Consider the following 492008-nt stretch of genomic DNA (forward strand, 5'->3'; position numbering starts at 1 on the left):
CCGAGGCGGGTGGATCACCTGAGGTCGGGAGTTTGCGACCAGCCTGGCCAACATGGTGAAACCCCGTCTCCACTAAAAATATAAAAAATTAGCCCAGTCTGGTGGTGGGCACCTGTAGTCACAGCTACTCAGGAGGCTGAGGCAGGAAAATCGCTTGAACCCGGGAGGTGGAGGTTGCGGTGAGCCCAGATCATGCCATTGTGCTCCAGACTGGGCAACAAGAGTGAAACTCCGTCTCAAAAAAAAAAAAAAAAAATGACAACAACAAAAAAGAAGCAGGGAAGCAGATATCCTTCACAAGTGCTACAGCCAACTCAAACAATTATTTTCTTATTAGAGGGTCCTTATGGCCAAGGCCCTTAGATCTTGCCCGCCCTTTCCCACAGTTACACATAGTACCATGGCACACTCACTGGCAATGTATCGCATATTCTTGATGCGGGGTCTGACCAAGAAGCACAATCTATGAGAGAGAAAGAAAAAAAAAACAGTGAAGAAAAATTATCAAGTTGGATAGCAACTTAGAAGAAACTGAAATAATACCAACTTTTTTGCCATTTGCCCTACAGGTCTCATCCTAGCCAAAGTTATGCCATTCTCTTGGTCCACCATACACCAACCACAGAAGATACTCTCAACACAATGGGTAGAATGTGATGAGCTGGGTACATTACTGGCCCTATAGTGGACCCAAAAATTGCTGTTCTCAAATAACTTACAATCCAGTGGGCAAAAAAAGGTGCATATATGGAGTATGTTAACAGTCAGTGCCGAAAAAACAATACAAGAATACCCCATAAAAATATACAATTATTATTTGTCAGTTAAAAATAAAGGCTGGGCATTGTGGCTCACACCTGTAATCCTAACACTCTGGGAGGCCAAGGTGGGCAGATTGCTTGAGCTCAGGAGTTCGAAACTAGCCTCGGCAACACAGTGAGACCTCATCTCTATTAAAAATAATAATAGTAGGCTGGGAGCAGTGGCTCACACATATAATCCCAGCACTCTGGGAGGCAGAGGCGGGTAGATTACCTGACGTCAGGAGTTTGAGACCAGCCTGGCCAACATAGAGAAACCCCATCTCTACTAAAAAATACAAAAATTGGCTGGGCGTGGTGGTGCATGCCTGTAATCCCAGCTACTCAGGAGGCTGAGGCAGGAGAATCGCTTGAACCCGGGAGGCGGAGGTTGCAGTGAGCCCAGATTGCGCCATTGTTCTCCAGCCTGGATGACAAGAGCTAAACTCTGTCTCAAAAAATAAAATAAAATAAAATAAAAATTAATAATAATAATCATAAAATAAAATACAAGAACTATAAGGCCTGGCGAGGTGGTGCATGCCTATAATTCCAGCATTTTGGGAGGCCGAGATGGGTGGATCACCTGAGGTCAAGAGTTCAAGACCAGCCTGGCCAACATAGAGAAACCCCATCTCTACTAAAAATACAAAAATTAGCTGGGCATGGTGGCAGGCGCCTGTAATCACAGCTACTTGGGAGGCTAAGGCAGGAAAATTGCTTGAACCTGGGAGGCAGAGGTTGCAGTGAGCTGAGATCCCGCCACTGCACTCCAACCTGGGTGACAGAGTTAGACTCCTACTCAAAAAAATAAAATAAAACTACAGGCGGATGCAGTGGTGCACACTTGTAATCCCAGTTACTCAGGAGTCTGAGGTAGGAGGATGCCTTGAGCCCAGGAGCTCAAGGCTGCAGTGAGCTATGATTGCACCACTGCACTCCAGCCTGTGCAACAGAGTGAGACTCTGAAAATAAATTTCAGAGTGAGTCTCTGAAAATAAATAAATTTACTTAAAAAAATTTAAAAATGTAAGAAAGTAATAGAAAATAATGTGAGCTATGACTGCACCACTGCAGTTCAGCCTGTGCAACAGAGTGAGACTCTGAAAATAAATTTTGGAGTCTCTAAAAATAAATTTAATTAAAAAAATTTAAAAATGTAAGAAAGTAATAGAAAATAATGTTTTTCAAACTGGGGTCCATGGATATATTCTCCATGTATCCAGGAGAATTTTTTCTTCTAAGAAAGCGTGTACATTAAGTTTCAGAAATACTTTAAAATCAAGACAACAGCTGTACATGACTACATGCCAAGTGAACAGGATAAATACAAAATGCCACGGAAATCCAGAGGAGAAAATCACCCTGGACTGGAAGGGCAACAGAGAGCTTCATGGAGGAGGTGGCTGGGCTCTGAATGATGGACATTCTTTTTTTTTTTATTTTTTTTATTTTTGAGACAGAGTCTCGCTCTCTCGCCCAGGCTGGAGTGCAGTGGCGCGATCTCGGCTCACTGCAAGCTCTGCCTCCCGGGTTTACGCCACTCTCCTGTCTCAGCCTCTGGAGTAGCTGGGACTACAGGCACCCGCCACAATACCCGGCTAATTTTTTGTATTTTTTTAGTAGAGACGGGGTTTCACCGTGTTAGCCACGATGGTCTTGATCTCCTGACCTCGTGATCCGCCCGTCTTGGCCCCCCAAAGTGCTGGGATTACAGGCGTGAGCCACCGCGCCGGGCGGACATTCTTTATAGGAGCAGTGAGGACAGGAGAGAATTTCAGGCAGAGCGAATGGAGTGATGAAAAAGGTGAAGGCACAGGCACAGAGCTGAGAGGCGGGTGGAAGCACAACTCAACAGAGGCTTGAAGGGGACACACGAGAGACAAGGCTGGAAAGGTAATGTGGGAGGCCACGCTGCAGACAGCCTTGGAGTCTATGACAAATAATGTAGACAATCTTCAGCAAGTAATGAGAGCCCTAGAAGATTCTTATTTTTTTTTCTTTTTTTTTTTTGAGATGGAGTATTGCTTTGTCACCCAGTCTGGAGTGCAGTGGCATGATCTTGGCTCACTGCAACTCATCCACCTCCCGGGTTCAAGTGATTCGCGTGGCTCGGCCTCCTGAGTGGCTGGGATTACAGGCACACGCCACCACACCAGGCTAATTTTTGTATTTTTAGTAGAGATGGGGTTACACCATGTTGGCCAGGCTGGTCTCTATCTCCTGACCCAGAAGATCTGCCCACCTCGGCCTCCCAAAGTGCTGGGATTACAGGCGTGAGTTGCTGCACCCGGCTGCCTTGCAGTTTCTTGAGAAAAGCACGATGAAAATAATTTTGAAAGATTAGCCAATCTGGTTATAGACTGTAATATAAATTAGAGAGGGAAGAGGACAAGAAACTACAGAAAGGAAACTACAGACAACAAAACAAAACAAGACAAAACAAAACAAAACAAAACTACAGAAGAGTAACTTAGCCATGAAATTGTAAAGTTCAGGGAGGTGAACCATATATCTCAGCCAAGGACAGATGAAAGGCAAATGTGCCCCTAGGGACCTCCTCCAGCTTGGAGTAGGGACAGATTCTCCCAGACACTCACTGTTCACTGGAGCTGAGGGCTGGCTTGTTCTCCACCTTGTATAGCTTGTCTACTTCGTGTTGCTACAGAGAGAATCCAATAAGACAATGGACATAAGAGTGCCTGAAAAGCACAAAGGGTGATACGAAGATAGGGAACTTCTTGAGGGCTTCCTAATTATGCTAATTCTAGGAATCAAACTGCTCCCCTGACAACCAACCCACTGAACTTTCCTCAAGCTGTCAATAGGAAAACCAAAAATAAAATAAAAACAGTATGGGCCAGGTGCGGTGGCTCATGCTTGTAATCCCAGCATGTTGGGAGGCCAAGGCAGGAGGATCACTTGAACCCAGGAGTTTGAGATCAGCCTGGGTAGCATAACAAGACTCCATCTCTACAAAATTTAAAAAAAAAAATCATATATTCCGTAGCAAATAGACTCAGAAAAATAAATAACAAATTTAAATTTAAAAATTAACCAGGTGTAGTGGCACATGCCTGTGGTCCCAGCTACTTGGGAGGCTGAGGCAGGAGGATCGCCTGAATCCAGGAGGTCAAGACTGCAGTGAGCTGTGATTGTGCCATTGTACTATATTCCAGCCTGGGTGGCGGGGAGAGACTTCGTCTCCCTCCTCAAAAAAATACAAAACAAAAAAATATGAACAACAGCATCGATCTCCCTTTTCCACCCAATTAAGCTACCCTATGTTTGCCTTACAACGGTAGTCACTCTTCAGTAATTTGTATTGTTCATCAAAAGAAAAACTGCTCAAAGAGGAAAGAGGGGCATGACCCCCAGGGGAAAGGGATGGTACCTTCAGAATGGAGACATTGGCAATTCGATCCAAAGGGCTCATGAGATCTGCCTCAATGAATAAATCCTTTTTTCCAGGAAGCTGAAGGAGACACAATATGTTGGGTCACTCACAGGTCACACGAGCTTCCTCACCTGAGAACTAGCCTAGCCACCCATCTAACAGAAGCATAGTCTCTGAGGTGGGAGGGCACTAAGCATCGTCTAGCCCGGCACCTTATTTATTATCTGTATCCACAGTTGACACTTCTCTCTATATTTACCTGTTTTGCCTTCTTATTTTCTGTACCAGCGGGAAGAAGACATCCCACCTTCTTTCTCAGGTTAACTCCTTGTCACTCAACCCTTCTGCTCACCTGTGACCTTGGTCTGCACCTCACTCCCCTTCTCTGCTGTCTCCTCCACTCTGGCTCCCAACCACCCCTGGTCTCCTGCTGAACAAAGCCAAACACAACAGAACCCCACCTTGCATTTTTCTCCTAAGTACAAAATAAAATAGCGCACGCTCACTGCAGAAAACTTAGCAAACCCGGGACAATCCTCACCCCATCACCCTTCCACTCCCCCATCCCACAGTCCCTGTCATACGATTTCTACACCACCACTCCTGACACAGATCTCAGTGTCTGTTCAGAGGAAGGAGAGGTCACAGTTAGTGACAGGGAGCGGAAAGTCATTGGGAGAGTCCTCTCAACCAGGCCTTCATGAATGGGTAGGGTGTTGACACGGATGTTTGAAGAGGGCAGTCCAGCAAAAATCAGAAAGAGAACATAGGCTGTGTGGTCTCGATTTTGGGGACGATTTTGCCCTCTGGGGGACATTTGGCAATATCCAGACACATTTTTGGTTATCTGACTCACGGTAGGGGTTTTACTGGCATCTCGTGGGTAGAGGCCAGGGATGCTGCGAGACATCCAACAATGCACAGGCCAGCCCCCACCACAAAGAATGATCCAGTCCAAAAGGTCAACGGTATAGAGGGCAGGAAATTTTTTATTTATTTATTTTTAATCTTATTTGTTGTTTTGTTTTGTTTGTTTTTTGAGACGAAGCCTCCCTCTGACACCCAGGCTGGAGTGCAGTGGTGTGATCTCGGCTCACTGCAACCTCTGGCTCCCAGATTCCACTAATTCTCTGCCTCAGCCTCCCAAGTAGCTGAGATTACAGGTGCCCGCCACCACACCTGGCTAATTTTTGTATTTTTAGTAGAGACAGCATTTCACCATCTTGGCCAGGCTGGTCTTGAACTCCTGACCTCGTGATCCACCTGCCTCAGCCTCCCAAAGTGCTGGGATTACAGGTGTGAGCTACCGCTACCGGTCTGTTTTTTGTTTTTAAAGACAGTCTTGCTCTGTTGTCCAGGCTGGAGTGCAGTGGCAGGACCTCAGCTCACTGCAACCTCTGCCTCCCAGGGTCAAGCAATTCTCCTGCCTCAGCCTCCCAAGTAGCGGGGATTACAGGTGCATGCCACCACACCTGGCTAATTTTTGTATTTTTAGTAGACATGGAATTTCGCCATGTTGGCCAGGATGTTCTCAAACCCTTGACTCCTCAGGTGATCCACCTGCCTCAGCCTCCTCCCCAAGTGTTGGGATTACAGGTGTGAGCCACCACGTTTGGGCTTTTTAAATGTTTCTTTATTTTTTAGTTTCCCAAACCCAAAATGGTCAACAGAGGGTAGGAAATCTTGAGGTAGGTGAATGGTGAAAAATAGACCGAAATAGTTGGCTAGGATTGAGCAGGAAGGGCTCCAAATGCCAGCTTTGGGGAGTGTGGCCTTGATCCTCTAATTAACAGGGAAAAATAAAGCTTTTGTGCACTGAAGCATTCCAATCAGCTGGAAATGTTAATGAATCTGAAGACTGGAGAAACAGGAGGCAGGGAGTTCACTTAGGGAGTTAATGAAACCATCCAGGAAGCCCAAGCATGTGGCAATGAAAGAGGGCCTGATTTAGGCTGGTGGTGGTATGAGCAAAAATAGATTAAGAGATACATGGAATGTGTAATATAATGTTGGTTTTTTTTTTTTTTTTTTGAGATGGAGTTTCACTCTTGTTGCCCAGGCTGGAGTGCAATGGCGTGATCTCGGCTCACCCCAACCTCCACCTCCTGGGTTCAAGCAATTCTCCTGCCTCAGCCTCCCAAGTAGCCGGGATTACAAGCATGCGCCACCATGCCCAGCTAATTTTGTATTTTTAGTAGAGACAGGGTTTCTCCATGTTGGTCAGGCTGGTCTCGAACTCCCGACCTCAGGTGATCTGCCCGCCTCGGCCTCCCAAAGTACTGGGATTACAGGCGTGAGCCACCGCGCCCAGCCTAATATAATTTTTTAAAATACTTCAAAGAAATTAACAGTGTTAACAGTGCTTATAACTTATGGTAGGGCCATAAGTAATTTTTTTTTCTTTTTACTTTCCTTGATCTTCTTACATTTTCTATAATATGCAAGTGTTATTTTATAATCACCATAAAAAAGTTATGTGTAAAGAAGTATACATGGAACTCAGCAACTGGTTCAGTTAAGTATCAGGGTGAAGGACAGGCAAAGATGATTTTGATATTTCAAGCCTGAATAGCAATGCACATTAACAAAAATTAAGTCAGAAGTTAGTTAGGACAGGACGTTATTGCCTGGAAATCCACTTTGGCCATGCTGAATAACCCAGTGGGTTCAAGTTTCTCTCCTTGGTCTCCTCTACTTGATCTCACCGGAACTAGCGGCTTTAACTAGCACCTCTTTTCAATTCTTCAGACATTTGTTGCAAGTCTTTTATGTGCATGTCACTGTGCAAGCACTAAGTATAAAAGAGAAATAGGCTGGGTGTGGTGGCTCATGCCTATAATCCCAGCACTTTGGGAGGCCGAGACGGGCAGATCACCTGAAGTCAGGAGTTCGAGACCAGCCTGGCCACATGGTGAAACTCTGTCTCTACTAAAAATACAAAAATTAGCCAGGTGGGCTAGTGCGCACCTGTAACCCAGCTACTCCGGAGGCTGAAGCAGAACCTGGGAGGTGGAGGTTGCAGTGAGCCAAGATTGCGCCACTGCACTCCAGCCTGGGCAACGGAGTGCTCTGTCTCAAAAAAAATAAATAAGTAAAATTAAATAGAAATAAAATCTGGTCCAAGATGCCCTGCTGTTCTCGTCTTGATCCATCTTCCTTCCAGTCCTCACAATGGAGCTGCAGTTCCACATTTCTATCTGCTGGATGTTACAAGCTGTATTTCTCACTGGTATCTTAACTTCCCCCATCCAAACCCAAACAAATCAACTTCCCCCACCAAACCTGTTTCTTTTTCTAATTATTTTTCTCATTTCTATTCAATGTTCATACAACAAATATTTATTAAGCATATGGTGCATGCTTGACTCTAAGCTAGGTACTCACTGGGTAGTGTTGACCAAAACAAACGTGATCCCTGCCCACCTTCCAATCTAATGAGGAATACAGACATAAAATGAATAACTAAATGATTACACAAGTAATCCATTAAAATCACAGTAGCAGTATTATTTTCCTAATAACCAGGTTAAAAATCTCACTCATTTTTGCTTCTCCTCAACCTTTATGACCAATCAGTAAGTCTTTGAGTTTTCTTTCGCCATAACTTAAAAATTCATCATTTCCCTTCATTCCCATTGCTACCAGTTTTGTGTGGGCCTTTATTACTTGTCTAATCTACGGTCTCCTAACTGGCCTTCTTGTTGCCCATTTACCCCACCACACACATCACTATTAGAATCATCATCAAGTATTGTCTCATGCCACAAATGGAAAAAAAAAAATCGTCAGTGGCTACCGTGTAACTGCTGATGGCTGTCTTCCCTGTACATGCCTTGTCTTTCCCTGGTTTGTCAACTTTGCTCCTACCAATCTATCTGCCTGGAGCATGCTTAGTCGCCAAAGAAAATAAGCTTATTATTCACACTCACCTCCTTGAAGCTCCTAGATCATCACCCCAGCTAGAAATGATCACTTATTCTGAACTCTTCGGGTACGCTACTCTATCACTCATTTACCACCTGTGTGTGATAATTTGTGCTTCACACAGCTCCTGCTGGAGTGGTAGGATCCCTAATGGCAAATATGTCTTAACCATCTTTCCGTCCCTAAGGATGCCTGGCACTAATGGTGTCTCCCTTGCCTGTATGGGGGTTGGGGGCTGATTTCCATTAACTCTCTGGCCAGGTTCCAAACAGCTCTTACTACTCCCTGGATTCACTCTGGACCTGCTGGGGAAGCTCCAAGGAACTACCAGGGGCCAAGAACAAGATAAAAGGGGCACGGCAAGGAAGAAATGTGCATCCAATGAGTGCTAAACTGTAGATGCGATAAAGTCGCCAGGCGAGCACTGACCTGCTCCAGCAGATAGATGAGCTGGTCTCGAGCCAGCCTCTTGAGCATGGAGAAATCAGGCAGCTCAGGGGCGTCTGGCCGATGGGGAAAAGCCATGGCAGCGGTGACCTGCGCCGCGGAGTGGAAGGACGCCCTTCGCTCTGAGAAGGCCGGCCGCAGCCCAGGGGAAGCGCAAGGGGGCTATCCTTCAGGCCTGGGCACCGACTTCCAAAGACCCCAGAGGTGCCCTCGCTCCTCAGCAGCACTCCAGGAATGAATGGCCACCTCCAGGCAAAGAGAGCTACTACCGCGGAGCAGCCTTGTCTCAGACCTGCAGCCACCGTGTCCTGACCCTCCCTCCCTGATCCACTCAACCCGTCAGCAGGATTCCGGTCTACACCCCGCAGAGACTCCGCAGCGTACTGGGAGAACCCAGTCTCCTGCCAGAAAGAGAAGCGACTTCCTAGATCTCCCGGAAGTCCCTTTCGTTCCCAGCGCTTCGCGTACCAGGAAGGGGACGGTGTCTTGAAAGGGACATTTAAAAATCGGAGGCAATGAGTCTATTAATTAGGTGGCTGTGCCTGGGGTCCCAGCACTCAAGAGGCTGAGGTGGGAGAATCGCTTGAGTTAGGGAGGCGGAGATTGCAGTGAACTGTGATCGCGCTACTGCACCCCAACCTGGGCAACAAAGCTAGACCTTGCCTCAAAAAAAAAAAAAAAAAAAAAGAAAAGAAAAGAAAAAAAAGACATAATGGATGCAACAGGCTAACAATACCTGAACTCTGATCAGTCATACCATCATGTCATTTCCTGGTGAGATGCATAGGGAATACAGAGCATCACCTACCTAACCAAGCCTCAAGATCTGACTACGAGTTTATAGGCTATATAGAGATTAGCAGGAATATGTTAAGACATCGTAGGTATGAAATCAACCATACCCAAAATGTAGGAAATTATATGGGACAAATGATCTGTCTTATTTAAAAAAAAATGGCAAAGGGAGAAATGTGGGAGGGGGAAACACTTCAGAATAAAAGAGATTTAAGGGATATATCAACTAAATGTTTCAATGTGTGGATCTTCTTCGGATAATAATTGAAAGATAACTGATTTAAGGAATTACTAAAACTTTTCAGGTATTGTATTTCTTTTCTTTTCATTTTTTTCCAGACAGAGTTTCGCCCTTTTGCCTAGTGGAGGATCTTGGCTCATTGCAAGCTCCACGCCACACCCCCACCCCCACCCCCGGCCCTAGGTTCAAGCGATTCTCCTGCCTCAGTCTCCCCAGTAGGCTGGAATTACAGGCGCGTGCCACCATGCCTGGCTAATTTTTGTAATTTTGGTAGAGACTGGGTTTCACTATGTTGGCCAGGCTGATCTCAAACTCCTGACCTCAAGTGATCCACCTGTCTTGGCCTCCCAAAGTGCTGGGGTTACAGGCGTGAGCCACAGCGTCCGGTCAGGTATTGCATTTCTATGTTATCATTTTTTTTTTTTTTGTATTTCTATGTTATACAGGCTTGTATTTCTGTTAAAAAGAAGTCCTTATCTCTTAGAGATAACATACTGAAGTTTTTACAGATGAAATAATTTGGCCAGGAGTTCGTGTCTGTAATTCCCACCAAGTTGGGAAGTCCAGGTGGCGGGGCAGGGCGGAGGGCGGGAGTTGCTTTAGCTGGGAGTTTGAGATGAGATTGGTCAACTACAACACGTAAAAAGTAGCCAGGCGTGGTGGTAGGCACCTTTAATCTCGATACTTGGGAGGCTGAGGCAGGAGGATCACTTGAGCCCAGGAGTTTGAGGCTGCAGTGAGCTATGATCATGCTACAGCACCCCAGCCTGGGCAACAAAGTGAGACACCATTTCTTTTTTTCTTTTTCTTTGAGATGGAGTTTCGCTCTTGTTGCCCAGGCTGGAGTGCAATGGCACAATCTCAGCTCACTGAAACCTCCACCTCCAGGTTCAAGTGATTCTCCTGCTGCAGCCTCCTGAGTAGCTGGGATTACAGGCATGCGCCATGCGCCTGGCTAATTTTGTATTTTTAGTAGAGACGGGGTTTCTCCATGTTGGTCAGGCTGGTCTCGAACTCCTGACCTCAGGTGATCTGCCTGCCTTGGCCTACCAAAGTGCTGGGATTATAGGCACCAGCCACCATGCCTGGCCCGATCTGTCTCTTAAAAAATGAAAAAATGCTAAAATATGTTTGGGATTTGCTTTAAAATAACCCAGGGGGAGATGTAGGAACACTCAGGAAAAAGACTGGGCCAGGCACGGTGGCTCACGCCTGTAATCCCAGCACTTTGGGTGACCGAGGCAGGTGGATTGCTTGAGCCCAGGAGTTCAAGACCAGCCTAGGCAACATAGCAAGAACCCCATGTCTATAAAAAAATTTAAAAATGATTGGCCATTTGTTAATTGTTAAAGCTGATGGGTACATGGGGGTTTATTGCATTTTAGTATTCTACTTCTTTATTTAGAGATGGAGTGTTGCTCTGTTGCTCAGGTTGGATTGCAGTGGCATAGTCATAGCTTACAGCAGCCTGGAGCTCCTGGGCTCAAGTGATCCTCCCGCCTCAGCCCCCCAGATAGCTGGAATACAGTCATATGCCACCTTGCTGAGCTTCTCCCTACTTTTCTATGTTTGAAAAGCTATATAATACAAGGTTAAGCAAAAAACAAAAAATATGCTGTGCTCACAACTGGACTTTGAGAGCTCAGTATTTTATGCTGAGCCTTTCTTCTCACTAACCCCCTTAGATTGAATCTTGGCTGCAGTAGGAGGTGGAGGTTGCCCTAAAGTGGTGGGATTTACTCCCACTGCCGTTTAAAGAAGATGAGTGAAGCATTACCTTACACTCCTTTTTTTCCCCCTGGAGTCTCACTCTGTTGCCCAGGCTGAAGGGCAATGGTGCGATCTTGGCTAACTCCCAGGTTCATGCGATTCTCTTGCCCCAGCCTCTGGAGCAGCTGGGGTTACAGGCATGTGCCACCACTCCTGGCTAATTTTTGTATTTTTGGTAGAGATGAGGTGTCTCCATGTTGGCCAAGCTGGTCTCAAATCCTGACCTCAGGTGATCTGCCTGCCTCAGCCTCCCAAAGTGCTGGGCTTACAGGTGTGATCCACCGCACCCAGCCTTTTTAAAATTTTTATCCCATGACTTTTTTTAATCCTATAACTTTTTTTTCATAAGTTTTTTCCATAATTTTTTTTTTTTTTTTTTTTTGAGATGGAGTCTTGCTCTGTCATCCAGGCTGGAGTGCAATGGTATGATCTCGGCTCACTACAACCTCCACCTCCCGGGTTCAAGTAGTTCTCCCATCTCAGCCTTCTGAGTAGCTGGGACTACAGGCATGCGCCACCACGCCAGCTAATTTTTTGTATTTTTAGTAGAGACAGGGTTTTGCCATTTGGCCAGGGTGGTCTCAAACTCCTGACCTCAGGTGATCTGCTCACCTTGGCCTCCCAAAATACTGGGCTTACAGGAGTGAGCCACCACACTGGGCCTAGTTCCCTGCTTTTGGATGACAGTGATCTTCATCTGATCTGCACCTGTCTCCCCCATTAGACACTTCTCCAGTCTTTGCTGACAGTGGCCTGCTTTTATTTATTTAATTTTTATCACATGATTTTTTTTTTTTTTAATCCCATAGCTTTTCATAAAACTTTTTTTGGAATAACTTTTTTTCATAACTTTTTCCACAATTTTTTTCCCACAATTTTTTTCCACACCTTTTTTCACAACATTTTTTAATCCCATCGCGTAACTTTTTTTTTATCCCATAACTTTTTAATCTCATAACTTTTTTTTTTTTTGAGATGGAGTGTCACTCTGTTGCCCAGACTGGAGTGCCATGGCACGATCTCGGCTCACTGCAACTTCCGCCTTCCAGGTTCAGGTGATTCTCCTGCCTCAGTCTCCCAAGTAGCTGGCACTACAGGGGTGTGCCACCGCTCCTGGCTAATTTTTTGTATTTTTAGCAGAGACGGGGTTTCACCGTGTTAGCCAGGATGGTGTTGATCTCCTGACCTCATGATCTGCCCACCTCGGCCTCCCAAAGTGCTGGGATTACAGGCGTGAGTCACCATGCTGAACATCTCATAACTTGTTTAATCCCATTATTTTTTAAATCCCATAACTTTTTCCGTTTGTGTTCTTTTAATAAACACTTGCATAGTTATATTACAATTTTGTAAAACTAAAAACATTATCTCATGCCAATTGTGCCCAGTATTTGCACAATCTCAATACCTTTAATACTATGGTTTTCAAGACACACAAAATAAAATTTTAAGTCAAAAACAGCACTTTGCAATGATAATTTATTACATTACAGTAGCATCACAGCAGTATTCAATAATGCCACTTTAGGCAAAAGTCTTTCAGTATTTCCATATAGATTCTGTTTACAAGAATTTGTAAATTGGTAAAAGTTATTCTAAGAAAACTTGGCAAATAAAGCTTTGGACTGGAATTGGCATTTCTTTCTCTACTTTTCCTTCTCCAGTTTCTTTCTTTTAAGCTACAGTATTCATATTTTAAAATGTTTTAATTTGGCCAGGTGCAGTGGCTCACGCCTGTAATCCCAGCACTTTGGGAGGCCAAGACGGGTGGATCACGAGGTCAGGAGATCGAGACCATCCTGGCTAACACGGTGAAACCCTGTCTCTACTAAAAATACAAAAATTAGCCGGGCGCAATGGCGGGCGCCTGTAGTCCCAGCTACACGGGAGACTGAGGCAGGAGAATGGCATGAACCCGGGAGGCGGAGCTTGCAGTGAGTGTAGATTGCGCCACTGCGCTCCAGTCTGGGCGACAAAGCGAGACTCCATCTCAAAAAAAAAAAAAACGGTTTTAATTTATTTCAAAACATTAAAATAACAGTACATTTTTTAATAGTTATACTATTGTAAAATGACTCCTTAAGATAAAGTTTTAGAGAAACTATATTCTGGATAGAGCTGATTTACATTTTGAAATTTTCTGAAAATCAGCTTTGGTTTTAAAATTGATTTTTTTTTTCATTTCTGGAAAACCTATCAGGTTTAATCAAATACTTTAAAAATGATTATCACATACTGCAATCTTTAAATAAACAGGTATTTTGATTCTTTACCTCCTACAAAAATTCAAATTTATTCAATTGAACTCACATTTTAAAATTCTATATTTCTGCTGAACTCTGACCTTCTAATGTTGCCTTCTAAGCAAATTGAAAGCTGCCTTATACTGAATGAGGAAGAGAATACTTGGCTGAATGAGGTATTGCAAAAGAGTGCATGCACTTTGAAGAAAGACAAGTTATTATCATAGGATTTCCATTCTTTTTAGCTATTTCTTAAATATATGACAAAATACTTACACAAAGAGTGGTATTTCAGTTAATATAGTAAATTTATTTCCAGATTGACATTCAGTTTGAGTATGCCAGTATGTGATTTAATCCATAGGTACCTGATGAGCACATTATTGTCAGATTGGTTACAGATGCTAAACGCTATCTGAAGGTCATTTCTAGTCATTTATATTTAATCTGAATGTGATGGTGTCTAACCTGGAACCATTCCAATGGGGAAACGCTCCCCATATCAGACAAGTGTAAGGTGAGGCAGTGCCGAGACCCCTCTCTAGCTTGCTCTCTCTAGCTGTGCATGCCCCTGAGCCTTCTCTAGTTTGGGGGATACTTTGCTCTGGCTTATTTATGTTGCTGCCATTAACCTTCAGTTTGTTTATGTCCACTTCTTCACCTGCTTGATTAATTGGTTTTCTTTTCTTCCCCCACATATTTTATTATCTTGGAGAAGGTGAGACATACCTTAAAGTTTTTTAATAATCTGGTAATAACTTTCAGAGCAGGCATGTGGGATTTGGGGCTTTTTTCTTTTCTTTTCTTTTCTTTTTTTGGTTGTACTTTAAGTTCTAGTGTACATGTGCACAAGGTTTGTTACATATGTATACATGTGCCATGTTGGTGTGCTGCACCCATCAACTCATTATTTACATTCGGTATTTCTCCTAATGCTATCCCTCCCCCAGCTCCCTACCCCCTGACAGGCCCTGCTGTGTGATGTTCCCTGCCCTGTGTCCATGTGTTCTTATTGTTCAACTCCCACCTATGAGTGAGAACATGCAGTGTTTGGTTTTTTGTCTTCGTGATAGTTTGCTGAGAATGATGGTTTCCAGCTTCATCCACGTCCCTGCAAAAGACATGAACTCATCCTTTTTTATGGCTGCATAGTATTCCATGATATATATGTGCCACATTTTCTGAATCCAGTCTATCATTAATGGACATTTGGGTTGGTTCCAAGTCTTTGCTATTGTAAACAGTGCCGCAATAAACATATGTGTGCATATCTCTTTATAGTAGCGTGATTTATAATCCTTTGGTTATATACTTGGTAATGGGATTGCTGGGTCAAATGGTATTTCTAGTTCTAGGTCCTTGAGGAATTGCCACACTGTCTTCCATGATGGCTAATTTACACACCCACCAACAGTGTAAAAGCATTCCTATTTCTCCACATCCTCTCCAGCAGCTGTTGTTTCCTGACTTTTTAATGATGGCCATTCTAACTGGCATGAGGCCACTGGTATCTCATTGTGGTTTTGATTTGCATTTCTCTGATGACCAGTGATGATGAGCATTTTATTCATGTATCTGTTGGCTGCATGAATGTCTTCTTATGAACAGACATTTGTTTTTCTTTTTTTCTTTTTTTTTTTTTTGAGACAGAGTCTGGCTTTGTCGCCCAGGCTGGAGTGCAGTGGCCAGATCTCCACTCACTGCAAGCTCCGCCTCCTGGGTTCGCGCAATTCTCCTGCCTCAGCCTCCCGAGCAGCTGGGACTACAGGCGCCCGCCACCTCGCCCGGCTTATTTTTTTTTTTTGTATTTTTAGTAGAGACGGGGTTTCACCGTGTTAGCCAGGATGGTCTCGATCTCCTGACCTCGTGATCCGCCCGTCTCGGCCTCCCAAAGTGTCGGGATTACAGGCTTGAGCCACCGTGCCTGGCCATTTGTTTTTCTTTTTAAGACAGTTTTACTCTGTCACCCAGGCTGGAGTGGAGGGGCATGATCTTGGTTCACTGCAACCTCTGCCTCCCGGGTTCAAGCAATTCTCTTGCCTTAGCCTCCCGAGTAGTTGGGAATACAGGCACCCATCAGCACACGCGGCTAATTTTTGTATTTTTAGTGGAGACGGAGTTTCACCATGTTGGTCAAACTGTTCTGGAACTCCTGACCTCAAGTGACCTGCCCGCCTCAGCCTCCCAAAGTGCTAGGCGCGAACCACTGCACCTGGCCTGGGATTTGGGCTTTTGAATGCTCAGTGTGGTGCTCTCAGAGTCGAAGAGATGAAAACAAAACAAAACAAAACAAAACAAAACAAAACAAAACCCAACCAACCTTTAGGTTTTTCCCTAATGGCAAAGATCAGTAGACCACATAGAAGTTTGTGATTTGGTCGGGTGCGGTGGCTCATGCCTGTAATCCCAGCACTTTAGGAGGCCGAGGCAGGTGGGTCACGAGGTCAGGAGATCAAGACCATCCTGGTTAACACGGTGAAACCCCATCTCTACTAAAAATTGCAAAAAATTAGCTGGGCGTGGTGGTGGGCGCCTATAGTCCCAGCTGATTGGGAGGCTGAGGCAGGAGAATCGCGTGAACCTGGAAGGTAGAGCTCGTGGTGAGCCGAGATCGCGCTACTGCACTCTAGCCTGGGCAACAGAGCTAGACTCCATCTCAAAAAAAAAAAAAAAAAAAAAAAAAAAGTTTGTGATTTTTGAATTAATTCACTGTGGTTTAAGAGTAGGGAACATGGAGTTAAGAGAAAATAAGTTCACATTATAGTTGGAAGTATTGAAGCTATTTTTTCAGAGGAGCTAACTGTAAAAGATGTGAGGATAACCAAACAGATGAATGACCAAGATGTTCTGTCCCTCATCTCTTGAAAATCAAATGGACACTTGGCCATATTCATTGGGCTCTTGATAACAAAGGCACTTTGCTCAATAAACAGTGGGAAGACTAGATGAACAAGGTAGGCTGCACACTGAGGAAGGCAGGCTCCTCTGGAGGAGGCAAGAGAGAATTTTGGAACATTCCAAATGCTCACCTCGGGGGGAGATTGGTTCCAAATGGACTCAAGGCTGGTGGAGGTGGCATTTGAGGCTGGCTTGAAGATTAAAGGTGGTAACATCCATCCATGTGGGGGAGGCAGGGGGATCAGTGAGGTCATGGCCAGTTTTATGAACTCACATAAAGTACTTTTCAGGAGCACAAGGATCCTGGTGGGGGGCAGGTCCTGGGGGTACACGGGGCTAGGAGATGACCTATTCATCTCTGGCTGTGATTCGGTATTTCTTCCATAGCTAACTTGCCTGGGGGACTCCTGCCAAGCCAGAGGAGCAGGGCAGATGGAGCCAGATCCTGTTGGGGGTAGGCATGGAGGGTAGTGGGGGGCACTGAGACAGAGCACCCTGGCTGCTGTTAGAGAGCTGTTCAGTCGTCACACCTACTAACCCCCAGTTGGCCAGTCAGGTCTGTCCAGGTGCTGTGACTCACCTTGCTGGCTCAGAGGAGACACTGAGTGGGACTGTGGGGAGCACAGGCCTAGAGGAGTCCTGCAGCCGAGCATTCGGCTTTTGCTCTGCCAATGATGCAGTTGATTAGGGGTCTGCAGCCTGTTTCCTAATGCTCCGAGATTCTGTGCCCAGCCCAGGTCCCTCTGTTCTGGAAACAAAGGACCAGATCCCCATATTTCCTTCTTGCTCTTTTGTTTTTGTTTTTGAGACAGTCTCTCTCTCTTCTGGAGTAAAGTGGCACAATCTGGGCTCAGTGTAGCCTCCATCTCCAGGGTTCAAGTGATTCTCATGCCTCAGCCTCCTCAGTAGCTAGGATTACAGACGTGCACCATCATGCCTGGCTAATTTTTTTTGTATTTTTAGTAGAGACGGGGTTTCACCATGTTGCCCAGGTTGGTCTCAAACTCCTAGCCTCAAGTGTTCTGCCCCTCTTGGCCTCCCAAAGTGCCAGGATTTCACGCATGAGCTGTTTTGTTTTAATTTCTTGTTTTTATTACCATGTAAGTTTTCTACTCCAAGAGTGCAGGCCTGTGATTGAAGTATCCTAAGTAGAGCTGATAACATTTCCAGATGTAGGGAATAATGGACAGAGAAAAAATATCTTGATGGGATGGGACATTTTGAGGAGAGTAGGCATTTTCTAAAAACTCCATTCTTAGCTACAAGACTTCACATTATGAAATAACTTGGTTGCTCACAAAATAATCTTGCTATGTGTGTTGAATAGCCCTCAGAAAAATAGTTTTTCAGCTCCGTGCAGTGGCTCATATCTGTAATCGCAGCACTTTGGGAGGTCGAAGAAGGAGGATCACCTGAGATCAGGGTTTGAGACCAGCCTGGCCAACAGTGAAACCTTGTCTCTACTAATAATACAAAAATTAGTCGGGCATGGTGGCATGTGCCTGTAATCCCAGCTACTCAGGAGGTTAAGACAGGAGAATTGCTTGAACCCAGGAGGCGGAGGTTACAATGAACGAAGATCAAGCCACTGTACTCTAGCCTGGGCGACAGAGCAAGACTTGCTCTGAAAATTTAAAAAAGATAATACTTTTTTCCCTCCTCTGAGGATTCCTGTGTCTAATTGTAGAGTTCAGTGGGAACCCAGGATGCCAGGAGGGCCCTAAAGCCTAGCAGGGTCTATGGCTAGGAGTTCCAGCCTTCCCTCAAGACTCATGCCTGGCCAGCAGCTGAACCCCTGGCCTAACCTATTAGATTCAGTTGTAGACATTGTTAAGGCAACACCAGGTTCCATGGTCACAGTAGACTTGTAAAGATACAAAGAGAACTTGGCTCGTCTTCATTTCCACCAGACTCTGCAGCACTTGCTCTAAGCAGGGACGGGATTTGGGTTTTCAGAAGCCAGGGCTGAAGGGTCCAGTGAGCAGGCAGTCCTTTCCCTGAAGAGAGGTGTAGCCACTTCCCCCAGACCCAGCTGCCCTGGCCAGGCCTTGGCTGTCTGGTGTTTTTCTCTTGTCCAGCTTAGCTGGTCAGCCAACTTTTTCTACTGTCTGCCCATCTGGCCTGTTGGATATTAGAAGATCTCTTGAGCCAGACGCTTGGGCCAAAAGTAAGGCCAGAGACTGGAGAGAGGCTGGGTGGGGCTCTGGTCAAGCAGGTAGGTCCAATTGGGGTCAAGAGAGAGGCTCCATGTGACCCCAAGTCCTGAATCCTAGGATTGTTCCCAGCTGCTATTCCCCAGGAAAGAAGTCCCACAACTTCCAAGTTGCCAAGAGCCATAGGGCAGATGTCTTACCTCTGTTTTCTTGGGTGGTTTCTTGGTTGGGCAGATGTTTCTGGAGGTAAGAAGTTGGGGTGGGGGTGGAGGCCACAGTTTATTCTCTTTTTGCCTCCAGAGGGTGCGGAGAGACTTCTAGTTGGGTGACTTCATCTTCCTTGAAAAGGCCTGAGTCAGAAACACAGCCAACAGGGCCAGGTGCAGCGGCTCACACCTATGATCCCAACACTTTGGGAGACCAAGCTGGGAGGATCACTTGAGCACAGGAGTTTGAGACCAGCCTGGGCAAGATGGCGAGACCTTGGCTGTATAAAAATTTAGCTGAGCATGGTGGTGTGTGCCTGTAATCTCAGCTCCTTGGGAGGCTGAGGTGGGAGGACTGCTTGATCCCAGGAGGTCAAAGCTGTAGTGAGCTATGATTGTGCCACTGCAGGGGAGAAGGGAAGGGAGGAAAGGAGGAGAGATGCAGATAGCCACATTGTACACTGCCCAGACTGCTACTTCCTCATCATCGTCCTCAGGTTCTTGCCTCCCTGATTCTGCCTGCTGACCTCTTGTACCTACTATGGATTCTCTTCTCCTTTCACAGGTGGCTTGTTCCCTAGGGCCAAGTGCCCTTCCTAGGGGCTGTGCTGGGAGAAGGCTCAGACTGGGCTTTTCCTTGAGGTCTGGGGAGATGGAAGATTGTTGGAATGAGCTTCAGCACTTGGCTCATCCCGTCCTGGCAGATTCTTACCAGAAATTGAATGACCCTTTCATATGTTTCTTCCCACACAGAATACAGAGAGGGAACATGTGTGTGTGTGTGTGTGTGTGTGTGTGTGTGTGTGTGTGTACTATGATAATGTACATAAAACAAGTCTGCAAGCATTCATAAAAACTCAGGAGAGAGGTACAGCGTGGCTGGGAGATACTTCCCTTCTGTACCTTCTGAGTTTTGGACTATGTGAATAAGTCATCCTTTCAAAAAGTGAATAAAAGTTTAATTTCCCCCTTTCTCTCTGTGCCCCCATCCCCAGCGAAAAAAATGGGCTTAGAGAATCAGCTATACCTTGGTGTTCAAATCTCAGCTCTGAGTGATCTTAGGCAAGCACTTAACCTCTAATACCCCATGTTTTTCATCTACACAATAGAAGTGATAATAGTAACTGTCTCCTATGGTTCTTGTGAGGATTAAGTGGGATTGTTAGTGTGGTGCCTGGTAAAGCACTCAATAAATGTTCAAATAGTGGTAGTCATAATGGTTGTTTGTTTGTTTGTTTGTTTGTTTTTGAGATGGAGTTTCGTTGTTGTTGCCCAGGCTGGAGTGCAATGGTGTGATCTTGGCTCACTGTAGCCTCCACCTCCCGGCTTCAAGCGATTCTCCTGTCTCAGCCTCCTGAGTAGCTGGGATTACAGGCATGTGCCACCACACCCAGCTAATTTTGTATTTTTAGTAGAAATGGGGTTTCTCCATGTGGGTCAGGCTGGTCTCGAACTCCTGGACTCAGGTGATTTGCCCAGATCTGCCCACCTTAGCCTCCCAAAGTACTGTGATTATAGGCGTGAGCCACCATGCCTGGCCAGTCACAATGGTATTAACAATAGCAATATAATCTGCTCTCTCTGGGCCTCTGTTAGCCAGCTATAAATTTGATCTTTTTTCCTGTCCATTGCATCCTTACTGAGTTCTTTTAAAAACAAATGAGGCCGGATGTGGTGACTCATGCTTGTAATCTCAGCACTTTGGGAGGCTGAGGTGGGTGGATCACTTGAGGCCAGGAGTTTGAAACCAGCCTGGCCAAAATGGTGAGACCCTGTGTCTACTAAAAAATACAAAAAATTAGCAGGGCATGGTGGTGTGCACCTGTAATCCCAGCTACTCGGGAGACTGAGATGGGAGAATTGCTTGAACCTTAGAGGCAGAGGTTGCAGTCAGCCGAGATAGCACCACTGCACTCCACCCTGGGTGAAAGAGTGAGACTTTGTCTCAAAAAAAAAGAGAAAAGTGCTTGTGCAGTAGGGTCTGTTCTGTTGTACCTCTGTCATCATCTGGCTAGCCTGCTGGTCTTGGGAGAAGAATAGAAGATGTAGGGCAACACCATTCCAGTGACTTGCAGACTTGCAGACAGAAGCAAAGCAATCTGGCCAGCCCAGCCTAGATCAGCTGAATTCTTGTACATCTGCAGATGGGTGAACAATCATAAATGATTGTTGTATCAAGCCACTGAGTTTTGGGGTAGTTTGTTATGCAGCAGTAGCTAACCAATACATACTATGATCTACCTTCCCAGTCCCCCTCCTCCTTCTCCAGTTATATCACCATTTCAATTGTTACCAGTTTAATCATTCTCATTTCATTAATTATTGATGGTATAACTTCTCTCCTCTGCCTTTTTTTTTTTTGAGATGGAGTCTTGCTTTTGCTGCCCAGGCTGGAGTGGAATCGTGTGGTCTCAGCTCACTGCAACCACCATCTCCTGGGTTCAAGCAATTCTCCTACCTCAGTCTCCTGAGTAGCTGGGGTTACAGGTGCCTGCCACCACACCCAGCTAATTTTTGTATTTTTAGTAGAGATGGGGTTTCAACATTTTAGTCAGGCTGGTCTTGAACTCCTGACTTTAGGTGATCCACCTACCTCTGCCTCCCAAAGTGCTGGGATTACAGGTGTGAGTCACTGCGCTTGGCCGAGCATTTGTTTTTAAAATGGAAATGCATTTTTTAAAAATTAGCATGGACCCAGTTATGGCATACAGAATAAAGTCTACAAAAGTGTGAAGAAACTCTTCTTGATATTCTTGACATTGGAAGAAGTCAAACCTCATGGAATGCTCTCAGTGTCTTTTCCTACAAACCCCAGTGTCTTCCTGGTGATTCTCACATTCTCGTCTCTCATGTCCACTTGGTAATCTGTCGTTTTAGTTTAGAAATGATTCAGGAACCTACTCAACCTCTCCTTGTAAATGCCACTTTTATGAAAACAGTCATTCTTCCTTGCCTGTAGCACCACAAAAGTTCTAACTGGGTTTCTTTTTTCATTTTCCCTACTTCATTCTGCACGTTTTGCAGAGGCTACTGTATTAGTATGTCTTGCGCTGCTATAAAGAAATACCTTTATATGGCCAGAGCCAGAGGAAGTTGGGGGCATGCTACACACTTTTAAATAAACAGATCTTGTGAGAACTCACTCACTATGCAGTACCAAAAGGGGATGGTGCTGAACCATGAGAAACTGTCCCCATGATCCAATCACCTCCCACCAGCCCCCACCTCCAACACTGGGGATTATAACTGACATGAGATTTGGTGAGGACACAGATCCAAACCACATCAGCTACCTTTCAATAAGAAGATCTAGTTGTATTAAATGGGAAACTATGGAATTGCCAATATCCAACCTCTCTTGACCTACAAAAATTTGCAGTCTAACACAGGTCGCCATGACACTGCTACCTAGCTCTTGGGTCTGTGTTGACTTCTCATGACAATGGTTTTTTGAGAAGAACTTGCTGTACTTTGTTTCCTAATTACTTCCACAGAATTAAATAAGTGGGGTGGTATCCAGAATCTCATGTCCCATCGATGTCATTTGCTGGGTAACCAACAGCGAAGATCAGATATTTATGTCTGAAATGCAATGTTCAGATCAAATAGTAAAACGTCTCCATGTACACATGTTACGCCTCCTTGCAATTATCAATTAAATACTATTCTTTCTGAAGTCACTACACCATTTCTCCCAGTATAAAATTGTCTACAAAATCTCAGAGTTGGTTCTGCATTACTAATTTTGAGTTAAGTGACCTTAGACAAATCGCCTACCTTTTTAAGCTTCACTTTTCTCATATAAAAATTGGGCATATTAATAATAGTTAACTTGGCCAGGCATGGTGGCTCACGCCTGTAATCCCAGCACTTGGGAGGCCAAGGTGGGAGGATCACAAGGTCAGGAGATGGAGACCATCCTGGCTAACACGGTGAAACCCTGTCTCTACTAAAAACACACACAAAAAATTAGCCAGGTGTGGTGGTGGGCACGCCTGTAATCCCAGCTACTCAGGAGGCTGAGGCAGGAGAATGGTGTGAACCTGGGAGGCAGAGCTTACGTGAGTCGAGATCGTGCTACTGTACTTCAGCCTGCGTGACAGAGCGAGACTCCGTCTCAAAAAAAAAAAAAAAAAAAAATTAACTCATGAAAGTTAAAATAAAAGTGCATATAACATGGTAAATAGGGTGACTTGCACGTACTAAGTGCTCCATGGAGTACATTGTACATTTAAAAATAACTCAAAGAATGAAAATGAATTGTTTGTAGTTCAAAGGATAAATGCTTAAGGGGATGGATACCCCATTCTCCATGATTTGCTTATTTCACATTGCATCCCTGTACCAAAACATCTTATGTACCCCATAAAAATATACACTTACTACGTTCCCACAAAATTTTTTAAAAAGAGAAAAAAAGTAAAGATTTTTTTTGTTTGTTTTTATGTTTTGCTTTTTTTTTTTTTTTTGAGACTGAGTCTCGCTCTGTAGCCCAGGCTGGAGTGCAGTGGCGTGACCTCAGCTCGCTGCAACCTCTGCTCCTGAGTTCAAGCGATTCTTCTGCCACAGCCTCCCAAGTAACTGGGATTACAGGCGTGCACCATCACGCCCAGCTAATTTTAGTAATTTTAGTAGAGACGGGGTTTCACCGTGTTAGCCAGGATGGTCTCCATCTCTTGACCTCGTAATCTGCCTGCCTCAGCCTCCTGAAGTGCTGGGATTACAGGCGTGAGCCACTGCGCTCAACCTACATTAAAAAAAAAATTATTTATTTAGAGACGGGGTCTAGCTCTGTCCCTCAGGCTAGAGTGCTGTGGCCCAATCTTGGCTCACTGCAGCCTCTGCCTCCCAGACTCAAGTGATCCTCCCACCTAAGCCTCCCAAGTAGCTGGGACTACAGGTGTGCCACCCAGCTAATTTTTGTATTTTTTTGTAGAAACAGGGTTTCACCATTTGCCCATGCTGGTCTTGAACTCCTGGGCTCAAGTGATCCACCAACTTTGGCCTCCCAAAGTGCTGGGATTACAGGTGTGAGCCACCGTGCCTGGCCTATTTTTATAGAGATGGGGTCTCGCCATGTTGTCCAGGCTGGTCTCAAACTCTTGGACTCAAATAATCCACCCACCTTGGCCTCCCAGCCTGCTGGCATTACAGCTGTGAGCCACTGTGCCTGGCCTATTTTTTTTTTTTTTTTTTTTTTTTGAGATGGAGTCTCGCTCTTATTGCCCAGGCTGGAGTGCAATGGCGCAATATCGGCTCACTGCAACCTCTGCCTCCTGGGTTTAAGCAATTCTCCTGCCTCAACCTCCTGAGTAACTGGGACTACAGGCATGCGCCACCATGTACAGCTAAGTTTTGTACTTTTAGTAGAGATGGGGTTTCATTATGTTGGCCAGGCTGGTCTTGAACTCTTGGCCTCAGGTGATCCGCCCGCCTCAGCCTCCCAAAGTGCTGGGATTACTGGCATGAGCCACCGTGCCCGGCCTGCGCCCGACATATTTTTATAGAGATGGGGGTCGTGCCATGTTGCCCAAGCTGGTCTTCAAGCAGTCTTCCCGCTTTGGCCTCCCAAAGTGCTGGGATTAAAGGCGTGAGCTACTGTGTCTGGTCTAAGGTCTTTATTGATAACATTTTGAGTGATACTGATTAAGAAATAAAAAAGTTTTATCTTAGGTATTTGTGTTAGCTTTTTTATTTTTGGTTTATTATTTTTTTTTTTTTGAGACGGAGTCTCGCTCTGCTGCCCAGGCTGGAGTGCAGTGGCCAGATCTCAGCTCACTGCAAGCTCCGCCTCCCGGGTTCACGCCATTCTCCTGCCTCAGCCTCCCGAGTAGCTGGGATTACAGGCGCCCGCCACCTCGCCCGGCTAGTTTTTTGTATTTTTTAGTAGAGACGGGGTTTCACCGTGTCAGCCAGGATGGTCTCGATCTCCTGACCTCGTGATCCGCCCGTCTCGGCCTCCCAAAGTGCTGGGATTACAGGCTTGAGCCACCGCACCCGGCCTCATCTTTTTTATTTTTGTATAACAAAATACCACAAGCATAATGGCTGAAGAAAATAACACGTATCTCACAGCTGGGCACAGTTTAGCTGGGTCTTCTCAGGGTTTCTCATCACTATAATCCAGGTGTCAGCTGGGGCTGCAGTGTGTCAAAGGGCAAACTGGGGAAAAAGACTAACTTCTAAGCTCCCTCAATGTGGCTGGCAGAATTCATCTTTAACTGTAGGACTGAGATGTTTCCTTGCTTACCTTTGGCTCTGAGTTGGGAGCTGCTCTCACCTAGGGACTGCCTGCAGTTCCTTGTTACCTGGCTCATCTGTAGACTGTCTTATGACATGGCAGCTTGCTTCTTTAAAGCCAGTAAGGGCTTCTACAGTCTGCTAAGATGGTATCTTATATAGAACATAATCACAAGAGTGACATCCCATCACTTTTGCTATATTCTTTTGGTTAGAAACAAGTCAGGTCTCCCATCCCAGCACTTTGGGAGGCCGAGGTGGGTGGATCAGTTGAGGTCTGGAGTTCGAGACTAGCCCGGCCAAAATGGTGAAACCCCATCTCTATTAAAAATACAAAAAATTAGCCAGGAGTGATGGCTAATCCCACCACTTGTAATCCCAGCTACTAGGGAGGCTGAGGCAGGATAATCACTTGAAGCTGGGAGGTGGAGGCTGCAGCGAACTGCGATCACGCCACTGCACTCCAGCCTGGGTGACAAAGTGAGATTCCATCTCAACAACAATAACAACAACAACAACAACAACAACAAGAAACAAGTCAGGTCTTGCCTACACCCAAAATGAGGGGATTGTATAGGGTGTAACATGGGGGATGTGTGGAGATCACGGGACCCATTTTAGAATTCTGCCTACTATAGTATGCTAATAATCTCTAATAGATGTCTAATAATCGGCAGAGAATATTTTCAGTTTTATCTTCATTGAGTACCTTTTTAGATTTATAACTAATAAAATACTATTTTATATTAATTACATTTCCTTAGCTTTCTTGTGAGGGTTTAGAAGTCAGTCTATACATTTATCCTGGCCTGTATTTTTCTGTGGGCTTTCTAGGGTGTGATGTGAGTACACAGAGTTTACACGCACCTCACTGAAACCCTTTTTTTCCTTGCAGCACTGTAAGGGCTGTGGTAATGTAGCCTGGGTGCGGTGGCTCACACGTGTAATCCTAGCAGTCTGGGAGCTCGAGGCAGGCAGATCACTTGAGGCCAAGAGTTCGAGACCAGCCTGGCCAACATTGTGAAACCCGCATCTCTACTAAAAATACAAAAATTAACTGGCCATGGTGGTGCATGCCTGTAATCTCAGGTACTCAGGAGACTGAGGCAGGAGAATAGCTTGAATCGGAGTTGGAGTTTGCAGTGAGCCGAGATTGCACCACTGCACTCCAGCCTGGCGACAGAGTGAGACCATCTCAGAAAAGTAAAGAAGTCTTCCGTTTGCACAAAGGGAAAGTAACATAATTGTTTAAATTAACCAGAAGTATGTAATTAGGTTAAGCAAGGGCTAAATGTTGTCTGTTCGTCATTAGAAACACGTGACGATGGTAGTGCTGGTGATGAGGGTGACTGGGCTCAGAAATGATCATAGTGCACCTAGGTTTTGAGGCCTAATTTTCTAGTTTCTAGAAATGAGGTTAGAAACAAGAGTTCTGATCAAAATCTCCCTTGGCTATTACTGTTAATATGGTTTGCATCTAGAATGACACAGAAAGCTCATTACCCACATCTTGTCTAATAGCAGCGAGGAAAACAGAGTAGGGATTTAGCCTTGGGTAATGAGGAAGGGTATGAAGCAAGGTTACTGACATTTCTAAATGTCTGGAATCCGATTTGAGGCTGGGCACGGTGGCTCACACCTATAATTCCAGCACTTTGGGAGGCCCAGGTGGGAGGATTGCTCAAGCCCAGCAGTTTGAAACCAGCCTGGGCAACATGGCAAGACCCCATCTCCGCAAAAAATGTAAAACCTTAGCTAGGCATGGTAGTGCGCACCTATGATCCCAGCTACTGAAGGGACTGAGGTGGGGGGATCCCTTAAACCCAGGAAGGTGAGGCTGCAGTGAGTCATGTTCACACCACTGCAGTCCAGCCTAGGCCACAGAGTGAGACCCTGTCTCAAACAGTAGATAATCAACCCGATTGTGGCAGATGAAAAAGTTGGCAATTTGATTTGGAGCTCATGGAAACTTTCTCAAGTTCATGATTAGTATTTTCCCATATTTTGAATTTCTAGGACGAGGAGACTGGCTTTCACAGAGGTTTGGGTTGGTTCAGTTTTCTTCAGAAGAATTTCAGAATGCACTACAACAGGAAAATCATACTCTAGATGGAATAAAGGTCAATCTGTATACCAGATACATCTATGATATATATGTAGCTACTTTCTGATTATGTATCAATTAAATAGATCATAAATGTGGAATGATGGGACTTTGAGAGATTTGTAACTGAAGCTGCCTTCATGCTTGTTAGAATGGTGGGGTGGAAGAGTTCCCACTTTTAAAGGAGAAGTACAAGAAGACCCTTAGGCCGGGCGCGGTGGCTCACGCCTGTAATCCCAGCACTTTGGGAGGCCGAGGCAGGCGGATCATGAGGTCAGGAGATCGAGACCATCCTGGCTGACACATTGAAACCCCGTCTCTACTAAAGAATAAAAAAAATTAGCTGGGCGTGGTGGCGGGCGCCTATAGTTCCAGCTACTCGGGAGGCTGAGGCAGGAGAATGGTGTGAACCTGGGAGGCGGAGCTTGCAGTGAGCCAAGATTGTGCCACTGCACTCGAGCCTGGGCGACAGAGTGAGGCTCTGTCTCAAAAAATAAATAAATAAATAAATAAAATAAAAAGAAGACCCGTAACGGTTAGCAAGATATATAGAACACAGGGGACCTAGCAGCATACTTTTCCAGTCAGGTGAGCTGGGGCTGAAATCTCGTCTTTCCCACTGATTATGTGATCTTGGGTCAGATTGATTTACTACTTTATTTTTTCGTTTATTTGTTTTCGTCATGACTGGGCCTTTCTATGCTGCAGGTTAGTCTTGAACCCCCTGGCCTCAAGCTGTCCTCTTGCCTCATCCTCCCAAAGTGCTGGGGTTATAGGACTCAGCCACTGTGACTCACCCAATTTGCAATTTTTAATGGAGGGTGAGGGAGTCATAAGAACAACAAAGATGGTAAAGGGAATTTGAGGAGAAAACAAATAAAATAACAAGGTGAACATAAAAACTGCCTGAGTTCTTTTTACTGACTCCCTCATAAAAAGGTGATTTTCAGATCGAATATTTTTGCAGACATTGCCTTTCCTTCCTTACAGTGCTTATTTTTTTCACCTCCAGGTTCAAGCTCAAAGGCCTAAAGTTTTGCAAACATCTGATGAAGAGGAAGATTTCTGAGACTGTGCCAGCCTATTACATAAAGGAAACATAACCGAGAATTTTGTCTAAAGGTTTTTATTTGAAACAAAGCAAGAGCTTCTTTTCCCCACTCCAAATTAAAACACAGCGCAACAGGGGCCACATTTATTTGACAGGACAGTTCCAACATGTGAACATTCTCCACCTCACTGCGGTTGGGACGACTTGACTCATAAGCAGTTGTTCTTACACAAAATATTAACGCGAACTACGTGTCACACAAAAGGCAGTGGTCTTGATTGTGGATGTGGGCCAGCATGTTCTATGAATGCTGAAAGGTGGGAGGAGCACAAATAAAAGCCACTCTTTAAAAAAACCAAATAATTCAAAGTAGAATTTTCTATCCCCACCCTCTCCCCACTCCCACCTTCTCCAATAATAGAAAGTAGCATCCAGATCTGGTTTGTATCCCGACCACTCACAAAGTGTTGCCCCATAGCACTTGCGTCATCAGGGTTATGGATAATCACAGTTCATTTGCTTTGAAGAGATGTGTGTCTACTCCTTCCTCCTCTTCTTGCCTTCATGCTCATGTTCTTTGGGGCTGCTGCTGAGGGTCTTTGAGAGCCACCAAGCTGTCTGGCTTCTTCCAAAAACTTGTCCAAACCAAAAGGATCTTCCTCAAACTGAACTGGTCCTTCTCATCCTCTCGGCCTCTCTGCCTGTGGTCTGAACCAGAAAACTTGTCGAGAACAAATCTAGGAAACAAGAGAAAAGACTATGAACTACTTTGTTTTCACTGGTGTAAACACTGAAACGGAGTTGTACGGCTTGATACCTGTTGGTCTTTATTCTGGCTTCTAGGTCATCACCAAACATGTCCTTGTCTAGATTTTTACTGGACCTATAAATACTCTGGGCCATATCTTAATTTACCACCTCTCCAGGCTTGGTCATAAACATTATAAATTTCATCTTCTCCACCTGCAAATCCACTGACCATACCTTATAGGAAGATGAATGACATTAAATAAAAATGTAAACATTGTTTATTAAAAGATGAATCTGACAACATTCATGTGAAGCATCAACTCTTGTTAATTTGTAGCTCAAATTTTCCACAATCTGAACTGCAAATTTTAAAAAGGTCTTCATTGGAATATGCGTGGTGGCTCAGGCCTGTAACCCCAGCACTTTGGGAGGCTGAAGAGAGTGAATCACTTGAGGTCAGGAGTTCAAGACCAGTCTGGCCAACATGGTGAAAGCCCGGTGTTCTCCCCACACGCAGAATCGCCCCCCAGTTCTTGGAGTTGGGGCTGCCACCTCTGGTTCCTTCTGAGCCGAGGTCACCGGGTGAGCCACACACTGGCAGTGTACCCTTTACTCCTTCAGCTGCCCATGTGACTGTGTCTGCTGCTCTTCCTGGGCACTGGCTAAAGCCGAGTTTAAAAAGGCCACCCGCAGGCAAGATGTGCACATTCTTGTAGGTGGATACACAGGACAAACGGGGCAGGGAGCAGGAGAGGAGCCCTTCCTTTGGGGCCTCAGAGGGCGCACCTGTGGGTCACAGGTAACATGATGTCTGACTACTGGCTCCCAGGGAAGGCATGAGGTTCCAGAGAAACCAGAAGGCAGGAAACTAAGAGCATAAGGGGGTCTGGGAGGGACCACAGTGGAAGGCGGCAAAGGTGGGGCAGCTGGAGTCAGGCTCATCATGGCTGCCCAGCTCTCCAGGTCCTCCAGAATGCTCAGCATGGGCCCAGGCGGCTGCTCCTCCTCTTCCTTCCCCCTCCTCTTCCTCCCCTCCTTCTCCCCCCTTCCTCCTCCCCTTTTCCTTCCCCCCCTCCTCCTCTTCATCCCTCTCCTCCTCCTCCCTGCCCAGTCCATCTCCTGTAGGGGGTGGGGGTGTTCAGAGGGGTCCTCAGACAACCCAAAAAGGGAGGTACTGTGGCCCACCCTTGTCCCCACCCTCACTGTGTAACTGTGGGCCAGCCCCTTCCCAGAGGGGAATGAGCAGCTGTTCTTTATTTTCATTCTTTTTTTTTTTTTTTTTTAAGAGCCAAGGTCTCAGTGTGTTGCCCAGGCACAGTCCCACTAGCCATCAGTGCGGGAGTTCTGACCTGCTCCCTTTCTGATCTGGACCAGTCTACCCATCCTCAGGCAACCTGGTGGCCCCCCGCTCCTGGGAGGTCACCATATCAATGTCGAACTTAGTGCAGACACCTGGTAAGCATAATGACCAGCTGTTCTAAAGGTCTCTTCCAACTCCTCACTCCTACACTGCCAGCAGTCCCCGATTCCTCCTGGGGCTCTCTCCTCTTCCTCTGAGTGGTCTCCTGTATCTTCCCCAGGGAGAGCCATGAGGCTCAACTGGGCCTGTAGCTGCTGGTTCTGCTGGCTGGCAGCTTCCAGGTGCTCCTAAGGGGCCAGGAAAGAGGGTGAGAAGGCACGGAGATTGCCAGGTTGTCCCCCTCAGGGCCCAGCCCTCAGTAACTACCTCATCTGGGTCTCCTGAAACTCTTGGCAGACCATCTTGGCCACTGTTTTGCCCTGAGCTTCCTGTTGCTGCAGCCGATCCATGAGCTGGGTCTGCAGCAGTAACCGTCTGTGCAGCACCTTCTTCTCAGAGGTCAGCTGCTGATAGGCGGCCACATACTGCTGCAGGTGACCCAGGTACTGGTCTGAGCCTCTGCAAAGTCTGAGCCTCTTGGCTCTTCAACTCCACCTGAAGCTGGTGGCTGGCTTCTAGATTCTGGGCCCATAAGTAGGGTAGCGAGGGCACTGTGGGGCTGTTGCCTGCCCAGGCTCCTGGCCCCTTGCTCCAGGCCTAAGTGACTGCATCCATTGTCTTGCCTCCTTCCCCAGCCTCAAATCTCACACCCTTTTTCCTACCATTTAAACTGTAGGCCACAGACTGGTGGAAAAGCAGAGGGAGCCAAACACCATCTGCTAAGTGCACTACATGCCTAATGTTTCCACGTATTATCTCATTTAATCCTCAGCACCTCTGCAAGGAAAATGCTAACTTCGTTTTGAAGTTAAAGAAACCGAGACTTGGAGATGCAAGGTAGTTCAATGGTGAGCAGTGGAGCTGAGGCTGGAATTCAGTTTCAATCTAAGGAGCCTCTTATACCATTGTCTCTTTCCCTGTGATTGGGGAACTCCATGCCTCTAGCTGGGATAATGATGTTCAGACCTGGGAGGAGCCCCGGGCTACCCACCTCTAAAATTCAGAGGGCAGGAAGCAAGAAACAGTTACAGCACTGCCCTGGAGGGTGCTGCGGTCACCTGTCCCCTAGGCTGGAGCTGTCTCTGGCCTCGCACCTCCGTTCCCCAGAGGCTGGTGCCTGCTTCCCAGCCCTTCTTTGATGGGGAAGGGGTTACCATCTCCTTCATTCTCAGTCAGCTGCTCCTTCAGCTTGTGGTTCTGGGAGAGCGTGCAGCTGATAGTGGTGCGGTCATTCGGGAAGGATTGCCTGCGCCTGATGGTGGTGCGGTCATTCGGGAAGGTTTGCCTGTGCACCTCCGCCTGCTCCTCCCAGAGCTTGGCCTTCCATTCCAGCAGCTTCTCCTGCTCCTGCAGCCTCTCCTGCTCCCAATTCAGCTGACGCAAGCCCTGATTGTCTTCCACCTGAGCTTGGAGTTGTCCTGCCGGACTCTCCAGCTCCTTCTGCAGGTGCTCAGCCTCGGCTTGTAGCTGCTGCTCCAGCTCTCAGGGCCCTGCTGGGGACTCCAGGCATGAGGATTCGGCTGAAAAAGGAAGCAGACAATAAGTGCCTCTGGATTCTCAGAAAAGAACAAAACAAAACAAAACACCCTCCTCTTGGTCCACAACTCCTCTCAGGCTTCCCACACTTGGCCTCCCTGCTAATGATTCCTCGCACCCGGATGGTAGTCAATCTTCCAAGCCACTTTCAGACAGAGAGCGCTGTGGGTGGCTGACAACTGGCACTCCTCCTTCTTTGCTGATGGGGACACGGAGGCTCATGGAGATTACAAGACTTGCTGTCTCCTGGCACTGACCTCTTTCCCTCTGCCTCAAAGCCCTTCCATGCACCCACCTCCCTGGGACATTCTAAGCCACCCCTACAGCCCTCTGATGCCGGTCCTGCTTCCAGGTCACGCCAACCCCAGCTCACCCATCTGGTTCTTCAGTTCAGCCAAGCTTGTCTCCAGCTTCTGTACTTGATGCACTCACGCTACTTCTCCTCCTTCAATGTGCGAACCTGCCCGAAGCACAGGGGAAAGGGCCCTGGAGAGATGGACTGGTGGCTGGACAGGCTACTATCTTCCTCTGTGCTCCTACCTCCACAAAGCCCAGACCCATGACTACCTCTGGTTGTACTATTCCCATTTTACAGATGCCCAGAAAGATCCAGTGACCTATTTAAGGTGGGGGGCTGAAGGGTCAGGTCTCACCTCCTCTGACATTTTCCACATCCTTTCCTGCCACCGGGCCCTCTCTCCTTTTATATGTTGAGCATATTCATCTCTCTCTAGCTGGAGTTGTTTAAGTGACTCCATCACCTGCAAGAATGAGCACAGCAGTTAGAAAGGGCTGTCAGTGGTCCTCACCTGCTCTGACATCTGCATCCTCTGCCACCATATGGCGTGCTCTCCATGGAGATACTCGGCATACTGGTCTGTCTCCATTTGCAGATACTGCACCCACTCCATCACCTGTGAGAAAGGACACAGAAGTTAGGAAGGGCTGTCACTGGTCCTCACCTACTCCTGGCCACCTAGGATCATCTTCCTTCCATCTACCTGCTGAAGTGTGAGGTCGGCGATCTCCAGTTTGTTTTTCAGCTCCTCGAAGTCATGCTGCATCGCTGCCTTGTGGATCAGTATGACTATAAGCTGCTCTGCCTAAGCTGAGTTCTGCTTCAGCTCCTTATTGCTGTTGCTATGGCCAATGGCAGCAGAGAAAGGAATTAACGAAAAATAGAAAGGATTGCTTTGGTGATCAACCCTCTACCCTTGCCCCACAACCACAGAACTGTGGTACTGTAAGGGTCCCCAGGAATCAAATGTCACAGGTGACAGGCCAGAGAGAAGACATGAGTTGCCCAAGTCTATAGCATGAGTTGGGGCACAGATGGCACTAGAGCTAGCGGTGCACGCATACAAACCTGTACAACCACCTCACCATACTCACCTGCACCCCTCCCACCTCGCCCACGCTACCCATGCTAAGGGCCCCAGACCTCCCATTCCACCTTCCCCCATCCTAGGTGTTCTTGTCTAACTGCAGCCTGAGGGCATCTCTGTCTCTGCTTAACTGGTTGTTGTCCTGCAAATACAGAAAGGTGAAGTCAGGATACAGCAGGCAGAGGAGCAGCTGGCCGACCAGGAAGACAGCTACAGTGACTATTCCAAAGCAACACTTCATCACTCTCAATCATGCCTGACATATTTTCAAGGCATTTCCAAGCCCGTGGTCTCATTTGTTTCTCAAAGAACTCAGTAAGGGTGGAAGGGACACAGAGAGAGATCGAATTTATAGCTGGCTAGCAGAGGCCCAGAGAGATCAGAGAATATTGCTATCGTTCTTACCATTATGACTACCCCTGTTTGAACCTTTATTGAGTGCTTCACCAGGCATCATGCTAACAACCCCATTTAATCCTCACAACCACCATAGGAGACAGTTACTTTTATCACCTCTATTGTGTAGATGAAAAACATGGGGTATTAGAGGTTAAGTGCTTGCCCAAGGTCACTCAGACAGAGCTGGGATCTAAACATCCAGGTATATCTGATTGTCCATGCCCCTGTTTTCACTGTGAGGCAGGAAAATAGGGTCTGGAGGCAGGGAACATAAGGCCAGTTCACACTTCAGCTATAACAGGAAATATCCTCTCCATAGGGCATATGCGTAAATGACTTTGTAACTTTACTTCATCCTCTCCAGTTACATAGGGCGTACCTGAAGTAACCAATGGAATCCTCTAGGGGGGTCATTAAACCCTCCAAAATTTTGTAACGGGGTCCTTAAGCCCCTGTGCTCGGGCGCGCTCCCACACTGTGGAGTGTGCTTTCATTTTCAATAAATCCCTTCATTCTTTCCTTGCTTTGTGCGTTTTGTCCAATTCTTTGTTTAAGATGCCAAGAACCTGGATGCTTTCCACCTTTAACAGCTGGGGGGTGGGGGCACAGATAGAAAGGGGAATAATCTTGTGTTCACTTTTTGAAGAGTACATTTGCATAGTCCAAAACTCAGAAAATACAGAAGGGAAATATCTCCCTGCCACCCTGTTCCTCTCTCCTGAGTTTTTTACGAATCCTTGCAGACATGTTTTATGTATAGTTTCATAGTACACACACACACACACACACACAAACACACACACATACACACACACACATGTGTTCCCACTCTCTACACAAATGGTAACATACTAAAGATACTCTTCTGTATCTTCTTGGTACAAGTATCCTAACCCCCACCTAGGACTTGGTCAATGCCACAGTCAGGTAAGGGCAGGGCAGGCATTTGGCCTCCAAGCTCCATGTCCAGTACTTGCTCCCCTCAGGGCTCCCCAACTCACCCACAGCAGCCAACACAGCCCTAGGCTGCCTCTAATGACCACACACAAAAGCAGTGAGAAATGGCCCATGCTGCCTTCTGGGTGGGACATGCCTTCCTGCAGAAGGGACCTTTAGGCTCACTCCTCCATCTGGAAAGCCGGGCTGCCAGGGTATGGTTAGACGGTTGACTCACCCTATTTGCCTTCTTCTGCTCCCTCTCCAACTCTCCCACACGCTGTGGGAAATACTGCAGGCGGCTGGTCAGATCCTCAGCCTCTTCTGGAATGAGAGGTTGAGATGGGGCCCAAAGGACTTCCCCTAAAGGCCTGTCAAAGTGTCAAGTTGAAGGATGATGGGGTGCCCAGATTCCCACCTTCAAACTGCCTGGCAGCATGCTGGGTGTAGTACAGTGCTGTCTGCAGCTGGGTTTTCTCACATGTAAGGATTTGTATTGCATGACTGAGCCTTTGGGATAAAAACCAAGGCAGGCGTGATGGTTATTGCCTGTAATTCCAGTACTTTGGGAGACTGAGGCGGGTGGATCACCTGAGCTCAGGAGTTCAAGACCAGCTGGCCAACATCATGAAACCCTGTCTCTACTAAAAATACAAAAACTAGCTGGGCATGGTGGCAGACACCTGTAATCCCAGTCACTTGGGAGGCTGAGGCAGGGGAATCGCTTGAACCAGGGAGGAGGAGGTTGCAGTGAGCCAAATTGTGCCACTGTATTTCAGCCTGAGCAACAGAATAAGACTCGGTCTCTAAATAAATCATTAAATAAATACACAATGCTTTCCATTTAATAAGCTCTCAAAGCCCTTTATCAGTTTAAAATAAATACAAGCCCCTTGTAAAGTAAGGCTAAATGCTAAGTGATGGGGGAGAGAAAAAGGACATAAGTAACTCCTACTCTCACAAGGTTAATGACTAAATCCTATTTTTTGCCCGTTCTTGAACTGCATATAAAGTGTCTCAATTTTTACTTAACATTTTTCTTGAAATATACTTATTTTTTGACACTTTTTATTTGACCTAAGAAATACCATTAATGAAACAATGGTTTGACGTGATAGGCATTTCCCTCCTAATGCGCACTAAAACACTTAACTATTTGAAAAAAGAAGTATCTTTGTGTATCAACTAATATATTCTCCTCGGCCACCGTTGGTACACGGACCACATTTTGTTTCTCAAAGCAACGAGATGATTTCTGAGGTCATTTGCAGCTCGAACACGGAATGACTTTGTGGTGATCGAGTAGCCAAAAGTTCACGGAATGCACTGTCACAATTGTGATTCCGCTATAGCGCCGTGCATCCATCCAACACTTGTTTAATACCTAATACCTTAGACTGTCCTAGGCTGTGCACACAGAAGACTAAACCTCACTTCCTGAGTTGAAGTGCGGGAATAGAGGAGTAAATTATTTCTCCTCTATGTGGTTAAGTGCTACAGCTCAGGTAAGCACCGGCACACAGAGAAAGGGCGGTTTCTGGAGACAGGGCGGAGAGGAGACCGTGGGTGGGCATTTCCCAGAGCAGCCTCTTCCAGCCATTCTAATTTGATCACTTTGCCACGAAGCAGCAGCTGCGGTCAACCTCAGCCTCCCTCAGCAACCTGAGTGCCCCGCCCAGGTGCCTTACTATTGGTCTCGTGGAGCGGGATGGGCAGCTCTGCCGTGCAATCCTAGCTCGCAGCCCTTGCTCCGCGTGTACTCACGGGAGGACTCGCAGGCGTTACCGCCCTCCTGCGTGCCCCGCCCACCCCCGGGCAGCTTGTAGCTGGTGCGCAGGCGGGGCTGTGTGCAGGGCCGGCGCGGAGCCGGAGCAGCAGCGGTGAAGCGCTTGTGTTCGGCGGAGACTGCCGTGCCCGTTGCTCGCCTCGGTCGCCGCCTGTTTAGCCACCGCCGCCGCTGCGGGGGGAGCGGCCGCCTATTGTTTTTCTGCGCGGCGAAGGTGAGGAGCTGTCTCGGCCGGCGGAGGAGCCCCGGGAGCGTCACTGTGAGAGCGCAACTTAGTTGGCGGAGTTGGGGCAAGTTTTGTAATTTGAGGCGGGGTGGGGGTGCGGAGCGCGGCCCGTCCCCTGCGGCCGCTAGGTGGGGCGGGCCCCGGAGGAGGGTCGGCGGCTGCGCGGGGCTTCCGGGGCAGGCGGGACGGACGGGGAGCCGGGCGGCGCGGGGACCTCAGCTTTGCGGACCCCTCCTCTCTGCGCATCACCCTTCTCCCGCATTGTCTGCTTGGGGCTCAGCGCGCCTCACACTCCGCAGCCCAACTTGGGGCCGTCGCCGCTTTCCGGGTGGGGGGCGCGCCCGCCACGGATGGCCCGGAACCCTTCCCCGGGTCTCCTGGTTGGCGCTGCTGGGGCGGGCTCACTCCTCCCCTGGGGCCGGCGGCCGCCCTGTGGAGTCCGCGCCCTGAACAAGTGCTGCGGGCGCGGAGGAGCGGCTCCCCGGGGCCGACGCGGACGGTAAATGTGTCCGACGGCGCCCGCCTGCTGGGGTCTCCGCTGCTTCTCCGGGACGCGGCCCGGCTGAAACCCCGCCGCTCCGAGTCGAATGACCCAGGAGACCTGTGCAGTCGGTCCAACTTGCAGCTATACTTTGAGACTAATCTTATTTTTTTTTGTAAAGGCAAACCGGTATGTGAAATTGAAAAAAGCAAAAACCCTCAAACAAACTTTCTTTCTCTCCTCTTTCTCTCTTTTTTAAAATCAAGAAAGGGGGTAGATAGGTTTGTTTTGGAAGTAGTTCTTATAGCAGTGATACCGTCACATTTAATGCTCCTACTGTGAACTCAGGAATTCACGATGGAAGTTGGATTGAGCGGTATTTTGGTGTTCATTCTTTGCTGACACTCAGTAATGAAGGTATTTGGAGAGTTGATTGCTTCAGTAGAGTAAAAATCAGTGTGCCTTTTTTTTTTGTTGTTACTACTTGCCCCCCACCCCCGCATTGTTTTATTTTTCGAAGAAGCAGTTTATTCAGTTTTTCTAAACCATTGGATTGCCCAGATGAGGACAAACGGTGCAGTTCTTGAAAGGTCATTGGCAAGTTTGTGAAGGAGCTAAGATCAGTTAAGAAACCAATGTTACTGTTCTTGTATTCCGTCGTGGACTCTTGGGGATTTGCAGGCTGCATTAAGTACAAGTCTGGTCCAGTTTTGGGTGCACGTATTCCACTGAATAATTTGTGTGGCTTATTATATGAACATGATTCTGTTTCAGTTCTCCAGATGGAACTAGCTTAAATGTCTGTCATTCATATTGACAAATGAACAAAATAGCCAGAGTGTCATTTACTGTTAACTTCAGTTGTGTTCCTTTACCGTCTGCTAAATGAAAAAGAAAAATTTGAGAAATAACTGTGTATGTCAGTTTGTTCTGAGTGATTTCTCATGCTAAGTGAGTCATGTGGAGAAGCGTTCCTGGGCTTTTCTGGTTTGGTGGGCCTTGTGTTATAAAACCAATTTTCTTCACCTGATGAAGCTAAAGACAAATTTTCTTCAGGCACAGGCGTTGTACTTTAAAACTATAGAGCCAGTTTAGGATTCACAATACTCGCTTGATGGCTTCCCTTCCTGGTTGTGTGGTTGTGTGTGTGTGTGATTGTGGGGAAGGAGGTTGGTTGACAGGTTGGAAGGGATTGTCAGGGAGGGACACAATGTAAGCCAGTACTGTTTACAACATAACTTAACGAGTGCACCAGTTGCTTTCCTTCTCTGGGCGGAGATGGCATGTTATCTTGTAGGTACTATTGTTTTAGGATTTCTCACACTTCGTTTGCCTTGACTAAATAGTAACTGCACACATACTGTACTATAAAGGGACTCCTCCTCTAGTCCTTAACTCCTTGAGGGCTGTGATAGACCTTACTTAGCTTTGTACCCTCTTTGCCAGTAGTCTTAACAGTGCAGGCACGGTATGTGTTTGAATTGGGTAAATTATTTTTACTGCCTAGTGGTAGCTATCGTACACAGGAGAGAGCCACTAACTCTGGGGACTTGTCCAAAATGACAATTCACTTGCAGATCTGTGATGAAATTTACTTTAAAAGGATTTCTAACTTAAAAAAAAAAATCTGTCGGTTATTATTTATTTAAAGAAGTGGGGCTGGCCGGGCGCGGTGGCTCAAGCCTGTAATCCCAGCACTTTGGGAGGCCGAGACGGGCGGATCACGAGGTCAGGAGATCGAGACCATCCTGGCTAACACAGTGAAACCCCGTCTCCACTAAAAATACCAAAAAATTAGCTGGGCGTGGTGGCGGCGCCTGTAGTCCCAGCTACTCGGGAGGCTGAGGCAGGAGAATGGCGGGAACCCGGGAGGCGGAGCTTGCAGTGAGCCGAGATCGCGCCACTGCACTCCAGCCTGGGCGACAGAGCGAGACTCCGCCTCAAAAAAAAAAAAAAGAAGTGGGGCTTAACTGGTGCTCTAAGGATTTCAACAAGAGATTCCGATTTAGAAATCCGCCCCCCCTTTTGGTGAAACTATTATTTTTTTAGAGTCGGAATCTCACTGTTTCCCAGTTGTCTGCCGGGAACCCAACCTGTCCTCCCACCTCAGCCTCCCACAGTGTTGGAATTACAGGCCTAAGCCATCCCACCCCAGCTGGTGAAATTATTAAAATTGTAGTGACAACTCTCCCTCCATTGTGAAATTGGAAAAAAATTAGACATTTTAGTAAAACGTACACCCTTTGGAGCTAGGTAGAGTTCAGATCCCCACATTTCCATTGACTAGTTGCATAGCCTCTCAGAGCTTCAGTTTCCTACTCCATAACGGTTGGTAACATGCTTTGCAGTGTTTTTAGGGATGAATGAAACTGTGAGGTACTTAACTGCAGTATTTAACATGAAGTAGGTAGCTATTTCCTGGTAGCTGTAATGATAATAATTTTGATACGTTTTTACATGACTTAAGCATTCTTAAAAGTCTGATGCTTCTGAGTATAGAGGCTTAGCTATTTCTTTCGTAAAGAAGGGGCCCTGAGACTTGTTAGTCTTATAGTAAAGCATTTCTTAGGTCATGTAAACTGAAGGATAATGGAAACAATAGCGAATTTATCTTCTCAGTCACCTGTGAGTCTTCCTTTGAGAGTGGGACTCGCAGAGTGCTTGGTGGGGTAGAGCTCTTTGTGACTATGGTATTTAGGAAATGGTGAGAGATGGATTGTTTTCAGTCATCAGTCATAAGAGGATATGAGTTAGTTCCAACTTTATTTTACCTTAGTCTTGACAAGTAACACGTGTGGATTATGTCTGTATTTCTCAGACTTGTTTAAGGTAGAGCTGGACTGGGTGTTAACAGTGTTGGTTCAGTACAGAGACATAAGCAAATCACTCACTTCCCCTTCAAGATAACACTTTAAAGGTGCCACCATTTACAGAAGAAAGCAGTGATTTAAAGCGGCTATACCAGCACAGTTTAGAATACTTACAGCACCCGATGGAGTAGATACATTCTAGAAATATTTACCTGTAGTGGGAGTTGAACAATGAGAACACATGGACACACAGAGGGGAACATCACACACTGGGGCCTGTTGGGGGTTGGGGGCTAGGGGAGGGATAGCATTAGGAGAAATACCAAATATAGATGACAAGTTGATGGGTGCAGCAAACCACTGTGGCACGTGTGTACCTATGCAACAAACCTGCACGTTCTGCACATGTACGCCAGAACTTAAAGTATAATAATAAAAAAAGAAAAATAAATATTTACCTGTTAAGGACATTTTCTGTATATTTTATTCCATCTTTCCAATAGTTTTCTTATGAAGAGATTATAGTAAACCTTTAAACATTATGTTTGATCAAACTTATAGATTGAGGGTGAACCTTTAAAAATTATATTTGGTGACCCTTACAGAGTGAGGGTAAAAACATTCCTGACCAAGCTAGGCAAAGAGACTTGGACTTTTTTTTTTTTTTTTTTTTGAGAAGGAATCTCACTCTGTCACCCAGGCTGGAGTGCAGTGGTGCGATCTTGGCTCACTGCAACTTCCGCCTCCCGGGTTCAAGCGAATGAATCTTCTGCCTCTGCCGAGTAGCTGGGACTACAGGCACGCACCACCATGTCTTGCTAACTTTTGTATTTTTAGTAGAGATGGGGTTTCATCATATTGGCCAGGATGGTCTTGAACTCCTGACCTCGTGATCCCCCCGCCTCGGCCTCCAAAAGTGCTGGGATTACAGGCGTGAGCCACCGCACCTGTCTGAAACTTGGACTTTTGATGTTCCCTTCTTTTAAAGTTAACATCTGGCACTTGAATAGACTTGGTTATTACTGATGGGGACAGGCGTCCATTTGGAAGTAGCTTCCCTCTCTCTCTCTGTCTTTCCCAGGTTAGGCTGTCTTACTGCTGTAAATGGGGAGAGAAGAGAAAGCTGTGGGTGGAAGAAAGTTTGTTTCATGGCCTGGCACGGTGGCTCATGCCTGTAATCCCAGCATTTTGGGAGGCTGAGGCGGGCGTATCACCTGAGTTCAGAAGTTCAAGACCAGCCTGGCCAACATGGCGAAACCCCGTCTCTACTAAAAATAGAAATATTAGCTGGGCATGGTGGCGGGCACCTGTAATCTCAGCTACTTGGGAGGCTGAGGCAGGAGAATTGCTTGAACCTGGTCGATGGAGGTTGCAGTGAGCTAAGATTGCACCACTTCACTTCAGCCTGGTCAACAGAGCAAGACCTCGTCTCAAAAAAGAAGAAAGAAAGATAGGGTCCCACTCAGTTGCCCAGGCTGAAACGCAGTGGCAGGATCACTGCTCACTGCAGCCTTGACCCAAGTGATTATCCCACCTCAGCCTCCCAAGTAACTGGGCTCACATGCATGCACCACCATGCCTGGCTAATTTTTTTTTGTGGAGAGAGGATCTCTCTATGTTGTCCAGGCTGGTCTCAAACTCCTGGGATGAAGTGATCCTCTCACCGTGAACTCCCAAAGTGTAGGGCTTACAGGTGTGAGCCACCATGCTCAGCCTGCTGGGGTTTTTGATTGGCATTGCATTGAAGCTGGAAATCAGGAGGCAATTGACATTTTAATAACGAGCCATGAGCATGGTATATCTATTTATTTAGACCTTCTTAGATTTTTCATCCGTGTTTTGTAGTTTTTAGCAATTGGATCTTACATGTTTTTTGTAATCTTATATATTTATTTCATGGGTTGTGATGCTGTTGTGAATGATACTTTTCAATTTCCAGTTGGTCATTGCTAGGATATAGGAAGACGATTTTATGTTATGTGCTGACCTTGGATTCTACAACCTTGCTAAACTCATTTTTAGTACTAGAAGCTTTTTTGTAGATTTTTGGAATTTTGTGCCTAGACAGTAATGTCATTGCCAAATAAGGGCAGTTTAATTTCTTCATTTTCACTTTGTATACTTTTATTTCCTTTTTTTTTTTTTTTTTTTTTTCTGAGACGCAATTTCTCTCGTTGCCCAGGCTGGAGTGCAATGGCGCGATCTCATCTCACTGCAACCTCTGCCTCCTGGGTTCAAGTGATTCTCGTGCTTCAGCCTCCCCGTTAGCTGGGATTACAGGCGCCTGCTACCACGCCTGGCTAATGTTTGTATTTTTAGTAGAAACAGGGTTTCACCATGTTGGCCAGGATGGTCTCAAACTCCTGACCTCAGGTGATCTGCCCGCCTCAGCCTCCCAAAATGCTGGGATTATAGGCGTGAGTCACCGCTTCTGGCCCAAGAGGACACACTGTTTCTTGGCTTATTAAGAGGTATTTGGTTAGTGTTAGACCAGGGGTTGGTACATTATAGCTTGCTGACTGGATTTAACATGCTGCCTCTTTTTATAAATAAATCTTTATTGGAACACAGCCACACCCATTCATTTACATATTGTTTAACAGAGACCATATGACCTGCACAGCGTAAAATATTTACCAATTTGCGCTCCACAGGCACTTTGCTGAGCACTGCTGTGGACACCAATTTTGATTTAGGTATATAAACTTTTTTGTAGCTTCTGAGGTTTTGCATTAATTTTGCTCAGGCATATAGGATGGTGGAAGTGCTTTCTGTTCCTTCTCCCAAACCAATCACACAACCATGTAACTTCATGCCTGAGTTACTGTGTGGTCCTCTATAGTGATTGAGTTTTTACATAGTTCTTTGCAGGCAGCATGAATTTCAAAAATCTCCAAACTTTTGATATTGCTAATCTTTGTAAACTTTGCACACTCAGCGCTGGTACATTCTGATGATGGTGTCCACACTGCACTCTATGAAGAAAATACTGATGATTGTTTATATTAAAATGCAGGAAGAGAATTGTAGCAGCAACTTTTGCTTCTCTAATCAACACTGTAAAAGACTTACTATGTGTGGGCAGTGGGGGAGAATGTTAATTTATAAATTGAGATAGTTGTATTAAAATTGAGTGACTCTTATTTTGACATAAAGTGAATGTGTCTCTTTTATACAGCAGAAAACTATTAAATGTGTTTTTTCTCAGCATTATAAAATAAAGTGGAAAATGTGGGAAGAATACAAATCCCTAACTAGTGTGCTTCTGCTTATTTCACACCCCTCATATGTCTGATTCCTTACAACTATAGCTGGCTTTACTCCTGAGTGGTGAAATTGATGAACATACTTAAAAGCACATCATTTAAGACTTTGAATTTTGACATTTCCTCCTCTTCACAGTCTTTCAAATACTAGGCAACCTGTAGGGTTCCACTGTCTCTGTCATGTGTTGTCCCTGTGTTACATGAAAACAGCCCCAGTGAACTTGTGAATTTCCTCAGTCATTTCACTGACTACTGGGTGAGGAAGAAGTAGGATTTTCTCTCTTAAAATTCCTTGGTGAAATCATTGGATGGGCATGGTGTGTTTCTTTAATTTTCCTTTTGGTAAAAAATCTGACAAAGCAAAGACTTTCAGTGGGTCTTGGTCTTTCAATAGGTTTAGTTTTTAAGCGTGTTTGTTCTGACCGAAAACTGCCTTCCTGTAATATACTCCTTCCTTTAGAACACAGTTCTTAAGTAGAGTTTGTTTAAATGTATAAAATAATGCATTATATGCATTATATGCATTATATGCAGCGAGGTTTTGCATCAGAACCCTGAGTTCTCAATGTTGTGGCCAGTTTAAGTGTCACCTTTTACTTTTAAAGGAAAAGGTGTTTTAAAAGGTAAAACATTTTTACCTGTTTTTTCTCTTACTTGCTTTTTTATTTTTGGGGTAAATGATATCTTTCTCAGCGAAGCCTTCCCTCAGCACCATGTTTAAAATGGCATCTCCTTTGTTTGCTATTCCTTGTGTTTTATTTTTCTCTATAGAATTTGTTACTGTGTGAAAGCTATTTATTTTAATGTTTTATTTACCTGTGTACCCCTAGAATAATATCTGTGGAGGTAGAGATTTTTGTCTGTTCCTTCTGTCCCTACAGAATCTTGAGGATTATGGTGTCTGGCACATTGTAGGTGCACAATGACAGCTGAATTAACAACTTCAGGGAGAGTTTGTAGGATGGGGGCTCGAGATGTAGGGCAAGTCAGTTTTTAGATTTGAGGTCATTAGCAGGAGATCCTCTTATGATGTGGGGGAAAAACACATGTTTTAACATCAGACTGGGTTTGAATCTGGTCTCTCCAACTTACCCTTTGACCTTGGTGTTAAATAATTTAACCTTTGAAAGATCAGTTTTTTCAGTGGTGAAGTAGGGGAAATAGTATCTTTTTAATGGAGATTAAATGTAATATAAAATATAATACTCTGTGAATGTTAGTTTTTTCTTTCTCCTTGTGTGCCAGCATTGTGGAAGTCTAAAAGCAACCTGAATTTACCAGTCTGTTTCTGGAGCCTTCTGGGGTCATTACTTTGATTCCTTTTGACAGATAAATTCTTTTCAGCAGCCTGTGTTGCCAGCATAACAATGTCCTGTCTCTTTGACCAGTGTAGGGGACAGACACTTTGTCATCCCTCTTTTAATCCGTGTGTCAGAACAACTCTTATGAGTTCTGGCTTTGAAATATATTTAGAGGAGTTTATAATTTCAAACAGTTCAGATGACATCAGCCCTTTCTTACAGTCCTTTGAGTTCGCTCAGCTTCCTCATTCCAATGTGGTGGGAACCTTTCAGTTAAATTGATGTTTGTCGTCTTTCCACATAGTCATCCTAAGTTTCTTGCAAATCACGAAAGATCAGAGGGCTGCTAGGTCACTAGTTTGTCTTTGTAGATTTCTCTAATCCAAGCTTGTCCAACTGCGTCCTGCAGGGTGCATGCAGCCTGTGAAGGCTTTGAATGTGGCCCAACACAAATTCACAAACTTTCTTTTTTTTTTTTTTTTTTTTTGAGGCAGAGTCTTGCTTTGTTGCCTAGGCTGTAGTGCAGTGGCGCGATCATCTCGGCTCACTGCAAGCTCCGCCTCCGGGGTTCACGCCATTCTCCTGCCTCAGCCTCCCGAGTAGCTGGGACTACAGGCGCCCAGCTACTTTCTTAAAAGATTGGCCGGGCATGGTGGCTCATGCTTGTACTCCTAGCACTTTAGGAGGCCGAGGCGGGTGGATCACCTGAGGCAGGAGTTCGAGACCAGCCTGGCCAACATCTCTACTAAAAATATAAAAATTAGCTGGGCGTGGTGGCATGCGCCTATAATCCCAGCTACTCGGGAGGCTGAGGCAGGAGAATCGCTTGAACCCAGGAGGCAGAGGTTGCAGTGAGCCAGGATCATGCCACTGCACTCCAGCCTGGGTGACAGAGTGAGACTCCATTTCCAAACAAACAAAAAATTGTGAGATTATCTGTTTTTGCACTTTTTTTTTTTTTTAAAGCTTAGCGGCTATTATTAGTGTTAGTGTATTTTATGTGTGGTGCAAGACAGTTCTTCCAGTGTGGCCCAGGGAAGCAGAAGATTGGATACCGCTCCTTTAATTTTTATGGATTAACAAGGTGTTAATTCCTGTATCAGTTTCACTGATATTTCTTCTGCTTGATGCAGGAACACTTGACAAGTTAGTTAAGGTAGATTGGTCCATAAATTTATGGGTTCTTTCATTTCCATGTCCTACGCAAGTCTGAGCAGGACCTGGAAAGCTGATTAAAAGGCCAGTGAGCACAGTGAGCTTAATTGTAAATTAAATGGATATTTAATACATCGAGAAGGTACTCAAACCTTTCAATCTTTCATTTTCATCCATGCTTGCTATTTGAATCTGATGGGCTTGAAATTGACTGTTCTTCTTGTAAAAATGTTGGTTGGTTATTGCTGCCTTTCTCAAGCTTGCTTTTCAGTGTGGATTTCTGCAGATAATTTTTGCAGCAAAAAGTACAAAGTCATTAAGTGAAGGCAGTAAGGAAGGAAAGAGTACCCTGAGCAGGAGGTCTGCTATAGCACATGGGGTGGACCAGAGAATGAATGGGCATGGGCCCGGAGGTGGTTCAGTCAGTGTGGGAAAGCCACCTGCTTGTCAGCTTTCTACTGCGTTGTCCAGCAGAACACATTGAAGCTTGGGACCTGCAACTGGTGTGGAGATGATTGCATTTAGGAGGCTGATGTAGATTTTTTCCCTCTTAAGTGTGTGTTAACTGCTTTTTGGCAAAGTCTTGATCTGAGACATACACAGCTTGATCTGTGGCAGATCTGTGAGGATTTTAATATCGAGAGGGTTCTGTTATTTGAGTTGGGCATGACTAGGCTACCAAGGCATTGCTTTTCAGTCCAAACATTTGGTCATATCAGTTTATTGTTAGTGAGGCTTTTGTGATTTGTTAGAACACGGAGTTTGGGATTTTGTCTGTTTTTTTGCATGTATGAATGACACTTTATACTGTCGTTTTTATTGCTGGTTAGTATGTGTCTTCATTTACCTATTGTGAGTAAGAAACTTCCTCAGATCAAATTATAGAAACAGAACCAAGTGATTATAGAAACAGTCACTTGGTTCTGTTTCTCTGACTCTTAAGAGGATGAGATCACTTTATACTCTAATTCAGGATGTTTGGTAAAGGACCTACCATTGTGAGCATTTATAGCCTAGATGAAGTCCTGGCCCAGTCTCCAAGTTCAACTTTTAAGAACATGCTATTCTTAATGTTCAGGAATTCAACCCTGGAAGCCTTCTCTAAATCTTAATGAGATTTTTATGAGAATTCATTTAGTGAAAATAACAACAATCAGGGAATCCAGGTATTAACTCTGAGGAGGGTTATGCCTTTTAGTGGTTAGAGAGGCAAGCTGTAGCCTCCCTTCTTAGAGAAGGGGAATTGAGGAAGAGATTTCTAGTGGCCCTTGCAATCCTCCCCTCACTTTCCAGGCTCCCTAGTAAGACTGGAAGAAGTCCCTGAGTAAACAGCGTTTTGTGAGTTTGAGGGACTAGGTAAAAACATTAAGTGAACATACAATGGTTTTGCTTTGATAACTTTTAAATATCCTTTTGGTTGTTGAAACTTCTGTGACAGTGAAACCTTTTGTCCTTATTTTTCAATTGGAAGATCTTTCTTCCCCACTTGAAAAGATTGAGTTTGGGACCAATCCCTGACCCCACTTCCTTCCTGAATCTCTTAGTGTATGGCATACAGCTGGGCATATGGTAATCTCGGGGACGGGATTGTACTCATAGAGCTATGCTTGACACCTAGGACTTTAGGTGGCTCATGTATTTTTGATGACAACTTTTCATTTTATTCTCATTTATTCCATTTCTGTTTCAGTGTCTTGGGTCATGAAACTTAATCCACAACAATCTCCCTTATATGTGAGCAAATCATGAGATTTCTTTTCATTTTGTATTTATCTGTTCTGTTTACTTGTTATAATAAGCTCACACTCTCACGTGATAGATTCTCAAGGAAAATTTTAACCATATATGCATGAATATATTGATGTAAGACACTTCAGAAATTGAGTTTGATTTAGTAAATACTAAATGGCTAATCTGTGCATGGAACTGAAAACAAATAATACCTGTAAGACTTGAGAGTTAATTTAGTGAGGGTGATAGTATGCACATATGAAACAAATTGTCCTGCAAAACAGTACTGTAGCTTCTTATTTTTTACCTGCAGTGCATTCCTGTAAAAGTAGTGTGGAGATCCTCCTACTGCCATTGTGATTTACCTTATGTTGCAAGTAGGTGGAACTATGTCATTGGCAAGAGTGCTGTTTTCTTTAGACTCTGGGTGAAAGCTGATATATCATCTCCCTAAAGTGAGGGACTTTAAAGATAAAATTGATGAATGATTGAATCAAGGCTGGAAAAGGTAGGCTGTAGGCGACTATTCTTTATTATGGTAAGAGTGAATTAGTTGAATTTGGGTGGTGAAAAGTGCCTGTTTGATGAGAAGCCAGCTTCGGGTTGTGGATGGTTAGGGCTATGAGAGGTGATGAGAAGCCAGCTTCGGGTTGTGGATGGTTAGGGCTATGAGAGGCCAGTAGTTGCTGGGTTGCTATGCTCTGGAGAGGGTGAGAGAATATCTTTGTAATAGGACTTGATTCCGGCCTTGAAGAATATGGATCATTTAGTTGGACAAAATGTCCCCAGAATTAGTTGAAGACAAAAGGCAAATAGTCAGGAATGGGAGGCAGTGAACATAGTGTTGGATGAATAGTCGGGGGATGGTCAGTGGAAACTGGCCCACCCAAGTTTGTGTCAGGTAATAATGGGAGATAAGCCTGAAAAGATGGATGAAGCTCAATTGTGAAGGAAGACAAAAGTGTGAGGATTTTGTTTTGTGACCACCGAGGAGCCATTGATGGTGTTTATTTTGAGGATGCTTTTCCTTTTATGCATTTATACATAAATACATAAATATACTGCTGTATTAATAATAGTCATTTACCTTTCTGACATAAAATGTTCATGTAACTTCTGCATAGCTGATTTTTATGTTGAATGTAACATGTCAAGAAATATATGTGCCTTTTTAGAAGTTGTCTTATGTGCTCATTTTCTTTCTAGACTACTTGGAGATAGTTTGTGTTTACCAGCGGGTTTGCATATGAACTGAGTACCTTGGGTTATTTATTTTTATTTTTTTTGAGAGAACGGGTCTTGCACTGTCATCCTCATTGGAGTGCAGTGGAGCGATCATAGCTCGCTGCAGTGATCATAGCTCGCTGCAGCCTTGAAGTCCTGGGCTCAAGCAGTCCTGCTTCAGCCTCCCGAGTAAATGGGAGTACAGGTGCATGCCACCATGCCGAGCTAAATTTTCCCTTTAGAAGCGTGTGATTCTTTGGTTTTTTGTGTGTATACAGTTTTGCAATCACCATTGTCTGACCAGAACATTTTCATCACCCCCAAATAAAGTGCCATACCCATTAGCAGTCACTCGCCATTCCCTGATCCTCTCAGCCTGTGACAACCACTTATATACTTCTTGTCTTTATTGACATACCTATTCCGGAAAGTTCATATATATATATAAAGTTCATGTATATATAAAATCATGCAGTACATGGCCTTTTGTGACTGGCTTCTTTAATTTAGCTTAATGTTTTCAAGATTCACCCATGTTAAAGCATGGATCAGTACCTTGTTCTTTTTATTAATGAATGACAATCCAGTGACTGGACATATCACATTTTACTTATCCATTCACCATTTAATGGGCAATTGAGTTGTTTCCACTTTTGGTCTATTATGCATAGTGCTGCTCTAAACAGCAAGTTCTGGTGAAGACATATGTTTTTACTTCTCTTGGGCATATACCTAAGAGTGGAATTGCTTGGGTGTGTGATAACTGTATTTAACATTTTGAGAAATTGGAAAACTGTTTTCCACAGTGGCTGCACCATTTTACATTCCTACCAGCAGTGTGTAAGGACTTCAGTGTTTCCATGTGCTTGCCAACACAAGTTATCTGACTTTCTGATGTATAGGCGCCCTAATGGGCGTGAGGTGATACCTCATTGTGGTTTTGATTGCATTTCCCAATGACGAATGATTTTTAGCATCTTTTTATGTGCTTATTGGCCGTTTTTCTGTATGAAGTGTCTGTACAGATCCTTTGCCCATTTTTAAATTTGGTTGTCTTATTGAATTGTAAGGGTTCTTTGTGTATTCTGACTACAGGTCCCTTACCAGATACATGATTTGCAAAAATTATCTCTCATTCTCTGGGTTGTCATTTCACTTTCTTGCTGGTATCCTTTCAAGCAAAATTTTCAATTTTGATAATGTTCTGTTGTTGCTTGTTTTTTTTGGCATCATATCTAAGAACAATTCTTTGCATAACCCAAAGTCGCAGAGATTTACTCCTGTGTTTTCATCTAGGAACTTTATAGGTTTAGCTCTTACATTTAGGTATGTAATGTGAGAGTTCATGTTTGTGTATTTTGTAAGGGAAGAGTCCAACTTTTTTCTTTTACATGTGGATCTCCAGTTGTTCCAGCACCATTTGTTGAAAAGACTATTCTTTCCCCGATTGAATTGTCTTGGGCATCCTTGTTGAAACTGGTCATAAATGTGAGGAATTTTTTCTGGACTCTGAATTCGATTCCTTTAATTTAGGTTGTCTTTGATTTATTTCAACAGTGTTTTATAGTTTTCATTGTATAAACTTGGTACTTTCTTGAAATTTGTTGCTTATGATTTTATTCATTTTGATGTGATTGTTAATTTTGTTATCTTAATTGTTCAGTTTTTGATTGTTCATTGATACAGAAATACCATTGATTTTTGCATACTGATCTCTGAAACTATAGCCTTGTTTCAGAGGTCAGTTATAAACTATAATCTGGCTTGTTTGTTTACTTAAGTGAATGCCTTAGGATTTTCTGTGTACAGGATCAAGTAATTGGAGATTGTTTTCTTCCTTTTCAATCTGGATCTTTTATTTCTTTTTCTTGCCTAAAATTGCCTTGGGAATCATCTCCGGTACAACATTGAATAGAAGTGGTGAGCGCAGACATCCTTGTCTTGTTACTGATTTTAAAGAGAAAGCATCCAAGTTTCACCATTAAGTATGATGTTGTTAGGTGTGGGTTTTTCACAGGTACCTTTTGTTAGATGAGGACGTTCCCTTCTATTCCTAGTTTGACTATTTTTATGATGAAAACATGTTGGATTTTGTCAGGTGATCTTTCTGTGTTGAGATGGCCATGTGGGTTTTTTCCTTTCATTAATGTGATATATTAACATTGACTGAATTAAATAGTTTTTATTTATTTAAAGAGATGGGACCTTGCTGTGTCACCCAGGCTGGAGTGCAGTGACATGATCATAGGTCACGGCATCGTGAAACTCCTGGGCTTAAGGGATCATCCCACCTCAGCCTCCTGAGCAGCCAGGACTACAGGTGTGAGCCACCATGCCTGGCTATTTATTTATGTATTTATTGAGACAGGGTATTCCATGACTCCCTGTAGCTGCGATCTCCTAGGCTCAAGTGATCTTCCCACCTCAGCCTTCTGAGTAGCTGGAACCACAGGCATGTGCACCCATGCCCAGCTATTTTTTATTTATTTTTTGTAGATACGAGATCTGACTATGCTGCCCAGGCTAGGCTCAAGTTATCCTTCCAGCTCAGCCTCCCACAGTGCCGGGATTACAGTATGAGCCTTCATGCCTGGCCTATCTTTATTTTTAGAGATAAGGTCTTGCTCTGTTGCCAGGCTACCTTGGTTGAATGTTAAGCCAACCTGGCATTCCTGAGATAAGTATCATTTGATCCTGCTGCACAATCTTTTTTATATGTTGCTGGATTCGTTTTGAAAGTATTTTGAGGACTTTTGTGTCTATACATAGAGATGTGTTCTATAGTTTTCCTGTGATGTCTTTGTCTGGTTTTGGTTATTAAAGGTTTTTAATCAGGGAACTGTTGTAAACAAGTAGTTGTGTTATGCGGAAGGATGGCTCCCCCAAATTTATTCACTTCTTAATCCCTAGAACCTGTGACTATTTACCTTACATGGCAAAAGGAACTTTTCATACTTGATTAAGTTAAGGATCTCAAGATGGGAGGTTATTCGGAAATATCTGAGTGTCCCAGTGTAATTACAGGGGTTCTCATGAGTGAGAGGGAGTATCAGGAGAGTCAGTGGTCAGAGTCAGAGATTCGAAGATGCTACACTGCTGGCTTAGAACATGGAAGAAGGAGGCCATGAGCCACGGAATGCAGCTCTAGAAGCTGGAAATGGCAAAAGAACACTTTCTCCACACAGACTCTAGAAGGAACACAGCCCTGCCTGCGCCTTGAATTTTAAACAAATGAAAGTCATTTCGGACTTCTGACTTCCAGAAATGATAATATGATAATAAATTTGTGTTGTCTTAAGCCGCTGAGTTTGTGATAATTTGTTGTAACAGCAATGTGAAACTAATAGAATGGTAGTTTGGGAAAATTAGTGATAAAGAATAATTGGCAAGGAGAGGATAAGTGCAGTTAGATCAGTTTGAGTTCTCTGTATGTTTTACTGTCAGTGTTTTGTAAGATTTTAGTTTTTCCTAAAACCAAAGGATTGATTGACCTTCAAAAGGCGGCTCCTTTTTGATGTTAGTCTGTAACCTTTTATCAAAGCAATATTTTCCCCAAATAGGGTTGACAAGAAGACATTCTAAATTATCTCCTAATAAGTTGTTTTGACCTCGGATGTTGAAATTGCAGACCCATCTCCCACCCATCTCTGTTTTCTCACTTTTTTGGTATGTTTAATAATAAGTCTTACATTGACTTATTATAATAAGTAAATTATCAGTGGTTAGTGTATGTGTCTGTCTGTCCTTCCCTCTTTCCCCCGACCCCGCCCTCTCCTTCCCCACTCTGTGTGTGTGTGTCTCTCTGTGTGTGTGTAATTACAAAGAAGTTGTAAAGGCCTTTTTTTTTTTTTTTTTTTTGAGACGGAGTCTTGCTCTGTCACCCAGGCTGGAGTGCAGTGGCCAGATCTCGGCTCACTGCAAGCTCCGCCTCCCGGGTTCACGCCATTCTCCTGCCTCAGCCTCCCGAGTAGCTGGGACTACAGGCGCCCGCCACCTCACCCGGCTAGTTTTTTGTATTTTTTAGTAGAGATGGGGTTTCACCGTGTTAGCCAGGATGGTCTCGATCTCCTGACCTCGTGATCCACCCGTCTCGGCCTCCCAAAGTGCTGGGATTACAGGCTTGAGCCACCGCGCCCGGCCGTTGTAAAGGCCTTTTAAAGTAGTTATGATGTGGTTTCCCCTCCTTTTTAAAAATAAAATATGTTAAGCATAAGTAGTAACATCTTAGAGGGCAGATAGGTGGAGACTTTGACTTTCTACTTTATCTTTGAATCGTTTAAATGTTTACAGTGAGCATATTATTTGTATGATACATAGTAATTTTTGATGAAAACACTTTGAAGGCTGAAAAGAATGTCGTGTCTTTTGAGAATAAACCTATCTTTGTGCTAATTAACACTGGAGGTCAGCCAAGGCTTTATAATAAAATATTGCATTCAAAACACCTATGAAAGTGGCTAGTTGAAGAATATAATTTGCTTTGAAATATATCTTGAAATGGAAGTATATTTCTAATAATGAAAGATGTTGTTTTAGTAATAAATGAAAATAAAATATCCCATTATTATCCCTTCATAGAAAACAAATACAACCCTAAATGACATTTTAATTAACCAGTGATTTTCCTCTAAAGCTGAGATGTTTTTTTAAGACCTAGGTAGGATTCGCAAATAGTGTACAGAAATCTGGACATCATTTGAAGATAATTGTTTGGGTGGGATGGAGGCATAGAGTACTGTTTTACTGTGTTCATTTTTATTAATGAAACTGTGAATTTAGACCAAGTAGTGATTTCAGAGTGGAAGATGGAACAGGATGTTTAGTGGGTTTTGTATACTATTTTTGTAAAAGGTTTTGATGCAGAATCTTTCATAAAATGAAATCTTTTTTCAACATGCCTGTTATTTACTTTTAGAATTCGTGGAAAGGGTTCTTGTCTGAAGAGCTGCAAACCTTTATTGACTCCAGATTTGACTCAGCTCTTTTGTATTTTCCTTTTCTTTCTCACTGGTAAGGGAAGGTACTTTATAAAGTAGATTCTTCATTAAAAAAAAAGACTATATTTACCTGGTCAGAAGTTCTTTTGGGTTTAAAGAAAAAAATTGTAGCCCAGGTTGCAACAAATGGTCTGACAGTTATAATGTGTTACATCTTTTTTGTTTGTTTGTTTGTTTTTGTTTTGAGACAGAGTGCCACTCTTTTGTCCAGACTGAAGTGCAGTGGCACAGTCACAGCTTAGTGTAGCCTTGACCTCCCAGGCTCAAGTGATCCTTCTACTTCAGCCTCCGGGAAGCTTGAGCTTCCCTTCTTCTAACCTTTGATGAAAGTGTGGTCTCTCTCTGGGCTGGTGGTGGTGAACTGAAATTCAAGGGGTGGTATCTGTGCCAAGAGGCCTTTAGTCCAAAGGAAAGAGAAAGTGGAGGATAGACCAAGTATATCGTTCTTGAGAAACAGATCTTTTGTTTTGAATGAGGAATGTCAGCAGTGGAGGGTGGATAGGGCAACCCATACAGCATTTCATAAGGAGATAAGCCGACATCTTTCTGAGGGGCAGTTTGGAATCTTTACAAGGCCATGGGGAGGCATTTAGTCCATGGCAACTGAGTCTCTAGGACTAATTTGCTTAGGTGGGTTTTCAGAGTCTGATTCATTCTTTCTCCTCTTGCTGGTGAAGGTCGGTGCCAGGGGTTATGGTAGTCCCATGTTATATCTAGAACTTGGGCTAGTTTCTTAACAACATGTGCAGTGAAATGAGCCCCATTGTCTGAATCAACATCTTCTATTAATCCAAACCTGGGTATAATATTTTCAGTTAATGGCTTGACTACATTACTAGCAGTTGCACTTGAAAAGGTAGTAGCTTCTACCCAATGAATAAGGTGATCTATCACTAGTAAATATTTTAAGTGACCGATTGGGGGCATTTTGGTGTAATCAATTTGGACACTTGGGAACAGCCTTAATCCTGGATTTCTCCCTCCAACAGGTGGTTTTCTGAGGGTCTGCTTATTAGTCTTCTTAAATACTAGGCAACTATCTGTAACTTGCCTTGCGAAAGTATAAATTCCTATACATCTGTAGGCCCCGAGGACTACATCACACATAGCTTGAAGTCCCTAAGGAGTCCCTTGATGCAGATGAGAGAGAATTTTCCTCACGCAGGGTTTGGATAACATTTCTTTTTGGTCTGGTGACACCCATTTCCTTTCTGAATTTTCTTTGCCTCCTCTTTTTATTAATTTTTCCTTTTCGGCGGGAGAAAAGATGGGGACTGCAGTCAGGGGAGGAAGGCAAGGGCCTAAGTGAAAAACAGGTGTTTTCAGAGGAAACGGCAGCTTGTTTGGCTATTTAATCTGCTAGGTTATTCCTTCCACTTTGAAAAGAAACACATTTCTGATGTCCTGGAGCATGGACAATAGCTATTTCTTTTGGCAGCTGGAGGTTATCTAATACTTGGGTGATTAATTCTTTGTGGACCAGGTCTTGGCCTTTGCTATAACAGGATAGCTTCACACTTAAAAATTCTCAAGTCAGTAAGCCATTTTCTTGCCTTTTGATTTAAAATCGTTCTAACCTGATGGGGCATGCTTACAACTAACTTTCCCCTCAAAGGTTAGTTTTCTGCTTTCTTCAGTTCACAAGGTGGTAGCTGCAATGGATTGAAACATTCAGGCCATCCACAGGTTACAGGATCTAAAACTTTTGATAGGAAAGCCATGGGTTGCTGGTGACTTCTGTGTTCTTGGGTAAGGACCCCTAAAGCTACCCCCTTGTTTATGTTAACAGAAAGGTGAAATGGCTTCTCTAGGGAAGGCAAAGCTAAAACAGGGGCAGTTATAAGCAGATGTTTTAGCTCTTCAACCTGGTGGATTTCTTCAGAAGTCCACAGGCGAGGGTCAGGCTTTTCTTGGGTAGGTTTTAGGTAGAGAGGCTTTGTGACTAGTGCATATGAGTCAGTCCATAAACGGCAATATCCAGCTATTCCTGGGAATTTTCTGAGTTCTTGTTTAGTCTTAGGCAAAGGTATGGATACAATCCCTTCTACTCTCTTGGGGCCTATCTTTTGTTTGCCCTTACTTATTAAGTGTCCTAGGTATTTAACTTCAGGCTCTACAAATTGAAGCTTTTCCTTTGAAACCCATAGCCCGTCTCCTTGCAAATGGTTAAGGATATGGATGGAGAAAGCAGATACCTTTTCTATAGCCTAACGAGATATTAATAGGTCATCTACGTACTAGAGCAGACATACACATTTTGATATAAACTTGTTCTAACACTTGTTCCAGAATTTGACCAAAAAGATTAGGGGAATCTGTGAAGCCTTGGGGTAGAACTGTCTATCGATACTGTTGCTTTCATCCAGAATGGGGATCTTCCCATTCAAAAGCAGAAATGTCTCAGCTGTCCTCAGCCAAGGAACATGCTCAAAAGGCATCTTTTTTTTTTTTTTTTTTTTTTGAGATGGAGTCTTGCTCCGTTGCCCAGGCTGGAGTTCAGTGGCCGGATCTCAGCTCACAGCAAGCTCCGCCTCCCGGGTTCATGCCATTCTCCTGCCTCAGCCTCCCGAGTAACTGGGACTACAGGCGCCCGCCACCTCGCTCGGCTAGTTTTTTGTATTTTTTAGTAGAGACGGGGTTTCACCATGTTAGCCAGGATGGTCTCGATCTCCTGACCTCGTGATCCGGCCGTCTCGGCCTCCCAAAGTGCTGGGATTACAGGCTTGAGCCACCGCGCCTGGCAAAAGGCATCTTTTAAATCTATTACTGTAAACCATTGATGTTCATATGGAATTTTACTGAGAATGGTTTAAGGATTAGGGACAAGAGGGTGGGTAGTCTGGACTGTCTGGGTCATGGCCCAGAGGTCTTAACGCTAGTTGATATGACCTACCTGGTTTCTTCACAGGCAGTATTGGGGTGTTATAAGGGGACATACAGGGTTCAAGGAGCCCACCCTTGATGAGGCTTTCAATGACAGATTTTAGGCCTATTCTGCCTTCTAAAGGAATGGGATATTGCTTTCTTCTTACTATTTCTCCAGGATTTTTTAACTTTATATGTATAGGAGGATTTAGGAGTTTTCCCCAATTTCCTTCCCTTGCTCAAACATCAGGATGAATGTATGTTTTGTCTGCAGTGATGAGCAGGTTTAATGAAGTGTAGAATCCTTCTGAGCCAACATGTAAACCTATACCTAATTTTAACATTAAGTCTCTTCCGAATAGAGTAGTTCCTGCCTCTGGAATTAACAAAAATTCAACATTAGCTGAGCGGTTTTTACATCTAATTTCTGTTTCTTCTAAACTTTTTACTTTGATTCCCTCTCCTTTTACCCCTGAGACTACAAGTTCCTTTGAGGATCAGGCTATATTGTAGGGGAAGGTAACAGACAGAGGAGCGGTTGCTCCTGAGTCTACTAAAAAGGTCATAAGTTCAGATTTGGGTCCCACCTCTAAATTTATCAAGGGCTCTTGGTGGGATTCAAGGTAAAAGAGACAGAGCCCCTAACCCCCCATTCCTCCTCAAAGGTCATAAGTGGGACAACTTCTCTTTCTGGTTTTAATTCGTGACAGTACCTCTTGAAGTGGCCTACTTTCTCACAATTGAAGCATTCATTCTGTCTCCTCTCTCTATTTTTGTGTTTCTTGGCTTTGCCTCCTTATGTTCTTCATATGGCTTAGGAAGTGGGGGCCTAGGATCTTTATAGGTTTTGGCTCTCGGGAGGCTTTGTTTGGGAGTGTATGGGTCTCCTGGCAACGGAGAGTAATACCGGTGTGTTTATCCTTTGGGGCCCCCTGTTGGAAGGTGGATAACATAATTTTCATTTTTTGTCTTTGCTTCTCCTTGTTCCTCCTTACACACACTTTCTGAGCTTCTCTGAGAAAGTTCGTTCATGGGACGGTCCTTCCAGTGTTCTATTTTTGTAATTTCCTTGTGATATCTGGCTGTTAGTAATGAAATGAAGCTTTAACATTCCCTACCCTAGATGATCTTCTAAATCTTGGTCAGTGTATTTTCTCATTTGTTCTTTCAATCTGTGTAAAAATTCCATAGGCCCTTCATCTTTCCTTTGTTGTATGTCGAATGCTCGAGTAAGATTTTGCGTTTGGAGTACTGACTCCCGAATCCCATTTTTTTTTTTTTTTAATCATTTCCCTAAGTTCTTGCATATCCTCTCGGTGAGCTGCATTACTGTTGTCCCACCGGGGTCTTGGTTGGGGAATTTTTGATCTGCTGCATGAACTTTTTTGCCAGGAGGGTGTTCATGTTCCCAGGCTACCATAGCAACTCTACGGATCATGCTTCTTTCTTCCCCTGAGAGGAGGATGCCTAGGATGGACATTAACTCAGCCCAAGTATATAACTGTGGTTCTAGAAATTGGTTAATTTGATCTGCTACTCCATATGAGTCGTCTAATAGTGTGGCTTGAGCTCTGTTTTTAGGTTTCGGACTTCTGAGCTGGTTAAAGGAGCATTTACAAAGCCAATGCTGGCTTCTCCTCCTAGGGATACCTCTCTTAAGGGGAAGAGAGATGGAGCTGATTCTTCCAAGTTAGAGGGGAAGGGGAAGTCCTGAATAGCCTTTTTTACATTGCTCTATCTCATGTTGAAGTCCTTTCAGGAAAGGGTACTTAGGCTGGCAGTGAGCAGGCTCTTGGGACAATTCCCAAGAGGCAGGGTTATAAGTAGGGGGAATGATGTGGGTAGGAGAAGGGTCTATGACAACTGCCTCTACTTGAGGGGGAGGGAGGTTAGGGTTAGGGGTATTGGACGGGGGAAGGTGGTAGAGGAGGTTCCATGTGTTGGTGAGCTGTCTAGGAATATGGACCTTATCTTTCTCAGGGGAGTTAATTTCTGACTTGCTCCCTCCAATCTTTAGAGGGTAAAGAAGGACAGGTCCTTGTCACCAACATGGAGAATAGTCTGTTTCCTCCTGGAAATAGACTATGTGCTCTTGTCATTAGCATGTCCTATTAAAAGCTGACAAATCCAATCCTCATCTGACCCAAACTTTGGCCACAAGACTGAGGGCTTGAGGATTGGTTCCTGAGTCCAAATGAAACAACAATATTTTATCATTGGCTGCTTTTTGTTGTATTTAGTCCTTTCATTCTCTTTCCAGTATTTTAGCATAAGCCCTAGGGGAGTATCAGGAGGAATGTTAGTGTTGCTAGCTTTATTCTTTTTATCCCCTACCTTACTTGGGGTATTTCCCATCTTAAAAAGGGTTTGGGGTGAGGCTCCATTTCTCCTGTTAGAAATTTCTTGCCTTCCCAGTTACCAGAGGTTTGTGTGTGGCTCAGCCTCCCCTACTGGAGATTTGTCACCTTTCCTTTCCTTTCCTAGAGGCTCAGCCCCCCTGCTGGAGGTTTCTTGCACTTTTCTCCTTTCACTTTGTCCTTCCCTGGCTGCTTCCCTTGTGGGAACATTGGGTTCCTCTTAGCAATGGCGGGTTCAGTAGAAACCCCTGACCCAGACTGCTTTACGGAAGGGCCACCTTAAGCAGTATAATGTGAGGACAGAACCGCAGATCTGGACTGAACACTTGCTTCTCACTCAGTTGTGAATTTCAACACACACTTTCAATCTCCAAGATATCCCAACCACCAAGGAAATATTTTGTTGCTTTTGTGAAGTTTCTTACTTTGGTGTGTGCACATGGTTACCTGGTCTCCGTGGTATGTGAGGATCCTTTTCTCTAAGTTGTTGGTCTGTTCCTTTCCACATTGCTGGGAGTCTGGGTGTATTCGTCACACTGGGTGAGTCCTGATCACTCACCATGAGGCCACCTCAATGAGGCAGTGGGACGCCTCTCCTCACTAGAGTTGACCAGAGACCCTTTCCCTAGAGGAGAATGGGAATCCCGGACAAGCCCCCAGATTGTTAGAAACAAATGATCAGTGCCACAAGGAAGAACCAGCACTCAGGCAAAAACGGTTTTCTCAGCAAGACAACTTCTGCAAAAGAGTGCTGCTTGGGTTAGTCACAATTGCAAGAGCACATCGAGTGGGTTCTCTCTAGAGCAGGGGTTTTAATCCCTAACACAGTCCCTACTTCTGTGTCATTCCCCCATGGACTGGGGTCGGACCTCACGATCTAATCGGACCTGATTTGCTATCGCGAGTATTTTCCCTGATAAGGAAGGGAGAGGGAATGTGAGTTATAGGTTGAGACTGATGGGAAGAGTTGTTTACAAGGCAGGTAACTGAGCAGATAACTAAGCAGGTAAGTAGGGGCGAGAAGGTACAGGGAAATTGTTCTTAGGAACAAAGAACAAGGAATTTGAACAAGTTAAGCTTTTGAAGAACTTACTGTACCTAATAAGTTTTTTTTTTGGTTGACTAATTAAATGTCTATTCATTTTTGCCAAAGAGTGCCTACCCCAATGACAAGATACTAAATTTTAGAAAATGTTGGAGCTCTCTCTGAATCTAGGAGGAAGTGAATAGTTTAGCTTTTATTTAGTAGTTAGGACCTTAAGTAAATCACTTTTTTTACTGTGTTTCTGTATAAAATAGATAATATTTTTTGCCCTGCAAGAGAACATATAGAGGAAAACTCTTTGGCAATGATACTGTGCCCTATGAATAAAAAAGTGATGATGTCATTTGTGGCTGAATAACACTTTATTTTGAGAATGCTTTATAACAGCTTTTCATGGGAAATAAATGTATGCTGTTAACTTCATCTTGCATTTTTGTCATTTTTACTGTGATTAAAAAGTAGTCCAGTCAAACCTGTAGAAAGGAAATAAACAAACCTTGACTCAGGAGCCTAGGACTTTTTCTTTGGTTTGCCCTCCTGGGACGGATTACCTTTCCAAATTTAATTTGTGGAGGAGCATTGGGAAATATCAGAACTGTCATATGAAGCACCTAAGTGGTACTTTATTATAGAGGAGTTATTCAGAAATTATATTAGGCAGATAGAGAGGGAAAGGAGTCCTCAGTAAGGCTTTCCCTTTTAATAGAAACAACTCCCGAAACATTTCTTTTCTTTTCTTTTTTTTTTGGAAACGGAGTCTCACTGTGTCGACCAGGCTTTAGTGCAGTGATGTGATCTCGGCTCACTGCAACCTCCTCCTCCCAGGTACAGTTGCATCTCCTGCCTCAGCTGGACTCTTGAGTAGCTGGGACTCCAGGCTGCCAAGCTTTAATATGCAAATGTCAGCACTTGGAAACTGAGTCCATTCAACATGAAAATTCCCGCCCTCTTCTTCAAGTCACCGCCTCAAGGTGACACCTCCAGAAGACCCTGTGTGCAGGACAATATGGTGACCTACATTTGCAAATTAAAAGGCTAGAGTGGGAGGGCCACGTTTTTCTTGGGCTACATGAATGACATGCCTGGTCAAACCAATTCCCTGGGCCCTATGCAAATCAGACACCACCTCCTCCAGCCTCCCAATATAACCAAGTACTTTTCTGCCGCACACGGGGCTTTTTCTCTGTTCGGAGCCCTGCTTTCTCTGTACAAGGGGAAGCCTTTCTTCTTTCTTGCCTATTAAACTTTCTGCTCCTTAAAACCACTCCTCTGCGTCCAAGTTGTTTAACTGATGTGAGCCAGAGGACCCCGATGTTTCTCCAGTCATCAGAGCCATATCAATTTCAGTTCCGAGGAATCGTTTTCATTTATCTGACTGATTAATAATATAGGGTCAAATTCATGGTGGTTGTCTATCCTCCCTTATCCCCATTTTTGTACCCTTCCTTGAAAGAAACATATATATGAAGAAGATACATGTTTCCCTTTTGTGAATAGTATATCCCTTAGTATCTTGATTTTTTTCTTAGTGTGGGGGGTGCGGTTAAACTTACTTAGACTTGATAAAGGGCAGTATTTAATAAATGTCAGCTAGTTGAGGGGTAGGGAATTGAGTTGACTGGAGATAGTCACTGCCAAATGTAAAGCATGACTGGAGAGCCAGAGTGATGAAGCCAGGGTCCCTTTCTTCAGATCCTTTGTAACAGTGTTATGTGATCTCTTCTAGAAGATCGTTCTGAAAGATAATGCCAGCTCGGAACCTAGGAAACCATCCAGCGGGTTTCTGCAGCTTAGGTGGTTCAAATCCTCTTCAGCATGTTGGTTTTCTCTGCCTCAGTTTGCTTCCAATGATGTTCTCAGTAGCTGTAATTGCTGTCTGTCTTTGAATACTCAAGCTTTTTTTTTTTTTAGCTCACACAGGTATGTATGCATTTTTATTTTACCAAGTGTTAGAACTTTGACCCTCCTTTTGTGGGCTCTGGGTCAGCAACTTGGTTGTTTAGTTGTAAAATGGTTAGCAGGGAAAAACGTGTGTGTGTGTGTCTGTATTTTAAGTTGATTTTGTTGTCAGAGCACTTAGAATTTTATATGGAAATTCTGTCAGTTTACTTGCTTCTCCACCCCACATTTATTGAACAGCAAAGTTTGAAAGTAATGTGTCCCATAACCAGCCTTCAGAAGAATCACAACTGCTTTATCTCTGAACTTTCAAGAAGTTTGTGCATCAGTTTTCAGATAATACGAAATCCCTGAAGATAGCTGTGTCCTATATTTGGAAAGATACAAAAACTGAACATTCTAGCAGGCAGTTTTGCTTGCTGATGCTCGAGATAGAGCCACACATTGATCTCAGTGGATTTATGGAGAAAAATAGATACAGAAAGTTACTTCTAAATAAGACCAAAAAATCCTTTTCTTAAACAGTGACAGGTAAAGAGGTTGCCTTGCTAACCTTGAATTGTGTTGCCCTTGATTGAGACAGTTTTATGGTGGGGATGGTAGCAGTGATAAACTTATTTGAAATTTGTCTGCTTATAGTAACCTTTGTGGTAACTGTCACAGACAACTTCATCCTCACAGGCCTTAAAATTACTATAAAACTAATAGAATGGAGGAGAAACAAAGGACCTGAATAATTAGATGCTTAGATAATTGTTCTGTTTTCATAACCGGTGAAAAAGAGCAGTATTAGAAGCAATTACACATCCTATGTAAGGAACACTGCCTGAATTTATATTGCGATTTTTGAGCACCATTCACTGTTTGAAAGCTGGCATATTGTAGGTCATATTTTAAAGACAAATAAAACACTTATCTTTTCAAGATGGATCTAAAGCTTAACCTTATCAAAATTACAAAATTTAAAGCATGTGATTGAAAAATATTAATGCATAGGTTTAAATATTGGTCATCATTTTAAATGTCTTTCAAGATAGGTTGACTCTTAAACTGAACAAATTTTGAACACTATGTAGAGTTTGTGCTGAAGGTTACATTTCCTGGGGTGATAGCTATTTTATAATATGGAAAGCAAAACCTTCTTAAGAAATTTAGCAATTTTTTAGGCAAAACTAGAAAATATTACCTATATAATTCTACCACTCAGAAGGTGCCACTATTAGAAATTTGTATCTTTCCAAGTCATCTGCTCATCTCTTTTCTCCTATGCTTGTGTATGTTTCCTCTCCCTTAAAAATCAGATTTTTGTTTGTAATCTGCTTTTTCACTCAACAATATTGTAGATCCACGTCATAACTTCTCTACATTGGCTTCAGTTATTGTGTGCTTTCTGTTGGATGACTGTACCATGTAGTCAGTCATGTTTCCTGGTACTGATACATAGGGGTATGTGTGTGTGTGCGTGTGCATGTGTGTGCGTGCGCGTGTGTGTGCGTAGTTTTTTCTAACTTAACTAATGCTTTAGACATCAATAGGTAGACCTACATCCTTGAAACCTTCCACATGGTGACTTTCAATTCTCATTGCTGAATTTGTTTCCAGAGATGGAAGAAATTATATTGTATGGGAACTTTTTTTTCCCTTTTTTTTTTTTGAGATGAAGTCTTGTTCTTGTCTCCCAGGCTGGAGTGCAATGGCGTGATCACAGCTTACTGCAACCTCCGCCTCTTGGGTTCAAGTGATTCTCCTGCCTCGGCCTCCCAAGTAGCTGGGATTACAGGCACGTGCCACCATGCCTGGCTAATTTTTTTTTTTTTTTTTTTTTTTGGAGACAGAGTCTCGTTCTGTCGCCCAGGCTGGAGTGCAGTGGCGCGATCTGGGCTCACTGCAAGCTCCACCTCCCGGGTTCACGCCATTCTCCTGCCTCAGCCTCCCAAGTAGCTGGGACTACAGGTGCCCGCCACCTCGCCCGGCTAGTTTTTTGTATTCTTTTTAGTAGACGGGGTTTCACTGTGTTAGCCAGGATGGTCTCGATTTCCTGACCTCGTGATCCGCCCATCTTGGCCTCCCAAAATGCTGGGATTACAGGCTTGAGCCACCGCGCCCGGCCTAATTTTTGTATTTTTAGTAGAGACAGGGTTTCACCATGTTGGCCAGGCTGGTCTCAAACTCCTGACTTCAGGTGATTTTCCCACCTCAGCCTCCTAAAGTGTTGGGATTACAGGCGTGAGCCTCTGTGCCCAGCCTTTTTTCCTTCTCAGTACCAGCTTTTATTTATCAGATTGGTAAAAATGTTAGAAAGTGTGCAATGAAATGGGCATTCTTACAGTCATGGCAAAAAATATAATTATCTTTGACTTTCCAGAAAGTAGTTTGGCTTTCTAGAAACTTGTCTGAACTCTCCCTGATTAGGCAGGATGAATTCTGACTGCCCCAAGGTGGCCAGCCTTGTCCCTGTGATTCCAGAGCTCCCAAAAAGAGAGGTCTAGTCTCAGGGAAAACCCAGATTTGCTTGGCTTAGCCCACCTGGCAACTAATCACTGGAAATGGGGTGGGCTGGTAGAGTCCTTTGCTCAGGTTTTGTGTTGAGAGAGAGGTGGAAAGATGGGAGGGAGGTAGCAAAACTGGCCTCAATGGAACTCTGTAAGTTAATATAGAATGGTAGAGGGATGCTTCTTCCAAGGAAGAAATTCTAGAGAAGGAAGGAAACTGGAAGGGAAGGCAGCAGTTCTCAAAGTTTTGGGGTCAGGATTCCTTTACACTCTTAAAAATATATTGAGGGCCCAAGGAGCTTTGGTTTATGTAGGGCATATCTATTGTTATTTATCACTAGAAATTAAATCAGAAATATTTAAAATATTCTTTAAAAGCTCACCACATATTGTTATAAATGCTTTTATGAAAAGAAAATTTCTAAACCCAAAGTAGTACAGTCTTGCATCTTTTGCAAATTTCTTTGATGTTTGATATGCCATTTGTGTCTGCGTTCAATTTCTTGTGTGATATTTCCTTGAAAAAATGTGAACAAAGGCCAATCTCATACAGATAACCATTTTAGATCATTGTGGATGTATGTGTATATATTTTTGAGATGGAGTCTTGCCCTGTCGCCCAGGCTAGAATGCAGTGGTGTGATCATGGCTCACTGCAGCCTGAGTCTCCGGGGACTTGGGTGATCCTCCCACCTCAGCCTCCAGAGTAGTTGGGACTACAGGTGTGTACCACCACACCTGGCTAACTTTTTGTATTTTTTTTTTGTAGAGACAGGGTTTTGCCATGTTGCCTAGGCTTCTTTTTTGATACTCCATCGAAACTTGGTTTTTCTTGAACTTTGGATCTTTCACCCTTGCATGATATTATAACATCATGCATTGGTCATTTGTAAAAAAAATGGTTCACTGAGATCTACATGTTGATACAATTGATTGTACAGTATCAAAATACATTAATCAGTACCAACATCAATCTCATCAGAATACTTTTGGAAAGCGATGGTGGATATAAGTTTTCTAAAATTCTATTTTTTTGTTCAAAAGCTTGAATTTTATTAGCAATTTTATTATTGAATTTTATTATGGCCTGTCTGTTTTCCTTGAAATGACAGAATCTGATTTTTTAGAAAATGTCTGCCAGAAACTCAAGTTGAAATAACATTGTTTGCCAGTCATCCTTTCAAGTAAAAATGGTTTTCCATTAAAGTGGTTAATTCTCTTCATGACTTAGTCACTCAAAGGTTTTTTTCTCAGGCAGCCTGTAGGAATGCTCGTGTATACTTCCCATTTCATCATTTGAAATATTAAGAAGATATATTCAAGGATTAAAGTGCAGTAAAATATTCACTGCGTCATCATAAACATTTTTTTTTATTTTAATTTTTGAGACAGGGCCTTGTTCTGTCACCCAGGCTGAAGTGCAGTAGTGTGATCACAGCTCACTGCAGCCTCAACTTTCTGGGCTCAATCAATCCTCCTGCCTCAGCTTTCCAAGTATGTGGGACTACAGGCATGCAGCCACTGTGTTCAGCTAATTTTTGTATTTTTTGTGGAGATGGGGTTTCACCAGGCTGCCCAGGCAGGTCTTGATCTCCTGGGCTCAAGTGATCCCCCTGCCTGGGCCTTCCAAAGTGCTGGAATTATAGACATGAGCCAAAATTCCCAACCTTATCATAGATGTTCTTAAATGAAACTGACCTTTTGTTGCTCTTCCTTTTTCTTTTTCTTTTTGGAGATGGAGTTTTGCTCTGTTGCCCAGTCTGGAGTTACATAGGTGCGATTTCAGCTCAAGGCAACCTCTGCCTCCCAGGTTCAAGTGATTCTCCTGCCTCAGCCTCCCAAGTAGCTGGAACTACAGGCACGTACCACCACAACGAGCTAATTTTTGTATTTTTAGTAGAGATGGGGTTTCACCATGTTGGCCAAGCTGGCCTCAAACTCCTAACCTCAGGTAATCCATCTGTCTCAGCCTTCCGAAGCACTGGGATTACAGGCGTGAGCCACCCTGCCCCACCCGCCCTTCCTTTTTAAACATTTCCTGTGCATGGTGAAGAATACCATGACTACTAGTAGTTTGGTGTTACTGCCTTTGTTTGTGCTAAAGTACCAGTATTTTTACCCACCATTGTATTTGCATGCTTACAGCTAGTGTCACCATGTTGTTACTCCTGTCACAATAGTTTGGACCTGGGGGTCTGAGGGCCGCGCTTTGGGAACCACTGAAATAGGTACTTAGACCTAGTATATATTGTATGTTTTCATCTTCAAGGGTTTTAAAAACTTGATTTCAGTTAATTTTTTTTTGTAATTTTTAAAATATGGTTTTGAGGGGTTTCAGTCCAGAGCAACAATACGTATTTTATTTTGCTTATGCTGAAGTTTACTAGACAAATACTAACCTAACAGAATGAGGTCCTAAATCTAATTGCAATTTCGTTAGCCAAAATAAAAAAGCCCCAAAATTAAAAGCGTAAAAATGGTCCATATGGTGTATTCTCAGTGTATGCTGAAGAATTTATAGAAGAAAATGCAATACTCAGTAAGTGGTGTTCTTTAAGAGTAGGATTGGCTGGGCACGGTGGCTCGCGCCTGTAATCCCAACACTTTGGGAGGCCGAGGTGGGCGGATCGTCTGAGACTGGGAGTTCTAGACCGGCCTGACCAACATGGAGAAACCCCGTCTCTCCTAAAAATGCAAAATTAGCCGGGCGTGATGGCTACTCAGGAAGGCTGAGGCAGGAGAATTGCTTGAACCTGGGAGGTGCAGGTTGTGGTGAGCTGAGATTGTGCCACTGCACTCCAGCCTGGGCAGCAAGAGCGAAACTCGGTCTCAAAAAAAACCAAAAAAAGAAAAAAAAGAATAGGATTAATTCTGAAGGCTTTCTTTTAGCCTGTAGAGAGATTTGGAACATAGTAAGAGAGGAATGAGAGGAATGATAATAGTAAAATAAATCATTATTGAAGAGAGATACTGTTAATGATGGTCTCCTTCAATACAACTTTTTTTTTTCTTTTTCTTTTGATTTTATTTATTTATTTTTGAGACAGAATCTTGCTCTGTCCATCGCCAGGCTGGAGTGCAGTGGCACATCTCATCTGCCTCCCGGGTTCAAGTGATTCCCCTGCCTCAGCCTCCTGAGTAGCTGAAACTACAGCGTGCGCCACCACACCTGGCTATTATTTTTTTAAATTTTAGTAGAGACGGAGTTTCACCATGTTGGCCAGGATGGTCTCGATCTGACCTTGTGGTCCACCCGCCTTGGCCTCCCAAGGTGCCAGGATTGCAGGCATGAGGCACCATGCCCAGCCATCTGGTTTTTCTTTTTCTTTCTTTCTTTTTTGAGATGGAGTCTCGCTCTGTCACCAGGCTGGAGTGCAGTGGCGCGACCTCGGCTCACTGCATGCTCTGCCTCCTGGCTTCACGCCATTCCCCTGCCTCAGCCTCCCGAGTAGCTGGGACTGCAGGCACCCACCACCATGCCTGGCTAATTTTTTTGTTTTTTGTTTTAGTAGATACAGGGTTTCATCCTGTTACCCAGGATGGTCTCTATCTCTTAACCTCGTTACCGCCCGCCTTGGCCTCCCAAAGTGCTGAGATTACAGGAGTGAGCCACTGTGCCTGGCCCATCTTGTTTTTCTTAAAAGTTGTTTGTGCAAAATTGTTTTCCATGACTTGAACCTAGTTATTCTGAAGCTAATAGATAATAATAATGGCTTTTCCCCAATTTATAATAGAAAACAGTACAACGTAACAGAGGGAATGTTTGTTAGTGGGTGAAAGCACATGATGCTTAGTTCATTAGCTGTTTAAAAAAATCACATGTAATTGTATTCCAAAAATATTATGTATAGTAATGGCATTTATTGGTATTACTTGGTTCATGTGATAGAATAAAATGTTAGAATTTTATGGTGTTTGAATTACTTATCTATTGCTCTGTAACACATTTAGCAGCTTAAAACAATAAATGTTATGTCACAGTTTCTGTGGGTCAGGAGTCTCTGCAGTTTACCTTGGATTCACTGGCTTGGCCTCTCACCAGGCAGTGAAGGTGTTGGAGGTGGCTGGATCATCCCAAGGCAGGATAGGGAGATAATCCACCTCCGAGCTCACGTTGGCAGGATTCATCTCAGAGGCTGTTGGACTGGGCCTCCTTTTCTAGATGGCTACTGGTCAGAGGCTTTTTACAATACCTTGCCATGTGGGCCTCTCCATAGGGCACCTCATCACATGGCAACTGGCTTCCATCAGAGGGAGCAATGGAGAGAGCAGGAGAAGGGTGACCAAGGCAGGCATCATAGTCTCCTTGTAGCCTCACCTCAGAAGTGATGTTATTACTTTTGCTGTATACTCCTTGGTAGAAGTGAGTCACTAGGTCCAGGGATGGGAATTTTACAAAGGTGTGAATGGCAGGAGGTGAGGGTGATCGGGCCCATTTAGAGGCTGCCTACCAGTGTTGAAGAAAATTGTTGACTTCTATGAGCTGTAGCAGCAGACAGTGCTGTGCAAGGAGAATGGCTGTCTGAGAAGTCCAGCGCCTCATATGGGTTTTAATGTGTTACCTTTTCCCCCTGATACATTTTGTTTAAATCCATGGTCGTCTTGCCATTTAGTGGTGTGGTTTAATTGCATATTTGGGTTAGTCTGTATGTAAACGTTTAACACAGGTGTCTCTGTGCTGAACAGGAATCCTATTCATCTTCTTCACCAATATGATTTGTGGACTCTGATGAGCCAAATCTGACATCAGTTCTGTAATATCTAGAAGATACTAAGAACAACAATTCGGTGAGGAAAAAAGCCAAGCTATTTTCTCTTTTCCTCATGAACATTATATTTACAAATTAAATGTTAAGTGATAATATGATATAAAAGCATGATTAATAACTATAATCTTAGAGGAATTAAAGTCTGGGTATTTTAAGTCCTCCAAATCTTATTTACTACCTGGTTTCTCTTTATTATTTCCCACATGTATAACCTTAGTTTAGATTAGGAATTCAGGGTCTCTTTTTCCCTGAATTCTAACCATTAAGCCAACCAAGCGTTTTGGGTAGCGACCAGTAGCCAAGGTGGGAAGTAGAAAAAAGACCAAGGTGGAAGTGAAGGCAGAGATGGGAGAATGACACCAGAACTAGTGGGAGGGAATTGCCTTTTCTTTCAGGGGTCTGTAAGTCTGCAGTAAAAGTCAAAGGTATTCAAATAGGAAGTTTTGTTTTTGTCTTTAGTATATAAAGAAATATAACTTCCCATTTTGCAAAAACTTTAGAAACCTTTGTTTTCTTGATTATAAAACTTATAAAGAACCATTATTGCGATCAGTAGTAAAATATAAAAAAATTAAAATCTCACATAATTTCTCTACCTAATATAACTACTGTTGACATGATGGCTAGTTTCTATCAGTATGTATTTTTTTTTTTTTTGTTATCAAAGTACATATACCCTTACAGATATGTTTAAATAGTTGAGGTCATATTCTATAAATAGCCAGGTGCTGTGGCTCACGCCTGTAATCCTAGCACTTTGGGAGGCCGAGGCAGGCAGATCACAAGGTCAGGAGTTTGAGACCAGCCTCGCCAATATGGTGAAACCTCATCTCTACTAAAAATACAAAAAGCAGCCGGCAGTGGTGGTGGGTGCTTGTAGTCCCAGCTACTTGGCAGGCTGGGGCAGGAGCATTGCTTGAACCCAGGAGTCAGAGGTTTCAGTGAACCGAGATCGCGCCACTGCACTCCAGCCTGGGGGACAGAGCAAGACTCCATCTAAATAAATAAATACACACACACACACACACACACACACACACACACACACACACACAGATATACACCTACACGTGGCCGATTGCCTCGCCTCTAGTGCTGGGAATCAGTCACTGTGCTGTCCTTGTGGAGTCTTGTGGCCCAGCAAGAGGAAGCTCTCCCCTGACTTTGTCCCTCCAAAGTGCGCCACCTCTGGTGAGCCTCCCTGTCATGTCTGGCCTGTGGACAGCCAGCCCCCGCCATCCCCCTCACCCCTCACCAAGCATGGGGGTGCTGTGCAGGCAGCCGTGTGGCCTGACAGTCTCTACCAGTCCTGCTGTCCCTTGATTGAGAATCAGATCCATTTCTGGATGACAGATAATGTGTCCTCTGCTGGCTGTGTTCTCTGTGGAACTCGGGAGGGGAAAGGCCAAACCATTTCTAGGGTGCTGTTGGGAGCGGTGAAAAGGTCACACCCTTTCCAAGTGACACTTTTCCTGGAAAGCCCTGGAGCTTAGCTGGCTCTTATCCTGTGATAAGCCAGAGGCTCTAGGGGGTGAGGGAGCAGAAACCCTCCTCACCCCACCCAGTGGGGTCCTGTATACCTCTGCCAGTCTCTCACTTGGACTTGCTGCTGTCCTCTGAGACTGCCTATTCCTCCCTCTCTGTGACTCTACACCACCATCACCTCCTCCAGGAAGTCTTCTGGATTGACTCCTAGCTTATTAAATCTTTATCCTGCAGACCCTCTCCATTCAAAGCCCCTCTTCAACTGCCCCCGCCCCTCACTACCTCCAAGACAGAGATTCTGGGTTCTTGCAACTGCAGCCCCTCAAGAGAGTGTAAGAGGGGCAGACAAAGGAGATCAGAAGGTGGGGGAAGCGGCGCTGCCAGTTTCCAAAGCCCTGGCCAGCAAGGCCTCAGAGGCCTCTTGGTGTGGGGTCCTGACTGGCTATGCAATCCAGCAGCACAAGGCAGCCTCTGTGAGCCCCTCCCGCTCAGCCCCACAGGAAGCAGCAGGGCCCAGCCCCTCAGTGGACCCATTCAGACCTCAGCGCTCTGGAAAGTACCTCTGTTTCTTGCCACCGTTCCACTCTGGCCAAACAGGCTCTTCTCTCTTCTGCTGGGAGGGGGCTGCAGACAGATGGTTCAGTGGTTACAGCCAACCGTCTCCTTCAGTTCCTGTTTGGCCCAGATTCCTGACGTTGACCATGCCCTAGTGGGTGTACATATACCTTTAGTGCAAGGGTGGTGTGATGGTTAATACTGAGTGTCAACTTGATTGGGTTGAAGGCTGCAAAGTATTGATCCCTTGGGTGTGTCTGTGAGGGTGTTGTAAAAGGAGACTAACATTTGAGTCAGTGGGCTGGGGAAGGCAAACCCACCCTTAATACTGGTGGGCACCATCTAATGAGCTGCCAGTGAATATAAAGCAGGCAGAAAAATGTGAAAAGGCAAGACTGGAGCAGCCTCCCAGCCTACATCTTTCTCCCCTGCTGGATGCTTCCTGCCCTCTAACATCGGACTCCAAGTTCTTGAGTTTTGAGACTCGGACTGGCTCTTCTTGCTCCTCAAACTTGCAGACAGCCTATTGTGGGACTGTGTGATTGTGTAAGTTAATATTTAATAAGCTCCCCTTTCTATCTATCTATATATCTATCTATATCTATACCTATATCTATGTATCTCTTATTCTATCCCTCTAGGGAACCCTGACTAGCACAGGTGGGTAGGCACAGGGAGATGTGTCCCCTTCCCCGTGGGTGCTGGGTAGGTAAATGTTTAGCAGTGGGCTTTCTTGGGGAGAGGGAACCCTGATTTTCAGTATTTGCCTCTTTGCCTGGTATAAATATACCCACTGTGGGCAGTCTCACCTGGCTCTCAAAATTCCTGAAAATGCAACAGTTGGCTCCTGGCAGCTGCTGTGAGCTATTCCAGCCAGTGACGGTGGTGGCTCCATCCTGCAGGGCCATGTGCCCCCACCCCTTGTGCTATGGCCTCCCTCCCTTTAGTGTGCTGTGTTTCGCTCTGAGGAATCAATGTCTTTGCAGATAAGGCACCCCAGTAGGTGGCCGCCACCTGCAGTTCCCTGGTCTGTCTCTTGCTGGCACCAAGCTGTGCTGTGCCTGCTGAGCCTGCCGCGCTGTTCTGCGGGGCTTACTTGATTCCCTTAGCTTCCCAGACACGGTGATGTTGCCAGCAGTGCCCACCGGCAGGAGGAGGGGATAACTACAGGGGATTTAACTCAGCCCGAGGGGCTCTTACGGGATCTTTCCTGGACATCTCTCCAGGGGGGGCTGGCTGCCCTTAGGGCGTAGAAATCTCCAACTCTTCCAATGGCTGAAGCTACTTCCTGGAACAGATGACAGCTGGCTCAGGCTGGCCAGGGACCAGCACATGTGAGGCCAGTACTGGATCACCCTATCAAGGCCATCAGCCTGTGCTTGTTCTTGGGGTTTGAGGGAAACTCAACAGGGATGAATCACGGTTTTTAACCTGTGTTTTTCTGCCCCCTAGCCCTGGACATCTGCAGGCAAAGTCAAAGTTGTATTTGGCTCTTATCACCACAAAAGGCATAGACCAGAAATTATGGCAGCAGGTTGGAAGTCAGGGAGGCTGATTTGGGGAAGCTGCCTGGAGGAAGCAGCAACTCAAAAGAGGAGGAGTCCCAGTGTGGGACAGAACAGGCCTTGCATGGGAACCACTAACCCCAGGCAACCCCAGACATGGCCTTCTGCCTGGTGAGGCCTTCTCTGGCCTGCCCTGCAGACCCTCAGCCCCTCCTAGGCCCTGTCTTCAGCCTCAGCCTGAGTGGTGGCCTGGGGCAGTTGGGAGCTCAGCTGTTCTCATTCCTGGTTCTTTGGCCATGGTGGAAACAATGGGGCTGGATCTGGCTGCTCAGCAGCGACTGTGAATAGCTCTCCAGCAGAAAGCAGTAGCAGGGTTAATGGAGGAAGTGTGGGCCCACTTTGGTTTGACACTGCATATGGTCCCCATCTGGCCTCAGAGCCTTTGCTCCTTGGCAAACTGAGGCCAATAAGCTCCCGCCCCCACCCTCAATGGCAGCTGAAAGAATGACCTGATAGAGGAGCGGGGATAGGTGGGCTCCACTGAAACCATCCCCAGATCCCAGCCATGGCCCCAGCCAATCCATGGAGGCAGGGCATGGCACGGCAGGTGCTGCACAGGAGCCCAAGCACAAGGGCACTTAGGAGAAGGAATATCAGCAGGAATCAGTCTGGACTGGGGGTGATTCTCCAGAAACTCCATTCCTCGGGGCTGAGCCACCAAGCCAGGTGATCAGGCCAGTGATGTTTCCCTTTGGGCTGGGTCAGGGAGCCAGACCTGGGAGGGAGACTCCTCTGGGGCCCAGGGGAGGTGAGTCAGAGCTGGCGGAGGCCTCTGGCTCCAGGAATCTCTAAGGAGGAGACCTGAGTTGCTGGGAATTTCTGGGTCTGACCTCCTGCAAAGTCAAGGTCTGGACTGGACACAAGGTGAGGCTGTGCCTTCTGGTGCCAGGACCAAGGAAATGCTGGGATCTGGGCAGTGCTCAGAGGCAGCACCATATAGCAGAACCATGAGGGTGCACCAGCATGAACCCCTTTCTGCAACCCACCCATCCCTCTCTATGGCACCTCGCCTCCTCCAGGCAAGAATCTGAGCCTTGACCAGAGCTCCCTCTCTCACACAGCTTCCTTCTTCGGTGAGAACCACCTGGAGGTGTCCGTGGCCACGGCTCTGACCGACATAGACCTACAGCTGCAGTTCTCCACCTCCCAACCTGAAGCCTTCCTTCTCCTGGCAGCAGGCCCAGCTGACCACCTCCTGCTGCAGCTCTACTCCGGACGCCTGCAGGTGAGTGACATCCCCCTGGGATGGGGGTGAGATTCCTTCTCTAGCTTTGAACCCCAGCTGGCTGTGTGACCTTGTGTAAGTCACTTTTATCTTGGGGTCTCAAGTTCTTCACCATGGGATGGGCAGCAGCAGCCCAGAAATGGTAAATCCTTCCTGAACTGGCTCTGCCCACCAGCTCCCTCCAACCATGTTTCCCACCACAAGCCCTCCCTGGCCATTTGTGCTCTGACTGCACTGAACTGCCTTCAGTTCCTGGCCATCTTATGGTCACTTGCTGCCAGGCCTTTAGTCACTACACTGCTTCTGCCAGGTGCGTGCCTCACTCATTCCCTGCACCTGCCTAACTCTAGCCTCTCCTTGAAGTTTCAGAGTGAGCGTCCCCTCCTCCTGGGTGAGGCCCCCTCCTGAGCCCCCATGACCCCTGTGCATCCCTGTGGCACTGCACCAATTTCTCTGCACTACCACTGTCTGTCCACGACAGTAACAGCACCAGTACTGCCTCAGCTTCATTTTTCCATTTCATCCTTCAAGACACCACAAGCTTTATTATCAAGGAGTTTTGTGGCTCCTTCTTGAGTCTTCCCCCATACCATGAAGAGTTTAAGAACCCAGGGTCTTAGTCCAAATTTGGGGCAGGCTGGGTACAGTGACTCATGCCCATAATCCCACGACTTTGGCAGGCCAAGGTGGGAAGATCACTTGAGCCTAGGAGTTCAAGACTGGTCTGAGTCACACAATGAGACCCCGTCTCTATTTTAGAAAGAAAAAACCAAAAAGTCAAATTTGGGGCAACCATCTCCTTCCACACCCCAGTGAGAAGAGAACTAGGGCTTGGTCAGTCTGCTGCTGTCATTGCTGCTCACTGCCACATGGTGTCACTGTTGAACACTAATGTGGTACAGTCTGGCACTGATGGCTGCTGAGCTCTGCGGGTACAGTGATGCCACACCCCTACAGAGATGCACCGTACCAGGACTCCAAGATCATGGCTCTTATTGTTCTGGTTTTGCAGTTCCCATACTCTGCCACCACCTGTTCTAGCATCTGGGAGCACCATACCAGAGCCATTTCTGATGTCATTGTCATGGTGACAGAACTATGTCCTTGATCTGTCCCTGAGATCTCCCTCCACCACAGGTCAGGGAGCTTTTCTTTCCGAACACAGAGCATCTGCCTGGGCTCTCTATCCCTGAACAGTTAGCCTGGCTTCCCTCAGTGACCTTGAAAAACTTTGCCAAACTTAGGGGGACTGATCAAGGGATTCTTAGTTACCCTTTATTCCAGGGGTGAAATCTAGATTCCAAGACAGTATTTCTGGCACCTCTCACTCAAGGAAAGAGAAGGAGAATTTAAAAATACAGGTTGGGTTTCCTGCTATATGTCAGTTCCTTGTGGGCAAGGAGCACATCTGATTCACATCAGGGTCCCCAGAGCCCATTCAGGCCTGGCCCAGAGTTTCCTTTGGTGAGTGTTTGGAGGATGAATAAAGAGATGGCAGGAAGGCAAGAGGAGTGGCACCAGAGGCCCTTGTCCTAGGTTTTCTGCTCTGGGGCCCCAACTGTGGGGAACCCACTGTGCGTTTTATAAGGGAAATGATGGATTCAAAGTGCTGCTCCCCATCTCCCATTCCCCGTCTCTCCTCAGGTCAGACTTGTCCTGGGCCAGGAGGAGCTGAGGCTGCAGACCCCAGTAGAAATGCTGCTGAGCGACTTCGTGCCCCACACTACAGTGCTGACTGTCTCAGAGGGCTGGGCCACAGTGTCAGTTGATGGGTTTCTCAACGCCTCCTCTGCAGTCCTGGGAGCCCCGTAGAAGTCCCCTGTGGGCTCTTCGTTGGGAGCATTGGGAGCCTTGGCCTGCCCTACCTGAGGGGACCCAGCTATCCCCTGAGAGATTGCCCCTATGCAGCCACCCTCAATGGCTGCAGCCTCCTCCGGCCTCTGACCCCCGAGGTGCGTGAGGGCTGTGCTGAAGAGTTTTCTGCCAGTGAGGATGTGGCACTGGGCTTCTCTGGGCCCCACTCTTTAGCTGCCGTCCCTGCCTGGGGCACTCAGGATGAAGGAACCCTGGAGTTGACACTCACCACACAGAGCCAGCAGGCACCCTTGGCCTTCCAGGCAGGGGACCCGCATGGGGACTTCATCCATGTGGACATATTTGAGGGCCACCTGTGGGCCATGGTCGAGAAGGGCCAGGGTACTGCATTGCTCCTCAGCAGTGTGCCTGTGGCTGACAGGCAGCCCCACAAGGTCAGTGTCCACATCAACATTCACCAGCTGGAAATCTCCATGGACCAGTACCCCACATGTACTTTGAACTGAGGAGTCCTCAGCTACCTGGAGCCACGTGGCAGTCTCCTCCTTTGGGGGCTGGTTGCAGAGGCCTCTTGTCTCCTCCAGGAATACCGCCCAGACCTGACACGAGGAGCCGCCAATGCCTCACTGCTGGGATGGCTGCATGGAAGACCTCAGTGTCAATGGCCAGAGGCAGGGACTGCGGGAAGCCTTGTTGACGCACAACATGGCGGCTGGCTGAAGGCTGGAGGAGGTGGAGGAGTATGAGGATGATGCCTGTGACCATTATGAAGCTTTCTCCATGCTGGCCCCCAAGACTTGGCTGGCCATGGAGCTAGCTGAGCCATGAGTGCCTGAGCTAGGGCTGCATCCTGTCTGCTAATTTCACCCAGCTGTTGACTATCTGCCCACTGGTGGTGGCTGAGGGTGGCACAGCCTGGCTTGAGTGGCAGCACGTGCAACCCATGCTGGCCCTGATGGAGGCTGAGCTGCGCACATCCCAGGTGCTGTTCAGCGTGACCTGAGGGGCATGCTAGGGTGAGGTTGAACTGGACATCCCGGGTGCCCAGGCATGAAAAATGTTCACCCTCCTGGACATGGTGAACCACAAGGCCTGCTTCATCCACGATGGCCCTGAGGACACCTCTGACCAGCTGGTGCTAGAGGTGTCAGTGACGGCTCTGGTGCCATGCCCTCATCCCTACAGAGGGGCCAAAATGACCTTCTGCCCTTCCAGGTTCACCCTGTCAGTGACCCACGAGGCATCATCTTTCCACGTGGCAGCCTCATGGTGTTCCTGGAACACATGCAGAAGCCACTGGGGCCTGAGGTTTTCCAGGCCTATGACCCGGACTCTGCCTGTGAGGGCCTCGCCTTCTAGCTCCTTGGCGCCCCCTCTGGCCTCCCCGTGGAGCACTGAGACCGTGGAGCAGCCTGGGGAGCCGGTGACCGAGTTCTCCTGCTGGGAGTTGGAGGCCGGCAGCCTAGTCTATGACCACCGCGGTGGCCCTGCACAGCACTTGATTTTCTGGATCAGCGATGGACTGCAGGCCACCCCGCCCTCAGCCACGCTGAAGGTGGTGGCTGTCCAGCTGTTCATACAGATCCACCACAGCACAGGACTGTGCCTGGCCCAGGGCTCTGCCATGCCCATCTTGCCCACCAACCTGTCGGTGGAGCGCCGTGTGGCGGGATGTGAGCGTGCTGTTCCGCATCGCGGGAGCCCTGCAGTTCAGGGAGCTGCAGAAGCAGGGGGCTAGTGGGGTGGAGGGTGCTGAGTGGTGGGCCACACAGGCATTCCACCAGCCGGACGTGGAGTAGGGCCACGTGAGGTAGCTGAGCACCGACCCACAGCACCACATCGAGGACACCGTGGAGAGCCTGGATCTGGAGGTGCAGGTGGGCTGGGAAATCCTGAGCAATCTGTCCTTCCCAGTGACCATCCAGAGAGCCACAGTGTGGATGCTACAGCTGGAGCCACTGCACACTCAGGACACCCAGCAGGACACCCTCATCACAGCCCACCTGGAGGCCACTCTGGAGGAGGCAGGCCCAAGCCCTCCAACCTTCCACTATGAGGTGGTTCAGGCTCCCAGGAAAGGCAGCCTTCAACTACAGGGCACGAGGCTGTCAGGCGGCCAGGGCTTCACCCAGGATGATGTACAGGCTGGCCAGGTGACCTGTGGGGCCACGGCACGCACCTCAGTGGCAGTGGAGGACACCTTCTGTTTCTGTGTCACGGCTCCACCATATTTCTCCCTGCTCTGTACCTTCTCCATCCATACTGGCGGTGACCCAGACATGCCTGTCCTCACCAATGTCCTCGTGGTGCCTGAGGATGATGAGGGTGTCCTCTCTACTGACCAGCTCTTCCAGAGTCTCAACAGTGCCGGTTACCTCTATGAGGTCATGGAGCGGCCCCCGCCATGGGAGGTTGACTTGGCATGGGACACAGGACAAGACCACTATGGTGACATCCTTCACTAATGGAGACCTGTTGTGTGGCTGGCTGGTCTACCAGCATGATGATTCTGAGGTCACAGAAGGTGATACCCCATTTGTTGCTACCCGCCAGGATGAGAGCAGTGGTGACATGGCCTGGGAGGAGGTACGGGGTGTCTTCCAAGTGGCCATCCAGCCCGTGAATGACCACGCCCCTATGCAGATCATCAGCCACGTCTTCCATGTGGCCCGGGGTAGGTGGCGGCTGCTGACTACAGTCGACGTGGCCTTCAGCAGTGCTGATTCGGGCTTTGCTGATGCCCAGCTGGTGCTGACCCGCAAAGACCTCCTCTTTGGCAGTATCATGGCTGTGGATGAGCCCATGCAGCCCATCTACTGCTTCATCCGTGAGGGACCTCAGGAAGAGGTGAGTCCTGTTTGCACACTGGGGCTGACCACGCTGGATCCAGCTGCAGGCGTCTGATGGGCAGCACCAGGCCACCACTCTGCTGGAGGTGCAGGCCTTGGAGCCCTACCTCTCTGTGGCCAGTGGTTCCGGCCTCATGATCCCTCAAGGAGGCCAGGGTACCATCAACACGGCCGAGCTCCCCCTGGACACCAACCTCGACATCCACAGTGGGGATGAGATCCACTACCACGTCACAGAGTGTCCTCGCTAGGGACAATTGCTCCGGGCCACTCAGCCAGCCACAGTCGTCTCCCAGCAGTACTTGCTGCATGGGGCCATTCTCTACGGCCACAATGGCAGCCTCAGACCCCGCAACACCCTGGCCTTCTCAATGGAAGCAGGGCCAGTGCACACAGATGCCACACTACAAGTGACTGTTCCCCTAGAGGGCCCACTAGCCCCACTGAAGCTGGCCTGGCACAAGAAGATCTACATCTTCCAGGGAGAGGCAGCTGAGATCAGAAGAGACCAGGTGGAGGTGAGGAGCTGGAGGTGGTGAGTGGGGTAGTGGACCAGGTAGAGGGCCTCCCGCCCAGCCTTCATGCCAGGTACACATGTGACTTGGGCTGTGGCTGTGGTGGTCCCAGATTGTGTGTGTGCACGTGTCTCAGATGTGCTCCTGTATATGTTGTGTTCCCAAGAGTTTTTGGGGAGCCTGCTGTATACCCATCCTCCTGGGAGTTGTGTGTGCCTCTAGAGGTCGTGTCCACTCGTGTCCATGGCGTGGCTGAGCATGCAGATTCCTGGACCCCACTCAGTCCTACAGAATCTCTGAAGTGAAGCCCAAGAATCTGCATTGCAGTCAGTTCCCTGGGAGGGCATCACGGGTCCTGAACTTTGGGGATAGCTGGCCGTGGAGACAGGCCACTGCGCCTCAGACCCCCATGTATCCCGCTCTCTTCTCGGAGCCCAGACCAGGACTAGGAGGGTCTGTCAAGGGCTTCTGCCCACCCAGGAACCCCACAGAGCAGCCAAGGGCCCTGCAGCGAGCTCACTGACATGCCCTGTGACCTCAGGCCAGTTCTTGCCCGCTCTTGGCCTTACTCTCCTACACTGCTCATTTCGGGGACCCTTCTGGTCTGCATGTCTGGAGCTTGGGGCCCACGGCAAGCCAGCAGATCTGGCATCAGGAAGGCCTCATGGGAGGAGGCAGTGTTTGGGCCGGGCTCTGAAGAGCACAGGCCATTGGGAGCAGAGAATGGGGAGTGGTATTCCAGGCAAAAGGAACATTCCGGGCAAAGGCACAGAACAGGAATGTGAGTTTGGGGGTGGTTTAGCCTCTTGTGGATGGCCCATCAGGTGAGGGAGCCCGTGTGGCCTTTGGGGCATGAGCTCTGTAGGGCCTGTGTTGGGGGCGCCTGTGCCTCTAGGAGGGGTGGGGTGGGGCGGGGCAGGGCATGCTCTGATGGTCCTGGGTGGTAATAGCAGGGGTTGGGGAAGACACTGCCAGCAAACCAGCCACAGGCCTGAACAGATCCTGAGCAGGGGGGCCTGTGTGTGTACATGTGCACACGCGCATGTGGACATGTGTGACTGCGTCAGTGTCTGATGAACTCGTGTGTCTGTGTCACTGAGTCTGGGGACATGTGATTATGCACCTCCCCAAGGGAGTGCATCTCAAGCTGTGTGACCAACCCCCTGTAACCGTGTGTGGCGTGGGTATAACATGTGTCCAGCAGCCGGGGCAACCCAGTGAAACCCTGTCTCTACAAAAAAACTTTTTTAAATTTAGCCGGGCATGGTGGCTCATGCCTGTGGTCCCAGCTACTTGGGAGGCTGAGGTGGGAGCCCTTGAACCTAGGAGGTTGAGGCTGCAGGGAGCTGTGATTGCACCACTGCACTCCAGCCTGGGTGACAGAGTGAGACCCTGTCTTAAAAAACAAAAAATGTGAACAGCTGCATGTCTGGCTGCTGTGTGTGTGAACCCACGTGTGTGTTTGTGTGACTAAATGAGCAGTGGTATCTGGTGAGCAAGATCAAGCCTGTTCTGGCTGCCTAGGGCCACAGTGGGCCCCTCTGAGACCCATCTGTGTTCCCTTGTTGGTCCTCATGACCTCTGTTAACCAGGCAGCCCAGGAGGCAGCCCAGAAGGCAGACATCGTTTTCTCAGTGAAGAGCCCACTGAGTGCCAGCTACCTGGTGATGGTTTCGCCTGGCGCCTTGGCAGGTGAGCCACCCAGCCTGGACCCCATGCAGAGCTTCTCCCAAGAGGCGGTGGACGCAGGCAGGATCCTGTACCTGCACTTCTGCCCTGAGGCCTGGAGCGATGCCTTCTTGCTGGTTGTGGCCTCAGCCTGGGTGCTCCCCTTGAGGACGTATCGTAGAGCTGGAGGTGCTGCCCACTGTCATCCCCACCGGGAGTGCAAAACTTCAGCGTCCCCGAGGGTGGCAGCCACACCTTGGTCCCTCCACTGCTCTGCGTCACCGGGCCCTACTTCCCCACTCTCCCGGGCCTTGGCCTGCAGGTTCTGGAGCCATCCTGGCACGGAGCCCTGCAGAAGGAAGATGGGCCTCATGCCAAGACCCTCAGCGCCTTCTGCTGGAGAGAGGTATGGCTGTGAGAGGCCCAGGGGCTGCAGCCCAGCTCTGGGGGCAGAGTGGAGGGAGCTCCAGGGACTCCCAGTCCGGGGGGTTATACACAGAGAGGAGACAGGGAGTCACATTTCAGAAGCACCTATGCTTTCACTACTGTAGCTCAGGCCAGGCTCGGTGGCTGAGGTGGGCGGATCATGAGGTCAGGAGATCAAGACCATCCTGGCTATCATGATGAAACCCTGTCTCTACTAAAAATACAAAAAATTACAGGGTGTGGTGGCACGCGCCTGTAGTCCCAGCTACTCAGGAGGCTGAGGCAGGAGAATCGCTTGAACCTGGGAGACAGAGGTTGCAGTGAGCCAAAATCACGCCACTATACTCCAGCCTGGGCAACAGAGCGAGACTCTGTCTCAAAAATAAAATAAAATGAAATAAATACTGTATCTCCTTTCTTCCCCACAACTCCTCTGGGAGCCAGAGCTTATGATCCCCGTTTTCCACCAATGGAAGCTGAAGCCCTGAAAGTCAGTCTCCTCCTGCACCCAAAGGCAGGGCATGAAGGGTGCTGCTGGGTCCTGACTGCCAGCCCTGGGCCTGCCCCTCGGTGGAAGAGCAGCTGATCTGCTATGTGCACAAGGGGAGCGAGGCACTGACAGACAGTTTTGTCCTGATGGCTAATGTCTCGGAGATGGACCGCCAGAGCCATCCTGTGGCCTTCACTGTCACCATCCTGCCTAGAGGCCAGCGTCCCCTACTTCCTACCGCAGATCTCCCCCATTCTGAGCCTCAGTATCCTCCTCTGCAAAATGTGGCCACTACCGTGTGCCTCACGCAGTTGGAAGGAGAGATGTGAGATTGTGCTGAAATAGAACACTGGTGGGAGGTTTTGTTACTGGACGTTTGCAATACTGTAGGCGGACTTCTGAGCAGCGACGGGTGGCTCTGCTGTTCCTTTTCCTGTGGCTTAGGACCAGAACACCTGACAGAATCACTTACAAGCCCTTAAGGGCAGACGTCAGGGTGGGACCATTAAGCTTCCCACCTTCACCCCAGCACGTGAAGGCCACGGCTTGGCTCCCCAAACTCCTGCCCTTGTGCCACAGCAGAGCAGGGCCCCCATTTGGCAGAGGTGGAAGTTGAGGCCCAGACATGGGATGGGACTTCTCCATGGTTGCAGAAGTAGTTCTGGTGGAACAGAAAGGGCACGGCTTTACTAAGCCCACATGGCAGGGCTTTGAACGCCAGCTTCTGGGGTGCGTCCTCCCCAGTCAGCAGGAGTCACTGAAGGTTCCACAAGAGGGCTGACTTGGGCTGTCTCTGACATGAGACACCGCGGGGGGCTTTGGTGGTCTAGGATGTGCCTGTAGGGGGTGGCCTCGTGGTGTGGAGGCCACAGAAGAGTGGTACACAGCGTTGTGGAACCACAGGGTGGGATGGCTGTGTGGCAGTGTGGCCACCAGGTGGGACCATCCCCCTGTGTTTGCTCCGGGAGCCCAGAGATGGGGCCCTGCCCCCGACACTATGGCCCCTCCTGCCAAGGCTTGGCCTCAGGGCTCCCTGGGGCCAGGGGAGGAAGCCCAGGAATGGCAGAGGGCTGTTTTCCGGGCATGTGAGTCCCCCTGTAGCACTGCCCACAAGTAATTGACCCAGCAAGACTGGTACCAGGACCTCAGGAACAGGCGCCTGCTCTGCTTGCAAGTGGGAGGCCTGGAAAGGGGTCCCCTTTGCCCAACACGAGGAGGGCCCGTAACTGCTCTGGAAGCCCCTGGGCCCATCCCAGCACTGCTTCTGTGCTGCAGGACGGTACCAACCATCAGGCCCCAACTCTCCGTGCCTCCCACCCCTCCGTCAGCTGGAAGGAGGGCCCATTTCTAAATCACCATTCCCACCTATGCCCAGCCCCTTCCAGGCACACATGGAGGGTCTGAAAGGAGACCCCTGTCCCACGAATGAGACAGATTAAGGAGCACTGTTGGTCAGCGTTGGGGGTTTCTGGGGGTGAGAACTTGCTGAGGGTAAGAACTGGGGCCTTCCTGGGTAGGGGACACAAGCTAGTCTTGAGGGACACACAGGACTAGGGCAGATGAAGAGCAGGGAGGCTGGCCCTGGAGGGTGGCCTTCCCTGGGGTGACAGGGAAGGTGAATGCGGGGAGGTCCTTTTGTGCAGGGGAGCCAGAGCAGAGCCAAACTCGATGCCACTTGAGGACCTGAGCTGCAGGGCAGCCTAGGGCCGGGGAGGAAGGGGTGGGTGAGCATGGCAGGGCAGAACCTTCACAGGCCTGTGTCCCCAGATGTGGGAGGAGGCCACTGTGCCCATCCCAACAGAGGCTCTGAGGAGCATGGATGGTTACTCTGGGCCCAAGGACCTGGTCTGGACCATTGAGCAGCCCAGCAATGGGCGGGTAGTGCTGTGGGCGGTGCCAGGCACCGAGGTGTGCAGCTTCACGCAGGCCCAGCTGGACGGCAGGCTTGTGCTGTTCTCACACAGAGGTGGGTGCTGAGGGCCAAGCCCCGGGTTCCTGCTGCCCGCAGGAGCACCCCGAGGTGGGGAGCCAGCTCAGGTCAGTCAGACCCAATGCCCCTGTCGCCAGAAGCCCTGGACGGAGGCATCCACTTTGGCCTCTCTGACGGTGAGCACACTTCCTCTAGACACTTCTGAGTGACGGCCCAGAAGCAAGTGCTCCTCTCGCTGGAGGGCAGCCGGACACTGTCTGTCTTGGTGGGTGTGCTGATTGTGGGCATTCCTGGGTGCTGGGGGCTAGGGCAGAGCTGAGAGTGGGATGCCAGGGTCACGCTGCCTCTCTGCAGCCACAGGCCTGGGCCTGGATCACAAAGGCTGATGGCCCCTTTTGCCTCTGGCAGGGTCCGTCCAGCCACTCAGCAGCCAGAGCCTCAGAGCCAGCTCCAGTGCAGGCACCAACCTCCAGCTTCTGCTCTTACTGTGTGGTGCGGGGCCCCCAGCTAGGTCAGCTCTTCCATGCCCAGCATGACAGCACAGGGGAGGACCTGGTGAACTTCACTCAGCCAGAGGTAAGGGCCCCACTCTGCAGCCACCGCTCAGATGCCCCCAGCCTCAGGTGGCCGCTGTGCCATGGACGTCATGTGGACATGGGCACCAGCTCCAGCATCACTGTCAGCAGACACTGCCAGGCCTACCATGGTCCAGGCCCTGGTGTCCTGCCCTACAGGAGCTATCTGGCTGGCAGGGCAAGTTCATCTTCCCAGAATGAGGGAGAAGGATGCGGGAAGTTGGGGATACAGGGCCCTAGAGCAGGGCTGGGGTCTTGGGGTGTGGCTTCCAAAAGGAAGCTACAGCTGGACCCGAGGGTCTGGAGAGGGAGCACCATGTAGGCGTACTAGTGGCACCCCAGTAGCTGGTGAGCGGCAGTGCTTGGTGGAGGAGGGAGTTGAAGGTGAAGCAGCTGCTGGGCCTGTGGGCAGAGGTGTGAGCCTGGGATTCAGATCAGGTGCCAGCCAGAGGCAGAGTGGATCCTAGGAGCAGATGAGCTGATGAAAGGCAACTGAGTCGGCCAAGAGGATGAAGCTGCCATTCATCCATCCTGGTGGCTGCAGAGAAGAACTGGAGCTCTCAGCCATGGATAGCAGCAGACTCTGTGTAGTAGCTGTGCCATGGGGGCCAGCCCAGTCATCGTTTAAACGAACACCTCTCCCCAAAGGCAGAACAGGAGTTGTTCCATAGCAAGGCAGAGCAGGGCAGACTCTTTTGTAGGCTGTCCTGGGCCTACAGTTATCACACCTGGTGCTCCCACCAGGAGACTGTGTGGGCATCTGAACCCAGCACATGATCACAGTGAGTTCTGGATAGGGAACAGTCTCTGACTCTGTCACTGGTGGTACTGCTCCAAGTACCTCCAGAGGGGCCCCCCTGCCAGCCCTTGAAAATGGCAGAGCCCACCCCTAGCCCCCTTTCTAAGCTCCCTTGCTTGGGCAAGGACCTCCTGAGCCTGGCATTCTCCCTCCTGAGAGGTGCAGATGGTATCCAGCAAGTGCAAAGCTGAGGTTTCTTGGGTCTGTCACATCAGCACCTCTGAGGCCTGGGTTCTGTATTTCCCTGGAGCCCCACTCCTGCTATGGCCCCCTCCCCACAATGAGATATTCATTGGGCTGCTGTCTACAGCTGCTGCTTAGCAGTTGTTGGGAGCCTTTGTCAGGAATGCCCAGGAATGAGGAAGGGACGGGACCAGACCATCAGCAACCGTCTCGCACTCTATAGTCTCATGTTACTCAGAGCTTCCCCGTTCTCCAGCAATATGAAGGACCAGATTGAATGGGCACCAGGGGGCCAGGCTGGCAGTGCCACCCAGGAAAGCCTGGAAGAGGCTACATGGGCTACCTGGCCCACTCGGGGAGGAGGCCAGGACTGAGTCTTGTTTTAACAGCAGCCCTGTGCCACAACACTGAACTGGGCAGGGAAAGGGTCAGGTGTCCCCACTTTTCAGATAAGGAAACTGAAGCTCATGGAGGGCAGGTAACTGTATTCAGAGCACATGGTGAGTAAGAGACACAACTTCTGCCTGCAAGTCTAGGATTTCCTTCACCAGAGGACACTGCTTGCTCCCCAGAGCTCAGGACCCTGTGTTTTGTTTCACTCCCACCCACAGAGCTCCCGTATCCAGGCATCAGCTCCAACTCCCACTCCTGGAGGCGGAGGTGGGAGGATCACTTGAGCCCAGGAGTTCCATACCATCCTCGGCAACATAGTGAGACCTTGTCTCTACACAAAAATTTTAAAAATAGCTGGGCTTGGTGGTGGCACGTGACTGTAGTCCGAGCTACTCGAGAGGCTGACATGGGAGGATCACTTTGATCCCAGGAGGTTGAGGCTGCAGTGAGCAGTGATCACTGTACTCCAGCCTGGTGACAGAGCGAGACCCTATCACCACCCCCACCCCGGCCAAACAAAACAACAACTGAAAAGACAAGTTTCCTATTGGCATGATAGGTCCTGAGTCCCCTCCCAGATCAGTAACGTGGGACAGGTGTCTTTTCCTCTGGACTTCGGTGTCCCCATCTGAGTGAGAAAAGGCAGTGGGGAGGTGGATCTTCCAGTTGAAGTGGTGTAGAAGCCGGTGTGAAAAGCCATACTACAAGGGGCTCCAAGTCCAGCACACTGTCCCAGCAGGGCCCAGCACGGCAGCCAGTGCCGCACAGGCATCAGGTCCCGACCTTCTTCACCGATTGCCCACTCTCAGACCACGGAGTTCATATTGGAGCTGCTGGCCAGTCTGTACTCATGTGGGGCCCAGAACACACTGGTGGAGCAGTTGGCAGAAGAGGCACAGCGGCGCGACGAGATGCTGCGCATGCACCACATGCTGAAGGAGGTACTCACCATCATCAGGGACATCAACATGACCACCGTCAGCCTGCCCCTAAGCCTGCATGTGGACGACTCCTGGCTGCAGGTGCAGAGCCTCCCGGACGAACGCAGAGACCAGGGCCGGCCCCACGGTCCCAAAGTCCCCCAGCCTGGGCCGCCCAGAGGAGTGCCAAGGGGGCAGTGGCGTGGTCCCTCACCAGGGTGGCTGCTACCTGGAGTGAGGGGCGGAGCTTGCCGAGGAGCACTGGCTGCGGGGCGGGGTGGAGCTGGGCTGTTGGTGCTGCTGGGGCGGGGCTTAAACTCTGGCGACCACATCAGAGCGTGGCAGGGAGGCGCTTCCGTGCATGGGCGTGGCCGGCACTGGGCTGGGGCGGCGCCTCAGGGGGCGGAACCGCCTATGTCTCCTGTCCCTGTGCCTTGCTGCCTGTCGCCTTGCAGGTCGCCCAAGTCCAGCCCCGGGATGCCCAGCCCCCGCCATGTCCCCAGCCCAGCCTGGGTTGCGGGCCCGGCTTCTGGGCTTCCTGCTGCTGGGTGCGCCCTTGGGGAAGTGCCACCCCGTATCCTCCAGACCAGAGGCTTCCCCTGATCCCTTCGGCCCTACTCGCCAGGTGCTCTCATGCCCCACTAGGGATCACCAAGTAAGTAGGAGCTGAAAGCAGCCAAAGAGGCCGCTGGAGGGGTGTGGCCGGGAAGGAAATGGGACTGGATTCCAGATCATCGGACCTGGCGGCAAGAACTGGCCGTCACCATCCAAGAAACGGACCGTGGCTGCCGAGTCACGTATGGCCGAGGGCTGGCGGAGCCTGTCCCCCAGGGAGGGCTGAGTCCTGGAGGTAGTCGTTTTTGCGGAGAGGGCTGTGGGGCTCCTCCCACCTGCCCCCTTATTTCCAGCACTTAGGTGGCACTTCCCTCTATTTTCACTCTTGGCGGCTGCCCCCACGTTGCATCCCTCATCCTTTCTTCTCGCCCTCCTCCATTCTCCATTCTGTGCAACTCCTCCCTGGGAAACCTAGCTCAGGTCTGAGAGTCTGAACCCCGAGATGCTCTGGGTGTGTAGATTTCCTTCTGCTACCCTGATGTCCCCACATCCAAGTCCTGACTCCTTTGAGCCATCCCTGGGGGTATCTGGCCACTTGACCACGGGAGCAGAGGCCAGGCTGTGACTGTGTGACCAACAAGATGTGTGATGTGATGTGTGTACGGGTGAGCACACGAGTGTGAGAGTGTAAGAGTGGCACCCAGGCCTGAGCTAGGACAGAAGCAACTGGGGAAGGAGCCCAGGGGCCACAGGCAGTCTGATTTTTTCTCCGCATCTCCCCCCACCCCCTGACCCTGTCAAAACTAATGGGGTAGTGGCAGCTGCAGGGGCAGGGATGGGAGTGACTGAGTCCTACTTCACTCCCAAAGATTTCTAAGGAAGAGCGTTCTACTGCAACCTTTGGCTTGGCCTTGTTGACCCATGACCCTCTTTCAAGGACATTCACTCTGATTTCCAGTGTGCCCTGTTTCCACTGGCCATGTTCTCTAAGGTAGAACAATAGCATCTGTTTTTGTGTCCAAATGGCTGGAGAGTGGGGCTGTGGGTCCAGCGCCCATATACAAAAGCAAAGTAGGGATTGGGACTTGCCCTATGACGTGCTGTTGACCAAGTTACATGGATAAAGGCAAGCAGCAGAGTACTGGGCAAGAACACTGGACTGGGAGTCCAGAGATGCTTCCCCCTGGGGCTTTAGGCAAGTCCCTTTCCCTCCCAGAGCCTCAGTATCCTTTCTATCAAATGATGATGTTACCGCCTGGGAAAGGCTGTCACCATCCCGCCCTGTCCCTCTCACCCCTCACCCCTCATCCCTGCGCGCCCCGTGCACACCCATTTCGGCTGGTGCAACGAGACCAGAGCATGTGCGCGCTTCCGGCTGCCCCCTCCTTGCCTTGACCCAGCACTGCTGGACCCATGTGGTCCGTTCCTCACTCATGGACTGGAGGCTCTGGGCAGCACAACCACCAACTCCGGTGTGTGTTGAGGGGGGGCGGGGCACAAAACCAACTTGTGTGTGTGTGTGTGTGTGTCTGTCTGTCTGTCTGTGTCTGTCTCCCAAGGGAACAGCAGTGCTGAGTTTGGCTTGAGTATTAACTCATGGACTGTCAGCAAAGAACAGTCACCAAAAGACTATGGGCTGTTTTGTCTTTCTCAGTGACATCATGTTGCTCACCTTTTATGTTTTTCAGAGTTCATTAGTTTTTGTTTGTTCTCCGTTAATATCCAGCTGAATAGATTGTGTAAGTAGAATACCCCCTAACTGAAAGTCACCTACATAAAATATAGTGAAAAATATGTCACCCACTTAAACTATAGTTGAAAACATGTACTCGTTAGTTTTGTGTAGCCAACACTGGATACTGGGTAAGGGCACAGGATCCCAGGGCTAGACTGCCTGGGTTCAAGTTCTGATTTAGCCACTTGCTGGCTGTGAAATACTTGACAGCTTTAAGCCTCAATTTGTTAATTTTTTTTTTTTTAACTTAATCCCAAATGTGATAGTCTCAGTTTCTTGATCTGAAAAACAGAAATTATTCAGTGAGAGTCTATGTAAAAACTTTAGTTTTTACAGCCACTATCTGGCTCAGGAAAGTCCTCAGCTTTAGGGGTTAAAGTTTTAAAGGCCACTTTAAAGTGTTTCAAGCCACTGCCTGGCTCAGGAAAGCCCTCAGCTTTAGCCATTATTAGCACATTATTGTTGTGCTGGCTACACATGCATTAATGAGGCAGGAAAATGCTCAAGGATAACAACTAAGCATCCAGATTATGTCATCAGACCGAGACAGATACATATACATGCATGCTCATGTTTTAGCTCAGAGCCATTTGTCTAAAAGGCTGTTGAACTCAGAGGCCCAGGCAGTATCAACTTTACTTTGTAGTGGAACCATCAGTTTTGTTAATCAATGAAATTGACATAACGCTCTTTTTTTCTTTTAAGTACCAACCATGTGCCTAGAGTTAACTGTGTCAAGAAGAGCATGCTTCAAGTGGTGGGAGTGAGCAATTCAACTTGTGGAGGAATGAGAAATGATAGTGTTGAGACAAGAAACACAAAACCCAGGGTAAGGTAGGAATCACTGAAAGTCAGGCAAAGGAACTGGCATCCAGAAATGAGTCAGGCTTTGCCAACCTCTGGCCCTACACGTGGCCCTTTGGAGAGGAAAAAATTAAGTCAGACCCGAGGGCGCAGATTGTAAGGAAATGCCGGCAGCTCTAGGCTGTCTGTGAGAGTCCAGATTTGCTGCTTCATCCTGGGGCTTTAGGCAAGTCCCTTTTCCTCCCAGAGCTTCAGTATCCCTTCTATCAAATGATGATGTTCTGCCTTTCTCCTAGGATGGCTGTGGAGATCCAGGGAGGCAGTGGCCATAGGGATGCTATGTTAACTGCAGATGCAGCCATAGGAGCCCTTTGCTAACTGCCAATGTGAGTTCAGACTCTTCAAGCTATTTGGCACCCAGGTGTGTGGTGAGGTGTGACATGTGGGATGTAAGGTTTGATGCCTGCTCCGACTCCGGTCTTGCTAACACACGCTAAACATTTGACAAATCCTGACCCTGCCTTGGGGAAAAGGGCATTCTGGGAGAGCTTCTTCAAGGCAGGCTGGCTTCAATGCAGTCCGGGGCATGACTGAGATAGGCTTATGTGGTGAGGAATTGGAGGATAACTGGGTAAAAAGCTGCCATGGGCAGAGGTGTAGTGTGGGTCGCATCGAGGATAGCCCCCGGCCAAAGCAGGGAACACAGACAGAATGAGGAAGAGCTCTGTGGGGAAGGTGGGGCATACGGTGGAGAACCTTCAAAGTCTGAAGAGTATGACTTGTTGGGGTTCAGTGCTGTAGGCAGTAGGGAGCCATGGAAGGCTCTTAGGTGGAGAAATGACAGCTGGACATTAGTGAGCAAGCCCCGTCTCCATGAGCAGCATGGGTGTTCCTCTGAGCACACCAGGCACGAGTGTGCAGGGAGCTGGTGCAAATGCCTCTGTGTGCGGGCGAGCATCTGTGTTGTGACTCTGCCCACGCATGTGCTTCAGTGTGCCGTGTGGCTGCATGTCCCAGATCCATGCGGCACATGCGGGCCGGTGAGGGTGCTGGGCACCTGGAGGTGGCGGGGAAGGCGGCGTATGCGTGTTGTTTGTGGGCATGTGTGTTAGTGTGTGCATGCAGGCCGTGGGGCCTCACAGCATGTGTGTGCACACTCCGGCATGTGCCTGTGTGTCCCCCACCCTCAGGCCTGCCCCACCCATGCGTGTGACCTGCCATGTGATTTGATGCTGTCTTTCAGAATCATTATCGGTGTTCCCTGAGGAGCGTCAGCCATGGTAGGTACATGCTTTGCTGCCTGCTGCACGAAAGGTCTGCCCGCCCTGCTGCCCCAGCTCCACACGGGGGGCACACCTGGGACCTCAGAACCAGGCTCCCTGCCCCTCCCTTCTGGAGCTGCAGACTTGCTCTTTCCTCTTTCTGTCCTTGTGCTGCTGGCTGTCTCACTTCCCTCCCTGTGAGCCATGGGACTCAGTGCCACTGCTCAAGGTCCCCATGGCTGAGCCTGGCGGCTCTTAGAACAGGCTCCATGCCCAAACTGGCAGACATGGAACCATCAGAGAGGACACAGAGCTCATGGTTTATGGTGTAGGGGCTGGGAACTTGGAGCGGGTTGTGTGTAGGGCTGGACTCTGAGGCCGCCAGAGGCCTAGGCACATCATCCTGGGCACGCTGTACCTGTCATGCAGTCTGAGTCATGCTGCCAGGGCAGGTATCCAGCTCCCAGCCTGGGAGTGCCGAGAGCCAAATCCACTGCAGATTAAGGGTGATAGGATCCCGTGTCCTCTATCTGTCAGCAATCCAGTGGTGATCGAGGATAAAAGCCTGAGAGTCCCATACACACGGTCATCCCACAACACACTTCACAGACCAGGCAGGGACACACAGCCCCCTTCCCTCCCTCCCAGGTACCATCATAGCTGCTCGTGTGGACTGAAGGCAGGGTCCCTGGCCCCCGCTGAAGCACTACCGCCGACCAGCAGGCTCACTCACCTTGGCCTGTTGCTCCTAGGGGTCGCCTGTGCTATTCAGCCAAGGAGACCACAGTGCCTCCTGGCCCAGCCGAGCTCCGCCTAGCGAGCCCACCTGCCTGTCCTGCCACGGACTCTTCCTCTTCTGCTTTTCTGAGCAGGATGGGCCCAGCCTCACCTATGCAACCTGCAGCCCCCTGCCTACCAGTTGAGGCTCCCCTCTTAGACTTATAAGTCTATGTCCAGTGGCATCCAGCTACCTGTCCTCCTTGCCTTCCCCAGGGTCCCTCAGAGGACACTGGGCTTTCTGACTACCCAGAGGGGCCTCTGGCGCTCACTTCAGCCAGCCATCCCCTTATAGTTTCACCATTTTGTTTCAAGCAGTGTTCCTTCTCTATCAGGCCTGGTGGCTGTTGGGTGGGGCTCCCCAAGCAAGAGGTGGCCCTGGCCCAGTGGGTTGGAAGACAGGGTGACCAGAGAAGAGGGAAGTCCTGGGGGCTGGCATTGGTCTGAACTGTGGGTGGACTGCCTGGGTGCCATGAGAGAGGTCAGCGTGTGTGGGGTGGGGAGGGCCGCCACAGCCCCCGGGCACTACCTACGAAGCTCTGGCTTCTCCTCCATCTTCCTTCCCTTTCCCTTCCAGCCTCTCTTTTCCAGGAACCTTGCCATGCCCACACTTACACCCTCCCCTTTCCAGCCCTCTCACAGCTGCTACGGTGCACCCATGCTCTGCCCTTGCCTCACCAGCTCTGGCTTTTCTCTAACCTGTTTTCTCTCTGCGCTCTCTCCAATGCCAGCTGATTGGGTCAGGCAAGTCCATCCCGTCCTGAGAGCCCCAGGTCCCCCTTCGACCTCTGAAGTGATGAACAGATCCTCCTCTTCTCAGAGACCTCCCTTTCCAAGCCTGCCTGGGTGGGTGTCCTGTGACTTGACAGTGGCTCCAGCAGCCCTAAAGCCAGCCCCCTTCATCTGTGACTTAGTCTGTTGTAGTGGTGAGCTGGCACATCCAGCTGTGACCATTGCTGAAAACTTGTGCCCCCTCTGTGGTATGCCCCTGCCCTGTTCTATAAATAGCTATAAATTCTCTCTCTCACACACACACACACACACACACACACACACACACACACACACACGTGGCCAACTGCCTGGCCTCTAGCACTGGGAATCAGTCCTCGTGCTGTCCTTGCGGAGTCTTGTGGCCCAACAAGAGGAAGCTGTCTCCTGACATTGCCCCTCAAAAGGGCACCAGGGATTCCTGTCATGCCCGGCCCGTGGACAGCCTGCCCCCGCCATCCTTCCCGCCTTCTGGGCAAGCATGGGGGTGCTGTGCAGGCAGCTGTGTGGACTGACAGTCTCTACCAGTCCTGCTGTCCCTCGGCTGAGACTCCAACCCATTTCTGGATGACAGAGAATGTATCCTCTGCTCGCTGTGCTCTCTGTGGAGCTCAGGGGAGGGAAAAGTCCAAGCCATTTTTAGGGTGCTGTTGGGAGCGGTGAAAAGGTCACACCCTTTCCAAGGGACACTTTTCCTAGAAAGTCCCTGGAGCTTAGCTGGTTCTTATCCTGTGAAGCCGGATCTGGCCACTAGGGGGCAGGGCCGTGAACTCAATCTGGAGGGAGCCTGCGGGGCAGCCTGCACTCTGGAGGGACAGACAGGCCACCCGGTGCAGACAGGAGAGGGAGGCAGGGGGACGGAATGGAAGACACCTGGGGTGGGTGAAAGTCAGTGCCCTCGGGTGCTGGTGTTTTCTTCCCGGCCACAGCTAGATCAGTCTTCTGAACCTGTTGGCTGTCAGGGCTGCACTGTGCCCATTAGGCACCATGGCAGTCCCGTTGAAATCCACCAGGTGTCACCAGGCAGCATCCAGGCAACAGGCCTGGAAGATTCCCAACAGCCCAACTGGACATGCTCAGACACTCTGGGGCTCGTCTTTCAATGGGACAAACTGCAGGACCCACTGAGGGAAACGGGAACATACCAGGCTGAGCAGTATAGCTAAATCCATTTATTCCCAAATAAAAAGCAAAGAAAACAGGAGTCCCATCACCGGGGAGCCATGACTCCATCCCCGCCTCCTTCCTCGCTCCTATGCTAGCAATAAATAAGTTTCCCAGCTGCAAATAACTATCAGAACCTCTTCCTCATATGCCAGTTGCAACCTCCGCTAGGTACGATACATACAGAATGTTACACAGATACAGTATATACATGGGGGAAGGGCGGGTCACCCCTAGCAGCCTGTGCCCTCGCCTGGTCTACAGTTAGCTCCACTGTCCCGCCTCAGATGCCTCTCTGAATAAGAAGATGGGAGCGCCCCCGAGAGAAAAGTTGCCTTGGTGAGAGTAAGGAGGCCATCGCACCTCCTGCAAACAAACCAAATCTATCAACCTCTGGCTCTTAAATAACAAACATCATCATCCAGAAATGTAAGGACTCAGCCTTGGTCAAGGTGGTAAAGGGTCTGTTTTTCTCTCTCCATTAGTCAGGGGTCTTGTCTTGCTACCTAATGGTAAAAAGGTGACTGGAAAGGGGTTGTAGGGACATGGTGGGGTGAAGACTCCAGACCCATTTCTCCAGGCTTATGCTGACAGGGGCCTGCTTTTATTTATTTTTATTCCATGACTTTTTCCCATAACTACTTCTCATAACTTTTTAAAAAAACCTTTCATGCAACTTTTTTTTTTTTTTTACTTTTTTTGGACTTGTTGCCACAATTTTTCCACCATATTATTTATCCCATAACTTTTCCATCCCACAACTTTTAATTCCTGTAACTTTTTTAGTTTATGTTCTTTTAATAAACACACTTACACAGTTACAATTTTGTGAGAATAAAAACCGGTTATCTCATGACAAGCGTGCCCAACATTTGCACAGTCTCAATACTTTTAATACTATAGTTTTCAAGACACACACCTTGCAACAATTTCCTAATTTATTACATTATAGTAGCATCACAGAGGTCAATAATGCCACTTTAGACAAAAGTCAGTATTTCCATTATACATTCTGTTTACAAAAAATCATAAGTTGGTAAAATTATTTGCCAAGAAAACTTGGCAAATAAAGCTTTGGACTGGAATTGGCATTTCTCTCTCTACTTTTCCTTTCCCTAGATTCTTTGTTTTACACTACAGTGTTCGTATTTTAAAATGTTTTAACTTATTTCAAGATATTATTATAGCAGTTATGTTTTTGAATAGTTATTTGAAAGTGACTGTAAGATAAAGTTTTAGAGAAAGTATTATGGATAGGGCTGATTTACATTTTCATGATTTATAAAACTCAGCTTTGTTTTAGAACTGATTTTTTTCATTTCAGAGAAACGTATCAGGTTTAATCAAAGACTTTAAAAATAATTATCATATATTGCAGTCTTTAAATTGATATTTTGATTCTTCACTTCCTACAGAAGTTCACATTTATTCAGTTTGAACTCACATTTTAAAATTCTGTTTCTGCTGAACTCTAACCTTCTAATGTTGCCTTCTAAGCAAATTGAAAGCTGCCTTATACTGAATGAGGAAGAGAACAAATACTTGGCTGAATGAGGTATTGCAAATGACTGCATGCACTTTGAAGAAAGACTTAAGTTATTGTCACAGGATTTCCATTCTTTTTAGCTTTTTCTTAAACATATGACAAAATTCCTACACAAAGAGTGGTATTTCAGGTAATATAGCACATTTATTTTTCAGACTGACATTCAGCTTAAATATGCCAGTATGTGATTTAATCCAGAGGTCCCTGATGAACACATTATTGCCAGATAGGTTACAGATGCTAAACACTATCTGAAGGTCATTCCTAGTCATTTATATGTGTCAGGTAAAAGTGAAGTGAAAGCTCTAGTTTCTCCATATGCTCCTTCATGTCCACCTTCTCCTCCATAAAGTCGTCCTGAAGCCAAAATAATGTGGTCACATCTCAGGAACCACCTGCCTTGCCCCACCCACGCCGTTCGTGGCCCCCTGCAGGGCTCGGTGGGTCTCCCCACACACAGACTCACCCCCAGTCCCTGGGGTCCTCTGGGATGCAGCCACCGGGTGAACCAGGGGCTGGCAGCACACCCTTTGGTATTCCTGAGCATTGGCTCCAGCGTCGTTCAGAAATGCCACCTGAAGGCAAGAGGTGACTATTCTTGTAGGGACATACACAGAACCACCAGGGCAAGGAGGTGGAGCGCAGTCCCTTCCCTTGAGGCTCAGAGTGTGCACCTGTTGGTCACAGGTGAAATGGTGTTTGACCACTGGCTCCCGGAAGGAGTGAAAGTCCACAGAAATCAGAAGGCAGGGAAACCAAGAACATAAGGGGATCTGGGAGGGACCACCGGGGAAGGTGACAAAGTAGGGGCAGGGAAAGTCAGGCTTACCTGACCTCCCAGCTCTCCCGGTTCTCTGGGATGTTCTGCATGGGCTGAGGTGCCTCCTCCTCCTCACTGTCCAGATGTCCTCCTCCATCTCTTCTAGGGAGTGGCCAGAAGGGTCCTCAGACAACCCAACAAGGGAAGTACTGGGGGCCCACCTCTGCCCCCACCCTCCCTGTGTAACCCTGAATCAGCCCATTCCCAGAGAGGAATGAGCTGTTCTTTATTTTTACTTTTAAGAACCAAGATCTTCCTTTATTGCCCAGGCACAGTCCCACTACCGATTGGTGCGGGAGTCCTGACCTGCTCCCTTTCTGACCTGGGCCAGTTCTCCCATCCTTAGGCAACCTGATGGCCTCCTGCTCCCAGGAGGTCACCATATTGATACCGAACTTAGTGTGGACACCCGGTCGGCATAATGATCAGCTGTCTTAAAGGTCTCTTCTAACTCCTCAATCCTATGCTGCTAACAGTTCCCCTTTCCTCCTGGGGCTCTCGCCTCTTCCTCTGAGTGGTCTCCCGTACCTTCCCCAGGGAGAACCATGAGGCTCAACCTGGCTTTAACTGCTGTTTCTGCTGGCTGGTAGCTTCCAGGTGCTCCTAAGAGGCCAGGAAAGAGGGTGAGAAGGCACGGAGGTTGCCAGGTTGTCCTTCTCGGGGCCCTGTCCTCAGCAACTCCCTCCCCGGGGTCTCCTGCAACTTTTGGTGGGCCATCTTAGCTACCACTTTGCCTTGAGCTTCCTGCTGCTGCAGCTGGTGCATGAGCTGGGTCTGCAGCAGTAACTGCCTGTGCAGCACCTCCTTCTCAGAGGTCAGCTGCTGCTAAGCGACCACATACTGCTGCAGGTGACACAGGTACTGGTCTCCCTGCTGCTGCAGACTCTGAGCCTCTTGGCTCTTCAGCTTCACCTGCAGGAAGACCCTGGGCATGAGGGCATTTACTAGCTGGCTTCCGGATTCCTGGCCCATTAATAGGGTAGCAAGGGCACTGTGGTGCTCTGTGTCCTGCCCAGGCCCCTGGTCCCTTGCTCCAGGCCTAAGAGACTGCCTCCTTTGCCTGGAACCCAGTGCATCCTTCCCCAGCCTCAAATCTCACATGTTTTTCCCTATCATTTAAACTGTAGGCCACAGACTGGTGGAAAACAGGGGGAGCCAACCACCATCTGCTAAGTCTACTACATGCCTACTCTTTCCGTGTGTTATCTCATGTAATCCTCAGCACCTCTGCAAAGAAAATGCTAACTTCCTTTTGAAGTTAAAGAAACAGAGACTTAGAAATGCAAAGTAGTTGAATGATAACCAGTAGAACTGAGTCCAGAAACCAGTTTGAATCTAAGGAACTTTTTGGTTTTTGTGTTTTGTTTTGTTTTGAGACAGTGTCACTCTGTGTCCTGGGCTGGAGTCCAGTGGTGCGATCTCAGCTCACTGCAACCTCTACCTCCCAGGCTCAAATGATTCTCGTGTCTCAGCCTCCTGAGTAGCTGGGATGACAGGCATGCACCACCAAGCCTAGGTAATTATGTTTTTTTTTTGAAATTTTAGTAGAGATGAGGTTTTGCCATGTCAGCCAGGCTGGTCTCAAACTCCTGACCTCAAGTGATTCTCCTGCCTCAGCCTCCCAAAGTGGTGGGACTACAGGCGTTAGCCACCACACCCAACATAAGGAGCCTCTTATACCACTGTCTCTTCCACTGTGACTGGGGGCTCCATGGCTCTAGCTGGGATGATGATATCCAGACCTGGGGGGAGCCCAGGGCTCCCCACCTCTAAAACTCAGAGGGGAAGATGCAAGAAACAGTAATAGGACTGCCCCGGGGTCACCTGCTCGCAGGCTGCAGCTGCCTCTGGCCTGGCACCTCCCTTCCCCAGAGGCTGGTGCCCGCCTCCCAGCCCTTCTTGGATGGGTCAGAGGTTACCGTGTCTTTCAGCTCGCCCAGCATCTTCAACTCCTTTACTTGCGGCTCCAACTGCAGTGCGCTCTTGTTCTCATTGTTCTGGACAGAGAGAAGCAATCATTGGCCACCCACTATAGCTGGAGACCCCAGAACTTGGTGTCTGCCTCCCATAGCACCGGGAAGGGTGGAGGCAGGTAAGAAAAATCATCCCCTCTCTCCCACAGCCATCAGAGCAGGGCTCTGGCTCACAGGTGCCTTTAGAAGTACCATTTCATGTGAGGGCTACAATGCCCCATTTTACAGGTGGGGAAACAAAGGCCTGGAGGGCTAGGGAAGAGGGCAGACTCCCCAGGTGGGGGAACCCACCAGCTCCTCGAAGCTGCTGTGTGGCTCCGCCTGCTGCTCGTAGAGGGCTTCCCACCCCAGCTCCAGCATCCTCTCCAGCTCCCGCAGTGTCTCCTGCTCCCACAGCCTCTGATCTTCCTCCCGCAGCCTCTCCTGTTCCAGCATCTCCTCCACTTGGTCCAGCAGCTGCTCCTCCTCCAGCAGCCTCTTCTGCTCCTCCTGTCGCCTCTCCCGTTCCAAAAGCTTCTCCACCTGCTCCAGCAGCCTCTCCTGCTCCCGCAGTCTCTCATCCTGCTCCCGCAACCTCTCCTGTTCCAACAGTTCCTCCACCTGCTCCAGCAGCCTCTCCTGTTCCTCCTGCCACCTCTCCTGTTCCAATAGCTTCTCCACCTGCTCCAAGAGCCTCTCCTGCTCTGGCAGCCACTTCTGCTCCCATAGCCTCTCCTCCTGCTCATGTATCCTCTCCTCCTGCTCACGTATCCTCTCCTCCTGCTCACGTATCCTCTCCTCCTGCCCAGATAGCCTCTCCTCCTGCTCATGTAGCCTCTCCTCCTGCTCCTGCAGCCTCTCCTCCTGTCTCCTGTTCAGGAGATTCAACATCTGATTGTTTTCCACCTCAGCCTGGAGCTGTCTTCCCAGACTCTCCAGCTCCTTCCTTAGGTGTTTGGTCTCATCTTGCAGCTGTTCCACCTCAGAGGGCCCTGCTGGGGGATCTGGGGCCTGGGGTTCAGCTGAGAAAGGAAGCAGACAATAAGGGCCTCTGGATTCTCACAAAAAAAAAAAAACAAAAAAAAAAACCTCCCATTGGTGCAGAGCTCCTCCTCTCAGGCTTCCCAAACTTGGCCTCACTGCTAAGGATCCCTCGCACCCAGATGGTAGCCAATCTTCCAAGCCACTTTCAATGGAGAGCACTGTGGGTGGCTGACAACAGGCACTCCTCCCTCTTTGCTGATGGGGACACCAAGGCTGAAGCAGATGACAAGGCTTGCAGTCTCCTGGCACAGACCTCTCTCCCTCTGCCTCAAAGCCCTTCCATCCACCCACCTCCCTGGGGCATTCAAGCCACCCCCACAGTCCTCTGATGCCGGTCCTGCTCCCAGGTCTCGCCAGCCCCATCTTACCCCTCTGGTGTTTGAGTTTGAACAAGCTCCTCCCAAGCTTCTGTACCCGATGTATCTCACGCTTCTTCTCCTCCTTCAATGTGCGAACCTGTCCAAAGCACAGGGCGAAAGGGCCCTGGTGATAGGGGCTGGTGAACCTCTAGAGACGGAGTTTGAGGAAGGCCCCCCCGTCCTGCCAGCTTGTGATTTAGAAAGGTGCGTTCATTCAACAAACATGTGCTGAGCACCTACAGGCCAGGTGTGGTTCTTCACAGCGGAGACAGAAGACAGAAAAGGACAGACAGGAGCCCTTGGCCCTGAGGTTTCCATTCTAGGGGCCTTTAAATCTCGGACTCCCAGAGCGAACAGAGACCTTGATACTCTCTACCTCCTCCAGAAACACGAGCCCAAGGAGGAGAGAAGGCTTGTCCAGACTCAAAAAGCAAATTAGGGACTGAGTCAGGACAGAAATACGGGACCCTGACAAACAGGCTAGTGCTTCCCTGAGAGGGAAGACCCCCAGGGCGTGTGTGGCAAGGACTCGAGCGGGGTGTCTGGAGAAGAGAGAGTCAGCAGAGAGAGCAGTGCAGAAGAGCCATGCTGCACGGTCTGTGCTCTGGGGTCCATCCAGGTGAGGCCTGCGTGCCCCAGCTCCCCATTTTCCCATGGCACCAGGGGCCCCAGCCCCTTTCCTCAGGGCCCCAAGGGGAAACGAGTCCAGGATTGGCAGCGTGGAATCAGAGGACGCCACTGGACTCTTCCCAGTGAATGGATGTTTCCACTGAGTTGACTGATTATTGTGGAGCTTTGAGTCCGGGGCTCCTGCTAGTTCTTGATACTGGCTCTGAGGTGCATGCAGAGAGGACGAGTTGGAGGAGGATTGCGGGGAGGGGTAGAGAGAACACTCATTAGGGCTGGGGAGGGGGTGTGTCTGGGCTGTCTCAGCTGGCAGAGGGGCAACCAGCCCCTGCTGTGGGAGGAGGTTGCAGGGTCACTGAACCTCGGCCCAGGGCCTCTTACCTCTAGATCTTTCAGGGTAGAAGATGACACAGGGCCCTCCCCGTAGACACCTGTTGCTGACTACAAGAGATGAGAGGGCACATGGAGATGTTCTGTCGCCCTCAGTGTCTAAGCCCTCTGACTTCCTTTCTTCTCCATCAACTGACAAAAGTTTCTTTTCTGCCTATCTTGCACCCTTTGTCCCATAACTCCTTTGTGCCAACGTCTCTCATGGTTTTTATCTCCCCACGATCCCACCCTGGGGTCCTTTCAGTAACTCCTAAAGGGACAGCCTGATGGCAAGTGGCTCTTCTCTTTGGCCTGGCTTCCCCTTGAGACTGGGGATGAGGAAAATCAAACAGCAATGACCATTTCCTCAGTGTCCTGGGTGTTTACAGCAGGCCATGTACTAAGGATTCACATAAAAGCGATAACAAATCTCATTTAAACTTCATAAATGGAAGTCAAAAAATACCACCTCTATTATACAGATGTGAAAAGAGAGGCCTGAAGACCTCAAGCAACTTGCCCTAAATCATATCCTAATTAATCTCTAATCAATCATTAGGAGATGGAGAGGCAGGATTCAAATCCAGAATTCTTAACCAGTACCCAACAGTCCATCCACATCTTAACAATTATCCTCTACTGCCCCTTGGGCCCCCTGTCCCCAGGAGCCTGGCCAGCCAAGACTCACATCCGCAGGTGAGTGGTAACCACCAAAAGCGGCTGTGTCAGGGCTACTGCCATTGATTTTCTTTTTCCTGTTAGCTCCTGCTGGAACGCCAGGGCTCTTCCTCTTCCAATATTCTTTTAACTGTGGGAAAGAAGAGCAGTGACACTCATGAGAACTATCAGCCCCTATAGCCACCTCCTCCTTCACAGTTTTGACAAAATACTCTTATACACCATCTGATTTAATGCCACCACAAACTGTACATGGTGTTGTCACAATCATTTAGTGACTGAGAGGGATTGATATCATGGTTAGAAAAAAAAGAAAAAGGCAATACTGGAACTTAAGCTCAGTCTTCTGACTCCAACGTCTGGGGTTTTGCCATGAATCAGCAGCTACCAGGGGCAGAGTTAGAACAGTAAACATGAAGCAGGCAGGAACTGCATGGTTTAGAGTCATACATCCTCACATGTCTGTTAGTGTGAAGAAGTGCACCAGTACCTCTCACACTTGCATATCAATGTGTCCTCATGGCAGGAGGCAGCTTTTTTTTAAATCTGGGAATTTTTCAGAAAGAGGACAACCCAAGCCTGATTTCAGAGAGAAGTCTGGTATATACTTCGAAACCTATGTGACTATCATCCCTAAGTACATTAATGTTTGATCTGAAGAGAATCAAGGGAAAATGATGCTTCAGAAAGATGTCCCACATTCATCATGTGGCACTCAAAGTACCCCAGAGATGATATGAGGAACATTCAAGCTATGTAGTTCAGCTTCCCAAGATCTACTCCACTGAAGATGAGCAAATCTCACTTCAGAGACCACTGACTGAAGGGCAGTCTGGTCCCAGAACTGTGGAGAACTCAGAAAAGAATGTTAAGGTCTCTCTGCAAAGTAGAAGCCTGGGAGAAAACCAAACCAAACCTGTTCTCCCATGGCCACCCAGAGATACTGTCAACGTTTTGAGCACACAGGGGAAGTGCAGGCTTTTCCCACTGTCAATGTCTATGTGAAGCGAGTAAGGCAGCCTGAAACCTCTTGTTCCTGGGTCCCATAGTCCCCATTCCCCTTCCAACTGGAAATTTGTGCTGTGACCAGAGGAACAGGAAACGGGGTGAGAAAACTTAGGGAATTGGGTTGTAAGATGAAAGGTTGGTCTTGCAGCAGTAATGACAGTTCCTAGGGGGACTGTGACATCACCACATTCCATTCCTCCCAGGAGAGGGGATCACATCAGCGTGATGCCCAAGTCACCAATTCCACGATGGGGGAGGGAAACACAGGGTTCAGACCCAGGTCCTTGGAGACACCAGCCGAAGGAGCCCAGGGAGGTCGAGCTTGGGGCAGCAGGGGAGGGCAGAGTCTGCAGTAGGGAGCCCCGGGAGTCACCAGCCTAAAGTCACCCAGGGACGACGGGTGAGTGTGTTGCCTGGGGCTAGGGGACCCAGGTCCTGGGAGACGGAGGCCCAAAGAGCTCAGGGAGGTCGGGCTTGGGGCAGCAGTAGGTGAGGGCCGAGTTTGGAGCTCGGAGCCCCAGAAGCTGCCAGCCAAAAGTCACCCTGGGGTAAAGATCAGCAAGGGAGGGATTGGGCTTCTTGCTGAAGAGGTTGGGCTGACTGACAAGAATTTGGTGGGGGGAGCCCAGAGTCGCTGGTGTTGGGGGGCTCAGTCCGGTATGCCTCAGGAGTAGTTTGGACTCTGGCAATGGTCTTGTCCTCGGAGGGGATCTGTGACTGGGTTGGGGGCTATGACCTGGTGCGTTTTACCTTTTTCTTGGCTGCGGTGAATTTTCCCTGTCGTGTTTTTTCTGACATCATGGGGTGCGGAGGGAGACGGGGTTGGGGGTCACATCAGCGAAATCCCAGTGAGCACGGCTGAATGCCTCCAGTCACCTACCAGGCCGCTGTGCAACTGAGCCAGAGGAGGCGTAACCAGGGCCCCACTAGAACTCAGAAGAGGGGCGTGGCCTTAATGCTCCAAGCCCATTGGTCAGTGAGAAAGATGAAAGGGAAAGGAGGTGTGGCCAGGCAGCAGGGTGTCCAGAGGGACCTGTGGCATCACAAGGAAAGCTGCCCATGCAGCTACTGTTCCTGCCCACTCAGAGAGAGAGGAGGGGCTGCCCACTCGGAGAGGGGAGCGGCTGGCTTTTGCTTTAAAAGCTTTCAAACTGTAAAAAAAAAAACTTAAAAAACTATACATGTGTATACTTTATATATACGTGTGTCTGTGTGTGTGTATCTATGTTTTCCTCCAGAGCTGTCTTCATTATCCAGCTTCTATGCAAAGTCTATGATTTTGGCCTATATTTTTCATCTTCAAATAGTGTACAAGAATTACCAGTATCACCTTCACTGAGATACAGATCCTAGAAAAATGGAAAATGCTTGATGATTAATGAAGCAGACTATAGTACCAACATTCCAATAATACAAAATAATCACAATGATTTCTCTTTTTTGGAAGAACATTTCTCTTATTCTCCTACATTATTAAGATTTTTTGTTTTTTAAATGAGAAATCTGTCTGATATCTTTAAAAACACAAAGCTTTTGGGCTGGGTGCGGTGGCTCACAGCTGTAATGCCATCACTTTGGGAGGCCGAGGTGGGCGGATCGTCTGCGGTCAGGAGTTCAAGACCAACCTGGCCAACATGACGAAACCCTGTCTTTACTAAAAATACAAAAACTAGCCAGGTGTGGTGGTGGGTGCCTGTAATCCCAGCTATTTGGGAGGCTGAGGCAGGAGAATTACTTGAACCCAGGAGACGGAGGTTGCAGTGAGCCAAGCTCATGCCACTGGACTTCAGCCTGGGCGACAGAGTAAGACTCCATCTCAAAAGATGTAAAATAAAATAAAATAAAATAGAAAATAAGGAAGAACACAGAGCTTTCAATTTAATAAGCACTTGAAGCTCTCTACTGGTTTAAGAGAAATACAAGTCCCATTATTCTAGAATCACCTGGCCTCTCTAAGCCTTGCAAATGAAACTGAATTTCTCACTTGACACTGTGCTTTGCAATCTTGAAAACCAATAATTATGTTACCTCACTGTGTACTGCTTATTAGCTGAATTCCACACTAGGCTGGGATCATGGGTTGAATCTTTCATGATTTTCTCCATAACTTGTGTGCTTCTTATCCCAGAGCAAATTAAACGTTTTTTCTAGAGTTCTACAATTTACAGTTAATAGACAAGAGTGATTCTCAAAATGTAGTCTATGGACTAGCAGCACCAGCAGCACCTGAGATCTTTTCATAAGTGCAAATCCTCAGGCCCCATCCTGGACCTGGTGAATCAGAAACTCTGGAGTAGGGTTCAGCAACCTGTGCTGCAGTAGTCCCTCCAGGTGTTCAAGAACCTCTGGCATACGGCAGGTAGAAAAATATGTTTCCTTCTGTAGGTCCAAAGCCAGATATAACATACGTTCTGCCTTGTTATGCAACAATGACATGCAATGAAAAGACATAAATCTCCTTCCTACTCCCACCCTGTATCCAGTGTCTTTTATTTTTGTGAGTTCAATAAGAAAGCAAGTGGCAATCAGAGACTTAGTCTAAAACATATATTTATAAGTGTCAGTTCTCATCCAGGCTGATCTCATACAAAACCATTGACATCCTTTTACATCTCAAGTTTTAAAAAAGTATCTCCACAATGTGAGACTCAGGCACACTAGCAGTTCTATAATAAAACACCAAGTAGATCGGGATGTCCAACCTTACTAGAGAAGAAAAGTGGAATCATTGGCTATATTTTCAAATTGCATTCAACAGGAAATTTAAGTGTTGAAGTTTTTTTCACCTTCATATTTCCAAGTTATTAGAATTAAACCAGAATACACCATTGTTTCAAAGCCTCTAGCCAGGCTAAGTTTTACTGTATTATTTCTTGCTTTCAATGGATATAAAGCAGATTCCTGGTAGGCACATTTTGTATACCTGCAAAGATGCAGAACCAAAAAGTTCCAGTCCAGGAGTTCAAGGCTGCAGTAGCTATGATTATGGCACTGCACTCCAGCCTGGGTGACAGAATGAAACTTAGATCATTATATTTTCTCCTGCTCCTGTTTACACTAAAATCACTCAGTTAAAAGGCTTTCAAATTTGGCAGGATAAAAATTAAGTGAAATGTGACTTTGGAGGTTGGCTAGTGAAAGAAAGAAAAGAGAGAAAGAAGGAGAGAAGGAAGGAGGGAGGGAGGGAACAAAGAAAGAGAAAGAAAGGAAAGGAAGAAAGAGAGAGGTAAAGAGAGAAAGAAAGAGGGAAAGAAAAAGAAAGAGGAAAGAACATAGAAGGGGAGAGAGAAAGAGAGTGAAAAAGAGGAAAAAAAACAGAATGGCAAGGAAGGAAGCAAGGAAGAAGAAGGAAAGAAAGAATGACGAAAGAGAGAAAGAAACGAGGAAAAAAGAAAGAGGAAAGTAAAGGAAAGGAAAGGGAAGGGAAGGGAAAATAAAAGAAGGAAAAATGAAATGACAAATTACTTACTGGGAGAAAGTTTTTGTAACCTCATCGACATATAAAAGTTTTACATCCTTAGTCTATAAAGCAATCTTTAAAATTACTAAGAAAAACAAAACAAAAAACAAAACAAAAAAACCAAATGATTTTCAACCGAGAAAAGGCAATGGAGAAAGTGGCACTTCTCATGAGAGTAAAAATGGCCACTGGTATATAAAAAGATTCAAAAGCACTAGAAATCAAAGAAATGTCATGAAAACAATGACATTTTCTGTATAAAGGCAGAAAAGATGACACATGGAAGGGGGAACCTGGAGCTCTGTCCTTGTTGGTGGGAGTATAACCTGAGTCACTTCCTGGAGGATAATTTGAAAATTTTGATTAAAAACCCTAAAAATTATTTTCCTCCAGAAATTCTACTTCTACGAATTCAGTCCAAAAATGTTTGGTCAAGTCTATTAAAATGTATATATAGGAAAATTCACCTCTAGAGTGGCAATGATTAACTTAATATACATCCAGCTGTTAAAAATGATGATGCCAGGATATATTGACTGCCACAGAAATATGCCCAAAATATAGTAAGTGACAAAAGTATTATGATTCTACCTTTAAAAAGGTTTATATGCATAAAAACTTATAAAAAGCAACAAACCAGAATGTTTGAGTGGCAAATTAAAGATTTTTCTTAATATTTGTCATTCAAATTATTACAAAAGGAATGACTTCCTATACAATCAGGGAGAATTGCTATTTTCATGTATCTGTATTTAAATCTCTTTTCTTTTTCTCAGTTTTTCTGTTGTATGTTTCCCATGTAGGTTCCCGTGGAGGTTAGAATCCCTGTCTCTTGAGGTAAATCAGCCCATTTTTGGGAAGTGCACTACATAACACTGCCCCATCTTCCTTTTAAGAGATCTGGAGACATTTTTATTTCAAATTGTTTTATTGTTCTCAGATTTTTTTAATATGTGAAATTGAGGAAAAGACAAAGGAAAGGCTGACATCCTGGGGCTACTCTTCCAATTTTTGCTGCTATTGTTATGTATTAATATTCACGGTACTGAAATGATGGGCAGGCCCTTAGATCCTTTGTTCTTATCTCTTTCTCATCATCCTACTTCATTTCCTCATTCACTTATTTTTAAAAGGGTCATGTGTACAAATACATAGTTCACAAAATTTTTAAATATAACTATCTATGAATGTATGTGGCAAAATCTCATTCACAGTCTTATTCTCCTTCCACAGCCAAACACTTTTAATTGGTCTCTTATATATCATTTCAGAATTTATCTTTGCAAATACACATGTATATTCTTATTCTACTCTTCTCTCTCAACACTAAAAGTAGCATACCATTCATATGATGCCATTCCTTGTTCCTTTTATAACACCCACACTATATATGTGAGTTTTTCTACATGAGTACAGAGGTCTTTCTCATTCTTCTTTACAACTGCACAGTATTCACCGTTAGAATGTTCCACGGTTTACTTAACCAGTTCCCTGTTGGTGGACACTGAAGTCATCACTATCATACTATTAGTAAAAATAATGACAAGCAAAACCACCTACACACACCAACTTCATTTCTGAATCTGCCTTTGATGAAACCTCTATTTGAATCACCACAAGGTCACAAGGCTGAAATGTTAGCCCCCTTTTTAGTTTTCATAATGTACAGCAGGATGTAGCAAAAGACTCCCTTGGGCAAAGCAAATGTGCTCTTTGGGGATTTACTTCAAAACAAATGGATAAACAGAACACCAAGGAGAAATCTTTCTATTTAAGCATGCACATGTATGTATATAATACACTTATATGCATAGAAAGTATACAATAAATCCATCAAAGCGTTAAGCATTGTCTCAGTATGGTGGATCTATGGAGTGCTTTGTAGACAGCCCTCTTTGCCTATCAATTCTTTCTAGTTTCAAAAGAGTGAATATTTACTATTTTTGCAATATAAAATTTCAAAAAATGTTAACTCAAATTAAGCTGGATACATTCCTTCAGTCTGTCCTATATTTGTAATCCCAGCTACTCAGGAGACTGAGGCAGAAGAATTGCTTGAACCTGGGAAGCAGAGGTTGCAGTGAGCTGAGATCACACCATTTCACTCCATCTTTGGCGACAGAGCGAGACTTCATCTCAAAAAAAAAAAAAAAAAAAAAAAAAAAAAAAAATCAGCTTAAATACCTTCTCTGAGAAGTCTTTGTATCTTCCTATTCTTTCAGTAAGAGTTGAAAATTCCTCAACTCTTGAAACATTTGTGCCTCTATTACTATGTGTCAGTCACTGAACTGAGTGCCTAGGATAGAAAGAAGAAACTGTAGACCCTTCCTTTATGGAGCTCATCATCCAGTATGGAAAACAACCATATGAAGAAATAACTACAGTATAGGTCCTCAGAGCTCAAAACTTATCCTAAATACTGCTAAATTAATATTGTGTGAGGTTTTGAAAGTACTAGGGCCCGAGACAATACCACTGTTTGGATGACTTTCCATCCAAGTGAACATTGGGCCCTCATCATCAAAGGTGATATGTGTGTGCCTCTTCCTTGCAACCCACCAGGGCCTAACATATCATATCACCACTGTTGAAATTAGGAAACAGGCTCAGAAGTCCAAGAGCTTGACCCAAGCAACTCAGCTGTTAGGTAGCAGAACCCGGTCGGTATGATTCTTCTTCAATGTCCTGCCAGTTACATGGGCAAGTGGCCTCAAAATCAACAAAACACAAGTATGGATTGACATACATCAATGGAGAGAGGCTGAAAAGGAAGAGTTTATACACAAGAATAGAAGAGAAATGCTCTAGAAGAGAAATGTTCTAAAAGTGTGTCTTTGAATGTGAAGTACAAGGGGACACATCGGGTTTCACCTTGGTCAAGTGAATCTATAATTCCAACCTGGGCCTCACCCCTGAGCTCCAGTCTTAGTTATCTCTTTTTCTTACTCTAATATAAAATCCACAGGGCAGAACTTAATCTCTAGGTTGTTCACCACAAATTAAAGCAGAGTCTGGTTTATAGTAAGTACTTAATAAATACATGAACTATCAAAGAAGCTAAAGAAACATTTCACACTCTTGGGGGAAGGGATTACCATGAAAGAGACCCTAGTAATCACTTACGAATACAGTTGACCCTCATTATTTGTGGATCCCACATTTGCTAATTTGCTTACTTGCTGAAATGTCTTTGTAATCCCCAAATTAATACCTGTGGAGCTTTCAAGGTGATTCATGGATGTGCACATAGTAGTGAAAATTCTGTCACTCCTTGCACACGTCCCAAGCTAAGGTCAAATAAGGTGTCCCTCGGTCTTCTTGTTTCAGTTCTCACACAAATATGACCTGAGGACAGAGACAGTAGAGGGCCGTGTAGTGTGGTGCAAGAAGCTGTGCCTCTGGGGCCAATTGGACGGGGTCTGAATCTTACCTCTGGCACCTGTTAGTGGAGCGGCCTCAAGCAAATCACTTAACACTTCTGTACTCCCCTTATTCTCTTGGAAAGAAAAAAATTCAATCTATCAGGATGAGTGGTTTTTTGGAATTAAGATTATAACCTATGTGAGATATGTACATATGTACATACTGACCCTGGAAACAAGGGCTTAGTGTTTCATTAATTTAGTGTTCCAGGCAACTTTATAGAATATTACTACTGCAAATAATAAGAATTGACTGTAATCATTTATAAAGAAAGAGCAGAGATGTAGACAAAACAATTACTTGGATGAGCTAGAGGCAGGCTTCAAGAAGCTTTTGAAGAAACAGAACTTCACCATACACATAAGGTGTGGAAAAGGCTTGCAAGGAGAGAGAACGGGGCGTACAGAGAGAGGTCTAGATGCTGGAAAAAAACAGGTAGGTTCAGGAAGTGGCACTTAGGAAGTCTAGAGCAGTAGAAGATGAGGCCAGAACATGGTGCCACCGCGCTTCTCTGCACCCTGTATACACCCTGTACTGCAGAACCTCACTCTTTGCATTGAATTCTTGGTTTCTAGTTGTCTCTTCCATTAATCTCTAAGCCCCTCAACATCAAGGTCTCTAAGAGTAAATCCTAGGTACAGCCCTCTAAATTTACAAACAAGTTATTATTAAACACAGATACACCAAAAAAGACTGTACAAAAATAACGTTAGATTTCTTTTTTTTTTTTTTTTGAGACGGAGTCTTGCTCTGTAGCCCGGGCTGGAGTGCAGTGGCCGGATCTCAGCTCACTGCAAGCTCCGCCTCCCGGGTTTACGCCATTCTCCTGCCTCAGCCTCCGGAGTAGCTGGGACTACAGGCGCCCGCCACCTCGCCCGGCTAGTTTTTTGTATTTTTAGTAGAGACGGGGTTTCACGGTGTTAGCCAGGATGGTCTCGATCTCATGACCTCGTGATCCACCCGTCTCGGCCTCCCAAAGTACTGGGATTACAGGCTTGAGCCACCGCGCCCGGCCATAACGTTAGATTTCAACTGCAGTGATAGCAATTCACAACTTGTATAGATTTGCAATTTTTCCATGATTTTTCTCTGATGACTGCTGTAACTCTGTTGTAAACCTTTTTCATTGTTTTAGACACACAGACATTTGTTAGAATTCTAACATTCTAAAAGAGCCAGAAAGATCTTGGTCTTTTAGTGTAAACGATTGATGGGTTGATTGACTGAGATGGGGTCTCATTATGTAGCCCAGGCTGGTCTGAATCTCCTAGGTTCAAGCAATCCTCCTAACTCAGCCTCCCAAGTGGCTGGAATTACAGGCACACACCAATACGCTGGGCTCTAGTGTGATGTATTAACGAGGTTTAAACATACGGTCCATTAGACAAGGCTGCCACCTCAGACTAAAGATTTCTTTTAATTCACTCTAATAGACTTATTTCTCTATATGCAAGATAGAATTTTACCCTAGTAAAACACAAGGAAGCATATTGATATACATATATGTTACAAACAGGATAAGGAAAGTAATATAATGGTCTCCACAAAAACTTGCAAAACCCTGGCCAAAACACAGTAAACAGGATGCTAAACTCACAGCTTACATTTCTCCACTGAGACCTAGGAAAACCAATTCCAGTTTTTGTGCAGTCACAAAACTAAGCACTGTGAGAATTTGTAAGATTTGGTAAACTTGCATATTCTCCCCACCCTGATTCACAAGTAGCCAAAGGAATCTACCAGTCTTACCCCACCAAAGAGGTTCAATCTCCAACCTCCAAAATGAAACCCTCACTGTCCAATATCTGAATTTATATTTTCAAACATGTAAAATCTTAATCAAAACTAAAAGCAGTGCATTAGCTTTTCCCCCATAAAATTCTTGGTATAATTTTGCTTAGGCATGACACACTTTGTACTATTATCTAAAAACATACGGATAGAACCAACATTACTAGAAACCAAACGAATATACTATGAAAGTGAAAAAGAAATAGGGAGTGTTGTTTTTAAACTGATTCAATGCTGTTATTCTCCACTGATAGATTGGGTGTGATCAAATCACATCGTGCTGTACAGCTAAGGATGTCCTACATTTTATGACAAAGTAAGGTAACTATTTATTGAGGACCTGTTGGGTACACGGAGGCATGCTAGAAGCTGTAAAAGACTTGATTCTTGCCCTCAAGAAACTTTCAAGGTTGAACACAGCCTGATAGAAGGTAGTCAAAAAGCAAATACTTCAAGGACTATCCATCACAACTACCTTAGGTATTTACTTTACCCTTCTACAAGCCTCTGAGTATTTCCAGGCCCCCTTTACTATCTCCAATGGACTCTATGGCTCAACATTCTTTAGAGCCACAGGCTTTCATGGTCTTCACATTGTTATTGAATCTACATTTCTCTGTATCTGCCTCATTTGCTAATTAAAACTCCACTTTGCATCCAACCACCACTTTGGCTTCGGAACCGCCACCTGATATTGACACTTCGTAGATGTAATATGTTTATACTTATATGCCTCTATCTACTGATGAGGATCCTACTCTTTTAGTATACATAGTGCCATTGACTTCTAATCAATTACTTTTGATAATTCCCAAAGTATTGGATAATATCTGATAATACTCCCAAAAGAAATAATGAGTGATGTTCTCTCAAATATATGTATAATCAAATGTGAAATGGAGGAGAAGATGGGGAGGACCTTAGACTCAGAGACTGTATTCAGACCTTTGTAGTGGCATTTGTTTGACATAATTATGCATTTATAAAATAAGTAAATTTGTCATCAGATCAGTCTGAAATTTATAGAGGCTTTTGTTGGTGAGAAATATATTTTATGTATAATCATTTACCCATGAGAATTCTTTTGATTATTGTTATCTGTTAAAGCCTTCAGTTCACAATATTTCCACTGTTAATAGTATATATCTCTTTGGAGCGGATCTGAAGAATTCGAGGACCATGTACTAATTGCGATTTGATGTTATTCTGGTAGGACAATTGATTGGCTTTGGGTTGCGGGGAGTTAGAATTTGAAGGCAGGTCTGAGTCTAGAGATCTTGCCACTGACTTTTGGGAAGTCTGTTGATTGTGCCTTTGGAAGAGCCTTTAAATGCCTTATGGAAGGCTGGGCACAATGGCCCATGACTGTAATCCTAGCACTTTGGGGGACCGAGGTGGCTGGATCATTTGAGGTCAAGGGTTCGAGACCAGCCTACAAGGTAAAACTTTGTCTCTCCTAAAAATACAAAAAATTAGCCAGGCGTGGTGGCACATACCTCTAGTCCCAGCTACTCAGGAGGCTGAGGCAGGAGAATCACCTGAACCTGGGAGTTGGAGGTTGCATGAGCCGAGATTGTGCCACTGCATTCCAGCTTGGGTAACAGAACAAGACTCCATCTCAAAAAAATAAAAAAAAATAAAATTAATTAATTAATTAATCAATGGCGTACATGTTATGACTGTTCTGTACGTTTCCAACAGGGTAACAGTAATATCACCGAACATCCTTGGGGCATTGTTTCTATAAGTTTGGGGTTATTAACAGTTACCAGGTTAAAAATGTAATAAATACATGTAACAGAGGTAACAAATTAATAAATAAGTTTGGAAACGCTTGGTAAATTCAACAGGACTTCTCAGAACAATGAATTTATATGGCCATGATTGTGGGTTTTTGTTTTTGTTGTTGTTGTTTTGTTTTGTTTTTTTAAGGAGCATTCGCAAGACTCTGTAGTACACCAGTTTGGGAACTGTTGGTATAGGAATCAGGGTAATTAGGATTTGGCCTATTCCAGGTAGAGGTTGTCACTATGTTCAAGCAATTGTTCTTAGTCTTTGGTCTTTGCATGTATCAGCAAATTAACAAGCAAAAATATCAGAATTGGGCCTTGGCTCAGGCCTAACAAATCAGACTATCTGAAAAGTGTGGGTGTGGATAAGCTTCTGGGTGATTCCATGTACTCCAGAGACTGAAAACCACTCAATTACAATAGGCCTTCTCACCCCTTGCTAAATGAATTGTTAATCCTACTTGAGTATGCTTCTGTTTTGTTTTCTTGGGCCTGGTCCAGAGACTAGACTGTTGCTACAATTAAGTTCAATTTTATCATTCTTCCCACAGTATCTGTATCCCAATTTTCAGATTCCATTTCATCAGTGGGACAAATTTATAGGTCAGTATAGGACCAGTTTTAAACATTAATGGAAAAGAGATTGTATTATATTGATATTGTCCTTCTAATCTGGCAGCCTTGAATTTAATTTAGAAAATGCCTCTATTTCTAATTTTACCTTGATTTTGATATATTTTACTATTACGGATCACATACATAATTTTCCTCTTTTTCTTGACTTCCTTGTCAACTAATATGTTTTTGAAAGCTTCTGGTTAACTTCTAATTGTAGGTAAGTGTTAGTTTCTGTTTGCTTAACAAGCTCATTGAGGTTGTTTTTCTTTGAGAGGGAGTCTCGCTCTGTTGCCCAGGCTGGAGTGGGATGGCGTGATCTCGGCTCACTGCCACTTCCACCTCCCTGGTTTAAGCAATTTCCATGCCTCAGCCTCCCCAGAAGCTGGGATTACAGGTGCCTGCCACCAAGCCCAGCTAATTTTTTATATTTTTAGTAGAGATAGGGCTTCACCATGTTGCCCAAGCTGGTCTCAAACTCCTGACCTCAGGTGATCCACCCAACTCAGCTTCCCAAAGTGCTGGGATTTTAGGCATGAGCCACCACACCTCGCCACTTCTCCCATATTTTACAGGGTAGTCTTTTTGAACTTCTAAGAGCTCTTTAAAATAGTAAAGCCCTGCCATAACGCTGTTAAAAACCTAAGATATAAAATGGGTAGTAACATGCTTCTCTTAACATTAATGAAAAAGTGTTTTTTAATCGGTCTGTATTTTTGCAAAAAGGACAAAAATAAAAGATTTAGAAACAAACTGTACATAGAAAGTGCATATTCCCTGAAACTCCCATGTGATTGTGAAGGAGTCACTTTCAAAACCTACTGCCCGCCACCCAAAACACAAGGAGAAAATAAGAATGTTATCCTCTTCCATCCTGGGCTGGAGATTTAGCCCTTTCTATTCTTCTAACTCACTGATTCCTACTTGTATATCTTTTTTTTTAAATTAATTTTTAATTTTTTATTTTTTTTGAGACATAGTCTCACTGTCCCCAGTCTGGAGTACAGTGGTGCAATTTCAGCTTGCTGCAAGCTCCACCCTCCCGGGTTCATGCCATTCTCCTGCCTCAGCCTCCTGAGTAGCTGGGACTACAGGTGCCTGCCACCACGCCCGGCTAATGTTTTGTATTTTTAGTAGAGATGGGTTTTCACTGTGTTAGCCAGGATGGTCTCGATCTTCTGACCTCGTGATCTGCCCCCCTCGGCCTCCCAAAGTGCTGGGATTACAGGCGTGAGCCACCGCACCCAGCCTCTACTTATATATCTTTAATGATTTCCCCATTCTGTTTTCCGTCAGGTCTTTTGATTGTCCTTTCTAAGAATGAGTTAGAGGCTTCATTCGTTTTCATTCTTTTCTTAATGACATAAGGATTTTAAGGCAATGAATATTTCTCTGAGCTCTCCTCTAGTCTCTAATCAGTAACGATTGCATTATTGCTTTTCTCTACATATTTGGCAGTTTTAATTTCAAGTCCCTCTTTGACCTTGATTAATGCTGTTTGCATTAATTTTAAAATTCCACAAATCAACATTTGTTTTCTGGTTTTGTTATGAATTTATAGATTCAACTAAGATCCGAGAATGACATCTGTCCTTTTTCTACCTTTCAGTATTTGGGGTGATCTTCATTGAAAAAGACTAGCTTCTTGAATGTTCTAGATAGGAAGACAGAGGGAGAGGAAGGGAGAGGAATAGATAGAAGTTTTGTATTTTAACTATGGTTCAATTCTAAGCATTCTGAAATTGCATTGTTTCTTAAGCCACAAATTACAAGGGTGTTTGATTTCCAAATTCACATAGCTTTTTGTTAATCTCTTCATTATTGCCTTCTAACCTTAACTGCTTCATATTTAAATTATAAATTATATGGTGTGGGTGGTACCAATTGTTGTTAAATCTTCTGACTTACTTTATGAATTAATATAAAATTAATGTTTCTCCCACAGTCCACATATGCTTGAGAAGAAAATAGAATATCTAATTATTGCATAGAAAGGTCTATATTTGTCCATTATACCATGTTCTTTCACTGATTATTCAAACCTACATATGGGCATTCTGTGTAACTTACTTATGGTAAGCATGATATACTGAGATCTCCAAATATGATGGCAGACTTGTCAGTTTCTCCCTGTGGTTTACTCAGTTTTTCTTCTGTATTTGGAGGTTATTTTTACAGGTACCTAAAATATGAAAATTGCTACATCCTCCTAATTAACAGTTATTTAGCATCAAGTTCTTACTAATGTTTTCCGTTCCAAAATCCCTTTTAGTTTGATACTGAAGCTCCATCACTTGCTTTTGGTTAATGTACACTGGCATATCTTTATCACTCTCTCTCCTTTATAAAAACTTTCAATCTTTTCATATCTTCATAGTTTAAATATGATGGATTAAAACAGCTGGATATTGTTTTTTTAGTTCCATCTGGTTAACTGGTAACTTTAGTCCATTTACATTTGTTGTGACTGATTTACGTGGATTTCCTTCTATCGCCTTTAGAACTTCTGTTTCTCTTTCTAATATAATTTTAATATCTCCTCTTAGGATTCCACTAAGACATATTTTAGACCTCATTCTGGACTTCCTCCTCCCACAACCCCACCAACTTCTGCCCTATCATCTATCCTTATGTCTCCCTGTGTAACATACTAACTTACTTTTGGGAGATAATTGTCTAACCAATTAATTCTTTCTTCTCATGTCTAATCCATCCACAGAGTTACTTATTTCAACAATTACATTTTCTATTTCTTTATTTCATTGTATTCTGAGACAGAGTCTTACTCTGTCACCCAGGCTGGACTGCAGTGGCATGCACCTGGAGCCTTGGCCTCATAGGCTCAAGCGATCCTCCCACCTCAGCCTCCTGACTAGCTAGGACTATAGGCACATGCTCCACACCCAGCTATTCTTTTTTTTTTTGGTGGTGGTGCTGGGGTATTTTTTATAGAAACGAGTTCTCATCATGTTGCCCAGGCTTGTCTCCAGCTTCTGGTCTCATACCATCCTCCCACCTCAGCCTCCCAAAGAGTGCTGGGATTACAGGTGTGAGCCACCATATCGAGCTATATATTTTGTTTCTGTAAGTTCTATTTCATCCATTTTCTTTTCAGGTCCTCCTCATCATTCCTGGCAGTCTTACTGGTTGCTCAATTTTATGAGTCCATCTTTTTTTATATTAGGTTTCACGTGTAACTATTTCCTCACAATTCTAATATTTGAAGTCTGTGCTCTGTATCTGATAATTCCAAAACCTATAGTCTTTGGGAAACATACTATTAATTATTTCTAACAATTCTCAAATATGTTGGGTTGAGACTACTTGAATGCTATGATTTGACTGAATTCATATTTACCTGCTTTTAATCTTTGGGAATCCTACAGGCTTAAGGTAGAGATGCTTACCTACAAAAAGTATCTGTGTCTGCTTCTGATGAGAGCTGTGGATACAACTAACATGGACCACTTTACCACCATGCATAATCCTGATAATTCTCTTGGATTGTCTTGGAGAATCTCAGCATTACACAAGGTTCTCAAATTCGGCTCCCCAACCTTGCTCATTTATACACAGAAGACTAGACTATTTAGTATAGGTGGTGACTCCCTTCCTCCTACCCCGGAAGACACAAAACCAATCTCTCATCTGAATGTGATCACAGACTAGGAAATTCTGAAGGTGAATAACTGGAGGCTGTGGGCAGCAGGGAAAGATGGGTGTCTTTCCTGAACATAGAAATAGGTCAGAAGCTGCCCTAAAGGCTGTGTGCTGCAGCATTTCACTCTTTAGCCCAACTACCATTCCCTCCACAAGAGTGTGAATGGAAGCTTCTTAGAGCAACATGCTGTCTTTAAATAAAATCAAATTTTTGCTAAAAGTCATGGTCATGGTTAAAAAGACAAACAAAACAAACCAAAACACCTCTGGCTTTGGAAGGCTTTCTCAGTAATGTCCTAGAATTCAGGTTACAGGCTGCATTTCATGTTAACTAAACAGAAAACCAGCCTGACCAACATCCTTCTGCCCCATGGCTTGCTCTCAGCTCCTCTTGGTTGGGCCTAGGGCAGCCAGGCTGTCTGGTTCCAATCCTCGCTCTGTTACCTGTGACCTTGGACAAGTTACCTACCTTTAGTTGCCTCATCCATATGATGCAGATATTAATAATACTCTCTTTTTAAGTTATTAAGAGGATTGGTGGAGCTAATAAAAAGTAAAAAATAAGAGCTAATAAAATGTAAGAAATAAAAAGATTTGGTAAGCATAGGCACAGAGGGAAAAAAAATTAAAAATAAGTAACTGAAAAGGCTAGTGCCTAGCACATAAAAGTTCATCAGGAATTAATTCTATAACATGAACACAATTTTGCAAAACTTCAAAGTACATACAACTTTTACTAGGGTATACATACCAATAATAAATTTACAACTGTAGACATGTTTGTCTACACTAAATATAACAAAGACCAAACAATCAGATACTAAATCATTAAGTGATTATCAGTCAGTCAGTATGTTTAATTTTCTTCTACTTCTGTATTTTCTATAGATCATCTTTGTAACAGAAAGAAAACAAACTGAATGAAAATGAAATGAATAAAAAATAATTAAGACAGGAAGAAGGTTCACAAAGTAATATAAAATTTGTCTTAGGGTTTATATCAAATTCTTAATAAAAGTACCTTCTTTGCGCCAAGCTGCACATTGGCTTTGCCTTTGACTCATTTGGCATTTATTTGCATGATGACTGATTCTATGGAGTAGGCACTGCTTCAGTCCTACGGGAGGAACAAAACATCTCTAGAACACCGCAGCATTCCTGATTCCCACTTGAGAAGGCCTTAACAAAATAGCATATAACTTAGCAGCAGATCAGTGTTAAAAAGTCTGGAGTCAAGGGGAAAAAGTAAAATTGGAACATTTCCAGAATCTCACAAAAAAACAACAAACCGATGTTCTAAGTGCCCAACATGACCAAATTAGAATCTTACATAAAGGTTACTGTTAATGTGTATCCTAGCAGGTAGCTCTGTCACCCAGACTGCAGTGCAGTGGCGCCATCTTGGCTCTCTGCAAGCTCCTCCTCCCGGGTTCATGCCATTCTCCTGCCTAAGCCTCCCGAGATTCTGGCACTACAGGAGCCCACCACCATGCCCTGCTAAATTTTGTATTTCTTTTTAGTAGAGATGGGGTTTTGACGTGTTAGCCAGGATGGTCTCGATCTCCTGACCTTGTGATCCACCGACCCGGGCCTCCCAAAGTGCTGGGATACCTTTTACATTCTTGAAAGTAGGAGCTATGAAAAAAAAAAAAACTAAAACATCTTTAAGATAACCTTCTACTCATGATCTAACTTACATAATCAAAACACTCTCTTGAGAGTGAAAATTGAGTATTATAAGAAAATAATCACCTGTTTTGTGAGAGGTTCCATACATAATGCTCCTCCATCCAATACATACCTTAAAAAGAAAAAAGGAAAGTTACAAAATTATCTCGAGAATTATTCCTGCTTAAACAATTTCTATGTGCCATTATTAAGAAAGTATGCACACAGTAAAGATAAGAAGAGAACATGCAAGTATGAACATATTTGTTAGGGATATAGGACTATGGGTAATTTAAAAATTCTAATGGTATTACTCTCACGTAATTGCTCTGAAATTCTAGTCAATTGTTTGAAATGGCTCTTAGAACAGAATACTTTGAAATTTTGATGATGTCAAAAACTAAGAACTTGGCCCTAAATATTACAAAGAATAGGGGCAGAGGAACCCGTTTCCTTAAATGGCATTTGAGTATTCTTTACAATGGAAACTTTCTCTCCCATCCTGTGATGGCCAAGAGTTGCTCCTCTGACAATGGCACTGACTTTACCCTATCCAAAATATGAATATCTGCATGGTTTCATGGTTCACATTTTTTTTAATCCATTCTGTTGTGAGAATCAAAAGGTTCACAGCATGTGGCTCCTCTGTGGGACTCCTCAAGTCCTTTCTAGGTCTGAAGACTGTTCTCTGAATCAAAGACAACTTCTGGGGATGTACCAAATCTCCCATTAGAAAAATATTTAGATCAAGATATTTTAACCTTTTAACTCTTTCTCAAACAAAATAATTTCATTTCTCCTTTAATGTTATTTTAAATTTCAAAATACACAGATAGCATGCCTCAAATAAAATCAAGGGAATGATAGTTTTAGAACAAAAACTGTGGTAATTTTGAAAACACAAATCTAAGACCACTGATTAGATCTATGTGGACACCAAGTCCACCACAAACTGTTCTGTCCTCCGGGGCTCTGCCCACATCTTTCCCTTGCCTGAGATTCCTTCTGCTTCCTACCCTTCCAAATGCTGTATTTCCCCCCTGCTCACTGCACCCTCTGCCTCCCTAGTTCAAGCGATTCTCCTGTCTCAGCCTCCTGAGTACCTGGGATTACCGATATGTGCCACCACATCTGGCCATTTTTTTTGTATTTTTGGTAGAGATGAGGTTTTGCCATCTTGGCCAGGCTGGTCTCAAACTCCTGACCTCAACTGATCTGCTTGCCTCGGCCTCCCAAAGTGCTGGGGTTACCGTGCCTGGCCCATGGTTATCATATGATAATCAATAGAGTACTTAGAGTTCTTAGTACTTTTAATTTCCTCTTATATAGCTGGTATTTGGTATAATGAAAAACACTTTACTAGGAACAGAAGATTTATTTGGGCAGGTCACAAGCTGACTTATTAATGAGAACCATAACACACTGTGGCAAAAAAGAATCAATGAAGAAACTATGTGAGAGATTTTAAAACTGAAAATGGCATGACTCATAACTTCATGTATTTGTCTCAATTCTAGGTGACATACTAAGATCATACACTTACATTCTTGGAATTCTTACAAGAAAATGTTGAAAAGCTATACTGGTCCATTTTACAATCATATTTTAAAACGTTTTCATACATTCATCCTGAATTTGCAGATTTTTATCCAAATCCTTTCCTTGATCATTTTTTTCCCCTCAAATTCCGAACAAAAAATGACCCGTTTTCCTTTCCTATACTTATGGGAATATTGAGTCAACATACACAATTTTATAAACCAGCACATAAAACTACAGCAGAATACTTATGTCTTTTCTCCCCATTCAGTAAGGGCTTCATTAAAAAGGCATTTTAACATTCAACCATGAAAAACAAACGAACAAAAAAAATGTCTTGGAGGCTAGTAAAAGGCTGGTGTAGTGAGTAAGACACACAAAGGTTAAATATTTACTCTTTTTCAGTCTTGTGTTTATTTTGCATACATAAGTATTTGGCTGGGTTACCTAACACTGAACTTCCAAAACTGACCATGAGGTTTTATACCAAGAGAAGTACTTTTTATAGCAATTTTCCTGCAGAAACCAAAGCAGCCTAGAGAAGCTTTAAAGGTAACAAAATAAAACAGTACACAATTCTAAACAACTCTGCTTCACACCCAACCTGGGACTTCTACTCACTGTAATAGTATATTTGTGATCAACTTTGTAACAAGCTGTCAAAAGGAGACCTCTAACATCTGCTCATGAAGGAATCACTTCAGCATGTCCTGCTGTGCAGCAGAAGACACGTGGGAATCACTCAGAACTCTGGATGTCCAACAGAGCAGCATTTCCCAGAGAGTAAGCCAGAGGACAGCATCCTCTGAGATGCTGTCAGAAGCACTAGTAAATGAATTTGGGAAAAATAGAAAATGGCAATAAGGCTCCAGGAAGTCCTTTGGTACAAGACATTTTGAACCTGGTTTCCCCCAAACCTTGCAATCCCCACAAAACAAATATCTATTAACATTCCACTATATTAGCACTCACAGAACACTTGGGGAGATATGGCAAAGATTAGGCTGCAGGCGTCAGGTAAGTAAACTCTTAAAACGCAATATTGAAAAAAATAGAAATTTAAAAATTAAAACAGAAAAGCAAAATTAAAAGATAGGTAAATAAATACAAAATTTTAGCAAACAATATTGGGCTGGACAAAGTGGCTGAGACCCATAATCCTAATACATTGTGAGTCTGAGCGGGGTGGATCGCTTTAGCCAGGGAGTTTGAGATCAACATGAGCAACATGATGAAACCCTGTCTCTATCAAAAATGTAAACATTTGCTTGGTGTGGTGGCATACGCCTGCGGTCCCAGCTACTCAAGAGGCTGAGGTGGGAGGATGGCTTGAGCCCGGGAGGCAGAGATTGCAGTGAGCAGTGATTGCCCCACCCACTCCATTGGGGCAACAGAGCAAGATCCTGTCTCAATAAAATTAATTAAGTAAATAATAAAACCAATATTTCTTTACTGTGCGGGGAAACTCAAAATGAGCTCAGCACATCCATATGTAATACTAAGGTGTTTTTCTGTTTTTTTTTTTTTTTTTTTTTTTTTTACCCACACTTTTGTTTCTCTGAGCTTTTATAGATGGATATCATGTGCAGATAACTATTCTGTAGTATCAACACCACAGTTAATATGTATTCTGATTATACAGAATGATTCTTAACAGGATGTTAGCCCCCAAAACACATACATAAGCATGCAAAGGAAATACAACTGAAAAAATAACTATAGCTACAAAACTCTTCTGGAGAGAGTTCTGTAGTCTGAAGTAGTAGTCACTCGTATTTTTACCCTAAATGCAACTATTACTATCTCAACCATAGAAATGATCAAAGTAAGGGCTGGAGGTATTTAGATTTTAAACACCATAATGTGAATTATGTCACATAATGGAATTAGTCAGCTGAATGTTTGAAAATCCTCAAGTTACTTTAAATTGCTCATATTTTGAGGGTCTACAGAACATTTCATAACTAACCTAGCACACTGTGACCTTTACCCCACTTCTGTAAGACTTCCAATCACAAAAAAGAAGCAATACAAATTTCAGTAAAACTGCATGTCTCTGTTTTTTTCATCAAAATACTTCATATAACCATAGATTTTAAACCATTACATCTTATCCAGATTCCATATTAGATCATTAACATTTTTTCTAGATTTTCTTGTTATTGTTTTCTAACCTTTATTTTTAGCATCTTAAAAACACTTTATTAAATATAACACATTCAGAAAAGTACACAAAAAATACCTTAAAGTAGACCTTAACTAGTTATTCTAAATTATTTGTCCATGTAACCACCAACCCTGGTCCAGAAATATATTACAGCCAGTATCCAAGAAGCCCACAGATGTACCTTTCAGTTCACACCTCTCTACCTCCCACCTAGATGGACTCCTTACCCTACCCTGTGTGTAATCACCTCTTTTTTATTGATAGTTTTACTGCCCAACTATGAATCCATAAATAAGTGTTTCTCAGTTTTCTTTTCATTTATGTTCTATGGCTCCTTGGAGGGCAGCAGACCATTACAATAGGTAAGACTTTCTTTTACTCTAAGGACCGATTTTCACTCCACTGCAGGCGACATTGCCTCCACTAAGAATGTATGCCCTAACCAACATTAGTTTTGCCTATTTTTGAACTCTGTATAGAGAAAATTGTACAAAATAAGTTTTGAGGGTCTGGTCTCTTTTGCTCAACACAGTGTTCAAGACCTGCCCATCTCATCCCACAGAGCTGTAAGCCATTTTATGAATTCCACAATTCTCCAGTTTATTGGAATGAACATTTGGGTTCTTCTCTGTTTGGGGCTATTATAAATGATGCTGCTCTGAACATTCCTGTGTCTCCTGGCACCTATGTACTCATTTCTTGTGGAGTACATATCCACAAGATTCCTGAACCATAGTGTATGAGTATCTTCCACTTTACCAAACTGTTTTCCAAAACACTTGTACAAATATACACCCCCATTAGAAGGATATAGAGTCTCATAACAATTTTCTTACCTTAAAAGATAAGAAAAATGTCTCCTATCCCTTGTTTTTCTTTTAAGATCTGAAGATCACTGTGCAAAGGACTATCAGGGTCAACCTTGAGATGTACAAAACAAAAAAACAATTCAAACAGAAAGATTATTATTATTATTTGTACTAACTCAAAAATGAACCAATCTGAAAGCTAAAATAGAGCACCTAGGGTAGGTTCCAGAAAGAGGAGATCTTAAGCTGCTCTATATCCCCGGGAAAAATGGAGGCCACTATAGCTTCCAGCTCCTGTAGAATAAAAGTCCCAAAGAGATCATATAGCCTAAGTCTAATCTAACAAGGGGGTTCAGAGTTTGCAGTCATTCTAAAGGAAAACAGTCACATGTATATAATTTTCTCAAGAATTCAAAAAAAGTCTAATATGCTTTCCTAAACTTGTATTACTAGCCACGCTGTTCAAGGAGGAAAATTTGCCATGGACAGAACCATCAAAAGTTAAATCACTAAAAAATCAGCATGTTTCTACACCTGTCCTATATACACATATCCAATATGTATCCCACCCCTCACTCCCCCTTGGTTTTGTTTTATGAGGCAGGGTGCCTCACTCTGTCACCTAGGCTGGAAAATGATGGTGCAATCACAGCTCACTGCAGCCTTGACTTCTCCACACTCAAAAGATCTTCCTGCCTCAGCTTCCCACCACCCCTGGTAGCTGGGACTACAGGTGTACTCCACCTATATATTTTAAAAGTAATAACATAACTACCTCCACAATAAGAGTTGATTATGTTGCTTTCAAAACTGGGGAGAAAATCACAAAAATCAACTTGGTAATCATTCTCTGTAGAATGAAATGTATTACTCTTATTTACATATCAAGCAATATTGCTCAAGCTTTTTGCCACAAGATAAAAATCATGTAAATGTTCACTCTATCAGGAAGATGACAAAAAGAATTCCAACAGGCCTATAAAACCAATAGCATACTCATCTTATCTTACCCCCTACATCTTTTGGAACTTGATTGCATTCGAGTTTCACAAAATAAAGCTAGTAAACATTTCCATTTCTGCCCAGTTTTAAGAAATGACATTTATAATCGGACAACAGAAAAGAACAAAAGAACAGTAAGAAAAGCAGGGATTTAGAGATCCTTACCTGTCTTATAACTCTGTGATCTGTATATGTCCCTGAGCCCTTTCATAAGTCTATCTGAAGCTTGCACTGACCCAGACACTGCAGGCTGAAGCAGAAAGGTCGCTGTTTACCAGGGTTGACTGAATCAACTAATGTAAAGATTTGAGGTATTTCAACCTGCTCTAAAAGATTGAAACAGTAGCCAGGCACGGTGGCTCACACCTGTAATCCCAGCACTTTGGAAGGCTGAGGCAGGTGGATCACTTGAGGCCAAGAGTTTGAAATCAACCTGGCCATCAGGATGAAACCACATCTCTACTAAAAAATTACAAAAGTTGATCAGGTGTGGTTGCACGTGCCTATAGTCCCAGGTGCTCAGGTAGCTGAGGCAAGATAATCAGTTGAACCTGCAAGGTGGAGGTGGTAGTGAGCTGAGATGGTGCCACTGCACCCTGGCCTGGGCCACAGAGCAAGGCTCCATCTCAAAAGAAAAAAAAAAAAAGAAAAGAAAAAAGAAAAAGATTACAATAAAAATTGATCACTACTCAACAATCTAAGAAGTGAAAAAAAAAAGTACAATTAAATGAAGCATTATGAAGTTTCAAGAGAATATAAAACTAGACACAAGTGGTTCATTTCCTTTTTCTTATCACCTAAAACCCTCTAGCCAACATGTTCATACCACCATGGACTCCATGATAGCCTAGAATTCAGTATGAGTCTATTCCAAACCCCAGCAATTTTTGAAAATACTAGAAGACACTCAAGGTGACATTATTAACTAAAATAGGCTTCCATTCATAAGACTACAAGCAAGAATATTACACAGATGGTCTAGTTCACACATTAGACACTGAGGACCATGTGTGCCTACATGCAACTGGTTTCAGTTTTTCAGTGCAGAGACTTCTGTAATGATGAAAACAGATCAATATCTTATCCTAAGGCTAAACGGAAATGGAACTACTTTTTGGTCACGAGAAACTAAAGGTTTTAAAGACTGCGCTAGACTTTGAAGGGCGAAAAAGTCAAGTTGATAAAAATATTACTTCCTAACCATGTAACCATAAACTCATTTCATATCTATAAAATATGAGAAGTTTTTCCTATCTCTAAAATATCAAGAGTACCTATTTCACACAGTGGCTATGATGACTAAATGAAAAGGTCTATAAAGTATTTAGCATAGTATCAGTCATGCAAAAGTGTTCAATAATTTATACTTCTTTTGAAGATAACTCAAACTGGAATTGATCACAAGACACAGAATGTACAGTGACATTAATTCAAATGCTACAATCTTAGTTTTGTAAATAATCAAGATATGAGGGATTAACTAAATTTCTTTGCTGTATGAAAAACTACCTATTAAATTAATATATAAATAAGATTGAAGGAGGGAGAGTTAGCTATCTGATTTCAACATTTGGCATCTACTTGGCTAACAATTCATTCCCTGTTTTGGAGAACCTGTACCCAAGACAAAGTAACTGGTCCTCAGATATTGCAGAGTCAGTAAATAGTTCTAATACAAGACAGGAAGCAGTAAGTGTTCAGAGAAACATCTGATGTTTCCCTACACTGTCTAAGCATTTTATGTGTATACATGTATCATTTTAATTTATTTTTCATAGCAGCTATCCAAAAGATATGTACTGTCTATCCATATTTTAGACTTGAGCAAAGTGAAACCATACAAGGTGTGTTTGTCACCAAACTCAGTGTTCCTTTCCCATCCTGCTGCTTCACATAAAGAGATGTAAAGTCAAAAGAGAAACATTACTTTCGGTCTGGTCAGAGCAGGATGGATCAAAGTCAGCTTCACGAAGGAGAAATAATTGGAGCTGTGCTTTGTAGGAGAGAATGAATTTGAATATACAGATGCTACAGAAGGAAGGTCAGCAGATAAAATAGCATAGACAAGCTGGAAAGGGGCATATACAGGGATCAGCAGGTGGAAGAGCAGATGAACAGGATAAAAAGTGGCTATTCATAGATGAGAAAGATAACCTTGGGCAACAAAGCATATGAGTGTGGCTAGGCATGGTGGCTCATGTCTGTAATCCCAGCACTTGGTCAGGGCAAGGTAGCAGGACTGCTTGAACTCAGGTGTTCAAGACCAGCATGGTCAACACAGTGAGACTCCATCTCTACTAAAAATCAAAAAAATTAGCTTGGTGTGGTGGCACATGCCTATAGTCTGAGACACTTGGGAGGCTGAGGCAGGAGGACTGCTGTAGTCTGGGAGATAAAGGCTAGTTACAGTGAACTATGATTGTGCCACTGCATTCTAGCCCAGGTGACAGAGCAAGACCCTGTCTCAAAACCAATAACCATATGACTGAATCCACCACTAACTCAGGAATGGAAGAGGAGAGCAACTGAGATTGGCATGTTCATGAATTGCCTGGTATTAACTATAATTACTTAACCAAAAAGTCCAGGCTCCAGATATTTATACACGCTTCCACATTTAAATGGTCGTACCTTTCAGTCTTCCTAATTTTCTCTAATATTGCCCAATTTTCTTTTTCAGTTCCTTCATCCTCCACCTGTTTCCCACTCATAGGCTCTTCTTTCATCTCATAGTGATCTAAGTCTTCTATATCCTGCAAAAAGAAGAGAAATACTAGGTTATTCAACCAATATTTCTTCAGCAGTTTCTTATGCCAAAAGTTCAATTATTCTAGACTCAATGGGGAACAAGAAACAGAATATATCTATCTTATGGGGAGAGAGAAAAAGCCCCATATTCCATTCAAGAGGCTCCCACCTTTTATATCCTGTATTTTCTTTAAAAGCTAGACTCTGGGTAAAGCAGATTTAAAAGCTTTACAAAGTCACAACTAGTATGAAATAGACCATCATTAATTTATTTACTTCTTTATTTAACTTATCTTCTCTTATTTTTTTGAAGATAGTGTCTCACTTTGTCACTCAGGCAGGAGTATAGTGGGGTAATCTCTGCTCACTGTAACCTCTGCCTCCCAGGTTCAAGTGATTCTCATGCCTCAGTCTCCTGGGTAGCTGGGATTACAGATGTACACCACCACGCCCAGCTAATTTCTTTGTATTTTGAGGAGAGACAGGGTTTCACCATGTTGGCCAGGATGGTCTCAAACTTCTGACATCAAGTGAACTGCCCACCTCAGCCTCCCAAAGTGCTGGGATTACCAGCATGAGACACCACGCCCGGCAAGCCATCTTTTAAATCTCCTCTTAAGAGGAACCTTTGAAACGGTTTGGCAGCAGGTGTCAAGAACCTGAACTGTTCATAGTTTGTTCCAGAAACTCAACTTCTAGAATTGTATTAGAAGAAACTAGTCTAAGATGTAAGCACAGATTTAGGCATGAGGATACTTATTCCAACCTTGCAACCACAAAAACAAACACAAAATCTGCATGTGCAAAAATAGCAAAACAGTTAACTCAAGTCCATGAAATATTAAGAGGCCACTGAAATACCAATACAGCATAATTTCTCCTGTATTGAAAAACTTTGAAATGAAAAATGGAATACACAAAGGAATAGAATTTCAATTATGCTGAAATAAGCACAGAAAAAGACCAGAAGAACTCATATTGAAATGTTAATTTCAATTAATTTTAGTTATTATCTCTGGAGAGATCTGGTGCTTCCCCTAATTTCCAGGTTTATGGTTTTATGCAGGAAGCATCTATTGATGTTAACAACTTAAAAGTAAGTTAAAAAAAGCATTTGATCTCAGGTGCTCAGGAGGCTGAAATACAAGGATCGTTTGGGCCCAGGACTTTCAGGCTGCAGTAAGCTATGATCACGTCACTGCACTCCAACCTGGGTGACAGTGACCCTATCTCAAAAACTAAGAATACTTTTTAAAGAATTTGAATAATACCCCGCAGAACAAAATCTTTATTCACATCATTCTGCTCCCTCCTTTCCCATACTATCTGTTCTTACATATATACAAATATATGCAGAATTGTTTAAATCCTAACTTTTTCCAATTATGTTATTTTTCTACTTCAATTGCCAAAATCTCTAAAGGAATAGTTTATATTTATCTCGATTTTTTCCCCTCAAGCTGGCTAATTACCCGATTTCTAGACCAGATTACTGACTACCTCCACTCAAACTCTGCCCATGACTCTGTACTTCATGGAGCTCCCTTCTCCCTGTGTGCACCTTTCAGCTCTGATCTTCCATCCTATGCTTGTTTTCCCCACAGTGCTCACAAATGCTTTTGGCCTGTATTTCCTCCTGTGTCTTTAACCTCAGTCATGTTCCCATCCACAAAACTTCTCCACCTAAGTATTAGTCAGCACATCCCAAACAGAATTCAACATATCTTTCTAAAACAGTGTTATCAGCACGTTTCCCTGCCTAAGGCCTTCTTATCAACAAACACAACAAATAGAAACGTTCCGTTCTCAAATTCAAGACTTTTAACCATCTTCCTTTTCTGGACAATCTTGCTTTCCATGACTTCAACACATCAACCTTCCTTCTCAAAAGAAAAGCATCCAATACACCCAAACACACCATGTCCAAAATTGCTCTGGGCCTGTTCCCACGTTATTTTAGGAGCCTAGAATATCTGCTTTTCACCTGGCCTAATCTGACATCTCCAAAGTTCAGTCTCTTACCTTTGTAGATTTCCCTCAAAGGGGCAGTCCCTTGTTTATTAACTTGTGAAGGGGAAATGAAAGGGTTCATGAATCTGAGTACAATGGATGTCTGACCCATGGAAAAGGTTTAATGTTTCCATGAAGTTTATTCCACCTAAGCTAAACTGCATAAAAATGTTAAAACAAACTCTCCTTGTAATTGGACAATTTTAAGAAGTATTTTACTCCCAGACTCATAAAACAAGCCTATAGCCAGTCACAGTGGCACACACCTGTAATCCCAGCACTTTGGGAGGCCGAGGTGGTGGGTCACTTGAGGAGTTCAAGGCCAGCCTGGGCAACAGAGCGAGACTCAAACTCTACAAAAAGTAAAAAAGTAATTAGCTGGACATGGGGCACAGGCCTGTAGTCCCAGCTACTAAGGAGGATCGCTTGAATCCGGGAGTTCAAGGTTACAGTGAGCTGTGACTGCGCTACTGCACTCCAGCCTCTGTGACAGTAAAACCCTCTCTCAGAAAACAAACAAAAAGAAGCCTACAACACTACTTTTCTAGTTCTGAAGCTCTCTAAAGTATATTTTAGATTAATAACTTCCCAACTAAGAAAATGGAATCCTAAATTAATTATAAGACCACAAACAGAAAAAAATCTTTTAAAACAACCAAGACCATGGAATTCACATACATTCTATTTGGTCAATGCAGAGACACAGATCTTTGTTCCAAAGTTTAAATTTAAATGCAAAGCTTCAGAGCCTGAAAACATCTAAAATTATACCCATGACTGACAACTGGCCTAGGCTCAATGTCTTTGGAATTTGCTGTACTAAATTTGCTACTGTTTGAGTGTATTCCCTCCAAAATTCAAGTGTTGCCAATGTGATGATATTAAGAGGTAGGACTTTTAAGAGGTTATTAGGCCAAGACGGCTTCTTACTCCTTCATGGGATTAAGGCCCTTATGAATGAGGCTTCACACGTTGGACTAGCTTGCTCTCCTGCCCTTCTGCCTGCTACCGTGTGAGGATGCAACAAGAAGGCCCTGAGACACCAAATGTTGATATTTTCATCTTGGATTTCCCAGACTCCAGAACTGTCAGAAAAGAAAGGACTGTTCTTTATAAATTACTCACTCTCTCTTATTTTGTTAAAACACTATAAAACAGACTAAGACTGAATGAGCTTTCAACAAGAGACAGTTTCACTACTTCTGGCAAGTAGTTCATAAAGTGTGTCCAAATTCCCTTTTATGGAAGAAAAAATTTTTTAAACTCAGTAGTTTCTCTTCCAAAAAATAACCAAATACATGTTAAGTACTGATTAGTATAAAATATAATTTTAGTGCTGAAAGTTAAGAGCTTTTGTTTTCCAGAAAATCAAATCCAAGAATTCAGATAAAAAGTTTGCTCAAAGGCATATCATGAGTTAGAGGTAAAACCAGAATTTACAAATTAAATTGCATTCCAAATATGATATGCTTTCAATTATTCCACATTAGTAGTTATTTATAAAGGAGATTAGAGAATTACTCAAATGTTCAAAACTGAAGATATTCATGATTTTTTCTTTTTTTATGAGACAGAGTGTCGCTCTTGTCACCCAGACAGGAGTGCAGTGGCACGATCTTGGCTCAATGCAACCTCCCCATTCGAGGTTCAAGCCATTCTCCTGCCTCAGCCTCCTGAATAGCTGAGATTACAGGTGCCCACCACCACGCCCCGCTAATTTTTGTACTTTTAGTAGAGAGAGAGTTTTCCCACTTTGGCCAGACTGGTCTCAAACTCCTGACCTCAGCTGATCTGCCCGCCTTGGCCTCCCATAGTGCTGGGGTTACAGGCATGAGCCACCTGGCCTGGCCAAAATGTTATTCTTATATAATACACCTACTTCAGCCATCTCTTCTTCCTCTTCTTTTGAAGTCACTTCTTCTGTTGTCCCATTTGAAAACAGAGAAAGAATCTTCCAGGACAACAGGGAACAAATATGCACATTAGAAGACTGCTGTCATAGCTTTAGGGACAAACTCCCAACCATCTGTCACTGCAGTCCCACTACCAGAGAGCTTATTAAAATTAAAATGTGCATTTTAAAATCCAACTTTGATTTGACAAACAACAGTTCTCAGCTTTTCAAATTGAAACGATTTTGAACAATTTAACTTAATGGATGCCTTCAGAATAAAGAAAAGCAATCAGTCAAATATAAAGCAAAAATGAAAAACACTTTAAAATGTAATCTAATTTAAAATAAGGAAATCTTTTACTTATATGGTATGTGCATAAGATCAAAGGCTTACTTTGTTTAAAATAAATGTCCCAAACTATCAATTTCTCAAAACAGCTACCTTTGTAACTTTGAAAAGCCTGAATAAATTCAATTTCCTTACATTGTAAAAGGTCAGATGAATTACCTATAGTAGACACTTCCCAAAACTAAGAATTATGAAATGATTACCACCTCACTATAAAGCAAATTTTCTTTTTAAAAGCATGTAATTTACTATCAAATATCTCACTACAAGACATAATTTACCAATTAACACAAATTACAATTATCAAGTTCAGAAATGAATGTAATGAATTTTTAGGAAGGGCCTTCACACCCAGTTTGGGCAAAGTTCAAAAGATAAGCTTCCTGGTTAGGACATAGTATATAAATGCATCTTTAACCATTAAGGCCAGTTCAGGTTAGAATCCAGAATATGTAAAAGATCAAGAAACTAGGATCCAGAAATCAAGACCAACAAAGGTCTTAGCAGTATCTAAGCAGTAGCTTCCAAAATGGAATTCACCCCTTCTTTATTTCCCTAAATTGTTATATTCCAAATCCAATTATTCTGGGTATCTAAAGAATATATACCCAGCCTCAAAGTCCCAAAGAATCTGGTTGCATCAAGGGTTGAAAGAGCATTTTTGAAATGCTAATTTCAAAGCCTACCCAAAGAATCTGTTTTGAAAAGCTGCATGAGGTGATTCTCACAGGCACCTGGGTCTGTCACCATTACCCCATTTACTATCCTTCATTCTACACATGAGAAAGCTGAGCCCCTTCCCCCTCAAAAAGGGGAAGTAATTTAATCAAAACAAAAAGTGAGTTAGGGCTGTGAAATCTGAAGATTAATTTCATTTCAAGATGTGACCTGGTCCTCTTTCTAAAACCCCACTGAAATGACAGAATTTTATAAAAGAGAGTAAGTGTGCCGCAGCAGCAGCAGCAAAACCACAAATACAAAAAGAATACCCTTAGTGAACCAAAACTATAAGGACATGCTGGAAGACACAAAACAGATGGCATCAGACTGCTGGCCTCAAGAAAGCCACAAACCCAATCCAAATAATGGAGGGACCACTTCTGTTGAAAGAATCAAACATTCTTCACCGTACTTGTCCCAGCTATAGTTGGTAAGGATCACTCTGCTAATAGGAAGCCTATCTTGAAGGTCTCTTACTATCAGTGTCAAAACCAGAGAGAAAAGACAGAACGTTTTTTTTTTTTTTTTTTTTGAGACGGAGTCTCGCTCTGTCGCCCAGGCTGGAGTGCAGTGGCGCGATCTCGGCTCACTGCAAGCTCCGCCTCCCGGGTTCACGCCATTCTCCTGCCTCAGCCTCCCGACTAGCTGGGACTACAGGCGCCCACAACCGCGCCCGGCTAATTTTTTGTATTTTTTAGTAGAGACGGGGTTTCACCGTGGTCTCGATCTCCTGACCTTGTGATCCGCCCGCCTCGGCCTCCCAAAGTGCTGGGATTACAGGCGTGAGCCACCGCGCCCGGCCTGAACGTTTTTTAATATAACTCAATGAGCAGCAAAATCTTATAACAGATTCTGCTCTTCCTTTTAGTTCAACATCTGGAAAGCTCACTGGCCAGCACCTCCCCATCCTCATGCCACAGGAAGAGCACAGGTCGGCAAACCAGGAGGGGGAGGCCACAGCAGAAAAGAGTGAAAATTCTGAAGACATTCATAACAACTGATACTGCTCAAAGGTATACCTCATGTATAAATGAACAGATAACCATGTATCATCAGAGAGTTGAAGAAAATTAGCAACCTGAAAGGAAGGTACCAAGTCAAAGAAGCACAAATGACCTGAAGCACTGCTAATGAAGGAAATAAACAGAATTGTAAAACCTAATTGGAATCTTTAGCAGTAATTGAGAAGATACTATATCCACAAAATACAAAACAGATTACAATGCAAAAGACAATTCTAGGAGGTAAAAATAAGACCCCCAAACCAAAACAAACAAACAAAAAAACAAACAAAAACCATCCAATCAAACAAACAAGAAAACCCACTTGTAGAAGGGCCGGAGCACAATGGACTTGACTCAGCAAAGCATTTGAGGTGGCTCACGTCTGTAATCCTGGCACTTTAAGAGTCTGAGGCAGGCAGATCATGAGGTCAGGAGATCGAGACCATCCTGGCTAACACGGTGAAACCCTGTCTCTACTGAAAATACAAAAATTTAGTCAGGCATGGAGGCAGGAGGATCATTTGAACCTGAGAGGTGGGGGTTGCAGTGAGCCAAGATCGTACCACTGCACTCCAGCCTGGGTGACAGAGCAAGAATTCCTCTCAAAAAAAAAAAAATAATAAATAAATAAATAAAATAAAATAAAATAAAATAAAACCCCACACTTTACAGTTACACAGAAAATCATACTAACTATCAGAAAGAACTGCGGATCAGATAGGCATGAGAATTTCCATCTATAACAATAAATATCATAACATAAAAGTGTAAAGACCTGGAAAGAAACTCAATTATGACCTCAGAATTCTATATCTAGCTCCATCAAGACAGGAATCATATCTGGGTATGTTTGCCTCGGGATTCTCCACACTGATATGGATGGGGTACTTCATACAGAGTCAAATATTTGTTGAACAAGTGATAACACACAGTAAGTTCATGGAACACACTCCATACACATGCCCACAAACCCTTTCTAGGAAAAACAAAACCCAGGATATTATTCAGGGATATACTTGAGGGGCAGGGAGCAGGAGACATAATACAAGAAGTAGCAATAAGCAAAGACAACAGTAACGCCAACAGTGAAGTCTAAATGATTGCTGATAATCTAGCTGAAAGGTCACAGGCCATATTCTCTGACCATATTGATGCACTTAAAATACCTCAAAAGCCACCTAAAATGCTTTTTAAATTTTTTTTTCCTAGATAAGTCTTGGGTAAAAGAAGAAATTGATCCTCATGCCTCAGTCATCCAACTCCTAAGTATGTGCCCCAGAGAAATGCTGGCACAGGGGTACCGTTAAATATAGATAAAAATGATCATAGCAGCATTTGCTCTTCCTAGTAACATGGGAAACAACCCACATGTCTGTATCTAGTCAAGGGAATAAATGGTATGGTGTTTTCAAACAATGGAGTAAATACAGCCATGCAAAAGAACTATAGCTACACACAATAGGAACAAATTTCATACACAATGTTGAGCACAACGAAGAGATGAAAAAATACATATGGCATGATTTTCAAAAGTTCAAACAATAGGCAACACTACACTGTATTGCTCAAGGATGCATACATGAGTGATAACACTAGAGAAACATAAGGCAAGATGAAGTGTACAGAGGCATGGTGATTGGGAAGCAGCCTGCAGAAGGTTTCTGTAGTGCAAGCAATGTGCCTTCTCTTCACCTCGGTGCTGGCTAGGTGTTGGTTCCCAAGTACTGACTCTAACTATATGTTACACTAAGCTTATGTTTTATATAATTTCAATACATGTCATATCTCACAATAAAAAGTTGTGTTTTTTTTTTTTTCGGAGTTTCACTCTTGTTGTCCAGGCTCGAGTGCGTGCCACTGCACTCTGTCTTCTGGGTTCAAGCGATTCTCCTGCCTCAGGCTCCCAAGTAGCTGGGATTATAGGCATGCACCATCGCACCTGGCTAGTTCTTGTATTTTTCGTAGAGATGGGCTATCTCCATGTTGGTCAGGCTGGTCTCAAACTCCCGACCTCAGGTGATCCACTTGCCTTGGCCTCCCAAAATACTGGGATTACAGGCGTGAGCCACGATGCCTGGCCAACAGAAAGTTTTAATAGTAAGAGCAATGTGAACAGAGGTTGCAATAAAATGACTTAGAAAATACAAGCTATTTAGAAAATAGATTTTAAAACTTGTGCAATAAAGTCAAACAGCACCCAAAGGAAGTGTATACCCTTATATGTTTGTTTAAAAAGCAATTTAAATTACATTGATCCACTACACTAGAAAAAGCAAAATAAACAAAAAGGGGAAATAACGAAAACTTAAGGAAAATGTGAAAAACACCCCACCAAATTTAAAAAATAACACTAAAGGAGGATTCTTTCAAAAGACTAAGATAATAAAACAGTCATGCCTCTGATAAGTGATCAGGATAAAGAAAACCTTGAAGAGAAAAGGGCATATACCCACATGTGAATATGATGCAAAAAGTGAAAACTTTACACATCTTTAAAACACCTTAGAAGTATGGATGAAGTGCTCATTTCTTTTAAGAATCTACAGTAACGAAAACTAACTGAAGAAATGGAAAATCTGGAGACCAATACTCAGAAGAAGGAAAAAGACAAAGACTCATCTTCCAAATTGGACATTCGTTTAAACCAGGGTTTGTCAGCCTCAGCAATATTGACATATTGGGCCAGACAATTCTTTGTGGAGGGTTCTCCTGCTGTGTTGTGGGACATTTAGTAACATCCCCTCTACCCATGAAATGCCAATAAGACCTCCCAAGCATGACCAGTTGTGACCACAAAAATGTCTCCAGATATTTCCAAACCTCCCACGGGAGGCATAATATTCCTGTAGTTGAAAATTACTGTGCAGACTAGATCTACATCCTAGGTCTTAGAAAAAAGATGTCATGTTTCCCAAGCTATCCCTGCATACCCTGGATACTGAAAGGAAATAAGAGCCTTAAAGGAAACAAACAAAATATAATCTTATTTAATATAGAAGTAAAAATGCAAAAATGAAATATTACCATAGCCATTCTTACAGTGTTTATTATAGGAATGCAAGGATGATTCAAAATTAGGAAAATTTTGTCAGGTAATTCACAAATTATATTTCTCCATAGAATTGTAGGCACAATCATGAAAAACAAGGTATCTCTATATGCATTAAGTCCATGTGATATTCAGTGAAAAACACAATTTGCACATGTCTTACAGAAAAAAACTGAACACTGAACACATATTCCCACCATCTGCTCTTTGTCTTGAGGCTCCACTAGAAATACAGTGAAGAAGAAACATTATATAAACACACAATTACAAAAAAAAAATGGGATTACCAACAGAAGAATCACCTTCCTTAGACAATGACAGTAAATGGAAAATGGTTAATTAATGGAGCAAAGCAAACAAAAGCGGAGGTCAGGGGGATACCGATAACAAGGAAGCTAATTTGTCCCACAGCAACCTGGAAAGGTTCTAGACTCAGACACCAGGTACCCCCGAGGGTGGGACTGACAGGCAAGACTGAAAACAGAGATTAACCAAAAGCCTATATAGAGAACACATTTTTCAGGCACTGAAATGCACTGCTCTCCCCCATCTCCTTAAGCAAAACCCAAGCATACATATCTACCTCAGACAAGAGAATGCAGATTTCATCTCCAGAGGAATGGAGTAGTTCCAGCCATCATTTATGATTGCACTGGCAGATAAGAAAGAGGGGTAGAGGAAAATAATCAGGAATCACCGTACATTCCCCCTAAAAGCTATCAGTTGCCAAGTCTTGGCCATGAAGAACTCCCAATCAATTTTTTACTTTTATTTTTTATTTGTATTTATTTAATTAATTAATTTATATAGTTATTTATTTTTGAGACAGGGTCTTGCTTTTTTACCCAGGCTGGAATGCAGGAATGCAGCAGGATGATCACAGCTCACTTCAGCCTCAACATCCCGGGCTCAAGAGGTCCTTCTGCCTCAGCCTCCCAAGTAGCTGGGGCTATAGGTGTGTATCACCACACCTGGCTATTATTTTCATTAATTTTTTGTAAAGATCAGGTCTCACAACATTGCCCAAACTAGCCTTGAGCTCCTGGGCTCAAGTGATCCTCCAAAGTCAGTCTCCCAAAGCACTGAGATTGTAGGTGGGAGCTGACACACCCAGCCTCCCAGTCTTTTAGTACCTCTCTGAAATATGAATGAACAAAAAAAGGAATTAATAATAAAAAAAAAGAATACAGACCGGGCACTGTGGCTCACGCCTTTAATTCCAGCACTTTGGGAGGCCTAGGTGGGCAGATCACCTGAGGTTGGGAATTGGAAACCAGCCTGACCAACATGGAGCAACCCTGTCTCTAATAAAAATACACAAATTAGCCAGGCATGGTGGCACATGCCCATAATCACAGCTACTAAGGAGGCTGAGGCAGGAGAATCACTTGAACCCAGGAGGCAAATGTTGCGGTGTGCCGAGTTCACGCCTTTGTACTCCATCCTGGGCAACAAGAGCGAAACTCTGTCTCAAAAAAAAAAAAAAAAAAAAAGAAGACTACAAATGATAAGCAACATAGAAGAGATAAAATTTAAGGAAAGGCTTTAAAAAGAAAAATAAGACAAAAATAAACTAAGAAAAAGTTTATTAAAGAACAAACAGATGCTAGGGAGAAGACAAAAGAGTGTCAAAATCACTTCATAAAGACACTTGTGAACATATTACATGAATAAAACAAAAATAGAATATGAATAAGGAATAATCAGAAAAGAAAAAGTTCTTAGAACTCAGGGTTCATCTTAGGAGTTGTTCCCCAATGAGCCACACCTCCTGTCGTCATGTCCTTGGACAGGCCCATCCCACAGTGAATCTGTGTTGGCCCCAAGACTCACTTTAACCTAGAGAATTTGGTAGAAATGACACTGGACCTGTTCCAGGTCTAAGCCTTAAGAACACCTGGCAGCTCCACTTCTGTGCTTCTAGAAGCCAAAATAAGTACTGACTGTCTTCTTGGAGAAAGAGAAGCCACATGAAAAGGCCTTAGAGCATGAGATGCTAGGCAGAGTGGAAGGCCACATGAAGAAACACCAAGGCGGCAGACCTGTGGGTGAAGAAGCTGTCTCAGACATTCCACTGCGCCTGAGCATCCAGATGACCAGTCCCTGACACCGTCTAACCACACAGTGAGAGATGCCAAATGAAACCAGCAGAAAAACTGTCCAGCTATCTCCAGTTAACCCATACAGTAGTGACAGAGATAAATGTGTAGTTTTACGCCATTAAGTTTTGGGAAAATTGGTTAAACAACAATAAATAACCAAAACAAAACTTAAAGTTTTGACTGTCCAAATAACATTTCCTACAAGTCAAAAGATAAGAAAAATATTCCGGAACTTAAAACTAAACAAAAATTAGAAATAACATGAGATACAAGAGGCAAGACAAGAGGACTAAAACCCAATTAACAGACACCTCAAAATGAACAAATAAAATGGAAAGGTGAAAGTTAACAAAAATATGACAAGATTCAAGATTCCAACTTTGAAAGAGCCTATCCATAGGCCTATCCATTCGGTGTACCCAGCACAGTGAATGAGAAAAGACCTACACTAAGTACAATGTTGTGATATTTCAGCTCACCAAGGAAAAGACAAAATCCTAAAAGCTTCCAGGGAGAAAGTCGTGCCTAAATGGTGAAACTCAGGATGATATGAGGCTTCACCACCATGACTGGTTAGAAGACAACAGCACAGACTTTGAAATTCTAAGGCAAAATTATCCTCAACCTAGAAATACATAATCAACCAAACTATCAATCAAGTGTGAGGGTAGATTATGACAAAAGTGAATTGTGATGGGGATGTGCTATGCACCAGGCACTGTTCTAAATGGTTTACACGTACCAACTCATTTAATCCTCATAGCGCCCTAGAAACATGGGTACTAATACTATTGCTGGCTTCCCCATTTTGCAAATGGAAAACTGATGCATAGAGCACTTAGGGACCCAGCCCAAGGGCCTACAGCTAATAAGCAGTAGAACCAAGATTCAAACCTATCTCGACTGACTCCAAAATTCAAACACTGCATTGCATTTTTTTTCAGAAGCTAGAGATCAGAAAATATGCCACTCTATGCTTCCTTTGGGTTTTACTGGAGGACACAGTCAGGGAAAATGACAAAGGGAAAGCCAAGAAAGATGACATGGGATCCAGGAAACAATGGATCTCTAGGAGAGCAGATGAGAAAAACTTCAAGATGACATCTGCACAGCCAACCCAAAGAACGACCTGCCAAAATGGGCACAGAGGAGCCAAAGCTTTGGAAGAGAAAGAGATCTCAGAGAAAGGGCTATGACAGAGTTTTTAAAATTAAAAGTTACTATTATGAGGAAGACACTGCAAAACAAAAGGCAGGACCATGAAAAGAAATATCCTATCCTAAATATCCTAGAAAACTTGGCTTTATGAAGTCCTAATGATCATTAGTGATTACTTATATGACTAAGGATAATATTTGAGGAAGGGAAAGTGGGTGGTATAACAGCTAAATTCTCATGTATTATACTAAAATGTCAATAACTAATGCCTAAATAGGTACATCCAGGAAGAAGTTAGGTGTAGTGGTGACCTAGTGGAGATTTCTGTCGCTTGCAGGAAATAACATTTGGGCGAGTCCTTAAGAAGCATAGACAGACTTAAGGAGATGGCATTTCTAGGTGAAGGTAATTCATTGAGAAAAGACAAACAATGAAAGAAGCAAGAACATTTACGGACACCAAGAATATTCACAACAAAAAGCTGGTGTTAGGGAAAAGGGCAATTTTGCCTGTCATACTAAATACCAGCAGCTCCAAAGAATGAAAAGGTTATTTTTAGTATCTAAAACAGAACAAACAGAACAATTCAGTAGCTACAGAAAAACTAACTTCTAAATAAGTTGAGTAATAAAAAAAATCATCCTAGTTTGACTTTTGTTTGAGACAATTTATTTTATCTCTTGAAACTAGAGAATTTTTACTTTACCTGACCCATGGGTAGTGGTTGATCTGGCATCTCAACATCCCTGTGCTTAGGAAGGTTATATAATCTGCAGAGTCCACATATCACCGACTTCAATTGCTGATGAAGCTACAAAACACATTTCAGTAAATAAGCATTATGTTAAAGAGCCCTTAGAAGACATTAATAATGTTAGGTCTACGGTAATCAATCCAGGAGGAAATAAAAAAGTTTGTTACTGCTCAACTGCAGCTTACAGATTAATAAAAACTCTTTAAAATATTTTCAGGAGCATCTAGTTTAAGAAAGTTACTCTTGCTTGGGGTATAATCACTACAACTGATACCTAGCAGAATGACAACAATAAAGACAGAGGAAGGAAGTTTCAGACATTGTCCAATTTCTCATTGCTACCTTGTTTCCTTACAAACTTACAACTTCAAACAAGAGAGCATTAATGCATTAATGAGGCTACCAAAAATAAAGAAAAAGAGGACAGGGACATGCCTTTTTTGTCTTTTATACCAAATTATAACAGGTCCTGGCAGAGAAGACACACATTTTTTTTTTTAATTGTGTCCTACTATTCAGAGTTTCCTGTATCCACCAGGGGAGAAAAAAAGTAAGTAGAAACAAGCACAGACATAGAGATTTTTTACAGTGTATACTAAAGGGGTCAGATTATACACAATATTTTATGCCTTACTTTTTTTTCTGAGTATATCTTAGAAGTTTGCACATGCTCTATGGAAAGACTGGCTGCATTTTTTTGGTCCACAACAGAATATTCTGTTATAAAATGTACACTATAATTTTTATTTAACCAACTCTTTATTGGTGGACATTAAGAATGGAGGAATGTTTCAACAAGGGAACAATCAACAGTATCAAAATACTGCAGAGGGGTCAATTTGGGGACTAAGAAGGAGCCATCGTTTTTGGCAACTGGGAGATAAATTTCAGCGCCATGATGAAGGCAGATTCCAGATTATAATGAGCTCAGTGAAAAAAGGTGAAGACTTGTAGCTTATTCTCTCGAGAAACTAGGCTATGGTAAACTGGCAGAGGCTCTAAGAGTGGGAGGTGAGTTGTTTTCTCTTTCATGTAAATATATTTACTTTTTAAAACACTAGGCCCAATTTTATATGCTACTTCATTTAACTTTATGAACATGTTTATGTATGTATCTCATGTAATGTTTTAGACACTGAAAAATAACTCATTTCTGCTATTATAAAACTAGTATCTTTAGATGTTCAGAAGCAACTTCCTAAAAGGAGGTAGCAGTATTGGAGCTATGTCTATCACTCTTTCCCATCAATCCCCTTGCTGGAGATGTAAACATGTGTCCATCAAGCCTTTAATTTTTACCTCTTATCTTCATGGCTCTGCAGACAAAACTTAACTCTTTTTTTTTGTATTTGTATATGTATATTTATATGTATATCTATATCTAGAGAGAGAGAGAGTCTTGCTATGTTGCCCAGGCTGATCTCAAACTCCTGGGCTCAAGCAATCCTCCCACCTTGGCCTCACAAAGTGCTGGGATTAAAGGCGTGAACCACTGTGCCCAGCCTCATCCTTAACTCTTAAAATATCTTCAGACTGATGTTCTTCTGTTCTAATTTTTAAGAATAGATGTGTTTAAACCAACTCTAACTTATTTTGACAAAAATTGGAGTTAAGACTCAAACTTCCTCAAATTGTCAGTTCTCCTAAAACCATTTACAGAATAATCTATCTTTTCACTATTAAGTTAAAATACCACCTTTTCCTTACACTAAATTCTCCTTTGCATGACTCTGGTTCTAAACTTCCGTTGCCTTTATCTGTCTGGCCCAGGGCTGGTCCACAGTATTTTATTTAATATCTGCTTGAGAGTCTATACTTCACTACTTTTTAAAAATTTACTCTTCTAAACAAACTTTAGAGTCACTTTGTCAAGTGCCAAAAATAAATCTGCTGGAATTTGTACTGAAATGTGTAAATATATATATATTTTACATATATATATATATATATATATATATATATGTACACTCACTACTTTTTTTTTTTTTTTTTTTTTGAGAAAGAGCCTCACTTTGTCATCTAGGCTGGAGTTCAGAGGCATGATCTCGGCTTACTGCAACCTCTGACTCCCAGGCTCAAGTGACCCTCCCACCTCAGCCCTCAGCCTCAGGAGTAGTTGGAACTACAAGTGTGTGCCACAGACACCCAGCTAATTGTCATCTAACCGCCTCAGCTTCCCAAACTTTTGGGATTACATGTATGAGCCACTGTGCCCAGCAGAAATTACATTTATAAATTAATATGAAGACATGGTGATAACTAACATATTTATAACATGAAATCTGCTCATCCAAGAACATAGAATGAAAATCTTTCATTCCACTCAGCAAAATTTTGTCATGTCCTTGATAAAAGTCCTGCACATCTAAGTTTATTCCTAGATATTTAATTTTTGCTGAAATACCTGAAAAAATACTTCATCACTATATCTTCTACGTGATTACAGCTAACATTTGGGAAGGCTATTGATTTTTATATAAAAGAGCTTTTAACCAGTAATCTTAAAAACTGTTTTTTACAGTTGGTTCATTTGGATATTTTTAGGTAAACAATCACGTCAACTGAAAATAATGATCGTTATTTTTATGTAAAGACTATGACATCATGGGGAAATACAGTAAATACTTTTTAAAAGAATATAAAAGGGTCAGGGGCAGTGGTTTATGCTTGTAATCCTAGCACTTTGGGAGGCCGAGGTGGGCAGACCATGAGGTCAGGAGATTGAGACCATCCTGGCTAACACGGTGAAACCCTGTCTCTACTAAAAAATACAAAATATTAGCCAGGCATGGTGGTGGGTGCCTGTAGTCCCAGATACTGGGGAGACCGAGGCAGGAGAATGGTGTGAACCCAGGAGGGTGAGCTTGCAGTGAGCTGAGATCACACCACTGCACTCCAGCCTGGGTGAAAGATCGAGACTCCATCTCAAAAAAAAAAAAAAACAAAAAAAAAAAACATAAAACTATACAGAATACGACTTCAACTATTTAAATATATGTATAAGGGTTATGTATTTTACCATCAAAGAAAAAACATATACTGGTAGAAACTGGCCACCACGTCAACTGTCAATAGTGGTTATATTAGGTAGAGAAATTATGGGAGACTTTAATTTCTTTCTTTTTTCTTTTCTGAACTTTATGAATTTTCTCAACAATGGTTGCTTATGAGTTTTATAATAAAAAAAGTTTTTAAAATTTTTCCAACATGAAAAGTTGTATTTCTTTATATACTAAAAACAAAAACAAAACTTCCTATTTGAATACCTTTGACTTCTACTGCAGACGTACAGACCCTTGAAAGAAAAGGGAATTCCCTCCCACTAGTTCTGGTGTCATTCTCCCATCTCTGCCTTCACTTCCACCTTGGTCTTTTTTCTACTTTCCACCTTGGCTAGTGGTCACTACCCAAAATGCTTGCTTGGCTTAATGGTTAGAATTCAGGGAAAAAGAGATCCTGAATTCCTAATCTAAACTATGGTTATACAAGTGGGAAATAATAAAGAGAATCCAGGTAGTAAGTAAGATTTGGAGAACTTAAAATACCCAGACTTTAATTCCTCTAATATTATAGTCATTACTCATGTTTTTTTTTAAATCATATTATCTCTTAACATGTAATTTCTAAATATAATATTTATGAGGAAAAGAGAAAATAGCTTGCCTTCTTTCCTTACCAAATTGTTGTTCTTAGTATCTTCTAGACATTCCAGAACTGATGTCAGATTTGGCTCATCAGAGTCCACAAACCATATTGGTGAAGAAGATGAATAGGATTCCTGTTCAGCACAGAGACACCTGTGTTAAATGTTTACATACAGACTAACCCAAATATGCAATTAAACCACACCACTAAATGGCAAGACGACCATGGATTTAATCAAAATGTATCAGGGGGAAAAGGCAACACATTAAAACCCATATGAGGCACTGGACTTCTAAGACAGCCATTCTCCTTGCATAGCACTGTCTGCTGCTATAGCTCATAGAAGTCAACAATTTTCTTCAACAGTGGTAGCAGCCTCTAAATGGGCCGGATCACCCTCACCTCCTGCCATTCACACCTTTGTAAAATTCCCACGCCTGGACCTAGTGACTCACTTCTACCAAGGAGTATACAGCAAAAGTAATAACATCACTTCTGAGGTGAGGCTACAAGGTGACTATGATGCCTGCCTTGGTCACCCTTCTCCTGCTCTCTCCATCGCTCCCTCTGATGGAAGCCAGTTGCCATGTGATGAGGTGCCCTATGGAGAGGCCCACATGGCAAGGTATTGTAAAAAGCCTCTGACCAGTAGCCATCTAGAAAAGGAGGGCCAGTCCAACAGCCTCTGAGATGAATCCTGCCAATGTGAGCTCGGAGGTAGATTATCTCCCTATCCTGCCTTGGGATGGATCTCAGCTGCCACCAACACCTTCACTGTCTGGTGAGAGGCCAAGCCAGTGAACCCAAGGTAAACAGGACAGAATCCTGACCCAAAGAAACTGAGATAATGTTTGTTGTTTTGAGCTGCTAAATTAGTTAAAGAGCAATAGATAACTAATTCAAACAACATAAAATTCTAACATTTTATTCTATCACACAAACCAAGTAATACCAATGAATACCATTACTATATATGTATTTTTGGGACACAATTACATGTGATTTTTTAAAAAAGCTAATGAACTAAGCATAATGCACTTTCACCCACTAATAGACATTTACTCTGTTGTTTTGTACTGTTTTCTATTATAAATTGGGGAAAAGCCATTATTATTATCTACTAGCTTCAGAAGAACTAGGTTCAAGTCATAGGAAACCATGGAAACCATGGAAAACCAGAAAAACAAGTTGACTGGGCACGGTGGCTCACACCTGTAATCCCGGCACTTTGGGAGGCCCAGATGGGTGGATTACAAGGTCAGGAGATCGAGACATCCTGGACAACATGGTGAAACCCCGTCTCTACTAAAATAAAAACAATTAGCCAGGCATGGTTGCACATGCCTGTAGTCCCAGCTGCTCAGGAGGCTGAGGCAGGGGAATTGCTTGAACCCGGGAGGCAGAGGTTTCAGTGAGCTGAGATGTGCCACTGCCGTCCAGCCTGGTGACAGAGCAAGACTCCATCTCAAAAAAAAAAAAAAAAAAAAAAAGAAAAGAAAAGAAAAACAAGTTGTATTGAAAGAGGACATCATTAACAGTATATCTCTTCAATAATGATTTATTTCACTATTCTCATTCCTCTCTTACAGTGTCCCAAATCTCTTTAGAGGCTAAAGGAAACTCTTTAGATGAATCCTATTCTTTTTTTTTTTTTTTTTTGAGACGGAGTCTGACTCTGTCACCCAGGCTGGATGCAGTGGCGCGATCTCGGCTCACGGCAAGCTCTGCCTCCCAGGTTCATGCCATTCTCCTGCACCAGCCTCCGGAGTAGCATCAGCCTCCGGAGTAGTAGGCACCCGCCACCACGCCCAGCTAATTTTTTGAGAGATGGGGTTTCACCGTGTTAGCCAGGGTGGTCTCGATCTCCTGATCTTGTGATCCACCTGCCTCGGCCTCCCAAAGTGCTGGGATTACAAATGTGAGCTACCGTGCCTGGCCCAATCCTGTTCTTAAAGAATACCACTTACTGAGTATTGCATTTTCTTCTTCAAATTGTTCAGCATACATTGAGAATACATCATATGGACCAGTTTTAAATTTTTAGTTTTGTGTTTTGAGTTTTTTTTTCTTTTTTTCTCTTTTGGCTAAAGAAACTGCAACTAGATTTAGGACCTCATTCTATTAGGTTAGTATTCATCTAGTAAACTTCAGTATAAGCAAAATAAAATACATGTTGTTGCTCTGGACTGAAACCCCTCAAAACCATATTTTAAAAATTACAGAAACATTAACTGAAATCAAGTTTTTAAAAACCTTGTAGATGAAAAGATATATAGTAGGTTTAAGTACCTATTTCAATGGTTCACAAAGTGCAGCCCTCAGATCCCCAGGTCCAAACTATTTTGACAGGAATACTAACATGGTGATATTTTTTGTAATGGTGCAGATGCAATGGTGGGTAAAAATGCTGGTGCTTTGGCACAAATAAAGGCAGTAACACCAAACTACTAGCAGTCATGGTATGACTACTATGCACAGGAAAGGTTTAAAGGTTTAAAAAGGAAGGGCACTCCAGACATGGTGTCTCATGTTGTAACACCAGCACTTTGAGAGGCCAAGGCAGGCAGATCACCTGAGGTAAAGAGTTTCAGACCTACCTGGCCAACATAGTGAAAACCCCATCTCTACTAAAAATACAAAAATTAGCTGGACATGCTGGTTGCATGCTTGTAGTCCCAGCTACTTGGCAGGTTGAGGCAGGAGGATTGATTGAGCCCAGAAGGTTGAGGCTACAGTGAGTTGTGATCGTGCTCCTGCACTCCAGCCTTGGTGACAGAACAAGGCTCTGTCTCAAAAATAAAAAGAATGTCTATGATGAAGCAGTGAAAATCTTACATCTTAATCCTTGAATATATCTTTTCAATATTTCATGTGATGAAATGGGAAGTATACATGAGCATTCCTACAGACTGCCTGAGAAAAAACCCTCGGGTGACTAAGTCATAAAGTGAATTAACCACTTTAATGGAATACCATTTTTACTTCAAAGGATGACTGACAAAAAATGTTATTTCAGCTTGGGTTTTGGGAGACATTTTCTCAAAAATGGAGATTCTGTTATTTCAAGGAAAACAACAGAGAGGCCATAATAAAATTCAACAATAAAATTGCTGATAGTAAAAGACAAGCTTTTGAACAAAAAATTAGAATTTTAGAAAACTTATATCCACATTCGCTTTCCAAAATATTCTGATAAGATTGATGGTGATATTGATGAATGTATTTTGATACTGTATAATCAAATGTATCAACATATAGAAGATCTCAGTGAACCATTATTTTCAAAGTTACCAATGCATGATGTTATCATATCATGCAAGGGTAAAAGATCCAAAGTTCAAGAAAAATCAAGTTTTGATGGAGTATCAAAAAAGAAGCCAAGGCAACATGCCAAAACCCTGTCTCTACAAAACATACAAAAAATCAGCTAGGTGTGGTAGTACACACCTGTAGTCTCAACTACTCTGGAGGCTGAGGTGGGAGGTTCACCTGAGTCCCCAGAGACTGAGGCTCCAGTAAGCCGTGATCATACCACTGCATTCCAGCCTGGGCAACAGAGCAAGACCCCATCTCATAAAAAAGAAAAAAAAAAAAAGAAATATCCACAATGATCTAAAATGGCTATCTGTATGAGATTGGCCTTTCTTCACATTTTTTTCAAGCAAATATCACACAATAAATGGAATGCAGATGCAAATGACAAACATCAAAGAAATTTGTAAAAGATGTTAGATTGTATTACTTTGGGTTTAGAAATTTTCTTTTAATAAAAGCATTTATAACAATATTTGGTGAGCTGTTAAAGAATATTTTAAATATTTCTGATTTAATTTCTAGTGATAAATACCAATAGATATAACCTACATACACAAAAGCTCCCTGGGTCATCAATACATTTTTACGAGTGTGAAGGAATCCTGACCCCAAAACTTTGAGAACTGCTGCCTTCCCCTCCACTTTCTTCCTTCCCTACAATTTCTTCCTTGGAAGAAACATTCCTTTGTCATTCTATGTTAACTTACTTAGTTCCATTGAGGCCAGTTTTGCTACCTCTCTCCCATCTTTCCACATCCCTCTCTTAACACAAAACCTGACCAAAGGACTCGACCAGCCCACCCCATTTCCAGTGATTAGCTGTCAGGTGGGCTAAGTCAAGCAAATCTGGGTTTTCTCTGAGACTAGACCTCTCCTTCTGGGAGATATGGACTCACAGGGACAAGATTGGCCACTGAGGGGTGGTCAGAATTCATCTTGCCTAAATGGGAAGAGGTTAGGCAAGTTTCTAGAATGCCAGTCTGCTTTCTAGAAAGTCAAAGATAACTCTACTTTCTGTCATGACTGTGAGAACGCCCATTTCATTGCACACTTTCTAACATTTTTACCAATCTCACATATAACAGCTGGTACCTAGAAGAAAAAAAGGCCAGGTGGGGTGGTTCATTCCTCAATCCCAGCACTTTGGGAGGCCAAGGTGAGTGGATCACCTGAGGTCAGGAGTTCCAGACCAGCCTGACCAACATGGTGAAACCCCATCTCTACTAAAATTACAACAATTATCTGGGCATGGTGGCAGGCACCTGTAATCCCAGTTACTCGGGAGGCTGAGGCAGGAGAATCACTTGAACCTGGCAGGTGCACGTTGTAGTGAGTCAAGATCATGCGTTTGCACTCCAGCCTGGGTGACAAGAGCGAGACTTCATCTCAAAAAAATTTTTTTCCATACACTATAATTTGTTCCATCTCTAGAAAACAAATCAGCAATGAGAAATGAAAGCCACCTCTTGGAACGTTTCAAGGATTTAGCTCTACCTATTGATGTCCAAAGCATTAGTTAAGGTAGAAAACACACCCACACACACACAAACACACACACACACACAGTCACTTACTCACTCACCCCTATGTATTCAGTACCAGGAAACACGAATGACTAGATGGTATAGTCATCCAACACAACCACAGAATAACTGAAGGCACTGTGTAGAGGAGTAACTTATGACACGGATCTATCATATTGTTGAGTGAGAACGCAGATTACAAAAACAAAATCTGATTTTTTAAGGGAGAGGGAACACATACGAGCACAGGAGAAAAGAGATGACCAGAGGACTGGAAAGATACAAAATTCTCATGGTGCTACCTTCTGAGTGGTAGAATTATCGGTATGATTTTCTAGTTTTGCCTAAAAATTTTCTAAACTTCTTAAAATAAGTTTTTGTTATCCATATTATAAAACATCCATCACCCCAGAAACTTCACCTTGAGCACAAACTCTACAATATGTTCAATGTTTGTTCAGTTTAATATTTAAGAGATGATCTTTTTTGAAAGACATCTAAAATGATGACCTATATTTAAACCTATGCATTAATATTTTTCAAGAATATGCTTTACATTTTGTAATTTTGATAAGGTTAAGCTTTATAACCATCTTGAAAAGATAAGTGTTCTATTTGTCTTTAAAATATGACCTACAATATGCCAGTTTTTCAACAGTAAATGATGGTCAAAAATAGCAATATAAATTCAGGCAGTGTTCCTTACATGGAGTGTTTAAGTGATTCTACCACTGTTCTTTTTCACCGGTTATGAAAACACAGAACAATTATTTAAGCATCTAAGTATTCAGGTCCTTTGTTTCTCCTCCATTCTATTAGTTTTATAGTAATTTTAAGGCCTGTGAGGATGAAGTTGTCTGTGACAGCTACCACAAAGCTTACTAGAAGCAGACAAATTTCAAACAGGTTTATCACCACTACCATCCCCACCATACAACTGTCTCAATCAAGGGCAAGGCATCCTCTTTACCTGTCACTGCTTAAGAAAGGATTTTTTGGTCTTATTTAGAAATAACTTTCTGTATCTATTTTTCTCCATAAATCCACTGAGACCAACGTGTGGCTCTATCTCAAGCACCAACAAGCAAAACTGCCTGCCAGTATGTTCAGTTTCTGTATCTTTCTAAATGTAGCGCATGGCTATCTTTTGATATCATAATTTTTTGAAAGCTGATACAGAAACTTCTTGAAAGTTCAGCCGGGTACAGTAGCTCACGTCTGTAATCCCAGCACTTTGGGAGGCTGAGGTAGGCAGATCACGAAGTCAGGAGTTCAAGACCAGCCTGGCCAACATGGTGAAACCTATCTCTACTAATACTACAAAAATTAGCCAGGTGCGGTAGCAGGTGCCTGTAATCCCAGCTACTCAGGAGGCTGAGGCAGGAAAATCACTTGAGCCTGGCTGGCAGAGGTTCCAGTGAGTCAAGATCGCACCCCTGCACTCCAGCCTGGGTGATAGAGTGACACTCTGTCCCCACAAAAAAAAAAAAAATTTGAGATACACAGCAGTTGTGATTCTTCTGAAAGCTGGTTATGGGGCACATTACTTTCATACTTTGTCGTTCAATAAATATGGGGTGGAGAATAAAGTAAATTGACAGAATTATCATATAAAATAAAATTTTAAGTCCTCTGACAACAAAAGAAACTTAAAACACACACACACAGACAGACACACGGTTTTCCCTGCTAATCATTTTACAACAACCACGCAGCTAACCCAGAGCCCACAAAAGCAGAATAAAAATTCTAACACTTGGTAAAATAAAATGCACATATATCCCTGTCATCTAAAAAAATGCTTAAGGATTCAAAGACAGACAGCAATTACAGCTACTGAGAACATCACTGGAAGCAAAAACTGAGGCAAGAAAGGAAAGGTGCTGATGAGGATTTGAACCACCTAAGCTGCAGAAACCCACTGGAGGGTTTCCTAGGTTCCGAGCTGGCATTATCTTTCAGAACGATCTTCTAGAAGAGATGACATAACACTGTTACAAAGGATCTGGAGAAAGGGACCCTGGCTTCATGACTCCGGCTCTCCAGTCATGCTTTACATTTTCACTTCTTACACTCTCTTTCATATGAAGGCAATTTACAGACTTCCATCAAGCCCTTAGAGACTTTTTGTACTATCCACAACAAGTTCTTGATGTTATCTCTGCACTTTTGACAAATTCTTAGCAGTTAACTTACAAGGCAGTTAAGATTTTTGTTCCAGCACAACATAGCTAGGATAGGGTCAGACATTCAACAAAACAAATATTTCCCAAGCATTTATTGAGTGGGAGATAAAAAGCACAAAGCATAATTATAAAACATTCTCCCCTGCCACCATAAACATTTTTTTAAAGCCTTACAGAACACAGCATAACATGACCAAAGCAAAAATAGTAAGGACGAAAGAGGGGAGGAAGGGGAAATATCAGCATGAACTAAATATGACCCAGGAGAGCCTTGATGGTCAGACATGCAAAGCCAAATTGGGTAGGGTTAGGGGGTGGCTGTCAGGGGCACATTCTATAAGGGAAAAATAGCTGATACAGAAGCCTGAAAGGAAAAGCGGGCAGAGCGCCTGTACAGGACTCTTACCTGCTGCATCCAGGGTACAATGCGCCTTTCCAGAAGACAGCAGGGGCCTGGCCGGGCCCTGGGGAGAGGGATCGCTCAAACAGCACCAGAGGCTGCATTCCAACTTTTCCTCCCTCAAGGAGTCCATTTTCATTGTTAGTTTCTCCTTAAACACAAACTGAAAAACGATTGGCTGAACATGCAGGAACAAGGAAAACCTGACTGAAGAATGAGGCCTTTACACTTAAGGGCCTTGGGTCCTCCTGAGGTGGCTCAGGTCTGTAATCACACAACTTTGGGAGGCAGAGGTGGGTCATTTGAGGTCAGGAGTTCGAGACCAGCCTGGCCAACATGGTGAAAGTAAACAACACGAAAGTTAGCCAGGCATGGTGGCGGGCGCCTGTAATCCCAGCTACTTGGGAGGCTGAGGCAGGAGAATCGCTTGAACCCATGGATTGTCAAGAGAAGGAGGCTGCAGTAAGCCGAGATCGCCCACTGCACTCCAGCCTGGGCGACAGAGTGAGGCTCCATCTTAACAAGCTCCTGCCACCATACCCAGCTAACTTTTATATTTTTAGTAGAGACAGGGTTTTACCATGTTGGCCAGGCTGATCTAGAACTCCTGACCTCAGGTGATCCACCCCCCTCAGCCTCCCAAAGCGCTAGGATTACAGGAAAGAGCCACTGCGCCCTGTCAAAAAACCGAAAATCTTAAAGGCCTTTCCCCTTCCACGCCTGGGCTCAAACAACAGCTGGAGCCGCCCTGCCACACCCAGTCGCGGTTCTGGGGAGCAGGCCGGCTGACTGAGGGCGATCATGGGCCCCGAATGGGCTGCGGGCGACGCGGGCTCCCAGCTCGGGGCTCCGGGAGGAGGGCGAGAGGTGCCGCCAGCCCCCCGCAAGGAGATAGAGAGACGCGCCCTGCGCCTCCTCCCACCCAAGCCTCCGGCAGTCCCGGCGATCGGGGCGGGCCAGTCACAGGAGAAAGGGGCGCGTTTGCCCCTCCCGGGGAACCCGGGCCTCTCTCGGGCAGGCTCCCCTTTGTCCGGGTACTTCCGGAGCCTCCTCTCCGCCCTCGCCCTGCCCCTTGGGGCCGCCGCTGGGCGCTGACACGGACACCGACACACAGACGCGGACATCTTACCCTCATCTCCGGCGGCAGGGGCGCGGAAGGTGAGCCGGTGAGGAGCCGCTGTTATGGCCGCCACCACCCGGTGGGGCCGCTCGGCGGCGCTCTCGCGGCTCCGCCTCTTCCCGCTGCCTTGACTCCAGTTGGAGCACGGCAGGAAATCCGCAAGGGACACCGAGGCCTCTGCCGGGAGCTGTGGGGCAGCCCCTGGGCGGCTGCTCCCCTTGTAACGGACTCCACCGGCAGGAAGCGCGGCTCCTGTGAAGCGGCAGCTTAAAAGGGCAACAGCATCACCGCCCCGCGCGCCCCGTGAGCCGCCTGGGAAGGGGCTGCCTCCACCCCGTCCCCCTCCCTCTCACCCCTCATCCCTGACCCCTCACCCCTCACTCCCGCGCGCCCCGTGAGCACCCATTTCGGCGGATGCAGGAGTCCAGAGCATGGGCGCGCTTCCGGCTGCCCTCTGCTCGCCTTGACCCAACACTACTGGACCCATCTGGTCCGTTCCTCACACTGGCAGACTGGAGGCTCCCGGCGGCACAACCGCCAATGTGTGTGTGTTTTGGCGGGGAGGCACAAAACCACCAACACGTTGTGTGTGTGTGTGTGTGTGTGTGTGTGTGTGTGTGTGTCTCCGTGTGTTTGTGTGTGTCTCCCAAGGGAACAGCACTGCTGAGTTCAGGCTGAGTATTAGCTCGTGGACTGTCAGCAAAATACAGTCACAAGAAGGCTATGTGCTGTTTTGTCTTTTGCAGTGACATCATGTTTGCAGTGACATCATGTTGCTCATGTTTTATGTTTTTCAGAGTTCATTAGTTTCTGTTTGTTCTCAGTTAATATCCAGCTCAATAGATTGTGTAAGTAGAATACCCCCTAACTGAAAGTCACCTACATAAAATACAGTGAAAAATTTGTCACCCCCTTAAACTATAGTTGAAAACATGTACTCATGAGTTTTGTGTAGCCAACACTGGATACTGGGTAAGGGCACAGGATCCCAGGGCTAGACTGCCTGGGTTCAAGTTCCGATTTAGCCACTTGCTCGCTTTGAAATACTTGACAGGTTTAAGCCATAGTTTCTTTCTTTCTTTCTTTTCTTTTCTTTTCTTTTTTTTTTTAACTTAATCCCAAATGTGATAGTAAGTCTCAGTTTCTTGGTTTGAAAAACAGAAATTATTCCATGAGAGCCTATGTGAAAACTTTAAAGGTTTTAAAGCCCCTATCTGGCTCAGGAAAGCCCTCAGCTTTAGCTGTTAAAGTTTTAAAAGCCACTTTAAAGTTTTTAAAGCCACTGCCTGGCTCAGGAAAGCCCTCAGCTTTAGCCATTAATAGCTATGATTATTATTGTGCTAGCTACACATGCATTAATGAGGCAGGAAAATGCTCAAGGATAACAACCAATACCCAGATTATGTCATCAGACCGAGACAGATGCGTATGCGTGCATGCTCATGTTTTAGCTCGGAGCCATTTGTCTAAAAGGCTGTTGAACTCAGAGGCCCAGGCAGTATCAACTTTACTTTGTAGTGGAGCCATCACTTTTGTTAATCAATGAAATTGACATAACGCTCTTTGTTTCTTTTTAGCACCAGCCATGTGCATAGAGTTAACTGTGTCCAGAAGAGCATGCTTCAAGTGGCTGGAGTGAGCAATTCAACTTGTGGAGGAATGAGAAATGATAGTGTTGAGACAAGAAACACAAAACCCCGGGGTAAGATAGGAATCACTGAAAGTCAGGCAAAGGAACTGGCATCCAGTGATGAGTCAGGCTTTGCCAGCCTCTGGCCCTACAGATGGCTCTTTGGAGAGGAAAAAATTAAGCCAGGCCCAAGGGCACAGATCGTAAGGGAATGCTGGCAGCTCTAGGCTGTCTATGAGAGTCCAGATTTGCTGCTTCACCCTGGGGCTTTAGGCAAGTCCCCTTTCCTCCCAGAGCTTCAGTATCCCTTCTATCAAATGATGATGTTCTGCCTTTCTCCTAGGATGGCTGTGGAGATCCAGGGAGACAGTGGCCATAGGGATGCTATGTTAACTGCAGATGCAGCCGTAGGAGCACTTTGCTAACGGCCAACATGAGTTCAGACTCTTCAGGCTATTTGGCACCCAGGTCTATGGTGAGGTGTGACATATGAGATGTAAGGTTTGATGCCTGCTCCGACTCCAGTCTTGCTAACACACGCTAAACATTTGGCAAATCGTGACCCTACCTTGAGGAAAAGGGCATTCTGGGAGAACTTCTTCAAGGCAGGCTGGCTTCAGTGCAGTCCGGGGCATGACTAAGATAGGCTTACATGGTGAGGAATTGGAGGATAACTGGGTAAAAAGCTGCCATGGGCAGAGGTGTAGTGTGGGTCGCATTGAGGATAGCCCCCGGCCAAAGCAGGGAACACAGACAGAATGAGGAAGAGCTCTGTGGGGAAGGTGGGGCATACGGTGGAGAACCTTCAAAGTCTGAAGAGTATGACTTGTTGGGGTTCAATGCTGTAGGCAGTAGGGAGCCATGGAAGGCTCTTAGGTGGAGAAATGACAGCTGGACATTGGTGAGCAAGCCCTGTCTCCATGAGCAGCATGGGTGGTCCTCTGAGCACACCAGGCACGAGTGTGCAGGGAGCTGGTGCAAATGCCTCTGTGTGCGGGCGAACATCTGTGTTGTGACTCTGCCCACGCATGTGCTTCAGTGTGCTGTGTGGCTGCACGTCCCAGATCCATGCGGCACATGCCAGCCGGTGAGGGTGCTGGGCACCTGCAGGTGGCAGAGAAGGCGGCGTATACGTGTTGTTTGTGGGCATGTGTATTAGTGTGGGCATGCGGGCCGTGGGGCCTCACAGCATGTGTGTGCACACTCCGGCATGTGCCTGTGTGTCCCCCACCCTCAGGCCTGCCCCACCCATGCGTGTGACCTGCCATGTGATTTGATGCTGTCTTTCAGAATCACTAATGGTGGGGTTCAATGAGGAGCGTCAGCCTTGGTAGGTACATGCCTTGCTGCCTTCTGCTTGAAAGGTCTGCCCGCCCTGCTGCCCCAGCTCCACACGGGGGGCACACCTGGGGACTAAGAGCCAGGCTCCCTGCCCCTCCCTTCTGGAGCTGCAGACTTGCTCTTTCCTCTTTCTGTCCTTGTGCTGCTGGCTGTCTCACTTCCCTCCCTGCGAGCCACGGGACTCAGTGTCACTGCTCAAGGTCTCCATGGCTGAGCCTGGGGGCTCTTAGAACAGGCTCCATGCCCAAGCTGGCAGACGTGAAGCCATCAGAGAGGGCACAGAGCTCATGCTTTATGGTGTAGGGGCTGGGAGCTTGGAGGGGGTTGTGTGTAGTGCTGGAATCTGAGGCGGTCAGAGGACTAGGCACATCATCCTGGGCACGCTGTACCTGTCATACAGTCTGAGTCATGCTGCCAGGGCAGGTATCCAGCTCCCAGCCTGGGAGTGCCGAGAGCCAAATCCACTGCAGATTCAGGGTGATAGTTAGGGTCCCATGTCCTCTATCTGTCAGCAATCTAGTGGTGATCGAGGATAAAAGCCTGAGAGTCCCATACACACAGTCATCCCACAACACACTTCACAGACCGGGCAGGGACACACAACCCCCTTCCCTCCCTGCCAGGTACCATCATAGCTGCTAGTGTGGACTGAAGGCAGGGTCCCTGGCCCCCGCTGAAGCACTACCGCCGACCAGCAGGCTCACTCACCTTGGCCTGTTGTTCCTAGGGGTCGCCTGTGCTATTCAGCCAAGGAGACCACAGTGCCTGCTGGCCCAGCCAAGCTCCGCCTAGCGAGCCCACCTGCCTTTCCTGCCATGGACTCTCCCTCTTCTGCTTTTCCCATCATAAAGGGCCCAGCCTCACCTATGCAACCTGCAGCCCCCTGCCTACCAGTTGAGGCTCCCCTCTTAGACTTATAAGTCTATGTCCAGTGGCATCCGGCTACCTGTCCTCCTTGCCTTCCCCAGGGTCCCTCAGAGGACCCTGAGCTTTCTGACTGCCCAGAGGGGCCTCTGGTGCTCACTCCAGCCATCCATCCCTTATAGCTTCACCATTTTGTTTCAAGCAGTGTTCCTTCCCTATCAGGCCTGGTGGCTGTTGGGTGGGGCTCCCCAAGCAAGAGGTGGCCCTGGCCCAGTGGGTTGGAAGACAGGGTGACCAGAGAAGAGGGAAGTCCTGGGGGCTGGCATTGGTCTGAACTGTGGGTGGACTGCCTGGGTGCCATGAGAGAGGTCAGCGTGTGTGGGGTGGGGAGGGCCGCCACAGCCCCCGGGCACTACCTACGAAGCTCTGGCTTCTCCTCCATCTTCCTTCCCTTTCCCTTCCAGCCTCTCTTTTCCAGGAACCTTGCCATGCCCACACTTACACCCTCCCCTTTCCAGCCCTCTCACAGCTGCTACGGTGCACCCATGCTCTGCCCTTGCCTCACCAGCTCTGGCTTTTCTCTAACCTGTTTTCTCTCTGCGCTCTCTCCAATGCCAGCTGATTGGGTCAGGCAAGTCCATCCCGTCCTGAGAGCCCCAGGTCCCACTTTGACCTCTGAAGTGATGAACAGATCCTCCTCTTCTCAGAGACCTCCCTTTCCAAGCCTGCCTGGGTGGGTGTCCTGTGACTTGACAGTGGCTCCAGCAGCCCTAAAGCCAGCCCCCTTCATCTGTGACTTAGTCTGTTGTAGTGGTGAGCTGGCACATCCAGCTGTGACCATTGCTGAAAACTTGTGCCCCCTCTGTGGTATGCCCCTGCCCTGTTCTATAAATAGCTATAAATTTTCTCTCTCTCTCACACACACACACGCACACACACACACACACGCACACACATACACGCACACACATACACACACATGTGGCCGACTGCCTGGCCTCTAGCCCTGGGAATCAGTCCTTGTGCTGTCCTTGCGGAGTCTTGTGGCCCAACAAGAGGCAGCTGTCTCCTGACATTGCCCCTCCAAAGTGCACCACCTCCAGGGAGCCTCCCTGTCATGCCCGGCCTGTGGACAACCAGTCCCCGCTATCCTTCCCGCTTTCTGGGCAAGCATGGGGGTGCTGTGCAGGCAGCTGTGTGGACTGACAGTCTCTACCAGTCCTGCTGTCCCTCGGCTGAGACTCCAACCCATTTCTGGATGACAGAGAATGTGTCCTCTGCTGGCTGTGCTCTCTGTGGAGCTCAGGGGAGGGAAAAGTCCAAGCCATTTTTAGGGTGCTTTTGGGAGCGGTGAAAAGGTCACACCCTTTCCAAGGGACACTTTTCCTAGAAAGTCCCTGGAGCTTAGCTGGCTCTTATCCTGTGACACCGGCTCTGGCCACTAGGGGTCAGGGCCGTAAACTCAGCCTGGAGGGAGCCTGCGGGGCAGCCTGCACTCTGGACAGACAGGCCACCCGGTGCAGACAGGAGAGGGAGGCAGGGGGACGGAATGGAAGACACCTGGGGTGGGTGAAAGTCAGTGCCCTCGGGTGCTGGTGGTGTCTTCCCGGCCACAGCTAGATCAGTCTTCTGAACCTGTTGGCTGTCAGGGCTGCACTGTGCCCATTAGGCGCCATGGCAGTCCGCGTGAAATCCACCAGGTGTCACCAGGCAGCATCCAGGCAACAGGCCTGGAAGATTCCCAACAGCCCAACTGGACATGCTCAGACACTCTGGGGCTCGTCTTTCAATGGGACAAACTGCAGGACCCACTGAGGGAAACGGGAACATACCAGGCTGAGCAGTATAGCTAAATCCATTTATTCCCAAATAAAAAGCAAAGAAAACAGGAGTCCCATCACCGGGGAGCCATGACTCCATCCCCGCCTCCTTCCTCGCTCCTATGCTAGCAATAAATAAGTTTCCCAGCTGCAAATAATTATAAGAACCTCTTCCTCATTTGCCAGCTGCAACCTCTACTAGGTACGATACATACAGAATGTTACACAGATACAGATGTACATGGGGGAAGGGCGGGTCACCCCCGGCAGCCTGTGCCCTCGCCTGGTCTACAGTTAGCTCCACGGTCCTGCCTCAGCTGCCTCTCTGAGTAAGAAGATGGGAGCCCCCCTGAGGGAAAAGTAAGGAGGCCATCACACCTCCTCCAAACAAACCAACTCCATCAACCTCTGGTTCTTAAATAACAAACATCATCATCCAGAAATGTAAGGACTCAGCCTTGGTCAAGGTGGTAAAGGGTCTGTTTTTCTCCCTCCATTAGACAGGAGTCTTGTGTTGCTACCCTAATGGTAAAGGGGTGACTGGGAAGGGGTTGTAGGGACATGGTGGGGGTGAAGACTCCAGACCCGCTTCCCCAGGCTTATGCTGACAGGGGCCTGCTCTTATTTATTTTTATTCCATGATGTTTTTTTTAATCCAGTAACTTCTTTTTCATAACTTTAAAAAAAAAAACTTTCCATAAAACTTTTTTTTTACTTTTTTCCACAACTTTTTTGCCACAACTTTTCCACCGTATTTTTTATCCCATAACTTTTTCATCCCACAACTTTTAATTCCTGTAACTTTTTAGTTTATGTTCTTTTAATAAACACACTTACATAGTTACAATTTTGTGAGAATAAAAACTGATTATCTCATGCCAATGTTCCCGGCATTTGCACAGTCTCAATACCTTTAATACTATAGTTTTCAAGACACACAAAATTTTAAGGCAAAAACAGCACCTTGCAAGAATTTCATAATTTGTTACATTACAGTAGCATCACAGAAGCAGTCAAGAATGCCACTTTAGACAAAAGTCAGTATTTCCATTATACATTCTGTTTACCAGAAATCAGAAGTTTGTAAAAGTAATTCTAAGAAAACTTGGCAAATAAAGGGTTGGACTGGAATTGGCATTTCTTTCTCTACTTTTCCTTCCCCTAGAGTCTTTGTTTTAAACTATGGTGTTCATACTTTAAAATGTTTTAACTTATTTCAAGACATTAATACAGCAGTTACATTTTTGAATAGTTATTTGAAAGTGACTGCAAGATAAAGTTTTAGAGAAGCTATTATGGATGGGGTGATTTACATTTTCATGTTTTGTACAAAGCAGCTTTGGTTTTAGAACTGAGTTTTTTTCATTTTGGGAAAACCTATCAGGGTTAATCAAACACTTTAAAAATAATTATCATATATTGCAGTCTTTCAATAGGCATTTTGATTCTTTACTTCCTACAGAAATTCAAATTTATTCAGTTGAACTCACACTTTAAAATTCTATGTTTCTGCTGAACTCTAACCTTCTAATGTTGCCTTCTAAGCAAATTGAGAGCTGCCTTATACTGAATGAGGAAGAGAACAAATACTTGGCTGAATGAGGTATTGCAAATGACTGCATGCACTGAGAAGTAAGACTTAAGTTATTGTCATAGGATTTCCATCTTTTTAGCTTTTTCTTAAACTTATGACAAAATACCTACACAAAGAGTGGTATTTCAGGTAAGATAGCACATTTATTTTTCAGATTGACATTCAGCTTAAATATGCCAGTATGTGATTTAATCCATAGGTACCTGATGAACACATTATTATCAGATAGGTTACAGATGCTAAACGCTATCTGAAGGTCATTCCTAGTCATTTATATGTGTCAGGGTAAAAGTGAAGTGATTTGAACTATCAAAATACCTTTGAAATAATGTATCAATGTATTAGAAAAACCCAGTTTCAGAACGATAAAGAAAAACTGTTAGACCAAATAATTTGGCTAATTAACAGTGGTACAATCCCTTTTTAGGTCACAATCCCTTTTTAGGTCATCAAAAAGGAGTACAACTGCCCCAGCTCATGATGTAATATCTTCATGAGCCCAGAGCACATTCAAATCCTAAGGGGAGTACCATAGTAACGCACTCATTCTTGGCTCTGAAACAAATGAAACGTATTCTATCCTGCACACATGTTCCAGAGCAGGCCACTTTCCTCTTTTGGGAGATTTAAAAAGCTCCCCAAAATGTTATTACGCCCATCCCCAATACACAGAAAAAGAAAGGTTCTCTCCACTGCTCCATCTTTAAACAACTGTAAATGTCACTACTCACAGTGACACATTACAAACTAATAAATAGCGCACTTGAGGGCAGACCACATATTGAGCTAATGAAGAGCTCACTGTGATTAGGAGTCGATCAAGCATAATAGCAGAACATAGGCAAATTTTATTCAAATTCCGTAATGAACATACATGCTGCAATAACATTAAAAATCATGGCAGCCTATTCCAAACCAGCAAGAACAGTTTTGTGCATATAGTGGGTTTTTGCGTGTTTGAACTCCCACCACATAGGGCAAACTCGATATGCATGCTAATGACCTACAGTTATCAAATAAAAAGAAAAATGCTAAAGGATGCCATAGTGAACATGAGGGAAAGACCCACTCTTCTGTAACTTTTTAACAAATAAATTTAAATTAAGTTAGAAACACAAATAAACATGAGTGGCTCTAACATTCAAAGGAAGTAAATGAATTGTGTGGGAGATTAACCCCTAAACTTTTTTTTTTGTTTGTTTTTAAATTTCTTGACCAGCTCTTAGATGATGGTGATGTTTATCTCCCTGATCTCGGCACGGTGAAAAGAATGGCATGCAGGGGTTGCTGCCCAAGCCTCGGTGCTCCTGGGGAGTCCTGCGTCAGAGGAAGCAGCTGCGTGATCTGCTGTGCAGTGGGGTTGTCGTGGGGAGAACCCTCTCTGGCCTCTCCTGGTGCAGGCTCCACGCTGTCAGTGAGGCTCAGCCACGAAGATCTTCAGACAGAGGGAGGAGGGGATCTGAGGTCAGTGTGAGCCTCCCCTGCTCCTGCCCGCCCACCCCGCCTGAGCGCTCTACTCACCACCCTGCTTGTCAGCACACCCAAGCTCCAGGGGGATTGGGGCTCCTAGAGTGGCCTGATCACCAGGACTCTGGGCAGTGGTCAGGAATTTGTCATGCCCCTCGTTGTGGTCGCCCACAAGCCGCAACACCTGTCCCTGCAGCTCCAGCAGGTTCACCTGGAGGGAGGGGTGCTTAGCTGTCATGCTGGTGCCGGTGTCCAAGTTCACCCCCACCGCTACTCCCACCCCCACAGAGATGTTGCACACGCTACTTCCATCTCTTGGTCCTGGGCCAGCCTGATGATGTCCTCCTCTCCCAGTGCCGCATTTTGGCACTGCCCCCTGGCTGATGTACTTTCCTGCAGGAGGACACAGCTCAGAGGCTGAGGCCCCTCTGACGGCCCAGCAGCTCCCCCTGCCGTATGCTGGCCTCCTGCTCACTTACGGTGTCTGTCCCGAGAGGTGGATGAATTGAAGCTCCAGTTACTCCACTGGTTCCTTCGGGTCCACCTTGTCCTCCATAAAGTCGCTCTGGAGCCAAAATAATGGGGTCACATCTCAAGAACCAGCTGCCTTGCCCCACCCACACCGTTCTTGGCCCATGCCAGGACCTACTCAGCTGCACCTTCTCCATGGCCCCCTGCAGGGCTCAGTGGGTCTCCCCACACACAGACTCACCCCCAGTCCCTGGGGTCCTCTGGGATGAAGCCACTGGGTGAGCCAGGCACTGGCATCATACCCTTTGCTCTTCCTGGGCACTGGCTCCAGCGAAGTTGAAAAATGCCACCTGAAGGCAAGAGGTGAGTATTCTTGTAGGGACATACACAGAACAACTGGGGCAGGGAGGTGGAGCGCAGCCCCTTCCCTTGGGGCTCAGAGTGTGCACCTGTTGGTCACAGGTGAAATGGTGTTTGACCACTGGCTCCCGGAAGGAGTGAAAGTCCACAGAAATCAGAAGGCAGGGAAACCAAGAACATAAGGGGATCTGGGAGGGACCGCCGAGGAAGGTGACAAAGTAGGGGCAGGGAAAGTCAGGCTCACCTGGCCTCCAGGCTCTGCAGGTCCCCTGGGATGTTCTGCATGGGCTGAGGTGCCTCCTCTTCCTCACTGTCCAGATGTCCTCCTCCATCTCCTCTAGGGGGTGGCCAGAGGGGTCCTCAGACAACCCAACAAGGGAAGTACTGGGGGCCCACCTCTGCCCCCACCCTCCCTGTGTAACCCTGAATCAGCCCATTCCCAGAGAGGAATGAGCTGTTCTTTATTTTTACTTTTAAGAACCAAGATCTTGCTATATTGCCCAGGCACAGTCCCACTACCGATTGGTGCGGGAGACCTGACCTGCTCCCTTTCTGACCTGGGCCAGTTCTCCCATCCTTAGGCAACCTGATGGCCTCCTGCTCCCAGGAGGTCACCATATTGATACCGAACTTAGCGCGGACACCCGGTCGGCATAATGACCAGCTGTCTTAAACGTCTCTTCCAACTCCTCAATCCTATGCTGCTAACAGTCCCGCTTTCCTCCTGGGGCTCTCGCCTCTTCCTCCGAGTGGTCTCCCGTACCTTCCCCAGGGAGAGCCATGAGGCTCAACTGGGCTTTAGCTGCTGTTTCTGCTGGCTGGTAGCTTCCAGGTGCTCCTAAGAGGCCAGGAAAGAGGGTGAGAAGGCACGGAGGTTGCCAGGTTGTCCCTCTCGGGGCCCTGTCCTCAGCAACTCCCTCCCCGGGGTCTCCTGCAACTTTTGGCGGGCCATCTTAGCCACTGCTTTGCCCTGAGCTTCCTGCTGCTGCAGCTGGTCCAGGAGCTGGGTCTGCAGCAGTAACACCCTGTGCAGCACCTCCTTCTCAGAGGTCAGCTGCTGATAAGTGGCCACCTGCTGCTAAGCGACCACATACTGCTGCAGGTGACACAGGTACTGGTCTCCCTGCTGCTGCAGACTCTGAGCCTCTTGGCTCTTCAGCTCCACCTGCAGGAAGACCCTGGGCATGAGGGTATTTGCTAGCTGGCTTCCGGATTCCTGGCCCATTAATAGGGTAGCAAGGGCACTGTGGGGCTCTGTGGCCTCCCCAGGCCCCTGGTCCCTTGCTCCAGGCCTAAGAGACTGCCTTCCTTGCCTAGAACCCCATGCGTCCTTCCCCAACCTCAAATCTCACATCCTTTTCCCCACCATTTAAACTGTAGGCCACAGACTGGTGGAATAGCAAGGAGAGCCAACCACCATCTGCTAAGTGTACTACATGACTACTGTTTCCATATGTTATCTCATTTAATCCTCAGCACCTCTGCAAGGAAAATGCTAACTTCCTTTTGAAGTTAAAGAAACAGAGACGTAGAGATGCAAGGTAGTTGAATGATAACCAGTGGAACTGAGGCCGGAATCCAGTTTGAATCTAAGGAGTCTTTTTGGTTTTTCCATTTGGTTTTGTTTTGAGACAGTGTCACTCTGTGTCCCAGGCTGGAGTGCAGTGTGCGATCTCAGCTCACTGCAAACTCCACCTCCTGGGCTCAAATGATTCTCATGTCTCAGCCTCCGGAGTAGCTAGGATTACAGCCATGCACCACCAGGCCTGGCTAATTATTATTTTATTTTTTGGAAATTGTAGTAGAGATGAGGTTTTGTCATGTTGGCCAGGCTGGTCCCAAACTCCTGACCTCAAGTGTTTCTCTTGCCTCAGCCTCCCAAAGTGCTGGAATTACAGGCATGAGCCACCACACCCGACATAAGGAGCCTCTTTTTTTTTTTTTTTGAGGCAGAGTCTCGCTCTGTTGCCCAGGCCGGAGTGCAGTGGCCGGATCTCAGCTCAGTGCAAACTCTGCCTCCCGGGTTTACGCCATTCTCCTGCCTCAGCTTCCCCAGTAGCTGGGACTACAGGCGCCTGCCACCTCGCCTGGCTAGGTTTTTGTACTTTTTAGTAGAGACGGGGTTTCACTGTGTTAGCCAGGATGGTCTTGATCTCCTGACCTCGTGATCTGCCCATCTCGGCCTCCCAACGTGCTGGGATTACAGGCTTGAGCCACCGCACCCGGCCAACCTCTTATACCACTGTCTCTTCCCCTGTGACTCGAGGGCTCCATGCCTCTAGCTGGGTTGATGATTTCCAGATCTAGGGGGAGCCCAGGGCTCCCCACCTCTAAAACTCAGAGGGCAGGAAGCAATAAACAGTCATAGGACTGCCCTGGACAGCTCTGGGGTCACCTGCCCCAAGGCTGCACCTGCCTCTGGCCTGGCAGCCCCCCCTCCCCAGAGACTGGTGCCAACCTCCCAGCCCTTCTTGAATGGGTCAGAGTTTACCGTGTCTTTCAACTCGCCCAGCTTCTTCAGTTCCTCTACTTGCGGCTCCAACTGCAGTGTGCTCTTGTTCTCATTGTTCTGGACAGAGAGAAGCAATCATTGGCCACCCACTATTGCTGGAGACCCCAGAACTTGGTGTCTGCCTCCCATAGCACCAGGAAGGGTGGAGGCAGGTGAGAAAAATCATCCTCTCTCTCCCACAGCCATCAGAGCAGGGCTCTGGCTCACAGGTGCCTTTAGAAGTACAATTTTATGTACATTTCAAGTACAATGCCCCATTTTATAGGTGGGGAAACAAAGGTCTGGAAGGCTAGGGAAGAGGGCAGGCTCCCCAGGTGGGGCAACCTACCAGCTCCTGGAAGCTGCTGTGTGGCTCCACCTGCTGCTCGTAGAGGGCTTCCCACTCCAGCTCCAGCATCCTCTCCAGCTCCCGTAGCCTCCCCAGCTCCCGCAGTGTCTCCTGCTCCCACAGCCTCTGATCCTGCTCCCGCAGCCTCTCCTGTTCCAGCATCTCCTCCACTTGGTCCAGCAGCTGCTCCTCCTCCAGCAGCCTCTTCTGCTCCTCCTGTCGCCTCTCCCGTTCCAAAAGCTTCTCCACCTGCTCCAGCAGCCTCTCCTGCTCCCGCAACCTCTCCTTTTCCAACAGTTCCTCCACCTGGTCCAGCAGCTTCCCATGGTCTAGCAGCCTCTCCTGTTCTTCCTGCCACCTCTCCTGTTCCAATAGCTTCTCCACCTGCTCCAAGAGCCTCTCCTGCTCTGGCAGCCTCTCCTCCTCCTGCAGCCTCTCCTCTTCCAGCAGCTTGTCTACCTGGTTCAGCAGCCTCTCATGCTCTAGCAGCTTCTCCTCCTCCTCCTCCCGTCTCTCCCGTTCCAACAGCTTCTTCACCTCCTCCAGCAGCCTCTCCTGCTCTGGCAGCCACTCCTGCTCCCATAGCCTCTCATCCTGCTCATGTATCCTCTCCTCCTGCTCACGTATCCTCTCCTCCTGCCCAGATAGCCTCTCCTCCTGCTCATGTAGCTTCTCCTCCTGCTCACGTATCCTCTCCTCCTGCTCACGTATCCTCTCCCCCTGCTCACGTATCCTCTCCTCCTGCTCACGTATCCTCTCCTCCTGCTCACGTATCCTCTCCTCCTGTCCAGAGAGCTTCTCCTCCTGCTCATGTAGCTTCTCCTCCTGCTCATGTATCCTTTCCTCCTGCTCACGTATCCTCTCCTCCTGCTCACGTATCCTCTTCTCCTGCTCCTGCAGCCTCCCCTCCTGTCTCCTGTTCAGGAGATTCAACATCTGATTGTTTTCCACCTCAGCCTGGAGCTGTCTTCCTAGACTTTCCAGCTCCTGCCTTAGGTGTTTGGTCTCATCTTGTAGCTGCTCCACCTCAGAGGGCCCTGCTGGGGGATCTGGGGCCCGGGGTTCAGCTAAGAAAGGAAGCAGACAATAAGGGCCTCTGGATTCTCAAAAAAATAAAAAATAAATAAAAAAATCCTCCCATTGGTGCAGAGCTCCTCCTCTCAGGCTTCCCAAACTTGGCCTCACTGCTAAGGATTCCTCGCACCCAGATGGTAGCCAATCTTCCAAGCCACTTTCTGATGGAGAGCACTGTGGGTGGCTGACAATGGGCACTTCTCCCTCTTTGCTGATGGGGACACCAAGGCTGAAGCAGATGACAAGGCTTGCAGTCTCCTGGCACAGACCTCTCTCCCTCTGCCTCAAAGCCCTTCCATCCACCCACCTCCCTGGGGCATTCTAAGCCACCCCCACAGCCCTCTGATGCTGGTCCTGCTCCCAGGTCTCGCCAGCCCCATCTTACTCCTCTGGTGTTTGAGTTTGAACAAGCTCCTCCCAAGCTTCTGTACCCGATGTATCCTATGCTTCTTCTCCTCCTTCAATGTGGGAACCTGCCCAAAGCACAGGGCGAAAGGGCCCTGGTGATAGGGGCTGGTAAACCTCTAGAGACAGAGTTTGAGGAAGGCCCCCCCGTCCTGCCAGCTTGTGATTTAGAAAGGTGCGTTCATTCAACAAACATGTGCTGAGCACCTACAGGCCAGGTGTGGTTCTTCACAGCGGAGACAGAAGACAGAAAAGGACAGACAGGAGCCCTTGGCCCTGAGGTTTCCATTCTAGGGGCCTTTCAATCTCGGACTCCCAGAGCGAACAGAGACCTTTGACACTCTCTACCTCCTCCAGAAACACGAGCCCAAGGAGGAGAGAAGACTTGTCCAGACTCAAAAGCAAATTAGGGACTGAGTCAGGGCAGAAATACGGGCCCCTGACAAACAGTCAGGCTAGTGCTTCCCTGAGAGGCAACAACCCCAGGGAGTGTGTGGCAAGGACTCAAGCGGGGTGTCTGGAGAAGAGAGAGTCAGCAAAGAGGGCAGTGCAGAAGAGCCATGCTGCACGTTCTGTGCTCTGGGGTCCATCCAGGTGAGGCCTGGGTGCCCCAGCTCCCCATTTTCCCATGGCACCAGGGGCCCCAGCCCCTTTCCTCAGGGCCCCAAGGGGAAATGAATACAGGATTGGCAGCGTGGAATCAGAGGACGCCACTGGACTCTTCACAGTGAATGGATGTTTCCACTGAGTTGACTGATTATTACGGAGCTTTGAGTCCGGGGCTCCTGCTAGTTCTTGGTACTGGCTCTGAGGTGCATGCAGAGAGGAGGAGTTGGAGGATTGCGGGGAGGGGTGGAGAGAACAGTTATTAGGGCTGGGGAGGGGTGTGTGTGGGCTGTCTCAGCTGGCAGAGGGGCAAACAGCCCCTGCTGTGGGAGGAGGTTGGAGGGCTGGCCTGCAGGGTCACTGAACCTCGGCCCAGGGCCTCTTACCTGCAGATCTTTCAGGGTAGTAGATGACACAGGGCCCTCCCCGTAGACACCTGTTGCTGACTACAAGAGATGAGAGGGCACATGGAGATGTTCTGTCCCCCTCAGTGTCTAAGCCCTCTGACTTCCTTTCTTCCCCATCAACTGACAAAAGTTTCTTTTCTTTGTATCTTGGAACCTTTGTCCCATAACTCCTTTGTGCCAACTTCTCTCATGGTTTTCATCTCCACACCATCCCACCCTGGGGCCTTTTCAGTGACTCCTAAAGGGACAGCCTGATGGCAAGTGGCTCTTCTCCTTAGCCTGGCTTCCCCTTGAGACTGGAGATGAGGAAAATCAAACAGCAATGACCATTTCCTGGGTGTCCTGGGTGTTTACAGCAGACCATGTACTAAGGATTCACATAAAAGCAACAGTCCATCCCGAATCTTAACAATTATCCTCTACTGCCCCTTGGTCCCCCTGTCCCCAGGAGCCTGGGCAGCCAAGACTCACATCCCCAGGTGAGTGGTAACCACCAGAAGCGGCGGTGTCACGGCTACTGCTATTGATTTTCTTTTTCCTGTTAGCTCCTGCTGGAACGCCAGGGCTCTTCCTTTTCCAATATTCTTTTAACTGTGGGAAAGAAGAGCAGTGACACTCATGAGAACTATCAGCCCCTACAGCCACCTCCTCCTTCACAGTTTTGACAAAATACTCTTATACACCATCTGATTTAATGCCACCACCAACTGTACAAGGTGTTGTCACAATCCTTTAGTGACTGAGAGAGATTGATATCATGGTTAGAAAAAAAAAAAAAAGAAAAGAAAAGAAAAAAGAAAAAGGCAATACTGGAACTTAAACTCCATCTTCTGACTCTAAGCTCTGGGGTTTTGCCATGAATCAGCAGCTGCCAGGGACAAAAACCGGGGCAGAGTTCAAAAAGTAAACATGAAGCAGGCAGGAACTGTATGCCATGTGGTTTAGAGTCATACATCTTCACAAGTCCGTTAGTGTGAAGAAGTGCACCAGTACCTCTCACACTTGCATATCAATGTGTCCTCACAGCAGGAGGCAGCTTTTCTGTTAAATCTGGGAATTTATCAGAAAGAGGACAACCCAAGCTTGATTTCAGAGAGAAGTCTGGTATATGGTTCAAAACCTATGTGACTGTCATCCCTAAGTACATTAATGTTTTATCTCAAGAGAATCAGGTGAATCAGATGCTTCATAAAGATGTCCCACATTCATCCTGTGGCACTCAAAGTACCCCAGGTTGAGATGATATGAGGAAGATTCAAGCTGTCTAGTTCAGTTTCCCAAGATCTACTCCACTGAAGATGAGCAAATCTCACTTCAGAGACCACTGACTGAAGGACAGTCTGGTCCCAGAACTGTGGAGAACTCAGAAAAGAATGTTAAAGTCTCTCTGCAAAGTAGAAGTCTGGGAGAAAACCAAACCAAACCCGTTCTCCCATGGCCACCCAGAGATACTGTCAACGTTTTGAGCACACAGGGGAAGTGCAGGCTTTTCCTACTGTCAATGTCTATGTGAAGGGAGTAAGGCAGTCTGAAACCCCTTGCTCCTGGTTCCCACAGTCCCCATTCCCCTTCCAACTGGAAATTTGTGCTGTGACCAGAGGATCCAGAAATGGGTGAGAAAACTTAGGGGACTGGGTTGTAAGATGAAAGGCTGGTCTTGCAGCAGTAATGACAGTTCCTAGGGGGACTGTGACATCACTACATTCCATTCCTCCCAGTTGAGGGGACCACATCAGTGCAATGCCCGAGTCGCCACTCCAAGATTGGGGAGGGAAACACAGAGTTCAGACCCAGGTCCTTAGAGACACCAGCCCAAGAGCCCAGGGAGGTCGAGCTTGGGGCAGCAGGAGGGGAGGGCAGAGTCCGCAGTAGGAAGAAGACCTGGGAGTCACCAGCCCAAAGTCACCCAGGGAAGACTGGCGAGTGTGGGGCCTGGGCTGGGGGACCCAGGTCCTGAGAGACACAAGCCCAAAGAGCCCAGGGAGGTCGGGCTTGGGGCAGCAGGAGGTGAGGGCCAGTGTATGGAGCGGGGAGCCCCCGGAGTCACCCGCCCAAAGTCACCCTGGGGTAAAGATTGGCAAGGGCAGCGATTGGGCTGCTTGCTGAAGGGGTGGGACTGAGACTCTTTCAATGGTCTTGTCGTTGGAGGTGATCTGTGGTTGGGTTGGGGACTATGATCTGGTGCGTTTTACCTTTTTCTTGGCTGCGGTGAATTTTCCCTGTCGTGTTTTTTCTGACATCATGGGGTTCGGAGGGAGGCGGGGTTGGGGTCACATCAGCGAAATCCCAGTGAGCACGGCTGAATGCCTCCAGTCACCTACCAGGCCGCTGTGCAACTGAGCCAGAGGAGGCGTAACCAGGGCCCCACTAGAACTCAGAAGAGGGGCGTGGCCTTAATGCTCCAAGCCCATTGGTCAGTGAGAAAGATGAAAGGGAAAGGAGGCGTGGCCAGGCAGCAGGGAGTCCAGAGGGACCTGTGGCATCACAAGGAAAGCTGCCTATGCAACAGCTGTCCCTGCCCACTCACAGAGAGGGGAGGGGGCCGCCCATTCTGGGAGAGGGGAGGGGCTGGCCTTTGCTTTAAAAGCTTTCAAACTGTAAAAAATAAACTTAAAAAGGTATATGTGTGTATACTTTATATATAGATGTGTGTCTGTGTGTGTGTATCTATGTTTTCCTCCAGAGCTGTCTTCGTTATCCAGCTTCTATGCAAAGCCTATGATTTTGGCCTATATTTTTCATCTTCAAATGGAGTTCAAGAATTACCAGTATCACCTTCACTGAGATACAGATCCTAGAAAAATGGAAAATCCGTAGCATGCTTGATGATTAATGAAGCAGACTATAGTATCAACATTCCAATAAGACAAAATAATCACAATGATTTCTCTTTTTTGGAAAAACGTTTCTGTTATTCTCCTACTTTATTAAGATTTTTTAAAAAATAAGAAACATGTCTAATATCTTTAAAAACACAAAACTTTTGGGCGAGGTGCGGTGGCTCCCGCCTGTAATGCCATCACTTTGGGAGGCTGAGGTGGGTGGATCACCTGAGGTCAGGAGTTCAAGACCAGCCTGGCCAACATGATGAAACCCTGTCTCTACTAAAAATTCAAAAACTAGCCATGCGTGGTGGTGGGTGTCTGTAATCCCAGCTATTTGGTCGGCTGGGGCAGGAGAATTACTTGCACCCAGGAGATGGAGGTTGCAGTGAGCCAAGCTCACGCCCCTGCACTTTAGCCTGGGTGACAGAGCAAGACTCCATGTCAAAAGAAATAAAATAAAATAAAATACAAAATAAGTAAGAACACAAAGCTTTCAATTGAATAAGCAATTAAAACTCTCTACTGTTTTAAGAGAATACAAGTCCCATTTTTCTAGAGTCGCCTGACCTCTCTAAGCCTTGCAAATGAAACTGAATTTCTCACTTGATACTTGGCTATGATTTGCAATCATGAAAACCGAGAATTATGTTATGTCACTGTGTACTGCTTGTTCCCTGAATTCCACACTAGGCTAGGATCAAGGGTTGAATCTTTCATTATTTTCTCCATAACTTGTGTGCTTCTTATCCCAGACCAAAGTAAACTTTTTTCTAGAGTTCTACAATTTACAGTTAATAGACAAGAGTGGTTCTCAAAATGTAGTCTATGGACTAGCAGCACCAGCAGCACCTGAGATCTTTTTACAAGTGCAAATTCTTAGGCCCCACCCTCGACCTGGTGAATCAGAAACTCTGGAGTAGGGCTCAGCAATCTGTGCTGCAGTAGTCCCTCCAGGTGTTCAAGAACCTCTGGCATACTGCAGGTAGAAAAATAAGTTTCCTTCTGTAGGTCCAAAGCCAGGGATACCATATGTTCTGCCTTGTTATGCAACAATGACATGCAATTAAAAGACATAAATCTCCTTCCTACTCCCACCCTCTATCCAAGGTGTTTTATTTTTATAAGTGCGGTAAGAAAACAAGTGGCAATCAGAGATTTGGTCTAAAACATATATTTACAAGTGTCAGTTCTCATCCAGCCTGATCTCATACAGAACCATTTATATCCTCTTACATCTCAAGTTTTAAAAATGTATCTTCACAATGTGAGACTCAGGCACACTCGCAGTTCTATAACAAAACACCAAGTAGATATTTTCAAATTGCATTCAACAGGAAATTTAAGTTTTGAATTTTTTTTTTCACCTTCATACTTCCAAGTTAATAGAATTAAACCAGAATATGCCATTCTTCCAAAGCCTCTAGCCAGGCAAAGTTTTACTGTATTATTTCTTGCTTTCAATGGATATAAAGCAGATTCCTGGTAGGTACATTTTGTATACCTGCAAAGATGCAGAACAAAACAGTTCCATCTGTTCAACATTAAAACAAAAGTCCTGTAAACCTTGGATGGTGAGTGTAATACTTCAGCATTAGCCCCAAAGCCTCAAATATGAAAAGATACCAAGAACACCACTGCCAATCAAAACTAAACTCTCGACCAGGAGCAGTAGTTCATGCCTGTAATCCCAGCACTTTGGCAAGCCAAGGTGGGAGGGTTACTCGAAGTCAGGATATGAAGACTAGCCTGGGCAGCATAGCGAATTAACATCTCCACAAAAAAATTTTAAAAATTAGCTGGGCATGGTGGCACACAGCTCTAGTCATAACTACTTGTCAGGCTGAGGTTGGAAAATTGCTTGAGCCCAGGAGTTTGAGAGAAGCTAGGGTAACATAGTAAGACCCCATCTATACAAACACATTTAAAAATTAGCTGCCCATGGTGGCGCATGCCTATAGTACCAGCTACTCAGAAAGTTGAAGCAGGAAGATCACTTGAGCCCAGGAGTTCAAGATTACAGTGAGCTACGATTGTACCACTGCACACCGACTGGGTGACAGAGTGAGACCCAAGCTCAACACACACACACACACACACACACACACACACACCCCACCACCACCAACAACAACAACAGCAACAAAAAACAGGGGAGGGTGACTAGGCTTACTTGGTTGGAAGGAATCACAATTTAAAATACAATCATTAGAAAAGACCTCACCGAGAAAGAGATAGTTAAGCAAAGACATGGAAACAGTAAGTTGTACCACAATGTCATTATCCCTGACGCTCCAAAGGTTCATGGGAGAGCGATGATCTTTTAAAAACCATTGTGTCAGGACTCTTTTTGTTGTAAATGATAGGAAAATAGGCTCACCATGACTTCAGCAAGAAGGGAAAATGTATTAGCTCAAGGAATTGAAAAGTCCAGGTCAGGCTGGATTCAGGGGTCAAACGTCATTGGGACACAACATAGTTCATTTTGTATTTCTGCTTTTTCTGTGGTGGATTATTTTCTAGTTCCATTTGGAGGTAGAATAGCTATCAGCAACCCCAGGCCAACATCCTACAGAGTTTAAGCCCAGAATGGAAGAGGGAGTGCCTCTTTACCAGCAGTCCAAGCAAAAGTCTCAGTGCATCTTATTGGGTCACAGGCTCATCTGGGCTCATCTGAACACTTGATTATGATCAGGATCATATGGCTCTGATCAGCTGGGCTCAGTCACCTGCCTAACCCTGGAGTCACAGGGAGAGTCAACATACTGACAGTAGTGGAAGGTGGGGCCCCGAGGAAATATGGGGTGTTGACTGCAGAGTAGAGAAGGCAGCAAGTATCCATGATATCAGTGATCTAAAAATTTCTTTTATGACCTTGTGTAAGTTGTTGATGCAGTTTGCTCCATGCCTAAAGGGTGGTTAATAGCAGATTACAGATTCCTCCCTAAGAGACAATCTACAGACAGCATAAGCTCCTTCAGTGGGACTCCTGGGTTTCTGTGGTCTCCTATCTCTACACAGGACATGTGAGCAGCACATTCACAAGCTCTCAGACCTTCAAGGGTGGCTAGATGTGTGGTTTTTGACTGTGACCTCTTTTGCTTCCTCCATGGGCCTTAGTGAGCCACATCACAAGTGCCTGACATCCCCAGTGTCAGAAGCTCAAGGCTTTTAGAGTCTAGTTCCACTCAGACTGACCTGTTACTTACGGGGCCTGACAACATTCTAGAGACATAGTCCTAAATTCTGAAAACCTAGTCCACTGCTTGAGTAGAATCTTGGTGTTTTTCTAGGAAACTCCATTTTTACACTTTGATGTTAGACAGTCCTGGGGCTAGATTTTGACTCTATCATTTACCTTCTGCAGGACCCTGAACAAGTCATATGACTGACTTCCTGAGCCTCAGGTTTCATATTTGCATAATGAGGTCATTAAAATGAGTAAATAAATGACCATGTATAAAGAATCTAGTAACAGCCTGGCATAGTGTGGGAGCTCAGAAAATTTCTTTCATTTTTTTCCACTTCCCTGCTCCTTTTTCCATGAGGCCATTACCAGGCTTCCCTAGAGTCCATGTTATGCAACTTGCAGATAAACCTGTCAAATAAAAAGGAAAGGAATGAAACGGATGGGTAAATGAACCCTGGGGCAGAGCTGGGGGATGTGTAGTTGAGTGGAAAATCATAGGCTTTGGAATAAAACTGAATTTTAAATACAGGCCTCATCCGTTGTTAGATTGAAGGCCTTGGGAAAATTACTTAATATTCCAGAGTACCAATACCCACAATGAAAAAAACAATTACTGCTGTTTATGGTGGTTGTGAGGGTTAGTTGAAATAATGTAACCTGGCACACAGTAGGCCTTTGATGAGTCCTAGTTCTCTTTGTTTGCAAAAGTAATGTAATACCTGGGTGATAGTGATTGACAATCAAGACACTTACACACAAAAATGCGCAGAGAAAATTATTTTCCTGAAGGATCAAACATCCAGACTTTTGCTTGTTCTCCTCCCTTTTTGCTTGTGCAATTTTTTCCACTTATGTTGGAGGCTGGGCAATAAAAGTCAGTCAACAAAGCTGTACTGACAACCTGTCATGCCCAGGGAGAATACTATGTGTTATGGGTGGGAAACCAAATCAGACATAATCCTTGTCCTTGAGAAGGTTTGACTTAATTAGGGGAAATAAAACATGCAAAAGAGGTTATTTAAAATGCTTATGAGATAAATAATGGCCTGCTGACCAAATGCCAATGCCAAGGTAGACCATGAAGGAGTGACCAGGATTGGGTGTGAAAAGTCAGGAGGGTTTCTAAGGACAGAGATTAGCAGGGAAAAGAACCCCCAGCAGAAGGCTGGAGGTAGAATGAAAAACCTCCTGCCTGTGGGATAGTGACCTCACTGACTTATCTGCACACCAGGAAGGCGTTGTGTAGAGGTCCTGAGATAATAAGCCAAGAGGCTCTTGAGCAATTGAATGAGGTCAATCACAAGTCTATGTTATTACCTGTTACTAGTGCTGGTAACACAAACAAATCCAGTCTCCCAAACTGACTGGTTGGAAAAAGAGCTGAAACTTTCATCCACCATAAAGTGGGGACCATTCCTCTTGTGACTTTTTAATCTAAATCTGAACTTTTTGGCAATTCTTACATAGGGGCAAAACTACACGTCTCTGTGTAGGGTTGCCTTGAACAAGACCTGGAACTCCATCAGGTGCCGCGTGTCAGCATAGTAATGGTGCCACTTCTTGCTGGAGCTTAAATCACTGGATCTTCCCACCTCCACATTTAAGGACAGAGGATGCTGAAAGTGGCATTCCTGCCTCTGGATGCTGCTCTATGTTCCCAAGCCCACCTTAGTGTCTGAATAAAATCCTCCTCTGTGCTCCTCTCTACAGCTGGGTGTCATCGCGGCATGATGGCTATGAGCTGGCTCTGTTTCTCACTGGCTGTGTGAAACTTAGCCAGCTAAATAGGAGGATGATACTACTAATGGTAATTCTTTCCTGTAATTGTAATTAATTGGGAGGTAATTAATTTAAAAGGCTTAGCATAGTGTCTGGCACACAGTAATCACTTACTAAATAGTACTTATTGTTATCTTAAACTAGCTTGAAGTTAGGACACTGTTTTTCTCTAGAGCAGAAAGGGCAGATTTATGTGACCCAGAATGGAGGGGAGCTCCATTCATTAGGAATGGATTTAAACCCAGAGGTGATTCTAGCAAGGTAGAGTGGAGAATCTTCCACCTTTACTCTTCCAGCGTATTTGAATGTTTGAAGCACTCTTTGGTGGGAAGGTTAATGGAAAGACTCAGTGGCGTGTGCATCGGCTTTTTTTCTTCAGTATTCAAAGTACAGTAACTTTTTCAGGGCATTGCTTAGGAATGGACATATGTGTGTGTATGTTATGCATAAATGAATGTATAAATAAATATATATAGTTTTATACATATAAGTAAGTTTATTAATTTTCAGTATGATGGATCTGATGCCACTGAAGACAGAAAGACTCAGCATGGTTTTATCCCAGACTAAATATGTGATTTAACCCCCAGCTCAGTTTCCTCAGTTGTAAATTGTTATTATTATCAAACTCAGAGGCTTGTCGTGAGGATTAAATGAGATACCAAATGGAGTGTCCTTTGCCCACAGATGTTAAATGAGAGTTTAATGCAGACGTGGAGCATTGTCATCAAAGTCTTGGTTTCTTACCCAGCTCATTTACTCTCTGAGATAGTTTGGAAGAATACATAAGAGACAGCCTGCTTGGGGAAGACTTGATGACGAGAACTGGTTGGGTGGACATATTTGATCCTTGATGCAACTCCAATATGTGTAATGGCAACCTAAACCTCCTTTAGGCAGATCATGGTAGTCATTCAGCTTGTCATGGTAGGAGGTTTCAAAATAAATTTCCTCTGCAGCAGTGCTAGGTTGTTTGCTTAGAAGATTGTACTTCTGGCCTAGATCCACCCTCTCTGTCTGGACCACAGCTGATAAAGGGAAATACCTGGATTCTCCAGGTTCACTGGTCTTGGAGGAGGAGAGGGTTGAGGTCTGGGCTGAGAGTGAAGATGCCTGGATTCTGGTCCCACTCACTGCTTGCCCATGGGCACATCACTTCATCTCTGAGTCTCAGCTTCCATGGGTTCAAACTGATGTTCTCTAAACTCTTTCCAATTTCTAGTATCTCATAATTCAACGAATGTGTAACTTACTTTCTAGCTGAATAACATGATCACACTAGACAAAGGCAATACCAAAATGAAATTGCCTCATTCCATTATGCAATTTCCTTGGCTTTCTAAAAGCTTTCTAAAAGGAGTAGGTGGGATTCAGCCAGATGAATAATGATGAGCAAACATGTCTCTAAATCCAGGATGCAGAATCTGGTCTTTAATAACATGGAGGCAATGCCTTCTGCTCTCTCTAATGCCCCCACCCCAGTAGTCCGACACAGGGCTCCTGGTTGGGAGGAATTGCTCTTACTCTGGCGAGGTTATTCTATTGGATTTCAGAGCTGGTTTTCAAGTCCCTGTCATTTCAGAGAGACTCCCCTAGGTTCTCAGGCACTGAGCAGAGGCAGCTCACACCCTCTCTCCACGTGTTACTGTGGATGGATGTGTCAGAGCAAGTTGAGTCATGGGAAAGGCATGAGCTCTCCTACCTGCTCCCCAGGCAGGTCCTTTCAGGGCTATTTTCTCTGGAACCAAGCTTAGTCACTTGCCAAGCTCTTAAAACAGAGATGTCTCTAAAATTCTAGGAGGACTGTTTGTTCCCAGACAAAGTACCTTATTTGGTGGTAAACATAAAGTGGATAGAAGGTCTCTTCTGAGAAAAGCCATTCATTGAGTGATGAAAACCGGCCACCCAGAATATAACTGGGCACTTACTAGCACAAGCAAGTATAATCACCACTGCTACATTTTTAAAGCCCTTGACCATTGATGAGGCCCTTTTGCATGCTTTGCACCAACTTATTGGCCTCACCACAACTCTAATATATAGTATTATTTTTAAATTAATTAATTAATTATTATTATTATTGAGATGGAGTCTTGCTCTGTTGCCCAGGTTGGAGGGTAGTGGCACGATCTCAGCTCACTGTAACCTCCACCTCCTGGGTTCAAGCTATTCTCCTGCCTCAGTCTCCTGAGTAGCTGGGATTACAGGCACCAGCCACCACACCTAGCTGATTTTTGTAATTTTTAGTAGAGACGGGTTTTTGCCATGTTGCTGAGGCTGGTCTTGAACTCCTAACCTCAGGTGATCTGCCTGCCTTGGCATCCCAAAGTGCTGGGATTACAGGCATGAGCTCCTGCACCCAGCCTAATTTATTTATTTATTTATTTATTTTTGAGAGACGGTCTCACTCTGTGACCCGGGCTGGAGTGCAGCAGTGCAATCATCGCTCATTTTAATAACAGGTATTATTAAACCTATTTTACTGATGAGGAAAGTAAAGTTTAGGAAGACCAACTTTTTCCCAAAGTCACATAACAGCTAAAGAGTGAGTCTGGAACCTTAATTCAAGTCTTCTGACCCTGAGTTCAGTGTTTTTACCATCAATACAACAGAACCAGGAAGTCAATTCAAATCTACATCCCCCTACAAGCAGGAAGAACTCCGTGAATACTTCTTGGTCAATGATCTCGTGATTCATCAGCCCAATTTTCTTCACAGCATTTTTATAGCTGTTTAGTCATTTTCCTTACACAATATGGCTCATTCACAACAAAATTAATCAAATAAGGTATTGGAGCTGCTCTTGAGAAGTTTACATTCCAGAGAAACAATTCAAATGGGAGAACAATGTTTTATGATTTTGGTTTAAAGTGAGTGCAGAATAAGGGTTAAGAGACAAGAAAAAAAAAACTTATGGAAAAACTATTTCTCTAAGGCAAGTTAAAATCATCAATATATTCTTTGATTCACCAAGTATTTGGTAAGCATCTGTTATGTGTCAAGGTCCGTACTAGCAACTAAGGACGAATGATAAATAAGACTTAGTCCCCACTAGGTAACTTACAGTTCTTAGGGGTAGGTACAGATGTCAATAAGTCATTGCAATGGAGTGTGATGAGCCCCAGGAGAGACACAAAGTTTTGTGGCACATAGAGGCAGAGAAGGCCTAACAGAAGAGTTTTTTTTTTTTTTTTTTTTGAGACAGGGTCTCACTGGGTTGCCCAGGCTGGAGTGCAGTAGTGCAATTATGGCTCACTGCAACTTCCACCTCACGGGTTCAAGCAATTCTCCCACATCAGCCTCCTGAGTAGCTGGGACTACAGGCGTATGCCACCACATCTAGCTAATTTCTGTACTTTTAGTAAAGATGGGTTTTCACCATGTTGGCCAGGCTGGTCTCCAACTCCCGACCTCAAGTTATCCTCCCACCTCAGCCTCCCAAATTGCTGGGATTATAAGCATGAGCCACTACACCCAGCCTGAAATAGTCATATTTTAACCGAATTGTAAACAATAAAAATTGCCAAATAAATAAGGGGTACATGATCATTTGAGAAATTCATCATCATCCCCACCATCATCCTCAGTACCACCACCATCACTCTATAATTACCTCCTATGTGCCAGACATTCTACTAAGCCTTCTGTATACATTAACTCTTTTGATCCTCTCAGCAAACCACAAGGAGGTATTGTAATTGTCCCCAATTTTTCAGATGAGGAAAATGACGAGAGAGATTAAGTGGCTTACCCAAAGTCACCCAGAGTCAGGATATGAACCTGTGCCATCTGACTCCAGAGATCATATGGTTGATAATGGAAGGAACAACTGGTACAAAGATAAGAAGATATGCATGGGTGTTTACATGAAGGATTGAGAGCATTTCACTGTGACTGGAACATGATATACAAACTGTGTCTACCTCAGTGGCTCTGTTCCTCTTCTGTTTTCTCATTCTCTCTATGCAGTACTATTTTAAATACATAGCTTGAGCTTTTGAACCATGTCACAGATGCAGACTTGGGCTCCAAATCTGAAAAAAGTGCTAGTCCATGGTTATAACCCCTTAGAGATCAGTGTTTTTTCTTTTCTTTCTCCCTGACTCTGATTGGTGCCAAGACCTCACTTTCCATCATCCCAAGGGGTGTTGTGGGAAGGGCCAGTGTACTTCTGGTTCACACGGACTTGAGGAGGTGACTGTGGAATCCCTGGTAATCCCTAGCCTTGACTTCAGTGTTCTTGCTTCCAGAATCCATCAAAACCACAGCTCAGTTTTGCAGCTTGGAGAATTCAGATGGACAAATGCCTTCACAGGAAATGTGGCTTTGATGTTGCACTTACTTCTCTGGGTTCCTGCTTTCTCTTAGACTTGAGGCTGGAATTTGTTACCATCCTGTCAGCAATTTGATACTTTTATGAATAGAATATGAAAAGAGAATTATCCAGCATGCTTAGTTATTTTCAGCAGGATAGTTGGTCTAAATTATGAATCCTTCAACTACAGGAAACTCAAAGTCACAAGACTCATCCAACTTTCACAACAACCCTATGATGTAGATACAATTAACTTGATTTTTCCAATGAATCAAATGTGATTCAGGGAGTTTAAATAACTTGCAAAAGGTCACACAGTTAATAGATGATAGGTCCAGAGTTCCAACCCAAATTTCTCTGTCTTTAATTTCCACATCTCTTCTGCCATATTCCGAGGTTCAGCACTCACTAGCTGTGTGGCCTTGGGGAAGTCACTTAACCTCTCTGTTTAAATTTTCTCATTTACAAAATGAAGGTAATAAAAGAATCAACATTGAAAAATTGTTCCAATAAAATAAATTAGTACATGTAAAGCATCTATAACTATGCCTTGCACAGAAGAAGAACAAATGTTTGCAGTTTCTAACATTATTATTGTAGTTCTCTAGGGAAATCAAACTTGTCTAGAAGCTGGAAGTTTATGACCTGTGACCTATTTAGAGAGTATTTGCCAATCTCAATCTCTTTCTCTCTGTTACACACACACACACATACACACACACACACACACATACACACACACACTCTCATTCATTCATTCACCATTTATAGGCAACCTTCAGTGTGTGAGGCCTTCTACAGAGTACATTTATGTCTTGCAGTGCTTTGTGCCAAGGTCATGGGTTTCTTCCCACTCTGGAGTCCTGTTTTCCAAAGGGAGGAGGAAGTTCCCTTCTGGTCTCTAGGATGAGAGGAGGACTGTCTGAGTACATAAATATTTTGGAGTTACGTATGTGATGATGCCCTTTCCTGTTTTCTTCTCCTGTTTCTGTAGCCTTGCTTCTTTCAGCCTCCTGGTACACAGTGGATAAACAGGGAGTAACTCTTGCGGAGGCTCTGCCACCAGGCTCTCACCTCCCCCAGATGACAGGAATCCTAAATCATTAGTTGCATTTTTTTTCAAGTGTCCGCTACCTCTTTAGAGACTGCCAGACCCTCTCTGAGGATGAGAGGCCAAACCCAGTGGAGCCAGAGAGTCATTCATTGGATGAATAGGTGACTGGCCACAAATATCCATCAAGGAACGCTGTGTTGAGGTTGAGGAGGATGGGAAGGTTATCATGACACAGCCTTGTGATGAGGTAAGGAGCACAACAGCTCATAAATAAGTTTCATTTAACAATGGAAGATTGTCATAAGGCAGTATTTAGGTACAAAGTGCATGAAATAGCTGTTGATGCTGGTATAAGGGATTCAGAGGGGAAAGAGAGAAGTGTGTGTTTTTGTGTGTGTGTGTGTGTGTGTGTGTGGTGGAGTATGAGTGTATGTGTTTTGTGATTGGTGTCAGGGTCCCACTTGGGAGGCAAGTTGAGTGAGAACACTGTCCATGGGATAGGGTGTGGGAAAATGGTAGGGTTTAGGGTCCAGGAAATATGGAGATGGACTAGAGGCAATATAACTAGTTAGAGTACAAAAATTCTAGGTGTGAGCCAAGGTCGCAGTAGGTATTTAATCTGAAGGGTGGTTCAAGGCAACCCATATGAAATCAATCGGTGTCCACCTTGACATTTTTCCTTTAAACCAGCTGGCCTATCCACACACCACACATTTATTGTAAGGTTAGTCTTGGATGCATCAATACCCCTTCTTTTTGAGACAGGATCTCACTTTGTAGCAAAGGCTGCAGTGCAGTGGCGCAAACATGGCTCTTTGCAGCCTTGACCTCCTGGGGTCAAGTGATCCTCCTATAGCTGGGACTCTAGGTGCATGCCACCACACCCAGCTAGTTTTGTATTTTTAGTAGAGAAAAGGTTTTGCCGTGTTGCCCAGGTTGGTCTTGAATTCCTGGTCTCAAGTGATTAAACTGCCTCGGCCTCCCAAAGTGTTGGGATTACAAGCGTGAGCCACCATGCCCAGTCCATCAGCACATTTTCTAATAATAATCTAGAATCCTTCACTGTTGCCCTTGAGAATAGGAAAGTGAAAGGCTTCCTAACACAGAGACTTATTAGACCATGAAAGTGGAAGAGTTAGCTTCTGGTCATTCAAAATAAACTGAACCTAACCTCTCTTGTTCCAGCCTCTGAAACCCAGGTTTCATAAAGCTTGTTTCTGTTCTTATACTACTTCCTGTGGATCCTTATTCCTGTAGATGTAATCTTGGGCCTGGATGAAATGAAGCATAAAGAAAGAGTCAAAGACAGTAATTAAGAACTAAGACTGGGTGCCCAAGATGGCCGAATAGGGCATGACATGAGAACTACAGCTCCAGCCTCCAGCTCCCAGCATCAACGAACAGGAGATGGGTGATTTCTGCATTTTCAACTGAGGTACCAGGTTTATCTCACTGGGGCATGTTGGACAGTCGGTGCTGGTGAGCAGGTGCAGCTGGACCAGTGAGAGCTGAAGCAGGGTGAGGCATCACCTCACCTGGGAAGCACAAAGGGGAAGGGAATTCCTTTTCCTAGCCAAGGGAAACTGAGACACACAGAATCCGGAAAATCGTGTAACTCCCACTCTAATGCTGCGATATACCAAGGGTCTTAGCAAATGGCACACCAGGAGATTATATCCCACCCCTGGCCCAGGGGGTCCTATGCCCATGGAGCCTCCCTCATTGCTAGCACAGCAGTCTGAGATCTAACTGCAAGGCAGTAGCGAGGGAGGGGTGCCCGCCATTGCTGAGGCTTAAGTAGGTAAACAAAGCCGCCAGGAAGCTCAAATTGGGTGGAGCCCATCACAGCTCAGGAGGCCTGCCTGCCTCTGTAGACTGCACCTCTGGGGACAGGGCATAGCTAAACAAAAAGCAGCAGAAACCTCTGCAGATGTAAATGTCCCTGTGTGACAACTTCGAAGAGAGCATTGGTTCTCCCAGCACGGAGGTTGAGATCTGAGAACAGACAGACGGCCTGCTCAAGTGAGTCCCTGACCCTTGAGTAGCCTAACTGGGAGACATCCCCCACTAGGTGCAGACCGACACCTCATACCTCACACAGCTGGGTACACCCCTGAGATGAAGCTTCCAGAGCAAGAATCAGACAGCAACACTTGCTGTTCAGCAATACTCTATCTTCTGCAGCCTTCGCTGCTGATACCCAGGCAAACAGGGTCTGGAGTGGACCTCAAGCAAACTCCAGCAGACCTGCAGCTGAGGGTCCTGACTGTTAGAAGGAAAACTAACAAACAGAAAGGACATCCACACCAAAACTCCATCAGTATGTCACCATGATCAAAGACCAAAGGCAGATAAAACCACAAAGATGGGGAAAAAGCGGTGCAGAAAAGCTGGAAATTCAAAAAATCAGAGCCCATCTTCCCCTCCAAAGGAACACAGTTCATCACCAGCAACGGAACAAAGCTGGACAGAGAATGACTTTGACGAGTTGAGAGAAGGCTTCAGTCGATCAAACTTCTCAGAGCTAAAGGAGGAACTACATAACCAGCACAAAGAAATTAAAAACCTTGAAAAAAAAAATGGGTGAATGGATAACTAGAATAATCAATGCAGAGAAGACCTTAAAAGAACTAATAGAGATGAAAACCATGACACGAGAATTACATGACAAATGCACAAGCTTCAGTAACCGACTCGATCAACTGGAAGAAAATCAGTTATTGAAGATCAAATGAATGAAATCAAATGAGAAGAGAAGTGTAGAGAAAAAAGTAAAAAGAAATGAACAAAGCCTCCAAGAATTATGGGATTATGTGAAAAGACCAAATCTATGTCTGATTGGTGTGTCTGAAAGTGATGGGGAAAATGGAACCAAGTTGGAAAACACTCTGCAGGATATCATCCAGGAGAACTTCCCCAACCTAGTAAGGCAGGCCAACATTCAAATTCAGGAAATACAGAGAACACCACAAAGATATTCCTCGAGAAGAGCAACTCCAAGACACATAATTGTCAGATTCACCAAAGTTGAAATGAAGGAAAAAATGTTAAGGGCAGCCAGAGAGAAAGGTTGGGTTATCCACAAAGTGAAGCCCATCAGACTAACAGCAGATCTCTCGGCAGAAATCTACAAGCCAGAAGGGAGTGCAGACCAATATTCAACATTCTTAAAGAAAAGAATTTTCAACCCAGAATTTCATATCCAGCCAAACTAAGTTTCATAAGTGAAGGAGAAATAAAATCCTTTACAGACAAGCAAATGCTTAGAGATTTTATCACCACCAGGCCTGCCCTAAAAGAGATCCTGAAGGAAGCACTAAACATGGAAAGGAACAACTGGTACCAGCCATTGCAAAAACATGCCAAAATGTAAAGTCCATCGATGCTAGGAAGAAACTGCATCAACTAACGAGCAAAATAACCAGCAAATATTATAATGACAGGATCAAGTTCACACATAACAATATTAACCTTAAATGTAAATGTTCTAAATGGGCCAACATCATCCTGATACCAAAACCTGGCAGAGACACAACAAAAAAAGAGAATTTTAGACCAAAATCCATGATGAACATTGATGCAAAAATCCTCAATAAAATACTGGCAAACTGAATCCAGCAGCACATCAAAAAGCTTATCCACCATGATCAAGTGAGCTTCATCCCTGGGATGCAAGGCTGGTTCAACATATGCAAATCAATAAACGTAATCCAGCATATAAACAGAACCAAAGACAAAAAACACATGATTATCTCAATAGATGCAGAAAAAGCCTTTGACAAAATTCAACAGCCCTTCATGCTAAAAACTCTCAATAAATTTGGTATCGATGGAACGTATCTCAAAATAATAAGAGCTATTTATGACAAACCCACGGCCAATATCATACTGATTGGGCAAAAACTGGAAGCATTCCCTTTGAAAACTGGCACAAGATAGGGATGCCCTCTCTCACCACTCCTATTCAACATAGTGTTGGAAGTTCTGGCTAGGGCAATCAGGCAAGAGAAAGAAATAAAGTGTATTCAGTTAGGAAAAGAAGAAGTCAAATTGTCCCTGTTTGCAGATGACATGATTGTGTATTTAGAAAACCCCATCGTCTCAGCCCAAAATCTCCTTAAGCTGATAAGCAACTTCAGCAAAGTCTCAGGATACAAAATCTGTGTGCAAATATCACAAGCATTCTTATGCACCAGTAACAGACAAACAGAGAGCCAAATCATGAATGAACTCCCATTCACAATAGCTTCAAAGAGAATAAAATACCTAGGAATCCAACCTACAAGGGATGTAAAGGACCTCTTCAAGGAGAACTACAAACCACTGCTCAGTGAAATAAAAGAGGACACAAACAAATGGAAGAACATACCATGCTCATGGATAGGAAGAATCCATATCGTGAAAATGGCCATACTGCCCAAGGTAATTTATAGAATCGATGCCATTCCCATTAAGCTACCAATGACTTTCTTCACAGAATTGGAAAAAACTGCTTTAAAGTTCATATGGAACCAAAAAAGGCCCCGCATTGCCAAGACAATCCAAAGCCAAAAGAACAAAGCTGGAGGCATCACACTACCTGACTTCAAACTATACTATAAGGCTACAGTAACCAAAACAGCATGGTACTGGTACCAAAACAGAGATATAGACCAATGGAACAGAACAGAGCCCTCAGGAATAATACCACACATCTACAGCCATCTGATCTTTGACAAACCTGACAAAAACAAGAAATGGGGAAAGGATTCCCTATTTAATAAATGGTGCTGGGAAAATTGGCTAGCCATAAGTAGAAAGCTGAAACTGGATCCTTTCCTTACTCCTTATATGAAAATTGATTCAAGATGGATTAGAGACTTAAATGTTAGACCTGAAACCATAAAAACCCTAGAAGAAAACCTAGGGAATACCATTCAGGACATAGGCATGGGCAAGGACTTCATGTCTAAAACACCAAAAGCAATGGCAACAAAAGTCAAATTTGACAAATGGGATCTAATTAAACTAAAGAGCTTCTGCAAAGCAAAAGAAACTACTATCAGAGTGAACAGGCAACCTAAAGAATGGGAGAAAATTTTTGCAATCTACTCATCTGACAAAGGGCTAATATCCAGAACCTACAAAGATCTCAAACAAATTTACAAGAAAAAAGCAAACAACCCCATCAAAAAGTGGGCAAAGGATATGAACAGACACTTCTCAAAAGAAGACATTTATGCAGCCAACAGACACATGAAAAAATTCTCATCATCACTTGCCATCAGAGAAATGCAAATCAAAACCATGATGAGGTACCATCTCACACCTGTTCGAATGGCAATCATTAAAAAATCAGGAAACAACAGGTGCTGGAGAGGATGTGGAGAAATAGGAACACTTTTACACCGTTGGTGGGACTGTAAACTAGTTCAACCATTGTGGAAGACAGTGTGGCGATTCCTCAAGGATGAAGAACGAGAAATACAATTTGACCCAGCCACCCCATTACTGGGTATATACCCAAAGGATTATAAATCATGCTATTATAAAGACACATGTGCATGTATGTTTACAGCAGCACTATTCACAATAGCAAAGACTTGGAACCAACTCAAATGTCCATCAGTGATAGACTGGATTAAGAAAATGTGGCACATATACACCATGGAATACTACACAGCCATAAAAATGGATGAGTTTGTGTCCTTTGTAGGGACATGGATGCAGCTGGAAACCATCATTCTCAGCAAACTATTGCAAGGGCAATAAACCAAACACCACATGTTCTCACTCATAGGTGGGAATTGAACAATGAGAACACTTGAACACAGGGTGGGGAACATCACACACTGGGGCCTGTTGTGGGGTGGGGGGAGGCGGGATAGCATTAGGAGATATACCTAATGTAAATAACGAGTTAATGGGTGCAGCACACCAACATGGCACATGTGTACATATGTAACAAACCTGTACATTGTGCATATGTACCCTAGAACTTAAAGTATAATAATAAAAACAAAACAAAACAAAACAAAAACAAAGAGAATGAGAAATCCAGACAGTCATTGAAAGGAGAGGGAAACGCCTCAGGAAATGCAAGAGAAAGCAATGGGTGAGAGGTAGGAAATAGAGACTGAGAGTCCCAAGCATGGGCACTAAAGGGACTGGGGTAGTCTCAGTTGGAGATGGAAGCATTTTCTAGAAAGATTAAAGCCCATTATTACCTTTAGAAACAAAAAGGATTTTGGAAGCAGAGAGCACAGTGAGGTGACTGCCCTGCCTTGATTCATGAGCTAGATGCCATGGACTATGTGAGCTGGCCTCCAGCCAGGAAGTGATGCTTGCCAAAGAGCACCAGCTGTAGCAGAAGTGATGGGATTTGTGTTCGCCTTATGCTACCCAGGGCTGGTACTTTGGATTATCAGGCAATGGGTGGGGCCATACAGCTCCGAAAAGTTTCTGTTCTTTGTGCTCCTAAAAGTTTTTGTCTTTTATGTTAAGCTACCAGGCAGGTGGTGGGCAAAGCCAGGTGGGGGCTGGGTCAGGCAGGTCCATGTTTTGACTCTTCACATGCGGTGCTAGCAGTGGCCCCTGTGGGAGTTGGGTGATGGTTCTCTGGCCATTGGGATAATGTTCCAGAGAGGAGCATAACTACCTCTGCTGCACAGGAGAGTTCATGCAGGGAGTGGGGAGTAACAGGCAGCGGTAAGCCCCACCCAGCTCCCGTGCACTTGGCAAGGCAGATCTCTTACCTGCAGTATTCTACTAGCAGCAGCCAGCTAAGTTTCTGGCCATCTATGCTTAGAACTCAAAACTTCCTTGGGCCATAAGCCTTTCCCAGGGGAGACAAGAACCATGGCTTTCAGGCCATACCCCTCCCAGTCTGCCTGCACAGGTGGGGCACCCAGCTCATTTCCTCATGACTGCAGCACACTTCCCATTTGCTACCAGGTTCTGGCCAAGGGAGTTCTTCCCCACTCAAGGTTATATCGCAAAATTCAGTTGGGAACTTCTTTTAATTAACTCAGGCAATGACCACTGCCTGAGTAAGTTGGCAGACTTTTGTGAGGTCTCATATGCAGCAGAATAAGGAATGGCTTCCCTTGGTCCATACTGGAGACTGACAGTGCACGCAAAGTTCTTCCTGCTGTTATTTGTGCTTTTATATTCCTCTCCACTCCCAAAATCAGTTCCAGTGTTGGGTAGGGTTAAGGCCTTTCCCTGTGGCCTGGATTACCAGGTTCCCTGGTGGGGGTGTATACCCTGGAGGTAGTTTCTCCCATTGTCATACTCTGGGGACTGACAGTTGTGTTTTGTTTCGTTTTTTTAATCTGGCTCATGCCATAGGCTACAGCCTGCTACTTAAAAAAATAATGGGTGCAGCACACCAACATGGCACATGTATGCATATGGAACAAACCTGCACGTTGTGCACATGTACCCTAGAACTTAAAGTATAATAAAAAAACAAAACAACAACAATAACAACAAAAAACAAACAAAAAAAAATCTGTGGGCCAGGTGTGTTGGCTCATGCCTGTAATCCCAGACTTTGGGAGCCCAAGGCAGGTGGATCACTTGAGATCAGGAGTTTGAGACTAGCCTGGCCAACATGGTGAATCCCCATCTCTACTAAGAATACAAAAATTAACTGGTGGTGATACATGCCTGTAATCCCAGCTACTCAGGAGGCTGAGGCAGGAGAATTGCTTGAACCCGGGGGCAGAGGTTGCAGTGAGCCGAGATTGTGCCACTCCACTCTAGCCTGGGTGACAGAGTGAGACTACATCTTGATAAAATAAAATAAAATAATCTGTGGGTTTTAGTTTTCCTGTTTAGTTCCTGCATTGTTTCTTGGGAAAAAAGTCACAGTGTGAATATCTACAGGCTATATTTTGTCTTTCCAAGTGGGAGTGACGTGTGAACACTGCCTCCAATCTGTCATCTTGGAGAATAAAAGCAATCCTAAAGACTACCTAAATGTTGAGACTATCTGGGAATTTAAAATAACTATGATTAATAGGTTAAAGGCTCCATTGGAAAATGTAAACAACATGTATGAATCGATGGATTTCAGTAGTGAGATAAAATATATGGAAGAGTCAAATTTAATTGATAGAAATAAAAAACAAGGTAATAGAGATGAATTATGTCAGTGAGCAGTTGAGGAGACTTTACATTGCCGAGGAAAGAATATATGAACCTGAAGACAGGTCGTTAAAAATTATGCAAACCAAAACACAAAGAGAAAGAAAAGTAAAAACCCCAGAGCACCCAAAAGCTATGGGACAATATTGAATGGTCTAACGTAAGTGTAATTAGAATACCAGAAGGAGATGAGAGAAACAGTGAGGTAGAAGACATCAACTATATTACTCACCCCATTTTTTCTTCTTGAAGCTAACCACTTATCCTAAAGTGAGTGTGTATTACTTCTATCCTGTTTTAATACTTCTTAGTATAGCTAAATATAGCACCAAATATGTGCATAGGTTCAGACCTGAATGGGTTGCTTTTGTTTTTAAATGTATATAAATGGCATCATGTATCCTTTTTGTAATTTACTTTTTTAAATTAAAAATTAACTTTCATTAATTTTTACTGGATAGTATCCCATTATATAGTTTACTTATCCCCTAAGTGATAGAAAACCTGGTTTATTTTAGTTTTTACTGTTATAAACAATGCTGCAATAAACATATTTACACATGACATTGTGAACATGTGAGGTTCATAATATATTCTTCAGTGTGCAATTCTGAGTTGAGACAAAGCAATTTTTTTTTTTTAGAAGAATCTCACTCTCTCACCCAGACTGGAGTGCAGTGGTGTCATCTCGGCTCATTGCAACCTCAACCTCCACCTCCTGGGTTCAAGTAATTCTCCTGCCTCAGCCTCCCAAGTAGCTGGGATTATGGATGCCCGCCACTACACCTGGCTAATTTTTGTATTTTTAATAGAGATGGGGTCTCACCAGGTTGGCCAGGTTGATGTCGAACTCCTGACATCAACTGATCTGTCTGCCTCTGCCTCCCAAAGTGCTAGGATTATAGGTGTGACCACTATGCCCCGCAACAAAAAGCAATTTTCAATATTGCTATTGCCAAATTGTTCATTAAAGTGGTTAAACTGATTTACACCTCCACTAGCAGTGAATAGTAATTTCTAATTCGTGACATTTTCATAAACACTTAGTATTATCAGAGTCTTAATTGCTGCCAAATTATAGGTGTAAAATTATTGTCGTTTTAATTTGCATTTTCCCTGAACATCTTTTTTTTTTTTTTTTTTTTTTTTTGAGACAGAGTCTTACTCTGTCACCCATGTCGGACTGCAGTGGTGCCATCTCGGCTCACTGCAACATCCACCTCTCGGGTTCAAATAATTCTTGTGCCTCAACCTCCCAAGAAGCTGGATTATAGGCAGCCATCACCACACCCGGCTAATTTCTTTTGTATTTTTAGTAGAGACAGGGTTTTGCCATGTTGGCCAGGCTGGTCTGGAACTCCTGGCTTCAAGTGATCTACTCGCTTTGATCTCCCAAAGTGGTGAGATTATAGGCATGAGCCACTGCACCCAGCCGTGAATATCTTTTTGTATCTTTCTTCGACACTTATGTTTCTGTTTATGTAAATTCCATGATGATATTATTTGCTCATTTTTAATTGCATTGTTTGTCTTTTTCCTATTATTTTGTAAGATTTCTTTTTTTTTTTTTTTTTTTTGAGACGGAGTCTCTCTCTGTCACCCAGGCTGGAGTGCAGTAGCCGGATCTCAGCTCACTGCAAGCTCCGCCTCCTGGGTTCACACCATTCTCCTGCCTCAGCCTCCCTAGTAGCTGGGACTACAGGCACCCGCCACCACGCCCGGCTAATTTTTTTTTTTTTTGTATTTTAGTAGAGACGGGGTTTCACTGTGTTAGCCAGGATGGTCTCGATCTCCTGACCTCGTGATCCACCCGTCTTGGCCTCCCAAAGTGCTGAGATTACAGGCTTGATCCACCGCGCCCAGCCTATTTTGTAAGATTTCTTTATCCCAGTTGATTTGTCTTTATTATATGCTTATCTGTGGCTGACCTTTTATTTTTGCTATGAGCTCCTTTTTTTATACAAATATTAGAATTTTAATTTGTGAAATTTAACAATTGTTCTCTTTGTGTTTTTGCTGCCTTATGAAGTGCTTTTTTACCATAATATCATAAAATTACATTTTCCTCTATTTTCTTCCCAAAGTGCTAGAAGTGTTTTTTTCACATTTGCAAGTTGTTATATGTGAGATAGGGTCTCATTTATCATTTTCTTCATGAAGCCAATTGTCCTGGTACTATATTTTCAATTGTGTTTTCTTTCCCCAGTGTTTAACACCACTGTTGTCTAGTTTCAAGTTGCCACTTATATGGGGGTGGGTTTGTTTTTAGGCTTCTTATTCTGTTCTCTTTGCCTATTTTTCTGTCTTGGTGCCTCTTCCATTTTCTTCACTTAACATTATTTCATAGGAATATATGAGGAAATTTAGAGGTGGCCAACAGTGTCTGGACCACTGAGAGAACAGCTGTAAGAACTAGAGTGTTTACTTTTCTTCCTTTTTTGGGCTTTATTTTTAATTGACAAAAGATAATTGTATATATTTGTAGGGTATAATGTGATATGTTGATTCATGTATGCATTGTGGAATGAGCAAATCAGGCTAATTTTGAGAAGTTTTGATTCCTGATGAGCTTACTGGCCATAGACTGGAGAACCAGAGACTACTCCAAAACCTTCTAGAACGCCGCTGTCATTAAGTATGATGAGCAAGCCACATGGCTGGCGCTGTGAGTGTAATGATAGACTTTGGGGAAAAGGAAAGGGGAACTTCAGCCTGTTCTCATCCCATATTGTTTCACCTGAAAGCTTATTTGAATTATTGAAATTCTTACCATAGCTTAGATTATTAAAAATTAAACCTTCTGATGGAAAAGCAACATACTTACATACCAGATTAGGGAATTGTTTTAAAGAAACAGAAATGTTCCCTACTTTTCTTTTTTCTCATCCGGTAATAACACGTGAAGGTGGAAGAAATCTTTGAGGTCATCTAGTATGGGTCACCCGGATGGAATTTTGAGAAGTTTGTTCTACTGATGTACCATGTTCTTATGACAGTTGTGGGGGAAGAGCAGGAGTCATTTTAAGTCAGAGGAAAGTGATTTCACTGATACTCCCTGGCTAGCTTGACATTTGTCTTCTGAAGTTGGAGGGTCTAGGGCAGCTCTATGACTCATGCCTGAAAAGTCTAAAATCAGGAGGCCATGGTTGGAGCTGTTCCTGCCTGGCAGCAGAGTGACAGGTGATGGCTGTACCCTGAGCTGCACTTTCACTAATGATGGGCCAAGATGCCTGTTTTTAGCGCTGTGGAAAGGAAGATTTGAACTGGAATAAATTTATATTATTCATATTACATTGGACTAGTCCCAAATTATGTAATTATTAGCTTATTTGAGATTTTATGGCAGAATAGGAAAGAAACTGCAGAGAAGTTTGAAGGGGTGGGGAGAAATAATAAAGTTAGTTTTTTTGTTCTTATACTCCTTTGGGTCCTGCTTAATGAAAACACTAGTCAAATATGAATCTTCAGGTCAGGTGCAGTGGTTCACCCCTGTGATCCCAGCACTTTGGGAGGCCAAGGCGGGTGGATCACCAGAGGCCCGAGTTCGAGACCAGGTGGCAAATATAAAAATTAGCCAGGCATGGTGGCGCACACCTGTAATCCCAGCTACTCAGGAGGCTGAGGCAAGAGAATGACTTGAACCCAGGAGGTGGAGGTTCCAGTGAGCAGAGATCCCACCACTGCATACCAGCCTGGGTGACAGAGCGAGACACCATCTCAAAAAAAAAAAAAAAATATATATATATGAATATGAATCTTCAGATTTGGGAATCATAACAAGTCACAACTAAGAAAAAATAAACATTTAGGCAAAATCACAAAGAGAATACATTTTTAAAATTCCTGCCTGCCCCCCGCGATCCCTCCAAGAATATCATGTGACTCTAAATGTGTGATACTCTGAGGATCCAACATCACCTATGTGATATTCTGGGCAAAAATGAATAACCCGAATCTAATAAAGAAATATCAGACAAACAAAATGAGAAATACTGTATTTAAAAATTTGGGGGAAAGGAGTATAATAAAACTGTCAATGTAATAAAAGTCAGAAGCTACATGAATAGTCCAGATTCAGGAAGGCTTAAAATATATAACAACTAAATGCAATGCCTGAGAAGAGATTGGGTTGTGTACTTGAGGTGGGGAGATGGGGGAAGAATGTGATAAAGGACATTACCAGGCCGAATGAAGAAACCAGGAGAAGAATGGAAGATTAATAAAAATGTACCATCGTTAAATTTATTAAAGTTGATAACTGAGCTGAGGGTTATACAAGAGAGTGTCTGTACTCTTAGGAAATGCACACTGAAGTATTTAGGGGTAAAGAGCACAGTATGCATAACATATCATCAAGTGGTTCAGAAATAATTTTTTTTTTTTTGAGGTAGAGTCTTGTTCTTGTTGCCCAGGCTGGAGTGCAGTGGTGAGATTTTGGCTCACTGCAGCCTGTAAGGCTTAAGAGATCCTCCTGCCTCAGCCTCCTGAGTAGCTGGGACTACAGGTGTGCACCCTTATGCCCAGCTAATTTTTGTATTTCTTTTGTAGAGATGGGGTTTTGTCACGTTGCTCATACTGGTCTTGAACTCCTGGGCTCAAACGATCTGCCCACCTCAGCCTCCCAAAGGGCTGGGTTCATAGGCTTCAGCCACCAAGCCCATTCTAAAATATAAGATAAGAAAAAAAAAATCTATAACTTCTTAAATGGTTAGGGGAAAATAGAGGGAATAAAGAAAACAAGGTACCCTCTGTTTTCCAACAAAGGGCTAGGAAATGAAAAGTGTAAGTAGAAATACACAAAATAAATAGTGAAAATACGTTTCACTATATTGGCAATCACAGGGAATGTAAGTATCTATAAAATGGAAAACCATATAGAAGTCGAAACAAACTAATTACATCTATAGTAGCAATACAAACAAGTCTCAGATACATTGTACTGCGCTTATAAAATAAGATGCAAAAGGATATCATAGTAAAAGACCAGTTTTTAAATTTAAAAAATGACATAAAACAATGTTATATATTGTTTATAGATACAAATATATGTAGCAAAATTATAGATGGAAGAATACACACCAACTTGATAGTGTTTATTTCTGGAGATGAGAGAGGGGAGGAATGGGAGAAAGAGATGAGAGTAAATATTTTTATTTATTTATTTATTTAATTTAATTTATTTATTTATTTTGAGACAGGGTCTCACACCATCGCCCTGGCTGGAGTGCAGTGGCATAATCTCAGCTCACTGCAACCTCCACCTCCCAGGTTCAAGTGATTCTCGTGCCTTCTCATGCCTCAGCCTCCCAAGTAACGTGATTACAGGTGTGTGCAACCACTCCTGGTTAATTTTTGTATTTCTTTTTTTTTTTTTGTGAAGACAGGGTTTCATCATGTTGGCCAGGCTGGTCTTGAACTCCCAGCCTCAAGTGATCTGCCTGCCTTGGCCTCCCTAACTGCTGGGATTATAGGCATGAGCCACTGCACCCGCCCTATTAGAGTGATCTTAACTGTATCTGATTTTTTCCTTAAAAAACAAAAAATAACAACTCTTAAACAACACATAACTAAAAGTTGATGTGTTACATCTAAGTTGACCACAAATGGGTGTCTGTAATATTTATTTCCGGATTTTTCTGTGCATTTAAATTATTTAATAATTAAATCTCTGTATTTTCTATTTCTTAATTACATTTTTCTAAGGACATAGAGATGATGCAGTCCTGCTTTCACAGGTGCTGGCTGAGGTGCTTATTAAAATACAGCTTCCAAATATAGTGCCAGAACTATATTGGGGGTGGGGGTGGGTAAGGGAGCTGAGTCCTCACCTATCATAGCAGGAAGACAATGGATAATGTTTGATGCTGGTTATTTGTGTGCCTAGGGTCCCTCCCAGCTTCATGCTCTGCCCTGCTCTGCTAAGTCCAGTGGACTCCACTGTCCAGGCTTTCTTCCCAGCTGGCTTTCAGGTTCAGCCAGTGGGAGGCTCTGTGGGAAGATGGGAGGGCTGGATTCAAACAGAGGTCAGCGTAGCTCTTCCCAGCTCTCTTCCTGCTTTGGCATGCTATATCTGGCTGTAGCTGCATCCTAGGTACAACTCTTACTCACTGGGCTCTGATAAGTGTTTCTTTCCCTTGTCTCAATAGGCCCTGGAAGCAGGGAGGGTGGTAATAGCTTCTCAGCACTGCTAATCTCTAGCCTTGTTTGTTACCATATCCAGTCCAGAAACTCTGTGAATAGTCCCTTCATTAAAGCCTTTTCATTTTAATCACCTGGGATGACACGAGAAACACTGTGAAAAGTAAAAACTGCTTTTGTTTGTTTGTTTCAGAACTCCTTTGCTGTGGATGAGAAGATTGACTAGTTCAAAGCCTGTCTGCATAAAACAACGGTGACTTGTCTTTGTTATGTTTTGTTATTTTGAGACAGGGTCTTGCTCTGTCGCTCAGGTTGGAGTGCAGTGGTGCAATCATGGCTCACTGCAGCCTCCACCTCCTGGGCTCAGACGATTCTCCCGCCTCAGTCGCCTGAGTAGCTGGGACCACAGGTGCATACTACCACGCCCAGCTAGTATTTTTAAATGATTTTTGTAAAGATGGGATCTCCCTGTGTTGCCCAAGCTGGTCTTGAACTCCTGAGCCCAAGCAATCCTCCTGCCTTGGCCTTCCAAAGTGCTGAGGTTACAGGTGTGAGCCACCATGCCTGGTAACAACTTGGTTCGAGAGCATATGGTTGACAACATCTTGATGAAAAGCGATATGGCTGGCCAGGCGTGGTGGCTCACACCTGTAATCCCAGCACATTGGAAGGCCAAGGCGGGCAGATCACGAGGTCAGGAGTTCGAGACCAACCTGGCCAACATGGCGAAACCCCATCTCTACTAAAAATTCAAAAATTAACCGGGTGTGGTGGTGGGTGGCTGTAGTCCCAGCTACTCAGGAGAATCACTTGAACCTGGGAGGCGGAAGTTGCAGTGAGCCAAGATCATGTCATTGCATTCCAGCCTGGGTGACAGAGTGAGACTCCGTCTCAAACAAACAAAAACCCAATGAATAAATAAATAAATAAATAAATAAATAAACAAATAAATAAAGGATATGGCTGATACACACAGAATGATCTACTCTCCTAAGACGTTGTGCCCCAAGAATTTTATGACTTATCGGATGGTATCAGTTGTGTTTTATAATTTATTTATTCATTTACTTGATAAGTTTTGACCGAGTGCTGCTCTGTACCAAGATCTGTGTGAAGAAATGGGGATACATTGCTGTGTGAGAGGAAGTCCTCATGTGCTAGGAGCTTACGGTAGACGGGGAAGACACACAAACTCATTACGAAGAAATATGATAAATGCGAGGCGAATGGAAGCAGAGGGTGCTCTGGAGTACCCAGGAGGGTTATTCAACCCAGCCTTGTACTGTCAGGGATAGTTTCCCAAAAGAAAGGACATCTAACCCGAGAGCTGAAGAATAAATACTAGTTAGCCAAGTTAAGGAGGATGGGTAGATGGGAGGGAGTGAGTTTTAGTTTTAAGACATTTTAGGTAGAGAGAAAAGCAATTTGGGTAAATCCAGGAGGGGATAAAAATCATTTGGGAAACTGAAAGTCAGTCTCTTGAGTTGATTGCTGGAGGACAGGGTGAGATAAGTTAGAAGAAAAACAGGGATCGGATCACAAAAAGCCTTATAAGTAAGATTCAGGGTAGGGGTATTATTATGAGGTCAATACAAAGCCATTGGATCTTTTGAGTAGATGGTGTGCAGTGTAATTGTATTTGCATTTTCAAAAGATTACCTTGTCTATACGGTGAGAATAAACTGCAGGTGGATAAGAGCAGAGGCAGCTCCCTTAGGAGGTTGTTGCTGTAGCCCAGGCCAGAGATGATGAGTTGGACTAGAGGCTGGGGCTGGAGAGAAGCGGCCAGAGAAGAACATATGGCTAAAGCAGGCAACCTGAAAACATTCAGGAAATTATTGTCATTAGAGGACAGACTGGCAAAATGCAAATTGTTCTGTCCTTATTTGATCTCAGATGGACTGTGAACTCTGGGGGGACAGGGACTATTTTGTATTCATCCCCATTTCCAGTACTACGGAAGTGCTCAGGAAATGAATATTCTTCCTAAGTGAGTCTCAGTGACATGGTGTCTGGGTAGAGTGGTAACCCTCACGCCTTTGCTGAGCCACCTTTATTAGGGAATTTCAGTAGCGGTTGTGAAGTCAATGTGTAGAGCTACTGGGGCAGGGACATTAAGGTGCAGAGGCTTTACCCAGTTCACACTGAAATGCCCATGCTGGTTTTTCCTGACTCAGTTCTCTTCTGCCATCTGCTGGGACAGCCTTTCATAGCACACCAAAGCAAGATCACCAGCGAAGACAAGTCTGAAAGCTTTGTGGGAGCCGCGGTGGACAATGACTTGGATATGTTTTCAACTTAGTTGGAGATGCAAGTATCACATCCAAACCACTGCCCATTTGAGGCTAATCTTCAGTATTTATTTCCCAGAAACAAAATCTCTTTTTTATAAGAATGAGTTCATGTCCTTTGCAGGGACATGGATGAAGCTGGAAACCATCATCCTCAGCAAACTAACAGGGGAACAGAAAACCAGGCACGGCATGTTCTCACTCATAAGCGGAAGTTGAATAATGAGAACACACGGACATAAGGAGGGGAACATCACAAACTGGGGCCTGTTGGGGGTTGGGGTGGGGGGCAAGGGGAGAGAGAGCATTCGAACAAATTCCTAATGCATACAAGGTTTAAAACCTGGATGACAGGTTGATAGGTGCAGCAAACCACCAAAGCACATGTATACCTATGTAACAAAAATGTAGGTTCTGCACATGTATCCCAGAACTTAAAAAAAAAAAGCCTTTTTTTTTTTTTTTTGGAGATAAACTCTTGCTTTGTCACCCAGGCTCCAGGCTGGGGTGCCATGGCATGAACATGGCTAAATGTAGCCTAGTCTCCTCCTGGGTTCGAGAAATCCTCCCACCTCAGCCTCCCAAAGTACTGAGATTACAGGCGTGAGCCGCCATGCTGGCCCACGCAGACTGTCTTAAATGTTTGTATTCTCCTTTGAGTTTTTGCAACAACCTTACGATAGCCATATACTATAACATTTTTTAGACAAGGGAACAGAAACACAGATATTTAAATGAAAAGCCAGCTTTGAGCAATAAATAAGTAGCCCGAGCCAAGACTGAAGCTTCCTTGACTCCTGGTTCCACACTTTTCTCACAACATCTCAATGTCTCCAACACACCAAGGGGGAGTTCCAATAGGCCGAGACAGGCTGCTGATCTGCAGCAGGGACAGGGCAGGACTAATGTGAAGGCTGACAAGGCTGGCGGCTCCCTGATGTTCAGCACAGAGATGCAAAATGTTGGCATGGGGTGGGGTGGGGGAGAGCAACAGAAACGATTCTCCACATTCTGTGTTCCCCCAAGATATGTCAAGGTGATGTTTCCAAGGGAATGTTTTTAAGTATATGAAAACTAATAGAACTTAAACTTTTGGTGGATGTTGTCAAATAAAATAGACCCTACTATTTTTGTTAATGTGTGTGCTTAAGACTAAGAAACTATTGCACTATCCTTTTCTTTCTTGTTTTCTGTTTTCTTTTCTTTTTTTTTTTTTTTTTTTGAGAGAGGATCTCACTCTGTCTCCCAGGCTGGAGTGCAGTAGTGAGATCACAGTTCACTGCAGCCTTGAAAAGCTGGGCTCAAGCAATCCTCTTGCCTCTACCTCCCGAGTAGCTGGGACTACAGGCACGTGCCACCACATCTGGCTAATTATTTTTTAGTTTTGTAGAGACAAAGTCTTGCTATGTTGCCCAAGGAATCCTCCTGTCTCACCCTCCCAAAACACAGGGATTACAGGTGTGAGCCACTGCACCTAGCCAACTTTTCACATTTAAACTTAAGTTACTCTTGTATGAATGCCCAAATACATTCTTGGTGTTAAAATATCCAAACATTCAGGTAATGCTAAACATTCCTTTTACTACAGGTTTCAAGTCTTTCCCCTACAGGTTTCAAGCCTTTCCCCAAAGACAAACACAGTCAGGAGTATGCTTCCAGATCTTCTAGGAAATACGAGTGTTCCTATGGGAGCATGGTCTTGTTTAGTGTTTTATCTCCCTTACATGAATGGGATCTTGCTCCCCATTCCCCTCCCCAGGCCTCTGGAAACCACCTTCTACTTTCTGTTTTATGAATTTAAATACTCCAGGTACTTCATGTAAGTGAAATCACACAGTATTTGTTCTTATGTGACTGACTTATTTCACTTAGCATCATGTCTCGAAAGTCCTTCCATGTGGTAGCCTGTGCCAGAATTTTTTTCTTTCTTAAGCTGCATGGGATCTTGCTGCCTCTCCAACTGAGTGGCCCACACTCCCCTGTCTCAGCAGGAGGTGCGATTTGACTTGTCCAGGCCCCTCCTGGGAAGCTCCACGTTATCCCCTGAGAATAGACACCCTCAGTGCCCTCCTGCTTGTATACCATGCCTCCCAGCTGCAAGCTCCCCACAGCCCTCGTCCAGCTTCCTCATAGCTTACCTTCCCCCCGGCTTTTTTTTTTCATTGTGGCAGGATGCATATAACATAAAATTTGCCATTTTAACCATTTTAAAGTATACACTTTAGTAGCACTAAGTAAATTTTCATTGCTGTGCCACCATTACCATCATCCATCTCTGAAACTTTTTCATCTTCCCCAACTGAAACTCCATTCCCATTAGACAATAATTCCCCATTCCCCTCCCCAGGCCTCTGGAAACCACCTTCTACTTTCTGTCTTATGAATTCAACTACTCTAGGTACTTCATGTAAGTGAAATCACACAGCATTTGTCCTTTTGTGACTGGCTTATTTCACTTAGCATCATGTCTTGAAGGCTCATCCATGTGGTAGCCTGTGCCAGGATTTCTTTCTTTCTTAAGTTGCATAATATTCCATTGTATGCATGTACCACGTTTGGTTTATCCATTCTTCTAGTTGGTGGACACTTAGTTTCCTTCTGCCCTGTGGGTTATTGTGAGTAAGACTGCCATGAGCATAGGTGTACAAGCATCTCTTTGAATTCCTGCTTTCCATTCTTTGGGGTATATGCCCATAAGTGTTGCAGCAGCTTTCTGAGCACATTTCAGGCTGTGGGTGTCTTCTTCAGTTGAATACCCCTTGCATTTGGGCTATTTACCATAGTTACCCACTGATGTAGTTTGGATTTATGACTGCAAAAATCTCATGTCAAATTGTAATCCCCAATGTTGGAGGTGGGACCTGGTGGAAGGTGACGGGATCACGGGAGTGGATCCTTCATAAATGGTTTAACACCATTCCTTTGGTTCTGTATTCATGATATAATTCTCACGAGATCCGGTTGTTTAAAAGTGTGTAGCACCTCCCTGCTGTCTCTCTCCTGCTCTGGCCATTTGAAGTGCCTCTCTCTCCCTTCACTTTCCGCCATGATTAGAAGCTTCTTGAAGCCTCCCCAGAAGCAGAAGTCGCTATGCTTCCTATACATAGCCTAGAGAACCATGAGCCAATTAAACCTCTTTTCTTTATAAATTTCCCAGTCTCAAGTATTTCTTTATTGCAGTGTGAAAATGGACTAATATACCCATCCACCAAGGGCACTCCTTTTTCCTTTCTAGGGCAGCTATAGGCTTAAACAAGTAGTTCTCCATTTCTAAAGATTTGGGGCAGGAGAAAGAAGCTGTTCTCAGGCTCCTGTACTGTAAGGCTCAGTTGGAATGTCCCTGCCTCTGCTGTCTTCCCCGATCAATCTAGGGACTGAGTGCCCTTCTCCTTTTTACTGCACTAGCATTGTGCTCTCTTGTTTAACAGCAGTGTTGCTGCTCTTTGTTTAGAGCCCACCTTCCTCAGGATCCTGGGAACTCCTTGAGGGAGAAGACTATGCCTTTTCAGTCTTTGATCTGCTGTATTGTACATAGTGGGCAGTGTCTGTATTTAAATTTTTAATTAATTTAAAACATATCTTTAATAATTACATACAGTTAAAAAACTCAGGGCTGGGTGCAGTGGCTCACACCTGTAATCCCAGCACTTTGGGAGGCTGAGGCGGGTGGATCACTTGAGGTCAGGAGTTCAAGACCAGCCTGGCCAACATGGTGAAACCCCATCTCTACTAAAAATACAAAAAGTAACTGGTGTAGTGGTGGGTGCTTTTAATCCCAGCTACTCAGGAGGCTGAGGCAGGAGAAACCCTTGAACCCAGGAGGCAGAGGTTGCAGTGAACTGAGATTGCGCCACTGCACTCCAGACTGGGCAACAAGAGTAAAACTCCATCTCAAAAAAAAAAAAAAAAATTTCAGGCCAGGCACAGTGGCTTATGCCCGTAATCCCAGTACTTTGGGAGGCTGAAGAGGGAGGAGCACAAGTTAGGAGTTCGAGACCAGCTTGACCAACGTGGTGAAACCCCATCTGTACTAAAAGTAAAAAATAAAATTAGCTGGGCGTGGTGGCATGTGCCTGTAATCCCAGCTACTCAGGAGGCTGAGGCAGGAGAATCATTTAAACCCGTGAGGTGGATGTTGCAATGAGCCAAGATCGTGCCACTGCACTCCAGCCTGGGCAACAGAGCAGGACTCTGTCAAAAAAAAAAAAAAAAAAAAAAAAATCAAAGAACAAATAAAAGATTTGTAAACATTAACATCCCCCTCTCTGTCTTAGTGCTACATTTCAGAAGGAAACACCTCTTTCAATTTTCAGTTCTCTGAGTGGTAATCAGCTTCTCTAAGTAGTAAACTTGAACCACTACACCAGCAACCCTAAAGGTGACAATCTATTGGCTTTTGCGTTGGTTGATGAGAATTTAGTTCACCTGTACCACCACCCACCTTTCCTGCCCCCATTGGTTCCAAGCCTTCACTCCATCCCCACCCATCTCCAGGCCCATTTCCTTGTGGCTTTGCAGTTTTGCCCACTTACATACCTTGTTTTTCACTTTGGGCTCAGCCATATCATGTGCTTTGGATAATGGGATGTTTGCAGGCATGATGTAAGTAGGGGTTAGAAAAATGCTTGTGTTTCTGGGCACAGTGGCTCATGCCTGTAATCCCAGCACTTTGGGAGGCTGAGGTGGGTGGATCACTTGAGGCCAGGAGTTCAAGACCAGCCTGGTCAACATGATGAGACCCCGTGTCTACTAAAAGTACATAAAATTAGTGGGGCATGGTGGCATGCACCTGTAATCCCAGCTACTCAGGAGGCTGAGGTGGGATAATTCCTTGAACCCGGGAGGCAGAAGTTGCAGTGAGTCGAGGTAGTGCCACTGCACTCCAGCCTGGGTGACAGAGAAAGACTTTATCAAAAAGAGAGACAGAGAAAGAAAAAAGAAAAGAAAAGAAGGAAGGAAGAAAGAGAAAAGAGCAAGCTTGTGCAGTAGGGTCTGTTCTCTTGTACCTCTGTCATCATATGGCTAGCCTGCTGGTCTTGGGAGAAGGATAGAAGATGTAGGGCACCACCATCCCAGTGACTTGTAGACTTGCAGACAAGAAGCAAAGCAATCTGACGAGACCCAGCCTAGATCAGCTGAATTATAGCACATCTGCAGATGGGTAAACAATGATAAATGATTATTGTATCAAGCCACTGAGTTTGGGGTAGTTTGTTATGTAGCAGTAGCTAACCACTACATACCATGATCTACCTTCCCAGTCCCCCACCTCCTTCTCCAGTTATATCACCATTTTTGTTCTTTAATTGTTACCAGTTTAACCTTTCTTATTTCATTAATTATTGATGGTATCACTTCTCTCCCCATTTTTTTTTTTTTTTTTTTTTGAGATGAAGTCTTACTCTTGGTGCCCAGGCTGGAGTGCAATGGTGTGGTCTTGGCTCACTGCAACCTCCACCTCCTGGGTTCAAGCGATTCTCCTGCCTCAACCTCCTGAGCAGCTGAGATTACAGGTGCCCACCACCACACTCAACTAATTTTTGTATTTTTAGTAGAGATGGGGTTTCACCATGTTGGCCAGGCTAGTCTTGAACTCCTGACCTTAGGTGATCTGCCCGCGTTGGCCTCCCAAACTGCTGGGATGACAGGAGTGAGCCACTGCACCTGGCCCCCATTTGGTATCATAAGTTTATTTTCACTCTTCTTCCTTCCACTCCACTCACCACTTTCCAACAACTAATTTCCATCAGCTACACCTTAGCTTTTACACAGAGATACCTGATTTCATTAACATTTTTTTTTGTAATAGAACTTTCGGACACTTGCTGCTTTCTAAGTACATCAGGTTTCTATGGAGGAAAACTGACAAGATACTCTTTCAGAGCAAAGCCGCAATTTCCCATGGGCTAATTTAATGTGTTTCTCTTTCTTGCAACCAAATGATCCCAAATTAATACATCCTCAGTCCCATCAAATCTCCTGAGACCAAAATGTAAGCAGCAGGAAGACTGAATGGCAGGATGAGACTTCTTTGCATTGAGTTATGTTGGGTTTTAGCAGCGGTAATAAAACCCTGGGATGTTTCCTCTCTGACAACTCTTTCCACTGTCGCAAACATTTGTGCTAGTAGCAGATGGATAGGTCACATCAATTTAATGTAACAACTGTACTTTGTAAGGTGCTGTCTTAATTAGTAAAGATCAATTAAACCAAGATGGGCATTTTGCCCAGAAAGTCAGTGGGACATTTAACAAGAAGGATATTCTCAATTGATACACTTTGCCATAATATTTTTTTAACCAGATAAAATAAAAAAATTGGAGATGAAAATGAATAGATATTTTGTAAGGTTTAGACTGGAGACGGTGATGTTGGAAACTGGAATTCTCAATTGGTAGGAATGTTATCCTTGGGTTTGAGGAATCTCAGACCTTTCTTGACCCCTCCACACCTACATGGGTCAGGAGTGTAATAAGGGACACTTCCCCTCTGAGGACACTGGTTCTGAGGACATTTTACTTCCCCCATATTCTCTGGAATCATGAAAAGAACATGGATTTGGGAGTAGACAGTTTTACATTTGAGCAGCCACTTTACCATGGCTTGGCAAGTGGAACTTGGCCAAGTTCCTTAATGTTTCTGATCTTCAGTTTCCTCAAATAAGGAAAATAAATAAATGCTGAATAGGTTCTGCTGTGAAGAGTGAATGAGCCAAACATCTCATATGCCTGAGTCAAGAGAGAACATCACAAAAGGTAGCTGCTTTTATTCTTACTATTATTATTCATCACCTTGAGACACATATTTATCTTAATATTTAACTTAGCTCATTTTATTATCCCATGCAATTTATAGTGATAATGTATTTTTTCCCCTGCTATCTTTTCTTCTGTGATAACTCCGAGATGTCTCCTCCCTAAGGGATATTCCTTGATTCTTGGATGCTGTCACTTACAGCAGAGAAAACTGGAAAACAAGGGTGTCTAGGATTTTTGACTGTTTCTGCTTGTCCTAATACACAGTGGTGCTGTTGAAACAAGCAATCTTGCCACTGGGTGCCATCCTCCTGGTCCAATGTATAGAGATCTTAGAGAACCAGGCAGGCATCTCCATGGAATACAGGGATCTGGCGGCAGCTGCTATAGCCCATCTCAGCCTCATGGAGAGATCACTCTTATTTAACTACGACTTGTGATGACTATCATGTGTGCAGGAGGGATCCTCACCCTGGTGTACCCGCCTGTGTCTGAGGCTCAGTCCTGCTGCCCTGTTTAATTACTCTGAACTTTGAGTTGACACATCCAGAACCTCCATGACAAGTGATTTCTCTCCATGCAGCTACCACCATACTCAAGTAATTAGCATTCTTCTCCCTGGCAGTATTCACTTGCAGGTTCCTGCCACAAAGAAGCCCTTGCAGGGAACCAGCTCTGACTAAAGCTTGCAAAACTCACACCTCTGTGGGCACATATCTGCCCAGATGAGTTCCTTGGACCTGGATGTTTCTGCCCACACTCATGAGACCTGGGCTGGAATTAGAAAGCTGTCAGTGCTGAGGGAATGTTGGAGTTAACATCACTTGTTCACTTTCGCCTCTTAAGCCAAATCTCAGGACTTTAAATGTATTGAGGGCATTTGCCATGGGAAGGAGGAGCATGAAGAGATACCCAAGATAAATGGTTTAATCGAGAAAACAAATTGGCAAACTAGATGTATAACATGATCCCATTTCCCTGCTTTTTCATTTGTACTTCTCTATTGTCTGAATTTAATGTACAGTTATAAAGAGTACGAATTAGTTTTACATGTAGTAAAAAATGATAAAGATGTTAAAAACCACCCTATTCTGCTAGCAAGTTGGTTGGAAATAGAGGCTTCAATTGAAAGAGAAAAGAAGGGGATAATGTGGTGTCTTTATCAGGATTGCTTTGGAAAAACTGAAAAATCATCAAAATCATTTCCTTCTAGTGTTATATAATCCAGAATCAAAATTATTTTAATATTTTTAAGTTTATTTTTGAGACTGAGTTTCACTCTGTCACCCAGTCTGGAGTGCAGTGGTGCAATCTCGGCTCACTGCAACCTCCACCTCCAGAGTTCAAGCAATTCTCCTGCCCTAGCCTCCTGAATAGCTGAGACAAAATTATTTTTTAAATGAGCACAAAATAAAATTCATGAGGTGATGTAAAACTATATTGTGAGCTGGCCTTTGCTTCCTTAAAATGATTTCTAAAGAGGTCAAAACAATTTCAAGGGCCAGGTGCAGTGGCTCATGCCTGTAATCTCAGCACTTTGGGAGACCCAGGAGTTTGAGACCAGTCTGGCAACATGTGGGACCCCATCTCTACAAAAAATTACAAAAATCAGCTAGGCATGGTAGTGCATGCCTGCAATCCCAGCTACTTGGGAGGCTGAGGCAGGAGGATCACTTGAAACCTGGGAGGTCCAAGCTGTAGTGAGCCGAGATTATGCCAGTGCACTCCAGTCTCAGTGACAAAGTGAGACCCGGTCTCAAACAAAACAAAACATCCGTATCAAAGTCTGACAGTAACCGTACACGAAGGACAACAGCAGAATCAGGCAAGAGCAGATGGTGTTTCTGTCTACTTGTGACCAAGAAAGGTTTTTATGCCTTCCTTTCATGTAGGCTTCCTTTTTCTGTGTCTGCTTTTGATCAAGTGGTTAGTGGCTATATTCTTTATATTTGATTATGCCTCCACGATGTAGAGTGTCTGAGCAGCAACCCTCTGTTCAGTTAGAGATTAAAAACTGAGGAGGTTAGGGAAATTGACATTTAATGGATACCAACTAGTACTGAGCACTGGGCTAGTGACTTTCCTGCCTTCATGGCTCAGAAGCCTATGTCCAAGAGGGTTTAAGAGCAAATTCAAAGTTGCTGGCTTTTCCTTTTTATTTATTTATTTATATTTTTATTGTTTATTTTTGAGAGGGAGTCTTGCTTTGTCACCCAGGCTGGAGTGCAGTGGCATGCTCTCGGCTCACTGCAAGCTCTGCCTCCTGGGTTCACGCCATTCTCCTGCCTCAGCCTCCCGAGTAGCTGGGAATATAGGCGCCAGCCATCACGCCTGGCTAATTTTTTATATTTTTAGTAGAGACGGGGTTTCACCATAGACAGGATGGTCTTGATCTCCTGACCTTGTGATCTGCCCACTTCGGACTCCCAACGTGCTAGGATTACAGGTGTGAGCCACCACTCCTGGCCAAGCTGCTGGCTTTTCAAGACACTTGGTTCTTGGATCCTGCATCTATGAACATGGGAATTGCAAATATATATACTTCTTTATGGAAGGGAAGAATTCAAATTTTTCCAAATATATATTCATGTCTATTTTAGCTGCATATGTTTTCTGTATTAGTTGGGTGATGTTAGCTGCTGTAGCAGATTAACACCACTTCTCAGTGGATTAACACGAACAAACATATTTTCTTAGTTTCCTGGTCCATACTGGTTGGGAAGTGTTCAGTATGGCTACTCAGAGTCCAGGTGCCTCCATCCTGTGGCTCTGCCCTCTGCTCTGTCCCCAGAGTTCTTTTCATTCAGCAGATGGGTCAGGGAGAGCAATTGTGTGGAAGACACACATGTTTCTTAGTCACTTTGACCTACAGGAGACAACAGCACAGCATCATTTCCTTGGTGAGAACTAGTCCTGCCTAGAACTGGGGTTGGGCAGCCCCTTCCCACAACGACTGTGCGCCGCGGAAGGGATCACTTGTCTTTGACGGTCAGCTGATCCTTTCTACCACGTGTATACTCAGGACTCAAATCAACGACTCTGGAAAAATGTCATATTTAATGTCCTCAAAGTCACTTTCCCACTTCGGCAGTGAAAATGGCAAGAAAGAGAGTTCATTTGGAGTCCACTCAGAGAGAAGGTTGAGATTCAGATCAGGCATCCTGGAGCTTCCTGTTTGTATTTGCACAAGCAATCTATCTCCAGACCCGGTATCTCCTCAGCAGGTTGGTCAGAGGGCAGGCAGAAGCATATCTATCTGTCAACAATTTTTTTTTTCTTTTAGATGGAGTCTCGCTCTGTTGCCCAGGCTGGAGTGCAGTGGTGCAATCTTGACTCACTGCAACCTCTGCCTCCCGGGTTCAAGTGATTCTTCTGCCTCAGCCTCCTGAGTAGCTGGGACTATAGGCACCCACCATCACACCTGGCTAATTTTTTATATTTTTAGTAGAGACGGGGTTTCACCATAGCCAGGATGGCCTCAATCTCCTGACCTCATGATCTACCCGCCTCAGCCTTCCAAAGTGCTGGGATTACAGGTGTGAGCCACCGTGTCCGACCCCGTCTCTACCATTGATGAGGATTTATTTCCCAATCAGCAACCCTGGACAACCAAATAGTCCAAACAACTACATGTATGAATGACTCCCAGGGGTTTCTATTTTTTTTTTTTTTTTTTTTTTTGGGCAAGATGGTATCTCAAGAGCAGGAAAAAACTGACCAAGTTCTTATGAGAGAGAAATAAATTATTCCAGCATGCCACTGTCAGTAACCATAAATAAGTCACCATAAATAAGATCTAGGTCTTACAAACATGTCTGCTGCCTGGGACAAGCCCAGAGCCAAATCACATCTCACTATCCAGAATGTGCTTGACAAATGTGCCAGTTTCCCTTAGACACACAGCATATTAATGCTGCAGTATAATTGGAGTTTTTAAAAAAACTTTTAAACAGAAGATTCCATAGAAGAGGAACAGAAGAGTGAGCCATTGCGATCAGCGTTGAGCCTCATAACTGTGTTTACTGTCTGACTTGCATCTGTTCAAGTAGGTCTGTTTTATTAATGCTTACTGGCCTAAAGCTATAGCCATAATATTGAAGATGCGATGTTAGCACAGCACTGACATATAGATTGTTTTCTATAAGAAATAAATTAATGCTTGCATAGGATATTGAAGCCCTGGCTTTCCTCCAACTTTCTGGCCTCCATGTTCAGAGGCTGGATTAAAGATAAAGATTACAAAGGGGCCCCTAAGGGGGTTACCATTAAGAATGGGGTAGAGATCAGCGAAAGCTAGACTAGGGGACTAAGGCTGAGATATCAGCTCACCTCAATGTGAGACCCGACTTCCTCCCCATTGCTCAATCCTCAAGCATCAGGTAATCCATATGGACTAGCAGGTACTTGGTAAAGAAGGAAACAAAGTGATCCCTTGACTCATAAACATCCAAACAGCTTCGTCAGGCAGGTGGCAGAATTACATTTATCATAAATGCTGGGGTCGTTTTGTCACTAAGAATAAGAGAGTGTAGCCACCTCCAGTTTGATCCAGGCCAATATTCATGCTCAAAATATTGAAGAGTGGAGCATTTAAATTCAGTTTCTAGGCAGCTGCCATCTTGGATACCAGGGACTCTGAAGCCCCAGCCCAGGAGGCCCCTCCAAGCAGATGAGAACAATGAGAGTCTCAACCGCAAGGGAAGGTGTGGGTTGAGTGGGAAGATGACAACCCACTAAGCTGGTCCATGCTTCAGGGCAGGACTCCAGACCCATGAATAGAGAGGGCCTTAGAAACCAGAGGCTGGATGGAAGGAAAGCTGCACCGACACAGTGCACTCAGAATCAGGAGCCAGGGGACTGGAGGTGATGCTGCTGCAGACTTCTCGAGGTATTCAGACTAGGTGATCCTGATAAAAGAAGACTGACTCCTCAGGGACTCCCTCTCCTGCGGGAACAAGTTCGTCTTGGAATGGTGGCTGCCATGGGTTCCAGGTCAGAGGGAGATTAGTCTGTGACTGAACAGCCTGATTAGGGCTTTGTTCTTGAGCTAGGCTTGGCAAAGTTCTTTTGCAAAGAGTAGTAAATATTTTTATTTTTATTTACATATATTTATTTATTTAGAGACAGTCTTGCTCTGTTGCCCAGGCTGGAGTGCAGTGGCATGATCTTAGCTCACTACAGCCTTTGCCTCCCAGGTTCAAACAATTCTCCTGCCTCAGCCTCCCTAGTAGCTGGGATTACAGGTGCACAACACCATGCCCTACTAATTTTTTGTATTTTTAGTAGAAAACGGGGTTTCACCATGTTGGCCAGGCTGGTCTCTAACTCCCGGTCTCAAGTGATCTGCCTGCCTCAGCCTTCCAAAGTGCTGAGATTTACAGGCATGAGCCACCATGCCTGGCCAAGGGTAGTAAATATTTTTAGCTTTGCAAGTCATAGGCTCTGTCTTGCTATCATTCAACTCTGCCCTTGTAGCACAGAAGCAGCCACAGACAATATGTAAAAAATGGGCATGGCTGCATTTTCCACTCCTCCAAAACAAAAGCTTTGTTTACAAAAAGAGGCAGATTTGTCTTGCAGAATGTAGTTGGCTGACACCTGTTCTGGAGAAAAATACTCTCTTCTCCACAAGGCCATCCCTCCTATCCATCAGGCCTCTTGTTTACGGCCCAGCATGGGTGCTCCTCGATACTTCTCTTTCCCTCCTTTCTCCTTTGCTTTTCTTTCTCCGCTCTTTTTTTTGTTTCTCTCTTCTGTATCTTCAATCTCTTTCTGTTTTTCTTGTAAAGCACTTGCCCACCACATTGTAATGTAATCATCTGCACTACAGATGTGTCCTCTACCGGACTTCCTTAAGGCTCTGTTTCTGAGAGTTTGCAGTTTTTCCGCAATGCTTTTTAGGCAGTAGGTGCTCAGTCAATGTTAGCTCATCAGCCTGCTCAACTGGGATATATTACTCCTTTTCCTGAATGCCTGGTCTTCCCCTCATAACCTCCACAGCAGCTGTGTTTCAGGAGCAGCTCCTCCCCTCTGTTTGGAGCTGTCATTGTTGGGGGAACAGCCACCTGGGTGGGATTCTCTGAGTCCAAGAACCTTCAGCAGCTGGTCCCTGCCTGAAGAGAGCTGCTGTTCCAGTTCACAGCACACCTGGTTGCAACAGGAGAACAAAGGAGCCCTGGCAGGAGCATGAGTCAGACTGAGAGGGCGTGAGAGCCTTTCGGTGAAGGTCCCAGAAGGAAGAAGGCCTTACTTAGGGCTTGGGCCAGAGGTGTTCCACCCAAGAGGATGTCTGGCAGGTGGCAGCTTCCTTTCTATACTCTTGCCCCATTCATCCTCTCTTTGGCCCTCATCTCTTCCAAGAGAAGGACTCCTTCTTGCAAAACTCCTGTTTTGCAAAATGACTGCTTTTCATTTATGCCAATCTACTTGACAGAGCCAGGTCGATACAGGGCTAAGGTAAGTGTCTGACTTCGCAAGCCCCTGGGGCAGCAGCTCCTCTGATGGTTATAAAGAGCCTCTCAGGAGATGTTGGGCCTCCCCACATGGTCTTTTTTTGGGAAAGAACTTACCTGCTGAGTATGCATCTTAGAGGCCTGCTGTAATTTTGGCTTCAGAAACGGTGTCATCTGGGGTTTGGCCTGAGTCCATGTTACCCTCGGTCTCCTTCAGTGAGACAATTCCCCCTCTCAGCCTAATGAGGTTGTCATCTACAGGAACTAGACATCTTAGTATCTGTTTTCTATTGGAGGGCTGGAGGGGCAGGGTACATCCAAGCACTCTGGCATCTGTTCTCCATGTGTGACGTATAGGTTGAAAAGCAGTCTTCCATTTGCAGAAAGGGAAAGTAACAAAATTGTTTAAATTAACCAGAAGTCTGTAACAAGGTTAAGTAAGGGCTAAATGTTGTCGTTTCTTGTTTATCATTAGTTGTTTATCATTAGGAACACATGATGATGGTAATGCTGGTGATGAGGGTGACTGGGCTCAGAAATGATCATAGTTCACCTAGGTTTTGAGGCCTAATTTTCTAGTTTCTAGAAATGAGGTTAGAAACAAGAGTTCTGATCAAAATCTCCCTTGGCTATTACTGTTAATATGGTTTGCATCTAGAATGACACAGAAAGCTCATTACCCATATCTTGACTAACAGCAGCGAGGAAAACAGAGTAAGTTCGTGAACACAGGGATTTAGGCTTGGGTAACGAGGAAGGCTATGAAGCGAGGTTACTGACATTTCTAAATGTCTGAAATCCGATTTGAGGCTGGGCACGGTGGCTCACACCTGTAATTTCAGCACTTTGGGAGGCCCAGATGGGAGGATTGCTCAAGCCCAGCAGTTTGAAACTAGCCTGGGCAACATGACAAGACCCCATCTTTGCAAAAAGTACAAAACATTAGCTAGGCATGGTGGTGCGCAGTTATGATCCCAGCTACTGAAGAGGCTGAGGTGGGAGAATTGCTTGAACCCAGGAAGTTGAGGCTGCAGTGAGTCATGTTCACACCACTGCAGTCTTGCCTGGGTCACAGAGCGAGATCCTGTCTCAAAAATATCAATCAATCGATCAATCCAATTGTGGCAGATGAAAAAGTTGGCAGTTTGATTTGGAGCTCATGGAAACTTTCAATTAATCTTTTCCTGTATTTTGAATTTCTAGAACAAGGAAACTGGCTCTCAAAGAGGTTTGGGTTGGGTTCAGTTTTCTTCAAAAGAACTTCAGAATGCACTACAACCAGAAAATCATACTGTAGATGGAGTCAAGGTCAATCTGTTTGAATGTCATATACATCTATGATATACATGTAGCTACTATCTGATTATGTATCAATTAAATAGATCATAAATGTGGAATGATGGGGACTTTGAGAGATTTGTAACTGAAGCTCCCTTCATGCTTGTTAGAATGGTCGGGTGGAAGAGTTCCCTTTTTTTTTTTTTAATTATACTTTAAGTTCTAGGATACATGTGCACAACATGCAGGTTTGTTACATATGTATACATGTGCCATGTTGGTTTGCTGCACCCATTAGCTCGTCATTTACATTAGGTATATCTCCTAATGCTATCCCTCCCCCTCCACCCTCCCCACAATAGGCCCCGGTGTGTGATGTTCCCCTTCCTGTGTCCAAGTGATCTCATTGTTCAATTTCCACCTATGAGTGAGAACATACGGTGTTTGGTTTTCTGTTCTTGTGATAGTTTTCTGAGAATGATGGTTTCCAGCTGCATCCATGTCCCTACAAAGGACACAAACTCATCCTTTTTTATGGCTGCATAGTATTCCATGGTGTGTATGTGCCACATTTTCTTAATCCAGTCTGTCACTGATGGACATTTGGGTTGATTCCAAGTCTTTGCTGTTGTGAATAGTGCCTCAATAAACATACGTGTGCATATGCCTTTATAGCAGCATGATTTATAATCCTTTGGGTATATAACCAGTAATGGGATGGCTGGGTCAAATGGTATCTCTAGTTCTAGAACCTTGAGGAATTGCCACACTGTTTTCCATAATGGTTGAACTAGTTTACAATCCCACCAACAGTGTAAAAGTGTTCCTATTTCTCCACATCCTCTCCAGCACCTGTTGTTTCCTGACTTTTTAATGATCGCCATTCTAACTGGTGTGAGATGGTATCTCATTGTGGTTTTGATTTGCATTTCTCTGATGGCGAGTGATGATGAGAATTTTTTCATGTGTCTGTTGGCTGTATGAATATCTTCTTTTAAGAAGTGTCAGTTCATATCCTTTGCCCACTTTTTGATGAGGTGGTTTGTTTTTTTCTTGTAAATTTGTTTGAGTTCTTTGTAGGTTCTGGATATTAGCCCTTTGTCAGATGAGTAGATTGCAAACATTTTCTCCCATTCTGTAGGTTGCCTGTTCACTCTGATGGTAGTTTCTTTGGCTGTGCAGAAGCTCTTTAGTTTAATTAGATCCCATTTGTCAAATTTGACTTTTGTTGCCGTTGCTTTTGGTGTTTTAGACATGAAGTCCTTGCCCATGCCTATGTCCTGAATGGTATTCCCTAGGTTTTCTTCTAGGGTTTTTATGGTTTTAGGTCTAACATTTAAGTCTCTGATCCATCTTGAATCAATTTTCATATAAGTAGTAAGGAAAGGATCCAGTTTCAGCTTTCTACTTATGGCTAGCCAATTTTCCCAGCACCATTTATTAAATAGGGAATCTTTTCCCCATTTCTTGTTTCTCTCAGGTTTGTCAAAGATCAGATGGCTGTAGATGTGTGGTATTATTTCTGAGGACTCTGTTCTGTTCCATTGGTCTATATCTCTGTTTTGGTACCAGTACCATGCTGTTTTGGTTACTGTAGCCTTGTAGTATAGTTTGCAGTCAGGTAGCGTGATGCCTCCAGCTTTATGCTTTTGGCTTAGGATTATCTTAGCAATGCAGGCTCTTTTTTGGTTCCACATGAACTTTAAAGCAGTTTTTTCCAATTCTGTGAAGAAACTCATTGGTAGTTTAATGGGGATGGCATTGAATCTATAAATTACCTTTGGCAATATGGCCATTTTCACGATATTGATTCTTCCTATCCATGAGCGTGGTATGTTCTTCCATTTGTTTGTGTTCTCTTTTATTTCACTGAGCAGTGGTTTGTAGTTCTCCTTGAAGAGGTCCTTTACATCCCTTGTAAGTTGGAATCCTAGGTATTTTATTCTCTTTGAAGCCATTGTGAATGGGAGTTCATTCGTGATTTGGCTCTCTGTTTGTCTGTTACTGGTGTATAAGAATGCTTGTGATATTTGCACATTAATTTTGTATCCTGAGACTTTGCTGAAGTTGCTTATCAGCTTAAGGAGATTTTAGGCTGAGACGATGGGGTTTTCTAAATATACAATCATGTCATCTGCAAACAGGGACAATTTCACTTCTTCTTTTCCTAACTGAATACATTTTATTTCTTTCTCTTGCCTGATTGCCCTAGCCAGAACTTCCAACACTATGTTGAATAGGAGTGGTGAGAGAGGGCATCCCCGTCTTGTGCCAGTTTTCAAAGTGAATGCTTCCAGTTTTTGTCCATTCAGTATGATATTGGCTGTGGGTTTGTCATAAATAGCTCTTATTATTTTGAGATACATTCCATCAATACCAAATTTATTGAGAGTTTTTAGCATGAAGGGCTGTTGAATTTTGTCAAAGGCCTTTTCTTTTTCTTTTTTTTTTAAATTTATTTATTATTATTATACTTTAAGTTGTAGGGTACATGTGCATAACGTGCAGGTTTGTTACATATGTATACTTGTGCCATGTTGGTGTGCTGCACCCATCAACTCGTCATTTACATCAGGTATAACTCCCAATGCAATTCCTCCCCCCTCCCCCCTCCCCATGATAGGCCCCTGTGTGTGATGTTCCCCTTCCTGAGTCCAAGTGATCTCATTGTTCAGTTCCCACCTATGAGTGAGAACATGCGGTGTTTGGTTTTCTGTTCTTGTGATAGTTTGCTAAGAATGATGGTTTCCAGCTGCATCCACGTCCCTACAAAGGACACAAACTCATCCTTTTTTATGGCTGCATAGTATTCCATGGTGTATATGTGCCACATTTTCTTAATCCAATCTGTCACTGATGGACATTTGGGTTGATTCCAAGTCTTTGCTATTGTGAATAGTGCTGCAATAAACATACGTGTGCATGTGTCTTTATAGCAGCATAATTTATAATCCTTTGGGTATATACCCAGTAATGGGATGGCTGGGTCATATGGTACATCTAGTTCTAGATCCTTGAGGAATCGCCATACTGTTTTCCATAATGGTTGAACTAGTTTACAATCCCACCAACAGTGTAAAAGTGTTCCTATTTCTCCACATCCTCTCCAGCACCTGTTGTTTCCTGACTTTTTAATGATCGCCATTCTAACTGGTGTGAGATGGTATCTCATTGTGGTTTTGATTTGCATTTCTCTGATGGCGAGTGATGATGAGCATTTTTTCATGTGTCTGTTGGCTGTATGAATGTCTTCTTTTGAGAAATGTCTGTTCATATCCTTTGCCCACTTTTTGATGGGGTTGTTTGTTTTTTTCTTGTAAATTTGTTTCAGTTCTTTCTGGTTGTGGATATTAGCCCTTTGTCAGATGAGTAGATTGCAAAAATGTTCTCCCATTCTGTAGGTTGCCTGTTCACTCTGATGGTAGTTTCTTTTGCTGTGCAGAAGCTCTTTAATTAGATCCCATTTGTCAATTTTGGCTTTTGCTGCCGTTGCTTTTGGTGTTTTAGACATGAAGTCTTTGCCCATGCCTATGTCCTGAATGGTACTACCTAGGTTTTCCTCTAGGATTTTTATGGTATTAGGTCTAACATTTAAGTCTCTAATCCATCTTGAATTAATTTTCGTATAAGGAGTAAGGAAAGGATCCAGTTTCAGCTTTCTACTTATGGCTAGCCAATTTTCCCAGCACCATTTATTAAATAGGGAATCTTTTCCCCATTTCTTATTTCTCTCAGGTTTGTCAAAGATCAGATGGCTGTAGATGTGTGGTATTATTTCTGAGGACTCTGTTCTGTTCCATTGGTCTATATCTCTGTTTTGGTACCAGTACCATGTTGTTTTGGTTACTGTAGCCTTGTAGTACAGTTTGAAGTCAGGTAGCGTGATGCCTCCAGCTTTGTTCTTTTGACTTAGGATTGTCTTGGAGATGCAGGCTCTTTTTTGGTTCCATATGAACTTTAAAGCAGTTTTTTTCCAATTCTGTGAAGAAACTCATTGGTAGCTTGATGGGGATGGCATTGAATCTATAAATTACCTTGGGCAGTATGGTCATTTTCACGATATTGATTCTTCCTATCCATGAGCATGGTATGTTCTTCCATTTGTTTGTGTCCTCTTTTATTTCACTGAGCAGTGGTTTGTAGTTCTCCTTGAAGAGGTCCTTTACATCCCTTGTAAGTTGGATTCCTAGGTATTTTATTCTCTTTGAAGCAATTGTGAATGGAAGTTCATTCCTGATTTGGCTCTCTGTTTGTCTGTTACTGGTGTATAAGAATGCTTGTGATTTTTGCACATTAATTTTGTATCCTGAGACTTTGCTGAAGTTGCTTATCAGCTTAAGGAGATTTTGGGCTGAGACAATGGGGTTTTCTAAATATACAATCATGTCATCTGCAAACAGGGACAGTTTGACTTCTTCTTTTCCTAACTGAATACCCTTGATTTCTTTCTCTTGCCTAATTGCCCTAGCCAGAACTTCCAACACTATGTTGAATAGGAGTGGTGAGAGAGGGCATCCCTGTCTTGTGCCAGTTTTCAAAGGGAATTTTTCCAGTTTTTGCCCATTCAGTATGATATTGGCTGTGGGTTTGTCATAAATAGCTCTTATTATTTTGAGGTACGTTCCATCAATACCGAATTTATTGAGGGTTTTTAGCATGAAGGGCTGTTGAATTTTGTCAAAAGCCTTTTCTGCATCTATTGAGATAATCATGTGGTTCTTGTCTTTGGTTCTGTTTATATGCTGGATTATGTTTATTGATTTGCGAATGTTGAACCAGCCTTGCATCCCAGGGATGAAGCCCACTTGATCATGGTGGATAAGCTTTTTGATGTGTTGCTGAATCCGGTTTGCCAGTATTTTATTGAGGATTTTTGCATCGATGTTCATCAGGGATATTGGTCTAAAATTCTCTTTTTTTGTTGTGTCTCTGCCAGGCTTTGGTATTAGGATGATGTTGGCCTCATAAAATGAGTTAGGGAGGATTCCCTCTTTTTCTATTGATTGGAATAGTTTCAGAAGGAATGGTACCAACTCCTCCTTGTACCTCTGGTAGAATTCAGCTGTGAATCCATCTGGTCCTGGACTTTTTTTGGTTGGTAGGCTATTAATTATTGCCTCAATTTCAGAGCCTGCTATTGGTCTATTCAGGGATTCAACTTCTTCCTGGTTTAGTCTTGGAAGAGTGTAAGTGTCCAGGAAATTATCCATTTCTTCTAGATTTTCCAGTTTATTTGCGTAGAGGTGTTTATAGTATTCTCTGATGGTAGTTTGTATTTCTGTGGGGTCGGTGGTGATATCCCCTTTATCATTTTTAATTGCGTCGATTTGATTCTTCTCTCTTTTCTTTATTAGTCTTGCTAGTGGTCTGTCAATTTTGTTGATCTTTTCAAAAAACCAACTCCTGGATTCATTGATTTTTTGGAGGGTTTTTTGTGTCTCTATCTCCTTCAGCTCTGCTCTGATCTTAGTTATTTCTAGCCTTCTGCTAGCTTTTGAATGTGTTTGCTCTTGCTTCTCTAGTTCTTTTAATTGCGATGTTAGAGTGTCAATTTTAGATCTTTCCTGCTTTCTCTTGTGGGCATTTAGTGCTATAAATTTCCCTGTACACACTGCTTTAAATGTGTCCCAGAGATTCTGGTATGTTGTATCTTTGTTCTCATTGGTTTCAAAGAACATCTTTATTTCTGCCTTCATTTCGTTATGTACCCCAGTAGTCATTCAGGAGCAGGTTGTTCAGTTTCCATGTAGTTGAGCGGTTTTGATTGAGTTTCTTGGTCCTGAGTTCTAGTTTGATTGCACTGTGGTCTGAGAGACAGTTTGTTATAATTTCTGTTCTTGTACATTTGCTGAGGAGTGCTTTACTTCCAATTACGTGGTCGATTTTGGAGTAAGTACGATGTGGTGCTGAGAAGAATGTATATTCTGTTGATTTGGGGTGGAGAGTTCTATAGATGTCTATTAGGTCTGCTTGCTGCAGAGATGAGTTCAATTCCTGGATATCCTTGTTAACTTTCTGTCTCGTTGATCTGTCTAATGTTGACAGTGGAGTGTTGAAGTTTCCCATTATTATTGTATGGGAGTCTAAGTCTCTTTGTAAGTCTCTAAGGACTTGCTTTATGAATCTGGGTGCTCCTGTATTGGGTGCATATATATTTAGGATAGTTAGCTCTTCCTGTTGAATTGATCCCTTTACCATTATGTAATGGCCTTCTTTGTCTCTTTTGATCTTTGATGGTTTAAAGTCTGTTTTATCAGAGACTAGTATTGCAACCCCCGCTTTTTTTTGTTCTCCATTTGCTTGGTAAATCTTCCTCCATCCCTTTATTTTGAGCCTATGTATGTCTCTGCATGTGAGATGGGTCTCCTGAATACAGCAGACTGATGGGTCTTGACTCTTTATCCAGTTTGCCAGTCTGTGTCTTTTAATTGGAGCATTTAGTCCATTTACATTTAAGGTTAAGATTGTTATGTGTGAACTTGATCCTGCCATTATGATATTACCTGGTTATTTTGCTCGTTAGTTGATGCAGTTTCTTCCTAGCCTCGATGGTCTTTACATTTTGGCATGTTTTTGCAATGGCTGGTACCGGTTGTTCCTTTCCATGTTTAGTGCTTCCTTCAGGGTCTCTTGTAAGGCAGGCCTAGTGGTGACAAAATCTCTAAGCATTTGCTTATCTGTAAAGGATTTTATTTCTCCTTCACTTATGAAACTTAGTTTGACTGGATATGAAATTCTGGGTTTAAAATTCTTTTCTTTAAGAATGTTGAATATTGGCCCCCACTCTCTTCTGGCTTGGAGAGTTTCTGCCGAGAGATCTGCTGTTAGTCTGATGGGCTTCCCTTTGTGGGTAACCCGACCTTTCTCTCTGGCTGCCCTTAAGATTTTTTCCTTCATTTCAACTTTGGTGAATCTGGCAATTATGTGTCTTGGAGTTGCTCTTCTCGAGGAGTATCTTTGTGGCGTTCTCTGTATTTCCTGGATTTGAATGTTGGCCTGCCCTACTAGGTTGGGAAAGTTCTCCTGGATGATATCCTGAAGAGTGTTTTCCAACTTGGTTCCATTTTCCCCCTCACTTTCAGGCACCCCAATCAGACGTAGATTTGGTCTTTTTACATAATCCCATACTTTTCGCAGGCTTTGTTCATTTCTTTTTCTTCTTTTTTCTTTTGGTTTCTCTTCTCGCTTCATTTCATTCATTTGATCCTCAATCGCAGATACTCATTCTTCCAGTTGATCGAGTCGGTTACTGAAGCTTGTGCATTTGTCACGTATTTCTCGTGTCATGGTTTTCATCTCTTTCATTTCGTTTATGACCTTCTCTGCATTAATTACTCTAGCCATCAATTCTTCCACTTTTTTTTCAAGATTTTTAGTTTCTTTGCGCTGGGTACATAATTCCTCCTTTAGCGCTGAGAAATTTGATGGACTGAAGCCTTCTTCTCTCATCTCGTCAAAGTCATTCTCCGTCCAGCTTTGATCCATTGGTGGCGATGAGCTGCGCTCCTTTGCCGGGGGAGATGCGCTCTTATTTTTTGAATTTCCAGCTTTTCTGCCCTGCTTTTTCCCCATCTTTGTGGTTTTATCTGCCTCTGGTCTTTGATGATGGTGATGTACTGATGGGGTTTTGGTGTAGGTGTCCTTCCTGTTTGATAGTTTTCCTTCTAACAGTCAGGACCCTCAGCTGTTGGTCTGTTGGAGATTGCTTGAGGTCCACTCCAGACCCTGTTTGCCTGGGTATCAGCAGCAGAGGCTGCAGAAGATAGAATATTTCTGAACAGCGAGTGCACCTGTCTGATTCTTGCTTTGGAAGCTTCCTCTCAGGGGTGTACTCCACCCTGTGAGGTGTGGGGTGTCAGACTGCCCCTAGTGGGGGATGTCTCCCAGTTAGGCTACTCAGGGGTCAGGGACCCACTTGAGCAGGGAGTCTGTCCCTTCTCAGATCTCAACCTCCATGTTGGGAGATCCACTGCTCTCTTCAAAGCTGTCAGACAGAGTCGTTTGCGTCTGCAGAGGTTTCGGCTGCGTTTGTTATTGCCCTGTCCCCAGAGGTGGAGTCTACTGAGACAGGCAGGTTTCCTTGAGCTGCTGTGAGCTCCACCCAGTTCGAGCTTCCCAGCGGCTTTGTTTACCTACTTAAGCCTCAGCAATGGCGGGCGCCCCTCCCCCAGCCTCGCTGCTGCCTTGCTGGTAGATCACAGACTGCTGTGCTAGCAATGAGGGAGGCTCCGTGGGTGTGGGACCCTCCTGGCCAGGTGTGGGATATGATCTCCTGGTGTGCCTGTTTGCTTAAAGCGCAGTATTGGGGTGGGAGTTACCCGATTTTCCAGGTGTTGTGTGTCTCAGTTCCCCTGGCTAAGAAAAGGGATTCCCTTCCCCCTTGCGCTTCCCAGGTGAGGCGATGCCTCGCCCTGCTTCAGCTCTCGCTGGTTGGGCTGCAGCAGCTGACCAGCACCGATCGTCCGGCACTCCCCAGTGAGATGAACCCAGTACCTCAGTTGAAAATGCAGAAATCACCGGTCTTCTGTGTCGCTCGCGCTGGGAGTTGGAGACTGGAGCTGTTCCTATTCGGCCATCTTGCTCCGCCCCTGTCAAAGGCCTTTTCTGCATCTATTGAGATAATCACGTGGTTTTTGTCTTTGGTTCTGTTTATATGCTGGATTATGTTTATTGATTTCAGTATTTTGAACCAGCCTTACATCCCAGGGATGAAGCTCACTTGATCATGGTGAATAAGCTTTTTGATGTGCTGCTGGATTCAGTTTGCCAGTATTTTATTGAGTATTTTTGCATCAATGTTCATCAGGGATATTGGTCTAAAATTCTCTTTTTTTGTTGTGTCTCTGCCAGGCTTTGGTATTAGGATGATGTTGGCCTCATAAAATGAGTTAGGGAGGATTCCCTCTTTTTCTATTGATTGGAATAGTTTCAGAAGGAATGGTACCAACTCCTCCTTGTACCTGTGGTAGAATTCAGCTGTGAATCCATCTGCTTCTGGACTTTTTTTGGTTGGTAGGCAGTAATTATTGCCTCAATTTCAGAGCCTGCTATTGGTTTATTCAAGGATTCAACTTCTTCCTGGTTTAGTCTTGGGAGAGTGTAAGTGTCCTGGAAATTATCCATTTCTTGTAGGTGTTCTAGTTTGTTTGCATAGAGGTGTTTACAATATTCCCTGATGGTAGTTTGTATTTCTGTGGTGTGGGTGGTGATATCCCCTTTATCATTTTTTATTGCGTCTATTTGATTCTTCTCTCTTTTCTTCTTTATTAATCTTGCTAGCGGTCTATCAATTTTGTTGGCCTTTTCAAAAAACCAGCTCCTGGATTCATTGATATTTTGGAGGGTTTTTTGTGTTTCTATCTCCTTCAGTTCTGCTCTGATCTTAGTTATTTTTTGCCTTCTGCTAGCTTCTGGATGTGTTTTCTCTTGCTTCTCTAGTTCTTTTAATTGTGACGTTAGGGTGTCAATTTTAGATCTTTCCTGCTTTCTCTTGTGGGCATTTAGTGCTATAAATTTCCCTGTACACACTGCTTTAAATGTGTCCCAGAGATTCTGGTATGTTGTATCTTTGTTCTCATTGGTTTCAAAAACATCTTTATTTCTGCCTTCATTTCGTTATGTACCCAGTAGTCATTCAGGAGCAGGTTATTCAGTTTCCATGGAGTTGAGCAGTTTTGATTGAGTTTCTTAGTCCTGAGTTCTAGTTTGATTGCACTGTGGTCTGAGAGAGAGTTTCTTATAATTTCTGTTCTTTTACATTTGCTGAGGAGTTCTATACTTCCAACTATGTGGTCAATTTTGGAATAAGTGTGATGTGGTGCTGAGAAGAATGTCTACTTTGTGGATTTGGGGTGAAGAGTTGTGTAGATGTCTATTAGGTCCACTTGGTGCAGAGTTGAGTTCAATTCCTGCATATTCTTGTTAACTTTCTGTTTCATTGATCTGTGTAATGTTGACAGTGGGGTGTTAAAGTCTCCCATTATTATTGTATGGGAGTCTAAGTCTCTTTGTAAGTCTCTATGGGCTTGCTTTATGAATCTGGGTGCTCCTATATTGGGGGCATATATATTTAGGATAATTAGCTCTTCATGATGAATTGATCCCTTTACCATTATGTAATGGCCTTCTTTGTCTCTTTTGATCTTTGATGGTTTAAAGTCTGTTTTATCAGAGACTAGGATTGCAACCCCTGCCTTTTTTTTTGTTTTCCATTTGCTTGGTAGATCTTCCTGCATCCCTTTATTTTGAGCCTATGTGTGTCTCTGCATGTGAGATAGGTCTCCTGAATACAGCAAAGTGATGGGTCTTGACTCTTTATCCAATTTGCCAGTCTTTGTCTTTTAATTGGACCATTTAGACCATTTACATTTAAGGTTAATATTGTTATGTGTGAACTTGATCCGGTCATTATGATATTAGCTGGTTATTTTGCTCATTAAGTGATGCAGTTTCTTCCTAGCATCGATGGACTTTACATTTTGGCATGATTTTGCAACAGCTGTTACCAGTTGTTCCTTCCCATGTTTAGTGCTTCCTTCAGGATCTTTTGTAGGGCAGGCCTGGTGGTGACAAAATCTCTAAGCATTTGCTTGTCTGTAAAGGATTTTATTTCTCCTTCACTTATGAAACTTAGTTTGACTGGATATGAAATTCTGGGTTTAAAATTCTTTTCTTTAAGAATGTTGAATATTGGTCTGCACTCCCTTCTGGCTTGTAGAGTTTCTGCCGAGAGATCTGCTGTTAGTCTGATGGGCTTCCCTTTGTGGATAACCCGACCTTTCTCTCTGGCTGCCCTTAACATTTTTTCCTTCATTTCAACTTTGATGAATCTGACAATTATGTGTCTTGAAGTTGCTCTTCTCAAGGAATATCTTTGTGGCGTTCTCTGTATTTCCTGAATTTGAATGTTGGCCTGCCTTACTAGGTTGGGGAAGTTCTCCTGGATGATATCCTGCAGTGTGTTTTCCAACTTGGTTCCATTTTCCCCATCACTTTCAGGCACTCCAATCAGATGTAGATTTTGTCTTTTCACATAATCCCATATTTCTTGGAGGCTTTGTTCATTTATTTTTACTCTTTTTTTCTCTACACTTCTCTTCTTGCTTCATTTCATTCATTTGATCTTCAATCACTGATACTCTTTCTTCCAGTTCATCGAGTCGGTTACTGAAGCTTGTGCATTTGTCACGTAGTTCTTGTGTCATGGTTTTCATCTCTATCAGTTCTTTTAATGTCTTCTCTGCATTGATTATTCTAGTTATCCATTCATCGATTCTTTTTTCAAGGTTTTTAGTTTCTTTGCGCTGGTTACATAGTTCCTCCTTTAGCTCTGAGAAGTTCCATCGACTGAAGACTTCTTCTCTCAACTAGTCAAAGTCATTCTTCGTCCAGCTTTGTTCTGTTGCTGGCAATGAACTGCGTTCCTTTGGAGGGAGAGATGCGCTCTGATTTTTTGAATTTCTAGCTTTTCTGCACTGCTTTTTCCCTATCTTTATGGTTTTATCGGCCTTTGGATGATGGTGATGTACTGATGAGGTTTTGGTGTGGGTGTCCTTTCTGTTTGTTAGTTTTCCTTCTAACAGTCAGGATGCTCAGCTGTACGTCTGTTGGAGTTTGCTTGAGGTCCACTCCAGACCCTGTTTGCCTGGGTATCAGCAGCAGAGGCTGCAGAAGATAGAGTATTGCTGAACAGTGAGTGTTGCTGTCTGATTCTTGCTCTGGATGCTTCATCTCAGGGGTGTACCGAGCCGTGTGAGGTGTGAGGTGTCGGTCTGCACCTAGTGGGGGATGTCTCCCAGTTAGGCTACTCAGGGGTCAGGGACTCACTTGAGCATGCCATCTGTCCATTCTCAGATCTCAACTTCCAAGGTAGGGGAACCACTGTTCTCTTCAAAGCTGTCAGACAGGGACTTTTACGTCTGCAGAGGTTTCTGCTGCTTTTTGCTTAGCTATGCCCTGTCCCCAGAGGTGCAGTCTACAGAGGCAGGCAGGCCTCCTTGAGCTGTGTTGGGCTCCACCCAATTCGAGCTTCCTGGCAGCTTTGTTTACCTACTTAAGCCTCAGCAATGGCAGGCCCCCCTCCCCGAGCCTCAGCTGCCACCTTGCAGTTAGATCTCAGACTGCTGTGCTAGCAATGAGGGAGGCTCCGTGGGCATGGTACACCCTGGACCAGGTGCGGGATATAATCTCCTGGTGTGCCGTTTGCTAAGACCCTTGGTAAAGCGCAGTATTAGAGTGGGAGTTACCCGAGATTCCAGGTGTTGTGTGTCTCAATTTCACTTGGCTAGGAAAAGGAATTCCCTTCCCCCTTGTGCTTCCCAGGTGAGGCAATGCCTCACTCTGCTTCAGCTCTCGCTGGTTGGGCTGCACTCCCAGACCAGCATCGACTGTCCGACATGCCCCAGGGAGATGAACCCAGTACCTCAGTTGAAAATGTGGAAATCACTCGTCTTCTGTATCGCTCATGCTGGGAGCTGGAGGCTGGAGCTGTTCCTATTTGGCCATCTTGGGCGCCCCCCCCCCCCCCCGATAGCCCTTTTTTGTATGTCTAAGGGAATTGTTCAATGCAGAGACTGAATTGTTTTCTTGGGCCCCACTGATTCTCCTCCTTCCCAGGTTTGTCTGTGCTGAGATGTCCACTTCTAGAATTACAGCCTAACTTGCAGTCACATAGTTCTTAATCTTTACCTTTTCATTCTGCTAATGATTGTGCAATATGTTGCTTTCTATGCCTTTCTGTACTCAGCCGAGTTCCCAGTTTTAAAGGAGAAGTACAAGAAGACCCGTAATGGTTAGCAAGATATATAGAACACAGAGGACCTAGCAGCGCACTTTTCCAGTTAGGTGAGCTGCAGCTGAAATCTCGCCTTTCCCACTGATTATGTGATCTTGGGTCAGACTGATTTACTACTTTATTTTTTCATTTATTTGTTTTCGTCATGACTGGGCCTTTCTATGCTGCAGGTTAATCTTGAACCCCTGGCCTCAAGCTGTCCTCTTGCCTCATCCTCCCAAAGTGCTGGGGTTATAGGACTGAGCCACTGTGACTCACCCAATTTGCAATTTTTAATGGTGGGTGAGGGAGTCATAAGAACAACAAAGATGGTAAAGGGAATTTGAGGAGAAAACAGATAAAATAACAAGATGAAAATAAAAACTGCCTGAGTTCTTTTTACTGACTCTCTCATAAAAGGGTGATTTTCAGATCGAATGTTTTTGCAGACATTGCCTTTCCTTCCTTACAGTGCTTTTTTTTTTCACCTCCAGGTTCAAGCTCAAAGGCCTAAAGTTTTGCAAACATCTGATGAAGAGGAAGATTTCTGAGACTGTGCCAGCCTATTACATAAAGGAAACATAACCGAGAATTTTGTCTAAAGGTTTTTATTTGAAACAAAGCAAGAGCTTCTTTTCCCCACTCCAAATTAAAACACAGCGCAACAGGGGCCACATTTATTTGGCAGGACAGTTCCAACATGTGAACATCCTCCACCTCACTGCAGTTAGGACGACTTGACTCATAAGCAGCTGTTCTTACACAAAATATTAACGCGAACTACGTGTCACACAAAAGGCAGTGATCTTGATTGTGGATGTGGGCCAGCGTGTTCTATGAATGCTGAAAGGTGGGAGGAGCACAAATAAAAGCCACTCTTTTAAAAAACCAAATAATTCAAAGTAGAATTTTCTATCCCCACTCCCTCCCCACTCCCACCTTCTCCAATAATAAAAAGTAGCATCCAGATCTGGTTTGTATCCCAACCACTCACAAAGTGTTGCCCCATAGCACTTGCGTCATTAGGGTTATGGATAATCACAGTTCATTTGCTTTGAAGAGATGTGTGTCTACTCCTTCCTCCTCTTCTTGCCTTCATGCTCATGTTCTTTGGGGCTGCTGCTGAGGGTCTTTGAGAGCCACCAAGCTGTCTGGCTTCTTCCAAAACTTGTCCAAACCAAAAGGATCTTCCTCAAACTGAACTGGTCCTTCTCATCCTCTCGGCCTCTCTGCCTGTGTTCTGAACCAGAAAACTTGTCGGGAACAAATCTAGGGAACAAGAGAGAAGAGTATGAACTACTTTGTTTTCACTGGTGTAAACACTGAAACGGAGTTATACGGCTTGATATCTGTTGGTCTTTATTCTGGCTTCTAGGTCATCACCATATATATCCTTATCCAGATTTTTACTGGACTTATAAATACTCTGGGCCATATCTTTATTTACCACCTCTCCAGGCTTGATCATAAACATTATAAATTTTGTCTTCTCCACCTGCAAATCCACTGTTCATACCCTGTAGAAACGTGGATGACATTAAATGAAAATATAAACACCAATTATTAAATGACGAATCTGATAACATTCATGTGAAGAGTAAACTCTTGCTAATTTGTAGCTCAAATTTTCCACAACCTGAACTGCAAATTTTAAAAACGTCTTCATTGGACTGGGTGTGGTGACTCATGCCTGTAATCCCAGCACTTTGGGAGGCCAAGGAGGGCGGATCACTTGAGGTCAGGAGTTCAAGACCAGCCTGGCCAACATGGTGAAAACCCAGTGGATCTCCCCAAATGCAGAATCGCCCCCAGTCCCTGGGGTTGGGACTGCCACCTCTGGTTCCTTCTGGGCCAAGGCCACTTGGTGAGCCAGGCGCTGGCAGCACGCCCTTTGCTCCTTCAGCTGCCCACATAGCTGTGCCTACTGCTCTTCCTTGGCACTGGCTAAAGCCGATTTTAAAAAGGCCACCTGCAGGCAAGGCGTGTGCATTCTTGTAGGGGGATACACAGGACAAATGTGGCAGGGAGGGGGACAGGAGCTCTTCCTTTGGGGCCTCAGAGGGTGCATCTGTGGGTCACAGGTGAAATGATATCTGACCACTGGCTCCCAGGGAAGGCACAAGGGTCCAGAGAAACCAGAGGGCAGGAAACAAAGAGCAAAAAGGGGTCTGGGAGGGACCACAGAGGGAGGCAGCAAAGGTGGGGCAGCAGGAGTCAGGCTCACCATGGCCTCCCAGCTTTCCAGGTCCTCCAAGATGCTCGGCATGGGCTGAGGCCCCTACTTCTCCTCCTCCTTACTGCCCAGTCCATCTCCTGTGGGGGGTGGCTAGAGGGGTCCTCAGACAACCCAACAAGGGAGGTACAGTCGGCCCAACCCTGGGCCAGCCCCTTCCCAGATAGGAATGAGTAGCTGTTCTCTATTTTCATTTTTTTTTTCTAAGAGCCAAGGTCTCACTATGTGGCCCAGGCACAGTCCCACTAGCCATCAGTGCGGGAGTTCTGACCTGCTCCCTTTCTGACCTGGGCCAGTTCTCCCATCCTTAGGCAACCTGATGGCCCCCTGCTCCCAAGAGGTCACCATATTGATACCGAACTTAGCGCGGACACCCGGTCGGCATAATGACCAGCTGTCTTAAAGGTCTCTTCCAACTCTTCAATCCTATGCTGCTAACAGTCCCCCTTTCCTCCTGGGGCTCTCGCCTCTTCCTCTGAGTGGTCTCCCGTACCTTCCCCAGGGAGAACCATGATGCTCATCTGGGCCTGTAGCTGCTGGTTCTGCTGGCTGGTAGCTTCCAGGTGCTCCTAAGGGACCAGGAAAGAGAGTGAGAAGGCACGGAGGTTGCCAGGTTGTCCCCCTTGAGGCCCTGCCCTCAGTAACTCCCTCGCCTGAGTCTCCTGCAGCTCTTGGTGGGCCATCTCGGCCACTGTTTTGCCCTAAGCTTCCTGCTGCTGCAACTGATCCATGAGCAAGGTCTGCAGCAGTAACTACCTTTGCAGCGCCTCCTTCTTGGTGGTCAACTGCTGAAAGGCAGCCATGTACTGCTGCAGGTGACCCAGGTGCTGGTCTTGCTGCTGCTGCAGACTCTGAGCCTCTTGGCTCTTCAGCTCCACCTGTAGGAAGACCCTAGGCATGAGGGCAGCTGGTGGCTGGCTTCCAGATTCTGGGCCCATTAATAGGGTAGAGAGGGCACTGTGGAGCTCTGTGGCCTGCCCAGGTCCCTGGCCCCTTGCTCCAGGCCTAAGTGACTGCCCCTACTTGCCCAGAGCCCCATGCCTCCTTCCGTAGCCTCAAATCTCACATCCTTTCCCCCACCATTTAAACTGTAGGCCACAGACTGGAGGAAAAGCAGAGGGAGACAACCACCATCTGCTAAGTGCACTACATGCCTAATGTTTCCATGCATTATCTCATTTAATCCTCAGCACCTCTGTGAGGAAAAACCTCACTTCCTTTTTAAGTGAAAGAAATGGAGAGTTAGAGACGCAAGGTAGTTCAATGGTGAGCAGTGGAGCCGAGGCTGGAATTCAGTTTGAATCTAAGGAGGCTCTTATACGACTGTCTCTTTCCCTGTGACTGGGGGGCTCCATGCCTCCAGCTGGGATGATGATGTCGAGACCTGGGAGGAATCCAGGACTACCAACCTCTACAATTCGGAGGGCAGGAAGCAAGAAACAGTCACGGCACTGCCCTGGAGGGTGCTGTGGTCACCTGTCTCCCAGGCTGCAGCTGCCTCTGTCCTCGCACCTCCCTTCCCCAGAGGCTGGTGCCCTTCTTGGATGGGGTGGGAGTTACCATCTGCTTCAGCTCGGCCAGCTGCTCCTCGAGTTGGTGATTGTGGGAGAGCACGTGGCTGATGGTGGTGTGGTCGTTCTGCACAGAGGACTGGCAGGCCTCCCCCTGCTCCTCCCAGAGCTTGGGTTTCCACTCCCACAGCATCTCCTCCTGCTCCCGGTTCAGGTGACTCAAGCCCTCATTGGTTTCCACCTGGGCTTGGAGCTGTCCTGCCAGATTCTCCAGCTCCTTCTGCAGGTGCTTGACCTCGGCTTGTAGCTGCTGCTCCACCTCTGAGGGTCCTGTTGGGGACTCCAGGTGTAGGGGTTCAGCTTAGAAAGGAAGCAGACAATAAGGGCCTCTGGATTTTCAAAAAATCCTCCTCTTGGTGCACAGCTCCTCTCAGGCTCCCCAAACTTGGCCTCCCTGCTAATGATTCCTTGCTCCCAATGGTAGCCAATCTTCCAAGCCACTTTCAGATAGAGAGCACTGTGGGTGGCTGACAGTGGTCACTCCTCCCTCTTTGCTGATGGGGACACTGAGGCTCATGGAGATGACAAGACTTGCCATCTTCTGGCACAGACCTCTCTCCCTCTGCCTCAAAGCCCTTCCATCCACCCACCTCCCTGGGGCATTCTAAGCCACCCTCACAGCCCTCTGAAGTCAGTCCTGCTTCAAGGTCACCCCAGTCCCAGCTCACCCATCTGGTTCTTCAGTTTGGCCAAGCTTGTCTCCAGCTCCTGTACCTGATGCATGTCATACTTCTTCTCCTTCAATGTGCAAAGCTGCCCAAAGCACAGGGGGAAAGGGCCCTGGAGAGAGGGATTGGTGGCTGGACAGGCTGCCATCTCCCTCTCTGCCCCCACCTCCACAAAGCCCAGACCCATGACCACCTCTGGCTGTGTTCCTCCCATTGCATAGATGCTCAGAACGATCAAACGACCTCTCTAAGGCGGGGCCTGAAGGGTCAGGTCTCACCTGCTCTGACGTCTCCTGCATCCTCTGCCACACATGGCATGCTCTCCATGGAGATACTCAGCGTACTCATCTCTCCATTTGTTGATACTGCAGCCACTCCTTCACCTGCAAGAATCGACACAGAAGTTAGGAAGGGCTGTCACTGGTCCTCACCTACTCCTGGCCACCTGGGGTCATCATCCTTCCACATCCTTCCCTCTGCAAAGCCTCACGTGCCCCAGGTATGCTTCCAGCTGTGCCTGTTCCTCCATGGCCTGCTGTAACTCCTGGTTAGCATCTGGGGCTTTGCAGCAGCTAGACAACTGGATGGTAAAGCGGGAGAAATTTCAATCTGGGGAGCCCGGACCGTTCCACACAGTGCCTTTAAAAGGGCTAGGGCTAGGCTCGTACAACTCAGTCAATAAAGATCTCTGTCAAGTTGCTTTGCTTTAGAAATAAAAAATTAAATAATTTTAAAGAGATCTCAGGCCGGGCATGGTGGCTCATGCCTGTAATCCCAAAATTTTGGGAGGCTGAAGCAGGTGGATTCCTTGAGCTTAGGAGTTCCAGACCAGCCTGGGCAACATGACAAAGCCCGTCCCTACAGATACAAAAATTAGCCAGGTACAGTGGCATGCACCTGTGGTCCCAGCTACTTGAGAGGCTGAGGTAGGAGAATAACTTGAGCCTGGGAGGTGGAGGTTGCAGTGAGCCGAGATAGCACCACCAAACTCCAGCCTGGGTCACAGAGTGAGACCTCATCTCAAAAAAAAAAAAAAAAAAAAAAAAAAAAAAAAAAAAAAAATCACAACTCTCTATTATTACCAGGAAATAGTGAAAGTGTTGGCTTGAACCTCAGAAGGAAATAAACAGACTCATGAGCTAGCCATATAAATGTAATCTATAAAATAATGGTTTTCATCCATGATGCTTTAAGAAAAAAAATTTTAAGCCCTAACCTTGAAATTCTGATTCCCCAGGTCTATGGCGGGACCTCATTTTGTAGATTTTTAGCAGTCTTTAGGGGATTCTATGGCAGGAGCAGAACAAGGACTCAAATTTTTCAGCTCTTGGCTGGAGCCTCCCCATACCCAGCATGATCCCTAGGCCATGGCCCCAACTGGATGGGGCTTCCACCACCCCAGGGCTGCAGCAATCCCTCCAGGTGTTCAAGAACCTCTGGCATACGGCAGGTAGAAAAGTGTTTCCTTCAGTAGGTCCAAAGCCAGGAATACCATATGTTCTGCCTTGATATGAAACAATGACATGCAATTAAAACACATAAGTCTCCTTCCTACTCCTACCCTCCATCCAAAGTGTTTTATTTTTATGAGTTAAATAAGAAAATGAGTGGCAACCAGAGATTTCGTCTAAAACATATATTTACAGATATCAGTTCTCATCCAGCCTGATCTCATCCAATATCATTTAAATTCCCTTACATGTAAAGTTTTAGAAAAGGATCTTCACAGTGTAAGACTCAGGCACCCTAGGAGTTCTATAATGAAACACCAAGTAGATCAGAATGTCCAAACTTACTAGAGAAGAAAAGTGGAATCATTGGCTGTATTTTCAAATTGCATTCAACAGGAAATTTAAGTTTTGAATTTTTTCCACCTTGAACCCGGGAAGTGGAGGTTGTGGTGAGCTGAGATGGTGCCATTGTGCTCCAGCCTGGGCAACAAGAGCAAAACTCTGCCTCAAAGAAAAAAAAAAACTACTCAGAAAAAAATGAATGATTTCTAACAGAAAATGGGCAATGGAGACATGAGAACTTCCTCCAAGAATAAAAATGGCCAATGAGCATATGAAAAAGATTCAAAAGCACTAGAAATCAAATAAATGTCATGAAAACAATGAGATTTTCTGCTTAAAGACCAGCAAAGAGGACAAATGGAAGGGGAACCTGGAGCTCTGTCCCTGTTGGTGGGAGTATAAACTCAACCAATTTTCCTGCAGGATAATTTGAACACTTCTGTTAAAAACACAAATTGTTTTATGTTATTTTCCTCCAGATTCTTCTTCTATGAATTCAGTCCAAAAATGCTTGCTCAAGTCTATTAAAAATGTATATAGAAGGAATTTCACCTCTGGGGTGGCAATGATTCACTTAATATACAGCCAGCTATTAAAAATGATGATGCCAGGATATATTTCTGCCATAGAAACCTGCCCAAAATATAGTAAGTGACAAAAGACTATATATTATGATTCTACTTTTTAAAATGTTTATATGCATACAAAAGTGTAAAAAGCAACAAACCAGAATGTTTTGAGTGTCAAAGTTAAAGATTTTTCTTTATATTTTTTCATCCAAATGATACAAAAGAATGTGATTTCCTTTGTAATCAGGGAGAAGTGTTATTTTCATTTATTTATATTTATATATTTTTTCTTTTTCTTCTTTTTTTCTCCTGTATGTTTTCCATGTAGGCTAGAGAGCTTGAATCTCTGCCTCTTGAGGTCAGCCCATTTTCGGGATGTGCAGTACACAAAGCTGTCCCATCTTCCTTTTATTTTTCATTTTTATTTTATTTATTTATTTATTTATTTTTTGTTCTGAAATGGAGTCTCGCTCTGTTGCCCAGGCTGGAGTGCAGTGGCATGATCTCAGCTCACTGCAACCTCTACCTCCCAGGTTCAAGCGATTCTCCTGCCTTACCCTCCCTAGTAGCTGGGATGACAGGCGCCCGCCACTATGCCTGGCTAATTTTTTTTTTTTATTTTTAGTAGATACGGGGTTTCACCATGTTGGCCAGGCTGGTCACAAACTCCTGAGCTCAGGTGATCCATCCACTTAGGCCTCCCAAAGTGCTGGTATTACAGGCGTGAGTCACCATGTCCAGCTGAGATGTTAACTTAGATTTTTTTCTCCCCCCTACCCTTCCCCCTCATTGTAGCCAGCAACAGCTCCAAACTTCACTGCTGCTGGGGAGGATGTAGTAGAGGGGAAGGACAGAGAGAGGAGGTGGGGGGCTGCAGGGAGACCCTGACCCTCTCCCATGACATTTCCTGCCACTCGCAGCAACAGTGTGGTGTGTTTGGGTGATCCCAGGCCTGCCACGGAACAGAAACAATGGCTAGAAAAGATGGATGTCTCAGTGGTGACCGAGGTGGAAGGATGACTGAGGTGTCTCTCTGCACCCCAATTCCCTGACTTCACACAGAACTGAGGCACAGATGACTGCCCAGGAAAGGGGCCTTGAGTTCAGAAACTCAAGTGTTGCATTTAAAATCAAGGAATTTAAGATGAAATTCCTCATGCACTGCATTCTGGGCTGGGATTCAAGGTACCATGGATGGGGTACCTCCCAGTGCTGGGGTTTTGTGTGCAGCACTTTGTATCCATTCTCTCTGACCTCCTAACAGGCCGCTGAAGGAAACATTACCACTCTTATTTCACAGCGAGGTCAGAGGCTACAGGGAGGTCATGGGAGAGAAGGAGAAGCAGGTACCTGAGTCTGAGGTTGGGACCCGCTCCACCTCTCACTCTGAGGGCAGTGCTGAGCAGCTCCCTAAGAGGCAGGGACCAGAGCTGGAGGAGTGGAGATAGTTACACACCCTCCTGGGGCTGCTATGCCATTGCTGGAACCTTCTCTATGGAGAGTACCAAATACCTCTACCTGTAACACTTTCCCTGGCTGGAATCCTGCAATTGTCACAGTGGCTGGAGATCCAGGAAGGCGGGGCAGGAGCATCGTGTCCCCTTCCCAGCAGGTGCAAAGGAGGCTGGGGGGCGAGGCACAAGCCTGTGGGAGGGTGAGGGGCAGGAGGGGTGCATGGTGAGCCTCTGTTGACTGCTTGCTGCCTCGGCTGGAAGGTCAGGACCCAATGGCTATTAAAGGTTACAATTACAGAAGTATTTCGGATTTTGGAATTTTTCAGATTTTTATCCCGGCCCGCGGGATAGTCAGTGTAGGCCCTGGAGGAGGGGGTGGGAATTTGGGGAACAAGAGACACGAGAAATGGAGACAAGACAGTGCTCTGATCAAGTCTCGTTTAATGGTGGTAATGCAATGCCTTATATACATTTGGAGGGGAAGGGGTTGGGCTAAGGCGGAAATGACCTCATTGCGGAAGGCGTGGCCATATAGGCTTCGGTTTCTCCGGTCGGACGTCATGTTGCGCCTGCGCTGTCAGGTAGTCTTTTCGCGGGTGTGGGAAAAATGAATGAAGAAGAAGCGGGAAGAGCACCATCTTTTAATGGCGGTATTAATACAGGGAAGAAGGTAAATCTAGGGAGAAGGTGTGGGGTGGAAATGAATATAGCTCAGGCGTTTAATCCTCAATTATTATTCGCTATGGCCGGGGCGTGCAGCTCCGGACAGATTTTGGAATTTGAAAATCTGAAATCCAAAATGCTCCAATGAGCATTTCCTTTGAACCTGGCCTTCAAACATATCGGCGCTCAAACAGTTTTGGATTTTGAAGCATTTCAGATTTTGGATTTTCGGATGAGGGATGCTGTATTATCTTCTGAATGAGGCCACTCATTTAGGAAAGCCCAGAGTTTGGGGACATGGAGCTGCAGGCCAGAGAGGTGATTTCTGAGGTGGCTTCCAGTGTGGAAGGGCCTCCAAAGTGGTTTAAGGCAAGCCACAAAATAGGAAACCCAACATTTAGCTAATGGAACACTGATAAAACCTGCTTAAGATGTCTGTCTACTAACACAAATGGAGCCAAGCCAATGCATTCTTATCATTTGAAAAAGGCACCAGTCCCTCTGCAAAAGCACTGAATTGTATCATGAATCATCGGCGGTGGTTTTTTTAGGGATGTGAAGAAGGTGTTTTCACAATAGATCGCTCAACACACTATCTTCCAAATCTCTAAACATTTCTCTCCCCAGCCCGGTCCTCTCCATAGTTGTCCAAATCCCCCCCTCTTTTCTCTTGTCTCCAAAACTCAAAACCGTGTTCTGACTTTCTGTATCCCACCACCCCCCTTCTTGGACCACCTGGGAAGACCCCTGGTTCCCCAGGGTGTCCACTTCTCCCCTCCTGAGATCCCCCATCTTTCCTCAAATGAACCAGTTTGGCCTCTCTTAGTTTCTCCAACTCTGCGTCTCAACCTTTCTTCCTTCACTACACAATAATGTCCAGGAGGCCAAGAGCTCACAAGCCAGGGACCCTCTTTTTCCAGAAGGGAGGAGAGAGGTGACTACAAATATTTGGTTATGGTTTCTTCCCTGCAACGCCTGTTTCCATGGGCAGCGCTGAGTCCCAGTCCTGGCAGACCTCAGAACCAGGCTCTCAAGAGCTGGGGCAAGTGGGGCCTAGGGAGCCTCTGGGTTGAGGACCTTGCAATCCTACTCTGCAGCTGCCCTGTCCGAACCTCTGTCCCTTCCTTCCTGTGCCCCCAGGCCTGCCCTGTCTTGCCTCAGCCTGCCCAGGAAGGCCTCTGCTTGAGGCCTGCAGGAGGCTCACCCCGGAGCAGGCATTATGATGAGGACTGCCACATCCCACCTGCAGAGTCTGCCTGGGGCTTTGAACCAGCCAGGAAGCTCATGCAGTCAGGGCTGGCCCCAGGCCTAGTGGTGGGGGAGGCAGGCCAAGTCTGAGCCCTCCCCAGTGCTGCCCCCGTCCCCAGGCCTGGCTTCCTCTGGCACCCAGTCCTGCAGGTCCCACCCACCCTGTGCTCTGCCAGGTCAGGGGACTGCTGCTATGGCATTAGAGGTTCAGAGCTGCAGAGGGCCCTGGAATTGATTAGCCGAGTCTACCTCCCATGCCTCAGGATGGGGATGTTAAGGCCTAAAGCAAGTCAGTGACCCTCATCCATAAGAGAGCACATAACTTTGGACAGAATGAGCTAGAACTTTGGTCTCCAAACTTCCATGCTAGTGTTTTCCCCATAACACATAGGGATTCCATCATTCCTAGCTGGGCTCATTGGCTCACGCCTGTAATCCAAACACTTTAGATTCTGAGGTGGGAGGATTGTTTGAGACCAGGAGCTTGAGACAAGCCTGGGCAGCAATTTGAGACCCTGTCTCTATAAAAAAAAATCAAAAAGTTAGCCAGGCATGGTGGTGCACATCTGTAGTCTCAGTTACTTGGGAGGCTAAGGCAGGGGGATTGTTTGAGCCCAGGACTTCAGGGCTGCAGTGAGCTGTGATTGAGCCACTGCACTCCAGCCTGGGTAACAGAGCAGGACCCTCTCTCTGAAATTATAATAACAGTAATTTCTAAACTATGGAGGTGAGTGGAGAGTGGGTGCTGTTGAAATTAATGGAATTGAAAGTGTAGATTGTGGGTTCTCCTATGGTTATTTGCATTTTAAGTGGAACATAAAGATCAAACATCTTGACACGCAGGCAAATCCACAGAGACAGAAAGCAGATGAGTGGCAACCGGTGCCTGGGGAAGGTGCGGAATTGGAAGTGGCTGCTTCATGGGTGTGGGGTTTCTTCTGGGGTGATGAAAAGGTCCTGCGATGATTAGTAGTGATGGTTACACAGCACTGTGAGTGTACTTAATGCCGCTGAATCGTACACTTGAAAATGGTTGAAGTACTAAGTTTTATGTTTCATATATTTCACCACAATTAGAAAAGAAATCTCCCCGACTCAAATACATAAAACCTGTATAGAAAAAGGTCTCACTGCTGCGAGTCTGTTTTGCTTCTTCCCTTCTCTCTCTGTCCCTCCCTCACCCAGTCTGAGAGGGGAGCTACACACAGTGTAGACAGTGACTGAGAATCCACTCCAGGACAGCATCCCGAGAAACGAGACAGAACCAAATGATAAAAGGAGTTGTTCCTGGAAAAGCATCCTGGAATAGGGGAGGGGGCACAGGTCAAGCCACAGGGGAGGGTATGTGACAGCTGCTTTACTGCACGGGGTAAAGCACTGAATGCTCCGGTGGTTCCTGACTTCACTTTTTAAAAATTATTTTTATTTTATTTATTTATTTATTTATTTTGAGACAGGGTCTGTTGTCCAGGCTGGAGTGCAGTGGCGTGATCTCAGCTCACTGAAATCTCTGCCTCCGGGTTCAAGTGACTCTCCTGCCTCAGCCTCCTGAGTAGCTGAGATTACAGGTACGTGCCACCATGCCCAGCTAACTTTTGTATTTTTAGTAGAGATGGGGTTTCGCCATGTTGGCCACGCTGGTCTTGAACTCCTGGCCTGAAGTGATCCTCCTGTCTCGGCCTCCCAAAATGCTGGGATTACAGGTGTGAACCACCTCGCCCGGCCCTGAGTTTACTTTTTTTTTTTTTTTTAAGACTCCACATATGAGTGAGATTGTGGGCTATTTGTCTATGTGTGCCTGGATCATTTCACTCAATGTGGTGTCCTCCAGGTTCATCCATGTGGTTCCAAATGACAGGATTTTGTTCTTTTTATGGCTGAATAGTACTTCATTGCATATACGAAATGATCCATGCATGAGGGGATGGATGCACTACCTCCCTGATTTGATCATTATGAAGCACATCTGTATTGAAACATCAAATTGTACCCATTTTATGTACAATGACAATGTGTCCATTTTTAAAAAGCTGGCTCACTGTGGAGACCAGTAAAGGCTTTCACAGCTCCAGGGGAGATCACAGACTATGGAGCAGGCTGAGGGCTGCAGGGCCTGGGCCCCTGGCACACCACTGTACTTCCCAGGCACAATCCTCCCTCTCTTTAATGTCAGGCATTCCCTCTCCCCTTCCTGAAGGTCCTGCTTCAAGCCTGCCTCCTCCTTCCTCAGCCAAACTACATGCTGTGTTTTCACTCCTTGTCAGAAAATTACTTAGGCCATGAAGATCTGTATACATTTGCCAGCTTTCTGAAAAGGTTTTCATATCAGGCAGTTTCCCACAGGGTTGGAGTCTCAACACATTGAAACGATAAATTATGCTGGGTGCAGTGGTTCATGCCTGTAATCCCAGCATTTTGGGAGGCCGAGATCAGGAGTCCGAGACCAGCCTGGCCAACATGGTAAAACCTCACCTCTACTAAAAATACAAAAATTAGCCAGGCATGGTGCGCACCTGTAATCCCAGCTACTCCAGAGGCTGAGACAGGAGAACTGCTTGAACTCGGGAGGTAGAGGTTAAAGTGAGCCGAGATCACACCACTGCACTGCAGCCTGGGTGACAGAGCAACGTTTCATCTCAAAAGAAAAAAAAAAAAAAAAAAGACAGAAAAAAACCTTAAAAATAAATGGTAAATTATTTTTTCCTTACTCCCTTTACTGAACTTGTAGGGCCTAGCACCCTGTTCTGCACACTTGAGTCCATCGTCTGGCACCCGCTGGTCCTTTACCTGGTCTGGGGCTCTGAGCACTCGCCCCACAGTGCTGACCTGGCAGTGCTCACCAGGGTGGGAGGGAGTTGGTGCTACTCTCCTTGGAGTGCTCTTATAGGTATGTGTTAGATCTGTGGTCTGAGGCATGTTAGGAACCGAGAATAATTTCCCAACGGGAAGAACTAGAAGTCCCCATAAGAGAACAGAGCTTGCCCATCTACTGAGGAGTAGTCCTCCAGGGTCCTTTCCTGACCCTGCTCAGCTGCGAACTCCCTCCTCGCCCACCCCTCCTGTTCCTCTTCCTCCTCCTCCTCCTCAGCTCTCAAGGCTTAACCATCAGGTTAAACATAATCCCCATGAGGTGAACCCAAATGAACACCCGGAGCTGTCAGACACAGACTATTGCATGAATAGGCTCATGGCAACCCTTCAACCCACACATAGGGCAGCCTTATCCCAAGCATGAGCTTTGTAAACACACACTTCCCAGGGGCGGACAGGGAGCCTGGGTTCCTGGCTCAGCTTAAGTGCTGATCAAGGTATAATCTTAGTCCCTTTTCTCTCCAGACCTTGGTTTTCCAGCAGTACGATGAGAGCACTGGACTCAATGAACCTGGGTTTCCTTTCAGCTGGAGTGTCCATGTTCACAAAGTTGTTCTTGGTGTCACTCAAACAGCTGCTCCTGCCTCCCCAGCCCCACCCACACACATGCCCATAACCACACACATGTGGTTAGAGTGGGAATGAGGAGGTGTGGGAGGGCAGCCCCCTCAGAAACTGCTGGCCCTGAAGTCCCGGGCAGTGCAGGGAGCGGCGGGCGAGCATCCACTTCACCCCAGAGGCTGCTCCTGGCTTTGCCAGACCTGACCTCAGAGGAGTTGGTCACATGGGGGTGTTTTATCCCTGAGACTCACAGAGACACGTAAAACATCAAGTGGGGGGTAGGGGTGAGGCCTACAGAGGGGAAGGAACTTGCTGAGGCCTCCACAGTGAAGAGGGCACCTCCAGCGCCTGGCCTCCAGAAGGTCCTCAGGCCTGAGCCCCTCTGTAGCACCAACACAGGGCAGTGCTGGGCCACTACCCCCTCCCCCCGCCCACTTCCCTAAGGTACGGCTCATGGGTCAACTGTCCTGGTCCAGGGACATTTTTAGACAGCAACATTTTGCTCTGAAGGTGACTTTCCTGTGGCTGCTGTAACAAATTGAAACACCTGGTTGGCTTAAAATGCCAGAAATTTGCTCATAGTTCTAGAGGCCAGATGTCTGACAGCAAGGTGCTGGCAGGGCTACGTTTCCTCGAAATGTGCTATGGCAGAGTCCCTCCTTGCCTCTTCCAGTTCCTGCGGGCCCCAGACATTCCTTGGCTCATGGCTGCATTGCTCCCGCCTCTGCCTCTGTCTTCAAGCGGCCTTTTTTTCTGTCTCCTATAAAGATACTTACTGGATTCAGGTCCCACTCAGATGATCTTACTTTGAGATCCTTGATTACATCTACAGTAACGCCAGATTCACAGGGTAGCAGGGTTAGGAAATGGACATATCTTTTTGGGGGGCCACCGTTCAACTCATAACATATACCACTGCATTATCCCATGCCCCACATTGCCAACCATACTCTGTTGTTTATTCCTGCTTTGTGGTAACAATAACAGCAATAGCAATACTAACAGATAACATTAATTGAGCGCTTACTACGTGCCAGGCACCATGATAAGCCCTTAACATATTAACTCATTTAATTGTCACCACAACCCCGTGAGGTGGTTACTATTCTCTCCAAACTACAGCTAAGGAGATGAGGGTCAGAGAGGAAAATGTTGATCACAGGTGAAAATACAGAACTCAACTCCTGGGATCCCAGAGTTCAGAGTGGACAAGACAAAAGCAAGAGACAGAGGACCTACCCCTGGGGTTGGAGAGCGGGAGGACCAAGGAAGGTAGTGGAGGAACTCAGGCCAGCACCACTCCGCCCCTTTCAGCTGTGTCACCCCAGGCTGGGGTCATGCATCACACACCCTGTGGACACTGGGGCTACAGCTGATACATGGTCCTGCCACCATGGTGCTGAGAATCTTGGGAGAGAGAGATGGAAACCAAACAGTTGCATAAATTAAGGTAAAAATTGCAAATGGGATGCAGAGCACAAAGGAGCCTATAAAACCTTAGGCCAAGGAAGAGCTTCCTGAGACAGAAACGTCCAAGCTCAGAAGTAACCAGGCAGAAGAGGAAGGGAGGAGTGTTTTGGGCAAAGGGAATAGCATCTGCAAAGACTGCATGGCCAGAGGAGGCATGATGAGTTTGAAGACTTGAAAGAAGGCCTGGGTGGCTGGAACTTAGAAGAGGCTTCCTAGGTGGTGAGGAGGTGAGGGGTGGAGCCAACCATGTCAGGCTCTGAGGGCCCAAGAGTGGTAAGAAGCCAGATTTTAGAGAAAAAAAAACAGGTCCCTAGGGAGACAGAAAATGCTTTCTATTCCTCCTGGACACCAAGAAACAAAGCACAAGTTACATCCTCAGCAGTTGCCCACTTCTCCGGTCCTGGATGCGACACCCTGCTCCCTTGCAAAGAGCTCAATTTGGCCCTGCCTATGCAGCACAACAGGGCAAAGAGAGGCTTAAGCCTGGGAAAGGCTGGGATGGGCTCCTTAAGCTAAATCACAGGTGCTTTGTTTTTTAACTTGCCTGAAGGACTTAGGTGACTGATGGGTGAGCAAGAGGAAAGTTGTTTGGATTCTTGGGTGAATATTTAGGTAATTTCCATATTCCATGTATGAGTGCCACTGCAATGCATATTGATGCATTCATTTTGCACATCGGATTATTTCTTCAGGATCCATTTCTAGAAATAAAATTTCTGGTGCGAACAGATGGGACATTTTTAGGGCTGTGGCCCTACAGAACAGTTGTTTCAATTTACAGCCGCAACAGTGGATGAGTGTCTGTTTACTTAAACTCTCCCCTGTCCAGCTGTCATTATGACCATCTCTTTCTGATCTCTGCCAATTCAGCAGGCAAAAAGAGGTATCTTGTGGTTTTAGTTGCATTTCTCATTCTTCTCCTCCTCCCTCCTCCTCCTCCTCCTCCTTCCTCTCCCCTCGTCCTTCCTCCTCCTGTGGTTTTAGTTGCATTTCCTCCTCCTCCTTCCTTCCTTTCTCCTCCTCCTTCTTCCTCCTCCTGTGGTTTTAGTTGGATTTCCTTCTCCTGCTTCCTCCCTCCTCCTCCTTCTTCCTCCTGTGGTTTTAGTTGCATTTCCTCCTGTTACATTTTCTCCTCCTCCTCCTTCTCCCCCCTCCCCTTCTTCCCCTACTTCTCCCTCCCTCACCCTCCTCCTCTTCCTCCTCCTCTTATGACTTTAGTTGCATCTCCTCCTATTCCTCCTCCTCCTTTTTCCTCCTCCTCCTCCTCCTCTTCCTTCTTCTTCTCCTCCTCCTCTTTCTGCTTCTCCTCCTCCTCCTTCTTTTCCTCTTTTCCCTCTTCTTCCTCTTCTCTTTCTAAGACAGGATGTCGCTCTATCACCCAGGCTGGAGTACAGTGGTGCAATCTCCGCTCACTGCAGCCTGGACTCAAGCCATCCTCCTTCCTCAGCCTCTGGAGTAGCTGTGACTACAGGTGTGCAACACAATGCCCAGCTAATTAATTTTTTTTTTTTTGAGGGCTGGGCACAGTGGCTTACACCTATAATCCCAACACTTGGGGAGGCCAAGTGGGGTGGCTTGCTTGATTCCAGGAGTTCAAGACCAGCATGGACAACATGGAGAAATCCCATTTCTACTAAAAATACAAAAATTAGCTTGACATGATGACATACCTCTGAAGTCCCAGATACTTGGGAGGCTGAGGCAGGAGGATCACTTGAGCCTGGGAGGCAAAGGTTGCAGTGAGCCGTGATTGTGCCAACGCACACCACCCTGGGCAACAGAGTGAGACTGTCTCAAAAAAAACTTTTTTTTTTGTAGATATAGGGTTTTGCTTTGCTGCCCAAGCTGGCATTAGACTCCAGGCTTCAAGTGATCCTCCCACCTCGGCCTCCCAAAGTGCTAGGATTACAGGCATGAGCTACCGCAGCTGGCCGCATTTCTTTTATTACTCTCATGGTTATGAATGGTTTCATATATTTACTGGTCATTTCTACTTGTTTTTAAGTTATATACCCATGCCCTGTGCCCACTCCTATTGGGAAGATGTCTTTTTCCTATTGATTTGTACTGATATTAACTCTCTGTCTGACATACATTGAATTCTCCTCATTTATCATTTGCTTATGAATTTTGTTTCTGAGATTTTTGCGTCATAAAGAAATCTTTTTGTGATTGCGTTTCCAATCTTTCCTTTATGGTTTCTGATTTCCCTGTTAAACTTAGGATGGCCTCCCTCACATTGACATTATACAAATGATTTCCCTACTTCATTCTCTCATCTTTTTGGTATCCCTTTTCACTTTTGTTTTTTTTTTTTTTTTAGATGGAGTTTTGCTCTTGTTGCCCAGGCTGGAGTGTAGTGGCACAGTCTTGGCTCCCCGCCTCCTGGGTTCAAGTGATCCTCCTGCCTCAGCCTCCCAAGTTGCTGGGATTACAGGTGCAGGTGCCACCACGCCTGGCTGATTTTTGTGTTTTTAGTAGAGACAGGGTTTTGCCATGTTTACCAGGCTGGTCTCAAACTCCTCACCTGAGGTGATCTGCTCGCCTCATCCTCCCAAAGTGCTGGGATTATAGGCGTGGGCTACCGCACCCAACTAAAAAACTATTTTTCTGAGGACTTTTCCACACATATAGCATGATTATTTTCTGAGCAACCAAGTTATTTCACAATTTTAAGTCTTGTAGTTAAGAATGGAGCTAAAAAAAAAAAAAGCCTTCTCTCCACAAAATGGTCCCATCCCATTATTTTTTCTCTCTCCATTATTCCCTATTTCTGGAAATGTTATCAGCTCTACTCAGGATGCTGCAATCACAGGCCTGCACTCCTGGAGTAGAAAACTTACATGGTAATAAAAACGAGAAACTAAAAAAAAAACTTACATGGGAAACACTTATGGATATAGAGAAGGTATAAAAACAGTAAGGGTCTGGGCGTGGTGGTGCTCACCTCTAATCCAGCACATCGGGAGGCCGAGGCAGATGGATCACTTGGGGCCAGGAGTTTGAGACCAGCCTGGTCAATATAGCAAAACCTTGTCTCTACTAAAGATTCAAAAAAATTAGCTGGGCATGAGGGTACATGTCTGTAATCTCAGCTACTCTGGAGGGCTGAGGCATGAGAATCACTTGAACCCGGGAGGCAGAGGTTGCGCTGAGCTGAGATCACACCATCGCACTCCAGGAGAGTGGGCGAGACTCTGTCTCAGAAACATAAAGAAAACAGCAAGAAGGAAATATGGGGATCCAGGCCTTTGTTTCCAGAACAGAGGGACCTGGGCTGGGCACAGAATCTCAGAGCATTAGGAAACAGGCTGTGGACCCCTAATCAACTGCATCATTGGCAGATAAAAAGCCGAATACTCAGCTGCAGGACTCCTCTAGGCCTGTGCCCCGCACAGTACCACTCAGTGTCTCCCCTGAGCCGGCAAGGTGAATCACAGCACCTGGACAGACCTGACTGGCCGACGGGGGTCAAGCGTGATGACTGAACAGCTCTCTAACAGCAGCCAGGGTGCTCTGTCTCAGCGTCCCCACTACCTGACATGCTCACCCCCAACAGGATCTGGTTCCATCTGCCCTGCTTCTCTGCAGGCAAGTTAGATATGGAGGAAATGCCAAATCACAGCCAAAGGAAGTTGTCTCCTAGCCCCATGTACCCCCAGGCCCTGCCCCACACCAGGCTTCCTGTGCTCCTGAATAATGCTGGCCATGACCTCACCACTCCCCCTGCCTTCCCAACTCCTCATGTGGTTGAATGTTATCAACTTTAATCTTCAAGCCAGCCTCAAATGCCACCTCCACCAGCCTCAAGTCCGTCTGGAACCAACCTACCCCTGAGCTGAGCATTTGGAATGTTCCAAAATTCTCTCTCGCCTCCTTCCCAGGAGTCTGCCTCCCTCAGTGTGCAGCCTCCCTTGTTCATCTATTTGCTAAAACTTCGACTAAAAATTAATTTTAAAATGATTACATGTTGAGGTTAAAGAAGTAGAACTAAAATTCTAGACAACAATAACATGGAAGATAGGAGAGGATAATCCAGAGCTAAAATATTCTGTTTTATATATTTATTTTTTTTCAGATGGCGTCTCGCTCTGTCACCCAGGCTGGAGTGCAGTGGTGCAATCTCCGCTCACTGCCACCTCTGCCTCCCGGGGTTAAGTGATTCTCCTGCCTCAGCCTCCCGAGTATCATGCCACGACCATGCCCAGCTAATTTTTTTCCATTTTTAATGGAGATGGGGTTTTGGCCATGTTGGTTGGGCTGATCTTGAACTCCTGACCTCAAATGATCCACCTGCCTCAGCCTCCCAAACTTCTGAGATTACAGTCATGAGCCACTGCGTCCAGCTGCAGAACTAAAACATTATAATATCCTAATATTTTCTTTGTCATCCATGCATGTTAAAATTTTGAGATTATTTTTTATTTTTACATTGGTGTTCTTTATTTATTATTTATTTATTTTTTTAGAGACAAGGTCTTGTTCTGTTGTCTAGACTGTAGTGCAGTGGTGAGATCTTGCCTCACTGTAGCCTGTAAGGTTGATCCTCCTGCCTCAGCCTCTTGAGGAGTTGGGACTACAGGTGTGTGTCATCACACCCAGCTAATTTTTGTAATTTTTATAGAGATGGGGTTTTGTCACGTTGCTCACACTGGTCTCAAACTCCTGGGCTCAAACCATCTGCCCACTTCAGCCTCCCAAAGTGCTGGGTTTACAGGTGTGAAGCACTTCCATTACAGGAGCCAGCACTTCCATTCTAAAATTAAAGATAAGAAAAAAAAATCTATAACTTCCTAAATGGTTATGGGAAAATAGAGGGAATAAAGAAAACATGATACCTTCCCTTTTCCAAAAAAGGGCTAGGAAGCAAAAAGCATAAGTAGAAATACACAAATCACAGGGAATGTAGGTATCTATGAAATAGAAAACCATATAGAAGTCAAAACAAACTAATCAGATCTATATGTATCAATACAAACAAGTCTCAGAAATATTGTACTGAGTTTATAAAATAAGATGCAAAAGGATATCATAGTATGGGACCAGTTTGTAGATTTAAAAGATGACATAAAACAGTGTTATATATTGTTTGTAGATACAAATATCTGTAGCAAAATTATAGATGGAAGAATACACACTGACCTAATGATAGTATTTATCTCCGGAGAAGATGAGAGACAAGAGGAATGGGAGAGAGACATGAAAGTAATTGCTTTTTTTTGGAGACAGGATCTCATACATCACTCCGGCTGGAGTGCAGTGGCACAATCTCAGCTCACCGAAACCTCCACCTCCCAGGTTCAAATGATTCTTGTGCTTCAGCCTTCCAAGTAACTGGGATTATCAGCTCTACTCCGGATGCTGCAATCACAGGCCCCCACTCCTGGAGTAGAAAACTTACATGGCAATAAAAATGAGAAATTTAAAAAAAACTTACATGGGAAACACTTATGGATATAGAGAAGGCGTAAAAACAGCAAGGGTCTGGGCTTGCTGGTGCTCACCTGTAATCCCAGCATATTGGGATGCTGAGGCAGGTGGATCACTTGGGGCCAGGAGTTTGAGACCAGCCAGGGCAACATGGCAAAACCCTGTCTCTACTAGAAATTCAGAAAAATTAGCTGGGCATGAGGGTACATGTCTGTAATCTCAGCTACTCTGGAGGGCTGAGGCATGAGAATCACTTGAACCCAGGAGGCGGAGGCTGCACTGAGCTGAGATCGCACCATCGCACTCCAGGAGAGTGGGCGAGACTCTGTCTCAGAAACATAAAGAAAACGGCAAGAAGGAACTATGGGGATCCGGGCCTTTGTATATGCCACTACTCCTGGCTAATTTTTGTATTTTCTGTTTTTAGTGGAGACTGGGTTTCACCATGTTGGCCAGGTTGGTCTCGAACTCCTGGTCTCAAGTGATCTGCCTGCCTCAGCCTCCCTAAGTGCTGGGATTACAGGCATGAGCCACTGCACCTGGCCTATGAGAGTGATCTTAATTGTATCTGCAATTTTTTTCCTTAAAAAACAAAAAATAACTTTTAAACAACATAAAACTAAAAGTTAATGTGTTACATCTGGATTGACCACAAATGGGTGTCTGTTATGTTTATTTCTGGATTTTTCTGTGCATTTAAAGTATTTAATAATTAAATCTCTGTATTTTCTATTTCTTAATTACATTTTTCTAAGGACATAGAGATGATGCAGTCCTGCTTTCACAGGTGCTGGCTGAAGTGAGATGCTGGTTATTTGTGTGCCTAGGGTCCCTCCCAGCTTCATGCTCTGCCCTGCTCCACTGAGTCCAGTGGACTGCACTGTCCAGGCTTTCTTCCCAGCTGGCTTTCGGGTTCAGCCAGTGGGTGGCTCTGTGGGAAGATGGGAGGGCTGGATTCAAACAGAGGTCACGGTAGCTCTTCCCAGCTCTCTTCCTGCTTTGGCATGCTATATCTGGCTGTAGCTGCATCCTAGGTACAACTGTTACTCACTGGGCTCTGATAAGTGTTTCTTTCCCTTGTCCCAATAGGCCCTGGAAACAGGGAGGGTGGTAATAGCTTCTCAGCACTGATAGTCTCTAGGTGTCCTACCATACCTTGTTTGTTACCTTATACAGTCCAGAAACTCTGTGAATAGTCCCTTCATTAAAGCCTTTTCATTTGAACCATCTGGGATGACACAAGAAACACTGTGAAAAGTAAAAACTGTTTTTGTTTGTTTGTGTCAGAACTCCTTTGCTGTGGATGAGAAGATTGACTAGGTGACTTGTTCCAAGTTCAAAGCCTGTTTGCATAAAACAACAAGGACTTGTTTGTTTGTTTGTCTTGTTTTGTTTTGTTTTGAGATAGGGTCTTGCTGTGTCGCTCAGGTCGGAGTGCAGTGGCGCAATCACGGTTCACTGCAGCCTCGACCTCCTGGGCTCAGATGATTCTCCCGCCTCAGCTTCCTGAGTAGCTGGGACCCCACAGGTGTGCGCCACCATGCCCAGCCAGTATTTTAAAATTATTTTTGTAGAGATGGCATCTACCTATGTTGCTCAGGCTGTTCTTGAACTCCTGATGTCAAGCAATCCCTCTGCCTTGACCTTCCAAAGTGCTGAGGTTACAGGTGTGAGCCACTGTGCCTGGTCACAACTTGACTCGAGAACACATAGTTGACAACATCTTGATGAAAAGGGATATGGCTAGTCAGGCATGGTGATTCACACCTGTAATCCCAGCACTTCGGGAGGCTGAGGCCCGTGGATCACCTGAGGTCAGAAGTTCAAGTCCAGTCTGGCCAATATGGCGAAACCCAGTCTCTACTAAAAATACAAAAATTAGCCGGGTGTGGTGGTGGGCGCCTGTAGTCCCAGCTACTTGGGAGGTTGAGGCAGGAGAATTGCTTGAACCCAAGAGTCGGAGGTTGCAGTGTGCTGAGATTACACCAGCCTGGGTGACAAAGTGAGACCCTGTCTCCAAAAAAAAAGGGATATTGTTGATACACACAGAATGATCTGCTCTCCTAAGACCTTGTACCCTAAGAATTTTATGACTTATCGGATGGTATCAGTGTGTTTTATGATATATTTATTCATTTACTCGATAAGTTTTGATTGAGTGCTGCTCTGTACCAAGATCTGTGTCAAGATATGAGGATACATTGTTGTGTGAGAGGAAGTCCTTATGTGCTGGGAGCTTATGGTAGACAGGAAGACACGCAAACTCATTACGAAGAAATATGATAAATGTGAGGCGAATGGAAGCAGAGGGTGCTCTGGAGTACCCAGGAGGGTTATTCAACCCAGCCTTGTACTGTCAGGGATAGTTTCCCAAAAGAAAGGACATCTAACCTGAGAGCTGAAGAATAAATACTAGTTAGCCAAGTTAAGGAGGATGGGTAGATGGGAGGGAGTGAGTTTTAGTTTTAAGGCATTCTAGGTAGAGAGAAAAGCAATTTGGGCAAATCCAGGAGGGGATAAAAATCATTTGGGAAACTGGAAGTCAGTCTCTTGAGTTGCTTGCAAGAGGAGAGGGTCAGAAAAGTTAGAAGAAAAAAAACAAGGATCGGATCACAAAAAGCCTTGTAAGTAAGATTCAGGGTAGGGGTATTATTATGAGGTCAATACAAAGCCATTAGATCTTTCGAGTAGATGGTGTGCAGTGTAACTGTATTTGCATTTTCAAAAGATTACCTTGTCTATACGGTGAGAATAAACTGCAGGTGGATAAGAGCAGAGGCAGCTCCCTTAGGAGGTTGTTGCTGTAGCCCAGGCCAGAGATGATGAGTTGGACTTGAGGCTGGGGCTGGAGAGAAGCAGGCAGTGTAGAACATATGGCTAAAGCAGGCAACCTGAAAACATTCAGGAAATTATTGTTGTTATAAGATGGCCCGGCAAAATGCAAATTGTTCTGTCCTCATTTGATCTCAGCTGGACTGTGAACTCCGGGGGAACAGGGACTTTCTGTATTCATTCCTGTTTCCAGTACTACGGAAGTGCTCAGGAAATGAATGTTCTTCCTAAGTGAGTCTCAGTGACATGGTGTCTGGATAGAACGGTAACCCTCATGCCTTTGCTGACCCACTTTTATTAGGGAAGTTCAGTAACGATTGTGAAGTCGACGTGTAAAGCTACTGCGGCAGGGACGTTAAGGTGCAGAAGCTTTACCCAGTTCACACTGAAATATTCGGGTTGTTTTTTCCTGACTCAGTTCTCTTCTGCCATCTGCTGGGACAGCCTTTCACAGCACATCAAAGCAAGATCACTTATGAAGACAAGCCTAAAAACTTGGTGGGAGCCACAGTGGACAATGCCTTGGATAAGTTTACAACTTAGTTGGAGAAGCAAGTGTCACATCCACACCACTGTCCATTTGAAGCTAATCTTCAGTATTTATTTCCCAAAGACAAATTGTCTTTTTTTTTTTTTTTTTTTTTTTTTGAGATAAGGTCTGGCTCTGTCACCCAGGCTCCAGGCTGGAGTGTGGTGGCACCAACATGGCTCAGTGTAGCCTTGGCCTCCTGGGCTCAAGAGATCCTCCCACCTCAGCTCCCCAGAGTGCTGAGATTATAGGCATGAGCCACTATGCCTGGCCTGTGCAGACTATCTTAAATATCTGTATTCTCCTATCAACCTTATGATAGCCATAGATTGTAACAATTTCTAAGCAAGAAAACAGAAACACAGAGATTTAAATAAAAAGCCAACTTTGAACAATAAGTAAGTGGCCGAGCCAGGACTGAAGCTTCCTTGACTCCTAGTTCCACACTTTTCTCACAACATCTTAACATCTCAAACACAACAAGAGAGAGTTCCCACAGGCGGAGACTGGCTGCTGATCTGCAGCAGGGACAGTGTGGGCCTAGGGTGAAGGCTGACAAGGCCAGTGGCTCCCTGATGTGCAGAGATGCAGAATGTTGGCATGGGGTGGGGTGGAGTGGGGGAGAGCAACAGAAACAATTCTCCACATTCCATATTCCCCAAAGATGTGTCAAGGGGATGTTTCTGAGGGATTTTTTTTTAAGCATATGAAAACTAATAGAACTTGAATCTTTGGTGGATGTGGTCAAACAAAATAGACCCCACTATTTTTGTTAGTGAGTCTGGTTAAGACTAAGAAACTATTGCACCATCCTTTTCTCTTTCTACTTCTCTCTCTGTTTGTTTTTTTGTTTGTTTGTTTGTTTTTTGTTTTTTGGGTTTTTTTTTGAGACAGCCTCTCACTCTGTCACCCAGGCTGCAGTGTAGTGGTGAGATCACAGGATCTCAGCTCTGGCTGATTATTTTTTATTTTTGTAGAGATGAGGTCTCGCTATGTTGCCCAAGGAATCCTCCTGCCTTGGCCTCCCAAAGCACTGGGATTACAGGTGTGAGCCACCGCACCTAGCCAACTTTTCTCATTTAAACTTAAGTTATTCTTATGTGAATACCCAAATATAGTCTTGGTGTAAAACAATCCAAACATTCAGGTAATGCTAAACTTTTCCTTTACTACAAGTTCCAAGCCTTTTCCCAATGACAACCACAGTCAGGAGTATGCTTCCAGATCTTCTAGGAAATACAAGTGTTCCTATGGGAGCATAGAGTCTTGTTTAGTGTTTTATCTCTCTTACATGAATGAGATCTTGCTGTACTGTCCTGCCTCTCCCGTTGAGTGGCCCACACTCCCCCGACACGGTGGGATGTGCGCTTTGACTTGTCCGGGCTACTCCTGGGAAGTTCCACTTTAACCCCTGAGAACAGACGTCCTCAGTGCCCTCCTGCTCCCATGCCATGTCCCCCAGCTGCCAGCTCCCCACGGCTCTCGCCCAGCTTCTCACAGCTTGTTTCTACCCACCCCCCCTTTTTTTAATATTGTGTCAGAATAAATATAAAATTTGCCATTTTAACCATTTTAAAGTATGCAGTTCAGTAGTATTAAGTACATTGACATTGTTGTGCTACCATTACCATAGTTCATCTCTGGAACTTTTTCATCTTCTTCAACTGAAACTCCATTCCCATTAAAAGATAACTCCCAGTTCCCCTCTTCAGGCCTCTGGAAACCACCTTCTACTTTCTGTCTTATGAATTTGACTACTCTAGGTACTTCAAGTAAGTGAAATCACACAGTATTTGTCCTTTTGTGACTGGCTTATTTCACTTAGCATCATGTCTTGAAGCCTCATCCATGTGGTAGCCTGTGCCAGAATTTCCTTCTTTTTTAAGTTGAATAATATTCCATTGCATGCATGTACCACATTTGGTTTATCCATTCTTCTGTTGGTGGACACTTAGTTTTCTTCCACCCTGCCGGCTATTGTAAGGCTGCCATGAGCATAGGTGTACAAGTATCTCTTTGAATTCCTGCTTTCCATTCTTCGGGGTATATGCCCATAAGTTGCAGCAGCTTTCTGAGTACATTTCAGGCTGTGGGTGTCTTCTTCATTTGAATGCCCCTTGCATTTTGGCTACTTACCATAGTTACCTACTGATCTGGTTTGGACTTACATTCCTGCTCAAATCTCATGCCAAATTGTAATCCCCAGTGTTGGAGGTGGGGTCTGGTGGGAGGTGATTGGATCATGGGGGTGGGTTATATCCGGTTATATCACTCCTTCTCCAGTTATATCACCATTTTTGTTCCTCAGTTGTTACCAGTTTAACCTCTCTCATTCCATTAATTATTGATGGTATCACTTCTCTTCCCATTTTGTACCATAAATGGTTTAGCACCATCCTTTTGGTGCTGTATTCGTGATAGAGTTCTCACAAGATCTGGTGGTTTAAAAGTATGTAGCACCCGCCCCCGCCCCCACTGCCCCCATCTCTGTTCTTCCTGCTCTGGCTGTTTGAAGTGCCTTTCCCTCTGCTTCACCTTCCACCACGATTGGAAGCTTCCTGAAGCCTTCCCAGAGGCAGAAGCCACTATGCTTCCTGTACAGCCTGCAGAACCATGAGCCAATTAAACCTCTTTTTTTTTATAGATTACCCAGTCTCAGGTATTTCTTTATCACAGTGTGAGAACCGACTAATACACTCACCCACCAAGGGCACTCCTTTTTCCTTTCTAAGATAGCTATAGGCTTAAACAAATGGTTCTCCATTTCTAAAGATTTTGGGCAGGATAAAGAGTCTGTTCTCAGACTCCTGGACTGTAAGACTCAGTTCAAATGTCCCTGCCTCTGTTGTCTTCCCTGACCAATCCCTAGGGACTGAGTACCCGTCTCCTTTTCTTTCTTTCTTTTTTTTTCTTTTTTTTTTTTTTTTTTTGAGACGGAGTCTCGCTCTGCCGCCCAGGCTGGAGTGCAGTGGCCGGATCTCAGCTCACTGCAAGCTCCGCCTCCCGGGTTCACGCCATTCTCCTGCCTCAGCCTCCCGAGCAGCTGGGACTACAGGCGCCGCCACCTCGCCCGGCTAGTTTTTTGTATTTTTTAGTAGAGACGGGGTTTCACCGTGTCAGCCAGGATGGTCTCGATCTCCTGACCTCGTGATTCGCCCGCCTCGGCCTCCCAAAGTGCTGGGATTACAGGCTTGAGCCACCGCGCCCAGCCAGCCGTCTCCTTTTCACTGCAGGTCCACTGTGTTCCTTCTGGCGCAGTATTGCTGCTCTTTGTTTAGAGTTCATCTTCCTCATGAGACTGTGAACCCCTTGAGGGAGAAGATTGTGCTTTTTTTTTGTCTTTGATCTGCTGTATTGTACATAGTGAACAGTGCCTGTTTTAAAATTTTTAATTAAACAACATCTTTAATGGTCGAGTGGGGTGGTTCACCCCTATAATCCCAGCACTTTGGGAGGCTGAGGCAGGCAGATCACTTGAGGCCAGGAGTTCAAGACCAGACTGGCTGACATGGTGAAACCGTGTCTCTACTAAAAAATACAAAAAGTAGCTGGGTACAGTGGTGCATGCCTGTAATCCCAGCTAATCGGGACGCTAAGGAAAGGAGAATCGCTTGAACCCAGGAGGTGGAGGTTGCAGTGAGCTGAGACTGTGCCACTACACTCCAGCCTGGGCAACAGAGTGAGACTGTCTAAAAAAAAAATCACACACACAAAAACAAAAATACAAAACAAAACAAAAATCACCAAATTTTAATAATTATATAGTTAAAAAATTCAAACAGATAAAAGGTTTATAAACCTTAACTTCCCCCTCCTAGTCTAGTACTGCTCTTCAGAAGGAAACACCTCTGTTTCAATTTCTAGTCCTCTGACTCTGAGTGTAGATCAGCTTCTCTAAGTAGTAAAGTTGTACCACTATACAACCAACCCTATAGGGCTTTATCTACTGGTTTCTGCCGTGGTTGATGAGAATTTAGTTCACCTGTACCACCACCCACCTTTCCTGCCCCAATTGGTTCCAAGCCTTCACCCCTCCCTATCAGGCCCACTGCCATGTGACTTTGCAGTCCTGCCCACTTGCATATCCCCAGATTTTGACTTTGGGCTCAGCCATGTGATGTGTTTTGGATAATGTGATGTTCTCAGGTACAATGTAAGTAGGGGTCAGAATAGTGCTTGTGGGCCAGGCGTAGTAGCTCACGCCTGTAATCCCAACACTTCGGAAGGCCAAGGCAGTTGGATCACTTGAGGCAAGGACTTCAAGACCAGCCTGGCCAACATGGTGAAACCCTGTCTCTGCTAAACATATAAAAATTAGCCGGGCATGGTGGCACGTGCCTGTAATCCTGGCTACTCAGGAGGCTGAGGCAGGGGAATCACCTGGACCCGAAAGGTGGAGGTTGCAGTGAGCCATGATCGCACCACTGCACTCTAGACTGGGCAACTGTGTGACAGAGTGAGACCCTGTCTCAAAAAAAAAAAAAAAAAAAAAAAAAAAAAGAAAAAAGAAAAAAGAAAAGAAAAAGAAAAGTGCTTGTGTAGTAGGGTCTCTTCTGTTTTACCTCTGTCATCACCTGGCTAGCCTTCTGGTCTTGGGAGAAGGATAGAAAATGTAGGGCAACACCATCCCAGGGACTTATAGACTTGCGGACAGAAGCAAAGCAATCTGGCCAGACCCAGCCTAGATCAGTTGAATTACAGTATGTCTGCAGATTGGTGAACAATCATAAATTATTATTGTATCAAGCCAGTGAGTTTTGGGGTAGTTTGTTATGCAGCAGTAGCTACCAATACATACCACAATCTACCTTCCCAGTCTCCCTCTTCCTTCTCCAGTTGTATCATCATTTCTGTTCCTCAATTGTTACCAGTTTGACCTTTCTCATTTCATTAATTCTTGATGGTATCTCTTCTCTCCCCATTTTGTATCATGAGTTTATTTTCACTCCTCTTCCTTCCACCTCCACTCACCACTTTCCTAATTTCATCAGGAAATTCCAATAGCTGATTTCCATCAGGAAATTCCAACAGCTGATTTTTGTCAGCTACATCTTAGCTTTTACACAGAAATGTCTGATTTAATTAACATTTTGTTTTGTAACAGAATGTTTGGACACCTGGTGCTTTCTAAGTCCATAAGGTTTCCATGGAAGAAAATTGACAAAAGATTCTTTCAGAGCAAACCCACAATTTCCCATTAACTAGTTTAGTGTGTTTTTCTTCCTTGCAACCAAATGACCCCAGATTAGTATACCCTTAGTCCCATCAAAGCTCCTGGGGACCAAAACGTACGTAGCAGGAAGACAGTATGCCAGGATGAGACTTCTTTGCATTGAGTTATGTTGGGTTTTAGCAGCGGTAATAAAACCCTGGGATGTTTCCTCTCTGACAACTCTTTCCACTGTCACAAACATTTGTGCTAGTAGCAGATGGATAGATCACATCAATTTAATGTAACAACTGTACTTTACAAGGTGCTGTCTTAATTAGTGAAGATCAATTAAACCAAGATGGGCATTATGCCCAGGAAATCAGTGTGACATTTAACAAGAAGGATATTCTCGATGGACACACTTTGCCATAACATTTTTTTTTTTACCAGATACAATAAAAAATTGGACATGAAAATGAGTAGATATTATGTAAGGTTTACGCTGGAGATGGTGATGTTAGAACCTGGAATTCTCAATTGGTAGGAATGCTATCTTTGGGTTTGAGGAATCTCAGATCTTTCCTGAACCCTCCACACCTACATGGGTCAGAGTGTGTAATGAGGGACCTTCCCTTCTGAGGACATTGGTTCTGAGGACGTTTTACTTCCCCCATATTCTCTGGAATCAGGAAAAGAACATGGATTTGGGAGTAGACAGTTTTACATTTGAGCAGCCACTTTACCATGGCTTGGCAAGTGGAACTTGGGCAAGTTCCTTAATGTTTCTGATCTTCAGTTTCCTCAAATAAGGAAAATAAATAAATGCCTAATAGGTTCTGCTGTGAAAAGTCAATGAGTAAAGCATCTTATAAGCCTGAGTGATAGAGAGAACATCACAAAAGATAGGTCCTTTTATTCTTGTTATTCATCACCTTGAGACGCATATTTATCTTAATATTTAACTTAGCTCACTTTATTATCCCATACCATTTATAGTTAGAATGTATTTTTCCCCCTGCTATCCTTTCTTCTGTGATAACTCCAACATCTCTCCTCCCTGAGGGATATTCCTTGATTTTTGGGTGCTGTCTCTGCCAGCAGAGAAAACCAGAAGACAAGGGTGTCTAGGATTTTTGGCTGTTTTTGCTTGTCCTAACACACGATGGCACTGTTGAAACAGACAATCTTGCCACTGGATGCTGTCCTCCTGGTCCAATGCCCAGGGATCTCAGGGAACCAGGCAGGCACCTCCGTGGAATATAGAGATCTGGCAGCAGCTGCTATAACCCATCTCAGCCTCGTGGAGAGATCACTTTTATTTAAGTACAGCTTGTGATGGAAACAGACCTGCAAGCCTATTGTGTGTGCAGGAGGGATTCTCACCCTGGTGTACCCGCCTGTGTCTGAGACTCAGTCCCACTTCCTTGTTTAACCACTCTGAGCTTTGAGTTGACACATCCAGAAGCTCCATGATAAGTGATTTCTCTCCATGCAGACAGCTACCGTCATACTCAAGTAATTAGCATTCTTCTCCCTGGCAATATTCACTTGCAGGTTCCTGCCACAAAGGTGCCCTTGTAGGGAACCAGCTCTGAATAAAGATTGGAAAACTTATACCTCTTTGGGCACATCCTGCCCAGATGAGTTCCTTGGATCTGCATGTTTCTGCCCACACTCACGAGACCTGGGCTGGAATTAGCTATCAGTGCTGAGGGAATGTTGGCGGGAACATCACTCATCCACTTTCACCTCTTAACCAAATCTCAGGACTTTAAATGCATTGAGGGTGTTTGCTACAGAAGGAGGGGCATGAAGAGATACCAAAGACAAATAGTTTAGTTGAGAAAACAAATTGGCAAACTAGATGTATAAGATGATCCAATTTCCCTATTTTTTTCTTTTGCACTTCTCTATTGTCTGAATTTAATGTACTTTTACAAAGCACATGAATTAGTTTTATATATAGTAAAAAAATGATAAAGATTAAAAAAACACCATATTTTGCCAGCAAGTTGGTTGGAAATAGAGGCTTCAACTGAAAGAAAAAAGTAGAGAGATAATGTGGTGTCTTTATCAGGAGTGCTTCTGGAAAAATTGAAAAATCATCAAAATTATTTTTTCTAGTGATACATGATCCCGAATCAAATTTTTAAAATTTCTTTCTTTCTCTTTTCCTTCCTTCCTTCCTTCCTTCCTTCCTTCCTTCCTTCCTTCCTTCCTTCCTTCCTTCCTTCCTTCCTCTCTCTCTTTCATTCTTTCTTTTTCTTTCTTCTTTCTTTCTTTTTCTTTCTCTTTTCCTCTCTCTCTCTTTCCTTTCTTTCTCTTCTTCCCTCCCTTCCCCTCCTTTCTCCTCCCATCCCCTCCCCTCCCCTTCCCTATCTTTCTCTTCCCTTCCCTTCCCTATCTTTCCCTTCCCATCCCTATCCTTCCCTTGCCTTCCCTATCCTTTCTTTTCCTTCTTTCTGCAGTCTCACTCTGTTGCCCAGGCTAGATGAAGTGCAGTGGCATGACCTTGGCTCACTGCAAACTCCACCTCCTAGGTTCAAGCAATTCTCCTACCTCAGCCTCCAGAGTAGCTGGGACAAAATTATCTTTTAAATGAGCACCAAATAAAATTGACAAGATAATATAAAAGCATATTGTGAGCTGGCCTTTGCTTCCTTAAAATAATTTCTAAAGAGATCAAAACAATTTCAAGGAACAGGCACAGTGGCTCACGTCTGTAATCCCAGGACTTTGGGAGGCTGAGGTGAGAGGATTGCTTGAGTCCAGAAGTTTGAGACCAGCCTGGGCAACACGGTGGAACCCCTTCTCTACAAATAATTTTTAAAAACTAGCTTGGCATGGTAGTGTGTGCCTGTAAACTCAGCTACTCAGGAGGCTGAGACAGGAGGATCACTTGAAGCCTGGGATGTCGAGGCTGCAGTGAGCCGAGATTGTGCCACTGCACTCTAGCCTGAGTGACAGAGCAAGACCCTGTATCAAACCAAACCAAACCAAACCAAACCAAACAAAACACCAGTATCAAGGTCTAACAGTAACCATACACTAAGGACAACAGCAGAATCAGACAAGAGCAGATGGTGTTTCTGTCTACTTGTGGCCAAGAAAGATTTCTGTGCCTTCTTTTCACATAGGCTTGCTTTTTCTGTTTTTACTTTTGATCAAGTGATTTATATTTGATTATGCCTCCATAATGTAGAGTGTCTGAGTAGCGTCTCTCTATTCAGTTAAGGATTAAAAACTGAGGAGATGAGGGAAATTGACATTTAATGAATACCAACTGGTACTGAGCACTGGGCCAGTGACTTTACTGTCTTCATGGCTCAGAAGCCTATGTCCAAGTCAAGAGCAAATTCAAAGTTGCTGGCTTTTGAAGACACTTGATCCTTGGATCCTGCATCTATGAACTTGGGAACTGAAAATATGTATACTTTTTTATAGAAGGGAAGAATTTAAAATTTTCCAAATATATATTCATGTCTATTTTAGCTGCATATGTTTTCTGTATTAATTGGGTGATGTTAGCTGCTGTAGCAGATTAACACCACTTCTCAGTGGATTAACAGGAACAAACATATTGCCTTAGTTTCCTGGTCCATACTGGTTGGGAAGTGTTCAGTATGGCTACTCAGAGTCCAGGTGCTCCATCCTGTGGCTCTGCCCTCTGCTCTGTCCCCAGAGTTCTTTCATTCAGCAGATGGGTCAGGGAGAGCAATTGTGTGGAAGACACACGTTTCTTAGTCACTTTGACCTACAGGAGACAACGGCACAGCATCATTTCCTTGGTGAGAACTAGTGCTGCCTAGAACTGGGTTTGGGCAGCCCCTTCCCACAACGACTGTGCGCCGCGGAAGGGATCACTTGTCTTTGACGGTCAGCTGATCCTTTCTACCACGGGTATACTCAGGACTCAAATCAACGACTCTGGAAAAATGTCATATTTAATGTCCTCAAAGTCACTTTCCAACTTCAGCAGTGAAAATGGCAAGAAAGAGAGGTCATTTGGAGTCCACTCAGAGAGAAGGTCGAGCTTCAGATCAGGCATCCTGGACCTGTTTGTTTTTGCACAAGCAATCTATCTCCAGACCTGGTATCTCCTCAGCAGGTTGGTCAGAGGGCAGGCAGAAGCATATCTATCTGTCAACAAATTCTTTAAAAAGGTAAAATTCCTCAATGGATTGTAGTAATGCAAATGTAATATATGTTTCCAAATACTGTTAGTGTAATTGGACACCCGTTTGTGTGAGAAGTAGCTGTACTTTTAATATGCCACTAGTGGAATTTTTAATTGGTTTAGCCATTGAGACAACACATTGGCATAATATCTCAGAGTTGAAAATGCAGGCATCCTATGACCCAGCAACTCCATCTGTACCATTGATAAGGATTTTTTTTTTTCCCAATCAGCAACACTGGACAACGAAATAATGCAAACAACCGCGTGTATGAATGACTCCCAGTGGTTTCATTTTTTTGACAAGATGATGTCTTAAGAGCAGGAAAAAATCGACCAAGTTCTTATGAGAGAAATAAATTCTTCCAGCCTGCTGCTGTCAGTAGCTGAACACACACATTGGCAGCAAGTTCTAAATGATGGAGACCATCACGCTGTTTGCCTCACAGACATTCTCAGGGCAAGTCTACTGGAAAGTCAGAATTTGAACAGGTAAAGGTATCTGTGCAAAGGAGAATCAATGCAGTACTATCTCACGTAGTCTCATGGGATGGAAAACATGATAAGGAATCAACTTTACAGTAACATTTTAGCCAGTATCTATATATTTTTATCAACAGGAGTATTGATTCAAGTAGAATGGAAACGTTGTAGAATGTATCTGTTGTAGGAAAAGTGGAGATTTGTAGGTAATATTTTTCTTTGCAGACTGGCGATTTGAGTGACATGATAGGAACACAGGGGGTCACCATTGTGACAGATGTAGTAAATTTTGTTTTATATTGTCACTTATCTGAGGACTTTCCCTCTTCAGAAGTATAAACGTATGGAAAATAAAATAGGCTACTGAGCAACAGAAATATGTCACAGACATTATGAGCTGAAACTTATGAAAGCTCCTGTGAGATTTCCACAAATATCATGCCAAGTTTGTTTTCTATTTATTTTCTTATGTTTTTGTCTGATAAGCCTGGCTAGCTCTTTCCTTCTTTGAGCAGCACTATAAGATGTAGCATGTTAGAAATGTGTCTGTGTGCATGAAAAAATGCTCATCATCACTGGCCATCAGAGAAATGCAAATCAAAACCACAATGAGATACCATCTTACACCAGTTAGAATGGCGATCATTAAAAAGTCAGGAAACAACAGGTGCTGGAGAGGATGTGGAGAAATAGGAACACTTTTACTCTGTTGGCGGGACTGTAAACTAATTCAACCATTTTGGAAGACAGTGTGGCGATTCCTCAAGGATCTAGAACTAGAAATACCATTTGACCCAGCCATCCCATTACTGGGTATATACCCAAAGGATTATAAATCATGCTGCTATAAAGACACATGCACACGTATGTTTACTGCGGCACTATTCACAATAGCAAAGACTTGGAACCAACTCAAAAGCCCATCAATGATAGACTGGGTTAAGAAAATGTGGCACATATACGCCATGGAATACTACACAGCCATAAAAAGGATGAGTTCATGTCCTTTGTAGGGACATGGATGCAGCTGGAAACCATCATTCTCAGCAAACTATCGCAAGGACAGAAAACCAAACACTGCATGCTCTCACTCATAGGTGGGAATTGAACAATGAGAACACTTGGACACAGGGTGGGGAACATCACACACCGGGGCCTGTCATGGAGTTGGGGGAAAGGGGAGCGATAGCATTAGGAGATATACCTAATGTAAATGACGAGTTAACTGGTGCAGCAGAACAACATGGTACGTGTATACAAATGTAACAAACCTGCACGTTGTGCACACGTACCCTAGAACTTAAAGTTAAAAAAAAAAAAAAAAAAAAGAAATGTGTCTGTGTGTATTTGTGTGGCTGTGTACTCACCTAGAACAATTGTTCTTAAATGGGGGTGATTTTGCCCCTCCCCAAAAGGGGACATTTGGAAATGTCCAGAGACATCTTCAATAGGCAAGGCTGGGGAGGAAGGGAGAGTTACAACTCACATCTAGAAGATAGAGGCCAGGGCTGCTGATAAATATTCTACATTGCACAGGATGCCCCTGAAACTATCCAGGCCAAAGGTCAACAGTGCCACCCTAGTAAGACACCCTAGCAGGCACCAGGACATCAGTGAAATATTTGTGGTAGCTTACAGCCTAAAAGTGAGGTAGGAGGCAGAAAAAAATTATAACAACAAACATATGAATTTAAAAAATTAAATTTACAAAAGCACGTCAGTGTGGCACCACCGGCATAGAGGGAAAGAACTCCATGTGTGTCAATAACCCCTGAGACTATTGCTGTATCAGGGCACTGAGTAGTAATGGCTGTCCAAATAATGTTAATATATTCAGTTTCATAAAATAGATGGGAGATTTTTATTACCTGCAGCTCCACAGGGCTGAGTCTAGCAGACACTGACATCCGTGATAAACAGATACCTCTGACTTCTGCCTGGAGCTAAGGGACTGCAATCCAGTGTATTAGAGGCAGAATTTATGTGGCAAAGTACGTGCATTTAGGAGTCCTAGACACCTGGGTCCAGTCCTGGCTCTGCCACTGTGTGACTTTGGGCAAGTTTGAAATCTTCTGAGTGTCTACAGGGGATTATATTATCTACCATGCTGAGTGCCATGAAGATAAAATAAAAATATTTGTTAAATGCCTGATGCGTAGAAGGCACTTAATAAATAATGGCTCTTATTACTATAGTAAGTGATAAATAATTTATAAACATAATAATATAAATAATGTTAATAATAAAAACAACTTTATATTATATAATGATAAAAATATAAACAACTTTATAATAAAAATACAAACAACTTCATATTCATAATAATAAAAATATGAACTATATTATATTTATAATATATGTAATAACCAGCAAATGATTAATAAATAATCGTTGTTATCGATAATCTGGTGTCCTGAGGCCTAGACATTCTGATACCTTGCCACTTGGCAGATAAAAGGTAATTGGCACAATCCCAGTGGCCTGACCTGGGGTGGCAAGTTCCCTCATCCATTCAGACAGCTGCGGTGAGTTTCTGGCCTAGAATAGAGGAGGGAGACTGCCTCTAATCCAGACAGCCTCAATGATTGAAGGGGGAGAAATAAGAAAAGCCTGAAAGTCAATTAACCTGAAGCTGAACAACGGAATGCCTGACTCCATTGTTGAACTCCCTTCACCCAGCAGCTACTTCAGTGCTGTAGAAAGACTGTCTTGCCTCTTCTCACTCCTGCTGGCCGAGAAAGCACAGGAACCTCACAGGACCTGCACACTGAACTAAACTACTTCTAGCAGAAAAAACTCCATCAGTGAAGCACTTGTGCGTCCCAGACATATTTTAAGGGCACCAGTGACGATCTCTCCTTTAACTCCTGGGCCTCTTACTGCTTCAGCTTCAGACAAAACTGGGTTAGTATCATGGCTTTGTTGCTTCCTAACTGGGTGGCCCTGTTATCTAGGTCAAATGTCTTGTGGCTTGTCGAGAAGCAACTTACTTGATTTCTGTAAGCCTTAGTTTTCTCACCTGCATATTAGGGATAGAAATAATATCTATTTTTCAATGTTATTGCTTAATACATATCAAGCATATTATTAAATAAAAATTAAATGCATCTATTAAATAAATATTAAATATATTACTGTATAACAACAATGTCTCTGAGGCACTTAGCTGAGGGCTAGCATATCCTAAGAGCTCCATGAATGTTAAACGCTCTTTTTATTATAAAATATTATCACTACCCTTGGGATGGCTGTAGATGAAGATCTTATTGAATATCTCCCTAATAATCTTGGTCTGAAGCGGCAGTGCTCTTAAGGATAGTTCCTGTATTGCACTTACAGTAGTTTTACATTAACTCTTAGAAACTGAACAAGTAGGCTGGGCATGGTGGCTCACGCCTATAATTCCAGCACTTTGGGAGGCTGAGGTGGGTGGATCACTTGAGGTCAGGAGTTTGAGATCAGCCTGGCCAACATGGCGAAACCTCATCTCTACTAAAAATACAAAAATTAGCCGGGCATGGTGGTGCATGCCTATAATACCAGCTAGTCAGAAGGTGGAGGCAGGAGAATCGCTTGAGCCCTGGAGGTATAGGTTGCAGTGAGCCAAGGTGGTGCCACTATACTCCAGCCTGGGTGACAGAGCAAGACTCCATCTCAGGAAAAAAAAAAAAAAAAGAAGCTGAATAAGTAAATTTTGTTTACAATAAGGGATGAACAAGTTCTTTGTTATTTTAGAGATGAGGTCTCCCTCTGTTGCCCAGGATGGACTTGAATTCCTGGCCTCAAGTGATCTTCTCACCTCAGCCCCATGAGTAGCTGGGGCTACCATGTCTGAAGCTTTTCTTTTTTAAAAAAATTCAAACAATATCATTTGTGTTATATTTACTCTAGGGAAAGCGAACATTATAAACAAGGGGAAACTGCTGTTGAAATGAAAAATACATCATTTTATCCTTTTATAGTTTTACATTGGTGAAAAGAATATGTCTTTGTATAATCCGAGTGTTATTTCAAATGTTCTGGCTTCCTGCCTTTTTCTTGTTCTATATTACTGTCTGTGTTAGAAGATAATAAACAGTATGTGTCCTCCCCAGCTTGAATCTGTTATCCACTGTGGGAAGCTGCTGGCTTTGCTTTATGTTCAAAAACATGATTTTTGAGGAGGTTTATGCATATTAAAAGATGGGACTTACCTCAACTGGGACAATCTTTCATTTTTTGCTGCCTGAGCAGATAAAGATGAAAGAGCAGGAAAATCAGAGTTGTAGGTCATAATAATTCCAAATGATGGTTTGCTTTGGGGCTTAGGCCTGGATCATTTATTTTCTCTTTTACTGTCATCTTGCTAAGGGATCTCATCCTGTCTGCTGGTTTTGAATGCCATTAACTTGCTGATGGTTCTCGATTTGTATCAGCAGCCCAGACCTCTCCTGGGAGGCCAGTCAGGTCCACCCAACTGTCTACTTGACATCTCCACTTGTCTGTCTAAGAGGTGATCCAAACTTCACACATCCAAAACCACACTCCTGATTATAGCCTCAACCTTCATCATGCCCACCCTCCCCCAGCTCAGTAACTAGCCTCAAAGAATTGTCTTTGTCTCTAGCTTTTGTGAGGGAATCACTACACCGTTGGGATTTCCCAAGTGATAGGAGTGTCTTTATCATTCATGGTGGGCCCCTCAGATCACATCTGAGTTTCTGCTAATGAGATGACTCAGGACAGAGGCCTATCATAATAGAATGGCCAACTATGTGATTAGAGGATTGGGGCTTTGAGTTGGGTGATATCAACTTGAATGATGGAGAGGGGAAGGGAACTGGAAGTTAAGTTCAATTTTGTGGTCAATGATTCAGTCAACCATGCCTACACAATGAAACTGCAGTAAAAACTCTGGACACCAGGGCTCAGGCGAGCTTCCCTGGTTGGTGATACATATTGATGTGCTAGGAGGGTGGCAGGTTAATATAGTGGACAGCCAAGGTTGAGAACCAGGTCAGACACAACAAGCTCTTACTGCCTCTAGGCCTTTGTCTTTTATGTCCGCTCACTTGGAATGCTATTCCCAGCTCTTGAAATTGCCAGGCCTCAGCTCAGATATCCCTTCCTCAGAACAGACTGCTCTGATGTTCCTATCTAAAGTGACCTCCTCCTGTCTCCCTCTTTTTCATTACTGTATTTACTTTGTAAGACTTACTTCAGTCTGCAAGTATCTTGTTTATTTAGGTTTACTTGTGTCTGCCTCCCCCAGTAGAATGTGAGTGCCATGAGGGTAGGGGCCTTGTGTCAGTGCCTAACACTATGTGAGGCATAGCTACACCCAGTAAGTACTTTTAAAGTATCTCTTAAACAAATAATTGCATAAACGAATAACTGAAAAAAGCTGGCTGATTAGGTAACATTAAAGGAAAAATGATACTCGATGAATTTAATGAGTTTTTGTCCTGTATGTAATTACCTAAATCTATCTCTATGTGTGTGTTTGTGTGTATATATAATATACCTATTAGACTGATGCAAAAGTAATTGTACTTTTTGCCATTACTTTTAACGGCAAGAACTGCAATTATGTTTGAGCCAATGTAATACATACGTACATACATGGATACATAAATACGTATACATAATATGTGTGTGTTATATATCCATTTATTTTTTCCTAGAGTGGATGGTTCTTTTAAAAATATTTGCCTGACAGTGTAAAAATGTGAAGTACATGAATTCCATGAGCCCTAAATAGCCGTTTTGGCTGACAAATTGGAGATTGCTCAAGGTGGGTCCCAGGAGCAAAGGCTTCATGAAACATTGTCCTTTGACCAATTCCTGGTTATTTCTCAGGCCCCGTGGTGGAGGTGCCTCTCCTCTGTGCCATGATCTGGCAGTCACTGCCCAGGACTTGATGTGCTTGTGTATTCGTCAGTACCTATCAGAGGACTGTGCTCTCGGGGACTCTGTCCTTTCTCTACTTTCTCCCAGCACCTAGCACAATACCTGACATATAGCTGGAACGCACTCTGTGTACAGAATGCACTGAAGCACAGGGCAGTAACAGGGGAGGTTTCAGAGACATTCAGTCTGGCTCAGACCCCAGCTGCCACAGTGACTGTCCTGTCACCCTGGACAGAGCCTGGGGGACCTCTTTTGTAAAATAGGAAAAATAGTATCTGCTCCCAAGACTCCTGGGGAAGGACAGACGAAGACTGTACTGGAAAATGCTTTTAAAGGCTATGCTAATTACATTTTATTTTAATTTTATTGGCTTCCGCAACATTTCTTTAAAGCAGGGACCAGGCCTTCCAATTTAGCCCATGAGGACTTGTCACGGGACACTGCTGTGCCTATTCTCTGCTCGCCCCTCTGTGGCTCTTTCACTCAGTAGCATATTCCCAGGTGTCTTGATCTGTAAGTAGGGCTCTGAAGCAGTGCAGATTCTGTGAAAGTCAAGCTCTCCTATGGGTCGGTAACTCTGGAAATCTAGAGAACGAGTCAGCATCTGTGACAAGTAAGCAGAAAACACGAAGGGACCTTTAGGCTACTTTTCTTCCCTGATCATTTAACTACAATGTGCAAAAGGGAGCTGTGAGTCTGGATCTTAAATCTGGGGAGCTGACAAAGGCATCTTCAATGTACAAATTTCCATCTGATTCTCAGTGTCATGGTACTTGCCAGAGAGGCTTCATTGCTTGATTGATGAGGGTTTTGCCAAGGATTTCTTTTTTTAATCTTCGAAATTCTTAGCATGCTTACAACTTGGGGGCTCCAAGCACAGGCAGTTTCACTCTCTTCTAGGAAAATGGACCTTTTTCAAGAAAATTAATTTGTTTCTGAAAACTCATTCTGATGCACGCACTCTCTTTCTCTTGCTTATTTTCTTCTCTATTCCTTAAGCAGTTTCAAGGGGGCTTGCACTAAGGTAGCCGCCCAACCTGTAAATTAGGAAATAAAGGGAATGAGGTTGTAATTAGAAAACTGAATGAGAAAGTACATGCTAGATGGGGTTAGCTATCTGTGGAATAAATCATAAGATTATTTGTGTGTAAATATTTGAGCAAAGAGAGGACACCCCAAACTCCAATCAAGTGGACAGTAGAGAATTTATCTGAACAAGTAAATGAGGTGTTATATCCAAAGCACCTTGGACAATGCTGGTGCATCACAGGTATTGAGTAAAAGGTTGTTACCAATAACACCATCTTCATTACTAGGGTTATTAGGGTACAGTTTCAAGGAGGTGGGACCACTAGATGTGACTGCAATTTTGAAAAAGAACTGTCAACATTTGTAAGAGCACTTACCATACAGTAGGCTTCGGAGTAAATGCTAGTGTAGGTGTATTAACTCGACAACACTGTGAGGTACTATTCTTATGCCTATTTTACAGAATAGGAAAGTAAGGCACGGAAGCAAAGTCACATAGCTAACAGCGGTGAGATGTCAATGCACCAGATCTCTCCCCAGAGCTTGTGCCCTGACTCACTGACTATGTCAGCCTCCTCCCAAGGCACAAATCTAATCAAGTCTTGGTTCATTGTATTAAGAAAGACTTATGAAGACAAGGGAAGTGATGAATTTAGAGAGCAGGGCAGAGGAAAGTGATTCATCCTGCTGGAGATGTAGAGGCACAGCTGGAAGCTACTTTCTGCAATCAAAGGACTGTGTTGGTCAGTTAGTCTCAGCTAACATTCAGTTATAACTAATATTGTTTTATTTTATTTTATTTTATTTCATTTTATTCTATTTCGAGACAGAGTCTTACTCTGTTGCCCAGGTTGGAGTACAGTGGCACGATCTTGGCTCACTGCAACCTCCACCTCCTGGGTTCAATTCTCATGCCTCAGACTCCTGAGTAGCTGGGGCTACAGGTGCATGCCACTATGCCTGGCTAATTTTTATATTTTTTGAGAGACAGGGTTTCACCATGTTGACCAGGCTAATCTTGAACTTCTGACCTCAAGTGATCTGCCTGTCTCGGCCTCCCAAAGTGCTTGGATTACAGGCATGAACTACTGTGCCTGGCTGAGTTGTAACTAATATTGTTTCAATGAATATTTCTGTATCATTTGCATATGCTTTTTGTTAATCTATAGTTACTGTATTATTTTGTTGACATAAGTCACATTAATGCATCAATGGCTCAGAGAGTTTTGTGTGTGGCTGTGTTGTATAATATATTCAGAGAGGTGGTATTATTATCTTAAATATAAGGTATAAATTTATATTTACACATTTAAGAAAAACAGTAAAATGACCAGGCACCGCGGCTCACACCTGTAATCTCAGCACTTTGGGAGGCTAAGGCACTTAGATTACTTGAGCCAGGAGTTTGAGACCCTCCTGGCCAACATGACGAAACACTATCTCTACTGAAAATACAAAAATTAGCCAGGAGTGGTGGTACATTCCTGTATGTTCTCTGTCCCCCAAAAAACAAAACAAAACTCAGTAAAATGAGTAGTTGTATAACGAACAACTGGGAGAACTAGAACATTGCCAGTACTTTACAGGCCCCCACGTCCACCTTCCCCAGCGGCGCCCCTCTCTCTTCCTTATCTCCCTCCCTTACCATGTTCCTAACTTTTCTATCTTTAATTCCCTTTCTTTTCATTCTAGCTCTACCACCTGCGTATATATCACTAAATAACTTATTGTTTAATTTACTTATTTTCTTTTACTTTCTATAAATGAAATCACATGTTTTCCTGTGACTTGCTTCTTTTGTTCAATGTTTTTGAGATTCATCCATGTTGCTGTACTTAGCTCTGATTCATTTATTTTCACTGCTGAATATGTTCATACAATAGAATGAACTTATGACTAGACTACAATTAACTCATATGTTGTCAGTGGTCATTCTGATTGGCTTGTTTCCAGTTGGTTTACTTTTACACATCATGCTGCTTGAACATTGTTGTTCATGTCTGATAGTGCATGTGTAGATGAAAAAATTTGTCTTCTTTTTTTTTTCCTGAGACAGGGTCTTGCTTTATCACCCAGGCTGGAGTGCAGTGGTGTGATCACAGCTCACTGCAGCCTTGACCTCCTGGACTCAAATGAGCCTCTGACCTCAGCCTCCCTAGTAGTTGGGACAACAGGTGTGTGCCACCACACCTGGCTAATTTTTAAGTTTTTTTTTTTTGTAGAGATGAGGTCTCCCTATGTTGCCCAGGCTGCTCTCAAACTCCTGGGCTCTTGAGTGTCAAATTACAAAATGCTTTCTCACAAAGAATAACTGGCACTTAACTATATGCCTCCTAATCTTGATTTAGCATTGACAGAAATACTGCAAATTGTAAGAACAAACTGTGCACATTTTTTTGGCATGCCGACTGGAGAAACAGGCAGTTAGCGCAATACCCTGCTTTTCCCCAATGGAGGGCATTGTTGAGGGTGGGAATGGTACACTTTTGTCTTTAAATAAGAAATGAAATTAAATGTTTTTCATAATGCTGTTTTAAACCTTAATTCATAAATCTTAGTATCTTGAATGGTGTAATCTAGGGGCCTCAGCTCTCACATTAGGGACAAAATACCCCATATGCTCAGGAGACAATGTTAGAATTTCTTCAGTAGGCTAAATGATGGTGCAAAGAGTTTGATTTCTGGGAATTTGATAGATTACCAATAGTTAACGTTTTTTTTTTTTTTTTTTTTTAATTTGCTAGAGAAAGAAATTAAGAAAACCAAGATGTAATGCTGTTAGCCTTGGCAAATTCATATGGGTCTGCAGAAAACTCAGTTATTGCCTCCTCAGAAGAAAGAATATGACCGAGGGATATAAGGCAGAAGGAGACACTGAGGCAAGTTTTAGAGCAGGAGTGAAAGTTGATTAAAAATCTTTAGAGCAGGAGAGAAAGGAAGTATACCTGGAAGAGGGCCAAGCGGGTGCCTTGAGAGATCAAGTGTGCTGTTTGACCTTTGACTTGGGGTTTTATACACTGGCACGCTTCCAGGCTGTTGCGTCCCTCACTTGCCCCCCCATTCTTCCCTTGGGGTGGGCTATCCGCATGCACCGTGTGTTTCCTGGAGTTGTACACATGCTCCCTTGAAGCATTCTTCCCTTACCAGTAGAGTGTTCCCAAAAGGTCAAACGCCTGTGAAACGCCGCTGTTTGCTTCTTAGTGCGCATGCGTGAGCCCACTCGCCCAGCTCCTGAGATCTTAGTTTTAGGTGTTTCTGCCTATTGGGAGAATGCCTTTCCCTGGTCCCGGTTGCATCCAATTATTGTTTTGGAGAGACAGCTCAACAGCTGCCAGACTATCACCTGTTGGTCGCCTGGTGCAGGGAGGTCAGGGGGCTCTACTGCCCTGCTCATGTCTGGCTCGCTAGCTTGTGTAAAGGTGCTGCATATTTAAAAATCCACGTCTTCATCCAAGTACTGCAACAGAACATGAAACAATACCTTCAGAGCCACAGTCAATGAAAGAGTGAAAAAGTCTGTCTTCAAAGTCGTCCCGGAATAGAAACATTTGCCCCTTGTCTTTTAGATACGATTTCTGTCAATGTAGCGTCCGACAGGGTGGAGAAAGTTGTATTCAGTAAGAAACCCTTTATTTTCCATTCGATTTTCCCAAATTTGTGTAAAAGAGACACCAAACATTCACTGACATTCCCGATGACCTGAACTCTGAGATGAAATTTTCTAATTTAGTAAAAATATATGGGAGGAAAATAAACTTTAACAGGAGGAAGGATATAGAACCTAATCTACAGCTCAAGCTATAGAACACTAAGCCAGAGACAGAGACATTGGTGGAAGATTACAAAGGATAGTTCTATAGCTGATAAAATGTCGATTAATATTAATATTAATTATTTTTATAATTTTAAAATATTTTAAATATTTTATCACTTATTCTTGTCTACCAATTCTATTTTAAAATTTTTATTTTCATTTATGATTGCATTTTATAAACTTAAGGGCTACAATATGATGTTTTGATATACATAGTAAATGATTTCTACAGTTAAGCAACTTAAGATATCCATTATTTCACATCTCACATAGTTACCTTTTTTTGTGTGTGTGGTAAGAGCACCCAAAATCTACTCTTTTAGTGAATTTCCAGTATACAGTACAATATTATTAACTACAGTCTTCAGCCAGGCATGGTGGCTCACACCTATAATCCCAGCACTTTGGGAGGCTGAGATCAGGAGTTCAAAGTCAGCCTGGGTAACATGGCAAAACCTCGTCTTTAGAAAAAACGCAAAAGTTAGCTGGGCACGCTGGTGCATGCCTTTAGTCCCAGCTACTCTGGTGGCTGAAGTGGAAGGATGGCTTGTGCCAGGGAGAGAGAGGTTGCAGTGAGCCAAGTTTGTGCCACTGTACCCCAGCCTGGGGGACAGAGTGAGACCCTGTCTTCAAAAAACAAAACAAAACTATAATCCTCATGCTATATTTTAGATCTCCAGATTTATTCATCTCACCTAACTACAACCTTGTACCCTTGGACCTATGTCTTCCACACCCCCCACACTGCTTCCCACTTCCAATAACCACTTATTCTCTGTCAATTTTACTGTCATTGATAAAATGTGATTACTCTTAACGTTAATGATATTTTTAATCAACATACTTAAAAATTAATACTATTTTTATCTAATTTATTTAAAGCCAGCAGACCACATTTGTGTTGAGAAACACTCAGCTCTCCACACATGGAAAAATTTGAGAAACATACCCCCATCTAATCCTGCACCAAGATAGGCACTGGGGAAAAAAAGATGAACAAAACATGTTATTTCTGATAGTCAAGGTATGGAGTTTAACTGGGAGATGAACATATACCTAAATTAGCAGAATGATAAGGCGGTGTATAAATTGTAATTATACAAAGAAATTTGTATTTGCCCATGATTGCTCAACAAATTAAGTGGCAGAACTAAAGTCAGGGCAGGTTTCCTTGACTGTGGCACTGTATCAGTGATATTTTACAATTTTAGTGTTTAACATGAAAATTTTAAGCAAATACAAAAAAGAAAATAGCATGATGAGCTGCCATTTACTTTTACATAGCATCATCAATTATTAAATCTGTGGCCATTCTTATTTCATCTATGTGACAACTACTTCTTCCTGCCCCACTCCCTGCATTATTTTAAAGCAAATCCAAAAGTTACTATTCCACCCATAAATATTATCAGTATGGATCTCTAAAAGATATGTGCTGTTTAAAAAAAACCTACAATATCATTAAACTACTTAAGAAATTACTACTTTCTAATCTCAAATATTTGATCAGTGGTAAAATTTCCCCAATTGTCTTATACACATGTCTCTCTGTGTGTGTGTGTGTGTGTGTGTGTGTGTGTGTGTGTGTGTGTGTGTTATACTTGGCTTGTTGGAGTAAGGTTGCAAACAAGGTTCATACACTGAATAACATTGATTTATCTCTTAAGTGTCTTTTAAATCTATAGGTTCTCTTACCCTCTCTTCTTCCTTTTCTTGCCTGATCAATAGGAAAAACATTTATGTAGTCAAGCTTATCCATTTTTGCTTTACTGCTTCTGGATTTGGTGTAATGGTTAGAAGTAAGAGTTCCCCATTCCCAGGTTGCATAACTTCACTCATGTTTTCTTCTGTATGATTTCATATTTATATTTGAAATTTATTCTAGTGTATGGCATGAAGAATAGATCTAATTTTGCATTTTCCCAGATGACTATCCAAATTCCCAACACCATTTATAAAATACCCATTTTTTCCCCCACAGTGCTTTAAACATTTTTCATACTCTGTTCTTCAAGGGAGATGTTATTATGAGAGTACTGGATGAATAATATTCAGACGTTATAACATATAAGGCAGTCCACATGTACTGACATAGAAAAATGTCTCTTATATGAAGTAAAAGAAGGTGCAGAATAGTATGTATTATGAATCAACTTTTGTATAATAATTACTTATATCTGTACAAAAAATATTTGTAAAGTCATTCTTCTTCAAATTGTCAATAATGGTTAATGGTAGTTACCTCGGATGGTGGGGAATGAGGGGGTAGAGTTTTAATTTTTTTCTTTGTAAAATTTAGTACTTATTTATTTATATTATGTGCATGTATCATGTTTCACTTAAAAATTCAAATTAAAAAAGGTCATTAGCATATCCTGAACGTCTTTCAATTAGTGTTCTGTGAGTTCCACTGTATACCAGTTTGCTTGTATGCTCTGTGTCTAAGGATGTTTCCCCACCACATATTTTCAAATCACCCGCTTTCTCTGTTTCTGTTTTCTCCTTTCTGAAAAAAAGGGAGCTGCAGGATGCACTCAGGATGGACAATCAGGAGACCTGAGTTCTGGTTTCCACTTTGCTAGGCAGCTCTGTGAACTTGTTAGCCCAAATGCATTGCTTCTCTAACCCTCTGAGTCTGCATCTGTTAAACAAGGGCTTGGCTCAGATCCTCTCTGTCTTGTCTTGTCCATCTCTGAAATTCTGTGATCTGATAATATTTACATATGCTCTGCATGGTTATCTGACCAATTCCATCCTAGCCAGGCTGGCCAATTCCAGTAAGTCCCTGTACATCCAGACTAACTGTGAATAGTTTTCATTAAGTATTTACTCTGTCCGGTTGTGCCCTGCAGATCAGGAGAATGATTTATTTGATTTATATTTAGTAAGTGTCATGGTTGACAAATAGCAGGGCATTATTTTTTGGGAATTAAAAAGGATTACATAGCTTCTTGAGTAATCAGGGTTTTTCTTGTTGTGGTTTTTGTTTGTTTGTTTGTTTGTTTTTTGTTTTCGTACAGGTTTTGCTCTGCATTCAAGCTGGAGTGTAGTGTCATGATCATGATCAGGGCTTACTGCAGCCTCGAACTCCTGGACTCAAGTGATCCTCCCACCTTGGCCTCCCAAAGTGCGGGATTATAGGCATATGAGCCATTCTGAAAGACCCAGGGTCTTTTTTGTTGAGGGTATTGAAGTTATTTCCTTCAATAGTTTTTTTTTTTTTTGAGTAATACATTTTTCATATAGCTTTTTTTTTCTGATTTTATGGGTACAGTGCAATTGCATTATAAATGTACTCAATGTAAGCAAATTCAGCTAAATGTATGTGATTCTAGTGTTTAAAGATGCTTATTTTTCATACAGCATGAACTTTACACGCAAACTGACTACCTCATCTAGTGCTTAGCTAAAGAAACAACTATCTGTTCCAGTGCAATAGGAATTACTGGTTGGGTTGATTAAATATGTGTGTGAGTACCATCTACGGTAGACAATTAAATGAATTCAACACTGACTATATATAATTTTTCACATTACAAACTGTCATTGGAAATGAATCCTGGCATAAAATGCATTTCTATTATAATACATGCTCATTGCAGAAAATTTGAAAAAATATAGCAGAAGATAAAAATCATCCCTCATCCCTCTATATGGAGATAATTGTAATGATTATTAAGGGCGTATGTCTCTTCAATACTTAATTCTATGCAAATATTTATGTGGTAGGATACAACTTAGAGATACTATAATAGGTCCTTGCCCCTACCTCATTCCCTTGTGCTCTATCCTGTGGCATTTCTAACCGCCTCACCCCTACACCCACCATCCCTCTTCTTAAAGGTTCAACATTGCCTTTTGATGCTTATATCAGAATTAAAAGCATTGAAAGTCAAACTCTGGGATGTGAATATTCTGAAAGTCCGTGTCCCAAATAATTAAGTGCATAAAATTGAATGAGGTAAACAAGAAGGGAGGGCCAGGTGCAGTGACTCACGCCTGTGATCCCAGCACTTTGGGAGGCTGAGGCGGGTGGATCACTTGAGGCCAGGAGTTTGAGACCAGCCTGGACAACATGGTGAAACTTTGTCTCTACTAAAAACACAAGAAAACTTAGCTGAGTATGGTGGCACATGCCTGTAGTCCCAGCTACTCGTAAGGCTGAGGTGAGAGAATGGCTTGAACCTTGGAGATGGAGGTTGAAGGCTGAGATCATGCCACTGCACCTACAGCCTGGGCAACAAGAGCAAGACTCTGTCTCAAAAACAACAATGACAACAGCAACAACAAAACAAAAACAAAAAAACAAACGAAACCAAAACAAAAGAAGAAGGAAAGTGGAGCCAGGTCCCCCTCTCCTAGGGGAGATGAAGAATCTCCTTATGGGGAAAGGCATGTGGGGGGAATGGAAGGCACAGAACACTTGCCTAGAGAAAGAAATTGGTGGGTTTCAGGCGAACTATGTAGACCCACCCGAGGGGACCAGTACTGCGTTGCCTCTGACTTGAGTGAGCACCATCTGTTGCTGGCAATGAGAGCCCCAGGGGAGCTGCCACAGGCCCCATTGCCCGCTTGCCCAGTGTAGGTAAGCGTTTGTATTACCAGTGCTCGGGAACTAAACTAAGTCTGCAGTTTCCTCCCTGCCATTGTGCTAGGAGTGTCCATGGACACTAACCAGTGGGTCTCTGGCACAGGGACCAACTGACACAAGTGTTAACCATCTGTTCCCTGAGATGCTGCTGCAAATTACTTTGTGTGGCCAGTGCCTCTCTTGAAAGATCGAGTACACTTGTGAGCCCATAAACTACCTGGATGGGCAGTGGTGAGGTCACAAGGAACGAGCCAGCTTTGGTACTTTGGTGGAACTGTGTGAAATCAGCTCTCCAGAGCACACACCTCACCCTTTAGATATCCCAAATTGGGATCATACTGTACGGCCTATTTGGAGACCCTGTATTTCCACTTTATATTCTATCATGTACTTTACCTTCATGATTAAATAGTCTAAGGTGATTTTAATGGCTTCAGGATATCCCATCACATGAAAGGTACCAGGGTTTACTTTAAAAATCCTCTCTTGTTGGACATTAAAATGATTTCCAGTGTTTTGCTGCTACTAATAATGCAACAATGACCTTCATTGTCCTAAATCTTTGTGAATGTCTCTGAATTAAAAAAAATCTTAAAATATGGCAGGCGATCACAAGATAACTACTGTGAACATGATTGTCTGGGTTTTGGCTTAATTTTCTAGGATTATTGGCAGCTGTTGAAGCAGCTCAGGTCCCACCTGCTTTGCAGATGGGCAAGGCCTGCAGAGGCTCGGAATCGACTTAACACACTGGTCGGAGGAAGAAAGGCAAACATAGGAATATAAAATTGCCATGGAAACATGCTTCCTGGCTAAATACATATCTTGGTATCTAACCCATGTCTCAGAGTCTATGATGACTTGCATATATGAAATGAGGTCCTGCTTTGAGCTTAGCATTTCAGAGAAGATTGTAGTTCCCAGGAGCCTTCATCCTCTCTCTTCTGCCTCAGACAGGAAGTCCAGTCTGAGTTGTCCTCACACATGAACAGAAAAACCATGAAATATTAATGCCTTGTTAGTGACTCTGCTGCAAACATTTAGAAAGCATCAGTCCCTTCCTAATCAATATGCTCTAAATTATGCATAGCAATGCCACAAAGTCACGCTTACTATCCTTTGGGTTACAGTGGTGGGAGGACTAGGAACAGATACCTGAAGAAGATGCTAATCAGAGAGGGTCACAATCTCTTCTCTATATATTTGCTGTAGAACAAATTCAACTGGTTCCAGAGAAAGAGAGTGTCTTATTCATCCAACAAGTCAAGATTTGGAAGTATAATGCTTGAAGTAGCCCAGTAGATCACTTTGATTTATCTCCCTCTTTGGCAGTAGGGAGAGGGAAATGGTAAAATTTTAACATATTTTGTCTCTGCTTACTTAGAAGGAATACATATCTATTCTAAAAAATTTGGAGAATGTAGAAAGATTAAATTTAAAATTTCCTGTTTAAATACACACTGTTATTTTTATTTTATTTCTGTTTTTATATTTATTTTTTGAGACAGGGTCTTGCTCTGTTACCCAGGCTGGACTGCAGTGTTACAATCTTGGCTCACTGCAGCCTTGAACTCCTGGGCTCAACTGATCCTCCCACCTTAGCCTCTTGAGTAGCTGGGTATTTAGGTGTGTGTCATCACGGCCAGCTAATTTTTATTTTTATTTTTTTGCAGAGATGAGGTCTTGCTATGTTGTTCAGGCTGGTCTTCAACTATTGGCAATCTTCCTGCCTCAGTCTTCGGAAACACCTGAGATTACAGATGTGAACCACTGTGCCTGGCCCGAATAGACATTATTTCAAAGAATAGGTTTAGGTTCAAAGAAAAATTGAGTGAAAAGTTCCCACATGCCCCCTCCCCCTACACATGCACAACCTCCTCCACTATCAATATTTCACATGAGCATGGTATATTTGTTACAATCAATGAAGTTACCGTTAAAAAACAAAATTTCAACAAATTGAGTTTAATGATTGAATTGGCTTTTATTTGTGATTCATGAATTGGGCAGCAACTCATTTATGAAATAGAAGGGCACTAGGCTGGACATGGCATGATTTTTGCAAGGTAGCTTGAGCAGGAACAAGGTAGTATCACAGTGCAAAAAAGCAGATTGGTTAACATCAGGTTACTTCAGGCTACTTTCTTTGTATGATTTAAAGCAGAGGAAGATTACTTATGCTGGCCAAAACTTGCCTGTTTGGAGATTTGGCTATTACCTCTCTCCTGATTTCTCAGAAGGTCAGATCTTAAAAGTAAACAGCTTGTGTTTTAGTTTGGTAATATGAAAACTTAGCATGAGTGACTCCCTTTCAGGTTGTTCTGCCGGGGCCTGTGCAGGATCTCCGTCAGTGGTCTCTTAGAAATTTTATTTAACACAGCTGGGCGCAGTGGCTCATGCCTGTAATCCCAGCACTTTGGGAGGCCGAGGCGGGCGGATTGTCTGAGGTCGGGAGTTTGAGACAAGCCTGGCTAACACGGTGAAACCCCACCTCTACTAAAAACACAAAAATTAGCCGGCTGTGGTGGCGCATGCCTGTAGTTCCAGCTATTCTGGAGGCTGAGGCAGGAGAATCGCTTGAACCCGGGAGGCGGAGGAATTGAAGTGAGCTGGAGATTGTGCCATAGCACTCCAGCCCTGGTGACAGAGCAAGACTCTGTGTCAAAAAAAAAAAAAAAAAAAAAAAAAAAAAGGAAAAGAAAAAAAGAAAAGTTATTTAATACTACGTTGATACCTCATTGTCTACCAACTCCATGGTTTTAATTAGAGTTCACTTTTGGTGTTGTACTTTGTAAGGTTTTTGAAAACGTATAATGACATGTGTCTACCACTATAATATCACACTGAATAGTTTTGTTACCCTAAAAACTCTGTGCTTTGCCTATTCATCCCTTTACTTTTTTTTGAGATGGAGTCTCACTCTTATCACCCAGCCTGGAGTGCAGTGGCACGATCTCGGCTCACCATAACCTCCACCTCCTGGGTTCAAGCGATTCTCCTGCCTCAGCTTCCCAAATGGCTGGGATTACAGGCGCCTGCCACCACGCCTGGCTACTTTTTGTATTTTTAGTAGAGACGGGGTTTCACCATGTTGGCCAGGCTGGTCTTGAACTCCTGACCTCAGGTGATCTGCCCGCCTTGGCCTCCCAAAGTGCTGGGATTACAGGCGTTAGCCACTGCGCCCGGCTTCATCCCTTTACTTTTAATATATATGTTTATGTTTAAAGTGAGTTTCTTGTGGGCAATATATAGTTGGGTCTTCTTTTTTGGTCCACTCTGACAATTTGTCTTTTCAGTGGTAGGTTTAGGCCATTAATGTTTAAAGTGATTATTAATTTAGTTGTGTTGATATCTATCATACTTATTACTGTTTTCTATTATTGCCTTTTTCTTTATTTCATTTTTGCCTTCCACTCTTTTTAGGCCATCTGTGGTTTTAATAGACCATTATATAAATTTTCTCCATTTTATCTTCTTTCTTAGCATATCAATTATACTTTTAAAACTTTTTAGTGGTTGTTCTAGATAGAATTTGCAATATACAACTAATTCAATCCACCTTCAAATAATACTATACCACTTCACAAGGAGTGCAAATACCTTATAATACAAAATAAGCCTAATTCCTTCTTCTCACTCCTTATGTCATTGCTATTATTCATTTCACATATACATAAGCACATGTAATTGTATACGGATGCTCTTCAACTTACTTTGGGATTATAGCCTAGTAATTGAAAACATCACAAGTGAAAGATGGATTTAATACACCTAGCCTACCAAACATCATCACTTAGCCTAGCCTATGCGCTCAGAATACTTACATTAGCCTACATATAGGCAAAATCATCCAACAGAAAGTCTGTTTTATAATAAAGTGTTGACTATCTCATATAATTTGTTTAAAACTGTACTGAAAGTGAAAAACAATGATAGTATGGGTACTAGAGGTACAGTTTCTACTGAATGTGCATTCCTTTCATACCATTGTAAAGTCAAAAAAGTCATAAGTTGAACAATCAGACATCATGGACTGTCTGTATATATTTACATACACATGAACATACATAAATATGTTATTGCTATTTTTATTTTGAACAAACCATTCCCTGTTATGCCAATCAGGAATAAGAAACATAAATGTTTTTATTTACTTTTATTTATTCCTTTTCAAATGATCTTCCTTTATGTAGATTTGAATTTCTGGAGTTTATCAATTTTCTTCTCTCTGAAGAAGCTTTTAAAAATATTCCTTGAAAGGAATGTCTACTGGCAACAAATTCCCTCAATGTTTGTTTGTCTGAGAAATTATTTCTCCACTTTTGAAATATACTTTCACAGGATAAAGAATTCTAGTGGGGCTTTTTTCTCTAAACACTTTAAATATTTCACTCCATTCTCCTCTTGCCTACATTGTTTCTGAGAATTGAGATGTAATTCTTATCTTTGCTCCTCTACAGATAACGTATTTTTGTCCTCTATTGTTCTCCATAATTTTTTCTTTATTTTTGATTTTCTGTAGTTTGAAAATAATATGCTTCAGTGTAAATTTTTTGTATTTATTCTTCCTGGTGTTCCCTGAGCCTCGTGGATCTATGATTTGGTGTCTCACGTTTACTTTTTGGGAAATTCTGTTATTATTGCTTTAAATATTTCTTCTGTTTTTTTTTTATCTCTATTTCTACTTTTCCTGATATTCACAATATTTATGTTGCACCTTTTGTGTTTGTCCCATAGTTCTTGGATATTCTATTCTATTTTTCAGTATTTTTTCTCTTTGCTTTTTAGTTTTAGATGTTCTATTGACATATCCTCAAGCTTGGAGATAATTTCCCCAGCCATGTCTAATCTACTAATGAGTCCATCCAAAGGCATTCTTCATTTCTCTTACAGTGTTTTTGATATATTGCATTTCTTTTTGACATTAGAATTTTCATCTCTCTACTTACATTGCCCATCTGTTCTTGCATGTTTACTTTTATTCCATTAGAGTCCTTACCATATTAATTACAGTATCATGATCTGATAATTCCAGCATCTCAGCTCTGAGTCTATTTCTTCAAACTGTTATTTTTCTTTCAGTATGTCTTTTACTTTTTGTTAAAAGCTGGACATTATGTACCGGTAGAAAGGAACTCTAGTAAATAGACCTTTAGTGATGTGGTGGTAAGGTGTAGGGGAGAAGAAACATTCTACAGTCCTATGATTAGGGGTTTTAGTGAGCCTGTGTCCCTTGACTATGCACTTCACAAGTGCCTTTAAGGTCCCCCCCACCCTGCTTTAGGTAGGACAGGGTGGGTAGAAGGGATTGGAGTTGGATATATCACTTCCCCTAGGTTGGTTAGGCTCTGACAAAACCCCAATTAATTATGCTCTGGTAAAATAATATTTCTCTCTCTCTTGCTCTCTCTCTCTTTAAGAGACAGAGTCTCACTATATTGGCCAGGTTGGTCTTGAACTCCTGGTTTCAAGCAAACTTCCCTCCTTGGCCTCTCAAATTATTTGGATTACAGGCATGAGCCACTGTGCCCAGCCAAACATGATGAATTTTAAAATTTTTTAAAAAATAGAAATGAGGGTCTTGTTTTCTTGCCCAGGCTGGTCTTGAACTCCTGTGCTCAAGGAGTCCTCCTGTCTCAGCCTCCCAAAGTGTGGGGTTACAGGTGTGACCCTAAAATATTAATAGTTTCTTTTGAAGGCACACCTTGTTCAGAAGAAAAGAATGCTTCAGTGTACTTCAAAGTAACCACTTTTCCTCTCTTCTCTTTCCCCTGCTGGAAACATAAGAAGATTTTTCTTCAGTCTTCATTGTGGGAACCTGGTTGAGCTCCTGGACTTAAAACTAACGGAAGTATGGGGGCCCCTTAATAACTAGGCCCTCCTGGAGTTTTGGCATGACAGACTTGTTCATACTGAGCCTCCAGCAATTTGTCAGTTACAGGTTAGGTCCCTTTCTCTTCCTTCCTTCCTTCCTTCCTTCCTTCCTTCCTTCCTTCCTTCCTCCCTCCCTCCCTCCCTCCCTCCCTCCCTCTCTCCCTCCCTCTCTCCCTCCCTCTCTCCCTCTCTTTCTCTTTCTTTCTCTCTTTCTATCTTGACAGGGTCTCACTCTGTTGCCCAAGCTGGAGTGCAGTGGTGCAATCTCGGCAACCTCCACCTCCTGGGTTCAAGCTGTTCTCCTGCCTCAGTCTCCTGAGTAGCTGGGATTACAGGTGCACACCACCATGCCCGGCTAATTTTTATATTTTTAGTAGAAACGGGTTTCACCATGTTGGCCAGGCTGGTCTTGAACTCCTGACCTCAAGTGATCCTCTCACCTCAGCCTCCCAAAGTGCTGGGATTATAGGCATGAGCCACTTTCCCCGGCCAACTCAGGTTTTTCTACCCCAGTACTGGCTCCCATGGGGTTTTCTGCTCCAGTATGTTATGATTTTCCGTATCTGCCTGTTCATCTCTCCAATTTTGGGGTCAGTGGTTTGCTCTGTGACCTCACTTCTCTGATTCGTCTAAAAAGAGTTGTTAATTTTTCAGTTCGTTCAGGTTTTTTCTTATTGTCAGGATGGAGTGGCAACTTCCAAACATCTTATATGTCAGATGGGAATTTTTTAAAAGATATTTTAAAAAATGCCTGTAGACATCCCTAAAAGATTTAGATGCTATTAACTATTTCAATGCATTTCCATGTGCATGTATATATGAAAGCAGCCACATATTACCGTTTTTTTATGTATGTAGGAATTATTTGCATACACAATAATATACATATATGCATTGTATACTGTGTATGCAAATATTTTCTATATACATATATCAATACAATATATGCAGTTGCTTTCGTAAAATTTTGATTAAGTTTGCACAGCTTTGTATTTAGATTTTTTTCTTAATTTCCATTTGTATTTTTCTGTGTCATTAAATAATCTTGTTAACAGCAGTTGACATTCAAATTATCTCATATAACTAAGATGAAGCATAGCAGAAAACTACCTGTGAAGTCAAGAGAAGTTGGCAATTAAAAAAGTGTTGATCATCTGTGAACCTTTAAGTTGACATAAAATTATTTTAGTTCAGTTAAATAATACATATTAAGTACTCCAACCCTGTCACCTGCATTGTGGTTACAGAGATAAATGGAATGTAGACTTTGGCTGGAGGGGCATATACCTACATGAGAAAAAGACTAACAAATAGACAATGATAATAAGAGTTGGGAAGTGCTGTGGGGTACATGCATATGCATGGTATATATATGGACAGTGTTTGGGAGATGAGTAAGAGAAGCATTTCACCCAGCTTTGGTGGCTTTTTAGGTGGCAACAGCTGGGCTGAGTTTCTAGCAATGACAAGAATTTGGCCAGAGGAAGACTCAGTGTAGGAAAGGAAGAGCAGGTGTCCTAAATAGAGGTAACAACCTGTGTGGAGCTGGAGGTGTGGAACCTGAATTGATACTGGGTGGGAAATGAAGATTCAGGTACACTGACATAGGAAAACCCAAAAGTTGTTTGATAGGAGGGACCAAGCTACTTCTTAGTTATTAGTTTCATTTTGGTCTCAAAGTATTGTATTTTTCTTGAATAGCAAACAGAAACTTATACATGTAGTGTAGAGTCCACCACATGCCAATCTCTGGCAAAGCGAAGCCTTACCAATTGGACTATGCTCGAGAAATCCTATTTTAGAAAAAAATGAGACAAGAGTCAGCTTGTGTAGGATTTGTATCAAGCACAGTGAAAATTTAAAATAAGTTTTGTGACTTAAAGGGGGTAAACATTATTTACCTGAAAAATTCACTTACTTGGCTTTATAAAAAAGAAATATAGTTTTCAATTTTTCTATTAGAAGGACTTTAAAAAAAGTAAATATTGAACACAATCAAGTATATAAAACAAAAATAAGTGTAGCATCTCTGCTTGAAGCAAGGTGTGTGTGTGTGTGTGTGCACACAGAAGCATCCAGAGCTCAAACCACTCAGCATGCCCCTTTGCCAGAAGAACCTAGAATTGCAGAATATAATTTACAAACTATTGAAGTAGACTGGAGGACTATGAGGGGTGAAAGGACTGACAGATTTAATTGAAACATCCAAACCTTGGATTTTAGACATGGCCCTCAAAGAGTTGGCAAGGGATTGTGACTTTCCCAGGATAGTGGGACTGAATAATTTCTCAGGCATTTCTTAAAATTCTGACGATTTTATCCCATGACATGCTTTTGCCTGGAGAGGAACTCAACATAATAAGAACATCTTGGGCCTCCATTCAAGAAAACGTAGTAAAATAATAACAAATATAAAGTTCATTATTTTTGGAACACTTTTTGTGTATCCTACACTGTGAATGCATTTTCTATTCATTATCTTAAAAAATTTTAATTGGCCTGGTGTGGTGGCTCACGCCTGTAATCCCAGCACTTTGGGAGGCCGAGGTGGATGGATCACCTGAGGTCAGGAGTTCGACACCAGCCTGGCCAACATGGTGAAACCCTGTCTCTACTTAAAATACAAAAATTAGCTGGGCGTAGTAGCAGGAGCCTGTAATCCCAGCTACTTGGAGGCTGAAGCAGGAGAATCGCTTGAACCCGGGAAGCAGAGGTTGCAATGGGCCAAGATGGCACCATTGCACTCCAACCTAGGGGGCAAGAGTGAGACTTTGTCTCAAAAAAAGAAAAAAAAATAATTGTAGGCTGGGCATGGTGGCTCACACCTGTAATCCCAGCACTTTGGGAGGCCGAGGCGGGTGGATCACCTGAGGCTGGGAGTTCGAGACCAGCTTGGCCAACATGGTGAAACCCCATCTCTACTAAAAAATACAAAAATTAGCTGGGCGTGGTGGCAGGTGCCTGCAATCCCAGCTACTTGGGAGGCTGAGGCAGGAGAGTGGCTTGAACCCGGGGGGTGGAGGCTGCAGTGAGCCGAGATTGCACCATTGCACTCCAGCCTGGGAGACAGAGCAAGACTCTGTCTCAAAAAAAAAAAAAAAAAAAAATTAATTGTAAACTACCTATGACATAAGATTTACTATACTAATTATTCTCAGGTACAGAGTTCAGTGGCATTAAGCACACTCACATTGTTGTGCGACCACCACCATTTATTTCCAGAGTTCTTTTGATTTTGCAAAACTGAAACGCTATAGCCATTAAACAATAACCTCTTTCTCCCTTCCATTAGCCCCTGGCTACCACCATTCTCCTTTCTGTCTGTATGAATTCAACTACACTAGGTACCTTATATAGGTGGAATCATATAGTATTTGCCCTTTTGTGACTGACATTTCATTTTGCTTAATGTCTTCAATGTTCTTTCATGTTGTAGCCTCTGTGAGAATTTTCTTTCTTTCTAAAGCTGAGTAATATTCCACCGTATGTATATACTACATTTTGTTTATCCCTTCCTCTGTTGATGAAAACTTGGATACTTTTAACCATTTGTTATTGAGAATAATGCTGCTATAAACATGAATCTAAAAATATCTCAAGTCCCTTCTTCCAATTTTTTTACATACCTATTAGCATGTCATATAGATAATGGATCATATGATAATTCTAATTGTAATTTTTTGAGGATCCGCCACACTGTTTTCCACAGTGGCTGCACTATTTTACCAAACAACAGTATACAAAGTTTCTTACCAAGTGTGCACACAAGCTCCAATTTCTCCAAATCCTTTCTAGCGCTTGTTATCTTCTGTGCATATTTGTGCTTTTTTTTTTTTTTCCGAATAAACAACTATCCTAATAGATGTGAAGTGCTATCTCACTGTAGTTTTGATTTTCATTTCTCTAATCATTAGTGATGAGGAGCGTCTTTTCACTTGCTTATTGGCATTTGTATATTTTCTTTGGAAAAATGTCTATTTAAATACTTTGCCTGTTTTTTTTGTTGTTGTTGTTGTTGTTGTTGCAGGAGTTCTTTATATAGTTCTTATATTGATCCCTTATGAGATATATAGTTTGAAAACATTTTCTCTCATTTAGTGAGATGCTTGTTCACTCTGTTAATTGTGTATTTTGATGCACAGAAGCTTTTAATTTTGATGCAGAGCAATTTATCTTTATTTTCTTTTGTTGCTTGTGCTTTTGGTGTTATATACAAGGAATCACTGTGATATTTAATATCGCGAAGACTTTTCCATGGTTTTCCCTAAGAGATTTACAGTTTTTAGCTCTTATGTTTAGATCTTTGATCTATTCTGAGTTCCTTTCTGTGTATAGTACCGTAAGGGTTGAACTTTATTCTTTTGCATGCGGACATTCAGTTTTCTCAATAACATTTATTGATTAATGTGACTTTCTTAGAGCCACATAGACAGTAGCAGAGATGTGGCCAGAACCTAGGTTCCCTGATTCTAGGTCTTTAGGACTTCCCCTACTGTTGTTTGTTAGTGCCCCATTGCCCACTGTCTTCCATAACTGAGGCACCACTGTGTTCACACAGAGGTGTGATGTGTGATGGAGTTCACACTCTGAGTGCACCTGCATTTGAAAGGCAGAATTTGTTGTCCCCAATATTTTTGAACAAGGAGGTCATCCAGTGCTCCCTGCCCAACTGGTCATCCAGTTTTGCTTCTACTTCATCATTTCATTAAGGCTGGAAAGGAGGCAAACCCAGTCACAAAAACTTGCCTTCAGAATCGCATGTTGTTTATACTTTACTTCACACGCTTTTCCTTAATAAACCACAGGGCTCTTTAAGAACCAAACCTCTTCTTTCAGGAAAATAAAATGGGCTTGTGCAATGAACTGTACAAATTAAAAAATATGAATTATGAAATGATGAATGTGAGAAGTCCAAACTTACCGAAATTAATTTCTAAAATACATTCTATCCGCTGAGACTCTGATCATGATCCTTTTTCAATTCATACCTAAACTACCATCTATTTAATTTTCTTTGCAGGAGTTGGTGGTTAGTATATGTCAGAGGAAAATACTAAAAAAAAAATCAATGAGCAAAAATATTTTAAAATCACTTGCAAATGTGTTAAACATAAATTTCATGCAGTGTAAACCTGTGTAACACATGTATACTGGGTCCTACATGGTCCCATCTTTGCATGGTCATGTATTTCAAGAAACATGCCTCAGAAACACAACTGAAGGTCATTAAAAGTAATTCCAATCTTTACTTGGCTATTAACATTAAAGTGGATTCAATTCATAACTTATATTTCTTTCAATTTCTGCCTGTCTCTTTCACATTTTGCAACTGCTCCCCAATCAAATGCACCCTTCAACACCTATCCAATGACCTTTTCTATTTTGTTGTCTTCCCCATCTCCTTCTGGATACCCCTTTTCTCTCAGACATTTTCCTCCTCAAAATTTTACTCATATGCATAATAAAGGGGATGGTGATGAACACTTCTTACCATCTTCGGTTTTTTTTTTTTTTTTGAGACTAAGTCTCGCTCTGTCACCCAGGCTGGAGTGCAGTGGCATGTCTTGGCTCACTGCAACCTCTGCCTCCTGGATTCAAGCGATGCCCCTACCTCAGCCTCCTGAGTAGCTGGGATTACAGGCATCCACCACCGTGCCTGGCTAATTTTTGTATTTTTAGTAGAGACGGGGTTTCACCATGTTGGTTAGGCTGGTCTTGAACTCCTGACCTCAAGTAATCCACCTGCCTTGGCCTCCGAAATTGTTGGGATTACAGGCATGAGCCACTGTGCCTGGCCCACCTTCACTCTTTCCACCTGGTCCAGGCCACCATCATTTCTAGCCTGAATCGCTATGTGAGTCTCTCAGTTGGTCTCCTTACTTCCACCCCTGCCCCTTAGAGTCTGTTCCAGATACAGAAGCCAAAACAATTCATTAAAATATAAAGTCAGCATTAGCTTTCTCCTTCCCCTGAGTATTTATTTGCTTACTGTCTGTTTCTTCCCACTAGACTGTAAGCTCCTTGACTGCGGGCAGTTTTCTCTGGTTCCCTGCTGTATCTCTGGTGAAAACAACACTGACTGGTACATGAGAGGTACCTCAAATTTGTTGAATGAAAGGCTGAGTTGATGAATGAATTTCTTACTTGATTTTACAGGTTATTTCTTCTGTATGAAATAACTACTATAAGAATTGACATGATTTTGGCTTCAGGTTACAAAAAAGACAGCATGCTTTATTTTATGTAAATAAGAAGCCATTTCTGAATATGAATGATGTGTTACCATTAAGGCTTCAAAACCAATGAGTAAAACAAACGCTATATCTCTGACTGCCTTTCTGCTGTTACTTGCCATGCTACAATTCATAATTTTTTTTTTTTTGGTCTTCTTTCAGTCTGCTTTTATTAAAGGGGGAATTAAAAAGAAAGAAGTGGCTTAAACAATGAGGAATTACTGCTCACATTACTGGAAGTACAGAGGTAGCCTGATTCTAGCAACTGAATGATGGCCTTGAGCTTGCAGGTGCTTTTTCTTTCTTTGACATCCAGTACTACAGGGCACCTTCAGTGCCCTGTCTCGTAGTCTCTCAGTCTACCTTTAATCTAGCAATTGGTGCAGGAAATCAGCTCTGCCCAGGTGCATCAGCACCTTGCCTCAGCTGCACACCATAGTTTTCACTTTCTGTTCCAGGGCTCTTCTGCTAGCAGATGTGTCTTCTAGGAACCAACTGAGGGACCAGCTGGACCCTTGTGCACAAGCAAACTTACAAACAGGAGGACGTTAACATGCCATGGGGCAACTGTTGACCAATGGGAGATGAGAACGAGTAGATAAATGTTTCAGTCTTTCAACCTTTGGGTCACATTTCTGAGTCATATTCTATACAGTTCTTTTAGAATCTCTTAGCAGGATCAATGTCCAGTTGCCCACAGTAGTGACTAATTTGATAGTGTGCCATTGAATTTACTTTCCTTTCTCCCCTCACTGTTCAGAGTCTTTCCACTCTTGTACCCTAAAATTTTCTCAAATAAGCTACTCATGGGGATATTCTTGCCCCAGGCTCTGTTTTCAGGGGAAAACCTAGGCTATGAGAGTTGGAACCAGAAAGTTCTCTGAAAGCAGTCCCTCAGGATGGATTCTGTGACTTGATTACTCATTGGTAGATGGCAAGAAGGACTTCATTGTTGGTGGAAAGCAGGGTGTTGCTAACCCTTGACATGCAGTATTACTACAATTACTAAGACTCTGTATGGTAGAGAATTGGGATGAGGAGCAGCTGGAAGGTGAGACACTGGCATAAGTTGGGGAACCTAGGCTAAGACGGTAGCCTTTATGTAAATGCTGGTCCTCCTCATGCTCATAAAATGGCTGTGAGTAGCAAGCGGAGTGTATTAGTCTGTTCTCACACTGCTAATAAAGACATACGTGAGACTGGGTAATTTATAAAGGAAAGAAATTTAATGGATTCACAGTTTTGCATGGCTGGGGAGGGCTCACAATCATGGCAGAAGGCAAAGCAGAAGCAAAGGCACATCTTACGTGGCGGTAGGCAAGAACTTGTGTAGGAAAACTCCCCTTTATAAAACCATCAGATCTTGTGAGATTTATTCACTATCATGAGAACAGCATGGGAAAGACCTGCCCCCAAGATTCAATTACCTCCCACTGAGTTCCTCCCATGACAGGTGGGAATTATGGGAGCTACAATTCAAGATGAGATTTGGGTGGAGACACAGCCAAACCATATTATGGGGCTATTTGCTTCCTCTTTCACATCCAGGAGAAGAGGAAGAGTGCCTCCAAGAGTAGTTCTTCCTTCAGTATGATCTCATGGACTTTTTTGGACCAATTTTTGTTGCAATGAAATGCTATTAGGCTTAGGTTTCTGAATGAATCATGGCCAAGGGGCACTGAAATTACTTACTGGAATTACTGCAGTTACTGAGATGGTTAACGTTAGGTGAGTTGCAAACCATTCATGAAGTTCATATCTTTTCCAAACTTTTTTAAAGTTCGTAGTTGCTGAGAGAGACTGAATTGCATGCTGGGGAATCAACCGCAATGTCCATTGCACTCTTCTATTCCTGATTTCTTGATGAACCGCTCATCTTTCTTCAAGACACTGTTAAAACATCACCTGTTCTGTGAAGACTTCTGTGAGGCAGGCTTATCTTCTCTGTGCTACATCTGAACCTATGTGAGGCAGTGGTTTTGAAAGTATGGGTGCTGGAGCCCATTTGCCCAACTTCCTAGCTGTGTGATGTTGGGAAACTTGTTTAACCTCACTGTACATCAGTAGTTTCATAAGTAAAAAAGGTATTGACTTTATTTTCTTTATTTTTCTTTTTTGTTTTTAGATTGGGAAAAAGGTACTTACTTTAGAGTGTTGCTGTGAAGATTAAATATGTAGAATGTATAAGTGGTTCAGAACAGTGCCTGGTGCATAATAAGTGCTCATTGCGTCTGTTATAGGATTTCACTCCTAGTCATTTTTGTGTTTCCAGTGCCTGAAGTGAATAAAGATCTGTTAAATGAATAAATGAATGAACAAATAGTACAGAGAATACACAAATATCTGGAAGAGAGAGATTGCTATGAGGAGCTGGGGGATGGAGGAGAGTGGTTTGAGCATGTTTATTGGAGGACGTGGAATCTGAGTAGAAACTTGAAGGATAAATTGGCCTTTTCCAGGGTCGAGGATCAAAAACAGTACTAGTATGAGGAAATGTGTGTAAAGACACAGAAGAGAAAATAAGCACAGAGCATTTGAGAGAATAGAGCAATGTGGCTAGAATCGAAGGAGTGGGAACGGAAATGAGGAGGGATAAGACAGGACAGTTAGGTTGGAACCAAACTGAGGAGGAACCAAGCCTATATGAACAGGAGAAGGATAATTTTGTGGAAAGAGGTCAGGCTTCAGAATTATACCATGGTTTGGACTCTTGTCCCCATCACTTACTGCTTGTCTGGCCTTAAAATCACTTGACCATTCTAAGTTTATTTTTTAAATCTACAACATAAAAATAGGCCAGGCAAGGTGGCTTATGTCTGTAATCCCAGCATTTTGGGAGGCCGAGGTGAGCAGATCACTTGAGCCCAGGAGTTCGAGACCAGCTGGGCAATGTGGTGAAACCCTTTTTCTCCAAAAAATGCAAAACTTAGCCAGGCATGGTGGCACGTGCCTGTAGTCCCAGCTACTTGGGAGGCTGAGGTTGGAAAATCGCTTGAGCTCAGGGGGTCGAGGCTGCAGGGAGCTGAGATCACGCCACTACACTCCAGCCTAGATGACATAGAGAGAGCCTGCCTCAAAAAGTATTTGCATAATTTGTAGAGATTTTTTGAAGATCAGCAAAAATCCACATAGAATGCCTTTCAAATGGTAAGCACATGATAAAGGCATTTGTTAAGTTGATTGTTACACTGGCAGGTAGTGTTAAAACCTTTGTTTTATATAGGAGAGTGGCATTTTAACGTCCTTTGATGGTAGTATAATTGAATCATCAAAATTTATAGAGTGATAAAACCCAGGAACTGAACCAGCAAGTCTACCAGACATTGCCAATGCATGGAAATCACTGCCTTCTTTGGTCGATTGGGAGGCAGCAGAAGGTAATGGAAATATTTCAAGTGATGGGACTTCGCAGATTCCTTTTTTCCTCTTTCAGATTTAGTTTTATAATTCTGCTTTCAAGCAGACCACCACTTTCTTTATAGGATTGTTTGATTTATCTGCACTGTTGAGTGACACTTTACTTCCTAAAAACCAACCAGAAGTCTTTCTTAGTCAGTTCATAAATTGGATCTTGCCATGGTCAAATCTGAATTTCGTCTCTGCCATTACAGGGAGTGGAAGAGATGCTGATTCTTTACATATTAACTTTTCCTTCTGGTAAAACTGCAGGAGAGACTTTATCATGATCACATCATTCTTAGCCAAGGGCCCACAAAGAGTGAACACCAGAGATTTTCAGGCTTACATATTAGCTTCAGTTGTGACCTACCCTTTGCAATCACAAGCCGACAGCTCCCTGAAGGCCTGTAGGTTCTCACCTGATATTCTTTGGTTCTTGTGAAATCACAAATTGATTGTGGATTTCCCCATTTCTGCTCTAATTGTCTTAACTTTTGCTGTTCTAAGTAAGGTGTTTAGAAGGCTACTGCACTTACATTCCAAGAATGAAAACATAAAATGAGGGTGTTGTCCTAGATTCATTTGTATTGGTGAAGCAAATTGTTAAAATTAACAATAATATTCTAAGGGAGGAAGACACAGAAAATTTGACAGTTGTCCCTCATGTTTATTGAAGAAAATCGGAACAAAAATGGCCTTTGAGGAAGTGAGGTTTGTCCTTTAATTCTTGAGGAGTAGGAGAAGGTAATTTAATTTCTACAGAATAATTTTGGTGAGAAATGTGCCTTGAATTTAAAGTAATTTATTTACATATCTGACTAACGTAAATCTCAAAAGAATGTTTTAGAAATGATCTTCTTTCCAGATTTTCAACTAGAAATCAGAATTAGCATTTCTTCACCTATTATATAAAGGATACTCTCATCCATTGGAGGCAATATATTAGAATGGTCATTACCACACCTGGTTTTAGAATGAGATAACTTAGGTTGATCTCCTGGCTTCATTACTTACTACTATGTGATCTTTGGCAAGTTACATAATTTGTCTGAAAATGATACCTACTTCATAAAAATGTGAGGATTAAAAGAGTCAGCAAGTTGATTTCTGATTTCCAGTAAGATTTAACAGGTAATGGCAAGCCATTAATCTCATGTAGCAACTAGAAAAAAATGGGTAAATTACATAAATTATGTTTTAAAAAATATCAGAGGACAGTGGAAACAAAAAGGACTAGATGAACTAACATTTCAAAGAGAGAAGGACTCTTCTTAGGTGGGCTAAGATTATTCTCTTCTTTCTTATGAAGGTGGGCTGGGTCTGACTATGTGTTTACTATGTGTTATAGACTGAAATTTTATACTAGGGGAAGAGGAACCAGTAGAGCTTTAGAATAACATATAGCTTGATATACTGGTTTAAAGTCTAGAGAAGGCCCAAATGTACAGATAGTTTGCCTGATAGAATATTTGCTGAAGCTGAATTGAGGGGTATGAGAAGCTGGTATTAGACTGGAAAGGCAGAACAAAATATTATGTAATTTCACAGGGTTTTTGAGAAAAATCCTTCCTGGAGAAACGTCCTGTAATAAACACAAGACAGATTTCATTCTTGAGACATATGAAAAGCAGAGGTGAAGCCATCTATGTAAAGCAATTATGAAGCTTCTTGGAAGCTTACTGCTTGAATGAATTGAGGTAATCCATCTCTTATCTTATCTGCCTAACAGAGGACAAGGTGAGCCGTCTTTGAAGGAAAACAGTATCAACTTCAGTTTTCCATGGTTCCTTTCCACACAGTGTCTGGCATACAATAACAAAACCAAGACACATTTGAAGAGACAGAAAAATTTTTTTCTTTACAAATAATCAAGAGAAAAGAAAAGACAACAAAATAGATAAAATTATCCACATGTTAAAGTTCGTACATTTTATTATAAATATGTTACAGAAAATAGAGAAAATGATGAATAGATGAATAAAAATATAAATCAAATATTAAAAGTTTGAACAAAGCCTATGTAAAATAATTAAATGGACATTTGAAAATGTAGTATCTAGACTTAAACACATTGGACAGGTTTAACAGAAAACTGGTCATAGCAGAAAACAAATTTAGTAACTTCAAAGAAAGTTCAATAGAAAATATTCAAGCTAAAGCACAAAGAGGGGGAAAAGGAAAAGAAGGAACAGAATGTGAGAGAAATGTAGGACAATATCAAAATGGCTTAATTATGCATAACATATGTGTTCTTTCAATACAAAAGCATAAGAGAGAGAAAATAGGGCACAAACAACCTCTGAAAAGATAAAGAGTGATAATTTTCTAAAACTTATATAAAAGATATCAACTCACAAATTCTAGATGCTCAGAGACCCACAATCAGGATAAATACAAAAAGAAAACTATACATAAGAATATAGGGGAGAAGGCTGGGCGTGGTGGCTTACACTTGTAATCCCAGCACTTTGGGATGCTGAGACTGGTGAATCATTTAAGATCAGGGGTTCGAGACCAGCCTGGCCAATATGGTGAAATCCCATCTCTACTAAAAACTCAAAAAAATTATCTTGGCATGGTGGTGGACACCTGTAATCCTAGCTACTGGGAGGCTGAGGTAGCAGAATCACTTGAACCTGGGAGGTGGAGGTTGCAGTGAGCCGAGATTGTGCCACCGTACTCCAGTCTGGGTGACACAGTGAGACTACATCTCAAAAAAATACCAAAAAACAAACAAAAAAAAGAATACAGGGGAGAAAAAAATGCTTTCTTCTATCCTTCTAGGTTCTTTGGCTGGTCTTCACATTAAATTGACATAAGATAGATTAACAGGAGAAAAGTAACTTTAATTATGTATACACAGGAGACCCACAAAAATATGAGACTAAAGAAGGTGGTCAGAGGACTGAGACTTATCAGATGACTGAGACTTTAATGTTCTAAGGATTACAGGTGTCCACCACCATGCTAGAGAAAGGAATAGAGGATTAAAGTTTCTGGAGAGTGGTGGAGACAAATTATGGGAAAGTGAAGGGAGGAAATATATGGTAAATAAAAATTACCTTGTTATGCAGATAAACATCTCTTAGGTGATAAAAGTTGTCTCAGAGTGACTCTCTTCCTAGTATAGATATTTTTGCCAATAAAAATTATCTTTAAAAATCAAATTTTTCTTATAAAAGGGTAAATTTATACTTTGTCTTAAGCCGCTGAAAGGGAGGTAAAGATTTCTTTAAGCACTGGCTGTTTGTCAATTTCTTTTAGCTCAAATAATCAATATGCCCAAATAGCATATTTTGCAGTGACATGTTCTAAACTCCTTCAGAAACATTATAATTACACTCTGATTGAAAAGGTAAAGAGAAAAATACTAAAAGCAGCAAAAGAAAAAAACATTATTTTCAAAGAATTGATAAAAAAAATCAATTGCAGATTTTTCAACTGAAACTATGGAAGCAAGAAGACAATAGAATGACATCTTCAGAATGATGAAAAAAAGAGACTTTTATCTATGAATTCATACACAGTGAAAAATATCCTTCAAAAATAGTGATAAAATAAAGACATTTTAAGTCAAACAAAAGCTGAGCATATCAGTCCCTAGTAGGCCTGCACTACAAGAAATACTAAAAGGAGTTGTACTAGCTGAAATAAAAGGATCTCAGAAGCACAGAACTTCAGGAAGGAATGAAGACCACCAGAAATGGGACATACGCAATTCAATATAGGAGGATATTGACTTTTAAGGGTTTATAGTGTTATACATTAAGTAAAATATATGAAAACAGTAGCACAGAAGTCAGGAAGAGTCGAATGTAGTTAAATTTTTGCAAGGTTTTTGCATTGTTTGGGAAGTAATAAGAGTAATAAGGTTAACTTAAAGTTGTTAGAGTTGCACGGTAAAATCTCTAGAGTATCCAGATATTATAAAAATAGAAAAAGGGAAATGTAAAAAGCAAATAGAGGAGATATACTGATTTAAGTTTTAAATCTTTAAGAAAGGAAGAAAGAATACTAATCTACACAAACTATTCCAGAAAAGATAAGTGAGAGAATACTTCTCAGCCTATTTTATGAGGCCAGTAAATCCTGATACAAAAACTTGACAGGGACACTAGAAGAAAGAAATATTACATGCTAATCTCTCTCATGAACACAAACACAAAAATACTAAACAAAATATCATCAAATCAAATGCAATGATAATAAAAATATTACACCATGACCAAATGGAGTTTATTTGAGAAATGTAAGGTTGTTTTAACATTCAAAAGTCACTCAAGGTAATTCGCTATATTAATCAAATGAAAGAAAAAAAACAGTCATTTCAGTAGATGCAAAAAAAAAATGACAAAATTTAGCACCCATTTGTTATATGTTTCTTAGTAATCTAACAGAAGACGGAAGCTTTTAAATATAAAGATTAGAAATATCTCCCCAAAATATGCCACTTTGGCATAAGGCTTATTTTGAGCTAAAGACAATTGGGGAAAAGCAGATACAAGAAAAACTCTCTGTCCTTTCCCTATTTTCCTAAAAGCAGGGCATAAATATACATGAAAGTCTCCCCTCCCCTCTCAACCAAGAACACCAAAAGCAAATCACCAGATAGAAATGACTTTAGACACTTATCAGACTGGAGACAGCAGCAGAACGTCTACATAACACAACTAGCATTTATCTACCATTAGTTTCCTGTATATTTGCCTTCCTACAATTTCCTAAATTGTAGGAGACTCAAAGTCCTTTTCTTTTGTCTTGTCACTTCTCTAAAAGTTTATTATTTTTTTGTTGAAGATGTATAAGCTGGAGTTTGAAGCTATCTCTGTGAGAATTACTTATTTTCTGGGTATCCTCTAGGCATATGTAAGATATACATGTTAACAAACTTGTTTGGTTTTCTCTTGTTAGTCTGTATTTTGTTTCAGAAGCCCCAGCCAAACATTTTAGAAGGGTAGAAGGGAGCTTATTTTTCCTCCCCATACACCCATGGTTAGCATCATACTTACTAGTAAGAGTGCTTTCCCTCTGAAGTTACGACTAAGACATGCTATTAATTATTACCATGTTTACAATTAACATCATACATAACAGTATGAAAATGCCCCATCCTCCAAATTTGAGAGTAAGACAATGATGTCCAGTGTCATCACTTTTATGAAAGGTCCTAGCTAGAGCAATAGGGCATAAAAAGTTTATGTAGATGTTAAACATTAGAAAAGAAAAAGTAAAATTGTCTTTAATTGCATATATTCTGTACCTTAAAAATATCAAAGAATATACAAGCTTTTTTTTTTTGCTTTGTTTTTGAGATGGAGCCTTGCTGTGTTGCCAGGCTGGAGTGTAGTGGCACGATCTTGGCTCACTGCAACCTCCGCATCCCAGGTTCAAGTGATTCTCCTGCCTCAGCCTCCTGAGTAGCTGGGACTACAGGCATGTGCCGCCACATCCAGCTAATTTTTGTATTTTTAGTAGAGACAGGGTTTCACCATGTTGGTCAGGATGGTCTCAATCTCTTGACCTCGTGATCTGCCTGCCTCAATCTCCCCAAAGTGCTGGGATTGCAGGTGTGAGCCACTGTGCCTGGCCTATACAAGCTATAAAAATTAATAAGTGAATTTAGCAATTAAAAGAATATGGAATATAAGAACAATATATTGAAATAAGTTTTATTTTGATGTTGATATAAGGTTAATCTAAAATTATATTTTTGTATACTAGCAATAAGATTAAAAATGAAGTTAAAGTGCTATTTACAATAAAATGAAAACATCAAAAATTTAAGCGTAATACAACAAAACATAAGCAAGATCTACTCACTGAAAACTATAAAGTATTTCTGAGTGACATTAAAGAAGACCAAAATAAATAGATATAAAATGTAAAATTATTGGAGGACATTATTGTTAGGGTGTTGATTCTCACCAAATTGATCTATAGATATAAGGCAATTTCAATAAAAATCCCACCAGGGATTGTGTGCATAATTTGACAAGTTGATTCTAAAATTATTGTGGAAAAGCTAAGGACCTGAAAGAACCAAGACAATTTGGAAGAAGAAAAAAGGTGGGCAAATATGATCAGATTTCCGGACTTATAATAAAGGTAACTTTAAGACTGTGTAGCGTTGATGTAAGGGATAGGGACACAGACCAGTCTAGAAACAGATGGACATATAGATGGTCACTTGACTTATAACAAAGATGCTATTGCAAGCTAATTCATAAAAAATGGTGTTTTCCACAATGGTTTTGGAGCAACTGCTATCTTGAAATAAAAGTAAAATTTCAGCCTACCTTATCCCATGCACAAATAGAAAATAAACTAAAATGTAAAGGGTAAAACAAAGGCTTGTAGAAGGAAAGAAACATCAGACAATAGATGCCCAACTCTGAGACAAAGAAAGATTTGTTAAAACACACAAAAGCAGTCATCTTTTAATCACAAAAGAAAAAATTAATGTTGTGTTTCATTAAAATTAAGAGAATAAAAATATAAGCCCCAAACAGGGAGAAGATATTAAAACTATTATATCCAACCAAGGATTTATACCTAAAACAGAGAGCGTGCCTACAGATCAGTAAGAAAAAGACAAAAAAACCAATAAATTGGTCAAAAGACTTGAAACTTTACAAAAGAATATCCAAATGGCCAATAAGCATAAGAAATTGCTCAACATTAGTAATCATCAAGAAATACAAATTAAAACTATATCAAAGTTTTAATTTCAATGTAATTTACACTACACACAAGAATGGCTAAAATTAAAAGCACTGATAATGCCAAGTTATGGCAAAGAAATAGAACATCTGGAATTCTCAAACATCGCCGATGGGACTAGGACTGTAAATTGCCACAACCACTTTGGAAAACTGTTTGGTAGTACTGTATCTACTAAGGCAAAGTACTGTATCTATTTACTAAGGCAAAAACAGGTATTTATCTTGTGACCCAGCAACTCTATTCCTAGTTACATATTCAAAAGAAAAGAGTACATATGTCTATCAAATGTTCATTAACAGGCTGTGCGCCGTGGCTCACACCTGAAATCCCACCACTTTGGAAGGCTGAGGTGGGTGGATCATCTGAGGTCAGGAGTTTGACATCAGCCTGGCCAACATGCCAAAACCCTGTCTCTACTAAAAATACAAAAATTATCCAGGCTTGTTGGCGCATGCCTGTAATCCCAGCTACTTGGGAGGCTGAGGCAGGAGAATTGTTTGAACGCGGGAGACAGAGGTTGCAGTGAGCTGAGATCATGCCACTGCACTCCAGCCTGGGCGACACAGTGAGACTCCATCGCAAAACAACAACAACAACAACAACAACAACAACAACAACAACAAAAAAACGTTCATAGCAGCCTTATTCATCACAGCTAAAATCTGGAAGCAACTCAAATGTCCACTCATAGGAGAAAGGATAAATAAATTGTGTTATATTCAGGCAATAGAATACTATTCAGCAATAAGAAAAAAATGACCTACTGATACATGTAATGATATGGATCCTAGAGCGGGCCAGGCATCTGCGGTGTTGTACTGTTTGAGCCCGCGTCCGAATTTCCGGTGTCCTTTCCTTGCTCCTCACTTCCTCCTAGAAGGAACCCTATTCTCCTAAAGAGCCTTTCGGTGCTGAGCCTTGGCAGTTTAGTTTGCTGAACTCTCCTCAGTGGAGTTAGTGGGTGGTGGTTTGGAAGTAGGGAGAAAGAGGTGGAGGGCTTGTTTGAATGCACCAAGCCTCGCAGGCTTTCCTCCTCCCCGCGCTGGTCAGGTAGGTTCTTTTCAGTTCCTGATGAGGCAAACGAAAACAAAGCAGTTGAACAGCACCAAAGTACATACTTTGGGGGCGCCGTGATCAGAGGATTCCCTTTCCCGGGAACTTGCGTCTAGTCCTCTGACGCATCCTAGCTCGGAGTGGGTGGAAGGGCATGTGGAGTCCACAGCGCCCCCTCGCCCTAGGCGGGGTGGAGACAGCGAGACGACGCCCATGATCAGCTGGTTACAAAACTCGAGGAATAAGAAGTTTAATATCTATTAGTCTGCAAATCCGGAGACCTTGCGGCCTCACTGGTCCTCCTTCCCTCTGAGCTATCTCCACACCCAGCCTTGGATCAGAGGGGATTTAGAAGCAGAGCTGTCCGCAGCGAATACTTTTAATGCCCAGGCCGGGAAGAAAGCGGGTTAGGATCTGATCCCGCTGAATAGAGGACCCAGGAGCCTCCCGCCCCGGGTGCTCTGTAGTGCGGGGGCGCGCTGCGCGCTGCGCGCTGCGCCTGGGCGGCTGGCGGCGGCGGCGTGGGGGCGGTGATGCAGGTGTGACACCGGCCGGCTACTGCCTCCGCCCGGATCGCCCAGCGCCGCGTTAGCCGGAGCTGCACGCAGGGCTACCGGGGTGGAAGCTGCTCTGCCTGCATCCGGAGGCGTCTGCCAGCGGATTTCCCACCCAGGTAGGGGACGGCGTTGCTCGCTGCGGTGCAACCGACCCAGCCCGGGCGCGGACCCAGCGTGCGCCAGGACTCCCAGGCGCTTCTGCCTGGCCTGAAATATACACGCTCGCACCGCTGAGTGCTGTTCATAGTAAATGGCACAAAAGACCGAAGAGTCTTGGGAAGCCGGCGCAGAAAAGCAAGGGCTTGCCCGCTGCCTGGAGCTGTGCGCTTCTCTGAAAGCGGCCTCCCCAAGGGCTGTTTTTAAACCCTGTTTGAACTATTAGCGCCATAAGTAGTTTTTCAACTTATAAATGTCAGGCTGCTGGCATTTATAGCTCCGTTTCCATAAGCTTCCTAGCCACTGCTTTTAGTTTCAGTTACATTCTAGTAGATGGATTTTGTTATTGTTGTTCGTTTGTTCTTAAAGAACAGAATTCAAACGTGCTTATACCTGGTGGCTCTTGGGGTTTGTGAGTGTGTATTTCTGCATGTGTAGGGCGCCCTCCGTGGGCGTGGGGGCCGTTTCTTAGGGACACAGAGAGGATTTGTTTATGGACGGGTTTTAGCGCAAGGGAAAGAACATGACTTGTTTTGCAGGGATGGGCTAGCAAATGCTTTTAGCCAGGGAGAAGCAAGGCACTGCTGTGTCTTCGGCAGATGGGTGGTAGAAATCTCTGCTGTCCAGGGTTCAGCAGGGCTGATGAAATACATTCCTTTATCCGGAAATTACAGATGTAAATTGCTCCGTTTAAGGGTAACTTAACGTCGATGTCTTGGGCTCTGATAAGAGCAGCCCCAGTGGGGTGGGGTGGGACGCTGGGGGATGCTTGCTCCTTTCTAGCCCTTGGGGAGGTGAATGTGGGTGGTTTTGGGGCTCAGACAGTGGCAGGTGAGGGGTGAGGAGGGTGCATGGGGGAGGATTGGGCACTGTAGTCGGCTCAGCGGTGGTGCTGGTCTATGTTGATCTCCTCTGTATTTCTGCTTTCTGCCCTTTCCAGAAGAGGTGACTTGTTCTGCTTGTTCCAGTCAGTGAACTAGGTACAGTCTCGTGCTGCATCTTTCTTGAGTCAGCAAATACTTACTGAGCGCTTAGTATTTGTCAGAGATGGGATTAGTCCGTGGGGATGCAGAGATGATGATAACAAAGTCCTGGCTCCCTGAAGTTCACACCTGGTAGGGGGAGAAGTACTTATAATCAGGAGGTGGATAAGTTCATGATGGTGTTGGAAAAGAGCAGCGAGAGCAGAGAGGAGGAGGAAATTGATAGTGGCTGTGATTGGTATAAAAATGAAGCCCTCATGGATTAGGCATGACATGGATTTCAGCAGGGACTGGGTCGCTCTCTTGGTCCTTCGGTCTGGGAGTGACCCACATGACTCTACCACACCATTGCCATCACTGCCAGTGGGTGGGCAGAGCTTTACAAGTCTCGGCTGGGCTGGTATTTGCAGTACGTGACTAGAACCCAGTAGACACAGGCGGACACCCAGAGAGGAGCACATGCAATACAAGTCAGACTTTTAATTTTTTCCTTTTTTAATGAATGGCTTTCCTGAATTCCAGGACTATAAAGGTTTTGAAGCAGCACTTCACAAAGGTAGGGACTCTGGAAAATTCTGAGGGAGTTTCAGAGCAGATGAACTTCTGTCTGCTTCTCCCTGGATCCCTGACCTATCTGTTCTTGTACCAGCCCAGTTCGAAAGGAAAGCTCTCCCTTGATTATCCCTAAATAGGTGGAATAACGGAAAGCTAAAGCTGTTACTACCAATCGTCTCTGGGAGATGAAAATCCAGTCTCAAGGATGTTTCTTCCTGGACCAAAACTGTGATGGGTGAAGAAAAATGATAGAATGAAAAGCTGTTGTATTGTGTAGTTGCCAGAGATGTGCATTACATGCACCTACATCATCACTAAGGTGTTTGAAAAGCAGCCTGCACTGTAAGAAGCATAAGTGTGGATGCTCAAACAGACCTAGGTGAGTTTCTTGGGCAAGTTACTTAGCCCCTCTTTGAGCATTAGTTTCCTGATCTGTAAAATGGAGACAGTAATAGGATTCTTATAATAGTTAAAGAAAAGATACTTTAAAATATTTACTCATTGTTACCCTATCATCATATATAACTTGCTTGGCACAAAGTAGGTGCTCAAGCAATGGCAGTTCATTCATTAAGTTCCTACTATGTATCAGTCAGTGCTCTATGTATGGAAAATACAGACAAAACAACCAAAAAAGCCCTCTCTCAAGGAGCTTAAATTAATGAGTGTGTGTATGTGTGTGTGTGTAAGATGATGGACAAATAAATAAATATAGAGTGTATCAGCTGATGAGACATTGTAATGGAGAAAAATAAAGCTGGCTAAGAGGACTGGGGAGTGCTGCCAGAGGGCAGGGTGGGGCTTGTTACTTACTTTTATGCAGCTTGGCCAGGGAAGGCTTTTTTGTAAATGACATTTGACCAGACATCTGGGGAAGTGAGGGAGGAAGCCAGGGATTCTGGTAAATGACATTTGACCAGACATCTGGGGAAGTGAAGGAGAAAACCAGGGGTTGTAGGCAGCACCTGCAAAACCCTGAGACAGGAGAGAGGTGTGTTCCCAAGAGACCCAGAAAGGAGGTCACAGAAGCTGCTGTTGAGTCAGACACCAGGACAGCAGTAGGAGCTGAGGTCATAAGGGCAACACGGCAGGTCTTTGAGATACTGCCTCTTAGGGTTCCTATTTGTCACTATGATGTATGTGCTGAGTTATTGTTTAAGGAATTGGATGAAATCCTAAACTCTGTGTTTAGAAGAAGGTTGGTTGGTAGACATAAGTACCTGTGGTCATTCAGAGCGTAAATGAATGCAGCAAGCAGAAAGCATAGGTCTTTGCAAGGCAACAGGAAGCACAGGAATTAAGGAGACTGTGCAATGCAGCAGTCAGGTTTCTCCCATCCGAATGGAGGACCATGTTTGTGCTTCTTTTGAATCTTAGTATTAAGATTTTTTGTTTCTTTTCCCCTACACTAAAAGAGAAGGTCATCTTTAGCAAACAGGCCAGCAGTCCTTGCCAGATATTCTTTTTTCTTTGAGCATGAGAAGAGTTTCTATGATCATGGAAAAGTGTTGGGATCATCTGGAAATATGCTGACCTTCAGTGACCATGGAATGCATTTACATAATATCATATGGCAAATTTATTTAAAGCCTCTGTCTTATGGGCTTAACATAAAGATCAGTTTGCTGCTCTGCCCTTTGGAAACTTTATTACTCTAGAGAAAATATGGTTTGGGGATTTGAGAGCCTCATCACTCAGCTGTCCTTGGTGCAGAAGGGCTACTGCAGTGTATTCCATGGCCAGAAATGGAGCTGGATGCCTGAGAACCTAGTCAAAGTTTCTGTGAAATAGAATGAGGTGAGGCTGGGTCAAGGTCAGAGAGTCTGACTGGGTGTCCCCAAGTCCACCTCAGAAGGCAACATTTACTTCTGTGAATTTCCCCCATCCAAGATCCGGCTTTTAGTATTGCTGCCTCAGAAACCTGATCTGTCTTTCCGGGCCACATCACAGTGACCTTGTTCACCTGCATGCCAGCATATTGATTTGCAGTGGTTGAGACACTGTATGGCTTGGTTAGTGGGTCTTCTTCCTACAGACCCCTGTCATAACAGCCAAATCACAAGGAGAAGGTCTCCTAAAGCACATTATTCAGAGTAAAGCAGCTTAGATGCCTACCCTAGGAACTGGTTACATGCTTTAGGGCCAATCTTGCCAAAGGGACTACAGACCAAACCACCCCTAAACTTCGTGGCCTAAAACAACAGCCATTTGTTATTTTCTCTCCTGTCTTTTGGTTGGCTGGGTAGTTCCGCTGATCTGAGTTGTGCTTGCTTGATTTCAGCTGTGCTTGCTCATGTGATTTTGGTCTGCCGATGGAGTGTCTGAGGGCTGGCTGCTTTAGGATGGCCTCAGCTGGATGACTTGGCTCTGCTCTGTGTGGTCACTCATCCTCCAGCAGGCCAGCTCAGCATGTTCACATGGTAGTGGCAGGAGGCCAAGAGAAAGTGAAAACTTATATGGCCTCTTGAGGCCTAAGCTTATAACTGGCACTCCATCACTTTATCCTTGTCTAATGACAAAATTAAGACACAAGATAGCCCAGAGTGGAAAGTTAGGAAAACAGACTCTACTTCTTGATAGAAGGAGCTACATAGTCACATTACAAAATGCATAGATACAGGGAGGGGAAGAATTGGGACATTTTTGCAATCAATCAATCAATCAATCAATCAATCAATCTACCATAGGGACCTGAATATTTATTTATTTATTTTTGAGATGGAGTTTCACTCTTGTTGCCCAGACTGGAGTGCAGTGGTGTGATCTCGGCTCACTGCAACCTCTGCCTCTGGAATTTAAGTGATTCTCCTGCTTCAGCCTCCTGAGTAGCTGGGACAACAGGCCTGCTCCACCACGCCTGGCTAATTTTGTATTTTTAGTAGAGATGGGGTTTCTCCATGTCGGTCAGGCTGGTCTCAAACTCCTAACCTCAGGTGATCCACCCACCTCGGCCTCCCAAAGTGCTGGGATTACAGGCATGAGCCACCGCGCCTGACCGGGACCTGAACATTTAAAGTGCTCTTGGCTAGGTTTCCTTTTCTTCTGGACTCTGCTTGATTGGGCAGAGTCTGTACTTGCTTTTTTGACTGTCTCTTTTTCTGTGTTTCTGTGGTTGACCATGTAGGGATGTATGTATGTTTAGATAATCATTCATTCACTAAATAAATATTTATTGAGTGATCTCTATGTGCCAGGCATGTTATAGGAAGCAGACCCATCTCATGAAGCATTCATTCTAGTTGAGGGAGACAAATAATATGTAAGTAAATAACATATGTTTTATATCAGGTGATTAAGGAACGTTGAGCAGGGAAAGGAAGATGGGAGGTGCCTGGTTGCGTTGGAGTGGGAGGGTAGGGTAAAGCGAGGAGTGGGTATTTTATGTAAGATGGTCAGGGTAACATGAAGGAAGTGAAGGAGTGAGCCAGACAGTTATCTGGGGAAAGACATTTCCAGGTAGGGAGAACAAGTGCAAAGGCCCCGAGGCAACAGATAACTGGCATGTTCCAGGAACAGCAAGGTGACTTATGCAGAGGGAACTGAATGAGACAGGGTGAGCGTGGGAGAAGAGATCGGAGAAGTAGCAGGGAGCCAGCTAATACAAGGTCCTATAGGGCCTTTCGTAGACTTTAGCCTTTACTTTGAGAAAGATGGGACACCACTGGAGAATTTTGAGCACAGGGTACTATTAGATGATTTATGTTTTCCAAGGATCCCTTGAGCTTTAGAGCTTAGTGCAGACTCTCAGAGGACAAGGGTAGAAACAGAGAGATTAGTCAGGATGGTACTGCAATGACTCAGGTGAGAGAGGGTGGTGGTTTGGACCAGGCTGGATAGTAGTTAAAATGGCGAGAAGTTGCAATCCCAGCACTTTGGGATGTGAACGTGGGCGGATCACTTGAGCTCAGGTGTTTTGAGACCAGCCTGGGCAACATGGCAAGACTCCAACTCTACAAAAAATAAAAAAATTAGCCAGGTGTGGTGGCACATGCCTGTAGTCCCAGCTACTCAGGAGTCTGAGATGGGAAGATCTCCTGAGCCTGGGGAGGTCGAGGCTGCAGGGAGTCATGATAATGCCATTGTACTCCAGCCTGGACAATGGGTTGCGATCATGTCAAAAATAAAAATAAAAATAAAAATAAAAAAAATATGGTGAGAAGTGGCTAAATTCATAAAGTAGGCAGGATGTATGGATGAGTTGGATACTTAGGGTATGAGAAAAAGATAACTTAATGAATTTTGAACTAAGCAGCTGGATGGAGTGGCACTTTAGTGAGATGGAGAGGAAACAGTGATGGGGTTTAATTGGATATCCAATGGGAGATGTTAAGTAATTCACTGCATATGAGAGTCTAGAGTTCAGGGAAGAGTTTCAGGAAGGAGACATAGGTTTGAGTATCATTAGCATGTTATTTATTTTTCCTTGAGCCAAGTCACTGCTATATCACTAGTGCCCAGAGTTTTGTCCGGCACATTGTATATACTCAGTGGATATGCACTGAATAAATGAATGGAACCACTTAATTACTAGAGTTGACTGCAGATCTTTGCTTTGGTGGATCTTGAAGTGTAACTCCTTGAAGTTATTTCTTTTCTTTACAAGGTCTCATGGGAGCCTTATTGTGGATCTCATGCACTAAAAAGAGGCTTTAAATGTGAAGGCTCCAATTGCTTATATCATACAGAAAGCAATGTGTGGTGACAAGTAAGAAAGAGGAACAAGTGGAAACCAAAAAATAGCTCATATTTTCAAAAAATGAGAAAAGATCCTTTAGAGAGAGGTGGCTGAAATTCAGGGGTGTGATGTTCTTGGGTTATTATTGTACTGCTCTTAATTTAAGATGAGGCAGAAGTAAGGAAGAATCTTGAAAGGGGAGAATTTTATTTAAATCAATTTATGCTGAGTGTCACCAGCTTGCTTGAGAAACCTCACATCTACAGTAGCTTGCATAATGTGTTCCTGTTTATAAAAGGAAGAAATAGGGAATAGCCTTCATAGGAAAAGGGAGGGCTGGAATGACTTCAGCCTCAGGCTGTGGGTGCTGTCCATTTTCTCCTCGTGGTGTGGCTGATTCTATGTAAGTTTTGTTTGCAATGATGTTGGTGAAGGGAATGAAACAAGAAAAAGCAGGCACTGCCATTGAAAGTGGTTGTGTGTGTGTGTGTGTGTGTGTGTGTGTGTGTGAGAGAGAGAGAGAGAGAGAGATGGAGAATGTGCCAGTGGTGGAGAAAAAGAACCAAATCCCAGAAGGAAGTGTGAGAAAGAGACACAAGCTGCCCTTCATTTTTACGTGTGGGTACTAGGCCTGACCACATGGGGCATAGGATGGAGCAGTGGGTTTTAGCATCAGACAGAACTGGGTTTGCACTCAGGCTTCATTACTTTATTTATTTATTTATTTATTTAAGATGGAGTACCATTCTGTCACCAGGTTGGAGTGCAGTGGCACAGTCTCAGCTCACTGTAACCTCTGCCTTTTGGGTTCAAGTGATTCTTCTGCCTCAGCCTCCTGAGTAGCCGGGACTACAGGCATATGCCACCATACCCAATTAACTTTTGTATTTTCAGTAGAGACAGGGTTTCACCATGTTGGCCAGGATAGTCTCGATCTCTTGACCTCGTGATTCACCTGGCGTGGCCTCCCAAAGTGCTGGGATTACAAGCGTGAGCCACCACGCCCGCTAACTTTCTATTTTTTTTTGAGATAGGGTCTCACTCTGATAACCAGGCTGGTGTGCAGTGGCATGAACACAGCTCACTGCAGCCTTGACCTCCTGGGCTCAAGTGATCTTCCCATCTCAGCCTCCAAAGTAGCTGGGACTACAGGCATACACCACCATGCCCAGCTAATTTTTAGATTTTTTTGTAGAGATGGGACCTTACTATGCTGCCCAGGCTGGTCTTGAACTCCTGAGCTCAAGTGATTCTTCCACCTTAGCCCCCAAAGTGGTGGGATTACAGGCATGAGTCACCATGCCTAACCCAAACTTCCTTACTTTCTAGCTGTGTAAACTTGGGCACATTATTTAATTTCCCTGAGCCTTGGTTTCCTCAGTTGTAAGGTGGTGGTGGTGGTGGTGATGATGATAGTAATAATACCAAGTGTTCTGCAGTCCCCTCTATGCTCCTGGACTTGGAACTATGTTGGTGTAAATATTGATTAAAGGATTACCATACCAGCTGAGGAACTTAGAGATTTTATGTGAAGGGAGAATTGAGAGCCTATCATTTGATGTTCACAGTGCCATTTAGAAGATTATTTGCGTGGGGCCCATAATGTTCAAAATTAGACAAAGGGACAATAATAAAATGTCTAGCCTTATGAAGGCTAGACATTTCAAGGTGCCTAGAGGAAAACTAACCTCCCTTTCTCTGCAATAAGCCAATCTCCTTAGTTCAGTTTTGCAATGTTGCATAGTTTGTTGGAATTCTGTGATGAAAATTTTGGAGTCATGTGTAGCTTTCCTATGCAGAAACTTTCCTATCTGATGCCTTTGTGGTTCCCACAAAATCCACTGCATGGTCTTCTTCTGGAAAAGTCTGCTGTTCTTCCTGTTCCAGGCACATAGTAGGCATGCGATACGTATTTATTAGATGCATGGTGAATAAATGGTGCTGTGGTTTCTGTGTTGGCTGTGGCTCTTCTGGTTGATCCTACCGGCCTGGGCAAGAGATCAGCAGGTAAGTGACAGTGATGAACTAAGTCTTTGGCAGGTACTCAGCAGCTAATGTTGCCCTCTCTCCACCACCCTCATGCCTTGGCTATCATTCTGACATCCTCTAGATCAAGTATCATATAGTCAGCTTTCCCTCTAAGTCCCCAGTTACATCGTCAGCAAATCTAAAGCTCCCTCGCTGTCCTGACTGTTGATTACAGGTAACGCAACAGTGTCTCCTGACTTAGCAGCAAAGACCCACACCATGGGTTCCCTGCTTCAGCTCCCACACAGAAGCCTGTGGTCCCATTAAGTCTTCCTGTTTTCTGTACACACTTCTGCTCCACCCATCTCCTGTTCCCTTCAGTTGTTAGAGCTTGATTCTGTATTGGTTGGCAGGGGAGAGAGTAGCATTAATTTTCTTTTCACAAAAGGCAATTGAAAATTCTTTCCTAACAGATGACTGTCTAGCCCCTCAAAACTGAACTTCTTCAGGAGGCAGATAGGCCACATCCTTCCTCCTGTGCCCATTTTACAGATGAGATATCTGAAGCTCAGAGAAAAGAAATTACAGACAAAAGTACCCTTGGAAAGGTGGATGCACAATCTCATTTGTTTCCTGCCAGCTCTGCATAGATGCAAGAGAAGGTAATTTTTCCAGACCGCTGGGGCCTTCTTGAATCATGGATGTCTGCATCCAGAAGTTGATTGTTGAATCACAGGTGTCTGGATTTGGAAGCTGACTGTTCAAACTGGGAGCTTGGTGCTATTAAGTATTTCTTATGTCAACCCCAGGTGATATGTGTGTGGGCAGGAGCTCTAGGCTCCCAAAACTCACCTAGGTGTGATAGGTGTGATTTACAATTCTGTTTTCATGATCATTTCATGAGAGAAACCTGCAAATGAACACTGCTAAGGAGAAGGAACAGAACACGTTAATGGATAAATGAGCTGTCCATCATTACTCCTGAGTGAGCATGATTTGTTTTAATGAATATTTCATGGGCAGGTTCCTTTTCAGGTCCAGAATACGCTCCAGGCAATGAAGACCTTAATTGAACTGTAGGATCTTACAGTTTCAGAGCTTGAAGGGACCCTAGAAAGCAGGAAATCAAAACTTCTTATTATTCAAAGAAGGAAATAATTAAAAAAAATTTTTTTTGACACATGTTCTTGCTCTGTTGCTCAGGTTGGAGTGTAGTGGCACAATCTTGGCTCACTGCAACCTCTGCCTCCTGGGCCCAGCAATCCTCTCACCTCAGCCTCCCGAATAGCTGGGACTATAGGCATGTCCCACCATACCTGGCTAAGTTTTTAATTTTTTGTAGAAACGAGGTCTCACTGTATTGCTCAGGCTGGATTGCCCAAGCAGTCCTCCAGCCTTGGCCTCCCAAAGTGCTGGGATTACAGGCATGAACCACCGCATCCACCTCAGAAATAACTTATTAGGATGGATAAAAGAGCTGTCCATCATTACTCACATTACAAATCATGCTCACTCAGGAGTAATGATGGACAGCTCATTTATCCATTAATGTGTTCTGTTCCTTTCTCTTAGCGTGTTCATTTGCAGGTTTCTCTCATGAAATGACCATGAAAACAGAATTGTAATTTATAAGAAAAGAGGTTTAATTGGCTCATGGATTCATACAGTAAGTTAATGACGGAGAGAGGATCAAAGCTCAGGTCAGGGATGTAGCAATGTTAAGTTCGTATGAGAGGCCAAGAGAGAACAGGAAAACAGAAAAATGTAGCGTGGGTCCCCTACATTGTCATGCTTAGAAACCCTCTGAAACCGCACAACTAGTTCTCCCAAGCAGGTGACAGCCCGGTTAGGCCCCTCAACAGCCTCCTCTGATTGCTCAGTCCTTTGGGATTTTCCCTGCCTGGCTCCCGGAGCCCAGGCCCAGTGAGGGTGGCTCCTGTGTTGCCTGCCATCCCTGCTCTGTTGTGCATAGAATCTGACTGTGGCCTCTCGCCTGATCTGGGGTGCAGCAGATGGCACTGAGGAATAGAGCCCAGCTGGCATGTGGGAGGCTCTGCAGGAGAAGAAGAAGCACTGTGGGGTGGCCTGCCCTAGGCAAAGTGCTGGGCCTGGGAGATGGGGCTGGAAAGGTCATGGGAATGTCAGGAGCCTCTGCCCTTGACCCTGGAGGGCTCAAGGAATTTAGTTCTACCCCTAGCACTATGACGAGTGACGAACACATCCCACACATGCTGGCTTAATGGTCTGTAAATTAAATACAGCCACTTTAATTTTCGTTTTTTAAAGCAAAGCATAAACATGCAGTGTTAAGGAAAGGAAAGCTATAGGTAGCAATGTAAAGGCAGTAGCTTAAAACTTAAAGCAAAGAAGAGAAACTCAAATGGGACAATGAATAAGTGGATGAGACAGGGTATATGAAAACGGGATGGGGTGCTGAGCCAAATTCTCCTCCTACTTCTCATGACGGATAAGGGTTTGTTTGTGTGTTTGTTTGTTTTAGTGGTGCTGCCCACGTCTGTGGCAGAAAAGCTGTGCTGGGCTCCCACCCTCGTATCACAGGGGTGGTGGCTGCCTGCTTCCTCGGTGGCCCAGCATGCAGCATCTTGGGGCACTACAGAGGGCTGTCAGGCCAGGCTAGTCCTATCAAGTTTCTTAGTTTCACCTGTGTCACTCCCAGGTTTATGTCTTGTTACTTTCAGCCCATTTCCTCTAGACAAGTAAGGCCCCTACTGGCTGGCTTGGCCTGCCAATCAGTTCCTGGATTCTTGAGCAAACTCTTACCTTCTTCTGGTTCTTTGAGATGGTGCAGGGCAAAGAGCCCCAGAGCCTGTCTGCTTAGGGCTCTGCTGTAGGAGAGCTCATTAATTAGTAATTAGAATACAAGGTGGGGAGGTACACACTGAGAGAATGGGGGAGCGTGAGGCTGGAAGCAGTTGCTATTGCTGCATGAGGAGAGAAGACGGAGGGCCAGGCAAAGCTATCGGACAGGGGAGGGGCTGTTGTCTGGTGAGCCTTGAAGGATGGGCTGTTGTGGGGAGGACAGGGAATGGTTTCAGCAGAAGCATATAGACCTGAAAATGCGTGGTTGATTTTTGGAACAATAGGGGGTTTGGTGTATTAGTCTGTTCTTTCATGGCTATAAAGAAATACCTGAGATTGGGTAATTTATAAGAAAAGAGCTTTAATTGGTTCATGGTTCTGCAGGCTGTACAGGAAGCATGGTGGCATCTGGAGAGGCCTCAGGAAGCTTCTAATCATGGAAGAAGGCAAAGAGACAGCAGGCATGTCACCTGGCAGAAGCAGGAGTAAGAGAGAGGGGAGGCGCCACACACTTTTAAGTGATTAGATCTCATGAGAACTCACTCTCTATTGCCAGGACAGTACCAAGGGGATGGTGCCAAACCATTCGTGAGAAATCTACCCCCATGATCCTATCACTTTCCACCAGGCCCCACCTCCAACACTGAGGATTACATTTCGACATGAGATTTGGGTGGAGACAGATATCCAAACTATGTCATCTGCTGTGGCCAAAACACAGGATCTGAGGTGGTATTGGCTGGGGGTGGGGTGAGGGTTGAGTCGGGTGGGGATAGGGAGAAGGGGGATGGGGAGAAGTTTGGTGAGAAGTAGCAGGATGCCCACTAGAATCTCTTGTGGGTTTAAATGTTGTCACCAGATGTGCCAAGAAGGAAGAAGCTCAAGAACCACAGTGATACAGAGGAGCTGGTTGTCTTTGCTCCTGAAATGCTCCTGTAAGTGGTGAGATCGCTGCTGTCCTGTGCTTCAGCCACGATGTGTGGCTGGGTGTGAATTAAGTGGATCACAAGTTTGGTTTGGTCTTGGTCACAGATCTCCATCCAAATAGAGAAGGAGTCTTGGAAACTGTGATTGATATCTTGGAGATGCTCTGAGGCACAGAAAGATCCCAGAGAGCATGGAAAGCATTTAAGAAATAAAAAGCTTTTAGGTTGTTGTTACCCAAAACAAATGGAGTGGAAAGTTCTGTTTGAAAAAGATGAGAGAGAAGCAAGGGAATTAGGGAAGCAGGATTTACCTGTATTTCTTGGGTAGTTTCCTGGTACATGGTTCTACCCGTAACTCCTCAAAGACTCACTGATTAGGGGATTTTCCCCCTTTCTCTTTTTCCTCATCATTTTGGATGCATTAAAGACATATTACAGACCATCCAGAAAGTAGGGCAAAGAAAAGGAAAACCTTCTTATAATCCCCACCATTTATATAGCATTTTGAATTCTATTCTTTCTCTTTTAGAGACAGGGTCTTGCTCTGCCACCCAGGCTGAATTGCAGTGGTGCCGTCATGGCTCACTGCAGCCTCAAACTCCTGGATTCAGGAGATCCTCCCACCCTAGCCTCCTGAGTAGCTGGGATGAAAAGGCAAACACCACCATGCCTGGTTAATTTTTATTAAATTAATTAATTTTTTTTTTTTTGTAGAGATGGGGTGTCACTATTTTGCCCAGACTAGTCCTGAATTCCTGGCCTGAAGCAGTCCTCTCACCTTGGCCTCCTAAAGCAGTGGGATTACAGCGTGAGCCACTATGCCTGGCCCAGATGTAATCATATGAAGTATGCAGTTTAGAAGCCTTCGGCAAAGACCAGCTGGCTTCATTTCCTCTTCCTCCTGGGCACATAGACTACATCTCCAGGCTTCCCTTGCAAGTGGGCGTGGCCACGTAACAGTTTCGTTGATGCAGTGAGAAAGGTGTGTTCTTCCAGGCTCCTTTTCATCTATTGGCTGCCCCTGCACGAGGCTATCTCAAGTGCGAGAAATAAACTCTGCCTATGCTAAACGACTGACATCTTAGAGTTTGTTTGCTGCAGTAGTCTAACTGAATTTCACCCACACAGAAGCTGAAATTTCAATAAGCTATTTCTCATAAGCTTATGGGAACACATTGAGGAAGATCCAGAGGCATGTTTCTTGATAACATAAAGATTAAAAGGTTATAGCTGGGCTGTTGGGTTGCCTGTAGCCTGGGTGCTCTTTAATAGAGAAAACAACTGGGGTAAACATCCAGTTTTTTTCCTGTGATGGATATACCAGGAGCATACATGTCTGAAAAGGCTGAGGTTCAATATTTTCCCTTTTCTTATCTCATTGTTTCTGACTCCTACAAAATAATAGGAATATATTGTAGAATCCCATATCATTTTTAAACCAATAGGTTCTTTCTGATACAGCTTACATAGCCTCAGACAAGTTTAACTTCGCAGAGCCTCAATTTCCTGATCTTTAAAATAGTCACAGTAAGGTCTATTTTCTGGGATTGTCGAGGCATTGAAGGAGATCCTATTTGTCAGTGCGTAGTAGGGTACATTATGCACAATAGGTGCTTTCCCACTGGACTATAGATTCCCTGAGAGAAGGACTATGCCACCTTGTCTACCACTGTAGCTCCAGTGTGTAACACAGTCCCTGGCACAAAGTAGGTGCTCAATGGTTAGTTATTTTCCAAACTTAAAGTGCCTTAAAGAAACCTGTGTATTAAAAGGGAGAAACAACGTACCCTGGATTGGAGAACCGAGAAAGGTGTTAGAGGAACTTGGAGAGGGTCTGGACAGTCTAACACCTTAACCTTGAGGTGCTGAGAGGGTTAATCTATGAGTTCACCAGAAGGGTGAGAGAACAAGAATTTACGCAAGATGGGGAAACGTATCTCTAATGTGTGTGCTTGGGATTGCTCTATATTTGGATGATAACTCTCTCATCTGAGGTTAATCCTCTTTGTCCGAGTCATCCAGGCAAGGGATTAACTGCTTTAAACTCCAGGCCTTGCTGGCCCTGACAATGTGAGCTTGGTGTTGCTGGTGCCCAGGGACCCAAGGGGTCAGTTTTTATTGACTCAACACACAAGGTTCCTCTGTGGTTATTTAATCCCAGCCTCTTAATCCTATGGAGGAAGAGACTGAGGCCTAAGAGGGGAGGTAACTGTTTTCTTGCAGCAGCTTTGTGATGAGAACCTCTGTTTCCAGCTTAGAGTTCTCTTCTGTGCTCTGTGCTAGGCTCCAGGGAAGGCTTCAGGAAAAGGACCTTAGCTGAAAGAGCAGAAGAACAAGTCTCTGGGAGTGCTTGTGTATTGATGGAAATTCCATATTGTGTTCTGGGGAAGCTCCCACTGTGTCTGTCAAAAGCCTGCTCCCTTGCTAATCAGTGGGCTATTTGGAAACACATCCCAGGGTCTGGATCCTCCAGCCACTTTCTAACTTTGTGTGCTCAGTTCATGATTCACAATCTAAGATGAGAGAGCCTAGCCCAGGTGGGATCACATGCCCATTCCTGAGGGCACCATAACTATGACTCCCAAGATGGCATGTAGTGAGGAAAGGGGAGTTCCTTAAAGGAACATTGGAGAGTTGTTGCTGAAAGAAGCGTACATGGGTCCTGAGCAGGCGAAGTCCACAGACGTCCACAGCACATGCTGAGCTGGCTTCTCTTGCTGAAATAAAGATTACAAAGTGCTACCTTTGTTGGTGAGTGTCGACGACTTTGAAAGTGAGCTGTTTCTCCATCTCCCCTTCCTTTTTTTTAAAAAAATAAAGTCTTGCTTTCTTACTCAGGTTAGAGTACAGTGGTGTGATCTTGGCTCACTGCAACCTCTGCCTCTCCGGTTCAAGCAATCCTCCCACCTCAGTCTCCTGAGTAGCTGGGACCACAGGCACCCATCATCATGCCTGACTACTTTTTTTTGTATGTTAGTAGAGACAGGCTCTCGCTATGTTGCCCAGGCTGGTCGTGAACTCCTGAACTCAAGTGGTCCACCTGCCTTGGCCTCTCAAAGTGCTGGGATTACAGGTGTGAGCCACTGCGCCTGGCCTTCCTTATTTTTTTCTAAGAGGTTTCTAAGGGGTTCACATTTTTATAACCATCTCCTTGCTTGACCTAGTCTTGCATTTTAAGAATTAAACTATGCAAAATTCAAAGATATAATTCTCCCTGAAATCCCTTTTACATTTATTTATTTATTCAGCAAATGTTTATTGACTTCTCATTGTGCTAGGCATTAGAGTTAATGATAGGTAAGGAAAATGTGATCTCTGCCCTCAGGGTGTATAGTGTAGAAATTTGTAAAGAAGTTTTGTTTCACATATACCTTAACAGAGTACATGCACACACACACACACACACACATAAATATACATATATAATACATTATTATATACTTCAGAATTTCTAGCTTGCTTATAACTTGAAGACCTTTAAGCCCAACTGCTGCTCATCAGAAGTCCTAACTTGGTTAAAGAAAGGGGTATGTTGTTGAATCACAATGATGAAGAACATCTTGCTAAAGAACATGACTTTGCATTCTCCCTGTGCATAGAACATCTTGGAAGTTGAAGAGTAAAAAATCCATCTTGGTATCAAACTGCCTGCTACTCTGTTCTCCTAAAACTAGGAGGGAGTGGGTGGCCTTCATTGGTACTGCTTCTGTTTGCAGGCTGTGAATGAGGGCTGGCACCCCTGGCTACTTTGTTGTTGTGTGGTGGTGTTTGAACACCGGTCAGCATATTGCTTTGCTGTTGTCACGTTATTCGTATAATCCCAGCAGCTGGCAATTGTGTAATAATTTTTGAGAGACCCAGATATTTGCTTAGAGAGAATAAAAATAGGCAGAGAATGAGGTGTGCTCTGCATCCCGTGCAGAATGTTGTATGACTGCACTTCACAATGACAGGATTGTTCCTTGGTTAGAATTCCCCGTGGGACTTTCCCTCCTCAAAGTTCAGAGAAGGGTCATGCATTCTGGAAGGGAAGCCTGTCTTATCCTCTTTGCATGCACTGACAGAGCTAGAATAATTGTCTCAGCCCTTGCGATCCAGTCAGGCTTGTACTGATAGGGAACTCATAAACGGCTGTATTGGTCTATTCTCATACTGCTATGAAGAAATACTCAAGACTGGATAACTTATAAAGAAAAAGAGGTTTAATGGATTCACAGTTCCATGTGGCTGGGGAGGGGGGACTCACAATCATAGAGGAAGGCGAAGGAAGAGCAAAGGCATGTCTTACATGGCAGCAGGCAAGAGACCGTGTGTGGGGGAACTGCTCTTTATAAAACCATCAGATGTTGTGAGACTTACTCACTATCATGAGAGCAGCATGGGAAAAACCTGCCCCCATGATTCAGTTACCTCCCACCAGGTCCTTCCCATGACATGTAGGGATTATGAAAGCTACCATTCAAAATGAGATTTGGGTGAGGACACAGGCAAACGATATCAATAGTCACAATGGTTTCGAGCTTGAGGTCTGTACCAGTATGCAGACTTAGAAGAGCATAGAGCCACATCTTTGTCTCCTGCTTTTTGTTCCATGGTGGCAAGATTATGCGTCTGGAGTTAGATTACTGGGATTGAAGCTTGTCTCTTTCACTTACTAATTATGCTAAAATTCTCTGCACCTCAGTTTACCAACCTGTAAAACAAGGATAATATTAACTAGAATTCTATCTTATACATTTGTTAAGAGGAATGAATTAAAGGAGATAATACAGTGCTTAGCAGAATGTTGGACATATAACGAGGGTATTAATTAGCTGCTACTGTATAGCAATAATGCTGCCTAACAAATAGCCCTAATTATTGCACTGGCTCATACAACAAACTATTTATCTTACTTATGAGGTGGCCAGTCAACTGTGATTGGCTCTCCTTCATGCTGTAGGTCAAGTTCAGGTCTGTTTCATGCATCTCTCATCTCTCCACCAGATGCTACCAGCAGCTACCAGGGACATATTCTTCTCATTCTTCTCATGCCAAATGGCAGGAGAACATGAGGAGTGCTAACTGTCCTAGTACATTTAAAGCCTCTGCATTCATCATGTTTGCTAACATTTCATTGGCCAAGGCAAATGACATGGCCAAACCCAAACCCGTATCAGTAAACTGGGAAAGTATACTCTTCTCACAGTGGAAGACATGGCAAAGTGACATGGCAAGAATGTGGATTATAATCATATTACATAGGGGAAAAGAATTGGGAATAAAAATTGGATCTACCAAAGCAAGTTCCCTATGTAACAAGATGTTGAGTGGGACTTTTTTATTGCCCCAGAATGGGCATTCAGATTGCAAATCTGAAAATAAAGTCTTAGACACTCTATTTGTTAAATAACTGGAATTCCTCATGACTTTCAAGAGGTATCAAAACTGGTTTTGGGGCCCACAACTCTAAGCCCCTGGGTCTATATAAGTAGAGGGATAAAAAAAGTGGGTAGAATTTTTGAAATCTTGGCCTATAACAAATACTAGCTTGAGGTGAAACACTTTTTGCTCCCCATAAAACCAAGAAAAGGGCCTCCAAGAGACTCCCTTATGGGGAGTGGAGATGCTTGCAAAAAGGGAGACAGGGTACCTTGCACCCTACCTGGGTGTTTGCTGATCCATGGTACTGGTGGAATGGAGTCTACTATGCAAGGGAGCGCTTTAGAGGGTTTGATGTGTGCCCTGGAGTTTGGGGCATAGAAGACATAGAGCAAGGTGCCTCTTCTAGTCTGGAAATTTTGGCAGGCAGGTGATTTAATCGAGTAGCCCATGCCAGCAAGAAAGATGGGTGGTAGTATAGTGCTAAGGGAAGAATAGAACATTTTTTTTCCTTTGCATTCATTGAGGGCTTGGGAAGGTGCAGAAAGCTCCAGAGGAAGAAGCTTGATGTTTACAGGAGGAGTAGGAGCCCCAGGGCTGTCCAAGCTGAATCACAAAAGGGGGAAATCTGCCTGGAGAAGAGGCTGGGTGAATGGACAGCTGCAGGGTCTGAAGCGGGACGCAGTTGCCCCTTTCTGAGAGGCTACTTAGTGCCCAAGAGGGCCAAGGTGAGGCTGAACACTGTCTCAAGAAAACTGTATACACAGAAGCCACCACATCAGACAGCCCAGTCCAAACCAGAGCCATGCCAGGGAGGGACATCTCCCTGTCATCATCATCATAATAGTTCTTGCTGTGATTATGCTTCACTCATTCTTGTTTGAATGAACAAAATTAATCTGCCTCCTTACTCGATTTCTGGTTCCTCTTCGTAGCTTCTTGCCTCCTCTCATCAGCTCTGTGTGGAGACTTACAATACTTTATATACCGGTTAATGAGCTGTCTGTGCTTGGAGGCAGGGCCTGGGGGTGTGGGCATGCTGGCTGATCCGCTTGGGGCTCCCAGCTTTTACTCCTAATCCTCAGCTTCTATCTGGCCTGTAGCAGATGGAATCCTCTGCAGGATGCTTAGCCAGTTGCTCCACTTTTTAAAACAAGGCGGGGTCCAAAATATATAAATAAAATGCTGGCAGGGAGCATATCTTTGCAAGGAGCAAAGGGTTGGCATTTCTAAGGGAATAAGCTTTCCCCAATGGTAGGAGCTATCTTTTTAAGTATAAATCCTCCTCTAATTTGACAATCTTTTAGCTCTCAGGGAGATATTAAATAGCTCCAATGGATAAAGAAAGAAGTTAAGATTTCCTAAGATACTTTACCATTTGAGACGTGAGTACAGAGTATGGCAAGCAATTCATTTGTTCTAATGCTTAGATCTGGGCCATTTGGTGACCTGCCTGAATTTAGCAAGTGACAAACCCCACTCCTGGCTCTGATTGTGTAAACTGATACAATACCCAGACTGCGACTCGTTTCAAGCTTTGCGTTTGCCAGGGATTTGGAATGTACCCAAATCTATTGCTGAAATTAGTGAATATTCAAGTTTCCAACCAGGTAGTTGGTTTCCTTATGCCTACTAACTTTTTCTTTCTGATTAGAAAAGTGGTATTTATGGTTGAATACAATTTGGAAAATAGGCAAACTTATAAATGATAAAGCTCTTCATTCATGCTGCCAAGTTGCATTCTAGAAAGCTTGTTCTAGTTAACCTGACAGCTAGCACTATGCACATCCCCCTCAATGCATCTGTGTTTGCAATGAGTATTGTCCTTAAAAGGAAAAATCAAACATTGTCAATTTGTTAGGTGAGAAAATATTTTATTTTTCATTTATTTGATTGCTTATGAGATTGAGCATTTTTATTTATTGACTGTATGTCTCCTTCTTAACATTGTTTTTCTATGCTGTATGTCCATTTTCAATTGAGCATTAGTGTTTTCCATATTTGTAAAAGCTCTGCATATACTGAAGATACTATTCTCCTTGTTACTCTAATTAGAAATACATATAAGAAATATTCTCCTAAGTGTTGCAGACATTTTCCAAGTTGATTTGCCTTTAATTTTGTACTTGTATGATCTCCAGCCTGGGCACCAGAGCAAGGCTTTGTGTATTAGTCTGTTTTCACACTGCTATAAAGGACTACCTGAGACTGGGAGATTTATGAAGAAAAGAGGTTTAATTGACTCACAGTTCCACAGGCTTAACAGGAAGCATGACTGGGAAGCCTCAGGAAACTTAAAATCATGGCAGAAGGCGAAGGGGAAGCAAGCACCTTCTTCCCATGGTGGCAGGAGAGAGAGAGAGAGAGAGAGTGAGGGGGGAAGTGCCACACACTTTTAAACCATCAGATCTTGTGAGGACTCACTCACTATCATGAAAACAGCATGGGGAAATCTGCCCCCATAATCTAATCACTTCCCACCAGGTCTCTCCCGCAACATTTGGGAATTACAATTCAACATGAGATTGGGTGGGGACATGGAGCCAAACCGTATTACTTTGTCTCTTAAAAAATGCTTTTAAGAGCTATTTGTATTTTAAAATAATGATAGAGGCCGGGCACAGTGGCTCATGTGCCTGTAATCTTAGCATTTTGGGAGGCTGAGGAAGGCAGATCCCTTGAGCCCGAAAGTTGGAAACCAGCCTGGGAAACAGGGTGAAACCCCATCTCTACAAAAAATACAAAAATTAGCCAGGTGTGGTGGCATGCGCCTGTAGTCACAGCTACTTGGGAGGCTGAGGTGGGAGGATCGCTTGAGGCTGGGAGACTGAGGTTGCAGTGAGCTATGATCATGCCACTGCACTCCAGCCTGTGTGACAGAGTGAGACCCTGTCTCAAAAAAATAAAAATAAAAATAAATAAATAAATAAATAAAAAATAAAAAGGAAAAGGAAAGAAAAAGTAAAAGAAACATTTCACTTATAGAGAACTTAATACAGTCTAGGCTTTGAGTTCTTTAAATTCAATATCTCATTTAATCCTTCCAGTTTTCTCAACATGATTCAGGTGGAAGATGGCAGAGTTGCAGCACCCACTCAAGACTTTCTGATTCTGAAGCCTGAACTGTTAACCTCTACAGTCTATACAGTCATCCCCTCGCTTAAGATTTTTGCAAACTGTTTCCCATGGTTTAAGGTGGTAGTCTTTAAACATACTAATTTTTGTTCTTACATTAGTAACTTGTTTCATTTTTTATTCTCTTTGAGATAAAAAAAGTGTTAAGGTAAGGCTAACTTTGCTTGAAGTTTAGTGAGCACTGCTGATTTCGAGCCAAAGTTTTCTTCACCTCAGGCAAGTTTTTATCTAGTGCTGCGGTTCTCAATCCTGGCTGTACTTTAGAATCAGGTGAGAAATTTATTAAATTTTTCCACTAACCCTCCTGAGAGTACTTAAGCCAGAACCTCTAGGGATGGGAGTATAAATAGAATTTTTTAAAAATAAGCTGCCCAATGATCCTAATGTGCAGCCAACACCCAGTGACAGAGTAAACCTTCAATTATTATTACTGTTTCTTTTGTTTTATTTTCCCATAATTCTTGGGTAGAATCTTGCTTCTTTTTCTTCTTCTTTCATGTCTATTATGTCATTATTTTTTTACCTTTTTATTTATTTTTTTTCTTTTCCTTCTGAAGGTAGACTTGACATTTGGGCAAACCGAGCGGGGCACCCATTTGCTGGAAGGGAAGAAAGCAGAGTTCACTTAGAGATGAAAGCAAATAAGATCTGAACACCAACTCTCTTGAACCACATGGATGCTTATCTTGCCCAGGGAATTAATTCTTCTGTCGCCCAGGCTGGAGTGCAGTGGCCGGATCTCAGCTCACTGCAAGCTCCGCCTCCGGGTTCACGCCATTCTCCTGCCTCAGCCTCCGGAGTAGCTGGGACTACAGGCGCCCGCCACCTCGCCCGGCTAGTTTTTTTTGTGTTTTTTAGTAGAGACGGGGTTTCACCGGATTAGCCAGGATGGTCTCGATCTCCTGACCTTGTGATCCGCCCGTCTCGGCCTCCCAAAGTGCCGGGATTACAGGCTTGAGCCACCGCGCCCGGCCGGGAATTAATTCTTTTACACCACTCCTTTCCCTTTCCAGTCACCTCAAGAAAGCATCTATTTATATATTAATTGTGTTTAAAAAGTGATGCTTGCCTGTTGACTCCAGGAGTCTGACCCCAAAGACTGAACTCCCAATATGTGCTAAACCATCTCCCCTTTGGACTCCCACTATATCAGCTACTAGAAATGTATTGTCTCATTGATATATGTTCCATTAAAGCCAGGGGTGTCGTGGATGCAGGTACAATGAGTACAGAGTCATATTCAGAGAAGGAGTTGATCAACGATGCCCTCTCCCTCCTCCATCAAGAATTAAGTCATGCTGTACACAAATGGAGTCTCCAGACATCCTCCCTGGGGACACAGTCTAGAAAGCAGGAATGGCTGGGGTTGATTTCCCTGTCTGAATAATTTTTAATGGCTCAGATTTCTCCTGCTGGGTTGACTTTCTGATCCCTATGCCTTGTAAACCATTTGGACACCACACCCTGCTTCTCCTTCTCTGCCAGCACGCATGCTACAGAGCAGACTCCCCCGTCCTGGTTTCTTCTCCTTCCTTTCTGCTGCTTCTAGTGCCTGCTTTGTCTGAGTGATTTAATAAAACTGGACATCCTGTTGAGATACTTTGCACCTGGGACTCATCTTCCCCAACCATTTGTCTCTTCTTAGTCTTGTATTTTCCAAGACATCTATTGAAATAAGAGCTTGATCCTGGAGAATATTACATTAAATGAAATACGCTGGACACTGCCTGATCTCACTGATAAATGGAATCTAAAAAAGTTGAGCTCATCGAAGTAGAGAGTGGAATGGTAGTTACCAGGGGCTGGAGTGAGTGTGTTAAAGGATACTAAATTTCAGTTTGACAGGATTAATAAATTCAAGAGGTCTATTCCACAACCTGGTAGCTATAGGTAACAACAATGTATTGTATTCTTGAAAATTGCAGGTGTGGTGGCTCACGCCTGTAATCCCAATGCTTTGGGAGGCCGAGGTGGGAGGATCACTTGAGCTCAGTAGTTTGAGAGCAGCCTGGGCAACATGGCAAAACACCGTTTCTACAAAAAAAAGTACAAAAATTAGCTAGGCTTGGTGGTGTGCACCTGTAGTCTCAGCTACTTGGGAGGCTGAGGTGGGAGGATCATTTGAGCCTGGGAGTTCGTTGAAGCTGCAGTGAGCCGTGTTCATACCACTGCATTCCAGCCTGGTGACAGAGCAAGACCTTGTCTCAAAAAACCAAAAAACAAAACAAAAGACCTTGTCTCAAAAAACAAAAACCAAAACAAAACAAAATTGCAAAGGGAGTAGATTTTGTGTTCTTACCATACACACATACACACACCAAAAAGATAAGTCTGTGAGGTTTAGCTTGGTTTAGCCATTCCGTGATGTATTCATATTTAAAAACAACATTTTGTACATAACAAATATACATAATTTTTATTTGTCAATTAAAAAAAGAAACAAGAGCTTGAGGAAGATACAGTGTAGGTGGGCTGTAAAACCACAGAGCCTGCACTTGTGTACCCAGGGAGAACCTAGGGAGATGAGATCTGGTTCCATTCATGCAGTAACCGCATGTTCTCACTCATAGGTGGGAACTGAACAATGAGATCACTTGGACTCAGGAAGGGGAACATCACACACAGGGGCCTGTCATGGGGAGGGGGGAGGGGGGAGGGATTGCATTGGGAGTTATACCTGATGTAAATGACAAGTTGATGGGTGCAGCACACCAACATGGCACAAGTATACATATGTAACAAACCTGCACGTTATGCACATGTACCCTACAACTTAAAGTATAATAATAATAAATAAATTAAAAAAAAAAAAAAACTCCAAAAGTGGTTCCTGTGCATACTGTGTGACTTATGGCACACAATTGGGGAGGTGTGCATGAGGTTTTGCATTTGCTGAAGACCAGTTATTTGTCTAGCACTTTCTGAAGAGTGGAGATGAGGAGTGGTAGAGTTGTGATCCAGGTCTTTGGACTCCTTATGCAGTGCTCCTTTCTCTATTCTGGGCACGTCTTCACTGAAGGTCTCCAGAGAGGAGCAAGGAGAGACTAACTGGGAACAGGCAGGATTTGATAGTGTGGAAAAACCAGACAAGTGAATTCCGGGGGAGACTACCCTGGGCTCTAAGCACACTTAGTCTGTGTCCCAGGCATATCTATAAATTACTCCCTTACCTGGAAATCACCTGGCACTGTTGCCCAGAGAGGTGCCTTGAAGAGGTACCTAGAGAAAATATTCAGCTTGCAAGCTGCTAGTTCAGAGACAAGCTTGAAATCCCTCAGGAAATACTTTGTCCATGTCACCTCGTTGCACTCCTCATTATGGGAAAATCATCCTGGGTAAACACCAAGGTGGGCAAACTGTGTTTTGGCTTGCTGGTACTGGTTTGCCATTCTTTTCTCACCACATTCATTAAATTATCAAAATTCTATGAGGATTTAAATGAAAAGTTCCAGCCTCAGGGCCCATCTGTTCACGCTATTTATTCCCTCGGGGAAGTCACGAATCTGTCATTTGCGAGTTTAGTTTTTGTGTCTGCAGTGCCAGTGGTGTTTCCTTCTGCGAGGCACGACTCCCCAGGCAGGACTCTTGGGAGGATTGTGAAGCTAATGGCACCTCCTTCCTCAGGAAGTGAGACACCCGCAACTGAGTATGAGGTGCAGCAGCCAAGAGCCAGTGAGGAAGGGAGCCCGGTGGGGGAAATGTGCATTCCTTATTTCACGAGACAGAATTTCAGGCCTGCAGAGGGATTGGGGAGTTCCTTTAAGTCATCCTAAAACTTTCCACCATCCCCAAATGCCAAAAATACTTCTCAAAAGAAGACTCTTAATTTGCTGCCGTAACAGAACCCCATGGAGCGGGTGATCTAAACAACAGAGATTTCTTTCTTTCAAAGAATTTTTTTATTTATTATTATTTTTTTTTGAGACAGAGTCTCACTCTGTCACCCAGTTGGATAGTGCAGTGGCACTATCTTGGCTCACTGCAACTTCCACCTCCTGGGTTCAAGCGATTCTCGAGCCTCAGCCTTCCGAGTAACTGGGACTACAGGCATAAGCCGCCACACCTGGCTAATTTTTATATTTTTAGTAGAGACGAGTTTCACCATGTTGGCCAGGCTGGTCTCAAACTCCTGACCTCAACTGATCCACCCGCCTTGGCCTCCCAAAAGTGCTGGGATTACAGAAGTGAGTCACTGCACCCAGTCCAGAAATTTATTTCTGATGGTTTTGAAGGCTGGAAGTCCAAGGTCAAAGTGTGGTCAGGGTTGGTTTCTACTCAGGCCCCTTTCCTTGGCTTGCAGACGGCTGCCTTCTTGCTGCCTGTTCACATAGCCTTCCCTTGGTGCAAGCACCCTGGGATCTCTGTGTGTATTCAGATTTCATCTTCTTGTAGGGACACCAGTCAGATTGGATTAGGATCTACCCTAAAAGTCTCAATTTAACATAATTAGCTCTTTTGAAAGGCTTTATCCAAATACAGTCACATTCTGAAGTTCTGGGGGTTAGAACTTCAGCACACAAATTTTGAGGAGACAGAATTCAGTGCCTAGCAGTGCTTGAGGGAATAAACACTTGTTGAGTTTCTATTCTGTGCCAGGTACCGCACTCATGATGTCACATGTTTTCTCATTTACTGAAAAGACTTTATAAATCATCCAATGGTGATCCCAGTTGGCCTTTGTATGATCATGATTGTGCAGTCAGTGCAAGGAGTGAGGCTTCCCTTAAGAACTTAGACATTTGGCCGGGCGCAGTGGCTCATGCCTGTGATCCCAGCACTTTGGGAGGCTGAGGCAGGAGGATCACTTGAGCCCGGGAGTTCAAGACCAGCTTTGGCAACATGGCAAAACCCTGTCGCTACACAAAATACAAAAAAAAAATTAGCCAGGCATGGTGGAGCACGCCTGTAGTCCCAGCTACTTGGGAGGCTGAGGTGGGAGGAATGCTTGAGCCTGGAAGTTTGAGGCTGCAGTGAGCTGTGTTCATGCCACTGCCCTCTAGCCTGGGTGACAAAGTGAGACCCTGTCTCAAGGGCACAAAAAAAAAAAAAAAAGAACTCAGGCATTTAAAATTAGGGCATAAAGAGCACAGTGAGAAAATGAAGTCATCTTAAAGGGAGAAAAGGGTCCCCAACCCTACTGTACTTGAACCTTACTGAAGTAAATATATTGGTAACAATAATGATGATGATAGTTGATGTTTGTTAAGTGCCTACTTTTGGCTGGGGGTGTGTTCTGAGTGCTTTAAATGGATTACTTAATAGTCACAACTCTAAAGAAAGAACACATCTAGCACACTTAAGAGGAATTGGTCAGCTAAGTATGCATAGAAAAAGGAGCTTCTCAGAAGATGATGTTGGGAGTGAATTCCAACTACCACCTAAGAAAGACAGCATCTAGCTAACAAATTCAGGTGTGAGGGTTCCCTTGGCAAGGCTGTGCCTACTGTGAGCCTGAGGGCAGCAGGCTCTAAGATGGAGACCAGAGCAGTGACTCATCTGCTTCTGCCTCTTCCAACTCTGTGCTCCTGAGCCTCCATCCAAATAGGAGTTGACTTCCTGTGTTGGTCTGATAGGAAGTGCTGATCATGCCAAGACGAGGATTCTGTCTGACAGGTAGATCTCTCCTTGCAAATAAGTAAAGTGACATTCTGGTTGATATCTCCATCTGGAGATAATAGTGGGAGAGAGACTTACGGTTGTAGGACTGATGAGCCAGGTCTTTGGCTTGATTTAGGGTAAGAGTCAGACCCTGGACTGGGATATTGTATTTGTTTCATATTGCTACTCTACAGAAAGGAAAACTATAGACCAATACCTCTGATATATAGACACAAAAATCCTCAAGAAAAATACTAGCGAACAAAATCTAGCAATGTAAGAAAATGATTATAAACCATGACTAAATGGCATTTATCCCAAGCATGCAAGTCTGGTTTAATGTTCAAAAGTCAATCAATGTAATATACCACATTAATGGAATAAAAGAAAAAACTTACACAGTCATTTTAATAGACAGAAAAACATTTGACAAAGCCCAACACTTTTTCATAATAAAAATACTTAAACTAGAAATAGAAGGGAACTTCCTCAACCTGATAAAGGACATTTATAAAAACCCCACAGTGAACAACATCATAGTTAATGGTGAACGACTGAATGCTTTCCCCTCAAATTTAGGAAAAAGACAAGGGTGTTCACTCTCACCACTTCTATTCAACATTATAGGACACATAGCATGGGCTTTGGAATGAAAGAACTTGGACTCAAATGATAGCTCCGTCAATCACTAGCTGTGTAATTTTGGGCAAATTGCTTAATTTCTCTGAGCTTGCCTTAGTTTCTCCCTGTATACAATGGGATGATAATTATATCTACATTGCAGATCTTTTTTTGAGCACTGAATGAATGTCAAGCTTCCAGCTCTGAGCTGGGCACAGGGTGGATGTTCACAGAATATTCTTTTTGCTTTCTTTACCCTGGGATGCTTAGCTTCATCTTAGAGAAAAGAAAAGGGTGTGGACAAGACAAGGTGGGGAGAATGGGAGGCACATTTAAGCATTTCTGAGATACTCTAATGAATGGGCAAAGGCCAGGCTGGAAACAGATCAACTGTGCCCTTTGTGCAGCTGTTCCAGAACAAGCTCATTATGCCATGCCCTCTGCTTGGGACTGCCAGGAAGTCATCCTGTTCTCCAAGCCCCCGCACTAACAGCGCTGTCCAGCCGCTCTTCTGTCCCTCAGCAGGAAGGCTCAGTAGGGGTTTGAAAGCAGATTGTCCGCACTGTCCTGATTTCGGGAAAGAAAAGCTCTTTCTATTGAACAAATAACCTTTTGGATGAGAAAGAAAAGAAATACTCCAGAGGCATGACAGTTACAGAATGGGCCCAGGGACAGCCTAGAAGGTGTTTGTGTGCGCAGGGAGCTGAGATGCAGGGGGAAGTGTGGTGGATGGAAGGAAGGAGGAGTGAGACATGTGGTCTCAGTGTTCTGCTGGGCTTTCGCAGGCTGCCTCCATAGAGGAGTTAAGGTTTTAACTTGTGCATATTGGGGCATAGTAATTGTCCCAGGGGTTCATGAGAATTTCTGTGCTAACTTTGCAAAGCTATGCGGAATCAGGAGTAGTTCTTTGAGCTTTTCTTTTCTTTTTCTCATTATAAGCATTAAAGTGGCATGCATTTGATGAACTGTGAGGAAACTTGGGATAAGGTCATCAAGAATGCCATTTGGTGCTCTGCAGAGAAAAACATCCCTCAGGTATTTGAACCTATTGCACTGGAGAAGAAGAGAAAAATATACCTGTGAAGGCTCTTATTATCATTGTCAGGTTCATCCCAAGGGCTCAAATTAAATCTGGGATTGTGCAGAAACTGCATTTCCACCCTCTGGGGACAAATCCCATCACCAACTCTGTTCTGTGTGTAGCAGAGATTTTCAGTCCCTCCTGGGAGCTGTTTTCACCCTCTCCCACCAGTGAGTCATCCTCAGAGGCCGTTCTCCAAGAAGGTGGGATGGGAGAGCAGGAGGAGGTGTCAAAATGTAAAAGCTGTTCTGTTCTTTCCTTGACAGTTATCTTTGCAGCTTGTTAGTAAGATTTTTCTGCAGAGTCAGAAGAAGTGAATGGACCAGGTACTCATCCAGGGTCTGATTCCATCCTGCAAGCCCTCACCTGGTTGAATATGAGATCCCTACGTTGCTGTTTTTGCTCAGAAAACAATATCCAAAAATGAAAGCCTCAGAAGTGAAAGTTTTTTCTCCTGCCTTTCTGTCTCTCAGTCCCAGTCTCTCTCAAGGCTAGCCACAGAAACTAGAATCCTTCCTTCCCGGGGCAGATCATAGAAACCAGAATGCTTTTTCCCCAAAGCCAGCCTTAAAACCTAAAAATATTACTCTCACTTCCCTCTGCCTTTCTGTGTAAAACCTGGCCATAAAGAAATTATCTGACCTACCTTCTTTGACTGTGTAGGTCATAAGACTCTCAGTCCAGAGAGGGCCCTGCCCCACACCCAGAAAGAAGGAATGCTGCCCAGAGACGACCAGAGGAATCTAGACGGGTAGGCCTTGCTGGGTTTCCTCAGTCAGTCATGAGCACTAGATTCTATCCTTTTCATCCAGTCATATTTCTCTATGGCTGTCTACACTTTGTTGAACCCACGCATAACAACGGCCAATTTCCCTTGTGTCTTTGGGTCTTCATTCTGAAGGCTCCCATGGATACACATCAAATAAAGTTGTATGCCTGCCTTCCAATTAATGTGCTTTTGTGAGCTGATTTTTTGGTGAAACTTCAGAGAGTCAGGGAGCCCTTGGCCCCTACATGGCCACATGTAAGTCTTGTGTCCTGCTGCATTTCAAACAGGAGTGAAATAATCCCAGTGACGGCGAATGTGTGAGATCCTTGGGATCAAGTCACTTCAACAAATATTTAACATGCCCTGGGGTAGGTACATGACACATTACAGAAATGAGTAGGTCAAAGATATCTGACCTTAAGAAAGTTAGAGTCAAGTGGGTTGAATACATGTGCAAATGACCATTTCATAAGGTAAAGTGAAATGAAGGCTGTGGCAAAGGTATACGTAAAGTGCTGGGTTGTGATGAAGGGGGAGAAATCAGTTGTCTGGAGATGGCATTGGAGGAGGAGGGAGCATTGAGGCTGAGCCAAGTGTGATGGTTGGGATCAGCAAAGGTGCAATACGTCTTGGAAAAGCCCAGAACCGGAGCATGGCCCAAGTGCATGGATGAGGCTGCAAGGGCGGAGAGAACCAAAACAAAAGGCCACATGTGCCCAGCACAGCACACCGGGCACAGACTAGGACTGCATCTGGCTGCCTCCAGATGGCTTTAGGGGCCATGCAGAGGACAGTGGTAGGCATAAGAGAGCCAGTGGAGGCTTCTTTGGAGGCGATCTGTTTGATGTCATACGGTCTGTGGATGGAGGCAGTATGACTTCATGGCTTCTGGCCTGTGCCCTGGCATTGGAGAGCCTGGATTAAAATCCCAGCCCTGTCACTTACTGTGTGACCATGAGTATGGTTTTCTTCAGTCTCTGTTTCCTCATTTGTAAAAGAGAGACAAGAAGAGTACTCATGCGGGGATCTCGGGAGAGTTAAGTGAGCTAACGCATGTAACGTGCTTAGCTCAGTGCCTGGTCCTTGGCAAAGGTTCAGCAAAGGGAGCTGATATTAACAACCATTTTAAGGAGATGGCCATCAATGCCAGGGGTGGATGAACTGGGAAGAGAAGCACAGTAGACCTGGGGCCACGTGGGCAGTTGTGGCCAGCATGCAGGTCAGGCATGCCAAGGCCTGAACCTGAACAGTAGTGGGAGAAAGGAAAGGAGAGATGGACAAGATGATTCGTATTGCTGAGATGAAATGGCTAGGACTTGGCAAGTCTAGGAACTGGGGCTGAGGAGAGTCAGAGGAGTGACACAGATGAGATTCCTAGGTTAGGGCAACTGGGAGGGAGGATGGGAGGAGTGTTGGAGGGATACTGAATTCCATATTGGGCTCTCTTGAGTGAACAGGTTCAGGAACCAATTGCAAACTCAGAGATAAGATCAGAGTTGGAGTTACGTGCTATGTGCTTGGCTAGGGCTGAAGCATCATGTGGCAGAAGTGGCTGAAATCATCCAGGGAGACAGAATAGAAGCAGAAAATCCCATGCTAGAACCATAGAGAACATTTGCATTCAAAATGGAGTGAAGGGTAAGGAACAGGGAATGAGAGAGAGAGAGAGAAGCAACCGCATTCGGGGAGGAAGGAGGAGAATCAGGAGAAAACTGGTGTCAGAGATTCCAAAGTAGGAGGGATCTGACCAAGTAGGTGTTAATGGAGGACAGGGACCAAGAGGAAGCTCCTGCGTGTCAGTCAGGACGTGGCTTATGAGTCTTGCAGACATACTGCAAGAACAGCTGCAGTCCTGGGGGCGAAGAGGGGAGTGTGTGGCAGCGCAAGGGTCAGTGAGTCCTTCAAGATGTTCGGAGGTGAAAGCGAGGGGAGAATGTTGGCTGAGCTTGTGGGAAAGAGGATTGAAGGGAATGTCTTTAGGATGTGATATTTTAGTATTTTTACAGAATAAAAAGTGAGAGTGTGAGGAGAAGGAACTTGAAGATGCAAAAGGAGGAGATGGTTGATGGAGTCAAGTTCAGGAACACATGGGAGGGTGTGGAGCTGAGAGCAGTGGGGGGTTAGCCTTAGAAAGGGGTAGCTACGCTGTGGAGGGAGAGGAGAAAGGAGTGGGTGAAGGTGGGAGATGTTCTGAGAGAAGGCTTTCAGTGAACTAGCGAGTGAGGTCAGGAAGGGTTTTGGAGACGGGGTGAGATTCAGGGAAAAGATGTTTTCTTGTTTTTTTTAAAAATAGAGACAAGGTCTCACTTTGTTGCCCAGGCTAGTCTTGAACTCCTGGGCTCATGCAATTCTCCTGCCCTGGCCTCCCAAAGTGTTGGGAGGCATGAGCCACTGCATGCAATCCAGGGAAAAGGTTTGGAACAGCCCTCACAGGGAATAAAACTAAGCACAACTAGGGGCATTGACAAGCAGGACTGGGGGTCAATCGATTTGAACATCTGTATTGGGAGATACAGAGTTGAGCAGATAAGCACACATATATGTATACATATAACACACATACATGTTTGTGTGTGTATGTATATATGTATATATTTTACTGTGAGTGTTTGGCAGCCTAAGTAATGGGCAAAAGAAAGTGGGTTTGCAGATTGAGTGCAGTGGCTCATGCCTGTAATCTCAACACTTTGGGAGGTAAAGGCAGGACCTTGAGGCCAGGAATTTGGCATCAGCCTGGGCAACATAGTGAGACTCCATTTCTACAAAAAATTTGAAAAGAAACAAAAAAGTGACTGAGTGTGGTGGCTCATGCCTGTAATGCCAGCACTTTGGGAGGCCAAGGCGGGCGGATCATTTGAGGTCAGGAGTTTGAGACCAGCCTGGGCAGTATTGTGAAACCCCATCTCTACTAAAAATACAAAAATTAACTGGATGTGGTGGCAGGTGCCTGTAATCCCAGCTACTTGGGAGGCCGAGACACAAGAATTGCTTGAACCTGGGAGGCAGAGGTTGCAGTGAGCCAAGATTGTGCCACTGTACTCCAGCCTGGGCCACAGAGCGAGACTCTGTCTTAAACTAACAAACAAAAAACATAGCCAAGTGTGATGGTGTCACTGGTAGAGGGATGTGACTGCAAATTATCGAGGTTCTTGGTGTTTTGAACAAAGAATTTGACAAAAACGCCCAGAAAAGCAAAGAAAGAATAAAGCAACAAAAGAATGAAAGCAGGGATTTATTGAAAACAAAAGTACACTCCAGTGTGGGAATAGACCGCAGCAGCGGCTTAAGGGCCCAGAATCTTCTCGGGTCCAAATACCCTCTAGAAGTTTCCGTTGGCTGCTTCAGGCTCACCTCATGTAAATGAAGTAGTAGCCCACAATCAGTCTGATTGGTTGCAGAAAGCAGCCAACCAGAGGCTGAAGTGAAGTTACAAAGGTCACACTCCTGTGCTAACATTGGTTGCAAAAGCAACCAATCAGGGGCTAGGGTGAAGTAAAGTTATACTTCTATGCAAATAAAGACTCGGCGTGCAATCAGTAGTTGGTTGTGGACAGCAACCACTCAGGGGCTGGAGTGAAGTTACAAAGTTGCAAACAAAGACTGAACCCTCAATCAGTCTAATTTGTTGCAGACAGCCAATTTCCTCTCAGGTCTGCAGAAAAGGTCAAAGGGAAGAGTAGCCTCCGGTCCTTTTGTTACTTAGATGTGGAAAGTTAGGGTTTTCCTTTTGATTTAGTTCTAGGAAGTCGGTGTGAAACAGTTTAGGCTTTTTGCCTCCAGACCCTATTTCTCCTGCCTCAGTGGCACATACCTGTAGTCCCAGCTACTGGAGAGGCTGAGGTGGGAGGATCCATTGAGCCAAGGAGTTTGAGGCTGCAGTGAGCTGTAGTCGCACCGCTGCACTCCAGCCTGGGCAACAGAGTGAGATCCTGTCTCTTTAAAAAAAAAAAAAAAAAACAAAACCCAAAAAACAACAACAACAAAACAAACAGTGGGTTAATGTAGTGCTGAAAATTGTGCATGTCTCTGGTTCCTCGTGGGAACTGGTGCCATTTCACTTAAGGCCAATGCATAATAAGGGCTAAAAGACTAAAGACTACTGGGCATCTGTTGCATGCAGGCCTTGAGAGATGTATGTTACCTCCGTTAGTTTACTTAATTCTGTAACATCCCCATGACAGAGGCCACATCTTTATTCACATTTTGCAGGCGGATAAACCGAGGATCCTAGAGATTTAAGAGACTTCAATATGATCACAGCAAAGAATAAGCAGTGAAGGTGGGAATTGACACCAGTGCATTTGTAGGAATTAAGCATTTTCTCCTGCATCTCCTGCCCACAGCACAGACTGGGTCTCAGGATTAATTAGACAAGAGAAACAGCATTTCCTGTTGGGGTTGATGCACTAATGAGCAAAGGGTTTTGATGCAAAAAAAAAAAAAAAAAAAAAAAAAGAACAAAATTGAACTGCCACCCTCCCGTTTCACTACTCTGCGGCAATATGTGTGGGAACTTTTTCTTCCTTTTCCTTTTTTTTGTTTTTTTTTTTTTTTGTTTTTTTGGTTGAGGCTGTCTGCTCAAATGCACAGGAATTGACAAATTCTAATGATAGTCTATTTTGGAGGGAGTGTTAAATTATTCAGAGGTAGGCACAAATATCACATCTCCAGCTTCGACTTCCTGCTTGAACCTGCAGATGTCAATTTATTGAGCCCTGTGAGGGTCTGCAGAAAATACCCGGACCAGGGTGGGGGCAGGCGGCAGGGCTTCCACCCACTGCCCTGGAGGCAGGTGCTTGCTGGCTGCTACTTGGAGTCTGCAACTCCAAACTCTCCACACTTTCTGTCCCTAGGCAGCAGGGTCGCTGGACACAGCTTGGCGCCATGGCAACAAAGTCCTTGACTGTGGCTTGTTCTGGTTTCTCTTGTTCTCCCTTGCATGGGTGTCAGTGAGCCTTCCACGTATGCAATCCATGAGAAGCTGGAACTTCTGCAGTGCACTTCCATGGTGATCACATTTGGGGTTTTGCGTATTCTGAGCTTGGAAACGTCCACATGCACATGAGGGCTTTTTGCAGGATGCTTAAAAAGTGAGGTATGTTGAGATGTCTTACAAATAAGGTCCTCCCATGCCTCTTCACCACCACTTTCTTTCTTTTGTTCTTTCTTTCCTTTTATTTCCTTTTCCTTCCCCTTCCTTCCCGTTCCTTCCCCTTCCTTCCCCTTCTTTCCCTCCCTTCCTTCCTTCCTTTCTTTATTTCCTTCTTTCCTTCTGTCCTTCTTTTTTCTTTCTTTCTTCCTTTCTTTCTTCCTTTCTCTTTCTTTCTTTCTTTCTTTCTTTCTTTCTTTCTTTCTTTCTTTCTTTCTTTCTTTCTTTCTTTCCTTTTTCTCTCTCCTTCCTTCCTTCCTTCCTTCCTTCCTTCCTTCCTTCCTTCCTTCCTTCCTTCCTTCCTTCCTTCCTTCCTTCCCTCCCTCCCTCCCTCCCTCCCTCCCTCCTTCCTTCCTTCCTTCCATCCTTCCTTCCTTTTCTCTCCTGTCTTGCTGTCTCCCAGGCTGGAGTGCAGTGACGTGATCTCGGCTCACTGCAACCTCTGCCTCCTGGGTTCCAGCGATTCTCCTAACTCAGCCTCCCGAGTAACTGGGATTACAGGTACACATCACCACACCTAGCTAATTTTTGTATTTTTAGTAGAGACGGGTTTCACCATGTTGGCCAGGATGATCTCGAACTCCTGACCTCAGGTGATCCACCCACCTCTGCCTCCCAAAGTGCTGGGATTACAGGCGTGAGCCATGGGGCCGGCCTTTTCCACCACTTTCTTGTCATTACTCATCCTCTTCTTTCCCAGGGACCTCTTTGCATCTTCTGATAAGGATGTTGCTACAATTCAGAATCCATTCAAGATCGCTGGGATTCTAGGCCTTCCCTGTGGAAATACCTTGAGGGATGGACAGAGCCACAAGGTAGATGCAACTAGGATGATTATTTAATTTAGGATCCAAACCAAGACATGCAAGAGAGTGAAAAGGGGGTGCTTTTTACAAATGACTCCAGGACACCCGGCATGATCAGGCACTGTCTGGAGCAAATTGGGAGGATGGCCACTCTGGAAAGAACGCAGGCTCAGGAATGAAATGTTTTGCTTAACATTTAGGAACCTCAGTTTTTTCATCAGTTAAACTGACATCTACTTTTCATGGTCCTGTTGGAGTAACATGTAAGGTGCCAGGCACAATTCCTAACACATAAGTGTTCAGTATTTATTAGCTCCTTTTCTTTAAAAAACAAACAACCCCAATAAAAACAACAGCTACAACCCAAACTGCCCTGTACCAAAAAATCATTTCTAGGCTTCCAGCAGGTAGGATTGAATTCCACCTATTTTCACTGCCTGCCTCTTCCCCCAGCCATTTGTTCTAATGCAGAGGTGGAATATTGCTCTCCCAGTCAACCGTTTCCTTTTCTGCTCATGCTCAGATGATTCTGGTCTCTGTATAACAGTGTTTCTCAACCTTTTTTTTTGAGACAGGGTCTCACTCTCTTACCCAGGCTGGAGCACAGTGGTGTGATCATTGCTCACCGCAGCCTAGACCTCCCCAGCTCAAGTGATCCTCCCACCTCAGCCTCCCAAGTAGCTGGGATCCCTCTCCCCCATCATGAAATTATAATACTACAGATATACTGTATATCTTTTTGTGTACTGTGGCCCTTGAGAGGCCACAAACCATTGTGATATCTAAGATTGTTTTCCTCCTTCCCCTCAAAAAGCAGATTATTGCCCTTTTCAAAAACCAATTTTCATCTAGTTGGAGGCAATATCCACCCCTTTGAGAACGCATGGCATTCAGCATGAATCTTACCCTCTTCCCACTTCATCTCAGATTCTCCCATGTCGGAGGTGTCGTACTTCTCAGTTGGAACTTACCTACGTAATGGGGAGGGAAAAACCATGAAAAACAGTAAGAGGTACTTTTTGTTGAGCAAGTGCTTCATGGTACATTATCTCTGATCATCACAGCAATCTTGCGAGAAGATTTTCTTTCATGGATGAGAAAACTCAGGCTTGGAGGGGTAAGTCACCCACAACTGTGGGGTTGAATATAAAACAGCGTCTGTCTGATATGAAAATCAAAACCATGACGCCATACTGCCTGCTCATTCATAAAGGCTAGGGAAAGGTAAGAGTAGAAGGAACCAGCATTTACTGAGCCGTTACTGTGTTTCTGAAACTCTGTTTGGTGCTTTACCTACTTATTTAATTCACATCTCTGTTCTGTGAAGTTGCGGGTATGTGCCTAGTTTTAGAGACAAAAGATGGGTTTGCAGTGATTATTTTTTCAAATTTCACATGGCCAGCAGTTCATGAAGGCTGAATTGTAACCCAGGTCTGCCTCTCCTAAAACTCCTCTCTTCATTACAAAACACAGCTCCTAGGAGGAAGGTGCTCTTAGCCTTCACCTTGCAGGAGGGTAAAAGAACCACACAATTGCAGCTTTCTCCCACTGCCTCTTCCCCAACACACACTCTTGATTTTTTTTTTGGCACATGTAGATATGAAAATAATATAAAGTTAGATATGAAGATAATATAAACCATAACATTTTGAAAACTTTGTGCACTTTACCACCTTCACAAAGTACTGCCTTCACAAACTCCTAGGAATCTGGGAATCCCAGATTAAATGCCACTGGTCTCTGATAAGCCAAAGAGGGGCCTGCTGGAGAGAACTTAGCAGGATGCCATTCGGGTGGGCATACTCAGATGCAGTGTAGCATGGGTATAAACCTCAGATCAGTCGGGAGAGAGTGGCCGACCTCAGCAGGTTGCTGGAAGGTTTGATGTAGGGTTGATGCATACTACAGCCAGAATGTAAGGGGTCAGTTTGTGGGTGACTCACTCTCAAGGGGCCTTAGATATATTCTTAGAGAGAGAACCTTTATTTACATGTGCCAGTCCAGCTAGTGGTGAACCAGTGGGAAGGCCCATCCACCTTGGGTGCTTTGTCGCAGGGAGAGAATTGTGCAGTGGAATAAGGGATCTTGGTTCAGCTGTCTGCAAGCCCTTTACATCTTCATTTCATCACTGGCCTAATTTGCTGAGCCCTGACCTGACAGCAAGGTAGGGCCAACCATTCCGTCCACACCCTGGAGCAAGGAAGCTCTAGGTTCCTGTAAGGCAAACTGCCTTTTTAGTTGTCCGCAGATTTGTCTCTCAGGAGCAGGAATGGCGGCTTCCTTCCCTCAGGGAGGTGGGAGTGGTGACAGTGGGGTTGACCAGCTCTCCTGCTGTGCCGAGAAGCGTCTGGAGGCTGGCACATGGGATCCAGTGCTCAGAACAGAACACCTCACTGGTCACTTTTGGAAGATGCTAGAAAACCAACTTATTATTTTGAAAACTGGTAAATAAGAAGAGAGAATCAGGTGTTTACTTTGCCTTTCCAATACAGACTATATCTCAGGACAACCAAATGATAGATGAGGGGAAGTTGCTCTTTACAGAAGTATTCCAGCTGACAAATGAAGAAACAGGGACACAATTGAAATTCTGTAATCTGAATTACAGGGTCTAGGCAATAATTGCCAATGAGTGTTAACATCACGTGAAGAAAGACAACAAGATTTTATGTGTATCTTGGTAGAAGTATCACAACACTGCCTTTGAAGTAGACTTGACCCCCAAAACAAGACAAAAACAAAACCCAACAATAACAACAACAACAAAAAAACCCAAAAAAACCCTAACCTGAATCTGAGGTGGAGCATGTCCAGTGGAGCTTTCTGCAATGATAGGAATGTTATGTATCTGCCCAGTCCAACATAGTAGCCACTAGTCACATGCATGTGTTGAGCACTTGAAATAAGACTAGTGTGATTGAGGAACTAAGTTTTAAATTTTATTGAATTCTAACTAATTTAAATTTAAATAGCCACAATGTGGCTATGGGTTACTGTATCGGACAGCACAGGTCTAGATTGACCTATCAATTTATGGGAGACACAGGGGACAGAAGAACATGTTGGATGACACCATAGGAATGCAAACAGGAAAACACATTCTATGAGAACTATAGTTGGCACTTTGCATTCATGGATTCAACCAATAACAGATTGAAGATTTTTTTTTAAAAATTGGATGGTTGCATCTGTACTAAATGGGCACAGACTTTTTTTCTTGTCATTATTACCAAAATAAACAGTATAGCAAATATTTATATAGCATTTACATTGTATTGGGTATTATATGTAATCTAAGGTGATTTAAAGTATACAGGAAGATGTGCATACATGATATGCAAATACCATGTCATTTTATATAAGGGACTTGAACATCCATGGGTTTTGGTATCTGCAGGGAGTCCTAGAACCAATCCCCAATGGTTACTGAGAGATGACTGTATAGGACAAACTATCTGGTTTCATCAACAAATAAGGCACAATGAATAAAAAAGACATAGCCGGGGAAACATAAATTATTAAAGACAAGTGATATCAGCCAATTATTAATACAAGGTATAGAATGTATATGGATTCTGTTTTGGACAATTAAACCAGTGCAATTATGGACGATTAGAGAAATGTGAACCCTGATTGTCTATTTAATGATGTTACAAAATTATCACTTTTTAGGTGTGATAATGGCATACTGATTATTTAAAAATAGAGTTCTATTCTTTAAAAATTATTACTGATGGCCGGGTGTGGTGGCTCACACCTGTAATCCTAGCACTTTGGGAGGCTGAGGCGGGTGGATCACCTGAGGTCAGGAGTTCGAGACCAGCCTCAACATGAAGAAACCTCATCTCCACTAAAAATACAAAATTAGCCAGGTGAGGTGGTGCATGCCTGTAATCCCAGCTACTCGGGAGGCTGAGGCAGGACAATTGCTTGAACCTGGGAGGCGGAGGTTGCGGTGAGCCGAGATCACGCCATTGTTCTCTAGCCTGGGCAACAAGAGTGAAACTATGTCTCAAAAAACAAACAAACAAAAAATTATTACTGATGTGCATATGGCTAAAATCATATGATGTTGAGATGTGCTTCAAAATCATCCAATGGTTGTGTGAAGGGGAAGGAGGTTAGAGAACTGGGTAGGGGTATAGATGATATGAGATTGGAATGAGTTGATAATTGTTCAAGCTAGCTGGTGGGTACATGGTAGTTCATTAAGTTATTCTCTCTACTTTTCAATGTGCTTGAAAATTTCTACAACAAAATGTTAAAAAAAGAAGTAAGGGAAACTTCCAAAGAACCTCTCTCTAACCCCAAATAACAACAGCCATAATAGCAACAGCAGCAAAAAATACCACCCTTGAGCTAAAACCAGAGCTGGGAAGTGGGGGCAGGGAAAGGTGTACAGGTAGCACCCAGGACAGAAAAGCAGGGTGAGGGCAAACACCGCTATCAACGCTGTAGTAAGGAGAGTAAGCCTTGGGCCAAGGGCACGTTAAGCTGCAACTCCAGCTAAGGTGATCCCAGGTCTACAGTGTCCCTGGCTCTCAGAGAAGGCAAAAGCAAATTCTGTCTGAAAGAGAGCACCCTCCATTTAGGTATGTGGGATTCCTACAGATTAGGGTTAAGCAAATAGTAGCAAACGTTAGGGTGACTGTAACAATTATCATCTAAACTGAGACATTTTTGAGGATGTAAAGAAGTACTAAGATAATTAACAGGCGTCAATTGGTTGTAAAAGACACAAACTAAGATTGTCCTGGAGAAACCAAGCCATATGGTCTCTCTGGTAGCTAAGGAAGGGAGGGAGAGCCAGCCACTTTATTCCTAGAGTTTGGTGAGAGTGAGAGCCTGCATCTCAGCCCAGATCATTTGGAAGTTGGGCTCATGCTCTGGGTCAATGATTCGCAAAGTGTGATCCTTGTACCGGCAGCATCAGCATCACCAGGGAGCTTGCTGGAAATGCAGGCTCTTGGGTCCTGCCCCAGACATAATAAATCAGAAACTCAGGGGATGGGCCCAGTAGGTGATTCTGATGCACCAAGTTTGAGAACTACTGGTGCAGGCGAACATTTCTGAGCTGCCGTCCATCCAGCTATTAATAAACATTCCACCAGTATCACAATGCTCATTATGTTTTCTTCAAAGTAATAGCAGCTAGGAACAAAGTTACATTTACTCAATCCTTAACATTTTAACGGTACCAGGTAATTCGATAAATAAAGTCTAGTGAAAGTCATTCATCAATTATCCATTAAGAAGGATTTTAAAATAATAAAAATGCCTTTCAGCATTTTCTATCTCAAAAGTCTAGTGCTTCAGAGGAGAACAAAAATATCACCTTCTCAAAGGAAGCTTTAATTAGGTGTATATCTCTCCTGTGTGCCAATTCATGGAGTTCCTCCAAATTAAGTTCCTACACACTTCTGACTGAAACTGGCCCCTAGTTAGCACTAGCTCATTCATTAGGTCAGCTTCCATTTAACCTGGGGCCTGAGGAGTAGCCTATTGCTGTCCTCTTTGATCTCCTCCAACATAGTGGAGAACATGTCTGATGGTCAGTTTTTCTTTCCACACTAGGCTTCCTGGACTAACCAGGACTGGGTGTGGGGCATGTATTAGATATTTTTGTGGCTTAAAACACCACCTTCTACCAAAGGCATACTTCTGTTTGTCTTGAAGAAGTTTCTGGCATGGCTCCGTGGCTGTTTATCACCTCTGTATTGAGGATAATAGGATGAGCCCCTTGTTGATGAGAGCCTTGCTGGGGGTTGATAAACACACACAGAGATAGAAGACTCTCTGTTTTCTTATGGCCACAGGCACCAAACAGAAACCACACAGCCTCAGATGAACATATGTTAACACCAAGATTCTCCACACTTCCTCCAACTTCTCTTAAAATAGAACTATTTTCATGGTGGAAGCCAGAAGTGCTACAAGCACTCAGGTGGCAGGACTTACAGCTAAGAGTGGCATAGGATCGCACTGTTTCCTAAACCCCACTTCTGGAACTGGCTACATTCTTTGGAGACCATTTTTTTTTTTTTTTAAATAGCCCTTTCTTCCACCTCATTGCCACAGGATTTTCTTCAATAGGTCTGCACTGAGGCCTGAGAAACTTCAATGTTGGAAGGGTTCTTAGGGGATTTCTGATGTACAGCTTGAGTTGGGAACTGCCGACGCTGAGCTAGAGCTGTTCTAGCAAGGGCTTGGAGTGTTTCCAGATTTTTGCTGGCATCATCTAGAGTGTCTTGCAGAGAAGGGCCTTGCTCTTCTTCAGGGAGACTTGAAGTTTTCAGGAGCATCTTTGTAGTTTAGCTTTCTAACCTATTCCTAATCCAGGTGATAAGTGACTCAATTGAGGCATCCTGGTCAAGAGTGCAGAGAGGTTCCCCTTTGAGGGCCAGCTCTGCCACTTACCATCTGTGAGACTTTGAGCAAGTTCCCAAATTCCTGCGAGCTTTGCTTTGAATGTCTAAAGAGTGGTAAGGGTAATATCTACTTGAGAGGGCTCTTGTGAAGATTAAATGAGAGAATATAAGTAAAATCCTTAGCCTATTGCCTGGCACATAGCGAATGCTTAATAAATCATTCATATTATTATTTTTTTCCTAAGGGTTCAAGCCAATAGAGTTGCCAAATAGTTTGGGTTTTGTTTTGTTTTTTGTTTTGTTTTTGGACAGAGGTCACATTTTGGCAACATTTTTTTTTCTGCTAATGGATATTATAGAAAGTTACATTCAGAGAGATAGGTGCTGTACCTGAAAGCATATATGTTTAAAAGACTGACACCGTCTGATAGGAATTGGCAGTAAAGAACACAGGGTCCCACAGTGGATCCTCAGAGCTCCTGAGCAGAGGAATGACACAAAGAGAACAGGAAGGCAGAGAGGTAAGATACACGGCTTTGTAGGAACTCATTTCAGCCTAGATGTTAGCTGGAGGCCCTGAATCATAAGAGCTGGATATAATGGGATCACACTCCACTCTACGCTCTGGAAAGGTCCAAGATTTCTTGAATTTCACAGGCATCCTCAGAAGTCCCCCTTGACTCTGACTTCTGCTGATTCTCAACCCCTGTTCCTGTTGCGTGCCCACAGCCTTGCTGTTCTGTCTTCCCTCCTCTGTCTCCTCTTTTCTGTACTTACTCCATCCCGTTCACTTCAGATGAAGAACAATTTAATTACCTCTTTTGCTACCTTTTCTCTTACTAACTCATGCTGTCTGGGTGTCTGCTGCCCCAAGTGGCATTTCAAGATATTTTCCTGAACAAAGAGAATAACTTCCTGAAAAAAATTACAATGCTTGCTCTTAAGTAATAATTTATTTCCTATCTCCCTCCAAACCTAAATATTTAAGTAATGAGATGCTGAGGAAATATAGGAATGCTCATGTAGGTGGTGTGTTAGCAATGGAGAGAAAGACTGGATCAGGAGATATTTAAGAGACGATAAGATCGCATGACAAATTGACTGTAGAAGAAAAACAAAAAGAAGGGGAAGGACGGGAACCAACATTTATTGAATGCCCGTATGTTAACAACAGCCCTATTCTATTAGTTTTATCCCCAACTTTCCAATAAATGGAAATCAGAGGGGTCAAATAATTTTATAAAAATAAAGTTTAGCATATACTCTTTTTTTTTATAGCTTGCAATTTGAATTTTTGCATGCATCTTTCTTTCAATGGTTTCTTAGGTGCAAGTAGCAGAATCTGCTGCTGCTTCTGTGTGAATGAGGCTCCTCTTACTTGTGACAGCACAGCTAGTGGCTGGGAGTTCCAGGGAGGCTGTTTCCCAACGGTTGGTGCTGTCCAGGGATAGACTGGGTGGGTCCACTCTCATGGGAGGTATTAATATTTAAGCAAAGACTGGAGGACGGCTTGGTTGGGGTGTTGCTGTGGGAATTTGGATTTGGATAGGAGGTTCCCACATAGGGCTGCCATAAGAACCACTTGGGGGAAGGCATGTTTAAAATACAGATGCCTGGGTCCTATTAGAGACAATTCAGTATGTCTAGAATGGCTCAGAAGCCTTTCAAATATGTTCCCCAGTTGATTTTCATGCACACCCAGGTCTGGGGACCATTGAAACAGGTTACCATTAACCCTTTTCCTGTTTGCCCCGAGAATACTCGCTGGTGGCGCTTGCAGTGGCAGCATTTACCCTGAGATAACTTTGCCACAAAATATCTCACTTTTATTATTATTATTTTCACATTGCTCTAGTGTATTGACTTTGGAAACAAAAGACATCATTCTATCAACAGCATTCTGTTTTTAGTAGTGCTATTTCCATTTACAAAATATAGTAATTCTCGATCACTGAAAGTGTCAAATCCCAGAAAACGCAGCATTCCTATGTGTGATGTTAACATCATTCTCGAACAGTTGTTGGGTGAAGACCCATTTGATGAATCCGATTGTTCTGAAATAGATGATTCTGATGATTCAGACAATTCTGATGTTTGTTCTGTTTAGAAATAACTCCAAGAACAGTTTTTATATTTTATTTTCACATTGATAATTGGTCAGATTTGCTTCAGCCTCAAAGAGCATGTTAATGCAAAATTAAATGAGCACTGGCAGTGAGTCGCACTATTTTTTTCTAAATGGGTAAAGTTACCTTCATCACTGGATTCTCTAGAGTCTGTCTTCTATTATGGGCAAGGAGAGTCTTATAGCCTTTAAGACACAATGCTCTATTCATGTAGGCAGTGATAACTGGTCAAACATGATTTCTGTTTCATTCTTGGAGAAAGTAGAATACTGAGCTCCTTTAAAATATTTGGGTTACATATTCTCTTTGTAATGGAAAATGGTATTTACTCTAGTAGTGTTGTTGGTGATGCCACGCATATTTTACTTTGAAGAAGCCAGATAGTGTTTATACACCGGCAGAAACTAGCTAGAGGAATCGAGATGAGATTCCTAGCTAATATATATACTTACAAAAAACAGAAGGGTAAACACAGGACTGGAGTGGTTTGAGGAATGGAGCATGCTCAAATATACTTCTCCTTGGTGCGCTCGAAGTAGAAAAAGAAAACTCAAGGGATTTAATAACAAACATATATTTTCTGGGCCTTTGGTAACATGCTGCCCAATATCTCTTCAGCTCTCAGGTTGAAAACATTCATGATTTTTTTTAAAAAAGCGTTTGCTTGTTCTTCCCCAAGTAGATAGATACTGGTAATAAATAATGAAAAAATATTGAATGCCAGGAAAATGACATGCAATTTTTCTTTCTTCCTGCTATAATACTTTCTTAATAATTGATGTGTGCATCTTTTCTAGTGGTGAAAGACCTTTACTTAAAGAGAGATAGCACACGGACAAAGCTGAGAGACTTGCTGAGTTTGTGGCCAGCTCAGAGGCATTGACCACCAAACCATTTGCATTTCAACAGCAGGACAGCTCTCAGAAGAGGACGCAGGAGAGAGATGCCATGCTTTCTCTACTTCTCTTACCTTATTCCATGGCACTCAGCCTTCTTTGGCAGCCAGCCTATTCCTCATTTTTAAGTAGGAGGACTCTATAATTAACTCCAACCTATTTCTGCTGTGTTAATTAATGTGTGTATACAGAAGGTTGCTGTTTTTCCCTTAAGGTGTGATGAAGAGGACTGTTTTTTTTTTTTTTTTTTTTTTTTTTTTTTTTTTTTTTTTTTAATGGAAGTCACTTAGAGCTTTAGCAGATGTAGCAATTCACTTTGAATAGCAAGACACAACAAATTCTTTTTTTTTTTTCTTTTTTTTTTCTTTGATGGAGTCTTGCTCTGTTGCCCAGGCTGGAATGCAGTGGCGCAATCTTGGCTCGCTGCAAGCTCCGCCTCCCAGGTTCATGCCATTCTCCTGCCTCAGCCTCCCAAGTAGCTGGGACTACAGGCACCCGCCACCACGCCCAGCTAATTTTTTGTACTTTTAGTAGAGACAGGGTTTCACCGTGTTAGCCAGGATAGTCTCCATCTCCTGATCTCATGATCCACCCATGTTGGCCTCCCAAAGTGCTGGGATTATAGGCTAAAGCCACTGCACCCGGCCAACAAATTCTTTTTTTTTTAATTTAATTTTTATTTTAAGTTCAGGGGTACATGTGCAGGTCTGTTATATAGGTAAACTTGTATCATGAGGATTTGTTGTACAGATTATTTCATCACCCAGGTTATTGAGCCTAGTGCCCATTAGTTATTGTTCCTGATCCTTTGCCTCCTCCCACCCTCCACCCTCCAGTAGACTCCAGTGTGTGCTGTTCCCCCCACCCATGTGTCCATGTGTTCTCATCAATTAGCTCTCACTTATAAGTGAGAACATGCAATATTTGGTTTTCTATTCCTGAATTCGTTTGCTAAGGATAATGGTTTCCAGCTCTATCCATGTTCCTGAAAAGGATATGACCTCATTCTTTTTTTATGGCTGCATAGTATTCCATGGTATATATGTACCACATTTTCTTTATTAAGTCTACCATTGATGGGCATTTAGGTTGATTCCATGTCTTTGCTATTGTGAATAATGCTGCAACGAACATACATGTGCATGTGTTTTTATAATAGAATGCTTTATATTCCTTTGGGTATATATGCAATAATAAGATTGCTGGGTTGAATGGTATGCCTGTGTTTAGGTCTTTGAGGAATTGTCACACTGTCTTTCACAATGGTTTAACTAATTTACATTCCCGTCAACAGTGTATAAGCATTCCTTTTTCTCTACAACCTCAGCAGCATCTGTTATTTTTTGACTTTTTAGTAATAGCCATTCTGACTGGTATGAGATGATATCTTATTGTGGTTTTGATTTGCATTTCTCTAATGACCAATGATGTTGAGCTTTTTTTCATATGATTGTTGGCTGCATTTATGTCTTCTTTTGAAAAGTGTCTGTTGATGTCCTTTGCCTACTTTTTAATGAGGTCATTTTTTTCCTATAAATTTGTTTAAGTTCCTTATAGATGCTGGATATTAGACCTTAGTCAGAGGCATCGTTTGCAAAAATTTTCTCCTGTTCTGTAGGTTGTCTGTTCACTCCGTTGATAGTTTCCTTTGCTGTACAGAAGCTCTTTAGTTTAATAGGTCCCATTTGTCAACTTTTGCTTTGGTTGCCATTGCTTTTGGTGTCTTCATCATAGAATCTTTGCCCATTCCTTTGTCCAGAATGATATTGCCTAGGTTGTCTTCCAGGGTTTTTATAATTTTGGGGTTTACATTTACATCTTTAATACACCTTGAGTTAATTTTTATATATGGTGTAAGAAAGGGATCCAGTTTCAATCTTCTGCATATGGCTAACCAGTTATCCCAGCACCATTTATTGAATCCATTCCACATTGCTTGTTTTTGTCAGGTTTGTCGAAGATCAGATACTTGTAGGTGTGTGGTCTTATTTCTGGGCTCTCTTTTTGAGCCAGTGCCATGCTGTTTTGGTTACTGTAACCCTGTAGTATAGTTTGAAGTTAGGTAGCATGATGCCTGTGGCTTTACTCTTTTTGCTTAGGATTGACTTGGCTATTTAGGCTCTTTTTTTATTCTATATAAATTTTAAAAAAATTCTAGTTTTGTGAAGAATGTCAATAGTAGTTTAATAGGGATAGCATTGAATTTACAAATTGCTTTGGGCAGTATAGCCATTTTAATGATATTGATTTTTCCTGTCCATGAGGATAAAATGTTTTTTCATTTAGGTTTGTGTCATCTCTGATTTCTTTGAGCAGTGTTTGTAGTTTTCCTTGTAGAGATCTTTCACCTCTCTAGTTAGCTATATTCCTAGGTATTTTATTTTTTTGACACAACTAATTCTACTGGGTAAACTCTACCTGGGACTACAGTATAAAAAATCATACAGACTCCCTCTGGGCTCTCTATGGGCATTGGAAAACAGTGAACAAAGTGGAAGGATCCTGTCCAATGACATTAGTCCGACTACGGTCTGAATCTGAACACCACACTATAGTGACTGTGTGATTTTTTGTAAGTCACTTAACCTCTCTGCGTCTTGTTTGCTCATTCATAAATGGTGCACAGAATGCCTCCTTTGATCAAGAGTGACTCATGCAATGTTTATGAAGCTTCTGAGTCATATAACTCAATTCATGAGCCTATACATTGGCTGTAAGTGTTTACCCCATTAGACTAAGATCCTTGAGAGCAGAGACGATGTCTTATTTATGTCTTCAGTGCCTAGTAACAGTAGGAACTCATATTTATTGAAAGACCAAAAAAATGAATTTGTCTTATTTGATTAGTAATCTTTACAACTGTGCAGTGACTCTTGCTGGGGTATAGATAAGTTTTTAGCCCTAAACTTTTCACATGTCTGTGTCCCTACAGGAATGTGGACCTTTCTCAACCTGTTGGCAGAGTGTGGTCTTGCCAGTTCACAAAGCCTACCACCTAGAATTACACTATCCCTTCCTGCATGGTCCTTCTGGCCTGGGAGTCCTCTGGAGCTCCCTGAGATGTGGGGTGGATGCAAATCTTTGCAGAGATGCTGGTGATCCAGCTTGCCCAGACGTGCCATGCAGCCACTCCCCTCTTGGGTTGTGTCATGTCAGTGCCAGTGCTATAGACAAGCAGGGCACGAGGGGCAGCAGGTTTTTTTCCTGCTTTCAGAGACCTCTATCCATCCTCTGCTTCTGTGCTCCTTCCCCGGCCCAGGGAATCTCTTTTTAGTCTGAGTGAGATCAACTTCCCCTTTCTGCTCTTTAAGGCACTCAGTCCATCCCTAGAATCTCTCTTTCCCAAAGGCCATAGGCTTTTGGAACACACAAGCCAGAAACAGTTTCAGGTAATTTATTTTCTGCTCTGCCTAAACCTCTGCTGGATATCAAACATGCAAGACTCATTACTTGCCTGAATCCGGGAAGGGAGAGTTAATATCTTAAAATATTACAAGTCTAGTGCCTAGGAGGAAACAATTAGATATTGGGGACTCGTCTTACCAGGGATGGCAAATGTTACAGGACTTTAGGGGATATTAATTCCTTATGATTGTGAGATGGTGAAACTCCAGGTATCATTGCAGCATTTAAGACAGGAAAAAGGATAGAAGAAACAACAGTTTTCTGTTTGTTCCCCACCACACCACCCCCCTCCGTTTTGTTGTTGTTGTTTTTGAGACAGAGTCTTGCTCTGTCACCCAGGCTGGAGTGCAGTGGCGTGATCTCAGCTCACTGTGACTTCTGCCCCCTGGGTTCAAGCAACTCTCCTGCCTCAGCCTTCCAAGTAGCTGGGATTACAGGCATGCGCCACCACGCCTGGCTAATTTTTGTATTTTTAGTAGAGATGGGGTTTCACCATGTTGGTCAGGCTGGTCTCGAACTCCTGATGTCATGATCCGCCTGCCTTGGCCTTCCAAAGTGCTGGGATTACAGGCGTAAGCCAGCGTGCCTGGCTTGTTCCCTTTTAACAAGAAATGAAATAGCATTTTAGAGCCCCTCTGCCTCTCTGAGACTTTAAAAAATGTATCATTGACCAAGATAGGGTCACATAGCACAGGAGGCAGGAAAAGCCAACATTGGGTTTCCAGCCTCAATGTGGGGAGACAGCAAGTGAAAAGCGATGAGGCAAGCTGCTGAGTTAGCCCATCTCAGTCTGGGTTCCCCCAGAAGCAGATCCTGAAACAGGGCTTCAAAAGCAAGTGGTTTGTTTGAGGGTGAAGTAAAGCCTGGTAAAGTCATGAGAAAGTGAGAGGAAAAGGAGAAGCTATGTATATAGTCTCGGTTCCCTGAAGAAACACAGTCAATAGGGAATATTTATATAAAATATACACATATGTAATATATATATAACGAATTGACTCATGTGATTTTGGAGGCTGAGAAATCCCCAAGATCTGCAGTCAGCAAGCTGGAGACCCAGGAGAGATGATGGTGTAAGGTACAGTCCGAGTCCACATCTGAAGGCAGAAGAAGGCTGATGTCCCAGCTCAAAGACAGCCAGGCAGAGAGAATTCTTTCTTACCTAGCCTTTGTTGTATTCAGGCCTTCAATGAACTGGATAAATCCTACCCACATTGGAAGGGAGCCTTCTGCTTTACTCAGTCCACTAATTCAAATATTAATCTCATCCAGAAACACCATCACAGACACATCCAGAATAATATTTAACCCAATGTCTGGGCACCCCGTGGACTAATCACATTGACCAGGACAGAGGGCATTTGTCAATTTAGCTACCACCGTGGGCAGCCGACTCTTAATCCTGGTGGAGTGACTTCAAAATCTAGTGTAAAATATATAGACTGGTGCTATCTCACTTTTACCAGTCATTGGTTGAGGGCTGCTAGGGATTGAAATCCCTGGTACTCTGTCCTGCTCATGACCTGGCAGATGGGCTTTGGCCTGAGGATGCCTTCAGACAAAGCAATGCAGGTGCTGGCCATCGGAAGTCCGGAGGTTGCTCTTTAGTAGTAAGATGAGGGGATATGAGTGGGCACTGATGTTATCAGTGGCCCCAGCTGGCAGGGTCCACCACACAGGGTGTAGTAAAGCACTTGAATGATCAGTAAATGCTTTTTGATCTTTTGAAAAATTAAAAGCTGTTGATTGATTCTGTCTCAGATGTTTTGAGATGTAGGACTTTCTTTATCTCAGAAGAGAAACTTGTGCTCTTAGGACATTTTCTGTGGGGACAACCTACCAAAGAAAGAATGAGGATCTTGTGAGGAGAATCTGAAGTGATTGAACTGTAGACCTTACAATCTGAACCACTGGGAGCCGAGCTCTTAGTCTCTCCATCTTGGACATGGTTTGGCACTTAAAGGGAGGGCAGATCCCACTGTCTTATGTAGCTTTCAAATTCAACCTTGGCCAAGGTGGTGCTATCTGCTGTCCTAATGTGGGAAAACTGAGGCTCAGGGAAGGATTTGCCCAAATTATCCAGCTGCAAACATCAGCGTAGAACCCAGGGAAGCCTGACAATAAAACTGGTAGCTGTTCCATGATATTTGTTGGTTCCCTTCCAAGAAGATGACCTTTCGAATGTGCCATAGAAATAAATAATGGTATAATTATATGCCATTTCTTGTGCTGACTCACTTCCAGGCCAGTGGCAGAAAGTTCTTCTGATGGGAGTATGTAGCACTGACCCTCTGATATCCTCTCTCTCTCTCTCTCTCTCTGTCTTTCTATCTGTCTCTCTTTATTTATTTATTTTTTGACAGAGTCTCACTCTGTCACCCAGGCTGGAGTGCAATGGCGTGATCTTGGCTCACTGCAACCTCCACCTTCCAGATTCAAGTGATTCTCCTGCCTCAGCCTCCCAAGCAGCTGGGATCACAGGTGCCCACCACCACGCCCAGCCAATTTTTTGTATTTATTTTAGTAGAGATGGTGTTTCGTCATGTCGGCCAGGCTGGTCTCGAACTCCTGACCTCAGGTGATCCACCTGCCTCGGCCTCCCAAAGTGCTGGGATTACAGGCATGAGCCACCACGCCTGGCTTCTGTCTATCTCTCTATCACTCTTTGGTCAGGTGTCTACAGCTGTTGGTAGGGTTTGGTGTCATGTTCCCGAGTCAATCAAGTCAGCTCATGCTGGGCTGAACCGTACTCTTGAGGTATTGATATTTCCTCCTGAATTATTAACTTTCAGATAGCTGCTAATACCTGTGTTGGAGAAACATAAGTTGCAAATAAAACTTGGCTCTCTTTTGTCCTTCTGTTGTTAAAATTAATACACACATGGATTTGTCTGTGAATGCCCCTCTTCTTCTTTGGACGTGCTGCTGATCCCTAGCTCCTGCTGGGAGGAAGACCAGCTGTCCATGCTTCCGCCCCAGTGTCTGCTTCCATAAGCAGAGGGGTGGGCACAGATTGTAAGGAAACCAATCCCATCATGTTTTCTGTCCTGGGAATTTAGTTCTGAGGCTCTGAGAGACTGAAATAGTCATACTGTGGCAAATCATGCCACAAAATCATGTCTGAGTCTTAGATGTGGGTGCAGAGGAGCTTGTAGTGAGCAGAGAGCAGGCAGATGTTTGTGGGGAAGCAGAGACAAGAGAACAGATGGCTCCGTGGAGAAGGAGTTTTGAATTCTGCGCCCCCACCCCTCTGCTCCTGGGCTAGACTTTCCTCCCCTTGTCTAGGAGACTCACATGATTATGATGAAAGAAACCCCCTTACACATGTAGCCTGGGAGGGGGCATGGGTTCCTTTTCATCCAGATGGTCCTCAGTCAAGACGATTTAGGTGAGAGCCTGTGGGCTTCAACCATGGAGCTGCCTCACCACGAGCGTGGAGCTCTGCCCTGTGCTGAGACGGAAGACTAACAGTTAAGCACATGTGTGCACATTCAAGCCTGTGTGTCTATTCACAAGACTGATCAGGGCCGAAACTCCTAATTGAAACAAAACAAAAGCACAACCATCTGAAGAGAAAAACCATGTCATTAATGGTTACGCCGAAAAATTGAGTCAAATTACCGGGTGGTTTCCATAGAAAAGTTAAACTGCAGCTTTATAATTTGGCCATAATATCCCTAGGGAGCAAGTTGTGATTTATTTGCTTATTTTGAAACATAAACAGTACCTCCGAAAGCCTGAATAACAAAAGTTGAATATGAACCACTTTAGCCTAATCAGACTGAGACCACTAAGGACAAATCTACAGCCCAAGAAAGTCAGATATCTTGATCCATTTTCATGATGGAGGCTGCATGCCTGAAGGACCATTGGGCATCTCACCAAACACAGGGAAAGATAGAATTATTCTGCAGTTTTCAAGAAGGCTAAAATTTAGGTAAAATGAAAATAAAGCTTAAAAGCAAAGAAGTGCTGGGTGTAGAGGGGTCTGGACTGTAAATTGAACCCAGGTTCCCATTTCCTTGGAAATGACAAACTTAAGATAAATGTGAGTGTTTTCATCAGAAACCCCTTATATGAAGCTTTATATCTGGGCTAGAAATCAGAGCTGCTTCTCTGTGTCAAAGTGACTTAGATCTTCCAGGCAAGAGTGATATGGTTCATTCTTACTCATACAATTTCCAACAGTGAAGTTTCTGATAGTCACTGATTTTAGAGATCAAGACTTTTCAGGATGCAAGAAAGCAGTAGTTACTCAAAGAAGGTTATTATGTGCCGTGTGTCCTTGGGAGAAATATCATTTCCTGGTATACTTTGCAAGCAGCTGTATCTGTGTCTGTTATCCCTGCCTGGTGAATGTCAGGACAAATATTTATTTTGTCAATCTGAGTTAATTTTTACTCTTTAAAAAAACTTGGAGGCTCTTTGTGGGAGAATGAGTCAATGTTCTTTGTTTTTTCCAGAACTTGTGAATAGATTTTTGTAAAACTTGTGAGAACTCGCAGCTATTCTATATGAACACACATGGCTAATGGTGTTTGGAGGAGCTAGGTGGGACCTGCCAGCTTTGCTGATATCACAGCTGGGATTTCCCAGTCTTGAGAGGTGGCATAACACAGGGCACTGTTCCCACCTTTGAGTCTCTTGGGCTTTACTTGCCTGATCTTTTTCCATATGAGGGAACATGTACTATTATTTACTTAATTTTTAAGAAGTGAATTTACATCTTGTGCTTAAATGGATACATTACAAAGTAAAGCCTTTAATCATTACCATAACAGGAAAAACAGTATTGCTTTCATATATTCAAAGTAACCATAGGAAAGAAATTAAATGATGCCTGATATCACTTCTTGTATCATCTATTGCTTGTCAAATTGTGTGAGACTGAGGCTTGTCTTACCTTTAAAAAAGGGAATGTGGGGTGAGGAAGATATAAGCAAAGATCAGAAAGGAAACAGAAAGGAAAGGCTTTCTCCGTGATTAGAAAGATAAAAGAGTTAAAAGAGGAGACTCATACCATGTATCTTAGTCCATTTTTTTACTCCCATAATAAAATACCTGAGACTGGATAATTTACAAACAATGGAAATCTATTTCTCACAGTTCTGGAGGCTGAGAAGTCCATGATCATGGTGCCAGCAGATTCGTGTCTGGAGGGGGAATCTCTGCTTCCTAGTTGGTGCCTTCCAAGATGGTGCTGGGTTCTCACGTGATGGAAATGGTGAGCTCTGCCCTCACATGCAGAAGGGCTAAAGGGATGAATGCTGTGTCCTTTTAGGGTAGAAGAGATGGAGGGATCCGGCAGCTCCCTGAAGCCTCTTTTAAAGAGCATTAATCCCATTCACAAGGTGGAGCCCTCGTGACTTAATTTGTTCACCTCCACCTCTTAATACTATCACCTTAGAGGTTAAGTTCCAACATATCACTTTTGGGGTGACACATACATTCGAACCACAGCACCAGGATTCGCTATTGGACCACCTCACATCATCTCTGGTGCCAACGTGACTGTGTGTCCCACCCTTGGGAAACTAGCATTGCATTTTGGGAGCTTTGGCTGCACATTCACAGGCTCAGGATGGAATCAGGTCCCACCATCCGTGACCTTGGGGCAGGCATTTAGCTTCCCCAAAGCTTAATTTCCCCATCCCTCATGGGGATAGTAATTGTTATTACTTCTTATGATTGCTTTGAGGATTTAATGAGCTGATTCATGGAAAACTGTTAGCACTGTATCTGTCGTATATAGTTTTCCACAGCTCTGAGCTAGGATGCTGAGATAAGCTTGTGTCATGCATCTGCCAAGGGCCAGTGCCTGGGTAGGTTTTAGAGGTCACATCTTGGTCACAAAGGATGTCCATCCATATTGACCAGAAGGGGGAAGTCAAGCTGACTGTTGAGGGTCAATTCCTATTGTGTCAAGTGGTAAGAGTCAGGCTGGAGACAAGGGTCAAAGAACTATGTCAGGGCAGGGGCAGGGGCAGGAGACAATAACAGAACACCTGCCAAGAGTCAAGACACAGCCTCTCCGCAAATGTAGGCAGGCCATGCTGAGGTGTGTCTGAGGTTTCCCTTAGTCTCCTGTGGCTTGGGGCAGGGGGGTGGGCATCCCAATTAAGGGAGACACAGCTTCTCTAATCCTAGCTCCCAAGAGACAGTTATAGGGCCCCCGGTCTCATCTCTGGAAAGAGACTATAAAATAATATAAAGAGACTGTTTTGTAAGGGTCTCTTTATATTATTTTATGTTATAAATATTAATTTATATATATAATTATATAATTTATATAATTTATATTATAATATAATTTATATAATTTATATAATATAATATAAATTAATATTTATAACATAAAATAATATAAAGATACTGTCTTACAGAACAGTTTAGGGCCACTGGTCTCATCTCTGGAAAGAAACTATTTGGGTGTCATGCATTCATCTTTTTGTAGGCCTACTATGTGCTGGATACAGTGCCAGGCACTAGACATGGTAGCACAGAAACATGGTTGGCCAGGAAGGCTTAGGGTCAGGGGTCCAGGAGATACTAAGATTAAGTGACAGAAATTGAGTCTTAGGCAGATTGTGGAAGGAGCAGGGAGGCACACAGGATGGGGAGAAGCCTGGACCCCACTTGGCTGTGTAGCTTCAGGTGTTGGTGTCAGCGTCTGTCCATATCCTCCTGCTGTGGGATGAATGTGACCTTATTTAGGTTTGGGGTTTTTGCAGACGTAATCAAGTTAATTTGAGGTCATAATGGATTACAGTGGGCCCTATTCCAATGACTGGTGTCCTTATAAGAAAAGGAAAATTTGAATACAGCAACACACACAGAGGGAAGATGGCCACGTGATGACAGAAGTAAAGATTGGAACAATGAAGCTGCAAGGTATGGGCTGTCCACGACCAGCAGAAGCTAGGAAGAGGCAAGGCAAGATTGTTCCTTTGGAGGGAGATGGCCCTGCTGACATCTTGATTTTGACTTCCAGGCTCCAGAAATGTAAATTTCTGTTGTTTTAAGCCACCCAGGTTTGCAATACCCAAGAGCATGGGTCCTTGGGGAGGTGCCTGTGAGCAGGATGGGGGTAAACAAGTGGAGTGAGGTCTCTGCCTTTCTGTGCCCATTACTGATCTTTTGTTAGCGATGAGTGCCTTTCCTCAAATTCCTGAGTATCCCAAAGTACTGTTTCTGGCCCCATCCCTGGGACTCTGATTCTTCCGACTCATGGACAACTCTCCCTCCAGCTCCACCTTTCACTATCCAAGAGAAGCCATAGAAAGTAGAAGGTAGGAGCCTTGGAGCAAAATGGGGAAAGGGAAGGGCATGGTTAAGGTAGGAGGGATAACCTGCAGGGGAGGAAGAAGGTGTAAAGAATGGAATCCTTTTCTGCAGAGTCAAGAGCAGACCACTTGCGTCTCAGGATCCTATGCCAGTGAGTATTAACTGCAGATGGACATGGTACTGACACACCAGTTCTTTCCCAGTTTAGCCATCTTCTCTGCCTGGTCACCAGCAGGTAGCTTTAGACACATTTCTTGCTTAAAGGGCAGATTAAATAATTTTATTCAATGTTTACCTAGATCCTGGGGCAAGAAACCAGCATTCCTTGTATAGATTTTGCTCCCTGGCCTCTTCTGGACCCCAAGATGCAGGAGAGGACTTTCTGCCTCAGTCCATGGATCAGGGCATGTGGCCAGAGGTCTCATGTCTCATGACTGAGTGTTTTATCAGAGACCTGAGGGTCAGGGCTGGGGACTGATATCTCCCTCCACTGCTTGTTGCAGGGGGATGTCTTACTCCCTCACAATAGCCTTTATGAAAAGAAAAAAACCTGGTCAGTCAAATTGCATTTTATCTAAAGAGGAAGCTTAAACTAATCTGAGCCATTTGACAAAACTAGAAGGATCAGATCTCAGGTTTTTGATCTTATGTAGGTGGTCATTGTTCCAGAACATTAAGATAGATAGTCGTCTGGACTCAGTGGAACCTCATGCATTTTAAGAGTCCCTGAAACCCATGTGGCCACTCTGCAGACTCACATTTACCATAATTCTCAACACTACATTCTCTCTTTCCAAGAAATCACAGGCCCAGACATTGATATTTTGATGAGCTGTTATAGAAATAAATTTCAGGCAGAGGGGTTTTGGTTGGAGAGAAGCAAGAAGGTCAAGCAGAAAACAAGGAATGGAAAAGCGTTTTATGTTCATGTCAGAGGGCCTTCCAGGTCACTCCAGGCTGGAGCTTGAGGAGAAATGTCTCAGAGGGACTTGACTTCAAGGCCCAGGGACTTAAGAGTAGACATTTAGGAAAAGAAATGCCTCAGTAACCTTGAATTCTCTCTGCCAAATTGTAAGGAAAGGGTATAGATAGCCTTCTCTCCTTCCTTCCCTAGACTGGGACAAGAGGCCCAGTGTGACTCTACGGACTTCTTAGAGATGAGTTCTCTTGTGCAGGGCCACTTGATGAACACGTGTACCTCAAAAAAGCTAATAAGAGATTTGGGGGATTCCAGTGTCAGAGGGGTGTGACTCAGCCAGCTGAAAACATTTTAAGCATCAGATTCGTGAAAGCTCAGAAAAATCAAGCTCCAGCCTTAAACAAAATGGCAGGTAGGAATCAGGAGCTGAAGCCAAGGGTATGGTAATGGGAGAAAGTCCGGCAGCCTGGGAGCAGGTTAGTGATGGGAAGCTGCACAGGAGACACCCGTGCTAATAGCTCTAGGCTGTCAGCCTTAATGGCCATTGGCCTGGCTTAAACATACAGGGTCAAGCATTCATCCCTTTCTGGAAATCTCTAGTTGAAAACAAACTCAGACAAATCATTTTCTATCGATTCAGACTGAAAGCCAAAATCCCCAGAGGACTCAATATCACCTGCCTCAAGCACTTCCTGGAAAACCTCCAGGGTGCAATGTCTTTGCAACCCATTGTTCTCAGCCATTAACTTCTCTGACTTATGAACCACATGGAGAACAACCTACCTCCTTTATGTGGACTGCTGATTGCAATTTTTGTTTTTATGTAAAGCGTTGGGACAGATGCTTTATTCAGAAAGTAAAGCCTCAGATAAACAAGTGTGTAGGCACAAGTTCATCACTTGCCACCCAGGGCTCTGTATAGCTGCATTTGACTCCCAGCTGTAGTCAAATTAGGAATTAATTTGTCAGTTAGGAAATGGATAAGGCCCTGTGCATATCAAACACTGAAATCATGGGAGCAGGTTAAAGAGGGGGAAACTGAGCTGGGAAATGCAAAGTAGGATTTGGGAAGGATTTTTACCTTTTTCCCATTTCTACCAGTCAAAGTCTGCAGAACCTTCCAGGAAGCATGTCCTGGAGTGATTGGGAGTCAAATCACTTGGGATGCACAGGGAAGGAATGGTTTCTGTCTTAGATAATCTCTGTGAAGCTCCAAGAAAAAGACATGAAATCAAGGGAGGTGTCCTAGATCAACAGAAGGATGGGTCCAAAAACCCATGGGGGACCCAGCTGCTTTGTTCCTCTTTTTCCTTCTCTTCTCTACCTGCACATCCCCCACAAGAGGAAATGTTAACATTTCCCTCATTTCTTCCTGGCTGTGGGATAATTTTGGCCAGAGTAGCAATCTTAAAACATAGCCTTCTTTGTGATGCTCTCTTGATAAAAAATAATAAAACAAATGCTTTTGCTGCTTACAATATGTTAGGCACTGTTCTGAGCTCTTTGCACATTCTAAGTCATTTATTTCTCACAACAATGCTGTGATGCAGACGCCATTATCATCCCCATTTTAGAGAGTGAGGGGAGAACTGAGGCATAGGGAGGTTAATTAACTTGTACCAGGTCATAGTGCTAAGTGGCAGAGCCAGGATTTGAACCTAGAATCTAGATCAAGATCCATGCTTTTTTCTCCACTCTGCCTATAGGACAAAGAACAAGTGTGTTAATCTGGCATTCAGTGTCTTCTACCACCTGGGCTCTGTCTACTTTGTCCCCTGTGTATACTTCAAAGTACTCTGTGTGCCTCCCACAAAAGTATTTGCATTGTTTATAAAAGACAAAGAGTGAATATTTTTATTATGCAAAACCTCATAAAAATGACAGGAGGCAAACAATCTAATCTCAAATTAGCCAGGTATCCACGGATGACAATACAAGTGAACAGTAAAATGCAAACATTTTCTTAGCCACAGAAATGAAGACTTAAACAATGAATTACCTTTTTTGGGCACAATTTCTAGCATTTGATAATACATGCTGTGAAGGTGTGAGGAAATGAGCAGTCTGTTTAGAGGAGTATAAATCAATTCAGTATTTTTGGAGACTGACTGGATAATAATAGCTATTAAAAAGAAAAATGTGTATGTCTTTAGTAAAATAATCCCTCTTCTAGCAATCTTTCTTCCAGAAAATAATACCACAGACACAGTAAGGCAAATGCATAAGGATGTTCGTTGATGGGTTGTTTGACAATAACAAGAAATAGGAGCCGGATGAATTTCTATAAAGAGGAATATGTTTGAATATATTTTGCTACATCAAAATAATAGCAAAAAAATATAATATTATGCAAAAGAAGTAGGAACACTTATTTTCATTGGCTTGGAAAGCTGTATATTATTGTATTAGTTTTTCATGCTTGTGTAACAAGTTACCACAAATTTAGAAACGTAAGATAACACCTAATCATTAGCCCATGTCTCTGTAGCTCAGACATCTGGCATGGCGTGGACTGGATTCTCTGCTCAGGGCATCACCAAGCTAAAACCAAAGCATCAGCTGGACTGAGTTCTTATCTGGAAGCTCTGAGGGAAAAATCAGGTTCCAGTCTCATTCTTCTTGTTGGCAGAATTCAGCTCCTTGTGGTTGGAGGCTGAAGTTCCTGTTTCATTGCTGGTTGTCAATTAGGGACTGCTTTCAGCTCCTCCAGGCTACCTGTATTCCTAGTCACATGTCTACCTCTATCTTTAAGCCAGAATAGTGTGTCAAATCCTTCTTATGCTTTGACTCTGTGACTTCCTCTGTCTCTGACCTCTAGACCCAAATTTAAAGAGTTTATGTAATTGTCTCCCTATTTTTAATGGAACTTATTTGGGACCTTAACTATATTCGCAGAATTTCTTTACATTAACATCTGGATTCATATTTGACTGAGTAAGTGGGAGAAAGTATATGTACACTAGGGTCTAGGAATATTGAAGACTATATGAGAATTCTGCCTACCATAATGATATACCACAAATGAAAAAGCTATTCATAGATCAAAAGATTGAGCATGAATCCATTAAAACATTTTATATTTATATATGGATAGCAATACAGATGAGTATGTTTACATACATATTGATTTCTTATATATTAATATATATGGGGCTGGACAGTGGAGAGTCATGCAAGACCATTCGAGGGCATGCTGTTAAAAGTGGTTATTTCTGTGATTGGGATTGAATAGGACAGAGGGGACTTGTACTTTTTCCTTATGTTTTTACTTTTTAAAAAATTACAAAATTACAGGCGTTTATCTGTTTGTGTTTTTTAGTACATCAGCCCCTCATATCTTTGGCGTCTGCATCTATGGATTCAAGCAACCGTGGATCAAAAAAATTTTTTAGGTTGGATGCAGTGATTCACGCCTGTAATCCCAGCACTCTGGGAGGGAGAGGTGGGTGGATCACCTGAGGTCAGGAGTTTGAGACCAGCCTGGCCAATATGGTGAAACCCCGTCTCTACTAAAAATATGAAAATTAGCTAGGTGTAGTGGCAGGCCCCTGTAATCCCAGCTACTTGGGAGGCTAGAGAATCACTTGAACCCAGGAGGCAGAGGTTGCAGTGAGCTGAGATCACATCATTGCACTCTAGCCTGGGCAATAAGAGCAAGACACTGTCTCAAAAAAAAAAATTTTTTTTTAAAGGATATCAGTATTGAACATGTACAGGCTTTTTTTCTTGTCATTACTTCCTAAACAATACAGTATAACAACAATTTACATAGTGTTCACATTGTATTAGGTATTATAAATAATGCAGATGATTTAAAGTATATGGCAGGCTGTGCATAGGTTATATACAAATATTACACCATTTAATATAAGGAACTTGAGCATCTGTGGATTTTGGTATCCACGGAGGGGGTCATGGAACTAATCATCCATGGATTCTGAGGAATGACTATATTTGAGCCTTTAAGGTCTCTGACATCACCGTAGGAGACAGACCTGAGGGAGGAAAGTGATCTATCTTCATAGATTTACATCGTCTTCCATTTTCTTCTGCTTATAGCCCAAGTCACAGCACCACTTCTTCCAAATTTCAACATCATACATATTTTAAAGAATTTGAGGAGAAAAATAGTCAGTTACGTTTATCCAGATATTACCATTTCCAGGTTTTTTTCTAGTGTTATTTCCTTTCCACTTGAATAACTTCATTTGGTGTCTCTTTTAGATGAGAACTGCTGAAAACAAATTCTCTTTGTTTTTCTTCATCTGTAAATATCTTTATTTTGCCTTCATTCTTGAAGGATGTTTTCACTGAGTATAGAATTCTAGGCAGACAATCCTTTTCTTTCAGCACTTAAAAATGTTCCATTGTTTTCTGGCTTCCATGATTTCTTGTGAGAAATCTGGAGTCATTTGAATTGTTGTTCCCTTAATATCAGCGGTTCTTAACTTCAGCATTATTGACATTTTGGGTTAGATATTCTTTGTTGCGAGGCTTCTGTCCTGTAGGATGTATAGCAGTATCCTTAGCATATTAGGTACCAATAGCAGTCGACTCCCAATGTGACAGAAATTAAACAGTTGGAAACATCTGACCTTGTCAGATGTCTCCTGGGAGGCAAAACCAACCTGGTTGAGAAACACTGCCATGCAATATGCAATTACACTGCATATAATGGTTAATTTAAAAATATTTTAAATATAATTATATATATCTTAGGTTTTCAACAGTTTGATTGTAATGTGTCTGGTCATAGTTTTCTTTTAGTTTATCCTATTTGAGTTTCACTAAACTTCTTGAATATGTAAATTTATGACCTATAATAAAGTTGAAGAGTATTTACTCATTTGTTAAAATTGTTAAAAAAAAATTTTCAGCACCAATCTTTTTCTCCTCCTCTTTAGAGACCCCAATAGTATGAATTTTAGAACTTTTGATATAGTTCTACAGGTTCTGAATCTATATGACTTTTTTCTCAATTTTTATATCCTCTATTATTAAGATTAGATACTTTTAATTGACCTATTTTCAAGTTCATCAGCTCTTTCCTGAGTCATCTTTATTCCTCTGTTGAATCCATACAGAGAGTTTATAATTTCAGTTATTGTAGTTTTTAGTGTTTTTTTGTAAAGTTTTTATTTCTGTACTGAGAATTTATTTTAGTTAATTTAAAGAGTGTTTACCATTATTTCATGGAATATGGTTACAGTAGTTTTTTTAAGGTCTTTGTCTGATAATCCCAACATCTGGTCGTCTTGGGATTGGTATCTGCTATCTTTTCCCTTGAGAGTTAATTATATTTTCCCAGTTTTTTTGTTTGGGTAATTTTAAATTGTGTATTAGTTTCTTATTACTGATGTAACAAATTACCACAAACTGTTGGTTTAAGGCAAATTTATTCTTGTAGTTTTGGTGATCAGAAGTCTAAAATTAAGATGTTGGCAGGCCTGCATTTCTTCTGGAGACTTTAAGAGATAATACATTTATTGTCTTTTCCATATTTAGAGGTGCTTGCATTCCTTTTTTGTGGCCCCTTTCTCCATCTGCAAACACATCACTTCAACCTCTGCTTTTGTCTTCACAGCTCCTTTTTGTCAGATTCTGATCCTCCTGCTTATAGAAAGGCCCTGTGATTACACTGGGCTCACTTAGACTGTACAGGAAATCTCCCCATCTCAACATTCTTAACTTCATCACATTTGCAAAATCCCTTTTACCATGCAATGTAACATATTCATGGGTTCTGGGGGTTACTAATTAGACATCTTTGCAGGGGTTATTATTTATCCTACCACAAATTACATTCTACAGATTTTGAATATTATGTTACAAGAATCTAAGTTCTGTTAAAATCCTGTGAAGAATGTTCATTTTTTTTTTTTTTTTTGAAAGTGGGTAATCAACTCAGTAAGAAAGATTCAGATGGCAAGGGCTGACCTACCTCCTGTAGGCTCTGGATCCAATGTCAATTTAATTTTCACAGCCTTTGTGGTGCTATTTGATTTCATCCCCAGATGTGCCACTCGGGGTCAGTCTAGAATCTGGGGGATGGTCTCTACTATAATTCAGTTCCCAGAGCCTTTGCTATACTGCTTTGAGTTGATTCTGTGTGTGCAGAGCTTGGGCATGAACTAGGATTTCATACTTAGATTTAGAAGGTAGTTTTTGCCACCCCTTTCAATTTGTGATTGCCCTCACAGTCTCTGGCTCCCAGAGTCCCTTTTTCTTGGTTTTCTGGCAGAAATCTGGTTTAACCTCCCTGCACAGTTCCACACTTTTTGTGAATGGGTCTGCCTTTGGGCAAAATGGTGAGATATGAGAGAGAGAGAGAGAGAGAGAGAGAGAGAGAGAGAGAGAGAGAATGAATAAAGAAATTTCTCAGACACTCTTCAGACCAAAGAGGACAATTTCTCTGGTCAACGAGTGGGATTTTCTCTTGAGTTAGGGGTGACCTTATGGCTGGTATTCCTGCAGCTGCTGTGGGAGTGCTGGTTCATGCCTGGGGCTTGCCTTGAGACAGGGCCAGCAGAGGAAAAAGGGGGAAAAGGGAGATACCTCCCACATCCTATGTTCCACGGGGGTCCCCCTTTCCAGTCTTCTGCCTAGAAAAAGAAAGTTTCTCTTTGAGATTTTTCCATCTGTGTCTGCTGTGCAGTTCTGGGATGTGAGCCACCCTAGAGTCTAAGCTGGGAGAATTGAAAAAAAAAAATTAAACCAGGAAACTCACTGCTGTATTGGTTGTTCTTTGAGTTGTAATTTTCCACCCCAGCATCTCTGCTATTATTTATTTTTTAGAATCCTCTCATACAGTTGCTTTATCTAAGTTATCCAGAGATTTTAGTTATAATCAGTGGGAGAGAAAGAATAGAGTGTACTCATTCTATCTTTTCCAGAACGAGAAGCCCCAGGTACATTATTAATAATACAAATGATGGCAAGAATGCAGTTTTTGATATTACAGTGAAACACATCATCAGTCTTGTCCATGGTAATTCTTCTTATCTGCAGAGAACCTATAGTGAATTCCCCTAGTTAGTCCAGGGGCAGATGATTTATATATTTTTAATGACCCCTGTAGATATTGATTACTCATTTGATGTCTGAGGTTACATTTGATGATAAGGAGGTTACTTTGTTTTTCTGCATATGAAGTAGTAATAATCACCGTCATCTCATTGTATTTCTTCTCTTACTCCTCCTCCTCCTCCTCCTCCTCCTCATCATCATCATCATCATCATCAGTTACTGGGTGGTTACTATGCTCCAGGGACCATGCTAAGGGTTTTAGATACATTATATATCTCTGAAATAGCCTCATCAGTGTATGCTTTGCAAAAGTTCCAGGCTTGGGCTTGTGCAATAATGTCTTCTTTAAGAACCTGGGCTAGGTCTATTTCACTTTCCTGCATGTAGCCAGCATGGTCCAGTACTTGGTCTGAGTAGGTGCTGAGTAAACATCTGTCCAGTGAACGAATGAATGAAAGACGCCTCTCCTATCCCTCACTCCCACCCTGTTTTGTAGGCTATTTAAGGAGAACTAAGTAATATGTACCTGCTTCTCCTTCCTAACTGCAGCTGAGCTAGGAGACCCTTTCACAGGAATACACCAGTTTTGCTATTCATCTACTCACTTGACAAGTATGTGCACCAGGCAGCATTCTGGCTGCTAGGGATGCTGTGGGGGAAAAGCAGGAGAGACCCTAGCCCATGGAGCTTGCATTGTAATGTGTGAGTCAGACAAGAAACAAGTAACTGATCAATGAATGAAATAATTTCAGGTGGTGATAAATGACATGGAGAAATGAAACAGGGTAATGGGTAGAGGCAGAAGGGTGTGGGGCTACTTTAGCTAGGAAGGTTATGGTTATGTGGGATTCTTGAAAGAGGTCCCAGTTGAGCTGACATATGAGAAAGAACCAGTCAGACATTCATTTAGCAGCCTGGAAATTTTTCTTGCTTAACATCCCTGTTGTTTTCACTGGGAAAATCAGCGGCGCAAGTAAGACTGCAAAAGCAATGTTTAAAATTGACTGAAGAGATTCAATTACTTTCTGACGGTTGAAGGGGCCTTAGACACCATCTAACGATTTATTTTAGCCCGGGGTTTTTATTTTTTGCTTGTTTTTAATCATCAGAGGTTTAAAACAATTTTTAAAATTACTATTATTTAATTTGTCTTTGTAGGTCGACTTTTTTTAAGACTTTGACCACCAAAATTTTTTAATTAGGTAGATTTCTTATGAGACTACAGTGTCAGTGCATGGGTTGGTATAATTCCAGTCAAAAGACAAAGACACCTGAATTTTTTTAGATTACCTCTGCAGCCTTATTAGAGAGATATATGCTGATTTGTTGTTGTTGTTTTTTGATACGGAGTCTCGCTCTATCACCCAGGCTGGAGTGCAGTGGCACAATCTCCGCTCACTGCGAACTCCACCTCCCAGGTTCAAGTGATTCTCCTGCCTCAGCCTCCCATGTAGCTGGAACTATAGGCATGTGCCACCACAACCAGCTAATTTTTATATTTTTAGTAGAGACAGGGTTTTACCATGTTGGCCAGGCTGGTTTGAACACCTGACATCAGGTGATCTGCCGCCTCGGCCTCCCAAAGTGCTGGGATTACAGGCATGAGCCACTGTGCCTGGCCTGATTTGTTAGATTTTTAAAATTAAAAAGAATATTATACAAACTTGGTTTAAAAATACGTTAAAAATATCTGACTGTCCCTGCCCTGAGGTCAGTGATTTTCCTCTTAGATTCACCATTGTAATTTCAGAAACTAGAACAGTGTTTGGCATCAGGCAAGTACTTAATATTTTTCAAATGAATAAATGCTTCTACGGAAATTTTTCCTGATCTAATGGAATAATAAAACTTTAATTAAAATCAATAAAAGTTGATTTGTATTTGGGTTTTTTTAGGTGACTGACTGTGAAGTTTGAATAACATGTATATTGGAATAAACAGGGTTTGTGAGCTTCCAAATAAATATTATTACGCCCCTCTTCATTGTGGACTCACTCTGTGCCAGGTGCCATTACACATGTAAGTCTTCACAGCAGCTCTGTCCATTTTGCAGATGAGGAAATTATGGCTCAGAAAGATGAAGTTCGATGTCACACAGCTGGTTAGTGGCAAAACCAGAACGTGGATCTCAATCAGTCTGTCACTGAAACCTGTGCTCTTAGCTATTATGCTATGGAAAAGGCAGGGAAGCATGGGGGTCATGGTGTCAGGGTCCCTGGAACTGGGCTCTGAAACATAGCTCTGCTGTGTGGTCTTAGGCAAGTGACTAGACCTCTCTGTACCTCAGCTTTATCATCTTTAAAATGAAGCTACTTACCTAATAGAGTTATTAAGATTATTAAATCAGTTAATTTATGTAAAACATACAGTAAGTACTTCACAAGATAGTTAACTATTTCTGAGCACAAAACATTTGGCTTTTTGATATTGTGAGCTGGTGGCACATGTGTCTTGACTGGCTGGGCCAGGCTGCCTCTCTGCTGCTGCGGTGGCTCTGGTGACAGCCGCACTCAGTGCAATAGACTGTAGTGGACGTCAAACACTTTATGCTCCCCTGGTCTGTTGGTTTAGGTCGTGTGTCATGTTGGCAGCTAATTTTCTCAGAGCAGTTTGTTGGAATGGGTCTCAGAGACTGTGCCTAGAGTCATAAAACATACAGACCCAGCAAAAATGGTCATCATCTCTCCTCGTGATTAGTATGGATTGCTATGGCTTTATTGATCGGCAACAATCTCTTGCTCTCACAAAAACCCGTATGCCTAGCCCACGCAGACCAGTTTTGCTGTTTTGTACTGTTTTTCTTTTGGCATTTTGACAAAGTCTGTGAATTAACAATGTTCCATGGAGTGTTTTAAAGTGGTTGGCTGTCGGTGGATCTATCTTGTTCCATGATTGAAGACATCATCTCCCACCCCTCCTTTATCCACCCCCTCTTCACACCATCTGCAGAATCATCCTTCTGAAACAGCAATCCTTATCACTCTGTTGGATGAAAACCTTTAGCGATAAGCAGATTTTTTTGGGGAGATAGAAATGTTGATTATCCTAATTGTGGTGGGGGTTAAGTGTATGTGCACATTTTGTCAAAATACATCAACTGTACACTTAAAATTGGTATATGTAAGTTACACCTCAGTAAAATAAAAACAATCAGGAGAGGGGAAAAGCCTGAACTCCCTCCCTGGGCATTCAGAGCCCTTCTCGGCCTGGCCACAGCCTTTCTTTCCAGTCGCTTCTCCCCTTCTGCATCCCTGTCCCCTGCACTGTAGCCCACAGCTTTCTCTGCCTGTGCCATCTCTGCTTATAAGCTGACACATTCGCACGTGCTTTTCTCTCTGCCAGGAAAGCCCCCCTCACCCTTCCCAGTGTGGAAACTTCTCTCTCTCTTCCCTTCAAGGTCTCCTATGTGTCAGGCTCTGTGGTAGGCATGGGGCCCACTAAGATACAGAAGACACAGCTCAGCCTCTGAGGATCACACTAAGCAAACCCATTCCCTCCCCAGACACAGCATTTTGGTCCCACCGTGTCTTCTTCTTTTTCTGGCATATGGAATCCTCAGAACAGAGTGAGGACTGGGTACAGGCAGGCTGATGTGAGACCCCCACAGCCTCTCTGTGTCTCCTTCCGGGAAGTCTCCTGTCCTCCCTCAACACATAGAAGCAGGAGAACAGAGCAGTTCAAGTTTCCACTCTGGACGCAGCTTTTTTAGGTTCCCAGCTCTTGTTCTGATGGCTGTGTGACTTTGGGAAAGTTACCAAACCTCTCTGCACTTTGGCTTCATATCTGGAAGATGGTGAGAACAATAATTCTGCCCCAAAGGATTCAGTGAATTAATATACGTAAAGTACTAAAAACAGTATCTGGCTCATCATAAAGGTTATATAAGTATTGCTATTATTGTTCTTGCCTGCCAAGTACACCAAGATGAGTAAAAGCCTGGCTTTCAGGGGCATTTTTTTTCTAGTGAAAAAGTCCAGACAATACACAGGTGAATAAATCAATAGCAAGAGGATACCACACTGTGATAACTGCTTTGAAAGACACAAAGAGGAGACCATGCTAGGGAGAAATTATTTCGGAGGAAAGGAGGCACTTTCTGGTTGGTCTTTTGAGGAGTGGGCCTCTATGAGGAAGAGACAAAAGGCCAAGTGCTGAGAAGGAGGCAGGCATGTAGAGGCCGTTGGAAGAGGATTCCAGGGAGAGAAAGCATGGTGACATGCCCTAAGGAGGCACGAGCGCGCTGTGTTTGAACAGGAAGAAGCAGATAAAGCTGGGGTAGAGGAGGGTAAGGAGAGTGCAGGAGAAGGAGTTGTGGGATTGCAGGGGCTTGACCACCAGTGCATGGTACGAGCTGTGTCAAAGAGCTGGGATTTGATTCTCGCTGCGTTGGAAGCCTCTGGAGAGCCTTAGCCAGGGTCTGATCTTACCAGGTCATTTAATGCTCTCAGTTCTAGTTAAAGCCAAACCAGGAGCACCGCCTTCTGGGTTTTTCTCTGCAAAGGCTCTCCCACAGATTGTATCATGATACTACTTCCCCCAGTAGAGTGGCCCACCCAGTGCTACTGTCCTGCCCTTTCCTCAGTCCTCCCAGCCTGCCTCTTTGTCTTCAACCCATCCAAACTTACCCATCCTGTGTCCACACCTCATGACTTTCCCAAATGGTTGTCCAGTTCCAACCTGGAAGAAATGTTCCCAGTCTGTTCCAAAGGACTGGAAGTTCTTCAACAGGAAGCTCCACAGAAGAAACGCAGGAAAGAATAGGTGAATATTTCAACATCAGAGTCAAAGTCACCTTGTAAACCAGCTGGAGAAAATGTTGGGCAAAAGGACCATTCCTTTTGGTGCTCTCAGATCTTGCCATGCCTCTGACGTGCAAGTCTCTTCCTCTGATTATCTTTTCAGTACTTTGATGCCTTTTTCTCATCTATCTGAGGGTTTCCATTTCATCCTTGGGATTTTGGGTTTCAATGCATGTTGAGGACCACTGTAACAGTCCTCAAATCAAGCCAGCCAGTGTCTATGTGAGAAAATATACTCATTCATCATTTTCTGCATTCATTTTGCAACTGATTGCATGAGCCTTCTGACCACTTGTCTGAAAAGTCTAATACCAAACAAGTTTCTGAAGAGCCAGTGGAACACTGTAGAGATACAGCCTTTAGCAACTCCAATTCTGAAACGAGCAAATGACTGATGACGTGCAATAGAACATGAAAAATAGAAGGTTCTCTGGTTAAGAAAGTTTGACTTGACAAATAGAGGAACCTGGCTTTGATTCTCAGCTTCACTCTCTTTGTGGATTTAGACAAAATTACTTAAGTTCTTTGTGCTTCATTGGGGTTGGTAATTAGACTTTGCCATTACCATTGTGATAGTCCTGCGTGCAATAGTTATGTAAACTATTTGAGGGTGCTTAGTAGGTACTCTATTCATTTTAGTTCCATTCCTGGTTGGAAATTGAATGTTGAATGCTGTGTTATCCTTTGTTTAGGGAGAAAAAAAGGCTTAATTTAAAACAAGCATTACTTCTTTAAGTTCCTGCACTGTCCCATCCTACCTTCCATTATCTTTGTGATTAAATAATATTCGTCATTAGGTGGGATCCAGCATGCAGGAAGCTCTTGGCTAGCTCAGGCATTTTACACTTTGGAGAAGTGCCCATGGAGGGAATTTTAATTCAGGAACAAATGAGATCTAGTGTAGTGATAGTCAAAGAAAAGCTTTTTCTATAATAGCCCTCCAAATTTGTGACATTTCTATGAAACTCATCAAAAGATGGTTCAGGCCATTCCTGGATGGGCCAGTTTCTCAGCATTGAGCCTTCTGAGCCTGGTGGCATCCCCATTGGGATTCAGCTGGAGGGACAGACCCTGAACAGACAGAAGGTGAGCTCAGACCCAGCTGTCCTGGTCTGGGGTTGGGGAGACTTCTATTCTGAGGGTCATAGAAGAGATGCCAAGGGGAGATGCATCGCTGTGAAGTTCTCCAAGAGCATGGATGTGTGGAGGCCTTTCTATCAGCCCTGCAGCTATGTCGCTATATGGGAGCACATCTCAGACACACAAATATATAGTGTCCTGTTCTGGTGTAAACGAAGCAGTCTGGAAAAGAGTAACTTCCCAACAAAGTATTTGTCGGAGCAAATGTAAGGTGATCTGCCTGCCTATGTCACCTTTTCCCCACTAATTAAAAAAAAATCAAAGTTTTATCTCATTGATGTGTCACAAGTTGATCTATTGTTTCAAGGGAAAGTAAAAACAAGACTTTCCTTTTTTCTTTCTTTTTTTTTTTTTTTTTTGAGATGGAGCCTCGCTGTGTAGCCCAGGCTGGAGTGCAAGGGTGCGATCTCGGCTCACTGCAACCTCCGCCTCCTGGGTTCAAGTGATTCTCCTGCCTCAGCCTCCCGAGTAGCTGGGATTACAGGCACGCACCATCATGCCCAGCCAATTTTTTGTATTTTTAGTAGAGACGGGGTTTCACCGTGTTAGTTAGGATGGTCTCAATCTCCTGACCCTGTGATCCACCGGCCTTGGCCTCCCAAAGTGCTGGGAGTACAGGTGTGAGCCACGGCTCCTGGCCTGAGAAGACTTTCTTATTTCCCAGTGAAATAACTTGGTTCCATACAATCTTATACCTAGAAATCTGTAAGTATTTTAAAAGAAGACAGTGCAAAATTTCTCCTTGTCCTTTAGACTTACTCTCTTAAAAATAACTATCATGTAAATACGCATATACATATATGTGTCTATCTATTATCGATCTAGTCTAATCTTGATACATACAGAGACGTACAATTGAGTTTGAACTAAAATCTTTCTGGTTTGAAGAGATGAGATGCCATGAATTTTCTTACATTACTTTGCAAATACCCCAATACAGATTCAACCATGACTCCTACATGAAAGAAGTGACATGTGATGACCTCCTTACTCAGAAAATTGACAGCCTCGTGATGGTTGTCAAGCTGATTATTCCATTTGGCCACCGTTTATCTAATTGGCCAACTGAGTGAGTCATATAAGAACACTATTTCTTACTATCCTAAAATTTTTTGATAAACGTTTTTGTTTTCAGCTTATTATCTGTAAATAATGACTCACTCAATTAAGTGAGTCCAGGAGCCCACACAGTCATCTCTCAAACACGTGCCACTGACCACAAGGGCATCTAAGATGGGTCAGCATGAAGTCATAGTTGGAAGAAATTATTCCAAGAGTCTGTTCTTATGGCAGAAGTCAGGAGCACCTCTTTGAGTCCTACATTGTAGGAACCTCATCGAAATTTTCTTTTCCTTGCCATTTAAAAAAATATCATTCATTATAGGAAAGAAATTCACCATTCTGCTGGATGTTAATTAATTGTAAACCAAACTCAAATGCATGTAGATGTACACACAGCTGCCAAGTTTGACAAGTACTAGAGAACTGTCATTCATCTGTATACCCATGGGCTTTAAGATTTGCACTCCCTCTTCACGTTCACAGCTTCTTTTGAGTACCTGTTATGTGCCAGGAGCCAAGACAGGGCTGGAGAGACTCAGTTCAGATCCTGTCCTCGTGGAGTGCATATTCTAAGGAAGACAGACATTACAAATATGTAGTCCTATACAATCAAAGGAGAAGGCATCATTTGGAGTGATTAACATGGGAATTTAACCTTGTCTGGGGTCTAGAAAGACTTACTTGAGGAGGTGGCTTTTGAGTTGAGAGCTGAAGGATGAAAAATGAAAAATAGCTATGATTACCATGGAATCTAGATTACATACAAATTAGGATTAAATTATTCACATAAATATGGGGGAAAGTTGGTCTTCACTTGGATTACCCAGATACTTCCCTTTGACTTTCTATTGTATACTGTTGAAATATCAAGTAGATAATCAAAATGATTGACCAATTGACCAGAAAATATTTTTCCTTAATTACATAGACACTTCCTAAAGAAATAGTTCAGATAGGAACTGTCTAGATAGCTGGTTCTCTGCTTCAGTTGCATTTACATCCGGTTTTAATATCCAGCTTAAGCTGCACAACTTTTTATGAATCCAAACTTTGAGACCTATTTCTCCAAAACTCCACACAACACAGTAGATGCCATCATAGGTTATTTTCTTGTTTATAAGATGGCATCTTGCCTTCCCCATAGCCTAAGTTCCCCTGTTGAATTGGTTTTATTGAGCTTCACAGTCATTTTGCTATGTATTTGCCCAGGCATTCATCAAGATGACAAAGGAAATAAAAACCCCAGTCTCAAAGCTGTGTGAATGTCAATGAGCAAACAGATCAAAGAAGTAAACAAGCCAGATCCACATTCACTTGTGATTAGCAGGAAAACAGAGGGGGAGGAAACTGATTATTTGCCAAGGACAGGATGGAACATAAATTGAATTTTCCTCCTGGCCTTTGAAAATGTTGTTATTATCATCTGCTCATCGTTTCTACATGTCTTATTTTCACAACTTGCTTGACACCCCAAATAATCGCCTGAGGACAAAAAAAAAATAACTGCAATATCATCAGGAGTTATTTAATCGCTAGTATTGTTAAGAAAACATTGTATCCACCTTCATCTTCTATGAAGTGCCTAGAACACTTAACAGTCACAATATTGTGAATTCAGTGCATGAGAGACACTTGAAGTCACTTATTCATCTCTGTTGCCCCAGTACCTAGCACAGAACCTGGCACAAAGTCCCATTAAATAGAGTCCCCTAAAACCCTTGCAGAATAAAAGCAACTTTCCAAAGTGCCCATTCTCAGTAAGAAAGGTAATTCACTGAGTGGAAGTTCATGGGCTCTGGAGTCAGACAGATGAGATTTTGAATTTTGACCTCTATTTACCAGATTTTGAATTCTGATCTCTTTAGGCATATAGTAACTTCTCAATGTTATCTATCAGTGGGCATCATAAATTGGCATCATAAATTGGGCATCATAAATTGGATGTCAGATTTTGTGAGATTTGATGAATAATTGTCAGTTATTTCTTAGGGAAAAAATGGACTTTGGTTAACGTACTCTAAAATATCCCCTCTTTAAAGAATCTTCCCCAAGGCCCTGCCATTGGAGCCTCTGCTGCCTTTCGATTCATCACTGTGGTACCTTTCTATTCCCCAATTTCTTTCTTCTTTAGCTTGTTTTTTTCCATTGCTTGTCAGCTGCTTCTTCCTTTGTGATCTTGAAAAATGCTTACTCATGACTTCTCTGTTACTTCAAAGCCATATGTTTCATTTTATCATTGGCATCCAACTTATCTATCTGACCTTCACCACTTTATTCAGAATTCAAGCCATCAGATGTAATTGACCTTCATCTTTTCAAATGCTGGTTTAAAAACTCTAAGTCCAAATGTCACCATGGTTGTCTTAAGACTTCTCAGACTATTTTGCATAAATGTACACAGGCAGATATACATGTATACCTAGTGTACTAATGATAGTATAATGAAGTTATTATGAATCTACTCCAAGTGAGGTAATTATTCATAAAAGTTTCTTTCACTTTTAAAGAGGCACGCTACTGAAAACTACTCCCTTCTGTCACTGGAACTTTCTTCTGAAACAGATGTTCTGTCCATCCAGTTGAATATCAATTAAAGGATTTTTTCTTTTTTCAGACAAAGTCTTGGGTCTGTTGCTCAGGCTGGAGTGCAGTGGTGCAATCATGGCTCACTGCAGCCTCGACCTCCTGGGCTCAGTGGATACCCCCACCTCAGCCTCCCAAGTGCTGGGACTACAGGCACATGCCACCACACCCGGCTAACTCAATTAAAGGATATTTAAGGAAAAAAATGAACCTCTTCAAAATCAAATTTATTTTGATATTTAATTCACAAAGATGTGCAGCACATTTTTGTGTTTCTTTCTTTTTGTATCTCTTTGGATTTTTGCAGGTAGTTATTTTGACATGATATGGATGACATTTTCCTTCCTTTCGTTTAAATGATCAGTGGGCACTGTTATCTTTAATTTGTAAGGTATCCCGCTGTCTCCATCACATTGATGAGAAGGGTCCTGGTCTCGTTGTCCAGAGCTCATGGCTATATTAAACGATTATATGTTTTCTTCAATAAAGCACATGGGGAGGAACAGAAGGGAGATGTTTCTGGCCTCTCACACCCATATATCAGTGTCCTTTGGGGGTTTCCTGGAGAAAATAGTACTGAACATTTTTAAAGGTCACATTACTGGAACTGAAAAAGTGATATGATGGGGATTAGGATGGTGATAATGGCCGGCATTTGGTCAACCACCATCTTACAAACTCTTTGAACTCTTGTGATACCTTGCAAGGTAGATTGTGTGATCTCCTTTGTCCAAATCAAGGAACTTAAAGCACAGGAGAGTTCAGTAACTTGCTTAAGGTCATGTTGTTGTGGACTAACTCTGGGTCCCAAGCTCCACATCACTATGACACTCCATGAGGCTATCACTGGTTTTATCATCCATGTGTCCTGACATTGCAGTGAGGTGTGACCAGATCCTCTTCTAAGATGGGCTCCCATCTGTCCCAGGCTGTCCCCCAGACCCCTGCTTCTTCTGTCTTCTGTCTTCATCACAGCATACAGGAGGATTCTTTATGGACCATTACACAATGGTATTATTTTTCTCTGAATAGGGGTGTGAATTTTGGCAAGGAATTACCTACTTACTTTCTCCTAACAAAAAAAGTCCTGGCCCATCTGGATATTTATCAGTGAGATACGGAATGAAAGAAGGCTGAGTTGGATTTATTTTACACCCAAAGCTGGTAACTTCAGGGCCTCTGGGGAACTATTTGGCAGCTCAATGTCATAAACATTTTATTTTATGTTTATAAAATGAACTATACAGTTTAAAATTTTATTTTGCTATACGTGAGATAAACCACTGAGCAAAAATTACATATAAAACATAGTGAATTGACATCATGATAAATAGAAAAAGCGTTTGGGACAGAACTAGTTTTGAATCCTAGTCCACAATTTACTAGCTGTGTGTCCTTTAGCAAGTCACTTGACCTCTCTGAGATTTGGTTTTCTAATTTTTAAAAGGAGATCATTATACCTACCAACAAGGCAGTTATCAACAAGTTGTAGGGTTACATGAACAAGAGTTATTAAGCAAGTTTTGGAAATGTGAAAAGATCCTAGATACTTAATGAACTTTAAAAAATACACTTATAAATGGAAGCTAAATAATGTGTATGCATGGACACAACATGGAATAAGAGACACTGGAGACTCAGAAGGCTGTGGGTGTTGGGGAGGTTGAGGGGTGCGAAATTATGTAATGAGCACAATGTACACTATTTGGGTAATGGTTACGCTAAAAGCTCAGACTTCACCACTGTGCAATATATCCATGTATCAAAACTGCACTCGTACCCCTAAGTGTATACAAATAAAATAAATTAATAAATTAAACAACTAAGAGAATGCTTACATTTTTCTTAAGCAATTTCTTTAGAAGCATGTATCAAGCAAATACACAAAAGAAATTTATTTTCAGAGCCTATTTATCTTTTAAAAGTACACTTTTTGTTTTCACTGTAAGGAGACGATTGAACATGCTCCATTCTTATCATCAATGCGGGAGAAGTCCTGAGTCATGCGCAAGGCATACTTTTAAGAAAAACTGGCAGGCATTAACATTTCACGGGTGTTCATTCCTGGATGTGTGAACACTGCATTTTAAAAAAGTTTATTGGCATTACATTTTGTGACATATTGTTGGAGGTGAATAATTAGTCTGGTGTGACTGCCTGAAGAAATATTTCTCCATATTCGCAAGTGGATTCTTCTTTCTCATTACTAAGTAGATTTATTGCATGAGTAAAATGAATTCTATAATGCCCTTAAATGTTTCTCAGTAAGAGACGAATTTCAGAGTCTCACATTTAATCGATGATTTTTTATGTGGCAGTAGAATAAGAGAACATTCCAACCAGCTTGCTCACCAGCATGTGAAAACAGCAGGTAAAGGTCACTGTCCAATGTGCTGAAAGCTGCTCCTGCTTATGAAATCAGTGGCTCTGGGTTAGTTTTCTGGAAGTCACCCCATTCTAATATATAATGCAACATTTTAAAATACTTCAGCACAGTAAAGCTTCTTGTGGCTTGTAGGATAACATCTGTCAAGTGCTACTTGATGCCTTAGAAAAATAGTGACAATCTTCAATTCATTCGATTTTATGTTTTTTTTTTAAATTGTGGCAACATATACCATTGTTTTCCTTGTTGCAATAAGTAGATTTGTATAATTTTTATTGAGTTAAATAATAATTAATTGAATATTTTTCTATATTCGTTTACTAGGAAGCAGCACTTGGGATTTGTGGTTTTTCAGATGCTGACTATATTTCTTTTAAGCATGGTGTTTTGGTCCTTTTGAAGAAAGAACTGAACCACATAATTGAAATAGACTAGCTTTGATTCACTTTATTTGGGTTTAATTTCAAGTACAATGCCACAATAAACAAAATAAGAATTATAATGAAACTATCTCATATTCAAAATATCCAAATATGTATTACTAAGAAATTTGGTACTAAAAGCCAAACATATTGTATTGACTATATATTATTTTTTCATTTAATTATTTTTCTTTTATTTTTATCAGTAAGTTTTCCTATAGTTACCTTATTTTAAAATGAATAATTATAGGAAAATATACCAAGAGGTATAATTGGAGATCTACAATACAACCTGCCTTCTACCAAGGCCAAAAAAGAACCCAGGAAGGGGTCTGTCTGTAGAATATGTGCTTACCCTCTCCAGTCCAGAGAACTTGGAAGACAAAAGAGTATTCCTTTTTTTTTTTTTTTTTTTTGAGACAGAGCCTTGCTCTGTCGCCCGGGCTGGAGTGCAGTGGCAAGATCTCAGCTCACTGCAAGCTACGCCTCCCAGGTTCATGCCATTCTCCTGCCTCAGCCTTCCGAGTAGCTGGGACTACAGGCACATGCCACCACGCCTGGCTAATTTTTTTTTTTTTTGTATTTTTAGTAGAGACGGGGTTTCACCATGTTAGCCAGGATGGTCTCGATCTCCTGACCTTGTGATCCACCCACCTCGGCCTCCCAAAGTGCTGGGATTACAGGCATGAGCCACGGCACCCGGCCTGAATGTTCCTTATTTTGAACATGAATATGTCATTTGAATAGTGTAGGTTACTTAGGGCCTGCTTTTTTGAAAAAGATTAATCTGAACGCACTTATTTTTACGCCCCATCAACTATTACAGGTTTTCTTTATTATTGTTCTCATGGCCTAGTAGCTTCTAATATTAAGTTCTTGAGGATGTATGTACATCCTATTTTCTCCCTTATTTTTATTTATTTATTTATTTTTGAGATGGAGTTTTGCTCTTGTCACCCGGGTAGGAGTGCAATGCTGCACTCTCAGCTCACTGCAACCTCCGCCTCCTGAGTTCAGGTGATTCTCTAGCCTTGGCCTCCCAAATAGGTGGGATTACAGATGTGCACCACCATGCCCAGCTAACTTTTGTATTTTTAGTAGAGACAGGTTTTGCCATGTTGGTCAGGCTGGTCACAAACTCCTGACCTCAGGTGATTCACCCACCTTGGCCTCTCAAAGTGCTGGAATTACAGGAATGAGCTCGGCCATACATCCTATTTTCTATCTACATCAGTTTTTTTTTTCTCCAAATGTCATTTTTTTTCCCACCTCTTACTTTTTTATAGATCACATTTTGTTCATGGCACACTGTCATAATTAGTCCTTGGAAAAATGCCTTGTATTTTGTGTTATTCTGGTCATTTTTTCCTCTCACTTCCGTCCCCATTTACGTCCTTTCATAGGCATCCATTCCAACATGTTTAGTAAGTCCACTTATGTATATTCATAAAATATATGTATTGTTTTATTTTTATGTATTTTATATACATAGATGGCATTGCACCACGTTTTGTTTCTTCCTTTTTCACACAGTGCTATTTTGAAAGATCTACCCATGTTTTTATATACATGTATATATGTACTTTGATACTTCTGACATTATAAAAAAGTCAGTTTTCTCCAAAGTACCTTACCAATACAATCTAATTATAAGAAAATCCCTTCTTTATCATGTTGTCATCTCATACATAAATTTGGTAAGTCTTTTTTATATGTTGAAGTCTTTTAAAAGCATTCTTTGAAAGAGTTTCAGATTTTCTCTGGAAAGGGCTTGTTCACTCCTTTTAGAAAAATTCCAGCTGGGCGCGGTAGCTCACATCTGTAATCCCAGCACTTTGGGAGACCAAGACGGGTGGATCACAAGGTCAGGAGATCGAGACCATCCTGGCTAACACGGTGAAACCCTGTCTCTACTAAAAATACAAAAAATTAGCCGGGCGTGGTGGTGGGTGCCCATAGTCCCAGCTACTCTGGAGGCTGAGGCAGGAGAATGGCGTGAACCTGGGAGGCGGAGCTGGCAGTGAGCCATCTGCACTCCAGCCTGGGTGACAGAGCAAGACTCCGTCTCAAAAGAAGAAAAATTCCTTGATATTTTAAAGATTTTATTGCTATTTTATCTTATTTCACATTATATTTTCTTGTTATTACTGATAAAGAGAAATGCTATTGATTTATGTTTATCTTTTGTTTATCTAACTTGGATTATTACATCTATATGAATGATCTGTGTAAGTGGTCATATCATTCATCAATAGTGATCATTATACCTTTTCATTTTCAGTGTTTTCTTTTTTTCCTTTATTTCTTTTTCTTGCATAATTGTCTTCTTGAGGGCCTCCGGTACTATGCTGTATAGTTGTGGTAAAAGTGCACATTATTTTTTTGTTCATGATCATAAAGTGAATGCATGTAAAATTCCCCCATTTAGCATGATGTTTGTGGTAGGATTTTGGTAATTAGTATTTATCTGTAGTCATAAATACTTACTTGGAGTGCCTTCTATTTCATTCTGTTCTAAGGATCTTTAAATTTTCATTTTTGTTTCTTCTTTCTGCCAAAGACAGAACATTTCCTAGTTTTCAGACATATGTTGTAGATTTCTAATGTTCCTGTTTTATGGTCAGAGACATAATCTCTATGAAGCTTCTGGTACATTGTAGAATTTTGCAAATGTTCAATATGTTGTCAATACACCTATGCACGCAAACTTTTTTATAGTTCTTATATGACATGACTTTTCTTTTATTTATGTTTTTTGGAGAAGGAAATACTACAATCTCCAGCTACAATGGTTGATTTATCTACTTCTCTCTGTAGTTTTATCAATGCTGCTTTGTGTATTTGGATATTATATTATTTAGAGGATTTTGTTCATGATCATTATAGTTTCTTGATCTAGTGTTTTGTCTACCATTATTTATCATACCTCTGTCCTTATGATAATTTTTACCTTAAATTCTATTTAGTCTGATATTAAGATGGTTACCCTGGCGTTTTTTGGGGTGTTTTTTATTTTTGTTTTGTTTTGTTTGACAGAGTCTTGCTGTTGTTGCCTGGGCTGGAGTGTCATGGTGCAATTTTGGCTCACTGCAACCTCCGCCTCCCGTGTTCAAGCGATTCTTCTGCCTCAGCCTCCTGAGTAGCTGGGATTACAAGCCCTCGCCACCACAACCAGCTGATTTTTGTATTTTTAGTTTCAATTTCAAACACTCTCTCTTTAATCAAACTTTGTTCAGGCTCCTAGTAATCTTCTCAATTAGATCTTGCCTTTGGCCTGCTGAGCCCAGCTCTAGTGAAGAATCCTATTAAGATAGTTTAGAGAGAACCCTTCCACCCCTGATATATCATCAGGTTATTAATCCCCCCACCTTGATATCGAAATACTTGCCTAACCTTTAACAAGAATCTTGTTAAGCCAGTTTGGCAAAAATCTCTCTACTCTTGATACCTAACCAAGTTCCTCTCAGTAATTTTCTACCCACTGACCCCCTTTTCTGTTCCTTGGCTGTAAATCCCAGGTTGTCTCTGCTGCTTTTGGAGTTGAACTCAGCTCTATATCAGAGTCTCTCTCCCCTACTGTGGTAGCTCAAATACAATTTATCTTGCCATTTGAAACAAATGTCTGGTGCAAAATTTTTCTCCTGCATAACCTCTCCATGTACTACTTTTGTTTTAAATACGTCTCTTATAGACAACATTTTGCTGGATATTTTTCAAAATACGATCTGAAAATATCATCTTTTAATCAGTTATTTGACCTTTTATATTAACTAGTTATTACATTAGTATTTATTACTCTATCTCATTTTCTTTTTGAAAAAAATTTTGCGCATCTTTTATAAAGATTTTTCTCTTCCTATTTTCCACTGGATACATTAAATTTTATTTAATAAGTTTCAAAGTTTGAGTTTTACTTTTCTGGTGGTTACCCTTAGATTCCAGACCTTCCACCAAACAAAGTGAATATATTAGCATGTTCTTACCTCATGCTGGTCTCTCTCTCTCCTGCCCACTATCATATCTTTAGCTCTAGGATTTTACACATTTTTAAAAGTCATTGCTTATTTACAAAATAAACCTTGTTAACATATTTACTCACTTTTCCTTCTATGCCTAGTAGGAAGGAATTGATTTTCTCTTTTTGTGGCACTGTTTTTCCTAAAAATTATTTTCAAAGTGTGTCTTTGTGTAATAAGCCCAGGCCTTGAATGACTAAAAGAATTTTCATTTCACTCTTGCATTTGATTATAAATTTGGCTGCCATACAATTCTATGCTTTCTTGAATTCAATTCCTCTCTAGGATTTCTGTTCCTGTCTCTAACTCTTTGTCAATAGGACTTCTTGAGTCTAGTGTTTCTGTCATGAGGTCTGAGGTCAGTCTTGGAAGTCACTTTGGCCTCTTTAGACTTCAAGTTCCTCATCTGTAAAATGAGATAATATCAATATGGGTTTCACAAGGGATATGATGAGAAATTAATGAAGTAGTGTATGAAAAAATGTGATATTCTTGAAGTGTTTATGAACAACAGCCACTGAGTTGCTCCTAATATGGCTTTAAAATGGCTGACATAGTTCTTCCGTTTAAAAAAGGTTGGAGAAGTAAAGGAGAAGGCAGGTGACATTTTCTTTTATTTCACAAGGTAAAGGGAATTCACTCCAATTTTTCCCATTTTAAAAATTCACAGAGTTTTGCTCGCAGTGGACAGATGAATGACTTTCAGTAGCTTCTTTTTACGATGCAGACCTTAGGGACTGACGTGTGACTCATAGCTTGAAACCAAGCTGCGCTATTTTTCCAGGCACCTGCTGTGCAGGCTCCTGAGGCTGGCCGGATGGATGCAGTACATTGGCTTGGACAATTCAAACCAGTCATTTGCAGGCTGTGGCTGCTCTCACACCATGGATTATTTTTCCAATGTTTCCTCTCTGAAGTGAAAAAAGGAGACACAAATCTGTCTACTCATTTGTTTTCTGTCTGTTAATCCACAGTGGTCCCTTTGACTCAGTTCGACATTTGTCTCTTGGGCATCTATCTTTGTTTGCTCAGTATCGTGCCCGCTTCAGCTCTTGGAAGTCAGTGAGTTAGGGATTCAGGAGAGGTGAGCCTGAGATGGCAGCAAGATGTGAGGGAGCCCCTGCAAGGGTTTCAGGAGGAGAAGGAGACGACCTGCTTAGGGGATGTTTACCACACCTGCCTTTTGCTCCAGCGCATAGTAGTACCTCAACAAACAGTTGTTGAAAAATGTACCTGTTGGCTGATGTTGGCCTGTGTGGTTAGCCTCTTATTTCCAATGAAGCAGTGTTAACTTTGCTTTGCCCTGACATTGCCCAAGTTGGATGTTTTAAAAAAACAAAAACAAAAACAAAATCAGAGCCAGGGAACCCCCTTTGGATGATCCAGACCGTCTGTGCTTCCTTCTCTTTCTTGGAGCAGAACAGATGGTGACTTAACTTGCCAGACCTAATCGAGAGGCAGATCTCAGAGCAGGCCCACACCATGCATTTTTTAAAATCTGAAGGCCTCTGAAGACATCCAAATATGTGAGAGAACCACAAGGACATTTTGCCATTCTGAAAGCAGCTTTCATCTTCTCAAAGTTGTCTCACATTCTCATTCTAGAAAGCACTCAGCTTTCATATCTGTCCATTTATATTAACATGAGGACTAATTTTCAAGTGAAGTGCTTGTAAAATAAGCACAAAAGAGATAACTGGAATAGACTTAAATGATATAAATATGTTTATTGTCTCAGGGACAGCAGTCCAGAAAAAGATTATATTATTTTTTCCTACATATTCCATCATGTTTAGGTATGCCAAATCTAAGTTGTAACCGTAAAGACGCAACGTTTTTATCGTATTTTTGTAGGGTAAATGTGGACATTGCAAACCTGTTTCTGTTTGATAGGTAATCACCAGGGTATAGAGCTTTTTTTTTTTTTTTTTTTTTTTTTTTTTTTTTTTTTTTTTAAATAGGAACCTGGCCAGGGAACTGGGATGCTGGATTCGATGGTGCCAGGGAAGAGGGAATTGAATTTATTCAGCATCAGCTGGGATCAGTCAAGGGCAGCTGTGATTAGTGTCCTAGATGACTTAGGGAGCAGAAGACAGTATTTCAGCTGAGCAGAAAGAGTAGGACAGGCAGAGAAGCAGGGAGTTCTGGCTCAATGTCTTGAGGGGTGATGGGCAGAGCAATGGGCATAGCTTGAGAATATGTAGCTTCTCCCTCGGCTCTGCCCCGTAAAGGTGTGACCTTGGGTCAGCCTGCTCATGTCTCTGGACCTCAGGAGCTTTATTTCCTTTTGGATAATGTCAGAATTATTCCTCTGGGCATAATTGGGTTGCTTCCAGTTTGGAGCAATGATGAATCAAGCTACTGTGAACATTCTTGTACATGTCTTTTTGGTGGTCACATGCACTCTTTTCTCTTGGGTAAATCTCTTGAGTGGATTTGCAGAGTCTTAGGTATACATATGTTTTGATTACCTTGTCCTCACTCTGAAACTTTCTGGAAAATTGTAGAAATGAATTTCTGATAAATTCAGATGAAGCACCTTGGGGCTCTGGAGAATACGTTAGACAAGGATTCATTCTTTCAGGAAACCCATGAGGAATGCAGGCATGAAGGAGACAAATTCATTACTCTGGGACAACTCACTGACTTCAAGGGAGGTTGCATCTTTGGGTTTCGGTCCTGATGCTGTTACTCCTTGTGGTGGGCTGCACTACTTGGTGTCCCTCTCTGTGGAAGGATCATGGAGGATTCTTCTTCCCCAGCTGAATTCAAGTGTGGCAATGTGGCTAGGGTTGACCAATGAAGTGAATGTGGAATGGTCTGTGTCTACATGGTTGTGTCTAAGAATCAGCACATAATTTGTCACATTCTCATTTCCTCGGCCATGATGACTGGCAATATCCAGGATCAGAATGAAGATGAAGGCATGGAGCAGGGCCTGGGAGGCTCACAGTGGATATACAGCCCGAAGGAGAAATAAACTCTTACTTATTTAAGTCACTGATATTGGGGCTCCTTGTTACCACAGCATAGCCTAGCCTGCCCTGGCTGATTCAGCAATGACTAGCCATGGATCTTTGAGCATGTCATGTAAACTCTGTTTTTTTGTTTGAGATGCGGTTCCCCTCTGTTACCCAGGCTGGAGTGCAGTGGTGCGATCTTGGCTCACTGCAGCCTTGACCTCCCAGGCTCTAGCGATTCTCTCACCTCAGCCTCCCGATTATGTGGGACAACAGGCATGCACCACCATGCCCAGCTAAATTTTCGTAACTTTTGTAGAGACAAGGTATCACTGTGTTGCCCACGCTGGTCTCGAAATTCTGGCCTCAAGTGATCAGCACGCCTTGGCCTCCCAAAGTGCTGGGATTACAGGTGTAAGCCACTGTGCCTAGCTACATAAATTATTTGACCCATAGCTACATAACTTATAAAATGGGGAGATGGGCATTTTACCTGGGTTAATGCAACTTCCTAGGGTTGTTGTGAGAAATAAGCAACACATTGTAAAATTGCTTTGAAAATGAAGCTTGGTTTCTCTCATGGCAGTGTGGTATAACCTAATTAATGAATGGCTAAAGGTTCAGGCTCTAGGGTTAAGCAGCTGAGCCATTTACTCAGGGTGTGACTTTGGGTACATTACTTAAACCCTCTAAGTTCTCTCAATGCCAAAATGTAAATAGTGGTGGTATCCACCTTATAGGTTGGTGAGCCAGTTAGATATGCAAAAGTACAGCTAACACAGCACAGAGCCTGACACATAGCAAGTCCTACGTGAAGCTTGCCTGGTGTAATTGCCATCATTGTGTTGTTATTGCTATCTATGTACACTTTTCATCAGCATCAGGATCAGAGAACGTAGGGAAAGGCTGGGGTTCTGCAATTCTGTTCTACTACAACTAGAGCAAAATATTTCTTTTTCTTTAAAAAAAATTCTGCAGGCAGGAAAAATGTCCATACAAAGTAAAGTGTTTAAGTGCTTAAGGCTTTGTGTTTATAATAATTTATTAAAGATTGGCTGCTACAAGAGTCTTCTTTCAAAAATAAATCAATAGCACACACAGGCCAAGATCCTGAAATCCTCTTCTTCTTGCTAGAAATTAGTCATGGAAGAAAATCACATTTGATGTGTTTGTGGAAGATTTATTCACTCCACTATACTTCAAGGCAAGGCCCGGGGATAAAATAATTTATGAAAACAACAAGGTGCTCAGAGTCTAGAGTGCGAGAGGGGCTCATGTCCACACAGTTAAAATAAGATGCTGTTAAGTGCTACTGCATTGCAGAGTTACGTGGAAAAGGTGACAGGAACATAAATGTAGGAGTGATGTATTATGTCTACGTGGGTCTGGCCTCTCCTCGCCAAGGCCTTGGAGAGGAAGTGACATCTGAATTAGGTTTTATAGGCTAATTGGACAGCCCTTGGATATGCAGGGCCAGCACTATGAAGGAAGGCACAGATTGGGAGGCCAGTTATGGGATATGGCTGGATATAAGATGGAAAGAGTGGCTGAGCTGGTTGGAAGGGCCCTTGACGCCATGTTAGGAAATGCGACCTTGATTCTTCAGGCACAATTAAAGGCAGGTGGATTCAGCACATATGCCCTGGATAAACACCAAAGACGGAGAGGAAGAAAAATCAACAAAGTTATGAATTATCCTCTATTTATATGTGAAGCAAATTTTTTGCTTGCTGAACAGGATGTGCCTACATAGGTTTGTTGGGGTGAAATTGCACTAAAATGAGTGATAGCCCTTTCGACCTGTTAATGAGTAAAAGTGCCACTGTGAGGTGAGCTTAAAGGGGAGGGCTGGGATTCTAGCCAAGCAGGGAGATCAGGCAGGTGATAATCATGATGGCTGCTGTTCACATGGTGCCAGCAACATGCTGGGCCCTGTGACAGACACTTCACAAACAGCACTGCTGCAGGGGAAGGTTTATACCCACTTCCAGGGCCATGGGGATTTTGCTCCTCTGTTGCTCAGCCTGTCGGCTGTGGCAGCCTGTAGCCCATAGATGCTGATCTTCGAGGTCAGAAAGACCCGTCTGCCCTGTTTCAGATGTGAGGCTGGCCTTATCAAATCAAATTACCGTACTTCTCAGAGAATCAACACCCATTAACAAAAAGAAATGCTGTGATTATTGTTGCTGTTGTTGTTGTTGTTGTTTTTTTTTTGAGACGGAGTTTCACTCTTATTGCCCAGGCTGGAGTGCAATGGCATGATCTCGGCTCACCGCAACCTCTGCTTCACGGGTTCAAGCGATCCTCCTGCCTCAGCCTCCTGAGTAGCTGGAATTACAGGGGTCCGCCACCACGCCTGTTTTTGTATTTTTTGTAGAGATGGGGTTTCTCCATGTTGGCCAGGCTGGTCTCAAACTCCTGACCTCAGGTGATCCGCCCACCTCAGCCTCCCAAAGTGCCGGGATTACAGGCATGAGCCACCACACCTGGCCATCATTGTTTTTAATAGGAAAAAAACAAAACAAAACAAAACAAAAACCCTAAATCACTGTAAAGACAAGAATGGATAAGTAAGGAGCGTTATCCACAGGAATACTATATAGCAGTTCAGATAAATTAATTACAACTACATATATGTTACAACAAAATCTCTAAAATATAATGTTGTGCTAAAAAGCAAGGATACTTGCTATATAAAATTTTAAAAATATGCAGCCAGGCGTGGTGGCCCACACCTGTAATCCCAGCACTTTGGGAGGCCAAGGTGGGTGGATCACCTGAGGTCAAGAGTTCAAGATCAGCTTGGTCAACATGGTGAAAACCCATCTCTACAAAAAATACAAAAATTAGCCAGGCATGTTGGGTGACCCCTGTAATCCCAGCTACTCGGGAGACTAAAGCAGGAGAATCTCTTGAACCTGGGAGGCTGGAGGTTACAGTGAACCCAGATCATGCCATTGCACTCCAGCCTGGACAACAGAGCGAGAATCTGTCTCAAAACAAACAAACAAACAAACACAATACACAAAATCTATTTGATGAACACATTAATATGTAGGAAAATATAAAAACTGGTGAATCTCTGGCAAGGAAAAGAAAGGAGCCAGATGAAAAATGTCTGCACCAGCGCTTCAGTTTTTATCTGTAGTGCTTCCTTTGTTTTGAGAGCAAAAAGCCAATGAAGCCAATGTTAAGACTAGATAAAGCTGGGCAGTGAGCTCACGGTGGTTCATTATGTCAATCATTTTCTCTTCAAATTTCTGTATTTGAAATATTTCACAATATACTAACATTTTAAAAGAAAATGCTTTCATCAAGGCACCAAGGCCTATTAAAACAAAGTCATTACCTTTGGCACTGAATGTATTTTTCCCATTGCTTTTTCTTCTCAATGACAGCTTTTGGTTTTCAACCAAGAAGCACGTGTGTGTGTGTGTGTGTGTGTGTGTGTGTGTGTGTGTGTGTGTGTGTGTTTGTGTAGGTGTGTGTTTGGAGGTCTCCTGGAGGGAAGTGAGTACATTTGTTAAAATGGAGTATTATGTTTGTGTAGAATATGTTACCTTAATGAGTAAAAGGGGTTCTGCTTTGGATAACTGGGCCCAGGCCACAACAAATGAGAAGGGGAATGGGAGGGGTAAGCCTAGATGATATGGAGAAAGCAATAATCTGGCCATGGTGCTCTTGCCCAGGGAGAATGGCTGGAGACCTTAATGATAATTGTTAAAGCTATGTGGTGAACTTGGCCTTGACCCAGAGTCCTGTTGCTGTATGTGTGCAGCTGATCTGGGGGCAGGGCCATAAACAACAGCAACTCTGGGCTTCTAGGAGATGCCTCTTTAGGACTGGCAGAATCTCCTGTGTGTGGTTTTGCATACGTATTTAAAGTTTGAAACAGCATATTCAGTATTATCAAATATTATACAATTTTATTGTGAATATAAATACTTAAAACTTAAAAAGTCTACTTATTTATTTTTTAGAGATGGGGTCTCCTTATGTTGCCCAGGCTGTACTGGAACTCCTGGGCTCGAACTCTGGGACTCAAGGAATCCTCCTGCCACAGCCTCCTGAGTAGCTGGGATTATAGGTGTGTGCCACTATGCCCAGCTCTATAAACACGTAAAAAAAATCAAGTAAACTATAGAGAGTAAACCTCAATAAGTCTTAGGGGAAGAATTTTTGGAAAATACTGTTTGACTCTTAGCTGTACCCATCACTCCCTGGGGGAAGGATGAAAATTAGGGAGTGACTGGCAGTGAGGCTTGTCTAAGGGGGCAGGACCCAGGTTTAACAGGTAGAGTAACAATCCTCCAGGCCAGTGTGCTCTGGGGACCAGAATCTTGGTGGTGGTAATGGGGGGACAGGTGGCAAACAACATGAGGTCTTCTTTCTCCCTGAGAGCCACCTGCCTGGAGTGGGAGAGAGTGGGTCATGGGCTTCTGTTTGTTAAATGCTGCTTTTCTAAAACACAGTGCCTCTGGGCAGATGTTAGGCCCTCAGGTGTCTTGGGATAGGGCAAGTGCTTTGAGATCCCAGTTGTGGGCAGTGGTGCTCCTTTGTGTTTGTTCCCAAGCCTGTCGTTGTTGAAACAGAATCACAGGTAGTAGGAGCTGAGAGAGACCATCAGGGGACTGAGGTTTCAGGGCCCCGGGGGGCGGGTGGGGAAGCCAGGAAATGGAACAGAGGCTTAATGGAAATTTCTGGATGTACACAGTGGAGATGAGGACTTGGAGGGTTATTCTGGGCTGAAGGCTATTAATCTCAGGCCTGTGTGATGATGAGGAGGCAGCAAACATACCGCTGTGGGGACAGCATGGCACCCTGGCTAGTTAAGTGCACTTCCCACAGCCTGGGGGCTGTGTGAGGCTGGGCCTGCAGGCTGAGGGTCTTCATGTGGACTGCCCCGCAGAGAGACCTCCTAAAGTTCAGGGTCTGGCTTTCTTCTGAACTATCTGTTACCCTGCTTAATACCTTCCATATTTATATAGCTAAGGTGCATTAAATGGTCCAGGAAATGCTTTGATCTCACATCCCTTCAAGCTTCTCCTATTGCATTCAAGCCTTTTCTATTCCTATTGTTCTGGTATTTGATAATTTACCAAAAGGTAAGGTTTCCACTGAGGGAATCTGATGCTTTACTTCTGATTGTGGTCTTTGTGGACCATTTCACTGAGATCAAGCAGGTTTGTTCTGCCAGAATAAGGCTTTTGACCTTTGAAATGTTATTTCTCCAGCAGAATTGCTAGGAACAGTAAGGTACAGAGAGTTTAGGGATATTGATTGGGCCATATGGCCTTGAAACATGTTCAAATATAACTAGAAGGGAGACAAATGCTGTATCCCTGTTGATTACTTTTTGAATGCATCTACCTGGGGGATTAGAGAGGAAACTATAGGGGTGTCCACTGGGGCCACTGAGTGGTGGCTATAAAGAGTCCCAATATGTCAATATGGGTCTCACATGGTTGTGGTCAGTGGTAGCAGACCCGGCCCAACTCAGTGAAGACAGGTGCCTGAGAAGGTCAGATGGTACTACTAGGGTTTATTCATTTTGAATAAATAAACTGAAAGCCGGCTTGGCACGGTGGCTCACAGCTGTAATTCCAGCTTTGGGAGGCCAAGACAAGAGGTCCGCTTGAGTCCAAGCGTTTGAGACCAGACGGGGAAGCATAATGAGACCTCATCTCTACCAAAAATTCAAAAAAATTAGCCAGGCATGGTGGTACTTGCCTGTCGTTCCAGCTACTCAGGAGCCTGAGGTGGGAGGAAGGCTTGCGCCCAAGAGTTCAAGACTGCAGTGAGCCATGGTCGTGCCTCTGCACTGCAGCCTGGGTGATGGAGAACCTGTCTCTGAAAACAAAACAAAACAAAACTGAAAGCTGTTCTCCATCTCTTTGGACACATCCTGGATTTCACAGTATCTGAAAGGATTAATATATGTGTCATAAAATAACCATTTTATGTTTGGCGTTTGCTGCATTATTGGCTGTATTTTCAGTAAAATGGACATGCTATTCCCTTTGTCTTGAATGCTCCCCCACACTCTCCACTTCCTTAGCCACCTGACTCCCTCCTCTTCATCTTCCAAACTCAAGCTCAGGTTTTGTCTTCTCTGGGAAGCAAGTGTCCAGTCCAGTGAATCACACCCTTTTTGGGTACCTCTTTGTACTATGTACAAATCCTCAAGTGTTACATCCATTGGGAACCTCACTGGAATTTTAAAATACTAATATGGTGCTGATTGCATGGAAGCCACTGTTCTAGATACTTTTACATGTGTTTACTCATTTAAGCTTCATAATGACCTGATAAGGTCAGTGCAGATGTTCTCCCTACATCACAGATGAGAATGATGAAGCCCAGAGAAGTGCAGTGTTTTTCCCAAGGTCACACAGTTAATAGCATGAGAGCTGAGACTCAACTCTGGGTAGCTGTAGACTCTCTTTTCATAAGCAGCGTGCAGAGACATTTCTCCCTGAACTCTGTTGCCTGTAGTGGTTAACTTCCATGACTCCCTATCTCCTGATCCCGCCCCGTCTTCAGCCAAAGCTGCTCCTCCCACAGGCCTTTTCATCTCAGTTCTTGGCAAATCCATCCTTCCAACTGCTCAGGCCCCAAATCTGGGAGTCACCCTTGACTTTTCCTTTGTTGCTGTCACACCTTTTATCGGATCCATCTGCAAATCCAGAAGATCTACCTGCAGCATAGATCTGACAATTTCCACCACTCCCATCACTAACCATCTTGGTCTAAGCCACTGCCATGTATGGCCTGGGTTATAACAAGAGACTCCTATTTGGCCTCCATGCCTCTTTCCTTGTCCCTAGCCTCCCACTCCCCAACCCCATCAGATCTATTCTCAACACAGCAGCCAGGTGATCCTTTTAAAATTTGCCAGAGCATGTCACCTCTGTTCAGTATCTTTCACTGTTTCTGACTTTGTGCTTGCCCCCTTTACTCAACATCCTGTTTCTTCAAATATCTACACGGCTCACTCCCTGCTTTCTCTTCTTTACTCAAATGTCACCGATCATGAGATCTTTCCTCACTTCCCCACATAAAATAGTCCTATCCCTGCCCGCATCACCTCTGGTCTCCCCTGACCTGTTTTATTTTCCTGCCTAGCACTCGTATGAGATATGCATTTACTTGTTTATTTGTATATTTCTTGCCGTTTCTGCACTAGAAGGTTAGCTCTGTGGGGTCAGGGACTTTGTGTTCTTTGTCCACTACTGTATCTGCAGTGCTAAGAATAGTGCTTAGCACATAGTAGATGCTCAGTAAATATTTGAAGAATGAATGAAAAACATTAATGAATGAGTTGAATACTCACTCCGTATTAGTCACTATTATGTTTATTTACCAATATCATGTCTTCTTTTTTCCCAAGATCTCCTAAGGCCACCTGGGTATCTTTGGAAAAATGATTGATCTCGGTTTAGCCTCAGTTTCTTTATCTGTAAAATGAAAATAATAGTACTTACCTCTAAGAGTAAGTACCTATAAAAACTGAGAACAATGGCTGGCACATAGTATCTGTGCTACCTGGATTCCCTGGGAAGCAGAGGGAGATTAGCACACTGGATTAATGCTCTGGGGATCAACACCTGTGTGTGGGGGTGGGGTGGTGATGAAAGAAACAGGATTGGCCAGAGAGAGAAGTGGGGCTGCAGTCTCATCACTCTAGGGAGTGCTGAAGCTGGAAAGGTTGTAGAGTTGGCCTGAGTTGGGCCAATGGGCCTGGCCTTTTTATCCCCACAGAAATGAGTCATTGGCTTCAGGCTGCTCCGGGAAGAGGTGTGATCTTGGGTAAGCCCCTCTCTTCACTCTCAGGCAACCCCTAGGAAGGACTGACGACCACCCACACTCCCAGCAGCTGGGGAGTGAGGGCTCCAGCCCTAAGGGTGTGCTCGTGGGGCTGGGTAGGTATCATAGTAGCCACCAGAGTAAACTTTTTGTAAATGCTTGGGATGACAGCCTTATTACTGCGTTATTTAATCCAGCAGTTAATTCCCTGCCTAAGAACCTCTAGTGAGTCTAGTGCCCATTGAGTACAGAACAAACGCCATCCTTTGAGAGTCTTTGCTTTCCTGTAAAGATTTAGGATTGAACTTGAGCTACAAGCCTTTCTCCTTGCGGACTTCCCCAAGTAGGGGCCTGGCCTGGCTGTCCAACTGCATAGTCACCCTTGAGGTCTCCACAGGTTCTATGCCATCCCCTGTGGTCGAGGTGATTCAGAACCAAATAGGGCGAGCCTTTGGAATAGTTGAGGTCAGCAGGCATGAGCCTGGTACCACTGAAATGAAAAGGTGGGGATTCCCCCTCCACCTGGATTCCTGTTATGTATTGAAGCATTTTGAAAAGCATCAAGAGTGTTCTATTTAAATGCAAATAACTGTAAAAGTTAACAGCTTAAGCCTTTGTGATGAAATGCCTTTATATCTTTATTCAAAAACACTATTAAGTTTCTATTTTAAAGTATTCTAAATGTGGCAATCTTGTTACCATTTAGCTTGGGTTTCCTCTGCTTTTAGTGAAAATAAAAATAATCTGGATTCCTTCATCTGAGCATTTTCTTTGAGAAAAATGGAGGGTACAGTAGAAAAAGTGCTGGAATATGGAGACCTGGAGTCTAGTGTGAGGTCTGTCCTAACAAACTGGGGACTTTTGCCAAGTTCCTATATGTTAAATCTGTAAGCAAAAGACCATGAGATCTGTGGAGGAAGGGAGAGTGCTCTCTCTCTCTCTCTCTCTCTCTCTCTCTCTCTCTCTCCCCCTCTCTCTCTCGGCGCAGCCTTTAGTACAAGTTAAAGTGCTCTCAGAAGACCAAAGGGAGAAAATCTTGCTTAAACAGGAAACCTTCTTGCCTAGGTTCTCAATCAGGTCCATTTATGCAAATGAAGGATTCAAACTTGTTCAGTTCTGATCAGTTGAAATAATTGAGCCCTGGTTGGGTGGTTTCCAAGCCCCAAAAGAGAAGTCTCTGTCAGATATTTATTTCAAACTACTAAGTGGGCTGGGCTGGGAGGCTTCCAACTGCAGTTACCCTGGCTCTGGTAGGGCACGCAGGACTAATCCCTCTCACCCCGCTATGTCCACCTGGTTCTGCTTTTAAATTTAGAGCATCTCTATTAGCCACAGGGAATCCATCTGGTCTGGAGAGCTAAGGGTTTTAATTTACAGTTTTATTTTACAAATCCAAATTAATTAAAATTTAACTCAGTTCCTTGGTTGCACCAGTCACATTTTGAGTTGTCAATAGCCAACTGGGACAAGTGCTACTGTAATAGGCATTGTAGCAAATTCTACTAGATGGTGCATGAAGATGATGCCTTTATTTCTTTGTTTAGAAGAAAATTTAACCCACATTTGTAATGAGTTGAGAGTTGATGATAATAGGTAGTGTTTGGTTTTTTAAAAAATTTACACACATCCACCAGTGCTTATCTGGCCAGTTATTTCTTTTCTTCTTCTTCTCCTTTTTTTTTTTTTTTTTTGAGACAGAGTCTCATTCTGTCATCTATACTATCTTTTCTTCTTCTTCTTCTTCTTTTTCTTTTTTTGAGACAGAGTCTCATTCTGTCATCTATACTAGAGCATAGGGGCTCGATCACAGCTCACTGTAGCCTTGAACCTCCTGGGCTCAAGTGATCCTCCCACCTCAGCCACCTGAGTAGCTGAGACTACAGACATGAATCACCATGCCCGGCTAATCTTTAAATTTTTTGTAGAGATGAGGTCTTGCTATGTTGCCCAGACTAGTCTCAACCTCCTGGGCCAAGCAGTCTGCTCACCTCGGCCTCCCAAAGTGCTGGGAATACAGGTGTGAGCCAATGCACCTGGCCCACATACTTTCTTCTATTTCTTACCACCACCTTGTAAGCTAATTTTTACAGATGGGAAAACTGAGGCTGAGAGAGGGTAGAAAACAGGTTGAAAGACCTAACTTGCATGAGGTCTTTGCTTGCATTCAAATACAGGTTGATCTGATGCTGACGTCTGAGCTGCTGTTTTTGTTTTCTGAAATAAGCATGTGCGAAAAGATTATAGACTCACTGTTGTTTAGAAAGAAGTTTATCCATCCTTATTTCTGCTGCTCTTTTTCCTCTTTTTTCTCATTTTCTTCTAGAAAGCTTTGTTGACTTGGTACAATGCGCGTGATTCCTTTCTCTAGTGTCAACCTAAAATAACAAAAAAGTTCAGGATCCAGTTAAAAGAGTTTATTCAAGCATAAAGTGTGAGGGCTGACATCAGGAAAGCAGAGCTACACCAAAGAATGGTGATCAGTGCTCCTAGTGTGGGGAAAAAGGAGGACCATTTATCTAGGCAAAAATGGAGGTGCTGAGTAGGATAACAACATTTCTTTTTTTTTTTTTTTTTTGAGACAGGGTCTCACTCTGTTGCTCAGGCTGGAGTACAGAGGTGATCTCGGTGCACTGCAGCCTCTGCCTCCCGAGTTCAAGTGATTTTCCTGCCTCAGCCACCTGAGTAGCTGGGATTACAGGTGCGCACCACCATGCCTGGCTAATTTTTGTGTTTTTAGTAGAGATGGGGTTTCACCATTGGTGTCGAACTCTTGACATCAAGTGATCCACCCACCTCGACCTCCCAAAGTGCTTGGATTACAGGTGTGAGCCACCACACCCTGCCCAGGAAAACAACATTTTCATACAAAGTCTAACATAGATATAAGATTTGATTGGCTATACTATTGATTATACTCTAAAGGGGTTGCTTAACATTTTATTGCAGAGAGTCAACAATCACAAGGGTGTCTAGCAAAAGTCAACAATCACAAGGGTGTCTATCTCCAACATCATTTAGTCTAGGTTTGAATAAAGAATAGAGAGTTCAGTTAATGTATAAAATCTCAACCCAAAGGTCAGAAAGCAACAGTCACATACTGGAGGAGAAAAACAGCTGTGTTATGTGAGTCAGTTGCCAGGGCTTAACTTTTCCCCTTGGCCTGATACATACGAGAGGTCCTGAAATTTTATTATCTTTTTACACCAGAAACAACTACTGTTTTTGTTGTTGTTGTTGTTGTTGTGGTTGTGGGTGGGTGGTTGTTTTTGAGACAGGGTCTTCCTCTATTGCCCTGGCTGGAGTACAGTGGTGCAATCCTAGCTCACTGTGGCCTTGAACTCCTGGGTTCAAGCAATCCTCCTGCTTCAGCCTTCTGAGTAGCTGGGACTACAGGCACATGCCACCATGCCTGGCTATTTTTCTTTTTTAAGATACAGGTTCTTCTTGTGTATCCAAGGCTGTTCTTAAACTCCTGGGCTCAAGTGATCCCCCCTGCCTTGGCCTCCCAAAGTGCTGGGATTACAGGCGTGAGCTACCATGCCCAGCCGATGACTACTGTATTTAGTTAAGGAAGCTCCCCCTTCCAGCAGGTTCTTCATGTATATAGCCCTATATATGGCATTGTCATATATGGGTGATGTGCTCATCCACATGGGGCTGTTCTTCAAAGGCCTGACTATGGTTTCTATTTTGAATTTCAGTTCAGTAAAAGTCGGAAACCTCTTCAGGAATTTCTTTGGGTTTAAAAACTTGCAGTTTGCTTGGGACTTGAGGAAGCTCATCCATCTGAGGACGTTGTGGGCAATGCCTACTTGGAAGCTAATAGTCATAAAAATGTTTTGAATGAGTGGGGTTTGGGGTGAGTGTCCACTAAAAGGATAATGGAGTTATCTTCTGGTTTGTTAACTGATATCCTCATAGGATATAAATGTTAGCCCTAGTGCCTGTTATGTTTTCTCTTGACTTGATTGTATTACATGACATAAAAGAGCACATTTAAATCGCAGGTGTTTAGGAGGGGAAATGGGTCCCCTGATCAGCAGAGAAGTTTGAAGGCTGATGTTCGATGTTAGGATATTTTATTTGGACACATCATCGCAAATAGAAAAGCAGATTGATCCAACCCAAAGGATATGTATTTTCCAGAGAGTCTTGAGAGAGTGAGAAGGGAGAGTTTTGGTTAAGACTTAGGGCAAGATGATAACTCCATGAAAGATGTGAAATGGGACTGTGAGCAATTTTCTTTAATTTTTTTTTTTTTTTGAGTCACCCAGGCTGGAGTGCAGAAGCCTAGCTCACTGCGGTCTTCCTGGGCTCCAGTGATCCTCCCACCTCTGCCTCCCAAGTAGCTGGGACTACAGGCACATGCCATCATGACTGGCTTTTTGGTTTTTGGTTTTTGTTTTTGTTTTTTTTTTTGAGAGACGGGGTCTCACCATGTTGCCCAGGTTGATCTTGAACTCCTGAGTTCAAGCGATCCTCTTACCTTGGCCTCCCAAAGTGCTGGGATTACAGGTGTGAGTCACTGTGCCTGGTCTTAAAACAGTTTTTTTTTTCTGTCAGATATCTAAAAAGGTGAGACTAAAGAACTCCTTTGTGGCAGGCATCATGTGTTAAGAGCAAAAAACTGGCTTAGGAAGGACTCTTTCTAGTTCCTGTACCTGAAAAAGGCCTGTGTGTGTGGTCTGTGTGGTGCCCACCAAGGAAACAATTTGTTCGCCTGCAAACCAAGGGTCAATTTATTGGGGGGAATATCTACTAAGTCTGTTTGGTCAGCTTGATGTTGTAGGGAAGAAAAATAATTTCCCTTCCTCACCTACCAGAAGGTTCATAGCTGACATCCCATAACCAAAGACAGAATAACAAAATAAAAGCATACCAAGTTATTTAATATAAGTTTTATATAAAACTTATATTAAAACAGGAACCTCCAGAAATCATGATCCAGGGAAACAAGGGAATCTGTGTATTTTTATGGACCGTCATGCAGAAGTATGATTGGAGGGCAAAAGAGCATGCTCTATTGGTAATAAACTGCGAGGACTTAACAAGGCCTGTTCAGTTTCTTCTTGACATCCTGTGTGACAGTTCTTCCTCTGAGGTATAGGGCAGGACACCTGTCACATGAGGGCCTTTGGGGGCGAAGCGAGGAAGAAGGTCGGAGAGTGACTTTCCCAGGTTTTATCGCCTGCATCAAGGAAGAAGAGGCAAGTGGAATTCTAGCGTCTGTGGCCCGCTTCAGGGGAGAAGGGGGTCAGAGAAGGCAGAGGGACCTCCCTACTTCTGCTGTTTTCTCAATTTCCAAGGTGCCATATTTTTGGGTAACGTTTTCTGCACCCCATCAATATCAACAATCTCACCCGCGTCTGTGATCCCAGTGGAAACAGCTGGAGCTTTCCTGATGTAGTAGAAACCTAGTGGTGTCTGAGCAGCTGGTTTCAAATTCCCCAGCAGATACCATTAAGCCCTCTGCATTTTGCAAAAACTCATGTGTCTCTACCTCTATTTGTATGCACAACAGCTTGCAAATAACTGCTTTTTTCTTACATCTCTAGGGGGAATCATTGCTTTGTGATTTATTATGAAGAGAAAAGTGTTTCCCCCCACCCTTGAAAATAAAACAACATGATGTTAGTTGATTTCAGAGGTGAAAGTTGCTAAATATCATTTTGCTAATGACAGTTTCATATTCATGGAACACAGAAAACATCATGTATTTGGTTTCAAGGCTCCGGATGACAGCAGCAGACAGCTCTGAGGGTGGACCCCGGATGACGCCTGATGCAGGAATTGTCCTTCATGCAGCATGTTGCAGTGATGTGCCATCTGCTTCTAGGATGAGTCTAGTAGCTGTTGAGGAGCCTACAAAAATATTCCTGCCAGGTCTTCTCAAAAATTCCTCTTTCCGCCTCCTTGTATCTGACAGCCGTCTATGTAAGAAGGCAATTTAGCAATAGGAGGGCAATGAAGATGCATCTTTTAAAAAAATGATCTTCTCCCTGTCACCCAGCTGGGTGGCTCCCTTACACTCATCAACTTCTTCTACTCCATTCAGGACTCCAAAACATAGCAGTGTTGGAGTTCATTTCAGTATCCACAGACAGTTTAAAGCCACAATGGACTGTGTGGGTTTCCGCTATTCTTGGCTTCAGTTGTGCAGGAATGCAATCTTCTTCTTTTTCTTTGGTAATAATCTGTTTATTATGTGCCTATCAGTGCCAGGTCCTGCTTCTTGCTACATAGGCGACAGAGGAGTCAGAGATAGACTCTGTCCTCAAGTTGCTTACCATCTAGCCAGCAATTACAATGAGCAACTGTGGCAGTACTTTTTTTTTTTTTTTTTTTTGAGACAGAGTCTCGCTCTGTTGCCCAGGCTGGAGTGCAGTGGCACGATCTCAGTTCACTGCAACCTCTGCCTCCCAGGTTCAAGTGATCCTCTTGCCTCAGCCTCCCAACTAGCTGGGATTAGAGGCGTGCACCACCACACCCAGCTAATTGTTGTATTTTTAGTAGAGATAGGACTAGCCAGGCTGGTCTTGAACTCCTGACCTCAGGTGATACCCCTGCCTCGGCTTCCCGAAGTGCTGGGATTACAGGTGTGAACCACTGTGCTTGGCCGGCAGTACTAGTTTTGATGGCTTAAGCAGAGTTTTTCAAATGCTGACATTTGAAATCTTTCCTTGCCAAACATGTAAGAGTCATTTGAATAGGAAAGCCAAACAGTTGAAAAGGCATGGTGAGGAATTTCATCACACTATTAGCTGAGCCTGTCAGGTGCCAGACTGAGATAATATGTGATGTTCTGTAATAATATGGGGGAGCCCAGATATGACTGCAGAGACAGCCAAGTAGAGACCTGGGTTTGAATCTGACTCTGCCTCTCTCTCCAGGGCTATGACCCTGGGCAAATCTCTTGGCCTCTCTGAGCTCGTGTTACCTGAACCCAAATTCTCAGGTCTTTGGGAGGATTAAATGAGATCATGAGGGAGACACTCCTGACATAAACTACAGGTTCATTAAAGGTTTTCTTCCTTTCCCCTTGTCTTTCCTCGTCACTCCAGAATTTGGAGCAGGGCCCAGAACTGCACAAAACACTGGGCTTGAGCACTAAATATGTTTGCATTCCTGGCAACACGTTACCCTTTTCTAATTACAAAGTTTATAATTTGCCGAAGCTGAATTGGGGAAGAGGATGGGGAGACGGAGCGGGACTATTATACAGCAGGGATCTGCTGGAGTGGGGCTTGTGTGTCCAGGCAGGAGAGAGCCACAGGGCCAATGACACCCGGGGGCTGAGTCTATGGCAGGATAATTAGGAGATGGAGATAGGAATTGGAACACACTGAGGTGAATTTAAATAAAAATTATTATTTCGGGGAACTAGATGGGACTGCAAGATAATCTATGAGGTCACTACTGATAATTTCCCCAATGAGAAATGATGGGGAGGTTTCCAGAGGCCGGGAGAGCTGCAGACTGATAGTCTATGGGGTGGAGCCGTAACTGGGCAGCAGGGACTGGGGACCCCGGACCAAGCGGGAGGTGGTAAGTAGTTAGGTCTAAGCTGCGGAGAGTACAGACGGCTGGCAATCCTAGAGGACAGGGAATTTCCATGGCTGGGTTATTTGCTAGGCTAGACTGCAGCAAAGGACAGGGTAGTTTCAAGAAAGGCTAAAGTCAGAGCAGAGGCAAATTGAGACATAAAGAGGTGGTTTTTCTAGCCTGCCAGCTGCTCTCAGATTTGCATCTGGGGTGTGTTGGGGAATGATCCTGGATCCTCCTTGATATCATCTCTTCTAGCCTGCCCATCTCCCAGCCTTCCTTAACCTCAGTAACTCCTAGATCTGTATTCACAAAGTTTCTTGAGTCTTTTAGGAAGAGATCAAATTTCCAGCCAGTGTCCCCTATTGGAGCAATACATTCCCCCAGTTTCATGCCAGCTTTGAGTTTTTACTGTTTTTGATATACCTGCAAAGGTTCAAACGAACCGGAAGCTAGAGAATATCTTATGTGTGAAGAGAGGGCCCTTTCTTTGTAGAAAGTCTACTGTTCTTAGGCTTATTAAAATATCTGTTCACTGGACTGCACGGGACACGAGGGCAGGAGCTTGTTTTATTCTCCTTGGTGTTCCCAGTGCCTGGCATAGGCCCTCCAGGCAGTAGATGCCCCAGAAGTGTTGGAGGAATAAATGCCTGACTGATGAAGACAATGAAGTAGGGCCACGCCCCAAGGGAGGGACGACCAGAAAAGGAGAAAATGATGTTAGAGAGGCGGGCTGGGTGTCATTCAGCAAGGGTCCTGTATGGCCAAATCAACGACAGTAGTTTGAAGATCTTGAAGTTACTAAGAGAGTTTAGGCCATGAGGAGGGGGCTGGTGGTGTCAGGGAAGTGAGGTGAGAGCTGCGCTAAGGCAGTGCCAGTGGAATGGAGTGAAGGGCTCGTTCCCAGGACTTCCTTCCTTGGTAGTCTCAGAATTTAAAAGCTAGAAGTGTCAGCAGGCAGTCTGTCAGCCTCATGAGAAGGGGATCATGGGTGTGTGGCCTTCTCTTTGATGATTCATTTGATGATAGCTATGGCAGTCTTCAGGATCACACTCAATTCTGCCATTGGCTTAGTGGCTTAAACTATTTGTTTTTCTCTCACCTTCCCTTCCTTTCCCTTCCCTTCTCTTCCTCTCCCTTCCTTTCCCTTCCTTTCCCTCCCTTTCCCTCCCTTTCCCTCCCCTTCCCTCCCCTCCCCTCTCCTCCCTTCCTTTCCTCTCCGTTCCCTCCCTTTCCCTCCCCTCCACTCCCCTCCCCTCCCCTCCCCTCCCTTCCTTTCCCTTCTTTTTTTTTCTTTTCTTTTTTTTTTTTTTTACTCAGCAGTCTCACTATGTTGCCCAGGCTGGACTCAAACTCCTGGCCTCTAGTGATCTCCCACATCAGCCTCCCAAAGTGCAGGTATTATAGGCGTGTGCCACTGCACCCAACTATTCAGTATTTTTAAACTAGGCTTTCAACCAGAAAAATTATTTTTGAATCAACTCTATTGTGGAAAAAAAATGCATGTGAAATGCCCACCAGGTTATAACATCTCTTCTTTGCTCTGGGAGATTGAAGTGCATCAGAAATATGACCTGTTTATAGGTGCTCTCTTAGAAAAACCCATGTTGTGTGCCGTGAGCCTCTAGGTAGATTTGTGCAGCAGCAGAGGCTTCCATTTCAATAGCTCTGACTTTTCTTTCCAAAGAAATATTGCTTCTCAGGAAAAACAAAAGCAAGAATGAAAGCCCTCCAGAAAACTTGCACTCTTTCTTCCTTGGGCTTAACCCCAAATCTATCTGTGTTGGTTTCACTTTTCAAGTTTTAGGTGTTAATTAGTCAACTCTCTGTTGTCACTGAAGCTCCTTTTCAATCTGGCCCTACCTTCCTTCCTACATTTGTCTGCTGCCTTCCTACTAAAGTTCCTCTGTGCTCCTGCTGGATTTACTGGCCCCCACGTGGGTCCCATCATTAGATAAGTTGATGTGACTCAAGTTTGCTAACATTCACTGCTTAATTCTGCCAGTCTTAGCATTTACTTAGGGCATACGTGTTGATACAGGGATGTGTTCACTTGTTGCTTACAGTAAGTGCTCTTTGTTGGGTGTATTTAATGGTAAGGTAAAGTGGAATTGTAGAGGGATGTTCTGGTAGAGAATAAAGGAAGCTGGCTGGGCACCGTGGCTCATGCCTGTAGTCCCAGTACTTTGGGAGGCCGAGGTAGGAGAATCACTTGAGCCCAGGAGATTGAGACCAGCCTGGGCAACATGGTAAGACCCTGTCTCTATAAAAAAAAATTAAAAAAATAAGAAAAAGAAAAAATATTTTAAAAAAGAAAGTGATTTTAAAAAGAGAGGCTGAGCATGTGGCTCATGCCTGTAATCCCAGCAGTAGGGGAGGCCGAGGCAGGTGGATCACTTAAGGCCAGGAGTTCAAGACCAGCCTGGCCAACATGGTGAAACCCTGTCTGTACTTAAAAAAAAAAAAAAAAAAATTAGCTGTGCATGGAGGCTGAAGCAAGAGAATTGCTTGAACCTGGGAGGTGGAGGTTGCAGTGAGCCGAGATCGTGCCACTGCACTCCAGCCTGGGTGATGGAGTGAGACCCTGTCTCAGAAAAATAAATAATAAAAATAAAAAATAAAAAGAGGGAGAATAGAGGAAGTCAGGATGCGAAGGGAGGGGCTCTAAGTTGGCTTCCCAGTAGGACCAATAGACTCATGGGCACATTTAACTTTTCCTCAAGCCCGTGTTACTTTCCAGTGAGATACCTATCTGGCAGTGGGAGATGCAGTAAGGGTGTAGTGGAGGCAGTTTGGTATAGGAGGTGAGTTTGAATCCTGACGCTTGTGCTTACTAGCTGTGTGACCTTAGCAAGTGACTTCACCTCTCTGAGCCTTAGTTATCTATGGAATACAAAGGTAAAGGTATGTATCTCCTAGTGTTGTGAAGTTGAAATGAGATGATAAATTTAACATGCTCAACTCAGAAAGTGCTACTTTCTCTCCACCTCGCAGCATTTCCTGTCTTGGTGGTCTTTGCCAAATTTCCATCATTCATCTGTAATCCTCAAAAATTTTTATCATGTGCCTGGCAAAGATCATATACCTCCTCCTATACTCCTCTTACTTAATTACTTAATTTTAAAAATTCAGGTCATTTTTATTAACTGACTGCATTCATTTAGTGAAGATACTATACCACTCCTATAAATATAGGGTTACTATTAAAAAAAGACAGTAAAAATAATACAGTGTTATGTTATTGACGATAGTCAGATGCTGTTCCTTTTAAAGGCTCTGAACCAGAGTCTGTTTTCATTTCATTAAAAAGGACAATTAACAAGTTAGCAAGGAATTGGTAGAGCTGTGCTGGCCCCCAAAAGGAGACGTTTTCCATGACAATCGAAAGGGATTGTAAGAACCCTGAAAATGGAATCACCATTTCTCTATGTGATTCAATGTCATTGAATGGTATGTTCAAACACCTTTTGAAGTCATGTCAGACACCATGAAAGGTAGCATCTTCCACTCTGGGAAACACTTAACTTGGAAATCAGTCATATGGGAACAAAATACCAGCTCATGACTGCTAGGAAGTGGACCGGGTCCGGATCTCTAGAGGAGGGAGCTGGCATGGACTGGTGGAGTGGGGGTAGTGGTGACCCTAACCTGGGGATGGGGATTCAGGGCAGCGTTCCAGCAGAGTGGAGGTGCTAAAAAACCAGAGGGTCTCATCCAAGAAGGCCTCAGATTTGCTGCTTGTGGAGTGAGGTTAAGGGTCTTGTTGTCCTTTAGAGTGTGGTGTGCATCTCTGCAGGAATAGGGAATACGTAGAAAGCATATCTGTGTGTGTGTTTATATAATGACAGCTATTTTTATTGAGCTCTTTCTTGGTGATAGGCACTGGGCCAAGCACTTCGAAAATGTTAACACATTTAATTATCATAACAACGCAATGAATAGGAATCCTTATTCTCCTCATTTCACACACGAAGAAACTGAAGCTTAAGGTTCAGAAACCCAGAGCTGGTATCTGTAAAGAAATGCAATGGGCAAGAATTCGCTTTACAGCAGCCACTGTACAGCAAGAAATATCATTAACGATTGTTTAATCAAATCAAAGTAGGATTGGCAAGCTGCCCATAATGGTCTTTGTTAGGACTTCCTCCCCTGTTCCACTGGATCACTTATTTAAGTGGTCCCCAAACAGTTGTGGGGGTGTGCTTGACTCCTTAGTCCGTGGCTATAGCCACAGTGGTTCTCTTCGTTCTTTCTGCTCCTCAATGCTGCCTTCAGGAGCAAGCCTTCTGCCATCTGCCGAGCAGTTCTGTTTTGGATAAACTACAAGAGACGCTGCTCAGTGATTCTTGATTCTGTTTACTAGTCATGCTGTAGGCTGGGACCATTGTTCTTGACCCTAGGGCGGCAGGGTAAACGGCCCCGCAGGCATCCTATAGCTATCCCACATCCGGAGCGCTACCTGCAGGAGGGACAGGTTCTATCTCCTCTGGAGAACTCACATTCCTTCGTCCAGGAGTCTTTGTCCTCGTGGTTGGGCATCTCCACAGGTCCAGTCACCAGCCCCTCATCCCCTTCCCTAACCGCTTAGCTCCTGCAAAGAGCTAATTAACTATCTGAAGGCTTGGGTGAGGTCTTCTTTGGCCTTGTACTTGAATCACAATGAAACTGTTTCCTGGGGTAAGAAGAGCTTAGGCCAGAGGTTCTTGACTTTGAGTGAGCACAAAAATTACCTTGGGAACTTGGAGATAAAGCAGATTTCTGTCCTCCTTCTGTTTTAGCAGTTTTGGAATGGGGGCCGGGCGCCTGCATTTACCTAGCACCAGGTGATTCTCTTCTGCAGGTGGTTTGAGGAGCACACTGGAAAACAAATACGGGCTTGGCTTTGGAACACAGAGGAACAGAGAGAGAGAAAATACACTTTTCAGGGGATAACAGGCAAACATTAACGTCTTAACAGATCATCCTGCTAGAAATATTTGCACAGTATAAATACATATTCATATAACATTATGGATACTATTAGTATAACAATAAATACATGATCTATCTACCATTTTACCTGGCATTGTAGTGTCATCATTTTCTCTGTTTTTCTTAAAAAGTCCTTCAAAAACATATTTCTTATATTCCCATAAGATTTAGCTGTATAAATATCTTAATATTTATTTACCTAACCCTTGTTATGTGACATATGGCTTGTTTTCAAGGGTTGTTGTAATAAATAATGGTTTGATGAACATACTTCTCCATAAATTATTGTTCTGCATTTGTATTTAAAACTAAACAGCATTATGAAAATTCTAACTAAGTCTGACATTACTTTGAAGTATTTGGTGTTACTTTAAAGTATTTGTGTTTTTCTCCAGCAAAACAATTTGCAGGATTTGGTTCTTATTTCATAATCAATTGTTTCTCCCACCTTGAAAACTAGCTTTCTGTTTTAACAAAATAGAAAATAGATGGATGATTCCACTTAGAAGAAAGAAGTATTCTTAACGTAATACTCATGAACCAACACTGTTGTAAGTGGGGCAAGTGCAGTAATTGTTGGAAGCCTCAAAGAATACTGTCTCCCATACCAGCCAAATAAGCCTTGGTATTTTCAGCCCACGGGTTGATGTAATCTACCCCAGAAACATCAAGCAGGATATTTCAGGAAGCATCACAGGTGGTTAAAACATTTTTTATGGTCAGAAAGTTGATAACAAGTAACTCAAGCAGTCAGTTGGTAGAACCACTGCAGCCCCAGCAATCTTAGCTGGGAACTTGTGGATGTAAATAGAAGGACTACAGGCAAGTGAGAGTAAATGGCTCTGTGTGTGTCCAAAGAACTGAACTTTTAATTTAACTTGTAAATTTTCTTTCTTTTTTTTTTTTTTGTTTTTTTTGTTTTTTGAGACAGAGTCTTGCTGTGTTGTCCAGGCTGGAGTGCAATGGTGCAATCTCCACTCATGGCAACCTCCACCTCCCGAGTTCAAGTGATTATCCTGCCTCAGCCTTCTGAGTAGCTGAGATTACAGGCATGTGCCACCATGCCCGGCTAATTTTGTAATTTTAGTAGTGACAGGGTTTCTCCTTGTTGGTCAGGCTGGTCTCGAACTTCTGACCTCAGGTGATCTGCCTGCCTCGGCCTCCCAAAGTGCTAGCCACTGCGCCTGGCAATTTAACTTGTATTTTAATTTTTTTAGCAAAAGTAAAGCATAACATTAAACCAGTTCGTCTATTCACTCAAGGCAGGGACATTCTGTCTCATGGGCCATTTTCAACTTCAGCGAGGCACTGAGTAACTATATATATATATATATATATATATTTTTTTTTTTTTTTTTTTTTTTTTTGAGACAGATCCTCACTTTGTTGCCCAGGCTGGAATGCAGTGGCACAATCTCAGTTCACTGCAACCTCTGCCTCCCGGGTTCAAGTGATTCTTCTGCCTCAGCATCCTGAATAGCTGGGGTTACAGGCATGTGCCACCATGCTCGGCTAAGTATTGTATTTTTAGTGAGGACGGGGTTTCGCCATGTTGTCCAGGCTGGCCTTGAACTCCTGACCTCAAATGATCCGCCCACCTCAGCATCCCAAAGTGCTGGGATTCCAGGTGTGAGCCACCACGCCCGACACTGAATAACAATTAACTGTGTTCATTGAGCAAACATTTTTTGAGAATCTTCTATGTTCAAGACTCTGTTTGGTTCTGGCGACTCAAAGATAAGTAAAATTCAGTGCTTTATCTATCTTGGACCTGCCCACAGTCTCCTGGCAGAGAGAGACACATAAACAAAGAGACACCAATAATTCCAGTATAATGTGATAATAGAAATACGTGTGCAATGCCATGGGACCTCTTGGAGTAATTCTAAATGTTTAGGGGGAGGGGAGAGGGATAGCATTAGGAGAAATACCTAATGTAAATGATGAGTTAATGGGTGCAGCACACCAACATGGCACATTTATACATATGTTCCAAACCTGCACATTGTGCACATGTACCCTAGAACTTAAAGTATAATAATAATAAAAAAAGAATAAACAGCCACCAAATTGCCAAAACAAATGGCTAATCAGTTTGTAAATGTTGCTCTTAACTCAAAAGAAACATTATCCTGTCATATTCTAACATAATAATAATTCTGTTATTATATATTACTTAGATACTTCAAAGCATTTTCACAGATACATGAGAAAATATTGAGTCAGATGGCTAGACAGGGTCTTAGAAATCATCCAAAACAATCCCTTGATTGAGAGGCGAGGAGCTGAGAACCCTAGAAGGTGAGTGACTTCATTCGGGCTCCCTCAATGCCTTTATGGCAGGAATGGGACTATGATTCAGGTCCTCTCTCCAGTTGTCCAGTGGATTTTCTCTAACACAACAGACTCTACTTTGTATGGAGTCACGTGCCCTCGCTTAGTACTCACTATTGCTATGACCATCTCAATTAGGATGGGAGCTAAAGTAAAGGTATTTGTTCTTATTGTTGCCAGGATCATGGCTGAGACCCCTATAACAAAAGACAGATTAACAAGAGAAAAGCATACAAATTTATTTAATATGAGTTTTATGTGACATGGGAGCCTTCAGAAATGAAGACTCCCCAGAAAACCAGGAGAACTGTTTATTGTTCTGGACAGTTGTGCAGCAGCATGATTGGAGGACAAAAGGGCATGGTCTCGTGAGAATGAGCCGGGGGAGTTTACCAAGGCCTGTCTGCTCAGTTTCATCACTGTGTCCCTGTGTCTTCAGAGATAAGGATATTCTTTTCCTTTAGGTATAGGGTGGGCACCGCTGGAATGAAGATTTTATGACCTACTTGAGAGGAAAGTCAGAACACATTTTTACAATCTGCTTCAGGGGAGAAGGGCAGGGGGAAGGATAGAAAGCCAATCCCACAGGCTGAGGCAGTAGAATGGCTTGAACCCAGGAGGCGGAGGTTGCTGTGAGCCAAGATCACACCATTGCACTACAGCCTAGGCAAGAAGAGCAAAACTCTGTCTCAAAAAAACCAAAAAAAAGCCCCTCCCACTTCTGCTATTTTCTCAAATGCCAAGGTGCCAAATTTTGGGGGAGTGTGTCTGGAGCCTCACCCCTTTTCACAAAGCTAACACGTGAACATCTCATTAGTACCCATCTGAATGTGTTGACTCTTCTCCTTCTTTATATAAAATAGAATTACAATAAGGTTCTCAAATAACATTTTCTTGGGCTTTATCCCTATAATGCCTCAGTGTCCACCAAATTCCTGCCAAATAGTTCCAGGAGCACCCAAGGGTGTCCAGTCCTTCTAAGCATGGGATGTCTGCCGTTTTCTTCTTCTGCCCCGACTCATTGTGGTGAATCTCTTGTCAAAGCCAACTGCAACTCAAGTCACAGATGCTACTGACTCCTGCTAAAATGTGCTCATTTTAGCACCAGATGTGCTCAGCTCTCCATGGGTGGGCCCTGAGGATACTGGTATCTTGGCTAAGGGGACCATCTTTGTTATTGTTCACAGCAGAGTTGCTACATTTTGGGCAGGCTTGCTTTCTTTCTTTCTTTCTTTCTTTCTTTCTTTCTTTCTTTCTTTCTTTCTTTCTTTCTTTCTTTCTTTTCTTTCTTTCTCTCTTTCTCTCTCTCTCTCTCTCTTTCTCTCTCTCTTTCTCTCTCTCTTTCTCTCTCTCTTTCTCTCTCTCTTTCTCTCTTTCTCTCTCTCTCTCTTTCTCTCTCTCTCTTTCTCTCTCTCTTCTTTCTTTCTTTGTTTTTGAGACATGGTCTTTCTCTGTTGCCCAGGCTGGAGTGCAGTGGTATGCTTACTGCAACCTCCGCCTCCCGGGTTCAAGCCACTCAAGCCATCCTCCCCACCTCAGCCTCCCTAGTAGCTGCACTACAGGTGTGCACCATCACATCCAGCTTATTTTTGTACGTTTTTTAGAGATGGACTTTCTCCATGTTGCCCAGGCTTGTCTCAAACTTCTGGTCTCTGGTGATCCACCCAACTTGGCCTCCCAAAGTGCTGGGAGTACAGGCATGAGCCACTGCACCTGGGCACATTCTGGGCTCTTGATACACCATCAAGATTGGACGGAGCCTGGTGAAAAGGTTCAGAATTATCCTTCCTTTAATTCTCTCTTCCAATAGGAAACTCTTGGTCCCTCATGCAGATAGACTCCAGGATGCTTGCCAAATGGGTTCTCAAGACATGACAAAATCCTGGGATGAATGGAGCTTAGATTCTAGTGAAAAAAATATCTTTATTTAGAACAGCCTGTATTCCATGGATGTCAATGAGGATTCCAATGAAAAAGAAGCCCATGATAGTGGGAAATACTGATTTTATTTTATTTTATTATTTTTTTTTTGAGACGGAGTCTCGCTCTGTCACCCAGGCTGGAGTGCAGTGGCCGGATCTCAGCTCACTGCAAGCTCCGCCTCCCGGGTTCACGCCATTCTCCTGCCTCAGCCTCCCGAGTAGCTGGGACTATAGGCGCCCGCCACCTCGCCCGGCTAGTTTTTTGTATTTTTTAGTAGAGACGGTGTTTCACCGTGTTAGCCAGGATGGTCTCGATCTCCTGACCTCGTGATCCGCCCATCTCGGCCTCCCAAAGTGCTGGGATTACAGGCGTGAGCCACCGCGCCCGGCCGAAATACTGATTTTAATAGGTTAAATAGTTTTTTTTTGGAGGAGGTGGTGGGGACGGCAGCTTTATTGAGGTATATTTTATATACCATAAAATCCACTCATTGTAAGTGTTCAATTCGATGATTTTTAGTAAATTCATAGAATTGTACAATCATCACTATAATCCGGTTTTAGAACATTCCCATCAACACCCTCCCCATACCCCTGAATTCCCTCAAGTTTACTTACACTCATTCCCCACTGTCACCCACCGTGCTGGGCAACCACCAATCTACTTTCTGTCTATGGATTTGCCTATTCTGGATATTTCATATAAATGGAATCATACAACACCCGGTCTTTTGTGTTTAGCTTCTTTCATTTGACATAATGTTCACGCAGGTTGTAGTTTGTATTAGTAATTTGTTTCTTTTTTTATTACTAATCAGTATTCCATTGCACTGCATTTGGTTTATCCATTCATCAGCTGGTGGACATTTGCACTGTTTCCAGTTTGGGGCAATTATAAATAATATTGCTATCAACATTTGTGTCCAAGTCTTTGTGTGGGCATATATTTTTATTTATCTTGGGTAGATTCTCAGAATGGAACTGCTGGATTATTTGGTAAATGTATGTTTGACATTTTAAGAAACTGCCAAACTATTTTCCAAAGGCTATTTTACATGCCCACTGTCAGTTTCTGAGGGTTCCAGTTCATCACATCCTAGCCAACATTTGCTATTGTCTGTCTGTTAATTAGAGCTATTCTAATGGATGTGTAGTGGTATCTTACTGTGGTGTTCAGCAGGTTTTTATTCAGGCCTTCTCATGGCCTTTAATACAGCAATGTGCATTGTGAATTTCCAAAAGAGAATAGTGAATAGAAGATGCTGTGTTTCCCAAACTTACTTGCTCTTGGAATTCTATTTTTCACTGAAATGAGAATATTAAAGGCCTAATGTTCTACAGAACAGATTTTGGGAAGCATTACATCATTTCATTATAATATTATATTTAACTTTGTTCTCTGTGATATTTAGTAACAAGCAAGAGTTTGCTGTACAATGATTTTGAGTCATATAGCATAGATGTGGAGGCTAATAGAATGTAAAAGTTAAAGGAGGATGCTTAAGAGGTTAGCAGCATGGGAAGTAGTTGTTTTTATGAGTAACTCAGTGTTAGTTTGTTTTTCTCTGTACTTGGTTTTCTAGCCCAGTCCTGATGGGCCCCAAATCTCATGGGGCATGAGGCTGGGCTCGAGCTTAGAACTTGGCTACATTTTAATTGCTAATACTTAGATAATAATCATAATTTTTATTTTATTTTAAATTTTTATTAATTTATTTTATTTTTTGAGATGGGGATCTCTCTCTTTCACTCAGGTTGGAGTGCAGTGACATGATCTTGGCTCACTGCAACCTCCACCTCCTGGGATCAATTGATCTTCCGTCCTCTGCCTCCTGAGGAACTGGGATTACAGGTGTGCACAACCACGCCTGGCTGACTTTTTGTATTTTTTGTAGAGACAGAGTTTTACCATGTTGCTCAGGCTGGTCTCAAACTCCTGGAATCAAGCAATCCTCCCACCTCTGCCTCCTAAAGTACTGGGATTACAGGTGTGAGCCCCCATGTCCAGACAATAATTATGATGACAACAACAATAATAGCTATTAGATGAGATTTAAATTGATCACATCTGTGCCAGGCACTGTGCTGAGCACTCTTCATGGATGATCTCAACTGAATTCTCACAATGACCCTACTATAACCATTTTACAGATGAGGAAACTGGGGCACAGAGCAGTTAGTAGCTTGCATGCAGGTAGTAGATGTGGCAGAGTCAGGATTGGAACCTGGACCCTCTGAGACCAGAGTCTCTGTTGTACATCCCACAATCATACCGAAAAGGTGGATCAGCCTGAAAAAAGATTTTTTAAAATCTTAATTACACAGGAATTATATAGGATGCTGGAAAGGTTTCCAGTCCAGAATTTGGCTCCTTAGGGTCATCATTGTTCTAGTCACTCTCGGCCTTTCCTCCTCACCTAATAGGAAATGCACCATGTGTTCTCCTGTGGGAGTCCTCTTGTGTCTATCCTTCCAGCCCCATGGCCACTCCCTTGGTCCAGACCTCACCTCTCCTCTGGACTATTACCAAGCATGTACACACACGTGCACGCGTGTGCGCACGCACGCACACACACACACACACGCATACATGAAAGCTTCTACCTGGTTTCATTGTTGTTAGAATTTTTATTAAAAACCAGGAGCACATCCCCATGAGAAGGATCTTTCCAGAGCCCTGCCCTGCTGCACTGCACTGCTGTGTCCAGTTTAACAGCCTTCACTGGCTCTCTTTTCTCAAAGAAAATTTCAAACCCTGAGCAGTGTATTCACACTGACTTCTATTTCCTTCCGCATCATATCTCCCATAACCTCCCGCTCTTGGATCAACTGCTGTAGGCCACCTGGCCTCTTCACTGCTGCCAAGACAAGCAAAGCCATCCTGCCTCCATGCCTCTGTGTAGACTTGTCCTCCAGCCTGCCATGCCTTCCTCTCCATTGTTTGTTTCTCTGAGCCCTTTCCTGCCCTTGGACATCCCCACTACCTCTAGGATACTATTTCAGCAGATCCCGGCCCATAGGACCCCTCCTTCCTTTGGAACCCCTTGGAGAACAAATGTCTGTGACCCTGTGTCATCTATCTAAGTTCTTCGGTCTCAGTCTTATTTTCTGTAAAATGGGCACAATAATAGTCCCACCTCACACAGTTCTTGTGCAGGTTAAAAGATGTAAAGCACATGGTAAACTTAGAACAGTAGCTGGCACAAAGCCTCAAGGCAAGTATTCAATAAATGGAAGATACTGTTATTAATAATCGAGATTGTAATTTTTATTACTGCGTGATGCTTTGTGTTGTTTTAATCTAACTCTCTCATGAGGGGTAAATCTTCTGAGAATGGGGATCAAGTCATGTCACAGTTCCTGTAATGCTTCAGCATCAAGATCCCAGGACATGTTTGTTGAGGATGGGTGAGCAAACCCTAGCTAAAGAGTTGGAAGCTCAGTGTCAATGTGAGCTCTACCAGCGACTCAGCGTGTGACCTTGACTTACATTCTTGGCATCTTCGTTTCTTTCACTTTGTATCATCATCCCTAATATTCTGTTTGAACGTGGATTTCAAATCCAAGCCCGATATTGATTCTCTGTGTTAATTTGGGCACATTCTTCAATCTTCTTAGTCCTCAGTTTCTTAATCTGTGAAATGGAGAGAATAATCTTGTTTTACTATTGGCTGTAAGAATAAATGAGGTATTGCTTATAAAATGCTCACCTCAGTACTCAGTTCAGTTGCACTTGTGGTTGTTTTATCATAGCTGTTTGATTTTGTTATTTGATAAACACTAGACTTGTTGAATGTATTAGTTTCCTGGGTCTGTCATAAAAAATACTACTGATTGGATGGTTTGAACCACCGAAATTTATTTGTTTCATAACTCTGGAGCTTAGATGTTCAGAATCAGGGTGTCAACACCGTTGATTCCTTCTGAGAGCTGTGAGAGAGAATCTGTTGCAGGTTGGGAAGCCTTAGGCTTGTAGATGGCATTTGTCTTGGGTCTTCACCTTGTCTTCCTTTTGAGCATGTCTGTCTCTGTGTCCTTTTGTAAAGACACCAGTCATATTGGATTAGGACCCATCCGAATGATCTCATCTTAACTTGATCACCACTGTAAAGACTCTATTTCCAAATAAGATCGCATTTTGAGGTACCAGCAGTCAGAATTTCAACATACCTTCATGCTATAGAGACACAATTCAGCCAGTACCATTGAAAATGATTAATAGTTTTATTTCTTAAATGAAATAGAAATGAAAAATCACTGGACAGTGATTCCCCTTCCCTCCACTGCACTTGACGTTCACAGCAGTTCTTTTAACTGGATCAGGTGAGTGGAGTTAGTTTTGATGAAGATCCTCTTCTTTCTGCAAAGCAACTCCCAGAACCTTTGTCCTGAGTGGTGAGTCCCACAAGTACTTTTGGAATTGTAAGTCTGTCACTTCTAGTTCACGACGTTGTTATAGGGCCCCCGGGATGGAAATAACACACCAGGTCTCAGTCAATTGGTGTTCTTTCCCTGTTTTTATAGCACTCTGCAAACTCTCCTGCTGTTTACATGTGACTTATATTCCTCTGGTGGTCCCTAAATAGATGTAATAAAAACAGATTTAGAATATTAATCTGACATGGTTCAAGCCAACATGGTCTAATAGAAATTTATTTACTGGAGATGGTGAAAAATCAGAAAGAGTAGAGTGCGAATCATTTCTTAGTAAGTATTTGTTGCTGGCTTCTTTGGCACTGTTTTTCAAAGTGCAGTCCTGGATTCCTGGTGTTGTTTGTGGAAAATGCAGATTGCAAGGCCCTGCCCCCGTCCTGCAGATTCAGTGTCTTTCAGGGAGGGGTCCTGGAATTGGCATTTCTGTTGATCTGCCCATGTTCTGAGTGGTGCTTCACCCTGCAATGTTTGAGAACCACTGGTTTCTATCCTCTCGGAAGGAAATGCGTTGTGTTGTCTGAGTCAGATGGGTTTCAGTGCTGGAGTCTGTCCAGGGCTGAAGACCAGGAGGGCCAGGAAGCAGGTGTGGGGCAGATGGCCCAGGGATGGTCTGTGGGCAAAGGGAGGAGTCAAGTAGCCATGGTGAGGACAAGTGTGTCCAATCCTTTGTGAGGTGACATCTGCTGAGCATGGTAAAAGGACAGTGGATTTCAGGTGTGACAGGGAGGCCTGTAAAGGTTGATGGGGTCTGTACTGTCGCCAGGTGGTTTGACCTGGGGCATGAGTTTCTGGCAGCCTCAATGTATGGAGGTCCGAGCATCATCCCTATCAAGGGTCTAGCAGCTGGGAGCACTGGGAGCACAGGGGGTGTAGGAGGGGCTGACGCCTAGTCCTGAGGGGGGCTAACTCCACTCACCTGACTCCACTCATCTGACTCAGTGAGGCGGGGCCTCAGAGCCACTTGGAGAGAGCTGTGTGCAAATTTGGATTTCTGAGCTTGAACCAGCCCTTCTTCATTACACTGTGGGAATCTGTATTTTTAAAGCTCCCCAGGTGATTTAATGTGAGTCCCTCGGGATAGCATTTGAGAAGCATGAGGAAAGAGTTGGCTTTGGGACCAGTGACCTGGTCCTAGTGCTGTGACCTTGATCGTGTTACTAACCCACTCTGAGACAGTTTGATTATCTCTCAAATGAAGATACAGATTTTTTTTCTTTCTTTCTTTGCTGTTGTGAGAATTACGGATAAGAGATGTGATACACTTAGCACACTCTCTGGCACACAGTAGGCCACAATAAATGGTGGCCCCAAGCCTTGTGAAACCTGAGATTCTAGGCACAATGAGAATCCACTGGGCCAAGGAGTCAACAGAGGGACTCTGACTGGAATTGGGATATAGGATGAGATCTTGACTCTAGACAACATTGCCTCCTGGTGTCCAGAAATGGAACTAGGAAAAAGAAAAAAGAAAAAAGCAGCACTCATGTCAAGGCTTAAATAGTGTTTACCTGTGCAGACCAGGCATTATTCTAAGCACTTTATGCACAACCTTTTGAATAAGTACTATTGTTATCCCATTTTATACATGAGAAAATTGGGACTCGGAAAGATGCGTGCATGGTCGCATGGTCCATTGTGCAGCAGAATTGAGTTTCAGACCCAGGTCATCTGGCTGTATCCTCAGCCCCCTGTTGCTGCCTGTTTAAGCCTCATGTGAGGACAGAGTGGTCTTTGAACCACAATGCTGAGTCTCAAAAGTAAGCTGGGACTCAAGAAAAATGTTTCCAGCTATTTATTATTTTTTTTTTTGCCATACATTTCTAGATGTTAAATTGTACAGCCACTTCATGACAAAGTTAGAAAAGCTGGCATTTTCATAGCAGAAACTGAGCTCTAATAACCTCCACTATTGCCAAAGGCTTGATAAGTTCTAATAGAAAATCCATAACACAAAATTATCTTAGAGTGAAAATCCCTTGACCACTTTATATTCCATTCTTGCATAAGATTTTTAATTTTTTTTAATTTTATTATTATTGTTCTTTAAGTTCTAGGGTACATGTGCACAACGTGCAGGTTTGTTACATATGTATACATGTGCCATGTTGGTTCGCTGCACCCATTAACTTGACATTTACATTAGGTATTTCTTCTAACTTGCATAAGATTTGACCTCTTTCATGGGTCAATTAGAGCTTCAAAGGGCTTCTCTGACCACGGTTCCTTCTCCCTTAGCCTCCAGCCTCACTGACTCAATCCTCATTCAGTTGATAGAAATTTGAATCTCTGATCAAGATTTTCCCCACCTTACACATGAGGCATTGGCATTACCGAATATATTGGCTTGATTCTGAGAGTATTTTGTTAGAATTTCAACCTTTTGTAACATTCTTCTCTATCCCTTCTCTCTGTTCTCAGGGCATAACCTTCGGTGGCAGGACAAATCAGGCCAGCACGCAGTCTGCCAAGTCCCTGTCAAGAAAAACAGCTAGATCCATTTCTAATCAACACTTCCCAACACAACACTTCTGAGTCTCTAAAGGAGACCAGAGCTTGAAACTTTCCAGACTTCCAATAGATATCGAGTGCAAAAGGATATTTAGGTTGTCTTCGCACAAATCTGGTTGATTTGAGAGATAAAGGGGTGAGAAAACGAGTGTGACTTTCACCTAGGAAGTCACATGAACATATTTCACATTTGAACTACATAATGCATGATGGTTATTGAAATAGCCCAAACCTCTACCACAGAGCGAGGGATATAGCTCAAGTGGCAACCAAGCAGTCGCAGAACCAAGGAATGGATGACTACAAGTATCAGGACAACTATGGGGGCTATGCCCCCAGTGATGGCTATTACCATGGCAATGAGTCCAACCCAGAAGAAGATGCACAGAGTGATGTCACCGAAGGTCATGATGAGGAAGACGAGATCTATGAGGGCGAGTACCAGGGTATCCCTCACCCAGATGATGTCAAGGCCAAGCAGGCCAAGATGGCGCCCTCCAGAATGGACAGCCTTCGGGGCCAGACAGACCTGATGGCTGAGAGGCTGGAAGATGAGGAGCAGTTGGCCCACCAGTACGAGACCATCATGGATGAGTGTGGCCATGGCCGCTTCCAGTGGATCCTCTTTTTCGTCTTAGGTTTGGCCCTGATGGCCGATGGAGTGGAAGTGTTCGTGGTGAGTTTTGCCCTGCCCAGTGCAGAGAAGGACATGTGTCTGTCCAGTTCCAAAAAAGGAATGCTAGGTAAGTGGAAATTTCCAATGATCCCTCCAATGAAAGGGAGGGAGAAGTAAAATTTATGTAGTATCTGTCACTATTAGGCACTTTAAATATATCACAATGTACCCATTTTGCTGTTAAGGAATTTTTATCTTAGAGAAATCAATTGATTGGCTTAAGTTTGCACAGCTAATAAGTCTTGGAACTTAGATTTCTGTTGAGGTCTATCTGACTTCTGAGCTCTTAGTTTGCTTTCCAGATCTTGTTGCCTCCTTGAGAGTCAGATTTCTTTCTTCTTCTCATTAAACCTTCTTCGATGTCCAAATGACAAATACATTTTGGGAGTGGCAAATGTGGGAGTGGCAAATTAAACCTTCTTCCATGTCCAAATGACAAATATATTTGGGAAGAGACCTCTGGCTGGTGTCTTCCACTTGGTTCTTCTCTCTGTGTCTTTCCAGAATCTGATGGTGTCTGTTCCTGGTTTCTCATGTACATAAATGTTAGTAGGCTGAATGCCCACATACCCTGGGGATGAATGGTGGACTTGAGCACACCAGTGGAGTCCCTGCAGGCTGTTGGGAACCATGCTGTGAAGCACAGATGTATTCTGCAGGATAGAGGAACAGCTTTGCAAATCAATTAAGAGATCAGCATCATCAGAGCCAAGCATCAGCATCAGGCTGAGGCAGAGACGATTTGTGAAATTAGAGAGAGGATATGCACAAATGGTGTGATGTAGAAAACATTCATCATCATATGGACAAGCATTTGTCTTTAGTCACCAAATGTCCTGCAAAACATATCTAGCCTCTAAACTTAGAGTCCATGGAATTAATTGTGCAGCAAACATGCAGTTATTGAGAACTATGAGTCAAGTTCTCATTCAAGACCAGGACATGCTTGTGACCCTGAAGAGCTCAAAATCTATCTAGCAATTCAGCTCCTTTATTCAACAAATATTTTTTATTGATTTACCTTATGCTAGACTCTGTGCTCAGGACCTGGGAAGAAAAAAGCTTTTGTCTCTCAGATAATTTGCATGTAGTTGAACAAACAGACATTAACAAACACAGAGAATAATTTAGTTACTGTAGGGACAGTCTCTATGAAATACCTGGTGCAATTCAGATCCCCAATATTTGCTATAGAACAACAGCTAGCAAACAGTTCTGTAAAGACCCAGATAGTAGATATTGTAGACTTTGCAGACCCAGATGGTCTCTGTCACAACCACTCAACTCTGCCACGGTAGCACAATAGCAGCTTTGAACAACATGTAAACAAATGGGCGTGACTGTGTTCCAATTAGACTTTATTTACGAAAAAATGGTCAGTGGGCCAGATTTAGCCTGCGGGCTGCAGTTTGCAATCCCCTGAATTAGGGCCACTGTAAATAAAACTGAGATATCAAATAAAGGACATCTGCATAAAGAATTGTTCCTGGGGGCTTTTTAAAATGGTTTTACACATTTGTGTTTAACTAAAGGGCCATTTAAAATGATTAGAACTATGTCAGATATAACCATGAGGGCACCAAAAGAGACAGAGTATATGCAAACAGAAGGAAGGGCTTGAGAAGCAAGGATATTACCTAGAGTTTTTAAACACCAATATAATTTTAGTGTAATTCTTTTTCATATTAAAAAATTCTGCTACCTGCTTTTAGGTATAAATAGTAGATTTTTTTTAAAGGACAAAACCAACCAACCAACCAACAAACAACCGATAAAAACCAAAAACCCCAAACAAAACAAAACCATCTCCAACTGATGTAAACATTTCCAAGACATTAATTTGTTTTGCAGCATTCCCAACTGAAACCCTGGGTCCCTGTGAGTCCAAATTGGCAACGTCGGTAATGATTTCATGCCCTGCTGGTCTCTCTGGCACCGTGGTGCCTAGCAGCCTCATTAACAGAGCTGCAGTATGGTTGCAGCCCTTGCTGGCTCTTACGGCAAATGCTGGGAGTTGCGGGAACATGGTCTTAATCTGGGGAGTCCAGGTTTTTGTAATTTTGCTCTTAGTGTCTGCCCAGAAGATGCTGTGACTCAGCCCAAGAGGAGAAGGCAGACCCTCTGAACATAGATAGACTTCCTGTGCACTCATGGGACCCTCTTTGTGGTCAAGAAAATGAATGTCTAAATGGATCCAGGGGGCTGGATGATTTGAGGATTTCATGAGGCCAGAATTTCCACACACGGTCACATGGAACCTTCAGAGTCACCATGTCAGCTAGATGATCTTTGTCCTTCAGTGTAAACATGCAGACCCAGATTCAGAGAGTTTTATCTAAGGTCACATAGCTCGTAAGTGTCAAGCAGGGGTTTGACCCCAGGTCTATTTGACTTAAAAGTCTGGGCCCATTCTGCCACATCACACTGCCTTTCTCTCATGCCTGGTTTGTGGGAAGGAGGTCATGCCATGCACAGGCCACTGTCTGTGTCATCAAGCACCTTATAGATTGCTTGGAACACCAGACTGCTTCCAGAAGAAAGGGAGCATGGTGTGCTGATAATGATGTGGGCACTGGAGTCCGACCTCTAGGCAACTGGGTGTGTCCTGTATGTCGTCGATTTGCTAGTGACCTTGGGCAAGTGATGACTCCTCTAATTCTTGGTGTTTCCATCTGTAGAATAAGAGCAGTAATACAGTGCTGTGAGGACTAAATGAGATAATGTAGGTGTAAAGCAACCAGCACTTGGTGCCCCCTCAACAACGATTAGTTCTTGTTACTTTATATTCTGCCATTCTGCCTTCTGGCATTTGCAGTGAACTATACCTGCAGTGAGATGATGAAGCAGTGTGGCCCTGGAGCCAGTTGCTTGGGTTTGAGTCCTTGCTGTGCCATTTCTTAGTAGCGTGATTTTGGGCAAGTTGCCTGGCTTCTCTGTGCCTTGGTTTCCTTGTTTGCAAAATGGAGATAATAATTGTATCTACTTCATAGGATTTTTTTGGGGAATTAAATGAGGTTAATCCATTTAACATGGCTAAAACAGTACCTGGACCTAATCAGTGCTCAAGATATCTTAGTTAACATCGTTAATTGTGGTTGTTATTATTACTAAACTCATTGCTTGATAATGATTCAGGAACAGATTTTCTCAGGTGAGACTGCAAATTTCTTTCAGCCAGTGTTTTTTATGATAGACTTCTAAGGTCAAGCTATCCTACCTCAGCTGGTAAAAAGGCTGTTTATGTTTGAGTGCTGCTAACTCAGATCTCTCTTTCCCCATCCTCTCTCTGTGTTAAAAAGAAACTCTCTGGTTGGGTGTGGTGGCTCATGCCTGTAATCCCAGTGCTTTGGGAGGCTGAGGTGGGAGGATAACTTGATCCCAGGAGTTTGAGATCAGCCTGGGAAACATGGTGAAACCGGTGTCTACAAAATACAAAAGAAATTAGCCAGATACGGTGGTGCATGCCTGTAGTTCCAGCTACTCGAGAGGCTGAGGTGGGAGGATTGCTTGCGCCCAAGAGGCGGAGGTTGCAGTGAGCTATCATTGTGCCACTGTGCTCCAGCCTGGGTGAGAGAGTGACAACTCGTCTCATTAAAAAAAAAAAAAGAAAAAAAAAGAAAAGAAAAGAAAAAGAAACTCTCTGAAAGTGATGTCTTTACACTAGACTTCTACTTGATGACCCAGGAAAGGAATTCAGTAAGATAAATCTCCATTCCCAAATTCAAGTGTCAAATCATAGGATATTTTGTTATTTTTTTCCTGGAAATTAATGAATCAGTTCAGAAAATAAATAAATATCCCTTGGCCAGGTGACAAAAATATCTGGGTGCTGCTGTCCTATTTTTCTGAGCGTTTAGAAAGATGAAAGTTTACTTCTCTTGAGCATTATGTTTTGTTGGATCCTCATCTGGAACTCTCACTTGGGGAAGAAAAAGGTCTGTGAGTATGTTGTTGACATTGAAGGCTCAACCCTGCCTAGTGTCCAGCAGTTGGTCTCTTTCAACTCTCAATGAAGGAGAAGGCATTCATTTGTTAATTAAAGTCTTCATCCATTCTTTTAAAAAATGATTGAACATTACCACACGCCTGGTACTCCTCTGGTTTATAGCAATACAAGGAGACAAAGTCCTGGCACTCAATGAGTTTTATTCTAATGGCGGAAATGGAGGTCACACAGAGATGTTAAATACAAACACCACAATATAATCGTGCAATGCAATATTCAGTCTTACCACTTTTATTCAGATAGGAAGGAAACAAAGACAGTGTAAAGGGATAGAGCTTGAGCTTGGGGGAGTGGTTCTAGAATTAGGAGATTTGTTTTTGCAATTGCCCTATTAATGATTGTGTGACCTTGGGCCAATCTGAAGTCTTTCTTCTGAGATTCCACAATTTTAGGTGGTTGATGAGTGAATCCACATATATTTTAACCTTTTATGTGATAATTATGCATTTTCTGGGTATGTAAAAGAAAAATCACCCAAAGAAATGACTAAACTTAGGAAGCTCAAGGCTATGTGGCAGGGTAAGCCATTTGGTTCTTACAAATGACATCACTGGCAACGGATTATCATGTTTAGGAGTGTGGAGTTGATCCCACCAGCAATGGAGAGCTGTTTAATGGGGAGCTACGAAATATGCCTTTGAGGAAGGAGGTGATAAGATGGGGCCTGTGGTTTAGGATGATCACTCTACCCCAGTGATTTTGGTACTAAGAGTGCTTCTAGAGGAGCAGAATTTTGAGGATGAGTTTTCTGAATTGGCTCTGGAGTTTCTGGAATTGTCTTTCTAATCTGATTAGATTTAAAGATAATTCATTTTTTGAATGTGAGAGCCTTGTCTCCCTGGAGTTACTTTTAAATGGCAAAAACCACAATTATTTTTGCACCAGCCTATAGGATGACAATATTGGCGATACATAAGACAAACCAACTCCATGCTTTTCTGCCTGCATTTAATAAATCGTCACCAATTTTTCATAATTGCAAATAAGTGCCTCAACCTGGAATTGTGGGCTATTCCTTACCTTCATGCCTATGAATGTGAGCTTCCCTTTCAGGCAAGAGTTCTATGTTTTGCCTGAAGAGTTTTGATTTCTTGGAAGGATCCAGCGACTTGTGTATTTTATTGGCTGTTAGTTTCTTGCCATCTGCAGTGAAAAGACTCTGGGAGTTATACCTTTCAGAAAGTGATTTAGAACTTAACAGTTGACCCCTGGGGCATGGTGTCTGTGCCAGCCGCACGGAAGAACAGAGCAATGTCAGATGGGGCAGATTCATTAGAATAAATTGTGAGCTGAATTTTCATGGCAGCTCAGAGATAGATATATTACTCTGCTGTCATGAAAGATTATCCCGTGATTGTTTTATATGCAATTCTAGCCAAGCATCAGGGCAGAATATTTGATTTATGAGCCATGTTTTGTTTAGGCCTAAATTCATTGTCAGTTCTTGAAAAGAGGAGCCACTCTGTGTCTCAGAAGGAGGTGGCATGGAGGGGGGTGGGTCACTTGTCTGGCACAAAATATGTCCTCAGTAAATACCTACTTACTCATGATGGTGAAATCCACCACTGGCAATGTCCATGTATTTCTTTCTGTGTTTGATTTATATCAGTTTTCTTATTTATACTGTTTAGATCATGTAATTCTTCAGGATAGACTGATTACTTGATGCTCTTGTGAAAAAAAAAAGGCTCAGAAGAAATAGAATAAACTTAAAATGAAGGGCTCCCTTAGCAGGCATACGCGATTGCCGTGTTTAGGAGTGTGGAGTTGATTCCACTGGCAATGGAGAACTGTTTAATGGGGAGCTATGAAATATGCCTTTGAGGAAGGAGGTGATAAGATGGGGCCTGTGGTTTAGGATGATCACTCTGTCCCAGTGATGTTGGTACTGAGAGTGCTTCTAGAGGAGCAGAATTTTGAGGATGAGTTTTCTGCATTGGTTCTGGAGTTTCTGGAATTGTCTTTCTAATCTGATTAGATTTAAAGATAGTTTATTTCTGAGCATGATATATTGTTATAGCAGTAGTTCCTTTTGAATTTTTCACATTTAAAATTTAATTTCAACTTTTATTTTAGATTCCGTGGGTACATGTGCAGGTTTGTTACATAGATATATTGTGTGATGCTGAGGTTTGTGATATAAAGGATCCCATCGCCCAGGTATTGAGCAAAGAACCTAACTGTTTTTCAGTCCTTTCTCCTCTCCAGTAGTCCCCAGTGCCTATTATTCCCATCTGTATGTCCACGAATACCCAACATTTAGTTCTCACTTATAAGTGAGAACATGCAGTATTTGGTTTTCTACTCCTGCATTAATTCACTTAGGATTATGGCCTCCAGTTGCATCCATGTTGCTGCAAGGAACATGATTTTGTTCTTTTTTATGGCTGTGTGGTATTCCATGGTGTATATGCACCACCTTTTCTTTATCCAATCTCCATGTTGATGGGCACTTATGTTGATTCCATGTTAAAGAACCTTTTGACTCTATTTCTAGGAGTAAAGAGAACACTGATAGTCCATGTTGTGATGTGGCAATGAAGATACATAAAATATCACTAGATACATCTAATCAAATACTTATAATAGGCAAGAATCTGGGTGACCAAGTACATGATACCTTCAAACGTTTTTGTCAAACTAATGAGTATAATGACTTTGGCTGGTAGCACTAATGGTACGGGACAAAGAAGGGAAAGAAATGGATGAGCCCAAGGATTCAAATTCCCAGCTCAAATGCTGCATAAAGGATATGAAAGCTTCTGTGTTTCCCTTGAAAGAGATCCTTATCTCCTGAGATTGCTGAAAACCAAACCCAGAATCTCATTCTGTGAGTGGCTGAATTACAGTGAAAATTGAATTCCCAGCCTTGCAGGGTGTCTTCTGTTAAAGTGAGAACATTGACTGGGAAGGAATGAGATCCTGAAAGTCAGCATGGGGATGTGTGGGAAGACTGAGGAAACTGGGAACACTGAGCCCCTAAATTCTGAGGAGTCTTTTTTGCCAATATAAGCAACCTCTCTGCCCCTATTCAGACAAGATGAACTCTGCAGTGACTGAGGAGGCTGTGAGTGCCTCTCCTGAGGCAGTTGCCTTGCAAGACTTGCTGATTCTCATCAGGACCCACCCCCTCCACCCCTCTTTGCTTCTAGACCTATAACTATACTCAAGTCCCATCAGGCCTCTAAAGGTGAGGCACAACATGTGGACCATGAAGAGGTGGCTACACTCCAAAAGAATGATTTGATTTTTCTAATTTACACACACAGAAATCTGGAGAATATGTGTAGGAATGGATATTAAGGGTGTGGGATACTGGTGGAAGAAACATAGAGTTGGGTCAGGCTAAATTTATTGATTTGGGCCCACTGAGCAGAAATTCTGCATTTAATGTTGCAGCTTTACCAGTTTGTTTCATTGGTTGGCTGAAATGTAGATCAAAATGTGGCCCATAGTAAATGAACTTGAAATGCCAGACCTATGTTGGTTTATGGTAGAGGAAGGGATTGAAAGGCCTAGGAATATTTTCATCTTAGATGGATTTTTCATTTCAGACCTACTCACCCACACTGAGAGGGTTCAGAGAACACATCTTTTACCATGACTATGAGGGTTTCTTGAGGGGATCCTTAGTGTCCTTAAAGAGGTCTGTGATTACTGTGCTCTCTGGGACAGACCTTCCAGTGTGGACTGTAGTCACTGAGTTGTAACACCTAAATGCAGTGGGAATAATTGGATCCCAGGGTGCAAGGGCCAAGTGGTGGCACTCAGTCACCAAAGGCAAGGGGAGTGTGGTTACTGTAGTGGACAGCAGAGGCAAAGCAGAAATCAGAACGGTCTGACCTGTGTAGACCTATGGTACTGGCTAGTTAATTGTGGCATTTTTAGAAATGAAATAAAAAGGAAGCCTACTAAACTCTTACTTGATCTGTATAAGAGTAAAGTTCTAGGTCAAGTGAACAGAAGTCTAATGAAATATAGAAACAGAGCATCATGGCTTCTCGGTCAATTCCCAGACTTGAGCTAGTTTACAGACCCAGAACCACTTGAATGAAAGGGAGGCTGAATCTCCTTGAGGAGGGACCCCAGTACACTGCCAAAAATTTATACCATTAATCTTTCTCCCAGTGTTCCCCAAAGAGACCTGTGGGCTTTTACTAGGTGACTGTGCCTTAGGGAAAGGAAAATAGTCAGACTTTTTGAAGATACTTGCTCTGAACTGACACTAATTCCAAGAGACTGAAAACATCACTGTGGCCCATCAGTCAGAGTAGGAGCTTATGGTGATCAGGTATCAGTGGAGTTTTAGCTCAGGTCCATCTCACAGTGGGTCCCCAGACTTGTTCTGTGGTTATTTCCCCAGTTCAGGAATGCATAATTAGAACAGACATCCTCAGCAACTGGCAGAATCGCCACATTGGTGAAGAAAGGATCATCGAGGAGAGAGACTGGAGGTGGGAGAACCTATAGAATGTGATTGGAGTAAGAAATATGCAATTCCTAAACTAGTCTTTAGAGGTAACAATAGAGGCCATTTGAGTGTTTTGAAGAATTGAGGTTTTTAATGTAGGCCTTAAAAACATTTCTGCTATAAGCACCATTATTTTCTTGTACAATTTATGCAAGGAAGAAAACCCTTCTTAACGTCAAGAGATTTACACTTTTACACAGCGGGTTGTGTTTATTATAATACAGTCAGTGAATTCATAGTCAGAGGGTTGATTATTACAAAGCTTATGAGTAAATTCACTTTTCTGTAACTAATGCACAATGAATAGAAATAAATTTTTCTACAATCAACCAACCAACCACCTAGCCAGCCAACTGAAAAGCAAGCTCCGTACTCTCAAGATTAAGAGCAATTTCACAATTAAACCACTGGAGTTAAAAAAAAAATCTCTTGAAGAGAACGTCTTGCACACAAAGCACTCATTTTATCATGTGAGATACAGATTCAGTGTGGATTTAGCTTTGAAGGTGACGCTTTCCCCACTTGTCTACTGCTATTTTTTTGTGCCTTTCAGCTTATTCAAACATCAAAGGAGAGAGCCTACTACCCATTACGAAAGCACCTGTGTCAACAACTTTAAATTATTAACTCCTTGTTAAAACTTACGGTTTCTGAGTTATTACTTGGATTTTGGTCAAGATTGAATCAAAGATATGTGGAGCTTGTGTAGATTTTAGTTTTATTGGGAATAAAGAGTAATGTCTGGAAAGAGAGGGAGAAGCAGAGAAAGAGAGGGAGGAGAGAGAGACAGAAAGAGAGAGAAAAAACAGGGCAGTAGAGGATGGTTCTTAGCTCCCAAGGATGCTGGGAAAATTAAATGAAATTACCCCTGCTCTCTGCCCTAACTACTCTGCTCAGGATCTGCACACAGTAGATGCTTAGTCAGTACTCATCTTGCTCCCCTGATCCAATGGCAAAACCTGATGTTTTAGCTTCTCAGTTGTTTCAATATTGATTAGAGCAAGGATGTCTCAGGACATTCTGTTCACTTTGCCTGCAGAATATCTCCCTTGGCAATGTTACCTTCAACGACTTTAATGAGTTGCTTTTCCTCTACAGTTAAGTGCACTCTTCCAGAAGACCTGGTAAATGAAAGATGTTTAGTAACTACCAATTTGCTAATTATCAGAATAAAAATATCTTATTTATTTATTTGTATTGATTCACCTATATTTATACTTATATTTGCTCCCACAATGGAAAACTTCACCAAGAATAAAAAAGACTCATAAGACCCTTGACCCACATGTTGGAAAATATGATCTTCCAGACCACAGAAAGCACAACAGAAATGAATGGGAGGAACTCTTAAGTAAACTGGCATATTTACTGAGAATGGAGGTGGAAGTTGCAGAGTTGGGTGTGGGCTGGAAATATATAAAGCTCATTCCCTGTACAAGTATATGTAAGCTTTTGACCTTGGTGGCCCAATGAAGAGGGTTTAGAGATGGATCTTTTATAGAATCATGAGGGACTTTATTCTGGTTATCTATTATTGCATATCAAACAAGCAAACAAACATATACTCCCCATAGAACCAAAACCACCAGGCCATTTACTTTGCTTATAAATCTGCAGCCTGGGCAGACACCTGGCCTCTGTCCAACTTGACATTGCCTGGGGCAGCTGGAAGGTGGGGGCTAGAATCATCGGAGGGCTCACCCACACAAATATCTGGTACCCAGACTGGAAGACACAGATGGCTGGGGCTTCTTTTGAACATCTCTCTCCATCTCCATATGATCTCTAAATGTAATCTTTCCAACATGGCCGCTCCAGGGTAGCTGGATTTTTTTTAACCTGTTGACTTAGGGCTTCCAAAGGGGCAGATCTTGGAAAGAGATCTTGAGAGAGAAAGACAAGCAGAAGCCTTTCGTGACTTTGCCTTGGAAGTCAAGCATGTTATTTCCTTGAATTCTATTTGTTGAGATAGTAATAAAAACCAATTTAATTTCAAGAAGAGAAGAAATAGACTCCATCTTCTAATGGAGGAAATGACAAGGTTCTGGAGAGCATGTGAGACCAGAAATTTTGCTGAGCTATTTTTCTGCAGTATGGTCAGTTACTGACTTTCTTTAGAATGAGTCCTCTGTGTGGGCCCTCTCAGTCATGCTCTATTGACATGTTGGGCCGGTCAATTCCATGTTCTGAGGGGCTATCCTTTGCGTTGTAGGATGCTTAGCAGCATCCCTGGCCTCTACTCACTAAATGCCTGTAGCACCCTGTTCCTAGCTGTGACAACCAAAAATGTCTCCAGATGTTGCTAAATGTCCCCTGGGGGGCAAAATCACTTCCAGTTGACAACCACTGCACTAGATTAATGTCCTGAATCCTGACTACCCAATAGAATCACCTGAGGAGCTGCTGACAAAAACTACAGACTTTGCTCTAGAATAATTAAGCCAGAATGTCTATGGATGAGTCATGGGCATATGCATTTTTTAATAGCTCCCTAGTGATACTATTGTGCAGCCAGAGTAGAGAACCAGGTAGTTTATGCAAAGACTATGTATGAGTAGGAGCTGCTGAGATGTCAGGGTTTTTGCTTATCATGCTATATAAAAAGTAGGAACTATCCCCGCGTGGCTTCCTTCATGTATTTGTGATAATGTTTGGAATATTTGCACATATCTTGGGTAGCATGGAAAAATGGAACTGCGTTAAAAAATCTTGTACAGTGCTTTATAGATTTTCGGTGGTTTTCTTAATCACTCTTATTGGATCTTTAAATGACTCTGTGAGATGAGCAGAGTGATAGTCTGTATTTATGCAATGAGGGCAGTGTTGCTCAGAGACCTTAAGGGATGAGTGCTGGACTCCAGTTCCTAATGTGATTTTCCTATCCCGTGTTGCCACTCATTGTCACTATGGTTTCCTTTATATTAATGAAGTTGAAAGGCTTATTTTCTCCCATACAGACTTCTTCATAGAAAGCAAAATAAACTGATATGAATAAATCAATTATTTCACACAGTCTTGTATAACGTGTTACTTTTTTTCTAATTTAAAAGCAAATTATAATAATTATACCACTACCACCACTACCAAGAGTTACAATTTGATAAGCTCTTTCTTTGCATCCATTTTGTACTAGGTATCTTATCTTATACCATTTCTAACCTTTATAATGACCTGCAAGGCAAACATCATTTTCACTGTTTAACAGATGAGAAAACCTAGACTCTAAGAGGGTAAAGTAACTTGTAGAAACTAGTCAGTGACAGATCTAGGATTTGAAAAGTCCAGTTATATCTGACTTCAAAGTCTGTTGCTTCTCCTTTACCTTGCTGTCCCATCCCTGGAAGACGTTTCCAGGTGTGCATTACCCATAAAACCTTAAACAACTTTTATGCAAAATGCATGACTTCAATAAGATGCAAGTGTGAAGTAGGCATTGGCCTCTATCAGGGTGCTGGAGTCAGTACCAGCCCATGTCCGTAGGTGAGAGAGGGATGTTGTTTGTGTCCTAGCTAGCGGGTGTAAAAGGCTGGGTGCTGATTTCATTGGAAGGGGAAACTGCAGGGGTCTGCAGTGATCCCTGAGGCTAGACTGTCAGCCTAGAAGAGGCTGCCAGAGAGCTGAGTGGTGACATTGCCATCCTTTGTGTCAGGGGCCCAAGAGATGATCCGTCACTAAGTATGGAGCAGAGCAACAGAGCACAAAGAATTTCCCGCATCCCTTCCACCAGCAACGCTATCAGACAGAGAACACTAGGGTCCTCGGTGGAGCTAATGACTGCCGGCTAAAATGACTCTTTGAGGCCGGTGGGTGTAAACTTCCTCTTTATTTTGTAAATCTTAACCAGCACTAGCTCAGATGAACTGATTTCACTTTGCAAAGGATTTATTTTAATTTCAGAGAAGAAAGCTGGAAAGTCACAAATATTAGCAGGGATGGAAGAAAGGGGGTGTGATAGAAGGTCCTGGAAATGAAATAGCCTTTGACATGCCCCATGGGGTCCACTGAACAGGCTGGATGTGAACATCCTCTTCTCCGTGTGGGCTGGCCTGGGCTGCCTGAATGTGCAGAGTGTACGCTTTCTATTTCACCACTGGAGATTTTGCTGACTCAGAGGCATTCATCAATCTCTGCTGGGGATGTGCAGAAAATAGTCCAAAGAAGTTTTGTCCTTGCCTTGTTCTCTCTCCCTCACCTCTCTGTGGGTCCTAGAAAGGGGAGTCTTGTCCTTGAAAGGAGACATGATAACAGATTATAAGGTATAAGGCATGAATTACAAAATTATAGTACCATTTAATATTAGAAGCGAAAGAAAGGAAGGAGACCTCCTAGCAGGCCCTTCGTTTCTGACTTGAAGAAACTGAGCCCCAAGGAGACAGTGACTTGGTCAAGGTCACATACTCTCAGATCAGAATCTGGGACTCCTGACTATTGGCACAGAATTCTTTCCCCTCTGCCAAGTTTTCTTGCTGTTTGCTCATTAAGTGATGATTATTTAAACCAATCAGATCGGGGGGTGGAGCAAGATGGCCGAATAGGAACAGCTCCAGTTGCCAACTCCCAGGGCGAGCGACACAGAAGACCGGTGATTTCTGCATTTTCAACTGAGGTACTGGGTTCATCTCACTGGGGAGTGCCGGACGATCGGTGCTGGTCAGCTGCTGCAGCCCGACCAGCGAGAGCTGAAGCAGGGCGAGGCATCGCCTCACCTGGGAAGCGCAAGGGGGAAGGGAATCCCTTTTCCTAGCCAGGGGAACTGAGACACACAACACCTGGAAAATCGGGTAACTCCCACCCCAATACTGCGCTTTAAGCAAACAGGCACACCAGGAGATCATATCCCACACCTGGCCGAGAGGGTCCCACACCCACGGAGCCTCCCTCATTGCTAGCACAGCAGTCTGTGATCTACCGGCAAGGCAGCAGCGAGGCTGGGGGAGGGGCACCCGCCATTGCTGAGGCTTAAGTAGGTAAACAAAGCCGCTGGGAAGCTCGAACTGGGTGGAGCTCACAGCAGCTCAGGGAAACCTGCCTGTCTCTGTAGACTCCACCTCTGGGGACAGGGCACAGTAAAATAACAAACGCAGCAGAAAACTCTACAAACGCAGCAGAAAACTCTGCAGACGCAAACGACTCTGTCTGACAGCTTTGAAGAGAGCAGTGGATCTCCCAACACGGAGGCTGAGATCTGAGAAGGGACAGACTCCCTGCTCAAGTGGGTCCCTGACCCCTGAGCAGCCTAACTGGGAGACATCCCCCACTAGGGGCAGTCTGACACCCCACACCTCACAGGGTGGAGTACACCCCTGAGAGGAAGCTTCCAAAGCAAGAATCAGACAGGTACACTCGCTGTTCAGAAATATTCTATCTTCTGCAGCCTCTGCTGCTGATACTCAGGCAAACAGGGTCTGGAATGGACCTCAAGCAATCTCCAACAGACCTACAGCTGAGGGTCCTGACTGTTAGAAGGAAAACTATCAAACAGGAAGGACACCTACACCAAAACCCCATCGGTACATCACCATCATCAAAGACCAGAGGCAGATAAAACCACAAAGATGGGGAAAAAGCAGGGCAGAAAAGCTGGAAATTCAAAAAATAAGAGCGCATCTCCCCCGGCAAAGGAGCGCAGCTCATTGCCAGCAACGGATCAAAGCTGGACGGAGAATGACTTTGACAAGATGAGAGAAGAAGGCTTCAGTCCATCAAATTTCTCAGAGCTAAAGGAGGAATTACGTACCCAGTGCAAAGAAACTAAAAATCTTGAAAAAAAAGTGGAAGAATTGATGGCTAGAGTAATTAATGCAGAGAAGGTCCTAAACGAAATGAAAGAGATGAAAACCATGACACGAGAAATACGTGACAAATGCACAAGCTTCAGTAACCGACTCGATCAACTGGAAGAAAGAGTATCTGCGATTGAGGATCAAATGAATGAAATGAAGCGAGAAGAGAAACCAAAAGAAAAAAGAAGAAAAAGAAATGAACAAAGCCTGCAAGAAGTATGGGATTATGTAAAAAGACCAAATCTACGTCTGATTGGGGTGCCTGAAAGTGAGGGGGAAAATGGAACCAAGTTGGAAAACACTCTTCAGGATATCATCCAGGAGAACTTCCCCAACCTAGTAGGGCAGGCCAACATTCAAATCCAGGAAATACAGAGAACGCCACAAAGATACTCCTCGAGAAGAGCAACCCCAAGACACATAATTGCCAGATTCACCAAAGTTGAAATGAAGGAAAAAATCTTAAGGGCAGCCAGAGAGAAAGGTCGGGTTACCCACAAAGGGAAGCCCATCAGACTAACAGCAGATCTCTCGGCAGAAACTCTCCAAGCCAGAAGAGAGTGGGGGCCAATATTCAACATTCTTAAGGAAAAGAATTTTAAACCCAGAATTTCATATCCAGCCAAACTAAGTTTCATAAGTGAAGGAGAAAAAAAATCCTTTACAGATAAGCAAATGCTTAGAGATTTTGTCACCACTAGGCCTGCCTTACAAGAGACCCTGAAGGAAGCACTAAACATGGGAAGGAACAACCGGTACCAGCCATTGCAAAAACATGCCAAAATGTAAAGACCATCGAGGCAAGGAAGAAACTGCATCAACTAACGAGCAAAATAACCACTTAATATCATAATGGTAGGATCAAGTTCACACATAACAATCTTAACGTTAAATGTAAATGGACTAAATGCTCCAATTAAAAGACACAGACTGGCAAACTGGATAAAGAGTCAAGACCCATCAGTCTGCTGTATTCAGGAGACCCATCTCACACGCAGAGACATACATAGGCTCAAAATAAAGGGATGGAGGAAGATTTACCAAGCCAATGGAGAACAAAAAAAAGCGGGGGTTGCAATACTAGTCTCTGATAAAACAGACTTTAAACCATCAAAGATCAAAAGAGACAAAGAAGGCCATTACATAATGGTAAAGGGATCAATTCAATAGGAAGAGCTAACTATCCTAAATATATATGCACCCAATACAGGAGCACCCAGATTCATCAAGCAAGTCCTTAGAGACTTACAAAGAGACTTAGACTCCCATACAATAATAATGGGAGACTTCAACACCCCACTGTTAACATTAGACAGATCAACGAGACAGAAAGTTAACAAGGATATCCAGGAATTGAACTCATCTCTGCAGCAAGCAGACCTAATAGACATCTATAGAACTCTCCACCCCAAATCAACAGAATATACATTCTTCTCAGCACCACATCGTACTTACTCCAAAATCGACCACGTAATTGGAAGTAAAGCACTCCTCAGCAAATGTACAAGAACAGAAATTATAACAAACTGTCTCTCAGACCACAGTGCAATCAAACTAGAACTCAGGACTAAGAAACTCAATCAAAACCGCTCAACTACATGGAAACTGAACAACCTGCTCCTGAATGACTACTGGGTACATCACGAAATGAAGGCAGAAATAAAGATGTTCTTTGAAACCAATGAGAACAAAGATACAACATACCAGAATCTCTGGGACACATTTAAAGCAGTGTGTACAGGGAAATTTATAGCACTAAATGCCCACAAGAGAAAGCAGGAAAGATCTAAAATTGACACTCTAACATCGCAATTAAAAGAACTAGAGAAGCAAGAGCAAACACATTCGAAAGCTAGCAGAAGGCAAGAAATAACTAAGATCAGAGCAGAACTGAAGGAGATAGAGACAAAAAAAACCCTCCAAAAAAATCAATGAATCCAGGAGTTGGTTTTTTGAAAAGATCAACAAAATTGACAGACCACTAGCAAGACTAATAAGGAAGAAAAGAGAGAAGAATCAAATCGACGCAATTAAAAATGATAAAGGGGATATCACCACCGACCCCACAGAAATACAAACTACCATCAGAGAATACTATAAACACCTCTACGCAAATAAACTGGAAAATCTAGAAGAAATGGATAATTTCCTGGACACTTACACTCTTCCAAGACTAAACCAGGAAGAAGTTGAATCCCTGAATAGACCAATAGCAGGCTCTGAAATTGAGGCAATAATTAATAGCCTACCAACCAAAAAAAGTCCAGGACCAGATGGATTCACAGCTGAATTCTACCAGAGGTACAAGGAGGAGTTGGTACCATTCCTTCTGAAACTATTCCAATCAATAGAAAAAGAGGGAATCCTCCCTAACTCATTTTATGAGGCCAACATCATCCTGATACCAAAGCCTGGCAGAGACACAACAAAAAAAGAGAATTTTAGACCAATATCCCTGATGAACATCGATGCAAAAATCCTCAATAAAGTACTGGCAAACCGGATTCAGCAACACATCAAAAAGCTTATCCGCCATGATCAAGTGGGCTTCATCCTTGGGATGCAAGGCTGGTTCAACATTCGCAAATCAATAAACATAATCCAGCATATAAACAGAACCAAAGACAAGAACCACATGATTATCTCAATAGATGCAGAAAAGGCTTTTGACAAAATTCAACAGCCCTTCATGCTAAAAACGCTCAATAAATTCGGTATTGATGGAACGTACCTCAAAATAATAAGAGCTATCTATGACAAACCCACAGCCAATATCATACTGAATGGGCAAAAACTGGAAAAATTCCCTTTGAAAACTGGCACAAGACAGGGATGCCCTCTCTCACCACTCCTATTCAACATAGTGTTGGAAGTTCTGGCTAGGGCAATTAGGCAAGAGAAAGAAATCAAGGGTATTCAGTTAGGAAAAGAAGAAGTCAAATTGTCCCTGTTTGCAGATGACATGATTGTATATTTAGAAAACCCCATTGTCTCAGCCCAAAATCTCCTTAAGCTGATAAGCAACTTCAGCAAAGTCTCAGGATACAAAATTAATGTGCAAAAATTCACAAGCATTCTTATACACCAGTAACAGACAAACAGAGAGCCAAATCAGGAATGAACTTCCATTCACAATTGCTTCAAAGAGAATAAAATACCTAGGAATCCAACTTACAAGGGATGTAAAGGACCTCTTCAAGGAGAACTACAAACCACTGCTCAGTGAAATCAAAGAGGACACAAACAAATGGAAGAACATACCATGCTCATGGATAGGAAGAATCAATATTATGAAAATGGCCATACTGCCCAAGGTAATTTATAGATTCAATGCCATCCCCATCAAGCTACCAATGAGTTTCTTCACAGACTTGGAAAAAACTGCTTTAAAGTTCATATGGAACCAAAAAAGAGCCTGCATCTCCAAGACAATCCTAAGTCAAAAGAACAAAGCTGGAGGCATCATGCTACCTGACTTCAAACTATACTACAAGGCTACAGTAACCAAAACAGCATGGTACTGGTACCAAAACAGAGATATAGACCAATGGAACAGAACAGAGTCCTCAGAAATAATACCACACATCTACAGCCATCTGATCTTTGACAAACCTGAGAGAAACAAGAAATGGGGAAAGGACTCCCTATTTAATAAATGGTGCTGGGAAAATTGGCTAGCTGTAAGTAGAAAGCTGAAACTGGATCCTTTCCTTACTCCTTATACGAAAATTAATTCAAGATGGATTAGAGACTTAAATGTTAGACCTTATACCATAAAAATCCTAGAGGAAAACCTAGGTAGTACCATTCAGGACATAGGCATGGGCAAAGACTTCATGTCTAAAACACCGAAAGCAACGGCAGCAAAAGCCAAAATTGACAAATGGGATCTCATTAAACTAAAGAGCTTCTGCACAGCAAAAGAAACTACCATCAGAGTGAACAGGCAACCTACAGAATGGGAGAAAATTTTTGCAATCTACTCATCTGACAAAGGGCTAATATCCAGAACCTACAAAGAACTCAAACAAATTTACAAGAAAAAAACAAACAACCCCATCAAAAAGTGGGCAAAGGATGTGAACAGACATTTCTCAAAAGAAGACATTCATACAGCCAACAGACACATGAAAAAATTCTCATCATCACTGGCCATCAGAGAAATGCAAATCAAAACCACAATGAGATACCATCTCACACCGGTTAGAATGGCGATCATTAAAAAGTCAGGAAACAACAGGTGCTGGAGAGGATGTGGAGAAATAGGAACACTTTTACACTGTTGGTGGGATTGTAAACTAGTTCAACCATTATGGAAAACAGTATGGCGATTCCTCAAGGATCTAGAACTAGATGTACCATATGACCCAGCCATCCCATTACTGGGTATATACCCAAAGGATTATAAATTATGCTGCTATAAAGACACATGCACACGTATGTTTATTGCGGCACTATTCACAATAGCAAAGACTTGGAATCAGCCCAAATGTCCATCAGTGACAGATTGGATTAAGAAAATGTGGCACATATACACCATGGAATACTATGCAGCCATAAAAAAGAATGAGTTTGTGTCCTTTGTAGGGACATGGATGCAGCTGGAAACCATCATTCTTAGCAAACTATCACAAGAACAGAAAACCAAACACCGCATGTTCTCACTCATAGGTGGGAATTGAACAATGAGATCACTTGGACTCAGGAAGGGGAACATCACACACCGGGGCCTATCATGGGGAGGGGGGAGGGGGGAGGGGGGAGGGATTGCACTGGGAATTATACCTGATGTAAATGACGAGTTGATGGGTGCAGCACACCAACAAGGCACAAGTATACATATGTAACAAACCTGCACATTATGCACATGTACCCTACAACTTAAAGTATAATAATAATAAATAAATTAAAAAAAAAACAAAAAAAAACAAAAAAAATAATAAAAATAAACCAATCAGATCATCTTTCATTAGCATGGTTTCTTTTTTAGGAGGCAGCATGTATATAGGGTGCATTTGGCTTCTGGTAACAATAGCTTTGAATCATGAAGATACTCATTATTTATTGACCAAGAATTTTCAAAGTAGGTAGTACCAGAGTTGGTTCAATGACTCACTGATGTCAGGGCATGAGGTTGGCATGTCTGCGATTCTCTTTACGTTCCCTTGAGGTCACAAGATGGCCACCATAGCTCTAAGCTCTATGTCCCCCAATAATGACTTTCCAATCATTTGGCAGGTTTCCACCAAGTCTTATGGCTTGCCTAGATTAATTACTGGCAAGAAGAAGTGGATGAAGATGACCATCTTAAATTAACTATGATTGATCCCCTAGAGTTGAGTGTGTCTTGGGAGGCAATCTCTCTGAACACATTTAATACGTGAACAAAAGTCAGGGTTCCCTTAGCAAGGAAGAAGAGGGAAAAAGGCTGTTGGGAACGTGACCAGCAGAGTCTATCACAGGCATAAGGTTTTTAAAGGTAGGCTGTTTGACTTCTTATCTTGGCTACATCACTAACCCTATCATCTTACACAAGTCACTTAACCTCCCTAACCTTGGTTTCTTAATCTGAGATTAAAATATATTAGTACCTGCCTTCAGAAGCATTGTGAGGATTAAATAAGATAAAGCACATAAAGGACTCATCACAGTCCTGGCACACAGTTAGGATCCAGTAAATATGAGCTCTTATTTGTATATTTTTAATTTTTCCTTTATTCAATAGCTCCTTAAAGAGTCAACTTACTCACGGGCTTGTTTACTGATGAACAAGAGGTGTAAGTCCCTCCTGTCCCATCATGGAGCCAACATTTTAGTAAAGAAAAAGCCAAAAAACAAAACAAAACAAAACAAAACAAAAAACTAGATGGCTCTGTCTGACTTCCATTTTTCCACTGCCAGGAGTAAGAAGATTCTAGAATTCAATGTATTCTTGGTAGGCTTCCCAGCATTTTTTCTCCCCAGTACTACCAGCCTTGCCACCAAGATCAGGACTAATTTCATTATGCTCTTTATCCCCGTATGTCAATCACCGTGAGAGGTTCATGTCTGCCAGGACACCCCTTACCACCCACATTTGCATTCCCCTATGGCACTGTACATGCCTACATTCCCCTATGTTTCCCCCTTCTCCTCTGAGGATGTTAATTAGCCCTGCAGCCTTAGATGCAAAAATTAGCTCTTTGCCCCATTACAGCCTCCACTCTTGTACCATTGCTCTTTCTTGCTCCCCCTGGACATTTCCAGGCCATTCTCCCTCTCTCCTCACTAAAAGATCTCATATTCGAATCTCTTGTCATCAGAGACTATCACTTACTACACATTCTGGTTGCAGTCATCCACTGACCCCTGGGCCATGTGTTCTCATTCCTGGAGAATTTTAGTTCCAGGTTCATCACTGTCACATTCCAACCGTATTTCTATTATTGTCCTTGGAGATTTTAATAAGTGATTTCCATTATCCTGGTCTGTCATTTCCTTAAAGTCCTCTCCAATCTTTAGCCTTTTAATCTCTTATTACCCCCTTGTTCTCACCACATTCCTCACTGAGCTTAATGTCCATGTCCATAATCACAGTCACTTCCTGTGCACATCACCAGCTTCCTTGCACCTCTCTTACTCTGCTGTGTTCCCCACCCCTGGTTGCATCCAACTTTTCTTCCGTCTGTCCCTAAACCCTGTTGCTGCATATGGGTGGTCAGGAACACAGAACATACAATGTTGCCCACTGGCCTCACTAAACTCATGAGCCAGAGCCTCCAGAAGATCCTCTGTGCTGCCAGCCATCATCCTTCATTTCCCTCATCCCTTCACTCTCTCCTCGATAGTTATTTTGTGTCTTATCTACTATTTTCCAATTTCCAGCATCTCTTCCTCATCTTCACTCTCGGATTAATAAACTCAGTTCCTCCTGAACTTAGAACAACAGAAGCAACCAGAGAAGAATTTCCACAGCTCCTGCTATCACACCTACCTTCCTCGCTGCCTCTGTGCTGACCCTGTATTCTTGTAACCGTGGAGGAGCTGTAAGGCTCACTGGTCTCCCTGTATCCCATCCCCTCTCACCTCCCCAGAACATCACTTTTGCAATCCTTTTCCTCATCATTTTGCAACTCCTCTTCATCAATATTTTTCTCTCTATGGAATCATTCCCACCAGCACACCACACATTTCTTCAGTCTTGATCCCACATATGTCTTTTCTATTCCCTTTCTGGTAAAATTAACTGAACCCAGTTCCTCACTTCCTCTTCTCACTTGAACCCTCTTTCAGTAGGATGAATGAGTGAGGACATTGCATCTTTAAGCAGGAGTTAATCCTTCCCTCTTCAGAAACTTGTTCTTGTCTAGATCACTCCTGGCCTCACTGACTCAGTTCAGCAGTCAGCTCTCATCCTCAGCTTATTCACCTATTTACAGCAACTGCAACTGTTGACCACTCTCTCCTTCTTGATGCACTTTCTTTATTGGACATCTAAGCTACCTCTGTCTCATTGTTTTCCAGCTGCCCATTGGCTGCTCCTTCTTGTTCTCCATCACTGGTCTCTCTTCATCTTCCTGGCCTTTAAATGTTGGAATGTCTCAGTGCTCAGTCCTTGAATTTCTTGTGTATTGCCACTCACTTCTTCAGGGATCATGTTCATTGTCTGCTTTCATTACCACCCTTCCTCTAGACACCACCTTTAAAATGCACCCAGAATCCAGCCACTTCTTACCACTTTCCTCTACCTACCCACCTGGTCCAAGTCATCAGTGTCATTCACTTGAAACACACGTGGTGGCCTGCTAACTGGTCTTTACGATTCCACCTGTTGGAGAGAGAGGCTGTTGAGGATGGATGGTCAGTGAAGGCCTCTTTAAGATTTTGCCTGAAATATGAGAAGGAGCCAGCCATGCAAAGATGTGAACAAAGAACATTCTAGATAGAGGAAAGAGCAGTATGAAGACTCTGAAGTGGGAGAGAGCATAGGACATCAGTATCCAGGGGTTGCTCAATACTTGATAAAAGGGTCAATAGCAGATTAACAGTAACTGTCATAGGATTAAGAGATTTGACCCCGGAGTTGCCTATTTTTTTTTTTAATATGAATACTTATTTTCTAAACATACTATTCAAGCCTGCACAAATCTCTGTCACACAGGGTTCTCAAATAGTAGGTGAGACTACTGTTTGGCTAGTAGTGTTTTAAAACTCAGAGATTTTATTTAGCAATCTAGATTTCTGGTTCTTTTTGAAACCGTAGGAATAGGGTCTATCTTCTGTAACGTAGCAGTTGGCTGAAGTTAGGTGGTGGCTGCTCCCTTTAGATGGACATGTATTCCTCAGTCACCACACTCCCTATTAGGGATGCCTGGAAGTATCACCCATTTGTACAACCTGCCTGGGCCCTGTTGGCTTCTGCTTTTGCCCTCTTGTGAGACCCCTGGACTACTCCTATATCTCATCAGACACAATATTCCACTCTCTAGAAAAGACCACAACTTGGTCTTAAGTGAAATGGCAGAGGCATCACTGAGCCTCATTGGGTTATGATCCTATTTGAGATGCCCACAGTGCCCAGGAGAGCTATTAGAGATGTCATACCTCCACTGGCCCAGATGACACCTCCTCTCACCCGTCTTACCTGGAGTCATTCTGGATAGGAGGTACCAAAAGGGAAGCGGCTTTTCTGAAACATCTCTAGTGTAGTGGTATGCAAACAAGGCAATTTCAGTGTTCTTGCAGTATCCTCAGGGAATCTTTCTTAATGCCTCTTCTTTTTCGCTTGAGAGAAGATTAAGGAAAGTGACAGATACTCGTTTGCCCCAAGGCTAGGGTGAGCCCCAGTCAGAAACCTCCCTAATGTCTTAAATCCTTTCTGTTGCAGCTGCTCCCACTGTGGCTGTGGATATGTCTCTACTCACCAAAGACACAGCCAGGACCCTGAGGTCTGGGTCTCCTCATTGCTCACTGCTTGGCCCAGAATGTTGTCTCATGGTTTCATCTTGGCTATCCATCTCCTGTGATGATAAAGTCTCTAGGCTGCCAGGCAAAGTCTTCAGTTTCTCCTGTATATAGTTGGAGAGAGAACCTCTTCCTGATTTAAGGCTCTGTCCTTACACAATGTTGCTGAAGCAAGGGGCTTCTGTCTCTCAGACTCTCCGATCTGCCTATAGACCCTCACCTCTGGGCCTATTAGACACATTCAGAATCTAGAACTTCCAGGAGGGGTGGTTTTGCTCTTCTGCTGTGCTGTGGTTTGCCCTGAGCTGAGAGGCCAGGGCGAGTGAGAATGTTGCATCCTCAGGCAGAGTGACAAATGCCTCACCCCAACCCTGCTGTCCTTGAAGAGCATTGGTGTATCTTTCCTCATGGGCTATGTCATAATTTGGGGCATTGGTGACTCACTCAACTATAATCCTAGGTTCTTTCATCAGATACTGGGAAAGTTTACTTACACTTTAATAATTGTGGTCAGAGAGGAAATCTCTTAACCTCAGTTTCTTCATCTGTTAAATGAAGCCATTAGTACCTCCCTCACAAGGTTGGAATGACAAATTGAAATTATTAGACATGTGACCTATCATACTATCTTACATATGGCAGGAGATCAACAAATGCTAATTCTTTTGTCCCTTCATTTCTCCTCTACACATTTGTATCCAAATATCTTATGTGACATTTAGGAAACAGTTCCAACTACCAAGAGAATGGACGAGTTAACCCACTTCTGAAGATTCATTCACTTGAGTTTACTGGACCCATAAAAGACTAGAAAAGTCTAACATGGTGATTCTAGATTAGTTTCCACTAGATGACGTGTTCAAGCCAAACCTTTTTGACCCAAAATAAAGTGTTTACTCATCCAGAAGTTTCCAAGCATCCAGATGCCACATAAACAAAGCACCTGACTGACTTACCCAGTGCGTCTTATTTCATAGGGTGTGCAAATGGATACCCTGATGTTCCTCCATGATTTAATACCAAAGTGAGAGTTCTTTGTGGGATTCCCATATATGTTAAAACATTTATCACATTTACCACTTTGAGGGACTGTGAACCCCACGTGCTAGTCCAAGAGAATATTACCCTCCAAGGGGGGTATATTTGGTTGAGTAATAAATAAATGGAATGGAAATGACAGGAATTACTTTTTAGAGATGTTATTATAGATGGAATGGAGATGGTTTAGTTGGAAGACGCTGATTTTTATCCCTGGGAAGCATATGCATAGTCAAATAAATGTTTGAGTCGCTGCAGGAAAAAGAAGCTCATAATCCTCTCAGGATAATGAATGCATTTAATTTCTACATATTCAAGCAAGAAAAAGGCTAGAAGTGTCTTCTTTGTCTTTGGTTAATTGCTAAATAAAGAAGCTCACCCACGCAGGGCCTCTGCTTTCATGTCACCATGGTAAGCCAGTGTGGTCTGATAGTACATCTTATCCTGCTGCCTCTGGTGTGGAGAGGAAATACTCTGTCGGTGTGAAAAGCATCTCTAAAGCTGGAAAGAGGTTTCTGATATCTGCCAGCTCTCTGGAGGGATATTTGGCATTGTGTCTCAAGAGCCATAAACTTGTTGATCTCCTTCGATCTCATGATTCAATTTCTTGGAATCTGTTCTGAACAAATAACTAGAAACACCAACAAAGACATATGCAAAAAATATTCTTTGCTGAGTTGTTTATTAAGTGAAAAGCTAGACTACGAAGCTTTCAATAGAAAAAGGTTTCTATCATGTAAATACAGTATGTAGTTATACACATACGAATACAAATACAAAAATAAAGGCTGCTAACAGCTGTCTCTGAGTGGTGGTATGATGGATAGATTTTTGCTTTACCTTTTATACGTTTTGGGGGATATTCTTCAGATTTTCCTACAGTGAATAGGAATTACTTTTATATTATTTTATGTGTTGAACAAATATTAATGGAGTACCCACTACGTGTACACCTCTGTGCTAGAGAAACAGTGGCGAACTCTGCTCAAGCAAAATCAACATGGTCCCTTCCTCCAGGAGTTTACAGCCACAGGAGTTTGGCAAATATCAAACAAATAAATATACAATATCAACTAGAGACATGCGATACAAAGGAAAAGCAATGGTACACTGCCAAAAGACTATGAGGGGCAACTGAAATTTGGAACAGGAACCAACAAACTATGGCCTACAAACCTGTGACCTATTTTTTATTTTTTTTACATTCGTAAAGGGCTGTAAACTTAGGAATAATAAGATGATGTGACAGAGACCATAGAAGATTGGCAAAGTACATTTTACAAGTAAAATATCTATGCTCTATCCCTTTATAGAAAAAGTTAGTGGAGCCTTAGTTTGGAACATCAGGGATGCCTTTCTAAGGAGATAAAATTTAACGTGGGAACTGAAGAAATCTGAGTTAGCAAAAAAAAAAAAAAAAAAAAATTCCCCCCCTTCAAAGTCTTGTTAGAGGAAACTTCAAAAATATTTTTCAAAAAAGCTTTTTATTGGAACCTGGCTCCTTCTCCAGGTAAGGCGAGAGGGAGGTACATTTAAAGGGCATACTACTAAAAATAAGTTTCCTCTGCTATTCTGTATCCTCTTTCCTCATATTCCTTCCGTATATGATTGACTTGTTTTTAAAATATCACCATCTTATTTTTATTTTTCTAATCCTGTGGCTTTCCAGGGTCCTAATTTTAAGTTGTACTGCTAATAATATCAATAGCAGCTTTTATTAATTGTGCATTTACTTTGGTGCCAGGCATTTTGCTAGATACTTTAAATCCACTCCCCTGTATAATCCTAACAACTGCGAAGATGAGCACTGAATTTTACAAAGATGTGATAATGGTCAGAGAGGCTGAATGGGCAGCCCACAGTCATGCTGTGGTAATCATGGAGCCAGGACCATGGCCCAGATGTCTCAGTCTCAGAATTGGGATCTTTCTTGCCTGATGCCTGTCACTGCAGGCTCCTCCCTCTTCCAAGGAGGGGTATTCTATTTCCTTTGTTGTGTTACCACCAACTAAAAGTCTCTTCCACTCCGCTACATCCCTCCTCCTTTCAATCTCCTCCTCCTCCTCTTCCTCCTCCTCCTCCTCCTCTACTCTGCAAGTAGCAATCCTGGTTTTCAATTTCCTCAAAAATCTCAGTATATTAGGGTCATTTCCCTAATATGCCACTGAGCTTGCTGAGTGAAATTGAAGGATGATTGAATTTCTAGCTTTCTAACTAGTTCCTTATCTGCTTCACACTAAAGTAATTTTTGATAACTCCACTGCACTCTAATTTTCCAAATGTATTTTTAAAATTTCTTTTGCTAAAGACAGATTTTAAATGAATCTAATAACATAACCATTCCAGAGACATTGTTAATTTGGTATTTCCCTTCCCTGGTGATAGGCTCATTTTTCCTTCATTCTTCCTTTTCCTAGACTTCAAAGACAGCATTTGAAAAGCTCTTCTTATTCTCTGTGGTACCTCCATGGCCTTGGACAGTGAGGTTTAGTAGTGAAAGCACCAGGCCTGGAACCAGGAGACCAGAAATGCAGTGCCAGCAGGTCTTCGGCCAGCATTGAGGTTCTGGGCAAGTTATAGACCCTTTCTGGGGCTCAGCCTCCTCGTCTGGTAAAATTAAGGGGTTGAATTCAACATCTGACTAGTTCTAAAGTTTTTCAATTTGTCTAGGTGTCTAGATCAGTCATGGGATAGTCAGGAGACAGAAATCATACCAGTTATTTGAAGAGAGAGATTTTAATGTAAAAATTATTAACAGGGCGGGTTGAAATGCTTTTGAAAAGTATCACTGAGGTAGTACATGCAGGGAGAAGCTGCCTTCCCTAGGGCTTGGAGAATAAAGGAAAGAGATTGGAATGATTATAACTTAGAATCTTGAAAAGGGGTTCCATGAAGCTGCAACTCAGCCCTCTGAAGAGAGGCCCTGGCTGGCAGTTGCTGGTGTTGGAGAGGAGAATGAAGTGCAGTGTGGCTTCTGCTAATTGGATGCAGCTGCTGTCTGGAAAGGAATTGCGGCAGTCAGGGTGAAATTACAGGAACAGAAAGGACAGGTCCTTTCTTCCTTCCCCAGCCTTGAAGCCTCCCTCTAGCGCCCTCTGTTGGCAGAGCCTAGCAGAGAGTGGCTGGGATTTGTGAACCAAGTAAGGTCTAGACGGGTGGCTTTGGAGCTGAGAGACAATAACTTCATAGCTGCACAGTGTTCATTGCTAAGATTGCAAACTGGTAGGCTAGAAGCCACTTTTTTGTTAATGAGATCTTTATTATTGTTATTTGATTCTTTTTAAATTGACTTATCATAGTTGTACCTGTTTTGGAGCACCTGTGATATTTTGATCCATGTGTACAATGTCATAAAGATGCCTTGTATGGCCGTAAGTAGTCTAATCAAACATTTGTGTCTGAGTTTATGTTTTTAATATGAATATCTTCTTCCTGGGAAATCCACAGTACTTCATCTTTCATTATTTACATTTTAAAAAAATTAATGTAAAATTAATGAATGGGAAGGCAACTTGGAGATCATCTCTAGTTCAGTAATCAGTTTATAAATGAGGTGATTAATACCCTCAGAAAGTGAGAGGTTTTGCTCCCAAATTGTACAACTAGTGAATGAGATCTTTGGGTTCTAAGGCCTGGATTCTCATCACTGTTTACTGTTTACAGGAGGACAGATGTGCTCTAGCCTCTTGCTACTCAAAATGTGGTCCCCAGACCAGCAGCACTGGCCTCAGCTGGCAGCTTGTTAGAGATGCAGAATCCCAGGGCCCGTTCTCGGGCCTGCTGAATCAGAATATGATTTTGACAAGATCCCCAGGTGATTTATGTGCACAGTAAAGTTTGAGAAGTGCTGAAGATAGCTTTATTGAAGTAAAAGAAAAAACAGACTTTTATTGGATGCTAGTGCTTTTCTCTAGGGTGGAATCAGGGTATGGGCTATAGAGACTAGCTCTCAGCAAATCTCTGGACCACTCCTCTAAGTCTCTTTTCGCTCTTCCTGCTTTCAATTTATGGGCCCATACACATACATGCAAACACCCATGTGCACACACACAATCACACATGCATGCCTCCATACATCTACATTTTCACACACACACACACACACACACACACACACACACACACACACACACGTTTATGATCTGGCTTCTGTCCTACCCTCTAGCCTGAACCCTCATCAGGTTCCCCTACATGAACTATGCTGTACTCATGCTAGGCCACTTACAAGAAGTTGCCCAAACATATCAGACTTCCTTTTTGCCTCAGTCACCAAATGGAAATCAGACTAAATTCTGTTTGTCTTTCAAGAACAGCTCAACGTCTTTCTCTTGGAAGTCTTCCCACATTGAGTGAATTATATCCAAGGTTTGCTCTTCTTCTGGGTTTTAATAATACCTGACAGATATCTTTATTGGGCACCTTTTTTCTCACTCAGAGATAATCTTACATTTTATTGTTTATCTCCTTGAAAGGATGGAACCATTCCTCACTTGGCAAGCAATACTGGGGGTGAGCAGATGAAGAAAGAATGGACTAACGTAGAGCGAAGGAATCTAACCAACGCTATCTATAAAGAGCAGCAAAGTGTAATAGTTAAAGCAACGAGCTGGTTTTTTGAAAAGATAAGCAAAACTGGCAAACTTTTAGCTAGACTAAGGAAAAAGAAGGCTCAAATAAAATCAGAAATGAAAGAGAAGACATTACAACTGATACCACAGAAATATGAAGGATCACAGATACTATTATGAAAAGTTACACACAACAAGTTGTGTAATCTGGAAGAAATGCATACATACCTAGAAACATGCAATCCACCAAGACTCAATTGTGAAGAAATAGAAAATCTTAACAAACTAGTAATGACTAAAGAGATTGAATTAGTAACCAAAAACCTCTCAACAAAGAAAAGCCTAGGACCTGCTGGCTTTACTGTTGAATTCTACCAAACATTTAAAGAATAATTAATGCCAACCTTTCTCAAACTCTTCCAGAACATTGAAGGGGAAGGAATATTACAAACTCATTTTACAAGTCCACCATTACTCTGATACCAAAGCCAGAGAAGAACACTACAAGGAAAGAAAATTACAGGTCAATATTCCTGATGGACACAGATGCAATAATCTTCTACAAAATACTAGCAAATTAAATTCAGCAGCACATTAAAAGGATCATACACCACGATCAAGTGAGATTTGTGCCTGGCATGAACAGATGTTTAAACATGTGCAAATCAATAAAAATTATATACCATATTAACATAATAATGGATAAAAATCATATGATCATCTTAATAGATGCAGAAAAAGCATTTGACAAAACTTCAGCATCTTTTCATGATAAAAATTCTCAACAAATTAGGTATAGAAGGCCATGTATGACAAGCTCACAACTGACAATCATAATCAATAATGAAAAGCTGAAAGCTTTCCCCCTAATATCAGCAAGAAGACAAGAATGCTCACTCTTGCCACTTCTATTCAACACAGAGCAATTAGGCAAGAAAAAGAAATAAAAGGCATCCAAATCAGAAATGAAGAAGTAAAATGGTTTCTGCAGATGGCATCTTATACATAGAAAACCCTAAAGATGCCACCAAAAAATTGTTAGAACTAATAAACAAATTCAGTAAAGTTGCAAAATAAGAAACCAACATAAAAAATAGTAGTGTTTCTATATACTAACAATGAAGTATCTGAAAACGAAATCTAACAAACAATCTCATTTACGATAACATTAAAAAGTACTTAGGAATGAATTTAACCAAAGAAATGAAGGTCTTTATACTGAAAACTGTAAGACATTGACGAAGAAATAGAAGAAGACACAAATAGATGGAAAGATATCCCATGTTTATGAATAGAAAGAATTAATATTGTTAAAGTATCTATATTGCCCAAAGTAATCTACGGATTCAATGCAGTCCCTATCAAACTTCCAATGGCATTTTTCATAGAAATAGAAAAAAAAATCCTAAAATTCATATAGAACCACAAAAGATTTGGATAGGGAAAGCAGTCTTGAGCTAAAGGACAAAGTTGATGGCATCACACTACTTGCTTTCAAATATACTACAAAATTATAGTGATTTTTAAAAAATGGTACTGGCATAAACACGGACATATAGACCAATGGAACAGCATAGAGAGCTTAGAAATAAATTCACACATTTATGGTCAATTGATTTACAACAAAAGTGACAAGAACACACAATAGGGGAAAAACAGTCTCTTCAATAAGTTGCATTGGGAAAACTGGATTTTACATGCAGAAGAGTGAAACTGGGCCCTTATCTCACACCATATACAAATATGCTACATTTCCTTAAGCCTAGACATTGGTTGTAGCTTGAAGAAAGGTCCTTCTTGGGTGGTAATAACATAGCTGGCGTTGCTTTCAATTGCTGTTTTTCACTTCTACCATGTTCTTCCTTCCTAACATTTCCCATATCCACTTTGCCACACTTTACCCTGGAAATTCTCTCCTTAAACATAATCTACCAGTTGAGGGCTTTTGCAACACAAACATTTTCCTTGCTTAAAAAATTGCAGCATTTCCCTTGTCTGCAGATGATGCACCTAAATGGGTGGTCTTACAGCTATCTCAGTTTTGGTTGATATGCGTTAGTCTGTGTACATGTGTATAAACCTGGTAAGGCCATTTTTAAGATAACATTTGTAAAAAGTTGTATTTGTATAGTACTTCTAATTTGCCACAAATATCACATTCCACCATTTTGTGTCTATGACACAGAAATTCTAGGATAAGTAAAAATGAACACTGTATTTTATAAACATTATATAGAATCTAATCTTTTGTCTTTTCTCTCTATTCTCGCCCCTCCTTCCCCTCATTGCAGGGATGATAGTCTACTTGGGAATGATGGCGGGGGCTTTCATCCTGGGAGGCCTGGCTGATAAGCTGGGAAGGAAGCGAGTCCTCAGCATGTCTCTGGCCGTCAATGCCTCCTTCGCCTCCCTCTCTTCCTTCGTGCAGGGATATGGAGCCTTCCTCTTCTGCCGACTCATCTCAGGCATCGGGTATGTTCTTAGGGAGCTGGAGCTGGACCCTCCCAGACCAATGGCCCATCCATTCTGGTACTCTAGCTCTGAGAGATAACTCCAGAAACCCTTGGACTGATTGAGTTTGTGTTTGACTTTCAGGATACCATATTAAAGTTGAACCTTAGAAAGAGTTAGGGTTAGGATTAGCCTCTGAAGTCAGCATGCAGTGTCAAAATAATCCAAGACTGCTTCCCACATGTAGAGAGGAACTACCTGGCTGGTCCCTCAAATTAACTGGGTCATTTCACCACAGAGTCTAAGGTGGGGTATAGGCAACTTGGTTTCTGCTGTGACCATTTTTAGTGTATGACTTGATTCTTTCTCTCTGGACTTTTCCCTCTGCAGTATTGGGGGTGCTCTGCCAATTGTTTTTGCCTATTTTTCTGAATTCTTGTCTCGGGAGAAGCGAGGAGAACACCTCAGTTGGCTGGGCATCTTCTGGATGACTGGGGGCCTCTACGCATCTGCCATGGCCTGGAGCATCATTCCACACTATGGTGAGCCATGGCTCAAAACAGCCTAGGGGCCCCTGTTTCTATGGCTCCTGCATCCAAACAATAGTCCCTATCCTCAGCCTTATTTCATGTACTCACGCACAGTTCCCATATGTGACCTTGATCTTTCTTAACAACTTCTAACATTGCAGACGCATTGTTAATTTCAATTCACATGTCTTTTTTGAAAAATATATCCTGTCCTCCCTCTCTTCCTCCTTCCTTCCCTTCCTTCATTCTTCCCTGTCTCCTTCCCTCTCTCCTTTTCTTGTTTCCTTACTTTTATTTGAAATAATTTCAACTTTCATCTCCTCCAGCCCTCCTCCCCCTGAGCAAGTTAGGCTTTGGTAACCTCATTTTATAGATGACAGGTAAGCGACAAAAGCCAAGAGAAGTTGGTGACTCGCTCAAGACCATGTCCCTGGCATGTGGTGGAGTGGGGGCTGGAGTCCTGATGTCCCCTCAGGTGCGGTAGGCTTGTACTCTTTCTACCCTAGTGCCTGCTGTCACTCTTGTTTGACTGTGGAAGTGCAGCAGCCCTTATAGACAAGGTCATGGTTTCAGCTGGGACAATTTTATTTTCCTGGATAATTGTAAGCACTGTATTCTCTGGACAGAGACATGGAAACATCAACTTTTACTACTGGTTTCGTCAAGAGCAAAGTAGGGAGAAGGCAGCAATTTTGACTTTGATTCTGCTTTTGGAGTATACCGAGTAATACTCTTATCATCATTCAAAATCATTTTTGGTAAATCACTGATTATGAGTATAGGTTTAGCAGTGATTTAGAATCCTCAGACCCCGAGGGGGTAGCAGACACTTGCCCCTGAAGCTGACCGACACTTTACCACCTATTTATTGCCTTGTTTTAAATACGACCCTCTCTGCTGTGCTTTCTGAGCTAATGGAGGCTCACGGAGGCTCCATGTATACCTTTTTAAGAACAAGCTTTGGTTTAGACAGTACCTACTATATTAGTTAAGCTGTTACTGGGCACATTACCCTGACAAACTGATAAACCCTGAAATCTCAGTGTTTTAACACAGTGAAAGCTTCTCCCTTATGCGAGGCATTCCTGATCTGCAAGTGGCTCCACTCCATCGAAAATTCTGGAGTTTAGACTCCTTCCATTGTGTCATTCTGTCATCTTCAACACACAGTTTACAAGGTCTCTGGTTTGGGGAAAGAGACTGGGCAGTTGTAGACTGGCTAAAGGCCAGGAAGTAGAGCACACTCACCATCTCTGCTCATATTCCAGTGGCCCCTGATCTGTAACAGGCCCACACCCTCCTGCAAGGGACACTGGGTAACAATCGAGCTGTGTGCCCACAAAGTAGAGGAAGTGGTTTTTGGAAGACCCTGTTGTCTTTGCCATATCTAGCACTTGAAAATTCACTGGATTTTATATCAGAAACAGGATAAATATGAACAGGAATAGTGAAATAAAGAGTTGAAATATATCAGAAACAGGATAAATATGAACAGGAATAGTGAAATAAAGAATAGTGAAATAAAGGAATAGTAAAATAAACCACTATACACCAGGGGATGCAGGTCCAGTCAATTCTGTCACTCTAGTTCTCCATAATTTTAGATACAAAATTGTATTGCTGCTACCATCAGGTTCTGCAATTTATCCCTCACTCAAATGCACACTTTAATTGCCCATGTACTATGCTGTTGATTATATGGTTTTGAGGCATTGCTTTTTTTTCCTTTTTTTCCTCACAATTCTTGATATAATATCATTTTCCCTGTTAGTTGATCCAAATGTTTGAATACTAAGGGATTATAAGGACTTTGAATACTAAGGACTTTTTTTTTTTTTTTTTTTTTCCTGAGACGCAGTGTCGCTCTATCACCCAGCCTGGAGTGCAGTGGCATGATCTCAGTTCACTACAACCTCTGCCTCCCAGGTTCAAGCAATATTCGTGTCTCAGTCACCCAAGTAGCTGGGATTACAGGTGTGAGCCACCACACCCAGCTAATTTTTATATTTTTAGTTGAGTCGAGGTTTTACCATGTTGGCCAGGCTGGTCTCCAACGCCTGACCTCAAGTGATCCACCCGCCTCAGCCTCCCAAAGTGCTGGGATTACAGGTGTGAGCCATAGTGCCCGGCCTATTTTCACATTTAAATGAAGTGATTGAAAACCCTTTTATGGAGGGAAGCAACTTACATCTGAATAAAAGCTGAATCCAAATAGTGGTGCTGTGTGATATGGGACAAGTCAATCCATCTTTTCAGCCTGGGTTCCCTCACCTGTAAAATGGAGGGGAGAAAGGACACAAAAAGAATCAGCTGTAGATATACCTGCCAGCCCGAACCTTTGGCAATTCTTGGGGTACACAGAGGAATTAATGTTGAGAAAAATTCCAGGATAATTCTAGTACTCAGGCTAACTTCCCTCCTGGAAGCATTAGCAATACCAGGCTTTCTATTTGCAGACTACTTGTTTCATGGGGAAAGCCCACCCTCACACTCGACCAATGAGAAAGGGTCTTTGATTTCCCTCTGATTGGATCAGCCTTGGTCATGTGTCCACCACAGCCAACCACTATACACCAGGGGATGCAGGTCCAGAAGGGTTTAGATCCACTTCTGTCCCTAGGGATAGGGTCAGTCCCACCGAAACCACAGGTGTGCAACGCAGTGGTGAAGAAAAGGCAGGAGGATGTTGTGAGGGAAGCTAGCAACCCACAATAGTCACTACAAACTGCATCTTTTTTTCACTTCACAAACACACACACTTACGCAAATGCACACACTACTGTGTCAGTGTCTGATTTCTAGGAAAGCAATAAAAGAATTCAGGTTTGGGACATGTTGACCAACATAGATGGGATGTCCATGGCAGAGGGGCACCATGGTAACTGTCTGACCACTGCAGGCTGACAGCAGTGCTTGTGGTTAAATACTTTACCCCAAATGAGATTATTATTCTAAGTGAAGTAACTCAGGAATGGAAAACCAAACGTCGTAAGTTCTCACTCATAAGTAGGAGCTAAGCTATGAGGATGCAAAGGCGTAAGAATGACACAATGGACTTTGGGGACTTGGGGAAAGGGTGGGAAGGGGGTGAGGTATAAAAGACTACAAATTGTGTGCAGTGTATACTGCTTGGGTGATGGGTGCACCAAAATCTCACAAATCACCACTAAAGAACTTACTCATGTAACCAAACACTACCTCTTCCCCAATAACCTGTGGAAATAAAAAAATTAAAAAAATTATTTTACCCCAGATGGACAGGACATTTCCCTATGTGTATGCCTGTATGATATCTGTGACTTTTATACTCCATTTTAAAATAGAAGCCTCCTGGATGATAGGCTTAATTGAAACAGGCATTCACTTGTGGGAAATCCATCCTAGAAATATGGTAGGCTAGAATCACAGTGTAACAAGAGCCATTATTTACCTTAAGCCTCGGATGTTTTGTCCACGGTGAACCAGACATTTGATGGTATTTTCCAATGTGCCTAATGCATTAATCCTCTAACAAATGCAAGTGTAACTTTAGAGAAGAGACTGATATTTGTGTGTACAGCTTGTGTAGTCTGTTTAATTGATTTTGCAAAACTGAAGTAAGGGAAAGTCTTGGCACCAGGAATTTGAGTGACTGGCTCATTGAGAAAGAAAATTACAAAGCTCAGAATGTTTTCCTGTGAACTCATGGGTAAAGCTCAGAAAAAAATGGATATATTATGGAAGATTAATTCCCATTGTAGTCAGCATTACCAGCTGTTTGTGAAATCCTGACAGAGAAAAGTAGGGCAAGCTAGAAGATCAGCAAACAGAACAATCTCTTCCTCCAAATTAATACTGTTCCAAATATTTGGAAGCAGTTTGCCATTTAATTTTATTTAATTTAAGGCCCCGAAGATGTGCCTAATGAATGTGATAAATGCAGATTACTGAAATCACCATAAAAGTCAGAGAGGTGTGAGGGAATAATGGATTTTGTATAATTTGTGCATATTATAATAAAGAAAAAGATCTTTTTGAAGCAGAATACTTTATAAACATAACTGCTTCTGCCCCTCTTCCTTGGTTATCCATCTGAGTTTGACTGCTGTGTGGTTTTGATCACCTTTACTTCTAATGATGCCAGAATAGTTTTTGCACATGAGCTGAGAATGTGTAAATATTGCTATGGTTTTATCTCCCTCTTTCTAGTGTTACTCCCAGGAGAAAGAAAAGGTTTTTAAATTAAAATTAAAGTGAACGAACAAGCCTCAGTGAGATGATAAGAGACCAAGCTGTGCAAAAAGAGATTCGATTCTGATTGAGTGTATTGGATGAGGTGTGTGTTCAGTTGCTGTGGCCAAAGGTGTCCAAGGGACCACAGTCCCACATTTCCAAACTGGGATTCCCTCTACCTAGTCTTTTAATTGTACAAATAGAGTAGAAAATGTCTGCAGGAACAGCAGATAATTGGTTAAGAGTCTGCTGCGTGTAGAACAAGTTGAACCACAACAGAGTAATAAAAATTCAAGGCAAGCTGTTTGCCACTGGAGTTGGCCATATGTTATATTTCTAAGTAAATGAAATAGAAGTTTTATATCAAAATAACTATTGCCCTCTAAACTTTATAAATCGATATATTTATTTACATAGTCTTGTCTTTCACAAATACAATTTGAATTGTCTTCAGAAATACTTCATGGCATGAGAAAACCAGTCTATTTTATAATCTCGGCTCTATTTTTTTTAAAATTCTTCTGCTGATCTTTGCTGATATTTATCTATTTTATTCAACATCCTTGGCACTAAATGTCATGGAGCTATTTCTAAAAAAAATCAAATGTACTCTCAAAGCAGGTGAAGTATGATGGGTTGCTAGGAGCGTTCACACATGACAAATCTATGGAGGTATCATTACCTGTATTCTACAGCTGTGAAAACCCACGAATGCGATTCCATAGGATCAGACCAGAACTCTGATCTCTGTGACTGCAAAAGTCTAGGCTCTTTTCACTTTATTACTTAAAAGAGGGAAGTTTGCTACCCATGAGGATATTCAAAACAATGCTTCAATGTAATTTCTGAAGATGAGTTTTAGCAATGCTTTCAATAATGATGATTGAATAGGAGCTAGTTATCTTCCCATTTCAATGATGATAGGATGCCTTTGAATGTAGAAGTTCAGTCTCTCATTTTAAAAAATTGTGTAGTCATATAACAACTTACAGTGTTTTTCAAAATGGGGTCCTGAACCCTTTGCACTGGAATCACCTGGAGCTGGCATTGCCCTTTGACGTTGGAAAGAGGGATCTCCAATAGAAGCCCTGGGCCGTATGAGGCACTGCTCTGGCCTTCCTCTGGCTGCACCCCTTCCCGCGAGGCAAGGGATCTCTGAGGCCAAGACCCCCATCCCCATCTCCATCCAGATTATGCTGTGGGTGCTCAGGACCCAGGAATTCCTGTAGACTCAAGAAATCAAGACAGGAGTGCCCATTCCCATCACAGTGGTATGTCCACGTATGTCTGCATGAGATCCCTCACTTGGAAGGAGGGGTTGAGGGATTGAAAAGGGGATGTGGCACATATGGGTATAAATTCTGGGCCTAGACTTCTAGCTTGTTGCTTGTCAAGGCAGGCAGATAGAATAGATTTCATTTAACAATTTGCCATCTTAAAAATACAATGATTCTATAGAGATATGGCCTATTGCTTCTGTTTGTACTCTTATCCAAGGCTCTGTAAATGTCAGGCCAGGCCTGGACCTGGGGATTTGTCAGAATGCAGATTTTGACAAATTTGCAATGTGAGAAATATCATTTTGCAGATTTGTCAAGATGCAGCTCCTATCCCAGACTTACCACTCAGAAGCTTTGGAGGCACAGCTGAGGAGTCTGCATTTTAACCACCTCCCTGGGTGATTATCTTGTGCCCTGAAGTTTATGAGGCAGGGCTTCAGAGTCACTCTTCTGTAGAGGAAAAGATCATGTCCCAGAAATCCTTTGACTGACTGCTCCTTTGCAGGCTGGGGCTTCAGCATGGGGACCAATTACCACTTCCATAGCTGGAGAGTGTTTGTCATCGTCTGTGCTCTGCCCTGCACTGTGTCCATGGTGGCCCTGAAGTTCATGCCAGAGAGCCCACGGTTTCTGCTAGAGGTGAGTCAGTGCTTTTCCACCAGGGGGAGAGCGACAAAACAGCCACCGGAATCCAGCCTCGCTTCCTTCTCTCAGTCCCTAGTCCCACATCCTCTGCTGCTTACGCGTTGCAGACTCCCCCAGGTTGGCTGACCTCACTCATCATTAAATCTGGCACCCTGCCTGCTGTGATGGTGGCAGGTCATGGATTCACGGGCTGTAAATGCTGGAAGATTCAAGAGCTTGTGGAGCCCAGAGCAGGAGCTCCTTCCCAAGACTGTGCAGTGGTGGAAGGCAGCTCCTGAGCTGCCTCACAGCACCCACTGTCCCCTGAGGTCCTGATTAGGAAGTTTTTTAGCCTGGGCTACATAGGGCGACCTCATCTCTATAAAAATAAAAAAAAATTAGCTGAGTGATTTGGTGCATGCATGCCTGTGGTCCCAGCTACTTGGAGGCTGAGATGGGAGGACTGCTTGGGCCCCAGAGATCAAGCCTGCAGAGAGCCATGGTTGTGTCACTGCACTCCACTCTGGGTAACAAAGAGAGACCCTGTCTCAATAAATAAAGGAAGGAAGGAAGGAAGGAAGGAAGGTCTTTAGAGCTGCTGTTTTTCTGTGTTTCGCAGTAAGAGCTATGGTACAGCTTGTTGCCGCTCCCAAGCCTTTCGGGTCTCTTAGCTGCACAGGGTCCCCAGCCACCAGACAGCTGCATCTGTTTCCTGAGAGATGAGTCCCATGAGCCTTCCAACAGCGGGGGAGCCTCCTGCTTGCAGAAGTCAGACAGTACAGGAGCAGGCAGAGGGGCAACAGGACCTTGAGGCTCTTCCAGCCCCAATCTGCAGAGTCCACTTATCTGCCTCCTTCCTAAGCCATCTGCAGAGTGATCCTCCATGTTGAATGTCCCTGTTCACCCCTTTGATCAGGAGGCAGATGCAACAGGGAGTTTTGCACCCTTGGTCGGATAGGAGTGTCCTAGGGCTGCTGTAGCAAAATGCCACAAACTGAGTGACTTTAAAAGACAGATTTGTCTCACACTTTCAGAGGCTTGAAGTCCCAAATCAAAGCAGCAGCAAGGTCATGCTCCCTCAGAAAACTGTAGGGGAGACTCCTTCCTTGCCTCTTCCAGATTCTGGTGGTTTGCGGCAATTTTGACCATTCCCTGGCTTGCAGCTGCATCACTCCAGTCGTGGCCTTCATCATCACATGGCATCCTCCCTGCATGCCTCTGTGTCTCCATATGGATGTCTTCCTATAAGGGCAGCTGTTCTGTTGAATCAGGGCTCCACCCACTCCAGAATATCCTCATCTTAATTTAGCTAATTGCACTTGCCACAACCCTATTTCCAAATAAAGTCACTCTCTGTGGTACTGGGGATTAGGACTTCACCATATCTTTTTTGGGGGGACACAGTTCAACCTGTAACACATTGTTTCTTTGCCTTATCTCATCAGTGAGGAACCTAATAACTGCGATTAGTTACTTAGAGTGTATAATGATAATACTACCTAGCATTTACACCTTGAAAGCACGACCTTATTATCCTTGTAAGATTGGCTGGGGATGGAAGCTTGTCCTGGTCTTTCACAGGTCCTAGATGGTAATGAGTCCACATGCAATTGCCTCAGACCTGGTAGGAATGCTCGTATCAACCTTCCCATTGAGTTCGTCGGATTTTCCACCCCTAATGAACAGAAGGCATAGTCAGCAATGAATTTTTCCTGTGTCTTTCCTTGGTTTCACCAGATGGGAAAACATGACGAAGCCTGGATGATTCTCAAGCAAGTCCATGACACCAACATGAGAGCTAAGGGGACCCCAGAGAAAGTGTTCACGGTGAGTGTGGGGTTGCCTGCCAATAAGAAGGGGGTTCTCCTCTTCACTGCTTTGGTTTGCTAAAAAGTAATTTAATAGTAGAGACGGGGTTTCAGTCTCAAAAAAAAAAAAAAAAAAGTAATTTAAGCACATAACAGAAAATTTGTCAAAAGGAGAATAAAGACTCTGATATTGCTGTTATTTTATAATAATTATTCTTTGCATTTTGATGGATATCCTTCGAGGTTTTTCCTTAGGTTGCTAGTTGTTTTTAAAAATGGTGCCAGGCGCAGTGGCTCATGCCTGTAATCCCAGCACTTTGGAAGGCTGTATTAGTCCATTTTCATGCTGCTGATAAAGACATACCCGAGACTGGGAGGAAAAAGAGGTTTAATTGGACTTACAGTTCCACGTGGCTGGGGAAGCCTTAGAATCATGGCAGGTGGTGAAAAGCACTTCTTACATGGTGGCGGCAAGAGAAAATGAGGAATTTGCAAAAGCAGAAACCTCTGATAAACCTATCAGATCTCATGAGACTTATTCACTACCATGAGAACAGTATGGGGGAAACCACCCCCATGATTAAAATTATCTCCCATCATGTCCCTCCCACAACATGTGGGAATTATGGGAGTACAATTCAAGATGAGATTTGTGTGGGAACACAGAGCCAAACCACATCAGAGGCTAAGGCTGGCAGATGACTTGAAGTCAGGCATTCAAGACCAGCCTGGCCAACATGGCAAAACCCCGTCTCTACTAAAAATACAAAAAAATTAGCTGGGTGTGGTGGAATGTGCCTATAATCCCAGCTACTCAGGAGGCTGAGGCATGAGAATTGCTTAAACCCAGGATGTAGAGGTTGCAGTGAGCTGAGATAGTGCCTCTGCACTCCAGCCTAGACAACAGAGCAAGACTGTGTCTGAAAAAAAAATGGTAACAGAAATAAACAGATTTCTCTGGGGATCAGCATATGTATGTATATTTATGTGTACATATTATTTAACACTGTAGCACTCATTATCATTTTACATGTTGTCTCCTAGTATTCATAATCATCATTTTAATAAACAGTAGTGTTATGAACATTAACACAGTTTTCCTAACATGTCTCTAATGTTAGAAGCTTATTTATCCAGTTGTACTACCTTGTTCCTATAAATATTAGTGCAATGAACCTTCTTGTGCACATAGTTCCTTCCACTTCATGTTCTAGGAGTGTTTTATTTCCAGGAGTAGACTCCCAGAAATGAAAGTGCTGGCTCAGAGAGCTTGGATATTTTTATATCTCTTGAGATATATTGCCAAATCATAATACATTTCAACTGGGTTGTACCAATCTACAATGCCACAGGCAATAGGGGACCCATTTCCTTACACCCTTACCATCATTGGCTATTAATCTGAATTTTGTTTCTCGCCAGTTTTAAAAGCAAACAAAGCAAAACAAAAATAAACAAAACAGAATGGTAAATGGTAATTTCCATGATGATGGCCTGATAGTTACAGAGATGCCGTCTTCCTGCCTGCCGTGCTCTGACATACCAGGAGGCTACAGGCATCTTTGTGCGCCTGTTTCTATAACTTCCCCCACTTCAAATCCATTTTCTCAAGGAAACCTTCCTGGAGTAACTCCTACCTAATTTTGATTCACTGCTTTTGATTTTTTAGCTTCCATAATTTCAGTTTCGAGTAAACCATTTACCCTTGTTAACCTGTTACTTAAAACCTCTGCTTTTCAGGCAGGATCACACGGTGGCCAAGCATCTGCACCCAAAGTATCAAATCCCAGTTTTGACACTTTCTAGCTGTGTGGCCTTAGGCAAGGTACTCTCCGTGCCTCATTTTTCTCATGGAGAAAAGAGGGATAATCATATCTATAAATGTGGCTATTGTAAGGATTAAATAAAATACCAAAAACAACAACAACAACAACAACAACAACAAAAACCAGTGCCTGGCTTGGAGTAAGTGCTAGACAGATGTTAATCATTATTTAAATTATGACATTTTTTCATAAATTAACTCAAGTTATAGATTTTATGGAAAATTCATCAGTGGGATATTTTCTCAATTCTACTGCTTCTAAAATATCTGAAATATGGGACCAATGTTTTTCCTTCTTTTTTTTTTATAACTTCTATTTTAGGTTCAGGAGTACATGTGAAGGTTTGTTATATAGGTGAACTTGTGTCACAGGGGTTTGTTGTACAGATTATTTTGTCACCCAGGTATTAAGCCCAGCACCCAATAGTTATCTTTTCTGCCCCTCTCCCTCCTCCCACCCTCCACCACCAAGTAGACCCCTCAGTGTTGGTTGTCCCCTTCTTTGTGTTCATAAGTTCTCATCATTTAACTCCCACTTATAAGTGAGAACATGTACTGCAAACATTTATTAAGAAGCATAATGAACAGAAATGCTCCAAATGGAAGACGTTAAGGGTCACAATGATTCTCCTGATCTTCCATCCCCGCCGACTCTGTGATGGCCTGTAGTGCTCCCGCTGTGCTGCAGGTGTGGAAGCCACACATTGGTGAGGCTTCTGGGTGTACCTGGCTCAGTCCTGCCACTCTGCCCCTGCTGCCTCATTCCATGGCCAGAGGAAGTCCAAGTTTCTCTCCGAGCTCCTGCTTATTTCTGGAAGATGTTTCCATGGTCTTCTGTCTCTGCCTCCAGTCTCTGACTCCACATTGGCTGGATTGGTTTTTGCACTACATCAACCTGGCCTGAAACACAGGCACACGCAAGCACATACACAAAGACATGGAGACACACACAGACATAGGCACCCATACAGAGACACACAGACACAGGAACACATGGACACACAGAGACACACACAGACACACGAGAAGACAGACAGAGACCGACACATTAAGACAGACACACAGACACAGACACACAGACACGGGAACACAAACACAGAAACACACAGACACAGACACACATTAAGACACACAGTCACAGACACAGGAACACACGGACACACAGGGACACACAAGAAGACAAACACAGAGACACACGGACACAGACACATTAAGACAGACACACAGACACAGACACACAGACACAGGAACACAAACACAGAAACACACAGACACAGACACACATTAAGACACACAGACACAGGAACACATGGACACACAGGGACACACACACAAACACACATTAAAACAGACATGCAGATGCAGAGACACATAGACACACATTAAGACAGACACAGAGATACACAGACACAGGAACACAAACACAGAAACACACACACACATTAAGACACACACACAGACACACAGACACACATTAAGACAGACACACAGACATCACTCATACCAAGCGTTTGGGGTTGAATGGGCTTCCTGAACATTTGTGAACAGAGGAATTACATCGCAGGGTGCAGCCTTCTCCTTCCTTTCTCCCTGCTCCTCCTCCCTTTCAGTGTCTCCACCTCTTTTCCTCTGCCTTCTCTCTATTCTTCTCCCTTTGGAATAAAACATTTTCTCCTTGCTTATGCATAGTAGGTTACTAGTGTTTTAAATCTGAGAGTGTCTTTCTGGGATTTCCCCATGCCTCCAGCAGTTATTAACAGATTTATTTCAAACGCACAGACTGTCCCAGGAGGAGTCCACCCCACCCTGTTCTGCCTGTCTGCCTTTGCCTGCCCACGCACACTATCAGCTCCTCCCCACTCGCATCTTGCCCTAGGGCGTCTTGTACAGAAGGTTCCACGCAGTGGTGCAGTGGTGCTCAGCCAGGCATTTCCTAACTGTTGCTTCTGGCAGGACCCCTTCTACACCAACCAAACGGGCTTGCCCCACTGGGAGCCCCTTTTTTGGAGAAGTCATCCCACATTCTCTCCTGACAGTGCATTCTACTGTGTTAAAGAGAAACTTTGGCACATTAAAATTTTAGAGAGTTTATTTACGGAGACAGTGATTCATCAGTCAGGTAGCTCACACTGGAAGTGGGTCAGGGCTTTACCGAAGGAGCAGAGAGAGAGGCTTTTATAAGTCGAACACGGAGGCAGAGAAGAGAAAGTATTTGCTGGGTTAGAGTTTGAATGATTGCCTCATTTGGATTATTCCAGTGGGAAGTTCAAGATAATACAGCCAGTGCCCACTCAGCCAACTGGGATTGGCTGAGCTTGTTTCATTTTCTTTAAAATTCTGAGTTAGGTTTCTGCTTGATAATGTGGCAACCCAGGGCATTAGAGCCACCTCCGTTGAGTGGCCTCCCATTGAGTTATTTTAACACATGCAGCCGCCGAATGCTGAAGAATGAGATCTTAGGAAATCAATCAAAATGCCAATTTTCAGACACAAAAGCCTTTTACAACAGGATCAGAGTTCCTCATTTTTGGGGTGGGAGTGCACCTGGAGGAAGGAAGTTCAGGCAGAAATCAATATGTGGAGAGGTATGAAGTTTTGGAGTTGGTCTTATCCCAGCATGCATGCCAGTTACTAGGTTCTGAGGCATAACTTCTGCTTTTAGTTTTAACCCAACAGGAAGAGGGACTTAAAAAAGGTTATGGGCTCAGTATTTTATACTGACCTGGTGATTATATTAATGATGTAGAAGTAAATGACTGGATGGGCCAGAAAAAGAAATGAAAGAAGAGAGATAACCAGAAAGTGGTAACTGACCTCAGAGAGCTGGCCTGTGGTTGGCGATAAGGGGCGGGTCCTCAGCCCAGCTTGATGGCCTTGCCTGTCTTACTCCTGCGTGTGCCCCATCAGCAGACATGCTCACAGATGTATTCAGTGGCCTGGAGGGAGAGCTTAGGGCAGTCAGACTTTTAGTTGATGCCTGTGCTGTGAGCTCTAGATTTTACCAGCCCTGTTGGCTGCGTCACAATCTCGCAGTGAAACCTTTGGAAGGAGAAGGAGTTGAAGCATTCGGTTGAGAACCCACCATCTGCAGGTCTGGGGTAACACAGGCCATATTCTAATTTAGACTGAATCATAGACAATTGTTCTAATGAATCGTAAATTAGAGTGAGTAACTGTGCTTGAAGTTGTCAACACACCCACTCCCTAATCCCAAAGGAAGACAGTGATATTTTCCCCAAGGAGCAAAGAAAGGAAAAATCAGCATTTGAGAGGATAACTTAAGGCTTTGGGGTGTGGTTTTTGAGGTGCTTCCTGAGTTGGTGTTAACTTCCCCTTTAGCCTCCTTTGGCTGTCGCTGGGGTTCATAACATCCATGAAGGTATTGATTAGCTTGAAACCCAGCTCCAGCCAAGAGTTCTGCTGCAGAGTCTGCTGTTAGTTCTGACGCTTCCGTGTCTGACCTCAGGCGGAAGATCATTTGCAAAGGCTGCATAGCTGGGAGTGGCAAGATGAGTCCAGGAGGCTCACAGTGTGGTCATGTCCTTGACATTTCTGGAAAGAGAGTCTATGCCTTTAGCAGATTCTCAAATGGGCATCTAGCCCTCTCAAAAGCTTAAGAACCACTGTTTTGGCTGGGTGCAGTGGCTTACGTCAGTAATCCCAGCACTGTGGGAGGCCGAGGCAGGCAGATCACAAGGCCAAGAGATCGAGACCATCCTGGCCAACATGGTGAAGCCCTGTCTCTACTAAAAAATACAAAAAAGGTACCTGGGTGTGGTGGTGCGCGCCTGTAGTCCCGGCTACTCGGGAGGCTGAGGCAGGAGAATTGTTTGAACCCAGGAGGTGGAGGTTGCAGCGAGCCGAGATGGTGCCACTGCACTCCAGCCTGGCGACAGAGTGAGACTCTGTCTCAAAAAACAAAACAAAACAAAACACTGTTTTTTCGGTTTAAAAAAGAATAGCCAAGCTGTCTTAGACCTAGTGCTCTGGAAATGATGAGTCGGTTGTCCACTTTCCAGGGGCTGCTTTCTCCCCACGGATTGTCCAGTCCCATCTGTATTTTTCTTCTGTTATCTCCTCATATCCTCAGTCCTTCGGCTGAAGAAAGAGATGGAGACACTCTATGACTCGTCTTTATCCCTAGATGAAAAGTTTATTGGAGGAGGTGATGGAAACTGGTTTTGATTTTTTTTCGCGTGCGCTCTTTGAGAAATCAAAGACTCCTCTATTCCTAAATCAGTTTAAATAGTTACATTAAACTACACATTGAAAACTCTGACACAAAGTGGGGTTCAGATTCTCTATATCCTATTTTTACTTTTCAGGTTTCCAACATCAAAACTCCCAAGCAAATGGATGAATTCATTGAGATCCAAAGTTCAACAGGAACCTGGTACCAGCGCTGGCTGGTCAGATTCAAGACCATTTTCAAGCAGGTGTGACTGGGAACTTACTTTGGGTGAGAAGGTGGCTCTATGGGAGTCTCTAACCTTAGTGGATGAAAAATGCAGATCCTGAACATCCCCACCAACCTGGGGCAGCGTGTTGGAGAGGAATCAACCCTGGAAGGGGGCGTTTGGGCTCCAGCCCACGTCTGCCTCTAGCTTGCTGTGTGCCCTGGAGCTGAAAACTCTCTAAATCTTAGTTTCTTTTCTTTGTTCTTCCTTCCCAAGGCAGGGATTTTGAATGTAGGTAAAATGTCTAGTCTGAGTAAACATCTTCTCTCTAGCAAATTTTAAAATAATCCACAGGGAGGAAGAAGTGAGTGAAATAAACAATCCCTTGAGGCTTGTTCTTGATTTCCAAGAAATGTTTTTCTAAATGGGCAATGCCATTTCTCTGGAGCACTGGCTCCTCCAAGTAGGGATTCAGTCAGCTATTGAGCACTGAGGCAGCCAGCCAGCCAGAGTCTGTTGGGACTGAATGGTCTTCGCAGTGTATGGTCAATAAATGTTTGCAATATCCCCCTTGCCCACAGGCAGGGCGTAGAACTCAGTAGTCCAGGTTACTCCGTGCCTTGAAGTCCTAACTCAGTGTGCTTTCAATCACATTCACGGAATATTGTGTTCCCAGGGAAAATCCTATTGGACTGTTAGAGTATGAGGCCAGCCAGTTAGAAGAGAAGAGGCTTTCCTTGTTATTTGGAGAGATTTGCTGCCTTTAGGAGACAGTGGGGTGCCCATTCTCTTCATGGGTTCCTAGGCAACTTATTAGAAAATCTGAGTAATGAGCTCGTTGATTGTGGGAGAAACAAAGTCATACATTGCTTTCTTTAACAATCCTTCTCTGTTACGGGTTGTAGGTCTGGGATAATGCCTTGTACTGTGTGATGGGGCCCTACAGAATGAATACACTGATTCTGGCCGTGGTTTGGTTTGCCATGGCATTAAGGTAAGTTCTGTCTTACTTAAATTTCATAATTCCGTGTGTCTCAGTGGCCTCCTTTACACATTTGGGACTACAGGCATGCACCACCACACCTGGATAATTTTTGTATTTTTAGTAGAGATGCGGTTTTGCCATGTTGGCCAGGATGGTCCCGAACTCCTGACCTCAAGTGAACTGCCTTCCTCACCATCCCAAAGTGCTGGGATTACAGGCATGAGCCACCGTATCGGCCAGTGGGGATGTCTTTAGCGTTTCCCTATTCACTAAGATTCTGTCTGAGACATGTATATTTTATGTGTTAAGGAGGTGTCCACCAACCCCTAATCTATTGGTGTTTTTATCAGGAAAAAAATTCTTTTAAATCAAATACCTTTTCAGCATTTATGGAGGTGGTCATATTTTTTCCTCTTGTATCTATTAATATGAAGATTTATATTATCAGATTTTCTAATAATGAACCAAATTAATGTATTTTCAATGAGTTTGATCTTCAAGTCAAGAATGTAGACTCTGATCATGAAAGAATTAATCTTGTTGTTGCTCCAACCTTCTCCCTTCTCCACTCCAGTTACTATGGACTGACAGTTTGGTTTCCTGATATGATCCGCTATTTTCAAGATGAAGAATACAAGTCTAAAATGAAGGTATTTTTTGGTGAGCATGTGTACGGCGCCACAATCAACTTCACGATGGAAAATCAGATCCACCAACATGGGAAACTTGTGAATGATAAGTAAGTGAGTGAGCACAGGCTTCCCTCACATCAGGGTGACAGTTGTGGGGACTGTTTTTGGGAGGGAGCCAGAGGGAAGATAAGAATGAAATATGGCCGGGAATGAGTGCCAGGGCTGGTGTCAGCATCACAGCTTGTCATGGCTGCCAGAGACTCCATAGCTCCCCTGGTGGCTGTGTCTGTATTGTGCTGGCTCCTCGATACCCTGATCTCCTGGCGCGAGCTGTTTCATGCAAGGATGGAGACATTTGACTTAGGACGGTCAGTTGGGCCATTTTTCCAAGAACTTGAACCTTTAATGGAAATTAGCAGAAAGTGATGTCTCATTAAGAGTGGCTGCCCAGAGAAAGGGCCTAGGGCTCTTACTGCTAAGATTCCTGAACTAGTCCAAAGCCCGGGTGTTGAGCTTTTAATTTGACCTTAGAAGCTTTTCCATGCCAGGACTAATAGAGCCCTGTTGTAATTCTTTCACCTAATATTACTTTGGAGGGTTGATCAGTATGGTCCATGGTCAGCCAGGAGTGTTTTTTAGAGGAAAAAAAAATCAGTGGAGGATTAGAAAATTCCTGTTCACATCTTTGTGGGGCTACTTCCTCAATTCATGTTACTTCTCCTCCTCCTGGTCCTGGGACAAATGAGATGGGCCATCCACGCTGTTGTGCTTTAGGAATGCCTCTTTGAAACTTTCCTCTGCAACCCTCAAGATGGATCAGGGCAGGACCTTAACCATGCTTCCCCAAGGCCACATTATTCACTAAACTGAGCATTTACCCCTCTGCTGTTTCCCTTCTTGAACTGTACTTAGCAAGCTCATCAGGTTGTGAATGGGAAGTAAGTGGGTGGCCATGGGCTATGCAGTGGCACCTGAAATACCATGGCACAGATAGTTCAATGTCAGTCACATTAACTGCCCCATATTTACCACTTCAATACAAAATTAATTAATGCCACGAATTCTCACCTCTGGTGAATGTTCTGTCTCCCCCTGTCTGCACCCACATATGCATCTGGTGTCTCAGTAAAATCTCTACCTGTAGTGACTCCTGGCCACTTTAGGAAAGGAATGGCTGGGTGAAGCCCAGGAAGGATACCTCTTTAAGTTTATTCTGTATTGTTCTCACAGGCTAGACTGTAGCAAAGGCTCCCTGTTATTTAAGGTGAGAAAGTGTGCAATAAAAATGAGAATGTTATTTCTACCAATATCAGACCTTTGGGAAGGAAGTTTTAGGACCAAGTATCATTGACGTGGGTTCAGATTTTCAGATTTTTTTAAAATGCTGAAGCCCAGTACAGACATCTCTATACTCATATACCCATGCATCCATACGTCCCCTGCAGAGACAGTTCAGAGTCATTATCCTCTGCCCAGAGTGACCACTTCAGGGATGGCGGCTCCAATGCTCGTGGTGGTGGAAGGCAGTTCCCCCAAGATGTTTCATTGTCTGAGCTCTTTAGTATGTCAGGAGGTCTTGTGTTGACATTGCCAAGGAAGAAATGTCACCCTTGCTTTATTAGGATACTTTGGAAATATTGAAAACCAAGGAACATTATGGATGACTAGATGTTACCCATGGGGTCACACCATTCCCTGCAGAGATGAATTCCCTAAAGGAGACCTCATTTCTGAAGTTCCCAATGTTTAGTGATACATTATTTTGATACAAGTAACACTAATGGTAGCAGTGACAATGATAATAATGCCAATGATAGTCACTATAGCAGCCGGCGTTAATGAGCATTGCTGTGTACCAGGTGCTGCCTTAAGTGCTTTATGTAGATTATCTCACAAAACTCCAGGGAACAAGAAATACGCTTTCTCTTTTGCAAGTGGGGAACAGAAGCTTAGAGAGGTTAAGTATCTTGCTCAAAATCACACAGCTGATATTCACAGAAATATCTATCTCCCGACCCACATATTGGGACTCCAGATCTTGTACTCTTGACAACTACAAATATTTTCTCATTAGGAAACTCTTCATTCCTACAGAGGCGCAGTTTTACATGATACTTTCTGCATTAAAGTCAACACAACGCGGAGTCCTTCTGATTTGTAACAAGCAAGTTTTGCAGTTCTGACACTTAGCTAGGCAGAAAGTGGAGACTTTTGATCCACTCTGTCCTTTTAACTTTGCTCAGCTTCTCCAGGCTTTCAGCAAACTGCTGAGTGGGAGTGAGGAAGAAACAGGGGCTGAAGAAAGCAGTGTTGAATCCTGTGGATGACGGGTGGACGGTGAATCCTGTGGATGATGGGTGGACGGTGAATCCTGTGGATGACGGGTGGACGGTGAATCCTGTGGATGACGGGTGGACGGTGAATCCTGTGGATGATGGGTGGACGGTGAATCCTGTGGATGACGGGTGGACAGTGAATCTTGCGGGTGATGAGTGGACAGGGACTCTTGCGGATGATATGTGGATGGTGAATCTTGCGGATGATGGGTGGATGGTGAATCCTGCGGATGATGTGTGGATGGTGAATCCTGTGGATGATGGGTAATGAATCTTGTGGATTCAGGACCCCCGAGGGACATTATGAATGACTAGATGCCCCCCCCAACCCAACGGGGTGACACCATTCCCTGCAGAGATGAATTATTTTAAGGAGACCTCATTTCTGAAGTTCCCAATGTTTAGCAGATACATCATTGTGATATGAGTAATAATGTTGATAGTAGTGACAGTGATAATGCTAATAATGGTAACTGTAGCAGCCAATGTTATTGCCAAGGTCTGGGAATGTATAAGTGTGCCAAGGATTGTCTTGGAGTGGATTGTCTTCACACATTTTCTACCATGTTTCTATGCTTCAAATGTGCACAGATGCTTTTGCATGATTATGAAAATATAAATTTCTTCAAAAGTTGTAATGAGTTCATTGTAACTTTCGTCATATGGTATATGTTTTTTAACTAACCGACACTAAACCTATACCCACTATTATTTGAAGCCCATAATTCCCCTACTCCCTCCCCAGCAACTTGTTTGAATGAAAAGGGTATTTTTCCCCTTGACTGATTAGGAACCTTTGAAAGTGATCTAAGGAACGAAAGGAGCCTGGCTTCTTTTCTTGATTTATTCTGCCATCTGCTGGTCGTAAACTGGAAAACACCTCATTTTTGAAAACCCCAACCCTCTTCTGAGGCCTCCAGGGATACACACGTGTTCTTTAGCTTCCTTGGGGGCATTTCTCCCATCCTTACCAGTACTCCTCCTTTGACTTTATTCATACTTGGCTGATTTAAGGTTTCGATGGAAATTATTTTGTTGGGTATCACATATGGTGGAAAATTATTTTGTGTTAAGGGCTTTAAAAAGACTTCACCCACGGACATTGTTGACAAAGGAAATTCTATTGAAACTTCAGTTTCATCCTGCAGTAAAACCAATCCCTTTGCCCCCAGGAAGGAACAAAAGTGCCAAGGGTAGTTTTGGTCTGCTCCCGAAGCATCATCTGCAGCCTTCTAGTGCCTTTTTTTGGGATCTGGGGTCTCTGAGTACCCATGAAGCTTTGACTTCAAAACCTGTGAGTTTTTGGAAAGTGCAAGAAAGGCAAAAGAATAAGTTCATGTTTTAAACCCTGAGCTGAAATGTCAGGCCAGGCTTCCTTTATTGTTAGCTAAAAACAGGATAGATTTTCTACCCAGAATATGTGTTAACTAACTAATTAATTAACTAACTTACCTTCTCTTCCTGGGAAGACATTTCTGCTTGGTAGGGCTTTCTTCTGTGAGGGTTAGGAGCGGGAGGGCGTTATTTTATTTAAACTTTTCTGCACATCAGGGAGAGGTGCCTGATTTCTGTCTGTGATAGGTTGTGACCCGGAAGGAATGTCTTTCTCCTGGCAGTTCCTCAAAGCTGATGCTGTGTTCTTACTCATGTAAGAATGTGTAACTGCTCACTCAGATGATTTGCCAATGAAGGATGAGAGAAAAGCTCTCCTGAGTTCTTAGTAAAGGTCAGAGGTGAATAGCTCAGAATGAAAATGAAGTTCACAAGATTTAGCTCTAAAATGAGGCCAGTAGGATAGCAGGGGGCAGGAAGAGCAGAGAGAGGAAGAAAGCACATACACACACACATCAGAACAGAGGTTGCTGTCACGCATCCCACTGAAATGTTATACGCCAAGGCTCCTTTGGGGAGGGGGAATAAATAAGCATATTAACCTTATTTTATTATTATTATTATTTTTTTTTGATGGAGTCTCACTGTGTCTCCTAGTCTGGAGTGCATTGGCATGATCTAAGCTCACTACAACCTCTACCTCCCAGGTTCAAGCGATTCTGCTGCCTCAGCCTTCCAAGTAGCTGGGGTTACAGGCGCCTGCCACCACGCCTGGCTAATGCTTGTACTTTTAGTAGAGATGGGGTTTTGCCATGTTGGCCAGGCTGGTCTCAAACTCCTGACCTCAAATGATCTGCCCCCCTCGGCCTCCCAAAGTGTTGGAATTACAGTCATGAGCCACCATGCCTGGCTCTAAATAAGAATATTCTTCAACTGCAGTGGGACTAAATTTCAGTACAGTAAAGCTCCTTGAAGATGCCAGTGGTGGGCCAGGTCAATGCAGCTTCTGGTTTCTTGATCCCAGAAAGTTGCCAAGGCTGGGTTCTGGCTTTGATTATTTAGTAATAAACTGAGCCATCCTAGGCAAATCTGTGACCTGTCTAAGCCTAGGATTCCACATCAGAATGTCATAATATTGATGTAGAATGTATATCATATTTCAGAGTTAATAAAATTTATCAGCCAAGTTTTGTAGCTTACTCCAGGTCCTGCATAATTCTTGTGGGGCGTCTTCCTGGGTAGTTTGTACTTTGGCTGCTGAAAATTGGATTGCTTTTCCCCTGTCAAACATGTGCATGTGTTGTAGCAAATAAATAAGACTCCTATTGAGTTTTGGATGTTTATTTTGTCTCTGACCTCCCTGATAGTTCTGTTTTTCTCTTGTTATATAATCCTATCATCTGCAAATAACTAGTTCTTTGACTCCTTTTTTCTCTTTTTTTCATTATAAAACATTTCAAATATGCAAAGAATAGAGAATATAAGCAGCCCCATTCAGAGCACCTAGCTTTATAAAATCATAAACTACGTTTACTTCAGATGTCAAAATTGATTAAGCATTACTCACTGTATTACTCTTTTTGATGATATTCTTCTCCCTCCCCAGAGGTCATGATCACCATTGTCATAAGTTTGATGCTTTACATTCATGCATGTTTTTACACTTTTTGCATATACTTATGTATCGTAAGCATTGTACAGCAGTCTTTTGAATGTTTCGAAATTTAGATAAAAGCATACTATATTACATGTGTAGATATATAATTATAAATTATGCAACTTGCTTTTTTGTGTAGAATTACGATTTTGAGAATACTCTGTGTTGGGGGAGATAGCTACATAACTCAATTTCATTTAATTCAAATTTTTATATGCATATTTCATAATGTATTCATCTGTTCTCCTTTTGAAGGATATTTAAGTAGTTAATAAACTTTTATTGCTATTACAAATAAAGTTGCAAAAAGTGTTGTCAGGAAAGAATTTTTCTAGGCTATGTACCTAGAAGAGGAGTTGCTGGGTGAAAGGCTAGAAACATCATTCTCCAAAGGGATTGCATTAATTTGAACTCTCACCAGTAGTATACGGTGTATATTTAGCTTATACTGTTCTTGTTCAACTTTGGTATCATTGTTATGTCCTCTTTTCTTTTCCTTAAAGGAAATTATATAAGATAGGGATTGTTAATTTTTTGAAGGTTTGGTAAACCAGCCTCTATAACCAAGTGAGCCTGTCATCTATGGAGACAATACATTTAGATGACCAATTCATTTTGTAATGGTATTTGTATATTCAGGTGTGGTAGTTCTTCTTTTGAAAAATTATATTTTAAAAGTTTTACAATTTATCAACATAAAAGTATTCATTGTATTTTCTTAGGATATTTAAAATCTGTTGGATCTGTAATTATTTATAAGTCCTCCTTTTTTGTATGAATACAATTTCCATTAATATTCACTCTTCAGCTCACCTGTTATTTAGAAGTGCATTTTAAGTGTCAAAACACTGTTAAATATTGATAATTTATATATACTTGTGCTATTACCAGATGATGCAGTCTGTATGATATTTATTCTTAGAAATCAAAATGTGTTAGGATTTTGTTTTTGTTGTTGTTAGTTGTATATATATTTATAACCATTATATGTTACTGGTGAATTGAAACCTTTGCCATTATGTAATGTACCCTTAATCCCTGATAGTAATCTTTGTTGTAAATTTACTATCTGATATTATCTAAATCTCCAGCATCTTTCTGATCAGTGTTTGTGTAACTTTTTCCAATTGTTTGCTTTCAATCTATGTATATTTTTGTAATTAAATGAATTTCTTATAATTAATATACAGTTAGGTCTTCCTTTCTCCACCTAAACTGACTCTCTTTATTTTAAATTCATGTGTATAGAACATTTATACTTATTGTAATTACTTATATGGTTGAATTACAGCCTATCATCTTGCTGGCTACTTTTTTTTTTTTTAATTAAGCTTTATATATATATGTTATACTTTATGTTCTAGGGTACATGTGCAGAACGTGCAGGTTTGTTACATATGTATACATGTGCCATGTTGGTGTGCTGCACCCATTAACTCGTCATTTACATTAGGTATATCTCCTAATGCTATCCCTCCCCGCTCCTCCCACCCCACAACAGGCCCCAGTGCATGATGTTCCCCTTCCCTGTGTCCAAGTGTTCTCATTACTCAATTCCCACCTATGAGTGAGAACATGCGGTGTTTGGTTTTCTGTTCTTGTGATAATTTGCTGAGAATGATGGTTTCCAGCTGCATCCATGTCCCTACAAAGGACATGAACTCATCCTTTTTATGGCTGCATAGTATTCCATTGTGTATATGTGCCACATTTTCTTGATCCAGTCTGTCACTGATGGACATTTGGGTTGGTTCCAAGTCTTTGCTATTGTGAATAGTGCTTGCTGGCTATTTTCTATTTGTTTTGCATGTTTTTTTTTTTTTCTTTTTTCCTACCCTCTTTCAGATAATTTTCACAATTCCATTTTACCTTCACTATTGGTTTATTACTTATTCCTCTTTGTAAAAATTTAGTGGTGCCTTAGAGCTTACAATATACATCTTTAATTAATCATAATGTCCCTTCAAGTATTATTCTATTACTTCAGTTTTAGTGTAACAGCCTTTTAACAGAACACTCATTTCTTCTCTCCTGTTTTATGTGATTGTTGTCATACGTACTTCTTTTACATATGCTATAAACACATGATACGTTGCTACTATTTTTGCTTTACCCAATGAACTATCTTTTAGAATGATTAAAAATAAGAGAAAAATAGGCTGGACACAGTGACTCACACCTATAATTCTAGCACTTTGGGAGGCTAAGCTGGGTGGAATGCCTGAACTCAGGAGTTTGAGACCAGCCTAGGCAACATGGTAAAACCTTGTCTCTACTAAAAATACAAAAAATTAGCCAGGTATGCTGTTGTACGCTTGTGGTCCCAGCTGTGTGGGAGGCTGAGGCAGGAGAATTGCTTGAACCTGGGAGGTGAAGGTGCAGTGAGCTGAGATGCCACCACTTTACTCCAGCCTGGGTGACAGAGTGAGACTCCGTCTCCAAAAAAAAAAAGGAAGAAAGAAAGAAAGAAAGAAAGAAAGAAAGAAAGAGAGAGAGAGAGAGAGAGAGAGAGAAAGAAAGAAAGAAAGAAAGAAAGAAAGAAAGAAAAAGTATTTAACCAGTTCTAGAGATCTTCATCTTTTTGTGAACATCCAAGTTTCAAATGTAGATAGGTATTGTATTTCTTATGCCTTAGAAACTTCCCTTTATTCTTCCTTGTAGTGAAATTATGATGGTAATACATTTTCTCAGTATTTGTTTGTCTGCAAGATCTGCTGCTTTTACAATTTTGAAAATATTTTTGCGGGGTATAAAATCTGGGTTGACAGTTTTTTTGTTTTTGTTTTTGTTTTCCATTCAGAAATTTAAAGCTTTCACCCTGTTGTCTTTTGGCTTGCATACTTTCTGATGAGAAGTCTGCTGTATTCTTACCTTTATTTATTTATTTTTTGTATGTAACATGATTTTTTTTTTCTTTTGCTTCAAGATTTTCCCTCTATATTTGATATTCAGCTATTTGAACATCATGTGTTTAGGTGTACCACCACCTCCTCATCTTTCTTCTCCTCCTTCTTCTTGGGATTTCCTCTACTGAGGTTCTATACATTTTATGAACTTATGATTTGATTCGTTTCACTACTTTGGGAAAATCCTTTGCCTTTGTCTTTCCAAATACTTCTTCTTTCTCTTATCTTTCTTGAATTCCAATTGCACCTATGTTAGATTGTTTAATATTTTCCCATAGCTCTTAGATGATTTTCTCTGTTTCTTCCCTTATTTTTCTGTTTATATTTCAATTTTGGTAATATTTTTTGAGTTATCTATAATTCCAGTAATCCTTTGTTTTTGCCACAATGAGCCTAATAATGAGTCCATTAAAGACCTTCTTAATATGTGTTACATTATATAAAACAATTCTAGCATTTCTGTCTGAATCTTATAGCTTGCATCTTTTTGCTGGAATTCCTCAACTGCTCTTGCATGCTATCTATTTTTTCCTTTAAGGCTTTAATATGTTAATTATATTAAATTCCCTGCCTGATAGTTCCAGTATTTATATTATATCTGAGTATTATTATGATGATGATTTGTTGAGGTGACATTTTGCTCTTGTTGCCCAGGCTGGAGTGCCCTGGCATGATCTCAGCTTGCCGCAACCTCTGCCTCCCAGGTTCAAGCAATTCTCCTGCCTCAGCCTCCTGAGTAACTGGGATTACAGGCATGCGCTACCATGCCCACCTAATTTTTTGTATTTTTAGTAGAGATGGGATTTCTCCATGTTGATCAGGCTAGTCTCGAACTCCCGACCTCAGGTGATCCACCCGCCTTGGCCTCCCAACTGAGTATTATTTTTTAAATGATTATGTCTTGATATGATGTTGTTCTATTCTTGCTTCTTTCTGTGTACTGTAATGTTGGGTTGCAATTCAGATGTTTTGTATGACAGTAGGGACTGAAAAATGTGTACACCTCTTTTGCTAGGCCGTAACAGTATGTGGGGAGGTTAAGAAAATCTAGGCAGTAGTTGAGCTTGGTTTGGATTTTGTTTTAGTTATGGTTACCTTAGAAACTTTTTGAAACTTCCTTTTTTATTGAGGAATAATTTATGTACAGTAAATTTACCCCTTTTAGTATATAGCCCTGTGAGTTTTGACAAAGGAGTGCTGTCATGTAACCACCACCACAAGCAAGATACAGGACAATTCCATTACCTCCTGGATTTCCCCATGCCATTTTGTGGTCAGCCCTTTCTCCATCCCCAGTCCTTGGCAGCCAATGATCTTCTTTATGTTACTTACATGGAATTATACAATAGGAAGCCTTTTGAATTTGCTTCTTTGACTTAGCATAATGCATTTGGGATTTATCCATGTTATTGCATTTTTAGTAGTTTATTTTTATTGTGGAGTAGTATTCCATGATTTGAAAGTATTACTGTATTTTGTTTATCCGTTTATCAGTTGAAGGGATCTTTGAATTGTTTCCAGATTTTGGCATGGTTAAATTGCTGTTTGACTTGGGATGTTTCTAACTATATTTATATATGAATTTGTTTTACTGTTTTTCTCTTGCTAATTTAATGTTTTTGTCTTTATTATTTCCCTTTTTGTTCTATGTTTTATGCTTCAGTTATTGTTCCTAAAGGCAGTAAATGTGCTAGGATCTTTGTAAAGGAGACAGAATGAGGTACAGTGATTTCACCACTCAGGTATCTTTGAGTGTATGAAAAAAAAGAGAGAGGAAGTTGAATTTTACTGCCAGACTCACTGAGGCACAAGAATATATGTCCTTACACTATTTGATTGACATTGGCACCAGGATTTCCCAGCGTGAACATTTTCTGATTCTTCATGCAATAATACTTCAATATTTGAGGAAGTAAGATGGCCATCTCCTAAGTTCACTCTTTTATTTCTTTCTTGGTGCTACACACATAAAAGTACTCCTGGTTTATGGAACCATGCTAGAGCTGCAAAAAGAGCCATCTTCTCAACATCCCTATTTTATAGATTTTTTTTAAAATGCAGGCTTAGAGAGGAGAAGAAAATTGTTTGAGGGATCCTGGTGGTTAAGTTCGAAAGTTAGACTCTTCATTGTTTTGGAGAGTGGCATCACAGGTTAGGTGAAGCCCTGACCCCTACACCTGGAGAATGTGAGAAGTTACACAGAGTATTCAGGAAAGAATTTGTTTCCTCTTCTCTTTAAGCAAATTAGGCCCAAGTACATATTTTCTGAAGTGATCATCTTATTTGTCTTTTGATTTACCTCAGATTAGGACCTGATCTAAGATAATATGTGAGAGACCGGGATTCCTGTTCTTAAGAACTATATTTCATTTCATGGTGGCTAGAGAGCTTATTAAAATATTTATGTGTGTGAACTTTGGGGAGCCATAGCCTTTATTTATTTTCTCCTTAAATGATGATATAATTTATGTGACAGAGAATTCTCTGCTTTCAAAAAAGGCAATTGAAGAGTATATATGACATGCATCTGTGTCGGCACATGCTTTTCCCTGTGTCTGGAATACATGTCCTTATCTTTGCTTAGGGAGCTTTCACTCTTCCTTCAGGGTAAGTCACCTCATACTTTACCCAACTGGATCACAAGTGTCCCCTTAGAAGTGGTTTTATAGCATACCTCTATCTTGATAATCATCACACTAAATTTTCAGGGCTGGTTTTCTTGTTTCTCTCTTTAATTAGACTGAATTCCTTTAGGGTGATGCCCTCAAGCCTAACACATGTTGAATGTGACTTTGGTGTAGCTTAAATCACTTGCTGGACTAACCATTGGGCCTGAAGCAACTGAAACAAAGCGTATGTAATGACACTTTTGTCATAGACCTTGGATTGCCAATGGCTTCTGTTGCCTTAAAGGAAAAGCTTACAAAGTACTGTTGCTAACATTTCTTTCATCTTTTGAACTCTCCTGAACGAAGAATCTTGGGTGGGCTAGGTCAGTATGTAGATTGGAGATTGGGGGAGATGATTTATGTAAAGAGTCATAAAATATGTGTTGGCCCTTTCTCCTTTTATCTCTTCCCTTATAGCTCTGGCTTTTTCTAACTCACTTGGAGAGACATTTTAAGGGCTGCCTGCGTCAGACCCATTTATGATTTACGGCTCTGCCTTCTCAGCCACCCTGGGAAGAATATTAAAATATCACCCAAGGCTACATCAGCAGCCTATTACTATATTAAAGAGAAGCATATATTAAGAAATGCAAAGGCCTGCAACAGTCTCCAGGAATAGCTCTCTTAAGTAAACACGTCTAGCTTATACATTTTGACATCAGAGGGCATCTTCTTGTAACAAAAGACTTACCAGTTAGTTTTCCTATGGAAACCTGAATAATTTAGTGATAGCTTTTGGAGGCCCCTATTTAAGTCTGTAGCAAATTTGGCCCTAAGAAAAATTTATCAAAATCGTTTGGTTTTCTAGACCAATGATTCTCAAATTTCTTTAAGTATAATAATCTGGTCTCGGCCATTGGTGACTCTGGTTCAAGAGGCATAGGCTGGAATTTAGGAAATGACATCTTTAATAATAACCTCAAGTTTATTCTGATGCAAGTGGTCTGGGCTCCTGCTTTTGGTGAACACTTGCCCAGGACGTCTTGTTGTGTGCAGTCTTTTAGCAGAAGCTAATGATTGGCAGCTCTAGGTTAGGGTTCTGAGCAGGACACGATAGAGCATGAAGGATAAGGGTCACTGACCATTGTAGGTAGTCATGGAGTGAATTATTTGGTGGCCCTTTTGAAAAGGAACAATGGCCACCAGCACCCTGTGCTATCTCTGTCATGGCGATTTCCACTGTATTGTAGTTGCCTATTTGCTTGCACTTTTTTCCAATTAGACTGGAGAGCAGGGACCTTGTCTTTCCTCTCTATACTCATAGCACCTAGTACCATGCTCAGTGTTTGCAGAAGACTAAGTATGTAAGTGAATGACTAGAAAAATGAAAGAATGCGTTATAATTACTTACAAATGAAGACATATTTAAGGATTTCCAGCCTAAAAGTTTGACCAAGCTTGTTAAATATAGCCAACAGAGAAAGATGGTAATGTATGTGAAATATATTTTTAAATATTGCATTGTTCTTTCCTATTAAATATGCAGGAGTTGGAGAGGTGCAGTGACTCCCACATGAGGCTGCACCTCATAATCATCTAGGTGCCTTACTGTCTTATTAACTGAATTTAAAAAGAAGTGAACAAATAATACATACACTTGGCATAAAGTGAAAATTAAGTGTATTATTCCTCACTTCCATTGTACCTCCCTGGAAACAACCATTTCTATCAGTTTCTTGTGTAGCTCTCCAGATATATTTGGAAGCATATGTGTCCATGCCCTTTCTTACCTGAATGAGCCCGTGTTATAAACTCTATGTTGCATCTTTGTTTTTTAACTTAACAATATATCTTAAAGATTATTCCATATTAACACATATAGATCTACCTCATTTACTACGATGGCTACATGGTATTCCGTTATATGGCATCTATTACATATGTATGTAGGTAGTAATCCATTGTTGTTACAAGCAGTGTTGCAGTGAAGATCAGTGAATGTATCTCTTTGAATACATGGACAATTATGTGTAGGATAAATTCCTAGAGGTAGTATTCCTAGGTCAAAGAGAATGTGCATTTCAAATTTTGCAAAACTGCTCCCCAAAGAGGCTGCATGGATTATATTCTACCAATAGTATGAATGAAAGTACCTATTTCCTCGCATTTTTGTTGGGAAAATTTAAAAAAAATAAAGATTCTCAGACCGTCACAATTCTATGGCTTCCAAAACTTCTAGGACCAGTCCAGGGACCTGCTTGTTTTAAAAGTATCTCAGAAAGTGAGATGTTATCAATATTTAAATTTCACACTATTTCACATTTCTGTGATTCTGACTCAGAAGGTCCGTGGACCTGCCTTTGAAAACCACCAGGTTGGTGCATAGCACTCCGTATGCACTTACACTAGACACTGGCTTCCAGATCCTGAAGCCCTTCCCCACTAATAAACAAACAGCTAAGAAGTGAGGAAGTTCTGGGTTGGAAATAATGCTCTGGCACCTTTTGCTTGCAGATCTCCTTTTTCTGCCTTGCTGTGTTTTCCATTTTGGTCTTAAGTCTCTTTTCTTCTCAGATGAATCACTCAGAGGTCAACTTCTTCCCACAGGTTCACAAGAATGTACTTTAAACATGTACTCTTTGAGGACACATTCTTTGACGAGTGCTATTTTGAAGATGTAACATCAACAGATACCTACTTCAAAAATTGTACCATTGAATCAACCATCTTTTATAACACAGGTAGGTAAGAAGATTAATAGACTGAATAGACTGTAACAAGAGACAACTAGTGTTGTCCAAGAATCAAAATGCTCAGGCATAAACTTCAGGAGTAGGAAAGTATTCATAGATACAAATGCCAAGCCTTGGTGGGGAAATGGATTTTAGCCCCAGGCATGGCACAAATTAGGTGCACAGCCTTTGCTAAGGCATTTAATGTATCTGTGTCTCAGTTTTATCACAAATGAAATGGAAACAAAAGTTCTAGCCAAATATCCTCATCTCAGTGAGGCTGATGCTATACACGAAGGGTCTTTGGTACGAACGAAGGATGACATAAATAACAACTAGCATTCCAGGAGGGCTGCATTTTATGCAGGGAATGCATGCATTCTTGAAGACCTTGCATAATTTGAAACTTGCAAAATGCAAGACTCATGTTCTCACAACAATAAATGAAAAGGGAAAATTACATCTGTTCACATTTTGTGCATAAAGTGAAACACTAAGACTATTTTAAAATCATACTATTCCAGATTTCTGTGATTTAAAAAGTCACAAAATTCTACCACTTCACCACTTCTTGTTACTTTTACTACCCTCATCATAAATTAATAACATACCAAGTGAAGTTGGGGTATAAAGAAACCAACTGAGCTTCATTAGGGGGCTTTACCTACATTGTCTCAATGGAGAAATGTACTATTTTTTTTTATCCTTCTTTTATAGCTAAGGAAGCCAAGTTAAGGAAATCAAGACTTAAGCAACTTGCTCAAGGCCATGGTTAGCAAGTGGAGGGAATTTGGATTCATTCCTCAATGATTTGGCTCTAAAACCTGCAATCTTTCCACAGAACTACTTGCATTATGTCCAGATCTATGCTTTATTTTTGGCATCAGCAGCAAGGGATAGTTTATATAAGAACATCTTTTTCCTCTATGATATCAGCCTCAAGAGCTTCAATATCTGGTCTCTAAATATTCTGGACTCTCTTAATAATTCCTTCTGGCACTTACCTTCCTGAATTTCCTTTTAGACTGATCTTGAAACAATGATGAGTTCCAGAAGTTTACTAAGTGTCATTAAAAACTGGCGTATCGTTTTATGATTTCAAGTTTGAATGATGCCTCCTCATTTGAATACTCTGATCATGGAGATTCTTGCAAACACATGTAGTCAGGAAATGTCAGAGCTGGGAGAAGCAGTGGAGATGATCAGGTGTACTCTTCCAATTTTGTAGATATTTTAGGTAGAGCCTCAGGGAGGTTAAAGAGGGTCAACAGCAGGGCCAGTTCCTCAAACGCAGGTTTCTGGGGAGCCTGTTTAGGACTTCCTCTGTCAGAACAGCTGATCTTAGAAGGTGTCAGAAGACTTGCAAACTGGTTCCAATGCAAATAGCTTTTATTTTTTAGGAATGTTCAGGTTTTGGCACAGACTACAGCAGGGGCTCTGGAGTGACTGGCTCCATCTGGAACCAACTCTCTTGTGTTCTGCTTCCCTATGCCAGGTAGCCTCCAAGGAGAGGCCTAGCTGTCATGGTCCTCAGTGTCTCAGTGTCACCTGATGAGTACAAACAGGACTGTTATCCAGCGGGAGAGTTGGTTTTTTTTTTTTTTTTTTTAAGACAAGGTCTCCCTCTTTTACCCAGGCTGGAGTGCAGTGGCATGACCATGGCTCAATGTAGCCTTGACCTCCTGGGCTCAAGTGATCCTCCTGCCTCAGGTGCCAGAGTATCTGGGACTACAGGCACATACCACCCCACCTAGCTAATTTAAAAGAAAAATTTATTTATTTGTTTATTTTTTGTAGAGATAAGATCTCACTATGTTGCCCAGGCTGGTCCTGAACTCCTGAGCTCGAGTGATCCTCCTACCTCAGCCTCCTAAAGTGCTTGTATTACAGATGTGAGCCACTACACCTGGCTGAGAGGATGCATTTTTAAGTCTCTCGGTGTTAGTTTAATTCCCCCTTGCTTTTAGGAACTTGAACAGGTCATTACATTTTTGAAAGTTTCTCATTCATCCATACCTTGATGACCTGACCACATATTACCTTGACTTTGAGGCTGTCTGACTGGCAAAGGCTACCACAGCCTGTCTACGGGAGGGGGCAGACGTCATCCCTGCCTCTGCCTTTCTCTCTCCAGCTCCCTTGCACTTACATGAACCAAAGGTTTCCTTCTCTCCCTAGACCTCTACGAGCATAAGTTCATCAACTGTCGGTTTATCAACTCCACCTTTCTGGAGCAGAAGGAGGGCTGCCACATGGACTTGGAGCAAGATAATGACTTCCTGATTTACCTCGTCAGCTTCCTGGGCAGCCTGTCTGTCTTACCCGGAAACATCATTTCTGCCCTGCTCATGGATAGAATCGGAAGGCTCAAGATGATTGGTGAGTTGTCAGCAGGGTCACTTCTGGGCTCCAACACGCTGGGGTAGTGACTTTCAAGTGTATTAAAACAGAGAAATTTTTCCTTTTATTAAGTAACTATTGCACAATAAACCCAGCAAGTAAGATTGCACATGGGGCTATAGAGCCAAGGATGCGTGCCTATAGAAAACTCCAGAGCTCCTTGGAAATAGTCAAGACTCTTTGGTCTAGGCGAGGGATTTTTGTTCATTTCCTGACAGAGAAATGCTGTGACAGTCATTTAATCTATTAGCACTTCAATAAGGGTAGTAATAATATCCACCCTGCCTCTTCATCAGATTATTGTCAGAAAAATATATAAAATGGTCCTGGATGATGGTTTGATGTTTGAAGGTAAACTGTATTACTTTTATTATTTAATAGCAATACCACTTTAGGCTTTGGAGTCGGACAGAGCCCTGTTGAAGACCTCACCGAAAGGCTGTTTGACCTTGAATGTGTTCCTTTACTTCTCTGGGCCTCAGTTTCCTTATTTATAAGAGAACGATTTCCACATCTAGCTGGTAGGGTTTTGTGAGAATTGAACATAAGGTGCCTGTAATACTTGGCACATTGTAGGTTCTCAAAAATGGTAGCTATATTCATGTATGCCTTGCCTCATTCCATCGGGACTTGCAGCAATTCATTACAGAAGCACATGCTATGAATGGTAAACAAGAAGCAAAAAGTACACATTGAGGACCAGGGAAAATGTACATTAGAATATTAGTCAAGGCCAGGGGTGGGGAAGTGGACAACATGTTATTAATAAACATGCCATTAGGGACCTGCCTTAGGGAGGTCGTTGATTAGGAAAGTTATTATGAAGATTCCTAGCAGCAACATGCAAAAGGAAACAAAATAAATCATAAAGCCATTTTGTTGGAGAAGAGGAATTGATCAGGTCTTCATGGAAAGGAATTCTTTTCCTGGCATTTGGCTCATACTGAATATCACTATTATAAATAGTAGCATGCATATTCAGCGTGGTGAGCATGAGAAGTGCCTGTGACTTCAGCTTTTTAATCTCGTGGTGAGGGTGGAGTCATCTCTTAGGCACGGCAGACTTCATGCTCTCCTCTCTTAGAGGGAGTGCCTGGTTAGTCCTGAGGCCCTATGGAGGAAGGGACAATGGCTTACTCATTTCCGTGACCCCTGTGTCCAGCGCAGTGCCTGCAGTAGAGCTGACACTCAGCAATGCCGCCGAACTGACCAGAACAGAATGAAGATGGCCTCTTTCCTAGGTTAACCCCAAACACCAAGCTTTCAGCAGAAGACACTACAGGTTGTCATCTTAAAAAAAACTTCGGCTGGGAGTCAGGTGGCTCCATCTCTGCCAAGATTAGCTTTATGTGTTGACCCAAGTCAACTTCTTTGAGCTTCCATTTCCATTGTTAAAATAATACCTCTGTTTGCCTCAATAAGATAGGGGTATGAGAGCAGACATGTGACACTTCTGCCATTTGTCACCAGCCTTATGAGTCCCAGAGTTTATCAGTGGAGTCTCTGGTCTGTTCATGAAGCAGCTGAGGAAGTTTTGGGGGAGGCAGGGTTATAAGGATGGGGTGGGTGCCCATGTCGACGAGAACGTCCCACACCTAACGACCTGCCACATGCTCCCTCGTCGAAGTGGAGGGGGGCGGTGTGGCTGGGCACAGGGGCAGGCGGAATGGTGAGACAGCAGACGTCCTTTCCCTCACCGCTGAAGCCCTTCTTATAGTGAATACATCACAGATCAAAACAATTCCTATAATCCTAAATGAAGGCATGCTCTCCAATGAGAGATCTAGAACTAATATTTAATCATTCTTTATAGCCTACTCTCTTGTGAATGTCTCTGTTTTGTTTCTGAGCTAGAGGCAAGCTTGTTAAGAGCTCAGACAGGGCCTTCTTTGTCTCTCTACCCGTCTGTCTTTAGTAAAAGGCCTGATGTGCAGTGGGTCGACTGTGATATTGACAGTGCATGGTAAAGATGAGGTGCTCAATTAATACCTATTTCACTGGGATATGGGATGTGGCGGAACCACTTTGAAATAGCCCTATCCCCAGCTCTCAGACCAACCCCGCTAGAAAATCTGCAAGCACATTTTTGTTCTGCTTAATCTGCTGGGCTCTTGGTAGTGTGCAAGTCATTTCTTGTTATCAGTGGAATAGAAGTTTTCCTGGTTAGGCTGTTACCCACTCATTTATTCATTCAGTAACATTTATTTATACAGTACTTATTCTCTCAAGGCTGGGTGGGAGGCAATGGGAATACATCAGTAATTGAAACAGACAATATCCCTGTGCTTATGGCGCAAATGATCTGTTGGGAGAGGCAGACTTCAACTAGAAATTTCATTTACCTCAACACTATGACATGCTTATTATTATTGAATATTATTAATGTTGAACATGTGTTCAATACTAACGCATTGAACCCTCATGATAACCTTATGAGGTAGGCACTAATTTAATCAACATTTTAGAGATGGGGACAGTGAAACAGCTCACAGAATGGTGAAGCAACTCACTCATGGTCACACAGGTAGTATGTAAGCCGGCATTTGCACCCAGGCCTCCCAATTACAAGAGGAATAAGAATTATAGAAGTGGAAGTACACTGGGCCCTGGGGACTTATAGCAGGAACACCTAACAGAGTTGAAGGATCAGGGAGGGCCTCCCTGAGTATTAGCTGATTTGTCAGATGATCATGTTTTGTGGTTATCAAATGTTTGCCAGCATTTACTGTAAGCCAAGCCCCGTGGCTGGCCCCTCTGAGGGATGTATGGATGTAGAGGGTATTGTCCACAGAGCACTCGGGGTCCTAGGCATGCCAGTTTCTGCTGTTCTAGTTCTCTCCTAGCTTTTGGAAAAAGGTTACCAGGCACCTGCTCACAGCCCTACCGCTTCCCAGAGTGGGCAGGATCCAGTTGGGCAGTTATCATTTCCTAGTTCATCAGCAAGGATTGGCACTAGTCTTGCAGCCCCAAGTCTGAGGGTGACACTCTGAGCTGAGGCCCATCCCTGGGGAGGCGTTTCTTATCGAGGCCAGGTCGGCCTCTGGCTTCTTGCCAACTGGAATACCTTCCTCCCGCAGGGTCCTGGTACCTGGTGGGGCACTCGTGCCCTGTGTCCCTATTGGTTGTTTGAGACCTGCTTCCTTCCCTTTCTGTTCACCCTATTTCCGCCTCATCGCCAGTCACTTTCCTGGGCTGCAACCTGTTTTGCCATGCTCTGCATCCACCTTGGACTTGGAGCTTGCATACCAAGTTCCTCCGGGCTGAACTTACTGGAGTTGGGCAGCATTTGACAGTCTTCTTTGGATGGGATCCCCTATTAGCTCTATAAGGGCTGTGCTGCTCATTTTCTGTTCACTCCCATCCCCACCCCAGAGATCTGAGCTGCACTTCTCCACTCTGCTGGGAGCCCTGCGATGCTAACCTCATGGACTGCATACTTAGATTCCTGGAGGGGAAAAGGGATTGACCCCAGATAGTTCTAGTAAGGAAACCTTACTCATAGGGCTTTTAGAGGTGTGGGCAGGGTTGTGGAAACAAATAAGGCAGGTGAGGCACCCAGACACTAGCAAAAATGAGAAGCAGTTACCACCTCTATGGCTATGAGGACAAGGAGGGGCAGTTGCACTCACAGAGCTCCGTGGGGGCTGGAACCATGGAACAAGAGCTACCTGGGAGGAACTGGGGTCTTGGAGGGATGCAGCCATTGCCAGAAAAGGCCTTCTACCCCAGGGGAGGAGTTGGGAAGAGGTACTCCAGCCACTTTCCCCTCCCAACTGATAAGAAAGTCCATGGGGTTAGTGGGTAGAGGGTATTGTTCACAGAGCACATGTATAGAGTACAGAGTATAGAGTAGGGCTGAAAAGGGCAGGTCAGATCTCTGGGGTGGGGATTCGGGTAAATGCAGAATAGCACCGCCTTTCTTCAGGTTTCCCTTCAGTAGCCCATCATGTACAGGTGTATTCTCACCAGGTTATAAGCTCCATGAGAATGGATTTTTTTTTTAAATTGTGTTTTTATTTTCAATGGATAAATTACAATTGTGTATTTTTATGGGGTACAATGTGATATTTTGATGCATATATACGATGTGGAATGATTAAGTCAAGCTAATTAACATATCCATCACCACACATATATATGTTTTGTGGTGAGAATATTTGAAATTTACTCTCAGCAATTTTGAAATATACAATACATTGTTAGTAACCGTAGTCACCATGCTATGTAGAGATCTCGAAAAGTGAGATGATGCAGATGTTTCTGTGCCTGGCTTACCCCATGGACTGTATCTAGCATCCTGCCTTCCAGGTTCATCCATGTTGTCATAAATGGCAGAATTCCTTTCTCTTTTCTTTTCCTACCTTCCTCTCTCCCTCCCTCCCTCCCTCCCTCCCTCCATTCCTCCCTTCCTTCCTTCCTTCCTTCCTTCCTTCCTTCCTTCCTTCCTTCCTTCCTTCCTTCCCTCCTTCCTTCCTTCCTTCCCTCCTTCTTTCCTTCTTTTTCTCTTCTTTTTTTAACAGCGTCTTGCTCTGTCACCAGGTTGGAGTGCAGTGGCGCCATCTCAGCAACCTCTGCCTCCCTGCTTCAAATAATTCTGGTGCCTCAGCCTCCCAAGTAGCTGGGATTACAGGTGTGCACCACCGAGTCTGGCCACTTTTTGTATTTTTCGTAGAGACAGGGTTTCACCATGTTGGTCAGGCTGGTCTCGAACTCCTGACCTCAAGTGATCCACCCACCTTGGCCTTCTGAAGTGCTGGGATTACAGGCGTAAGCCACTGCGACTGCCAGAATTCCTTTCTTTTTAATGTCTGAATAGTATCCCATTGTGTACGTAAACCACATTTTCTTTATCCACTCATCTGTTGATGGCCACTTAGGTTGACTCCATATTTTGACTATTGTGACTATTGTGAAGAGGCACAGATCTCTTTGACATCCTGGTTTCAAATCAAGTCTGAGGTTTTGTTTTTGTTTTTTGACTGATACTGATGTAGCTCAAGCACCTAGAACAATGTCTGGTACATAATAGATTCTCAACAAATGCCCCTATCTGCCCTGGCCCGTCATTCTGAGCTGGGCAGCACCTTAGTGTGGTGACTTCAGAAGCCTTCCTAAGTCTGGTGATCCGACCCACGCAGAGGGCTCTAATGCCATGGCTGGGGTGCCATGGGAGGGTTCCAGCTGTGCTCTCTCTGTGTGGAGGATGAACCTAATACTTCAGGCAGCCTTGGCTTCAGGTGTACCAGTGAGGGTGGGAGATGGGACGAGAACTGTGAGTGATAGCCGTGTGCAAGACACAGGCCTCATGTTTCTTTTTGACCTTGAACTCCCTCTGCAGGTGGCTCCATGTTAATCTCTGCAGTCTGCTGCTTCTTCCTGTTTTTTGGCAACAGCGAGTCTGCGATGATTGGCTGGCAGTGCCTGTTTTGTGGGACAAGCATTGCGGCCTGGAATGCTCTGGATGTGATCACAGTGGAGCTGTATCCCACCAACCAGAGGTCGGTTCTTCCATGGGCTTTCCTCAGGGACTTGTTTGGGTTTCTTTGGTCAGAAGTCTACCTGCTCCCTGAATCTCATGCTGTGTATGGCCATCGTGGTCTTTCTGCTGTTCCATGAAACAAACATCTCTTACGTTGGGCTTCTCCTGCATGGGGGATGGCGTAGACCTGAAAGTTGGCAGGCTAGGGCTTGATAAGGTTGGAAGGATGGCAAGAAGCAAAGGATGGGAGCAGACTATGTCCAGGAGAAGGAAATAAGAGTGAAAAGTTGGCAAAACCATACATGTCATGTAATCCACAAGAGAGAACAGACCTGCCAATGGGAGATAAGGCAAAAAAGTGAAGAACTGGAATAGCACAGGGGCAGGGAGATAAATAAAGCTCAGGAGGCAACATGAAGTCCAGGGAATCTGCAGAGAATGTGGCAGGGAGACCCAGGGGTTACTTTTATTTTGCACAGGTCATATATGGGGAGAGGCCTGGTTTAAAGGCATAGGGTGAAAGTCATTACTTAGTAATTGTTTTTCTTCGTGGAGGGGGAATTGTGAATTTTAAGGAGAGAAGATAAGAGGCCCCGTGTTCAAAAAGGAATGTGAAATGGTAAGGAAGGTGGGTAAATGAAATTCTGCAAAAACCTTAGTGATATTTCCAAAATTGGCGACAGAGGTGTTGGGATATAGATAACTAAGGAAGAACACAATGTGTCATATTTGGAGCCCCTCTCATTTGAGTCAAAGAACTGCTAAGTTTTATGCAAAATAACAGGAGGACAAATGATTATTATTTGAATATGATGTGATTTTACATCTAGGAAACCTAAGAGAATTAACTAATGAGACTACTAGAGAGAAAAAGACAATTTGGTCAGGTGGTCAGTAATAAAACTAAATTATGTATAGGTTTGAAAATATATTGAAAAAGTTAAAGATGCAATTCAAATCCATTTAATAACAGCAGACATCATAAAATAATCAGGGATCAACTTGACAAGTGAAACACTTAAATGAAGAAAACCATAAAGCTTTACTAAGAGATATTTTAAAAAGACATATAAGAGAAGATAAATATATGCCAGCTCAGTGACTTGGGAGGCCGAGGCAAAAGGATTGCTTGAAGGCAGGAGTTTGAGATCAGCCTGGGCAATATAGTGAGATCCCATCTCTACAAAATAGTTTAGAAAATTAGCCAGGCATAGTGGCATGTGCCTGTAGTCCTAATTACTCAGGAGGCTGAGGGGGAGAGCTGCTAGAGCCCCAGGGGTTCAAGGTTATAGTGAGCTAGGATCACAACACTGCACACCAGCCTGGGTGACAGAGACAGACCCTGTCTCAGAAAATGTATATATTTATGGATTATATATTTATATATAATTATGATAATATATATAATTGGTAGCACATAATTAGTATATTTTTATTATATATAAATAAATGCATATATATTTAAGAGACAAGATATACCTAATTTTGGATAAGAAGATTCAATCTTACAAAAATGTCAAATTATATTTAGTTTTTTTCTAACATAAAAGAGTTCATTCAAAATTCAACAAGTTTTTTTTCCCCCCTGGGAACTTCAAAAAAGTTTATTTTAAAAAGTACATATGTTAAAAGATCCAAGAAAATACAAAAACAAAAATACTAAGACAAACGAACGAAAAAGACTGGGTTGGTGATTATAAAGCTACAGTGTGGTACAGTTATAGACAAAAATGAAAGAAGAGTTTTAAGTACAAAAATATACCCACTTTCTTAATAAACTTGTGGTACGAGAAAGAAACATTTGATTTCACTTGGGGAGAGGTAGTATTGGGAATATTGCCTCTGCATACAGATGGGGTCATGAAAGAATAAATGATTAGTAATAGTTCTCACTGGAAAGTGGGATTGAAAGATCATAATTAGGATTAGGTTTTGCTGTGGCTGACAGAAACCTCAAATACATTGCTGTGGTCTTGAGAAGGTTAAGCATTGCATTTTTTCTTTCCTGAAAAAGTCTAGAGTGGGTGGTGCAGGCTCTTTCTATCTCATTGTTTTTCATTGCATGGACTCACCATGGTCCAAAATGAAACCATCTGTGTTCCATCATGAAGCAGGGTAGAAGGAAAAGAATGAAGGGGAACAGAGCAAAAGGCCCACCCACAATGTCCCTTAAGGAAGCTTCTTGGAAACTGCCGCCACTTTCACTTACATCCCATTGGCCAAAACTAAGTCACATGGCCATTCTCAGCAGCAAATGAGTCTGGGAAATGTAGTCCTACCTTTGGGGCAATGCTATTTGGGGGCAACTGGCAGTCTCTGCTTCAGGAGGGTTGAGAATGTTAAAAGGGGGAACACTTACATTTTCTGCTTTGCATACTTCTTCATCCTTTCAGGATTTCCATAGTAAGCATGTCGTACCTGTAAAAAATTTTTAAATAGATATCTTTGAAAAAAAAAAAAACCAAAAAAGAAAAACACTTGAAGAAAATACTTCAAAATGTTAACAGAGGTGATTGTCTCTCGGTGAAGAGGTTAGATATCCATGCATCTTTATATTATTCTGTATTTCCAAATTTGACTACAATGAGAATGTGTTATTTTTCTATTTAGGAAAAAGAATTCCCTCGTACCCCTCTTCCCCCTGCAATAAGGAAAAGAAAGATTCCAGTCCTGTTCATCTAATGGGGTTCGGAATGTCAGAATTATTTCCATTCTTCTTCTTTTACAGAGCAACAGCCTTTGGCATTCTCAATGGATTATGCAAATTTGGCGCCATCCTGGGAAACACCATATTTGCTTCTTTTGTTGGGATAACCAAAGTGGTCCCCATCCTTCTGGCTGCTGCTTCTCTGGTTGGGGGTGGCCTGATTGCCCTTCGACTGCCAGAGACTCGAGAACAGGTCCTGATGTGAACCACCTATGGGAAAAGGAAAGGTCAAGAGAATCTTGTCCAGGACACTAAAATGCATCCACACTTCCTGCCTATCACGGTCCAGAGGGCACCTCGGATAACACGCGAGGAGAAGTTGACTTTGTGACCCCTAGTTTAGGACCCACTTCAGCTGTCAATATGTTTGTAACTCAGGTGACTGTTTTGGGGGTGCCCTGAGCCACCCTTAGAATCATAGAGCTGCGCGTTTAACTTCAGGTCTTCCCAGTCCAAGGCAGGGAGAGGATTCTCCAGTGAGTGCACACACTATGCGAGGAGTAAGCATTTCTGTAAGTCAAGTGCAAGGACTTACTTGCATTTCAAAAGGAATTAGAGGGTAAGAAATACCCAAGCTCCTCCATAAAGCTCCTTGGAGCCCAACAACTTAACAAATCAACTTGGCTGGAAGTTAGAGTCATTATATGAAGATTGGGCTTGAAGTACAGGATACATATATTTTTGCATTTAAAAGTATCACCTATCATATTTTCCACTCGAATACTGGCATGGTAGCATTGAGAATACTCTGATCTGGAAAGCCAAATATTTGAGCAACATCTATAGAGATCTACTTTTCTCCTAAGTCTCCTAGGCTTTCCATGATAATTAGGTGATACATTTAAGAAGGATATTTATTTCTGTTTTGCTCTATTCAAAGAAATTGAATGAGTTAGGTATTCTGTAAACTAAGTTTGTATATAACTTTATTTGGGTTTAATTTCCACAACTGGTATCTGCAAATATTGCCAGCATTTTAGCCATATTTTGGGAGAACTTGGTGTTTAAGGTCCCAGGAAATGAGGTCTGATCAAACGAAATGCAAGCACAATTTCTTACAGCCATTTAACTTTCTGCTGGGAGGATGTACTTAACAAACTCACGTTGTGCAGTCCAGTTAATCCAGGCACTTTGTTTGTGCAGTTGGAGTGAGTAGTTACTTCTCTGTCTTACACAGATGACTTGTGAAACTCAAGCTTACCATCTTCAGTGCTGGCATTTTACTTTGCCACTCACCCCAAAACAACGTGAGATGTGTTCAGTGGCCTCTGGTACTCTTTCTGGCAAGAATCAAACAACATGGGGACTGAGGGAGGGATGGGGAAGTGTAGCCACAGTTCTTCCAAGTGTAAATACTTTTTGTTTGTTCTAGCGGTAAAATGCAAATGCAATCCATATTTGTTAGAATGGTTGGGTCTCATGAGAAATCTATGCTATGTGTCCAGGGCTTTTGAAACAGAGTCCATTGGAGTGGGAGTTAGGGAGTGTAGTGGATGCCAAATATGTCTTTCTTCAGTGCTTAAGAGAACTCTTTCCTGAAATCCAGTTTTGAACATAAACAGGGGTGTGGGTTGGGGGAGGAGCCTAGGACAAACCTGTCTGATGAAGGTCAGCAATAGACTGAAGTCTTGACTTCATGGAAGAGGAACAACATCAGAAGTGTCTGACAATGGAGGGGACAGTGAGCTATGCACAACCGCCAGTGGAGGTGAACTTGAACCTGCCCAGGCCGAATGAACATCAGCCTGCAAGAACTAGTTCTTTGAATTGATTTGCAATGCTCTCAATGGCTATAAAGTGCCACATTTTCCCTGCCAGAGATCTCCAAAAATTTCAAACAGAAGAATAATGGCTACATCGAGTGTTTTCTCAGTTTTGGAGAAATGCTTAGGTCCTATGATAGCTTCGGGACATCTTTCTGTAATTTTCCTCAATTAATGGGTTGGTAGGGGTAAATCTTATGACACCTTTCCACCGTCGATTTGTGATCAGTTTTAATGGTTAAAATGTTTACTCTGCTTCTGTCAACCCTCACCTTTTTATTTACACCCCTCCCTTTTTTTCTGTACAGGGAGAGAAGACATATCGACTCTGACTGGACACCCTGATTCCTCCAAATATATATACCACTGTGTATTAATCTTTCTCTCAGTGTTTTATAGGGGTGCCTAACATAATGCTGTGTCAATAATGAAAGGCTTGATGTAATATAGCTGTAATTTACCTTCCATATGAATGCAGTGGTTAGTTAGGTTCATAAAAGAGAATTGTGTGAGTCTGGGATTACCACATCTAAAACATTATTCTTTAATGGGATAATACAATTCATTGAACAGCTACCACTTAAAAAATTTGCAGGACAGTTAGAGCCTGCATTTCTAGTTAAGATGGATCTTGTAAATTTAAAATTGGATTAACTTTTGAGTGCTGGGGTGGCTGCAATAATTTGGGGGCTAACTCCATTTGGTTTCCAAGCTCTCACTTCTGCATTATCTTTACGGGTCTTTAAACCAGCCACCTAACCAATCAGCAATTCCCATCTGATCTATCACTCAGGCTTTTGTAAAGAGTGCAGCCAAGCTCTGCAGACTTTTCTCATGAAGGATTGTCTAGCACGAGTACCTGGCTACTTAAATGCTGTCACTCCTGCTGAAATAAATGCGTCTTTAAAAATAGTCTCTGTGGCAGGTCACTGGGGGACAATGTACAGCATCTGGCCATCCACTTCTTTTTCATTTCATGTTCTACCCCAAGAGACTCCCGATGTCGGCTGTGGAGGGTTAAAAGGATGAGGCTCTCCTTTGTTTAGCAAATCTGTTCACAGTTCATGATGATGTATTTTATGATGCCAAGCTTGGAGATAGTTGCTTTCCGTAGTCCCAACTGTATTGTGTCATCTCCTGATACTGATTTTTGATCTTTTGTTTTATTAAAAATAATTAGTGAAAGAGGTGTGCCTATCTGTGAAGTTTGTAGTACATTATCCTGAAGTTATGTAACAACCCCCAACCCCAGCGTTCCCTGCTACCTTGTGTTCATTAAAACTAAACAATAAAAATAACTGTAAGAAAACCTTAAGAACTGGGGTTAGAGATTATTTTCAGGCACTAGGATCTCTTCTGTATTCCTAAATTGATTGAATTAGCAGGGAGAAACATCGAGAATCGCTTCCTTCAACTTTTTATTTTGCAACATGGGGACCTCAAGAGGTTAAATGATGTGGCCCAGGTTACATGTAATGTGAGGAGAGGGTGACAAGGCCTAAGGTGATGCTCTTGTGACAATTCTGGGGAAGCCTGCAGTTTGGGGAATGGGACAATGTGACACATATTCTCCGTTCCCTGAGACCATTCATTGACTATCCCTTGGTGGTTTTACTAGAATGAGAGGAAGCATCAGTTTAAACATAAAAATTAGTATTCGTTCATTCATTCATTCATTCATTCATTCATTCATTCATTCATTCATTCAGCAAATCCTTATTGAGCCCTGACTGTGGGCCAGTCCCTGTGCCAAGTCCTGGGGACATAGTGATGAAAAAACTGGTTACATTTTCTGCCTCCTGCCTCATTCCACTTACAGGGAGTAGGCAAGTGGATATTAAATTGGCCATAAACACTGAGGACAATGACCTTACAATCCGCAAAATGCACCTTTCGTTTGTAAAAATATTGCTACTACTTTACTTGTCAGCTGTGGATTTCCAAATGTGGTGGCTCCCTCCTCTTTTTTTTTTTTTTTTTTCCTTTGAGGAGTGTACCATTTTTTTATCTTTATAAACTAGGTAAGGGAAATGATGCACTTGCCCGTTTTCTACAGACCTAATCGATTTTTACCTAATCAGTTTTACAGAAAATGTTACATGGAAGAAGAGATAGGGGCCAGGAATGCAAGAGGGACATTGGTGAGTGGGGTAAGAATCCCAGTAGCCCTGGGAAAGGTGTCTCCACTTCCACATCTGGCTTTTCTAGGAGGCATGTGTGCTAAATGACCTGGGATTGTGTTGGATGGCATACGACTGAAAGTTCAAAGAAACCAATTTATAATAAGTTTACAGTTTAGGAAAAAGAATTCCCTTTCACCCCTCATCCCCCTGCAATAAGGAAAAGAAAGAGCCCAGTATCACCTAATTATCGTGGAAATTATTTTACTCTCATATGAAGGGAATCTGGAGGAAGGAAAGCCAGGGCTGGTGTGGCTGCCTTTTGATCCCTGGGAGCACGCTCCTGCCTTCAGACTCCTTGATCTTGAGTGCACAGTTTCCATCACTGAGGCTGCCTCATGGGCTAAGATGGCTATTGAAGCACTGATCCTCGCATCCACATTTCAGGCAGGAAGCAGAAGGAAGGGCGATGGGCAAAGGGGCTGTGCCTTGCAGCCGAGCCAGTCTCCCTTTGCTGCAGAGGAGGCAGGGAAATGTGGTATTTACTGGGAACATTGCCGCCCCTCCTCCAAATTGAGGGTCTTGGCTCCAAGGATGAAAGCCGGAAAGGATAGGTGGATCAGTGCTTCTTAAACTTTTGCATGCATCAGAATCACCCAGAAAGATGTTAAAACTCACTCTGCAGGGCCCTACCCCCAGAGATTTGGATTCAGTAAATCTGGGGTGGGGTCTGAAGAATCTACATTTTTTAACAAACTCCCAGGTTACATAGATGGTGTCAATTCTCAAGCCATATTTTGAGTAGCACTGACACTCTTCCAATAGGTAGTACTTTCATTTGTCAGGGAAGTTCTATTGCTCTGATAACTTCAACCCAACCAGAAGCTCACAAAAACTAGCAACCCATGAAAAATGATCATCATTTCCCTAGAGCTCTGAGACAACTAGTGGTAGTGCAACAGTAACCCAAAAATGTCAATGAAAGTATTTCCTTCCCCAGAAACTGCTTGGTTTCACTCAGGTCCTGTCCTTATGGGTCTGCATCTGGTTGCAGGGCTTGAAGTATTTGGGAAGCTTAGCAAAGGGTGAGCCCTTTCCCCTGGGGGTTGGTGATCTTTGTTTTGGCCATTTCCACCTGGTGAAGATTTTCATAGACAAACATGCTTGTGGCATCTTGTAATTCATTGTGCCTTATGATGGGCCTCTGGTTCTATAAGCTTCCCCCTAGCTAGGGATCCACGGGGGTGATCAAGATGTGACTGGATGTGAACCTGACCTGCTGACAGTCCACCTGAACTTGCCTACAAATGTCTCTTGAAAAGGATGAAAAGCCTCCTCCTTTAGACAAGGAAGACAGAGTGGGGTAAATTTCTCTACATAGATCTCATTCGAAAACAAATTTACAGAATGCAGAATGGCTACTGTGTGTCTTGTGCTATGCTAGGTCTCTCTCTCTACATGGACTTTGACCCTGTCCGAAACATTGTGCTTTTATGCGTAGTTGTGTCACATTTAGGCCCAGCCCTAAGAACAGTTTGAAAATAAATCACATACAGCCTTTGATTGTGAGGCAAGCTTAAAGTACATTTTGTTTGATTTGCAGAGGCATGGTGAGGAATTTATATGCATGGCTGTTGTGGCAGCAGTGAGATTTCCAAAAAGATGAATGATGAAATGAAACAGACTGAAGCTATCTCACAAATGTTAAATGGAGAAATAAAAGTTGTTATAGTCATGCTAATTACAGAATGAGCAAGAGATTTATTTAGCAGGACCATACTATGCCCCTTGGAAGGTTCAGTTTATGAGCTAGAGCACAAGGATTTACTGTCATTTCACCTGAAAACACACATTTAGCTGTCCCTTTACCTTTAGTCCTACTGACTTAAAATACTTTAAAATTTCAGAAACCATTAATATGTATTCCTTTAGAAAGCAAAGCTCTTTCAGAAGCTGTCCTCTACCAAAGTTAATGTGGTCACCACATTTGATGATTTTGCTAGGTAGGGAGGTTTATTTAATCACAGCTACTGTCACTCAGGAGGATGAGCCATTCAAAAACGATGGCCCTGTCCTCCGCTTCTTACCTACCACATATAATCTCAGTAATTCAGATTTCTCTAAATCAGCATTAGTGATCATTTCAACAGGGTATGAACAAAAGGCCTATAAAAATAGCTTTCCAGCTCGCCACCAAAAATGCAAAAAATGGTAAGTATGTGAGGTAATGCATGTGTTAAATAGCTTGATTTAGTCACCCTACAATGTGGGTGTGTATATATACAGACATATGTATATATACACATTATGTTGTACACCATAAATATATAGAAATTTTACTAGTCAATTAAAACTACAAATAAAGTGGCTTTCCAGAAAAATTAGATATTGGACTCTATTACAAAGGAATTGCATAAAAATACTTACAAACATAACTAAAAGCAGTTGATGAGCAAATTACAAATGACTGTTTTTTATTAAAGCATTCCTCCAAAAGAAAGGGAAAGCAAATTCTATACACACCCAAAATACTGAAAGTGACAAAACAATACTTCTTTAAAATGTATTTTATGATATATTGATTGATATTCGAGTGGTTTTAAGTAGGATAATTTTCCAAAACCTAAGTGCTACATATTTTACAGTGGAAATATCAACCTTATCATGAGCTAAAGATTTGCAATCAGAATGTTGGTAGTGCATTGCTAAGTTACGACAAGTGTCACAGGACAAGGATATTTGGTAGGTATCCTTAAATATATAGATGCTTACCAGTAGGTTTAATAGATGATTTCTGAAAGGTAGCCCAACTTTTTATTTCATTTTTTAATTTTAATTTTAATTTTTTTTTGAGACAGAGTCTCACTCTGTCAACCAGGCTGGAGTGCAGTGACGCGATTTTGGCTTGCTGCAACTCCACCTCCTGGGTTCAAGCAATTCTCCCACCTCAGCCTCCCGAGTAGCTGGGATTACAGGCATGCACCACCATACCTGGCTAATTTTTGCATTTTTAGTAGAGACAGGGTTTCGCCATGTTGGCCAGGCTGGTCTCGAACTCCTGACCTCAAGCGATCTGCCCGCCTCAGCCTCCCAAAGTGCTGGGATTACAGATGTGAGCCACTGTGCCCGGTCCCAACTTTTTAAAATTAAATTTTGGGGAAGTTCATGGAGATATTTTTGACATATAAAAATAATTTTAAAAACCCTTCCATAGTGTGTGCATATATACACACAACTTTCGGTTTAATATACTTGCCATGCATTAGTCAGTTTTGATTCAGATTACATAAAGGATAAAATATAAAAAGACGTTTTAAAGTTTGAAATATGTGCTAAGTAGTCAGAGAGAGATTTGGCAGTTTTGTCACATTTCAAATGGGCCAAACATTAAAATAACTTATCCATGAATTTCAGGTTTCAAGGAAGGAGGCATATCTAAGGCTATTTTTTGTGTGTGAGATTTGGTCTCAGTTTTTTGGTCCATCTGAATCCTGGAGGTCCCCAACTCTACCAGACCAAAAGCATGTCTCTATTTTTTGTTATTGCTTCTCTGTTCTTGATGTAATGAGTTAAGTAGATGAAAGAGATTAAGGGGCAGGGAAGGGCTCTTAAAAGTTCAATGGTTCAACTTTCCATAGTGATTCATGCTTATGAATCTTCTTCCTCTTCTATTTCAAAGTAGCCAAAACTTGGGAAGTTCAAATTAATCTCTGGGCTCCAAAGAGCAATTCTGAAGGATTAACAGGTTTCATTCTCTCTAGTGGGAGGTGGCCTAGACAGGTGCCCGTTTTGGGGAGAGGTGAGAGTACCCAGATGTGGGTGACTATTCCTGTTCTTCCCTGAATGTCAGGCTAGTGGTCTTGAATCATTCGCACAGCAACTGCTACAAGTGACTATCTTAATCCTTTGACTAGATGGGATACTTCTTCTAGCTTTTCAGAGGTGAGCTGCTGAGTAGTAATGTCCGCTACAACGATATGCTCCTGGAATGGTGGTTCCTAAGAGCAAAGTCAATTAATACAATTTCTCCAGGTATCTAGCTGTCTCCAGGTGTGTGGTCCCATGAAGCACTCTAAGTACTGTAAACAATACTTCATAGGTATAGAAGGCATTTGTAATACTGTTGGTTCAAATGTGCTGACATGTAGCCAGTGGAGGAAGATGTTTCTTTGGAAGCCTGCCATCTTTCTGTAATGCACCTTCAACCTGAGATGATTAAGAGTCATTATATTTCCCAGTCCCAAGTCATATTGACCAGTTCTGTGGTCCTATGGCTAAGTGGAGGACACAATCACAGGCTGTGAGTCATGAAAAGGGGGTGCAGGTTATAGGCAGAGGGACCCATTAGCCAGTTTACAATGACTTGTCAACTGACCAGATATAACTTGACCATATGTCCATGTAGAGTTGCTCATATTAGTCTGTAAATAATTCTATGCATAGTGAATGCAGCTAGTGAATTATTAAACTGAGGCTATAAATATGAACTGACAAAACCCACTTTTGGTCTCTCTTCGTATTTTTCACGCTCTCATTTCTCTCTCCCTTCAGATGTTTTTCCATCTGACTGTCACTGGATAGTGGAATTGCTCTGATTACCGATGTCTTTTTTGTTCTTCGGTATATTAAAATAGTAGTAACAGTTGATCTGGTGACTGGTGAATACAGTTTAATCTTTAATACCTTGTGATCCAGATACTTAGCAAACACACATGAAATTTACTAAATGACCAGCACTGCGATAAAGACTTTTAAAGCCTATCCTCTTTAACCTTCATAATAACCTAATGAGTAAGTGTTATTTTCTTCCTTTTAGAAATGGGGAAACTGGAGCACAGGAAAGTTAGTTGCCAAAGACCAGTAGCTACAGACCGAGTATACCTTATCCTAAATGCTTGGGACCACAAGTGTTTCGGATTTCCAGTTTTTTAAGATTTTGGGATATTGGCATTATGCCTACCAGTTGAGCATCCCAAGGCTGAACATTTGATATCTAAAATGCTCCATTGAACATTTCCTTGGAGTACATATTGGCGCTCAAAAAGTTTTGAATGTGGGAGCATTTCGGATTTTTGACTTTTGGATTTGGATTTGGAATGCTCAACCTGTTTTCAGAGTCAGAGCCAAGGTCTGAATGCTCATCACCTGGCATATAGTATGGTATAATCATCCCACCAAACTTCTTCCAAAAGAAGCCTGGGTCATCTGCTGCAGATGCTTCTGGGCCACTAGGCCAATATTAACCAAATTATTATAGATACCATCTTAACTGTAGAGGATCCCACAAGACTGTGACCTAATAAAACCCTCATTTTCCCTATGCATTGTGACTAACACAGTATGTCATACATTGTAGGTCTCAATAGATGATGAATAGACAGATGAATGAGCACATGAGTTGAATGGTGAGGAGCAAGTGAAGCGTCATATTTAAAAGAGTTAACTACCAGGTCGATTCAAATGCGGACCTAACACTGCAGCTGTAACTCTGGGTCCGGGTCTTGGTGGCTCCTGCTTTGCTGAGCTTTAAAACTTTAGTAACTGGATGATGGCGAGATCTGGGGGGTCCAGAGGAGGAAACTGGTTCTGGAGTGGTGATGCTGGT

At 43.4% G+C, this 492008-nt stretch overlaps 6 protein-coding genes, 6 long non-coding RNA genes and 3 pseudogenes across 36 annotated transcripts in view; 8 read left to right on the forward strand and 7 right to left on the reverse strand.

Annotated features, from left to right (window-relative positions):
- Nucleotides 1–9001, reverse strand: part of VPS33B (VPS33B late endosome and lysosome associated) — a 24761-nt gene extending 15760 nt beyond the window's left edge. For 4 of the 13 annotated variants that reach the window (XM_077940404.1, XM_077940401.1, XM_015143052.3 and 1 more), the window contains exons 1-3: nt 8551–9001; nt 4195–4275; nt 414–463 (exon numbers count right to left, since the gene is read on the reverse strand). In XM_077940404.1, coding sequence (XP_077796530.1) covers nt 414–463; nt 4195–4275; nt 8551–8646 — 227 coding nt within the window. In that variant the 5' untranslated portion in view covers nt 8647–9001. Of the gene's footprint in view, nt 1–413; nt 464–3400; nt 3503–4194; nt 4276–8550 lie in introns of all 13 variants that reach the window. The other 9 variants (XM_077940411.1, XM_015143048.3, XM_077940407.1 and 6 more) reach the window with 4 other exon arrangements.
- A 19327-nt stretch (nt 9002–28328) lies between these two features.
- On the reverse strand, nt 28329–33078 carry LOC100426005 (golgin subfamily A member 2-like; annotated as a pseudogene). The gene is made up of 11 exons (XR_013395416.1): nt 33016–33078; nt 32824–32928; nt 32668–32781; nt 32388–32474; nt 31556–31998; nt 30753–31000; nt 30559–30668; nt 29963–30030; nt 29087–29707; nt 28731–29006; nt 28329–28579 (listed from the first exon to the last, which is right to left on the reverse strand). The product of XR_013395416.1 is annotated as a golgin subfamily A member 2-like (transcript).
- Nucleotides 33079–33346: 268 nt separating this feature from the next.
- LOC144329780 (uncharacterized) lies at nt 33347–34856 on the forward strand (annotated as a pseudogene).
- A 3-nt stretch (nt 34857–34859) lies between these two features.
- LOC100427042 (chondroitin sulfate proteoglycan 4-like) lies at nt 34860–97393 on the forward strand (annotated as a pseudogene). Its single transcript, XR_013395417.1, has 15 exons — nt 34860–34949; nt 36561–36810; nt 73805–73968; nt 75613–79150; nt 80740–81221; nt 81794–81970; nt 82077–82083; nt 83485–83697; nt 83799–83930; nt 84070–84237; nt 86421–86633; nt 86987–87186; nt 89922–90011; nt 90869–90905; nt 97342–97393. The product of XR_013395417.1 is annotated as a chondroitin sulfate proteoglycan 4-like (transcript).
- Nucleotides 37425–45443, forward strand: LOC144330123 (uncharacterized). The gene is made up of 3 exons (XR_013396009.1): nt 37425–38880; nt 39185–40953; nt 42429–45443. It is a non-coding gene; the product is annotated as an uncharacterized LOC144330123 (long non-coding RNA).
- Nucleotides 47269–55278, forward strand: LOC144330124 (uncharacterized). Its single transcript, XR_013396010.1, has 2 exons — nt 47269–48118; nt 48166–55278. It is a non-coding gene; the product is annotated as an uncharacterized LOC144330124 (long non-coding RNA).
- LOC715289 (golgin subfamily A member 6-like protein 9) lies at nt 95270–104917 on the reverse strand. Of its 6 annotated transcripts, none has more exons than XM_077940414.1 (10): nt 102753–104916; nt 101005–101124; nt 100329–100388; nt 99330–99444; nt 98230–98939; nt 97885–97962; nt 96494–96568; nt 95975–96064; nt 95612–95720; nt 95270–95502 (listed from the first exon to the last, which is right to left on the reverse strand). In XM_077940414.1, exons 1-7 carry the CDS (start codon nt 102801–102803, stop codon nt 96518–96520), a joined length of 1185 nt encoding a protein of 394 aa, XP_077796540.1. In that variant the 5' UTR covers nt 102804–104916; the 3' UTR covers nt 95270–95502; nt 95612–95720; nt 95975–96064; nt 96494–96517. The 6 variants fall into 6 exon arrangements, with proteins under 6 accessions (XP_077796540.1, XP_077796542.1, XP_028707852.2 ...); XM_077940416.1 differs by having other exon boundaries at nt 99330–99417; nt 102753–104915; XM_028852019.2 differs by having other exon boundaries at nt 95975–96067; nt 102753–104915.
- Nucleotides 97879–132809, forward strand: LOC144330122 (uncharacterized). Its single transcript, XR_013396008.1, has 2 exons — nt 97879–98057; nt 132516–132809. It is a non-coding gene; the product is annotated as an uncharacterized LOC144330122 (long non-coding RNA).
- A 19096-nt stretch (nt 132810–151905) lies between these two features.
- On the forward strand, nt 151906–169420 carry LOC144330121 (uncharacterized). The gene is made up of 6 exons (XR_013396007.1): nt 151906–153605; nt 153877–154008; nt 154824–154863; nt 156357–159161; nt 160372–160616; nt 167328–169420. It is a non-coding gene; the product is annotated as an uncharacterized LOC144330121 (long non-coding RNA).
- LOC144330120 (uncharacterized) lies at nt 158406–162345 on the reverse strand. The gene is made up of 5 exons (XM_077940418.1): nt 162214–162345; nt 161332–161787; nt 161095–161184; nt 160926–161012; nt 158406–160587 (listed from the first exon to the last, which is right to left on the reverse strand). The coding sequence occupies exons 2-5, from the start codon at nt 161388–161390 to the stop codon at nt 160392–160394; spliced, it is 432 nt and encodes a 143-aa protein (XP_077796544.1). The 5' UTR covers nt 161391–161787; nt 162214–162345; the 3' UTR covers nt 158406–160391.
- Nucleotides 161814–169058, reverse strand: LOC106996337 (uncharacterized). Its single transcript, XM_077940413.1, is given in 11 exon segments — nt 161814–162246; nt 162249–162290; nt 162375–162615; nt 163942–164019; nt 164291–165357; nt 165750–165837; nt 166489–166539; nt 166541–166576; nt 166762–166821; nt 167254–167373; nt 168975–169058. Coding segments are annotated over 11 exon segments (1959 nt in total). The 3' UTR covers nt 161814–162154.
- A 10175-nt stretch (nt 169421–179595) lies between the features above and the next one.
- On the forward strand, nt 179596–195143 carry LOC144330125 (uncharacterized). The gene is made up of 3 exons (XR_013396011.1): nt 179596–180189; nt 193271–193397; nt 194404–195143. It is a non-coding gene; the product is annotated as an uncharacterized LOC144330125 (long non-coding RNA).
- A 29207-nt stretch (nt 195144–224350) lies between these two features.
- LOC100427553 (golgin subfamily A member 2-like) lies at nt 224351–296588 on the reverse strand. The gene is made up of 6 exons (XM_077940419.1): nt 295779–296588; nt 228509–228613; nt 228231–228342; nt 227552–227862; nt 226485–226560; nt 224351–225027 (listed from the first exon to the last, which is right to left on the reverse strand). Exons 2-6 carry the CDS (start codon nt 228527–228529, stop codon nt 224951–224953), a joined length of 597 nt encoding a protein of 198 aa, XP_077796545.1. The 5' UTR covers nt 228530–228613; nt 295779–296588; the 3' UTR covers nt 224351–224950.
- Nucleotides 296589–296624: 36 nt separating this feature from the next.
- On the forward strand, nt 296625–485598 carry SV2B (synaptic vesicle glycoprotein 2B). Of its 6 annotated transcripts, none has more exons than XM_077938317.1 (14): nt 296625–296740; nt 309422–309689; nt 410044–410876; nt 441910–442090; nt 442460–442611; nt 448597–448730; nt 450453–450542; nt 456674–456784; nt 457651–457739; nt 458305–458469; nt 471810–471943; nt 474113–474313; nt 479673–479832; nt 482542–485598. In XM_077938317.1, the coding sequence occupies exons 3-14, from the start codon at nt 410426–410428 to the stop codon at nt 482723–482725; spliced, it is 2052 nt and encodes a 683-aa protein (XP_077794443.1). In that variant the 5' UTR covers nt 296625–296740; nt 309422–309689; nt 410044–410425; the 3' UTR covers nt 482726–485598.
- LOC106999288 (uncharacterized) lies at nt 423374–433831 on the reverse strand. Its single transcript, XR_001446088.3, has 3 exons — nt 433693–433831; nt 432805–432876; nt 423374–423511 (listed from the first exon to the last, which is right to left on the reverse strand). It is a non-coding gene; the product is annotated as an uncharacterized LOC106999288 (long non-coding RNA).
- Nucleotides 485599–492008: the final 6410 nt, after the last annotated feature.

This window comes from Macaca mulatta, chromosome 7, assembly GCF_049350105.2.
Source record: "Macaca mulatta isolate MMU2019108-1 chromosome 7, T2T-MMU8v2.0, whole genome shotgun sequence".
NCBI lineage: Eukaryota > Metazoa > Chordata > Mammalia > Primates > Cercopithecidae > Macaca > Macaca mulatta.

Coding starts and splice junctions, on each gene's coding strand:
- LOC100427553 (XM_077940419.1), bottom strand. CDS start 228,529: ATGCAGGAGACGTCAGAGCAG. Junction 227,863..228,230: donor CAAACTGAAGAACCAGATGG/GTGAGCTGGGAC, acceptor TTCCTTTCTAAG/CTGAACCCCTACACCTGGAG. Junction 225,028..226,484: donor CATGGTTCTCCCTGGGGAAG/GTACGGGAGACC, acceptor CTTGTTCCCTAG/ATTTGTTCCCGACAAGTTTT.
- LOC715289 (XM_077940414.1), bottom strand. CDS start 102,803: ATGATGTCAGAAAAAACACGACAGGGAAAATTCACCGCAGCCAAGAAA. Junction 101,125..102,752: donor TCACCGCAGCCAAGAAAAAG/GTAAAACGCACC, acceptor TCTTTCCCACAG/TTAAAAGAATATTGGAAGAG. Junction 96,569..97,884: donor TGGGCGAGCTGAAAGACACG/GTAACCTCTGAC, acceptor CTGGCCTCTTAG/GAGCACCTGGAAGCTACCAG.
- SV2B (XM_077938317.1), top strand. CDS start 410,426: ATGGATGACTACAAGTATCAGGACAACTATGGGGGCTATGCCCCCAGT. Junction 456,785..457,650: donor TCAAGACCATTTTCAAGCAG/GTGTGACTGGGA, acceptor TACGGGTTGTAG/GTCTGGGATAATGCCTTGTA. Junction 458,470..471,809: donor GGGAAACTTGTGAATGATAA/GTAAGTGAGTGA, acceptor TTCTTCCCACAG/GTTCACAAGAATGTACTTTA.
- LOC144330120 (XM_077940418.1), bottom strand. CDS start 161,390: ATGATGCCAGTGCCTGGCTCACCCAGTGGCTTCATCCCAGAGGACCCC. Junction 161,185..161,331: donor GAGGACCCCAGGGACTGGGG/GTGAGTCTGTGT, acceptor TTTTGGCTCCAG/AGCGACTTTATGGAGGACAA. Junction 160,588..160,925: donor CCCAGGACCAAGAGATGGAA/GTAGCGTGTGCA, acceptor CTCTGTCTGAAG/ATCTTCGTGGCTGAGCCTCA.